Source organism: Idiotropiscis lumnitzeri, chromosome 10 (assembly GCF_059441095.1).
Source record: "Idiotropiscis lumnitzeri isolate Australia: NSW breed Sydney's pygmy pipehorse chromosome 10, RoL_Ilum_1.0, whole genome shotgun sequence".
NCBI classification, from domain to species: domain Eukaryota; kingdom Metazoa; phylum Chordata; class Actinopteri; order Syngnathiformes; family Syngnathidae; genus Idiotropiscis; species Idiotropiscis lumnitzeri.
This window is the reverse complement of record NC_142400.1, coordinates 15835182-16322768: the sequence shown is the minus strand read 5'-3', so window position 1 is coordinate 16322768 and position 487587 is coordinate 15835182. Positions and strand designations below refer to the sequence as shown.

Here is a 487587-nt window from a genome sequence, read left to right as displayed (position 1 = left end):
ACATTACACGAGTGTTAATCAAACAAGCTGGTAAAATGACTAGCGATTGCACGTTCAAAGTCAAATAGAGCTTATTATTGTGTTTGTGCTTAAATTATCGTGTTGGATTAAATTTATGAAAAGGTAAACCCTTATTAAGATGGCTGAACATATATTATAAGTTAAATAGAATCTTTATTGGAATTAATCTAAGTACATTTAACGAAATAAACTGGAGGGTGTGTTTCATTCATGTCAACTAAAATAGATTTCATTTGACTACAAAAAATAAGTACCAACATAGGAACTGAATGCAAGTAACTAAATGACTATGTTGTAAAAATGTGGTACAGAGTTTGTTTGTTTATTTTTATTTATTTATTTTGGGGAAGGCGGGGTTCCACCTCTTAGTTTATCAGCTTTTCAAGTATTTATTCCTCCATGATTAATTGTATGCACATTAGATCAAAGACAAGCTAAGCATCAAGTGAGGCATATTTCTAATTCCCTCCTGCTGGTTCCGAATGGCCACCTACCCTTGTTACACTTTAACTGCAACCTTGTACCTTGTTTAGAAATGCCATGCTCAACCTTTCCAGATATGCTATCCTAATGAGCCTGGCAATAAATCCCTTTAAATGTGCGGTTTGGAGTAGCTGACCCAAAGAGCTTCTTGAATTCCCCACGGGACACCCACACTCAGAGCCTGGGAATGAACCAGGAAGGGGTCATCATGCTGTTGCAGATGGGAATTGACAAATTATTCGCATCTGCTATCGGATGTATTATGCCATCATTTCAAAGTGTTACCACAGTAATAGTAAATATAATCTGTCTCACATCCAGTCCCAATTTCCATATTTTGTCCCAAGCTGCTCTTGAACCTGTGACAGGAATAGCTGTATATATTTTTTTCTCTTTATTTATCCGTCTACCCATTTTCTAAAGAGTTCAAAGTAAACATGATGAATCTGCATTTAACCGTTATGCTGCACACAAATGGAATAATCTTCCATCAAAAGTGAAGTCAGCCCAGAGTGTTAATGCTTTTAAATCCAAGTTAAATATTGCTTTTTTTGTTCCTCAAACCTTTGATTAAGGTCCTCTTAAAAAAATTTAAATAATTTGTTCTTCTGTTAGAAAACCACGTTTATTTCTTTACATTACTTGTAAATGTTTTCTTCAAGGTTTATGTTATTGTGTTTAAAGGTTGTCAACGTACATTTTAGTCCTTTTTATTTATTTATTTCTTTAAGAGGACAAAACAGCACACTAGTATGAATAAGAAGAATTTGAAAAAGAAACAAATTACGCAATGAAATGCTGTGACTGAACGGAAAAGAAATTAAAATGGTCATTTGATTACGAACTAGTCAAGTGGTGGCACAAGTTTGAAAAACAAAGACATACGTGATTGGTTGGACATGAAGAAAAAGGTGGGAGAACTCATATTCGGACAAAGGGGTGCAAACGGTCACGGGAGGGTAGATGAATCAATTCAGTTTGTGTTTAATGATATTGAAAGTTGTGAAAAAAATGAGAGGGGTAGGGTGGGAGAGAGAGAGAGAACGCACAAAGATGGCTGATTAGAATTATCTGAACAAGATGCTGCATCTGGAATGGAGTCATGCAGTAATTTCCTTTTCGTCAAAAAAAGAAAAAAAAGAAAAAAAAGCCGATTGTATTGGACATATTCATTTGATTACAGTCCAAGCAAGAGTTGTTATTTGATTTCTCCTTAGAGTGATGAACTATTGTTGTTGAGAAAAAAGAAAATGAAAAATTGACTATAAAAGTAAAAAATATCTTCAAATAAATTGAAATCAAAGAAAATGAATTATACAGAGGAAGCTCTAAAGTCCAACTGCTGTAGAGTTTAAAATTAGGATTTTTTTTTTTTATACAATTCTGTATGCCGCTGGTCGCACAAATCTCTGCTTACATTGAATTCCACTAATGTCAGCATTTCAGAGGAGACCTTAAGTACAGCCAACCTCCAATGATGAATGTTTCATGTGTTTTGCTTTTTTCTTTTGTCTTTTGTGGTTCTTTTTGTGACGCCTTTTCCGCAAAAAGGAGCAGCCTCCACTCTGATGACGCCTTTGTCATTTGGTCAAGTTAAGACTCCTTTATATGCTTTATGACTGTTTTATGTTTTAGTATGACAGGTGAACTCATTCCTACGCTTTCAAATGAATGTTATGTAATGATACCTTTTTTTACATGGAGAATCATAGGCGTAGAAAAATGTCAGGTAAATTATATTATTGCTACAAATAATGTAAATAATAATACTTTTTTTTGTTTTTTAATGTTAGATCGTACTTTTTTCCCATTGAGTGGAACCAGAAGATTCCCCAGAACAGTATATGTAAAGACTATGCGGGATGATGGTCGCCTCAACGGTTGGAGCAAATTCCAGGAGCAATCATGATCTCTCTGATGTGTATTATAACATAGAGTTACATTGGAGTAGTTATGGCAATTTCGCAAGTGCGGTTTCACAGCTTCCAAAAACACAAGCAGACAGTGTCATTACCACACTTTAAGACAGCCTTGTTGAACACCACAGCTTCCCTTTTCACTGCAGTTCCACTACAAATACACAGATCACTGCGCAAGGTTAAGAAAGCAGGGCCTGTGTATTTTGGCAGTTGGAAAATGTTCTGAAGCAGCAACAAATCTGCTATATTTAGGCCTTGATAGCTGAGGGAGCAGCGAGAATCAAGGCCGATGTCAGTAGGAAGGAAGGACAAAGTAGCTCCAGCTTGCAAAGGTGATGCGAGGGATGCAAACCATATGCTCGTAGTAATGCTCTTATGAATGAATTATAATGGCCCACAAACTCTGGAGTTTGGTGTCAGAAATCCTTATCGACATAAAAATTGAACATGGTAAAATGTATCATCCATATTCCAGCTGCAGGAGTTCTGCCAAAAAGTGACAAAAGTGACGGTAACGTTTTACTTTACAGAACATCTCTATACTGCACGGCTTGTCCAGCAGATTTACGGCGCGGCACTGAAGCAGCATCTGGCCGTGCAACACGGGAGGGAAGCTAATCTTGTTTACATTCAATCTGCTATTTCCTTCCCTCTGAAGCCTTGAAAGAGCAAAGTCATGTAATACTTTATTGAAACTGTTGCAGAAATGGGCCTACTGGCAGCAGACAGCGAAAGGGTTTTGTGGCCTGGCCAAGACTGCCTGGAGCAAAACGCAATAGATACACCCGATATTTGGAACTTGACGTCTTCTCGAATAACAATAACTCTAAACCGCAAACTCCAGGAGAAACGAAGGAAGCTTACGTTCTCTGTCCATCTTGATTCAAGCATGTGTTGAAAGTGATGAAATGTAACATTTACTTATGTGTGCCTTTCAATGACTGCGTTTTATTCGAGGTTCAAGGTAAAGAAAAGAGAACAGCCATATCTTTTGCTCAGTTAGGGCTGAACATTTAGCAGATCCATCATATGCATACCTCAGAGTAACGACAATTGATGCTGAGAAGCATGATGGCCACAATCTACAAAGTAACTTGGTACGAGACGGTCATTGAAAGTTATAGTTTTTGCGGATCACAAGCCGCTGTGAAGTCCAAAACAAGTTTCTTCATCTATGTTCTACTGAGAATAGCTTTGCCTGGGGCCTTGGAATTGCTAAAGCAAGATATTTGCTAAACTTGCTGATAGTTGATAGCTCACCATTTTTTTCACAGTATACACAAGAAGGAAAAGTTGACAGCCTACACAAAAAGTTGCCCAAATGAAGCAAAGAACAGCAGAAGGCCATCTGATGTTTTGAGGATTGGCTCAGTGGTAAGCTCCTGAAAATGTAAGAGGCTGTATGTTTCCATGTAAAATAATGGAAAACCTTACAGCAATGTATACCAACTAAACAAATCAAGGCAAATAAAACCAATGAGAAAAAGACTTAAAGCCAGTTCATTCTGAGAGGACTTTGAATATTTGGCTATAATCAATAGCAATTTGTGTTGGGGAGAGCATGAAGTACTTAAACCCGAAAACTCTATACCTCCACTCTCTCCACCCTTGTCTTTATTTCTTTATTTTACAGTTAATGCAGAGTAGTGATTTAATGAGGGAAAAAATAGACTATAACCAGACAAACATTTGGACACACTTTCTTATCAAATAAAATGAGACTGCAACTCATTTGGACACACCTTCAGTCTTTATTTTAACGAGTACCTCATCCCCACGGTTTTGGGTTTTATGTCATTTCTAGAACGTGTCTGACTGTGTATCAAGTTAACTCAAGTTTTTTTTTTTAATCTATCCCTTAACCATAGAAGATTCTCAAGTAGCTTCACGGGCCCACAGTTCACAAAAATATGTTTGTGAGTTGCTGTTGACCTTCCCTGTCCTTTCTTGTGTTGCTCAAGTAGAGCCCTCAGTTATAAAAAAGTGTTGTTGTTTTTGTCAAGTCATTTTAATCATAATTTATGTTGACGATTTGGTTTGAGCTCATGGACACACACACACACGCACACACGCACCCCCACACACCCACACACACAAGCGTGCAAACAGGTACAGTGACTAATTTCTCCACATGTAAACATGACAGTTGTTTCAGATCACTATATGTCTGTTTTTCAGGTGTTTTAACCCTATAATGCCTGACCCCAGAAATAATGGCCAGAAAATTCAGATTTTTGGAATCTGAAAATTTTATTTGGCACTGTAACAAACCCCCCCCCCCAAAAAAAAAACTAAAAAATATTTGTAAATATGATTTCATATTTCTATCATGATACCATGGGCATTTTTTGCCATTCTGATGTTCAAATTATATAACAAAAACATAGGTATTTTAGTTTGGAAAACTAACATTTAACAATAAGGCTCAGAAATTCTTGTATCAAATTTGGTGCGTTTGGCAACATAGGGTTATGTACATAGAAAATAATTAGCTGCTCTCTGTAAGTGGTGATGCCCCGCCCCCACACACACACACACACACCCACCCACAAACACACACCCCCACAAACACACCCCCGCACACACACCTGCACATCATTTTGCATGAAAAAAACACCACTGGCTGTAATGATTTCTTTCCATCAGGGACATGCAAGAGAACACAAACAGACAAGGGAAAACATTGAACAGGCCTAGTTTGAGGGTCATCACAGAGCCTTCATTTGAAACAAGATCCAAAGCCCAAGGATCAAATCAACTCGGTGCAGGTCCTCAACACCTAACAGCACCATCCCCCCCAATGACAGTATCTACATGAAGTAAAAACAAACACGGATTCTGAAATGTCTGTCGTTCACAACCTTAACTACTTAAAATTCTTATGACAACAACTGTGTTTTTCCATTCACCAAATCAGTAATTGGAGGTACCATGCCGGAAAAAATGTCATCCAGATGTTTTTTTAACTTCCAAGTATTGCACCTAGCCAAAAATATGGGTTCTTTTTCACTTTTTACTATGTCATCATCCTAAAGATTGAAGCATTAGCAGCACCAGAACAAGCTGCCCTTCCTGGCCACCTGACCCAAGTACGTCACTTGCACTTATACGTCGCCCTTGTGAACTCATACTTGGCAAAGGTTGCTGTTAAGAGTTACCACAACCAGCCAAGTGCCTGAGCAAAACCTGGATACACTAAAACCGTGTATTCCAATGGACCAACATGACATGTACTATATCCCCCCCCCCCCCCCACACACACACACACTCACGCCAACAAGGCCCAACGCATTCGCCCAAACGTGGTCAGAGACTTTATTGTAGGAAGGAAGCGGTTGCCTCAGTCATACTGGGAGAAAAACACAAAGGCCACTGCCGTATTCACCTCACATCCAGTTCCGAACCAGCTGTGGCTAGCCATAAAGGAAAACTATGGTTATGAGAACACCTCCCTCAGGTGCCATATGGTATTTGATTTTCCCAAGATTTCTTACCTTTGCCCAAAACCCCCAAATTCCCTCCCACTATTCGTGGGAGTTTATGTCTCGTACTTCAGCTGCACTGATGCGATGATGACAGAGCAATGATGCCAACTGCAGCCACAACGTTTACCACTTTTAAATGTGATGAAAAAGTAAGCTGGTGAAGAGTTCAGATCTCAGTGACAGGCCTGAGGCAGTACCTTGGAAAAACTGAGATTTTCAGTAACAAATCAGAGCGAAATATAACAGAAGAGTGTGTTCCTTTTACGGAAACTAACTTTCAAACCAAAGCTGTGCAATCACCACATTAAAGGGCTCCCATTCTTTAGACAACCACTGGTATGCAGTGTGGATGCCAGGGTAGTGTTTTTCATTAGATTTCTCGGGTTTTTTTTCATGTTGATCTGGCAAATTAACTTACAACAGGCTGAACACAAGATGCAACTTGGAAAAGAGCATGCAGCAAATTGCTTTTATCAAAAACACTCACGAGAGCTGTTTACTTTGGGGGATCTAATAAAAAAGCTCATGCTGAGAGTGTTTCGGTGAGTTCATGTGGATAAAAGACCACAGTCAAGCTCAATACAAGTGCCTAAACCACATGAAGAGGGTACACATTTGATTTCCATCACAGCCATTTGCTGATCACTTATTGCTAGTATCTCTGCAATACTGTTTTTTTCCCAGCACAAGCTCAAAAATTGGCTTGTGATTACTCATTATCATTGTTTCAATCTTTAAGGACATGAAGCATGTTAAAAAAAATGTAAAGCATATGCTCTCTGACCATGTGGCGAAGCCAAGCACAATATGTTTGTTCGAGTAACTTGTACACCACATTATTTGGGTTTGGAAGAAACTATGCACAACCTGAAAATAAGTCGCTTGAGCTGATGGCCATGATGACTTACATTGTTAGTGTGCCTTCAACTCGACAATTGTGGTCTTTTTATGAAAAGGGGTTTATTTAATGAATATGTTGGATTAACATTTTTGGTACATTCAAATCCACGATACAGATTAATTTGCCACATTGCATTTTATGACATAGACCATAGTAACATGCTATTAAGATCTTCCCTTACAGTCTTGAAATAAAAATTCACAATGAGCACTTGCTGACTGTCATACAAAAAGTCATAATATATATATATATATATATATATATATTATTATTTTTTTTTTTTTTCAATTCTTGTGTTTTCAGCTTTCAAATATTTGGGGTAATACCGTGTTAAGGCCGGTGTTTGAATGGTTTATTGAAATATACACATTACATTCCAAGCACTGTATTAAAGCCCTAACACCATCCCTATGGCCCCAATTTGCTCCCAGAGGTTCACTCCTGCTCACTCTCAGCCAACTCTGGTTCTAGCAGGTCACATTCTTTATGGATCTTTTTAAATTACCTTTGCAAAAACGGATAATTACCAAAAAGTAAAGGGGAGTGGCCAGGTGAGTAATGGGTCGCTCATGCTCTGTAACCATGGACCACCCAGTCAGCGACATCAGCTGCAGGCTCAGTAAGTTTGAAACTATTTGCCGTTTTCATTTTAAATGACTTTTTCCCCCCTTCTGGCCTATATTGCCAAAGATATCATTACAGTATGCGGTCTCCCAAGGGTATTTTGTCTTGTGACTTTCTCAGTGGAAAGGTTCAAATCAGCCATTGAGCGGTCAAACACTGTCAGGGCCACAGTGATCTTAACATGAGAGGAAGCTTTACAGTTTATTAATCTTGTGGGAGCTTTGCATGTACATTCAATGTTATGCATCTGTGAATTGAATTGACCACCTTTAGCATATTTCATGAACTTCTTAAGAGTACAGGGATATTCACGGCCTTAAGAAAGAGAACCGCTCATCAGATGGAAACAGTTGGCAAGTGGTGTCCACAGGGAGCTGAAGTATCTTTTTTGGCCCCCCGCAGAGGGAAACGGTCATTAGACAAGAGCCGCAATGATGAAACCATGAGAGGGAAAAGTAAATTGTTCTTAGTGACTCACAACCGCCCTCAACAAATCAAGAGGAAATATTTAAGAAAATACAGATTATCTCTTTCATTAACGGTATGTTCTTGACTTTGGCAGAATTAAGGCTCACTGGAGCATTAAACCCTTGACTGCATTGTTTTGATGCACAATGTAAGTTAAGATGGTGTTGGAAAAAGATCCAGTGTATTCCAGCTTTTGTTTTAAAAGGTTAATTCACTCACAGTAAAACCAAGCACAAAATGATCATTTGTCATAATCCCCAAGGGAGACCTTTTTTATTATTATGTTGACTTTTCAATAGTCAAAGGCCCAGAGGAGTCAAACTTACCGTCAAATGGCCAGCCAGACCAGATTTAGCCAGTTTCGCATGACCTCCCTTGTCACAAAGTATATTCCCAGCTTCCATCTCCCTGGTGATTTTCCTCATAAATGCAGATAGCGCAGGCTCCGCAAGGTTAATTTGAGGATGAAGGCTGTCTCATCCGCTGTGTACAGTAAAAACATTCATTCAATTCTCCTTCTTGAGACATTGTGACATATCAGAGGAAGCTTCTTATAATATTGATATGCCATTAGTAAAAACAATTATTGAACATGTAGTGCAACCCTTTACTTATATATGTAATCTGTCATTCAAATCTGGTATCTTTCCATCCAAAATGAAAATAGCAAAAGTCATCCCAATTTATAAAAATGGAGACAGGCACCTATTCACCAATTATAGACTAATTTCATTATTGCCACTAGCATAGACAGCAAGGAGTTCACTGTGGGGATTTTCATCGACCTAAAAAAAGCTTTTGACACTATAGATCATAGTATATTACTAAATAAATTAATGAGATATGGCACAAGAGGTGTAGCATATGAATGGATGAAAAGTTATTTAGAAAATAGATATCAGTATGTGCAGTTTAAAAATACAAAATCCAATCAACTGCAGAATTTAAAATCGCGCAAATAATGTATAAAGTACATAATAATATGATCTGCTGCAATACTCAGAAGCTGTTTGAAATGAGAGAACGTTGTTACAACATACGGGGCACAAGTCTGTATAAAAAACCTAAACCAAGAACAGACATTAGGCTTCGGTGTGTTTCTGTAAAAGGTGTAATTCTGTGGAATGACTTTGAAACGGACCTGAAAAGATGTAAATCACTTATTGTGTTCAAAAACATGTTTAAAAGAAAAGTACAAGAAAACTATATAAACCAAATATAAGTAAGTAAATTGCCTAAAATGTGAAATATGTATTATATATAACACTGAGTATAATGTAAATATTTTTATATATTAGATTTTATATGGACAATCTATTGTATCAGATTTAAATTAAGTAAAAATGCACTACCCCCTGTAGGACTCGATAAGTTCGCTACTTATTCCTACTCCGTATTGAACATGTAGACTGTGCTTATGACATTCCTTCTTCTCTTCTTTCCTTTTAAATCTTTTTACTTCTGACTATATTCATCTCTGTTCTGTTTATATGTTCAATAAAATGCTTTGCGAAAAAAAAAAAAACACCAGTCAAACAAGTTATCGCTGCATAAACTGACACCGTCACTTGTCAATTTACATTTCCACGGTTCTTTAAGATTCTCGTAAGCAAGTACTCCGGTCTGACGTAAATGAGAAAGTGGATTTCTGCATCTTTGTAGAGCATGTGGCGTATGTTTCAATGGATCAGAGTAGATGAGGAACGTCAACATACTAATTTCGTTCCGAGTGCTAGTCTCGCACAATGCGCAGTCTAATTGTGTCCATTAGTGTTGTCATTCTTTTGGTATTTTGATCGACTTTGCGCTGCCAGAATTGCTTACAATGAGGCATTTGTGCTGTTGTGGGATTGAAATTGATTTTTCACGAAATTCTCTAAGTGGCATTCTTCATTTGCATCAAAATCAGGGTGGTCGGATGCGCGCTACGCACAAGTAGGCCATGCTTGACATTAAGGAAACAGAAATAGACTCACTGTGGTCTTTGTATGGTTTTGGCAGGTAAACTGAAAGCTTTCACAAGTCAATGATGTAGTCGGTCGGACGTGTATGTCACATGGGTAATTGAAGACCACCCTCGATCGTTCCTCTGTGTGACCCATCGCAATAGTGATGGTTGACCGGGGTGTTGTTAAATTATTTTTAGGTGATAATGATTATAATTAGTTTAAATAATTGATTCAGAGGGATTGCCCAAGTCTGGTAGCTATCATATTAATGAATGAAATCCCATGATGTCCCCCACACAGCGACAAATTAGTCTGCCTGCAATGCACTTTGATCAAATACATCAAAATCATGTTAAGCCACCTGCACTACGAGGGAGACCCTCCCTGTCCACATCTCAGTGTTACGGCCACAAACTCTAAATCAGCGGTGGGCAAACCGTTTGATTGGTGGGCCACAATGGGTTCTAAAATTTGACAGAGGGGTAGGACCAGGAGCAGATGGATGGAGTGTTTTGGTAACCTCACCTCATCGGAGAAAAAAAAATACATTTAATTTTAAATGAAAATGAACAAAAGCATTACTATAAGCACCACAGTATTTAGAAAATAAAACATTATCAAGGTGTATTCATTGAATTTTTTTCAAGTTCAGCGGGCCGGATTAAAATGTATCATGGGCCGCACGAGGCCCCCCCGGCTGTAGTTTGCCCACGCCTGCTCTAAACGGACACTCGGGCTTATATTGAGTCAAACACTTTCAGCCTATCTATCACTGGCAAACCAGTGTGTAAAGATTTTGAAGATTAGTCCCACATGTTCATAAACACACCAGAGTGATAATGGCAGCATGTGAGGTAGATAAAGATGCAAGAAAGATTGGGGATATTCCCATTAAAGGATGAGCAAGGTATCAAGATAGCCAAGTGCTCCAATGAGAATGTGCACTTCATTAGAGGGGAAAAGGCTGGGGACAACCAATTGGAGCCAAATACTTTGAGATTCTGGAACAGCTAATAAAAGTCCAAGCCAAGAGTCATACAAGTACACTTCAACTCGCACCAGTGAGTGAGTGAGGCAACAGAGCTCTCATCAGAAAAATGACTTAAGGTTTTTAAAGGCTGAAATAATAATCCAATACGATTTTTTTTCATGCAACATTATGTATGTCAAAATAAAAGTTGAATGTCTTCTGGGAATTTTTGTTGGGTTTTGGTGGGCTGGGAGTTGGTGATAGTGAGGTAGCGGTCGGGTCAGGTGGTGGAATGGAGCGCTGGTGAACATTTTTAAAAGCCTCCCAGCACAATAATGAATTTTCTATAGAGACGTCCTCGGGGAATAAGAGGTCTCTCGACTCCTGAATATCGGAAAATCCAGATCCTTTGCAGTTGGGCTGGAACTGCTCTGGTTGACTTTGACCGCAACTCTGCAGGGTGGGACCTTAAGGGCAGCAGGTCAACACAACTTCAGCAGCCACCCAGCTGTTTCAGCTCAGGGAGTGCGCATGAAACAATCCCTATCCAAATATATACGACAGGATATGCAGTATCCAGAACTAACTTGCTGACCTAAGTAAAGTGAATTTCAAATTGCAAAACCATAAACACCGAAATAAGAAAATAATTGTAAGAGAAAGAAATGACAGCAACGACAAGATTTTTGTAAGGAATAGTAGGCATGAAGAAATGTGGTTATTTTTGACAAGACAAAAAATTTAACTGAAACCAAGGAATCAAATATGCAGAGCCCAAATGACCAACTCACAAAGTTACTGTGATACCCTTACCCAGAAAGACACATCTCATGGCCAAATCAGAAGAAGTGGGAAGGCAGTCCACAAGGGAGCCCCCTAAGCAGCCGTCTATGAGCCTGGAAGAAGAGATTTAGCCAGTCCAAGAACTATTTAAAAACCAAATGACAGCCAGATGATGAAGCTTTGCAGTGTCGGCAATATATTACTTGTCCCTGCCTCTTAGTAGCCATAGATCCATAGTTGTAGTGTGACAAAATGATAGTCATATACTCGTGGGAACATGATAAATTGAAAGGTTAGAAAGGATTCATTGATCTTATTTTGTATCCAGGAACATGTCCAAATGCGCAGCAACAGGCGAGGGAAATATACAGTATGTGTATAATGTATTGGCAAGGAGAAAATCCCTACAGATTTGTTGTACAACCTTTGAGTGGATGAAGAAAAACTCATGTGTGAGGACTATCTTGACTTTTGAGTTCAAGCAAGCCCAACAAAAGTGTCAACATACTTTCAATTATCTGTATTGGTGTGGTAGATATTTTTTGTGACTGCAGAACAGAGATCAGACAAGGCATTATGACCCATGTCCTGTCCCACTCGGTGTTATTTGTTGAACATTAAAATTGTTGGGGAACTGGTAGCCACACATCTGGGTCTGCAAAGCCATATCCCTATGATTGCATTTCTGTTGACTGTTTGGAATGCTTACACATCTGGAATTCACACCATTATGACTAGTAGGCAGAGGCTATTGTTCCGAAGAGTTTGTCCTTCTGCTCGTACTCGGCCATGATGGGGACTGAGGGTTAGGGGGTATGGGGTGCTCGCCGCATATATTGCAGCGCGGGGTTCGTACGTGGTCAAGAGTCCAACGTAACGGAGAGAGGCCAGTCACTTTTGAATATAAAATATTTTTCTGCCCCGAATAATAAATAAACCAGAGGTACTGCAAGTATGATTTTTTTTTTTCATGTGTGCGGTTTGGGGCAGACTAAATTGGCCCGCTGACCCGTACCGGGCCACAGTCCACAGGTTGGGGACCACCTATGTAAACTGATGTTAATAATCTGTTAGTAGTCTCTACTGGGCAACATGCCACATAATTTCCGGAAAAATCCCAAGTATTGCGGGAATGAGTAGGAAAATGGCAGATTTGAAGCAAGTGTACCGAAGAAACGAATTGGCAGATGTCGCCTCAGCCATTGAATAGATCCATTAAAGTGTCCAGGTAGGTTTTTTTCTCTGAGCAAACAACTGAAGGGAGGCTTAGTACTACTAAGCAAGGTTGTTTTTTTTAGGTGTTCACCAAAGTGCAAAATCTTATCTCATATGCTGGACAAGAATTTGTAGCACTTGAGGAGTTTAATGACATCACTTATAGGAGCAGCGAGATAAACACAAAGAGCTCATGCGTCTGCTTGTCTCTGCTTCCAGCTCTCTTGTGACTCATGTAATGCTGTCTGCCTTCTTACTGGGGTCAGGGACTGCTTGCATTAGTTCACAGCCCAATTAAACCTACTTGCAGCACGCAATGTTGCATTGTTAGTTCAAGCACTCATGGAGAAGCAGGGAGTTCTTTCATGATAAATAGCTTTACAATGTTGAAGGGTCTCGTTACAACAGCACTGTGTTAAATAACGATCGCAGCCATTGTGACTCTTTCTAAGACCATGTTTCCTGTGTTCATGCTCTTTAGTTTAGCTTTGGCTGACTTTATATAGTATGACACAATGAATTCGACAGTGAAATGTAAGAACCTCTCAATAAGGGTGTGTTGGTATTTCAGGAAGGGTATCTGGAAGAGGCAAGCGACAGACAAGTGAAATGTGGTTCAGTAAAATTGGAAATGGATAGTTTGAGATGTCAACAATGTTGTTTTTGTTTTTGGGGGGTTTTGCTGCTGTTGTATGAAATCAACCTGATCAAGCTTAACATGAAATTAAATCGTATTTGAATAAAAATACATAAAATATAGAAACATATAATCTGGGTCACTGTTAATTCAAGGCAGTACTCTTGCAATTTCATGTGAATTTTGATTCTCTGGGAATTTCAGTTTAGCCACATTTCAAGTCTTTATATATACATATATATATATATATATATATATATATATATATATATATACATATATATATATATATATATATATATATATATATATATTATTCTCTGCATATTTCTATAATTTTCTTCATTTCACATGAACAAAAAAATAACACTGAAATAGGAAAACTGACAATGCAGCGCTACATCAATGCCAAGGCTAACTTTGGAATAGCAAATCATGTTATTGCTATAACAGGGTAATAAAAAAGAAATGTTTATAAAACATGATGGGACTAGCCACTTTAGTTGAGTCAGCATGAACGGCTGCAGTTTTGGTGGCCTTACGCAGTATCACATCTTGAAGTCGATATTCTGTCTTGTGTACAAGAGTTGCAACAATGTAAGCCTTTTAAGTTGCAGAGATGAAATGAAAGAGTCCAGATGGTAAAAATGACAAAGATCATCAGATATCCCGCATTGCAATCATAAATAAAAAGCTGGTCCCTTTGGGTTGCAAGGCTGCGGTCGGTGCACTAATAAGGAGCATTTGTATCAGCTTCCTCCTTGCAGCACAGTACATTTTTTGACAGCATATGTTTGCGTTGCTCTTCCCAAAAACTATTAATTGAAAATCCTCAAGAAGATAACCGTTTTAGAAAAACAAAAGAAATGTGTGAGGCTTTATAGTAGCCTTCTTTGTCATGTTATAGATGTTTTCTGTTTTCACAAATTTAAATGGTTAGTACAAGGTTTATCTTATCTGCATGTGGACATACTTGAAGGTATTCTTGAATCCAAATGTCTCTTTAGCTGTATGTGGTTTTGTATGTTGTTATAATATTCAATAACGATGTAATTGAAAAAAAAAGATGTCATGTCAATTATGTACACTTAACCTAACAAAAGGTAGCGACACCATGGTACAGTTACACCTTGAAATACAACTCTATTTTCTTTTCATGACCATGCTTGTTACTGAACAGCCATCTTAAATCATGTTTCCCATGGAGCCCATCTCAGCTGACTACGGGTGAAAGACGCACTACACCCAGAACTAAAAAGCAAAAATTGTCCAAACGACAGATTAAGTTGGGTCACTCGTATCTCGAGGCATCACTGCACATTTGTTTATGTTTTTAAAGCTGCAGACCCATCTTATCCTTTTGAGGGAGCCTATCTCAGCTGACTATGGGTGAATTCACATGACATCAAAGATAAGTAGACAGTCAATCACAGGGCCGATACGGAAAAAAGACCAACAATCATTGTGACTGCATTCACACGGTCACCGAATGTGAACTGAATCTACAGCAGTGGAAACAGTCCATGGCCCCCTGGAGTGTCTAGTATGAGCAGCCCATATAGTGAATCACCTTCCTCCACTTCACATCCTAATACTCTTCCAACATATGTGAAGTTTATGTTTCATCATTTATACGTATTTATTCTCACTTGTGCTGTCAAATCTGATTATATTGCCTGAAGTGTTTCCTATTTATTACTCTCATAATAGAGATAAAAAAAAACTCATAGTGTAAGAAAAGGAACCCAAATATTGGAAAGATAGCGCAAGGAAATGATCTGACACACATTTGCACATTTAAAAGGTGTTTCAGAATTCTCTCTTTAAATATAGCCTTTTGAATGATGTCGTTCCCATTTCTCCTTAGTAGTAAATTGATTCCTGACAAGTCTTATAATTCGATATCCAAATGGCAGGGTCAAAGGCGTACAATCAGGAAATGTTGCATTGGATATGCAGGGGCCTCGACCAACTCGAGACTCACTTTTAGGTGTTTAATAATACAGTAATAGTATTCATCTAGCACTAACACTTTGGCTAAGATTATGTGCTTTGCAGATCAACCCCAGGGTCTCTTAAATGTTCATAGAACATAACCCTGGAACACACTTACACAATCCATGTGACGCACACCACTCATGCAGAGAAAGTTTTTTGTCGCCGTGACAGGTACGTTAAAGGCGTTCTGAAATATGACTTCCCCAGAAAAACGGCATGTTCCATGCCTATGATTTTTATTTGCATTTCATCTGTCTCAGTCAAGGGAGAAAAGGGCTACGGGGACCGGCACGATTCAGTAGAATGCGAGCACAACAAGGATCGCAAACTCAAGTGAGGTTGGTGAGAAACATTCGTCATACTTCTTTATACAAGTCCGTCAACGCCATATTACAAAGTCCACTGACGGGGTACATATTTCCATTTAAAAAGAAAGGAACTTGGTTTAAGAAGCCCTCGAAATGAACCTGGACACTGATGTAAGGTTGATGTAAACACTTTGTACAAAGTAACCTGTATTTCTGTGCATGTGGACTCAGCAGACACAGCAGCTCACAACACTTGCATGGTTTTGCCACAGGGGGACCTTTTCCAACCACTTCAAACAAATACTCAAGTTGTGACTCCACTTCCCCCTCGTTTTATGACAAAGTGCCTGTGTTAGTATAAAACAGGTCATTTGGACCTCCCCAGGACCAGCATGGTGGAGCGGTGCAACCTGCCAACATGTACAGCTGCCCAGAAGTCCCCAAGGGACCTATAACTCCGCTCTCACCTATATGTCGTAAACAGCTTAAAACCCTATTAAAAGCACAAATACATTTCAGAAACAAGTCGACTTTTATGAAACAATATTTCCTGTCTGTGAGTTGACTATGTTGACTGTGTGACTGCATAGATGCAGAAGCCTAATGTTTTCCTGGTGGTAGCCAAACTTTCCCCCGATTATAAGTAAAGAGCATGTATTCTATAAATGCATTAGAGAAAAACTGTGATTTAGTGGGCTGGAGGGGAAGTGATTACGAGTGACTGATGAGAGGGAAACACAACCCCCCTAAAGACTGCACCTGTACATTAACATTTATTTAGTGTGTGAGTGTGTTGAAGCTTTTCTCCCCCTATGTGTGTTTATGCGTGTTTTCGATTCAACCCTACAGAAATGCGCCGTAATAAATAAAACACGAGTGGATCAGTATCCATCAGGAACAGATGCTGTGAAAAATGTATTCAGATCAAAGTGATGGATAATAATAAGAGGAAGAAGTTTGACAATGCTGAAGGGATATTTTTAGCGTTTCGAAGAACAATTGCCTTTTTAGTTTTTACGGCAGTTATTTATCAGCGACTGATGTGCGCAGCAATAACATATGGAACAAATATTGTGAATGATTTTAATTGTTAGTTCTCTGCTCATATGAAAACATGAAAAAAGGGCTACTTTCCTGCAGAGTGGTTTCCCCAAAGGTCCTTCACAGCCATAGGTCCTTCTTGAAACAGTGTCAAGAGCTGCGTGCACTTTTTTTTTTTTTAGATGGAAAACCATTTCCTGACTCGCTTTGTAATGGACTTACATCTGGCACATCACAAAGAGAAAATAAGGCAAGGGAAGAAGAAGAAATTATATGAACTCAAACAGGGTTGTTGATGCGGGAAAACAGGGCTATTGCAATATTCAGTCCACATCCAACTTAATCACCAAATGTTTTCAAGGTTTTCGAAGGGGACTGATTACACAAAATCATGGCAAGCAGTCTGGATTCTGATTCCTTCATCTCTCCATTCCTCACTTTAGACCCTTTCCAGCTCACAGTGAATTGTATCTCTCCACATTTCCAGTGCTTCTGCAAACATCTTTCCCTACTTCCATTCAACACTTCTTCCATTTCTTCATCTCATTCTCCATCCAGCTCCTTTCCTCTCCACCCATGAACTGTTCAAGCTTTCCATTCCTGCTTTCATCTCTCCATTCTGGCTGTATTTCCATCCACCCAGGTAAATATTAAATACAGCGGGTACTGCGACCTTTTAAAAATGTCAGTTTTGACAGACTGGATGAGACATGCTTGCTCTCACTTGATTTATCCCTCCAATTGTGCTGCAGAAACTTTGTTAGTGTCTTCTCATCATGGCTGGAACAACACTTCGGCGTGGCCAGGAAACAGGTGCAGAAGTTTGACTGTGCATCATTTTACCAGCGGCATGGGGTACATGTGTGCCTGACGATTCAATAATACTTTGGGTCAGCAAAGACACAATAGCAAATTATACCATTTAAGACGCAGGACAATGATTTTATTATGCATTTGTTGGTCATGACAAGTCTGAGTTGTTGCAACATTTTGGAAAGTACTGTAACCGAACCCGATACAAGGCAGCTTGTTTTATTATAGCAATACAAAAAGACAATGAAAGCAGAAAGTATGATGTGACTGGAATGAAAGTAATGTCACAATTTTAATTCCCCAGATGCCTGCTTGACTTTTTTTGCACAATGTGGAGCTTCCAACGCCACTTCACACGCTTCAGAACTTTTTCATACAACTGTTTTGATCATGAATCATGGTCAACTGATGACTACATACAGATCCGCCCTTTGCTCCATCTGTTGACTGCATATTTACTGAATTTGCCACCAGATGGACCAGAAAACAAAAATAATATGTCATATTAATGACAGGCAGCGCTACAGAAGCGTCTGGCCAGAACAAACAACCCAAGGGAAGCTATTTGCTGACAAATGGGATTCAGTGCTTAGCTTCGGCAGCATTAACTCGTAGGTTTTATTGGTTGAATGAGCACGATATCGTGGCTTTCTTAGCTATGCTCTCTGGCAGCACGGATGACATGGCAAGGAGTAAAGGCATTTTGATCACGCAAATATGTTGGGTGCTGTATAACAGATGGCAGGAGACCATTGAAGAAAGTGGCAATGGACAGCAAATGGAGATGTGATCAACGGGAGAGCAAAGAAATGCTCGGCACACTCTTCATGGTGCCAGTCAACGCTACTGGAAGAAACAAACACATTAATTAAAGCCTCTCTGTCATTGTCATTCAAAACTGTGCATTATTACCTTTTTAAAGGGAGAATTTTTGACACAGCACTTGCATTGGTTCTCATTGCAAGTGACTTCAAGTTGTGGCTGCATGGTGAGTGGAGCTGGCAGGGAAATTGTGGAGTTGTAGTTTGGTTATTAACCAACAGGAGGCAATCTTGTATAATGCAGTAAACAACGTTGTGATAAATGGACATAGAAACAGGTTTACAAATACAAAGGATACCACTTCGCAATTCAGTTTGAGGCAGGAGAGTTTCCTGCGTCCATTGTGACGATTTATATGCCCCTGTGGAGATTTTGTATGGAAGGTGTTCCGGTATATATTTTACAATCAGAAAGGGCATGAAACAAACGTGACCAATTTTATTTACTGTATTTATATTGTTTTATTTAATCTTTTTACATACCGTATTATAAAAATGTCGTTTTGAAAATGCAGTTAAAAATCAGATAGATAGATAGATAGATAGCTTTTTTATAATATTTCATTATACTTTACAATATAATTAATTTATTACTAATTTGTACGGAACTTTGTAAGCAGCTGTGGTTGTTTTTAAAGTGCTCTATAAATAGAGTTGGGTTGAGATAATGTAAAAGCAATGTGATGAGGAAATGTGACAACAGGGGTCTTTGAGGAAACTATAGTTCTGCATTCAGGATGAGTGAATGTGGAGGCGGTAATGTGGGGGCTTTGTAACCACAGCAGGTTGGTAAGAGTGACAGCCCTCCGCACTTGTAGTATGGACCTGACATCCTGTCAGACAACATGTTTAGAGATACTATACTAGCAACACACACACTCACAGAAGCAAAGCCAGGAACTTCACGTTTTCTGTCAAAGCCAGCACAGGTGAGTAGCGAGCCGAGGTCCTTATATTAAAAACTAGGGTTAAATTATTTTTTAATATGATTTAACCTGTATGCCTGGTGCTTCAATGTAGTATCACACATGAGAGAGAGAGAGAGAGAAATATATATATATATATATATATATATATATATATATATATATATATATATATATGTTATATACATATACACATTCACACACGCTGTATAATTAGATGTCATTATGGATGTACAGTAAATCTTTTGTGTAAACCTGTGAGGGTTCTCAAAGTCTTTAATGATAATCTTGTATATCCCTTTTCTTTTGATGGTCAGCGTTCGAAGAAAAGTGTCGGCCATTACAGGCTTGGCAGCTGCATGGGCCTCCAACACTAAGACTCACAGATGATCACAGAGAATGATGGCGGCTGCTGGGACTCAAGCCAGGGTCAAAGGTCATTGCACTAGCTCTCTGACATAAAGTAAAAAAGATTGGATGCACGTCTTGGGGGGGACTCAGAGAAGCTACAAAAAATCATAACATACAGACATAAAATTCAGCACCCAAACACAATTATTCACCATGAGAGCTGTGTTATTTCAACACAGGCAGCAAAACATTTTCCCTCTCTTACATTATTGACTATTATTATTTTGTGAGAGGAAACAAAGAAACCACACATTGTTCACACACGCATTGTAAACTTACCACTGATATTTAAGAGTATATTGCAAACTTTAACTGAAGTTTACATTGGATTCTATAAAGATGTCTAGAAAGACAGTCCCAAGAAAAAATAGATACATCCATGAGTTTTAGATGAAAGTTTAAAGCTGTTAATAACCCTGTAAGTAATGGGATTCATTAGAAATGTGAATGTACATTTTCTTTGAAGGGAATGAGTGATAACACGAAATGATTTTTGACATATAAAAGCATTTTTCAATACAAAAAAAATTATGATTCATGTAAAATAGATGATGGTGTATATTATACTGAAATAACTGGATTTGACTATCTAACTCTGAGTAACGAGAGACTGGAAACCACAAGCATGTTGTGTGCAGAAACGTGTTGCACATGCTCTCCAGCTTCAAGAAAAAAAAGTATTCTTAACTATTTCATTGTCCTTCTCACTGAACAGTGCTCAGTCATATTTTTTGCTCAATGTTATGCACTGCAAAAACAGTATATTTTCTAATGATCTGTTTTTGTCTCGTCTGAAATAGTCAGAGCCGTTTTTTATTATAGTATAATTATTTGTATTTCGTCATTCAGTCCGGTTTTGCGTTAAATAATGTCTGGTTTTGGCACGGTTGAAGAATATTTAACGTATCTCTAATAGACAAACACATGAGTGGCGGAGGCCCTGTCGTTATGATAAAGCATCAATAGGTGACGCTGCAGACTCGTGGACTGTACCAACGATTCTGCGCGTCACAGGCAGCCGCTACTAATCTTCAGTCAGTCGCTTTGCATTAAAAACCTTCGCTGTTACACGACCATGGAACTTTGAGTGCTATTGTTAGATATAATAATAATAATAATAATAATAATAATAATAATAATAATAATGATAATAATTCTATATTGATACGTAAACGTTTTTTATTGTATTCTTATGTATGTTTATGTACTTTACATTTTTGAATGCTTTAATTTTGTTAGATATTTAATTTGAAAAGAAAATTTTCGTTGAACGGTTTAAATAGTTTACCCGATGGTATGAGCAATGCCACTTTTTTATGTAGGAAGCCAAACATTTGATTTGATGCTCATATACATCTTCATAAAGTTATTCAAACTATTTCCAAACACAAACCAACAGAATTAATTATAACAACAATAATGGGACTGGTAGTTTATCATTTTCCACATGGACAGGACATACACATTTAATATATTAAAATATTAATGCTGACATACCATCTCCGGAGCTTGCTCATGATTTTTAATTTTCAATAAATTGTGCAAAATATCTAAAGTGATTGTTTGGTGTATTCGTTTTGAATAACTAAATTCCAAACACATTTTGTGTAGCCCTGTTGCAGGAAAATGGGCAAAGACATGGCAGCGCAATTTATTATTGATCCATCAGTTTCATTTTTTCTTCTTTTTTTAAGTAATTCCAATGGCGTAATCATTATCGTTCGAGGAGTATTTTATTCTTACCCGAATGACACAAGTAATTTAACGGGGTCAGCTTGTATCACGCCGCATGCACGGTTCGGGTTTATGGAAACTCTGGTTAAGAAAGTCAAGTATCCTAAAACAGGTATTCAAGAAGCATGGAGTTGGGGTGATCAGACTTTCGAAATGTGCACTCTGTACCTCCGAAAGCACTAACCCTTTGCTATGAGGTGCATTAAAAGTGAGGTAAAGTTGAACTGAACGGGGTCCTTCACTCAGCTGCGGAGCTCTAGTTGCTATCCAAACACAAATAAACAGAGGAGGAACATTGGAATTAATGATAGAGAAGGAGGGGGGCGTGTCGGAGGCGGGCAGAGTGAGCCCAAGCAGGAGCCCTAAAAAGTGAAGAATCGGTGCGCATTACGCACACTTCCAGCCTCAGCTGCGGACGGGACTCCCACAGTGCTGCTGCTGCCTGTCTTCCAGACCCACTCGTCACACACTACACGAGAGTGCACAGGTCCGAGGCACCGCACTTGGCTGCATGGCTGTGAAAGTTTCATGGACTTCGAACTTGGAAAACTTATAGTGGCGCTGTACTGGAGCTGGCCGCTTCTGTAGTTACTGTGGATTACTGGCATACCGCAGGATTTTGACAGCTATTTATTGGGGTAAGAGTGTTTGGAAGGCTACATTCTGACATACGTCACTCAAATCGCACTTGTTTAGTAACTGTTCTGTCATTTCAAATACGTGTGCTGAATGCGCGACTAAGCAGCTGCAGAAGCAGCAGCAGCAGCAACACTTGACATCTCTGCACAAACTCATCCATAAGCGTGATTAACGCTTCTTGCTAAGCAATATGTGCGGCAGAGACTACACTCACTCATTGAATTTAGTTCATGCACAAAACGTACGCGCAATGTAAACAAGCTGTTGTTAACACTTTTTTACATTAAAAAAAAATAATAATGACCGGAAGACGGACATGCAGGCGTTCAGGCAAACTGTCAAAGTGTAAATGAAGTCCAAAGGTTAGAGACAACTTGTTGATCAAAGTAGTGAGTAAGCTATGGCAGAGGAACAACAAGTGCCTGTATGGTGACTTAAGCTGCACCTGTGCGACATTATATTTAACCCCATCCTGTCTGAGGGTTGCAGGGGTAGACCCAAGATGAGGCCAAATTCAAAGAGCAATTCTGCGAACGTGAATTAAATCATCTGTGAAATTATAGTCATCACGTGCATGCAAGCATGATGCTTACAAATGTTAGGATGAAAGCGCATTACCATTGTAGACATATTTAATTTAATGTTTGAATTGGATGCATTAAAATGACAAAACGTGTTAAAACATGAGTACATAAAGGCGAAAAAAAATCGTTTTTCTTGTTTTTTTTCTCTGCCATTAAGGATAATTCTCATTGCCAGATTATGAATCTCTCGCGCTCTGCATTGACGGTGTTAAATGGGCCACGCATGAAAAAAATTGTGTCCATTAACTATTAGGTCACTCGATTTATCTTATTTTTTTATTATTTTCAAAGTAGCTCAATGTCTTGAGGTTAAAACGAGGGAACGGAAATCAGTTGCTCCCTAAAACAAAGTTCAACAAATAAAATAAATCGAGACAGCAAATGGAATATTCTAGGACCATGATATATCAAACTTATTATGTGCTTCAGTATGGCTCAAATAATGCTTATAAATAATGTTCAATTTTCACATATGTCCCCACGGAAATTGCACCGGGAAACATGTTGTCAATTAGTCTTTAGTTTTCTCATATATGTTGTGCTTCCGTCAAATAAATTAATACAGGCCTACATATTGATTTATGTTTGACGACATAATAATTAAATACTTTAGATAGTGACAATTATTGGAGAACAACAATTGTAAAATGTGAAATTACTTATACGGAGTAATGCTTGTTGCACGGTCTTGCATCCGTTCGCTTTTTTCTGCAAATGTATCAACGATTGCCGCTTCGGTTTGTTGAATTGGAGAAAAGTAGAAATGTGAATAATATTTTACGATTGGGCCAAATAGAGGATAGTCTTTTGCTCCAGCAGTAAAAATTGTCTCTTGTTCGTACACGACTTTAATAGTGGACACGTGTTCTCTTTTCCAAGGGGTTGTCGGCGTGTCCTCTGCCCAAGTGTGAGCCGCGATGGGAAGCAAAGCTCTGCACGCTCCGATCCCCCTGCACCCACCCCTGCAGCTCACTAACTACTCCTTCCTGCAGGCGGTCAACACGTTCCCGGCCGACCAGCTGCAAGGACTGTACGGCCTTAGCGCGGTACACACTATGCACATGAACCACTGGACTCTCGGTTACCCGCACATCCAAGGACTGAGATCGACTATCACAGAAATGGCAGCCGCTCAGGGCTTGATGGACCCCAGGATTCCATTCCCGGGTTTGCCCTTCACCACCGCAGCGCAGCTCTTCCATCCAAAACAAGCCTCCGTCACACACGGCCTACCCTCGTTGCACAAGGACAGGCCGAGGTTCGACTTCGCCAATCTGGCCCTGGCCGCAACGCAGGAGGACCCACCGAAGGCTGCGGATTTGGCCAAGCTGGCGTCGGGACTCGGGGGAACCATAACCGAGCTGAACAAGCTGTCCCCGGATAGAAAACCCACTCGGGGCAGGCTCCCGTCCAAGACTAAAAAGGAATTTATTTGCAAGTTCTGCGGCAGGCATTTCACCAAGTCCTACAACCTCCTCATCCACGAAAGGACCCACACGGACGAACGGCCCTACACCTGTGACATTTGCCACAAGGCCTTCAGAAGACAGGACCACCTCAGAGATCACAGGTACCACCTGACACCTCCGCTTTACTGGTCCCGTAATAACAATAACATGAAGTATATGAAGTCATCGATCGCGACATAAGACAGCTGTCTCCATGAGTGGCAAAGTTCCCTCAAGCAACAACAATTCAGACTTTCGCAGATGACGGCCACTTTATTATTATTGTTATTTTTAGGACCATGCAGCTCGTCACGCCTCGGCAAACTTTTGCCTTCTGGCGCATTTATAATTGCCATGTCTGTTTTACAGATACATCCACTCCAAGGAAAAGCCATTCAAATGTCAGGAGTGTGGGAAGGGATTCTGCCAGTCCCGAACTCTAGCAGTCCATAAAACCTTGCACATGCAGGTAAGGTGGCAATATCACCAAAATATTGCTATGCATATAGTTAATGAGAAATAATTCACTATGTGATGCACGATCAACTGCATGCGTGGGGATGTTACAAAGTATTTGCGCTCAGTCGTGTACAAATACTAACAAGATATTTTACGTTGCAAATTGGCATGAGTTATCATTTTGGAAAGATATTCATCATTAAGTTCTATATAATTGAAAGGAATAATCCTTTGCTTGCTTTAAATCTAAACAGGAGTCTCCCCACAAATGCCCCACATGCGGAAGAACCTTTAATCAAAGAAGTAACCTGAAAACTCACCTTCTCACCCATACAGACATCAAGCCCTACAGCTGTGGCCGCTGCGGAAAGGTGTTTCGGCGCAACTGTGACTTGCGACGGCACAGTTTGACGCACAGCCCACACCAGGACTTCTAAGTATGGACAGAAAGACACAAAATAAACAGGAAAAAAAATAAACAATTATGATAAAAATGGACACAAGAAGAGGAGTCACATTTTTTTTTTGCATGGACAATATCCAAACGTGGCCACTGCAAATACATGAATTGACTGCATAGTATGTTGGAAAAAAACATGTAAATATCAAGACCATGTAAATAAAAATGTATTTTCTGCCATTCGAATGACAAAGTTGTTCTAAAAAAACGTGTGTTAAATTGTATTTTAGAAATAAATATTTCCATTATATACATTTGTGTGCTTTTACTTTTCTATGTTTCAAATGAACGTATCGTGCTCATCGGTTTTAAAAATCTTAGTGTGTCCGAGCGGGTGCAGGAAGCAAGGAGATATCGCTCAGCAGAAGACACACTTTACATTAACACACACTCACACAAAAACATTGGGTCATGTTCAAGGCAAAACGAGCTCGTCGTGTCAGTATTTCCTGTAGAAGTATCACATTAGAATCACTCACACATCTCAGCATTTTTCTTAACGCTGTAATTATTTACCCACGTTACAGACGATCCTATTATTGACGTGACAAGTCATGGAAGACATGGAGAAGTAGATCATTAAAAATATTTCTGATCTTTTCATCACTATGACGGCTAGAACAATTCCGGGGTAAAGTGTCGAATTGAAATAACAACGTGCAAGAGTGGGGATTAAAGTGAAAAAAATAATCTCAAATGTTGCATGGCGACAAATTAATCGCTGCTCCGCCCGTTTAAAAAAATAAGATAAGGTTAGATAAGTATTTAATTAGGCCTCTACATTCTGTATGTACAAATAGGGACATCACTTTCTCTATATGTGCAGAGGTTGGATTGAATCCAACTAACCTTTGATTAGCATACATTTAAAGATTAACCATAAACGGTGTCGGCCAAATGACATATCATAATCATTTTTATAAGATCCTCCGTACGCATTTCCGTAATTTTTATTGAAGCCTGCTTTGTCATATGGCCACACTAAAAAATATCGAAATATTTTTTTTCCCCACCTCACAGTTGAAACGTTGCCTGAATTTTTCCATTCCATTAAATGGTCCTAAATACATCCCCCACAAAAAACATCAACAACAAACAAGCTAATAAATAAAATAACAAATAAAATAAAAAAAATAACAACGGACGTCTTTTTTTTTGATGGAACCTATTAACAAGGGCCCATAAATTGGAAACGACCAGACGTTGACCGCTGGTAGTTTCCTATATATTTTTCATGACACGCGTAAAATCTCCAGCGATGCCGTACAGATAAGGTAATAGATTTGTTGTTAAACAATAATAATAATAATAATAATAATAATAATAATAATAACAATAATAATTATAATAATAATGATAATAATATAATAATAATAATTATAATGATAATAATAATAAAAATAATAATAATAATAATGTAAAGAGTTGGGTCGTTGGAAATATTATATATTTTTAGAAATAACAATAAAGACTATAGTCTTGTGAATAACCCATTTAGAGGGCACGAGTCAACATTTTGTCATTTTCTTCCGACTGGACATCTTACAAACCAGATGCAGAAAGGAGCTCGCGTATTTGGAGGAAGTAATTATTTTAACGTTTACTCTGCATTATTATTATTATTATTATTATTATTATTATTATTATTATTATTATTATCATTATTATTATTATTATTATTATCAGTTGCTGAATCATGATGCGTGCAACACATTGTTCTCAAGGTCATTTTGCACTAATCGTCTCATTGTCTGCAGCAGTTCAGAAACACAAAGAGGCCTATAGGCCTACACCTGGAAGCAAAAAAAAAACAAAAAACAAAAAAAAACAAAGCAACAAAAAAACAAAAGTGAATGCTTAATTAAAAGATAAAAATCATAATTCAGTTGTACATGTGGCAGTGACCTTTTACTCTTTATATGCTTAAATTGTTGCTCATTAAAGCTTCCTGGTCGATAACGCGCATTGGCATTTTCAATAATTTCGTCTACCTGGAAATATACATTTCACAAAATTCTACGGATGTTTGTTTGAGCCGTTCATGCTTTTGATACACTCATTCAGATTAGAATTTAAAATTGGCCACCTCGGACAGCTCATTGGCAAATAACATAAGATAGTACTTCTTAAACAAGTCTTTGGGACATCATCATGCAAGTGACCTTGTCACTTGCAGAGAAGGAACATGTCAATAATATTGGTTTGGAGTTTTTACAGTAACCGTTATTGAAGGCGTGATGGCTCCAAAGCGAAAACTAAAAACCCCAAACTTTCAAAAAAGTGTGTGTATATATATATATATATATATATATATATATACGTTCTCATGTCTCTCTCTTCATATAATACTATCGGTGACCAATCTTTGTTTCAACGTGTTTTAGTCTACAACAAAAAGACCAAGCACTTAATTACTCCAACTTCGGGAAAAGTATGCCACCAAGAAGAGCTAAAAATGTTCGCTCTGCCATTACGTATATACACATACATGGGTTCATTTGCATCATTCAAACTATATTGATCCCCCACAGAATTATGACTCCCTGACGCTAGTTGATTTACGAACAGGAGAAAGTACACAAGGCATCAATTACGCAAAGATTCCGCGGCGTTTTAATGTAGGAACCGCCAAACAAAATGAGTGATGGCACAACTATACACAACAGCATGTAATTGTAAGCTAATATTATGAAAAATACCTGCAGAGATGCGCGTATTGAATGCATGTCGTTTCTGCCCGCCCTAGCTGTGTAGGTGTATGCATCTAATGTAGCTAGAGTGTAAAATAAAATCTTAATCTATTTGGTAAGATTACACCTCCCTTCTTGAATATTCAATTTAATCGTGAAAGTGTTGAAACGCCCATTATAAAAACACAAAACTGCTGACGCAATATAATAAAAAAAGCTAAACTACCCCTACTTTTCAAGAATCAGATCGATAGGTGCATTAATTCATTCTCAATGGCAAATCATCATTAGACATGTAGTTCAGTGAACTGTACAATACATTGTATCGCGAAGAGTCATTCCAACTTGCAGTGAGCAAAGTGGTAGAATATGGTTTTTACCAGCGAACTTAAAGGCAACACCATACATGCGGAAGTCGTAATCGTGTTTACTGATGACGTTACCTCCGGAGCGGAAGCTAACTGTAGTTAGCGTTCAGTAATGCAATGAAATTGTCACTTTAAATAAAAATTAAATAACCATAGAATCCAATATAGGGTCGCGTGGGAGCATGGTTTTGGTTGTAACGCGTGTCTGCCCGTTTAGCTTCGTGGAAACGAAGTTAGGTGGACTTCTTCTGAGGGTTAGCTTAGCTCCCGTGCCTTGCGGTCGCGGCTCTGGATGCTTCCTGTGATGACACTTCATAGCTAGGCTAAACACACCCAAGTAAGTTTTATGTAGACCTTACGCTGTATGAATTTGAAACAATATGCCATAGCACACGTGTGTGCACAAGCATAACGCGCTGGTCATTAACTTGTAGCTGTTTCACTACAGTCGAATGTATAAAAAGTGCTCGTAGGTTAGCAAACAAGCTAACACCGATACCAACTTTTCAATTCTAGTTATATAAAAAGGGTCGAATAAATAGTCATTCCAGTCTTTTCAAAGCGATCACAAGTTCCCCTGCTTTGTTGAAATATCAGCGTATCATGCTGTCATGCGTGCACCCAAAGTCACTAAAATAGTGTGCGCACACAGTTGGAACTTTTAATTAATTTTAGTATGAACGGTAATGTATTTGATCTTTACAACATTACAACAATTTAACGCCAATAGAGTGAGCCGAGTCCTTTGATAGAACAGTGGTGACAATGAGGTAAACCTGTTCATAATTTCGCTTTATTTCAGTCACCAAAACTGATGCAATTTCATGAAAGAGAATTTTAAATATGCACGACTCCTGCCTTGGTGATTGATCTTTTAATAATTATTATCGCCTGGCTGTTGTATTAAAGCAGGCATGATTTGAAAGGAACATTTCCTTAAATAACACAATTTTGCTTTCTTTGATAACTGGTTTACAGAAGAGGGTCAAGATGTTGGAGTCCTATGTCACACCGCTCCTGATGAGCTATGTGAACAAGTACATAAAAAATCTGAAGCCATCAGACTTGCAACTGTCTCTCTGGGGAGGGGATGTCGTGCTCAGCAAGTTGGACCTGAAGCTGGATGTGCTAGAACAGGTACTTTTTGTAGTATGTGACCTGCTATTTTGAGCCTTTTGTCATTCCAAAGGCTAGATGTGATGGAATGGTAGATATTTGATTTAAGTCTTCACTGAGTGAAAATAAATGTCTTGTGTTGTTACCACCCTGGTAAATTTATATTATATTATATATATATATATATATATATATATATATATATATACACGATTTCAAAGCAGTGAATAAACATGCCATTGTCGGACGCTGTGGATGTGGCGACTGTATGCGCTGAAACCACGCCTTGCTCAACTGTCAATCAAATACCACTCCTATGATCTGAAAATGTATTCTGCAATTTATTCCGCTGTGATGTCACGGGTATTTTCGAGGCTGCGACGATGATGTGCTCCAAAGTAGCCATGCTAACTCAAAGCCTTGGTCCACATGATGGATGTGTAACCTTGGACTTTTCAAATATTTTGTACCCCGTCCTGGTGTTTTTTTCTTTCTCACCGTGACGTGCGCCCACTTATGGCTTACAGTGAGGCACTCTAAAGCAGTGATGATAGCGGACTTTAGGGGTGTAAGCATAGGCAACCTCACTTAGCAATTGCGCCGGTTAACAGCTGATGTGAATAAAGGGGGTTGGGAGGGACTCAGAAAATCCAAGTGTGTCAGTTGGCCTCGCTTTAGTCACGACCCAAAAAATCTGATAAACCAACATGATGAAAAACTGTTTTAACACTATCGCTATAGTTCAACACTACTTGTTCTCAGGCTTTTCACATTTTGTTTTCAGCAATTATCTTTAAACATGTATCATGTATTTCAAACAAATATCTGAACTCAGTTTATCAGGTCTTAATGCACATCAAATTAAATGACTACTATTAAATAACGTAATTGATTTGAATTGTAAGGGGAAGTATTGCAATGCATTGATGAATCAATATTTTTATCCAGCCCTAGTTTTTGTAAACCTACTGCGTTTTCTTTGTCATCTGTAGGAATTGAAGCTTCCTTTTACATTCATGAGTGGTCATATCCATGAGCTACGTATTCATGTTCCCTGGACCAAGCTGGGCTCCGAGCCTGTCGTCATCACCATCAACACCATGGAGTGCATTCTCAAGCTGAGGGATGGAGACCAGGTTTGTTTGCAATATGAACAAGATTCTTCTTCTTTAGTTGTAAATTCCTGGACATCAAAGTGCCCTTGTCGGTACCACGTCTACCTCATAGGTCTGAGGTTTGGGGTTTCAAGTCTTGTCTGCTGCCTTCCTGTGTGGAGTTTTCCTGTTCTCTCCATCCTACATGCATGTTCAGCTGACTGAAACCTTTTCCTTCTTATGTGCAAAAATCAGTGATGATTGTGTATATGTGCTCATTGATTGACAAGCAACTCTTGCCCAAAGTCAGCTCGGATAGGCGCCATCTTTTTCAGACCCTAATTTGGACTAATGCTTTCCCAAATTAAGAGATTATATTTCAGTTTGTTTGTTTGTCTGTTACAAGATGTTCATTAGATTTTGCATGCGCATCTACACTATGGAACATATGCCGTGAAAATACAATACAATACATCTGTACATTTCTTTTTAACCCCGTTCAATTTGAACAGTACAGTTCAGATTTTTTTTTCAAATTCAACCATGTATGTGGATAATACATAAGTATCCGACGCGACTGCAATTTGGATGTTCACGTCACACTCAATCGATCTGTACAGACATCAAACGGCGACAAATATCACTGTAGTTTGACAAAACAGAAAGCACGAAAAGTAATGGTGGATGAAAGAGTACCAAAATAAAACTGTGGCAAATAGAATATTGCTTAGAACTTGTAAATATATGGGGGTAACGGTCAGTTCAAGCAAAAAACTGTTTGAAATTGCCACAGTAGCGTCAAGACTGAGAGTTACTCGCATGACCTGTGCCATGTGATGTCGTGTTTTGTGTGCATGAGTGTCACTAGGTTATGTTTTGTGAACTTGTGGATCTTCATGGCCCCATTATGGTCACATTTGTTTTTGTATGATGAACAACTGAATACTTCAGATGCATCACATTAATTTCTGATTTATATCCACATTCGAAACAGGCACATGTCGGATTTGAAAAAAAAAATAAATAATAATAATTGTATTTTTTGGACTGCATGAAAAAAATCTGATTCATGTCCCATATGGGTAAAAATATCGAAATTGAGTTGCTGTGTGTACATAGCCTGATATTTATCTGAAAATATTTGTCAGATAAATGTTTATAGAATTTATTTATTATTTAACACTTTTGACTTCTCCCATTTTTCTTTATTTTTTGCTGGGTGTCTTGTCAAACCTTTAACACCCATGCAAGTAAGCGAAATACATTGAGAGGCCAGTACTATGTCTTTTGGGAAAGTTGCAGTTTTAAGGCCAGATGTCCCAGAAGAAACACATTTCAAGGGAAGTCAATTACAGGTAATTATATAGGCTATGGCAAAAAGATTTGTAACACATGAGTTTTAGCTGCTGAGAATTAAGGGTAAATATCATACAGTGCCCGTGGCTACTGCTTGTTGGATCAGGTTTCCAGAATGAAGGAAATTGAAACTTGGCTTTTTGTACTCAAAGAGAGTTGAGGGTCATTCACCAGCATGAGCACTAGTGTAATGAAAATTCTCAAAACAAGTATTTGTTGCAGATGTTTTTTGATTTTTTTTTTTTATAGTTCCTGCAAAGGATTTTTTGGGGGTGGGGAATTGCCAATGACATTTGGACAAATTATTCAGAGGTATGTACACCCGTGAGACATAATTTCGAGTAAGACCAGACTAAAAGTACACGTTCTCTCAGATTGAGGAATTTAAATTGTCCTCTACTAGTGATGAATTGGTCACGAACGATCTGGTTCTCAGAATACGCTCTTTAAAGTTAACAATGGAAGCCGTCTCTTGATTAGAGGCAGTTTGCAAAGTTGGCTGTTTGTGACAGTGCTCGGTCTCTCTTCCACGAGTAGCGGGGGAGTTACGCTCTTGTGATTTTAGGGCTTCAGATCTAGTGGTGCGTTCTTTTGGATATTTATTGCAGTTTTTATTTGCGTTTGTATTTCATGCACACAATCAAAAATTTACCCATACGGAATAGGTATTGCAAATTTACTGGCCTTTTTTTCTTTCTCCTGACTGCTTGGGAAACTTTAGAGATTAGAAGATGAGGTGTTATCAGCAAAGATTCTGGGTTGACAGCAGTTACAGTGGATTATAACACTCCCAAGCAATCTATAATTCTTTACAAGACAAAGATAAGACTTTGTTGAGTGACATATTTTTCTGGTTTTGGCTCTTTCTTAGCCTCATGTGGGAGTTTAGGTACTGCTGAGTGCATTTGCCACTGCTGCAGAGACTCCCGATTGATGCATTGCTTCATGACGATTTGGGGAGGTGCCTCTAAACATGTTCTTGGTGTTACAGAGCCTTTTCTTTAGTTGAATTCCTTCCAAAATGTTTTACGTTTTATAAATACTAAATAGTGTCCGTCTAATGTAATTTCTAATAAAGTGATTCTGAAAATGAAATGAAAATAGAGCAAAAATTAGATAAGATACTGCAAACCAAAAATGTAGCAATTGAATGTGACTTTTTGAGAGATTCTAGTATGCCTCCTGATCACTGTCGAGGAGCGGTTCAGCTAAGGCACTAAACCTACAAATTGCTCAGGGGCATGTTAATTAAGTTTGTTAATAAATCTTAAATTTTTTTTTTAATCTTGATTTCACTTGGTTCTCATCTCTATGTTTTGGTCCAATGTCCTCGTTCATGAAATATAGTTTTCCTTTTTTTGTCACCCTTTTATATTTTATCATTTGAGTGTGCGTGTATTGTGTGTGTGCGTGTGTATGTGTTGTGTGCGTATATATATATATATATATATATATATATATATATATATATATATATATATATATATATATATATATATATATATATATATATATATATATATATATATATATTAGTTTACCTTACATAGTATAATGCAAGTCGTCTCCCTAGACATAACAAGACCAAGTCCATTTGTGCTTGTAAATCTCCACTTACAAGGAGCATAAAAGACAAAGGACAAAGTGAAACAAGTAGAAGAAAACAGCCGGTGGGAGTTTGCAATCAGAGAGCAAAAACTGGTTAATCTCTGTCCTGTTACCATCCGGAAATCTAGTCTTTGATTCTCCTGCTTTCAAGCAACAAACGGCTCACAAAGATTGCACAATAAATCCATCTGACCATCAGTTAAGCTCGGCTTTGTCTTCAGGGAAGAGGAGTCAGAAGCTGAGAACATAGAGCTTTGAAGCATCCCGATTGCTATAATTCAACCTCGTGTGATTCAGTACATAGACATGCCAATATTGAATTTAAAAAAAAAAATTGTGCAGTGTTTTCACAAGACTGACTGAGAATAATGTCACCTATATATAACCTTGATTTTAATGTTGTAATGTTGCTCATAGATCAGTAAGTTATTGTTTTACTTGGAAAGTGTATACGTCAAACAAATGTTTTCTGGCAAGAATGTAACTGCTTAGAAAACAATCAATTCTGCTTTATCAGTTTCTCCCTGACTTAAGTTGTCTCAACTCCAGAGTGACCCAATGCTGTGAGCAGGTTGGCATTCCACGGTGATTTAAAGCATATGCAGTCATGAATGCAAGGCAGCGTGTCATTCTACCAGAAAACATTGTACTTACGTTGAGTCAGCTAATTGTGGCGCAACACTGCTTTGTTTTTGAGGTTTAATGACGTTTTGGATTCTTGGTGGGATGATGTTACTGATGCTCCTCAGACACAGGAAAGCAGCCAGGGAAAAAAAAAGCCCAGCGGCTTCCTCTATCCATTGAGTCAAGTGGTGATCAATACACTGTGGACAGGATGCTGCCACTGCTCAGCTTAATCCTTGCTCTCAGCCCTTCCGGACTGTAGCAATTCCTCAGTGGAGTCTATTACTTGCTTGCCACGCCGTTGCACATGCCCTCTCTGGCTTCACAACATGTTTTGTCAAATATGCCAAGAAAGCGCTGTAAAAGTACATGTATGTAGTTACTATTAAAGCACGCGGCTGATGACTGATTTTCAGATCCAAAATGTTTCAAGGAACCAATTGATATGTTGTGCTCACCAAGTATGACAGTTTTCCATTTGTAAAGTTCCAATTCTGTTAACAGTACTTCAGTTGTATTAGAACCTGGCATATGAAAGCTGCGCAAACATGAAGCCTTATCCATCCCACTTGCATGCTAAATCCTCCAGCAATTTGGCATTGATATTTATCAACTTGGATGAAAAGTCTTCTGCTGTTTCTCTGTGTTTGATTTGATGGTTTTACAACAACGATACTCTCCAAGAGCACTTACGACTTTGCCGTGCCTGCCGTCCAGCTGTACCTCACATGTGCAATTAAGCTGTCAAAGTAGCCTCGGCCACTGCTTGTATTGTTCTTGGCGGTAGATATGTTGTTCAAGGGATGCTTATGCCTTTTATTATGTGCCTAAAGCGGTGTATACAATAATGACCGAATGGAGGAAAGCGTGACCACCACTGTTGTGAATATACTCTAGTATATAGTGTTATGTCATTATTAGTTATAAATATTTGGAATTTCCTTTGATTGGGTAAAATATGTGTTTGATTTACACGTGGTGAGGAACTTTGTTGTTATTTGGATTACAAATCAAGTTGCCCTACTTTTTGGTATTTCCCATTGCGAGTTGTGGTTGATTTGACCAAGATGTATGCGTCTGTGTATATGTCAAGGTTCTGTATGGATTGTTAAACTCCTGTTTATAACACGTTGGAATAATCAGCATTAAGGAAGGGATGGCAATGCTGGCACAGGCAGCATGCCTTTCGTGCTCAGCCTGGGTTTGTGGTTAGTTGATGGAGACATCTGACCGACCAGAGCCTCTTCGATCTAAATCCGGGAAAAAAAATCTCCCATTTTCTCTTTCTGTCTCAGTCTATTTCTCACATCCTCTTTCCTGTATGTGTTGATTTATTGGCCTCTTGACAATAATTTCTATTGTATGTTCATGATACAGTCAGGTGTGTGAGTAATAAGAAAGAAATGTGACGCGAAGCGGTCACAGCAACATCATTACTGCAGTACTTTGGAGGGATATCATGTTTGAATTTGAGATACTGTGCTTTTAAATGGGAGATACGATAAAGCTTTACTTTTTAATAGCCTGTGTATGAATATTTACGTGAATGTAATAAAAATTGGATCTCTGGTGTGCCTGTCCATCAACTGTGCGAGACTATTATCTGCGGCGCATGCGCTCTTCATACACCAAACATGGCGGCGCCCTGTCAGTACATTAATAGATGGTCCAATCCATTACTTCCCTTATTCCTTTATCTATGTCTTCCCTCTCCCCCTTTAACTTGTTTGGGGAGATGAAGACAAAGGGTGGAATAACAATCCTAGGAAATGGAAACACAGTAGATCTGCGACGTCATCACTTTGAGCCACATGCAAGTTGTGTAGTAAGCAGATGCGACATTACTTCCTAATAATAAAAACATGACATGATTGATTACACAACAAAACAATGAAAAAAAGTCCACGGAGAATTGGAACACATCTTGTCGAGAACGTGATTTTTTTTTAAGGCGGAAGAGCCAAGACGAGGCGTAAGGGGTGGTAATGGTATTGGGCCTAATTAGTAGGCTCTTCATCCATCCATTATCTATACCCCTTCTCCTCACTAGGGTCACGGAGGGAGCTGGAGCCTCTCCCAGCTGTCTTCCGGCAGTAGGCGGGGACACCCTGAATTGGTTGCCAGCCAATCGCAGGGCACACAGAGAAGAAACAACCATCCGTGCTCCCACTCATACCTAGGGGCAATTTAGAGTGTCCAATCAACCTGCCACGCATGTTTTTGCAATGTGGAAGGAAACCGGAGTACCTGGAGGAAACCCTCGCAGGCACGGGGAGAACATGCAAACTCCACACAGGATGGCCGGAGCCAGGATTGAACCCACGACCGATGCTGACTCTCACTGTGAGGCCATCGTGCGAACCAGTCGGCCACCGTGCCGTAGTAGGCTCTTCTGGAGGATAAATTAGTTGATCTTTGGCAGGACTACGTCTGCCTTTACAATGTCAGGTCTCCGGAATATAAGGACAAGCACAAATAGGACTAGAAGATGGCAGAGATCACTTTTGACTCGGAGGTTGACATCTTAAATTGTCACATGATCCAAACATGTGATCAGCACAGCTTTAAACGGTTACACCAACAGCGACTGGTGTACGTAGAACAGCGCTCTTGGGAAGCCATCCACACCTGCAATTGATGGCGCAACGCTAATGGCGTCTCATGTGCACCAGAGCTGGGCAGTCAGTCCCGGGGGCGGAACGGGGCGGGGGGTGGTGGGTGACAAATGTTAAAAAAAAGGCTCGACTAAGCAAGTCCGAAGGTGGATTTTAGTCCGGCCCACTAATCGGACCTTGTGCGTGTGATGTGGTAGTGAGGTGGTAGACGGCGGTAAAGGGTCGCGGGCCAACAATTTTTATGAATGAGGCCGGAAGGGTACCCAGGTCGTGGCCGGAGGGCGGGGGACTGACCGGCAAAATAGGGTCAAGTGCCCAGCTCTGATGTGTCTTAACAGCCGAATTACACAAGTTTCTCATCACATTGTTTGAAACAATGTCAAAGCCAAAAGTTTAGCTGTATTGAGTTTTGTTAGATGCATCGAGTTGGATGCATTGGTGTTAGCCAACCGTGTTAGCTTATGATTTGTGGCACATACGTGATTGCTCTGTAATGCGGTGGGTTCTTCCGCGTCAACACATACTGATCTACTTAATATTCAGTCAAATTCAATGCCTCGTGAGGTCATGCTGATTACGGAAATACGTGCTGTCTTTGTCGAGGCTTGCATGTGCTTTGCTGTCCACCATACTCACTTTTTTAGACTTGGGGCTAAACGTGCAACCCCACCCATGAACTCCATACTCGCCATTGGTCCAGAAGTATTTGTGGCTAGATGAGCACTGGCTCACTTTCACTATGCCCTCACAAAATAGCCTAATTTCAACAAGATTAAAAAGTAGCCCGTGTCTAATGTGCTAGAATTTTGAATCCTTGGGGTATTTTGACAAAATCATACCACAGGTTATGACACCTGAGAACTGTTTTGAATTGTAAAAAATGTTTTCCATAAAGCCCTTTTTTTTATATCCCAAATATCTGCTAATGTTGGCGTTTTTGTTTTGCATATCGAATTGTATGTTTGTTCTCCTCGTGTTTGGGTGGCTTTTCTCTGTCTATTTGGAGTGAGTGTTCAGTGTGAATGGTTGTTTATCAGAACTGCGATTAAATGTGGACTTGTGATTTACCTCTCGTCTTGCCTGTTTATAGACTCCAATTACCCACTAACCTAATTAGGATAAGATATAGACAATTGATGGATGATTCCTTATCACTTTAGCTGACAGTGTTCTTGATTTTGCCAAAATGTTTGGAGATAATTAAACACTTATATTTAATTGTTGTGTAATGATTATCAGACGTTGTAACTGTTTCATTAAAAACCCATTAGTGCCTTTTGTTTTTGTTAATCTTACTGATGGGTTTGAAGCCAAGGAACAGTAAAAAAAAAAAAAAAAAGTAATTTGATTCAAAATCAATGAGCTCTGTTTCACTCCGCTTGCATTCCAGTGGGTTTGTCGTCAATGGGTTAAGCCACCCCAAAAGGCCCAAGAGAAGTGTAGAAATAGTGGCCACATACTGACATTACATTACCGACATTACTGAAACAATCACAGTCTCTTTTTTTTGTGCCATCTGCAAACCATTTTGTGAGAGTGCATGCCGTTAGTGTTAAAGAAAGCATCAAATACAGTGCCGTTGAAATACTTCTATCCATCTAATACCTGACGAACTATGTGTCTTATCTCACTAGTTATAAATGATGAGTGGATGATTGTCTTCACTTTTGTATAACCAACTGGGAAGTTTTGTATTTGATAAATGAAATAAAACCCTATATTGACCCAAAGCAGGGATACATTGAACGATTCTGTGGGTCATTGTTGCACCTTTTTTTTTTTCCTGTAACTATATTGCAAACTAATTTTTGTGGACGGGCCACATCATAGTTATCGTTTCCCTCAGAGGGCCGACTGTGAACTCATAAATGTATAATCACCTTATGTTATCACATACAACAAATTGATGGAAAGCTACTTTTGAAATCAGAAGCCAGTAATTAATTGTTTGTTCAACAATTCTTCAATTTATTTTAAAAGGGGATGATTGTTTACAAGTGGCAAATATCTCATATCGCAATGTTGTTAACTCATTTACTGCCATTGACGGCTAATGACGTCCATTTTTTTTTAAATGTTAGTGAATGAGTTAAAAGTGAAGCAAATGTGCTAGAAACAGGAAGTTGATGCACATTATTTGCCGTTCGCGGGCCACACAAAATGAGGTCATGGGCCAGATCTGGCCCCCGGGCCTTGAGTTTGACACCAGTGCTATATAGTAAAACTTTTAATTTGACATATTCACTGCTAGTATAGTAGTGCAGTCTTCTGACGTGCATAAATGCAACGTTTCTTCAGTTCCCACTGAAGAAGGTATCTATTTGTGCCCTGTGATTGAGTGACACCCTTTCCACGGTGTTGTGACTTTCGGTTTGTCCCATCAGGGATCACCACAGCCAGTGAGTAGTGAGACCAAATTCTGCTGGGATAGGTTCCAGCTACCCGTGAACCTGAATGGGGTAAGCAGTATTGAAAATGGGTGGATGGTTGTTCATCCATGGTGACTGTGGAACCTATGTACCTCATACTCAACCCTAATATTGTTTGGGGGGTTCGAGACCCCATGTTATTGGCATATAATACTGTTGAGCTACAAGTCTAAAAATGTATTGGCAAACCACTTGGAGGCATGTCCTGTCGGGAGTTCTGTAGACCCTGACATGTTAGATGTCAGGTGAGAGTGGGGTGGCTGTCTTTGATAAAGACCGATTGGGTTTCCTTCATTTATTTTGTCATGCCAAGAGGTTCGCCCTTCACTGCTTGGCCTCCAATCTCCAGGCCTGTCACTTTGATGTCAGCATGAGTCTGCGAGAGACTCTCAGTGGAATAACAAGAGGAACAGTCTAGTGTTTGCTCTGCACTGACTCCACTCTTTTCAAATGAATTGCTTTTGTTTTACTTGTCATATCCCCCGTTTTAGATGTTGCGTTTTATTGTGTTACCTTGCAACTTGTCCCATGGCTTAATTCCAAGTCTTCTTTGATCTTGTTTTTAGGGATACTTTGTGACTGAATAGGCATTTTGATGTGGAAGCTACAAATTAATTGCCTTCATCGGGATTAATAAAGTTGTCTGAATCTGAGTTTGATGCAGTATTGGACATTTAATGCACATGGCCAGTTTTAAAAAAAAACGTTTGGGTATGGGTTACAGACAGTCCCCGATCAGAAAATATCTGCTGTGGTCTTTCAATGCGTGCAGCAAACTTTTGCAATGTGCATCTATTTAGTGTATATTGCGTTGTAATAAAAATGTGGTGCGAGGTAACAGAGGTTAAATGTTTCTTTAACCCCTGTCTCATAGTTTGTATGTTTGTACAAAGGAACCTATGACATTATCTACAAAGACGATCTTTCTGATAACCAGCGATGGCAGCAGGATTAGCAAATTTTCGAGAGGCTCAGATGAGCGTCAACACTTGAGACATGTTTAAAACACTGCCTCTGGGTCTCTCACTCAGCCAGATGTCTACAAGGGTGGAGAGGTTATGTCTGGCCTTCCTGTATCCGAACCCTCAACTGGTGCCCACTTACACTCTGGCTAGGAGGTCCCCCGCTTCCAAAAGCCATTGCCATGTTCATAGCTACGTCCTTAAGTTTTTTTTTCCTGAGGGTCTACTCTTTCTTGCTTTGTAGTCTTAAAACTTTAGCATGCCTGTACAGTATTTTGTTTCACTTTTGAACTGACTTGATATGGCTTCAGGCAGTTCTTGTCCAGCCTTTCCTCAGTCCTCATTGTGTTCCTTCTGTTTTCCTTGACAGGTCATGTTCCCTGTTTTGTGCCCTCACGTGGTAACGTTGTGATGCATTTATTAGGCAGCATAATGATGTCTTAAGGACTCACTGTTAGAAAGACATTTTGTGCCTCTTGAGAGTAGTTTAATTCATGAAATGATATTGAATGGTTGATTGCGCCCCTTCATCCTCCTTTTTCAGTTGGAGTAGTTGAAACCAGTCTACTCTTAAAGCTTAAACAGCTAGGCTGTTTTTTGTTTGTAAATATTTGCAACTCTATCTAATTTCACCTGGCTAGAGCCTGTGGTTGTTTTTAAAATGTATTTGTTTGAACTTTTCTGTGCGTTGTCCTCGTTTTTAAATTGGTTACATTGTTCTGCAAAAAAAAAAAAATATATGTATATATTTGCAATAAAATGTTCTATGCGCCTTCACTAGTTTAAACATGGCATTGTGATTAATTTTTATGTTTGCGGAATATGAGTTAAGCAGCAATAGCCTGTTTTTAGCCATCACAGGTGGCAGCCTTTTTCTTACTTCTGTCGACTGAAAATGACATCACAGTTGCTCAGGACTCAGGTAACGACCAATGACGGCTCACCTGTTTTCTGAAGCTGAGCCAGGGAGACTTGTAGGACCACAGTGATCCTTCCACCTTAAATAGTAAGCACATGTGAAGGCTGCTTGTCTTTGTCTTGCTTAGCTGACCATTTTACCACCAAGATTGGCTGTTAAATGGTTACAGTGCTCCAATAACCTCACAAAGCCTTGTAAGATAAAATATCTAATTTTTTCATATATTCTTTTTCACTACCATTATTATTTTTAAATGTCTCCCTACCTTGTTGTAGCACTCTTGCATGAATCAAAGTATGAGGTATTCGTTCAATTCAACATTGTACTTGTGGAAAGGTTGTGTGTTCTCTGTTTGATGATTCCGATGATGTCACAGAATGACATGCTTCCATATTCATGGCCATCATTTATTTCAGCAACAATGGTGTAGGGTTAAATATTTATTAATGAGCAAATACGCTAAACCAGTTTGGGGGCTGTCCAAGGGCAAAACAATGTGCTTAGGGTGGAGGTTTCCTGAGCACGGTGGAGGTGCCCTTGAGCAAAGTACCAAATTCCAAAACCACTCAGAGCGTCGTTGAGCTTACCAGTCATTCTTTCAAATCTCCCTTTTCATGCATGTTTGTGCAAGTGTTCCTTGTAGTGTGATGAATGTAATGTAAAGCAAACGACTATCAATTAAGAGGCAAATCTGTTTTGTCTTAATGTCTTTATTGTTATCAATTCTACTAATGTTTCAAAAGGTGGTGAATAAATTAAGCTCTTATTATTATTACTAATACATACATGCCTGTTGTGATTACATTCCTGACTTTCATCCACTCAGAGGTGATGTATAGTGTTGCGGAGGAAAGGCCCTGACTCATCCAAGGCCCGCCGTTTATTTGTACAGCCTGTAGTGGGAGAAAGGTCTGGTCGGGATTAATGTAGACCGAAAGAAGCACTCAAAAACAGTGCCGCTTGATTGCTGCTAGCTAAATGCACCTCACATATCTATTCTAAGTGTTGATTTTGTTACTTTGTGCCCAGTTCTTACAATGACAAAATAATAACAGAATGAAATGGGCAGAACTTGTTCTTTTCTCTCTACAGATCTAAGATCTTGATTCAAAATCACATCAAGGTCCTATCTTCTCATGAGCTCGTTTTTGTTTTTCTCATCAGGATGACCATGAGAGTGAATCTAGCTCCACCAGTCGCAGTATCTCAGAGAGTTCCAAGGCAGCCGGCAAGCCTCGCCGTCCCCAGCAGGCTGCACCCAGTGACCCAGACCTGCCCCCAGGTGAATGATGGCCGTAAAGCTATGCCACCTCCCGTCTTTTTGAATGACCGACAATGGAAGCTGTGGGGGAGGACAGGGATACAGACGAGGCACATATTCCTGTTCACACAATCAAGGGTTTGAGCTTGCCACCAAGGATTTGCAATTTAAAGAATTATGTGGAATAATGCCTGCAGAGATTTTGCCATCTTATAATATTTAGGTGTTACCTGTCTTAGTGAAAATTATTGCTTTTGACATTAGGTACAGTTATGAAGGAAGCTCACTAGTGTAAATACATGTTGGGCAGTGAGGTGGTTGAATGTGACCCGCACATTTTACAAACCGTAAATTTATGCTGTTTGAATCAATTCATTGTCTCAGTCTGAACGTGTCAGACAAACAAATCCCAAAATGTTGTCTATTCTAATAACATATACTCCAAAAGTTCATTCTAGTTTTCTTTTTAAATATTTCCTGCATGTTCTGCGGTAGATGTTTGCACAACAACTTATCACCAAACCAAACCACATGGTAAAAGGTAAATTAAATAGGGCAACCAAGCTCCCCCATGGCACGTCTTGAAACATGCTTATCACTAGTGGTGCTTCGATTGATCGACCACCGATTGTGATCAGCCAAATCATGTGGAAAAGTACATGATCTGCATATATCAATTTATTGCATATAATTTTTTTGTCATTGCATATGCTCAGGAGTACTGAGCAACAAAATTCGCTTGAATAGTTGCAACCATCCAAGAAACATGAAAAACAATGACCAACAGAGGGAGACAGGATGGGAAGCCTGGCGAGTCTCAAGTGTCCGAGTCAGCAATTTTCTAAGATTACAAAAGGAAAACACAAGGAAGGACAAGGACACGATGCCCATCATTATAATCACAATGACGACGATGACCTACAGATCGTACTTTGTAGCTAGCAGCCAACTAGAGACCAGCTTGTGTGCAGTCTAGCATCTCCTCCACTTTTCCTTCACACTGCATGTTACAGACCAAACCAGTGACTGAATCATAACACTGTTTATGCATTTCCTGGTTCTTCAATTTGAAATAATATACTGTTTTTCTACAATAAAGGGAGGAGATTCATCAATCAAAATACAAATTATAGTAATCAATCAAATAATGTACAATCATTTGCGAGCAGCTCTAAAATTGGAAAAATGTGAAGTTCATCCATGTGATTGGTACATGAAACAGTATCGGCCCATCTCACTCATGGATGATCAGAATCGGAATCGGCAGCCTATAACCCAGATTGTAACCAGGGATCATTATAGTTGTAGAATTAAAAATTTAGTTCTTTTTATTAGTTTTTTTTTTATTTCGTCAGTTTTCGTTAGTTTTAAGGGTGACTTTATTAGTTTTTATTAGTTTTAGTTTTTCACACTTTGTTTTAGCATTAGTTTTCATTTTTAAAGAAATTTGTTTTACTTGGTTGCAAGATTAGAAAAACACCATGTTAAGTATTCTATTGCAAACATTCAACAAAAATATTTTTAAACATTTTGATAATACGGTGTACAGTTTAACAGTCCACAGACTTTGAATTGCAATAAGTGCAGTGCATGATACCACTTCTAAAGTGAAATGCATACATGTATGCATCCTTATTAAATAATTAATTAAATAATGTCTTGTTGCCAATTTCTAAAGTGGATTTTTGGACTCAATTCTTGTTGGGAAGTATTAAACCCAGTTGTACGGTGTACTATTTTTTTTTTTGCATACTGTATAATATTTTTCATAAAACCGAAAAATAAAAGCACTTTTTACCTACCGTTCCATTTCGGGCTGAGTTAAATGACAAAAACGAGGGAGCCATTTGAACCAAAAAAGACAGCCACAAGCAAAGTCGTCGAGTGACGTCATCTGCTGGCTTTTTTTATTGGCTGCTACTTGATGACGTCGCTTTTGTGTGACACATTAAGAGCATTACTACTCCCAGAACAGTGTTCGACCGTCACTTCTTCCTGGTAATTCCCATCCAGTAATAAATAAACAATTGCGTCCATTTAAAATCATCGCCAAAGGCTCATGTATTGATAATTGTTAATTTTTTAAATATAAAATGGAGTTTCACTTGTTTTTTTTTTTTTTTAAAAGCATTTTCAGTTTTTTGTCAACGACAATGTTTGTTGTCAAAAGTAATGCCCTTTTTAGTTTAGTTTTTTCATTAGATTTCATTAACAAAACACAACCTTGAAGGGAACAAACCTACTCCTCATACATTATAACACATTGTCACTCGAAAACCAAGTAAAGCCTGCATGAGTCAGTGCTACCCTATGGCACACCTTAAGTTATTGTCTCCACGGGGAAACAAGTTGTAGTGGTCAAATACCATTTTATTGGCATGCTTATTAAATGACTAAGAATATTTACTTGTAAGCTTGGAAATAAACTCTTGTTTCCACGTATTCCCTGCAGTGTACTTGCATACCCCTGGTTTGGAAACACTTGACATAGACAAACCATGTGTTAGTTTACCATATCAATTCTCAAATTTTAAATCCTAAAACAATTCACGTCATGAAATTATCATAGTCTGCAAAACAATTTGAAAACAAAATTGCAATGATAGTAAAACCTGTTTTGTTTGATGGTAGTTGTAGAAGAAGAAAGCAAGAATGAGCAGGAAGGGGTATTCATCTTACAGAGTAGGTCACAGTGTAACACCCAAGTTATCCGAAACTCAGCATGCATGAATATATGAACTCATATTCAGTCCTAGCTGGTTGTATCTGGGGAGGATTCATTTCCATGCCTGATGTTATGAGATAATATCGCTCCCCAGCTGTTAAAGCAAGGTGCCTCACCTCAGGTTCTCCCCTTGGGCCTGCATTTAGCTGAGCTTCGAGGTAGGTGTGAGAGAGAGAGAGAGAGAGAGAGAGAGAGAGAGAAAATCCCACCACAGTTTTGCAGCAATGCGCCAACAAACTGCAGTCACGTTTATAACAGTCCAGTCAGTGGTGATGGTGACGGTTTCACAACTTCAATCGCTGCTTGGCATTTAGCTCGGGATTTGAAGCTTCCATATAGCAACATGCAGTTAGGCTCTGGTCCAGAGCTTTTGGGCAACCACATTAGGTCAAAAGAAGAAGTCTTTTGACTTGTGTCAATGATCATAATTGCATTTTCTTTTCAGGAACCAGCTGGCCAGTAGTTTTTGTATAACAGAGCTGCCAACTGTTCTGTTAAAGAAATCACCGGACACTACCTCGTTACGCCCCTAGCAATGATTGTTCTGGATTTTTACCCCCCCCCCCAAAAAAAAAACATGGTTCGTCTCGTTCAAACTGGTTGAACGTGAGCAAAATTACTTTGAAGATGATTGCCATCGTTTAACCACACGCCACAGACGAGGGAGTCCTTCTGCTGGTGGCTCCAGTGACATATTGCTCGCTCATAGGTTGCTAGCAAGCTAACAACTTGTGGCTAACCTCGATCGCTAGCCCAAAGAGATTCGTATCAGTGTCGAGAAACACAGACAGAACAAAGTGAAGCTTTATCTCTTGATTATTATGTCAGAGAATGCACAGACAACAACTGTTTGCTAAGTACAACTTTATTCATCATTGACTAACAAACATGCATGATACTGCACTGTTGTTACTGTCATAATTAGTGCTTGTTGGAAACACGCCAAATTGCCACGATTCGTTGATGCGTACCTAATGGTGAGTGACATTCTTACACATTTTTTGTTTTCATTTCGATCCTTGAAAATTTCTTCTTCCAATACTGCTACTACTTCTACCAGTTCGTCTTCCTTTTTTCTTCTTATTCTTCTTCCAGTTAATCTCCATCTTATATTTCTTCTTTATCTTACGTTTGTTCTTTAACATTCTTGGTGGTTGAGGAATACTTTTAGTGCATTACCACTGGTGGTAAGAAGGCGCTAATGCTCAACAAGTCAACACGATTATGGAGCGGAGCGTTTGGGTGCCAGTCCGAGTTCCTATTTTGATGTGTACAAGTCACATATGAGTAGAAGTAGTGAGACTAGGCAAGCGATGGAAAAAAAATGTGACTTACCGTCAGAAAAATGCGGTATATCACTGGCTCGCGCTCAGTCCTTCTGTAATATTCTCAACAGAATTTTGAAAATCTGAAAATTCAGAAAGATTTTCTCTAAGTAAATTTGTTTTGGTAGTAGTAGTCAATAGTCAGTTTTTTTTTTTTTTAGTCAGTCGGTCGTGAAATCCACAGAAAAGCCGTGCTCGGTGTGAAGCGCTGCCGTGCAATGCTTAAACAGCTGCCGGCTTATTTGCTTTTTCAACAAATGGTTAACAGCTCCAAATGATTATTCCATTATTAGCACAGACCTCTCAAAATATTTTTTATTGTATATATGAAAAAATAATGCAAATAGCCCGGCACCTCACTGGGGACAATCAGTTGGCTATATAACGTCTAGATCCATACAGACGTCACATTTTAAGTGTGACACATACTCCTAATGGCTCTTTATGGAATTCACGTCTCAGGAAAATTCCACAATCCGGGTAGTTACAGGCATCCTCAGAATTCAACGACTCAACCCTTTTTGGTGGCTGCACGGGTTTTAACCGGTTACGCATGCGAAGCTAAAATGGGTGAAATGCTGCGCCTTAAAAGTGCGTAAGAAATTTGCACAAGGAATTGACTTAACGTGAGAATATGCCACTACTATGTGCATTAAGTTTGGAAAACTTCAACTTGTGTGGTGGGATGTGCTGCAAATAATAATAATTAAATACGTTTTATTTCTCAGTCAAATATTTGGTGTCAGAAATGATTGTTCCCCAATTAGTTGAAAATGTTCCATATTCTTAGAAAGTGCAATTTTTACACTGTTTATTGTAGTGTGAGTGCAGCGCTTACAAATCAATGGTTCACATTTTGTTGTGCTTCTACTACCTCTTGAGTGTCAAGAATTGTGCACGCGTGATTGTGTAATTATGTGCGTGATTGGAGGAGATTGAGATTTGCTTGGGCTGCAGTGCAAACACACTCCTGAGATAAATCCACGGTCCAGTGCTACTGCTGTCGTGGTCCTGGGGCCTCTCCAAAGAGAATAAATACGGCAGCTGTTCTGGTATTACTGTCAAATGCTACTTAAGGATACGGAATATCCCACCCATGAGCTCTTTACATGTACAGCTTCCTTCTGTACGAGACAACTAACGTACAAAGCACTTTTGGGTTTGACGAATCCCTTTCACTGAAATTGTACCACGACCTCCCACGTTTTTCCTCTTAACTTTTGTGACTTGGTTGAACATTTTTGAATAGCGTATCTTTTTGGCTGTTGGACAGGTGCTGGCCATATCCATTGTTGACAGAAGGTCAAAATAGTGCGATAGTTCACAAGAGGGTCTTTGCGTGAGGCAAGAATAAGTACACGTGAAACATGAGCGAAAAACATCCCAGCAGTGGACAAATTAGATCCAGAAAAGGGAAATAACATTGCTGGTTTAATGTCCAGGCTGCTGATGCAACAGCAGCTTTCGAACTGACCTCAGAACCACAGCCACACTCATACATGCTGCAGAAGCCAGAACACACACAAACTTTGGCACGCACGAGCATGCAGAGCCAGGCACCTATGTGACAAACACACATTGCGTTTGTAGCTGAGGTTATGTCACCTTCGCTACTTGCCTCTAATTGGTCAGTCAGCAAACTCTCAATAATTTTGTCATGTCTAGTCAGGCGCACCAGAACACCATGCTAATTCATTTGAATTAATTTTATCCCGAGCATCATTTAGTGCGGCTTCGTTATTGGTTCTGTTACTCTTCTATTCATGAAAATACAGGAAGATAAACATTTGGTTTTGGAAATAAAATGAAAACTCAAGATGTTTATACAGTGTGTTTTACTATGCTGTGACTGTGTTAAACAGCACACTGGAGAAATAAATGACGGCACCGGTCCGATGGTTTGGAAGATTCTTTTTCAAGTATTTTAAGTTCATTTATTTAAAAGAGGATTTTGCACTTGGAGGTGGCTCTGCCTTTGCCATAGAGAAATTTGGAGGAGTGCCGCAAGTGCAAAATGAAGTTTGATGTGTCACTGAAGATGCAAACAAACGCTTTACGGCGCATTCAAATATAAATCATCCTCGAAATCAATCTTTGGGGAAGCCAGAAAGCGTGAGCCATGCTTTGTTTATTCAACTTGAGTCTTTGGCGAGTAATATACAACCAGGCAGGTGCCCATCCTGGCTAAGATTGCATTCCTAACTTGTGACAGTAACCCTGAAGCTTTGGGAAAGGCCAGCACCATTTCCCAATGAGCTGAAATGACGTAGACGCAAAGAAGTGCACAGTTGAAATGAGTTTTTGTCTTAGAGGATGTCTCGCTCCTTCTTGTGACTGGCTTCGAGTCAGCTCCAAACTTTGTTGCTGAATAGATGATCCGTCATGCTAATTTTTGTTGGCCTGCCTCTCCCTGCTATGCCGATGTTTCTTTACGCACTGGTTTGCACCTACCTTTCAGAAGCACTATTTAAAGGCGCAAAATCAGTCAGCCTTATTTGTTTGACAAGGGAAATTCTGGTTGTGTCCGTGATCAAGTGTGTAGCCATTTCTGCCTGTGTAGACCTTGAGTATTGTATTTTCCGGACCATAAGCCGCTAATTTTTTCCTAGATTTTGAACCATGCGGCTAATACAAAGGTGCGGCTTGTCTGTGGATTTTTCTTTCAGAAAATACGCTAAATATTTTTTTTTCTTTTGGGTCTGCTCTGTTTTAATTAGAAAAGTTGTTGCCATGTTAAAAGGCAATTTTTTAAGAAACTGTTTATGTTCCTTTATGTGCATTCACAGTACAAAATCGTTCTGTACATGCTGTAAACTAAAAATCTTTTCAACATAGAAAACTGCGGCTGATATACAGGTGCGCCTTATAGTCCGGAAAATATGGTTGGCATTTTACATCGTTGCATATTTTAAGCACTTTAAATAAATTTTAAATTGCATTTTGGGCATCTGCAAAACTGGTCTAGACCCATACAGCACTTTGAGCTCTGTCCCTCCAAACAATTTTGCAATGATAGGAGATTAGAAACTGTGAGCAAAGACGTCTTGTTCAACAACATACATGTGTTTTACTCGCATCTGTTTCATGCTGTTTCTTAATTGTATGCTTGTTTTTCTGCTAGGTTATGTGCAGAGCTTGATCAGACGGGTGGTGAATAATTTGAATGTTTTGGTGAACAACTTGATATTGAAGTACGTTGAGGATGACATCGTGCTGTCAGTCAACATTACTTCAGCAGAGTGCTACACTGTGGACGATGTGTGGGAGAGGGCCTTCATGGATGTCACTGGTAAGAAGGCACACTGTTCAAAATCATTATGTAGATATAATTTAAGTTAAACATTTGGGCTTTTCTTTGCACACTGTCTGTTGTTTCTCCTGTCAGTGAAGATTCGTGTTCTCAATGTCAGGTTGTTATTATTAGCTTACCATATGAATTCAACAAAAATAAATTAAATAGTTTTTAATCCACCCTGTAGTTGTAGTCACATGAATTACATGCTGTGACCAGACTAAAGGATAAGTGCAATGGGATGGCAGGCGCCTTTAAGGTACCTGGATTTGTGTCAAAATGACCTCGACAAAATATGTGGACTTTTGAGATGGCCGTTTTCTGTCATGGTATAAAACGAAGGACTGTGCCGTCTGCAGCAAAATAATACTCAGGCGTGACCAGTGGAAGCTATAGCAGCTTTTCATTTAGAGAAAATAAAACATTATCAATCCCTGTCATCATCTAAATGCCATCCTTAAAATGAAGTAGGGCCTTGCGGCTGTGTTGGAGCTTGTGAAATCTTTTTAGATCCCGGACCTGCCTGGTGTGTTCTTTGGTCTTCATGATTGCTGCATCGATAGGCTCTCCAATATTATTTTAACAGACCTCCAACACCATCACAGAGCAAGTGCATTTCCACTAACACTAGATTACACACATGGGCTCTATTTATCATCATTAGACAATTAGGTGAACATTCGATCATTCAGAAATCATCAGGGAACGTCTGGAGTCAGTTGGCTGCACTCAGTGAAAAGGGGGTGAATAATTTCACATGCCCCACTTTTCAGTTATTAGTTTGTTTTTGTTTTTTTAGTATCGTATACATTTTTTTCCACTTAATGACTGGGTCCTACTTGGTTTTGATTCTCCACCCAAAAATTAAATAAATACATAAAATTTAATATCTTTGTTTGAAGGCTGAAATGTAGCAAAAGGTAGAAATATACAAAAGAGGACAAAATTTTTGCGAAGTGCTATAATTATTTCCTCATCAAATAAAATACAGACTAATGTAGGGATTTTTCTTTTTTTTTCAATGAAGAGATAGTCAGGATACTGAAGAGAAGGGCTTTCCAATTAACATGTCACTGTGTTTTTTCTACAGTTCCAGAACTCGTTCTACGGAAAGTGATCAACTTTTCTGATTGTACTGTGTGCTTGGACAAACGGAATGCAAGTGGCAAGATTGAGTTCTACCAAGACCCGCTCTTGTACAAATGCTCCTTCCGAACACGTCTTCATTTTAGTTATGACAACATCAATTCAAAGATACCCTCAGTCATCAAAGTAAGTAAAAAAAATGTCAGCCATGTTAAATAAAATTGTAGAGATCATTTTATCTTTCATTGTGCCACATGCTGCAGTGGTACAAGATATAATAAAAAGAGAAACAAATATGAGAAATAAAGGGCTTTCTTATATTATGACATTTAAAGTTAGATGTTCATATTAAAGCTTGTGCAAGTTCCATTTAGGTTAGCAAACAAGTCCCTGTAGACATCTGGCCACTCACCGTACAATTTCAAAAATGTTTTGTTTTTTCACATTATAAGAATCATCTAGCATTGTCATACTCCCAATGTTACTCACAGTTCTGTTCAATCACTTCAGGGAGAACCTGTTATCAAATTAGGACAAAACAATAATAATTTAGTTAGTTCACGGAATTAAAAATATTGTTAAGGTCTCTTGAAGTACAGATCCATCCGTGACTCATCAATCAGTATCTTGGGATTTATTTGTAATGGAATTATGATATAAACTGTGCTGTCCAGTAAATAACATTAACAAGTTCTTTAGGGACATTTTTTTGTCATTGTATTATGTGAGTATTGATTTCAATTTGGGCTTAACCTCCTTTTGTACTTACTTATTTTCATTCCACATACATTAGGATTAATTAGTTTTGGAGTTTTATTTGCAAAACTAACTTTTTATTTTTTGAACCAGTGACGAAAAATGTTTTTACCATTCATGCCTCAGAAAGTACCTGTGAGCTCTGAGGAAATTCATTAAGATTAGCACTCCTCCCTTTTAATTTAAAGATTTCAACTACGCCAAGTGTGTGCACCCATAATGACTTGGTGTGAAGATGTTTCGAGATATTTCTCTTTTCAAACCCTCATCGTCTTATTTCTTACATCCCCTCAGATCCAAACTATGGTGGATAGCCTGAAGTTGTCGATTACGGATCAGCAACTACCCATGTTTATCCGCATTTTACAACTGATCATTGCACTCTACTATGGGGAAATTGGAGGGCATAAAGAAGCAGAACGAGAAGAGGGAAGCTGTCTCGTCAGTAATGCTGGGACAAATTTACCTGGTGAGTAAGATGTCTTTTGAAGTCCACTTCATCTATGTTTGATTTATTTAATTGTTTTATTATTATTTATTGTCACTGGCCTTTCATTTTCTTGTTGTAAAAACAAATCTGACTCTAATGCAGTGTGAATATAGAGTTACCTTTACATAAGATTCCTTTGGGGAAATATCCTTCCTTACCTCACCCAAAGGGATGTTTTTTCTTTTTTTCTATCATTTTATGTTGAACATTAAAATATTGATCACTTCCAATAAACACAAAAACAGTACAGTTGTGGTCAAGAACTGCAATGTACAGTATTAGGAAAAGTCATTTTAAAAGTTAATGTTAGTCTTATAGCATTATCTAATGGACATCATGAGTGATCATAAAGTACATTTATTATGCTGTGAAAGAGTCATGTACTAATAATACTTTACAAAATGGTAATTAAATAATATAACTAGGGATGCACAAGTATCCCTTCTTTTATTATAAGTACTTACATTACTTACCGATACTTGATAATGCCTTTGTCTTGCTGTTGTGATGAAAATGTGTATTATTTTGATTAAATATTGAAAGACAAAAAATCACTTACACTTCTTAGACATGGCATAGATTTTAATCAAATACAAAATAAAAAAAATATTGCCTATTGAGAATACCAAGTCCAAAAATGAAACTTGTCGGACTGCTACATAAAACCAATAAAATGCAATACTCACATCTAGTTGTAAATTCTTTGACACTTTATAGTGAACATGAACTTGTTGGCTGCCGCTCACGACGGATTTGCACATCAGGCGCTAATTTACTCCGGATAATACTATAAATGTTGTTGCTGAAAAGAAAGACTAGGTGTACACAAAAGGGGAAATACATTTTTTTCCCTCCCACTTTTCATATGACAGAGTGACATTTATGGATTTGATTAAGTGAACATGCAAGGGAGATGCAGCGCTCCAGGGGTGCACGTCATTGAGCACCCCGAAGTTAGGACAGTGTTTGAGAAACAAACTCATTCCTCCAACAACATTCCTTTTTTTTTTTTTTTAATCCAAAGCTGGACTGGAATTGGCCACCCTCAAGTGACTTGTACCCGAAACTATGTCATTTTTTTTCTCTCTGTTTTTATAAATGGGACAGCAAGTTTGACCGTTGTGTCTCTTCCTCCTGCTTTTTCCAACAAATAAAGTTGAGCATGTTTAACTGAACACAGACCATTGTCATCATGCTTGAGCTCTCCATGTGCTGAGAAGGATCAAGTGAAGGAACAAGGGTAAATCAAACACAGACTCATCTCTTAGTTTCTGATTTGAACCTCATAGGAAATCACACTCCTCACATCGTGGAGCCAACTCAAACATTGTCCTGACTTCACTCGCACACGCATCATACCAAATGGTACTTGGAGCATTTGTGCATGTGTAATGAGGTTGATCACCCGTCTAGTTTTGGCTTTACTATGCTATTACATAACAGTAACCGTTACTGCTGTGTTCACCTGCCCATAATAATGTATGTAACACCTCAATAGTTGTCCAAAGATAGCCATGTTGTTGCCAGTTTTAGATCAGAGATCACCACTATAATTCAGTCCCATTAATGATTTTGCACTGAATGTCCTTCTTGAACCAACCCACCCATTTTTCTTTTTTTCTTTCTGTTTTGATTTATTCATTTATTTTTTAAAATCTGGACTTGTAACCGCCCGAGGCCGTTTAATGAGGTTGTGACCGGGATGAGACCCCACGGCCCCTGCATGTTTCCAAGTTTATAAATGCATTCTTTCAATAACTGAAGAAGACACAACCATAACAAATCCCCACCCCATGCTCATCCTCATCTCAACACAATTGCGTTATCAATTCTCAGGTCTCAATAGGCCAACACCCTTGTTGTAGAACTAGGAGCAAATAGAAAATGGGGTGATCAGAAGGGAGGGAGTCAGGAAAGAACACAATATATTGTAGCTGCTTCAGTTACTCCCACCAATCGTCTCCTTGCCTTTTGGCCGGGAACTTTAACTGTAAGTTGGCGCGGCTTACAGTTTGCTTTCCAATGCCAGATGTAAAAGTTGGTGTCATGCTACTGCTATTTGGAGCCTCTGAGAATGAATTAGTATCCTATCACAAAAAACATACAAGAGGGGACCAACTCTTGGAACCCGAGCACCCCCAGAGCTTGTTTTGCTGGAAGTAATCGACCGAGTAAAGAAACTGGGTGTGTGTTTTCTGAGATAAGATTGGGAGCAGTTCTGGCTTGTACATGAACATTACACTTCCCTTGCTTCCCCCCCCCCCTAATCGTAACCCCAGGAGAATTTGAGCTCAAATTATGTATTATTGAGTTCTGTAATAACCAGCCAGCACACCGTGGCACACCAGATATCCCTGCGAGATCATTTGGGGGACTGCTGGAATTTATCCAGTATCACTTATCGGTAATTTCGCCCCAAATTTTCATTTATTCATTTCTAATATAGCTTTGTCACTCTGTAGTGACGTACAGTGACATGTAGAACAAGATAAAGTTTGCTGTCAGAAGGTACAATATACCTGCATAGCCACATTGCCAGTCATACAACAAGATACGTCATGCTTTCCTGCCTGAATCAGCTTTTTCTTCTTAATCAGTTCCAGATTTGAGTACCGCATTTTCCGGACTACAAGACACTCTGGATTATAAATCAAATCACCCCAAAAAACACATAAAGGAGGTAGAAAAAAAACATACAGAAATCGCATTGGAGTATAAGTTGCATTGTTAGCGGGTAATTTATTTTGCAAATTACTAGCTCAAAAACAGACATTTCATCTTGGAAGGCAAGTTATAGCATTAATAAATTAATAAAGAAGTAGCTGAAGAGGTGTAAGATATGCTAACACAATCAAGGTTATTTAGCCACACGAAAAATAAACTTGAACAGTAACGGTGTTCATTCTAATGTTTTTGAGATCGAGATTCAGTTGCGTTGCATGAAGCACCACGAAGGTCCTCCCTCAAAATCCTTTAAATTCAACGCCTTGGTAACGAACCGGGTTTGGAGATGTACTTGAACTTCACTGGTGACTCCCGCAGCACATTGTTCAAGAAGCCACTAGTGAACTCGTTCCTTTGAGGCTGTGGCTAATTAGCTTTCAATTTTTTTTTGTTGGATTTCTTTATCGCAGTAAAAGTCACCTGTGCTTTTCAACCGTCCCTAAAAAGTTTCTCATTCACTCCAAACTTTCTCTATGCTGCTCGATGACAGTTTTCAGCTGCAAGTTTCACTGCTTGGAGCTTTGTAGTCTGGAGAACATAATTCCCTTGACCGGCATTTGAGTTCAGTCGTTCTCAATTGTCTTTGTAAGGAGTAGGAGATATTGCTGCACACGGATAGAGTGCCCTCTCGTTGCTGTCCGAGACATTATTATTTTATATTTTTTTTACTGCCTGTAAGTGCGGGTGTGCATGCGCACAATTTGAGTGATTGCGTGGGTGTGTGTGTGTGTGTGTGTGTGTGTGTGTGTCGCAAGCTCTCTATGCTGCATGCTACGTGTGTAAGGGCCTGGAGTTTGTCCAATGACTCATGCATACGTTTTGTGCTCTGTAGTGTGTTTGTAGCGAGTGTTTACTTTGAAGGAGTGCTTGCTGTCACTTTTCTCGCAGGGCCTTTGAATGGACCAGGCTATCACACATATTCGTTAGAGGCCACGGGCTAATATCAGGATTTCTCAAGCATATGGCTCACATATGTCAGAGTGATGACATGTCACGATGATATATATGTTGAAGAGCATATTAATTGGGATAAAAAAAATGATGTAGCAGATTAAAAAAAGGGTTCATCTCTCTCTCTCTCGCTTAATCTCTATCTCTCCATCTCTCACTTGCTTTCTCTCGCTCTCTCTCTTGCACAATCTCTCTATCTCTCGTTATATCTATCTATCTATTCTATCTAATTTATCTCATTTATTGGTCCCTGTTGGGAATTTCTTCGTCACTGACTGACTGGATATATTACAAAGGGAACACAATTGCACATGGCATTAGGAGACACATAAGTCAGCGAGGCCAGATTCTCAGGACGGCTGCAGAGATCCGGCTTTTTCTAAGTGAAGCCCTCCTGAACTAAATCGATCTGTATCTGCGCCCCGGAAGTAGCAGGGTGAGATATTGGTATTGTATGTGGGTAATGTCTTGTGCTATGGCGTTTGCTCGGCGAGCAATGGACCTGTTGTTAATATCTATGAGATTAGGTGTGGGGAGACCAGTGATTCTGGAACATGTGTTTGTGTTTCTGTCAATTTGGACCAGTTAAATACAGAAAGCATAGTGAAGCAGTTGGTACAATACAAAAGAATGGTTTGAAAGATGCTTTGATAAAGTAATAACAGGAGGTGGGAATTTGGGCGGGGGGTGTTGGGGCGGTTGCAGATGACGAACAATCTTTGTTGGCTTCTTTTTTCAAATCTGTAGTGTTCTGGTCAAAGGTAAATTTACTGTTTAGTTATTCCCAAATATTTAAATGTTAACTGTTTCAACTGTTTGAGTGTTTATGATGGTGGCTTGTTGGGGTGATGGTGGGTTAAACTGTACTTGACATTGATTTGGAGATGAGATCAACACACATCCCTGAGGTACCCCGGTGTTCATGGTGAGTACAGGGGAAGTGTTTGAGCCTACACTTATTGCTTGCAGTCTGTCAGTGAGGAAGTTATGGATTAGGTGGATCGGAGGTGGGGGGTGTTGTCGAGGTGGTGAAGTTTCAGAATCAACAGGTGTTTCTGTAGGGTGTTAAAAGCAGAACAAAAGTCAAAGAAAAGGATCCTGGGGAAGTTACCTAGAGAATTCAGGTGCTGAAGGAGGAGGTGATGCATACAGGCTACAATATCCTCTGCGCTCCTCTTTGCCTTGAAGGCAAATTGTAGGGCGTCCTGGTGTGTGTTGATGCGCAGCAGTTTCTCCAGGCACTTCATTATTATGGATGTTAAAGCTATAGTGATTGATAGTGTTTGAGTTCTGTGGGTCTGGGTTATTTTAGTACTGGGATTATGGTCCCGTAGGATTGACATGTAGTATTGGAATGAGTGCTCCATTGCACCGGTCCTACTTGGGATGCCATCAGGTCCTGGAGCCTTGCCGGACTTGCAGCAGCTCAGTTGCGGTCGTGCCTCCACGACTGTGAATGGGGCTTGCTCATTGGAGTCTGGTGGCGCAAGGGCTCTTCTCTAAATATTTTTTAACACTCAGATGAGAAGTCTTGGTTATCAAAACCGGTGTAAAATTGGTCTAAATCTTTGGTGAATGTTTCCGGATCACGACTGTGCAGGTGGAATTGGATCCTGTCCGCGTTTTCACCCTCTGGAAGGCTTGCTCGATATTCATGCTTAGGAATTCTGTTTCGAGTTTATTTATGTAGTCCAGTTTTGCTTTGAAGACATTATTTTTTATGTTCCAATTTATTACCTTAAGGTTGGCCCAGTCCTTGTGCATGAAGGATATGTTTTTCTTTCACGCACTGTTTTATTGTTGAAGTAATCCCACGTTTGGAGCTGGGGTATATCATTTTTTATCTTATTTGGAATTGTGGAGGCTATTTAGAATTTGATGTAGTCTGTGATGACAGAAACAGTCGTTCTGATTCCAGTCGAAATTGTTCCATTTGGTGCAGGCCGAGTGAGCCTTGTAGTTGTGTAATGGCTTCCTCCGACCATTGAGGGGCGATGTTTGTGGTTTGTAGTGTTTGAGTTTCTGTTTGCATTGAAGGAGTAAACAAACAAATGACGTTGTGGTCTGCAAGTCCAAGCCGTGGATATGTACAAGCTTGGAATGCGTCAGTGATGTTCCCATCAATCAATCAATCAATCAACCAGCCAACCAACCAATCAATCAATCAATCAATCAATCAAAAATGGATTTGAAGTATGCATATCGCCAAGACATGGGAGTAGTTTTCTACCGTAATTGTATGGTTTTATCAGGTGCAAACTGCATCGCCACCCAATAGTTGGATATTATCTAGGGGAATTACAATTAATTGGCTTTTACTATGTGAAATGAAATGCACTTCTTTCATTAGATCATAAAAAAGGGCATTTCTGTAGGTACATGTTAAATATCGCAATATCGATATCTCTCGATTCAGCAATCATATCGCATGCATATCTCTCTCTCGCTCTCTCTCCCTCTCACTCGCTCTCTCTCTCTATTTATAATACTCGAATATAATACTCTAATTTTCTAAATGTAGGCGGCTTATCTGAATAAATCACGTTACTAGGAAATGTTAGAATTATGCAAAATACATTTTCTAGAACTGTTCCCTTAAGATCATTACCATGCCCAAGATGTTCTTTAAAGCTATTTTTCATTTGGCCAGGTTACATTTTACTTAGAGTTGTGGAATCTTCTCATTGAAGTGCAGTATGTATGAATGTATGTAGGTTCCAAATTACCAACAGGGGAATGTGCAATGCACAAGACACATCAGAGTTGGAGCAGTTCAGATTTTGCCAAGGTGTCAGGTGATCAGTACACCTTTCACTTGCATAAACATGGAGGGACATCTACTGGCGTTTGAGGGCACAGCTTTTCTCCCATTTGTCCTCTTAGGTCTGTCTCAGTGTCAATCAGATGGTCACTCACTTACACAGCCCCTTGTTATTTAATCTGAGGAGCTATGTGACAGGTGTTAAATGCTGCCCCTGGAGCCCTACTTTGGTCATTGATACGCTTCTGATTTTACTTATTTTAGATTCAGCCACTAAAGCTTAGGCTGAACTAATGTGGGAAACAGTGGTCATTTTATTTCTGTAGATGCAGTAAATCAGCACCACTTCTCTCTGGGATTTTTTTTCCCACTCACTTCTTTGGATTAATACTTCAAAGTCTACTTAAGCCGCCGTGTTTTGATCATTTCATTGGTAATTGCTCTTTTATTCTGATTGTCTCATTTTTCAAACGTAGGCCTCGTCAGTCTGTGACATGAAGCAGAACAGCTTAACTTGTTGAAATGACACCTCAAAGGCTACCACAGAATGGGGGGGAAAAAGAGACCAAATTGGACTGGAACACCGGAGGAGAGAACGAGATAATAACCCCATAATGTTAGTCGTCCATCTGTCAATTCACAGAGTGAAAGATTTAATTAAAAAATGTCATAATTTCACCCCCTTCGCCTCTGGGATTCCTAAGCAATGACCTCACGGACAGTATTGTTTTCCCGCAGAGGACATGAAGCTGCAAGGAATGGGATTACACATTCTTGTGTATTGACATCAGTTTCCTCCTTCTCCATCTTTATGGAAATAGAAACAAGTTGAAAGGTCGCGAGAATGAGACAGTGTGGTGTAGTTTGCTCAATCAAACCTGCAAACGGAGGTTTCATTCAGAGGCGTTTGTTTCTGGTACAAAACAACCGATGTGCCAGTCGATCTGCGCACTACTTCCGGGTTCAGTGAAATGGAGAAGTTCTGATTGTTTCGTTCAGTCCTATGTGTTTTTGTTTTGTGATTCTCCCTTTTGTCTTGTACCAATGTTGTATAAGCTCCTTTTTCAGTCCAACAAATCTTTTATATTCTCAATTACTTTGTTGCACATCAGTCCCATTATTCATATGGTAAGAGGCTCATTTCCTGTTGTTTCTGTAGTTGCAATTTTCCATTACTATTTGCATTTTGCAATTAGTTTTTGATCCATGACCATGCATTGCACTGGACTCATATAGTAAAGTGGGTTTAATATTAATTAATATTCGTCTCATATTAAAATGGGGGCAAACCCTCAATAAGCGTTTTCCATGAAAAACAGTGGTTTGCTCTCACCAAGAATAGTGATAATAATAAAAAAAAAAAGAAAAATATATTCAAGAAAATATTAAAAAAAGAATACGCAAATTGGTGAATCTACGTTTGTTGTACTGCAGGTATGCGGTGGTCCACTATACTCTGAGACCCTGAAGACATGGGCAAATGAAATCTGTTCTTAAAACTGCATGTTTTAATTTTTTTGTCATAAGTATTGTTCTCCAAATCAGTGACAATTGTCTGTTTGCATTCCTGTTGGAGCTTGTAATGCAAGCATTTATATCTAAGTGCATGTGACCCAAAAGAACCTCCAAAGAAGAGGTTCTAAATTGCCCTCACATTTTCCCACGGCAATTAAGTCAGAGCCATTTTAAAGATGTATAAGCATGCCTTTGAAAACACATGTATGTCCAACTGAGTAACTGACCAAGAACATGACACCTGCATAAAAGTGAAGAGAATAACGATAATCCTCAAATCTAATAGATTAAGCAGCACCTCAATTAATGTCATTGAAACAGTTCATTTGATTTATTCTAAATCTTGGGTGACAGTTGGCAGCGACCAATTAATTTAATTTTGCATTAAAGTGTAATACAATGTGATTTTTGTTATTACTGCTTATTAAGCAATTAGCTTTGTTTGGATTAGGGTTTGTTTGGTTTGTTCGATGATTGAGAATACAACAAAACTAAAATTGAGCAATATTACAAGAGAGGGTTGTTGTTTTACTTTTTTTTTTTAAACTTGTTCAGTTACTAGTCAGCTCATTGTTCTGTCTGGAAGCTGATCAGTCTGCATTCATGAATGACTAAAGAAATTCGAGAATAATTTCTGTTGAGAGGCAGTTTAACAATGGCTCTAAATGTTGACTCGATTATTACAATCTTTGTCTATTAGTATAGATGATCAGTTGTTGAATAATTCATTTTGATATTCAACAGCATTTTAATGATCAAATTAAATTTTTGATTTTTGATCACTGCTGTCAGGATTGTCTGTTTTTATTCTGTTCTCTAATTAACCTATTGACATGAGATTAAGTCCAGCGTTACATACTTGGACTAGCCCATAAAAATATTTTTCAGCACCACTCACACAATACTGTACAGTATAATTAATACATGCTGTTTTTGTTATTTATTATATTTTCATTTTAGGGATGGACATGGACATAGCAAACCAAGATCCAAGCCAGTACACCAATCAAGACTTCTTCATGGACTCGGGCCTTTCTGCAGATAGCAACCAGGGCTGGGTGTCTTGGGCGTGGTCCTTTGTTCCAGCCATTGTGAGCTATGAGGAGGGTGAGGAAGGTCTTTACCAGCAAAGAGAGACCGGGAGCATTCCAAACAATCCCCAACAACATACACCCAAGGATCCTATTGTTGCAATAGGCTTCTACTGCACAAAGGCTTCTGTAACATTTAAGGTAATTTATCTATTGCAGACCGGCGTGTAAACTCGTATTCTGGTGAATTTTTAGTCTGCTTATCTTCTGCAAATTGCGTCCAGCATTTCTTGCGCATCTTCTTGACAAGGAGCTTTGACTATCGCCACCAATGGCATGGAGGGGTACTATTCCTTCTCGTTGACTTTTGCAGGGCATGCTTCCATCATTTTCCAATCGGCGTACCACCGTGTGATTGGTGTATAAAGGCCTAAAGAGAACCTCATCATCTTCATTTCTGCTGCTCTCAGCTCTGCTTCTTGTCGTCTCCTCAGTGTCACTGGCAACGTTTACATATTCAAATGAAATGCCTGATTGGAATAAACATACTTTATGTACGCACCCCTTTCGGAATCTTCTGACACGATCAAGCCCCTTTCCGTTGAAGATTTTATTACGAACGGGAGGCGTGGTTTATGTCGATTTATAATCCGATCAGTGCGCATGAAAACACTTATTCCAAACTATCTTTACTGCATTCCAAACCATCTTTAACGCGCATATCTGTGACGTCAGTATACGCATATTTGTTATTCCCAGAAGCTAGTAAAAGCTTTCTGATTAATATTGCGTGTGTATATTATGAATGAAGTAGCAAAATACAGCCGTTTCTATCCAATGACCAATCATGCCTCACCTGTTTTCTTTCTTTGGTCATGTGATGTTCGTAAGCCTTCTTGTTATTTATTTATTTTTTTTTTAAATTTAATATTTAGTCCTAATACGCTAGTGGTACCCAACCTTTTTCACACCACGGACCAGTTAAAAAAAGTAGTTGTTTTTTGTGGACCAGCAGTGTGGGGTGGGGGTGCGTGAGCTAAAGATGACACAATTGATTGGCACCTTGCCCCGTGGCGGTGCACGGCTCCTCGTTAGTGGTTAAACTGCTGCTGATATGTCAGCAGCGTGTGCAAACTCCGCTCGCATTAATCATGCTTTCCACTTCATCACTTCGTCGCGCCACGTTTAAAAGATTCAACTGGATTGTTGTGTTGCCCATTTTTGAGGACTTACCTTACCCAACCGCTTCATTTTCTTCATGTCGCTTTGGAGATACCGCCACACAAGCAATGGTGACCAAATTGTTTATTTTAGAAAGGTAACACCGACTCATGGCTTTCCATTAGCTGTGCGTTCGGTCATTGTTTACTTGTTTCTTTTACTTTTTGTTTTCATCTACAACTTGCAAACCTCAATAAAGAAGGGTTCCATTGTGCAGTAGTACTTCCCAAAGACAGTGTGTCAAGATAAAGTGAAATGAAGTGAAGTGGTCCTTACTATACTATGACGGTTGTGCAGATAATCGTTGCACCACTTTACGTGACCAGTAAAAGTCCATGTAAAGCCACTTTGAGTGTGTAATTATGCAAAGTGCAACTCCCAGCTGGTCATCGGAATATCACAATCCTTGATCATGTAATCATGAGCCCTACTTATAATTTTTTTGGAATGCAATCAACTGAGTTGTAGTTACAATCACATTATTTTGATTTAGATTGAAATCATGATTACTATGATGATTATTCATAGATTTTAAAACGTCATATTTATTCAACTACTAAAAGTTAACTACTCCAAATTATCATTGCAGCCTCATGCCGATTCATTCCTGCATGTTGAACACTTTATTCTTGAACACTCTAGTCTTTTGTCCAAAATGACCCGGTGATTTTATTCCGCTACATCCACCCCCTTTGATGCCTTGCATCTGTGCTCACTTGAATGCCTTGAATGAGCATTGCCGTCAACTCATTATCATATTTATTTGACCTGATGGTATTTTCACAATTTTTGATACTTGCTGGGCTAACCTGGGATCTTGAGGATTGCATTTTGTGACATGTGAAAATGCAGTTGGTGCGACAAAAAAAAGGTCTTGGATCTTTTTACCCTTGAATTTTGAGAAAAGGAAAATTTCTTGAATCCCTCAAATCTCAACTTTGAATATATCTTGAAATGATAATGAGAAAAATAAATTAACTCTAATAATAGCAATTGAAAATACAACTAAAGCAAACATCGACTGTTCCTCTTTGTTTTGGTCTCAAAGTTGCGGTGTTATGATGTCGATGTATGGAGTTCAAACTTAGAACAGAAGAAAGTTACGATTGAATTCTAATAAGATGACTTTTTCGACTTGTGTATTGTTATCTGACCTCAGCATTTGTGTGTGAAGGAATATCACTCCCCTAGTCGATGCTAATTTCCAGTGAGCATTTGAACGTGATATTGAATTGAATTTAGCATTAGTGCTAGAGATGTTTTATAAACTTAACATATTCTGTATTTGATTATATAATGTGTGTCATTCTTTTTGTTGTGTTCTTAGTTTTACAGTAAACTCCAACTGGGTGTGATTAATCATCTTAAAGGACAATTTAGAATGGCAGAATTTCATACGCTGCACGGTTGCTACACATGCGACATGGTGCATTCAGGGTACTTTCACAAAGTAGACAACTTGTAAATGCACTGTGGCATACTTAGGGCTAATGTTTTTTTTTTGTTGTTAATTTATTTGTTTATAATGTTTTAAAAACTCAGAGAGGCCAAAATCGAAATCCCGATTAAATTTTGATTAATCGTCCAGCCCTAAATGGGTGCTCTTTTGGCACTGATGTATATTGTCTGCATGTGTGAAGTTGTCGACTTGTTGGTTCGGCGGCTTCTTCTTCGGGTCGACAGATGAGCACTCAGCGGACGAGGCTCACAATAACAGTTCTCGTGTGCTCAGAATGCAATTTTGTGCTTAAAATGTCCTCGTTGTACTTGCAATTATCGCACAAATGGCCACGCTGTTGTTTATGCTGGTGGTGCTTCTAACTCTGGAAACGTTTTTCTTTTTTGTTTAAAATAGCTTACTTTAATCAGGATGCTGCACCCAAAGGTAGAATGTGGGTCACTTTTTGCTCTTATTGACCAGCTGCATCTTATAGTTAAACGAGCTATTGGGTAGACATTCTCTCCTGGGCTTCTTCTTCCATTTTATTCTTGTCAAGTTCATTCTTTCTATGCCCCCGCCCCTAAATAATGATCATTTTGAGTTGGAGTCCTAAAGAACAGCTTGGACCCCAGGAAGTTGCTGTCCTTTTGGTCTGTGTGCGGTGCAGGCGAGGGCAGGGAAACCGCTAACTGGCGTCTCGGGTCACGTTAATGTTTTAAACATTCTATGTGGAATGATGACTGTTCAGAAACAGATTCCAATCTGTAATCCTGCCAGGTCAGTCAGAATACTATAGTTGGAATTCATCGACGTTAACCTTCAGGTTCAGCCCCACAGATCACATTACTTGGGGTGTGTGTGCACGTGTGTGTGTCTGTGTGTGTTTTCCCACAATAAAGACGAGCTGATACTGTGTGAATTGGAATTAATTACTTTTTGTCTCCAAAACTATTTTATTTTTTTAAACATCTCTTCCTTTTTGGGAAGTCTTGGCTAGAGGGAACCGTTGAATAATATAGCTGCACAATGCATTTTGACATGCATGGGCTTGAAATTCGGTTTCCTTTAATTGATGACTAGATATTATCCAGTTTTGTTTGCTGAGAGAAATTGGCTGTATTCATAAATGACTTTTACAGGCACAATTAAGCTTTCCCCGTTTCACCTCTGCTTGCCTTCCAAACTTTCGTCTGTTCTCCTTCTCATTTGGCATTTTTATTTCACCATGTGATTTGTGCAGGGAAAAAAAGAGCACTGAATTATTTCACTTGATTGTGCAATTTTTTATTAGTGGACAAACATTTCAACAAAATTGAAGCCTGTAAAACTGACAATGCGTATCCAATGTTCTACTTTTAATTGATCACTCCCCAAGTAGCTTATTCTTCATACTTTTTAATGCTTCTACGCTCACTCTCTTGTCAGGCAGCAAAATGCATCTTCATTCAAGTATTTAAGTAACCCCTTCCTTCATATTGCATCCAGGAATTTGCAGGTTAGTCCTCATGTGATTAATTTTAAAGGGAGAGGAAGGCAGTGAGCATGAGGGAATCGGCTCCATCAGTAGGGATAATAAGGCACAGCTGCTTCTTGTTCTGCACCTGCTTCCTGTGCTAAAGTTGAATGGGTTAAGGCCTGCACAGTTCGGCTCTACACCCACAGTTGTTACACCAGCCAAACTCAAAAGCATCTCTGCTCTTTCTTGTTGCAGCTTTGACCAGATGCTCTCTCGCGCTCTTTTTCTCTTCATTCTTCACGCTGAGGTTTTGTAGAACAATTTCTATTTTACATTAACGTTGGAATTTTTCGTGACCGCTGCGCTGTTGTGATTGACATTCCCCAAAGTGCAAATCAGGGCCTCCCAGAAAACTAGATAGGTGTCGGTGTGGTATGATTTGTGAATTGATGAAAGTACAATACTTGTTGTAGGTCAACATTTGATAAAGAAAGTCACAAAAAGGATCGTTTGTTTTAAACAATATTTAGCAGGTTTTCATTGTCCTACAGACTTGTATATTTTTTAATCACATTATTTGTATATTTCTATTAATTTGTAAACATGATAAAAAGTCAAATGTCCCAAAATATTCTAATATTAGACTCATGCTTGTAAATTTTGTCACGAATTACATTATTTAATCCTCTTGGATTATTGGACACCAAACCTTTTTGCTTTATACTTATGTAAATAAAAGCTAAGAACAGGGAATTTTGCACCTGAGGTTTTTTTCTTTGAATTTGTGCTTTTTATGAAACTAGCATTTGAAAACTAGTTTGCTCTGAATAGTACAGTCATTTGTTTTGACAATGGCCGTCTCTCCACTGTGTCAGCTGACAGAATCCCAGGCAGAGAGCAGCTACTACAGTCCTCAGAAGGTTAAGTCAAGAGAGGTCTTGGGCTTGGAACAAGAGGGAATCACTCTTGAGGTAAGAATCATCTTTATTTATATTGCAATTACCCTCCAAAATTCCTGATGGTTAGACCGTAGAACTGTATTTTCTGCCTTTTTGATCCTATCTCATTACTTTTATTTCATTTTAAATTGCCGTCATATTTACTTTGGAATAGATAATCAACATCCTTCCATCTCTAACTGTATTTATAAAACCTCCCTGGTCACTCATCTCTGGCCAGTTGTGAGCACAGTCAAATCTCTGCCTGAGCCTGATCATTTCTGTATTTCTCCCTTGGTGTAGATAGACGTTTTTCTCTGATTACCTGGTTGGAATAGGAACATGTTTTCTGTGTTTAAGCGCTCTACCAGATGTAATAATTCCACAACATTTCCAAAGACAATTTTTGCAATTCATGCTTTTTCTGGAACATGTAGAGAGTAGTCTGAAGTCTGAACTGGGACCAAAAATTAAAAGCCAAATGATTGAGAAAGCCAGGCCTCCTAATTATTGTGTGTAGTAAGATGTTACGTTTGTGTGTATATGCTCTGCTTACCAAAGTTTTGTGTTGAGTTAACATAAGGAACATTGTGTTATTTTCAGTCGTGACTTTTTTCACTTAATAGCATTCTTGGTTCCTTTAAACTCCAACAATTACAGCTGGGTTTAATTTTCTCAAAAGATTCAAGCTTTATGAGTTGTTTGAGGATGTTTTGCAAAAGTGCTTTGGTTTGACTTCTCTGCTCTCTCCCTTTTCTTTTTTTTTTTAATTTGAGGTGCTTATGAAAGGGGAGCCCTTCTTTGACTGTCAGATTGGCATTGTGGGCTGCCGAGCTCTCTGTCTGAAAGGCATCATGGGAGTGCGGGATTTTGAAGAAATCATGAACCGACCTGAAGAGGTAAAAAAAAAAAAAAAATAAAGCCACAAATGAAGACCGAGAACATTTGGTGTGAAAAGAAAATACTACTTAAAGCTTTCTGGCTAAAGAAGGAAGGTGTGATATTATGCTCTTTTGTTTTTCTTCAATATTTGTTAAGCCTTTCCTTAAAGAAAATATGACAGTCAAAAGTGTTTGTCTCTACCTACAGAACCTGAAAGACCAGTCAAATTTTTCCAAAAATTGGTACAGTGGAACCTCTAGTTACGAACACCCCTTTTTACTAAACTAACTTATGCACATCATTTTTGTTGAAAATCTGACTCTCGTTAGGTACATGTTTCATTATGCGAATTATCTCAGCAGGGATGAGCAGATGGATCAGTGCTGTGCTTCTCGCAAGATTACTGTGAGCCCCAAAATATCCACATACACTTCGACGTCTCCTCTGCGGCAGCAGAAAAACAAACATGTTGTGTGTGCAGCCGGAAGTTCTGCTTACACGAACAATAACAGTTAGATTTCTGATTATGTTCCAAAAAGACTTGACTAAATGCATGGCATGTCCAGTATTTATTGTATTGGAGCGTTTTTTAAATTGGAGGAAAAAATGGTTTCTAATCCCCACGGAAGCCAGCTGAGTCATGTGGCAAAATCGACAATTTTCCCTTGATTGTTTTTTTTTACAAAATGGACAGAACAATGAAAAAACAATTTAATGGGAGACTCTGAAGGAGACTTTTTTTAAATTTAAATAGGTACTGTATGTATGTTCAACAATACACCAAATAAAATTAGAAAAAATATTGTAACATGTAAATATAACAATTTAGGGGCTGGGTGGGATTAATTGCATTTCCACTAATTTCAAAGGGAAAAGTTACCTGAACTATCGAACGTTTCCAGTTACAAAGTCATGGAACCAATTAATTTTATAACTTGAGGTACCACTATATTTCCTTCTTTGTCCTTGTGTGTTCTTCATTTGTCACACCCTTTGTCCCTCAGGATGCAGTGTTCTTCAGCTGTGGCGACACCCTAAACAGCAAAGGAATGACCTACCTTACCAACTCTCTGTTTGACTACCGCAGTCCAGAGAACAATGGCGTCAGGGCTGAGTTCATCCTGGATTCTGTCACTCATAAGGTCTTTTAACTCACCAAAGTATTGTAGCAACTTTTTGTTTACTGCAGGCATCATAGCATTTCATTTCTCCATATTTTTTTTCATTTTCATTAAATGTTAAAATTGTTTCTATTCTAAGAAGTCTTGCAAACGTTAAGCACACCATATACTTGGGGGTTCATCAGCACTAAAACTAAGAGTAACTGCGTGATGCTTTTGTTGATGAAATACTGATCACTGAAGTTGCCATGGATCTAATTATCTTAAAGCGCAAAGTTACAACGGCTGTCTGAACACACTTGTAGTGACATTGTGCCCTGACATGCTCTGCTCTGGCTATGTTTGGACTCATATGGTGCATGTGAAGTTGATGCCTCAGAATGCTCGCCATTCTCTCTTTTTCCATGTTCACATCTTGACCACATTGCAAAGTTGCATTTTATTACAAGACAGGTTAGGTGCGGACAAAACTATCAGGTTATGAGAAAACAATCCCAAAATGTTCCCTAGAGGATTAAAGGGATGTCGCAGTCATAGTGAAAATGCTGCACTTTTTAATTAGCACCTAGCTATAATAGTGTTTTGCCTGTGCTACTGATACGTTGTAATTACAAGTTGTTTTTTTTTTTATGAAGCGATGACAGCTGTTACTATATTCAGAGGTACTAAGTACACATTTATTTGGACTGTTTTTTTAAAAGAAGTTCGAGTAGCTTCTCATCTCAACAAATCCGAAAGACATAAATGTTTTATTTAACTATAAAATCCACACTTCTCATTTTAGCCACACAGCTGCCTGCCCCCAATAGCGGAATTTTCCTCCTATTGAACAAGTAACTTGCACAGCAGAGATTGTGTGACAACTCTAGGCTCACTTCACCCACTGTCACAGCTTGAGTGTTGACTTTGCTCCCAAATGCTCATGACCATCAGTGAAGCATTTGTTTGGATATCCATTCATCCATCTATTCACACTCGAAAGTCAAAGAGTCAAAGGTTTTCGTGTTAATTCATTAGCGGTTTTGAAATCAGCCAATGGCTTTGATCCAAAAGCATGGCAGTGCTATTAGAGTTCCCCTTATAAATATTACTCATTAACCTGCTTTCCTGATAAGACTCCATTGAAATCTCTGTTTGGAGAGCTCGAGATTTAGTCAAGGGTTAGGTTAAGTGTGTATGCACACGTGTGTGTGAATTCAATGTGTGTCTATTGTTTCATACACTCGTTTTGTGTTAGTTTGAATAAGTATGAGAAATGTGTTACGTACTTGGGGCATTGCGTTTTTTTTTTTTCCCCTGGGTGGAAAAATTCCAAGGTTCTTCCTTGTAGTGCGCGCTAGTGCTCTGCGATTCTAAGGTATATGTTGTAGTGCGGTTAAAAAAAAAAAATCAACCATGCAATATACTGTGCCTTGAAAATTAGTCGTACCCTTTGAACTATTTCAAAATTTTATGTAACTAAAAACCTGAAAACGGTGGCGTGCATTTGCCTTAAGCATCCCTGTGTCAATACTTTAGGGCCACTTTTCTCTGCAATTATAGCTGCAAGTCTTTTGAGGCGTGCTCTGCTCATTTAGACATTGAAATCTTTGCAAAAAACTCAGCCGGCTTTGATTGTCAACGGGTATTATTTTTGTTCCACTTAAAATGATATGCTGCTTTGCGTTGGTCTAGCACAAAACAAAAAATCTTCATTAAATACTCTCACATTTATGATTGTAAGATGAAGAAAATGTGAGTGGTATGAATACTTGTTCAAAGTATCATACTGAAACCCCGTTACCTTCATACTGTTTATATCATTAGTTTGATGTGGCGCAGTATTGACTTAAAAAGACATCACGTGGCGCGGTGTAGTGAATATGGCCTCGTGCATAGGGGCTCATTTTATTATCAACATTATCAATATCGTAAACATGGGTCAGTATTGTTCTAGAAAATCCAATGTATATATGTTGGTAAATGAGAAAATAACAATAATAAAGATGGTAAATCAGCGCCACATACCAACATGTTTTGAATCATTGCGGGAAGATAGACTTCTCTGTGCTGGCGCTGAGAAGCCACCCACTACTTGGCTTTACCTTTGTTACAATATACTTAATTTGCTTTATTTGTGTGGCTTGGTTGCGGTTGGTTACATATTTGGTTTTGGCTCACTTGCTTCAAACCCGTTAATGAATTTTTAGCGCGTGTGAAAGCTTTTGTGAGTGGGTGATGTCATTCCGCTGGTGTGCATGCGCTGTTACGAACCACCAACTCTTCATTTTAGACAAAGGCCCACAAATGGTGGTGGTGGTGATGATGATTTGTGATGGGAATTCAATAGTTGTCAGTTGTGGTGTCTTGAGATGTTGATGTAATATTAAGATGACTTAATTGATTGAAGATTGAACCCAACTCATACCGTTTTTTTACCTTGAAGAGTATCTTGGGAAGTGGTTACCATTCACTCGAATTACATATGCCAAAATCCATCTGATTTTCTTGTTTATTTTCTTATTTTATGAAACGCTCTAAAATGGAAAAATCAACCCCTCTTTTTTTTTCTTCTTAATTTAGATTTTCAACCCATCTTTGTCCTATCCAAGATGACCCCAGTCATTGCCACTCTTGAAGGCTATCAGCTTGTTTGCTCCCTCACTGCCACGTTTATCCAACTCGTCTTTTGTTTGACAGGAGACCTACACAGAGATAGCAGGCATGCAGCGCTTTGGTGCTTTCTACTTGGATTACCTCTACACAATGGAGAACAGCAGCAGCAAAGGTATTGTCTTCAGTCATTCCTCCTCACAGTTTGTTTGCTAACCTTGCCACCTCTTCTCTCTTTTTCTTTATCCTTGTCATGTTCGCTTTTGCTCTGGCCTGCCCTGCCTTTCTTCCTATCTGTCTTGCGCCTTCTATTGCGCTCTCCTTCTTCATCCTTCTTTTTCTCCCTTTCCCTCTTCTCCATCAAACAAGCCCCCTGGAGACTTGAATAAAGAGATCGTCTTGTTTGAGTCACAGCCACCTGGTCCTTGACCCCTCCTGTCCTTTCTCTCACCCTCAACTTACCTGGAGGGCAACTGTCACAAAAGTGTTTAGTCTGCTGACACATATTTGAGTTTCATTCTCCCCACTGCTTGTTGAAACACCGTTCCTCCCCTGTCTCTCTACCTGTAAGCCCTTGAGATAGTGAACACTAGGACCGTCTAGCCTAATAAGGTGTCACTCTTTTTGGCAAGTTTTGAGAGTCGGACGGGGTTTCCGTTGAGCGCTACAATTTTTGTCAAACTGAGATAATTCATTGGACCTTCAAATGTGTTTGTGTGATACTGTGGGATTGCTCAGTGTTTGAATTTGTTGGCTGTATAGAATGTTAACTTATAAGAGGGATTCTCAAGACATGAAGAAGTTTGACTGACATTAAAGATTTATATCGGCTCAGAACTCCGGAGAGACCATGTGGTTTTGGCTTGATTCAAGGGCCAATCCAGTCTGACAGACAAATGTTGAAGTGGAATCTATTTGAAGTTGAATTCTTGCCAAATTGCCTGTCGTTTATCGTGCAGTTTGCAGAGGCTTATTGTGCATGATTCAACACCTGGACAATAAATGATCCTCCTTCTGGAGAATTGGAATGGATTTTGGCAAGAATTTAGCCAAGTTGCATTACAAGTTGGACATGGTGCTTTTGTCGATTCGGAAATGACAATTAAAATCTAAAATAACTTTACCAGTTTGATAAATTGATTAAAAACACATGACTGAGTGTCTTTGACCAAATTGGTCAGAACACAGTTTTTTAAGAGACACTGGTCACAGAATGGTGTCTTAGTCTTAGTTTATTTCTGTTTGAAGAAATGAATAATTAGTTCTACATACATTAATCCAAAATTAGAAGAAAAAAAATATGGAACTGTCAGTCGTATTTTACAGTAGGAATAGTGTCAGTACTCCCGTGGGATGACTGCGGTTACCTTGTCAAATGGAATGCTTCTCTTCTGTCAGTGTTTCCCTCCTTCCCGCACACAGACCAGATCCAGTGTCATCCAAACAAATTAGTCTCCATTGCCACAGGACTAACATAAACTCTGAGTCAACTGAAACACTAACTGACCCAGGTGACACTTGCGATTGACTTCAAATTCATGTAACTTTCTTTTTAATCTTGAGAAATGGAGACACTCTTTAAATTGTTTAAAATTGTTGCTATAGTCCGCCTCCCATTATGTCACTGACTATTCAACTGTAGCCATATGGTTGATATTAGGCCTAATCCATCTCAGTCAAATCTAACAGAAAAAGAGAAGAGGAAGTGGCATTGCCAGTTGGCCCTTTTTTAATCTCCAAAATATGTTCTCCATTGGAGAACAATTTTATTTCAGAATGTAGGTTGTACTTGGTCTTGACTTTGAAACTAAAAGAATGTTCTGTGTGGTGGTGAAACTTAAAGCAAGTTGTGACCCTTTGTCCTCCCACTCCCTGTCTTCCATTCATCCACCCCTTTTATTTTTAATTTCTTCACTTTTATTGCTGGGGAGCAGAGTCTTTTAAGTGGACCTCTGGAACAGAGGCCTGCAGAGACTGAAGGGACAGCTGTGTGAGTGGACATTTGGTATACTCATCATTCGAGAGTTTAATGCTGTGTGAGCTGATTCCTTTGGGCTGTATCAAATCCTTGCGCAACACCTCTCAACACCAATTGCCTAATTTGGCGCAGAATTTGTCCCAAGTTTTGCTTGATTGCATTTTTTTGCTTGACTAAGAAATCAATTAGCTTTATTTTATTAATATGAATATTGGCAAAGTCACTTGCGAATTGAATGGTGTAGCCTGTGCAAAAAAAACCAACTCGATCCTTTTGATCGTTTAAAGTGTGTAGATGCAAGAGGAATTTGGTTTACAATTGAATAGTTTTGAGTGTTTGAATAGCTCTGGGCGGATGCCAAAAATCACGGTTCAGTATGTACGTTTGTGTTAAAGGTTACGGCCCAGTTCACAATCGGTAGAGCAAAGGAATAACATATAAAGCAACCCCTTTGTACTTTGTGTAAACAGGGACAGATTTAACGACTCCGACAATGAAATATCAACACCTTGAGGTTTTTTTTTCTCTTTTTAGGAAAGTGCAATATCAGTCATTTGTCTTCTTAGAAAATGACAGCTGCGGACAAGTGCAACAGCAACAGTTTGAATTAGGCTATAAAAACATCAATAATGGCATTCACATTTTTTGTTGTTGCTTTGACTCCATCTGGAGTGGCCATGGGCCTCAGGTTCAAAGGGTGCTTACGCACAAATACGTGGCGCATGCAACTTTCCACTCTTACGTTCAGATGTGTCAAGAATGAAATGACCGTGGGAATGTTTTTTGCTTTAAAACAGGCAAGCTGCAAAGGTGATGGACTTTTGGCGGGTGTTGCGGGGGGCACTGTAAAATCTCTCTTTACAGTATGTGCTATATATTTAGATTTTACACGCATATCCTGCATGCTTAATGTCAAGGGGACTATTGTGTATTTAATTACAAGATAACTTTTTAATTATATTCAGCTACTATTGGCAGCGGCCAACATATCCCCAAAGGTTTTTGTCACAGAAATCTTTGTTGAGTCCCAAGGACAATGTCCCAAAAACGATAGTTTTGCAGGCCTCAATCTTCACACATATTTCACATTTTGTTAAAGAGGAAGCCGACCTCCAAAAATCCTTTGCAATAAAATGTTCTAAACTCCTTTACGAGTCAAAACATGTCATTCTGATTGATGATGTGATGTCGTTTTCAGTCGACAGAAGTGACAAAATGGCCACCCCTTGAGATGGCTAAAATAGGGTGAATTTTACTGCTTAACTCATATTCCGCAAACACAATATTAATCAGAATGTCATGTTTCAACTAATGGGCCTGCCAAGAAGATATTCTTGTAAAGAACATTTTTTTTGGGGTTGACTTCCCCATAAGTTTTTCTTTTTCCATTGGTGACTCATGGATAAATTATTTAGTGATTATCTAATTTTGCAGCGTGATCATTCCGATCAACAAGCCTTGTTTGTACGAGTAATTTGCATATTTATAAGGGGGTGTGGAGAGGTAGTAGTCTGGTACTCTGAACTATTCTGCATCGATTGAGATGTATGATAGACATGTGCTTGGATTCATGCGTACGCACAGATTCTTGCATCTGGATCATTTGGTGCGTGCGAGTGAATGTGGTCGCGCGCCATGTCCTAGTATGAAAGCCATGCCAGTCTTTGTACATGAGGCCACTGGAGGGCTGTTTAAATGATGCTGGAATTTTAATTTGCATAGCCCGACTTCTTTATTTTTTTCTGTTGTTTTTTTGTTTAGTTTTTCAAAGTCGCTCTAGAAATAGGTTATGATGAACTGTAAAACAAAAATAAAAAAATAAAAAGTTGTCGCGTGCTTTTGTGTGCTGCTTAGAAATGTGAAAGACCAGGCCCGTGGCCTTGATTTTGACACCAGTGTTTTAAAATGGCAAACACTGCCAGATCAAGGTGTTTATTAGTTTTTCCCACAGGTATTTGGTTAGGTTGAGGTTAGAGCTCCTGTGTTCTTGTCAAATTCACATATGTCCTTGATTGACCTCTCTTTTTATACTCTCGCATTGCCATACAGGAACAGAAAGTGACTTATCCTGTGCTGCTTTCCACAAGTTGGAGGCATCAAATTTACCAAATGTGGCAATGTAATGTATTTAAACCTTTCATTATTTGAAATACATAATGTATTTTTATCTTGGTAGATACTCAGGACTTCTCTGTGGTGAATGCGGAAGAGGTAGTGCCAACTATCCAAGAATCATCCATCAAGAGACTTGCGGTTGGACCTTTAGACATCAAACTGCACAGTAGCGCTGTCCATCGTATACTTAAAATGGTCACCTGTGCCATGGGCCACGAGTATGAACCTTACTGCAAACCGCTACAAGGTAAGATAACACTTTGTCCAGATTTGCAATTTGATTTTCTGGAGTTAAACAGCACCCTGGAAATTCTTTATCAACAATATCTTCATCACATTGTTGTTTCCTTACGCAACTCAACTTTCACCATGTCGTTGGACATGAAAGTAATGACCTTTTGGACCATTTAAGGGAGGTTGAGCCTAACACCTCTGTAGGGATTATCACTGCAGCACTGTTGAGTTCATCTCTGTGATCTTGTGAAAAAATATGGAATGTGTGTAATATCGAAAGCAATTCCCATTATAGCAAAAATGATGACATATGTAGGTTTGACTTAGCATCAGCAATAAATAATACAAAATTGGGTCGTTACTTCGTCTTAGGAGTCTAACTAATGTCACATATTGTGTGTGTGTTCTTTCACTTCCCTCATATGTGTTGCTGATCTCAGCCATTTTGGACCTTCTCTCCTGTTCTTAGCTAGCAGCTGTATTCAAAATGAAAATGACTTCCTTTTTTATAAATTATTCCTTAGTCTTACAAATTAATATTAAGTTGACATTTGTCACTCTGTTACATTGAGCTCTATCCTCAATGGCACTGGAAGTAAACCTAACCCTTAATTCAATAAATATTCAAATCAATTAAATCTATATTACTGTTACATTTATTATTATTATTATGATTATGATTATTATTATTATTCCCTAATCACCTAGAGAAAAAAGAGGGGAGATTCTGAATCAGCCCAAAAAAAAAACATCTTCAAAATTTTACTAGCCTCTCTGATTAAAAAATGAAAATGTGAAAAAAGTTGCTTATTATTAGCAGTATTACAGACTTGATCATGTCTGCAGACATGGTGGAGGAGAGTTGTTGTCCAGTCACTCCAGAAGAGATTTCAAGATTAGAGGAATTCATCCCCACCAGACTCACTTGTCTCACACTACTTCAAGTCTCAGTCACAGTTTCGATGGCTGAATTCAACCTTCTTCACATGCTAATGCCTGTCATCATAGGAGGCAAGGTGAGCAAAAAAATATCCTGAAGTCCCTTGTTATTGATGTTACATTTTACACAATTGGGTCCATACAATAGGTTTTGGACAGAGAAATCTTAGTTGTGTTGGACATGTGTATATACTGTATGTGTGCACACATACAGTATATCGCCGCTCTCCTGTGAAAAACACACGTGTACAATATTGTCATTTAAAAAAAAAAAATCACGTTATTAATGGGATGTCTATAACATGGAAAGCCCGTAAAAAAAAGAACATGAAAAAAATATACATAAGTGTTTTTCACAGGACAGCGACGATATACAAACACACATACATGCATACATTATATACGCAGACACACAGACACACACACTTACACACACACACGCACGTGTACATAGATATATGTGTGTGTTTTTTAAAATGTGTGTAGAAAACTATCGTATGTCGTAATTCAAAAGGGTAACCAGGGTTACACAAGCGCAGCTGACAATTTTTGCATTATTGATCCTCATTTACCTTTCTTTAGGCTACCCCAGGACAGGTCAACATCTCATCATTTCAGCCAGTGCGCCCGCTACCATCTGTACAGTTCCAAGTGGAGAAAGTGAATGTTGAACATTCTGTGCCCATGTATGCACTGGAGTTGGTCAGCACTGTTAGTGCTCTCAACCAACCTCCTGACAACCTCCTACATCACTGCTATGCGCATTTTTACCTCAAGGTAACTGGGAGAATTTCAAATTGTTGTATTGCTTCTGATACATTTCACCATTTTACCGTGGTAGTGAACAGATGTCCTTTTTTATTAAGATAAAATTTGATTAAATGTACTGCTCTAGAATGATTTTGAATTTCTAAAGGGTTGTTTTTGTACTACAGATCTCAAAATAAAGTTCTGATAAAAAGATCCTCCAGATCTGTTTAAACATCTAAAATAAATAATCACTTGTTATTTTTTTTAATAGGCCCTCGTTCAATGTCTATAGTCAATGAACTACATAGTCACACTTGTAATTCCACCCAGTTATGGTGCAAATGACCCTTTACTGACCTTGATGACCTTTTTCCACCTGGTCATAAAAATCTTAGCACTGTGAGCTTCCTGATGAGTACCAGTCCTGCTCTGGTTCCTCTCAGGCGTTCAATGCGATGCTTAGCACACTATTGTTGCTTGCATTATGACCTTCCCACGTTGGTGTGTCAGCTTTTAAGTTTAATTAGTTAGTTGGGCATGTATGTTTAATAACGTGTTTGTGTTCACTGACAACGTTATATTACCAGACGTCACTTTTTCACCTTGGCAAGGTTCTGCTTTTGACCAATTCTTTCTTTAGTCCACAAATTAATATAATTTCGGTATAAACATGTTTTTACACCATCGATTGGCAAGCAGGATTGGTAAGGGTCTATAGAATTCATTTTTAAGACATCCAGTAGCCTGCTTGTTTTTTTTTTTTTTTTTTTTTCCTCTTGGCTTACGATTAGATGCACAGGCAGAAATCTTATCCTTGACAAGCCCTGGGGAGTGGGACGCACAAGTTCTTTTCAAGGTTAGATCAGTGGCCAGGGCATAAAAGTACTGCCCTCTTACCATCATGTCACATGCTCATATCCATACACAGCAGCAAATTAATTATGACTCGTTAAAAGTACTTAATTTATGAGTGTCCAGTTTTTGAAGTGTGCAGACTGCCATATATTTCCCAGAACAAGGAAGATGAATTTGCTCAACAAACCATTGCAAACGGAAACCGTCCTTAAATTTGATGGATTTTGATAACTGAATTGACCTTGGTTTTCCTCATAAATAATTGTATAACTTGCTATATCTAGAAATACTTTTAGCAAATGTGGGTGATCAAACCTTGTGGAAATCTGAGTTATTTATCTGTATCAATCTGGGGGAAACTCCACTCTGGCCTAAAATGGCCTGGAAGTTATTTTTTTAAGGCAGGATGTTTGCTGGATGTCATGCTGTTAGTCCTTATCAGAGGGTCGCTGAAGGGTTAACAATCAACTGGTCAGTGGATGAGGATCATTCGAACCAAACAGCCAATGAGCATCTGCCAATTCTGCAATTAAGCAGTCAAATTCCACTTCTGTATTTTGAGAATGGGATCATGACTTAGTGGAGGTCAGTCTGGCCACATCTCACCCATTTCAGGAAGTGGCTTGCTATGGGTATAAACTAAGGCTTATCTTAATCTTAGTTTTATGGAGACTGGCTGTCAAGAGTTTAGGTGTCTGTTTTGATGGTGGTGGTCAGCCATTATCCCACCCCCACAGTTGTTGAAAATAACAAAAGTGAGTTGGAGAAGGAGGCACACGGGATCCCAAATTGTTGAAAAACCAACAAAAAACAAGTTATATATTGTGCTCGACTATCACTGATTATTTTGTTTCACATCTTCTTAAGAATATATTGGCAAGATCAGGATACCAATAAACAATTTAGACTGCATTGAAAATCACTGTCAAGGCTTGCATTTTAAATTACGTCCTGCACAGCAAGTGTTTTTTTTTAATAGTCGATCAAAGCATGTCACCAGATATAATGAATTTTATTCGCGTTCACAATAACGAGAACCTCAGTATTGTCAAAAATTGACTCACTCAAAAGCATTTGGTGATTTCGTTCATATTTGATTAAAAGAAATCCCCTCTGCTTTTAATGCCTAACTAATTACCTCAAAAGTCAAAGCAGGTCTCAAAAATGAAAACATACAGAGCAATAAATAAAGTTATCCATTTTTTGGCTTGTTCCAGTTAGTGTGTAGCAACAAGCCACTTTTCCATATTAAACTCTAACCATTAAACAAGACAAAATCTCACCGTGTAGCATTGCGGTGGCAGACATACTTTGGCCAAGATCGAATTGCACTCAGTGCCTGTAAACTTTGACTACACACTGAGTGTGAAGTATGAAAGGCTGGAGAGGGAGAACTGTGTCAGTAACTTGATTAATTTGTTCATGTAAACATAGTCAATGAGTTACAAAGTCTATTTACAGACTTTTTCTACTGTGGTCGGTTGTCATCAACTGCTCAATATGGGTTGGGCCTCTCTGTCCACTTTTAAAACTGTTTGAAGACATTTTTATTCTTTAGCTTTCGACTCAACATGAGACAGTCACTGTTCTTCTGTTCTTATGGTATATATTGTAAATGTGTTTATTTTTTTTAATCTCTTTATTTTGCACCAGCTGTAACAAAAATGCACTATATAAGAAAGGTTGTATTGTAATGTATGACACAGGTCATAGAGAACACTGTGTGGAGGATGTTGGAATCTTGACTGTTCATATCTAGCTCTTAATCCGTCCGGGATTAATTCCTTCTGTCAAAGCAGAAACATTATTGTCTTTGGAGGACATCTGCCGCAATATGTCCAATACCAAAACCAAAACGTTTTTCAATGGGTCTATTTTCAACCAATCTTGCATACGTCAAAGTCTGAAGTATTGAGTTTGAAATCAGTTTGAAAGAACATCCATCCCAGGATGTTCGAAGATGAACATTCGTTTAGTTCTGCTCAATTTCAATTGAATACAAAAAAAGTAAAGTAATAAATAAACAATATGTTCCTAGTGTTGTTAAAGTGGGTGAACTTTACATGTACATTTTGGGGGTTGTGCTGACTCAATTTCTAATTGTTATTGAAATCAGTGAGTATTGACAAGCTTGATGTATTTTAAACCATTTAGTTAATGGCCACTACTATCACCTGAAGCAAAAAAGCTAATTTAAAATAATGCAACAGTGCAGATGTGTTGTTGAAACGAGCTAAAGCACATCTGTTGACATGTTTGTCTTTTTGTCTAGGTGTTTGGGTTCCAGGCAGGCCTGACATGCCAAGACAGCACAGGCGGGTTCCCTCCTCTCATCCCTGTTATTCCGTCCTTTAGCACAGCAATTTATGGGAAGATGATCCAGCAGCGTGCATGCTGGTGAGTACCTATAGTTCCCGATTAAGAACTTTTAGTCATATTTCGATGTTTCAAAACCACCAAAATATAGCTCTTGCATAACATGTTTAGGCAGATTGCAAAAATAGGGCGGCACGGAGAGAGAGAGTAACTTGCTGAATCATATTTCTGAGAAAAGCACTTCAAGGTCATAAATATACAAAACAATCAAATGAAAAAAAAAAAGTAAGTGTGGCGGCAACTTTGCAGAACTACTTGTGCTGTGTGATGACGTTCTTACGCGCTGCGCAAGTAGTTCATTGTCCACCTTTCGTACACATGAATACACTTATGTTGGAACCGTGAAAAACAGTGGACTCGATGATCTACATGGAAATATCGAGAACCCTTGATCCAAAACGGCATAATGCCTGTGCACTTTTACTCACACCTTGCAGTCAAGTGCCTGACTTGGGAATTGATTCCACAACCACTCCCACCCTCAGCCCCTGTCAAAGGGCTGCAGATGATTTAAACTTTTCTTGACTTCTTTTCCAGACAATTGTCACATGTGTACGCTTGAGAGCAGGTCACACAGGAAACGAGAAATCCACCATTTCGTCTCTCGTAGGCGCAGGTCTTCGTCAAGACTGTTTTACATCTCTGTTCTCAATCTGAAACGTGCGCTTGCTTGTTTGATCTCCAAGTGTGCTTTTTCTGCCCAGCCTACATCAAATAGTGGACACAGATTTGAAACGGATGTTATTTTTCACTTTGTGTTTCTCTTTTAAGAAAACTTCACAGATCATACCGTGCTGGATTTCTCTTTTGAATCTGGGACCAGCCCTTAAAAATAACATTGACAAGCTCCCGCTGCATTTCTGCTTCCCTCAACTGATTAATAGACAGCGTGCGCTTGTGCAACACTTTTATATTTTTCAAGTATAACTTGACTTAAGTTGAACCTTTTCTGTTTTTGGGGTTATTCCGTGGTTCTTCATCTCCATGCAGCTAGAGTCAGAATCTAATTAACCCAAATTGACAGTGTGTGCCTGCAAGAATGATGGTTAGCAAGTTTGACAGAAAAGTTCAAGAGAGCAGCCGCTTTGAGATAATTCTCTGTGTTTCTTTTTGTTTCTTGTTTTCCAACGCGCTTGACCCAAGCAACAACAGCTCGGTCTTCCATAATTCATGAATGGCATACTTGCACATGCTTTTGATGAGAGTTTTGTCACTGTTTAGAGAGGGTCGACCAACCTTTTTCAACCTGCGTGATGCTTCTTGGAACCGATTAATGTGAAGGACTACGTGTGCTTCTGAAATAACAAATTTACTCAGATTACCTTTAATTTTATTGTCCTTGTGACATTGATCATGTTAATTAATGTGGAAGACACGATGGCCGACTAGTTAGCACGATGGCCTCATAGAGCAGAGATCGTGGGTTCTGGCATTCCTGTATGGCGTTTGCATGTTCTCCCCGTGCCTGCTTGGGTTTCCTCCAGGTGCTCCGGTTTCCTCCCATATTCCAAAAACATGCATGGCAGGTTGATTGGACACTCTAAATTGCCCCTAGGTATGAGTGTGAGCGCGGATGGTTGTTCGTCTCTGTGTGCCCTACGATTGGCTGGCAACCAGTTCAGGGTGTACCCCGCCTACTGCCCAATGACAGCTGGGATAGGCTCCAGCACCCACTGCAAGTCTTGTGAGGTAAAGCGTTACACATAATGGATGGATGGATTTACCAGATAATTATCAATATGTAACAAGAGTGATCCATTTTCATAACTTTGTTTTTAGTCTCCAGAAAGACCTTTGCCAATTAAAAAAAGTGCAACAGAATGCGAGAAAGAAAAAAGTTACTTTTTTTTTTTTTAAAGAAAATTCTTCAATGCATACTAAAAATCCAAAATGTATTCAGTGCATGTTAAACATTGTGTGCATTGGATTACTTTCAAGTATCAACCGATTTGTCTCCTGGATTCTTGAAGTGAATATTATTGAGAAGACAAGCGATGCGGTTAAGTGGCTTCTGTTCAGTCTTGCACGTGAACAGACAAATAATCACACACATTTGACGAACAGACAAATAGCACACATATTTGACGTACTTCAACCAAATCTCCTTGCGTGTATGCAATTACGCAATGCAATTTAGATAACCAATGAGCATCTGTGACGGTCCAGCTCCTCTCCTGTGAGTTTTCTTCCAGTCGTTATGTTGTTTTTGGTCACGCCACAAAGGCTCTTACCTCGCACAGTGGGCAGCCTTGGAATTTCAGTAGGGAAAGTACATTTCTCTGACATCCTTTCTCAGCCAACCTTGGCCTTAACTGGGCATGATTCATTCTGTCAGATCTTCAGATAAACTGCAATGTTTCTAAGCTAACTGTACTGCAGTGGTTGTTAGCGTTTGCCGAGTGACCTTGTATCTTTGGGGGGTGGATTTGGAGGTTATTATATGAATGAAGAAAAAAACCCTACACAAGTGGCAGCTTTTTTGGAATCGTACGGTTATTGGCCAAGAACTGTCCTGGTCAGCTAAACCCTGAACTCCTTAACTAACCTGCACTTTTTGTCATTGTTGTGAATTGTTTTTGTTACAACTCAATAAAGTGTCTGTTTTTTTTTTTTTTGAAAGCATAACTCATTTGATTTGAGTGGCACAGTGGAACACTATGTGAATTGCTTCTGCTAATATTTAACCGATAGTATTATTAGCTGTTAAACAGTAAGCATGAATCTAACGCACAGTCAGGTTCTCCGACCGTGTCTGAGAAGATGTGACGGTTACCTAGCTTTTTGCAATTTGGGTTCCCTGAGAACAGGATTAGTGTTCTTTAAGTGTTGAATGAATTTGGATCAGGAGCATAGCAGCTATAAGATTTTTTTTTTGTCATTATGATAAGTAGAAACCGTAAGTTTAATTTCTCATTTTTACGACATCAATTCCTTTTTTACATTTTAAAATGTTGAAAGCATAAAAAGCAAATAATTTTGGCTTCATAAATTACGTCTGCTCGCATGAATAATGCATTCTTTCTAGTTACTCCGCCAGCTATTTTGCGAAATGACATTGCATTTTATAGTATTGTACTGTACAGATGAAGAAAATATTATTTGAACTCTTCTTGGAAATTATTTTCTAACGCAAACAAATGACCTTTACAACTTTGATGCTATTATAAATTTAAATCTTATTGAGACTTATTCACCTCCAGCTCCTACTGTAGATTTCTTAGGTTTGTTAGGTGCCTTCTACGGACTGCACGTTTCAACTCCTTCCACCAATTTCAATTGCCTTTAGATCGGAGAGCATTGAAGGCCATTTAAGTATAGTCTGCTTTGTTCTTAGCCATTTTAGGTCGTTAGCCTGTTGGGGGACCATTGGCCTGCAGCTGCGACTAACGTTTCTGACAGTGGCTAGCAGTTAGTCCGTGATCATTTTGAAAGTTCATTGTCCCCTGCACAGATTCAAGACAGGTTGTGCAAGATGCTGGATAGAAGCCACAGAGCGTAACTCTTCCATGTTTCACAGTCGGAAGCATCTTTTCTTGGTATGCTTCATTTTGTGTCTGTAAACATGTGACTCTCCAAAAAGATCGCTTTGGCTATTGAAAAGATATCCCCCTCGAATGTTTTTTGGCCTGTGGAAATGCATTTGTACTGCATTTTTAGTTATTTCTGTGACCATTTTTTTCAACTGACGGGCACTTGCAATGTATTTACTGACATACAATTGCAATATCTGGAGCTTCCAACTTCACCCGTGGTCAGTTTCAATTGTTGTGGCTGTTAAACCCTTAATCCCAGATAAGATCAGTGCTATAAAAAGTGGGGATTGTTGAGGGATGTGGCACTTACAAGGCGTGTTAGAAGTGCCACCTGCATTGATTAGAGCTGCCCCCCACCCCCCACACACTCATGCCATGCAATATGCAGGGCCACCTGAAAGCATCAGCATATATGGAGGCAGGCCAAGTCTGGAGCCCGCCAAACCCACAGCAGCTTAGTGTGGCTGGTCGCTTTGCAGACTATAATTCAGACCCACGTCAGCTTTTATGTGGCATTTTTAACAGCCTCTGTTTCTCGCTCAGCTATTTCAGAGACCATGTGGCATTACAGGTGCATGTTATATAGCCACAAAAAGTTCATTTGCCCTGTTAATGTTTCTGAACGAAAAGAGAGTTTATTTTCCCTTGGTACCTAATTTTTGCTATAACTCTTATTACATTGTCAATAGTTGATTCTGTTTTTAATGCAACTTGAAGGATTGTTTTATGTGAAGTTGAAAAGTCCATTACAATGTCTGGACCAGTAGTCTAGACTCTGAGATTAGCTCATGTGGTGATTTATGAAGGCTGCTTGAGGCATCTGAGGCATGAGCCTTGTGGTGTGATTGTAATGCCTCATTACCTCTGTTCATAGTTAGTCAAGTCTAGCAGCTCCTGGTCTATAGCTCCACGTGAAACAAAGAACGAGGGGACGAATGGCGCTCTCAATTGTCATGTTTAACAAATATACTTCTGAATTGGATTTGGAATCTGTTGCTGTCACTGAAGGATAATTAATTTCAAAATCAGAAAGACAACACAAATAAATCAGTTAATGCTTATACAGGATTGAGGAATCATGTCACAGCCATCAAACAATGACAGTCATGTTGTTGAGGTGGAACCTGCCAGACTGGCACTAGCCCAGTGCATTCATGATATAATACAGTAAAATTCATGATCATTTGGTATTTAGCATCGTAATACTTTATTTAATCCTTTAAGAAAATATTACTTAAGTACTTTTTTGCAGCTCTGTCTGTCTGTCCGTCCATCCTTATTTTATTGCGTAAATGTAGTCATGTGAATTAATTTCACGTATCGTGATTTATATTGACTGCAAGAATGTTTGCCGTTATGTCCCTGCATTAAATTATTTGATAACCTGAATGAAATCCTTTGAAGATAAGATATTATTTTTATAAATTTTGTATGAATTAAGGAAATTCTGAAAAGCGATGCTTGGGCACAATGTGGTGTGATAAACCCGAATAACACACCTGAGCAAAAAAGACACTTCGAAGGAATCAATCAGTGAAGAGCGGACGTGTGGTTGAAAAAAAAAAAACCCCGCCTCTTCTTTTGAATTAAATGCTCCCGTGTAGTTAATGCTGAATGAAACAAAATCTCATCACCCCAGTGCCGTTTTTAAAGTTCAGAGGATGTACTTCCGCCGCTGAAGAGCAACATTGCTCACGATGGATGAGGCACGTCACAGAAAGTAAACAAATTTGATTGGACAGTTCATTTTGAAACGAGACCCATTCACTAGCAAAGGGCTTCGTCTCCAGAGTCACTTTCTTAGTGGGTGTGGCTTACCAGGCTGGTGTGTACCACCCATGAAACACCAATGTACAGTTGTAATCACTAGGCAGGCTAGCGCCGCTTTTCTCTTTGCCCCAAACAGCTTCACACACCACACCCCTCGCCTTGGCCGGCACCACACCGCATCGCACGGCTCCCGTTGCTTTTCCAACAGGCGTGTGGCGGGTTGGTGATGCGCTTGACGGCGACACTCAGCATATGAATTTCTGCTAAGTTTCACGAATGCCCACTGTGTTTGTGGTGATTCAAAATATGAATTGCCTTTGCGCCATGTGGCCACGCCACAAAGTACAGCTTGTGTGATGCACCGAGGCGTTCACATGTAGATGAAAACTCTTGAGAGTTTACGATGACTGTCATGCAGACTGACATCACTCTACTGGACGTAATCGTCACACCATTGTGATTCACAGTTGTCATCTGGTAGCTGAAATCAACATTGATTGAAAACTCAAATGCAATATATTGTATGCATATGCAGTACACTTTGTAACATCTTCGAAAGGCAGTGTCTTTTCCACCCAAGAGTATTTGTCAAATGCAAGATATTTTTGTTCACGCTGCAAACGATCTGGTGAAATTAAGAGCAGGTGTTGATGTTTTCCGTTGACTGAAACTCGATTAATGCTTGAATCAGTCATCTGAGAAACTGAAGCTTGAGGGAGGGAAAACAGTGGGAAATGGGGAAGGGTGGATGGATTATCAACTCTGAATGGATTATCACTGTGGTGTGCATTCCACTTTCCTCTCCTCCCCACAATTCCTCAGCCTTCGGCGCTGCTCCACTGCTTCCCATGAACAAGTCTATCCAATTGTTGCTGCTTCGTGGTCCATATTTCCACTTTCTGTCTCGTGCCCTAGAATAACACTAAACATTACTCTGCTGCATTTGTCATTTCACTGTGACATGATTTACAACGGCTGAGAGTAAAACGTGAAACTATGACTATGACAATAATTTTTACCCTATTAATGACCCACACTTCCACCACAGCTGGACATTTTAGTCAGTGACAGGAAGCTACATACAGTTATACGCACATGCTCATAGACAGGGCTCTTGATATGCTCTCCTTTAACGCCTGATGAACCACGTCATTGCCATTTTCTCGCCTTGCGATCTGCAGCTGTCTGCACAACTTGATTAAAACATTTCTTTTAGTAATCCCTGTGTAATGAAGCTCTCTCCTGAGAATGTGTGTGTGCCTGTATGTTAGGTCAAGGGTGCTCCAGATGGTGTGTGTGTGTGTGTGTGTGTGTGTAATTGTGTGTGTAGCCTTGTGTGTGTGTGTGAGACAGGGAGTTATGGGGAGAAAAGAGGAGTGAGTTTCACTCTACTGTTTCTTAGTTTAGTTATTACAGGACAGATGACTGAGAAATGCACACATGGAACAAGTTTGACACAAATTTGAGAAACAGCAAAACCTTGAAAAGTGACCAGAAATCTAGCCGCTGCATCATGTTAATTCCGCACTCACTCAGATCCAGAGGTGTTAGGTTTGTAGGTTGGATGTCATGATTGCCTTTGGCGCATGTGAAAGTGCTCACATGATTTGATTACAAGAATTTTGCATAGCAATCTCTGCCATTGATTGGCTATGTAATGAAGTACTAAACCTGAAACGTTTAATAGGTTCATATGGGAAGTTTTTGGTTTTTGTATGACAGTTACAATAACCCGGTGATTGCACACTGACTTTTATGCAGCAACTTTGAATAACTTTAATGTCACTTTTGCAACCTATTATGGACTCACAACACGAGAAAACGTTCTCGTTCCCTCAAGAAAAGTTTTCTTGGTTTAATTCCAACAAAATTATATTACAATATTAGTTTGTATATACACATGTGCATATATTAGACAAACGTTTTTATTTATACTAAATTTTATTCCTAAACCCAGATATTAACACCCACTAAAGTGTTATTTAGTGGGTAAATTGTTGAAGACCACTTATTCATACGCGATAGTAGTACCTGTCGAGAGTTTAAATTTTCTTCCTATCATTATCGAGAATGTGCCCAAACTGCAATATATCTTAATAGAGCTCTGAAGATGTCATTCAAATTAATCCGAATAATTGTAGTTTTGCCTTAGTTGTTTTTTGCAATTGGAAAACAAGCGCAGATACTTAATGACTGTTTTCTTTCGGTAATGTTTGCTTTGCTTAATCAAGACAGGGTGTGACGGTGAATGATTTAGAGAAACTTTAGATAACGTCGTTGGCTCCAAGACAGTGGCTATCAGTTTTGTCTATCTGACAAACGTGTCACTCTGTAACGGATTATATTGGAGCTGCTATAGAGTGAAGTGGTTCGGTTGAGTCAAATGTCAAGAGAAAGTCGTACAATGTAATGATGGTTGAAATGGATTGACTATATTATTAACTTGTTTCGTTTGCTCCCTGAATTTATTTACCCTGAATGATTCCCACCTACAGTTAATAATAAAAGTTCTGATACCAGGTTCGCTGCATCATAGAGAGGCTATTGTTCAAAGGTATCAGTCAGAAGAAGCATACAAAGAATTTCCAAACTTGAAATATGCTATGCAACACAGTGAAGTTCGTCATAAACAAGTGAAGACAATATGGCACAACAGTGGCATTACCAAGAACTGAAAGTTCTTCTAAAATGGATGAAAATATGAGAATGAAACCGGTCAAGGTGGCTGCTCGGAGGCCAACAGCAGGAATTTTTAGCAAGTGCTTTGTAAATGTGACAACAATCTCCAGTCGTCTTCATGTGTCGGGTTTTTTTTTAGCGTGACAAGATTTTTATTTCATTTTCTTATAAAGAATAATGTCCATTGATCTTGGTCTTGTTAGATTTAAGCCTTTTTGACGCAGCGAATTAGATTGGCGACTTGAGCAAGGCACTGTGACCTCTCTGCTTGCTATGGACTTCCTTATCCATAACACTTTTTGGCACACTTATTAGTTGAATCCTGTTCGGACTGTGGAGTCACGCATTGTTAAATGCATTAGGCAAAGTTGACCATGTACTCAATCATTTTGGCATCCATTCAATAGTCTTACTGGGAAATTAGTCTTCTATTAGTTAATGTTTGTACAGCAAGCATTCAAGATGAAAGAACCAACGGCAAAAAAACCCTGCCATTTAAACCCGGGTGCGTTGACTTACTAAACGGATTGTTTTAGCTCAAATTGACTTTTCACATTGAGATCTCATTACAGACAGACACTACCTGCGCCAGAAAATATACAATTGTGTAAATATAGTCGACTACTCCTTCGCGGTCCATTAAAAGGCACCTTGCTCCTCATCTGCTGTCGACCTTCCAAGCCCCACAGCTGTCTTTGTCACTGTCTTTTGAAAAGAGTGAGGGAAATGATTCTTGGTCCTCTGCAGGATGTGAGTAATAACAAAAATGAACACTGTGGAAAAATGTGTGCCGGTTCCAAGCTTGTATTCTGGGACTTTGTCTAAACCATTTGGACCAGCTGGTCTTGGTAATATACTTCCAATCATGGCAAGAAGCAGGTCTTTTTTTTTTGGTATGCGTATTTCCAGACCGCAGGTGGCTCTGCAGTTGAGGAATTATATTTTCTGGTCTTAGTAGTGCCCCTTGTCAGAGCATTGGTATTGCTCCCAGTGTTTTTGCAGTACATTTGATGACACACATCACACATGCACGTGCAATAGTTTTGGCATCATCTATGTGTATGTTTTCAAAAGTATTTGTCTAAATGTCATGATCACAGTTGACCACACCAGGATGCCACCCTGGCAGAAAACCGTGGGCCTGTATGGATATTTGTTTTTCTGAGGTGACATTGGTGTATTTAAGAATGTAATCGGATGGGATTGGATCTCCAGAAACTCAATATGAGAGAAATAGGTTCTTTTGTAAGTTTTTGTAAGAATTAACAGGATTTAATTCTCACACTTTTTAGATTTCACATTCCTTTTAATGACTAAATGCAACTTATTTTCTGTTTCAATATCCTATTTTAGCTATTCAAAAGAAGAAACAAATTAGGCGATGGCACCTATGTTTTTTTTTTAGTTGCCATAACTCATGACTCATAGCTTCTACTTAACACTTTGCCCTGTTTTGCTTGATTCGGGCTGGGGCAGTAGAGAGGAAGACAGATGTGCCAGTCAGTATGTGACCGAGTCTAGCAGTTTGGGAGTCTTCCATTTGGCTTCGCCTCGATTTGGACTATGATGTTGTCACGGCACCAACAGAGGACAGATCTGGAAATGGGGCTTAATGTTGTTAAAATACACCTGGCACTAGCTGGAGTTAGGATGCCTTGTTTATTTTATTTTATTTTTTATAACCATGACTAAGTTTAATTTCCCCTTTCAACATATTTTTAATCGCCTACGGTTTCTCAATAAAGAATGTGGAGTCAATTAATTGAGATGTTTTTCAAGTCAGGGAGCGAGTGTCTTCATTTATGAGTCAAGAGCCGAAACGGGTTGCATGGCCACTTCTTGTGGGTGTCTACGTAATCGTCAAAGTATGCTTTAATGAGCTTGACTTCCCACGGTGGAAAGTCAACTTCACTGTTTTATTAAAAAAATTGTTAGATGGCCAATTCTAGTGTTGGGCGAGTACCAATACCATGTATCGATATTGGGCCGATACCCAGCATTGTTCTAAGGTATTGACGGCTGATGTTGTTATGCGCCACTGTCTCGAGTAATCTCGTGGCCGTTTTAAGATCAGGAGATAAAGCCATGCACATCTAGCAGATGCCCATAAAAATGCATTTTGTGTTTGTATATTTATAAGACTTATACTAATGCTTTGATATCACTATTGAACACACAATCTAAAGTCACTGGTTGTTTAAGTAAAATCTTACCAGTAGAATAAAATCGGGATGTCCCAATCATATTTTTATGCACCCGAGTCCAAGTCACTTGATTTTGAGGACAGAATCCCCATCCAATACCGCTGCAGTTCAATGCAATGAAGAAAGAAAATAATATTTGAGTAAAGGTATGCCAAGATGATACCTTTTTATGTATCAATATTAACAGTGGTATCGTTGAATACTCGAGTTGAGCACTCATACTGCTCTCGGTCTGAGAAACAAGTGGCATCGAACATCCCTCCCTAATAAATGTGATTATTTGTTTTCTGTGGTAAATAAATTCTGTCTAGGCTTGAAATGCTTCACTTTGGACACGCTAATTTCTTTCAGACCCTATGATTTCTGACGGAATGCTGTTTACCACGTTGCATCGCACGCTGAAATCTGAAGCATGTCTTGCTTTCCTCACATCAAACATCCCGACTCTAATGAGACTATCTGCATCTGATTTAAGTCCATCCACATTGCTTTTTTACGATGAGTTGGGCATAATATAATAAAAGCAGGTGCATAATTACGGTTTTAGAGGACTGCATGCGCATGACAACACCCTTGGAATCACACTTGAATAAGCCAACAAACCTTTATCCTTTGCCAATCCGCCTATTGAAGTGGCTTTGCAGACACATTTGCTCTGCATGTGGGGCACATTATTGTTGCATGGTTCCCTTCACTTTCTTTTGTACATGAGCAAAATGTAACTCTGTGTACACATGCACACAGGCATGCACAAACACATGAAAATCTGTTGCAAGTCAAGCTATGTAGAATGCAACAGTGGTGATTTTAATAGTTGAGAAGCATGCTTGTCAAATGCACCATATGTAGCTGTGGATTAGAAATATGCACGCTATCAAGTGAAACCTGTTGACCCTGTCACATTTTCTCTTTGCTTTTATCTTCTTTCCATCAAACTGCCAATATGTCTTTTAGTTGCACGACACCCTCACCTCCCCCAAAACCAGCATGCGGTTTAGTTCTCCGCACCCGTCTGTGTATAGCTAACAGGTCGTGTCACCCTGCGGAACCACCCAGGAGCAGAATAAAGGGAAAGCTATCGAGACACTCAAAGTAGAGCAAGGGAGAAGTCGAGAAGTTAAACGATTGCAGAGCTGCTTAGTAGGGGAGAAACCCCGTGACATACCGCATACTTTAAATGGGATCTGATCCAAGTGACTGTGTGATTAAATTAACTCTGATGTTCTTTCACATCACAGACTTTTTAAGAAAAATATTCTCTTGTTGTATTTTCATCTTTGTAGTCATGTAATCAAAAGTATGCTGCACACAAACACTGAATTTATTGTATGTATCAATCTTGAATACACAAAAGTGAACCACATAATGTGTTCTGTTTAGGACTCTGTACCTGTGGTGGTGGTGTTGTCTCAGCCCAAATTAAAATCAGTTCTCACCTTGCAAGTAATTTTAAAACCCGATGTTGAATTAAAAGGCATGTATTTTAAGAGTCTTTTGGATGTGCACAGCTAGCAGGGCATAAGGGCACTGTGTTGTTTGTGTTTGAATTGAGTTTCTGGTCCATTGAGGGTCTGATGGACATAAACTTGAAGGAAACCGATCCAACTGCTGTTACCTCATCCTCCCTGTCTTTCGCAAGCATGCATTTACATAGACACATAGTCATCTCGCTCTCGAAAGATTACATTTGAACTGTTTCGAGATTCTTTTCCGTGTTAGGTTTGTAAGCTCGACATCCTTTCACATAAATCATTGTTTCAATTTGGCCTGAGCTGAGAGAGGATTCGGTATCAAAGATGCAGCCTACCTAAGTATCTGCCAAATAGCTCAAGAAGCTTGGCTGGTACCAACATTCCATGTTGGAATCCATATCTTGCTGTTGAGACTCTATCAAGGAAATGTTTTTTTTTTTTTTTTTTTTTTTTTTCAAATCATACATCATAATTTAGAGTCAAGCAAAATCTCCCACCAGTGCTTTATTTTTTCCGTGTGTATCTGACTAACATTATCATGCAAGTACCTTGACTCCAGTTGTACTATCCTTCACATATCGTTCTTTCTCTGTTGCTTTTCATTATCTTGCAGGAGTAAAAGGTCTTCAGTCCCCACCACAGAGTGCATTTTGGAGCTTCCTCACTTCACTGTGCAGGCCACAAGAGCCCAGACGCATCTGCTCCAAGCAATCTGGCAGAGCTGGACGCATGGGGCACCCTTGACACTCAGCGAAAGCCTTATCAATGAGGTTTACAAAGCTCCAGGTAATGTTAGATCTTCATCAACTGACATCTGCTCAACTATACCCCCATTTTTGTATTGCTTTAAACCGCCACAAAGTACATGTTTTGTTCAGTACATCTGCATGTTACCAGTATTAAATAACTACTTCACTGACAAAACTTGTGAAAGGGTTATGGCAGGGGCTCAAGCTTAGACTCACCTGCTACATATGCTCTCTTTTTAAAACCGGACCTAAAAAAAAATGTTCTATTGCGTCAGCAGAGCGCATTTTAAGATCAGGAAACTACAGTAGTAAACGTGCGGGGTAGACAGCTCAGCAATGAAATGAAATTGTCCATAGAGCCGAAAGTAAAGCCAAAGTAAACGGCAGAGTTGGGTGATATTTTGGAGTTCCATCATTAATCATGACCACAAAAGCATTACAAATTGTTCCTTTACATAGTCATCATATAAAATGAAAACAGTCACTATTTCAGTCATGTAAATGTATAGCGACTTGTCTTCTACTTGGTAGGGGGCTAAGTGTTGGAAGTGCTTATGGAGGCGAGATTTTTTATTTTTTTTTGCTTCAGATTGTCTGCTATAGTAATGTTCAATTTCAGCATTTTGCCTTTTGTTCGAGTCAAATTAAAACAGTAGCGCTTTTCATGTTGGTCACATCTGGACAATCCTCTGGGGGGCTCGGGGTTTTCCAACTCATTAGGATTGCGTTGTTTGGTAAGCCGTCAGTCTTTGGCTGCCAAACCAGCAAAGCTACCTTTTTACTGTTGTGTGGCTGCCAAAATGTATGAAACTGGTCTCCCGTGGAGTGAAGTCAAATATTCCTCTTCTCTCACTCAGCCTTCTGTTGGAACTGGGTTTGAATACTTTGAAAAACATTTTAACATCTGGACATTTGGGTGCAGGTTTGAGAAAAAAAAAAAAAAAGCTGGTGGGGGAGCTTGCATTAAGGGCTTAGGAGGAAAAGAAGCGCTGAATATTGGTGACGTTTTCCCTAAATTTGTAGCTTAAATGTCAAGGTATTAAAATCATGTTTGAAATTGCCGATGAATGTTTGAAGTTGAGTAGCTTTTTGCAACTTTTAGTTTGGTTTTACAGTGAACCCCGACACGAATAGCGAACTTTTGTGACTAATGGATATGTCCCCTAAAAAAAGGATGGACATAGTGATGTCTGTCTGGTTGTCAAAGGAGCACTAGATGTTGTTGCTTGGTGCTCAATAATTTCCGCACCCACCAGGGTCACTGAATGAATGTAAACTTTCAGTGTGGCAACACATGGCGAGCTTCTAGTCGGTGCAGCAGCCCTCAATTTCTTTTGTACGACGGACCAGTTTCACGGAATGTTAGTGCCGCAACGCAGTAAGACGGAGATGCCCACCAAAGCTCGCTGTCTTGTCCGGGGAGTTCCTCTTGTGGAACATGCTTGTAGCTGAGCTCAACTGAACTGAGAAAGGATGGAAGCAGTTCCTGAAGTGATTCTATTCAGTATTGTCGATATTTTCATTCATCCAGGTCATTGCATTCTGATGGCATTGCATCATTCAACTGGACTTTTTGCTTTGTCTTCTATCAGTTCATGCAACAATGATGAAGTCGCTTAGAATTTCATTTCAGTGCATCCACATAAAACATTTGTTTGCAACTCAACCCTGGTCACTTTCCACTCCCAAAAAACCTGGAAGAAAATGCAAAATATTTGGTACGCTAATGCACAGAGACACACACCCACACTTTTTGCATCAATGTAATTGCAAATATTTACTGTAAATGTTTCAGAAATTAGGATTGTCTATCCCAGGGGTATCCCATTTTGTCGTTTGCAGCAGCTCGCAAAGAGAGCGTTCAATCGGATGGCATTAACGCAATCACTGCAAGCCCTCCCGGCTTTATACTTATGATATAGCTGCCTGTCTATGATAGTGAATGCGTTAAAACACAAAAAGTACTCTCCCTCTTATCATCCGTTGTGAAATTTGTCATTTGTTTGACATACAGGGCTAGTCTATGTGATCTTTTTATGCTTGCTCATTGTCTTCACAAACTGATTGGAGATAAGCATATTTGAAATCTTTGTGGCGACATAGTTTGTATTGCTTTTACAGCAATAACAAAGGTTTCTGTTTCTCTTTAAAGTGCTGACACAGTGGCATTCTGTTCTGTTATTAATAACATTTTCCATCTTAGCAGTGGCATAACATTTCTCTTAATGTGGCTTTCTGACAGAGTGGCTCTGGGTATTTTACGTTGATTACCCAATCCAGAATTGGAAGCAGGTTTGGGACTTGTTTGTTCTTCTTTCACTTTATGGCCACTGCCTAGACGAGGAGTATCCAACTCAATCGCATATGGGGACAAAACTCAAAGCGCACTTAAAATTGAGGGCCAAATTGCATAAATACTTTTGGAACAGGCTAAAACATTTTTGTAAATAATAATTGAAGCTAAATGACGATCATTCCAAAATAAATTAACTCCAACTTAAAAGAACTTTAAAATGATTGCTCTGCATCTGTCAAGCTTGTAGAAATTCAAACTATGAACATTGTTGTGTGAAATACAAAGTAAGTAACACTGACAAGAGTTAAATCACCCAATGTGTATGGTCTTGTTTACGTTCGTGGTGCGGGTCACTTCCAACCTATTTATATCAAAATGATTCCTTGGGCCACTTCCGTCAGCGTGTGCAATTATATCCGGCCAGGGAGTCCCACATGTCAGTCACATGACTGACACACACTCAAACATAGATAGAGCGACTGAAGCTACGCTCTGAATTAGCAAGAGCTTTTGAATAATAAGTTGTTTTTAAAGTAAATTTTTCCCCCTCTCTTTTGATGTTAGTTTCTCAAAAGTCCAAGGCGTTTCATATTGATTCTAGCTGATAACACATCTGGTCAGTGTCCTTCGTGGGAGAGCTGCTTTGGAATGATATTCCATTCCTTCTCCAAAGAAAGAAAATCAAAAGCAAGGGGGCAAACTCACAAAAGCTTCAATTTTAATCATAGGGAACTGACAGGCAGGTAAAGTTTCCTCAAAATTATTTTGGCCTCAGATTAAAGCAGCTGTCAACCATTTGAAATCACTGAAAAAGACTGGCGCACAACCACAAAAAGTTGTAAGACTTGGTTAGATTTTTTTTTTTTAAATGACTGCACAGTGGCAGCAGTTTTAACTCAACCGGCAGCATAGTTAGTAGCTTACATTTGGCCTTCAAAACTGATTAATGATGGAATAAATTCAGAAAATTAAAACTTCTTTGATATTAATTTTTTGCACAGCGTTGATGTCCAGTAGTTTCATGTGTTCGACTCAGATGTGTAATCTAATTGTTTTTAATCATGATAAAACCGTTTTAACCAAAACATGATTTGCTACTTTAAACATCAGATAACATTCAAAATTCATCAGACCAGTGAGATCAGTCTTGTTCTTTTTTTTTTTTTTTTTTTTTTACTAATTACTTTTTTGCCCAACTAGTGACACATGATTCAGGCTCTAGTTTTTTGCGGTAACAAAATCCTGCACACTGTTTATATTCTCTCCCCATCCAGTCTGAGTTATTTTCTGTTCATTGTTTAATCTGATTTTCCTTTCATTTACATACAATTTCTAAGAACAATATATGTGATTGTCAGTGGAACCCCTTTGTTATGTATTCTGTTATATCCGTGTGTGGTTTCTGGTAGCAGCTATCATGGTAGCAGTAGCAAAATGAAACCTGTAATTCCCGCCTGCCGTGGCGTGCAGCCACTGCTAACCTCAGGTTTAGTGACACACTGACCACACGGACGTCCCACACACTGCGGCCGTCTCCATTTGTTTTAGCTAGCAGTTCTACAGTGTTCTACATACTGTGTAATCTTATCTTCTACATACTTTATAATCTCATGGAAACCTCTCATTTTACCATGTGACTGTAACATTTGCAAAGTCTGAAATGTTCATACGTCCCTACAAAATGATTCAACGTCATAAATACGCGTGTCTGACGACCTTTAAAGATGAAAGGGGATTTCCAACAATAATGAAATAGGTTACATAAATGGCTCATATGATGAATAGTTAAAAGTTATAGTTATTGGTCATCATTTCAGTTACACCCTGTGTTTTAATGTTAGGGACACTTTTTAATTACGTTTGTGAAGTCAGTCTTGGATCTCAATGACACAGTTCTGTGATGAAAACACAATCTGTTTCTTATTGTCATTCATTCAGTTCTTTTTTTTGTGTCATTTTTGTAATTAAACCCTCAGAGCAGTTTTTATTTATTGCAGTCCACAGTGAATACAGAAGACTAGTTAATGACACAAATACAGTCTACGGTGGTTAACAATATAATTGACTTTTTGTAAATATTAATACCATTTTTTTCCATCAGCTGATATGCCATGTGTTATCATATGATTACCGTATTTTCCGTACTATAAGGCACGAGATTTATTTAGTGTGTTTTCTCAACTATAGAGCGCCCCTACTGGAGAAAAAAAATCCACAGAAAAGATGCACCGTTGTATTCGCCGCTTGGTTCAAAATGTAGGAAAAAAGTAGCGGCTTATTGTCCGAAAAGTACGGTAGGTCTGTCACGATAATTCCAATATCGCGTTATCGTCCAATGAATGAAATGTCCTTGATAGTTTTTTTTTGTTTTTTTTCTGACTCGATAAATGGTTATTTCCATGCCTTTATTTGCATACGTCCTCAGCAGTCAGTCATGTTGGTTTAGTCACATTCCTTTCCTGCCAGTCACACATACACACTAGGAGTGGAACGGCTTTTGAAAACCATTTTTACGGTTCGTTTTGACTATTTTCTTTGGCGTGCATATTTCCCATCGGTTCATATGCGCGCAGAACTTTTGGTCATTTTTTTTTAATGAGGTGCAGCCGTGTACAAAAGCGCTAATGGTAGCCAAGTAGCGCTGGTTAGCAACCATGCGCGTCTGCTAACAGCTATCCTATTCATTGTTCTTTTTGTGCTATTTCATTGCCTATTTTGGCACGATCGTTTATGTGACCATTCACTACGACCTCCAGGAACTTAAAGAGAGCGGCACCAGATTTGTTTATTCCGAGTGTGCAGCAAGACCAGAGTAACATGTCTGTATCTCTTCAATGTAAGCTCTCTGGTTCAGAGATGGAGAGATTACAACTCGCTTGAAAACGCTATACATTCATATAAATATGTCAGAGTATGAGCATCATACAAGACTTATTTAATAATTTGAGCTTTCATTTCGGAAGGTAAATATAAAATCAGTCGGAAAACAACCTTTGTTGAGCCAAGGTAACTATTTTACATTAGAAAAATCTCGCAGGTAACCACACAACCTGTTAAAAAAATAATACTGAATGAATACTGAAATAGTCATCTTGTCTTATTTAAGTCACAAATGTACTTACTGTATGTGGACTTGGTCTTGTTAAATTGAACCACAAATCTTATATATTTTCAGGGAGCTATGACTTACTGTTGGATTAATGTCAACAGTTTTATACACATTTAGATATTTCTGTCTCAGACTATTCACCACTAGTATATTGCAAAAAGATACATTTCTGATGAATAAAAAAGTGTTTAAAAAATAATTCACAACCAAGAATATTAATGAGCTGTAACTCAAAATACTGATTAGGCATGATAGGGCAGATTAGGGAAAATAATGATATACCAAGAGCAAAGAATAACAGATGGAAAAGCAGAATAATGGAAGACTGGGCATAAAAAAAAAACATTGCGTGTGGTGTGGACTCAATGCCAACGCATCAGACGATAGGTTCACTTGCTATGCTTACACAGTTTTGCCAGCAAATTGAGTGTGACACACCACACATTTTTTAAGAAATCCATTCCCCACCATCGAGTGTTTTTAATGCACACTTTCACTTTCAGTGATTTGACTGTTTGAAACGGGAATTGTCGCTGCCCAAATTTAATATGGCCCACTGTCCAGTAAAGCAATGTGTAACAATATTTTTATCACAATAAATAAACACTAATATATGAGTTTGAGAACTTACGTATAACAATAATACATCAACTATATTTTAGCATTCAAAATCAATGGTTATGGTTTAAGTGCATATTCATGCTGGTGAGTTGGTGTCACGGAATTTCAGCCTCTTCAAGAATTTTTGGATGCATTCTTTTACCTGCCATCAAGTATAATAAGACTGGATCAAAATGTATGTTTGTACACTACCACATAATTTATGATTCAATAAATGCTCCACAAATAATGGCGACTGGTCCCAGACCCTTACAAGTCTGTATATTCCCACAGTCCTTTCCACCTTTCTCATTGTTGCTCCTGTTCACCTCCAATGCCGCAGCTGATTGCCTACTCAGTCCCGATGATGAGCCATTGGAGGTTGCGCTCGTTCAATTTTCCAACATTCTCCTCGGCTGAACATTCTTCCTAGGCAATTTTAATGTTTCCTGCATATGATTCAAACTATCACAACATACCATATGTACGCTTTACCCTTTATGCCTTAAATTACTAATAATGGCTTTAAACACTGAGAGACAAACGTCAAACTCATTTTCATGGTTGCTCAATGAAAGCAACAGAAGTTGCAGTCACACATTGTGGTTCGGTGTTGAGAAGGTTAAAGGAACAAAAAAAAAACTCTACAAAGTCTGCTTCAGTATGGTCTGACCCCCACACTCAAGACACTTGCTTTGAAGGGGTAAATTGTTGGATTGAGTGGAATGTTTGCCTGTCACCTAGCACGCTTTAAATGGTAGCAAGAAATCAGGAGGAAGTACGGAAGAGCGAGGGGCCTCTTCATCCACACACAACCTTATTTCTGACATTAAAAACACGTCGTGTCAGCATCAGAGAATTGATAAATAAATCTTGGATGGAACTTGAGACGGCTCTTGTCAGCGCAAACTTCAATGGGCCACATACGGCCTTGTTCCTTTCCTGGCAGATCGTGATGATGTTTTAAGTCAGTCCAGACACAGTCTGTCGTCTTTTGCTTTTGTCCTCCTGCATCTCTGTTCTTTTTTTTTTTGTCATTCACTTCTGTCTAAAGTTTGTATATGAAACCATGGGAATTAATTCAAAACAGGAGTTTTTGAGCTGTATTTTCCCATAATCATTCAAAGACTTGGACTGTTGGGTTGTAAGAGATCAAAGCAAAATGAAGCACATTTGTTAATCCTTAAAACAACTTCAATGGTCAACTTTTTCACGAAGCAACTACAGTTACACCGACTCAAAAACACTCAATTAGCATCCTCCTGTCCCTTGTTTTGATATTGATATATCACAGTGGTTCAGGATTCAGAAACACTGCCCTTTATTTAAAATGTTGATTTAATTGTATTCATTTATTAATTTTCTTCCAACAGTTATCTTCATTTCATAATCTATAGTCATGGCTGTAGATTTATTTTTGTCCAATCCAATTCCATGTCAGACTAATCTGCCCGAGGGTTTTGGAATCCCAAGTGCTGGTTCATGTTCACCTTTATAGTAGCTGTTTCTATTTCAGCCAATCAGTTACCTTTGAGAAGTAATAATAATAATAATAAATAATAAGTGTGTGGTGAGTACAATCTATTGTATTTAAAGTTGTGCTTTTGTCCTGTTAGTAGATAAATATTGATTGTGAACTGCTATACTGGAGATGGAGGTGATGTATTGAAAGATAAAGGTTTAACTGTCTTTTGCTTGAGTGAAAATGTTATTCATCCTCAAAATAGGCAAAATGCCTCTCTCACTCTCTGTCATACCACAAATTGAGAATATAGCATTTTTATGTATTATTTTGCAATGTGATGGAGATATTACAAGTTTGATTTGGATATGTGAGTCCCCACTGAATGCCCATGTCTCAAATGTAAGTTGAATTGGCAGGGTTAAAAAAAGAGCAGCCACAAAAAGTACAGCCGCACCTTGAAGTTTGAATGGCACAAATGTAGTACAATTTTGGACTTACCAATATTTTGGTAAAAAAAAAACTAACACAAAAATCAAGAAGTTGGTAAGTAGTAAGCATTACTGTGATATACTGCATTTCAATGGCAAATGACATTTTGGAAGTCGACCATATCGAAGTTGGACCGGCGTTATTTCACTACACCACGGTAGTTAGCTGTTACGGACCAACTGACAAGTGTCTGCTTAAAGGAATCCTGTAGGTCCCTGCAAATGCTTTTTCCACTCCTCACACATCCTTCTTGCTGCTCCTGTCAATGTTGTACTCCATCTCTTTTATCCCTCAATCCCATGGCCCCACTTTCACTGTCTTCCAAGCATAGTGCCAAGACCCATTAGTTTTGACCAAATGGCTTCCGCAAGAAACCTTAATTGAGGTAATTCGGTGGCAGAGAGAATCATGGTCTGGAAAAGCCAGGAACATGTGTCACTGCTTTAGTGAGCAGACAGAAAAGCATGCAGCACCTGGGGAATGGAATGGAAATAATGGAAATGAGACCCCCAGCATCTGCCACCACCAACACTAACACACCATCATCTTTTCCTTTACACATTCCCACATACATAAATGCGTACTGAAACTGCCATACACCGCGTAAACAAACTTCCCAAGTTATTTTAGTACTGGCTCTATTTGTATATGTGCAAATGCACTTTTATTTTAGTCCTTTGACTCCATTTTTGTGGACTCGCTGCTCTCAGTTTCAGGATGACAAATCCAGCTGCCCACGTTTGCCCTCATGGTGTGCGTTTGATGGTGTGCCGTAGCCTCTGGCCCCGAGCTGTGTGTTTATGTACTCCTTGCACCTGCCCTCATTTGACAAATAACAGCACCACACGCATTCAATTCTCTCAGTCACACATAGAAACACTCACACGTGTGGTTGTAATACACACACTAATGCATTGCACACGTATACCGAACGAAATACCACAGTTCCCGGCAACAAACTACAAACCCGTGTGTTTTCTCTTCCTGGGCACCCCACTTTTTATAGTCTTAACAGCTGGACAAAACATTATTAAGAGCCCCCCCAGTGCAACTAGTACCACCCCAGCAGGTGCACTGTGGCCTTTAGGAGATCTACGTGGGGTCGTGGGCAAGGGGGCATAATAATACCTCGCTATTTTATATGCATTCATAAAATTATTGGCTTTCAGTTGCGGCAAAGCTAGAAAATGTAATTAAATTGCTTATTAAAAAACAACCTTATATTCATAATTTAGGACTTTGTTGAATCATTTAGAATACTTGCACTGTCGACCAATCATACCAACTGTTGGGTCCTTACTGAAAAGTGGCAAGTATTTTATTTTATAAAGACAGATACTTTTGATTTATAAAAATAATTCCATCTCAAATCAGATTTAAAACAAAAGAGGATAAAAATGTCTAGAAAACAATGTGATATTTAGTGTGGGCCGTTTTTTTAATTGTAGTTTAAATATTTTATTAGTTTAATACTATAAATAAAAATAAAACAATTAATTATTCGTACACTTCATGATCACACTGATGGAATTATTTTTATAAATCTAAAGTACCCGTCTTTAAAAAATCAAATACTTGACACTTTTCAGTCATTTTATAAAGTTGTAAATGACTGTGCTGCCTTTTGTTTCCTCAGTACCTTAGTAATGTGAATTATATTTATATCTAAAATCAAGGCACACTTGTATTTCCAATGACTTTCAAGTGGGACGTGACCTACTACAGACAGAGGAAGCTGTTAAGGTCGTCAGGAAACAAAGGTGCTGTTGCACTCCATGTATCAAGTGGCAGGCGGGGAAACATAAAGAGGCTTATTAACGTCCCCATCTTCCACCTGGTAATACAGAGGGCCTCTCATACAGTGAAGGAAGAGGTCGGGGTGTAATTTGTTGAGATGGAGAGGAGGGAAGTCAGTGGTTAAGATTTTAGCAAATTGCCCACAATTCCTTGGGTTAAATGTTTAATGTGCCTCGCTGGGTCATTCCATTTACATTTGCTTGCTTGTTGGTATTTGTAACGGTAAACAAATTATTTATGAAAAATAGCACAGCACTGCCTATCTAATACTAAAACACACATGCTTTATTTATACGTTGCATTGTGGTTAACTAAAAGGTTCGATTTTGGCTAACCACAAGCAAGCTAGTTAAAGAGGTGTTTAACTTATGAAATACATGAGGCGTAGTGGATGTTCTGCAAAAGTAGAGCGAAAAAAAACCTTCCCTCCGGGTTTGTGTATGACATCCAGTGAATGGAATTAGTATTTGCTCCCCTGCATTTGCTCTTAACACCAGTTAAAGTCAAAAGAATGCTTGAAGAGAATCAAATAGGAGGGGGTTATTTTCACCAGTAAGTCCTATCAAGAAAGATAATGCAAGAATGACTATGATGCGTTTTGACACTTTTAGCTTCTTGGAAAAATGTGCATGTGATGAATGAATCCTCCTCTTTTCTCTCAACAGGTGGCCTGGCACATAACTCCCTAAGTTATCTTGAGTTCTCTAGCCATCCAGTTTTTTTCTTCTCAAAGCACTTGTTTGAAATTCCGGTGCAATGTCAAAACAATGTTGACAGTTTACATTTGAGCTGTCACAATCTAGTCATGTAATTTTAAGATGATTGTGAATGGGTGAAAAATATCTTTTTAATTTCTTGGTTTTTAATAGTGACAAAGTGATAATATAAAATGAGGTGCCAAAGTATCTAACAGTGATATATTAGTTTTGTATTACACAATGAAACATTTTAAATTTGTGCAGTTGAGTGAAAAAGAGGCAGGAAAAAAAATATCTTCTCCGGACAGGTTTAATTTGGAAAGTAACAAGAGTACAACCATGACTTGTAAAGTCTGTCAATTGATTGTTTCTAATCTGTTTTCTTTTCAATATTAGACAAGCTAGTGAGTATTCCACGCTACCCTGAATTTTAATATATATTTTTTTGATTTGTGACTGAAAGTGAAATTACCTCATACGGATGAAGTTAACCTATAAACTTTACTTTTGCAATGTTGTACTTTGTGGTATTACATTTTTGACCATTTAAGTTCTTCATAATTTAAATCTTTCACGGAATTTCTTTGCATGGATATTTTGAGCTTCTCCACTGATTAAAAAAAAAGTGGTTTATAGTCATATAAAAATGTACTGTGTCATGTTGGGTAACCTTTATTTATATATGCAAAAAGAAAATATTAGATAACTGTAGATAATTTGGATGCACGTTATTTTTACTGAGGGGAACGCCCGACTTGCCCCCCTTGTCTCTGACATCAAATCAGGGACAACCCTTCTAATTTAAGGATCTTAGTGAGCACAGAAAAATAATGTGACAAATTTAATAGATTATTTTACTCAATTTGACTTTTTCTATGCCTGTATTGCCTTTATTCAGAATGTTCCTGTTTCTGACTAGATAAGCAAAAGATTCACTGTTAGGAGGCATTATCACACTTCTAATGCTGTAAACAAGCAATTCGTTAACAGACAGTGTATCAAGAACTTTCAGTGAAACTTCCAAACTCACGCTCAAAATGGGGGAGAAAAAATGCAAATCAAATATATGTAGAGGGCGTTTTAACAGTTTTTGTTGAACATAATGGCATGTCTTCTTACCTGGGCGTCATTGGAATATTTCAAGGCTTCAAATCTTCAGCAACACTTGAGTTCCCTCCATGCAAACATCAACCAGGAATTTCCAAAGGGGACTGAACTTTGCAAACACACGTTGCTCACTCAACGGTCGGCCAGAAATGTTGACATATATCTTCCCCAAATTTATGAAACACATGTATCAGTTTGCTTTGAACATCGTACGGGCTAAAAAGGCATACAAGGATCGCAAGTTCATCAAAACATCCAAAAGAGAGTTCGAAGATGGGGGTGCAGTTTGTCTGCTCATGTGTACGCTCTGCCTGTTTGCGGTAACACAGTAAAAACTGTGGCTCTTTGCCGCCGAGTGGTTAGCCACCCGTGTTTTAGAGCAACGTCTTGTACTGACTGTTGCTGACTTTGTGACTTTGTCGCTATCGTTAGTGACTTTTCCGACTATTCTGACGACTATGTTTGAAAAAGCCACTGTGCCAACATTGGTTCCCACTCAGCAATCTTATTTCCTGCACGAGGGCGAGGGATGGTTTTCATCGTTACTATTTTGGGATTCCTAATGAGGAATGATTGACCGATGTAAGTTACAGTTGGTGCCCAATATGTCACCACACTTTACAAAATATATATATAAAAGAAAATGGGTGCGCACTATTGGCAGGTTTTTTATGTATGTTGAGGAAACCGTGATATGATGTTAGAACTACAGGTGCTTTTTTTTTTCTTTTATAAAACTGCTTATTAATGTATATTTAACGTTTTTATTCCAGAATTACAAATACACCAGATCTACGCAAGTAGTACCGCTTTCTTATTAAAACAAGATACTCTTCAGTCTTGTATGAAAAATTAATATAGTTCACAAATGAGATTAAAATGTTGGTGTGGCCCTCGACAGCCATTCCAGTTTACCTTGTGGCCTATTAATTAATTACTCAGCACTGATGTGAATCCATCTATTCCATTCAGTCTGTTTGTTTTATCACATTAGCTGGTAACCTTATTGTGTAAGCCTATTAATAACAAAAAATAACATCTCTTGTTTGTTTTTTTTTTAATTAGGTTTGTTTTGTAATTGCCATGTATAATACAATGGCAAGCGATGCAGTAAATCAAATGAAATGAGCGTTTTTAGTGTTCCGTTATTAAATTGGCTTTTGTTTCAATCAGCTCGTGTTAAAATCTCAGTAGCCCGCTAATCTGATTTACCTTTCTTTCTCTATGCAGCGAGGTAACAACTCTGCGTAACAGCGGCGTAACATTCCTGGCCTTAAACGGCAATGTAAAAGTGGCTAATGACTGCCTGAAATCTGGAAGCCATCAAAAATGTTTCTTCCCTTGAAATGTTCTGCCAGGCCTTTGCTGCAACATTCTTCATTGCTCGTTTGAGGACTTTGTGCACAGGGTCTGTGCACAAATGTGTGAAAATGTGCAATCAACATAGTGTCAGAAGCAGTTAGAAGGAAGTTAAACATAATCATATCAATATTTCATACACGGTTTGATCCCCAGCAGTGAAGACCTTCATAATATTCAAGATTTTTATTTTTCAAGTCACACCAGTATCACGTTTTCTCCATTCATCCATCCAACCTTCTGCTTATCTGGGGTTAGGTCATGAGGAGAAGCAGCTTTTGCAGGGAAACCCAGGCTTCTCCTCAGCCACTTCATCCAGCTCTTTCCGTGAATTCCAAGGCATTTCTAGGTCAGTCGGGATATATATATTCTATCAGGCATGTCCTGGGTCGTCCCTGGATCTCCTCCTGGTGGGAAGCATTCAGGAGGCATAGTTATCAGATACCCGAGCCACCTCATCTGAATTTTTTCAATGCGGAGGCACAAGGGATCTCGTTTGACCCACTCCCGGATGATCTAGCCGCTCTAGCCTGGAAATCCAGACACAAAATTGTACCAACAATTGAGTCTGGTCATAGGCTCATCAAGCACATTTCTGAGGCGGCGGTAAAGATGAGAAAATTGAAATCTATATCAACCAATGAGCTAAGAGCAGATGTCGTGTCAGAAAAAAAAATGTTATTTTTTAACAAATTCTTCCAGTGCCGTCAGCTGCTTGGGTCTTATTTCTGATTATTTAAAACTGAAATGCTGAGTGATGTCAAACTATCGTCTCTCATGTGCGCAATTTTGAATGAGGAAGGACTTCCCTGCCAAAGAGCGATGTTGATCACGAAGAATACATTACAGCATATAAACCAATTTGATTGTTTGTTTTGAACTGGGGACAACCGGTGGTGGAGGGAAGGCTTTTCATACCCATTTTCTTCCAAAAGAATCTGCGGTTGGCTCGCCAGGCTAGAGCTTCTCACCCCGTCAGTAAGGGAGAACCCGGAAACCCGGCAAAGGAAACTAATTTCAGCTGCTTGTATCCAGAATCTTGTTCTTTCATTACGACTCGCAGCTCGTGACCATAGGTGAGAGCAGGAATGTAGACCAACTGAATGTAGATCCTACTTCACCACAACAGACCGATGCAAAATCTGCACCGATCCACCTGTCCATCTCCCATTCCATTCTTCACTCACTTGTGACTCTTTTTCCGATTGAGCACCATCAAAGTCAGATTTGGGGGTGCTGGCTTTCATCTACTTCACACTCTGTTGCAAACCACTTCAGTGAGAGTTGGAGATTGCGGCTTGATGATGCTAACAGTACCACGTAATAGGCAAAAAGCAGAGATGCAGTACTGAAGTCATAAAACTGGACCCCCACTACGCCTCGTTTGCACGTAGAAAATCTGTCCATAAAGGTTATGAACAGAATCTGTGACAAAGGGCAGTCCTGACAAATCTCACTGGAAACAAATCTTGCCTTACTGCCGGCTGTCGGGACCAAACTCTGACAATGTTCTTGCAGGGACCCCCCACAGAACTCCCCAAAGGACACAACCTCCGGTCACCGTTCTTATAAAGGGCTCCTCTACCCCAGTCTACCAATCCAGATGCATTGTCAGCCAGTATCCGTAGCCGGGGATCTGTCCGCAAAGATCCCTGCCTTTGGCCACCTCCCACCTTACACAACACCCTCTTGGATTCTCACAAAGGTGGTGATCCCAAGCTAAGGTTGACTTTTCTGGCTGAGCCCAGCCAGAACCTATAAGTGAAAGCTTGGTCACCAGGCCCGGCTCCAGAGTATGGCATTCATGTTGTCTTGACTTTGGAATGGCGGCCTCAGAATGCCCGCACCATTTGTGCGTTACATTCATTCATTTTTCCATGACTGTGTGGCCAAAATGTGCTTGAGATATTTTTTTATGTGGACAGACATTTTTTTTTTTAAATATCTATTTTCAATCCAAGTATATGTTTGTGTGGATGTCAATAAAAATGTACTTGGAATGCATAGCAAAGCAAATTAGAAGGTTAGTATTGTAAATGGAGATGAAATCTTGGATTCTGGTTTTATGTTCCTTTAAATGTTTGACTTTTGGGTTCCCCATGGTTCTTGTCTATATTAGAATATTTGATTGGTCATAACTTTGCAAAAGAAAGGGGTCAAGGACAATTAAAGGGCAATCAAGTTTAAATGACGCCACAGCAACGGTATTTAAACCTGTCAAACGTCCATGTTCACTGTTTTCTGCTTTTTCCTTGTTCCCCCCCCGCCCCCCATCTTTTATTAGGTGTGAAATCTCTAGGCCCGTCACCGACTCTTGAGGGCTCGCTCCAAAATCTTGAGCTGAAGTTCTGCAGCCGTGCAACAGTGAAATGCGCCTCTGGAACCGTGGGAGCTGTAAAAGTGTGTGCCAGGACCCCAGGTGTGTGCAGCTGTGCCCGGTTAAAACTTTACTGCCTGTGTAGGAGGGGAGAGAGTCAGACCGACTGCACTGAACTGTCTTTTACTTTTTCAAACTTATGTTTTTATGTTCTTTAATCTGTCTCCTTGCTTTCCTTCTTTATGTTGATTCACTTCCAGCTGTGTGATTAAATTGCTGTTTTCTCCTGTGGTGTTGTCACTTGGCTTTGGTCATGTCTTTGACGCAAGGATGTTATTGGAGATAGAGTCCAACAGGTCAACCTGAACATATGATGTCAGGAGCGTAAGATTTACTGCAGATGTGGATATAGAAATACAAAGAAATAATATAAGTGCTCACATTTCGTTATAATCCAATATTTAACGTCCATCGTGTTCTATAGTCGATAGTATGGTGATGTTAATTTAAGTTTAAGTGTATCAAAATGATAATTTGAAACTGGGAGACTTACATTATTGCTCTAGAATGCTTTGTCAATCTGCAAATCATGCACATAGTATTTTTTTTAAATTAGAACTTTCTTTTTGTGACATGCAATGCAAATTGTAACTCAGCTCTCAGTCTCAGATATAGAATGTTTAAATTTTTTGCAATTTTGTAATGTGTCAATGTTTTTAATCGTGATTGCTGGGGAAACTTTGCTTACGCCTCGCAGGTTCAGGAGAAGTCATAAAGGAGAAGCTTGTTCCTCTGATCCAGGGCCCCTCCGACACTAAGGAACTTCATATGAGGAGATGGCTAAATGAGAGCCGTAAACCTGAATCTCTTTTGGCTCCGGACCTCCTGGCATTTTCTGTGCAGGTGCCAGAGCAAGGAGAGGATTGCAGAAACTCAGGTAAAAGATTAATTGCATTTCCATTCATTTCAACGGGCAAATTTACCTCGATTTACAAACATTTCAAGTTACAATCGGGGCCCCGGAATGAATTAACGTAAGCAACTTGAGGTACCGCTATACTTCCAGGTGTGGGCAAACTCCGGCCCAGGGGCTACATGCGGCCCATTAAACGTTTTAATCCGGCCCGCCGAACTTGAAAATTTTAATTAATAAACCTTGTTAATGTTTTATTTGCCAAATACTGTGGTTTTTCAAAGAAATATATATTGTTATAATGCTTTTGTTCACTTTCATTTAAAATCAAATGTATTTTTCAACTCCGATGAGATGAGGTTACCAAAACACTCCATCCATCTGCTCCTGGTCCGGCCCCATTGTCAAATTTTAGGACCCATTGTGGCCCGCCAATCAAAAGGTTTGCCCACCCCTGCTTTAGACAGTATGATGGATAGTGTCTTCTCTGGAAAGTTAAAAGGGGAGCACCCGATTCTTTTTTGATCATCAGTACTCTTGAGTTATCTTTTTTGCAACGTTGATTTCATCCTTTAATATACTGTGTTTAAATTTCACATTTAGAATACACTTCTACCCTGACGCTTTCTGTCATATGCATTTATCTTACTAGTTGGTGGTGAGTTCAAAAGCATAACATTGCATGTGCATTAAAATGTATTCACATATTAACTGGGGAAAAAAAAGGCCACGACAGAACAGCTGGCACGCACACACATAAGCGACGTACTGCATGCGCATACACACAAACCCACAATACAGTATATCTGTCAGAAATATTTCTTTTATCTGTTAATACTGTCGAAGTTTAAAATAATATATTGTTTGAAAAGTATTTATTTGACCAGTCTGCTTCTTTTTGCTCTGTGCATGTGTCATTTGAAAGATAAGTTTGAAAACTCACTATGAGTTCCTACTTTCAAGTGCTCATGTGTGCTAAAGTTTGTGTGCAACAGACATATTTTGGGTATCTGATTATAGGCCTGTGTTTTGTATGGTGGTCAGGCTTTCATCAAAGCCTTTAGTCCACATATTCAATGTCCCTGCCATCATCCGGAGGGTGACAGGGAGCCTGTTAGAGCAGTGTTAATAGAATGATGAATGCAATGTCTCAGTTTGGCTAGGATGAAAGGAGGAGTTGCACCAGTTTAAATGAGCTACCCCCTTTGCTCCCATAGGGCTGAATCATGAGCCAACATTTTGTGATCAAAACATTACGGAATTTTTCTTTTCAGGCCTTGTTTTCGAGCACATTTGATTCGTCCCATGTGGGTCTATGGAATCCTTGCATTAGTGCAATCACAGTATATGGAGTGCAGGACTGGTGAAGTGGAGTAAAACCTTTGTTGAAAAAGCAACTCCATGGTTAAAGGAACCAATATTTGTCTGTACTTGGTATGTCAGAACAGTTTCAGGACTAGTGTTGCAAAAGACACAATTCAACCCCAAACTACAAGTCTTCCTTTCCAAAGTGGGACAGCCGTGTCTACAAGGAGATCCTGTGGCATTTGCTTGATTAGGAGCATGAGAAAAGGCAACAGCTTGGGCAGAACAACTTGTGGCTGACTTATTGTGACAAGTCCTCTGCTCTCGGTGTCCTGCGCATCTGACAGTTCCTCACAGAGATGAACATTGTTCTCGTTGAGCAACTTCTTTCCCAAGCTCAATGGCCTTATCAAGGTGACCCGTTTTGAAGACTTGGATGCCGTCAAGATGACTGTGACGACTGGGCTGAGCAGGACCCCAGAAGATTCCTTCCAGTAGTGCAGGTGTGGCAAAGTAGGCTGGGAAAGTCTGTTCTACTCCAGGGGTACTCAAAAGGTTCTGTTTGTAGTTTGGATTTGAAAGTCCTGGAAATTTTCTGAAACACTGCATACTTATAATCGCCATTGTTCACATTTTGCTTATGGACAATTCATTATATTTTATTTTGTATTTATCTGGGAATAAAAAAAACATTTCCTTTCACTTGAGAAAAAGGAGTGTTGGGTAATGTGTTGTTTTGTGTTGGTGCTCTGATATTCCAAAGTAACACGTCCAATTAATGAAATAATAAAGGATAATCTTGGATTTGACATCAGTGCCGTACAACGGTCAGCCAGATTATTTACTTAATCGTTTCAATTGAGATTTTTGAGCCTCCTGATAAGAAAAGCACATCATTCACACTAACCTCCAGTGATACTCTAGTGACTTATTGTTTTGGTCCATGTAGTTTTGCAGTCCTCTTTGGCTTGATCTTGGCCTTTCACTGCTGATTGATGAGAGAGTCTTTGGGGGCCTTGGACAGGCCTAATGTTGGGGACCAGAGGGAGCAGAGGGAGCAGAGGGCCAGAGGGCGTGTGAGGAGCTTGGCTTTACGCTCAACTTCAGGGCGAGCAGCGGCCTGCAGGTGTTTCCAGCCACCCTCCACCACAGTGACTTGCAACAGAGGAGGAGGGACTGTTAGGTCGGTCGGGTGTGCTTTATGATCATAGCCAAGACAAAACGAGAGAGTGAGTGAGGGATAGCATGTGTTCTCCCTAAGCACGCCAGCAGCTGCAAGACAGTGATTTATGCTTTTCTTAGAACTCTTGGTGCTCTGAAAATGTTACATTTAATCAAGCATACTGAGAGTAGAGCAAATGTTAAAGATGTTCCCTATAAAAGCCTCCAGTTTTGATCTCTTTACCAAACCATAAAGGCTGTGGAAATAAGGGTAAAAAGCGATGCGATCTTTAATCTTCATTTAGATATAATGAAAGTTCCATGAAATGGATCCTTGGACAGTGGTCTGGCACTGGAATAAGAACATACAGTTTGTATGTAGTTTCCTAATAGATATTGGAGCTGTTTTCTCTTCAGTCTTGGATTAGCAAAATGGAAGTAAAAAAGCCATTCATCCTAAAATGTACGATTTCAGTGTAATGGTATGAGCTTATAAACCCTTTTGTATACAATTTTGAGGGATTTTTGGGGGGCTTGTATCCATGTAGGAAAGTGCAACATTGAATAGTTGTCCACTGTGGTGACCACTAACCTGGGAAGGGTTAAAGTTCTTGAGTAGTTTGTCTGTACTTAGTTGTGTCATAACGGACGTAACCGTCCACAGCAGTAAAACAGGTGGCATCTTGCATTACGTAATCCTGTAGACCAAAGACTAATGAGAGCAGATGGAAAAGACGCGCCACCTGCCTTTGATCTGAATATTTCACCTACAGACACACTCCAGCAAGTGTTGTGCCTGCATGCGTTGAAACACACGTGCGCTTTTTTCCTGAAACTGGAGCCTTTGAATGGGTTGCACCGTAGATGAGGTGTGAATTTTGGGATATCCCCTGGTAGTCTCCTCCATTATGATATTTCAAAGACCTGCTGTACTTTCATATGTCCATCTATCATACTCCCTTTCACTCCTGTGCATGTGTTCGTGCACTCCGTCGAGTGGTAAATCAACCGGCTGGCTTTGTTTCAGGCAGCAGCATGATGGTTTTAAGCTGCTGGCTTGAACTTTGGCTGGCTGATAAATCCACTGTAGACAGATTTAAACTAAAAATAAATTTCATGCATAAGTATGAGAAAAATCTTGTGAGTTACTCAGTGAAAAATTAAACCAGACTGACTTTATTTATAAACAATTTTCGCAAAAATATCCGAAGTGCAGAAAAGTCAAAAGTGTTACCGCCGCTGCTTTTTTGAAGAGGCTTTCACACCAGTTTGCTTTTTGTTTGTCTGAATTGTTAGACGGGTTAATAAACTTTGTAATAACCCCCTAAATCCTCCACTCATGTTTGCGGCATTACAAAAAAAGTCGTAGTTAAGAGCCACTCAGTACTCTGCAACTGGCCATCCATTTAAATGGACTAATATTGATTCATATTGAATGGCTAAAAGAACTGAAAGTATTGAACAGATGCTGTGAATACTTTTGTACCTTTTTTAGATAAATTTGGAAAATAGTTTCTAGTGTAGTATAGTTTAGTATAGTTTCGCAGAATGAGTTTTTTTTTTTTTTTTTTACTTAAAAAAAGTGAAGTCCTGTGATTACTTTGTGAATGCACTGTATACCCCAGTTATCATTTTAATCTACTTGACTGTTAGTCTCATCATCTTCATCAGTACATATGTGGGAAGCAGAGCTGGTAATGGGCAGATTAGACCTGAGGGAACCCACTCAGAGCTGGCTATTGAGGTCAATCACAGCCCATTACCAAAGCTGCTCATCTGTGAAGTGTACTTAGGCCAGTCTCACAGTGCTTAAAGTTTGACTGGCGCATGAGGCCGAGACACAGCGAGCAGAGATTTGAGACAACGTCGGAAAGAATAAGAGCTGATAGCGATGAGAGTGCTGGAGTTGGGTTGGCGTGTGGCTGGGACTGCGCCTGTGGCCCAAGTCTACCGTCCCCTCTTTCATGATATCACCGCCCCCATGTGTTTATTTGGCACTGATCAAGTCACAGCAACTGTGAAATCGAACTCAAAGTTCAGGTCAGGATGACACTAATGTGGTAGCATTTTTTTTTTTTCCGTCAGGGTTAGTTGAAGATCGCAAACTGTCACAATGATATTCGCCAACAATTTTAATGGTCCCATTTTATTTATTTTTTTACGCTTAGAATGTTTGGCCCTGTTTGCAACTGTTTGTAACGTTGAACAAACCCTGAAAAGAAAAATGTCATTCGCTATGTGCACACACACTTGCAACCTTCACCGCTTAGTAAGATACAGCCTTAAGGCAAATCTCACATTTAGGCTAACGGTATCCCAAAGACAAAGTTTCTGAGAGTACAAATAAGCCAATATCAAGCCAGCATAGTATTTTTTTTGTTGCTTTTCTGGCCTGTCTGGACAGGAAATGTTTTAACAATCTTGTTGTCTTGTTCATAAGCTTTTTTGAATGGTTCTCATTTCAACTGGTCTGTGAATATCCCCATAATTGTCAGCACTATTGTGTTGTAGTGAGTGGACTAAACATGAAGATTTGGCCTCGGAGAGTAAAGAGAGGTCACTGTGGATCAAGGGGTTCTCAACTTGTCTTCTAAGAAGGGCAAGGTCAGAGGGAAAGAGAGCAGTAATGATCTTTATTCACCGTGTGAAACTTAACCCATCAGTTTTGAAGATGTCTAAATGCATTCAGAGATCTAAATGGCTTCTATATTGTGTGTGGGTGTGTGTGTGTGTGTGTGAGAAAGAGAGAAGACGAGAGAGACCGTAGAATCGACTTAGACTCATATGCATTCACAATTTTATGTTTTTTAAATCTGTGTTTTTAAAGTTTGTTGTATACAACCACTCCCTAGCTATTGGTGGACATCAAAACAGTTTGAAACAATTTCCTTTCTAATCAAGACACCTGTTTTATACACTCCATCTTCTCGATTTTGGATCTTATTTTTTTTTGCAAAGAAAAAAAAAAGGGTTATTAATTGGATTTTGCAGTATATATTTACTTTTACTTAAAATTCACTGCATTCTCACCCATTTGTCTGACCTGTTACTTACCAAACCAGTCGGTGAATCATGTTCTCAATTCATTTATGCTTACGCATTTTTTTACATTTTATTTTCTCCACTATCGATATGAAATAATGTCCTGTTTTTAAAAAAGGGGATGGAAAGCAAAACTTGTTTAAAAAATAAATACAAAAAATTAAAATGATCCCTTTATTAATCCACAAAATAATCATCAGATAAATCAATAATTAAAATAATCATGAGTTGCAGCCGTAAACCATCGTCTGTCAACTGATCCATCAGTTAACTTGGGTGAAGGACAAAAGTGATGGAACCATAATTTTAATCAACTTCCTGCATTTTATTTTTGCCACAGAAGATATGCTTTCACTGCTGTTTGTCTAACTGATGGCATTATATTCAGCTCATTACTCTCCAAATTCAACAACACTTCTTGACGACCAGCAGACTTTGGGCCAAATCAATTCACTAATTATTGCACCATTATTTTTATGAGTTTTCTTTCAACCATTTTATTGTACAATGACAAACGCAACTGTGTGAACAAGTCTCCATTGCGGCGGCTTGGCCCATGTCTTTCCAATATGGCAGAACAAAAACATTCACGCATTGGTTCTGACTTCAGCTCATGAATAGGAAGAGAAAGATAAGAGATTCAAGTGGACCCTTGAGTAAAGTGTGATTTTGGACAGCTGTACTTGAACCAAGGGTGCAAAGTATTAAAGGAAGCGCATGTGCAAGTAAAACAAAAATATATATATTTTTTTAGTATTTGGCCTACATTAAACCAATATTTTCACAACTAAGTAAACTTATTTATAATTGTTTATCTATTATATCCGCAGTATATGATTTCCATTCTGCAATTTGCATGTGCAAATCAATACTACGTGACATTATGGGGAGAAAAATAGTTTTTCGCCTACAAGTACGTTTAAACATATTTTAAAATACATTGAAACATATTTCCAAATAAGTTTCAATGTTTTTTTAATTATTTTCCAACGAACCCTGCACCTCTCATTCCAGTAATCACCCGTCAAATAACCTAACCTCTTTGCGATTAAAAAAATTGCTTTTATCAAATTAAAAATTAAATTTAAATTCAGTTCTGTGGTCTGTTTTTTTTTTCTTTTTCAATTTTTTCATCTGAATGTGATATTTTAAATTGAATTTAGTCTGGAAAGAATTGATACACAGATTGATCTTGAATGTCAAATTTTCTTTTTCAATTTTTTTTGTACAGTGGTAATCTCGGGTTCACTATTTACCAAACCAGCCGTTTGCATTTTATCCAGCTCATGGCTGAGTGGCAAAGGTGGGGGAGGTCAATTTAGTTAACCTTATCTAATTGAATGTTGTTACCAGATCAAAGGTCACTACATTCCACACAGTCAGATCAAACATCCCACAACATAGTCAAAACAATTGGCTTTCCGGGATCGCCTAATCATGGTCTTGGAGTTTTATTTTCACACTTTAGAGAGGATAACATCCAGACGTACTCTGGCAAGCTTATAACATTATCTTGGATCCATTTTAATTTGATTGCCACATTGCTATAATAATATTTGATATTATTATTACCGTATTTTTTTAGCTATAAGCCGTTACCCCCCCCCCCCCCCCCCCCCTCACTTTGAATCCTGCTGCTCTTAATGTGATGCAGTTTATTATTGAATTTTTACTAACAAGCTTCAAGCCGTCAATGGATTGGTCTTGTCACAGCTGACCAATGAAATAACAGAACATGCCTCAGTGGACCAATGAAACTGTCCGAGTCTGCCCTCATACTCAATATTCATCATCTATTTGCAATTGAAGTGCGAACCTGCGAGGGCGAAGCGGGCTGCCTGAAGAGTGAAATACTTAAATCCGTATGCATAGTCGTGCTCACCTGTTTCAGGAACTATTGAGTGGGAAAAGAATAATCTTGAGTTGAGATTAATGAGCATCGGGAACAAGTGCCATAAATACAGCCATCTCTGTTGTGGCCCCCTCGTCTCTCTGTTGTTTGTTTGCCAACCGACTCCCTTCATCGCTGGCAACGGACAGGACAGCAAGCCTCTCACTCATATCCCTAACATCCCCCCCAACACGTAACACTAGTTTTTAAAGGCTACACTGCTGTGTGGTGAAGCTCGTCAGCAAATCCTCCTCATGTCACAATGAGAGACGGACGTTCTGGGGCACTAATGATTAACTAGATGCGTTCTGCATTATTTGGGGGCAGGATAGGCGTCTACTGGTGTTTCATATGAAAAAAAAGTTTTTAAAAAATCCAACTGTTTCTAGACAAATTTCACATTATAATGTGGAGATCTTCGACTATGACTCCGAAGGATGCAATTAAGTTGCAAATTTGTTTTAAGGCTAAATTTAGCTGTTGTGGCTTTTTACAGGTGTGTTTTGTAGTCCGCAAATAACTTTGTGGGCTTTGGTAGGATTTCAGTCATTAGCCTGACATTTTTTGACATGATCAATGATTGATATTTTCTGCTGAGCTTAACAAATGTCAAAGCAACAGGCTGTTTTTTGTTAGCTTGTGAAATGAATGTTCCATTTACAATTTTTTATTAGCCCGTGGCATCATTTGCGGTGTGTTCCTGTCTCTCTCTTAAAATAAATTGCAGACAGTGACTGAGTCATTTTAAGTCTTTCATCTCCCAGTGTTGCAGTGTCCCAGCTTGAAGTAAGATACCCTTCCACCACCTGATATTAGAGTTTAGTTACTGATTCATACACATCCATACAGCCTGTGCTGAAGTCACATACAGGCTAACCAGAGTCCAGGCACATGCAAAATGTACCTTGCAAAGCTTTATTCAAGCATATCGACTGGCGTTCTGTAGCCTAACCAATATGGGCTTGACCGCTCCAGTGGCCATCAGAAAACATTGTGCTGCCGTGGGAAAGCGAAGGGGATGAGAGCCCATTAGCTTCTTCACAGCTCAGCTGTTGTAAGCATGCCTCTCCCATGTTCCATGCCTTCCCTTTGTCTCCTTGCCCATTCCTCCCCCGCGCTTTTGCAGGCGAAACTGTTGCCCAAATCCCTTGCCTAAACCTCAGTGAACTGCAGTAGCCTCTCCTACAGATAAAGGTTTACGGTTTTACAGTTGGCAGCAAGGATGAAGGCATGGCAAATCTGCTGTGGGGAAACCTGTAATGAAGAGTGTATGATGCATTGGCCTCACTTGGGTGATAATTGCAGGGATCCAACTTATCCTTATAATTAATTCATTTTACACATACACACGCTGCTCAGTCAATTACAATGCTTTTTTTAAATTAATGGATTGACTCACGTCTATATGGACTGGATTTAACCTGAAATAGTGTTCCACACCATCGATTCATTTCTGTCTAACACACCAATTCACAACCAAATTCTTCTCAAGGCATTTTTCATTTAAACATGTCTAGACTACCATATAGAAACTACTCCGATGTATTTATCTTTTTCTTCCATTGTGTTTGTAAAATTACGTTCTCTACACCCTCACCCCACTCAACCTCTCACTCCTCTGTCACGTTAGGCAGGAATGTTAATGCCGGCCGTCAATAAGATCAGATTTGAAAGGTCAATGTGATCTTAGTGCAATAGGTTCCGGTCCGGCAAGAGTTATGGTCTCTTAGGTGAGGAGAGCATCTCGCTCCCTTGGCCCTTCAGCCTCTTCTGGAAACCTGAGCCCCACTGTTTGTGAAGGCCAGACGAAACCTTGTGACTGGTCATCTTCACCTTTGCCAAACCTTTATGGCCAGTTGTCATTCTCTGACTCTGAACACTCCACATGTATGTGTCCTGAGCCTCTGTTTCTCATCGTCACCCCCAGCCCCCTCTTATTTCTCCTCTCTGACTCACATGGTGTGGCTTACTTAGAGAAGGCCAAAGTTTAAGTTTACATTGGGTGTACATGTCTTCATTTTGGTAGCATGCACATGGATGGAAGGGAGTTGTCGTAAAAAAATTAAGTTGTTTGCGCACCATCAGCTCTTAAAGGGTCATATTATGTAATGTGTTCTTTGTATTTGTTTTTTTTTTGATTGTCAGACCTGGGAAATGTCCAGAGAAATAGTGGCTACTTGTGCAAATCCAGATTAGGATGAAACCAAATTTGTAAACATTCTTTTTGCCATTATGATCTGTGTGTAATCACAAACTAGATGAATTACATGGGGTGACCTGACCACATGCTCATTAAAGAAATGAATAAGGAAAACATTTTTGACCATGAAACATAATCTGGTGTTTGGAAAGCTGCGGCTAATATGTCTCTGTGCCCACAGTGTGTATCAGCTTAATCAGCTTCCAGACTGCACAAATTGTCTGGACTTGGAGGTTTAACAACAGGCCTGGGGGCTACATCCTTGCTTCTGTGTGAGTGAGCTCCACAGTTCAGGCGTAGACTGTGATCTGGGGCCTTGGCCCTCCAGAGACCTATCAGCTCGATGGCTGACAGCACCATTAGGGCTGTGTTTCTCTAATACTGGGGGAGTCAATGCCCCCATATTCTCTGAGCCTTTTACACACAGGATTTGTTTGCATTTGCTCAAAGTGGTTTAGTCATCTTGTTTTTAACCCTTGTTTGTGAGGCTGATAATTAGTGTATTTTCACAACTATTGGCCATGCCTTTATTTTACACCATTCCTCAATTTGGTTTGCGTATCAACCATGTAATTTTCCTAAAGAGTTTGTCATTGCTTCCTTTCATATATGTTATGGTCCAGACAAGACCAATAATCTAAACAGCTAGTTACATAAGTCTCTAATAGCATCGATCAATGCATTAAACAACTGATTTCGTGGAACGATAACTGATCAGTTTAAATTCCCGCCCTGGCGCCATCCTAGGTATTCTCAAATCATGCTCGCTCCTCCTGCAGTCCAGTACAAAGTCAATTTACGTATACAATGTAAATTTACGCACTAAAATAGATTTTGTGCATGTTTAGTTGCCCCTTTAAGTCTGTTGTTTACGTGACTTTTGCAAAAATGGTTATCTGTACTATTGGCATCAATTTTGCAAAAGTATTACCACAATTTTGACCATTTTCGATACTGGTTCAATGCAAATTACAGCTAAATTATTTTTCATAGGACACATTAAACTACAATTATTGCATTTAATCCATTGGTATTCTATATAAAATGTATTTATGTGGTAACAGTAGAAAAGTAGTGCTATCTTGAGTGAAATGACAAGTCAAAAAGACATCTGAGTAGGGGTGTGCATCTCTTCAATAAAAGACGATTTGATAAATATCTCGATGCAAGAAAGCGACATTTTCAAGTGGAACGATTCAGTGGGATTATGATTTGATTTAATATGGTATGGCTGTAGCTTTTGTCATGAGGGAGGCGGATGCACTTTGGGACCCGTCGCACATTTTAGAGGGGGACAGCGGAAGGAAAAAATACTTAACATCACTCATAATTTCTTATTGACGCTTGTATTCTTTAATATATGTGGTCGACGGGTTCCGCTGTGTGTTCATGTACCATCGGCGGGCCTTGTAGGCCTTCTAATCCCCTAAAATAAATAAATAAGAATACATGTCCATGGAGAAGTGGCTCTGCCATATATTAAGAGACTACTGCAAAGTGTTTTGGTGCGAGTATGAAATCAGTCCTGGTGCTCTCGCTTCAAAACAGGTGTGTGCTCAGGTTGAGTCGATTGAAGCAGTGAAAAAAAAGGTGACGTTGAACCACCATTTCTTATAGTGTACAGTGAGACTTTTATAGTGGGAGTCTAAAGTACATGCACTCGTGCAAATGCGACCAGATGAAACGGATTTATCAGTATAAACTGCTTTTGGAAGGCCATTTAGGAGTGGCGTATAATATTTGAGTGCTGGTTTTATAGAAATTACCTTAAATTCTTATCATGTTGTTGTAACAATCTTTAGACGATATTTCTTCAGTACCATTTTTAAATGTGTTCTGATAATAGCATGATTGTTTCTTTCGGTATGAGCGAAAGGCATGTTGTACTAAAACGTTTTTTATTTTTTAAATACTGGCCCTAATTATCTTTTTTATTGAATACATGAAATACATGGATGACAGTTAGGTGAACCCCTTCCTGGAGGACAAGTATAAGATGTTATCCTGTTGCTCAGTAAGTTATAGCCTTTTTGTCCTTTATCCTTGCTATATCAACACGTTGATCTAATTTTCATTTTCTTGCTGATTAATGTGCCTTGTTTTGTGACTGCATCGCTGTGCTCTTGCTGCACTTTGCATATTTCTCCCCTACTGTCACTTTACCGCTAATTATAAATCATTGACATTCAAAATGTGAAGTCCTTTGTCTTGCAGTAAAACACGTAGAATGTAGTAATTTGCACAAAAGGTGTTTTGTTCGTGTTTGTGCATGCTTTCTGGTTAAAGTGTGCCTATTGTCTACTTACTGCTGAGCTCGGTGGATCTTGTGAAGTTGTCCAACATTACCGGCTCATGGACTCACTCTCAACCTTTAACCCCCATCAGCCTCTGACAGACAGACACCTAGCCTCCCTGAGACAGCTTCTCGATGGCTAAGCGGTAAAGAGATGTGTGACAATCCTGAGAGGGTGGAAGGCCTCTTTAGTGAACTAATAAGCCTGGCTAATCTGTAAGCCCTCTGATGGCCAACACTCTCCCACCACCTCTGCCACCTCCGATGTGTTGGCAAAAGCATTTCAGCACTGCTGCTTCTGGATCTGCCTTAGTCTCTGGGCTAGTCAAACAGTCGCCGTGTCAGTCCAATCTGCCCAGTCCGCCAGTTTCATTTAAGAGGCCCTTTAATGCCTCTGATTAGGGTGTCAAAGGTCACACCGTCGTGCTTTTCTATAATATGTGGAAGGACGGAAGGTGGGATGGTGTAGTGGAGGGAGTGTGCAATGGTGTGATATGAAGCAGATGGGGGAAGCTCAGCCGAGGGACCTAAATCACTGAGTCACATGGCAGATTTATGATGTAGAACTTATGGTGCTTTCACACTAGCGCCCTTCAGTTAGTGTTAATTGAATGCTAGTCCGTGTACCTCCTTTGGGGTGGTTCAGTAGGATAGGTGTGAATGCAGCAAAAAATACTGGGGCCAATTAAATGAATCGCGCCGCGACCTCCTGGAAGAGTTGGTCTTCAAACGTACTTTAAACACCATTTGTGTGATGTGAAAGCTAACATGAAACAACTTTTGATTGATATGCTTGACAATTCTCCTAGATGTAACATATTCCATGTAAACGGTTTAAATCGTTAATGTATTGGATAGTTGCGTTGAGTGTAACAAGTTTGCAGTTAGCAGCAGTTTTTCCTTTCACTGCAGGAACAATTCGTACTTTTAAAATGCACATTGCTTTGTGCGTTATCTCGAGAGATTGCCTCGATAATTGCACTTGTCAATGGCACATTTTAGTCAGATATGGCTTTTCGAGTCCATAAATTTATTTTTGACGCTCATTTAGAAAAAAAAAAACTTAACTGTAAAGTGGATCGGTCGCCACTGGACTAGTTTACGTTGATGATGGCCACACTTCAACTGAATTTTTTAATGTTATTAATCGATTGAATCAACATAATTTGGAAAATAATTTAATACGGATAATTCCCAATACCATTTTAATCTTTATTTACATTTGTTTGTTTTTATCAACTTTTGTTTATCACTCATGCACGTCTTTGATCTGCGCCGGCGATTTACGATTTTTGTTGTGCGAACAAGAATCAAACTTGTGGGGTCAAAGATGTTTATTTTATACCCTGCAAGTTATTTTGGCCCCAATAAAGCTAACGCCCGTTGTGAAAGCAGGTCTGACCAATGTCATAAAATAATCGTCATCTTAAGTGAATGTGAAAACCAGCTCAAATTTTGTCAAATTGGAGTCAACTCTCCCTATAAATTAAAGTTGTGATGTTTGCTCGTGCTACCTTGTGACATGCTGTTAGCACTGTAACCCTTTAACCTCTGATCCGTCAATGTAGCCCCCTGCAGTGACAAGTTTACACTGCTGTTCACACCTTGCTTATCAAGCACCAGTCCTTCCCTGCTATCACAAAGCTTCACGGGGGCTTCCTCTATGCCACAGGGATGCTAGACAGGCCACAGCACTTGGAGTTAAGGCTGTGCATGGGAAAGAGAGAGGCATGTTTTTCAAAGGGGGACTCGTCTGTACATGACGTGGCTGGCAGTGTAAAATTAACGTTCATTACAATGTTTCGTTTAGAATTTTAAGAGTTCCATTGCCTGCTAAAAAAGACTGTAATCCAATCCGAAATTCTGGTCTAATTTGACTTCCAACGGGTCCTCTCAGCTGGTGGCCACTCAGTAGGTTGCAGGCAGACTTTGTGAACACGGTGCTGCCAGACAATCAAGAGATGAAGTGGGACATTTTAATGCTATCAAGGAGTTAACATGGGGTCACCAGTGACAGGGGAGGGAAAGAACAGCACCGAACAGCAGGGTGCTGGAGACGGTGGTCAGACACCGACGAGTTGCCACTATGGTAATACATCGGGACTTTTTTTTTTCTATTTCTATCCAATTGATTTCATTGGTTGCTTATAATGTACAGCGTTGTGTATGCGAGAAAATATAAAAATTGTCCATCAAAGCTCAACTTAAAGGAGACAGAGTGTGAGGTGTTCACATTTTTAAGCATATCTGTGGCATTGTTTTGTCAAAATGGAGCCTTTGCCCCTATGTCCACAACTAAATCTACATAAGACAGTACGTACATGCTTATATGCATTCATGCATGCGAGCAAACAAACATACTATATTTTGAATTTTATGAGTCTTCCTTTCCTAGGCGCTTACTACAGCTTACTAACAAAGATGCTTAGTGTCTGTAAAATCCAACATATTGCTGCGATCCTTATATTTTTAGAGTTTAACTAATACTAAAGTGTTGTGTTTCCCATCCACATTAAAACAATAAATGTCACTATCAGGTGCACGCGTCCATCCCGTCACGCACATAAAAGCAACGGAGGCTTCCCGGTGTGGTGTCGGGACCAAGCGGAGTGGTGTGTGATGTGAGGCTATTTGGGACTAATGGAGAAGTGTCACTAGTCTGCCTAGTGACCACAACTTTCCATTACTGTTTTGTGGGTAGTGTGTGCGTCAATCAGCTTGAGCACAACTACATGAAAGTGGTGCGGCATCCACACAGGGAAGGCGGGATTTCAGTGAACCAGGCGTCTTACTTCCGGGTGAGAAAAATAGCCTCCAAAATAAAACATATTTCATATGAAATGAGATTGCCATTGTGCCAAAGGTAATAAATACATTATCATATAAATGCCTATAGTTAACGGTTGAAAGCCTAATATTGAATGATACGGCACCTTAAGTGTCTGAAGTGCAAATAATTGAGGAACACTTGATTTGATGTCAAAGAATGAACTCTTATGTGGGATTTTTTCCCCCCACTGAATCAATGCACATGAATTAAAGGCTGTATTTTCCTCTTTTTTTTGTTTAATTTTGGTCCTACATTATGTAGAAAAAAATAATTTATTAGAAGCTAAAAACGCTTTTTAACCACGAGTGACGATAATTATGGAGGGCAGTGTATCTATCTATCTGTCTGTCTGTCTCTATACACTCTTTTTTTTTCCAGTATTCATGTTCCCTTTCTCTCTGTCCCATGTCTGTAAGGAGAGGCCTGGTGACCTTTGGTAGGTCTTTATTACATCACTGCCCCCTTGTGGTTTGATATGAATAATGTGAAACCCTCTACCTGATGACAGACCACACCCCATTGTACAATTGCAATGTTGTATCTCAAGTTTTGTACCTTGGGATTTCGGGTTAGTTATTCATGCATGCATGGTCCATTGTCTCTTTGCATGTACACGCATAGAAGCACTGTCTTTTAAATGTTGACAGTTATTTTTATGTTGAAAAACATTCTGACGCGTACCTCTGCCTTTTTCCATTTGCTTTGAAGGAAATCCACTTTTATGTCATTATAGATGAATTAATTACATCTGTGTTTGTCCTTTTCAAGAAATGGTAAACGTGCACCATTGTCATAATTTTTGCAACGTCAAACGCATGCACACACAAAGAAAAATTAGATGAAATTACTTTCCCCCATTAAAATAACTTAGCTCATCACGTTTCAAAATATGTCAAGTTCAGCCTGTCGGCCTGGCTTCTATATGAATCTCCGAAGTGGTTGTGTAAAATATACTCGTAAACATATCTAGTCTTGGCGGCGTGTGCGTGTTTAGGTGTGTTTGTGCACAAAGTTTTGTGAATGTTGTGAGGCAAAAGGAATGTGGCCATTCAGAGGTCTTCTCCTCTCCAAATAAATATTTGGTGATGACAGTATTGAAGATATGTTAAACACAAGCGGGGTCATTTTCTATTCAAATAAACCTCCAGTGTGGTGTTGGTGATGGGGGCACATATGTGTCGGTATTTCTGTTGTGTTCCGATGAAGCAAAGGATGGTGGAGACAGAGCGAGAGCTAAACATATTGACAGTTATTGCTAACAACTTGATGGTATTCTTGCAATGGGCTTTACTCTTATTTATTGTGTTGCAAAATGTAATTGTATCAACAATGTGAGTGGTAGTGGGAAGAGGTGTTGATCTCATTTGACTAAGTGGCAATAATTCTCCCCCGAATATAATGCAGTGAAAAAGATGCATTTACCGTCTTCTCAATTTCTTCTACTGCATAGCCTCCATAGCCATGTTAATGTTTAAAATCGTCCAAGAAATGACATACCAGACAAAGATAACCCAAGTCAATATAAAATGCAGTTTTTAAATTGTAATTGTTTTTATGAAGTGGGAAACAAACAGCTGTCGAAAATTACTTGAACCTGTGTGAAGATGTACTCTCTAAACCTAATAACTGGTTGGGCCCCATCAGCAGCAACAGCGTTTTCTGTTAATGAGCCTTCCACAGTTCTGTAGATATAGTTTGGTTATTCACCAAAACCGAAGAGTTTTTGAACACATTTTCTGAAAGGTAGAGAGCACAATTAATCACAGCAAGTCTGTGTAAGCTCTCTTTTCAAACTGTTATTTGCCCCTAAATGACAAAAACAGCAAACGTTCTTCTCATCTATAAAAGGGGATTAAGATATCAATTTTCTAATTTTAGACTAATCTTGGTGATTTATGGCGTCTATAATAGCCCCGGAATTATTCATTTTATTTTGTAATGATATATGCAACATCTATAGAGGACTGAAGTATATCCTATTTGTGGATGATACCACTCTCTATTGTGCTGGCAAAAACCTTGAACAGCTTCTGAATACTGCCGAAAGTGAACTAAACACACCAAATAATGGTTTGTTGTCAGTTATCACAAAATTTTGAAAAAAAATTCATTTGTGTTTCGCACTAAAAAAACTAAACAAACAAAACTCAATCAAATCACTGCACATCCTATTTATATACGGTATACAATGCAATATTTCTTGAAAATATCATTGATGCCAAGCTCTGTTGGAAGCCATTAAAACTAAAATGTTGAAAGTTATAGCTATTCTTTGTAAAATCGAGGATGTCTTGAGTTATTAAGTGTTATATATAAGTTATAACTCACTATTGCTTCCATACATGAAATATGGTACGGCATTTTCGGGAATACATATAAAACAAATACTTTTCCTATCTTCAAGCGACAGAAAAGAGCAATAGGAATTATAAATCAAGCTAAATACGTCAAACCAACAAATCCATTGTTTATTCAACAAAATACTTTGAAATTCTTTGATTTAGTTGAACTCCATACTGCACAAATAATGTACATAGTACATAATAATTTACCGTGCCACGGTATTAGGAAGTTGTTTGAAAATAGAGAGAATAGTTATGATCTGAGGGGAACACAAACTGACATAAATTGGAGATGTTTCTGTTAAAGGGGTACATTGATGGAAAATTTATGATTCGGAATTGAAAATGTGTGGTTCTATTATTTCTTTTTAATTAATGTTCAAATAAATGACAAAATAAATGGAGTGTGAACGTGTATAAAAATGATATATCTTGTTGGTTTGACAAGGGTGTTAAAAAAACAACAAAATAAAAACAACCAACTAACCAATCGATCTCCAGGGTGAGTTATCTTACTCTTACTCTTCCATGTTTTCTCCATTTGCGGATGTTGGCTCTCACCGTGGTTCTCTTGAGTCCCAAAGCTTTCGCAATGGCTTCGTAACCCTTTCCAGACTGATGCATGTCACTTAGTGTATTTCTCATCTGCCCTTCAATTCCTTCGGATTGTAGAATTTTTTTTTTTTACGTTTTTTGAGATCTTTTGGCTGACTTCATTTTGTCAAACCGTTTCCATTCAAGTGATTTCTTGATTAAACAGGTGTGGAGGCAATCAGGTGATTGGTCACAGTTAATTCCTGATTTAACACGGAGGGAAAGTACTTTTTACGCAGCGATCCAGGTAGCCTTCAATACTTTTCCCCTTCATCAGTAGAATATTTTAAAAGTTGCATTTTGTGTTTACTTTGGTTATGTTTTATCTAGGAATTATACTTTAAAGTGGGAAAACTCTGTGCAAAAAAAAAACAATTGTAACTTTTTGTGCTGTTGTCATGATAGAAATTCAGTCGCTTTGATTTGTATTTTTTGTTTTGACTCAAACAGCGATACTTTCCTGGTCTTTTGCCTCATACTACTGCGTCCGTGTTGGTAGCTGAGCGGTTGACATCACATCAAGCCACGATCACAAGGATTACTGGCTTACAGTATGACTTGGCAATAACGCTACTGATTAAAGGATATGTGACTCATAAGGGGTCGAGGTAGCTACGGTTAAATGTCGGATTGGTCAGCACATGTTCCTTGTCAGCTTAAAGGCCTAACTTAACACACTGCACTTAGCTGAGCGCAGGGTGCAGTCAACCAACCCACCCATTTATTTTGCATGTGCTCCACAAAGTGGACGATAAATAATGTGTATATATATAATAAACATCTCAAAGTACATCTGAACTTGCATAAACACAAAATTATCATCAATGAATCATTTGGTATCAATATTTAAATATTTTACTCATCCCACAAGCACAAAAGTGTTGTGAGTTGATTTAGATCCTTTCCCTCCTGTACTGCCTCTAAATATCAGATAGAATACGATAAGGCTAGGTGTTGTCTCTTAATTTATGGAATAAATGTGAGCAATGGCCCTTTACTCTGTATCTTAATTCGATTGCTATTTCTGATAAGAATGGATCTTCTTCTGTACTGTTAACCTTGACTTACTTGCATTACTCATTCATAAATGAAAATTGATAGTGTATCACTGCAATAAGGTGTGGTCCTCACTTGGTCTTAACCTGATTTTATCTGATTGTGTCCTCAGATTTTTGTTTACACTAAAACTACTCATATAAAACAGCAGCATAAATCACTTTTGTGAGGGTCTTGAAAAGTGCTTTTTTTTTACTGTACACGTCCATTATTCCAGGGTTATGTTCGATTGTTAATACCACACTTTTTATATCATCTTTGCAGTTAATCCAGATCATTGTTTTTAAAGATCCATTCCACGTTCCATTTTGTTGCACTCTTGCTAAACGCGAATGCAGTGACTTAAAAGGCCTTAGCGTGACTTAACTCACTCCACAACAAGCAGCAGTCTGGCAAATAACATTCGAAAAATATTTTATTCAAGAAGGAGGCTCCAAGATGTTTGTTGCAAATCTCCGTTCAAGGTTTCTGTCAAACTAAACAGAAAACAAAGATAATTACACATTGTAGCAAGTACAGAGCCTTCACTATGGGTGAACAACAAGCTTATAAAATATGTGGCAATTTTGTTACCCTTTCAGCAATTGATATTTGAACACAAATGGCCAAGGAGAGCAACAGCACAATGTGCATTGAAGGAGAATGTGACTGTACTGGGGTGTTGTCTGACTGAAAAATAAATGAATACTTTTATTCAATAGTTGGCTGCTAGTACTTTTTAAGGTCAAAATTTCATCAGCCAACAGTGCAGTGTTTTCAAGCGGAAGTTAACGTCATTCAATTTTAATTAAAAGTTGCATTTTAATGAGCATGTCCCTTTTAAATTGTTGTTGTTTAATTTGTCACACCTCTGTAAGTTATTTCTGATGCTCAGCAGAAATTTCCGAGGTACACTGCACCTAGGAGGTAAGCGCTCTCTGAGTTCTCTTCTGTGGTTGACAGAAAAAGATGTAATCAGCCTTAGTAAAGCAATTGAGGCAGGTCAGAGCTGGGTGAGCCAGAAGTGCCACAGACTTTGTCCGCACTCCTTAAACTTTATGGTGGGCTGGGATGACAGCAAAGCAAAGAGGTCAGAGCCAGGACAGCATCACTTTGAACTTTTCGGGTTGGAAATGTACAGTTTGGGGCAACACAAGTTTTATTTCTATAAAGGGCAAATTAAAACCATCAACATTTTTCACCTTTTGTGTGATCAAGTTAAATATTTGCATCAAATGTATTTCATGTTTTAAATCAGTAAAATACTTCAGTCAATAATCTTTAAGCTTCAATAAATGAGCGACAATCGCAGCTCAAGTAAATGGATTTGTTAGCTGTGAACCCCCCAATGTCTTCACTTAACATGTCTTGCACATCACAGTCTTGACTTGACTCATTTATTCTCTGATGTGCTGGCTTAATTTGACAGAATGTTTAACAGATAAAATGCTGAAATGTGCTGAGCACTCCTATGAGTATATTCATCTGGTCACTTTTTTTGTTCGAACGTTCACTTTTGAAGATGGTCCTCTTTTAGATTAAGAATAAATCCAATGCATGATGACAGTTAAACCGTCACTTTTTGTTCCAAGGTGGCATATTTTATTTGTTCATATTTAAAGATGCAATTTAAATCCATCCCAAACTGACTACTGTCATGGTACCTTGAGCATGGCACTGAACCCCCCCCAGCAACCCCCCAACTTCAGATCAGCGGAACACTGTTTTTCATCACTCTGACAAGCCTGCCTGTATGTCTGCATGTTTTTGGTTTGCTTCTCTTTGTGGTATGCAACAGAAATATACAGCAGAGTGATAATTAGATTTCCCTTGAGGGATTCAAATTACTATAGTCAAATTAAAAAACACAAAATAACGGTGGGGATTTTTTTTTCTTTTAATTGCTTTGATCCTCAACAGCACAAGATCACTCTGTAGTACAAACTGCTCCACTTATTGCTGTTGATAATAACAGAGTAGTTCTTTGAGAAATGTTGAAGTATATCTAATGTTCTGATGGCCTGTTAGCAGTCATGCTGGTGATATGCACTGAATGACTTTAGGGCCATTTCATCAACATTAACTGTGGGACTTGATGTGTCAGATGGCACAATGTCCTACAAACATGCCAAGGTTTATTTGTACAGCAGCTCTACTTAACGTTTTCAAAGTGTGAGAAGGGATTCATTGTTTAGCCATGCGTCTGTCAGTGACATTCTTATTTCATGAGTTATTGGATGGGTCCAAGAAAAATAATCCTGCACCTGAACTAGGTTTATGGGTCTGCCTGACGTCAGTCCCCGCATCCGTAGCAGTGACTTCACATTTACAGTATTTGTATTGTTTTTGCTCTTCTACTGCTTTTAATGGTTGAAGTAGCTGTGGTGACTATGTCAAATATTTATTCTCAACTGTAAAATTATGTGGCAATTAATTGGACTTCAGTTGGATTTTCTTTTTTTTAAATGGAAACATATTTGATAGTCAAATAAAAAAAAATGACAATGAAACGGACATTAAAATGAACAATGATTCTGTCCTGTAGGGAGGAGGACAGAAACGGGTCATGCCTGATGGTATGCAACATTAAAAGTACATTATGAAGTAATAAATCAAATGTACTGTATAATATTATTTGAGTTTCTTTGAGTTTTAGATGAACATTGTAAAATGAACAGTTAAGATCTGTGCTTTATTGCATTCCTGGTTTTTCTTGTCATGAACACAAGGACTGACCTGTGTGCGACATCGCGCGGGTCAATTCCATGACTTGGATATTTTGCCGCAGTAAAGCTCTGTATTTTGCAACACTATCTTCTGCTTTATCCAACATTTTCTGGGGCCTGACCTCACTGCAACCAAAACATGAGCTGAACACAATCCTTCAAAGTTAGGTAATGCACCACGGACCCATGTTGACCATCCCTCGGGCTCGAACTCAGGAATCAGTTCATTCTGTCCTGTTGTCTGGTCCTTATTACTTGGCTTCTCTAGAGTTGTTTGAGATGAGTGGCTCCACCCAGCTCAGGGTCTCTATTCCCAAATGTGACCACTAAGATCCTATTAAACTGATAAATTGAAGTGAGAATTTCAACACGAGGACCAAATAGTAGCAGCTAGATCTGTCACTTGTTTAGTCCTTTTGTACTTAGATTAGAGATTGATGAATAAAACAGAGGTGGCACCTTTATTTGACACGAGCTTTCGCCGGCAGTATATGTCTGCTTTGCCAGGTGAAGTGACGAGCTACAGTCAAATATGTTATGGTCGGAGGTAAACTCTTCCAGGCTACTCTCATGTTCATGCGATAGTTGAGAATGGGCAAAATATGGTAACGCTAGACGAATTAGCAGGTAACAGGCGTATCAATAGTAAAGTCGTCAACTAAGAAATGTGCTGTATAGCAATGGTGTGATGAGGAGAGAGCACAGGTGGATGCATGTCATTAGAATTGCAACAGATGGTGAACATGTCAGGACGGCTCACATGGTGATACAATAGTAAAAATATATTTTGTGAATATCGTCACAATACGCAGGTTAGGTGGTATGCCGCGGACGTCAAGCTTGCAGTGACAAGGTCGAAATAATTTGTCAGTTTACGCTGTGTCGGAATATATCGAATTATATATGTATATATAATATATCGGCATTTTAGTCCACATTTGAAACTTCTGCGTACCTCAATATCCTTCAAGGATCAACTCCACTTGATGTATTTTTACAGCACATTTCTTGGTGTTGACATCAGCTTACTTTAAACCATTTTGTCAAGAAACACACACACACACAAACACAAACACGAACATACACACATATACGGCGGGTTGGCAAAAAATAATGAGCCCAATTTAATTCAACCTACAAATTACATTTATTTGTTCTGAATTCCTCATGTTTTTTTTAAATATTTGTTTGAAGGCTTATCTAAAAAAAATGTTTTGTTTTGGTGCGTTTTGGAAACGACGTCATTGTCGGATAACTCTCAACAATAGATAACTGTGATTGATTTTCTTTATTTCCCTCCATGGTTGCTCCCCTTTGGACTCAAGGTGATGAAGCCATATCTCATCCCCAGTCACTATATGCTTGAGAACATTTTCATCACACTTGTGAAACACCTTTCAAACAAAAAGTAAAACTACAACCATAAAACTTGAAATTTTGAACATAATTCTAACTACTAGGCTAAATTGAATTGGGCTGGTTACCTTTTGACTTGTGCTCGTCTATTATTATAACCACATGGACACCATTGTTTGTAGCTATCCGTTAAACAGAAAAAGCTTGAATCTGACAAAAGTAATTTAAAACATTAATGAAAAATAACCAATAAAAATAAGAAAGCACTTTTGAATTGTGATTCATCAGAACTCAAAAACTCAGGAAACAGGCCTGGGAAATAATGATGGTATCTGATAAGTTCCATCCAAAACTTCTTCGACTGGCTCCTTTGTCTTTAATGCTCTGTAAATGACCAGACAGAGGACTTTAAGTCAAAATCTCACAGGTGTAATACATTACAATACAAGACAACTTTATTTGTATAGTCCATTTCATAACGGTTCAACTGTAACAAAGTGCTTTACGCAGAGGATAACATAAAGTAGCAATAATTCATTAACAAAAGCAGTAAAAGCTGTTAGTGAACAGTCTCAAGTTGGGCCGAAAGAACAACAAAGATGAATACCAGTATGCTCGACACATGACGTCATCAATCACACAGATGCACAAGAAGGTCTAAGCCAGGGGTCTCCCAATATTAGCAAAATAAAAGGACACAACAATAAACAAAGCAGCTCAAGTCCCGTTATAGAATTATGTGCCAAAGCGGCCTAATCTAACATAAACATAGAAAACATTGAACATGATTTCTCAATAGGAATATGATAAACCAAGGTGTACCCTCTCTGCTGTTGATGTTCCTGAATGCAGACACAGATAAATTAAATAGAAGGCTAATATGATTGGTAACAATATAGCCCATAACAACCTCCAATGTAATTAAAGGTGAACTCCAAGGTCAAGGTACATCAGTGTCAAATTGCACCAGACGCAATTGTCAGAGCAAAAGTGGGCTCAATGGGAGATGACCAAGGAGAGTTGGTGTCGAAAAGAAATCTGAAAAAAAGCGAAACCGGAATTTGTCAGACTGCATGCTGACAAACCATAAAGCTTCTAGGAGAATGTCCTCTGGACAGATTTTTTTTTTTTTTTTCTTTTTTTTTTTTTTGGCAATGCATGTCAGCTCTATGTTTAACAGACGGAAATATGAAGTATACCAAGAAAGGAACACCCTCCCTACTGTGTAACATGAAGGAGTATTTGTTATGTTCTGGGGCTGCTTGCTGCATCGGGCCCCGGGTTTCTTGAATCTGTGCAAAATATCATGAAATCCCAACACTATCAAGGTAACTGTCTTGAGGCATAAAGCTTGGTCTCAGTTCAGGGGTCTTGCAGGAGGATAATGACTAAAAATACACAACTAAAAACACCTAAGAATGGCTTAGAGCAAAACACGGGACTATTCTAGCAGTGGTCATCTATGGACCTTGATCTCAATCCTATGGAACATCTGTTGAAGGAGCAGAAACATGCCATCTGGAGAAAGCACCATTCGAACCCGAGACAACTGGATTTTGTCCGCATATGTGAGACAGACAAAAAGTACTGAAGGAAGAGATGATTAAGATATTAGTCTTTGGTCATTTTGTATTTAGCTTATCATTGTCCCCCCTCCCTTTGCAAGTGAGTGATGCCTGGGCAGAGGGAGGATGTGTAGAGAGAGAGGTTGATAGTCATGTTCCTGCAATGGAACTCCTTTGATGTGGGTTGTTTTTGTTTCTTTGAGGCTCTCTGCTTGGACTCATCCCCTCCAGCAGCTGTCCACTGGTCACAAGCACTGAGGGTGAGATGGGCTAAGCGTTCTTTCTGGCTATGTACAGCGCACCGTCTGAACTGGATCTTTAGACTGGCCTGAAAAAGAATAGGAGTAATATCTGGTTTATTTGTCAAATGTAGACGTGTAATTATTCTAACTAACCTTGAACATTTTAATTGGCTATGCCTAAAATTATGCGCACGAGAAACCAGACATTGACAGATCCCACATTGCTGTTACCAGGACCCAATATGTTATGTGTTACGTTTTTTTGTTGTTTTTTTTTCTGTTCACTTGGATGTGTTATTTATTTATTAATTTTTTAAACAAAAACGTTTCTAAAGAGTTGAATATAGCTTGCTGTCTTTGATTATGCAATGTTAATGATTGAACAAAACATTAATTATTTCACCTAAAAAGTGCAAATTCCGGAGGTAGTATGATTCCACCCAACGCCATCAATGTGACACCACCTTAGGAAAGTAATGCACCTTAGCTGAGCTGACTCTCCTCTACAACTGTATCCCTTGCTCTTTGTTCTCTTGATCAATGTGAGGCAGTTCTTCTATGTTCACATTACACTGTTGGTCTGAGTTAATACTGGCAAAAAATACGGAAACAAAAACATAACACTGATGAGGGTTATAATTCATTATCCATCAAGTTCTAAATGGTTTCAACTTTCCTACTCTAGAGCTTTCCCCATTTGGCTTTGTGTTTTTTGTTTCCTTTCACCATCTCTCCTTCCATCTTTTTCCAACTTGGCTTACATGACCCACCTTTCTGACGTTTGGCTACCAATCAGACAGATGACAACCACCTGTGACACACTTTTGAACACAAACCTTTGTTTACGTATGGAACTCCGTGATTAATAGTATTGTTACATTTAAACTAATATGGGACAGATCGCAGTCGATATATTTCAGTTGAGATGTTCTTTTTATTTTTATTGAATGAAATCATCACCAATACACATGAACTCAGTGCAGCAAGAAAGACCAAAGGTGCAGGTGCCTCCTATCGCCCCCTCAGTGTTCTTTTGATGGCAGCTCCCTACGCAACTAAGATAACTTGTATAGACATAACAGCAAACATGAAAGCTAGTTGCCGAGAGATTGTGTACACTTTACTACACAGCCAAGGGAGGAATGATGTTGCCACTTCATTTCATTTCAAACAAGCGATCACACTTTAGGAGAAATATAAGGGCTCCGCTTGATTGCCCTTATTATGATGCCAACCTTGCACCGTGAGACTTTTTTTTCAAGCCACAACGGGCAATGATTTTTATTGCTTCGATGCTTTACCCCCCCAAAACATTCCCTATTTTACAGCACTCGTATTTACACTTTCTTTTTTCTTAATAACACTGTACTTTTTTGGTTTCCCAGCCGATATTCATGGTCTGTTGGGCTATTTTTTCTGACCGCATTTAATTTTCAAGTATTACAACCAGAATATGTAGTCAAACTGAAATTAAGTTAGATCACATTTAAGAATTCTCTCTCTCTCTCTCTCTCTCTCTCTCTCTCTCTCACTCAACCACTCCTTCCTCCTTTTCCTCGCTAGTCCCCATGCCTCCGGCGGTTGTCTTCATTAACCCGAGTTGTAATTATTTTTGTTTTAGTCTCATATTGCTGACATCTCAACTCAGGGGCTCCTTAATCAGGATTAACCCAAACCACAAGAAATCACACTTCACAGCCTTTTTTACAGCAGCCCCTGTTGCCTGCAATTTCAGTCAAATTAAAGGTTTATTTTATTTAGCTATCCCCCCCCCCCAACACCACACTCAAACCCTCCCTTACGAGAAAACAAACTCAACTGCTTCCCTTAAATTTGCTCGTTGCCAGTGGCTGCCCGCGCTCGCTCTTTGGCTGCACAAAGTGGTCCTCTGTGCAGAATTTTAATAGCAGCACCAAGTTAACACAGGTGGTAGTGGTACAATGGCCTCCGAGGGAGAAAATTCAGTTTTACTTTCTTAGTAAGCTTTTATATCTTTGAGTAGTTAGTATAGCTTTCTTCACTTGCCAGTGACATTGCATACACACATGGACAAAATTGTTGGTGCACCTCTCAATGGAAAACAAAAAGCCACAGTGGACACGCAAATGACTTGAATCTGACAAAAGTAATAATAAATAAAAAAGAAAAAGAAAATGAAACTATGAAAATCGGACAATGCTCTTAAATTGTAGTTCAACATAATTGTTTAAAAATAATGAAGCAAGCCTGAACAAAAATGTGCCCCTAGAAAAGATTCAAAATAATGTGACCTTGGGGTACACGTTTAACCAAAGTGTGTGCTGTCATTAGCATCACATATTTTCAAAGTTGTTATCAATCAATCAATCAATTAAATGGTGACACGTAGTCAATGTGCTGTTTGGTGACACAGTGTACCACACTAAACATGGACTACAGAATGCGAAAAGAATCTCGGGAGAGTACAAAGAAATTATAGACAAGTATATTAATGGTAAGAATTGTCAGGTGATCTCAAAGCGGCTTGATGTTCCTCGAACTACAGTTTGACATATTGTTCTGAAATTTAAGATCCACGGTACTGTATCCAATCTCCATGGACATGGCCGAAACTGAAGAGACCGAAAATGTGAATATTCAGAAAGGAGCCCAGAACCATCTCATAAGAAATAAAAGGTGACCTCCAAGGTCAAGATACATCAGTCTTAGATTGCACCATCCGTTGTCGCTTGAGCCTAAGTGGATTTTATAGGAGACGACCAAGGAGAGAAAATGAATTGAAAAGAAATCAGGAAAAACTGAGACTGGAATTTGCCAAACTGCGCATTGACAACCTAATAATCTTCTGGGAGAATGTTCTATGCAAAAATGAAACCTACTCAAGAAAAAGAACACTGTCCCTACTGTGAAACACGAAGGAGACTGTGATGTCCTACAGCTGCTGGCACAGTGTGTCTAAAATCTGTTCAGCGTTAAAATCACAAGACTGACAGAGGTGTAACAACAGTTTTGTTTATAAAGTGAACTCCTGCTATATCCCCTGAAAAACTTCTTTTATGCTCATTATATACAATACAAATCTTGCTTTGCCCTCTGCTATTGCCATTATGACAACTAGTGTCCAAGAAACTATACTAAAGTGATTTGAGGAACTTCATTTGGACAACTGTAGTACTTATACAATACAATCCAATACTACTTTAGCTTGTAGCTTTGACAGACAATTACAATATCATGCAAAAACAGCTGAAATGTTTAATCCTCTATCAACATATTATTTTACTGCCACTTACGCAGTTAAAAAAAAAAAAAAATCCTCCGCTTATTAATATGATTATACATGGCAAAGCGCCGAGCGCGCCAGCGAAAAGTGGCAAAGCCGGGCTGGAAGTTGTGACTGAAGTTTCAATGATCCTGTCCTCCAATACTGAATTCAATGCTTGCTGCATTCTACACCGACTCTTGAGCTGAGTGATCCACCGTTTAGATTTGTCATGGTTTGGTTGGGTTGGGCCGACCGTTGCAGGCTGGCCAGTCTTCTTAAAGTTGGTATTCTTTATTTGTCTCGTGTTTCTTAAAAGTCTGCCTCGACCCATCTTCCTACCCCAGGCTCATCTAGTCTCAACACAGTAGTAATAAACTCTCAACACGGAGTCAAGGATGTGTGTGCGCATCAGCAGCAGTAGTCATCGACCAAGCAGTAGTTGTAAAACTTCATCACTTTGAGTAGTCCTTCGGGGGTCCTGGACTCCTCTCACTGTGTGTGGTTTGACCTGCTGTGGCCCTCCAGGCCCCACATGCCCACTTAGATAAACAGGCAGTAAACACAGGCAGTTCAAGCACCACTCTCCTCTGCTCACAGCATATACAAGCTGGGTAGATGAAAGGACGGGTTCCCGACACTATTACCTTCTTCTAACCTCTGCCTCATAATTAAGAGTCCTGCCACCATGCTCATGAAGCTTCTAATAATACTATAATACTCAGCTCACATCCCAGACTCACAGCTTGCATGCACTCTTGCTTTCCTTTAAAGCCTCCACTAGCTAGCTCCTTTTACGAAATAACTAGAATGTGCCATACCAGCATGTGTGAGTATGGGTTATATAAGGCAGCGAATCTGCTCAGTCGCTTTGGAAAGCCGAGCCACAGCCATCTTAATGCAGGCCTGAGAGATTAGACAGGCTGGAGTGAGGGAGATATTTATTTGCTTATCATGCTCTTGCGCTTATCTGAAAACAAGCTTGAATTGATGTATGCTGTAAGGGCCTTATTGTTGCTGTAATATTATGTTTTGAGATATCACAACCCGATGTTTGTGAGGTCATGGTCTGAAGATTGAATGTTCGAGGCTTGCTTTTTCTCATTGAGCGTGGGCTAATGCTGCTACAACAGAAGGCTTATTGACCACTTAGGTCCAAATATGATTGGCTATTCTATATCTCCTTTTGGGGGAATCGTCATAAATTACTGCCTCTGAGATTTTCTTGGACCACTGCACAGGTCAAAATTAATACACAGACATAAATGATTAGAAACGATTGTCATTCAGATGCAATGTAGTCAGAAACATACATGGCAATATTAAACTTAACATTGTTATCTTTGCATTCCTATATGGATGCCATTACATTATGAATCGTTTTCGCTTGCGGCCTGTTGTGGGATAAAGTAGAAAAATAGTTCATCAATCACTTAATGAAATGAATGGAAAATGGCACTTTTAATTTGTACCTGTTTTTTGTTATAGTTCCTATGCATGTACTGTATACATTGAGGAAGACCAGTGAGACACTACCACTATTATTTTCTTTTTTTTTTTGCATTAAGAGAAATGTTAAACTCTAATTTGTATCAACATAGCTGTGTTTAAACTTTTAGATCTTGATAAAATACATAAAAGAAGTTCTTAGTTCATGGCAGCCATTAAAGAGTTAAACTACCCCCTCACCCATCATGATAAACTGAAAGAACTGAGCTTGAACTGTAGTAAAAGCCCATGAGCCAGCTGAAGGATAGCCGCGATAAGGACTTTTCAAGGTAACGATGCAAAATTCTGCCTGTCTGTCGGAATTCAGCAGCAGAAGCAGAAGTCTGTTTATTTTAATGAGCTCAGAAGTGTCTCCTCCGTTTCCCTTATATTACAGTGGAGCTCATTTTAAGTTCACACAGTGCACTTTATATCCATGATGGATGTGGTAATGATACATTAATGCAATCAGGCCCTTGTCTGTTTTGTCTCTCATTATGAAGACGAGCTATCTCGCTGACAAGAACCAGGTCATGACTGGGATTTTACATTAGTGTGACATTAAATGAGAGACAAAAACAAAGTGTTTTGTGGTCATTGCAAAATAAATAATTAAATAAAAATGTGCCGTAAGGATAGAAGAAAGATAACACCTGGCATACTCCAGTCCATGCAACTAGTTTCATTAGGGGTGCAGGAAGTAGCTGTGTTTTTTTTTTTTTCAACACAAAGAGTGATTGTTAATTTATGAAGGCTAGGAGTTGGTTATAAAAGGGGATATGTTACAAATTTGGAGCTTCTTATCAGCATAGGCCGAGCTGCTGTACTACCTCTTCAAACCCCTCATCTGGTCTCACTACTGGTCGACAGTTCATGTAAAAAGAATTTTTCCCATGCGTAAGATTTTGCACGAGTATGTGTTTTAATCATTTTAGACATTGTTGTGGGAATTTATCAAATTCAACAAAAATACCGAGCAACTCGCATGTATCTATCCATTTTCTCATCAGTGAATTATTTTAGTGTTTCAGTTTTTTTGTTTTCCTTTTAGTATTCTTAAGTGAGGTATCATATTCTATTGCTTAGACTTATGTTTGCTATTTTGCCCAGCACTTTATTTGTTTTGGATTTTTCTAGTTTATAGTTTTTCCATCTGTGATTTCTTATTTCGCTGATAACATAGCTAGACTGACACTTGATGAGAGACTCGCAAAAGTTGTTCACACGCACACATGCTCATGCACACACACGCACACTTGACTTTATTATCTGGTCTTGCAGTATGTAATGCACCCAGTTCAATTTACATGACATAGCATGTACTGATTATAGTAATCCCATCAATCATACAGATACAGTCCCGTTACTTCCCGATATTTCCTGTTTTAGATAGTCCATCTGTTTATTTTCACTATCTTTGTCTTTGCGTTTTTAACACTCTCTGAATGTATGCCTCTCCTTCATGTCATAAATTGGCTCGCTTTTGTATTTTTTTTCCACTGACGCCCTCTCTGGCTGTAGTACTAATCTACCTCTTTCTAATCATTAATCTTTGCCGTGACTACCCCCACCGAACAATCAAGTGCGCACATGCGCGCACGCACACGCAACACCACTGGTCAGACTTTTTGTTTCCCGAGTGTCTGTTTCCAGTCAAGCCAGCCTGTGTCCTTCCTTGAGCCTCTGGCTCCTTCAACAGCTTTGCCCTCAGCTCGTAGCCCCACATGAAAACAGCACAACAATGATTTTGAGGAGGAGTTAGTTTACATAGGTATTGTTTTATTGGAGAGGACAATATTTGGCTGGTGTTTTTTTCTCCCTCTCTTCATCTCCTGTCAGTAAATGAAAATAGAAACACTCCCATATCTTGACAAAGATGCATGTTCACATTTTTATATTTGATTTTGAACATACTGTTCCTTACACCCACCCACACACATAGCTGAGTCATTTGCGTGCAGTGCCAGCAGCTCCTGGCCTGTCACGTGCACACATGTACATAAACACACACGCATACATTTATAGTTACCGACACTCGCACCGGCTCGCAAACCAGCGGAACACCTGTCGAACTGCAAGGCTCGCTCCAGGACACCTTCAAGTTATGAGCTCATCGGAAAAGCAATTAAAGGCAGCATAGGCCCTGCACGCTTGCGTAATGTTTTGTTTTGCTACTTGGCTTCGAAATTAACTAAACCTGTCAGAAGTCATCTGGCTGACGTGAGCTGGGCTATATTTATTTATTTTCAGTTGGAGTAGCTGGACACATAGTCCCAGCACTGCCTCATGTCCAATAATGAACCAATTCTGAGTGGGCGATTAGCTGGCTAAAACACATATACTCCCCCCTTCTTCTTGATGGGCGTGGGGGAGGGGCGAGGGGCATGTCTTTTTTGCCTGTCTGAAACTCTGATGGTTGGGTCATGGCCCTGTAGTTTGGAGGTTGTCCCCTATTTAAGGTTGGGCCCTCTTTAACCTGTGACTTTAGTCTCCTCTGGGGAACATGATGCTGTATACAGCCTTTGCATTGTAACATAATATAAGCTGTATAATAATAAATACATAACAGGAGGATATGACTTCAGAGGGACGATATGAACCAAGTATTTGGAGAGTGTAGGGAAAAAAAAAAAGACAGAATATGGATAACATTTTGTTTTAGAGGCCTTGCCTTAGTCTGCTCTCATGATTCAATATGGACTTAGCCTGGGAGCAGCTTGATGTCAGAGAGCTGTAAAACAACACCAGCAGCCCCACACTTTCTTTTAAGTCTACTGGTCTTGAGCCTTTGGAGAGGGAAAAAAAAATCACCTTTGACATTAATAGGTCCATTGTGGGTGAGTCAAGGTAAGTGTGTCCTCATATGTCTGCGCATACACGGCGCAGTTCACTAGTGTTTTCTCGAGGAGCAATTTATGAAGTAAGAAAAACACATGTGTTATCATTGTCATCACTTTCCGCAATTACCCATGTGCCACCCGGCTGAGCAGAGAAAACAACAGTTAGCGTCCTGCTGTGGCTGCTCCCTAAGCATGTCAGGCTGTTTCACGATGCTGCTTTCTTCAAAGGAGGTGTAATTCTGCGTCTGTTGGGCCAACACAATGATGGAACAAGAACACTGTTGTGTTAATAGGCTGGGTCTTCAAAGGCCGAAAAGACAAGTCAGCACATATTGTGTCACGGTGTAACGTTGAGATTACTACCAAGATGATTGTTTGCTCTTTAAGAAAAATAAAACCATGCCATTAAACATGCGTGGGCATATTTTCGGCAAACTATCTGGTGAACAGATGAAACCAAAGTTGAGTTGTTTGAAAAGAACACACAATGCTTTGTGTGAGGAAAAAAAAAAGACAACACACTGCCCTCAAACCTCATTCCAACTGAAATACAGTGGAACGGACATCATGGTTTGGGACTGCTTTGCAGCCTCAGGACCAGGGCCCATTCCTTTTGTTGACGGGAAAAATGCATTTTCAAGTTGAACAATAACAATAGATTGGTGATGTAAGGGGACAAGGACCCAATGGACTGAAGAAATGCAACAACTGAATGGCTTCAACAGAAGAAAATTCACCACCCGGACAGTCAGAGAGTGTTGGCCTCATCCCCGTTGAGCTCCTGTGGCATGTACTGAAATCACTAAGAATTTTGCTGAACAGAAACACTTTGGGAAAGTAGGACTGTTTTTTATTCAAAGGTTCACAAGACTTTTTCCAAACTTCCTTGTTGTCCTCTTTATTTATTGTGTTCATTTTTTTTTGGGCAATACATAAGTTTAAAAAAGGAAAGTTCGTCTTGTGTGACTTACATGGAGGGAGAGCACATGTGGTACCTTCAATGTTCATGTAGAAATGGAGGTCATTTCAATGGGTTTATGTACTTTTTCTTGCAGCCGTAACTTTATTTTGTCTTTATTTTGGAGTCTTGACAGCAGATAAGCCTCTTTGATTGAAATAATTATATTCACTTGCACACAATGCATATTTTCTGTGCTCATTTATCTGTTATAATAAATCAAATTGGTTGATGTTAATGATGTTGACTTGTGGTGTGACTCACGAGTGTGCTTTATCCCGTACAGTTTTCACCCAAACCCTAGAATTAAAGTCTATTACCGAATACATCTTCACTATGCAGCTCAGTCACTGCCTTAAGTTCTTTCTTGCTCATGCTGTTCTGGTCTATGATGAAACTAGTCAAAGTTGGCTTCCAGCACTACACCTAAAGCCAAGTCCTATTAGGCAGCCACATTGTGGTATAGGAGTTCAAGCCACAGGGCTGAGATTATGATTCCTATTTAGGAAAAGGCGAGAGTGGATTCATGGTGACAAAAGAAGACCGAAGGTGGAAAAAGTAGTGCAAAATGGAGGATGACAGCAATCTGGACGCGAAAGTGAGAGATTGTAATGGTAATGTGGTGTGGAGATTGTGGTACAAGGGAAAGAGAGGGGGAAGATGGATGGGGGAACACATTGGGTGGGTTATGGAATAGATTTAAATTAGGGATGGGTGCCAGAAAAGCTGCTGTTAAGGACGCAAGACATTTGAGAGGTGCGAGGGGAAACATTACGACGGAACTGATGGAAAGTAAACGACGTCGGAAGATAGATGAAACAACATCGGAAGGATCCCTTAGTTTGACTTGAGGAAAACATTTGTCTTTTTTGGTCATTATGTATCCATTGCACGCCATGAGGAGAAACCGTTTCTCCTGGCAAACAATTATTTGACATACTCCAAAACACACTTGACCACATTTAGTACCTATCCAGTTATATTGTATTACATAGACACATGCACACACACACACACATTACCTACTGCACACACACACATTGTGACACATATCAGGAAACATTGTAAAGTAGAGCTGTTTAAGTTTTTTTTTCTCCTTCATATGAAAATACTTTGTCCTATAGTAGACCAGAGAATCATGCCTGATGAGAATGCTCTCTGTTGTCTGCTGTGCTTGTCTGCATCTGTGTGTGCATGCGTGTGCACATGATTGTCACATCTGCAAGACAGCAAGCAATCAGGCGTCCACGGTCTCACACGCGCGCACACACACACACACATACACACATGCTTGCACTCATACTGATTCCCCTTCGCCTTGGGGCCTGAAACAGCAGATTGGGGTCTTGTCCAAAGTACCATTAAACTTCTTGAAAGTCCTGCTGCTAGAGCTAAAACATCCTCCTGTCGTCATGCTGGGACATTCCACGGCACGCCAGAGACCCTGCACTAATCCTGCCGGCATGGGAATCATTATTGATAGGATCCTAACGCATTACCTCAGGGCTCGCTTATTGTTGGTAAAGATTATTATTTAAGAGTAAACCAAAACACAGCCAAAGTCTCAAGTTTCATAGAAATTTATCAGAAGAAAATGTTATTATTGGCTTAGAGTGCTACCTCTTTGAACAGTGTATTTGGAGGAAAAATAGTCCTCGCTGCTCTCCAATAAACAGCCTTTTATGCTCAAGATATGTAGGTCACACTGAGAACTGTGAGAGCAGAACAAGAGTAATCCACCTTTGTTCATGATGTCATTCATTTGAGTGACAGGTATTGATATTCTTTCGATGGTAATCGAATTGTTTGGTGTCACTCGAGCGCGTTGGTGTGAATGACACTTACTAAAACTCATTTTCTTGTGCTTTCTCTGTGTCCAGGTGCAGTTCTGTTGGCCAGTGTCCAGGGAATATCTATCAACGTGGACCCAATCGTCTGCATATGGCTTCTGCATCAGCCTCACAGAGGGAGCAGCAGGCAACAGCAACAGGTGTGAGATGCTTCTTTTGGTTATGGTAGCATTTAAACAACGTTTCCATCTTCATTTGCGTTGATAAAATACAGCATCTATGATGCTGTTGCACGTCCTTTAGCGTGAGCGAATTTGTCTTATGTGAGCTTTTGAGGCATTTGGAGGATACATTGTACAGGATTATTTTGCTAAACAGCTATTTTCTAAGACTAAGACCCAACTCATTAACATAGTTGTTTACAATTCAGTAGGACTAGTGTAGAAAAATGACATGGATGTAGGAATTTAAGATTTGAGCTTTTTGTCAAAAGTACAGTAAAAACCCAACAGTAGCACTGAGCAATGCAAATCATATTTTCCTTGTTTGCATCCAATTAGAAAAACTCTGTCAATGAAGTTGGGACGTTGTCCATCCATTATCCAAGCCACTTATCCTCACAAGCGTCGGGGGCGTGCTGGAGCCTATTCCAGCCGTCTTCAGGCGCCTTCAGTAGGCGGAGTACACCTTGAGCTGGTTGCCAGCCAATCACAGGGCACACAGAGACGAACAACCATTCACACTTACAATCACACCTGGGGACAATTAAGAGTGTTCAAATAACCTACCATACATGTCTTTGGATTGTGGGAGGAAACTGGAATACCCAACGAAAACTCACGCAGGCACGGGGTCTACATACAAACTCCACACAGGAAGGTCGGAGCTGGAATCTAACCCAATGTGGCTATTTCCTTGATAGTTGAAACAACATGCCCGCCTGCTGTTTGCATCGGTGATTGGCCGAATGCGTGTGGTCGGAAGTTAACCTAAGTGAGGCTGAGTGTTGACAGCTATTTTGAAGATCTATTTTACGGGACCAATGCAGTAACATTTTGTATATATCCTATGCATGTATCTTTTATGCATATTTTGTTTGCTAATTACACCGCCTTTCAGCAACTTTCTGGAAATCTGAGATAGTGAATAATCTCATATATTCCATTGCAGAATCCAGGTCCAGGTCCAGTTCCCTTGGCAAAGCGGAGAGAGGATGAGGTATCGGTTGGCAGCACCCCATTGGTCAAGCAGCCTTCCAATCAAGCTTCTGACTATGCAAGTAGCCCTGTCAAAACCAAGACTGTCACAGGTAATCCCCAGTGCCCGCTCCAGCTTTGAATTTTCAGTTGCAACTGTTATACAACTATTATCCTATGTTGTCTTGAAATTAATCTGTTCGATGTTTTCAACTCGGTACTAACTGTTTGCCAATACTTTTGACTCGACTTCTCCAGCTTTTGATCATATTTCTCAAAGGAAAACTGTCCTCTTATTTCACTTTTGTGACTGCTCCACCTAATATGGTTCTGGATCCCCAAAATAGAACAGAACATTGTTAAGCCCGCCAGAAATAACCAATTTTGCAAAACGACAGCCCGTCACACATAATGAAGTTGACCTACACATTTGGTAAAACAAAGCAAAGGTTGATGTTTTTATTAAAGAAAAAAAACTTCATGACCCTTCCCCTTCCTGTATAAGCTTTTTTTCTATGTATTTTTTTGGGTGGTTGTTATTTATAAATAAATAAATACATAAATAAATAAATAAATATTCTATCCGGTTCAGGTCAGTGTCAGAATAGTTTTTGTATCAAAGTTATCAAACTAGTTACGCAATAATGCTGCTTTCTTAGAATACCGAAAAAAAAAGTAGCGTTTAAAACAATTTAAGAAGACACTCATAGGGCTCTGACAGTAGTGACCAGAACTTGATGAAATTGCTTTTTTTTTTTTTTTTTTGCTAAGGAATCAAAAACATAACCATAAAAGGCATATAGTAGGGAATAAAAGGAACTTTAATGAGATTTGTGATACCTGAAGATATATATTCAAGCTGGAGTGGACTCGACAAGAATTTAATGTCTCGAGAAGTGTAGATAAATTATTTTTAAAGAGCACCAAGTCCACTTATGCCAACAGCCATCAAATAATAGGAATGCAGAAGTCTAACTTATCACTAATTATTATGACTTATCCCTTTAAAACATTTATCACATTTGAAACATCACTTCAAACATTTTTAGCAGCAACATACCCTGCTTCCAACTGGCCATGCATGCAACTATGATGTAAAGAGAGTATGTTGCTGTTTTGGTCAGACATTCAGCAAAGCTGCATTGCTCCGTTGTAATCAAGGGGACTTTCCTCCAGGCTTTTAGCGGGTGCCTGTTAATGTGCAAGCAAATGTACATAGACACACACATCCCGCTCACTGCAGATCATTTCCCCAGAAAGCGCTAAGGGGCAAGGTGATATCATGCTATAGTGTTGTTGCTGCCCAGCTCAAATCTCAGAACCAATAATCGCTGCATTTGGCAAGCAAATATGTTACTCTGTCTTTCTTCCGCTCTGGTTTTAGTGGTTGCATGTTAAATATACATTTACATGTTAAAAATACCACTGATTTGTAGAAGAAGCAAGGATGAATTGAACTGAGGCCCCTGTAGTGTGTGAAACAGGCTTTGTACAGAGAACAGGGTATTTTCATGTTACGTCATCACCCTCACAATTTTTTTGTGGTAGTTTACAGTCCAGTACAAACTTGTTTATTCAAATATGTCCTAATACTCCCCGTACAATTTTTAGTCTAGTTTTCATAAATGTCGTAGATGAAAACTCCAAAAGTTTTAGTCCGTTTTAGTTCAAACTAGGAATACAAGGTTTCCACCCAGGAGCAAAGACTTTCTGATCTACTACTAAGTATTATGCATGACAAAAATTAATGCTCAATGCTCCAAAATAAGCCGAGAACCAAAACGTTTCATTTGGCATCTGTTGTGGCCTTATTTCACTTAAAGCAACATAATGCAATAAAAACGTTTTTACAACATAGACTTGACTTCTATAACACAGTACCACATGTACAAACTCTATCCCACGTCTTGTTTGCTAGTAACAGCTTGCTGTTATCAGAACCAAGTGCCTACCGAGTGTCACAGTCGCCATGGTCCATCAAAGGAAAGCGTGTCAGTGTATGTGAACCGAGACAAATGACCGCAGACATGTTCTGTTTTATTGTGCCGGTGTGTGCAACCATTTGTGCCTCCTGCGGGCTGTCCCAAACGAGGATAGGTTGGACCAGCATTGCCTTTTTTTTAAAAGATGATTTCGTCCTGTCTCATCGCCAAAAATTCATGTACGTCACGGCATGTTTTCGTCAACAAAGAACCATGTTTAGCTTATCGTCTCATTATCGTCTTGAAAAACAGGGGGCGTTAACGAAATATTTGATACACGCAGACCGCATTTGGTTGTTCCGTGTCATTATTGATGGTCATTGGCAGTAATTGAATCTTAACGGTTAATGCTTGCTGGCTGCTTTCCTACAGCAAGATTAACGAGTCGTCCCGCTTCATCATCCGTCTGTGTTCTCTTTTGCAGCCTTGCCAACATTTATGGGTTCGACTTTTTCAACCAGTGATTGCACGAATAACTTGTTTCAAAGTTTCAACTCACAATATATTTACATTCATCACTCTCCATTCTTCTTAGCGTACTTTTTCTGCCTCGCGAGTGCAGGCATTTGGCCTGTACCAGTGAACACTGGGTAATGTAATTTAGGTATAGGAGTACGAGTATCACAGCGCAAGACAGAAAAAGAAAAAGAGAGGGCACCCTGTGATCATGTGAACTCCCGGTCAGTACGTCACTCAGGTTGGTCCGCTTGGGGTGCTTACTGGCTGACTGAAGGAGGGAATCTGGAGCAGTATTTTCGGGCCATTGATAAAAATAGCATTCCAACATGACAATTGTCATTTGTGCACGGCTTGCTATCAGCAGCTCCTCTCCGGACTCCATGCCCTGGATGATTCTATTCAGCACCAGTCATCATTATAGTACGGACTGAAAATGTGTAGACTAGTTGAATTTTGCAATATTGGTATATGCAGTTATGCAATTAACAGCAACATATACTCTACAGAATTATCATTATATTTTGAAATAAATAATACATAATTACATAAGCACATGCATGGATGCTCACATGAATACATAAAGTTGGACTTGGTCATTTTATAAGAAGCTCACATGTTAAAAAAGTTTGGACACCCGTGGGGTAAGCTGTAAAACGTGCCGGTTCTGGTACTTCGTACTGGTGCGCACCGACCGGCCCACTTAAAGCACTGGGTATGACCCTGTCTTTTTTGTTGACTATTTTGTTTTTTTAGTTATAATGTGTCTGTGATTATGTCTGTTGCTGAAGTTTGAAATCAATATATGTCTGCCCTGACATTTACTTCTTAGTGGTTCACATAAAAGTAACCTCTAAGTAGTTTTTTATCTCTCTCTAATGAATGTTCTTTTTGGAAGCACAATTATGTTCCAAGTCCCAACCTTCTCATTGTTTGCTAACATCTACCAGAGAAATGAGCTCACTGGCCTTGCTTTTCAATCCTTCAATTAGCCATTGGCGCCCTAAGAGAATTCAGCTTTGCTGAGAAACCTATCCTCCGAACTGGCTCTGCTTCCCAACGTTTGGAACAAGAAGTGCTGCCTTTGTTCCTGTCTGCTAGTGGTCTGGATGATGGGATTATGTATAATTTTCCTGTTTACTGGGAAGACTAGAAAACGATAGAGTGAAATGGAAACATTTGTATTGTTTGTGCCATTAATCGGAGAGGTTGTCAAAAAATATAGTACGGTGGTCAGAGCTGTGCTCTTCAGAAAACCTTTTGGTAATCTCAGCAATGTAAGCAAAATAATGGTCGACTGGGAAGAGGAAAGTTCATGGGGAAGAAACATTGTGGATAGACCTCTCTTGCCATATATTTGGTATGAATAAACAAAAAGAGGTGATAGATGCATTTATGTACACATAAATGATGGAGGAAACCGACGGGACGGCATATGCAGGCAGAATTCCGCATTATACATAATCTCCTAGTAGCCTGATGGAAGTCAGGCAGGTTTTTATTGGCTGCTGTGTGCTTTCCCGAACAGGATAATATTTTCATTGTGGAGTTTATATAGTTTAACTTTTTTTCTGCTTCGGACAATAATTTATCAAGGTAAGGATGGTTGGCTTGGCAAAGAAAACAAGACAAATTATAAATAATGAGATATGAGGCCCCTTCCCGAGAAGACCGGTTATAGTCTCAAAGGGACTCTTACTGCTCAATTTGAATGTATTTGGATGCCTCGTACTGATTAGCCCATTCAAACTCTCATTGACTCAAGAGGGAATACATTTTTCTTTTGTGTTTCCTTCTTGCGCTTTTATGAATGATAAGGGTATTAGTTCTTGTGGATCTTGGCTGGATGTTTTTAAGGTCAAAGTGAAGTGAACAGAAAGGGAAGTTGCAGTTGTGAGAATGCGAGAAGATGCAGTCATTGGAAAATGGACTCACACAATTTCAGGGACGTATCAAGTCAGGTCAAGTCAAGTTTATAACCTTTAATCACAAAAGTGTCTCATAGGGCTTCACAAGCCCACAGTTGCCTAATATTAACAACATCCCCTGATATATCTGTCCTATGTAATCTACATGAGAGAAATTGCACACATTGTTTTATTCACACCGTAGTAGAAGGAAGTTGACAGACGGTTTTCAGATGCGCATTCTGATTTGTAGCCATAAAAAGTGAACATATCCACCAGAAGGAATCCTCTTTGTCGATGTCAGTTGCAAACTGCAGTCCGGCTGGAAGATTCACTTCTTTAAGTCTCTGTCATTTGAGGTGCCAAACTGTCTCAGGAGCACATTTAAATGCAGTATGCGCAATTAGACTTTTAAAATGTATATTGTGATAGTTTGTGATGATGTCTCTGTTTGACTCTTTAAAAGTTGTATTTACACACTTAGAGTGTACTTACTGTGGTTTGATTGCTAAAGAGACAATGTATATGGCATCTTAACTCACAAGAGAAGATGGAGGGAGAGGGGGTTGGCATGTTTGGACTGACGTGGATGTGAATTCATGCAGCATGAGCTCAAAGAAGTCCACAGATGTGAGGAAAGCATACTTATTCAAATAGCGTAAGGCACCGTTTTAAACTGTGACATGATGCCTGAGCAAATCCACCTAGCCACTAACACACTAACTGCATTTTTCTATTCATATCGAAATAAAAAAATGAACAAGCAAAAAAAATATATATAATGGTCCCATATCTAGTCAGTTAATCTCAACTGGGAAAAAAATGAAATGCGCAAGAAGTACGGAAGCTTTTAATCAAACTTTATTTAATCGAGATGAATGCCCACGCTTACCAATTTAGTCTGTCACAAAGATGTAATTGTTGAATTCACATAATGGCGTGCACATCAGAAAAAACCTTTCAACCTAAAGCAACTCTCTAAGCCCATATCTCACTCTGTGGCGAATGCTTGCAAAGGTAATGATTGTTTATTAATAATTAATTAATTTAGTAATGTTGGCAAAAACGTGAGGTCACCTCTGACCACCTTTGACCATCGAAGATGGATTTGGATATGGAAATGAATTTTTATGTCAAAAATACTTACTTACTTACTTACTTTCACGTTAGTGCAGACTGGCCTTTGTCTTTACATTTCTCGGTTCACGAAATCGGTCCACCCTTTTTTTTTTGCTATTTGCGTGGCGATGTGGTGGTGATATCCTAATGTCTTTCGGTCAAATGCTTGTGGGTGCTCCTCAGGAATACGTTCAAATATTGGACCCATGGTCAGGTGCTCTCCAGCGTTGGCAAATCAAAAAGAACTTTGGCAACGCATTTTCTAGCTTTTACAAATGCTTAGGACTGTTTTGCAACTACTTGCCGCTATTAGCGAAACAATGGCTTTGTAATTTTGAGCATGTTCTCCATTTCCTTGCGATAATTTGAAAAACATGTCTAGCACACGTTTATAACATTTCCTGAACCCTGACAAAAATCAACATTTGATATGCTCGTGTGCTTCATCACTCTGAGAGATACAAACTTTAGAAGGCCTTTAAAACAGTCAGTGCCGGTCTTTGCTTTTGTTCAGCATCCAACAATTTGGAGTCCACATAGTTAACAAGCTGAAAGAAGCTTTATTGCCTCCAAGCATTGCAAAGGCAAATATTTTGGCATACACGGCCAACGCATGTAGACTTGACATAAAAGTGTTGGAAACAAATAGAGACAACAAATTACATTTGCAACCTCATTAATGTGTGCAAGTTGGCTGACACAATTGTTCCAGAAATGGCAGTTTTTGGCATTACCTTGTTTTTTCTTTGATTGTGCCGCACCTTAGACGTGTTCTTTTTTACACACAGATCTTACGAGACATTGACTCCCGAGTGTTTGTGATTCCAATGCCTGCTGTAAAACCATCACGTTTTTATATCTGTATGGAAAACCTGCCAGCTGCTGTCAATCGTGAATATTTCACTGCAACCTGAGAAGCTGTGGTTGCGTTATGACATTTTATTTTTTCTTTCACCACCACTGAAATAATGACGTACGGTACACATATATATCACGTTACCATGTATGCATACATTTTATTTCAGAAAACTCAACATGAATTAAAATTATAGTTCATTTTCTTGACAAGAAATTAGAACTTCCTAGAAAAATGATGCACGTTGTTTTTAGATCTTAGTCCAAAATAAGACAAACACATTAAGCATTTTACGTGCGACTTATTCCTCTGTACTAGCCAGTTGTAAAAGACTGTTGGCTGGTCTTTCTGTATTGACGTACAATTCAGAGGCGGGCTCCACATAGAAGGTAAATTCCAGGAATATTCTTCAGTGTCCAAGTGATTCACATATTTTGCTATGATGATCATTTTATTGATGTATAGATGATTGGTAGGAGGCTGGGGTTTCTGTGACATCACCACCGTTTCATGACAAATGTGGGAGAGAGCTGCTGAGTAAGGCAGGCCTAAATCATGGAATCTGTCTTTAGAGAAAACTCGTGTTAATCTCTGACACCATGATGACTTTAGCATGCACAGACGTCAGGCTAATCTGGTAGAAAGTGCATTATGCCTGTCTATGTCCCGCTCATCAGGCTCGGTTTCTGCCTCTGTACTTAACCTTTCTCATCCCTCCTTTCTCCACTCACATTTTTCCCACAGTGACTGTGCCTTAAAGCGGTATAGTGTGTTCTAACATTCATTCAATCTGTGAAATATGAGGGGTTGTCGCTGCTGTTCAGCATGAATGTCTGCACAACCTGCTTTTGTCTGGACCACAGCAGGCATACCAGGATGTGTCATGTCTAGTAATTACTGTCTGTGTGTGTGTTTGTGTTTTATATACCATATCTTCAGGACTATAAGGCGCACCTGTATATAAGCCACACCAACCCCCCCTTCTTAAAAAAAAAAAACCATACAAGCCGCACAACTGTATAAGCCGCATCTTTCTATGTTGAAAAAAATTTGTTGTTTACTCCATGTACCTAACTATTTTGTACTGTAAATGCACATAAAGGTGCATAAACATATTGCTAAAACAGTGCCTCTTAACACGGCAACAACTTTGCTAATTAAAACAGAACAGACCCAAGGAAAAAAAAAATCATGATTTATTTATCTTATTTTTTTAACATGAGAGCACCCCTACTGGCGAAAGAAAAATCCACAGGAAAGCCGCACCGTTGTATTAGCCTCATGGTTCAAAATCTAAGAAAAAAGTTGCGGTTTTTAGTCCGGAAAATACGATGTGTGTGTGTGTATGTGTGTATCTGTCTCTGTTGATTATAGACCCTGTTCAGTGAATTTATGGATTTTTTTCCTAATTCATGGTGCATATTTGTAGATAATTGCTGACAATGTGCAAAGACTGAGATGTATATACTGAATTTTGAAAATAGCAATAAACTCTTACTATTTAAGTTTTCCCAATTTAAAAAATATATATATATTCTTCCTTTTTGGGGGGGGGGTGAGGGGACATTCTAAAACGGCGCTGAAACACATCAGTATCAGGCAGGAGTTTTCCTTTCCTCACTATACAACAACTTATGTCCCGGCATTTATATCAGCGGCAATCTCACACAATTGCGACATGCAGTTAATTACATAGTTTTTAAAGTCCAAAAAAATGTATCTTCCATTCTAATAGTCTCCTGGCTTGGTCACCTTAGAGTGCCTCATTGTTGAATGTGAGTGTATGCATGTAACACAGATACAGGTGTAGTAGTGGCGGTGCGATCCAACTTAGTCCAGCTGTGTCCCACCTTATAACGACTTTAGATAGTCAACACGTAGGCAATTATGTTTCTACTGCAACTATTGATTAAGAAGTATTTGTGATAACTCCGGGGGTTTTGTTTTTTTCGTGTTTAATTTGTTTTTTCCCGCCTGTGCTACAGAATCCCGTCCCCTTTCCATTCCTATGAAGGTGGTGCCTGACACCACAGCAGTCGAGTCATTGGCAACGTCAGAGGAACGGATGAAGGAGCTCATTGGCCACGCCTGGGATTCTGTTAAACGGCTCACTCTACAGGTAACAAATCGCACCTCTCTTCCCTTTTGTATGTTTGAGGCATAATCAACAAAGTTGGCAGGAAATCATAATTGAGCAATTCTGGGCAAAATTTTCATGCCCATTTCCTGGTTTTTAGCAAGTGAGAGACAGCCGGCTGTCGTGAAGCCATAAAAATAAAGTCGATACAGTCCACATATATTTTGTTTTACAACAACCATCATAACAATTACACGTCATGTTGCATGATGAAGTTTGTTTCGATTAATTTGGATGCATTTCTTTGTAAAAGGCCACACAAAATGTTTTTCTATAATTCTGAACTGATTCTGCTGCTACCATCATGGTGATCAATTTCAAGAAACTTCAAGTTTGGGTTGTTGTACCTGCAGTACTGGATACAATGCATTGTGTTTTATTTATTTTTTCCAGGATTTTTTAAAAGATAGAAGCCATAGCTAAAGTACATGACTTTGTTGCTCTTCTCATTAATGATGTTTCATTTCTCTATCTATTTCAGTGAAGTTTTTTTAACGGCAAGTGACAAAGTTTGAAACATTACAGTAATATTAAGTTTCTCAACCTGGGAATTTTAACCTGTATGAGCTTTTTTGGGCGGGCTGAAACTTGTCAACAAATCAAAGAAGGGGTTCTCTGAGTAGCAGAAAAAATGCAGTCCACCCCTTTAAAAATGTGATAACATTTCATTCTGTTTTATTTTTGTTAGTTTATGCTAATTAATGAAGTTATACGCTTTACTCTAATTTGAAGGTGCACTTCTGACCAGATATTTGATAGGCAACATAACACAAAAGCGTTCCCCCAAAAGGCCATTTTCCCCAACACAAAAAGCTCAGTTTCACCGGCATCTTCATCCAATTTTCAAAATTATTGATGTGTTTTATTCAGGTTGAAGTGGCCTTTCCAACGAAACATTGACAAATTTTGACAGATTTTAATTTTTTCGGGAAATCTCGTCACGTTTCTCATAGCCTTGTGTTAGCCGGTTTCTAGAAATGACAAATAGGTGAGTCAACCTTTAATATAATCATTGCTATTTAGGTGCGTCCAAACAATGTAATTGCATGTTACTGTAAGATGTATGTAAACAATCAGTGATGCAAATCCAACAGGCTTGACTAATTCCATTTAATTCTCATTTCTGGGACCACACAAACCGATGTATGTCAAACATGAAAGAGAGCATGACGTGTGCGAATTGGGGGTGGGGGAGGTGAGCTCCAAGAACCCAGATCTCATGTCAGGCCATTAAGCTGTTTACAGTACTTCCTCAAAAGTTAACTCAACCTTCTAATAGTTTGCCGAGCCAGTCAATGCCTCCACTTTCCTCTGTCCCCTTTGGCTGTGCAACTGGGACCGCACCAAGCACTAGAGCAGTAATTAGGAAACAGCCTTCCCTGCTGACAGAGAGGTAGAACTGAACCAAACCGACAACATCACAGCTGGTACCTCAGGCCTTAGACATCTCAAATCGTAAACCACTCCATTTATTTCTGTGCCATGCAAAGCGAATACCGAGAGTATCACGCGGCTTCTGCACATGTGCATGCCGGAATCTATTTATTTATTTATTAGACAATAACTTACCGTATTTTCCGGACCATAGGGCGCACTTTAAAGTCCCAAATCTTCCCCAAAACAAAAGAGGTGCCTTGTAAAGCAACGCACCCATTATATGGACTGAGCATCACTCTCGACCATCAACCCTCTTACTCATTGGGCTGTTCGGAGTGCATGTTAGCACACCCTGCTGGTCAAAGTCTGAGTCAACTATGCTTCTAATTGACCGTGACTTATACATTATGTGACTATGGTGTTTGGGTGATGGTGTAGGAGAAAGCTGGACAAAAGGGCAGCTGTCCACAATGTTGTAGTCTGTCTTATCATTTATGTTATTGCAAGCAAGAAACGTCCCAGGTTCAGACAACAGACTGCAAAAAGCCCAAAGCACAACAGCACATCTCTCTGAACAGACATGTGATTGGCTGAGTCTGAGTGGCTCCCAAGAAGCCATTGCTATAATCTTTTTGTGTTATTTTTATTTCTTTTGGGTATATAGATGGCATGAGGGATACATGTTTTGTGTTAATCTTATTTCTTTGTTTCATTGTTTGCTTGTATGCTGAGTTTTTTTGGTTTTGGTTTGAAACCGTGACTCGAAGGAGTGTGGTGACCAGTGAAGTCCCTCCCCTGACGTTGTCTAGTAGACGTATTGCCATGACACCTCTCATTGGTAAAAATCAGTGTTATTGGCAGTGATTCCTTATAGCTTCAGGACATCTGTCATTGACTTGGGGTGATACCTCTGGCAGAGACCCCTTAAGGGACTGAGTCCTGGTGAGCTGGCTACAGCTCGCGCGAGCTGAGCTAGCACGAATTCGCGCGAGCTGAGCTAGCACGAACTCGCGCCTTGTAGTGCGGCGCGCCTAGTATATGCATTGAATACGGAAATAGCACCCTCAACTGGTCCTCCTGCTTGAAAACTTCCACCATTATTCCTGTCCCCAAAAAGTCACCCGCCGTCCTCCTGAATGACTACCGTCCTGTTGCTCTCACACCAGTCATCATGAAGTGCTTCGAGAGGCTGGTTCTCCAGCACATCAGGGACTGCCTTCCTCCCACTCTGGACCCCTACCAGTTTGCATATGGAACAACAGCAGAGCTATGCAAGGATGCTCTTTGTGGACTACAGCTCGGCATTCAACACAATCATCCCGGACATCCTCGTCGCGAAACTGGACATTCTCGGCCTCCCTGCCCTCACACGCATCTGGATTAAGGACTTTCTGACCAACAGACCCCAGACTGTGTTGCTCGGCCCCTACACGTCCTCCACCCGTACGCTGAGCACCGGTTCCCCTCAAGGATGCTGAGCCCTCTCCTATGCGCCCTCTACACCTACGACTGCAGCCCGGCCCACGGTAACAACACCATCGTCAAGTTTGTAGACGACACGACAGTGGTCGGTCTGATCTCGGTGACGAGACAGCCTACAGAGAGGAGGTCCAGAGACTGACGGCTTGGTGCGAGGACAACAGACTGCAACTCAACATTGCAAAAACAAAGGAGATCGTCATCGACTTCAGGAGGAACAAGACGGTGCCGCCCCCCCTCTGCATCGAAGGCGTGTGTGTGGAGAGGGTCCACACGTTCAAGTTCCTGGGAGTACAGATCTCTGATGACCTTTCTTGGACACACAACACCACAGCAGTGGTAAAGAAGGTCCACTAGCGTCTGCACTTCCTGAGAGTCCTCAGGAAATTCAACCTGGACAGGAAGCTGCTGCTGGCCTTCTACCACTCGTCCATCGAGAGCCTGCTGACGTACTGTGTCTCCACCTGGTACAGCGGCTGCACTGAGGCGGACAGAGTGAGGCTCCAGAGGACAGTCAAAACAGCGCAAAGGATTATTGGCTGCCCTCTCCCCTCACTGTCGGACATCTACACCGCCCGGTGCCTCAGAAGGGCTCTCAACATCGTCAAAGACAATACCCACCCAAACTCACACCTGTTCGACCTGATGCCCTCTGGCAGGCGCTACAGGTGCATCAAATCAAGGACCAACAGACTGAGGAACAGTTTCTTTCCAAGAGCCATCTCCATTCTAAACTCTCACACACACACACACGACCACCCTTACCTTGCAGAACAGCAACGTGATGTGTTTTTATATATCCTATTCAGTATTATTTTCCATTGCACTAACTATTCTCTTATCTAATTTATATATTTATCTGAATTATTGTTGTATTGCACTGGAGAGGGGAGCTCTCTAATCTCGTTGCACACTTGAGTACAATGACAATAAAGGGATTTCTGATTCTGATTCTGATTCTGTTGCGCCCTTTGATGCAGCACGTCTTATGGCCGTAAAAATACGGTAACCAAAAGTATAGACAATTACCAGAAGAAAGTATTCAGCTTTTTTTTTTCAATAGTTTAGTGGTTCTCAACTAGTCTGCCTTTGAACACCCCACAGTTTGACAACAGACACTAAATTAGAGTCTAATAAGGTTGATAAACAATAAAAGAGTATGATCGTAGAGAGGAAATACTCCCTTAAACAATGAAATGGCTGAACATTGATGAAGAGCCAAAAAGTGATTCTGATTGAGATGGATTGAGAAAACAATTTATAAGCATCCATCCAGCCATGTTCAGAACCGCTTATCCTCACGAGCGTTGTGGGGAGGGCTTGGTTTAATGACGTATCCATTTTAATCGATTTTCCTATATATATAATAGCCCATTATCGATTCTTTAAACCATATATCGATACTTTTAAGAACTTATTCTTCCCCTACTGCTCCAACTTTTGCAAAATGCGCTATATAAATAAAGTTGTGTTGTATTGTATTGTATAATGTACATGACTTAACGCGAGATCTTGTCGCTACGCGTAAAACAAAACAAAATGGCGGAAGCAGTGAAGTCTGCACCAACAAGAATTTAGGCAAATGTATTTATTTATCAGTCATTACCTCATGAGCAACTGTGATGTAATTTTCAGTCAACAGAAGTGACAAAATAGCCGCCACTTGAGATGGCGCAAAATGGGCAGATTTTGCTGCTTAGCTGAAATTCCACAGACACAACATGAATCCCAATGCCAATGTTTCCATGAAGGTATGTTATGTGTGAACATATACACACTTTATTTGGTTCTGTGTAAAAGGCACAGGAGAAGAATAAAAGTTGTTTATAATGTATCTGATGCCCAAATCTTTGCAAAAATCTTGGTCCTTCAGCTTCTTTATAAACCAGAGCAGAGTATTGCTGGATGTGTGGATGGATGAATGGCCTGTGAATAGCATCATACAAAACAGAAACATAGGGTAAAAGACAGATTTGATAGGTGTTGTGAATGAGGCTATAATACAGTCACATTAGTTAAGTTCCCACAAAGGTTTGTCTGCATACATTTGATTCCAGTTCTTGCCTCATCGCGCTTTTCATGTCCACGATGCATAATTCCGTCCAGTGAGAAAGCTGGAATTACTCTGCTTGAGACCGACGCAACTCACAAACACTCATATGAGGAGGTCCTCAATTCAATTATTTTTCACTCTCAGAATTTCTGAGCATTCAAACAAAAATAAACATATTTTTGAACGAATTGTTTTATTTTGATTAGCATGTAGTTTTGTTTATTTACTATCGCTTGAGTTTATGATTGTAGAATTCATTTGAGATTGTGACATCTTTTTTAAAAAAATTTTTTTATGATCACTTAATATTTTGTTCCCAAATGTTCAGCACCTACCTGCCTATTACTATTGCCATGCTGTCATGTTTCCCCAGAGGACACCCATCTTTCCACACATGATATTAATTGCTTGTGATCAGGACTGCAATTTTACGTCAGGAATTTATCAATAATTCCTCTATTTAACACGTGAATGTGTTCAATGCTGGCAAAGGAAGACGTTGCTACCAAAACTGAAATGGGATCTACTTAAACAGGAAGAGCGTTGCCATGGAAAAATGAAGTAACACTGCTCCCTGCAGCTGCTATTTATTAATGAGTCTGATTTTTTTGCAGAGGTATCAAAGGTAAACTGATGGAAATAAGAAGGAAGTAACAGACAGAGGTGGGTTATGAGGAAGAAGATAAGATAGGGAAGAGGACGTTTTGGTGTTGCTCTGATGGAGCTAGCCAGATGCTTTCCATGAACAGGATTTGACCCCCAGCTGGATCATTTTGTGCAGGCATACTTCAACTTTTGCCCCCTCCCTCCGTTTTATCATCCCTCCGTTCAACACCTCATCACATAATCTGGCTAATCTGAAACTTTCAGCAGAATTTGTAAACACTTTTCTACCTCTTCGAATAATTAAAAAAAATAATGTACTCATGAACTACTATAGTATAGTCTTTTGTCTAAAAAAAAACAATCATTAGTTATAACAGTTGCAAAAAAGGGTCACATTGATCTGCCATGACATCAAATTGAACAGTATTTTACAAATCTTTGGATTTGCTATAGCAGCAATGCCTGCAAACACTCTGATTTGCAATTTGTTATAAAATGTTAATACACAATACACACATTTTACAAGTGTGTGTATACAGTGTTGTCTTCAATAAAACAATATTTACTGCACAGTAATTACTTTGTTGAACATTAAATGCTTACATTCCTCCAATAAGATGTATTTATACACACATCTTTGAATACATTTGGAATTCAGATTTTTTTTAAAATGTAAAAAAAAAAAATCAGATCTCATAACACAATAACTCATTTGCACACCCTGATGATGTCATAGCCATTATTGATATGAGCACCGTTTGATCTTGTTTCTGAGCTGCCCTGGCAAAGTGCTTCTAGTATTTTCGTGAGAGACCAATTGAAAACTTTTTTGTGCCATGGCTTGATTTGAAGAAAACCATTCTTAAAAAGTACTTAACTAATAAATTCATCACTCTGTGGAAAAAAAACTGAAAAACTTGAAGAAAACGGTTGCATACACAAGGAGAAAATGCAAACTGCACCCAAACTGAGATTCAAACCCAGAATCGTACAGCTGTGGGGCAGACGTTTGACTCTGCTGCCCCCGATTCACTCCATGCCTAGTTAAGTCTTACTTCACGTTATCACCCAGTTAACTGAAAATTGTCGCTCTCCGGGCACAGTTTTACCTTGGAATTCGAGCCTGTCTTAAGGACATCCTTTGGCCTAATTTGGCCGAGGCCACCCCTTCGAACCCATCTGCACTGGCTCAGTATGCCAAAAAGGGTTGCGAGTTGATTGTTTGAGCTCAGAGGGTGGGATCAGCCGATGCAGGCCAGGCCAGCCGCACTCTAAGGCCACTGTTGGATCAATAAACGTAGCGATCAAAGTTGCAATTAACCCACTGCGCTAACACAAACATCTAGGCCAGCAGAAACAAACAAAGCCTTCATGTCACCTAAAGCGTTTATTTTTGCAGATTTCCACCTCAGCCAAGGAGACCTCCAGTGCTTGTCAGCTTCTGTAAGCACTGTTAGAAGAGAGGAATGTGGGGCTTCAGGGATGGCTGACTGCCTTGCCGGGCTCCTGTGCCAGGCCGCAAGCTTATTGCTTGTGATGGCATGCGGCTGAGAGCGAGCCTATCAGCCTTGTCAAAGGGCATCATGCCTACATGCTTTTCTCACAGTGCTTTGCAAGCGAAGCGGTTTATTGAGGTGGCAACAAATGCAACGTGTATACATCCACACACCACAATGCACATCTGCACAGTTTCATCTTTAGATACACACATTAATCATCTACATTTCTTCAAGACACTATTTACACTGTTACAACCACTATTCCAAATGTGTTTTTGGATACAGCTGGAAATGCAGGCGATGCTGAAGAAGGGGGGAGCAAAAGGTGAACAGTGGGCGGAGTGCCCAGAGAGATATTTGTGGGGGGATGCTCTGTGGACCTTCTATTCATCCGACCAGTCACTTCGGAAACATTGTCCCGTCTGGTGCAGGCACAGGAAGATTACATTTGGAGCGGTTTCAGGTTTTCAAAAACAAAGGGATGTGTTTTTCCGTTCACTGCCGATCACCCCTGTGAGATTTTTCTCCTCCTGAGTTGCAAATGTTTTCACCGGGGATGCAAGGAGGGTGTTTCTAATTTCCTCTTCTACAACACTGTGTCTTTGGTTCTGAATTGCTTTTTGTGTGTGGATATGAGTGAGATTGAAAAGTGTTTGGAAAGAATTAGATATCAATGTCAGATAATGTACGACTGAGTTTCATTTCTTTTTTTTTCTGTCTCTGTTTGGACGCTGCGTCTGTCCAAGGAGACATTTTACATTCTGAAATTTGTCATTTTTCCTACCCTGCTTTTCGATGAAAGCAATATAGGCAGGCGATCTGATCATGATACCGCAGGTAAAATATTAGAAACTTTTATTTTGTTGCCGGGCCAATACGTATATAAATTCTTTATTCAATAAAATCTAAGTATATTTAAGAGTGCTTCTTTTGTTGAAAGCAGTTGTAAATTCTAACGCTTATTATACTCGTCAAGCATGCTTTTCTACACAGTGGTAAAACTAACCAAAAGTACATAATTTCTTTTTTTTTTTAAATCGTGTCTCACTTTCAAACATTTCTTACAGTATCGACAGGGAATCCTTTATTTGGTGACATATCCCAAATGCCTCATGTGGTCTTATAGAACATCTTCCTATGGCCATATCCTTTCAAAATATGTATGTTTGTGCTGTGGCTTCCTTTCTGGTGGGATCTGTTTTGTTGGATCCAGATAACTATCTCCACAAACACTCCCAGGGAAAATGATACGCGAGTCAGAGGATATGCTCTCACTGCAGCCCATTGACAGAGGAAGTATGGGACATGTTGTAGGTGGTGGTGGTTGTGAAAGACGAGAGTAGCAGTTCACATGTGGCTGGAGTTGTAACACTATCTAAAGGAGTAAAGAAACGATTAGGACTAAAAGTGAGCAGAACTTGCCACAAAAAGTTTCAAACTCTGTGATGTGATGCCAGGTGGCTATTCTTCTAAATGTTTTGGTCATATGTCTCCTTTTTCAATTGTATTTATTCATTACAGAGCAGCAGATGCTGGTGCTATGATCCACAATCCGCACTAAGTTGGTGCCTGAGTGATTACAGATCAAAGTGTGAGAAGGTCGAACTTCACTTGAAGTCCTAAAATGACGGCTCAGGGCCTAAGTCCCAGGATAAGCGAGAGTCACCTCTGAAATAGCTTGCAGGCTGTCACTCAAAAGTGACATTCATTCGAAAGTTTTCATGCAGTTAGAAGCTGAGCAACTTTTTGCTGACGCCAGTGTGAATTGTTACGCTGGAAAAGATTTTCATCATTTCTAAAGGTCAGAAAGCGGTAAAACATTACTGATTGCAGTACCTTATTTTTTTATTTTTTATTACACATGTACGGGTTTAGGGAAAATGATCGGACACATTTGCAGGTTAAATAAAAGGCAAATAAAGTAATGAAACAAAAAGTGGTTTAATTTTCGAAAAGTACATATCATGCCATTCTGTTTCATTAGGTTTTAAAAATTAATTCAGTCAAATGGGATCCATTATTGTCCACACACTGTCGATTCAGGAGCTCTGAAGTTGGTAACCCATAAGAAAAACCTCACTTATTCTTTTAACAACACACAATCTGTATTTGGGTGCTGAGCATGCTAAATGTCGACGCTTTAAATGTGGAATTCTTTCTGTTTCTTGCTTGATGAACCACTTAAACGGCTCAAATACTTAGACTCTCCCTTGTTATATTTTGTGTTTCATGACACGCCTCACATTTTGAAGATGAGACAGGTCTGGACTGCTGGCAGACCAGTGTGCCACTCACATTCTTTCACTAAGAAGTCACAGCGTTGTAAAACAGTGTGATCTGGATAACTGTTGTAAAAGAGAGTGCAAAAGAATCAGGTGTATGTTTAAGAGAACATCCTGTGCTTTTTGTGAACATGTGAGGACACTTGCGTCTTTGCAATATATTGTGTGCTGTGCGTCGTCTTTGTACTAGCGATGACAACTTTACTAAGTGTGATCTTATACCTCTTTTGAAAGTGCACATTTCTCAAGTGGACTCCCATTTCACTCCTGCTGCAGAAAACCATTTTGCTTAGCAACTATCTTGTAGCGTTTTAACAAATATTTATTCATTTAAATTAGTGCCACACTGTCGTGGCAGTTCAATCTTTCAATGTGTTATGACATCTAACGCTGTATTTCTTTGTACCGATAAATGCCCAACTAGTGTGCGAGTAAGTCATTGTGCGTTGTTTGTTTGTGGGACGGTTCTCTGGATACCTGTGTCCCTTTCTCGGACAAAGGTTAATGGTTTTGATGTAATTTATTATTGATTTGAAGTCTGGGTTTAGAGTTTAAGTCTTCAGGAAATTAAAGTAAGTCTGTGTCCTCTGTAGTCATGTTTTTGCAGTTAAGCTCTGGCTCGTGTGACTTCATATGGAGTTGATTGGTTTCAAGCTTACTTAATATAGAGTTCCTGATCAAAATGGAAGCCTTTCTGTCAATTTTGAATGGTTTTAGCAGTACCGGACATGAGTGCACACTCATGGACACTGACACTGTCCCTTTGTTTTTTTTGTCAACCTGTCATTAGACATATTCCAAAATTCCCAGATGAATTTTTGTTTCATTGAATTTCATTGTGACATAATGTCAGCAAGCAAATCATGTTCCATTTGCGTCTTTCATGATATGTACTGTTTAATTCCCAAATCTCTCACCAACAGAAGACTGGAATCAGAATTGCTTATTGTACCCAAGTCATTTCATAGGCAAACTATCTATAATTCATGCCGCTTTATTTCCATATTACCCTGAACCACGGAGGACAGAGTTGTGTAACAGATCTTCCAAACAGCAATTACATTCTTGGCTTTCAGCTTTTTCTTGTGCCCATTTCTAATTTTAGAATGTTCCTTTAGCATCACTTGGAAATCCCGCCGTTCCATGGCTTTGCCCTCAAATGATTATTAATTTTCCACTATTCTATTATGGATGAAACACAAATTTGCGAGTGGCTTTTGAGTGTAGTTTCATGTGGCAGCTGTGGGCCTCACGCCCTTAGCATCTGATGGAACAAATCTTCGGTCATCCTGGCATCCTTCGTTTCCTGTCCTGACATTGTGCATGCTTTCTTTCTCTCAGAAAAAACATACACAAACCTGACATGCCCATCAGCTCATACTAAAGAGGCATCGTCATACAGGCTAACTTCTTCCATTCTTTTGTTTATTGATTTGCTACAGAGCTGTTACACATAATTGTAGGGAATACAATACTTGACCCTACACAACCTCAAGTGCACTGTTAAACCTTTAGTTAGTTGAGACACAAAGCCCACACACCCATGCATTTCTCACTGTGCTGAGTGTAAGCCACATTCATTATTGTACGTTCACTGTGCATGCAACTGTAATTATGCTTAACACAAACACTGTATTCCCCACAACTCTTTCAACCTTTTTTTTTTTGCATACCTCTTGGCCCCTCTACGATTTTATCTTTAGCCTCAGCCTTCAGCTCACAACATGTCTACATGGACTTTCCGTCTGGAGTCAATGTCTGGTCATGGAGAGAGATCTATATGCCAAGCTTTGACCTTGACCAAAGGACTGATGAGCATTTGGGATGGGTGACGGAGTGGGATGGACATAGTCCGTCCGGGGAAAAGGATGTTGTCAGTGCTTTGGCCGTACTCAAATTCATGATTTATTTGCAATATTCTGACCTCAGCCTATTTCTCTCGTTGGATCTGTCAGCTCTGTCAGGTCTTTCAGGTTTGGTTGGAAAGTGCATGTTTCCCTCGTCGTGCTTATGAGTGAGACGCAAGTCAAACATGAGACCACAGTGGATTCATGGAGTTTTCTGAGGTAAACCACAGTGACCTGTTGTTAACAGTAGCTTGGAAAACAGGATGAATGATAGCCAGTCAGCAACGGGGGCTTCCAAAATTAGGTTCATGACTGTTCAGTTGACATTTTAGCCTCTCCTGGGCTTAAATTCTATGCGGGATGCTGGATAATAAAAAAAAAAAAATTGCAAGGTATTTACATGGTAACATTCGTATGCTATTCATAGCGACATATTGTTTGACACCAAACAACTTGACTTGAAACGATCATTACAGAAGCCCCAACTTGGTTAATGATAATTTTATGTCCAGCATGCTTCGTTGCAGCATTTGTCTTGATTCACTATTTTGCCTTTTGAAGTTGCTGTGAGTTCCATTTGCGATGGTCGATGAATCTCCGCAGTCTGAAAGCTTGAATTAATCACAGCATTGGCAAGACACTGACTTTCATTTCAGTTACTCCATTTTGATTTGTGGAACTATATTTCCTTTTTATTTCCTCCTGTTTTTTTTTATTCTTATGTCTTAGCCTTTCTTGCAAGTTTTTCAGTAGCTGCATGTTCTGAGTCCCGGCATCTGTCCAATTGTCTTATGTTCATAATCATCTACTCTGTTAATTTCATCTCCCTCTCTACGTGTATCACATCGCCTGAAAGTACAATTTCATTATGTTGAACGTGAGATGGCACGTTACATTTTCAGCAACATTTTAACCGTTTTACAAAACAGAAAATACTTCAATATTGCAAAAGTGAAATAATTGAGATATGTTAGCACCCAAGAGCATGTACTAACTAAAACTATCACCTATGTTACTTGCAAACAATACATTTGTGTAGCTATAAACATAGTGGACAAAATATAACGAATCTACATATGCTGGTGGGATACTACTATCATGTATGGCACAATAAACGTCACCTCTGGGAGCCTGAAGGGGCCAACAGGAGTAAGTCTGCATTTACAGCTTAACCCTGCTAAGATCTACAGTTCTCCTGGCAGTATAAAAGTAATTTTCTTCCCGTGTTTCAGCTGTAGACTAAGTTTTACCGCATCTTTCCCATCTAAGCTTTTCTGTCATGTTTTACCCCATTTCATTCTTTTTGTCTCTGCTCATCTGTCAGTCTGGTGGAATTTTTACACATGAATCTTGTCTGTGTCATTTATAATGTAGTCCAGGGCAGTATAGCCTGTCATTTGTTGGCGTGGACGTTTGCAATTGTGGAATGTATGCTGAATTGGATTTATATTTATAATACGTTTATGAAATGTGCTGGGAGACTTTACCATATTTTGAGGTTGCAAAGGGCATGCAGTGTAGGAGTTAACCATCACACATTCAGTTACTGCCATACTGTCAGGTTTTTTTTTTTTTAACAAATCTTTTCTTTAATCATGACCTTACTCACTGCGTTATTGAAACTACGACACACTGGCCGAGTTATGTAAAAATTGGGTTACGTCAGCACTGTAGGAATGAAACTTTGTTGTAAACAGAGGAACCCCATACTATAACACTCATTACTATTTAGCTAAGAGACTATAGTTAAATTGGAATTAAGCTAGAGAACACTCTCAGATTCTGGTTTAGTCATGTTGGTGTGTTATACTTAATATCCTATGAAAGGAAAATACATTTTAGCCTGTGTTTGCAATTTGAAACATGAAATAGTCAAAGTCAAGAAGGTCTTGCCTGCATAAAGGTTACGAGGGTGAGTGAATTGTCTGCACTTGAACACCCTTGTGTTGTGGTGGTTATGGACCAATGGCTTGAAAGTTTTTCCGAAACCGTGCCTAGGAGATTCCTTTAAAAATATATTCTAATTACCATATCACATAGGTATTATATTTTATGCTCTTCCTCTGAATAATGTTTTTCATTTATCTGTTCTCTCTCCAGTTGGAGCTGCAATCATGTTGTGTGTTCCTGCCCAATGACAGCCTTCCATCCCCAAGCACCATCATCTTTGGTGACATTCCTGGTACAGTCCGAAGCTGGTACCACAACCAAGCATCTATGCCCGGAACTCTTGTGGTCTGCCTGCCCCAGATCAGTGTCCTCAGTGCTGGGCACAAGTACATGGAACCGGTGCAGGAGCTCCCTTTTGAGGTCTCCAAGCCCATCCTAGAAGAAGGTAAGTTTTTACAATTTAGGCAATGAAATGCATTTTATTAAAACATTCTAATATGTAAAACTTTGCGTTTGGTTTAGTTAAGAGCAGACGTGAACAAAAATCCCAAACTATAAATATTCAGAGAGCGAGTTTTGAGCAAGTATTGTATTGAAATTCTGAATACCACTCGCGGTCTGAAGTTTGACATGATTATGATTTGACTTTAATGAATAATTTCACTGCACGGAGCGAATAATAGCATTGAGATTTAAGATGGAAATTCATCATCATTATGGCCTTTTCACCACTAAGCAAACCTTTGACCGAATACTACTCATTTACCATCACAAAAGACAAACAAACTTAAGTAGGCCAGCTTTGAGAGATAGAGAGATTCTTGGACATGTGGTCTGCACACCTGGCAAAGTTGACATAAGCCCTGACAGTCCAGCAATGTTTTTCTTTCTTAGAATAACAAAAGTTGGGGGTACCCCTCTTTTTTTCTTAACTCTGCAGTGACATCAGAATTGGGCATACAGATTTAAACCAAAATCTTGGAGAAAAAAAATGACAACAAAAACAGTGACATCAGTAGTGCTGGCAAATATTGCTGGTGAAAGGATGGCATTAGCAATATATTCCTACCCTTAAAAACATGTCACCCCTCCCTTTCCATTGAACGTCATTAGTATCTCAGCCATAAGTTCATTTCAATTGTGTGCTTTGAAATTCACACGAATGCTTGCTTTTTATTTCCTAGTACAGATATATCTTGTGCGGTAATCTACCAAACGAACATAATCAGAATCATCTTTATTTGCCAAATAGATTAAACAAACACAAGCAGTTTGTGCCCAGTAATTTGCATTACTCTACTTCTCCAGCAAAGAAAAAAAACAAAAACAAAAAAAAAACATGATCCACACGTGTACATACATTTGGGTTATTGACACAAATCTACCATGTACAGAAAGTCAAGTTCACAACTATTCCACAAACGTTCCAAAACAGTCATTTCAAACTGTAACGTTTCACATTTCACAACATTGTTCTACGTACGGGGACATCAACAATTCGTTCAACTAAAAGTACATCGAGATGTTGGTACATTATCTGTTATACATTATCACAACAACTAATTCTGGTAAATCAGTTCATCAATGTAAGGATGTAAATATATGATTGGGATTATTGTAAAAATAATAATAATAATAATAAATGAATAATGCAGTAATATACTCAACAGAAGAGTGCAGTTATAAAGTGTCCTTACTACAAGGCCCAATTAATAAGTAGTTATGTTGATATTTACCAAACATATTTCATCTGGTTATCCACAATGTTCCTGTGTGCATGTTGATGTTTTCCTGCTTTCTTTGATTCATGCACCCACCAGGTGATGCTTTTCCATGGACAATTAACCTGAGTCAGTTCAGTGTGTACACTCTGCTGGGGCAACAGCGCAGCCTGAGCCTCCTCAAACCGATGGGATGCACCTCCACGCTGGCTGTCACCTCGCATAAGGCGCCAAACTGTTCAGAAGGAAGGCACTCTTTTGTTGTCTGCCTCCATGTGGATCTGCAGCCCATCCAAGTCAAGTGCTCAAACCCTCAGGTAAGTCATATCTCTTAAATGTCAGATGTAACTCGTAGGGGTGTCCCGATACTACTTTTTTTCACTTCCGATACGATGCGGATATTGTGGCCGATAACAAAATCGTGTGATGCAATATCAGCAGGAATGATACATGCTTTGATTTATTTTTTTGTATGTATTGTATTATGTATTTTTTAGTATGTCTGTTTTTTTTTCGCACTTAACGTTTAAATTTCAACTGTTAAATAAGAAAAGAAAACAGGTCTGCCTTCTGACTCGGGACGAGAGTGTTTAAAGCTTGCTGAACAATTCATATTGCCTTCAATTATTTCTTATTGTTCGTAGCATAATTAGTGTAATGTGAATTGCTATTTGCCGACACTTTAAAATGATGGAGAGAGAGAAAAAGGCAGGGGGGCGCAGCAGGAAAGACGTTTGCATGACATGTTGCACATAATCAATCAAGTTTAATTCTCAAGGAAAACCGCAACCATCGCATTTACCCACAATCCTGCTGTGTAGGTACCACTGACTTCAGCCGTCAGATTGCAGACACAGCTGCTCTGTTCGGATATTGCAATCAGGAACTGCAAACACCTGGATGAAGTGTATGAGTTGCCAGAAAGTCCTTTAAAAGTTTCAGTACACCCAATTTAAAATTCAAAAGTCGGCCTGCCACAATAATTACTATATTGATTTATGCTTGATGACGAAAAATGAACATAATAGTCTTTTCGAACTTGATAAATGGTCATATATGCGTATTTGTGATCGTACGTCATAAACTTTCACTCTCGCTGCTGCGTTGCCTCTTCTGTCAGTCTGCCTGCTCGCCGCTGTGTCTATTTGGCTCTCACGTACACGGACTCATAAAAACGATGTTGAAATGGATTTTGAAACCCGTTCACATGTGAGTGTCCCGTTGGTTTATAGGCACCTGCAACTCTTTTTCTCATTTATTAATAAGCTGTAGCAACTTATAGTAATAGCCATGTAGCATTAATGCTGGCCGCGCAATGGCCGTTAGCTATCATCTACGGTGGTCTTTTTGTACTGAAGGAATGCCTCGTTTTCCCGGTTAATGGAGATAGGACCCCTGCAAAAAGTGAAAAAACGTGAAGTCGAGGTTGATTTTTTTTTTTTTAACTAGTTTTAATTTTTACTTTTAATGTTTACTTTGAGGGGGGGCATTTCCGCCTCTATTCCGAAGTTGCCAGAACGTTTGCTCGTAATTACGTTAGTTTTTATTTTTATTCCAAGACTACTTATGGCGATAGTGCTTCTTCATTTTCAAACCCACAAAGAATGAAATGACCATCCCCTGCGGTAGATAAAAACAAATAGATTTTGCTGCTTAAGTCACATTTCACAAACACAATAATAATGAGAATCTTGTGATAGACTATTTGGGCTGCATAGAACAAATTATTGTAAATTATTGTATTTAAGGTCATTGTTTTTCACTGTGGGGACCCACTTCAAGACCATCCACTCTTAACACCCATTGGACACACGGCTATCGTGTCCTTGAGGAAGAACCCGATACTCTGAGCTGCTCCTCGGGTCTTTAAGTAGTTGTAGTAGTAGTTGCCACTGCTGTGATGGGTCAAATGCAGTGTTCAACTTGAACGATGACAGTTTGATCTTCATCTTCATGATAGGGAAAGTGTGGAGATGACTGAATAAAATATGAAGACATGATGTGTGATATGTGAATTGGACATAGTATGACGCTAAAATGTTCATGTTAGCACTTGGCATTGGAGTCAAGACTTTGCTCCGACTAGTGGTAATTTATTGACCATGGCAGTCCTTCTCTAGCGCCGTCACTCTCTATTCTCTCTTGTGTTTGGTTTGATTTACTGGCCTCCGACTCCGAGAATGGTGCATGGTGTAAAGTCTCTGCTGCCTGAGGCACAGTCCACTTGCTTGGGTATGGCAGACAGCTGTTGGCTTTGTCCCTTCCATGGCTGCAGGACTAACGTGAGCAGGTCTTCCTAGACATGTTTGAAATAACCCAGCTGTAATGAATTGCGCTGATTTCCATTTATTTATAGAAAGAATTCTCTCTAATGTATGTGCTAACAGCCTTGCATGTGTGGGCGAATGAGCAGCTGAGAAAAATACAATTGCGTTTGGAGTTGTTTAAAGATGTTTTGTGTGTTCGCTGATATCTGCGCACCTTGTTCTTTGGAAAGACCGGTGGTAGTTCACAACTGAGCTCATGGTGAAAGAGTGTCACTTTTTTCGAGCTCCCTCTTGTCTAAATACGTCTTAGCTGAATGCATGAATAACTGAAAGCATCACATCACGTCCCCCTGCTTTCCCCTGTCATGTTTTCCACTCATGTTTTTGGCTTTGTTGTTGTTAAAAGTTATGGCCTCAAGTGAGCACATGATAAATTGCCCTGAACACTTTGACGCCAAGCTTTTTTCCTTACTGTGGTGAGTTCTTTTTAAGGGGAAATTGATGAGACAACAAAGTTTCCTCTGTGGGTAATTCTTTGGGATTTTTGTTGTTATAGATAAAGAAAAAAAATCGGAATAGTACGGCACATGTGTTCGCATGCGTCGCTTTTCAAATGAGAGCACATTTCAAAACAATCACTTTTTACAGCGCAGTCTCCGAGTTTCAAGTCAGACAAAATCAATCAGTGTTCAATTATGGGAATGGATTGCGGTCCATCTCTGGCTACTCATCTCTTTACGCTGTCTCTTCGAGATGTAAAACGATTTAGTGTCACGCAACTACCAAACTGTCAAGCCAAATCAGTGGTAATGACCTCAACTACTCGAGAACTCCCTAAAGCAGCTGTTGGAGTCAAAGTTTGGCCCAAATATATCCAACTCTGCTTTCAAATGCCAATATGTGTGGTATGTTTTCGAAGGTTTGTCTTTTAATTCACCCAACTGGAACAGCATATCCTGCTTTGTTGCCATGGTCAACTTTTGGGAAGTTTGTGCAACCAGGCCAGAGTAAAAAGAAGAAAAAAAACATAAATCAATCAGCATCATAATAAAAGTATGTAATTTTTTTAACTATTCACAAAATCTCATCTATCAGCTGAAAAACATCTCTACTCACAATTCTCTAGATCTTAATGTGATCTTTGTTGTAACACCTTGAAATGTGTATAAGTTCTGGGATCAGAGTTTGTGGTATATTCGTAGTTCAAACCAGAGGTCTTTAAACTAATTTTTGACACGGACCACATCATATTCAGGGTTTCCTTCGGAGGGCCGTTTTGACTGAACACCAAAAAATACGTTTGATTGCCTCTTATTCCATAAAAACAACAAAATGATGAATAACTAGTTTAGAAAACAGAGGTCCGTGAAAACTGTAATAAGTAAAAATTAACTATTGGTTTTATTTATTTATTTATTTATTTTTTTTTTTTAGCAAGAAACATGAATTTGCTTTTGCGGGCCACATAAAATGATGTGGTGGGGCAGATTTGGCCCCCGGGCTCTGATTTTGACACCAGTGTTTGAAACTATCAATATAGACAGACAAAAAAAAAACCAAAACCCCCAAAAACCACTTTGTACGTTTCTTTCCGCTATCCGCAGCGGTGTTCACTCCATATCCCTGCAAATAGCAATGGATTACAGTATTTTATTCCAATTCTTTCAAAACATGTTTTCACGCATTTTTTCCTTACCTCTTTGGTCACTCTTCAGGTGCAGCTGTTGTACAAGCTCCTTCTCAGCTGGACGTCGACATGGGCTCGTCTCCACAAGCATGGCATCTTACGTCAGTCCGCCAGTATCCCTGAGCCTCCCACTGGTGCTGCACCATCTTCTTCAGTACACAGCAGTGCTGGTACAGCTTTGCCTGATACGAGCACCTATAGCCCATCTGCAGATGTGGGATCTCCTACTGAGGTTTGTTTTGTAGTTAAACTGCTAATACGTGTCGAGGGTCTGTTAAGAAAGTGCGTTAGATATCCACCTGTCAAAGACAATTTTTATTTTGCCCCTTAATTCGTTATCGTCACCTTTTTCGGCAGCAATAGCCTCAACCAAACATTTCTTGGAGTTGGTGATCAGATGACCATTCTTGTTGAGAAATTGTTTGTGGTCTGACTCACTATCAGCGTCTTTCCACAGCACCTAAATCTGGTTGAGGTCCAGGCTACTTGAGAAAGTGTATTTTAAAAGGGGAAAATACACCTTTGAATGAATTTAAAAGCGAAAAATACACCTTGTGGAGTCCGGAGAGGCCGAGGAGGCAACGCAGCACTTAAGTTTCATCTGTTCCCACACTAGTTTCCTGGTAGCATTGTGACACATCCAGATATTGTTTTGCAATCTTAAAACCTATTGCAGCAACACATGACATTATGTTCAAAATACTGGTACAGTGCTCGTATTGGATTGAAGGGTAGACAACCACTCTATATATGTACTATTTCTCATTTAGTGGTAATAAATTTCTATCCTAGTGTGAGGGTATTTGCTGAAGCAGTGATGATGCAGCAATGAGTTTAAATGTGTCAATGTATTTGCATCGTTTGTGCTTTGGCCGAAGGGAAAAGTGTGCATGGTATGAACATTTTATATTGAAATTCTGAAATTTCTGAAATACAAACACAGATCTTATTTTTCATAAGCATTACAAGAAGGTTTATTTTTAACAATGTAAGTCATCATCAATCTTTCCAAAGTATATAGAAAAAATGTTTTTGCAGACATTGTATGTGCAAAATAGCCACACATGTCAATGGCTGCGCGGTCCCATGAGAATTCCTTAAAATGACAATCGAGATATTTAGCTCACCTTGGTGTACAGCTTTGGTTGGTGAACACATGATTCAAGAATTTGATTTGTAAAAAGCAACATTAATACTAAATGCCTGAAATAGTTTCGCAGTTAATCGGTATACCCGTAAAACATTTCATCCCTTGTGCATCGTGTGATTTTTGTGAGAGGTTAAGAAGCCAGCTGCATTAAAATGATGGTCTCGATGAGTGTTTGTGTTGTTACGATGTGGCGACCAGCCAGTGATTTTAATGACTGCTCCTTGACTACATTGGACCTGTCAGGAATGTGTGGCCCTCCGGGATCATAGAAACAACGTTTTGACATCTGAGAGGCAATAAAGTGAGTCAGTATACATGGTATTTTCATAGCATATGTCTATCTGCATCTGTTTCTGCGTTCATTTTACAGCCATCAGCATTTGTTTATCCTTGCATCATTTGTGGAACCAGTGGCAAAGCAACAGTTTAGTTAGTCGGGGAAGGTCTTTGTGCGTGTCTCTCTAACACAGCCTTCGAGTCCCCTGACAACCCACTTGTAACTGTTTACTTAAGTACAAACATTGGTAGAAGTGTTTAGTCCTGTGGAAGGTTGATGATTAAGCAAGAATGTAGGAGCTGTTTTGATAAGTCTCAGCAGTAGTGGCAGCACACTCTCCCCAAGAAGCACACCCCATGACCTCCTCCTACTCCCTTTTTTTTTTTTTTAAACTATAGCCACACCATAAGACATGCCAATCTTGACCAATCCCCACGACCAATAAAGTCATTCAACACATGACAATTTTATACTGTCCTTATAAATGAAAATAATGTTTTTTTTCAATTGGACTTATTTCTTGATCCTTGTTTAAATATAGGCCCCAGATTGATTAATTACTAACTCACTGTAGAAGAAATCACTTTTCTTAATATTCTGTAATAAACTTTAGCGTCATATTTTCCATTTATTGTTTCATTTTTCCACAGACATTGAATAATCCCTGACCACAGAAGAGTAATCTTCCATTTCACAAAGTCACTCATGGTGCAAAACCCCCAAAGCCGCCACACCCACCCCACATCTCATTCTGCCAACAGCAAAGCGCTGCCCTCCACCCACCTATCACAACTCACTAGCCTGCCGTGAAGTGATCAACTTCCCCAATTTGCTCTTTTTCTTGTCTACGTGGAGAGGCTGTAATTTGCATTCTGAGGTCATGAATGAAGTTAGTGTCAATAATGCACACAAGCAATCCTTTGCCATCAATTCTTTTGTTTTATTATCTCATTTATTGTTCACTTTTTTCAACCCATCATTCATTTTAGTTCACCCATAACAACCTGTTTGAATCATCCCAATATGCTTTTTACCCCATCCACAGGACTCAACGGACTCTCAGCATCCTTATTATCATTGATCTGCATGCGGCCTTTTACATTAAATCCTACGCCATCCTCTTTACTAGGCTAATCTCCCTCAAACTGGTTTAAATCCTACCTTTCTGGCCGCACTCAGTTCATTCAAGTGAAACCATTTAACTCCCACCCACCCCCACTCAACATGGCTGACTCCTCTTCTTCATCACATATCTTCATTCCCATCTGCAATATATTTTTGCAAATATACCATCAACTCTCATTGCAATGCGGTTGACACCCAGTTGTACCTCCCCAGCAAATTTTATCTCACAGACTATCTCACTAAACTCAAATTGTGATTCAGTGCGTACTTTTTTTCAATTTTTTTTCCCTCTGTCCTGGTTCATCCTTGACAGCAACATATCATTTTAAGCTCATATAGATAATGTCACAAGTTCCACATATTTTCTACCCGCAGTAAAAATGTTCACTGTCATGTCGACGATTGTTGAGTTTTCATCACTTTGGTCTCACTCACAAATCCCTCCATAAATTCAAACGGGTTCAGAATTGAGCTGAGTCATAATAAGAACGCCTCCCCAACCTCCTTCCATCACATCACCACATCTTAAAAATCCTCCACTGGCTGCCAGATAAACGTCACATACATTTGAAAATGGTTTTGCTTACTTTAAAGGCCATCATAACTTCTCCGTTCCCCCTCACATACCTTTTCAATGTTATACAAATTTCCACCTCATCTTCCACACTCGGATTCACATCCTCATCTCCACCTCAATGTGCCGCCTGCTGGCCTCAACTCTTGTGTGTGCAGAACATTCAGTAATTTTGCTAAACTGTGGAACTCAATTCCACCTGACCTGTGCAATACAGACTCTCTTCAAAGCCAAACGTTTCCTGTTTAGTTTCTGACTGGCCTTCATTTTTATTTTCCTTTTTTAAACATTGATGTATCGTCTATCCACTTCGTTTTACTGTTTAACTGTGTGATATCCTTGTGTGCTTTGAAAGGCGGCTTTAAATAACTTTCATTATTATTAACCTGCAGCCCACCCCCTGACAGTGTGTCCTTCCCTCTTTCAATCTCTGACACTTCACAGCCTGCTGTTGTCTGCCAGTGTTTGGGCCTTTCTGATGAGCAAAGGCAAACTCTGGAGAAAAAATAAACTTGGATCCTCAGCCCACGTATAGCCCAGAGGCCCCTAAATTAAACTGTATACTACTTTCCAAGGTGTGGGAAAGAAAGGATATGTGTGTTTATTTGGGGCCCCAACTTGGCAGTTTAGGAATGTGAAGGAACCCGCCGCACCTCGTGTTTTCTTTATCACCTTGATGAGTGGAGCAGGAGTCATTTTAGTCAAACAGATTAAACATGAAGTAAATGGGGTTTTATATTCTATTTATTTTAAATTTCACTTCAGTTTTTTGTTTTCATGGACTTATCTAATCGTATTTATCTTATCTTTTCGCAAATCTAATATTTTCCATTGAGCGGTGAACATTTGCGACTGTTTGTGAAAGTAGCGACTGTTGCGTTCTCGTCAGGGTTCATTTAAAGTTGCAAACGTTCGCCAGATGTTCACCAGACCTATGCCTGTGCTATTCTTGTCGCAAGGAAATTTTCAAATGTTCAACAAGCAAAACAAGAAATACCACTAAAACTGAACAGTTGCTACCTTGATGTGAAAGCGCATTTTGCTGCCTTCGCCAACAATCACCCATCGGGGGATTTCTGCTTAAAAAAAGAAAATCCATGATGGTCACGAAACAACTTGAAACTGACAAAGCTGGGCAAACTCCTAGTTGCGTTTGGTAGTTTTATTATTGGATTTCTCTTAAGGGCTGAATAAATCATTGGCCAAAGTAATCAAAAGCATTTTAAGAATATGAAACAACAATATGTAAAGATGCATAACTACAATTTTGAGTAGGTCGGTTTTGAAGAGTGATTTAACAAAACCTGAAATGTTTTTGAGATCAGAAAAAACGAACTGAGCAATTTGTCGTTGCACAAGTCTGCACACCTTGTTATACAACCATGGATGTGTCTGTCCGTTTTCTTCAATTTCTCATTCATTTCAATGACGGGGCCCCTAAAAGTGTATCAAGTGACTAACTGACAGAAAAGAAAAGACGGAATGCCTAAAAGCACCATTTTTGACGATACGATGCCATAGCTATTTAAAGAAGAACTTTAGAAGTGATTTCAGACCTTATCAAAAAACCTTGTGAAAATGTCTCAATGAGCTCTTAAATAAATGGGTATCAGTCAGAAGAATTGTATGAAGGAACTTCCAAGGCATTACAAATACACAACAGTGGCATTACAAAGAACTTGAAAGTGCTCAAAAGAAAATTGGTCAGGGAAGATGCCAAATTTTTGTGATGCAGGAATTTCTGGCAACTTTCTCTGTGTGACAACAATCTCCCGTCTTATTCAAATGTTTGGCGTAAATGTAAAAGCATCTGAGTTGATTATGTTTCACACAAACACTTTATATCTCCCGAACATGTGTTGGGAAATGTTATAGTTCAACTAAACCAATGTTGAACCTTTTGTTCTGAGTCCAAAAATGTATGTTTGGTGCAAACGAAAAAATTGCTCTTCACCAAAAGAAGACCATACCTAGAGTGAAGCATATTGATGGCAACGTCAAACTGTGCGGCTGGTTTTCTTCAGATGGCTTCAGCTGGAACCAAGGTCTTAGTCAAAGTGGAGGGAATTATGAGTAGTTCCAATAAAACAAGTCAGTATAAACAAAAGGCCTCCGGGCTTCTTCTATAAAGAAAAATAATGTCAATAAAAGCCTACTAGAACATCTGAACTTTATTTGTGGTTAACAACAGATGCTTTCAATGGTGGCAGGTGTGTTCTGACTCCCATTTAACAGGAATTTCAGATTTGTTAATTATGAAGAAAGCTCCAACATTTGCCCGATAGGCAAACTGCAGGGGTGTGTTGAATGTTGTCTGAGGTACGGATAAAGGGCGAAGTCTTTCAGGGGTCTTCATTTGAGGTCTGAGCTCAGGGCCACAGGTCTGCAGTCTTCTGTCAGACTCCGGTTGGAGCTCTTGGGGATTGGATGAGACATGATGTCTTCCACAGGGTTGGAACCTTCCCCAGATGCAGACTCATGTTGAAAACATGTTGGAAGGGCTCCCCCAGCTCCGCAGCTCACGCCTTCAGCATTCTTGGACACATTTTGCTTGGGCCTGCTGCTGCCTTGCCAGGGTGGAGACAGCTTGCTCACCGCTGACTTGATGTCTGGTGATGGTCAGGGAGGGGGAGGCTGTTGCAGTGTCAGTGTCCTCCCTCTGATTTATGCGGTGGGTGTTGAGGAGGTTGATGTTGTGTCACACCAAGTGTGTTTCCTTCCACTCGTGTCTAAACATAAATTCTTTGTGCTATTGGGCCACATTTTGAAAATCACCATACCACACTATTGGTGAGCCTTGGGCTGTTCTGTTTAGGTATTTTATCTTGAATGTTGCAATACATTGCTCTATTGTTCACTTGACTGCTTGGTTCAAATTAATTTAAAGTTGGGTTATATGTTTTCAAAATGTCATTTTCCACACTGAACATTTTAGGTAAGAGGCTTGAAGTATACAGTATCTGCCTCATGCTCTCGTCATACACGACTCAGTCTGGAAATACAAGAAGGGTCACCGATGGTGTCGTGGTACATTCGCTTGGCTTGTCTGTGGGCAGCGTGGAATCGGTTCCCGCTCAATGAGGGGGGTGTATGCAACTGGCTGGCGACCAGTTTAGCGTGTAGTCCGCCCAAAATCAGCTGGGATAGGCTCCAGCACCCTTCCACGACCCTGTACAGGATAAGCGGTGTTTAAGATGACACACACAAATTCAAGAAAGCTCAGCTTCTGGCCCGTGGAATCCATGGTTTGCAACATGCTCATGGCTGTACGGTAAATTTTAACTCATTCTAAATGGCATCTCACACTTTTTATGTTGCACTTGTGTGCATTTGTCATCAACTAAAAGGTTTTAAGTTGTTTTCCAAAATTAATAAACACATATTATAATATTAATGTCGGCATTATTTAGTTTTTTGGGAATCTTTAAAGTTTTTGAATGATTTTACCACAAACATTTTTATCTCCTGTTTACACAAAAGATGCAGTTCTATAGTTTGCATGTTGTTCCCTTAATGCAGTGCTTCTCAATTATTTTTTGTTACGCCTCCGCTAGCTAGAAGAAAACAATTCGCACCCCAAGCCCATCACCCACTCTCCGCCGCAACTATAAATAATAGCTTTTTTGTTGCAAAACAAACCTACACCGTAGAGATAATACCCGTGGCACACATGAGGCAATGAAAGCGCCACTGCCAACTACTGGAGTGGATGTGCAATTACACTTTATTGTAGTGTGGCGGAAAAAAAGCATGTTCCCCAGGACCACACATGCTCCCCTCAGGGGCACTGCCTTAATGTGTCGAATGTGTGAACCGTGACCAAGGGACATACAGAAATGAGGAATGTGCCTTTAAGCCCCCTAATTTTAGGCATTTGAACCATTGCAATGAATTGTAAAAATGCTGGGGGGGGGGGCTCCAATATTACAGCATAACAACTCTTCACTACACTGTGGTCAGTCTCACGGTGCCAGCGGCCAGCTCCTACTTGGACTCTTGACATTACAGTGTAATCCCACTGACTGGCCAGAACAGTAAACTAAACAGTTGTAACCGCACACACACATACATACATACACTCACTGAGGGATATGTTTTGACTCCAACTCAGCAATAATTAGTCCCCAAATGGCAGTTGACATTATATCTTATGCGACGGACTGAGCACCATTACTGCTGCGCTCATGTTACTCGCTGCCAGTCGTTGTTATTACAAAGGCGCACTGACACACAACAACCGTGTTTCTCACCATGGAAACATATAATAACAGTGCTTTGACAATGGATTGGAACTAATTTCACTTCATAATAAGTGAATATTGTGCGTCTGAGAATATACTGTAATTCATTTGCAACGTTTAAGTTAATTGTTTTTGACTCATGGTTTTGATGAATTATGTTGTTGTCTGTAATTTCTGATACGCTCAATATAATAATAAAAGAAAAATAAATAATATTAATAATAATGATAATAATAATATGGCTCGCATGGTTTATTTTTTTCTCCTTCAATGGTACATGTGATCATACTTTTTCTGAAACCTTCTTAGATGTCTTAGATCAGTTTGAAAACTTTATACTCTGAGAATGTGCCTAAACCTTTTTTTCTCCCTTAAAAAGCAAATACATTTAACGGGGCACATGTTTCTCATCAGTGTATTGTGGTCGCCGTATACTATAATGTTGAATATCTTTTTAAATCAGCACGATCCATATATATCTTTAATACGATTGTCACTGAGCCCTTGTTGTCAGCCACTCCAAACTGTGCGATTAAATTCAATTTGCAAATTAGTGTTCTGCTCTTATCCTTCCCAAACTTTGGAATGGGGACATAGTTTCCTCATCTGGATCCTCTTAAAGACGCTGTAATCATCCCAGCAGCTGTGGTGTTTCTAATTGAGATGGTTGATAACCTCCCCCACCAGCCACAGCCAGGCTCAATAACCATGACATAATCTGTCATTACAAGGCAGCGATGGAAGAAGCTGTGGAAAAAAAGAAAATCCCACATTTCTAGAGCTTCAAATTACCACATTTGTTTATTTGCAGGTCTCTCACTTTCCAGTCATGCAAATATGTGTTTGGAAAACAGATTTACTCACAAGAAAGACACATGCACACAAAATCTCCCCCTTGCCGTGAACTTCAGAGCATCACAGCCTCTGTGCTAAAATGGGAGATGACTGGAAAAAAATGAAAATACATGTCATTAAATAAAAATCCGAAGCAAAAACAAAACAAGTGGTTTCAAAAACAATTACCTCCTGAAATTAATAGTTATTTTTCCTTCATGTATTAGAAATCATCATTTAGGTCTTGTTACTTGCTTACTTACAGTAATTGCTCATTTCAAAATAAACATGGGCCTACCCTCTTAACGTGACCTTTCTTTTCTCTCTAGGGTGATTCGGTACCAGGAGGTGATGATGGTCCTTTTGCTGACACGGTGACCCTGGAGCAGAAAACTAGCAGCATTGGAGGGACGAGTGGAAAAGTCAGCCTTTGGATGCAGTGGATGTTACCCAAGGTTACTGTTAAACTCTTTGCTCCCGACACAGCAGCCGTAAAGACAGGTATGTCTTTTTCTAAATCATTCGCACTATTACTGTTTAGAGTCTCCAAAACAGAATGTATACTTCCTAAATCTAAAGGTCTATAAAACACATTGAAAACAAATGAGATTGAATAATTTATGCAATAGGACCGAGAAGTTAAACTTTTGCTGTCTTAATATTTAACTCCTGAAGGTTAAGAATAGGGGAGTAGCTGGGGAGGAAGAACATTTATGGAAAATAACTTTAAATAAATGGGTGATGAATCCAAGTGAGCTCCGTCAAGTTCCTGTTCAATTTATTGTGATGCTGAAAGGCTTAATTTACTTTCAATGTATGCCTCCTTTATTGAGCATCTACCTTCCAGATTTAAAAATATGCAATTTTTTATTGCCAAAATACCATTTTGAGGGCACTCTGAAGAGGCACTGAGTCACAAAAAATAAAAAAAGCACATTCAAATCAAAATATCACTTGGTTCACAAAAAGAGGAATGTGGGTTTACTTCCAGCAAGATCCCCTGACTAATACCGGGGTCAATATTGTCACTGTCCCAGGGCACCACGTATTTCATGTTTCATTATTCAGCAATATTTGATAAAAAAAAAAAATAATAAAATACTCATCCGCCTGCTCCTGGTCCGGTTCTCTGTCAACCCATTGTGGCCCGCCAATCAAAAAGTTTGCCCACCCCTGCCTTAGAGTAATGCTCTGAATGAAGGTCATAGTTGCCATCCTGCAATAGAGGCCGAGTATTAAGTCTGCTCAACCTTTTCCAAAAAGTTATCACAATGAAATTAGAGTCGGAGTGTGAATAGCAAATTTCAGCAAATAAATAAATCTGTTTGCAATTACCTATATCAAGAGTTAAAATTGTAAATATACTACAGACTGTAATCCCAAAACACTTTATCAGCATAGAAACACCAAAAAATTCTAACATTGTTGCACCCTTAAAAAATGCAATACTGTAACAGTTTTGAGCTTAGGACACTCATACTTAATGTACACTACCTGTATGTACGCGTTGATGATGGTGATGAAGAAGTCAAGTCCAAGTCCATTTTAGATTAATCATCATTTGACTGTATAGCAAAGCACAGGGCTTACCTTGATGGCGCCGACTCTCTTGGGGCGGCCTGTACTAGTGGGAAGGTTTGCGGCTTCATTGGCCCGACATTATATAGAAGCGTTGCACTCTGGTGTTTACTGATCCAAAATCGCTGGATCAGCACAGTGACGGCACGAACTGGTGGTCGTAGATAGATTTAGCGATGTTCCGCTGAGCTGTTGTTGCGGATTCTTCTGGTTTCCATGCAGACTGGTGAAACTAGCGTGAATAGGCAACATTTTCTGAGTAACAGAGTCTAGGTTCCCCATAAAATCTGATTCTCCGCTAGCTCCACTTCAAAGCACTGAGCAAAGACATTCATCCACATCAGACCACGTTTGGCATCTATGAGCTGCTGACGCCTGCTTGAAGCAACTTGGGCGCGTTCTTTTCCACCAAATATGCACAAAAGCTGACAAGTATTGTTTTTTCAATGTAACAACCCGCTAGGAACTTCTGTGTTTCTCAATATCACCACAAGGCAACACTAACAACATGCTTGAAGTCCGTTTTCCCAAGCCGCTCTTTGACTGTGGGACTTTTTTCAGTGGAAACAATGACAACGATCTGCTCAGCTCACAGACTTGCTTCACTACAATTTTAATCAGTTTGTTGAACGAGAAACTCATTTTTGCCTGTGGTAGGTAGTTTACTTTTCACACAAGATGCAGTGAGGAATGCACACAGTATGTGTACAGTACGTCGGTCTAAATGCGAAGTCTTTATGAACAATCAGTGTTGGGTGACATGCACATTCCTCGTTTTGGCAAGCTGAGGTTGTATTGCGCACTCAAGTCATTTCGCCTTCTTACTCATTCTCTCGTTTTCCAATGTGGTTCTCTGTGCCAGCGTGAAAGTATGACCATTGAAACGAAAACTATAAGCGCCCCTCCCATCATTAGCAGTGTTCCATCTTAAGGATTCATGTGCAGCCAAGCATTTTGTAATGCATGTATGTCAGCACTTGCAAATGTCACATGAAAATATGAAAAACAATACCTTTTTTTTTTCTGGGTTCCCCAACAGAAGTCTGCGTTGTCAGTGAACTGGAAGACTTGAGTGCCTCGGTTGACATCCAGGATGTATACACCAAGATCAAATGTAAAGTTGGCAGTTTCAACATTGACCACTACAGATGCAGGTGGAATATTGTTAGCACACACACACAAACATACACACACAGCATTTCTCTCCGCGCATCCATCTTCATGGAGAAAGTAACCATCAGCACTTAAAACCCAAGTATTAAAAAAATGACACCCCCGCAAAAGGCACACGCCCACAAACTTTAGCGCCATTGCCAATAACACTTTTCTGTTCCCGTTCCACCTTCGTGAGGGGGACTTTTGGGATTATCACCCCAGCGTCATCGTCTTTCCAGACAGCTTGAGACCAAAAAATTGGATGGACGATTTGACTCTGCTTTGGGCTGGCCCAAGTCTGACTCACAGAGCAGATGAGTTCAGTTAGGCCATCAGTCATTTTATTTGCGCCTGTGGTGTCTGAATTGATTCATAGAAACATTAACACACACTGGAGGAAAACCGCTTGGCGTTGTTCCATGACATCCTATTATATAGTAATCTTTCTCCAAGTCAAGTTGCATTTGGAATTGTGTGATTTAACTTCTCCACAGTAATTATCAAAGCCAAACAAACTGAAACTGGGACAAAATTACAGTCGATTTGTAATTGCTGTTTTTCTTTCCACATTTGCATGTTTCCAGTCTCTTTCTCGTTGACTTTTTTCCAGCTCGTCCTAATCGCATTTAGATCGTTGTTGGACTCCGTAATTCAAGAGTGCCCACTATGTACAGTACGTGCCTGAGGTCCACTTAGCAGGAGGCAATTCCCGCCTGCCTTAGTCTAAGACGGTAACAAACCCAGCTTCTTGGATCCCGTAGCCCATAATGTGTGTGTGTGTGTGTGTGTGTGTGTTTCCAGTTCAGTGTGCTTACATGCCTGTGTAAATATGTTCTTGGCTTTAAGTGCCTCCTTCTCTCATCGAGCCAGACAGTGAAGTGGGGATGGAACCTCCTTGCATCGAGTCCACATTGAAGCCTGTCATTTGCAATGAGTTGCGCGAACCACCAAAATGATAACAGAAAAGAATTCCGATTTGCCAGATTTTGAAATCACCTTAGCTGCTTCCAATTTGCTTTGTAATAGTCTTATGTGTTACTTACTAGCCAGAGGGGAATTGAAACAACTGACTTGGCTTTAAACGTAAACATCAAACTTGTGTAGACCTCCCTGTTTTTTTTTTTTTTTTGTGGTCATTTGAGTTTGATTCCACCAGGCAAAATGTGTTCCATTAGGTTTTCTCCACCACACCAAGCCAGGACAGTGTCAGTGGTGAGATTTTTCCAGCGTTCAGGTGTCATGGATGATTATTTAATCTTACCTCTCTCCACAGGTGTGTGCCCAATTTTCCCAGTTTCATCTTTTGGTTCATCCATGCTTTTGCAAGAAGATAATGGTCCAATTTTAACATTTTCCAGTTATTTCTGTTTAATGCGCATTAATAAACACGCTTTATACTGACCAGAGTTTTGGCAGGAAGCATCGCTCCACAATGTAAGCCAGGTAACATCAATGTTTGTTCAGGACCTAGTGGAGGCTCTGCGGGCTCCTTGCCCACTGTAATCTCTATCATCCACATATACGCGAGAGCCCTCTGGGATGGGAGTCCATATTCATCATTCGGAACAGATAATTGTTTGGTATTTCTGCACCCAGCCCAGTTTATTTGTGCGCACTGGGTTGGTTTCTATTAAACCTGACACAAGAAAAAAATCTCATCTGGCTCCTAATGTCTCACTGCTGGAAAATTGTAAAATGGTTAGTTTAGTTCAGTCTAGTGCTAGAGGCACATGCATCCATGAAGCTTCATTTTAATTAAACATTGTGAAGAACACGGAGGAGTAAAGGAAGGAGTGAGAAGAGACAGAAAGGCTCATCAAAGTAATAGCAACATTTATATGTAGTTTTGGGACACATTTACAGTAGGAAAGGGGTTACAGTAAAGCAGAACTTAAAAGACATTCATACCAACCCTTTTTACCATGAAAACATTTTGTGAATGCTAAAGCAAGCAAAATATGGTTTTAATTGAATAATTAAGAGCAGCGCTTTGCCCGTTGGCATTTTGGCTAAGTGGGAGTGGCTCTAAATGTTTTCTCTTAATTTCTAAGTTATTACAAAAAAAAAAAAATGCAGACATGCCCTCTTAAAAAAGAAAAAAAAAACAAGAGCCGTGAGGCACGTATTTAATAGTCAGTCGCACAGATGTTCGAATCAGACCGAGTCATAGATGGGAAACAAATGAGATGAACACTCTTTATCATAATGTTGATGACTTCACTGTGTGATTTTTTTTTTTTCCTTTACAGGTGCTCTCTGTTTCTGATCCACAACAATAATTAGATGCTAGAATTAATTTCTGGCTTTCCTATCATTTGCTTATCTTGTGACTGTTGCTGTTAAAATGCTATCCCGGTTGCAATTAGATATGCATACATACGTGCAACACCTCACGCTGTGATTTGTTTATCCCAAAGATGGTTTAAGTTCTCCCATTAAAGAGATACCATCAAACTGCGGCCCAGTCATATAATTAATTCCAGATGCCCCATTAAATCTTGCCAATGTGTGGTGTGTGTCTCCAGGCCAGGTCAAGGCTGGCACGCTGGCCTTTATGAAGGACTCCTTCTTCAGTGCAAGGAGACAGCTGTGGTGAGGCCCTGCCTGTCTCAGAGCAGCCAGCGTTAGGCCTCCTAATAATGTGTCTCTGCCATTCTGTTCCTCGTAATCAGAGTTCTTATTATCTGCTCATGCTGGACAGACAGGAAAAGACATCATGATTCTGGATGTGACTCAGTGTACCCAGACATGTTGCATTGAGAGCCACCCTAAAAAAAAAAAAAAAAAGAATAACACAAGAGCAGTCTGACATGAAGTGAAGACTATGGCATCCCCTGTCTCTCCAGTGGTTCTGATTGTCTTCATAATCAAGTGGATGGAATCTGGTGACATGGGCCTCCATTCTTTTGTTGATTCAAGCTGATACTGTAGATGGTCTTATACTGTTAACATATGCTGTATCTTGAAATATGTTTTGAATTAACAGTCATAGTCACTATCCAATCACGTTTGTCATGGATTGAATGCACTTTACTTCCACAAAAATGCCAATTTAACAGCTGCATTCATTTTCTGCTATAGTGTATGACCATTGCACAGTATTTCTGCTGGTTCGAGATGGCGCATTTTGGTTTTACTGATTAACTCTTACCATGTTTTCGCCAACTATCTAAAGGACACAATTGTGTGAACTTCAATGAACTCGAGTCAGCATCTCTGTAATGTTGTTTGCTGTGTTTCTTTCCGATCACGCAGACTTATATTTCCTTCCTCTCGTACTCTTGTCTGTCCCCTTGTGCACCTATTGTGTCTTTCTTCACCTCCAGTACGGAGGAGGGTGTTCCGCAGAGCTGTGGAGGAGTGGTCCTCTCTTGCACTGACAAGCTGAACAGGCGCACTGTGTTGGTTCGACCGGTCAGCAAGCAAGATTCTTTCAGCCAATTCTCTGGCTTTTTCCCTCCTGTAAGAATATGGCTCGGCTGCTTTGTAGCTTTCTCTGCTATGCTTCATCTGTAGTGGCTTAGGTTCTGTGCGTTCCTCAGAGATGTTTTGGCAACCAGTGCTTTGAGAATTTTCTTTGAAACTTGCCAGCTATAAAGTGTATTCCAAGCACTTCCACTTAATTCAAATCAGTCACATATGATTCTAAAGCGCTATAACTCTTGAGATGATATGACACTCTGAGGAATGCAAGGTTCTTTGCTTCAATTTTTGCAGAACACAACACGTAATTGTACAAAGTATGTTTTATGCTGCTTTTTTTTTTCTTTCAAATTTGCAGTTAGACAGTGATTTAAGATTAGTTATCTGTTAGTGAGTGTTTTGGAAGACACAACATTGTTAATGTTAAGTTGGAATATATATTTTACATTATGGTATAAATGCATAGTTTCACAACAAGAATGTATTTTCTGAGTTCACGTATGCAATCTCAAAAATTTTTTTTTAGATCATTCTGCAGTGGACTGTATACAGTTATTCCCCCAAAAATTATTTAATGTTTTTATTCAACAAAATTATTTACCTCCTCAAGGTTCAACACACAGCAATTCATAATGACAGTGTGTGTTTTTTTTCTGCTATTATTCAAAAATAAAAACCTCAATGTACATTAGTATTCACAGCCTTTGCTACAAAGCTCAAAATTGTGCTCAGGTGGATCATGTTTCCACTGATCATCCTTCAGAGGTTCCTAGAGCTTAGTTAAGAGTCCAACTGTGGTAAATCAACTTGATTGGACATGATTTGGAAAGGCACACACTTGTCTATTTAAGGTCCCCCAGGTGCTAGTGCAGGTTGGAGCACAAAACAAACATGATGTCAAAGGAATTTTCTGTAGACTTCTGAGACTTCTGATTGTCTCGATACACAAATATGGTTAGGGTCCAGGAAAAAAAAATACTTTGAAGATTCCAATGAGCGAAGTGGACTCCATCATCCTCGAATGGAAGAATTTGTGAACCAACAAGACTTTCTTTGAGCTGGCCGCCCGTCAAAATTGAGCAATTGGGGAAGAAGGGTCTTAGTCAGGGCGGGAAGATGACCAAGAGCCCGTTCCTGGAGAGAGGAGAACATTCCTGAAGGACAAACATTTTTGCAGCACTCCACCAATCAAGCCTGGATGTTAGTGTAGCCAGGTGGAAGCCACTTCTTAGTAAAGGGCGCATGCCAGTCTACCTAGAGTTTGCTAAAAGACACCTGAAGGACTCTCAGACCACAAGAGAGAGAATTCTGCGGTCTGATGAGACAAAGGTTGGACTCTGGCATGAATGACAGGCAAAAAGTTTTATGGAAACTTGGCATCATGGATGCTATGTCTGCAGTGAAGCATGGTGTTGGCAGCTGTGGGCATGTCTTTCAGTGGTAGGAAATGGGAGAATAGTCAGGATAAAGACATCCTGGATGGATCTAGATGGCTCAGGAGACTGTTGACCTTCCTACCGGACAACAGCCCTAGCACATAGCCAAGGCTACAAAGGAGTGGCTTCAGGATAACGCTGTGTCTTTGAGTGCCCCAGTCGGAGCCCAGACTTGAATTCGATCAAACCTCTCTGGAGAGATCTGAAAATGGGTATCCACCAATGTTCCTTGTCCAACCGGATTGAGCTTGAGAGGTGCTGCAAAGAGGAATGGGCAAACCTGCCGAAAGATAAAAGATAAGTGAGCCAAGTGGCATCATATTCCAAGTGTATTGAGGCTGTAATTGTTGCTAAAGGTGCATCAACAAAGTATTGAACAAAGGCTGTGAGTACCTATGTACATGTGCTCTCTTGGTTTATATATTTATAAAATTTGCCAAGTGTTACAAATATTAAGACACAACAAAATTGTGAAGTAAAAAGGGAAATTATGCGAATACTTCCAGGATGCACTGTAGCATTATTACCCAGGTTTCTATACTCATTTGAATTAGCTTATTTCAAAATTGCCTTACTGCATTTTCAATTTAATCTTAAAATCGTATTTATTGGTATTTTTTTAGCTCATTAGTCAATGTATTTAATTACTATTGGTTGCACCGTATTTAGATAGACATGATTCTAGCCGTGTTGCAGTCATTATTTTTTTTCCGCTCTCTCACCACTGGCCAGACGGCAGCCAAGGTCTTGGAAGGCTCTCATCAGCAACATGGATTCTTGTCCATTACCTACACCCAGGCCGTCACCAAAAATGTTCGCCATAAACTTACCACACGGCCTGAGCGGCCGGCACGCAGTGCTCCTACAGCCGGGCAGCGGATTACTGCTGATCCACTAGCAGATGGTTCACCTCAGTACCTGAGAGAAATCCTTCTGACAGCTCAACCGTTTGATGTTGTGCTGTCCTGTCCTCTGTTAACTACTGTAGTTGGAATATTTCAGGTAGGAAATTGTTGAATGTTCAATTAAAAAAAAATTTTCATTGAAAATGATGTTGTCAATCTTTTGATTCATCCCAAATTGATAGACAACAGTACCAAGACGCTACAGAGACCGGGGAAAATCAGCAGGACAGCCAATGAGGAACCACACATTGACCTCTCGGTGTTTGCCTCTCATCTACATCAACACCAATTTGATCCGGGTTTTCTGCCCGAGAGCACCTGACAAAACTTCTACTCCAGGTACAAAAAAGTCATTGGAAGACATGTAAGTCTAATTTTTAATATTTAACAAGATATTTACAGCTGTTCATTGTGTGTTTGAACAGATCTGCTTGCAAATAAAGAAGACACCTTGGTTTTAAAGTTGGGTTCCCTTAGCATGGCTCCTCAGGCTGATAACCCCCTTACCCGTACGGTGCTACGCAAAGACCTCTACCAGTAAGTGAGAAACCTTCTTGAACTGTTGGACTAATCGTTCATGCAGATGTTTGCCATATCCTTTCGTGTGAACAACTGAGCCTTGTAGGGATGTCCTCTCAACACGATCATGACACTCACCTGTTGCCAATTAACCTGTTCACATATGACGAGATCCTAACAGGTGTTTTTTGAGCATTCCACAACTTCCAGCCTTTTTTTTGCCTCGGTCCCAAGTTTTTAACAACACTCAATATCTTTTACATTTTACATAACTTCATGTTCTAACTTCATTGGAATTGGTATTTTGTATTTCTTCTACGAGCTGATTGTTGATTTATTACAATGTACAGCAGAGACACTGATGTCATACGAGAATTAAAGTCCAACAGCCTTAGTGTGGCTGATTGATTGAAAAGTTTTGTGACAAAGACTAGAATCTGTTGTTAGGCAGATATTTTCCGGGTACCTTACAATAAGTAATGAGTCTCGTGAGTGTTTCCCCTCACTTATATATTTCCCAACACAGCTGGTGGCTTCTCCACGTAACAGTTAAGCTGCATCAGCAATGACAAAACACAATGAATGACATCTTTAGGGTCTGCAACGTCTGCCAGCTCAAACAAAAGACTCATATGGTTGAAAGCTGCTAGGCCGGGAAAATCTGAACTTCTAAAGGGAATATTTCGGCAGAAAACATATTTCCCTGCTATAGGCTGTGTTGAGTATCTGGATTGTGTCACAGCTGCCTGGAAACCACAGCCCCACATTGTGTCTGTGAAAAAGCATTTGTTTGAATGGGCAGATATGTTGCTGGCAAACATATGTAATGGGGGGGGGGGGGGGGATAAAAGTGATGCCTAATGCTTTGTGCAGCTGCAAGTAAGATGTGTGCTGACACACGACGTAATGTGGAGGGAAAAAAAAGGATGGATGACAACACTTGCTTCAGCCAGCGGGAATGTCTTAAAAAGGGAAAATGTAAGCAGCAGGCAGGCAGAGAAGGTCTATGCTCAGTGGCATGCCCGCCAACCTGAAACAGATATTGAGAAGTGCACGCATGGCATTGATCAGTTACCATAGCTACTGTTTTTACTGCCTTTTGTCAGGTTCCTTCTTTTTCGGTTCAACCTTTTTTTACAAGGGATGTTTTATGTTTGTTGATGATGAATGTTTGGTCATCATATGCTTTGGTGCCACCTAAATGTGTTGGCTATGTTGTTATCTTGTCAGATGGTGAGTGATGATCTTGTAAACATGCAAGTAAACTGGTGAGGGAATCAAAAGAGTTTCTTCCCTCTAAAGTGCCTTGCAATTTCTCCCTGTATTGGCCCGAAAAAATCTGCCTCTGGTAGTTTGAGGCTCTGCGGCTGTGTTGCCACATTACCGCAATGATAATGATGGGCTCATCTAAATCTCCACTCTGACCTCTGCACACACTATATTGACCAAATGCTTCTATATGCTCTTCCGGTCAATATATGATCGACTCAGTAAAGTGCACATACCATTCATAATGTTGTGCATATACTGCGATGTATGCACCACATACAGATTCATGTTTGCGCCCACACCGGTAAGCATGCGTGTGTGTGCATGTGTGCAAACAAACCACATTTGGACTCACCACTTCCCTTTGGGTTTGAAACTCAGGCATTATGTCAAAGTGCTTGGTGTGAATATTTTTCTTGTCCTAACCCGGCATTATCTTCCTCACTACCTTCCTTGGTCATGTGTGATGCATCAAGTCCATATGATTGTTAATGTTTCATTACCAAGAATGCATGTGCTTTGTTTGTGCTGAATCATGGTGCATTTGATCCCCCAAGTCATGTAAAGTAAGTCACAGTCGATGGGCTGTGATCATGTAAACATGTGCGTGTTTACAAACTATAACCATATGTGGCTGCAAACGGCACAATATGTGCCAGTAGCTATTTGCTGTAACCCCGTATAAAGCGCACCTCTAATTACATCCGTTGACATAACTGAATGACTAATCCGAGCTACAGCTATGGTGTTATTGTCTCCTGCACATGAAATTGGTTAGAATGTCTAACACAGGGTTTGATTTTTAATGCCACCCTGAGAGACGAGAGGCCGGCGAAGGCTGAGGAGAGAGTTGGTGTAAACATTCGGGCAGCGCGTATCTAGATGAGGCTCCGCGAACGCTATCTCCAACTTCCATTTCATGATGAACATTTTCAAGTGCACTTCAGCCTCTCCAAAGGAGGCGAAATAAACCTGTGCCTCGAAGACTGCCGGCCCAAATTGGTATTCACTACACGGTTCATTTGGGAGCAGTTTTCGGTTTCATTTGATCACGTGATGTTGAATTTAGTTTTTATAAAAGAGGAGAGGTCCCCAGCGGCTTCTCTGCTAAGCAGGAATTATTACACTGGCCTCAAGGCTTCCCCTTTTTCTTCCCTCTCCATCTTGAGCTCACAAGTCCGCTGTCAATTTACACAGCTGAAATCATTTTCCTGTCTTGAAAAATTGTGCATGAGTACTGGTCCGAAGAACGTCCAGCATCCATTCAACCGTGCCTTTCATGTGGTTTGGACCTTTTCTAAAATCACACACATCTTTTACTCCCCACTTATGTGCGATTTTTTTCTTCATTTAGTTTTTTGGCGGCTTATGGAGCACCCGATTGAAAGCTTCTCGTTGGGTCACAAGATTGTTTGACGGGATTTCAAGTACCCCGAAGGTGGCCACACAATGTCGCATGGTGTCACATGGTGTGTTTGCATGCAAAATGCACTTTGAGTGGTTTTAAATCAGGTTTGTGTTGTTGTTTCTGGCCCGTGATTATTGATTATTCACAGTGGAATTTTGAATTTTGGACATTTGATCAAAAAAGCTGCATTGCTTCTTTCTCTTCAGAAAAAAGAAAAATCTGTTTGAGGTACAAACCGTCACAGCTATATAATCCTTAATACCCGTATCGGAAAGAAGTTTATTTTATTGTGTAGTATGCCAAAGAAAATATTGGTTAGCCAAAGAAAGCCCAAGCTTTTCTAACAACTATGTAAGGGTGTACTCGTTTATGTTGAGCACTGGATTTGTGCGTGTAGTCGTGTCTTAACCATCCTGCACATTTTCCGACAACTCCTAAATGACACAGCTCTAGATTCCATCACATACCCGTTACCTCATGGTCTGTCTGAGAGAGACCAAAGGAGCATCCCGCTGTGCCTCAAAATATGTGTTTTGTTATTTTGTTTTCATTGGTGCATATGTCTGCGTTTCCATGGTAACAGAGGGGAAGGCCGCGGCTGCTGCTTCTGCTGCTTCTGCTGCTGCTGTGTCAGTAGTTAGAGAAAGCAAAGCCAAAACGATGTACTGTATCTACAGACGGTATTTCAGTCTCTATTTTTGTCCTTTACTCTTCCGCTATAAGTTTCGCACCTTTTTCTCCTCGCTAAATGTCACTGTTGTGCCATATTTTCTCCGCTCGATTATGTGTGTGTTCCAAAGTATATTTTATGACTTGGAAATTGTTGTGTCCAATGAGACCACTCTGATGCTTTGGAAGCTCTTTGTAGACTGTGGATTGTGTTATAAAATGTGACTACAAAAATGTCAATAACGTCTCCCGTCATACATCACATAAGTTTGAATGTGATTTGTTAATTCAAACAAATTGTACAGGGGCGGACATAATCAAGCAAGTTGATAATTGGCTTGTGATGTCCATGTCCCCTTAAAGGAAATCACCTATAGGAGATACTGCAATTTCTCAAAATGAATGTGCGGTTTTGTTTTGTTTTGTTTTTTTTTACTATAAAACGAATGGGCTAGTATGGAAAAAAACACATTTGAAAAACGTCGGGGTTGTGAGAAAGGTGTAGTGTACTGTCATTCCAATTTGATATTTAATGTCTAATGTTACAAATGTACATGTAATAATTTGATAGTTTTGACATAATTCTTCCATGTACCTGAAGTCTAATAGTTTGTTCTAAATCTTGCTTTTCACGTGCCAGAAAATGGAGTTAGTCACTTGTTTCTATCCTCAGAGCTTCTGTAGTTTTGAGAAGTATGTTCAGTAGATTATGTAAACTTTTACAGCTTGTAAGTCACGTCAGCTGAAAAACATGCCGACAAGGGAGCAATGTTGTGGAGGTCAATGTTCCCATCAAACGCAATGCATGGACATTGAACTGATTTTCTTTCATTTAACTTTTTTTTTTTTTCCTAACACCAACAAATGTTTTTTTTTACCTGTGAAAGGTTACACCTGGTTCCCTTGTTGTAATTGTATGTTATCTATCAATTCTGTGAGCGGTGTCAACCAGCAATTTCACAGCCCTCTTGCCTCAGACACATTTAGTGAACAAATCCTTTTTCGGTTTAGTGAGATAACGTGAAACACGCAGGTCGCAAAATAGGAAGCGATGGCGGCTCCCATTATTGATAGCTAAGACTGGTGCACTCGCGAGACATGAGAACTACTCCTAACACAAAAAAATGTGTATCTGAACACAAGAAATCTGAATCTATCAAATTACTATGCCGATAATATTTAATAATTATTCTTGAGAAATAACAGTAATTATTATTTAGTCACCTGATAATTATTAGTTATCAACATGGGCCTTTTGCACCCGTTTGCCTTAATTAGTGATTATTCTGTCATCACGCTGTACTTCCCAGGCTTACTAAACTGTAATGTTTAATATCTTCATAATTTTTTTTATTTAAAAAAAAAAAAAAAAAATTTTACTTCAGTGTTGTTTCTTTCCGGTGTTGATAGTAATGGAGTTACTTAGATGCAGTATGGGCATCTAAGCATGTGGTACTTTCTTTTGTTGTGTGAATGACAGCGCAGCTGTAACAGATATGCCGCTCGCAAAGTTAACGTCAAAGTCAGATAAAGGAGTTAAATAAAAAATTGGGCACTTTGAGGTGATTGGACACATACCTGTTGTCCTCTCTGAGGAAGAAAGTATAATTGTCTCAATTTGTCTGTGCGACAACCACAAGTGTTGGAATGCCGCTCTTTTTGTAAGGTCTCAGCTGCCCATCCCATGTCTACTCCTCACATCTTTCCTTTGCTCTTAAAACCCAGAATTCCCAGAAAATGATTCATTAGATGCTTCAGTGCACACTTGCTTCATCACTTTAGTTTGCTGCCAAATTTCCCCATTTGTTTACACCAGCAAAAAGTGTGTCAACTCTGCTACACTGCTGCAGTGGAAAAGCACTTTTAGGCCACACACAGTGACGACCTGGACTTGCATTTATATACATTGATTTTGGAGTTGTTTTGAAATATTTCTGGGCTGCAATCTAATGATTACTGTAAGCCCTTTCAAAGGGAGAAGTCCTTGTAATGACATACTGTACCAAATGTTTAATATGGTGTGCGTATGGTGTACAGTATATCACGGGTAGTCAACTAAAGTTAAACTCAGGCCCATCCAGACAATTTCTTTGAAGTGAAGGTTTGAAAGATCATAAAGTATCATTATTTAATGCGATATATACCAAAATGTACGGACTATAAGATGCTGCTTTTCTCCCAAATTGTGTACCCTATGGCTTTTAATGTGACGTGGGTGATTAATTCATAATTAATTAATGTTTACTGACGATCTGCAAGCCATTAATAAATGTACCTATAGTCTCGTCAGATCTGAGAAAGGAAATTACTGAACACGTCATGGTGGACCAATGAAACTATACGAGTCCGCCCTCATACTGAATATTCATCAGCTACTGTATTTGCGGTTAGAGTGCGCACGCCTGAGAGCGGAGCAAGCTTCCTAAAAAGAGCACTGTGGAAATCTGTATGCGTAGCAGTGCGCAGCTGTTTTAGGAGCATTTGAGAGTGAAGCGGAAAGAAGAATCTTGAGTTGAATTAGCATAGGGAACAAGTGCCATAAATACAGCTATCTATGCAGTGCGGACCCCGTCTGTCTGTTGTTTGCTTGGCAACCGACCCCCGTTGCTGGGAACAGACAACATGACAGCAAGTCTGACCATGGTGTGACATCACCTCTTTGATTTGTACAGAAATCCATGCGGACATCCCGTGCGTCTCTCCCACATGTAACAAACTGATTTCCAAAGGCTGCACTGCTGCACGATGAAGCTTGTGGGCAAAGTTGTCTTGACGACAGATCTCGGATACTACTGTGTAACTAGCTTCTTCTGTTTTCTTTGCAGCTATCCCATGTTATAAACGTGAAGCTATTGATATCAAGCGGCCAACGTATGTTCAACATTGTTTTCATGGCTAAATTTAGCTGTTGCGGCTTTTAATCAGGTGCGTGTTTGACAGTCCGCAAATTACAGTATGTAAGTAGCATTGTAGTCGTTTTCACTGCATTTAATTAAAACCTCAGTCAAATCAAATCAGTACACTTCAAAAGTTTGTATTGCTATCTGAATTGAGCATTGACAGTATATTTAACTGCCAAAAATTATCTTGGAAAATGTGACTAATGGCTGAACAAGGACCTCGTTATGTTTTTATTTATTTATTTATTTATTTAGTTATTTTGTTTATTTATTTTGTTTATTTAATTTCTTGATGTATTTATTTATTTTTTAATTTACAAGAAACTCATGTTTTATTTAAGAATGGTTCTCATTTGACAAAATCTGCCAGACTACCTAACTTTCCGAGCACAACTGTTTGATGATCTCTCATTTACAGTTTGAAATAATATCCACACAGCTTTTCAAAATCACAGCAAATGCATGCAAATAATGTGAGTGACTTCAGAAAAATAAATAAGAGGTAATATTTCGAATGTCCTCTCTTAGATGTTCACATGAAGAAGGGGTTGAGGGCATTGAGTGCTGTGTGTGCTGGTTGTTGCTCCAATGTGGGGACCTTGGCTGCAGAAGCTGGCTCTAGGGACGTTGAATGTCACATATATGACATGGAAGGTGCCTCAGCTGGTGTGTGAGGTTGTGGGCTTCTGTCTTAATTTTGTCAGCCGTGCTGGAGAGCGCCTCCAATGGTGACTCACAATATGTTGTGGGACTTCAAGGTTATGACGCCAATAACAGGGAGATCTGAAAGGATGTGATTGGGGTGATGGCCACATTGGTCTGAACTGGAGTTTGCCATAATGAACAGCATGTTTTTCCAGCATCATAGTGTGTATGTGCACTTGGCACCGGGACACCCTTGGCAGCAGTTCAATGTTGAACTTTGTTGTTGCGTCATTGGACTTTCAGCTACAGGTCTTGGGCACTCGCTGAGCTGTCAGATCATCACCACCTGGTGGGCTTACATGGTGGAGGAGGAGGCTGATGACGCCTGGCAGAATAAAAGCTATGAATGTTTGGGTGAGACCCTGTTACGAGAAGTCACAACTCCCACTTCTGCCTTAAAATTGATATAAGATATTCACTTGCCGCTTCCTATGCTGGCAGCGTTACACTACTCTTACTCCACGTGTTTGATAGTAAGTTACTGGGTAAATTTCAAGCCCCCATACAGCACCGGTACCGTACAAACAGAACCGCAAACTGGGATGGATGGGGCAAAAGGGCTGTGTGACATGGACATACGAGCGTTGGGGAGGAAGTATAGACTAGATCCATTATCTGAGCCGATCATCCTCACACGGGTCGTGGTCCTGCTGGAGCCCATCCCAGCCGTCTTCGGGCAGTAGGCGGGGTACACCCTGAACTCGTTGCCAGCCAATTGCAGGGCACACAAAAATAAACTCAAATCACACCTATGGACAATTTACAGCGTTCAATCAACCTACCATGTATGTCTTTGGACTGTGAGAGGAAACCAGTGTACATGGCAAAAACCCACCCAGGCACTGGGAGAACATATAAACTACACGCAGGAAGACCGGAGCCGGAATCGAACACCCCAGCTCTTTGCTGTAAGGCCACCGTGCCGCCGAGTGTAGACACAAGCACTCATTATTGTGACACCATCAGGGTTATTTATTTATTTATTTTTCATTTTAGTTCATCAGTGTATGTTAGTCTTCTTTAAAAACTGTGGTTTTGAATGAAGCACTTAAGAATTTTTCAGATAAAACAGCCAGCACGTTATATAGTATGTAAGCTGATCTCAATGAATGAAACTGGCTTTCACTGCGAGTGCCTCCAGAGAACTTTGTTTGTGGAGCTAATTCTATGAGAGGAGAACAGAGGAAACCCAAAAAATGTTAGTGGTTTTGAACTCTGATCTATGAACTACAGTGCCAATTTATTTAATAAAGGCAACCACTCAGAATGAGGCTATCATTCTTTTTAAGGGTGTACTCCACATTGTCTAGACTGACCACTAGTCATCCCTCTTTCTGTCTAACTTGAGGCCCTAAAAGTGATTTGGTCGACCTATTAAATTTGGCAAATTATTGCTATCAAATAACCTCACAGTATGTATCATACTGTGTCTTAATCATCTTTCGCTGTTGCTCTAATTCCACGGAACCCTCATCCTAAAGTTGTTGCGCAGCTCCTCATTGTGTTCAGCCAGCAGTCTGGATGCGAGCAGGGAGCTGTATACAGGGGTCTTGTGTTGTGGTGTCGGCTGACTTCTGTGTACAGCTTGTGGTTCATTCCTTAAATATCTGTGGCCTCTCTGATGTTATTCTCAGGCTCCTTAGCTCAATGAGATGGTTGCAACATAACACTTGTATTCCCCTGCTGGTTTTGCGATATTCCGGGAGATTAGTCAGAAAAATGTCCCTTGCTATGGTCCCACTTTGCATTGGATCGCAGTATTAGTTGAACCATTGTGATGGTTTCTGTGAAGGAAAAGGGGATGCTGGGATCTTGGAGCGTAACGCGGGACGTATCAAACAAATAAACCACATTAAACTGGTCCATTTGTTTTCATTCTTTTTGGAAGGAGCTGTTGGTCTTGGAACTTGCTCCAAAGTTTTTCCTCAGCCTGTGGTCTCTTAATTACCTTTGTAAGACTGAATATTTGTGGAATTTACGACTAACCAAAGAAGATTGATTCTTGTCATTCTGGTGACATGCTGATCTTTTCTGTAATCACACTGGGAGGTCGCCGAAGTTTTTGCAAGATAATCATTGGACTGAAAATGGTTTAAAACATCTAAAACTAGAATAACAGTCAGTACAGCAGCCCTTCGTCAAGGTTGAACTGTAACAAAAGACAAACATTATCGAGCCCCATATTTGTGTTTGTTTGTCCGACCACATCGTGGTGAGCTACATTTTGTGTAATCAGCAGTGTGCTCCCACAGTAACGATACGAAAGGTCTTAATTGTGAACCCACACACAAAGGCAAAACACAGGGATGTCTGCCCTACTAACAGTCAGCCTCTTAATGAAACAAAAGCCCACAATGGTCACTGAAATAACTTGAGGATAAGATAACCGTTATTCGTTCTACAACGGGGATATTTTCAAATTAAAGCCCATGAAAAATTGTGATGGAATAGAATAGCAAATATAAATCATCAGCATAGAAATGTACTTTATGAAACAGGCCTAGACAAAAAAGATGGTACCTTGAGAAATGATTGGGAATTAGGAAACACGAAGGTGTGTCCAAAGTACAATCCGGGTAAGTTTAAAACTTGTCATCTGTCGGTAATTGTGCCGTTTGGTGTTTTGGTTTGTACCACTCTGAACATGGACCATAGAACGCAAAGGAAAGAGTTGTCTCAGGAGGGTAGAAAGACAATTATAGACACACATGTTAAAGGTAAAGGCTATAAGAAGTCTCCTAGCAGCTTAATGTTCCTATAACTACCGTAGCAGATGTTATTCATAAGTTTAAGGTCCACAGGACTGTAGCCAACCTTTCGTAGATGTGGCCACAAGAGCAAAATCAAAGTCAAATTCAAGAGACGGAGAATACAAATGTTAATCACAGAGCCCAGGGCAACCTTTAGAGAAATGTAAGGTCAACTCCAAACTCCATAAAAGAGTCTATTGTGTGTTTTCTTGCATTACAGGAGGTGTACAAACAATTTTGTCCAACTGTTTATAATTAAAACCGCATAGGTGACATAAAATGTAAAGTCAAAGTCAGTAACACTTCAAAATATTTGTTACGCACAATGGTGTGCTGACGGGACCTGCAAGGCCTTCATTGCTGGCCTAAATATTACCAGGAACACTGATCTCCATTTATAACTTGCATGAATTGGTATGAATTAATTTCCAACAATCTATTCTCGTAATTTCATAGCTAATGTCTTAGCTTCTGGGGACGTGCATGCCGCATAAAAAGTTATTGACAATAAAGAACAGAAAAGTTCATGCGATTTGTCCAAAGCAACTCCTGTTGTATAGCTCCCTCCTTTTAAGAATCGCAAATGAGAATTGTTCGGTCATGGAATTGAATGGAAGAACTGTAAACGGAATCAGAATTATCCAAATTCAAATTATATTTTTATTTTCGGTCAGAGGAGGAGGGGGAGCCTGTCCTTTCCTTTTTGGGGCGTGGCATCAGTCAAGCAACTACATTTGTAGTATCTCACATTTAAACTTTTCCGAGAAACGTGAGGCGACGCATCATTTCGCCTTCAGTGTTAACATTACATAATATATAAATAAAGTTGTATTGTATTGTATAATTTTGTCTACAATGCCGCTTTGTAACTTGGCCATTTTTACAAGCATACCAAAGAGCTCAACAATGTTGACTATCATTGTCAGCTCCTCTACAATCCATGTCATTCACACCATGGCCTTTAGTTTGCCTTTTTTTTTTTGTCCTCATCACTGTTTTACAGTGTGGCCTCCCACTATCCTTGTTTAGGGGATGCGCAAGGTGACAGACCTCATCTGGGAGCTTCCCGGAAACGGCGCTTGTGTTTTGGCATGCTGCTGTCAGTCAGGTTGGGCCACATGTTGACAGATGTTCGTGGGTTGACCACTCAGCTGTGCGACTATCGTAAAAGAGCCTGATCCAGGGGTTGAATGCTTGGCCACTGGACTGTGACCTCACTGGCCTCCTCTGTGTGTGTGAGTGTATCGACTTCATCCTGAAGCAGGATATGAGGCTCTAAGAATATACCCTATCACAAACTAGGAAGCCCAAGTGCAAAATGGGATACACACATTCTCCTGTCAGTGTGTGATGTGTGTGCACACAGCGGAAATAGTGTGTGCGTATTATTTTTGCGCTTGTGTGTTGTCAAACCCCAGCCTTGCATATTATGCTGTTTTTGTTCTTTTTCTCGCTGCGCATGACATGTTGATATTCTGGCTTCCTGTGGTTGGTTTGAAGCTGTCAGGGAGCCTCTGACTGGTCAGCCACACAGCGTATCACACACCAGGTGGTCGGCAGTATGTCGCCGCTAATTTCTTTTTTGGAAGATTTACCTTGGAATATCAGAAAGCGAGCAATTCATCAATATACAAAGCAAGGACTTAGAATATACAGTTCAGAGGTGTTCACATGGAAACATTCTTGTTTAAGCTTTGAAAGTGTGCGTGCGGTCAGCAGTTACCTGACTTCTACACAGTAGAACATCGCATCAAAGAAAAGACAATTGGAGGGCTGAAGCACGGGGCGGGGGGAACTGAAGCTCAAAAAAGAAGGAATGTACAGATGCTTTTAAATGCCCATGTGTGAAGCCACAAGCGTAGCTCTGGGAACCCAATGAGAATGCAGTGGTAATTGTCTAATGCTTGTGTAATGAGAGGCATATTACAACCCCAGGAGGTCCGACCAAACTCTAAAGAACCAGAAGCTGTGCTCAGAACTTTTTTCTAGCTCCAAGTCCTTGAGGGGGGTGTCGGACATTTACATTATACATGGCTCACTTCCTCTCTACAGTAGTATATTTGTCAGAGAGACTGCGGACGTCTGGCTGGAAAAATTACTGCAATGCATGCAGGTTTGTTTAATTGCATTTCATTACAGTTTCTAGCCAGATGCAATTTATAGTTAACACAACAGTAAAAACTTAAAGCAAAGCTGTAAACTATCATCATCTAGTTACTATTACTATTAGCATTAGTAATATATTTTTTTAAGTTTATGGGCAATGTAAACATATGTTAATCATTGTCAAAGACCTTAAAAAAATAATCTTCGACCAGATTTAGGTAAAAAAAAAAAAAAAAAATCCATCTGTACAGCAAAACATAAAAATAAACCGACATGTAACTGCTTGATTGGAGTAAACTCAAGAAAAGTTTTTTTTTAAATGGAATACTGACTCATAAAATACAGAACGAGAAAATCCAAATAAATGGATTAACAATATAAAGTTTTTACCTACATAAAGTGGCAATTGGATAATTGAAATTCTCTTGTAAAGTTCCTGAATTCATACTAGGGCTATACAATATGGCTGAAAAATATTTCACTATATACAAAGTAAGTATTTTATATGAGTCAATATCAATAAATATGTATTATTATTATTATTTTTATTTTAACTGAAAATAAGGACCCTGCTAAAAAGGCATAATTTAAGTAATTTTATTTGAATAAATTGGTCAATATAAAGATTAAATGAACACTTTTTTTAAACAATGTGCTTAGCAGGACAGGGTGGTTTGCTTAGAAAATGTGTGACAATATATACAAATATTTCATTTCAGTCAATATTAACAATTACAAAGTTTTAAAACCTTTTTTTTAAAAAAAAAAAAAAGGCTTATTTCGGAAGACGCTATGTCGTCGATGCAGTTACATTAACCTATTTTCGTTGTTCATCCAAGGTTACTATTGATTACTATTGATACTCATTATTTCATAGGACATATTTTTACTTGCCTGTGAAGTGCAATGCCGAGAAGTTTGGCGCTGGTGAACACCGCACCTAGCAAGTTTTGCTTGTACAACACGTCCTGTGTCCATCCACATTTGTTTGCTTGTTTTGAGATGGACAATATAATCTTACGGCAAAAGTTGCACTGAGGCGGTGATTTATTTGAACTACGCTAAGGTTAAGCCACACTTTCTTTCAACGTTCATATGCCTCAGACATGCTCTCGCGTATGTGCGTGCCATCGTGCATGCACACATTTCTTCTTCGCTGGTTAGATAGACAAGGTCCAGAGAAATGGTTCTTGTGCACTGATGACACACTTCAAATATCCTTATAGGTGCTTTTAATTGTGGCACAAATGTAAGGCCAAGATGTAGCCTCCGCAGACAACATGCAGAATGCACGGGGTTTGATTCAAGATTCATTTATTTAATTATTTTTTAGCGATCTATCTAAAAGATTTCAAGTGCTACTGGAAAGACGAGGGATTTCACCTTTTAGTGTGTCAACGATCCAAAGCATCCTGTATGTCCACTGCTCAAGATAGCTTCATAAAAAGATCGCCTTGTTTTCGGATCAAATCCACTCGACCAGAAAATTGCAGCAGGTGGCTGGAATGATCATTTTAGGCTCCTTCAATGTTGTGGCAGCCTCTTAGCAGCCTCTCTGACAAGTTTCCTTTTTTTTTTTTTTTTTTCCCATTAATATTGCTGGGATGTCCAATTCTTGGTATTGTGACTGTTGTGCCATAATTTCTTAACTCAATGATGGCTGTCATCCATTGTATATTAAGTACCTCAGAAATGCTTTTGCCCACTTCTCCTCACTGATACCTTTGAAAACCTCTGATACTGTGGAAATGCTCTGCGCATCATGACTTCTCAAAAATGGCATGAAAGGCATACCAGAACATCCTAACTTTCGGGGGGCTTAATCAAAGGCACTTTTAAAGGTGGCAGGTGTGTGTCCTGACTTCCATTTAAGTTGTATGTCACTTGTTAGCACATTATCGCAGTTGATTGTTTTTACTTCCTTCTTCAGTTGACTTGTACAGGCTATGGATCAAATTAATTGAGGAGGAAAATTTTTAAATAATTTATGTTGGTGTCATTTTTTTTAGATCACAAAATCCTTGTATTTGAACACGAGTATGTAGACTTGATATCCAATGTTTGACTCAACTACTTCGATGTGTGTGTGCACGTGCGTGTGTGTGTGTGTCCATTGTAGATTTGAATTAACCACAGAGGGAAATGTGAAGCCACCACATGGACAGCTCTACTGCGGTGGTCCTCTTTGTTCTCTCCATAGTATACCGGCGCACACACACACACACACACACACACACGCGCACATACACAGCAGCCCGCCAGTCAGCACCCGAACCCCCTCCATTTATTACTGCCCAGCTCCAGTTTCACACGTGTAATCAGGGGAAAAATTATCAACTCAAGCAAAATGCTTTGCTACATACAGTATATTCATGTTGTAATAAAATGTCAGATTGTTGGCTCAATTTTCATCCATCCGCAGTAATAGTGACTCTTAGGGATTTTTTTTTTTCAATTTACAGCTTTCATCTCATTATTGAACAACTGTCAAGGCATTGCCTGGCATTTAGTTTTCCTTTTTTTTTCTCGTCAAGTCTCTCCATATGTGTGGGTGGTAGTGAGATCATTCGTATTATAAAGCACCATAATACATTTTGGATGCCTGGTTTGGGGTTTGAGAGAGAGACCGGGTGACAGGGAACAAGGCTTGGCAATCATCTTACCACTTCTATTCAACTACAGACGTGCACCACATTTACAAATAAATAACCCATTTATTTAAAGTCTCAGAGGATCCCTGTCTTGTTAAAATGTGCATTAAAGTATTGCCCAAGAATAAAAACGATAGTTGTAATTGTAGCAGTAGTAGTAGTGCCTAGACCAGACCACCCCGTGCAAGCGAGTGAGCAAACGGGTTAGCTGTGCGGCGGTGAAACATACCTTTTCCAAATGACTAATTAGAATGACACATCCATGAAGTTGTAAGGAAGAACACCCATTATTGTGAAGACCTAAATGAATGCAAATGCGAGCATCATATCTTATCTTAATATTTAATACACATCTTGTATTGGAGCACAATTTATTATGGGACTTATCAGCATACTTGTCCTGTACTGCATTCTTCATATGGACACGCAGACACTCGCGTAACATCTGGGAACACTTTTTAATGCAAAACCTGTCCAAGTGTTATTTTAAAATCCATACATCTCTTTTTTTGCCTTCATCTTCTTCCTCAATTAATTTCTTTTATTCTCTCTCCAACTAAAACAAGCCCAGTTCACCTTCAGATGCCTGCTTTGTATTACTCAACATGGTGCAGTCATTATTATGTATCTTATGTGACCACCCCCGATCCCCACTTCTCTGCAGGATGCTCTTGAACATTTTCTGCATGTTCTTAACCTCCCGTTTTATTTGGACTCGTCTATGCTGTCACTTTCTGGTCAGATCACAGGATGCTGTAGAACATTTCCTGCCACCATGGCTGCAGGAAAGAGGCAAAAAGAATGGCCCTGTTTGATGTGCCATCTCCTCTAATGCTTTGCACCTGGAATGTGCTCTCCACACATTTTGTATTCAACAGAAGCACTTACATTACATCCTCCCTTCCTACCCAATCCCACAAACTTGTCATCGCTCTAACTACAGCCTTTTGCTGTGCAATATCCTCTCATGTTTAGTGCCATTTAAGATAAGGCTTTGGAGGTAAGAGTTGTTTAAATTGCATCATATCACGTTAACTTTAGCATGACATGCTCACACAGTGTAATGTTGTTTTTTTGAAATAAGAACTGAGGCACAGGAGTGTCAGTTTTATCTTGGCTAATATTATACTGAATTATTGTGTCCAGTAAAAGTTCCCAGTACACGGAACTATTTGGTTTGGGCAGATTTAAATGCCTTTGGGGGCCACTTTATTTTCACTTACATATGTTCTATATTTGTGTTATTTATTTTGTAATAGTCTATTCGAACTATCTGGAAGCTTAACTTTTTGGTGGCCTTCTTTTTTGGGGAATTTGACTGCTCCATCAATCAGTTACTTTCTTTTTTAAACAGAATTTGTACTGCTACTTAAAGTCTCTCTTACTTAGAACCCGTTCCTCTTTTTTTTCCATTCCAAAATTAACAGCATCTCTAATTGTAATAAAGAAGCACAGGACGTGACTCCGTCAGTGTGTTTTGTATCAAGGTCTACACGAGGGAAATGGATGTCTCACTCATAGAGATGGCAGTTAATACAGATACACAAAAAGGTCTGCACAAATGCCAAAAACGGCCTCAGTATTATCAACCGTGCAGTCTGTTATTGAGGAGGAAGAATTAGCTGATGCAGGAAACGTGTGTGCCACATCTAATTGTAATGGTTTTATAATGTTTTTGTTTAGTTTTTGCTTTTTTACGAAATGTTAATATGAAACAGCTGCCATTTATCATTGAATAATTTAGCTACAAGTAGGCTGTGTTCACACTAGAAGTCAAATCACATATATATATATTTTTTTCACACATTACATGAATGTGATTTTTTTTTCTCATACAGAGTAAGCAGCATTTTTTTTGTTCAAATATGTAAATTAGCAGTAGTTCAAATCAAGCAAAGAACAAGAAATTATATTTTTCAGCCAACTATCGCTAAAAATCATGTGATCAGCCCCAATTTCCGATCATATCATTTGGATCGGGACAGCCCTAGTTGCTAATAATCCAGCCACGTAGACTGTTAATTTGTGTCTATGACATGACAAAATTGTAAATAGAAGTGAAGACATACATCGAGGCGCAATCACCTAATTTCACCAAAACATTTCTACCTCCTCCCGCCTCAATCTTCTGTCAGTCTCCTCGTGTCCTCAATGGAATTTCCGGTGGAAGGCGCCCGCACAAGGGTAGGGAACGCTGGTTCCTCAAGAGCCATATCGTGCCAGTTTTAGATGTCTCCCTACTCCAACACACCTGATAAAAACAAACAGCTCATCGACAATCTCTGTAGGAGTCTGAAACGATCCTGATCATTTGAATGAAGTTGGACCATATTTACTTCTGTAAACGCTGCGCCACCTTACGTTGTAGTGTGTAAGTGGCATACGTGTGTGTCACGACGCAACAGGTTACGTTCACATTAGAAGTCACATATGTTTTTGTAATGTGAACAACGACATGAAAAGATCACATTTAAGAAAAAAAGAATCCAACTTGCCCTGCAGTGTGAGTGCAGCCTTAGTTTCCTCCTCTTTGCAGTATTCAAATTTGAAGACAAACAAACTGTTGTTTAACGTTGAGGCAGATGTGAGCACGAAGGACCTACTGTTTTAGCTATCAAATTGCATGTTTTTTTTCAGCTTGGCTGCCAAGCAGAGAGAATACATTATACTCATCAAATATGGCCATTATTCCCCTGATTTATGTTTGGTGGAAAAAAATCTGCCTCTATCCAAAGAAGGGTACGGCCTTGATATATAATCTGGCTGCTTTAAACAGTTGTCAGGATTCAATAATTGTTGTAAACAATGTGTAATTTACTTCAAAGTGCTTTGCCAACAGCCCTCTCTTTGACAGATAAAAATGAGCATCTTCAGAAATAGTCTCAGCAGGCCTTTCTGGAATTTTAACCAGAATGGCAATACATGACCTTCCTAATCAATATCAAATGGAAAAAAGTGGTCATGTTGTCTAAGCTATTAAGCGAACATAATTTTACAACTCAATGAAAACCCCTCCTAGCCAAAGCATGAGTCAATATCACACAGTGAACAATCATACTTTGCTTTTTCCCTGTGAGCTCATGTGATAATGAATTGCATTTAGAGAGTTTTGCCATGGCTTTGGAGCATGTTTACGTAGGCTTCCATGGCTGCCTGTCTGGACAATGTTTAGTTGTGGCCTACATTTTATGTATTTATTATTTTTTTATTTTTTTACTAACCATTCGGACCTTGTTCATGATTTTAGAAAAATGCGTTTTCATGTTAGTGGATGAACGAGTCGATATTCACCGTCAATGATGTCTCAATTAAGTTTGTCATTAAAAAAGAAATACCCTCAAGTAAATGTTTTGTTTTCCCTCATATAATCTACTGGTAGACATTGTGATATATATATATATATATATATATATTTATATATATATATATATATATATATATATAACACAAGTGTTTCAGAAGATCATAAAATGTAATTTCAAAGTCAACCTAAGTGAATATAAAATGCAATTTTCACATCATTAATTTTCACTTAATAAGGGTGGGGGAAATCCCAAGCATGGCCCTATGTGAAAATGTTAGCCTTCTCTGTTAAAACAATTCTACGAATAAAAGTGGCCCATAATTGTTTAAAAAACAAACAAACATCCTTAAGACCCATGAAAGCATGATACTAAAGATGAAAATCAACATTTTGTACTGTATATGCTTTGCCTAATTTAGCTCAAAATGACTGCGTATCAAAAACCCTTCAGACCTTCACCAGATCCCCTACCACAGGCAGATTGGAGTAATCTATTCCATCCATGTGTTGAAAGATTAATTGATAAACTGACTCAGAGTAAAATGGTGTTATTATATCATTATGGAAGCGCTTGGCAGGAAACAAACATAGTTTCAAACTGGCGTCAGAAAAGTCATGCGCACCTCCAATTCTTAAGCTCCCAGCTCAGCCCGACATGTTTTATAAAACATAACTATACACTAGCCGAGTTTACATGAGGCGGGTTTATATGGAGACTTTTTTTCTCAGTCTGATCTAAATCATTCCGAATGAAGATTTGACCTGTTTACATGTGACCTGATTTTTCCCATCTGACGTTTACATGCTCAACATATTTAATCAGATCAGCAGAGATCAACACGCGCAGATTGATGTAAACATGACGTTGTTTTTCAACATGTTCATTTGAGTATTTAGCACAGTCGTGATACTTTTAACACTTTTATTAAAGCAACATCTTGATTAGTAACAAGTTACAAATACTTTCAAATGACATGGTAAGACGCTGCCAGTTTAAATTGCGTACGCGACCACGTCATTACGTAAATACGTCAAAACAGAGAATGCGCAGACGGGACACTCAATGGCCATTTTGATTTAATTGTTTACATGATCTTTGTTGGGATTAGCAAAATGAACATACCACTGTTGACATTCTGAATGAAATTCCATTTGAATTTGTACTTTTCATTCTGATTGATGTGTTAGTATAAGGAACAGTTTCGTTCTGTTTGGTCCTTCGCATGCATTTTTATCGGAGTTCATGGCTCCATGTGAACCTGGCTATTGATTGAGCCTTGTTTATTTTTCCAAACTGTACGACTACTGTGAAGGTCACCTCTAAATGTGAATTCCATAAATTATACAAAGGCTGAGGTCAAATGAAGTATGTGGTCATTGCGCATCAATCTTGACCACTTGGATTTCTTGATGAGCCAGACATGTGAAACGGGCTATCTCGGAGAACGTGTCTGCCAGTATTTAGAACAATATCACACTGACATGTCAATTGTGAGGGCGATAAATGACTTTTGTTGGAATAAAACTGCAAATGCTGATGTTGTGTTGTATGCTCCACTGTAAACGGGCCTCATTGTCTGGTTGCTATCACGTATGACTTTCGTGAGGGTGATAAAGTTCGAATTTTGGACATGAGTTGAGATGAGTCATTCTGAGCAAGATTGTCGTGAGCATCTGCCAATGTATCAATTCTAAATCACAGAACAGGAAAGCTGCACTTTCTCTTTATCGTGTGTCAGCTCATTTAAGGGGAAAACACACTTGACTTGAAATACCAACTTTTAAGTCCCATTCTTCTGCCAAGTGTGACAAATTTGGAGTAGCTTGTTGTTGCCGTCTTCAAAATGGTGTTTTCTTTGTGGCTGGGTTTCATCCATGTTGAAGTCATCGCAAATTAATTAGGAGAAACTGTGACTGACGGGGTTTTACATTTTGCTGACCATATATTCCACCACATCATTTTGCCCCCTCCTTCTCAGGCTTGGTAAGCGTTGTAATTTCAGCGACTTAATTACCATAATCGCTGGATGCATTTCAACTTGATTAGTTGACTGGGGTCATAAATTCAGTGCTCACAAGTTGCAGAATGTCTGGCTTTTCGGAACAGACCGTTGTAGGGAGGGAGGGATTTAGGGAAATTAACCTACTAAATAATTGCGACTTTTATGAATCATAATGCTTATGAATTCCCCCTCAACATTCGCACTTGCCAAGTGGGAGTCAAAGCAAACTGATTGAGAAGCCACTGTGCAGTGTAATGCTTTCACAAAGTTGCAGAGTGCCAGTAAGGACTTGGCTGCACTTGGAGCTGAGATGGAACAGTACCAGAACCTCAAAACAATGGAGCCTCAAATCACAAAAAACAAAGTATAGAGAAGAACATCTCAGGTCAAACACAATCCATTCCATTTTTAGAAAAAAAAAAAAAATCCAAATAAGTGTAAAAATTAGTTCACCATGTAAATGGAACACTTACACTGTACTGTGATAACAAATGGCAAAAGTATTGGGACCCCAAATTTACATCTTGTGAGTGTGAATCAGCTACGTAAACGTTAACTTAATTGTTGTTTCTTCTTGCCACATTCTCAACAAACTTGGTTGCTTCTTTTAGAAAAAAAGGTTTATTTATCATCCACAAAAAGCACAACACCCACCACAAAGGATTAGATGCATGGTGGAATTAGGTAGGCAGAGGTCTTACGAGGCATTTTCTCCCCCCAACATATCAGTACAATTCAAATTTGTTTGACTTCGGGGTCATCCAACTTTGAAACTTCCAACGTACATGGAGCACTCTTGAAATGGAACACCTCTACTTTAACTTCGCTTTGCTGAATGACTTGAGAAAAGGACATGCTGAACTTTCTATTTTGGTGCAAAAACAGAGGACCTCATCTTCCCTAAATACACACACATTGGATCATAGTCTTGCCTCAGTGAAGAAGTGCAAGGAGACATGAATTGCAAGTGATTGTTGGGGAAATGGAGTGCAAAACAGGTCCGGGATTGTGGGTTCAGGTTGTGGCTTTCAGAGTGACAAGACCCAGAAGCTGGCAACGCTTGGTATTACACTGGTGTTTCCTGTACCGCTGGCCGGGGGCAGGAGTTTGAGAAAGGAGTCTGGAGTGTGTGCGTGTTGCCCCGTAGGATCACCCCAGTTGGAGTGTTTTAACACAGCTCACTGCTCCCACACTCCAACCATCAGGCCCTGAGCCTCAACCAGATCCCACTGTGGTTTATTTTACAACCTTGAACCACAGTTAGCCTTCAAAACCTCAGCATGGTAATCAACCCGTCCCAGGATTCCACTTTTAACAAGCCCTCTTACTTATTTACAATATGAATTGCTGTACAATATAATTTGCTGCAATATTCTCAAGGTATTCAACTTTATTTTTCAAGCAATTATTTCTCCGCTGTCATGCAAATATATAGTCCGTGTCTGGATTTGATTTTTAAAGTCATTCCACTTACATTTTCCGCAACATGCAACAGCGGAGTTTGCCTGCATGTGTGTGTGTTTGCTCTTTATCGGCATTCAAGGCATCGGTTCATGCGACACCGCGTCCAGTAGGGCCCTCCTATAATTCTATCACCACACGATCCCTAATCTGCAACATCTCAATCACCAATACTCCCAGAAGTCTTCCCAACGAGACAAATCAAGATTAATGTTCTGTCAAACACATGCACAGACCCAAAGAATATCAAAACATGGAAGGTAGGGCGTAACTATTTGACTATTTTTGCTTTCACATTTCTTTCTCCATATCTTGTGTTCAAGGGAATTTGGGCCATCCATATTTGTACCGAATGTTTTTGTGATAACACACCTGTGAATTTGCAGGTCCTACTTTCAGGCCATTGCCAGTGCTCAAACCGGTAGTGTTTGACTTTCCTGCCAAAATAATTTGGAACAAGCGGCCTTATTTGAACTCCAATTGGCTTCTCTGACTTAAATTGAGTATGTGCCGAAAAAGGGTGAATTGCTTCTTGTAATCATGACCGTGGATGCCACGATGCAGCGTTTACGGTGCTTTTGATCCTTTTCTTTCTATACGTAAATTAAAGCACTTGTCATAAAAAAAAAATCTCTGGTATTTACCAGCTATTAAATAAGGTTGGCTCGCGAACAAGGGCAAACTAAGGTACGATGTGCCCCCCACTCCTCAAATACTCTCCCTCCCATCCTGCCTTTCTCATTTGGAAAAGGGTGTCAATTATTAGTTGTTGTTTTCATTTTCCTCGCCATTTTCCACATGGTATTGGCGCACAGATGTGTGATAAAAGCATGTGAGAATAAATGGTGTGTTCCACCTGCTTTGCTCTACATGTTTTAGGTCATTCGTGTGCACTTGGGTAGTGGGAGAGCTGCGCTTTCCCAAGGCCTTCTCTGGCTCCTCTTGGCCATGCAATGTGGTCCTCACATGACCAATCAAATATGTCAAACCACCAGTGCCCCTCCTCCCGCCTCCCCTCCAAACACACATGTACAACAAGAGATCTGGCTTCAATTATTATTGCACCCCAAGGGAAGCTCCCAAAATTCCTCCCCTCCTTATTTGTCAGAAATGAAACTCTTGTTTCCTACTATTGGCCGAAATATGTCTTTTGATATGAAATCACACAGGTTTCCATTGGCTACATGAGCAAGAAAAATGTTTATCATTTATATTTACATCACTGGGGGGATGACCCTGCCGCTCAACAATGTCGAAACTTGGCTGCAGATTGTCATGTAATGTTGATTATGAGTAAGAGGCTCTGCTAAATGGGCTCGAGTGGAGAGATAATTTGCAAAGCGTATGAGGTAACTTAGGTTTGTTTAATGTTAAAGATAGAGTTTGTGGATGGGCAGAAGATGGGAGGTAGTGTTACGAGAAAACGAAAAAAAAACCCGAAAGAATCTAGACTGACATATCCCACCCAAATCATACTGGGGCTCTTGGCTTGATTCAAACTTAACTATGTTGATAAATGTGGTTCCAAATGTTGATTAAGGATCTCTTTCACTTGTTTGTGTGTCAACAGATCCAGCTAACTCTGGTTATGCACCTCTGATCTCCCATCACTGTTGTTTTTGTATTTGATGCACATGTCATAACATAACGCACTTGTGGAGACTTTTCTAGTGCGGCTTAGGGAGGAAAACGCAGAATGCAAATTAGCATTGACATTGCCGAACTAAATAAAACTACTCAGCTTGCCACTACATCTGTAGTCATTTTAAGCTCTTATTTATTCCATTTAAGCACTCATTTGAATTCACCAGCACAAATAAACATATCATAACAAACCCAAAGCTCTGATGTCATTAGCAGATGCTCGATTGTGATTGTTCCTTTTGGCTTTGTGAATCCATGCGCATCTTGTCTGTGGAGTGCATCATTTTTTCTTGGAACGCTCGTTCAACTACTAAGAAAGCCAGCCATACCCACTCCTCATGTACTGTATCTCTCTATCTCTTATATGATACTACAGCGGTCACAAAAATTCAAGCGTGGGCTAGTCGTGCTACGCTCGAGAAACTGTGGTGCTCTCTTACCACTCCCTATCCAAAGTTTTCTCCCAACATGCCGTTAACCAAAACTTGATGAAAAAGGTGAAGTCAGTGAGGTTGTTTGCCTTCGTAGCACTGCTGTTTTTTTCCTTTGCGTTTAAAAATACTGAAAAGTACTTAGTGGGTAACGGAAACGATTTTGGATTGTTCGAAAGGCCCGTCTAATTTCTTTAGTAATAAAAGATGTATGCGCTGTAGTAAGAATGGAATGTAGGTATTTGTAGTCAGATTTTTGGGTGTGGAACATCAGCACGCCTAACATATTAGGTGAGGGACAGGAATTGTTTTGTGCTCTTGTCACACGCTACTCTGTAACCAAGTAGTGTGCAGCTCGGCATCTGGCAAACTTTCGTCATGGCTCGCAATTCGCTTTTGAGATGCCGTTACTTTGTACGTTGTTAACTCATTGAAACAGCTTCACACTAATGTGGGAATACGTCAGAAGTGCAGCAGAAAAATTGGTTCATTTTGCCAAAAAGGATTCATTTTATTTAGCACCCCCCCACCCCAAAAAAGAAACATGTTTAATGTTGCAAGATATAAAATCTAGACGGATAAGGCATTGCACACGTTATTTTATTTGACAAGCTTTCATTAATAGAACATATTGCTGCCAGTAGGAGTTTTTTTGTTTTTTTTAATGTTTCTTTTAGATTTTTCCCATGTCATTAAATCTTCTCCTTATGTTTTGAATTTTGTTGCCTCACTGTATTGAATTGGAACCCCACCGGGACCTTAAATACGTACGTTCCGCCCCTACTTCGTGGAATTCATATAACATTATTCCGTGACATTCATGTACTTGTGTAGTATATTTCTGTTCCATAGTGCACCAGGGTAACAATCCTATTATTTATTTCTTTTCGCCCCTTTTAGACGCGCATCAAACCTTGGTATCCTGCGTGACCCCGGCTCCGAGGTTGAGGATCGCCAATATCAAGTCGACCTGCAGTCCATCAACATTGGCACAGCTCAATGGGAGCAACTCAAGCCAGAGAAGGAGGGAATTAAAGGAGGTGTCTCCACAGACGGTGAGAGGAACTCCCAGAACCCGGCCCTGGAATGGAACATGGCCAGCAGGTCAGAAGAATTATTATTACTTTATTGCGTACAGACAGCTCGACTCCATCATCATTTGTAAGGAAGTCGTTACACTTTACCCCACCTTTTTCATCAAACTAATGTCTGGTGGAATCATTCGTAATGGCGGCTGTCACGAACACATATGTAAGATGCACATAATATGCGTTCGCCAAAGAAACTGAGTGAGAGTTGAAGTTGAACATTTAACACGTCAAACAGAGCCAGATATTTTTATGACTTGGCAGCTCAACTAGTGGTGAAAACTTAAGTTATCATTGGACTTACTGTTCAGTAAATCTGTTTACTTGACGAAGGGACACCACTATTGGCCTTGGCCCGATGGAAATTATTGGAGGCTGTTGTTAATTTTTAACAGATAACACAGATGCACTTAAAGTTCTGTTTGGTAAGTCTAAATATGTGTTCGTCTAGCTCACAAGAGTTAGCATTTGTACTGACTGTAGATCAATGCATAAATCGTAGCCCGATCAATACTGATACCTGGAGTGGTTGTCACAAATGAAAGAAATGAACATTTTGGCAAACATCATCACCTCAGTTTGAAATTTTGCTTTGTTTTGCTTTATTCTAATAATACTTTTTAGATGATGTGTCTTATAATCTATTTCCAAAGTATTGATGTGGGAGCAGTACGTAGTCATTGAAGTAGCTCTCCCTTTAATGGAACCTCTCTGAACACGCAATTACGCAACGTTAGTTTTATTTTTGTTTTGTCATCAAAACATAGGCGCAGGCCATTTAAAGTCCAAGTCCATGCAAAGATTTTTAAGATCTTTACACAATTTCAAAATGTGAGGCACCACACATAGAACATTCCAAAAGGCCTGTGTGCTCTTGGGCCGATCTTACGGGGCCTCAAAGATCCCAATCGGGGCAGCTGAATTGCTTCCTCGCTCAGTGATGATGGCTGTGTTGCTGCACCATCTTTTCCTAACATGCCAAATAAAAGGCGCTTAAATTGCTTCTTCAGTCTCTCAAATATATAATGCATGCTGTTGGCAACAGGTGTCGGCAAGGTAACTGATGGAATTCTCCAAGCAAAATTTGGGAGAGCATTGCAAGAGTAGAATAAAGTTTCAAATGACAGCAATGGGAGTGTTAGTAGAAGAACCAAACAGAAATGACTGTGTTATAAAGACATTATGCTGATAAACCACAAAAGCTAAGTAATGTTTGATTTAACTCGTCTTGAGTGCATGGCAATTGGTTGTATGTGCCAATTCTTTGAAGTATTGCATAGTGTGCACTTAGTTGAAATCTCTTTGGGTTGAACACAACATCATTGAGGTTTTCTAGTCGAGTTTTAAGATGCTGCATGGCACAGCAGGTTTTTAGTGGTCGCGGTCTAGAGTGGTTTAGACCCCTTTTGGCTCGGAATACGTTTTGTGTTAGCCTCGGTTGCTCTGCGTCCCGCTCTGCCCCACTGCCGTATGGTGTTCCACAGAGTTCAATTTTAGGGCCCCTGTTGTTTTCAATGTGTTTGCCGCCCCCAGGTTCCACCCTAAGCAAGCATATCATTTCCTTTCACTGCTATCAGGATGAGTCGGATCTATGTCCTGCTGAGTAAAAAGGACACTTTCTCCTTCAAGCCACTTTTGTCTTGTCTGGCCAAAAACCAAATCTTGATTTACTAAACTTCTTGAACTTCCACAAAAGAAAACAGGAGTTAGGGTGGTCCCAATACATCTCACCCTGTTGACTTGGCCTTCCTGGTGGCTTATTTAAAGTGAACAGTCTCGAATTATGGTTTTAAATTGGGCAGTGATTTTAAATCAGACTGGCAAATTCGTACTATTTTTCAATCCATCTTTTTTTTTTTCGCAATCTTCAGCAACTGGGTAAAGTGAAGCCTCTCTTTTCAGAACAACACTTAGAAAGAGTATTCCATGCCTACATTACATCTTGGCTGGATTACTATAATGCACATTATTTCTGAGTCGGTCCTCTTTTAAGCGTCTCCAGTTGGTCCAAAATGCTGCTGATAACCACCTAACAAGAGCTCGTTGTAGCATATAACTCCAATGCTGGCTACTCTTCGCTGGATCCCTGTACATTTTAGATTTCATTTTAAGATTATTTTATTTTTCTGAAAAAATATTTTTTTCCAGTACTTCTCTGAGCTGAGGTATCGAAGACAAAGCTGCGGAATCGAGCTTTTCCCGTTGCTGGTCCCTCATTTTGGAATGACCTCCCGTTAAAAGTTAGGCAAGCCCCCTGTTATCTTTTGCTAACATGCCATACAAGAGGCGATCGTCTTAAAACATTTTTGACACTTTTAACTCGGCATGTGACTCAGCATTGTTTGTTTGTGTGTTGTTGTGTTTTCTGTTTTGTTTGTTATTGATCTATTGCTTTAACACTCTGTTTGGAGATGTCTGATTTTTACTTTACATAAAGCACCTTGTATGCAGCTGTGGATCTTTTTAAAGTGCTCTATAAAGACAGTTGAGTTGAGTTTAATTTTGGGACAGCACACCCAATAAACTGCTCTGAGACAGGCCATCACCAATTTCACAGTGCGCTGAAATAACCAAGATGCACGTAAAAACGGAATTTAATTTGACTTTTGGATAGAAAAGGTTTAGACAGCCCTGTTCAAATGCCAGGTTTTTGTGATCTGGACTCTCACACTTTGTGTCACACTTTTCCACCTATAAACCACTCAAAGCGCTTCACACTTTCTTCTCATTCTCCTACTGATGATGCTGCATCAGGAGCAACGGAGGGTTCAGTATCTTGCTATTATAACACTTGGACATGCTCGCAGGGGCAGGGTGTCGAACCCCACGACCTTTGAGGTGGGAGACGACCATTCCATCAATGAACCATGCCACCCTGATATATCATAAAAAGAGTGCAAGCTTAATAATTTCAAAACGTTTTTCACCATTGTTTTATAATCTGTACACCTCAATAGAAAAAAATGCAATCTTTTTGAGTGAGTACAAATACACAATTGAGATCCTGTGATTATGTGTGCAAGTGTGCAATCTGGGAACTGCTCTATGTGATATGATGTGAACCAGTGTTGTTGTCCTGAATCCATACCATTCTTCGGCTTTTCTGCAGCATGACAACATTCTCTTTTTCAAATGTAACTCCATGGGGAGTTGACATTCAAATTATACCTAAATTATTTGAAATGGCTCTCGTGAGAAATGAGGATACACTATAACTCATTTATAATGCTCCGACATGCTGTATAGTATAGTAAACACAGCCTTCATGCGTACTAAAAATATTATTTTAGCATTTGTAGCTGTCATACTAGAGTTAGTACAAGTGTCATTGTCAACCGCTATTAAAATAAGCTAGAAAAACAAACTTGTTGTCAACCTTAACTTTAAAAGTGCAGATCGCTGCACAGAAGGCAAAACACCATTAATGAAGACTGCACTCATTAATATCCTGAAATAAAAAAAAAATTAAAAGGCAACAAAAATGCCAAACTGAGGACACTAATTATGGAAGCATTATAGGTGGAAGTCTTTCCCATTCTTGTTTGCTGTGCAACTTCAGTTGCTCAGCACTCTGTGGTCTCAGTTGTCTTATTATGCGGTTCATGATGTGCCACACATTTTCAATGGGAGCCAGTAGGCCAGTTTACTTCTCACATTCTTACTTCGCAGCCATGCTATTGTAAAATGTGCATCATGTGGCTTTGCAGTGTTTTTTAGAAATAAGCAGCGCCGTCCCTGAAAGAGGATTGAATGGCAGCAGATGTTATTTCAACACCTGCATGTACCTTTCAGTATTAATGGTGTCTTCACAGATGTGCAAGTGACTTTTGCCATGGGAACTAATACACCACCATCACAGATGCTGGCTTTTGAACTTGGCACTGATAACATTTCCTTTTTGGCCTGTAGGAGACGATGACCATGAGTTCCAACAACAATTTCAAACGTGGACTCGTCAGACCACAGCAAACTTTTCCACTTTGGTCAGTCTGTCTCAGATGAGCTAGTTTTCAGAGAAGCTCTGTTATTGATATATGGATTTCACTTTGCATGCTGGCGTTTTAACTTGAATTTGTTAATGTAGTGACAAACTGTGCTAACTGACAATGCTTTTCTGAAAGGTTCCTATATGGCAATATCCTTAAAAAAAAAAAAAAAAGAAATGAAAATGATACCAGTTTTTAATGCAATGCCGCATGAGGGATTAAAGTTCACAGGTGTTCAGTGTTGGTTTTCGGTCGTGCTGCTTAAGTGCAGCGATTTTCTCCAGATTCTTTTGATCATTTTATGGACCATAGATGATGAAATCCCGAAACGCCTTGCAATTGTGTGTAGACTCTTTGCTCATGAAGTGGTGAACCTTGCCCCATCTCTACTTGAACAACCGAGCCTTTTGTGGATGCTCCTTTTCTAACCAATCCTGACATTCACCCGTTTCCAGTAAACCTATTCAGCCTGTTTTTTGAGCATTCTTCATCTTTCCTGGCCTTTTGTGGCACCTCTTCCACCTTATTTGTAACTCTTTGAAGGCATCAAATTCAAAATCAGAGAATATTTGCCAAAACAAAAACTCAATGTTAATCATCCATCCATCCATTTTCTGTACCGCTTCTCCTCACAAGGGTTGCGGGGTGCTGGAGCCTATCCCAGTCGTCTCCGGGCAGTAGACGGAGTACACCCTGAACTGGTTGCCAGGCAATCGCAGGGCACACAACGTCAAACAATCATCTGCGCTCACACTCATACCTTGGGACAATTAACCTACCACGCGTCTTTGGAATGTGGGAGTGCCCGGAGGAAACCCACACAGGCAAAGGGAGAGCATGCAAACTCCACACAGGATGGCCGGAACCGGAATCAAACCCTGTACGACTGAACTGTGAGGCGGACGTGCTAACCAGTCGTCCACCGTACCTCCTAATCTTAATCAGTTTCACTCAATTAAATATCTTGTCCTTGTTGCGTAAGCAATTCAATATCGGTTGAACAAAATTAGAAAATCACTTTGCTGAGCCTAATATTCACATGACTATGATCGATTTGACCTCTTAAGTTTTGTGTGACTTTAGAGGTGATTCTTTTTTTTCTTTTTTTTACGGCACGTCATATAAATGAATTACCTAAATGTAATTATGTATTTCTCCTATTATTTATGGATCAAGAATTAAGAACTAGCTTAATCTAAATAGAATTAGCTATTTGTCTATACCGAGGATTCACTCAAGGGAGTGCTAACAACCATCTGTATCTTTCACAACAAATCTAAACAGCTCCACCACCACATAGGTATGAAAAAAGAGTCAAGTTCACAGCTGGATTCACACAAAAGTTCAACGCGTCAATTATAACAAGATTTAGCGCACACCACTTCCCAAGTTTTCACCTTCCCATTGTTTTCTACATCAATACCCTCACACTCTCTCCTGTTTTGGAGGCCGGAGGCACCGTTTTGTTGGGTTCACTCAAGTTCCAGTAGTTTTGGATCAGCAGTGGCCTCGGTCAGCTTCCTGAAGTTTTGTGAGGAAATTCCAGCACCATGGATTCACTGACAGGATCTGTCCTCATCCCAGTGTGTAGTTGCTGGATAGGAAAGACCCTTTGTCAGGGCGCTGTGAACTCTCGCCATCTCTCAGCTTGTCAAGCCGTTCTCATTTTGCACATGCCACTGATATTGCTGCTGTTTAGTTTTGCGCAAAATAAAAGCCACACTTTCCATGTATGCTTGTTTCCACCCCATCCTCTCCAAGGTGTACGGAGACATACACACGGCTCAATGTCAGAGGCCCTCGTATATTACTGGTAAACTGAGACGTATGCGTTTTTGCCTTTCTGGTGAATGATAGCACCTGTCCCCTGCAACGAGACACTCATTGTTTCAATCCCTGTCTGAGGAGAGATTAGCGAACACCAATTGCCCTCGTAGATCATGTCACCTCTGAATTAAACCTCTTTCGGTTTCCATTCAAAGAAATGTGTCAGAACGTAATAGCTTGGGGGCAACGGTAATGCACATTTGTATTGCCAAAGTGAAAATGATAGTGGTTGCGGCTGAGTACTGTACTCCAGGCCACCTAGAAACAGAGCTTTTTATAATCCCGGCCAACTATAAATATTGTAAGGCATACAGCGCGATTGTTTTAATAGCAGCAGATGTGGCAATTAACACCACCTTATAAAACTGGCCTGTATATTTGTTTTACGGCTAACAAATGTTCCCACAAATATGACTTGATTGTGGGAATGCACATTAGTGAAATAAAGAAAGCTGATGTGAGAAGGTCTCTGTTTGATCGTGTGTATACAATTAAAGGTTGCTCCCAATTGGGACTTGTCAAATAATGTCTCACTACGTGTCGAGCCGTGTTCGTGCTTACGGCTAAAACGTGTTTGCTGAGGTATTTAAATATTGTACTCATGCAGCTATTAAGTCTAGCTTATAAGAAAAATAAATCACTGATTGCAGTACGTTGTATGAAGTGTGTGTGAATGTCATCTCCAGGCATAAGGTGTCTACTTTTTTAATAGTTTATTTTAGAATTGTAACTCAATTGGTCAAATAAAATTCATATTCTGCCTTAACAATTGTAATAATAATCATGTTTGATTGCAGTGTGGCAAAGACATAGAATCACACTGAATCCTACTGAGAAGCCTTTCGAACATTTTGTCCTGTCTTGTTTGAGGTTATTTTGCAGGTTTTGTTACGAAGCAAAATTATCAAATTGAAAGTACCACAAAAACCTCTGAGGAACTAATTGTATTAAAAAATGTGCTGAACAACATTCTGAGCAATCATTTTTGACTGATACATATGAGACAGCTATACACAAAACGCCGCCAAGCCTGAAAACCTATTCAATTTGTAAATAAACGTATCGATGCCAAGCCTCCGTACTAAAATGTAATTGGTGTGATGTTTAATTCCCAGAAACTACAAATTATATGACCACATTGAAAATGACACTCTTATTAAAACATCCATATTCAGTTAACAAACAGAGACGTGCACTTTCATTCATAATTTGCTTTTGTGAAAATAGCGCAATGTTCAAGAATTCTTGCATGCTTTACATCTTGGTTTTTTCTTTAAACGGGAAAAGTATACAGTTTCAAAATATGTGCCCAATATATCCCATTTCATTTATTAGTAATTAACTGACCTAAAAAATATATTTTTAACTACTGCAATGCATATATATATATATATATATATATATATATATATATATATATATATATATATATATATACTTTTGCTTATCTTATTTGTTTGTTTTATCACGTGTCACTCTGATCATTCATTCCATTTACAGTACGTACACGCATAATGCAAATAAAAGTCTGAGAAACGCAGACGCTATTGCATTTCGGAATTCTTTTTTCCCCCAAATTTTGCCCCCCTATGTTTTCATTCGTTTTTCTTCTATTGGCCTGACTGTCCCATGATCATCTCAGTACCCAGACCTCAACCCTATTGAAAACCTTTGGAATGAGCTAAGGTGAGGATCTAGGTCGCTGGGTGATTTCGAGAGATTTTGTAATGTGGAAAGGTTGAAGATCCCTCTCACTGTATTCTCCCATCTTGTGAAACATGATCGGAAAAAAATAGTTGGCAAAAGGGATTCCTGCTAACAGCAAGGGTGCTTATAATTGTGGCGCTTGTGATTTGACTTAAAATATTTATTTATTAATGTGTGATTCCCCCCCCCCCCACTGAATAAATGCTCTTGAAGTAAAGGTTGGATTTCCCTCTTTTTTTATTTTGGTGTTATTTAGGTAAAAAAAAATAACTCATTAGAAGGGAAAGCACTCATGACAATAATTATGGACGGCAATGTCTTTTAAAGTGGAACGATGCAATTTGGTTCCGTTGCAAGCACTCCCATCTTTTCAATCAAAACTGATTTTTTGATTCATATATGTATGTTTTTGAGTTTGTTTCACCCCCTAATATTAAACCATTGTTTGTCATGTGGTATCCATATAGTATCCGGAGGCACCAGGAGCGTCGGGCCATCCTGACACCCATTGTGACCGACTTCTCTGTCCGGGTGACCGCTGCCCCCGCCATCATCTTCAGCAAGAATCTCTCCCTTGATACTGGTCAAGCAGAGGTCAGTGGACTCAGCACAAAACATGTTGAAGCTGTCTTTTAGTTGACATCATGGAAAGATGGATTTGCAATTCCGTCAGTTTGATTACTAGTGGCACCTTTTTGGACCTTGACTTTGTGCGATGGGTACTGCAGATTCTGCTCTCTGTTGTTGATTTAGGGAAATGTCACATGTGCTCAACTTTTTTCTATACGTACAGTAAGTCCTTCATTAGAAATCCCACAGCCAGAAAATCATGTAATGGAGGCTTTTGACCCTCAGAGTTCAAGCTCTGCTTATACAGCTGATGTTTTCTGGCACCGCTCACTGCAACTTCCTGCCTCTTTGATGCCTACTTTCTCCACGCTAACATGCCTCTTGACAATGCATATCAGTTCATTCATAATGTGCACTGACATGCAAAATATGATATGTACAGCTCACAAGGATTTGGAAAACATAACTAACTCGGAGGGATAATGAAAATATATGTATTATTAATCATGTATTAGATAGAATCCATCAAACACAATTATAATTCTTGACCTTGTGAATGTATTTTGCTTCCGTAGTTGATTTGCCAATTGGACTGTCGTTCCCTTGTAGGACTTCGTGGTGTGTGGCCATTCTCTTGAAGTAAATGTGACCAGCAGTCTGGATTTTTACCTCAGCGTTGCTCAGGTGCACCTCCTTCAACAGCTTCTCAGCGACAACATGGGGGGCCTGGACAGTCCCTTGCAAGGCATTGAGGTACCGACCACTATGGTAGTTGCACTTCCCCAACATTCATTCATTGTCCTTAACAAAGAAACTGGAAATTTGCTTTGTTGAGTCTGTTAGCTTTGCTAATTTGTGAGCTAATCTGAAAATACCGCTGCAATTTATACGTCCACATACTTGTTATTCTATATAGGTTACGATACAGAGTTGAGTTAGTCGCTGACCTCTGCCGGCTTTAGAAAAAAAAAAAAATCCATCTTGAGTATTTTCTTGAAATATTCCCCCCAACTAGCGCCTATACTGAGGTGCATCCAACACTTTTAAATATTTACTCAGCACACAGTGGTTCCTCTAATGTGGCTTTAGTTTACTGCGCTGTGCTCAGCTGCAGCTTTCAGGGCCTTTTTTTCTATTGTTTACAGGACAGGGAGCTCCCAGGCGCCATTTGCCCAGTCTGACCGCTCAATAAAACTTGCTAATGGAACTCAATATAAAAATATTTACCAGCTGCGGTGAGGATGAGAGTCATAGGGAAGAGCAATGGACAGGGAGAAGAAGACATTGTGCAATGAAATGAAAAGAAGTCAACTGACAGGCATGGAGTGATTCTGCTTCTCCACCTGTAGTTCTTTCCTACTTTTTAATTCAAGTAACGTGAACTTTCTCTAAGAAACAAAAAATGGCATTGGTTTATCTGGAAAGAATTAACATATGTAATATCTTCCAATAGCGTGTTAAAAGGATACTTGAGCAGTCAGTTGTGAATTCCCTTCGTTATTTAGACAGTCGGGCTTATGGAGGTGCGAGCTTTACATCTGCTCTTGATTTGGTCTTGAAGGCCTCACCTTTGACTGCTAATGATTCATGGCTTGATTCTGCTGAGGGGCAGCTAATGGCTGGAAGAAGGTTCATCCAGGTTCAAGGCAAGATGGGAAAGAATAGCAACTGCTCTGGGGTGCCTACTAAAAAGTTGATAGGATAGTGGTTGTCCGTCCTCCAACACTTGGCCAGAATCAGAATCATCTTTGGGCCAAGTACGTTCAAAATAAACAAGCCAGCAGTTATCACTTTAGTACTGTTGCAGAATATTTCTCATAACTAAATATAACAAATATTTAGGATTGATTTAATTTCACATAGCATGATAGAAATTTATTAATTACTCATCCGCAAATTTGTGTCCAGCTGGCCACCCATCAAGTGGGAAATTACACAACCGAGTAATACCCTTTCATAGCCAGCAGAAATATTTATGATTCAATTTTGCCCGATTATGTTGTAACAGTGCAAGTAATTTACTCTTAAGTTTCTCTGTCCATGACTTGGCAGCCAAAGTGTCGTGATAACCAAAAGGTAAGCAGTCCTGCGGTGTTGCCATAGATCCGCATTAGCTAGCCCTATAACTAGCATTAGCTTCCAATAGTCAGCATTTAGGATAATGTTTGTCATAGTTATCGCCATAGTTGGCTCGAGGCAGGAGGGGTGTTTGTGTTAGCAGTGTGTACTTTGCATGCACCACATGCACACATCTGCCATATGAATTGATACAAGTAACTTGGTGGCGTTGCGATATAAGTGCTGCCTTCACAAGTGAAAATGGGCCTGGCCTATAGTCTGATTTGGCGGAGGGAGGCAGAGTGGCTCATTTGATGAGACGGGAACGCCTCTACAAAAAAGGCCAATAGCGAGACAAAAAAAGGGGTCTTAAGTATGCTGTAATGGTTGACTTTGGAGGTATTGTAATTAAAGCATGTCTCAGGCGTCTTTTTAAGACACATCAAAGTGTTTCACGGTAAATTGGGGGAAAGATATAATATTTCTCCTTTAAATGATAATTAAGGCAAAATGGTTCCACCTATGTTGGGCAAATGCCTCTACTGCTGTGAACTTGTTTGTCCCGGTAATTATTTCTAAAATAATAATCTCATAGCATGAATGGATATTATTTACAGTAGATGTGGTCTGGATTTGGATTTGTAGCCCTACTTGTTTAAACTATCTGGGTCTTCATTTGTGTCAGGGGTGTGAGTCCTTTGTTAACTGCCCCTTCCCGCTTCTTGGCAAAGGCTAGTAGCAGAGAATTTGGTCATATCTCAGCATTTGTTGTTCAATCAGCAGGAGCCCATTGTGCAAGCTACGAGGCCCTCTCGTGGTGTGTTTGATCACAGCACCCCCCCCCCCCCAAACTCAAAGGCTGAGTCTTCTCACTACCCATCTGCTGTGCCAAAAATCTGTCTCACCCCTGTTAATGCATTAGACTCACCACACCAAAACAATCCTATCAGTCGTATGAACGCTGGCATTGTTTTTTTATTGGAATTTGCAAGAGTTAAAGCTTTTGATGCATTCAGAATAGAATACAATAGAAAATAGTGCTGTGCTTACAGCTTACAAAGAAGTCCAAAAGAAAGATTCAATGCATTTCCATTTGCCAGTTTCCAAGATGTAAAAAAAAAAAAAAAAAAAAAAGTGTTTGGAATGGTTATATTTGTACATTACAAGTCAATTTCATGGGTGATATTTATAGTATTTGACAGTTTTGTTTGTACTTCATTTATACATCCTGTTCATAACATACTAACATTCTATTAAAAACAGTTCCTGTGTTTTAGGAACGCTTAAAAAGCATCTCTGCTCTGTCAGCAGTATGAATTAAACACTGCTTCTTCCTCAGTGTCCCCTACTTCTAAGTCTTTTTTTTTTCCTTTCTTTTCCTTCCCACTCATTTTGAGAACATGCTGTTTGACTTGAACAGATTCCCCACAATCCCGCGCACTGATTTCAAACAGTTCCCATCATCCCTCACAGCTGTGTTTTATTGTCCGGGTTAATGAATTTGTTTTGTAGAGGCTTTTGGGTTCCCTGGCAGTGGTGAGGCGAAGCAGGCATGTGGGCAATGTGTGGAAGCCTTTGTGGGACTCACTCGTTTCAATTCATTGAGCTGTGTTTGTGAGAAAGTCACGTATCGTCATTGGCCGTGATTGTTCCCATAATCTGTTGCATTTTATGATATTGTGCAATATGATTTTATCACAGTTTGCCCCTTGCCACTTAATTCCTAATGAGATTGACTGAAGTTAAATATACGCATCCAATTTACTCACACACTAAATCTGTTATTGTTTCTCTACCCAGAGTGCTAAAATGCCCTGACCTTTATGTACGTGCTGTTGCATTGGTCAATAATTATTTTTTTTTCCCACATATTAGTTTTCCCCTCTCTTCATTGTCCTTCCTGGAGGACCTGCCCCATAAAATGGTTTATGTTAATCCTGATGAAGTGAAGCTGGGTTCGGGTCAGGCAGCTTTCAGCAACAGGAGATGATTCAGTGGAGCAGCTTTGAATAGATGATAAAGCAACTTCTTGGACATTTGCGGCAGTGTCATAACACAGAAGTTTCTGTCCTCACTCGCTCACGCATTCATTTACATACACATGGTCCCCACACTTTCTGCATGCTAAGATGATCATGGTGTGCAGAGTACTACTAGAGGGACAGTGACTGTGCTGTAAGGTTGCCACTGTTGAATTATGTTTATAATCGATTATTATATCGATTAATTTCATTTCATTTCAATTAATGGAATAATCTGGTACAATTTTGTCAGGGTCTACTGATATGGATTTTTTTTTTTTTTTTAGGCCAATGTTGAATTTTGGCAGAAAAAAATGCAAGTCATTGATTAACACATTCACTACCAGCCGAGTTAAAAAAAAAAAAATGGATCTTGGCACTAAATGAGTTAATCGGCCAATTAAGTTTAGAAAATATATAATGCATAAGATATTTTTCCCACCAATGTATGGGCGGCAATTATATGTGGATTTTTGCTATCTACGGGGCGACCTGGTCCATTTTCATCATAAATAGTGGGGGTCAACTGTAAAAATGTTAAAAAATAACTTTCATTTCTGAAAGCTAGAATGCATTGTGGGGTTGGGGCATTGGGCAAACATCGCTCATTTTGACACTTTTGGCTGATGTTTGATGGTCCATAATCAGTCGGGCCCTACATTTTAATTTATATTAAAGTAACTTTTTCCGTTTTTATTTACCATTTTTTGTTATTTATTCCTATTTGCTTTGCTATTTAAAAAAATAAAAATAAACAAAAATTAATCAATTTCACAGGAGAGAGATTGATGTACTGACCAGTCTTTGTTTGGTAACTGATTCAGTTATTGATTTGGTTAATGCTTTCGAAAGTAAAAGCAGTTGTTTGCAAACGTCTTATTTTGATTAAACGCAAAAGATTATCCCTCTCCTTTCATGAGGGACTACAGAAAACAGAATCATTTCTGTTGAGAGGATGAAATTAGAGGATTTAGTTAGTCGGTTGCTGTAAAAAATTACTCTATTAGTAAAATAGTTGTCGATTAATTTTATTCTTGATTATTTGCCGACGAATCAATTAATTTGGACATTTGCAATTTTGTGTCTGTCATCTGTGTTCCTGAGAGCGAACTAAAGACATTTACAACGTGGGACAAATTTATACTCACTCTTAATTCAAAGATAATAATGATTAATTTTGACATAAAGACAGTTATTGATTTGACATTTTGCTTATTTTTATCGTGGTTATTTGCTGCTTTTCTGCATCATACTTAAAGGTGGGAACATTTATGGTGACCGTGTTTTTGTAAATTTGATATTAAAATACAGAGGTACTTTAGAGTTAATAATGATTGTCTCGAAATTCAGCTCATTTACATGCAGCAATATCTAATACAGTTCTTTCTAATAGACAGATAATTTGATTGTGGAGGTTTACTTACCGTCTATTAAGCGTGCAGCTCTAGATTTCATTTGGACTTTTGTCTATCACCTGTTCGTCAACTAACAGACGTCAAATCATTCTTGTTTGAAAACCGTGTGCCGCTCCTGTAATGTAATGTATGACTCTCTCGCATTTGCCGAACGTTGCCAAACGACTTCCTTTGTCAGACGCTAGGACAGATGAAGAGCAGTGCGTGTCCCTTTGAGTCTTCGCTCACACACGGATGCGGCCGAGGTCAGCCATATGCCTGTACCACAGTGGAAGAGGAAAATACCCTCTGGTGCAGGGGAAGTCCCGCACGGCTTCATCCTCCACCTCATCCTGGGATGATTACACGCATGGGAAGCAGGGCTTTGGACTTCCTTCAACACTCACACACGCGCACATATAGAAGTGCACACACCAAGGCTGTGCACAGTTTTGGGGGAAAAAGGTACTCTACATCAAAGGAACTGCTAAATTACAGCCAACATGTATGACCAAAACCTTCAGTCGCTCATAACTTGCTCATAATTGCCCCGTGTCACGTTTGTAGACAACTCTTGTCGACTCTTTTGAACATTTCTATCTGTATACACCCTTGCTCAAGTCTTTTCATCTTCTCTTGTTGAACTTCTTTCCTTCATGAAATGCCTGGTCAGGAAATATGGCTCACTGCCTGATAAGGTTGTGTGTTGCACTGCGTCCTTGCATGCGTGTGTGTTGAAAAGCACAAAGTATGCGCATGGAGTGCACTCACGCGCAGCTTCAATGTTACAGCACCTAATTATAAAGCAGAGTGCGTTGCCAGCCAACACGAACTGCGGTGAGACGTGGATTTCCAGTAGACACGAAACACATTGGTCGGTAGCTGCTTTGGTTTGTCAGTGGGTTAGGAGAGCAGTTTGAAGGGGCCAGCACTTCTCTGAAGCTTCTTTTTTGTGTGTCGGCCATGCAACCACACATAAATAGTGCGCGGACTTCAAAGTCGGCTCTTATGCAAGTACTGTTTGTCAAAGTACTTTATGTCCAGTAGATCAGCGACTAACTTATCCGGTGTCACTTCAAGTTAAATCCTGTGATATTGTTTTCTAGTCTTTGTCTCTTAATGTACTGCTAGGAAATGTTACACTGTCAAAGCTCGGAATCTCCGTTGGTCCTCTACTCTGTTTCACTTTATCTTTATATTGTCACAGCATCGGCTAAATATCAAAAGCACGTACAATTTTGACCTGAATCTGGAACGTTTTTCTGTGTACAGTACGTTTCAAGTGAGCTGTCTCCAGAAGTGCTCCTCCTTGTGATGAGTGTTTCATTATTGTCTCTGAGAGGTAGAATGTCTCACTCGAAACTTTCCAAGACAGTGATGTGTCACAGCAGCTTTTTATGGCCAACACAAATACGGAGTGCAGTCGGTAACAGACTGGAGGAAGCCTGAGCATGAACGGATGGAGAATGCAGCAGCAAAAAAAAAAAAAAAAAAAAAAACCTGACATGACGCAGTGAGAATAAGAGAATCTGAAGCTGATGTTTGCTTTGATTTCGACCTCTTTCCAAAGTATTTTCTATAAACGTTAGAGCTGACGTTCCTCTGAGGTCTCCTCTTAGCCAGTCAACCTGGCCATTAACACTCTGTGAGGCCAAGATCGCTTTTCCCCTCCAACCTTTTCCCATCCTGCTTAGCTCTGTTCGCATTTGCCCTCTCGCTGCTGAGTACGATAATAAATAACCGTCCCGGTGCAGCCATCTCCTTTTCCATTTTGGCAGTCTTGCATCTGTTTAGGAAACACTGTTGTCTCATCTCATCTTCAATAATGTAACTTAGCCAGTGTACATATCGCTGCCCCGCTTTTGTTTTGAAACTATAGCGCACCCCCCCCCCCCCCCCCCATCTCTCACTGACCCTCCTGTTTGAATCAACTGCTAATTGACAGCCAGTCATAACAACTCACCTTGCCTGTTCAGTCCCTGCACCCTAACTGTCCGACGTCTCAAAGCATAACTGCGCCACTCTTAAATTGACCCCTTGGAAACTCAATCTATTTGAGATCAGTAGCGGCTGAATTCGCTGTCCCTTCAACGGGTTCTGGCGAAATTGGCGTGAAAACTCCAGATTCAATCATGGAGATTGGAATTCTGTCGGAGCAGACAGCATCTTTTAGGGGAGGCAGCGGACCCCCACGGCCCACTGTGAGATCGGGTGTCGACTCAGGTGAAGGGAGTGAGGGATGCCCTCTCTCTCGCTATACCAGCAAAGGAAACTCAGTTGACCAGTAAAAGCAGGATACACCAGACCAACCAGTGCGGACGCATATCGTGATGAGCTTTGTTTTCTGGACAAAACAGAAGCAGTGAGACGGTGAAAAAAAGAACATTGCATATGTCAGTCCATCAGTCCATCTAGTTGATATGAAAGTCTACACACCTCCGTTCAAATGCCAAGATAAATGATCTCAAGATAAGTCATTTGCAAAACATTTTCCACCATCACTGCAACTTATCTCTTGTAAGACTCAATTGGTAAAAAATATGTTATTATTATATTATTAAGTATATCGTATTTTCCGGACTATAAAGCACACGCGCATATAAGCCGCAACAACTCTTTTTTGGGTAAAAAAAGATCATGTGCTTGCACAAGTGTGCACACCCTGTTATAACTAAGGCGAGTTGTCTTCGGTAAGAAGTAAGCATCGGGGAGACCCTCGTTCCCCTCCAGTGTTTGTGTTTGGTAGCTTGTCCCATTGTGACTTATCTGCAATGTGGTTTTTCTGAGCTGAGACATGCCGACACTCTGCCTGTGTGCAATAATGTTTATTTGTTGGTTTTAACTGATGTTGGCTTTGTCATCTGAGTATGTGTTTGTCTTGAGTGTCCAACCCTCTCTTAGAAACGTCCATATGCGGCCCAGTGGTTATGACTGCTACTTTCTCACTTTGAACTATGTCTGTCATCAGTTCAGACAGAATTCCAAGAAATTAGATTGTGTTTGTACTCTTTTGTTAATCTTTGTGGTGTATCTATCCCCCATAGAAAAAGCACGCACACACTGCTATTGTTGATGAGGGGACGTTGGGGGTCTTATATAATTGTCCTTTGCGAACTTAGGATGGAGCACATCTGAGCAGTTTTCTGTCTCAGTCCTGGGAACATATCCAGAAAACTTTGAACAAATTAGTTGCTCTTTGGTCACCTCATAAATTGCATTCCAGGACTTATGTATTTTAGTTTGAGATTGATCGCACTTTTCATGCTTTTTAACTCATTCGCTACCATTGACGGTTATAGACGTCAAAAAGTACATTCATTCTACCTGGGCTGGAAGTGAATGCTTAATATTTATTTGCTTGTATCAAACATCATCATAGCACACATCTGTGCTATCGTGAACCTCTCACAACGGCCCTATCTTGCCTCATGTTGCTGCTGCGGCACACGTTGCTATCTTGCAGCACTTAAAGGAATTTGCGAAGAACCCATCATGAACTAATGAAAAGCATCTCTCCTGTTTTTGAAGTCTCTCAAGCCTTTGCGTTGTGAACCGCAAACTCATGCTGAAGACAATGGATGTTGAAGTATTTTTTTGTTTGTTTGTTGAAAACTTGATGCCAAAGCTAATGATGTTAAGTTAAAAGCATTGCTGAATTTTTAATGACTTTAGTGGCTCTTTAGAGCCAATATTGTAACCTAAGAATGTCTCTCTTCTGTTTCGTGGCCACTCTTTGTTGTTGCCTCGAAATATAAACTGAAATGAGAGAATAATTGCATTGAGTCATTATGCCTTAAAACCATATCTTTTTTTATTTTTCCATTGCACAACAGTTGTTCAATGTCCAAAACTTATTTTCTCCTCCCATAGTCTCAATGAACCTACCTTATTCAGGGACATGCATGCATAAATACTGCTCCCTAAATTTTAGATTAGAGAATTAACCCCACACATTTCTCTGAACTAAATAGCAGTTGTGAGTCTGTCAGAACAGACGGAAGGTCCGTCAGTACGTCCCCAGTTTTTCCGGCGGATTGACGACCAACAGACACTTTGAAACACTGACGGCAGCGATCTTCAGCCGTCACCCGAACTGTCACTAACCTGAAAATAAAAAACGACCTTTGGCAAAGAATGTTTTGTGGCACACATTGGCTCGTTAGTCCCTTCATTACAGAAATTTCTGCATGACTGCCCTGCGTCGTATCAGGAGCCTGCTGGCTTTCATCATGAAAGCTTGTCTGTTGCGAGCTCGCCGCTTCTGCGGTGCTGACTGCCACTATCCCGGACGCGAAGCTCCTCCCCAAGGAGCACAGGGAGGCGCGGGTAGATGTTCATCAAGTCCAATGCCTCAGCTACAAGTTTGGGGAGCTCGAGGAGGAGGAGCAGTAATAGAGACCTTTAATGCGATTTTGTGTGTGTGTGTGTAAAGTCATCCAAATGGTTCATAAATGATTAAAATTGTGTTTTGTTACCTTTATACATTTTTTTTATTGACGATCCTAAAATAACGGTGACGAATGATGGTTAAAATGCACTGACGACTGGTCAGGCCTGAAATAATGACGGACCGATGATGACAGATTGACGGGCTGACAAATGACGTAGCGGAGAAATTTACTGATGCTCCCACCGCTGCAAAATGAGTGACCCTGATAACTACTAACTAGTAAGAGACAGTTGTTCTTGACTTCCTTCTGTTACTGAAGAAGCAGATGGCCTGGGAAGGAGGACAAAGTTCCCATCAGGCTCTGGTTTTGTGTTCCTCACGCATTTTTATTGCTTGCTCTCACCTTTATACATATGTGGCCTTTATCCACACTTAACCTGCCAGCAAATGTTTTTTATTCACTGTGATGAATTTTATTCTTTTTTTTTTTACAATGTGAGCGTTCCTCAGATGACAAAATCATATAAGGTCTTTAGTCGGGGAGCAGTATGGTGCATTTGTGGGTAGCACGTCTCCCACTGAACTTCGTGGTTCGAATCTGGCTTCTGGTTTCACTGTGAGGTGTTTACATGGCCTCCTTGCTAGAGCCGACTGCCTCGCTCACTCGTGACCCTAATGAGGGCCGCTGTATATCATCATCCATCTTAAAATGAATGAATGGACGGATGGATGATAGCTGCTTGTGGTTCCCTCCTTGAATGAGAAAAGAAGCAGAACAGGATGATTCTTTACTTTGAAGTGTCAGAGCGCCAGTGAGGAAAGGAAGATAAACATGTTGACTTGATTCTGAGCTGAGTTGCGATCTTTGACCGTCATCCAGTGTTCACGCTTCTATTTGTTCATGTGCCAACAAGAAAGAAACTGCTTTGTGTGAGCTGTTACTGTGCATTTGTCGTGTGTTTTCCTGCAAATGGACTTTTTTAAAGTTCTATTTTTATACTTATGGCTACCATTTGAGGTGATGTTGGAGGATGCATGCATTTTTGTCATCTAGGGAGGCGATGTAGGACAAACACAAATATGCATATTTGGTTTCATATCATAAATGCGTAAACATTTGTGATATTAGTTGAGCAAACTTCTCCCACGGGGGTTAGCTTGATAAATGAATCGCCTATTATGTTTCTATTTGGATGACTGCTCTATCTTCTTATGCGGAGTGAAAATATGTTAGTGATAAGGACTGTTGTGAAACATCTTGCTTCATGCTGGTTCAACCTTATCCTGGATGTAAAGACAACCTCAGGCATTTCGCATCTAATATAAGGATGCTGAAGAACAAATTTCCCACTAGAATTGTGTCGTTAGGTACAGAATTGTAACTTGGCATTTGCTATGGCCTTCATCAAGCTTGTTATTGTGGCTTTTCCAGGTTGGTTCCTGAATGCCTGGCTGTTAAATTTGATTTATTGATCCGAGTCAGGTTTTGGGTTTATATTGGTAGATCTGATGGGGGGGGGGGGGGGGGGGGTGCTGAAGCAATGAATCTTCTGTTGTGCTCTTAGGGTGGTGTCTGTCCGTGCTATTAAATCATTCTTGATTGCTCAAGATCAAGAGTGGGGGCATGGTTTATTTGGGAAGGTTGAAAGTGGCACTCAGTCAACCTGCTTTAGGCTGCTAAATGTCATGACTCAGGACATAGCTCAGTATTGGAAATCTGGGGTCTATTTGTGGCAGCATATTTGCAAGTAAACTAATGCTGCACAAAGGCGCAGGGGAGAAGGCGTTTTTGAAGTTGAAACGGTTATAAAAAGCAAGGCTTTGGCTGCCATGTGTCCCAGGACCAGTTTTTTGTGAAGTAGCTTACTTGTCGTTCTCCATTTGGAGCGCATTAACTCTCGCTTTTGCCAATTTTTCTTTTCATCAGCCATCCTTTAGAATATTCTATCTTTATGTTTGAGCCAAACCTTAAGGCATTTGAAATCATTGTTGCTTTTCTTTCCTATTAAATATGTTTTTTTACAGAATTAAATAGTGTCCAGCAGGCATCTCCGAATGTGCAATGAGCAGCAATGGTTTTATTTTATTGTATTGAGAAACCTTATTTCAGAATCAGTATTCCACATTTTTATACCATACCCAAAACACTCCCACAAATGAGGACATATTTGTCCCTGTCGGCATGCAAAAATGTAACTTTTCTTACAAATCCTTTAATATTGCAGTGTTTCAAAATTACAAGTGAAACCAGATTTCTGATAAGAATCCAATTTTACAACAATTCAACCACAGGTATCTAATCGTCATCAAAATGCTGATCAAGGTCCCTGTGTTCAATGAGAAATAAATCAAAAGCTTAATTCTAAGGTTGTAAACATATTTTTGCTGAGCACTGTATTATCACAAACATTTCTTTCCTCACTCTTGGCTTTCTCTTCCTCTTGAAAAGTCTCCTCGCTGACCCAGTGCTCTAGGAATGTCCAGATGCATAAATTGTGCTCTTATTAAAATGTTTCTTAGCCCTAAGTATGTCACGTGCTATGATCGGCCAACCGCACCCCCGCGTTTTAGGAGATCTCCCATCCTTCCTGTAGAGATGAGATGCATCATAAATGCAAATTATAACGCTATATATTGACCCACAAAAAAAGATGTGCCGTTAAACCCTGAAAGTAAAACCACCCACCGGCATTACAGAACGCAAGGCGCTTGTTAAAGTCGGCCTTCTTGGCGTCCTGAGTTTTGGAATATACCATGTTTAAAGAACGGTGGAGCGTCACGCGGAAGCACTCAGCAGCCATTTCCAAGCGCCAAGGTCGTGACCTTCTATTGCTACTTTGTTGTGGTTCAGTTTAAGTGCGTCGCAGGTTGCCTTTGTTAGTGAAACAACGTTGAATGTATTAAATGGTTGCTTTGATGCCTTTCTTTGCTTAGTGGCTGCCGTTAATGCATACAGAGAGAGGTGACTTCACGTTATAAATGCCTTCCACCCTCTGTTTTCCGCAAGAAAATGAAAGGTTGAATTGAAGTCTTTTTGGCATTTACTAAAGTATGATTGTTATTATTTTTTGATTAAGGTGGGACCTATTTGAGTGTTTTCGACCTTGTGCACAAAAGAACAGAGGCTTGCTATCGGCTTTATGGTTCTGGTAAACAATAGCGAGTAGCACAACGGGGGGTGAACTCGTAAGCGCTGATGGAGTCAAGATACAGAAGTTAATTCCCATGCAGACGTCCAGCAAGCAAGTAGCTCAGCTGTATTGTGCCGTCACAAAGATTTAGTAATATGACTTCCTATGATTTTATTGGGAATTCTGCAGCAGTCACCGGAGAACTCGAGATAGTTGTGCCAAACATTGATTCAACAATAAATACTGTGATGTAGCTCGACATTCTTTGACTACCTCTGTGTTGTTATGAATTTGATGTTACAATGACTTTTATCCCGGCTTCGCTTATGATATACATTCAGTGAAAGGCAATCTTTTCTTCATGAAGGGTTGTTTTAACACTGGAAAATAACAAATAACCTTGTTGACTGTAGTTATTTTTGTTTTGGTTTTTTTTGTTGTTTTTTTTTTTTAAAAAGAAAATGTGTGTCCAACTCAACTTGATATAGCTATATTTGCTGTTACTAAGGGTTGTTGTCATTTTCATTCTAAAGATCTTTGACATTTGATAATTCACATATAGGAGAAAATATGTGGCGTGCCCATTAAGCCTTCAAGACTGATTGTTTTTTTTCCCCACAACGTTTTTTGTTGCTTTTCTGCGAACTTGAATAAATCAGTTAACCAATTTGATCCACTCTCTTTCGCTAAAAGGAGTTGCACTTGGACACTGTGGATTTCTGGCTTCGAAATAGCCCCATGTGAAATAACATTCACCTACAGTATGTCACTTATGCTAAATTTACTATATTCATTTGAGACCATATTGAGTTTGCGCCAAGTGAAAACCTCCAGATTTTCTTATTTCGTGATCTCTCAACCTGAATCGCAACCTACTTTTGATTCATCTGGAAACACTCAAGCGCATATGTGCTATTCCGATGTAAAACGTATGTTGTCATATTGCACGAGCAAGCCAGCACTGTAAACGGGTGGCATTTGGATGATGTGACATTTGCTTCCGCTTATTAGCCTTATTCTAGCCAAGCTGTTCTGAGTTACACTGACAGAAATTGGGGTCACACAGATGCGCACTGATATGATTGGCACCTGGGAGACTCATGGTTTCACACTTTGGGGATTATCCTCCATTTTCCAGGACGTTATGCCTTGAGACTGTGAGAAGCATGACATCATGATTGGCCAATGGATGTTGCGGCTTGCGTGTGTGTGTGTCATCGCACATTCACGATCACTATCAACTCCCAGGTCCAGAGAAAGATTACGCTGGGATGTGGAAACTGTGTTTCAGTGCAGCTATTATATAATGTAATAGAAAGTAATGGTTGGAAAGGGGGATTTCAGCTGGGAGCAGGCATGTAGCCGCAGTGCATGTTTGCATTCGAAATTTATTGCCTTCTGTCAGTGAATAAATTGGCGTAACGCTAAAGTCTTGAGACTTCAGAGCCATACGTCGTTAATACCTGCTCCCTTGTCTGTGAGTAATCAGAAAGGTGTATAACCAAGTCCAGAAATACTGGATGCAATCGAGCTGTCTGCTCTACTTGTTTTTCAAAGTGACATTTATATTAAATTCTGGGTTTGTGAATGTGCTAATTGTGCACGCTTTGAATCAAACTGCAGTCCAAACAACTGCAGTTTCTCATTGTTTTTTTTTTTGCTCTACGCCACAATTGTGTTCCTCATTATCCCATATTCTACTTGTAAGCACGTCTAAATATAGATCAAGAATTTGCTTAGGGGGCACTCTGTTGCGGTGGTGGTTATAGAGAAGATTGGGTATTTGCCATAATTGTAAATGCATGTGTGTAGCCCAAGTTCATGAAGAGAGACGGGGGGAGTAAAAGGAGTATTTGGCAATTTCTTTTCTGGCTCGTGTTCTTTCCCAGCTGCTGCGCAACTTATTTGTCCCTTCCAACAAGGGGGACTCATTAAGCGGACATTTCAACTGAGCTGATCCACTTTTCAAACACCTCTTTTCCGCCATAGAAGTGTTACCTGCTTAACAGAACAATCTCGCAAATTAGCCCTGGCTCATTCTCCCCTCATTTTTAGGGAAAGACTTCTGCAGAAATAGAAATGTGCTACACACATCCTGTCCACAATCAGCCGTGGTAAAAAAAGAAGGTTCTGGCAGGGTCTATGCTGTGAAAGCCGGGCCTAAAAGAACAGAACAGGCAGGTGTGCCGCGGCGTTTTATATGGCTCTTGTTCTTAGCCTTTGATGACACTGTTTAGTTTAGGAAATATCTAATAAGTCAAGTATTCTGTCTAATGTGCTGCCAGTGGGTTTACTATTTGCTCAGAGGTCTTGAAATACTATCTCTGCCACGGCAATAATATACGTTTAAAATTCCCATGGAGTGGGTGGGAGGGAGTGGTGTAGAATGCAAGGGGGGCAGCTGGGCGTACATGCTGTAATAGTAACCATGTGCATGTTGATCAGATGAGGGTGTAATTGGATGCTCCACACCTTACATTCATTGGAAGTGCTCTTTTGCAAAATTATGGCATCTCTAAAAAATATTTCAGATTGCAGTCACTGACTTGTGTTTTGTCACTATTTCTACTGCTGTCTTATAAGGGGTCTATTGATTTGATACTTTATTTTGCATTGCTCTTTTAGTTTTTGTTCAATACCAAATTTAAGTACAACACACGTTGTCATTTTGGTGCTATGGGGGCCACATTTGGGGGATTAAAATGTGTTCATTATTGTTTGAATCCCAGCAATCTAGTCTTGAAACGTATCTTCTGGCTGTTTTTTCTCGCCACAATGGTTGGAACTCTCTACATCTGGAGCCAAGCATACAATTTGGGCTGCTTTATGCGTGATAACCACAGCCACTGCAAAAAACAATTGGATTTTACTAGAATGAAGCCTTTCTTTAAAGATATCTTCAATATTTGAAAATTGCTAAATTATGTTCGAGACCACAAAAAAAGGCCCCACAGCATGGCTTTAATGTTTTTGTGGCTATACGATGCTCCCTTTCCTTGGTCAATTGGTCCATGGTTTCAATCAAGTCAGCTATTTGGTTTATGTCTTGCTGTAAAGGATGAAGACACAATAACTCTTGGCAAAGAAGAAAATGCTCAGATGTTTATTTAATCGCCATTGTTGTCCCCTGCCTTTATGCCCGTAAACCCAATTTGGTCAAGGACTTTTTGTGTTTGAATGTTTAAAGTTTTCTACACTTGGTTCATATTGATCATTGTCATCTTTTGTCCTGAATAAATGTTTTGGTTTTTTTTTTGTCTGGAGAGGTTTAAGTTACCAAGAACATTTCACGCGAGACTATATTTACACATCAATAACCACACAATTGATTGTCTCTATTGCTATTTGATCACGATTAGCATTTTGGTGTTTCCATTTGTTGCATTTCCAATTCAATACAAGTGCGATACAAGCAGTATGAAGTATCACAAGAATTAAATGTGGCTTTTCTTTTCTTTGTGCTTCTATGCAGATGCGTAAACACGAGTTGAAGCAAAGCAGTCGGGGCTCCTTGACAGGCATCGACTCTTCTTCTCGTCACAGTGGGAATGGGCAGGACAGCGGCTTCGGCAGCGACAGCGCCCGCATTCGAATTGTCCAGATTGAGCAGCAGAGTGGGACCAGTCACCACTGCATAGCCAGGCCCTCCCAGAAGTCCACCATTACCAAAAACCTCAACTTTATTCCATTCGACATCTTTCTTACTGCTAGTAGGCTGTCGGTCATGGCCTATGAATGTTCGAGTCTCCCACAGGCCTCCACTTCATTAGACAGCGCGCAGGATAGGAAAGAGCCCATTGAAAAGGTAAACAAAACAAGTGTGATTTGGAAGCTCCCTCTGGAGTCAGTGGTCGTAACCGGTCTGAATGTGCGTGCATCAGCAACCATTTGTGCCTGTGTTAAAGGCAAGAAAACATCTGTTATGTAAGCAAATAACGTGAAACTTACAATTTACAAATCAAATCAACATCTTCAATAATTCAACAGTTCCTGCATTCATGAAAATGACAGTGAATAGTGTTTAATGCCCAGTTATTAATTTAGTCCAGTCCAAGTATTCTGTATTGTTTTCATAGCATTTGTAAATCAGGAAAGAGTTTGCGCTTGTCACGGAATTCTTGCTGTGTCCTGTCGCTATAATGAGGCTCACATTTTTTTGGTGCGTCCTTAGAATCGTGCTCCTTATTTTAATTGTTGTTTCAGTTGTTACAAAGTTGCTATGTAATGGTGCCACTGATACTTAAAGGGAGGCTTGATTGATGAAAACATTGGCACTTATATAGTAGATTTGCATGTAAAAATTATATCAGTTCTAAAATGCCCCTCCCCCCCAAAAAAGGCTCTGTAGTGATTTGAGATTTTCAATGAATTGTCTCACCCCCTTTTGTAGCCCAGCTTATTCATTTTTCCAGTTTCAGCGTCTACGTCACAACAGGAAGGCAAGCGATGTAATATTGCTCAATGTCAGTTCTGTAGTCTAAAACGGTGACCAATCGCCACCAAAATGCAAATGCAACATTACTATTCTTGTCCACTTCAACCTGAAAGTATAAAAACATTCTGCACAATAGTTTGGATTTATTGACATCAAATGCAACGTCTTGTGATCCCCTCTACAAAATCAAAAATACCCTGCCGGTCAAATCTGCTCATACACAAGCTGAAGCGGACAAGCGCATGATTGCGCACATGAACCATGACAGGTTATATTTCGGACATTTAGCTACGTTCAAGTCGGCAGGAAGATGGCGGAAGATAGCAGGCAGCATGCAGGCATGGATCTTTATCTTCTGAACTTTTCTCCGTATTGATTTTGATTGTAAAGACAAAAGTTTTTGATACGAGATGTACAAAAAAACTAACGTCGGTTTCCTGATTAAAAATTCATAAACTGGACTTGTTAGTGAAAAATTTGCCATTTTAGCTGGAGAGATACTTTAATTTTCTTATTGGAATATGGAATAATATTCCTCCTGGTGTTTTTGCTGTTCAAAAAAAAAGGCGGACAATGCAGCATGCCAGGTTTAGACCAAAATGACAACTGGGCATTGTGCACATATTACGAATGCAATTAGTGAAATTATATATGAGCCCAATAGTATCGTGTTTTCCTAATATTTTATTCAATTTAAAAAACACAACTAATTTTACTATCCGTTGACACCATCAGGTGGGAAAGAGTGCTCTCAACCAGCCCGAAATTCTGTCTGAGGCACCTCCATCGTCGACCTCCGCATCTCCCGACGCTACGACCCAGGTTACTCTGACAGAGCTGACCGCTGAAGACATCCTCAACAGCAATGTCGCCCAGCCCGTCACCCCTATGCCGAGAGGCGGTCTGCTCTCCCTAAACTCGCTGACACCCCCCAGCCGCTCCTCAGCACGCCAAGCTCTGGGGTTGACAATTGTAAGGCAGCCCGGACGAAGGGGGCCCGCTGACCAGGTGCTGGAACCGCTGCTCTATCTGCAGGTGATCCAACCTTCTGCTCTTCTCAGCTGCTACCACCGCAAGCAGAGAATGGAGTTCTCTGTGTTTGATGTAGCCTTAAGAGGCGTGGCCTCCGACTACAAGTGCCTAGGTATGAGAGAGGCGAACAATGGTTGCAATATTGTATGGTATGAAATAATGTGATTAGGTCCCTCGTTTTTTTTTAATGTTGCCATTCACGTCATCCTGTGCAGACCAAGGAAAGACTTTGCCCGAGTCGCTGGATTACAATGTGTGTTGGCTGCAGACAGCTGCGGGTGAGGTGGACAGTGAGACCGGCATTCCTCCACCTCTGTTGTGTCTTCAGATTAAAGACTTCCTCAATGGACCCGGTAGGATGAATTCACGTTTGGTTCTACATATTTTTAAACCATTTGTTTCACATGTAACATCTGAAAGCTTCTTGGGATTTCATTGTGTGTGTGTGTGTCTCCCGTGGATTTTTCTTTCACGGGGCTTGGCCGTCTATTTTTAGACTGATATTATATCCATATGAGTACCTTGAAGCTAAATATTTTGACCCATGGGTTTGTCTCAGATTTTATCCAAATTGTTCTGCCATGCACAACTGTGCGAGTGGGCTTTTGAGTGGATGAGTAAGTGGAACGTCCTCATCCCTTTGAGGATTTCATGAATCCATGAACAGTGTGTGTAGGCGCAGGAAATCCTTCACAGTTTAGCTCCCTGATCCCAGTAGTCCGGCCGGACTGTAGTTGTTATTGATGATGGTTCGAGGAAGAGTTTTGCCCCCTCAGCCACACACATCCCTTCCTGTTGTCCACGGAAAGCCCTCAGTGTGTCTGTCCACCAAGGATCATTCTGCACAACACAATGCTGCTCTGTACACCGCAGCAGATACACAACACAGCCACCCATCAGATTCTCCCAGAGGACACCAGAAGTCAAAAAGATGTGATCTTCTGTATATGGTATATATATTTTTTTGCCTTTTTATTTATAAATATCCACCCATCCACTTTGTTTTATATCCAGGTACGTTTCAGTATACAGCACTAAGCATAGTTCTGTACTGTATAATGGTAATTGAGTTCTACTTCTGAGTCTCCTCCTGGACAGGCTGTGCGGCAAATCATTTGGATTATTGTGTAATCTGTTGATCTCACAAATCCAACACTTTTACAACCTAATGTGATTTGGACAGACAAGGTGGAGGAGAGTAGAAGTTTAAATCCAGAAAAGCTTGAGCTTCCTAAGGGAGGCTAAGATGCGATGGAAATTGTTTTATTAAAACTATAAACTAGTTTGTTTTTTTTACGTCAAGAAATTCCAAATATGTGATTGACTTTCCACTTGTACCATCCAGCAGCAAATCACTCATGATTTGTTTGGGACTTTTTTTCTTCCCAAATGCCCTTTCTGATGCAACCCATTCATTTCTTGTCCAGGCTTGGGTCTAGTCGTGTCTGGTTATTGGGGCATGGCTAGGTATTGAACTTGGACCATCTGCATGCAAGGCAGCAACAACGTGCCACCATATGATCCCCGGTGCCAGATATATGAAAGAAATATTCACAAATGCTAATTTGCACTTCTGGGTACTAGGATGGAAAATCATGTTTAAAAACAAACCTAGTGAAGCGTTCACGAAATGTGAAATTCTCGTACTCAAAGTAACAAATGACATTTGCCACAAGCTATATATAATGTATATAACTGTCTGGTGTCTCAGCAGAGTTAGCACTCACTGCTATTAACTTAGCTGATGCAGTTACGCACAAGATTTGATTTCTAAATAAGCAACTTCGAGATTTGTTGTCGATTATTATGAAGTGGGTCAGGATTTTTTTCCCTCTAATGAGTGGCACATCCTCAGACACTATCTTTATTCCTTGTTTCATCTTTCCTAAACAGTTCCAGTCTTGTAGCAGGTCAGTCGACAAGTCCAAAGATATAACTGCTACCATTTGGGAACGAGCGATCAGCCTTTTCTCCAATGAGAGGCAGGAGGTGATAGATTAGCTTGAACAAATTGGAACCATTACTCTCCTATGTCCCTGGTTCCCGTCAAAGTACAGCTTCTAAGAAATGCTGTCAGTTACTGTATACAAGCTTGTGCACCTCCGAACCATCTAGAACCATTTTAATTTGATTCAGATGGCATCGGAGGCATGTGTCACTGGCCTTATATGTATGAGGCTATTTTTTTTTCTTTGGGATTCAACGGATACCCTTCAACCATTTATGGTCACACAAACACAGACTTACACAAACATCTCTTCACATACAGGCAGCGTGTAATTGGACACATCGCCACCTGTGTCTGACACAGCTGCTCTGCTGTCAAAAGTCAAGCAGAAACTGTCAGCCTGAGACTCAAAGGAGGGCAGAGATGAAAACATACTTTGTGGTTGTTGCACACACACGCAGCAGGTTCAAAGGGGCAACAATGTCACGCTTGACCTTGCCAAAAATGCAAGGTAACCCGCTTAATAAGCATATTTTAACCAAGCACCAGTGCTGTTGTGCAGAAATGTAGATGTGTATGCACCTTTGTCAGACCAATTTATCACAGTTTCTGTAGTGCTAATCCAAGCTGACATCAGAGAAGGCATGCGTTTGATTCCCCCCAGCCTGTTCATATTAAAGACTGTTCTTTAAAAAAAAGAGAAAAATAAATGAAATTGCTCAAGACTAAATTTTGATCTACAAAACTGATGCCCACTCCTCTGTGAGGTCTTCCACTCATAAAAACTCTGTAATTTCTGGACTACTGAGCACACCTGAATATAGCAGCACCCGCAAAATGAATTTTCAGGAATAAAATTGATTGATTTGAATTATGAAATCCTCAGTATGTTGACACTGAATTGTACAAAAATACACTCTGGAAATGCTTGACTAAAAAATAACCCAGTTTGGGTTAAAAACCGGGTGATCCACTACTTGTGTCAATTTGACCCACAATTTTATGGCTTGTTTTGGACAGAACTTTCTGTTTGTTGGTTTGTTTTCTTCTGAAACAACAGAAAGTTGAGTCAAAATGACTCAAGTAGTGGACCGGTACATTTTTAATTACCATTTTTAATTGGGTTAATTTTGATCCAGATGTTTTTCGATTCTACTTTCTGCAGGTCTTGTGTGCATTTAAGGCTCATACTTATCTCACATGAAGTTAACAAGTAATTCCTTAAGAAGTGTTCCCCTGTTCCTTTACCACTGGCTAGTTATAGGGGTACCGTTCTGTGTGCTTTTTTTCTGTGTGGGGTTAAAAAGAGACACTTGATGTTGACAGTCAGGCAGACAAATGAGCCAGGCTCGGCCCTGACTGTGATGAGAGCCAACATTACGTGATTACAGCCAGGGTGGGGTTGATTATGCTGGGGCCTGGTGGAAAAGTAAAATAGCTGGTTGGCTAACAGAGGAGCGAAGCAAAACGATGAGCTACGAACAGAGAGAGTGAAAAAAGTGTGTGTGGGGGAGGGGGGCGCGGAGGGGTTAGGGGGCGCACAGTAACTTACGCTAAATGAACAGCTGCATGAATGCTTTTTATTCCATGTCCGGAAAATGTCCTGGTGTAAGTCAGGTGGAAATGATAGGCTACATTGCACAGCAAATTGCACCTATCTGCCCTCCAGTTCCATGCTTCCTTTTTACCATCTGCCTCACTTCCACTGGATTAAACAAAAGAATCCTGGTTGGTTACAGTGACTGCGTCTGTATGTGTGCGCATACATTGGCTCTGCTGGCAGTGCTCCTGCTCATGTCATCTTGTTCTTGTACCTGGGAACAAGACATATGGAAGACCTAAACCCCCTTAAAAGCACTGGTGCCTTGAGGATACCATGAGAAGCAGCTGGACTTGTTTTGAGCTGCTTCCCTCTCCCATCATCATGACCAAGTGGAAAAATGGGATAATGGAAGTGGTGTAACACGGCATGGAGTTAATTCATGTGTCTCTGTAAATTCCAGTCAAGTGTTTGAAGACTGCAGCGCACAAAGGCACAGGCATAAGACCTCTTGAATTTATGTGTCTTTCATGAAGAAAAAAATTCCTTTCATGCTCGTCCACATTCATTTATGTTATGTATATGTTTGATTAGAAGAACAGGAGAGTGAGACTGAGACCATCTGTTCCTTAACACATTTTTGCAAGCAAAGCTGAACAATCAGAAAGAAGGACTTGAAGTTTGATTTATGAGACGTGATAAAATGCATTGTCCTGTGGGTTTGGTAGCAGCATATTTTGCTCAGTGCAACACGGATGAAGCCTGTGCCGTTTTTATGGAACCAAATGGAATTTGTTCAGTTATGGTGGGTTTTCAAATTACTCGCAGGGACCGCACCCAACTCACTATTTATTCAGGTTTTGTCCTGGGTTAACACTAACATTAAGAAGTCTTGTTTTAGCATTTGCACACACTAAAAAGCCCATCACTAAATTGCCTGTCATAAAATGAATAGACTAGAAAATTGCAATTTCCCATCCACTGATGCAAAACCACAGAAGTTGGAACACCCACAAAACCTCAAGACCAGTGAGTGTGTGTGAGAGCATGATGACAATACATTTGTCACTACCTACCTGAAAGCATTGCTCCTTTTAGCGCCATTCTTTCTTACTCACCATTTAATAAATGTTACACATTCAAGCACTGGAGGAATTGCCTGCTTTTGAAAATACTGCTCTGCTTCTGAGTCAGTGAACTTCCAGTTTTTTCATCCCATGATATTCCTCTAATTCAATCTCTCTTCTTCCTTTTACAGCTGAACTGAATTTACAGTTGTCTCGCCCCATGAAAATCAATCCAACACTGGTCAAACTTGAGCAGACCAAAGCCTACCTGAAGAAAGTCTTGCCAAACCACACGTGGAAAACCTCCTCCCCGCCTTCATCCCCTGCAAAGATGCCAACCAGAGCCCATCAGAATCAAGGCCTCAGTAAAGCAAGCAGCATTGATGCCTTGGCTTTGTCCTTCCACAAGGTCTCGCTCCACACGACACAGATTGTGATTGTTCTGGAGACGGAGGCCCATCCGATGAGGCCCAGCGTGACCGTGTCTGTGTCATCACTGATGGGAAGTCTCAACTTGAAGTCAGGCCCGAGCATCGAGGGTGAGTAAAACTAAATAATGCATTTTAATTTTGGTGGGCATGAAAATAGCGTTGTATGGAGAAAGGGTCACATTTTACCGCCAAGTTAGTAACCTCGTCTTGTGTGAATATATTAAATGCTGCAATGACACATTAGTTGCTGGAAAAGTTGGAAAACACAACACATTATTATTTGTTGCTGGATGCCAAGTGCTCCGTTTGGCTATATTTTGTATCAGGCAGTTTCTATGAGTTCCCCTGGTGTAGGTATATTGTAAATGATCGGTAGAAGACATCCTCGTTAGGTTAACTTGAAGTTTGCCATTGAGCGAGTGTGTGTGTGTGTCACTTGGTTGTCCTGTGAGTAACGTGGCTTATGAATGGTTGACACAAGATTTGAATCTGCAGAGGTGGGCGTGTCAGTACATTTTGCGGGTGCATCATTTGTCAGCGGTCGGACCGCCACTCAGTCATTATAATAAGCTGAACCAAACTGTAATTGTCAGTCGGTCTTCTTGTGTCTTCTTCCTTCTTCAAAAAAAAAAAATAAGCCCCAATATCTCATTTATGAAATTGACAATGATGAAAACTGTCATTTTTGCTATCCAGTTTCATAAACATAAACTGTAGTTTTTTGCATTTTATTAACGGAAATGTTTTTTCACTTAGTTTATTTTGTTATTTTGCATTTACTGTAATAACCTTGTAAGTATTTGCCCGATTCCTGGTTTCAGACTGTTTGTGTGTATTTATCACACTTAAATGTTACCGATCATCAAACTAAATCTCACAAAGACAACCAAAGTAAATGTAAAAGGCTGTTTCTAAATGATGATTTTATTCATTTGGAGGAAATGTGAAAAAGAAATGATGGTCTGAACCTAAGAACTTGTTGTGACACCCTTGACAGCAAAAACTGAAATCAAACGTTTGCAAAACTGTTCTTTTCGCATTACTGTGGAGGAATGTTGCCTCACTCCTCTTTGCAGAATTGTTTCAACTCAGTCATATTTGAGGATTTTCAAACATAAACTACCCATTAATGGTCATACCACAGCATTTCACTGGATTAAAGTCCCAACTGTGACTTGGCTACTCCAAAATCCACTTTCTTCTGTTTTGTTTTTGCCATTCAGAGGGAGACTGCTAGTATGTTTCACGTCGTTCCCTTGCTGTATAGCCTAAGAACACTACGGCTTGAGGGCCCAAAATGATGTCCAGACATTCTCGTGCAGGAGTTTCTGTTAGACAGCAAAAAAAAAAAAAAAAAGAAGTTCTATTAATCAGACAGCGAAAAAAAAAAAAGTTCTATTAATCTAGTCGTCCAGATCCCGAATAAGAAAGGCAGCCACAGACATCACACTGCCACCACCGCTGTTGGCATGATATTCTTTCTATCAATTGTTGTGTTATTGTTACGGCAGGTATAATAGGGCTGCTCAGCTTTTGAAAAGTTTAACTTTTGGCCAGTATATTTTTCTTCTATGGATCCTAAAGATCTTTCTTTGCAAACGTGAGATGATCCTTCCTTTTCTTCATCAGCAGTGTTTGTCTTGTGGCTGAGTCGTCATCACTGACCTGCAGATGTTTGGATGTCCTTTTGGGTGGTTTTATGGCCTTCTGAATGAGTTGTCATTCCATTCTTGGAGAAATGTTGTTTGGCCAGTCACTCTGCTTTTCACACTATTCTTTTGTTTGTCAATTGTTCTTGAAGGCTTAATGTTGTTGCATGATGCATTTTTCTGCCTACTTCGCTTCGTCGGACATCTACTTGTTAAGTAATTTTCTTGAGTCACCAAATCTGGCCGTAATTAGACCTGGGTGTGGCCAGTGAAATTGAACTCAGCTATCCAAAAATATGTTTAATCATAGCTAACTCATGATTTAATAGGTGTAGCCAGTTTTTTTTCACCAAGGGCTGCGTTTGGATTTTTATTTTGTATAATGAATAAAATAATTTAGAAATTGTTTTGTATTTACTCGGGTTGTCTTTGTGGGATATTAAAATAAGATTGATGACCCAAAATGATAAATGCCCGCACACACACACACACACACACAATGAAAGATATCTGTAAAATCATGAACATGCCTTTTTGGGCTCTGTGTTTATGTAACAAACTAGATGGACTTGATTAACTTCCTGTGCCCTCTGCTGGTTAATGTTGAGAAGTAAAAATTCATCATCCCTCCATTGCTTTAAGATGAATAAACGTGTGAATACAAATAGTAGCTTTATCAAATCCCAAATGATAAACACGTTTCTTATATTTCTGATCAAAAAAGCAGTGCATTGATTGGCAATAATGACTGACATTTGGAATTGTTAAGAGTTCCCTTGAAGTTGACCAAGGCCTCAGTTCCATCAGCATATCAGCCTCCAAGCTCATCATGCTTCGCGTCCAACATACCTCTGGCCATTCATTAAAAATATCAACCTTGGTTTCAACGGACCGTAAAACGTGAATCAAATTTTTGTTTTGTCTAGTTTTTTTTTTTGTTTTTTTCATCAGTTTTGATGTATTGTCACTGTCATGTTTTATCCCCTTGGAAAGGACTGTCTTCACTGCGTTCCATGGCGTGTCCTAACCGCGATTCATTGTGAATTTGAATGTGATTTGTCACTTTAGAGCACAACCACATCTGCACTTGTAAGAGCATTTGCATGCATTGCTAATTCTCCGTAGTATAAAAATAGCTTCAAATGTCTGCACAGTAAATGATAACAGAAGATCCAGAGAGTGAGGAGCTTTCCCATGCAGTAGACGTAGATGGAGGTTTCTCTTCTATGTGGCTTGTTTGTACATGCTACATTGCCGTGGAACCTCTCACTCCGCTCGTAGAGGGACAAAGACAAAATTGGAGCGAGGCTACATAAGAGCTTGCATCTGTTTCACAGATGTTGATAAAGGATTTCATTATGCTTCGATATACTGTATGTGTGTCAACGTGTCTAATTAAAACCTCCAAAAAGTTGCATTTTGTTTACTTAAGTCTACTTAACTGCCGGGTGACACAATACTACTTGCTGCTCTACTTTTCATCAGATTTTTTTTTCCTTCACGAACGTATTGACTTGGACAAAAACGTACACTGGGACATCTTAACACAAGTTGTTAGAGGACGCCAGTTAGCCTCAGATTTGGTCAAATCTTTTGGGTGGAAAAAATCTCATCAGTGTAATAAAGAGAAGTTTTGACCTGATATTTGTAAAAGCACAAAAGCCCTCTAGTTCAGGGGTGGGCAAACTTTTTGATTGGCGGGCCACAATGGGTTCTAAAATTTGACAGAGGGGCCGGACCAGGAGCAGATGAATGAAGTGTTTTGGTCACCTCGACTCATCGGAGAAAAAAATACATTTAATTTTAAATTAAAATTAAACAAAAACCATTACAACAAAATATATGTGTTTGACAAACCAGAGTATTTAGAAAATAAAATAAAACATTAACGGGGTTTATTCATTTAATTTTTTTTTTCAAATTTGGCAGGCCGGGTTTATGGGCTGCATGTGGCCCCCGGGCCGTAGTTTGCCCACGCCTGCTTTTGTTCTAACTTTAATGAAGCATGATCAAGGTGTAATCCTGATAGATATGAATCGTACTTAATAAATTCAATATTTTCAGGTATTTTAAGTGTCAATCACGTTAACAAATTCATTCAAATGATAAAACACTCCAGTTTTTTAAGTAGCATCTCATGCAGTATGTGATGCTGGAATCTGACTGTATGCCATGCAACTTCCAATGTGTTTTATTCTTTTTCCTCTTTTTACATACTTCTATTCTCAGTGGTTGTTGCGGATCTTTCTTTTGTGTATCGCAAAACAGAAAAAAAAAATGTCTATCCGACTCATCAAAACACGCTGTTAATCTTTTGATGCTTGGTAAAGCTGCACTCTTTACAAACATGGACATCTCATGGGTCGTCGGACTTGACATCTATAAGGGAAAGAAAGCACACACACGCAGTTCATCACTGAATGGATCTTGTTTTCTGTACAAATATGAACATTAAAAAAAAATAAAAATAATGTGCCCTCGTGGAATTGCAATTGACTGAATAATTGATTGAAATGTTCAGGTTGGGCCACTGGTGTTTACTGCAGTTTGGCTCCAAAACGGTTGTTGATATGGCCCATCAAAAATTATGCAGACATGCGTGTCTGTTCTTAACAGCGCCGCCGTAAATATTGCCCTGTCACCATATGCTGCGAAACATTTATTTGCTTCCCCATAATTCCTTTTTGAGCACTTGCTGAAAACCTGTGTGCTTTCGTTACGTCTAGCTCATTAATGTTGATAATAATTCATCACTTGGCCCCGTCTTTGAAAGAATGTTGAAACTGTCGATGTTGCTGGTGGAATAGCAGAAAGTGAGTGTCCGCTTGTGTGTGTGTGGGCTAGAGTATTTTCAGAGCAGATGTCCAAAGCCTTGCTCCTGTGCGACATGTTTGCCTCACCTCTCTTGATAACTTTAGGACGTACTCGTCTATAGCTCGGTCATATCCCAAATTGTCCGTTCTCCAAGAATGCCTTCTCATAGTGTTTCCAGATTTCTTGCCATCTTAAGGAGACATATGTCTTCAGTTACGACGACTGATTGTTGGTTACAATAGATCTATCTCCTGATTTTACTTTTTTTTTTTTGCTCAGCCGCACCACCTCCATCACTCACCGCTCCAGACTCTCCTGTCCGGTCCGTACCTCTGAAAAAAGATACCTTGGAAATTTACTCAGATGAAAGTTCAAATTTCAGCTTGTGCAGCCCCAATCAGTCAGATGGAACGACCCCCATGAGACTGGCTGTACATGTGAGATGTTAGACAGGAGAATGTAATAGGACTACCGCTTCAATATGTACCACTACTGCTGCTACTCGTGTTGCTCAAAGTGGATGATAGTTGATATTGATGAACCACAGCAGAACTGAGCAGGATGTGAGTGCGCTTGGGAGGAGACGAAAAAAAGAAAAAAGGAAAATTGTTTCAAAGCAAGTGTTGTAAAAGATTGATGAAACATTGAGACAAAAACAGCTTGAACTGAACGGGGTTACAGACCAAAGTAATTAGCCCACAAGATGTTGCGGAGGTGAGTCAAGAAACACTGGAAAAAGACGTCAGTGAACGAGAGGATGGCAAAAAAGGGAAAGAATGAGATATGATAAAGGCCGTGGAGTAGAAGCCAGGTCTTCCCTGAATATGTCATTGCGCTCACCCCACCCCGTCCTGTCTGCATGAGACTCGAGCTGCTCTAACATCTGGGGGTCTGTACCTGGTCAGAGCAGCCACGCTCTGCCAAGGAACAAGATGGAGAGAGAGGGGATTAGGTTGACAGTGAGGTGTGTTACCAGATCCTGTGTTAATGAAAAGCAAGTGGAAGCCCCGCATTCCTCCCTCCGTCCACGGCTCACCACTCCCCAAGGTAGAGGGGCATTCATAGTTCATTGGAAGAAAGGAGGGAGGTGGGCAAAAAGAGAGAGAACAGATGTCCAAAGGTCCGTGAAATAAGACCTTCCCTAATCTCTCAACCCTCCACCAGACTGCCCAAAGAGTGCCCCCGACTTCCTCGGAACACACGCGCATACGCCTACTTTTTCATGTGCATGTGTAGTCTGACATGCAACGCTTTCACCTCAGTCCAGTGCCTCTGTGGACCCCTCCCAACCCCCCGTGACACCCCAACCTTACCGCCGCACTTCTTTCGGGTGATTTACTCTCGCACACTTGTAACGGAAAACGTCTGCTCGTAGCAATGGCGTGAAAGCTAGACAATATTTATTTAGGTGTCTTCATTTACTTCAAGGACAATCTTACTGTTTTCGCTACGAATGATCGAATCCGATAATTTAATCACTACGCCAATATGATCTCGTTCCATCCTGTTAATTCTATTTCAATTATCTTTTTTGTATCCAATACTGATGATTTGTTCCCACTAAACAGACTCTGCTTGTCACTCACATAGTTGCAAAAGGCCAAAGACAATGGCATGATGATGAATCATCGTTAAAAGGAAACCAAATAATAGTTTTAAATGGGACATACAAATATGAGCTCTCCGGGGTGCCTACCCACCCATCACGTGTGAAATTTAACAATGATGTAACTACTTATCCATCGGCCTACATCTGACGATGTGTTTTTGAGTGAGCCATTCTTCTCTTCTCCTCAACTGTTCCAAAGCAGTGGTGCTCATGAACGTAACACAACTTGTAACTACCCCACACAATTTGTTTCAGCCAATAAGTCATATTCTTAACATAAACACTGCTAATATTGACATCTAAAAATAAGCACTCGTCCATTTTCAGGACCACCTTTTGTCATTAGGGGAGGTTTTAAAATGATTGCCAAAAAAGCGTACCAATAAGTTAACACCTGTACACTGCATGATTCCCTTTCTTGGATCATAATTACATCATGATGAATGGAATCAAAAACACACCCTCTGCCTTAACTTGGGTGACTAATGATGATGCATGCGGTGATGCTGAAGTCTTTGCTTTGAAAGTGAATCTTTTTAAGTAACATAACTTCCACTGACGCAATGTTTGACAATGGTCTGGTTTTGGAATTAAGGCACGCAAAAAGTGTCCGGTCAAAGGTCAGCAAGTAAAAAAAAATGCTTAACTTTAAAATTAGACTTTCAACCACAACTCCCAACATTAATCTAAACAGTGGTGGGATTTATAGGTTGAGATTGAGGAGTTTACTGTATGTGATTATTTATTTTCCAAATGTTGATGTGTTAACTGTTCATATTTCTAAATCAAATCGCAAGCATTAGAATCGGTATTCAGATATTCTCTGCGCAAACTCACATCCGTGATCATCAGGCCAAAAATGTGATGTAATCCCTACAGACACGAGGAGTATCTATAGTTTTAAAATTTTCCCTCTCATATTTGTAAGATTAATTCATGCGTCTTATCTGTGAAATGAATTAGTGTGGCATATATACAGTTTTATTTCTTTTACAGTATTCATTAAAATGCATCCTTACTAATTAGCAAATTAAGTTATTTAGTAATCCCGATGATCTCAATATTTGGAATTGGCCTGTTTGAAATAGGCAACTCATATTTTTTTTATCTTGTTAGTATATAATATAGTCATCGTAATTGCAACATAATATGAATTGCAACAAACGTTTTGTTTTTTTTGGTTAAGTGTCTAATATATATGCTGTTATATTTTAAAACTCAGCTAATTTTTTCTTTATTGATGTGACTTTGGAAAATTAGCAAAAAATAAAACGAGTGTATTATTATCTTTTTGCCCACCTTAATGAGATGTTACTGTCTTTGTCTTTGCCCACACGTAGACAACAATAAAAAAAACAACAAAAAAACATGCATTGATCAGGAAGAATAATGCAAATACAATTTATGATTTATCTTTTTTCCCTTCTTCACTGACATGCCTTTGCCTTGTAAAGAATATTTCCCTTTTTCTTGTGTGTGATGCGAGAGGCTCTTGATGATTTAAGAGTTAAAATTCTTCAGTTTTTTGTTCTGCTCGCCATTCCATAATTTTGATTACAAACGAAAACATGTTTCCTTAACACTCCCAAGCATCGCTTGTCTTTTCTTCTGGCACAAATGTTACAGACCTACATTTATCACGTAGGGAACGTCTAATGACTTAGATGACATACAACACTTGTACTCGGGCTGTGATGTCCGCCCCTATGGAACCAGTTTCCTATAGTGGTCTGGTGGTAAGTGGAAAGTGTATTCCTGTGGTGAGTGACAATATATTATTTCTATTACTCTAAGCATCGCAGCTAGTCTACTGAGGGTTCTGCTACTTAGGTAATGACTCCTTTAGGTTTCGTCTAATTGATACCAGTTCACCCTGAAGTATAAATCAACCAGGCAGTGGTCAGATAAGGGCTGCCAGGAAGAAACTGAGACAGTAAATCAGCCGCGATCCTATCTAATCTTACCCGAGTGTTTGCCAGAGATGTATTTCACTTCGCGAAAACTTCCACCCACACCACCCACTTAGTTGCTGGAGTGACATAAGTTATATGTTAGCCTGCAGAGAAAAGCCGGTGTGCGCTGGATTACTGGCAGGTCTGTAGAGTATAATGCAGGTGAAGGTTAGCATATGCACATCTTTGATTGAATGTTCTCAGCGTTTTGACGTGGTTCCAGTTCTTTACATCAGTCAGCCATGCGTGGAGCTTGCTTCCAGGAATATGCTCTTTAGCCCGCTGATCCCATCATGTACAGGGCCAATATATGCCTACCTCAGGCTGCTTGTATTTACTGATTCGCTGATGTCCAAAGATTGGTACTGAAAGGTTTCCAGACACTTACATATATGGTAAGGTATGTACCTACCTTATATGCCTAAAATATATTACTGAAAGTCCCAAAGCAATTTAAAAGACTATAGTTTGAGTGCATGTGCATATACCAATTTGATTTTGCAATTTTACCTTATAAGGAAGTGTTCCAACCATGAATGCGAGCACAGCATCAAATGCCCCAAAAACAACAGCTGTAGGAGTTCCCCCACGTGTGGTTGTGTGACCGTGTGTGTGTGTGCGTGTGCTTGTGCGGGGGTGGGGGTGTGTGTGCGTGTGCATACATGGCTGTGGCTGGCCAATAAAATCCCCCCTTTTGGTCATGTGTGAACCTTTTATTTTTAACTTCAATGTGTCCAGCAGGTGTGCGTGTCTCCACTCAGCACTGCCCAAGCGTACAGTGCAACCTCTTCACTGGGTTTTGTCACTCCCTCATTGTGTGTTAAGTTTTCAGCATGAGCCACTATGGGAGACAAACCGGCCCTCAGAATAAATTTGACAGTCTAAAAATATTGGTGCGACGCTGCAGTTAGTTGTCGTTTTAGGTGTTAAGTCATGATTTTTCTAAATATTTTTTTTTTAGCAAAAAAAAAAAAATTTCAACACACCCTAATTTTTTTATTTTTCATTTTTATTTTATTTTTAATTGTAGCCTCATCTGAAATTTGCTATAAAACAAATCACTTCTAAATCACACTAGTCAGGTGAAAGCTCTCCTTTTGGTTCAACTTTTCCTCCCAGTCACGCAACAAGTGGCAGATAACAATATCCGAAGTACACGAAACATTTTCGCAAAAATCACCTGCTGTTTTTTCCCTTTTTCATGTGTGCACAAAATCCATAATCGTAAAACGAGTCGCCATCCGTCTTTTCATTTTGTTCTTCGGAACACGTTCGGTTTTTTTTGGTTTTTTTTTAAACGTGGCTGTTATTTTTTTAAACCAATGCTATACGGATTAGGAGTGACTCCACTTTATTAGCGTCAACATCAAAAATGAAAATGAAGCGATCTGTTCCTTTATTAATTTGTTCCCACAATGCTTCAAATATATATATATATATATATATATATATATATATATATATTTTTTTTTTTTTTACCTCGTGAATACAATGTATTACGTTTAAATTTTTAAAGTGCTATTTGTTTGCGTATCATTGCTTGCTCGATGGTCGAGAAAAGTTTAAATTAGCAACAAACAACAGTTATGCTCCTTTTGGAGTTATCGTCTACTGCTGCACCATCGAGATCAATGTCCACCGACTGCATGCCAATGTGGTATGGCAGTTGCGCTGTTGCGGAGCAAATCTTTCCAAACGGTGGCACCCCTAGTAGCACTGATGAAAAACCGTGCCCTCATCCAAAGAGTACAGAAGTTAAGTTTGGACTTCTCTCCCGAATGGAAATCATTTTATTTTTTTTAGAGACACGTATCCTTGCAGAATTTCTTCAGCATTTCAAAGAATTGTGAACCAAAATGGCAGACGCAGTCAAGGTCAAAGGTCCGCATTCCCAAGATGGCTGAGGGTAGCATGAGTCAAAGGTCAACATTCTGCTGTGCACAATTTTCAGTCCATCTTTTTCACGATTATTTTTGTATGTCAAAGCAAGAACCTCCTCCTTACGGGCCTGGGGCATACAATGTCCACATTTACCAGAATCTTCCATTTTTTATTGACAGGTTTCCCAGCAACAGCAAAAAAATGTTCAATGTGATCAAGCATAAGGGTCTCTTCCTTTTTGGTTTCTGCATCACAACGCCTGGCTCGTGCTCCTGTTTTCACAAGTATTTTTAATGTACATGCCTTCTGCTCACACGTTTGTGTCATGCCGCATAATGTATTTGGCTGTCTGCTGACGCATCGCCTGAGTCCCACATTCTGGTAATATGGTCACAAAGAGAGCTTAGTCTTGATTGTGGAGGAGGTTACAAATAAGAGCCTGACTTGACTGGATGGAAAAATGGGATGAGGAATGAGTGTGATTCCCCCTCATTAAAATCATTCCAATTGAACGTAATTATTGTGAGCTGCTGCTGCTACTGCTGGTGCTTCTGGTTTGTACTGCAGGATCGGGAGGTCAACTTGGCTACACATGACGCATGGGGAGAGAGTTGATTGCCCGTGGTACTGTATCTGAGCATTTGTGTGTGATCTTATGGCACGTAGTGTGATTTTGGGACCACTAGTTCGTTCATACTAGTTGAACTGTGTATTTAGCGTGTGCTCATGTGGGTGTGTGTGTGTCTGTATTTGTGTCTCCCACTCAAATAGTAATAAAATCACTATAGCATTTAAACAACCCTGCTTGGGAGTTTCCTTGTGCTGTCCAATAAATCCTCACCATGAAAATAAACCTGTTCAATAAATAACAACTCTGTGAACGCCACAAAACTAGGAGACATTAGCAGGTAAACTGCCAACATGTATCAACAACATCTGACCTGGACAAATGACTCATCCCAGTGTAATATTTCAAAATGATTTATACAAGAAAAGCCCTGTTTCATTGGACCCCTGCAGCTGTGGCGTTAAGCCCGAATATTGAATAAGACATATCTCGGTCGGTTTACCAAGTCTGGAAAGATGTGTGTCATATACATGCATTTGTCTCCTGAGTTAATCAGCTCCTGTTCCACTCCCACTTTCCATTTCTCCTTGAAAGTTCACCTATCTGACATCATCAAGAGCCCACTGGAATTTTTGCGAACAGCTGTGGTTTAAATGTGAAATGTTCTGCGTCATTATTGATTGGATACAGGAATTGGCAAGTGAATCATGTGCCAAGTATGTAGTCCATTGGATATCCTTTTCCAAATGGAACACTGGCAACAACCTTACCTGTATGCAGCTGTATTTTTTTCGTTTCAGGCTGATGGATAGAATTCCCCCGCTCTTCTGTGTCCAAGTCAAATAAAACATGTAATGACATTGATACTGTATCAGTTACATGTACTGTAAGTGTAGCTAAGCTAAATCAGTCGTTGCCGTTGAAGAATGAAATAATCGTTGTTTTCTCGAGAGCTTTGTTGCAAAAGAAAGATATTCCTATGTTTTTGGAAAAAGAGGAAAAAAAACAAAAACAAAAAAAACAATGCATTTTCCTCAGTTCAAACATTGCAGATTGCCATGACCTGGATAAGTGAGAATCTTCGCAGACACAAAGAAAAACACAATTTGTAGAAAGCACATTGTTTTGTTTTGTTTTTAAAATATTTTGACAGTAAGCTTAAAAGGACTGGTGCAATTATTCTGTAAGGCGAACGATATATTTAAACATATCCCTATGTCAGCCACATCTGTGTAAAATAATGGGGACTCTAGTTGTCTGTGCACACTCTACTTTTCTGCTTCCCAGGACTCGGAGCCAAGCACAGTGGAGGGACCATTACTGCCGTCAAAAGGCAAAGGGCCACTTCACAGGGCATTATTAGTCATTCTGGTTTGAGGTTTCCAAATGGGCTGCTGCTGTTGCTGTGACTGACCAGCTCAGCCCTGCCATGTTAACAACTACTAGATGGGCTTGGAGTCTGATGATTTATGGGGACTTAAAGGCCAACTTCTGGACAGCCTTTGACCACAGTTAATGACCCATCTGCGATTAAATGGAAAGGACAGAGAGTGCTGTCGTATTGTGGTGGCTCCTGCTATGTTTGCTTCTTTCAGGATGAGTGGGTGTTTGGCTTCACTATGTGGATCTCACCACGTTTCTTTTCTTTTTTTTTTTTTTTTTCAGTCTCACTGTCTTTGTTTAATCATGTTGATTCGCAGCACACTTTAAAGAAAAACAGGGGCGATCTGATTTTTATTGTCATTTTTCCCACACAGATCAGTTCTAATTCAACGAATCTGTGGCGGACTCAAACTGTCATATGCACATCTTAACTTTATTAACTGCACAGGCAATGTTTTAAGTAACATTAGCTTGTTTTTACAGTCAATGTCTGTGCACCACAGTTAGTAATGTGCACTCACCCACGTCTTACGCATTTGAAACCAAGCTGACATGATGTTGGGGCAAGTACTCGGCTGTGTCAAATTCATTAGGTTGCTTCGATGATTAAGTTCACTTGCCAATGTACAGCGCATTTCTTGTTACTTATTGTTAGCAGTGTTGTGATGGGCAGCTAGGATTGAGACAACAGAGTAGCGCTTTTCTCTGCATTTCCCGGTGGTATTCTTTTCCGTCACACACAAATTGCTTTTAAGTTGTTGGCAGAAATTATTGAAACGTAAAATGTTCAACCAATAGTGCATTTGGATTTGTAGGTTTGATAGTCGTAGTGATTAAATCAACCCTCGTGAATTCCCTTTGCTTGCCTTTTCCTGTATTTGCTCTATTTCAAAAGCGAATGTAATATGTCTGTGGATACTGTGTGCTCTGATTGGTCTAATATTTTCCATTGTCCTTGTCCAATGTTTGTAAATGGTTGTGTAACCTCTCATCATTCCTTGTCACTTTTACTGTTCTCCCAGATGCAGTACAATCTGCTTCTGTGCAGCTGGAACTACAAGATGTGCTGATGAGGACAGGGCTGAAGGACAGAAGCCATCTTTTACTGGGGCCGTTTTCATGCAGCAGCTCACTGGAGGCCCGGTGGTGTCGGCACAGTGGTAGTCCTGGACCTGAGCCCGGTCCCCCTAAACTGCTGCTGGACCTGAAAGGAGGCCTGCTGCAGGTCTAAATACCCTTTATACATCTTAGTCGCAGTACATTTGTAAGAGGTCAAACACCTTGGCAACATTTGGGGCGAAGTATGTTTGTGAATGTTAGATTTTTAAACGGTATATAGGCTATTTTTGATTGTTAATCCGCCTCTTCCTCTTAAATTCAGTATTCACAAGTATATTTGTAGTACTGGAGGAGGCATTGAACCCTTCAAATCCACCGTGGCCCGTGCGTGTGTGTATTTGTGTGACTTTGGGTTTCATCTGTCACTTAAGTAGTGGAACATTATTTGGCTATTTCTAGGCAGTGTAATATCTTATTTGTGGCTTTTTGCTCAAAGTTACATAATATCCCAGCTGAAAAATCCCCTTTTCAGTGTGATGAACTGATTGCATTATTACTAATGTATTGTTGCACATCACTAGTTCGGAGTGACCCTGCACTCAATATTCTTCAGTGGTTGCCCTTAATACATAATTGCATGTTTCCCATTGAAAATATTGGTGTTTGTGGTGTTTTAATCAAATGCTGGACAAAAACCACTGGAATTCCTTCCGATTTCTTCATCTTATTTTCTCTCTCCATATGCCTGAAAGAAACTCCCCGAATTTTCCTGTTTTCAGAGTTTAGTCATGAACCCATATGCACACATTAGGTGGTAACAGGCGGGCAGGCACACAGCGCCATGTGTGAAAAGCTTTTGACTCAGAGATTCCTGGTCCTTTGTCCAAACACCAGCAGACCCACGTTGATGGCGTGTGGGAAGGGGGACACCATTTAATACTTGCTTGTGTCGGGTAGTTATTGATGATGTACTGTAAAGTGGTGACTCATGGGACCGTTTCCTCATCTTGTTTTGGAGGAAAATGTTGAAAAATGACCAACATCTGAATATACAGTTCCCTCCATAATTATTGGCATCCCTGCTTAAGATATTTTCTTTAGCTCTGAATAAATTATGTATTTTTATCTAAATAATGTAGCACCAAACACATTAGACAGTTAGTTTCCATAAAATCATGTGTACCGCAATTATTTGGACCCTTAATGTTGGCAACTCCTTTTGCCAACAAAACAGCCCATAATGGTCCCCGATAATATTTGCTCTCTCCGCTTGAGTTTTCAATGGGGTTGAGGTCTGGGGACTGAGATGGCAATGGGTGGAGTTTGATTCTGAATCTGTTGAAACATTTCTACAATTTTCTCTATGAGATTATGCTTCTGCAATTCAAATTGAATTCATTCCAAGACTGCGTCTTCACCATGGGTGCCAATATTTATGAAACTGTACATACTACCTATGAGTCATGTCAGTGTGCAGATAACTACTGTACGTGCTGACAACATGGACTGTGCAAAGTATTCACAGCGCTTGACCTTTCTTGCGTTTTGTGTTACTGCCTCATTTCAAAGTAGATTTCCTCTTTAAATATTCGCCACAATAGCCCAAAATGGGCAAAATGCCTTTTTTCCCCAGTTGATTAGAAATGGGAAAAAAAAATAAAATGAAAAATGTATAAGTCAGACACCACATATACAGAGTTATTCACAGCCTTTGCTTTATACTGTGTTGACGGATCTTTGGCAGTAATTACAGCCTTTCTGAATATGAAGCCACAAGCTTGGAACACCTCCTATAAGATTGGACAGTTTCCCCAATTTTTCAGCTCCATCAGGTTGGACGGATTGTGTCGTGTCAGTGAACAACGTTTTTGAAATCTCTAAAGGGCTATTCAATCAATTTCAAGTCTGGGCTCTTGTTGGGCCACTCAAGGACATTGGCAGTGTTTTCCTGAAGTCACTCTTTTGCTATCTTGGCTTTGTGCTCAAACTCATGTCCTACTGATAGATGAACTGCCATCCCAGTGTGAGGTCAAGACCGCTCTGGAGCAGGTTTTCATCCAGGAAAGCATCTCCATGATGTTGGCACCACCGTGGTTCAAATGTGTGAAAATGATTTATTAAGTGCATACTTTATAAATGCACTGTACGGCCATTTTTCGCCTTGAATTAATCTTACAGATTCATTAGTTAGGTAAATGTTTTTGTTTTCTCCAGCCACCTAAAATCCAGCTGCTGTATTTTTGCTTGGCAGGTTTTTTGGGGCCAAGAGCATCTTAACTGCTTGAAGCTGGTGGAGGAGCACCTGCAAGCATATCACTCTGTACAGAAAGGGGACTCGCTGGAAAACTGCCCTAAAGCCAAGACCTTCCAGCCCCAGCCACCTCCCTCCCCAGGTTCTCCTTGTTCTCGCTCAGAACACAGCTCGGATGACCTGCGAACAGGACACTTTCAGTACATCCAGGACTCAGGTGAATATCAATTGTACTTGTATCCCTACTGGGGACACCCGGACAACGCATTCGATTCTGCTGTGAGATTTTCTATGTGCGCAGAACATAGATCGTTCACAGTTTTATTTGGACCAATTTCAACATTTTTTTTCTCTCATCTCAAGTGTGATTCAATTGCAAGTTGACAAACTGCCTTTCTGAGTCATTATAGTGTATGTGGCACTCGACATACACATTGATGACATCAATCAAAGGCCTCTACGGAAAGCAATTCAATCAGACGTATCTGCCCGGTTGTACTTTAAGTAACATGGTGTATTCCCTTTCTTGATGCTTTGTGTGTGTGCTGCTCTCGACATTATACAAAGAGGATCAAACTACTCCTACTACATACTAGTGATCCACTTTGTCAAGTGTGGTTGACTCTGGTTTTTTTGGTTTTTACTGTTATACTCTTGCGTCTTTGAAGAATGTATATTGTTAGAACAAGGACGCGGGGAACAATCTGTTTGCAACATGTTGTCAACTGGCAGAGGAGAGCAGTCTCCGAAGTACAGAGAAGTGCAAGTACCCCCCCCAAGGGTTGACAAAGGGATGGAAGGGACTCAGAGAGAAGTGGAAGAAATAGGGAGGGAGAAAAAAAACACTAAAGGGTCTCGCTAATGCGACTGAAAGCAAAACCATGAAAGTGTCTGTTTTTGCTTTTGTTTCATCCTCTGTTTGCAGCAGAGTAATACGCTGGCCTCTTAACATGAAAGAAACATTTGCCCATTGACAGATTTTGCTACTCCCCGAAATGTGTTCTCCACAAAAAGTATCCGTTTTGTACCCCCAGGGGACAAACTTTTGTTTCCCAAATAAACATTTTTCCAAAGGACTTGGATCCGAAACAGCAGCCGCAATTTTATTCAAACACCACTCAAAAGTTTTGATCCATGTCATCCAGCTTTTTCAGGTGCTTGGTGTGGTGCAGTCAATGACTGTTTACAGACAAAAAAAGTTTACTCAACCCCTGTGTTTATGTATTGCTTCTTTTGCACATAAACATTCTGAAAACATGGAAACATCTATGTTTTGTTTTGGGTTCCATTGAAACACCCCTAAATGGACCACCCTAACATTTGACAATCTCTGATCAAAGTCCAAGATTTTTATTCAGAATGCACAAATGAGATCTGACAAGAACTGATAAAAACAAAATGATGTACTTTTTCTCACTGCAAATGAGTCACGACGAGAAACTTTTCTTTACCTATGGTGATTGGTCACACATAAATGTTTGGGATTGTCAAGTCCATAGAAAACATCATGTAAATACAAAGTAACCTTTTATCGAATGATTATTTGATTTGGAGAAGGACTCCAAATGTGTTTTGTTGCATGTGAAAAAGCTTTTACCCCCTAATAACTGGTTGTGCCATATGTGGCAGTAATAATTGAAGTCAAGTGTTTGTGATAACTGATGCGTCTTTTGCATCACTGTGGAGGAATTTTGACCCACTCTTTTGCACAGAACTCTTTTAACTCAAGTCATATTGGAGTGTTTTTGAGCTTTACTGCTTAGTTAAGGTTATACCACGGCATCTCTTAGAGGTAGGCTTGCTGGCAATTTTCAAGTAGATGGCCTGCACACCAAGCAATCTTGAGCTTGAGGTTACAAACTGTTGGCCAGACATTGGCATTTCTTGGTAGACAGCAGAATATTTTTCTACAAGTCACCAAGATCCTGAAGTAGTAGCTGCCCTATGATCCATATTTTTTGAGACCTTGTTGTCTTGTAATATTTAAGCGATATCTTGATTGGATAACGTATCTGTCTGAAATGTGTCTGACTTAGGAATATGAACCCAGCTCTCCAAATACTGTGGTCAATCACAGTTGAATAATTGTCTCTTGATTTTACTGGAGCGAGGTGGGACGTTGCGGGTGTGAGGGGTGTGAAAGTTGGGCTACCAGGGGATAAAAATCATCATTTTGAAAACTTGAATCGATGGTCAGCAACATTTAAGTGTGCTTAATAAAAAAGTCGAAATCAGGAAAGGGGGAAATACTGTGTGTGTGAATTGCAACTCGAACTCTGACCCACAATTTCCATCGAATCAATTTGCATTTTGCGCTTTTCTAAAAAGAAAAAAACAAAAACGAGAAAAAAAATCATCATTGTCCTACAAGTGAAGAATCCAATTTGATCTACATGTGACAAAGTGCACTTTATCCACACCATATGGTGTCCCATGCACTTTGCAAAGCCTCATATTCACGTAGTTAAAAATGTTTTGGAGATTACACCAGCGCGACAACCTACAGAAAAGTTTCAAAAAGATGAATTTAATGACCACAAAAGCTCGGCGTCCTTTGGCCAAAAGTATGTCAATTATTTATTTTTTTTGTCGTACGAGTCTCATCCTAGCTAACTCTCAATTTTATGGTATTAAACAATCAAAAAACTACTTCAAAGTCATTACTCCTTTGACTACATGCCCGTCCATTTGATGGCTCGACTTAATCTTAAGAACATTGTGGTGGGACAGCGCTGTAGTGTTTCCATAGCAACCAGTGGCTACATTAAGAAACACTGCTGATCACTATGATCAATAAAAACAAACAAAAAAAAAAATCTTGGGAGTCATCCTGAACGAGAGCAGGACGGGATGGGAATCATTTTTACCGGGACAGGACATTTGTTTTAATGCTATGGTCGGGATTTTTTTTTTTTTCGTGTGTATACCTCATCTTACTATTCTTTTACTTTTTATCAGCTTCCCAAAGATGGCCCAGCCCACATGAGGTTGTGTTCTACGGTGAAACCGAAGATAGTCCAGGACTAATGCTGTGGAGGTATCCTGAACCTCGTGTCCTTACCTACATCAGGATAACTCCCGTCCCTTTCAACACCACAGAGGACCCGGAAATCAGTGTGGCTGACCTAGGGGACACCTTACAGGTAAAAATAGGAACACATCTGGTTTTATAGAAAATGTCTTTATTTCCATGAACTTCCAACACTGTATGATTTTGAAGAAGTGTTTCCTTATTGAGGTGATAAATAATCTATCACCATTCTGGTTTTTCACATCAACAATGGTTATTAATCAAGTGTGCCACCTGAGATTTGCGGCTCCATGAAAAAAAATTACTTTGCGCTCCTTCTCATCGTCCCCTCTTATGGATCTCATGCATAGAGTACTTGTATCGATGCACTCCACCAAACCTTGAGGACAGTCATGGTTCATAACGGTACACTTTCAGAATTATGTGTTCACTGGGTTTTCCGTGGTTTCTTGTTATTGCAACTAGTCTTGAATATCCATCCATTAGCTGAACCACTTCTCCTCACGATGGTGGCCGGGGGGTGCTGGAGCCTATCCCAGCTGTCTTTGGGCAGTAGGCGGGGGACACCCTGGACTGGTTGCCAGCCAATCGCAGGTCACACATAGATGAACAACCATCCGCGCTCACACTCATACCTAGGGGCAATTTGGAGTGTTCAATCGACCTGCCATGCATGTTTTTGGAATGTGGGAGGAACTCTCGCAGGCACGGGGAGAACATGCAAACTCCACACAGGAAGGAGGGAGCCGGAATCGAACCCTGCACCTCTATACTGTGAGGCCATCGTGCTAACCAGTCGGCCTCTCTGCCGCACTCTAGAATATGTATTACCAAAATTGAGGTGTGACGACTGGGATCTGCGGAAGTTTCTGCATCTGGAGGAGGCAAAGAGTGTCAATGAGATATGCATCCACACAGGATATATACGGTAAGCTGTCTTGAAGTTGTGCTTCGAAGACAAAGGTGGTAGGGGCCTCCAGAGCAGAGCTAATCCAAAAAGTTCCTTCACTGCTTCTTGCTCAACATCATTGACAGTGAACTCCAAATAAATTCTCCCAGCTGGGCTGTTTGCCAATATGATTCTCATGATGTGAGTCTATAGAGACCCACACCTTCCATGTTATTGAATGACATGGAGCCCTGCTGTCCATCCTAACATGTAATGTACGGTGAGACAGCTGTGAAAGTCATTTTACATGCCCTGGTGTGAAAAGCCAGGTGTCTTCAAACCCAGATGAGGTTATGTTTTGGCAGCCTGTTGCAGCTACTGAGTCTACTGAGGTTCAGTCAGGGATGAGACATTCCATCTTTTTCTCTACCACTTAGTTTTATGCATTTCGATGCACCTCCTCCCTTTCCAGCATTATTTCAATGGCATGTCCCACTCTCACTGATATAGCAACACATGCTACTTTTGATAGAACAATTTTACTCCATAACATATTTTTCCTTACTACAACATGAATGTTATTCTATGACTGTAACAATATATTTAATGTACTAAGAACTCCACCGCTTCACAAGCTGATTCTTGGCCTCTAGTTTTGCAGTGAATGGTCAATTTCAAGCTTATATATACGAGCGCCGGTACACATGTTGTGTTGTACTTAACTATATCTATAATTTCATACTATGTACAGCTTTGGTTACATTCAAATGAATGGGAGCGAGCCCTGCCTTTCAATATAATCCCATTTTTACATCTTCATTCTTGCCCTTGTCCTCTCTCTCTAGCGACCTGCGTCTTCCTTGATTGACACCTCCTCTTTTAATGGATTACAACAAAAGTGATTTAAAACTTATAGTATGAGGAGCCTCAGAACGCAATAGAGGCTTGCACAGTTGACATCTCAAGAAGTCCTGATGCCAAATTGCCACTGCGCAAAGATGAGTGGCCAACTGTCATTTTTTGGCATAATTGATTCTAGTCTGATTCAGAAGCATTGCGCCGTGTGCAGCGGGCCTCCGAGATACTGTGCGAGCAGGCCCCACAGCTGTAAAATCAGAAATGAGCAAAGCTCCTTCACTCTATCTGATTGACCTCATATAGGATTACAAGAAGGCAGACAGCCATGAGGGCTGCAGTAAGAGTGGTTGATTGAGATAGATAGCAAGGATGATTGGGGAATGTCAGATTTGAGACTACTTGAGGTCGATGATAAATGATAACCAGAAATCAGAAGATATTTTGGTTACCTCATTTAGTGACCTGAGGGTGTCAAAATCTTAGAAACACTTCTCACTCTGACACTGTGCAGAACATAGTGTTCCTTTTAATACTTAATACCAAAGCCAATAGCAAAAACTGAACATGATCCTAGCAACTACAAATTGAATACAGCTCTTACAGGGTCAGATGGATGTGAGTGTTTTGGTAACCTCACCTCACCTTAGAAAAAAATACATTAAATTTTAAATGAAAGTGAACAAAAGCATGACAACAAAATATATGTCTGTGACACATCAGAGTATTTAGAAATTAAACATTAACAAGGTTTATTCGCATGTGACCCCCGGGCCGTAGTTTACCCACGCCTGGTCATGGGTGAGTTGGACCCCATCCAAGCTGATTTTGTGCGAGAGGTGGTGTACACATTCACCTTTTAGGACTATTGAGAACCAAATATACATGTTTTTGGAATGTGGCACCGAAACGCGAACTCCAACCCTCAGCCGCTTATTCACGATATTAAAATATTTTTAGGCCATTGTAGATTTTTTTGCAGGCCTGCAATTTATCTCTGGACCAATATAATTCATACGTCTTCTCGACAAATCATTTAGTTTAGATGGTCGAGGCTGTTACTTCAACACAAACAGAATCACCAGTTAGACAATGAAGACCTATTTTGGTAAACAGGCACATGTGCACCTGGTGTAAAAATGGGCATTGCTTCATTTTCGTACCAGCGCGAGACATGGACGCATGATCGGAAGGTGCAAGGCGGTCAATTACTCCGGTCGCACACCAGGCGACTATGCGAAAGGGGGGGTATTGCAGTTTACTTGCCAATATCATGCACAAATGCCTGCAAGTCTAATTTCTATTTCCAGATATCAAGCACGGCGTACTTGAGCGTGTGCTCTCTAACGCCCTGATTTTGAGGCAAATTGGAAGCATAGCGATTGGCCGGGAAAACACTACGTTCCCTCCCACAATAGTACACAAAGGCACAAACTCCCAGTTAAATCCAATTCTACCAGCACAAAGTCTAGCAAAATTCCCAATGAAAGAAAACTCCACCCATGCGTACAGATGAACTGTAATTTGCGCTAGTCTTTCACCTGGCGCGAAGATACTCTTGCAATAAATTTTGTGAAAATGAAATAAGGAACGGAATTTGAAAAAAAGGATATGAAATAAAATCCTCAACAAAATCATCAATCCAGTTGACTCATACGTACTCACGGTCCGGCACAGGTATTATGTGTCTATGGTCGCACAGTTCCAACATAGTATATATTTTGGGGGTTTTTTCCCCCCTCCTACCATTGGTGTCATTTTAACATTTTCTGAGTTAAATGGTGTCCAAGAGTGCGTCACCTATTTTTAGATTGTGCAAAGTGTTATATTAACTCTGCCTTTGCACATTCCAGTGCTATTTCCGTCCTCCATTCCTCCTTGCTTTTCACTGGGAAGCTGACATTCAAACAAAAGATGTTTGCGAATGAAGTCCTTTCCACTCACAGAAGAGACTGTGGTCAACAGCCACATGCTTGAATTGACTAAAATCAAGTAGGTGGGTCAAATTTGATCATCCTGAATACAAAATTGGACTTGTTGTCTCTAGTGAAATGAATGATGACATTACATTGTTTTGTCAAATAAGTCATGCACGTCTGGTTGATCACATTTTGAAGTTATTTACAAAGACTTCACCGTTATCAAGCATCAGGAGTTGTGGTGGTTGGATGGCTCATTGGGTGGCACCATTAATTTAGGATTCAGCGTACTGGGGATCTAATCCGAGGGGACTAAGGAATCAAACTAATACTGACTGAGGCGGTAAACAAATGTGTCTGAGAAAGGTTACTCGTCTACTCTTGTTGTAGTAATTTAACACGGTTTAGTGAGTTAAAATGTACTCTCTCCCAGTGTTAAATATGTAACTATTTTAAAAGTATTGAGTTAACTATTGAGCGTGTGGACCTGCATTAATTCAGAAAATGTGTTAAATTTCAACTCTGTGGGAGTTAATTCAACACTGGACTTTTTGCTGTTTATTGTCATCCAAATTGGATTACAGTGAACCACGTTCATCGCTGCCATTATGTCCTTCAGTAACCATAACTACTACAAAACTGCTGTTTTCAAATGTATTGGAAATAGTGTGCATAGTGTAGTATCTGTGTGTTAGGTGTGTGCCTTCAAGAGACAAGGCCTTGAGGCACTCACTTCCCAATCCGAGGGCGTTACTGTGATACAGCAGAGATCTCTGAAATAAGATGCTTTTCTCGAAAACATATGCAATGTACTAGGGCCACCGTAGATGGACAACCTGTGATATAATGGGGGAACACGTTACAATTTAGAACATTGTTACCATGAGTATTAGTATTGAAGACTTGAACATTACATTTCGTACAACTGCTTAAGAGTATTTGTATATGAAGGAAAAGAAAGGTTTACCTTCCATGCATGTTTCTTGCACTACTTTGGCTTTCATTTAAGTGTCACGTGATATTACTGTGATGTCATTTGTCTTTCTCAGCGACTTTACGCAAGTTAGTTTGGTGCTCCGTGTATTCTAGCGCCTTTTCAAGGACTGTACCGCATGTGTGAGATAAGGTGGAGGATCCATTATCTCTCTTGCTTGTCCTCGGGGCTCGTTTCTGATAGCTGGCTTCCTTAATCCAGCTGTGCTCTTTTCTTACTTTAAGCACGAATGACTTTGGCCTTTTCCCAGTCCATGATGTGTTTTTTCTCTTTTGCAGTGGTCATTCCATGTTTATCTGTTCTGCTTTTTCTTTCAATTCATTTCTTCCTGTTCTTTCCTTTTTCACATTCATTTTCCACATTGCAGTATTATTATTTTTTTCTTGTGTTGAATGCTCTCTCCGAATCGCCATTTTATGTCTTATTGCACTCACACAGTATTTTGTGTGTGATTTCACTATTTTTCTTAGTTTTATTTGGTGTGGGTTTGCTGGGTTTTTGTCTGAGTGTAATGTTTGAGTGTTTACATCGTGTTCTACACACACCCTTCCCCTGTCTTGCGTATTGTGCGGGGCCATTCCAATATTCTTTGTTCTGTTTGATATTTTTTCACCTAATGTTTATCTTCTCTATCCCCCTTCCTTGATACTGACAATTTGTGCACTTTGGATTTTTGACTAGTCCTCGTCTCTGTCCGGTGGATCAGTGATGATGTCAGGGTTTGTCGTCGAATCCTTATAACGACTAGTTTGTGTTTTGTTGGACTTTATGAAGTCTGTAACGAATGTACTGGTCAACATGGTTGGGTTTGCAGTAAATGTTGATTTGGATGTTTTGATGGTCCTCCTTGTGTGTGATATTTCGAATCTGTTACTTGTGCTTGACTTTTATGTTGCAAGTTTGATCCTTCAATGTGTTTGAGGTGGCGTGTTAGTGTTTCTCCTTTTTAATTAATTCCAGTACTCAACATCTGGTCTGATCTTACAATAAGTGGGTGCAGTGTTTCTGGCATTTTATTCCAGATCTTGCATCAATAACCTGATCATGATGGCTGAGAATGTGTCCCACTTCACACAGCCTTCCTTTTGTCTCTGTATGATATTTTTTTTAAGTGTTCTATTAATAAAATGTGGTTGAGTTATTCTCCAGTAATGTAAATATGTTTCTGTGGTGACAAAGTGTAGCAGTCATGTGATGTCCTGGACTTTGTGTAATTAGGCTGTGACCGGAAATCAGGTTTACTTCTTAGAAGACACTCTCAACCTTGTTGTACGGGAAGTAAATAAGACGTAATACTTGGTTGTAAATTGTTTGCTAACAATACATCAAGTAATATTGTATGAATCTATACGAGACATCCGTGATATTTATTCAAATGTCCCACAATCAATGTAGTCCAGACGAGATTTTGTTTTTCCAGCAATCGAAATAGTTTTGCAACTGCAACATTGACTCTTCATTAGGTTGTACTTTTTGTCAAGTCAAGTCAAGTCAATTTTATTTGTATAGCCCTTAATCACAGACAGTCTCAAAGGGCTTTACATAGCCACAATCGACATCCCCGATCTTAACCCCCAGGAGGGCAAGGAAAAACTCACAAAACCTCATTAGGGGAAAAGTGAGAAACCTTGAGAAGGGACCACAGATGGGGGAATCCCCCTTCCAGGATGACCAGGCTGCAATGGATGCCAACTGGGCAACATTTGGCACATACAATGATGCTATGCAATAATAGATGAGATAATATAAGAGTCAATTGAATGAAGTGCTGCAGGAAGATGACTTCAGTGGAGTGGGTCCTCATCCAGGGCCGTAATATCCATGGCAGCATATCCGAAGATGAGCCTTCGATCTTGTACCGGTCAGTTGGTGTAAATTCAGTACAGCCACTTCCAAGTGAATCGCCATCACCTAATTCGGGGAATTGGGAACAGAAAAGAAAGAACAGAAATAGCAAACAGGCCAACAAGTAGTTCAATGAAGTGCTGAAATATAAGGAAATCAGAAAAGGCGCTGCATGAAGACGACTTCGGCAGAGCAGGTCCCTTCCCGGTTCGTCAGTGCCGTAATCTTCAAAGCATGTCCCCATCACCTAATTCCCAAGCAGGGGAAGGAGGGGGCAGAAAAGAGAAGAAGCGGCAGTAAACAGGCCAACAAATAATTAAATTAGATGCTAAAGTATATAAATAAATTGATCAAATGTCGCGCTGCAGGAAGACGACATCACTGGAACAGGTGCATGCCCAGTTGGTCAATGCCTTAAACTTCCTAGTGGGTCACCGTCACCTAATCCCCCAAAGCCGTAGCGCTACAATTCTTTGGATATAGAGGAACAGAATGTTTGAGGTCCAAACATAATAGTTGTGCTGGAGCGCTCAGAACTAGTCATACCTCTTCAATATTAATAGCCAAAGCAACGTTCCACTTCAATATTCCCATAATTTGTCCCACAGAAGAACGCTCCCTTCACTTGTTTGTACAAGTCAAATAAGTCAATGACAGGCTTCAACACTCCAGAAGAAATATCTTTTGCTTATATGTTAGAGTGTAAATGTGACAGACATGGTTGGGCCAGCACCTTTCTGTTTTTCCTGGAAAACCGCCTTGCTTCAAAGTTTTCTTGGCATAAATAAAGTATCTACCTAACCTATGTTGACACTTGTTTCATCAGCGTTCAGTTTATACTCGTACACAATGTTTGGGCAGATGATCCTGGCGTGTGCAAGACATTCCTGATTTATGTAAATCAAAGATCTTCCTTCTTAGATCTGTACTGATCTAATTGTACTTGTCGTGATAATCAGAGGCCTTGGCCATGTTAAGTTAAAACATCTTGGAATGTTCTGCATAATTTTGAATGAGTGCACTTGTATTTTGGCAAAAAGTTGATTCAAATTTATGTGTGACTTGTTTTTGAGTAAAGATGTACGCAAACGTATGGCAAGATTTTTCACTCACTTTTATGCATCTGCCTTTTATAAGAAAAACTAATCAAAATGGATACACCATTCAAGGAGAATAAACTTTTAATGAAGGTAATTAATATATCAATTGCCAATAGTCCAAATACTTACGAGTTATTTGTGAAAACGAGTTGCATGGCAAGAAATACAGAATGCAACCTGTAGTTGATGAACATGTGTTTTCCACATCTTCTAATCCCCCCTGTCATCTGGCATGTTCCTGGCCTAAAACAAGTCTGTTAAACAAATGATGAGTGTTTCATTCATGTGTTGACAGGAGCAGGTTCTGAGCCCCCATCTATTACTGAAACCACCTCTGGGTAATGTGAAATGGTGAGATAATTTATCTCTACAGAATCCATGTTGGATATGTTAGAGCCCACTGTGTAATAAGCCATGAGAAAGTCATAGATGTATATCTGTCCATGCTTGAGGCAGGAAAGTTACGGATATTACAAAGGACTTTAGCTGCGAGCCAGCTAAACATGCTATAGGTATCGTGGGCTATAAATATTATTTAGGAGGCCATGGTTCAAATGGCCTTGATGCATGTTACTCTATTTGAAAACTACATGACCTTTTGAAAAATACGATTGTGAAGTAATCATAATTTATTGGCTTCATTGCTTATGGTGTTACACAGCCAAACTTGCCTTAGACCTGTGTCCAAATACTACTCACATCAGTCTTGCAGTTGTGTGCGAGCAGAAGGCTTAGGTTCAAGAGGGTTATTTGAACTGGACCCCTCAGTCATCAGCCAAAAGTCATTGTGATCTCACATGTAATAGATTCAAGCCTCTGGCCAACAAGCAGCTAGCCTTACTTTATGCAGAAGTGCAGATGTTTTAATTATTTCACTTCCTCCCAAGACCTGGAAAAAAAAAGAAAGAAGTCACTGGACGGAAATGCAGCCATAAAAAACACAAATGATTTGGTTTCTTTTCCAAAAAGAGTTCAACTCGCTACGCATCTAGACACTACAGAGTGAGGGGGGGAAACCAAAGCAGTCATTATTTCTCAGGCCTCTAGAATTACCACCGAGCCACACTGAGATGGAGGCTGATAGATTTTGAGAAATGTAAAGTGAGAGGCGTAGGAAAAGAAAAAGAAATAGGGAGCAAAGAGAGCTGTCTTGTAATTCCTGTCATTCTCCTACCTGTCATATAAAGTTTTTCCGAAAATACCTCTTTAAGAGTGATTGCAAGAGGACAAAAGGGGATCCATATATTCACTCTCTCTTCCTGTCACCGCCACAAATCGTATCTGCTCCTGATGTGCTCCCTGTCCTTACTTTGCTCGGGGTTGAGCGCTTGTACTTCTGAGCCATACCTTTTGCTTTTCCCCAGAGCAGATCATATTTATAAAATCAAGTTGCCTTGCGTTTAAATAGTTGCGGTTTCCCAACTATTTCCACTGTTGTCCAGTGGGAATTCGTAACTACTACTTTTCCTCAGCCATATTACTGCTTACAATAGTTTCACACACAGATGAAGGAAGGTAGCAGGATGAAGGGAGTTGGATTCCTGATCGGGCCGCTGCATAGTTGCACCTGTAGTTGGCCAATGTGATGATAGGACAGAAAAAGAGAAAGGAGGGTGACTCATTGAGGCATTTTTAGTGCACTGTGGACCAGCGCACCGACTCATATCCAGGTGTCCTTTTTGCCCCTCCCAATGTCTCTGTGTGTTGTTGGAAAGCCCGAGGATGAGAATTAATACAGGAGCAGGGATTGTGTCATTCCTCACGCCAGGAGAGCTAGAGGAGGAGATACAGTATGTTAAAGCAATTCAACTCAGATTTATTTATAGAGCACTTCCACAGCAACCACAGCTGTGAACTGTCATACATAAATCTGAACAGAAATATTGTTTATATTAATGAGAATAAAGCTAATTAATTAGATTACTGTAGTTCCATTCTTATGCCAATCAGCCAGTGGATGCATCCATGCACTCATGTAGAGAACTTCATGTTTTTGGAATGCAATCCCCGCCAAAGAAGCGCCTCTCCGCTGCCGGAGCGGCAATGTGTGCGGGTTGTCCTTGGGGGATCGCAGCTCGCCAGGAGGCACCCGTGTTGATGTGCTAAATTTGCTTGCTCTCACCCAGCTGTGTTGGTCGTCAACCCCACTTTGCGCTCCTACCCGAGCGTCTACGACGGCAGTTTGCGCTGGCCACTCGCAAAGGTGACTTGGTTCACGGGCTGGAATGGATTAAAAAAAATCCTACATACAATCGGTTTGGCTCAAAAATGGAAGACTGTGCTTTGCTCTACGCCACTTCAAATTGTGAGTTGGTCCGAGCTCTTACACTCCAATTAATATAAACCTAAGGGAAGTCTATGAGCTGTTTAGCTTAAGTATGAAGTTGAACCAATAAGCGCACACATGAGTTTCAGCCAAGATAACTATTGTTTTAACAGGACAGACAGCACTCAAGTAGACTTGTATTAGTCACAGCTAATGGACTAAAAACAAAGAAAATCCTGTTCGTGTGGTTAATTTGATTTGGAGTTTTTACACCTCATCCACCAAAAACTTCATAGTCCTACTTTCCAACTTTGGCATTGCATCTTATCTGTGATTTTTCCGCCGTGATTAACGTTAACATATATTAGCCCACATGAGACATCATAGCGGGAGTCAAAAAATTCATTGCATCTCCTGAGTAAACATTTTCTCAAGCTGATGTCAATTCAATTTTTCTGCTGGCTGATAAGACATAGCGAGCTGTGCAATTTTTTTTTTTTTTTTTACACAAATAGACACCAGTCACAGAACGACCTAATCAGTGTTGATCTTTTTAATAAAAGTCATGGAAAACAGGGCAGGGTACGTTAACAGTCAGAGCCTCGGAGCAAGCTCGGGGAGTCTTCAGTTGCACAGGCATACTTGAACTTTGATTCAGAGATCACACCTGGGTTCATTGTGGAAATTGAAATCATTTCTTCATGCTGTGTGTTTGCTTTAGATCGCCTGTCTTTAATTATCTTTCAGAGGGACTGTAATGTGTCAATCAGTCCAAGACAAGTAACTCCATGCAAAATAATAGTTTGAGGTTTGGCAGAAACTGAAGTGCTTGACAGTGATGGAAGTCAGATCAGCCAGCCGCCCGAGATGTAAAGACATTTATAAATAGTTTTGAATATTTACTGTACTTGCTCTCAACATATGTACGTTTATTTGGCATTTGAACAGCTTCCAAAATGGAACTTTAACTAAAGAAATAGGGTAACCTGGCAGTCTTACATCATCAAGTCCTTAAAGACTTCCAGCAAAGAGTGTGTAAAGTAGTTATAGTTACATGGTGTTCATCAGATAAGATACACACACACACACACACCCCCACACACGCACACCCACAATCACAGTGAAACCAACACTACTGGTATTTACTTGCACTTCATAAAAACACCTGTATATACATATACAATATGCAGTCATATTGTCTTTCATAGACACAATTGTTTATTGTCTCTTCCTGAATACAACCAGGTGACGTATAAAAAGCTGCATTTTCCACCGAAAGTCAAGTCCAAGCAGATTTGGACAATGGCAGACTTTTTCCATGTTTTCAACATTTTTGATCCCTTGAAAGTTGCACAAAGTAGCTACAGTTGCTAAATGGTAAGGGCCATACTTTTGTCAACCTTTTGCAAGAAAGGAAGGAAACTGTTAACTGAATTGCCATAGTTTTATATCAAATCGATTGTGTTGGTGTAAACTAAAGAGATTAGAAAAGATAAATTCAGCTATAGCTGAACGATTTTCAAAAAGAAACAAATTTAAAAAAATGTCCCCCCTCAATATTGCGACTATTACGTGATTACTTTTTCAAGTTTCCCTTGACATGTATTTTTTTAATTAACACAAGCAATACTTCAATCAGCATCACAATAAACAATATCAGATTTATTATGCATCAGGACTGCCAATTTTAGTCGAGGAGTCGCGATCAAAACGATAATTGATTTAATAGTCGGCTTGTCATTTATTGATGTACTGTGGAACCTAGAGTGACGAACGACCTGTCACGTTTCCAATTTTTTGGGGTAGAAAATCTGCTTCGGGTTATGAATGTTTTTTGTTAATGCGAAACATCTCAGCATGAATGTTTCTCGCACTATTGAACCATGATTGGCTGCGTGCGCAATCACATTTCTCACAGCCGCATCCTACACATTTGATTAAGGTGGCACAAACATTTGACTAACTGTATGTAATGCAAAATATTTATTGTACTGGAGCGTCTCTTCAATTAAATTAAAGTTAAAAAAAACAAAACAATAACAACACAAAACCCAGTGTCTGCTCCCCACAGGCGCAAGCATTTTGGAAGGAGTCCATTTTTTTCAATGGATGAGCTGTTATCCGGTTCCCCTTTTCACTTAATATTAATGCACAATAAACGTGTTTAATGTTCTTAGTGACGTATAATTTCAACCGCAATCTTTTAACTAATCACTCGCAAAATTTTTCACAAGAGATCGCAATCAATCGCAGGCTTTGCGTTTTGAGAATTGCATTCCAATGCATTACGACATCAATTTAAATTCGGTTAATCGTTCAGCCAGTGCAGCAGAGTTTTTGTTTGGAGGTACATGATGGAAATGCAACAGTTTCTGCCCCATTCCATAAATAGTAAAAAGTCATATCTGCTATTGTGTCGTCTAGAATAAACCAAAATCACTTCTGGGAATTCTCTTTGGAGACTTTGGACATTTCCGCTCCAGTGGCAAGTGCTAAGGTTGCGGGTGCACAACTCTGTCGGCTGCAATTATGAAAAGTTGATTCCAGGAAGCCCTATGTGGCATTTCTTACACAATGTAAACTACAATTACCTCATCTGATCAAGGTTCAGTCCCCCGCATACAAATGTAAGGGGGTTCACACTACACATGTGCACACTGGCCCTCTTGACAGTTCCAAATTGTCCTGGGAGCACCATGGCTTTAGTAAACAATTTGATTTACACAGACCAATGCACTCCACATACACCTTCATGCCTCGGTGTCTGGCATTTATCAGGTGGGCTGCTGAGAGCTCCCTGCCACTACTGATCCATCAGTAGCAGGGTTCTGCAGGTGGTCAGTGAAACATGAGAACTTGGTTTTGTTCACACAGGAGCACCCACCCACCACATGTATGCTAATGTAGGCGCACTGTAACTGAAATGAATTGAGCCTTGCCCCATCGAACTGTGAAAATGCTCACATAGCCTGATTGTTATTCGGTGTGAAAAAACAGCTCACGGACCGAAATGCAAATGGGTGCCCTGTAGCCCGCAGTTAAATTATGCTGCGGTCATGCAGCGTAGCTTTGGATGTGACTTGTCATCTTGTGCTTTATTGGTGTTATTTGGTGAAAATATTTTTGGCTTTTTTTGACTAGATGAGTAATGAACTTGTTTTTTAGATGAGTGAAAAGAATAACGCTTAACTTCAGCCATGTTTTATGTAGTTTAGAAACCAATCACGAAAATGACTTTACAGGGTCTTTACAAATAGATATTACATTTTTTGTTGTGTTTTCTGGGGGGGGAGTTGGAACAGATTAATAGCATGTACATCAATTTCAAAAGATAATTTTGAATCCCAATGATTTGAGTTACAAGTGTGGTGACGGAACAAATTAACCTGGTGAATAAATGTGATCATTGTGTCACTTTTCTTCCAGATACCATGCAGCCTAGAGTATTGGGATGAGCTCCAGCAGGCCTTTGTTCCATATCGGGACTTTAGTCTGTCGGAGAGCCGCGCCTGCCAGCTGCAGCTTCCCAGCCTCAGTTTCACTGATCAGCAGAAGGACCTGGTAGCCTCTGACGTGTGGAGGATCGTTCTCAATAATAACAGCGAGGGAGGAGATGAGCAGAGGTAAAAGAATATTCATCTTAGTGTTGTTGTACGCATATCCTTGTGGACACCCCACCGCATCAAATAGGAGCCAGGCTAGACCACTTACCACCACTCTGTTTCTGTCAAGCAGCATTGTCTGATCTGTACAAGTTTTGTGTTTCCATTGTGAAAATGTCCAACTTGTTCTGCTGCCCAATAACTGATCGTCAAATTTGCCTTACAACTGGAATGAACCATTTAAAAACATACTGTCGGGATATAACAGGAAAAAAATCATTCTTCGGCTAGGATCAAATTTTCCTGATCCAAACTGTACTGTGAAGAACTGACATGAACCGTACAGCTTGGTGGAAATTTAAGGTCCCCCTGAACTGTAATACTGCAGCGTTCCTAAGCTTTCTCTAAATGCACATTTTGGAAGCTTGGCGAAAGGTTTTGTTCCAGCATGAATGTGCCTCAGTACATAGCAAGGTGATGGGATGAGTGTGGTGTGGAAGAACCTGACAGCAACCCCATCAAACCTGAGGATGAGTTCCATCCCAAACACATTTGTGATGAATTAGAATAGAAGTTGTGAGCCAGGCCCGCTCATCCAACATTGATGACCTCTGACCTCACAAATGCTCATCTGGATGAATGCACAGAAATTCCCACGGACACATTCCAAAATGTGACACAGTCTTCACAGAAGAGTGTAAGATGATGATTTTGTCTAATTGTAAGTAGCTGTTGGTGTAATGGCGTGTCGGTGTCTATTAACGTACTTCTGGCTTGCCTGTACCTTTCTCAACCTTACTGTGTGTGAAGTGGTTTAAGATGATTTCACTGTTGGCATTTACATCCACAATGGGTACGAGTGAACGTCGAGGGTGAGCGCACATCCAGGCGACTAAGCGCAAAGAGTCAGCAATATGTCCCTTGTACCACATATGGGGAGCAGGAGCTGGGAGTGGGTTTGGAAGGTGTTCAGATCGGCCTAATGAGATTTCCCAGCACACCAAGTGCCTGTCAGGCCCCATCCGGATTCCTTCCTGCTTACCTTGAGTGTATCTAATCGAGGGAAAGCTCACGGGAAGCATGAGGAGTAAAAGCCCCCTTTGGTTTGGCTCACAAGTTGCCAGAAGGGTTGGGTCAACTTGTAACACCTCAAAAAGAATGTGTTTGGTCTTCCAGTCTTACTACCACTGCTTCTCTTCTCCAGTATGTCGGTGAACACCTTCTGACTTCTTATGGGCTTCATGCATTCTCTTTTCAATTTCTTCCCATCTTAATTCACTTATTTCCTTTCTCCCGTTTCCTCCTGAGATTTCGGGAACTTTAAGTGGAATACAATTTGCCAAGCCCACATTCTGTGTGGGTTAGAGAGCTAGATGAGTAGAAAGGGAAGGACCAAGAAAACATGTGAGAAGAAACCGAGAAAAAAAAAAAAACTTGCCAGAGCGAGTGTAAAACCAAATATACATCTGACTTTCATTATAATCATACTCCAAACGCTAGATGTCCTTTGTTTATTATTTGTCTTTTTCGATCACGAATGATTCCACACTCTTAACACACTCATTTTAGTTGTACTTGAGTTTGTATGAAACGAAAAGACTTAGAAAAAAACTTCAACATAAGAGGCTTAACTGTTTTAAGTTCCATCCTGATGCACCACAGTTATTTATGTTTCATGCATTTCCTGCTCGACCTTGGTTGCTGAAAATTACTTCGTAAATCATCACAATCATTATTATTAGTCGTTCACCATCCGTTCAACATCATCAACCATGACATGCAGTTAATAGCCATGGAGAGGATTGCAGATGAATTTTGAATTGAGCAAGTATGCAATCTGCTTCTCCTCATTGCCTTCAGTTCAGATAGTGAGTCTGGATCCCAACTACCGTGCGATCAGTTGGTATCGCCCATGGCCCTGGCAGCGTGCACCCGTGTGGACTCCTGCTTTGCACCTTGGTTTGTCCCCTCCTTGGGCGTGTCCTTGCAACTCGCACAGATGCAAGTTCACCTCTGCCACCATCTTGAACAACTGGGAACAGGTCAGGACGCAGAAAACACATTTCGACTAAACTCATTTCATATTCAAAGTTTGATTCCGCTTAGTAGTTAAACAAATTTTGACTATTCCCTCTCTTGGCAGTTCCATCTCAAAAACTTCGACCCTTCCTGCCAGATAGGAAGATACCTCAGAAACAAGAGTTCATGGTTATTGGTACATGGGAGCCACAGATCTTCTTGCGTCAGTGGACCAGCGGACCAAGGCGTTGTCAGGAATTTAACTTTTCCACTCAGCTAGACTGCAAGCTGCTGGAGTATCGCAATTTAACACACCTGCAGGTTCTGCAGCCCTGTGTAATTCAGGTAGTTCACACGACAATTACAGAATATGATGAGAACAAATTAAAATATTTAATCATAAATGTTGCATTGCATTGTATCCCAAGTATTTCGACCCTCATTTCAGTAAAAGAAAAAACGAATTTCATTGCTCTTCGATTAGGGTGTAATAAGTTTTGTGAAATTTGTTGGAGTTCATAGACTAACAGACATAATATACCTTTATGTGCTGCCTTTCAGGGCCAGGCTACAGCCACATGCTGTCCCCAAAGTAATGTGTGGGATACAAACATCTTTATGGAACCGATGTTTGCCACAATCAGCCAGTATGCCATCCACACGTTGGACACAGCCTTGAAAAGCTGGCAACAGGTAAGACAGACAAAGCTGTGAACATTAAACCACATCTGATACTTTAGTGGTGCAAAGGTTCTTCCAAACTACCTCATATTTAATAGAAAGTGAATAGTAACAGCATGAACTCTCAGGGAGGGATTTTTCTAAGATCACAAATAGACATAGAAATGCACGTTCTGTCACTAACAGTGTGCGCTGTTAGCTCCAAGTGTAAAAGTGATGGAGACGTCACATTTTAAAAGAGACTTTGTGGTTTTCCCCAAGGGAAATTTTGGAGCGTCACAAATGCATGATAAAGTTTTTCAGTGAAATAATTGGAAAAAGTACAGGAACATAAACAGATACAAAAAAATAAATCGTTAGCTTTGATCATTTTTGGGAAGCCAACAACTACGTCAAAGCCATAGTTTGTTTGATTAAGAGATGCAAATTTTAAAAAAATTGTGTATCTTAATTTTCGGATTTGAGTGAGAATGAATCGCAGCATATTGTCCCATGTGACACGTGTGGCGGCTACTTCGCTGTTAGCCTCTGACACCATCCTAACACAAGAGGAGTTTGCAAACTGAAGAGACGAACCCTCGCAGATTAGCTTAGCCCTACCTAGCTGATGCGACAAAACAGGGATAAAGCCATAGTTTTTTTCTCATGTGTGAGGAGTCACATTGCACATAATAAATGAATACACTCCTCGCAGAAGAGAACACACAAAAAGAACATTTGGCAGAAGCAATCCTGTGCGCCCCAGATCAGCTTCAACATCTCTTTGCGTGAGCAATCAATTACGTGCCCGTTTTTGCATGTGCAAAATTTTTGTGAATCTAGCCCTTTATATTTACAATATTGCGAGAGAATTAATCCTTGCTCTTCAAAGAGTGGTGCCACTGGATATTGCTTGCGTGTGTAGAAAATACCGTGGACTGCCAACTAGTATAAAGAAACACTAAGTGACAAAATAATTGACGCCCAATCATCCTTCAGATATTGCCTGTTAAGTCGCTTTCTCTTGATTCATGCAAACAAGCATGGAAAAGATGTCAAATGAAAACACTGGGTCCCTTTTTAGTTAATTATGTCAACATAACAAAGACATTTTTCCTAATGATCTTCATTTAATCAAAAGAAACAAAAATGAACATAACCAAGATGATGCTTGTTTTGTACAAATATTCTCAGAAATTATGTTTCGATATTACACATCGTATCCAGTGTTCTGAATTTGCTGTGGTCTATTGTGCACAAGATTGAATTTCCTTAAAATTGTTCCATAAAAATACTGAAATTAATTTTTGAAATGTGAACAAATGAATATAGCGATTTTTTTTCCCCATTATGATAGTGTATCTTGTCTATCCAGCCAGAATCTACCCAATCAATTAAAATTAATTCAAGACATGTTATAAAAGCTATGTATAATTTCCTGCTGTATGGCGGATGAGAATAGAATATTCACTTAGAAAGCCATTAATTGCTTAAAAAAAGTTTCATCAACACATCGCACGCCAAACAAAATAGAATAGTAATTTGTTGCGCTTACAAACTTTGACACTGACATTCAAACAGTTGACTTGAGACAAAGCGACTTGATCTCCTCATTTTTGCTTATGGTACTCACCTAAATCTGTTTATACTCTGCACTCGATATGCTTTGATTGGTGGAATATCAGCTAAACAAACCCATAGCAAATTGCTATATACCCGTATAACGTGCAGAATGCGGACGTCTTTTTTTTTATTATTAGATATAAATCACAAAACAACGACAGTTTTTCTGTTGTAGGACTTAAGCACATTGGTCCTCATCATCCCTCCTTTCTCAACACTCACCACTGCCTCTGGTAGCCTGCACTGCACACTGTTTGAAGTAATTCCCAGGAAAATATTGTAACATTTGAGTGATGACACCTGCCAAGACTTCATCTGGCCGAGGTCCTCCACCCACTTCTCTACCACACATACATGCTCACACACTTGGGACGCTCTGGCTTTGCATGGCTCTGCTCAGCTGTGCTGACTCATTATACTGGCCTCCGGAGACATGAAGTATCCTCATGGTTTTACTTGTGAGAAATAATAGCTGTTTGAGAGTTTTATATAGAAAAACATCTGTGGTCTTTACCTGTGGAAAATAAAATGTATCAAGTACTTATCGTTCAGCTGTGACTTCAGTGTTTATTTTTACTCCATCATCAAAGTTCTAATTAGCTATGATGGATCATGTTTGAGCGTTTGTTTCATTATTTTATTGGGGCAGACTTGTGCACGTTCCCAATTTCGATCTGTTAATTTAGCCATAAATAATACTTTTATGAATGAGCACGCTAATGAACACGCATAGTGCAGCTCTGATGTAGTGTTTTGGACACGTTGATGTCTTTACCCAACTTGGCATGACTACTTGGTCATTTCATATCCCACAGGGATGTTCTGAAATTCACTTGGGGTTGGTTCGTGGAGTTGTTGAGTTTATGTATTGTTTTGATTGGACTAAACAGCAGCAACCTTGGAACGTGGACAAGTACGTAACTACTTCAAACCACTTTGCTTAACACGAGGGGGAAACGCACCATAATTATGAGGTAAATGTGCTGCATGCGGGTATGGTCGTTTTGGAGACGGGGGTAGAGGGAGAGGTCAATCACAAAACACACATTTTGTTGAAAATGGTGGTGCGCTGGGAAAGGCCTGAGCTTTAAACATGTGCTTGATTTAATTGTAACATACACGCATGCACTCGCAAATGCACGCACACGGTTCATATGCCATCAAACGTGATCCAAATTGAAAACCTGCTTAGTTGGACATTATAACAGCCTATGTCCTGCCACAACACAAGGCTGTATCCTCACTTGTTGTAAACATTTTGGGATTCTCATGGTTCCTGGTTTCAAGGCTGTCAGGAAGGTCTGTTGTGATGTGGCCTTAAGGGTCACCATTGAACCATAGAGAAGATTCCTCAACTACCGCACAAGTTAATGCTATTAAGTCCATGTATGGACGTACCCCACCCCCAGAACCAGAACGGCAGTAACACTTCCAGATGCACAGTAATAAACATGCATAAAACTGCTGCTTTGTTATGTGGTTCTAATTTATATGGACACTATATTGCCGTACACACTGTTGTTGTCATGGCAACAATGGTTCCTGTTCTATCCATAATAATATCAAGAGTGTTTCTGCTGTCAAAAGTATACAAGCCAATTGGCTTTCTCGGTGTTGACAATCCTCACCTGTGTACTTTGTGCATTCTGTTGGCGCTATCCATCAATCACACACTCGTGTATTATTAAGTCAGTTGTGGTTAAGTTCAGAGAGAGCATAATTAATATATTTTTTCAGATCCATCTTTTTTGGTTCATATCCTTGAACTCAGTTGCCCCTCATGGCCCGGGCCTCAGCCCCCTTACATTTTAACCTCAAGCCTCATGCCTCCGTTTTCAGCTCTCCACCCTCATCTTAGCCCCTAAACCTCAGGGAAGTGGCTTTGGGAGAAAGCCACACAAAAGCTCGCCACTATGTATTTTCTCACCAAATCTTCGCAGGCCTTTGTATATGTAAAAGTTCTTCTCCTTTGTCTCTTACATACATGCATGCCCGGAGACATCTCACACACACACGCACGTACGTTGTGCGCACATAACGTGTCTTCCCTTGCAAATTGAAACAACGTGTCAAAAGATAGTTTTCCCGGAAGTAGCACATGTCTGGATGCAAGTCCTCGATGGAAGAATACTGAGATCAGAGGTGCTTCTCGGCTGTCTCAGTGCGGCTCACAGATGTTGGACATTTTTATTAGGATAAATCCCTTGATATGCATCTTCTTGCTTTCGAGGGGGTCCCATCATACATTACAAAACATCAAAACAAAAGCCAAAAAGAACAAACTGAGGAAAAACAAGACGAGTCAAAACAATACAAAATATAGCCAGCAGTACAACAAAACGAGACAACAAAAAGGGCATTAGAAATTGGGCAATTTCTATCTTTTGTACTCAAAGCGCTTAAAAGAGTTAACTAATTCACCCACTGATGACACAGTTGTATTTTCCAGGAAAATAATCATATTCAAGGATCAAATTGTAAGCTATTAGAACAGTCTTTGATTCTAAGTATTACTTAGAAGAGTCCACATCAATTCCAAGATTTTACCCAATTGTACTTGAAATGTGATTAATTGCAATCAATTCTGGAAGATTTTGCAATTAATTTGTTAAAAAATGTAATCGCTTGACAGCACTAGAAAAGTTATCCTTGCAATAATACATTTTATGTGCACCCGTTAGTTGAGACGCAATGTTCTGTTTCATATTTCATTTGGTGGGATGATAATTAAGATGAATCCTCCCGTTTACATCCATCTCGGTTCTGAGCCCTACTGTTGATTAAAATTCCCATCAAAGTGCCCTCTGTGACCCAAACCAGAAAACAGGTGAGCCGTCACGTTTCCATTGCGGGTGAGCAATGCGGAGAGTGCTTTGCAAAGGAATGGCGACTTTTTGACTCAAGTTTTTTGTATGCTCATTTGGTTGGCCACTCCTAATGTTGATGAATGGAGAGCTATATGTTCATTTTACAGCCTTCACGTACTAGTTTAATATTTTATGTGTTCTTATTTTGAGTGGGTATCATTTTCAATTTGTATTCCAGACATTTTATGGGCATGCATGTATGTGCCATTTGTATAGGCTCTCAATACCAAGTAATAGTGCCTGGGTTGAGGAGTGAAATAGATACGCTCATTCTTGATGTAGGCGCTGACAAGTTGTCATTTGATCTTGTGCTGTATTATAACCAGGATGAATTGTTTCCTTTTCAAATGTCATTTTTCTGATATTTGTACAGTTAAAATCACCAAATAGAAAATAGGTTAGCGTAATCACAGACGCAATTGTAGTGACATGCCCATCATGTTGGCTTGTGAATTGAAGCAGAAAGACGATACCATCAAAGCGCAGGATTAGCAAGATGGCACCAGAAAGTTTGGAAATGTGCAGTGTCAGGTTTGATATGGAGCACATTTACTGTTCCACTGTAAAACTCCAAGTGCATTTGAAACCAGTGCAGCTGTCCCAGCCCTCTTTTACTCAGTCACCCCGCTCTCTCTCTCTCTCTCTCTCTCTCTCTCTCTCTCTCCCTCTCTCTCACTCTCTCGCTCTCTCTCTCTCTCTCTCTCTCTCTCTCTCTCTCTCACTCTCTTTCGCTCTCTTGCTCTCTCTCTCATTCGCTCACTCGCTCTCGCTCTCTCGTTCTCTCTCTCACACTCTTGCTCACTCTCTCGCTGCACTCGCTCTCTCTCACTCCCTATGTGTCTCTGTCTCTCACTCTCTCTCTCTCTTTCTGTCACGCTCGCTCTCAAACTCCCTCTCTCTCTCCCGCTCCCTATATGTCTCTTTCTCTCTCTCTTAGTCTGTGTCTCGCACCTGTTCTCTCTCTCTCTCTCTCTCTCTCTCTCTCTCTCTCTCTCTCTCTCTCTGTGAATTTGTCACTCTCTTTCTCTCTCTCTTAGTCTCTTTCCCTTCCTCTCTCCCCTTCTCTCTCGCTCTGTCTCTGTCTCTCACTCTTTTGCTCTCTCTCTCTCTCTCTCTCTGAATTTGTCACTCTCTTTCTCTCTCTCTTAGTCTCTTTCCCTTCCTCTCTCCCCTTCTCTCTCGCTCTGTCTCTGTCTCTCACTCTTTTGCTCTCTCTCTTTCTCTCTCTCTACCACTCTCTCTCTCTCTATGTCTCTCTACCTCGCTAACTCTCTCTCAATCCCTCCCTCCCTCTCGCAGCCATCCATCATCAAGTGCCATTTCAATGGTTTAAACTTTCCCATCCGTTTTCAATAGGCTCAACAACCTCAGGACCTTAAACGTGCTTGGCAGTCAGACTGTAAGCTTTTACTGCCAGCCTCTTATAACCACCAACCCTTCCGCCATTTGAAAGTCTGTCATTTTTGGGAGTAGTGAGGCAGGGATGTGTGCGTACAAAAGAACCTCTTAGGGCCGAAATGCTTTGAATGGATCTCAAATAAAATTATATATTGTACATAGTATTTTGCCCATAAGCTGTGTATGATTCCATCAAATGACATGGGAATAAAAGACACAGATCTCTGCATGACAGGTTTTGAATTTCTCATTGATCCATTGATTCAGATCAGATAAAGAGTGCCAAAATGCAATGACTCCCCAACTTAAGTGTCCTCTTTGTTTAATTTTTTTTTTTAGATATACATGTACTAGATAGTCCCGAGCACCAAATTGAGCTGCTGTTTCCAATTCCCTGACTTTTTTTTGATATAATAACTGTATATGGTCATTATAGGATTGTTGAAACAACAAATGTGATGGTGGTAGGGCTGAACAATTTATCATTTTCTGATCAAAATTGTGTTTGTAGACAACATAATCACAGGATCACCAAAGCTTCTTTTTTTTGTTGTTGGTTTTTTATAAATGTATTTGATTTGTTTAATTATATTTTTGTTTTATTTTTTTTGCAGTGCCCCAAGAATTAGTTTTATCATCTAAAATCCCACTAATACACGCTCACCAATAAGAAGCGACATGCTATTCGTGACAGTTCATGCACACCAATCAGCTCCAAGCTGCCGCTCGCGAACTAGTGAGCGGGATTCTTGGCACTTATGGCACACCACATATGCTGCACTGATGCACAAGTTACAAGCTCGGTTTACTAGCTAGCATGGCTCAACATCATTTTGCGGTGCAGATCCTGTCCTCTAAGTAACTAATCTTCACCACCATGCCAGCAAATAATCTACTCTTGTCATAAGCATCATTATCTATTTGTATTTATGTGTATTTATGACTTCTGTTTGTACCCTTTACTGTACATAGTGTATATTTCTGTGAAGCTTGATTTGACAGGACAAAAATAAATTATGAATCAAACCGCAATATCTGTCAGTGATAATTCAATCTTTTCCTCAAATTATTCAACCCAAGATGGTGGTTAGGACTTGTGCACAGCTTTTTGGACATGCCATGGTGATTAAAATATCACGTCTGGCTATTAACTGTTTAAAGTACCAAAATAATTGTTTCATGTTACTTTGGGAAATAGGATGTGAGAAAGTGGAGTGTTTCTGAAGTGGAGAAGCCAAGATGTATTTTTGGCTCTCAGGTTCATTCCAGGCAGTATCCTGGGTAGCTGTCAGCCTGTGATTTGTTTTACTCCCCTGTTGAGGTTATGTTGCTCCCACAGATGAAATCACCACAATCTCCTACTGACTCACAGCTGACCTGGCAAGATCCAATTATTTTTTTTTTAGATCAAGAACCCATACACTGTTTGCTTGATTTGTCAATGCACTTGCAAACATGGAACAATTCCCGATTGCATGCCTAAGAGCATTCTCCCATCTGTCACCTTCCTAATTAATCAATCCAGTCTCCGCTCAAACCTCTAACCACAATTGTACTGCTCATTCACAGAATGGAAACCCAGAGGCTGAAGAACTAGTTTACAGCCACTATGTCATCTGCAATGATACCCATGAGACTCTGCGCTTTGGCCAGGTGGACACAGATGAGAATGTGCTGCTGGCAAGCCTCCACAGCCACCAGTACAGCTGGAGATCCCACAAATCTCCCCAGGTAACACAAACACACAAAAGCCGGGAAGTACCAGACAACTCAGAGCTCTGTGGATTCTTTAGTTTTTACAACTCATTTCATACACTTTGCATGGCCAAAGTACGCACGAAGAAACTTTAAAAATGTGCAATATTTACATCACATCATAACAGAGAATGGAAACTGGCACAGACAGCAAACTGTTCCTTATTATTACGAGTTTCCAGACAAGGCCTGGGTATTTGACTAAATTTCCTTCAACTACGGTGAAAATGAAATTGAGTTTGTTCTTATTTTAAATAGATGTATTTGTATTAATTGATATTTACTTTATTTTCACTCATGGATGTGGCATCATTCCATAGCAATACTCCTATTAATCAGAGTACAGATCTTTGCATGTGGCTCATGCATGTGGTGCATTCCAAAAATAAATATAGTGAATTATGATCTTCAGAAAACAAACTAATTGGTTGGCTTTTTGTTTGCGTCAACCATAACTAAGCGTTATTCTGGTTTCTCGTTTGTGTTTCCACTATAGAGTATGACATCATACCATTGTGACTTTACACCCATCCATTTTCTATATCGCTTGTTCTCATTCGTGTCGCGGGTGAGCTGGAATCTCTCCCAACTGACTTTGACCAATGGGTGGGGAACATCCAGATTTACTCTCCTCTCAATCACAGGGCACACAACTATTCATGCTCACTTTCACACCCAGGGACAATTCAGAATCATCTATTAACCTAACTTGCGTTTTTAGGGAATATGGAAAAACCACACTGGCAGAAGTAGAACAAGTAAACTCCACGCAGGAAGGCCCAAGACGAGATTCAAGCGCACAACCTGTCAACTGTGTCAGATATGCTAACTACTACACCCTTCTCTCAACTTTCCGTTTGATTCCATTTCAGAAGTGATTATGCTATGTTGACCGAGCACTTACTAGTTAGGTCTGTTTTTTTGGGGGGGGGGGGGTTTCAAACGCTTGCTGTAGGAACTTAGCAGCAGGTGTCAAAATTGGGGTTTGATGTAATTTGGTCCCAAATAGCTTTTGACAATCGAAACTCAAAAAGGTAAATACTGTTCCAAACAGAGCCTAACTGTACCGCGCGTTTCTTTCGTGTTTCTGCGTGTGCCCAGCCAGTGTTGGTAAAGAAGATTGATGATATTTAACCCTTTGCGGTTTTGAGGTTGAGTGGATCGTGGGCTTGGCTGTTCAGAGCATAACTGTGTGGGCTCGTCGAACACATGTACGCTACAACAAGTGTGAGAAAGTCAACTTTGAGGAAAGACATTGCTATAATTACTCACAGTAAGTCAGTAAGTCAAGTTGTATTAATCCTTCACTTTGGTTAAGATGTGCTCTTACATCATTTCAAACACCCTCTTGGGAACTTGCAATCTGGCATATTGGCACGGCAAACATCACATCTCATGTCTGAAGTGAGTCAAAATGACCTCTGTATCTTCAAGATGTCTCCGAAGAAACATTGTCCAATGATAAATAATGCGATTCCAAGATGCTTTTGTCATATGTTATTTTATCATGCCTTCGTGATACGGCATATTAAATACGTGTTCTCAAGATGAGCATGATTTGTGAAAGTAGATAAATGTAAAAGTAAATGCAAGTCTGCCAAAAACAATCAGCTAACTTATTAAGCCTGATGATAAATGTGTGCCCATACGTCCGCCTTAGGACACGCACTTAATTATTTTTCAGGGTTACACAAATAATCAAACTGATAAAAGAAAGGGTTGTGTTTCCGAAATGACTGCTTGGAGGTCTGTTTTTGTTGCTTTTGCGAATCATTTCTCAACATTCTTAATTGGTTGTGCTATTTTGCTTCCATCCCATGCTGCTTCGGAGAGTCTCTAACACAAGTGAACATGATGAGCCATTCATCCCCCCAGACATATCCTCTGTCATCACGGTGCAACAACTTACGTAGTGCAGTACAATGTTGCTTTTTTTGTTTTACTTTCCTTATGAATTCATTTGAATAGCTCATGACCTTTACACACCTCATTCCCTTCCAACTGCAGACTAATCTCCCGATTTTTCTTATATAACCACCAGAATGCCAGAAAATGCATTTTAGTTTGGGATTCAAGTGTGTAATGCTGTTCAATTTTGCCTTTTGATAAATATCAATATGGTAGAGAAAAATCTATTGCCAATACTAAACACTGTACTGGGTAAATCAGCTGAACGAGATTACATGATTTTTTTCATCCTATACTTATTACACATTACATCTAATCATAAAACTGGAGGGAGAAAATTCATTAATAAAACCCAAAACAAAAAACTATACAATAATGTATATAAAATAAACAATTGTATTCAAAACATTTCTATTTAAATGATCACGATTACTATTTTAAATAGTTTTCTGATGGTGATGACGTGGAGCAGGAATCAGCAACGTAGCCCCCCAAGTACCACATGACTAGCACCACAGGCCTGTTCTAAAAATAGCTCATTGGGGCATTTTGATTTTACAGGAAAGTTTTGTTGCTTGTTGCATATTGGTATTACTGTAATCTGTTTCCTAATTATTGTGAAACATTATTAACATGATCAGAGTCTTCACAGAAATTAATGTTGTCAATTATTACTATTAACTAGGGCCTTCTCAAACAAATCTTTATAGAATCGATTCTCTTATGGATTAGTCCATTGATTAGAAGCAGATTTAGCTTTTTTTTTTCTTTTTTTTTTTTTCCAAAAGCTCTTATTATTATGACTGATTAAACAAAATGTCAGCAAATTTGTCATTTCACAAGTCTGTACAATACTTAGTTCTTGGCCTCAAAAAGTTTGGGGACCTCTGACAGAGAAAATACAAAATTGACCATTGTACTATAGAATGACTCGAAGAAAAACAGGCAGCATTGAGGATGAACATTCTTAGAATTACAAGAATAACGGCAGTTTCATGTTCCCTCGCTATATTTTGGTTCATTTTTTTTTTTTTATTTCTTTTGAGCTTTTATAATAGGAATTACTGTAATGCTCTTGCATGTTCAAAAGAAACACCAGAGTTGCCAATGCCCTTTTCAGCTGCTTATTGACGCATAGGAAAACAGTGAAACAGTGACTCAGCATTCTTCCTCAGAAGCTGCGGTCAGAGACACGCACACACATATGTACCCGCTGACGTCACGTGGCACAGCGCCAGGCCCCGCCTCTGAAATGCATTTGCATGGACACCGATACTACATCATAAGTGGTTTCTATCCATTTTATTTTTATGCCTCCAGTTTGTTTCTGTGTACGTGTAAATGTGTTTAAAGCATGAGTGAGGTTATTTTTTGATGGTCTCTGTATATGTTCATCTTTTGCAGGTGGGTCGCGAATGTATGACCTGTGATGGATGCAGGTTTATGGTATATTACTTTGTATGTGCTATGATTTCAGTTAGCATAAAGACATGTTTTTTAATAATCTCGAAAATAATGGCAGTCATTTTGTACAGAAGATGGACAAATGCGGTATTTTCCTCTTAATGTGGGAATGGCAAACCTCAACATTTCTAATGTACATTGCTAATAAATATAGCGATTTGTTTATAATTGGAACAATTACATTTGTGGAACTTTTGTAGTCACACAATCCGATGGGATTTTGTCTTTAAGATTGAATACATAATCCGCTGCAGTCCAATCCGAATAATATTTTTAAAACGTCAGCCTTAGATACTCCGCTGCTAGGTTGAGACAGAGAATACCTCAGCATCCGCCTTGCATCCAGTGTCTCACTCACAATTTGTGATGTATGTAAATTAGGTTATGAACCCTGACAAGTAACAGTCGCACTCGTAAATCAAGGTAGCACCGTATTATTAATCTGCTCCAAAACGACTCGCCGCAATCTCCACTTTCTAGTAGTAAGTAGAACGTGGACAATTGGGGTCGCAGTGGGAATGCAGCATTATTTACAGTACGTCACCTGTTCTCGCCTAATAGATGTATTTGGAAAGGAGTACGGAGAGAAGGCATTTCCTTGAAATGAGTGGAGCTACTCCTTATGTGCTTGTGTTCAGGGAGGTGCGTATAGTGTTAACATGTAAAAGCAAAGTGAGTAATGGTTCTGAGTCGAAGCAGTCCAACCAGACAACACTTCCAATGATGATGATGTTGACATACTTCTGGATATCTGTCACTTCTCTCCCAAGGAACGCTCCAGCAGAGTGTTTTCTCAGTGAAACGTGAACCTTGACTCAGGTCACACTCCCTCTCAGTGCTCCTGTGTTTTTTTTTTCTTACCCCTGTTTCTTCTGCCAATCACAACCATAAATTGCATTAAAAAGGATAAATGAGGCAGTCACGTTGTTCAGGTCGGCTGTTACCTGACCCTTACGCACACCTACACAACGTGATCAAATGTGTCCTACAGTCTGGAGACTGTCAACGCTCCAAGTGGAGTTTTGCGAGTCAAACCCCCGCATGCCTTCACACCCCAGCAGTTACCAACCTAGGCAATGTATATTTATACTGTATCATAGACGACGAGACATCTAGTGATTAACAACATCCATTAAAAACTCATCATTGCGTCGTGCTGTACATACTTTTATATTTAGAAGCACTTAACATCTCTTGGTCTCACACTCCACCCTGTTGTTTTTCAGGACTCTGGCGTGTGGTGTGGATAGTTGAAATATCTGGCTATTCAGTACAGGAAGCAGCCTGGCTGATGAAAATCCTTGTGGTTCTTGTGGTTCAGCAGGGAGAGGGGCGTAGAAAGCCCCCAGGATTTGGGGCTTTCAAGTGCCTACAAGGAATTATCAGAATTCGAATATATAGTGATTTACTCCGGCGGCAGGCTTCTAGGCTTGACTCTTTGTAGTGATTGCTGTTCCCCAGAAGTCTAATAGTTGGAGCGTGAGCAATAGTGGTCATCGGTTCAATCCCCATACTGACATTATAAACCTCTGTGGGAAAAGTGAGTGTTGGAAGGTTCTTTGAGTAGCGGTCCTTTATCAGAAACCGTTCCAATGGAGCTTCGACTTGGGCTGAAGATCAAACTGGCTATGCAGGGCAGCTCGAGATTAGTTTACCCGTGGACATGATCAGAACATAAACAAGACAAAAGAATATTGCTCTATTTAAACCTTACCTACAAATAGATTTGTTTTTGGTGAAGGAAATTCTGAATGCTCAGTACAGAAAATATGGGAGGTGAAGGGGAAAAATGTGACGAAAACAAATTGGTCACGTTCACTTTTTTGGACACCACATTAATCTGATCGAAATCAGTCAGTCTGAAGTGTCAACTTCAGCTTTAATTTGAGAAGTTTTACCTACCGAATGTATCATCATTTAAGAATTTAATTGATTTTGTGGAGCTCAAGTACATTGTGTGTTTCCTCCCTGGACAAGCTTTGGCTGGTCGTCACTGCAGCCATCTTCATCTTGCTTGTTGTTGCAGATCTTTAAATCGGTGCCTGCTTTTTTTCTTGACACTCTGAGCTGGTGGTCGCGTTGGCCTAGTTATCACGGCAATGAACGCGGCACCCTGGATTTGCTTTGCAGTACAATAGAGTGTGGGAAGCAGAACTTCAAATTCATATTTACAACTCTTAGGCCGACAAGGTTAAACTGTTTCCCATCTGTGCTCGTTGAGTGCTTATGTTTTGGCGCTAATTCAATAAAATTGAATTGACCTATTAGGGGATGAAGCGTTTTTATCGAACATGTCCAGCAATATAAAGTAATGATTGATTCTACATTGTTCTATATGTTTTCACAACCCTCCATTTGTTTACCATCCAACCTTTTGAAATAAACAATCCAATCCATTCCATTCCCTGGTGCCTTAGCTCAACTTCTACAGCCAGAACTTCATGAAAAATGCAATGAGGACAGTTGGTCTCCTTCATCACCACCTACTTTGTTACTGTTTTATCTCAGTATTCTTAAATCCCTCTCATCACTCTAAATTCTAGCCGCCCAATATTTACTTAGGCGGGTTGTTTTTCTCGCGCTGATTTTCTGTGATATTGTATTATGACTCCATGGTGTGTATCAGATGAGCCATTTTTCTGTCATGGCTCCTCGTATCTGTGTATATATATATGTTTATGTGTTGAAGTAATTCAACTCCCTCTGTAGTTTGTCCCACAGGAAGTGCTCTTTTTCCTGACATGGGGAATTAATTCAATTACCATGTTGATGAGAGTTGAACTTTGAGTCTTTTTTTTTCCTTTGTAATTTTTTAAACATGTCAATCTGTTAGCATTTTAAAAATGAAAGGATGAAAATATTTGCTCTTCCCTGCCAAGTCCCTGGCCTTGAATCTACAACAAAGGACTGTAACTGTGTTTGGGCAGCAATACCATTTCTAGTCAAACTCCACATGACAAAAGTCCTGTTAATGACTCTGCCGCATTGTGACTCCAGATTTAAGCAATTGAGATCCATCTTCCAACAAGTTCCTCGAATCATATTGGGCCATGATGTCAGCCACACAATATAGTCTCCTACTGTGACTAAAGCCTTTTGTTATGACCCGACTCGTATCTTTTTTGGAAAATCGTGTCAGTGCTTTTTAAACACTTCCAGTTTAATTGAAATTATTTGCGGGGGTGTTTTATGGGGCCTAAACATTTGCTTGACTATTTTAGAAAGAAAGCTTTTCGTTCAAGGAAAATCTGTGACATGAACACACCATGAGGATAAATGTCTTAAAGTAATGAGTGAAGTGTTGACTTGAGTTGAGAAAGTTGTTGGCTCTGCAGGGTCTGTGTTCAGTTCAGGTGATGAAATGGGTCGGTGTGAAAATGTGTTAGATTGTATTTCTAAACGCAACCACTATTAGGAATATTTTTGTTGCTCTTGCTTTTCGTGATGAACGGTTCGACTGCGCGTCAAAGTATTTAGGAAGTTTATACCTGGAATTGTCGTAGATGAATAAACCGTCGTTCAAATGCTTTATTTGCCTGTAACTTCATATCCTTGTTAATTTGTTTGTTAGTTTTTGCCCTCTCTATTGTCTGTGTCACTTAACAGTGGGCCTTTGTAAAGTGTATTTCAGCTCTATGGGCACATGCTGTTAATTTTATTATTTTTAGCCGTAGTATTATTATTCATATCATTTGTGTGCTTGTGTGAATGGTTTAGTCAGCCGGTCGTGGCTTTGTGTTCCGTAAACGGAACCAGAGTTTTCTGGGGCTCGCAGATTTGCTTTACAGAACAGTGTTATCTTCTGAAGTGTGCCACTTGTTTGATGCTCTGTGAAGTTGTTAGCGCAGTGGAGGGTTGATTGTGTTTGCCAGTGTCGTTACAATAATTGATTTGAACAATATTGGTGAAACTCTCACTGAGCTTTGTTTTCATCCATTTGAGGGACTTTTTCTACTTATGTCCTCCCTCCCAATTTTTCAGCTTCTTCTCACTGTAAATTGCCCTTATTTGGTGCCAACACCTCCTGTGTCTGCATCTCTTGGAACTTTGGAAGCTGTTGAAATGACTTCAAGTTGAAATGAGATAATGAGAAAACTATGCAACTATATTAGTTAAGCACGAACCTCTTAAAGTCTTCCTGTCAACCATAGCGTCATACAGACGTGCAAATTTGTCCTTTGATGGTGTGGTGCTGTGCTTGTTTTGTCTGAAAGGGGGCGCCATGGAGAGAAGCATTGCAGACAGATGTTAGCGCCGCCATAATTCTCTTGTTACACTGGTGAGCCCTGACTGCCGCGGCAAGGACAATGCTGGCTCTCGCTTTTCATTTACTGTCGTTTCCCCTCCTCCTGCCATTCAACATTGTGTTTCTCTTCCAGAGCACAATCATCCAAGTTCTTTCATGTTCTTGCGAACCTGTTTCTAATTTGTTAGGTGGCTAGGCCAGCTAAGTGGTCTCAGTCATTTCACCAGGAAGTACATGCCACTGTTGGTCCAGAATAGCATTTATAGCTCAGAATATGAATAGGATCGTCTTTACAATTCAAAATGTTTTATTGTTGATAATATAGGCCTATGTACAGCAGTTTGAAAAAAAAAAATGCAGCCCCCCCTCCCTCCTTGGGTGTCTCCATCCCCAACTCATGGATTCTTTCATCTTATAAGTCTAGTCTTTATTCTTTTTTGAGTAAGATTGTTTTTACCACTTTTAACTGTACTTCATTCTTGAGGTTCCTGGCATATGCAAGAAATATGGCCGTTCAGGGACAAAATAAATCATTGATCAATTCACGATATATGTGTATTATTATTAACCTTAGTCATAGTGTAAGCAGAAATGACAATAGGGCACACACAGCACCAAGTGTGTAAAACAAACTCACTCAACTACTACTTTTACAGTACGTCACTAGACATGATGGGAAATGCAACTGTATCCGTATCTTCTGCTGTAATGTTGGACAAGTTCGCGCTCAGCATCCCTTTGGTGTAGCTAATTACAAGTTTAATTGTCAGCAGCAGGTTAACATTTTGTGGGCATGCAGAACTGCGGGACAAAAAATGCATGCAACTTCAGACTTTGTCTTTTACATCAAGCGCATTGCAAATGCTCCCAGCGAGTACTTGTTGTTGACGATCCCCATCCAAACCACTGCTGTACAAAGTAACAGGCTGCCAATTGAAGAAAAGACTCCAGCCAAACTCTGATTGGGAGATCCCTCATTATCTAGCATGATGATGAAACAGTCCTCACAGCCTGAAAGGAGTTCATCAAGTGCTAGAAGAAGGTTTCGGACTTGTCAAGTCAATCTCCAGACTTGAAACCCTTTCACGTGTGCTTTTTACTTGCGAAAGGGGAGTATATATATATTATTTGTCTTAATATATTTTTATGTCTGTTTGTTACAATAGTTTTGCTCACCTAGAATGTAGTCGTTCATGTTATGCATTATATAGAAATAATATTTATAATAATAACGCCGTCTTCTAAGTTGCGTATAATATTTACAAGTGAATATCTGGAATAACTACTGAACTGTTCAGTAGACAACAAATGTTTATTTTTTATGGAGTTGCAGTTATTTTTTTTTTAGATGATTTTTATGTGCTGATTCAGAACCTGCCCTATTTTTTCCTCTAACACATTTTCACCTTCTCATAATAATAATAATGATATATTAACCACGATATAATATGTAATATCTGAATATACTTGGTAATATTTATATGCTAAGGTCTAGGTTCAGGAACAGGTGGATTTATTTTCGGAAATATCAGAGCTGTAAATTGAAACACCTGGCAAAATCCGTATTGTGCAAGCTTTTATGAATCAAACAAAAAAAAACATGATGAAAATGTCTCAAAAACCTGATCTGTTGAGAAAAGGAGCAAATACATTTAAAATCTGCTTGTTAAATACATTAAGGGTCACGTGAAACCATCTCTGATTAAAATGTGCTTTTGACCACTTATCTTTTGATTTTGACTAAAGCAATTCGTCCCACCGGAATGATTATCATTATTGTATATAATATATATTATACATATAATGATTAATTATTAACAGAGATGGGTGAAGAATGTTTTTTCCAGATGTTTTTTTTTTCCTCTTCATGCTGACATCGACAATATCTCAGTAGTATGTGAGCACGTGCAAAGCAAAGAAGGAAGGGATTGCTTTGGTTATGACTAAGTCAAATCAATCCACCTTTTACAGGAGTCCTTGTCACTAATCATTTCTCCTGAGAATGGATAAAACGACGCAGACGTTAGATGTGACTTAGATCTATGAAAGCATCTGCTCGTTTGATTGACTCATCAGTTATTATTAGCATTTGAAGTCGGGTGCCTTTCAGAAGTCACCAGCATTTCTGAATATGTCAGTCTCATGTTATTTGGTGCATATAATTTCCGTAGCAACCACAAAGATCTGTGTCATGTGGTACCAATCATATGAGGCCGTAGATAGTCCCAGTTGGATATGTGTCGACTTTCATGTCATCATTGTGACCGTTTCATATTTGGTTTGGAAACAAAAAAAAAAACTCAAAAGGTCATCTTGTGTTAATCATTGAAGTCCATGTGTGATCACTAAGGCATTTATGCATATCAGATAAATACATCCAGTGGTATGATATGATTTAATCCAAGCCTTTTTATCAATGTGATTTTTCATTAAATAGAAATGAATCAGTCCTACTCATGATGAATCTGAGATCAAGATGATTATGGCGTTAGATTTATGCCACAATTACGTAAGTGTAATGTCAAATGGCGCGAACAAAAATGAGTTTCACGTGTACGAAATGTGAAATGCCGCGTACAAGCCACAATTACGGAAGCGTAATATCAAATACTGCGTACGAAAACATGTTTTGTATGTACCAAAATATGTTTCGCGTGTACAAGACCCACCACGCGTACGCACAAAATAGGCTTTACGCTTACGGCTTCTCTCTCCTCTACGCGTACAAAACGCAGATTTACGCTTACGATGCAGGCGTGATAACTGCGCCACAATTATTAACCAATCAGGAGTCGGAGACTCTGGCGGATTCGGTGGGGCAAAAAAAAAAAAAAAAACAGCTTAGAATGGCGCGGCGCTAGAGCGAAGAACTTCCATGTTCTCCATTAAAGTTGAAGTACAGTTAAAGGAGAAAGGACTTGGACTCTTTGGTGAACAATTTGATTTCACTTGCAAAACATTTTATCCATCGATGTAAATACCTCAAGGCAAAGCCCCACATCAACAGTTCAAAATCCTGAGATGTCATGACGAACAAAAATGACAGGTTTTTTTTCTTCCTACCCTAATCCTTGTTGTTCAACTATGCAGTTTTTGTATTCAGTTTGTGCCTTAATTGTTTGTATATGGATATTTGGAAATTTATAAAAAATAAAAAAAAACTACGATGGCGCCATCCACGTTATTGAATGAGGTGTTATCTATTTTCTAAACACTAACAATCAATGCTGAACACAGCTATGATTTTAGAACTTACCGTACCTTTCTCAGACTCTTATTTTCACACAGGCAAATTCTTAGATGAGCTTTGACCATGGTTGCACTGTCCAGATGGCTATATTTATTGCATTTCATCCCTTTGCTCACATTAAACACAATGTAAGATGCTTGTTCTGCCTCTCAATCACTTCTTCACACAGACGCACGTATCGCTTCCGTGTTTTTGCTCACTTTGAGTATGTTCTTACTCGCTCGAGCACGCTCTCAGTTGAACTCTCAGTTGAAGGGCCAGTACACGCGTCAGCATTAGAAGATTTCATCCTGCTCTGAGTGCAAATATTTGAATTCTATACACGCGGTACTTGACCTGGTTAGGGATAATTAAAGGGACGGATGAAAACCCACTTCCGTCTTTGCTTAATCCGTCCTTTTTAAAAAACTTCTCGTCCTCCATTCCAATAATGGGCGGATGGACCGTCACTGGGACAAAATGCCCATCTCTTCCAACTGTGGTTAGCTTTTGCATCACAGGCTGGTAATTGACCCTACCCTCCCACCAAAAGAAAATAATTCAACCATGGGTGAGTCTAATCATCATCATAATATTATTTTTTTTTGTAATGTAGTTGTCGTATAATAGTAATCTTTAAAAAGATTAGCTACTCCTTCCTAATCTCCAAATGATTTGGAATCGTTTGTGATACAAAGGCAGGAACCCTAACTCAGTGTCCAGATGGCAGACAGTCTGCAGTTGAGTGCACTCAAAGAGTCAACATTTTTTGGTGTGATTACATTCAACCATTTTGTTTCATAATCCCCCAGTAGATCATTCCAGTCATATGTTGGAAGCTAACAAACCGCCATCATTTAAACATAATCACAATATCTCCCCATGGATTTGTGCAAAAGAGGAATGGTTTGCGATTTCACCTTCACGTTTATTTCTCACTCAACACACAACTTTGAAAAGTCTTAATAAACTCTAATATTGAAGATTAGCTTTTGGCAAACAATTCCACTCCGTCGTGCACAAGTGCTGGAGTTCCTTGGACGAGGCGATCAATCATTCATTAGGACTTGGCCTTTGGGGCTAGTTGGAGAGATGTTTGTCTGCTTCCCAACTCCTGCCGAGGTGCCCTTGAGAAAGGCATCAAACCCATTCAGGTCAGCTCGGACTCCGTTTTTGCACCCCCTGACTCTGACATCTTCCATGAAAACACGCATGAGAGTCTCCTTTGAAACTTGACATTTTGGCAAGGGTATGAATAATTTAGGGCTTAATTGCATAATTAACTTTTCCCTCCAATTTTCATTTAGCTGTCAATCACAATGCTCTTGACCTGATTGTTACTCTTGTATTGGCATCATTTCTTCTACAATACTGCACAACAGTGCACTTTAAAATTCTGTTCCCAAAAAAGAAAGTCTTACATCAATAATGCTTTCTCTTGGTAGGGTTCTGCGTTTATTGAATGTGAGTGCAAGGTCTGGCTAGATTCCTGGGCTAAAAGCCGCCACATGTGGCAGACTGTCTTTTTTTTCTGTGTCACAAAAGTTGGATAAGTCAGAAAGAGGCGAAACAGCTTTGTATTTTTCATTCTTGTTGTCTTACGTGTTCAGTTGGTGTTAGTGATGTTTTCTTGTTTTTCATTGCTTGAGTCAGAGCTGTGCTGACTTAAGACGTCGTCGGCGTTTGAAGTTTGAGGAGAGACACTGTTATGACGTCCGTCTCAAAGGTCAAGTTGAGCCACAAGCGTGATAACGTGCACAGAGAGGAGGGAGGGACGGCGAGGTTAAAGGAGAGAAAAGTGTTGAAATAACAAAACAGTCCTCACAGATGGTGCTGAGGCACAACACAGACTTCCAGTAAGTGCACTACCAAACAATTTGGCTCATAATTAAGTTCAGCCCAGCCCTCCTCGGCGACTCGCTGAGACTGAAACTAATACTAAGAATGTAAAGCGGGCTTTTAAGTTGACTGCAACTTAAAAGGTTTCCATTTCATACCAGGCTGCTTACAAAGCGGCTCAAACTTGACGGTACTTTATTCTAATGCTCGCGCTGCTTTAGGGGATTATAAAGTAGTTCTCCACCCCGAGGCTTAACCATAACTTCCACCACCTGGTAGTTTACACCACTTCGCCACTTTGCCTGTGATCAAGCCCACAGGGAAGGAGATCCTAGAAATTATGTCACTTCCACTCACCCAAAAGGAAGTAGAGACATTCTCAAATAAAGTGAATTCAGGCTTTGATTAAGAATGTTATTGTAAAGAAATCTGCCTTCAAACACTGAGCAACGATTCCAGTGGAGGGAAACATAGAAGGTCTTGACCAGGGCTCCCCCATGCCCTCTGACCTAGGGAGAAATCTGCCCCCCCCCCAAAAAAAAAAAGATTGCTTAAAAGTTCAGAACATTAAAGTAACGTGTTAATCTTTAAAAGTAGTTCAAACCCACTCAAGAGTGGGAGTATATTGAAGCCAGCCGCTATGTGTTTCTCTCAGTCCCCTCCACTCTTTACCTTTCTGGCATTCTGCCTCTTGTTCTGTGACTGAAGCAAGCTGCAAGTTGTGTTGGCGGCAACACGAACACGGAGAGTTCACTCAGGTGGAATGTCGGCCTCGTTGCCTCCAGAGGGGAGAGGGCTTTAGATCTAGCGTGCGTATTTATGATCCGGCTCCTGTATTGTGATCTTTTCATCACAACACTGCATTGTTTGGCATATGAGCTCTCGTCATGTCACGCTCAGGATAAAAATATGGACAATCACTGAATGACCTTACCATATCACACGTGTGCTTTGTGAATCAATGAACTGGTCAGTGGTGAGAAACGACGGTAATTTAGTATGGTCTTTGTAGTACTAACTACATTATTACATAGTAAAACATCATTGTATGACTAAAATCATATACGGCCAGTTTCTGAATTTAAATTTTTTGTAGATATATAGAGCCAGCAGAAATCATCATTTTGTCACACCAACAAAGAATTTTATCCACAGCTTGTCGATCACAATCACGAGTAAAGTGGAGCCTACCTGACTTGGGGCATGAGGCGAGTTTTCACTCTGAACTGGCATCCGCCTGATTCATACTTCCATACTGTTTCCAAATTGCTATGTAGATTGGGTTTTCTTGGAAATTAGCATATTGTATCTCGAACAAGCGGGGTTATTCTGATAAAAACGAACGTTCTCACAAAGGCCTCGAGTTAATCTTTTTTAGTTTTTGGTGGAATTGTTTTGGAGTTTTCATGGATGTTTCGGAACATTTTTTTCCATGAGTTTTTTTGTTTTGTTTTTTTCCGCTCCAGTTTTCCCAAACGCATTCCAGCAATTATACATTGATTTTTTGCTATTCACGTGTTGGCATGTATTTTGTCCTTCTTTAAAATGGAATGTTTGTCATACATCTGGCTAGAAAGTGTGTGGTCCCCCAATTGCCCCACCCTAGTTGTACTGATAAAAAATAGTGGTCCCACCATCATTCAAGTTGCCCATCCTGGTCTACAGAGCTCCATAAATGACTACTGGTGGAAGGCCACCGCGCCCCAGCATGGTGGTGGCATAGTGATGTTTTGGACTGGAGTGGGTTGATGGACTACTTTACAGTGTGTCAAGGTGTCAAAATGACCTCTGGCAAAAAAATAAATAAATACACAAATAAAAGAGTATCCGGTCCTTCCACTATAAAATAATACCCAAACAAGACACAATCATACCCTTTAAAAAAAAATGGCATTGAATTTTTATCTGCAATGGGTATAAAGCTTGTGATCATCCCCTGACCTCCACCCTATTGAGAATGTGTGGACCATACTTAATATATGTTTATGAGGACGAAGGGAGTATAACTTTCCAAACGAATATCAGGGGCAATTATTGCACCCTTAAACGAGAAAATATCGATGGCATTACAATTCCATTGAATGAAAGCTGGTTAGTAACTTGACATCGCCAGATACTTGTATTGAAAATGATTTACAAAGAGAGTAGTCTCCTGTTTTGATGGACGATCATGTTTTTGGGTTTTGATTTCTGTAAGTTTTGGTGTAGAACATCACTGTCTCATACAAAGCGGTTTTCATCCGCTCACTGTTTGCAAACACAGAATTGAGTTGTCATCCTCATCAATATTGCTGTATCGTGACCCATGGTTCAAGGAATTATATGAAAAAAAAACCTTTGGAAAATGTTATCCAATGTAAATTTGTTCACCATCTGTTTATTGTCTTGCCGACGCAGTGTGTTTACAGTCGAGCATACACGCGGGTGTGCTCCATATTGAAGTGATGGATATGAAGCTGAAATGGTAGCGGGCCAAACGATCTGCCTCCTATTCCGTTGTGTGCGGAACAGACTCGTCCACATCCATCACACATGCAGCCACAATTTGCTTCCACATCAGCTGTTTTCCACCAGCCAGTTTCTCGTGTGTGCGGCCGTCTATTTTTGTACAGCAGCTTGCCTGTTCTGCCCCAGTAAACAGGAACTTTGTGTTTGTCCCCCTACCAAAATCTTTTAAACAAAGAATCCTGTTGTTTATGTGCCTTTTGCTTAGCAATAAATAAAGAGCAAGGCGACTACCCTCTGATGTTAAGTGTGCCTCTGTCTTTGTTTTTGTGTGTTTTCGTCTCTGTTCCATGCTGCAGCTGCTCCACATCTGCATCGAAGGCTGGGGTAACTGGCGCTGGTCTGAGGCTTTCAGTGTGGACAATGTGGGGACTCTGCTCAGGACCATCGAGTACAAAGGCCGCACAGCCTCACTCATCATCAAGGTGGTGCAGCTCAACGGTGTCCAGAAACAGGTACACTACATGTCAGGATATCTTTACAGTGACAAGAACATGACACATAATGGTTTATTGTTCTAAATTCCCCCCTTTGTTTATGACGTGTCTTTAAAAAATATTTGGTTTGATAACGGGTTGATTAAAAACATAAATCCTCATTGTTATTCTTGTTGGTAGTAAATCTGTTATATAGTTTTTGATTAAAGCAAAATGATTCTAGCCTTCTAAAACTTTACCAGACCATCTGAAACTTGAACGGTGCCGTTAATTTGGGGATAAAACAAAAAGCAGGGGAACGTTAATAAATGTTTTAGGTAACAACTACCTTTTATTATAACTATTTGTTATAGCAGACTGTACTATTTCTAATCTATGATTTACATTTACAGTACCACGCTTAATATCACGGACAGTTTATTTTTCAACATTGGTCTTAGTTGTCTGCGCTACTGAACTGACCTTTTTAATTTTGCTTTATACCAATAGAAGCAACATGAAATATCGTGTGCCCACTTCGTCCACATCACAGGCAATGACAGACCATGAACCATCTGTATTTGCATTTTTCACACCAGCAATCATGTTGCAATTTCCACAAATACAAAACAGAGTGACATCATGTCATCAAACTACAGTGATGACGCATACACTTGTTGACAGTGTCAATGACCCAACATGTTTCCCTTCTTGTCCTCCAGACAGAGGAGAGCAGGCTTAGTCTCTCACGATTTTTCTCATAATCCCACACACTGCATCCATCTTCTTTTTTTTCTATTGGCTCAAATGATTGGCTAAGGGTGGTGGTCCAATCCAACTCGCAAGACGCAACCTCAGCGTGAGACAGTTGATGGCTGCTGACATAATTAACTGCTCTCTCGCTTTTTTCACAATAAACCCTCACCACTCGTCAATTGCGTTAAAGAAGTTTCCCACAACAATTTAACCGACCCTTGTGAAGTCAAAATAAAATAAAATAAAATTTTAAAAAAATACAAGTAATAATCTTGTGGCCGCTTTGAAAAATAATTGACAACCCATGATTTATATTCAATATGTGATCATTTTTTTTTTGTTTTTATGTCACACTGAGGCAAGTGATATCTCTTTCACTAGCACAAAGAATACTTGCTTTACCAGACGATTCAAGTTTGAAATGACGCATGAATCTTTACAATATTTGCAGAAGGTGGTTATCGAAGAACGATTGTACTATTTGGCGCTGGTCCAAATGTGAAAATTTCAGCCTCTGTAGTGATCTATTGTACTATTTACATTGTTGGTGTCTATTCTTCCATCTGTAGGTGATCATTTGCGGACGGCAGGTCATGTGCAGCTATCTGACTGAGGATATTGAACTGCGGTTGGTGCAGCACTATGTTGGGCCTGATGCTCAGACAGTGGTCAAAGAACATTGTGACTGCCTGGAGGCAGGAACAAAGTTGCCTTCCTATATTCTGGAAGATGTTGAACTGACAGAGTTGTGTGTGAGGGCCAGAGGAGATGATGACTGGTCCCAGGATGTGCAGCTGGAGAGGAAGGACAAGGGCACCAGCAGCTCTGTTGTACAGGTAAACTGGTTTGACAATCTGGGCGTAATCTTTAGAAGGGATTCTCCAATGTCCTTAGTTGCGACTTTGAAACAAATGGCATAAAGGTAGAAATAAAGAATAAAATGCTGGGTCAAAATCTTGCGGCCATTTTAACCGTACGGCTTTTAATAATAAAACAATCTACCGGTACCTTCACCTTCTTGCGCTATTCTTGAAATAAAATGAGTGTCCATCTTAATTTAATCTATTTTGCTGCTGTTAATACAACAGTTGTGATTTTAATGGTGAAGCAGCAGTTGCCACCCTTACTCTTTTGTTTATAGTTGTTGTTTTTTTCTAATATTCAAACAAATCTAGCCGCGATTGAATTGGCTGACAGAAACCAAGTTAGAAGTAATTGGTGATCTGAACATTTTGCCTGTCTTTCCAATGGTTCGCCACTCAGGTGGTACCCTCAGATATTTTGGACTGCTTTAAAGACACCCCAGATGCCTTTTGGCCCCTTGAAGAACGTATCAACTTCCCATATGGCAAATTTGCGTTTGGATCGGACCATCAGATACACAAACCGTCTGCTACTGTACTGTCCTTTCTGACGATATATATACTGTATACACAGTCGGAGTGCATTTATAGTTGGCTGCTCCATTCATCATCATGGTAGAATGTGCAAGGCAGGCAAGCAGATAACCACAATCATATCTTCATCTTTGCACCCTTTTGTTACTGTTGCCTGGACCACCAACTGTGAGCACATTTTCTGGGTGGCCGCTATGGCACATCACTTGAGAACAAACTGTGATCATCCCCTGCAAATGTGTTCCTTTTTTTTTTTTTTTGCTACCCCAAGATGTTAAGAGGCAGAAAATACAGTTTATGCTCACTCATAACATCACTCACTTTAAACAGGAAACACTAGCTGATATGTGGGCACTAGCAGATGCTTCCAAGACACTTTCACACCGCTGGATTAGCACCAGATGATCTCTGCCTCACTGATGTTGCCACTCAGATTCTTAGTTGACTTGTTCTCAGCCGGGGCTGTCTTTGTCTTTTGTTTTGATATTTTATGAGCCTCTCGCTTATCCGCTGATTGCACTCCGCTCCAGCCTCTGCTGTTATCGCATCCGTACAAGTCAGACTTTCATTTGAATGCTTTGCTTTTCCTCTGGTTGTTTTTCTGCCTCGCCCACACACTGGTTACCTTGACTATGTTGCCGTTGACTCCCTTATTTTTGGTTCATCCTTTGGCAACCTGCTCGTGTTGCGTTTCCATCCTTCCAACCACATACTTTGCATCTGTCTACTGTCTCATTTTTGGCTATAAAGCACTGGAGAGGTTATGATGATCTTCCCCTAGTTTATTTTCATTTTTTTACTCTTAGTCTGTCTATCTTTTCCACAAAGGAAAGATTACCGTATTTTACGGCCATAAGACGCGCTGCACCAAAGGGTGCAACACCAGTTGAGGGCGCTATTACCGTATTTAATGCATATACTAGGTGCGCCGCACTACAAGGCGCTAGCTCAGCTGCTCACGCTAGCTCAGCTGCTCGCGCTAGCTGATGCCAGCTCACCAGGACTTAATCCCCTAAGAGATCGTTGCCATTGCCAGAGGTATCACCCCGTTTCAATGACAGATGTCACGAATCTATTAGGAATCACTGCCAATAACAATGACTCTAACCAAGAAAAGGTGTCTACTGTCTACTAGACAACGTCAGGGGAGGGAGTTCACTGGTCACCACACTCCTTAGAGTCACGGTTTCTAATCAAAACCAAAAAAAAACTCAGCATACAAGCAAACAATGAAACAAAGAAATAAGATTAACACAAAACATGTATCTCTCATGCCATCTATATACCCAAAATAAATAAAAATAACACAAAAAGATTATAGCAATGGCTTCTTGGGAGCCACTCAGCCTTAGCCAATTACAGCAATGGCGTCTTGGGAGCCACTCAGACTCAGCCAATCACATGTCTGTTTAGAGAGATGTGCTGTTGTGCTTTGGGCTTTTTGCAATCTGTTGTCTAAACCTGGGACGTTTCTTGCTTGCAATAACATAAATGATAAGACAGACTGCAACATTGTGGACAGCTGCCCTTTTGTCCAGCTTTCTCCTACACCATCACCCAAACACCATAGTCACATAATGTATAAGTCACGGTCAATTAGAAGCATAGATGACTCAGACTTTGCCCAGCAGGGTGTGCTAACATGCACTCCGAACAGCCCAATGAGTAAAAGGGTTGATGGTCGCGAGTGATGCTTAGTCCATATAATGGGCGTGTCTCTTTACAAGACGCTTTGTTTGTTTTGGGGAAGATTAGGGACTTTAAAGAGCGCCCTATGGCCCGGAAAATATGGTACCTACTTAACTACTACTTGAATACTTTGGCATCCCATTGTTTTGATGAAACCAATGAGGCACAGACATAAAAATGAATGAAAAAAAATCATTCTTGGCCTTTAAAATCTTGCTTATCCAAGAAAAAAAGTTCAATATATAACTGATATCTACTCAGTCAAGACTCGTATGGCGGCTGACCGACTAAAAAGGATTTTGCCTTCTTTCAGGTTCCATGTTCCGGTGGTTCTTTGCTCTTTGTCTGGTGTAATCTCATCACTATTGAGCCTGATTCCCATATGCAGCAAAGAGTGGTGAGTGTCCTTGATTCATACTTCAATTGTTTTTTGTGTTTCTAAATTGTGATGGAAACTTAAGTGGCAATCTCATATCTTGCTCCTATTGCCCTCAAGTGTGTGTAATGTCATTCAACCTTTTTTAAACTTATTTCAGAAGCGCAATCCAATTTCCTGTATGTTGAATCGGATCATCAAAATCAAAAACACATAACCAGTGACCCAATGCTGTAGTTTTCCTGCCTCTGTCTCTCTCTGTCAAATCTAATTATATGTCCAGTACTGGCTGTATTAAAACAAAAAAAAAGAAAAAAAAAACATATAAAGAGACTGAAAAGAGTTTATATATTGTCAACGAAATTTGCACATTTTCCTGAATACAACAAATGTGTTTTAATGATTGTAATCAATAATGTAGTCACAATACTTGAATGCGTCTTCATTAGACATATTTTGTATTGCTTGAAGTTCTCTTTTTTTCCGAATCTATTTCTGTTTTGATCGTATTCTTAGCGCAGTGTGAAAGCAATTAAACAAAGTTAGACTTTCATTTCATGACCATTGTGATTTTACCTTGAAAATCCCAGTGAACCTCTTGATTCTAAACAATCGCTTTAGTGGCTGATATCTGTTTTAGTCAGCCCAGTCCTGGTTAGATGACTTTTTCTTGAATAGAAATTTGTTTGACTTATGCACGATACCATCTACATATCAATTTCCACATTCAGGTTGTTTTTAGTCCTCTGTTTGTCATGAGGAGCCACTTGCCAGACCCAGTAATCATCCACATCGAGAAGCGAAGCCTTGGACTGAGAGAGAGCCAGCTGGTTCTCGGACAAGGCCACCAGGAGCCTCTGTTCAACACTGAAGCAGACCTCACGCATCATCTCACTTTTCAGGCCAGGTAAATAGTAATTCATCAAAATAATAATCAATACAGCATCAACATTTTGGTTGTAAAGATTTATGCAGTAGTAAAATATGAGACAGAGAAAATGACTCATTTGTCTTGTTCCTTCTCGTTGTGGCAGATTATTAATGTTTTCGGCTTGTTTTAACTGTTGTTGCAAAGGACAGTCTGACTCTTTTTCTGGCTTGTTATGCTTCCATCTCGTGTAGTGGGAGAGACACTTGAGATTTTGTTCCACCACATTTTCACTTTCTGTTAGCCAACATTAGCTCACAATCCAGGGAGATCCAAACACCATTTCAGGGGAGCAGGAAGTCAGCTTGGCAGTAGAAACCCAACCTCAATTCCAACATGTCAGGTCTCACCATAATTACCCCTAATTTACATCGAGGCTCTAACAGAGAGCAGGTTTTCGGTCACACCTTGGCTCTGGGTGATATTTCGTGAAAGATGGTGTGGGCAGTACCACTCGTCTTCATGTGGGCATCCAGTATCTCTGTGTGGCATAGATCAGCTCGTTATGTGTAAATTTGTGTCAGATTAGGTGTGACAGTCATCACTATAGACGGTCACCATTGTCTGCCACACCCACTCAGTCTCTTTATGAGTGGGAATGCGTGTGCGTATCTTTGTGTGTGTTTGTTCACTTGCTGAATACATCCTGTAAGACACGGTTTACAGTTGACCATTGAAGGGTCTTCTTCGATGAAACGTCATTTGCATCAACATTTCTGCTCAAATAATTGGCCATGCATCTGTAAGTCATCTGAAGGAAACAAAGTGCAATAACATCACTGGATAACATCATCATCATCATACCTCATGTGTCATGTCACGCATGTATGAATGTCAGTTGCTTTGACTTTCAGTAACATTGGTGTTTATGCGTCAGTGTGGGTGGCCCCTTGGGAAATTACTACCAGATGTATACAGTGTATGGTAGCTACTCCTACCGTATTTGTCATCTGTGCATGAATAAACTGTCGTGTTTTGAGATTGAACTGAGGGAAGTTCATTCTTTTGGTAGCAACTACTGATTGAATGTAATTGACTCGCCTGAGAAAGTTTTTTGGGGGGTTGGGGAGTTGATATCTGGTCACAAGATTGTTTTGATTAGTGCTGCCTTAAAAGAACCGCAGTAATATTGAGTGGAATATACGAGGTGTATTTAGCTCCTGTTGTTTCAGATAAGTCTCAAAAAGATTCAACAAAAAACATTTTAGTGTCTTGTCCTTTTGGTTTGCAACCACAATGATCCCTGTATTTTCCGTGTCCCCTGAATAAACCATGTCTCACCACAGACTTCCATTCTCCTTTCCCTAGTTCCTAATTCAGTGCGTCCCTTTCCAAACTCGCAAATGCACTCAACAGAATCCGCAAGTGGGAATGTACCTTTACCCGTACGCATGCACACACGCATGCACGCACGCACGCAAACCTCAAGGATGGATTCAATTTTCAATGTTCAATGGTCAACGGTTCAGCTTTCCTTCCTGTAATTACACATAGTTGCGGCTTATAATGGACAGCGCTGCGGGTGCAACACAAGAGAGACAGACAGGTCTTAAATATAACCACCATGTCCTGATCAGGTCATCTAGGCAACCACAATAGAAAACCGAGGCTTACAGTCAGAAGCCTCTTCAAGTTTAACCCCCAGGAAGTGTTTTGAATGAAAAGCTTCCTGTCAACACCTTACCCCTCTCATCTTTCTTGTCCCAGATCCATAAAACACTAACCCCTCAGTTCTTTTTTTTTTAAAGCAGAATGGATGCCATTCATTGACCGCCATTAATCTGTACTTTGTAGGCATTTATACGCACTATAAGATTATTGTAACTACTTGTCATTATTATGCTTTTTTTTTTTTTCAAAAAAAAGACAAATTTAATATGATCCTCCCGTATGGTAGAAGTCGATAAAAATACATTACAATTTTTCAGACATTTACCCGTACCAAGAGATTGATTTTTATTTTTTTTTGTTGTTTTTTTTAATAGGCATACTTAACATCATATTTTATTTCTAACATTACAAATTTATGTAATAAAAAAAATTATATAATGAGTTTTCTGGCATTATGGGCACTGAATTTCTTGTTTTCTGTGTCGTCCCATCAGTACTGCTAAATAAGAGCTTAGTTTCCTTTTAAGTCCTTATTACTTACCTCATTAATATTCTTCTCAGCACTGTTTTCATGACAAAAGGCAAGTACCTGTTCTGTGCTCGTATCCTGCACTTAGTCTGTATGGTCGTGCGGCAGTGGGCCACTGTAGCCTGCTGGCATTAGCCATACATTGTAAATTGACTTGCAAATTAAATAGTCATCCCACTCACTTTCCCTATATTCCTGAGAATTGGGTTGACGTGTGCAGCAGCAGCTCGTCAGCAGAAAAAAAATGTTTTGCTGTAAAGTTATTTTGGGGCAAAATGCTGCAGAGTGCGAATTTATAAGTATGGGAAAATTGTTGTATTGATGTGTTAGGAATCTTTTTGCATTCACATTCTTCACTGTGATGATAAAAAATACCAACAAATCGGAGGACCGTATTATACACCAGTACAGAGGGAAAAAAACAGCTGTTTAAGGGTGATTTTGGCGGGGGGCATATTCAAATTACAGTATGCATTACGTTCTGATTGTTATTTATTGAACCATCTCTTTTTTAATTTAGTCTACACTAACTAGTCACTTTATCGAAACATTCTTGTGTATCTTTATTTGAAGCAGTCATATAAGCTTACTTTGAGTGCAAGCTTCCTAGAAAATCATGTTCACCCAATTGCATGTTTTTGCTTTCTTTTTCAGCGAAGATAAGGATGCTTCCCACTGTGCTGTGCCCATCTCCACAAGCCTCATCAAACAGATCCTGGACAAGAATGGAGATGAGAACAAACTGGAACACATCCTGAGTGAGTTCTATGGTCAAAAAGCGCCCGCTGAGCCTCCATGGCCCTACATCGCCAAAGACACTGACAGGTATGCTCCCTCCTCAGTGCCCTCAAGTTAAACTACCACTGTTTGTACAGTGTATAGCAGCAGTTACAGCTTTGAATAATTCCAATGGTACCTTGCCTGTTGTCTCTATTATGACTCCAGAGCTCATACGCATATCATGGTGGACCCGACACCTTATGTGGAGTGCAGTGTTTGTACAAATGACTAGAAAATGTTTATCATAAGCTCTTTTTCCCCAAAAAAGACTCATTTTTTCTTTCCGCTCATTTTGGGTCAATCGTTAACCTCATTTACGCAACAGCTCTCCATGCGTATGAGGTCGAGTCACCATTCTATTCCATCCCTCAGAAATGTGCGGAAGTCTCATTCTTTTTCTACCCCTTGTCCTATTCTGAATGAACTGAAACCTTGTTAAAACTGACTTTGGTCAATAGGTGGGGTAAACCCTTACAATTTACGCTTGTAAATGTAATATAATACACTAACTTACACTATATATAACGATTGTTAAGATGTTAGAGAAGAGGGCAAATACGTATCCATGACATTGTAATAGTTTGACTGTTTTCTCTTTCTTCATGGGGCCCTGCAATCTACCCATGAGCCAAACATTTGGCTGACCTCCAATGCAAGGCCAATGTATCAATTAAACTTGCGGTTAAAAAAAAAAAAAAGAATAAGAAAGCTGTACTGTATGTAATAAAGGTTAACCACAATGGAAGTAGGTAGCTCGAGCGGAGTACTGGCGGTTCGAGAGCGGAGTCGAGACCAGGTCACATTTAATGGGTTTGAGCTTGAGCTCAGAGGGCGTTGTGCTCGTCTCAAGGCTCTTTACAATTCACAAGACTGTGAAATGGTTGTGCAAATATGTGTTTGACAATGTGCGTTCCCATGTTTGTCATCTATATTTGTTAGCTTCTCAAAACTTGTTTGGAAACTGTGCGCTTGTTTAGCACTTGTGTGAATTGCATCACTGTGTTCGTCATGTCTCACTCTCTCTCTCTCTCAATACATAGATAGATGGATAGATAGAGTGATAGATTGATTGATAGTGGCATCATTTTACATCCAACTCACTTGAATGACTGCTTGAGGCAGTCTACTGCTTTACTGAAGGAGTGTAAAGCATAGCAAGTGGACAGGAGAGACTGTCCCCTTCAGTTGGGGTAATTATGTTAAATTGTTTAGTTAAACTAAACTGACAGTGACATTTGTTTATCGGTGCTGCATTACAGGTAGCTGTGTGTTTGTCTATATGTATGTCCTTATTGTTTATGTCTGAGGGGAGATTTTTTACAGTCACAGAGTCATGATGCTGTGGCTTACATTTGTACCAAGTTCAACACTGTATTGGTATGCCTGTGTCATCTGGCTAAGATCGCTGCAGAGAACAAGTCATTAACAATGTCAGTATTACAGGTTCCATTAAATCCACTCATGCACTAACCATGCATAGCCATTTATTACGATGTATAACAATATTAATGCAGATTTGTTCCTTTGTTCCCGGATCACTGTCTGCTTCTATTTATTGAATCATTAGCTGCAGTAGTAAAATGAAATTGATGTGGCTGGAGTGACTTCAAATGCGGTACTTGCACTACTGCCTCTAATAGGTCAGTGCCGGAGCCCCTTGCCCAGTGGGACAGTCCCATGCAGGTAAAGTTATCGTGCTGGAAATTGGGCCTGAGTACCCTGCTGGTGGAGTTGCTGCCCTGGGCCCTCTTAGCTAATCACTCCCAGTGGGATCTGTGGCTTTTTGAGGGAGAGACCATTGTGCTTCAGATACCAGCTGGCAAGGTCATAGTACCGCCTAACTTCAAGGTACAGAGGCATCCACGGCATGCACTTTTAAGTTGAAATGGCTTTACCCGCTCTCTTCATTACGCACTGTCCATTCTGCATGATATAGGAAGCTTTCCAAATCGGCGTCTACTGGGCTCAAACAAACACTGTTCACAAGTCTACAGCCATGAAACTCGTCCATGATCTAACCTCACCTCGATGGAAGGAGGGTACTGATTCAGAAGTGGTAACCTTGGATGAGGAAGGATATGTAGAGGCAAACATCACTCTGGGAGCCGTCCCTGGCAGACAGAAGGTGAGGGACACGTTGAATTGAAAAACTCAACATGTTTTCATGACTGTTCGTTTGTAATGGTGGCGACGAATAACATGCATTAGTAAACCTAAAAAGATAAATGGAAAATACATTTACCAGGTACACCCATGTACAATTTATTGAGAAATTCTACTGCTTATAGGACTGGAGTGTTATGGGATAAATCATTAGTTTTCAGTCAAATAAATTAGACATTTTAAGGAGACTTCAGCCTTGGTGGACCAGTTATCATTTGATTATGCGGGTGGATTTAATATCAAAGCTGCTAAGTGCTATCTGAATATAAAACATGTGCTTTTAATGCAATAGTAACTCATGCAAACAGGTAAATGTTTGGCTGTATGAAGAATTTCATAGCTAATATTTCTGTATGTGCCTGTCATTTCACTCACAGCTGTGTCAGTTCTGTGTGTCATCTACGGTCAAACATGGCATCCAGATTCTCCAGATAGAGGACAGAACAATCCTGGTCAACAGCACTCCTTACACAATACACTACAGGCCTCTGCTGACTGACCACCGGCTGGGAAGTGATAACCAGGTAAAAAGCTTGAACGTTGAGTCTAAGTGTTTTTCTGTACCTCAATATAGTAAATTGCATTGTGTAAGTAAAAGGACCACACACGGAGAACAGCATCATAGAAACATGTTTTTGGCAAGTCAATCTGCATAACAATGCTTTAACGTAAGAGCAACGTTCCCACAAGGCCAAAATGTGTTTGCTTGCTTGTATGGCGCTGCTTTAGGGCTGTCCTGTCCTCCTCCAGCTTCACACGTACAGTAAATACACTTTGCTCATGACTCAAACAAAGCCAGTCACGACCACACAAAGGGATTAGAAGGACACGGCAAGCCATTTTCCATCAGATCATTTTGCTCCGCCTCTCTCCTTCCACTGTTCTCACCATGAGTCAATGGCACTTTGTAAGGAAGGGTATTAGACGAACATCCAGAATTGGATGCAGGTTTGCCGTCTCGCTTTCATCTGCTGCTTGTCCCCAAAGCGAGCAACAATGTAATGATGTCATTTTTACAAGCGTTCAGATCTGCCTAAAGAAAAATGCCAAAGTGTGCCAGTTGCCACTAAAGAACATACTGAAATCCTAAAAACAAATGCCTTGAATAACTACCAAAGTGAGTGCAAATGTTGAAAGTGTTACAGAACAGTATTGTCTGTTCCTCATCTCTTCAGATCCTATCTCTGTGGCTTTCATACGAGCTCAACACTTTTCAGCTACCAAAGTAACACAAAGCACAGTTGGAAAAAGTCAATAAAATTAATAATAACAATGAGGTTTGAGCATGGACAGTGATTTGTTTTTTCTTTTCATCCAGTCCTCAGTTCTCTTTCCGTGTTTCTCAACTTTTCTATGTAACTGCTGCTGCATTGATTTTGATTGTAAAGACAAACATAGATCAAGTTTTTGTTACGAGATGTACTTTGCACAGGCCTGTGACATACCAGAGACTACGGCATTCAGCCTGGCTCCATGCGAAGCGTCTTCTCTGACCAAACCCTGCTCTCTGCCATGCTGGGATCATCTTCAAGCCAGCAATCAGGGAAAAGTGGAGTTCCCCTTGCCAGTGAAATGCATGCTCTTCAGCTCATTATCAAGGCTCGATGCCAGACATGGATCAATAGCATGGAGCCTCCCCGCACTCATCCGACCCGACTTCCTTCGGCAGAGTGTGTCGGTTCCCGGTGAAGCAAGCTGTGAGGGTGGCCCGATCAGCAGGTGGGTTCGCTTTATCGCAGACTCTGTGGCAGCAGCGGTCAATTTAGAGCAAGGGTACTGGACCGAGCTGGCGGAGGAGCTGAAAAGTTGTTAGCTTGCTAAGCAACAGTCATGAAACAAAGGAGGAAAGTCCCTCTGCATTCCCACTTTCAGTTCCTGAACTTATCTTGCTTCAGCTCAGTTCATGCAATGTTTTCTAATGAATTTGACCATTTTTAAGACTTGTTAGTCTTCCATCTGTCGGGGCGCTGGCAATGAATGCCACTCATATCAGTTTTTTTGTGGCTATAAAAGACCATCAAAATATTTATCCTCGATTTGTTTCTTTAAACTTGCCTTTCCAGGGCCATAGTCTTGACGTACCAGGAGCACCTTGGAGTGACATACATTACTCTAAATGAGGATCCTTGCCCTCCCATGCTGGTTCAAAATAAATGTCCTATCCAACTTTTGCTTAAAGAGAACATCAAAGGTGAGAAGGAAAGACGATGAAGATGCATGACCTTCCTCCTCCCCACGTCCTCTTTGTATTACAAAATATTTGAACTTGATCTTTTACAGAAACCCCAAGGACCGGGGTGTACTGTTGTCTTCTTCCTGCAAATAGCTGCGTGCACCATGAGCTCTACCATCACTTTTCGAGTTTCCCCGACTGCAGGCAGAGAGAAGCCCTGCCCACACTGCTGTTGAAAACCACCGCAGATGTTGGCAGCACAGACTGGACCGACCCTATTGACATCAACTGTCCTGGTACTCAGGTAAAAATGTTTATTTGGTCATCACTCACGCAAAACAACCAAATTGGTTTTCTTTTCTAATAGATTTATGAAGTTGTGTCGCTCTAAGTCAAGTGTGAGCAAACTACGGCCCGGGGGCCACATGAGGCCAGTTAAATGTTTTAATCCGGCCCGCCAAACTTAAAATAAATTAAATTAATAAACCTTGTTAATGTTTTATTTTCTAAATACTCTGGTGTGACAAAGACAGATATTTTGTTGGAATGCTTTTGTTCATTTTAATTTAAAATTAAATGTTGTGTTTGTTTTTTACCAAAACACTCCATCCATCTGCTCCTGGAACCCATTGTGGCTCACCAATCAAAAAGTTTGCCCACCCCTGCTCTAAGTCTTCGTTCCTTTTTTTTTTTTTTTAATTTTTTTATTTTGACAAACAACGACTGCTACAAGGTACTGACTTAATAACGATGATTTACTATGAGTGCATGATCGTGATGCTTCTGATTACACTAATTCAATTCTGATTGATACCGTTTGAGAGATATTAGTTAAACAATTAGTTTTTGGTTTTTTTTCATTTCTAGTTTGCAGAAGTGTAGAAAAACACAGCATCGAATTGAGATCCTAATAATTTACTCTTGATCATCTAATCCAAAATATAAGACACGAGAGACTCTGTATGATACAGTACAATTCCACACCGCTGGAAATTACGTGTGTCGAGCCAAAACTGAGTATTATTATCTTCATCATCATCTGTGCAACACAATTCAGTTCAATTCAGTTAAAGTAAGTCTGAGCAATGTGATCAGCTGGTCGGGGATTAGCGTAACCAGCAAAGTGCGTAATGTTTAGTGTTGTGTCTAGCCAGCCATAGGATGGGGTTGAGGCTGAGGCCGCGCATCTCTGGTTACTGCGAGGTCCTCATCTGACCGCTGTGGTACGAGTGAGAGGTCAAAGTTCAGGCTTGTTATGACTGCTGGGTGAAGTGTTCAGTGGGCTCTTCGTTTTGTCACATGAGGAGTTGATCATGTTGATCTGGGAGTGATGGAGGTTAAAATGTGACGCATGCATGTTCGAGCACACATCTGCGAAAAGAATGTTGGGGCGAGACGATCAATTGGATCGCTCTTTACATAGGTGGAAATGTGTTTATTTTCGTAGTTGTTATGCTGAACATGAATGGTTTTGCTATTAACTATTTGTTGTCTTTTGTAATTGTTGCCCAGGTGGTGTTCCTGCCTGGTTTCGGTTGTCTCTACATTGATGTGGGATATGAGAGAGGAACCTTGGTTGTTTCTCTGTCACCAGAGGGTGGTGTAGATTCTGTAATCACCCGACAAAACAGGTATGTGTGCAGAGACACTTCCTTGGTTCAACTGGTGTATTTATATGAGCCAAAAAGCCCCAGATGACCTCGATTTGCTGAAATCATTAATAGACGCAACATGCAAAGTGCCATCTTTTCCACCACGGGAGCGGAATAAAAGCCTGCTGTGTTACAATGACGAAGTGTTTCAGGACATGGCTCTAACAGCTTTATTCCATTACATCAACACTAAACATCATTAAAGTTGTAATAGCTGGAGATCTATGTGATTAAGTATCAGGTTAATGTAAGCAAATGACCTCAGACGGTGTTTGTTATTATGCTCTCTTGGTAGGAATGTCACTTGTATTGTGCTCTATAAACATGTGAAATGCTCTAATTAATCTGTGTTTGAGAGGGAGAATGTGAAATCATTTTCACACTTGTTTTTTTTTTTCAGGTCAACCAAATTGTCCTTAACTGTCCTTCTGAGTGAGGCCAGCGTCGTGTTGAGTGATGACATCACCAATCCCACAGTTTCTGTGGAGCTGCTAAGACTCACAGTGACCAACCTCTTCCTCAGACTGGCCCCAACATCCACCTCCCTGCCCCCCGAGGTGACCCTCGAGCCTGGAGCAGCTACGGAATCCATTGTTACTCTGATGCCCGATGCCTCACTGATTGAGGTTTACTGCTTGTGCCTACAAGTGGACAACCAGCTGTACAACCGTGCAAGCTTCCACTTCCCCGTGCTGCTGTGCCAGGAGCAGAGAGTAGTGACTGAGTCCGGGAATCAGTGGAGTCATCATGATATTCCCACTGAGACTCCTCAACTCCTGGAGGAGTTTAAACGTTCTTGTTTCCTCCAGCTGAAGCTGATCCTGGCTGCCGACAGATGCACTCTGGACGAGGTTGGATTCAATTCTCAAAGAAATCATGTGCTAATGTAGGGTCCAGTGAATCCCTGAATAATCACAGCTCAGCATTTGCAAATTCACCCATTCTGACATTTTTATGGTGGGGGCACAAGCGCAAACCTTTGTTTGCTGGGGAAAAAAATTGCTATTCATTGTTTATGTCCTACGGCGGAAGCCATGTTGAATATAAAACGTTTGCTTTGATTCCATCTGGTGGCATCTTCGTGCCAATCAACTGTGTTGAACTGAAGAGAGGAGCTTTATTTAGTCAGATCGCAGCCTTGTCTACTAGAAAAAAAGTGCTTTGCCGCCATCTTGTGGCATCTATACAAGTATTACTAACCATTTTGGGTCGGCGTCAGTGAGTGGCAGATTTTTGCAATATAGTTCTTCAAGATCGAGTTTAGTGTACATACATACCAACAATCGGCCCAAATCTGAGCATTTTTCCACCCTTGCGATCAGAGTAATCAAAGACGCGATCGTCATATGTCTCGATTTGTTTTATCTTTGTGTGGGGTTTTAAAAATCAGTGTGAGTATCTTGCTTTATTCACTCTGAATTCTGCAATTTACATTCTCAAGACTAATTTACTTGTTGTGTCCTGCGCAGGTCAACTTCCAAGTGCAGCCGGCTAGAGTGTACCTTGAAGATACATTTGTTTACTATGTTAAAACGCTGTTCCACACCTTCATCCCTGACTCCGCGATTGCCTCAGTGAAGCTTCAGAAGAATAAAGTAGAGTCTGCATCGGCTCCCACCCTCCCTGAGCAGGTGCATACATCAGAACAGAAGAGTTGGAATGAGCTGAGACAATCCGGGCCAATATACAATACTGTTGTTCTGTTTAAATGTCTGCTAGGTACTTCAGTCAACACAGGCGCTGGTCCAGCCTGTGCGTCTGCAGAAGCTGACCATTCAGCCAATCAACCTGCTGGTCAGCATCCACGCATCCCTCAAGCTCTACATTGCTTCCGACCACACTCCTCTAGCCTTCTCCCTGTTTGAGCGAGGGCCGCTCTGCACTACAGCCAGACAGCTGGTCCACGCTCTGGCTATGCATTATGCTGCTGGGACCCTCTTCAGAGCCGGTACGTAGTTCTAAAACTGTTGCGTTTACAGCTGCCAAGACAAAGGCGCTCCCGTGATATAAGCCTGCTGTGTTTGGCTCTTTTCATTATTGCTACTTACAGGTACATGTACATTATTTGCAGCGCTAAAAAGTTAGTTTGTCTCAAATTTATTATTATTATTATTATTAATTATGTTTTAATGTGCCTTTAGTAGATAATGTACTAAATACATTTTGCAGAGCAAGTGGCACAGAAAGTGCAGCGGACATGTTGCTCCTTTGTGAGCTCCGCACACATGGACGGTGCTGGAATGAATATGTCCTCCTACTTTGCACCCATGATGAACAGAGTGCTGCTTTGGTCCATTGTGTCAGAGGTTTCATTCCTGAGCACAAAGTCCGCTCGCGTTATTGGCGTAACGACCAAGAAGCCGCCACCTGCGCTGGCCACGGTATAAAGGAGTTCTTATCACCTTTAGTAACCTGCGTCTCCAATATTAATGTCCCCTCTCAAACTGTAAATGACTCCTCTTTGCTGAAATGTTCACTGCACACGCGCGTATTCCTGCCTCTCCTTGTTCACACCGGGGACTTGCATGGGTAGAGTTTTTGCAAAAATTGTGGAATAATAATATGCTAGGCATTATGGCACTGTTTTTCTGTGTGACCTTAATGAAGCCTTCCTTTAAAATGTGTTTGGCTTCGACGGAGGTCTGTGGCATGTTGTCAAACTTCTGTCTGGTTTAGTCTAGTTAGTGCAGAGGTGTCAAACTCAATCTAATCCCATGCCTCGTGGGAGTCCTGTTTGCCGTCAGAAGGCCAATTATCTTTGAAGCCAAATAAAAGTAGCATGCTCATTGTGCAACATAATAGAGAAAACCGCCGTTGAAAAGCAAGATCAATGTCCATGTATCAGTGAACACAACAACAACGTCCAAAATGTTATTGATTAAATAAAATTAGATTAGCGAAATCTAAAATTGAGATTTGTTGAAACTTAATTTGTTTATAATCATTATTTCAAATTACATGCATTAGCTTTGAATTCCTCCATATTTGTGCTTCTTCCTTCACAAATTCACCTTTTGGGAAATGTATTTTGTAGGCGAACTATGGCAATTTATCCTGTTATTCTCTGAAAAACACACCTTTTGACTGTTTTTGCCCTTGGGTCAGAGCAATTATTACTTTGTCGCCATCTTGTGGCATCTTGCTGCCGAGGAACTATGGTGAAGTGAGTTGAGCAGTTTAATTGTGACATAATGAGTGCTTTGCTGCTATCTTGTCACATTTCTAGGACATTCTAAAACTGTTGGGTGGGTGTCAGGTACTCAAAGGTTACCTTGTATTACCAAAGGTTGAGGGATTTTCTTACCTGTGGTGTTCCTTTGTGGAGTTTGCGTTGGAGTCTCTCCAGATACTCCATTTTCCTGCCACATTTCAAGATCTTAGATTTTGGTTTAGTCTAAAACTAAATTGTATAAATGTGTGTGTGTGAAGGTTTTTTTGTCCATAATGTGCCCTGCGACTGACTGCTGACCAGTCCTGGGTCTACGCTACATTTGGCCCTGAGTCAGATGCTTGATATTAGGCTCCATATTACCCGTCACCCTAATGAGAACAATCAGTGTAAAAAAAAATGGCTGGATAGAATTGCATTACAAGCTCAGTTCTGATAATAAACACCTCAAATGATCTTTCAGGCTTACGTCGAGACGAATGTGGCGTGCAGGCCTTGAGTTTACCTTGTCTTCTCTAGAGGATAAGAAAGGAAGCAAAATCTGAATCCCCTTATGCCTGGCAAAGGCCTCCTAATGTTTGACAGATTACTTGTGATAGATTATGGTTAATCTGAGCAGTCACCATGGAGAAGTCTGGCTATCAGGCCTCACCGTATAAAGCCTCTGGCCCGTGCTCTTGTCCTGTCTAGTCAAAGCCTCCACATGTGGTCTGATTTAACCCATCATTTCCACATCAGAAATTATTGTTCTGGCTGGGTTCTTCCTTTTCCGCTGTGTTTCATCACAGCCCTCATTTCTGCTTGTATTTCAACACCTCGCCATGTTCTCTACTTCCTGAGTCATCATTAGGTTGGGCAACCGTTGCATTCTGGGACTGATTAGCTTCAGGATGTACAATACTACATTTAAACACACGCGCAGTGGAGGCATATGGATATCATGCACATGTTTATCCATCTGTCCAGTCTGTCTGTGTGTGTGTGTGCGTGCGTGACTGTGTTATGTATTGCAAGTATTGTCTACATGTTGCTGTTGTTTTCCACCTTTGTTTCGACTTATAGCCTCTACAATTCATGCAAAAAATATGGAAGCTTTTTTCGTGGGGAATTAAAAAATGAAGAACTGAAATGATCGTGTTGCACAAGTGTACACACCCTCTTATGAGTGTGTTAGCGTGGATGTGTCCGTCTTCAGAATAATCAAATTCATGTTAAATGGGAGTCAGCACACACCTGCCAGCATATAAAGTGCCACTTATTAACCCTAAATAAATTTTAGATGTTCTCAAAGCCTTTTCCTGATATTATTGTAGTCAAAAGCCGATGTCGCGATTCTCTGCCGAGAGCTTCCACAACATTAGAGTACACAGCGAAGACAGCCATCATCAAGTAGAGAGGCTATGGATAAAGTGGCATTATCGAGAACTGGAAGTGCTTCCAAAATGGCCGAAAGTTTATTTTCCTCATAAAACTGATCAGGAGGCAGACGGCAGCTCATCCACACCAGACGATGTCATCCATATCGCTATGAACCTTGTTGGAGGAGGAAGGAGCCAACTCCAAATTCTTCCCATCGTAGAATTGTTCAAAACGGTTCCGCATATCAAGAGACGGCAAAGCAACGTCTGGTGTGGATGAACTTGACTGACCTGCACAGAGTCCTGACCTCAACCTGATAGAACACCTTTGCGATGACTTAGAGCCAGGCCTTTGCATCCAACATCTGTGTGTGACCTCACCAATATACTTTTGGGAGATGGTCAAAAATTCCCTTGAACACTCTCCTAAACCTTGTGGACAGCCTTCTCAGAAGAGTTGAAGCTGTCATCGCTGCGAAGGGCGGACAAATGTTATATTCAACCTTCTAGATTAGGAATGGGATTTCTGTTCAAATCAGATGTGAGGCATTTTGTTTTTTTATTGAGTTGCACAGAGAACATATTTGAAAGGATTTATCTTTGTCTCTTTAGTTCCATAAAAAGCTGTTGTTTGAAGAGGGGCGTACAGGCCATTTACATACTTTTCTGTGTAAATTGTAGCTGTTGTCGGGGATTCGTGCTTCTCTAAAAACACTGTGCGAGACAATCTGCCATCTGTGTGCGTGATATCAATCAAATACACCAATTGAAGACAAATACACACCAGCGTCAGAACAAACGCCACGTACCGTAAATGCGGGACCCCCCCCCCTTTCTCCCGTAAATAGAAACTACATCAAAAGCTTTAACTAAATAACATGTACAAGACAGTAACATTTATTTCTTTTTTTTGGTCATCTTTCCCCCTTTTTCTGGAATGTAGAGAGCCTTATACACACTAAATAAGCAAGAAAAGTATCTGAACATTTTAATGAAGTATATATTAAAGTATTACATTGTAAGACTGTTGAAAGTGTCATTGTGAATATGAAAATCCATGGCTCATGAAATTAAAACTGAGCAACTTGGGAACTGCAGTGCAAATCCAGCCTAGGGGTTATAGACCGACTGATTAATTAATTCATTGATTGAGACTAATTTCTCACTCCATCTACAGACGTCTTTTCCAAGATATAATATACAAGTATAAAAGTGGTCTTGAGAGTGTTTAATCCGTCCATCTTGGATCAACGTAACAAAATTTGAATCCATTTCCCAGCATAGATTTGGCTTCACAATACGCCCATGTGTGTGTTTGTTGCTGTGTGTTAGGCTGGGTTGTGGGGTCGTTGGAGATCCTTGGCAGTCCCGCCAGCCTGGTGCGCAGCATCGGGAATGGCGTGTCTGATTTCTTCCGCTTGCCGTACGAGGGTCTGACTCGCGGACCTGGTGCTTTCGTCAGCGGCGTCTCCAGAGGAACCACTTCATTCGTCAAGCACATCTCGAAAGGTAACACAAATGTTCAGGAAGGTTTGAATTTCATTGAAAATGTTCTCCTCATTAAAATGCGATCATCTGTGCCCATGCAGGCACTCTGACATCCATCACCAACTTGGCAACGAGCCTGGCCAGAAACATGGACCGTCTGTCTCTGGATGAGGAGCACTACACCAGGCAGGAGGAGTGGAGACGGCAGCTACCCGAGAGTTTGGGGGACGGACTCAGGCAGGGGCTGTCACGACTTGGCATTAGCTTGCTAGGTATGCGAGGATCTGACACAGTAAATCCCCACATAGACATGGCTCTGCATTTGTGAATGGGTCTATATGTAGATTTTTTTTTTTCACCGATCCTTCATCCGGAAAGTTTGTATTTTTAAATTTTGTGGCAAAAATACTGTCTACAGTCCACTGTTTGTGCTGTACGTACCGTACTTCTGGGGAACAATTGAGGTTGTAGTGGTTCAGATCTCCTTAACGCAACAATAGCCTTAACTTGTGACTTTAAACTTGCATTTGCCATCTGCATCAGAAAGCTTGCTAAACACAAAAACAATAATAATTTGAATAATCGTGATTTCAATTATTACTAAAACAATCAGGATTATATTTTTTTTAATAATCGAGCAGCCCGAGTGTAATGTTTTGAGATGTTTGAACGGTTCAATTCTTTGGAATCATAGTTTTGTCGTTTATTTATATGTATGTTTTTAATGCCGCAATATTTAACAAAGCACATGACATGTATTAAAGACAGTGGCTTGTCATTTGTCCAAAGTCATCTTGATGCACTTTAAAACAAAATCCTGTTTGTTTTGTTCCAGGAGCAATAGCGGGCATCGTGGACCAGCCCATGCAGAATATCCAAAGGAACTGGGAGCTGCAGAGCACGGCTGGTAGCAAAGCCAAAGGCGTCATCTCTGGCATGGGGAAGGGAATTGTGGGGGTTTTCACCAAGCCCATTGGAGGAGCAGCTGAACTGGTGTCCCAGACTGGATATGGTGCGTTCAAAAGTTGATCATGCCCAAATGAGGCTATTTTTTTTTCATGTGTTTCATTGTCATAAAAAAACTTACATTGTCATGGATGGTCTCACTTTAGAGCAAAGTGTGCCAGAATGCTCTTCAAGATACATAAAAGGATTACCTGTAATGCCAACATTTTGTTTTAAAATAAATGATAGTGACTAGACTCAACAAAGTTATGTGAAGTAAGGAGACAAATTCAAGACGAGGCTGATTTACTTATTTTTTGTAATTGGGTAAAACTCAACACTTTTTAACACCTTTCACACTTGAGTTGCACTTAACGTTCCTTCATACTTCATTATTGAGACTTTTTGTTGTTTGTCCGCTTGCTTTCACGGTGTTTAATATTTGTAAACATTAATAATCTAAGTTAAAAATTGGATGTGGTTTAACAATTTTTTAGGATGTTGACAGTTTGAACCCATTACTTCCTGGGAGAAAAAAATTGTTCCAAATCCCCCCCCCAAGAAATTATGACTACCAGCATCTGAGAATAGATTATGCAATAGTTTGCCATGGTTGGGACCCAAATGCAAGGAAGCAGTAGAGTCAAGGCAGGAGTGCTCTCAAAAAAAATAAAATTCCAAAGGCAAACAAGGCACATGGAGGAATCAAAAGAACAAATGAACAGTCCCAAAAATCAAGGTTCCAAGTGACAAACAAACACTAGCATAAGACTCCACTCGACGTGACGTGACAACTGACATGGATGACAGCGAACAAAATGGACAAAACAGGGACAGAGCCACAGGATGGCCAGGGATGGCCAAGACCACCCCGTGTCACTCTGTGACCACGCCCATTGCGAGAGGAACATTTTGAGATGGGATTTTTCTGCCATTTTAACATGGCTGCAGTATTCTTAGACCCATTGATACTCTGCCTCATGTTTTTGTTATTAATATATTATTAATAATATTATTATTATTATATTATTATTATTAACTGTATATTTAGAGAATACATGTTCAATTGATCTAGATGTAAACTCTAAAACAATCTGTTTTAAGTCAAGAACATTCAATTTTTATAGTGCACATCAATCAAAATCATTGCTTTTGCTCCATAGGAAGCACACATTAATTATACTATACACAGTCGTGGTTTCATGAAATAAAATGTACATTATGAACCAGGCATCACCAAATGGCGGACCGCGGTCCGGATCCGGACCGCGCGATGGTTCGGACCGGACCCATGTCCAATCTATGATGATTTTTTTTCAGGGCGCATTCGCAAACGTTGGCGCTGCAATTCTAGTTAATACGGAAAAGGCGTCACTGATTTGAGCCAATCAAATCTTTTGTTTACGATCCACTGCCAATTGCGCAGCAGACTGGAAGAGAGTGCTGCTGACAGTATGCCTTGCTAAAAAGTTAGCGAGGTCGATGCGTCTTGTTTTAAATGAATGGACGGAGAAATTTAGTTTCATTCTGGCTGCAGCCGATTCAAAACCAGTGTGCATCATATGCTCCGAAACCGCCGCAACATTGCGAAGCGCCACAACGAAACAAAGCACCGCCCTTTTTTGCGAAGTTATCCGCAGAAGTTTGAGGTGAGCGCACGCAAAAACATCGAACTTCGAGTGCAGTATAACAGATTTTTACATTTTCGTTGACAGCCCAGCGGCATGCCAACGAATGTTCACTAAAAGTATCATGGATTTTGGGGAAACATAAAAAAACATTCAGTGATGGGGAAGTTGTGAAGGAGTGCTTAAATGTGGTTGCACAAACATTATTTAAAGGAAAACACAAAGCCCAGATGTGTGAAATAATCTACCAAATCCCAATGGCCCTGACTTCGTTCCAACGCAGATTGAAGTCACTGGCAGGGCAGTCACAAACTAATTTTTCTCATTAAGAGAAGTTAAAAAAAATATTCAAGAGAAAAGTTGGTGTCAAAGCTCATTTTGAATTAGTTTTTCATGAGGACAGCCATTTTTATTGATTGTGTACTGAACATGTTGATCTGGTTTACTTGAATAATTAGGCTGATAACTCTTTGATTTAAGAAAAAAAAAGGTAAAAGATGTTAACTCAATGCTTAGCACTTGATATAGTTCTGCAGGAGATATTTTACAGTTTTTTTTTCTGGAAGTGGCAAACTTAAGTTCCTGGAGCCACATTTTCTTGAATGTGAAATAAACGCCTTATATTTGTTTGAGTGGCAAAGGTGTTTAATGGGAACATTGCTAAATATTTAGTATATAAGTGTGCTCTGTTGAAAATGACTAAATATTGAAACTATATAAAAACGTGAACGTAGGCTAGACATTAAGGGAAGTTGGACTTTGGTTCGGACCTTTTAATTGGAAGAAATTTTAGTCGTGGACCTGTGTGACTTTTAATTGAATACCTCTGTTATAAACCAATCTTGCACACACAAGGAGGAACAAACATGAGTAAAAAGCAGCATTAACAGTTGTGAAGACTTAAGAGACTTGTGTCATTGTGCTTTTTAGATATGATTTGAAGGAATGAGTTAGTAGTATGCAAAATGTTGTTGGTCGTCTGTGACAATTGATCTCTCTGATTGGCTGTTAGCTAGCGAATCAGTGCATGAGATTGAAGTTGACTAGGCGACACAAAAGCAAAGCCACTCCAAAGAAAATGGCATCGTCTGGTAAATTTAGTTCAGCAAAATGTTACTTTTTACATCAGATTTGTTTCGGCTTAATTCTGAATGTGATAGGCGTAGCTCTGTCTAAGTGTGATTTTTTTTTTTTTTTCATGAAACCCTGACTGTGAATGGTATGATAAAGAATGTCTAGGCACGCACGGCCATCATCGTGGTCACCCCACTGAAACATTTCCGCCTACACCCCTGGTACAAAACACAAATAAACAGACGAAACGACGTGAAACATCTGAACCATAAGAAAACAATGCACATCAGACATACCCATATTCAATCAAAGCAAAAAAAAATGCAGCAATGCAGAGATTCTCACATGGCTGAAAAACTCAAATATTTTAGCACAACAGAGAATGACTAAACTATTTCAATTTAGCATATTGAGTCACTTGATGTTTTTTAAATCATCTTATATAGACTCAATATTGTTGTATTCTGTCAAGAGCTCAATATGAAAATACAAGTGTAATAGTAGCATTAAATTTAAATTGTGTTGAATTACATTTTGCGAAAAAAAGTCTTCAATTTGCAAATGCCAACTTGCTTAATAATGATGGCATATGTATGCTGAATGTGTAACAAGTGTATTCATGCAGCTTTTTCGGACAACGAACGTGACCATTTTGTCGGTTTGAGCCGATGGAGTTAACCTACTGAAGGACAGAGTTGACTAAAGTCAGCAGGTGGCGTGTTCTGTCAAATAACAGGTTATTGCCTCTGCACACTTATGTGGTGAAGCGTTCCTAATTGAAGCGAGAACCCCCTGAGTCAGCCTGGCACTCTTTCGCTGAACCCTCGTAGCTCAACACAAACATTATTATATCGTGTTGGCATTAGCTGGACATCATCCACATTGATTTGTGTCATCATTCTGCCGCTTTGTTGTGTTCTATAAAAGTGCTTTGTATAAACACCCACTCAGCTCGGCAGAGTACCACTGGAGTGACATCATTAATGGCTCGCTCTGTGTTCTTTATGGCTCCATTTCACTTGATGACTTCACAGGCTCTCTGCTGCCACTCTGCTGACAGCGAGAGCGGGATGAAGGGAAACCGACCACACGCACATGAACTCATTGGGACATGCACATGCCAAACATGTCTTGTTTCCGAGCCCACGTATTGACCAGACTGTGACAGAGGATGTAATATTGCCCTGGAAACAAAGGAAACCTCAACCTTTCTCCGATAGAAAATAATGGAAAGAGAAGTAATCCGTTCCAGAGTCAAAGTGTCGGCGTCATAAAATCTTTATTAACTGTACAGGCAGGTTTTAATAACATCTCAACATCCTAAACTGTCAAACAAATGTAAAATAAAGCAGCCGGTGGCAATAACAAAAATATACATACGTTTCATACTCTTAAGAGTGATGACCATGCTGCTTTTGATTTGGGGATTTACATTACATTTGCATTTACATTTTTGGTCGGCCGTATTGTAATGGGCATTCGGGAGCGAGACGTGTACGGTGTCCTTACGTTGTAGTTTCTATTTGGTAGCCTTCTCTTGGTGCAGCAAGGGAAAAAAGATCAGTGTCTTCAAAAAGATGAGACTAAATATATTTGGGCGGTACGGTGGACGACTGATTAGCACGATGACCTCACAGTATGGAGGTTGTGGGTTTGATTCCGGGTCCGGCCTTCCTGTGTGGAGCTTGCATGTTCTCCCCGTGTCTGAGTGGGTTTCCTCCAGGTACTCCGGTTTCCTCCCACATTCCAAAAACATGCATGGCAGGTCGATTGGACACTCTAAATTGTCCCTAGGTGTGAATGTGAGCGCGGATGGTTGTTCGTCTTTGTGTGCCCTGCGATTGGCAAGCAACCAGTTTAGGGTGTCCCCCGCCTACTGCCCGAAGACCGCTTGGATTTGCAGCAGCCCCGCAACCCTTGTGAGGAGAAGTGGCTTTGAGAAATGGATGGATGGATTGATCATACTTGTTACTTTGGGGTGTATCAAACCTTTAGACTTGATCAGTACCCAAGAAGTAACTTTAAAAGAATGTTGGTGTCTCCTTGCTTTGTTGCTCACTTACCTGTTATGCAGAATTTTCTGCGGCTTGGTGTGTCATGCATGGCAGCAGTTCCAGCTCTCAAATGTGGCTTTACCTCCATGGCATCTGTTCTTTTCCGTGTCTCATTGATCTCAACGATATGTGACATGCTTTGTTTGCATCTCCTAACAGGGATCCTCCACGGAGCAGGACTGTGGCAGCTTCCTAAACAACTTTACCTGCCAGCAGAGGAGAAATCCGCTGAAGCCCCCAACAGCCACCTTAAATATGTTTGGTATGAATCCCCCAAAATAAAAAAAAAAAAGCTTCCCTTGTTCCTGCAAACAACCTCCTTTACTGTCTTGAAGCTGTGCGTTTAAAGTGGGACATGTGGGCCTTTGCTTTTGTTGGCTCCTTTCCAGAATCTAGCGTTCCTTTTCTCCCACTTACCTCTCATCATTTTCGCTGTCTTGAAGGGTTCATTAACACCACCCCACTCCCCGAAAAGTCTGTTTGACCTTGATTCCACACATGGTAGCCAGCCTGCCCTCCCTTGTTCTCATCAAGCCATGTTAAAAGGTTTTTGTAAGCACTCTGCCAAAGCCTCCAGCTCAAAGTTGTGAGCTGTGAGTGGATCCAGAGAGATGCCTTCACGTGGAGGAGGGACTCGTTCCTCTTTGCGCCAGATGCTTTGGCGCTTGATCAGTGAGGTTGCATGTTGTACCGAGCAGGCGCGGTTACCTTCAGCTTCTGCATTATTGAAATCCGATCAGAGATGCAGCGCTGCATCACATTTTGGCCTTCATTGCAGAATTTCCTCTCAGTGGAATGCTTATAATATTAACGTTTATTAGAGGCCCACGTCTCCAGAGGGGAAGAGTGGATTGCATTTTATAATGAGCTTTCCCCCATGTCGTTTGGTTTCCATAGTTATGAAACACGTATTTTTAATAGCAGCCAGTCATGGAAAACGGCAAATCTTAAATTCAATATTCCTTCGGAACATTCCACCTTAGATGTCGACACTAGAGGGGTTAGCGCTATGTAACGTTAGTCGAGGCGGATGGGAAGGATAAAAATACATGAATGCTGAGAGAATTCTCCCTCATGGCGTTATTGTTTTTACATTTACTCCGAAACTGGTTTCCATCAGGTGTCCATCAATTATTTTTACTACTGCAGGTAGCCCAGACACTTGAAGGGTCAGATGATTTGAGCCCAGTTACACTGAACAGAAACAAACCGTCCTTCTGCTGCTTCTCACATCTGCTGCGCAATTGGAGCACCTGCCTTCCAAAGTAAACAGCAGGTCCGAGAAACACCGCTGAACACTCGCCTTCCTTCACACGTACTTTCCGGCTGCGCACGTGTGAAATAGGAGCCACACGTTCTGTAGACATGTAAATTGCAGGATGTATCCAGACACGTTGTCACTTGTTTGGGTATGTTCAGTGTATCGGGGCACTTTGTGTGGTCTGTTGTTTATGTAATTCTATCATTGGAAACATGTTTTCAACTGGCTTTGTTATAGCTTGATCAAGTGTTAAATGGCAGCGACTCTAACTAGCTTTTTCTCCTCTTTGGCCGCAGGAAAATGCTCCAGTCTTTAGGTCGCCCAGAACTGCACATGGCCTTAGAGGTGACGATCGTGAGCGGCTCTGGCCAGGAGTATGCTGGCTGTCTGCTGCTTACCTCGGAGGTCCTCTTTGTGGTCAGCCTCAGTGAGGACACGCAGCAGCAGGCCTTCCCCATCACGGAGGTGAAGGATTGCATGACTGAAGGAAGAGATTCAGTGTGTGACGCTGCGCGCACTAACTGTGTCCTCCGCAGGTCGAGTGTCAGCAGGAGGCGGGACAGCAGGGGCAGCTCACGCTCACATTGCAGCAGCAGACAGTAGTCAGTGACACAGAGGTGAGACCACAGAAGCATCTTTGAAGAAATTAACTTCCAATGATGGGAGCGGATTGGGAGGCGGAATTGTTGCAGCTGCTGCAGTAATGTGGACTCTGCATCCGTCAGTTGTGGTAAAGAAGGATAGGTGTACCCGTCGGGTCAACATTCCCAGAAAGATGAACACTAGCAGCCCAAATTGGTTTGCTCTGCAGGGTGTGTCATCTCTCAGTTCAGTGTATCAAGACGATATGGGTGAGGTGGCTCAAGCATCTGGTTAGGATGCCGCCTCTTTAGAGAGGTGTTGTGGGCACCGCACAGGGGGAGACGAGCATTGGAGTGACTAGCTGTGTTTGAAATCATGAACTTATTTCCTACTTCTAGGAAAGGTTAGAAATCGAGGTTTTCTCCCTTAATGATTAAAAAAAAAAACTTCATTTAAAAACTGCATTTTGTGTTTGTGTAGTGTGCTTAACTAATATTTAAATTTGTTTGATGATTGGATACATTTAAGTTTGAAAAAGCAAAAAAAAAAAGAAAGCAGACAAACACTGTTTTTCACTACAATATTTTTACACTTTTTGATCAGCGCTTCTGGGGGGCAACTTCCTTACTTTAAGTATGACAAAAATGTCATTTTCAATATGGACAAAATATGCGGATGTCTGTTTTTTTTTTTTAATTTAATCAATGTGCTCAGTACATCTATAATAGTTCCAGTTCCAGCCTTCAACAACAAAGGGTTTGAGCAGTAAAATAACTAAATACAGAGATATATTTTTTAATCATGACGATTATCGTCTCAGTGCAAAGGATTCATGCATAAAAATTCTAATTCAAGGATGACACAAAACTGCTAGCAAACCAACATTAAGCGCAAGAACTCATTTTGTAGGTTCTCACAAAAATCAACTTGGGTACTCAAATTGTTATATTATTCGGGTACTGTTTTTCCTGCACGTCATTGCAAATTGCCAAAATTAGGCCTTCTCACCTTGTCGTTTAAGGCAGTATAAGATGCAGTGCAGCAAACTAAGATATGCCTACCATCTAGTGGTGAATGGTGGTTTTACAATTAGAAACAAAGCTATTCACAGGCACACAGATCGATCTCGTGATTGGTATTCGTTGGTCCAAGATGGACCTGGAGGACCTGCTTTTGAAACACCAAATAGCCACAAAAATTAAACAACCTTCCAATTTGGCGCTGTGTCTATATTGGTCACTCTAAAGTGAATAGGGAGTGATTCCAAACTCATCCAATGTCTTTTGACTGCCCTGTGCTTCAATTGAAGACTTTAGTTTAATTTTGCTCTTCAGTAGTGGAAGCACCATTCAATTATATTCTTTTGGAGTATGTTGAGGTGCTAGAAGTCCGAAGTTCAGGATTGCAGTCATGATGTCATGTGTTGTCCTCCCTCAGAGTGAAGGTGTGCGAGAGCGTCTGTCAGAACAGCAGTATCAGCGCCTGGTGGAGTACGTGAAGCGAACCTCCCACTATTTCCCCCCCTCTGCTTCATCACTGCAACTGCAGCCTTCAGTGATCCTCGCTGAGCCACCGCTCTCTGTCACCAAGTCATACCGCTACCTGGTTGATCCCGCTTTCGCCAAGGTATTTGTTAGCAAGTTCATCATGGTCAAGGACAAAGCCTTACGAATCGGTTTCCACTAATAACTGTCTTGCTGCACTTTTTTACCTCCCCATTAACGCTGGATATACCCGAAAGGAACTTTATATAAAAGAGTACCACCCAAGTGGGAAATTAGAGAGAGAAATAATTGCCTTCATGAATAATGATTTTCTGCTAATATAAACTGAAACCCATAAAGCAGATACAAGAATTTAGATTTTTTTATTCATGTGTGCAAAAAAAAGTTGAACTTGATGTAAAGTACATGATACACATACGGTATAGTCCATAAAAGAGAAAAAGTAATTCTTGTCAGCTATAATGTTGAATGAAGCCACAAACACCAGCTGCCAACCAAATGATGTTATATTATGACGTAACATGTTTCATTGTAACACTGTACATTGATGCCAAACAATTGTGTTTTTGCCTTTTATAGTATTGTACTTCTAGGCTCTGTGTAAGGTTTAAGTACTGTCTTTCAAATTATATTTAGAGAATTTTTATAATAAAAAAATAAATACTGAAGTTGTGTGTATGTAAGTCTTCATAAGAATAATTGTATATATAAGGACTTTTAGGTGCCACTTGTGGTGGTGAAAATACGGTAATTTTTAAGGTGTGATTAACTCGGATTAAAATTTTTACTCATTTGACAGCTCTTGTACATATAGAGAGAGATATATAAAATAGATAGCTATCTCTTTAGATATACCTATATATAGTTATTATAGATCTATATATAAATACATCGATCTAGAGAGAGAGAGAGATAAACATATGTAACATATGTGGTAATTTCTTCTGGCGCTCATGCATTTTTTGGGATAATTAATATATAATGTCAACATTCAGTCATTGTAATGTATTAGGGACACATGTAGAACCGGTGGGCGTATATAACACACCTTTGAATCCATTCGGTAACCCAACGGCAGCCCATGTTTTTAAACATTTGTGCTTACATCCGGTCACATTATTGACATTGTTTTGTGTGATGGGGAGGAGCGCCGCAAGTTCTGCTGTTGGCCGTGCTTATTTCCTGTTGACCTCACACTGCCGTCAGAGGACACTGCAAAGACAGACATGTGAAATAGTAGTGTGTAGCCCTACCTTTTGTCATTTTCATAATAATGTTGATGATTGCAAAGCATTACATTCAGTTTATAGTATAGCACATTTCACAAGAACTGCAGCAGTAACAAGGTGCTTAACAGAGTAGGACATAAAATAGCAATAATTCAATTACAAAGACAGTGAAACCAGTAAGTTATAATACACAAACAGTATATGCCAGAAAATGGAACACGCCGAGGCTCCGATTAGTCCTCGGTACCTCCAGTAGCGTCTGTTCAGCACCGCTGAGGCAACGGGCAGGTGCGTAGTCCTCAGAGTGGTACGCTGGAGCAAGACCATTTACAGATATGAATACAAATAACTGCATCTTAAAATGAACTTGAAAATGGAGCCGGTGAAGAGAGGCCAAGATTTGTGGTTATGTGGTCACTCTTCCGAGGTCCAATTAGAAGGCGAGCAGCAGCATTTTGCTCCAACTGGAGACACTTGAAGGAGAACTGGCTGACTCCAAATTAAAGTGCATTACAATAATCTAGCCTAGATGCAACAAAGGCATGGATTACAGTTCCTAAATGTTGCTTAGCCAGGTGCCTAAAATGGGAGAAGCTGGATCTAACAACAGCACTGATTTGTGGGTCCAATTTTAAATCGCTGTTCAATTTAAAACCCAAATTCGAAACTGTTGGCTTCAGATAAGACGCCAGGGGCCCCAAGTCAACAGCCTGAAATGTAGAGGGACCACATGGACTGAACACTTCTATTTTCTTTTCGTTGAATTTTAAGAAATTCAGTGACATCCAGGTTTAATGTCCTCTAAACAGGACAGAAGTGTTTTTAACGAGAAAGCGTCTTTTTTGCTCAACGGTACATATATCTTGACTGTCATTGGCATAGCAGTGGAAGGAAATTCCAGGTTTTTGAAGGATGGAGACTAGGTACAGAAAGTGAAAACAGCAAGGGCCCCAAAATGTATCCCTGTGGAACGCCATATGACAGAAGGGCAGAGCGAGACTCAGCGCAACCTAGGTTATCAGGTAAAAACACAGACGTTATAACTCGAATTGTACACTATTACATCCCATTGGCAAATTGAGGGCTCATTTGACAGCCACTCAGACTTTAATTGCCAGACTGGGTTAGAAATTTGGACACTTGATGGGATGTCAAGATTCTGATTCCCTCTTTGTGTCTGTCCAGTAGCAGAGATGAAGTCAAAGTTTGCAATGGAGTGTAATGTACCCGAGTATGTGGAGAATGATGCCTCTTTCTGACTTTGACTCTTTAGCAGCACCTCCTCTCTCTTCAGAGCTGCCATGTATTTGGAGTAGCACCATGATAACTGAGGAAACACGAGAACGCCAATCAGATTGTTTTCATAAAAATGACAGTTTCTGTGATTTTAACTGAATTTAGTTAAGAAGATTTCATTAATTTTCCCTCTGAGTAGATGATCTTACTGGCTTTGGGGAAAACATTAGGCCGCTCAGTGTCTTGGACGCTCTATTTTCACATCTTTTTTCTACTCCCTCATCGTTTTTCATGTCTTCATCCTCATAACTGTAAGATGGTCTTGCACTTTCCTATACAAAGAGTAGGAAGAACTTTGATTTCAAAGTAACAAGTTGCACAAGCATTATGACATCATCAGGAGGAGTACCTGAGCTTTCCTCTCATCCTCTTCCTCCTCCTTCCTCCTTTGTCTCCGCACTCTGGCTTTGTGTTTCACTCGTTCATCCTGCAACAGTTCCAGTAACTGACCTTCATGTACACTGCTCCTAAGCTCCTGAAACTTTGGCCAAAACTTGAGCAACTCACTGAACACCGACATCTACAAACACAGAGGACACAAGTTTGCGCTCCCTTCCTAAATTCCATCTTGCTCATATCACATTTACGAGAAATGTTTGTGATTATAAAGCCTGTATTGATGCCACTCAAAAACATCCCATTCAGTTTCACACTTCCGAAAGGGAAGAGTGAGACAGGATGCCCATCTCTTTGGTACTCAGGCAAGAGGACACCGCCCAAACCCAGGGAACCTACTGGGAGTTCGGAAATGAAAACTACTCCCGACGAAAACACAAAGCATCGTCTCACATTTGCCAGGATATGCCTAGATCAGGCATGTCCAGGCCCGTTCCTGGCTCTTTTCCATCTCTCCCTGCTGCAACACACCTGATTTAAATGATCAGCTCATCAGCAAGCTCTGGAGAAGCATGTTAACGATCCTGCTCATTTGGATCAGATGTGTTGTAGCAAGGAGATATGGAAAACAGGAAGGACAGCGGCCCTCGAGGACTGAGTTTGGACAATGAACACCCTTAGTCCCCAGAGAAATATTTTGTAGACCGAGGAGACAGAAGTTTAACTTTATAGAAGACATGTGGCCTACTACATTTAGGTGTCAAAATAACAGTATTTTATTCAAAGAAACAGCATGCCAACAGTCAAACATGATGGCAGTGTGATGGTCTTGGGCTGCTTCACTACTTCAGGGCCTGGACTACTGAGCGTGATCCATGGAACAATTAATTCTGCTTTTTACTAGAAAATCATGCAAGCGCAAGACCAGCCATCAATCCGTCTCATCAAGCTTTGTGACAGTAGACTTGACACTATCCAATTGATACTATAATAATTCAATGGAGATACTGGTGGTATCTAGCCCATGCCCCAAGTCAACAAGTCAACAATCTGTGATGTAATGGATTGACACGCTAACCTGTGCTTCTCGGAAGATGTAAGGACCCAGTTCGTGACGTTTCTCCTTAATGTGCTGCGCCTGTTCAAGAGGAATGTCTATCTGCACGGCTGGAGGTGTGGATGAGTGAATGAAACACTTGATGATTGTGGAGATCTTCTGCTGAATTGTGGCCTCATCACTGTGAGAATGACACAGGTCCTATAGGGAGCATCAAAACGAGGGCCTGATTGTGTAAACTTTTTTTTAATACAGAGCAGAGAATTCATTGATGCCCCGTTAATCGTTAACTTGTGTCATAATCACAAAGTGCTCTTTCTGGAATCATTTGGTGGCGTCTGCTCAAAAATTATCCCATGCAATATGAAATTTCCATCCATTTTCCATCTTTGGTGAATCATGATTGAAATGAGTCGTCTGTGCTTTTTGATTTACCGTATTGCAATCAGATATATAGCAACAATGAAACTCTTGAATTGAATGTAATGTCATCTAAGATCAAGTAAAATCAAAAAGTACTACTTGGCTTCATCACTGAACATTTACATTTTAAACTTGCAATTTTGTGTATATAATGTATATAAATATAAGCTCTTCAGATACTTCTAATAATAAAAATTACAAGAGTCCTGAAAGGGAATGTAATCTGAATAGCTTTTCAGTTTGGTCAAACGTCATAGTAATAAGAACAAAAAAGGTTCATTCTAATTCTAATCTTTTAAAGGTTTTCGCCCCTCTGACACATTGTGTGCTTTTTCTTCCATCACTGAACTCCATTTTAAGTAGTAGTATGGTTAGCATGCTAGCAATGCTATAGCCACAAAAAGGATAGGGCCGTTATTCATTCGCCCCTTCATCAGAATACAGTCAACCACAAAATACAGGCAATTATAAAACAATTAATATTTAGTGTAGCCTCCCCTCACACTAAAGTCTAGTCAGCCCGTCATGGAGCACATAAACTTGCAGGGAGCTGCCTCTCAGAAGGGATATAATGGAACCTAAGATGCTAGCACCGCGGCCTGTCCTAATCTTCACTGTTTTACTATGCCAAAATGTCTTGTGTTAGTCATTAAAACCACAAAGCTACTGGTTGTCTGAGACTTTTTGCCTACTGTCGACTAAAGACAAGTGACACGTGGGTTGCTGCCCTTTTACAGTGCTGCATTAGTTTACCTTGTACCGCTGCACCTCCAGCCAAAAGAGCACATCGTTCTCCAGGAAGTCACCCTTCGGAGAAACAAAGTGCTGGAAGTGCAAACAGGAGGCAGGGTTGAGGAGAAGCCGTCGAAAAAAAAGGATCTCCTTGGAGGAGCTCATCCACAAGTCCTGAGTCTGCGGGGAAGCATGAGCAGCGTTTTCAGGACCTTTTGGAAGTGTCCCCAGAAGTCAATAAATGACATCATCACCTTTTCTTGTGGTGGAACATAAACAACAACAACAGTCACAATGTTATGTGAGCTATGAGCTCACCCAAAATTGAAATAATGATACTGCTCCTTGGAGAAGCTGCTCTTTTGTAGTGATGACATCATGATCGTAAAGATCAAAGTCACAATCATGTATGAAAATGCGGTCCTGTAATCATGCTGCTTCAACAGTTCATGTTTTATATCTGTGACATGCCGCGGAGCAGTCGGGATGACAACAGCGCTGCATGAAAACACTATTAAAGCAAGGTTAGTTATGCTGATGCTTTAATCTTATTTATCCTGGATCCCATTTGGGAAAATTTACCGCTGGGCCAAAATGGAGTTTGACAAAGCGAGCGCTGGAAGCCAAGTGGTGAAGTAAATCACATGTTTGCAGGCCAGGACATGCCTTATGTCTCCCAATCTAACACTGAGGATGTCGCCTCACCTTCCAGCCTTCTTTTCTTGTCTTTTGTCGTTGAGAAATGTCCTGTGACACACACAGAGATGGAAAAGCATGTGAAAATTATCAACATGGACGCAGATTAACCGTCTTCTTGGGACTCGGGTTGTAGAAATGCTATCCACGCTCGTTGAATGTTTTCTTCCTATGTTCTTGCAGAAAAAAACAATTTCAACCTGGCCTCCTCTTCATTACCTTTCTTCTTCTTTCTTCACCAGCATGTAATGCTTAACTACCACTACTTCCCCTTCTACCAAATGAGAGCATCCATGTGGCTTAACTATGCAAACGTGATAGCATAATGAGTCAAAGTAGCAGAATCTGTGGTCCGTGTGTTACCTGATGAGGCAACCTGAGAGCGAGAGACAGAGGGTAGTGACGCCATTTTGTGGTTTCTCACATGTAGCAGAGCTGCTAATGTGAACCTGACGTCTTCTATCAAGGCCATTAGGCAACAGGAAGCAAAGGCTGCATGGTTTATGTAGAGTCAAGTCAAAGCTGGCAAGAGTCAGACTGGAAATTATTCAGCAAATGCCTGAAATCTTGAGTTGGAAATTAGCAACATGTATAGCCTCCAAACAGGATGGCACTGGCAAACATTTGTCTTCAATATTAACATGAAGTTAATACGGAACTAGTGATCTGAGCACCTTGGGGATATCTGGCTTTCCATTTACTCGTTTGAAAAAAAATAAAAGTCTTTCAGGCTCTCATCGCTCATGTTAACACCATCCTGCAAAATTGAATACAAGTTTGTAAATGAAAGACATCCATGCTGTCCAATGTTGGATGATGAGCGAAGAAAGAAAAGCATCTTATGGTGGGTATCATTTAGCGCATTTATTTTCTATACATTTCAAAGCTAATTAAAAATGTACCTACTATTTAAATTTATGTTTTGGAAACTATACAATTAATTATACTTATGAAGTGTATAAGAATGCTGCTCGAGAGTAAATCAAACAATGACTTATTTATTGATAGCATTATTCAAATGGTAGAGGACTTCATCACTGAGATGACCTACTTTTGGCGAGTTATCAAGTTGGTGACACTTGCTGAAGGACTTCTGGTACAGGAGCGCTCAAATAATAAATGACCACATTTGTATCACGACTCGAAATTTGGGGATATTCTCCAGACATTTGCCAAAAAGTCATTCATCCAGGAATTTAATTTGCTAATTAAAAAAAGGGGGTTGGAAGGGTCTTCATACGTGCCAGCATGAACATGGCTTTGCATGAACAATTCAAGCGGAAATAACACTTTGGAACAATATCAAGATGCACGTCAACGAATTAAGCATTTCGAGTAGAAAGGTCAGAGGGTCTAAGAGTTTTTGCTGTCAGCATGTTAGAAGCTATTCTATGTGACTGAAAAATAACTTAGCTTATTGCATATTTATCTCCTCCACTGCTACGTTTAGTGTTAACTCAGTTTGGAGTTTTAACATGTTTCCCATGTTGTCACTCTTCATTTACATGCCGACCTGAAATTCATGTGCAACTTAATGAAAGTGATGAGTCCATTATTCATTGACTAAGTAGACAGTAGAAGGTTGCGAACACTGGAATTTTTAATTATTTTATTTTAGTGCTACCGCATTTTATTGCTCGGGTGTGGTGGTGGTTAATGTCTGTCAGTAACTTTGCCAATAGGCTTGAAACAACTTCTGTTTTACTTGACTAACTTATACCAGTAGCATTTTTAAATTTTCATTTATTTGCAACTGTAGACTTTTGTCGATTACAATCTCGTTTTGTTTTTTTTCTACTAGACTCTTGCCAACATGACCACACATGCTAAGCCACACTGGAGTCTGTTTCAAATTAGTGCATAGTTTGAATTTGAGATGTCAGCTTCAATGTGTCTGCTACCACACCTCTGATCTGGTTTTGGTGACATCACGTGTAGGCCTGCCTAAGACCACCAGTTTAGAGTCTAAATGAAAAAAATCTGAGTTGCGATTATGGAATTTGCCCTTTCAGATACATGAAGAATTCAAATACAGTATTAGTAGTTTTACAATTGGTCTACAGTATTGATGTCTACTGTACCTTTGGTTTGCGTTTCTGTCGTTCTGTAAACTCTGCTGAGACCAGAAACGGAGGCAGCCATTTTTTCTCAAGGTGACATCTGATGATGTCCTGGATCTCCGCAGTCACTGACTTCGAGAGACACTCGAGTTTAAGAAGTTCCAGTCCACCGGCCAGGTGCAATATCTACATACAAACGGAGACATTTTTATACACACACGCACGACTGTAGAAAGCCACAATCAGACAGAGGAAAGTCACGTCGTAGGTGGATGAGTGTATATGTCATTAAATCCACATGAGCAACATGAGGCATCGGGTCATGTCAGATTAAACCTGCCCACTGTGGGAATTTTGGGAAACCAGACTGAAAATGTCTGACTCATGCTGACTTCTTATTCTCTTCATCTTCTGTGTCTGCTTTTCGTCCTCATTCATCAGTATCTTCCTATTTATAATGGAAATTGAAAATACTGTATTTCTATGCTTAATAATAGTATATATTTAGTGTAAGAAAAACAGGGCCAAAATATATGTATGAAAATGAAATTTTACACAGTCATTATCAAAAAGTACCAGGATGATTTGCATTATACATTTTTTTTTTTTTTGGGGGGGGGGATGTTTTTGGTTTGTTTTTATTTGAATAAAAAGTATATTTTCTCATATCTGCATTTGTGCTCACACCCTAGCATCACTAATGCCAACCAAGAACGGAAATGGTCTGGGAGTAAGTAGACGAAGTAAGGCCATTTCAGTGAATGGATGACTGAATTTGCAGAAGGCCAAAGAAAATATGTCACACCGCTGAAGAAAAAAAAAACTGTTGAAATGCAAGTGTAGTCATAAATATGTTACAACTGTATTGACACCTTTGCGGTAATCCAGGACAAACCGGTCCGAGGTGAGGAACCTGACAAAGTACAGCTCATGTTACACCACATGGCAACCAGGGCTCCCCTCTGGAGTCAGACTTGAAATTTGGACTCAAAGATCCAACGGTCTTGATGGCCAATCTCAAGATACAGAAGCTGGATTATGGGGTGGAAGGCTGTGGACCAGTTTTACACTCCGAGCAGGGTCCTGGCAGGTGCATTGAATTTGGCCCAACCAGTTTAACGTACATGAGCATCATAGACTTCGAGAAGTCCGACTGCGCCCCTGTGGGGCTACGCCATGAATAAGGGGTACTGGATCCCCTGATACGGGCCTTCAGTCCCTGTTCAACCTGTGTCAGAATTTGGCCTGCATTGCCAGCAAATCAGAAAGACTGATTTGTTTCCAGTGAGGGTTGGACTTCATCAAGGCTGGCTTTTGTCACAGGTTCTGCTCTTAATATTCACAGACAGAATTTTTAGGCACATCCAGGACCTTGAGGGGGTCTCGTCTAGTCTCCTCAGTATAGCATCTCTGCTTTTTGTCAATGACGTGGTTCTGTTGGCTTTTTTAAGCAGTGATCCTGAATGGAATTAGAATCAACACCTCAGAATCTGAGAGCATTGATGAAGGGTCGCGGATGAGATTCTGCCAAGTAGAGGAGTTCAAGTATCTCGGGGCTGCGTCCACATCCACAGATTGATAGGTTGATTGGTGCAGGGTCTGCTGTAATGCAAACTCTGCATTGGTCTGTCATGGGAAAGGAGTTTAGCCAAGAGGCAAAGCTCTCGATTTCTCATTCTATGTCCCTACCCTCACTTATGGTCGTGAGCTGTGTGTCATGAACAAGATGACTGATACAAGCGGCTGAAATGCAGTCTGCGCTCTCACTTAAAGTGTGAGAAGATCTGGAGGGGCCCACAATATAGGTGTGACTCCTCCACATTGAGAGGAGTCAGATGAGATGGCTTGGGTATTCTGTCAGAATAAATCCTGAATAACTCACTTTAGAGGAGACTGACTCTCAGTTGGCCTGGAAACATGTCAGTTTCCCCTCGAAAGTGGCCGAGGAGAGGGCATTCTGCAAATCTCTGCTAATGCTGGTGTCACCGTGCCCCGACCTCAAATAAGCAAGATCAAAATTGATGATTCAGTATTATTCAAAGAATGTCCATTGAGGAGTTGAGTAGTATCTGTGGAATATAGATGGGCATGGAAAACAGTGTCGGTGCATTTTTGCACATATAAGAGAGAAATATTAATTTAACAATACGCTTACGATTACAATTTCTCATCTTTAAGGTCTTGGGGCTTTGCAAACAGACGGTGTCCTCGGGCAATCTTTTAAAGCATATTGCTTGAGGAAGCAGTTTCTCTACTGCATTGCATCGAATAGTGAATAATGTTTTAGCCAGGGACTTCAATAATAAACCCAAGTCCCTTGATCTACAAAATCAAAGTGGCCAATCCCCTTGCACAATATGCCCCCCCCCTGCAGTTTGTTTCATTCTTAAAAAAAAAAAAAAACTAACTTTAGACAAGAGATTTTCTCCTAGAAGGCCTGCTCTTGTATTGTGGATCCAAACCACAAACCTCTAACCCACCTCATTTTAATCCTAACCATGTCCGTTATTCTCCGATTCTCCAGTACACCCTGTCAGAACTGTCAGCAACGTGTCCACATCAGAGCATAAGAAAAGAGGTAAAACACTATATGAGACCAACAGAGGTCTCCCTTTATTAGATCTGATTTGAAGCCTCGGCAGGAGCTCACACGCTAAATCTAGATCATGTCACAGGCAGCATGTTCAAAACCCTTTGTCTTCTTCGCACTTTCCCACGATTTTGACAATACTGTAATTCAAATTTGATACTCTATTTCACAACACTAGACTTCAATATGCTTCATTTTTCAGCGTACATTATTCTGCTGCGCTTCAGTGGCAGGGCTGAGGGAGCCAAAGAAGTAGTTTCTGTTGAGATATTTTTTTACAATGTGAGAGGTTCGCTCCTGTCTCAATGCCTTGTTCCTCTGTGGAATCCTCCTGTACTGCTCCAAGTCCAGCCAGCATTCCAGGTGGATACTGACAAGAAACATTTTAGACATGTTTTGATTTCAAACAAAAATTCACACACATGCGCATTACCAAGAGAAACAAGTTAATTTACAGCACATTTGTGTGCCAAGTTAAGAACAAATGGTCTTGTTGACGTGACAAAACAGATAAGATTTAAAAGCACACACATACGTGACGTCATTGTAATGTGAAGATGTATTGCATACAGTAACTCACCTGGCATCTTTATTTCGGAGGAAAGACATGAAGTGCCAGATCGCATGATGGTGGTGAATTAAGGAGCCTAAGCTGTAACCTTGGTGCTGTGGAGGCACATTGGACCAAGCGCCACGGGCCCGCTGGCCCTGAGAGAAGAGCCGAGATGAAGTACAAGATGGAGAGGTCATATGCTGCTGCACCTATTCAGGAGACACAAAGACAATATTGTTGTAAAGGCTCAGTTGGCGTTGAAATGTCCTCCACCTCAAATTTTCTTTCGTTAGATTTAACAGACATTTACAACTATTTACAAATGAATGAAATAGTAACATTTTATAATTGATTGCATGTCTTTCCACATGGCAGAAATAATTTGTTTAAACTGGTTTGTATTAAACATCTATACAGTATTAAAGTGGAGGGTACCCAGGTATTAAAAGGACACATATACTGTATAATTGCTATGCATATAAAAATTACATCAGCACTAAAATGCCCCTCGGAAAGACTTAATGATTAAAGGGCTTTTGGGGATGAGATTTACGACAAATTGGCACGCCTCCTTCCTGGAGTGTGACTTTACATGACAAGCATTACAATATTGCTTGGTTTGTCAGTTCTGTTGTCTAAAACGGTGACTGGTCGGCACCAAAATTCAAAAGGTATATTATGACCTCGTCCATTTCAACCTGTGAAAATGTAAAAGCATTCTGCACAATATTTTTCATCAAATGTGAGATCATCAGGAATAACGACATGTGAGCAAAAACCATAATCACCTCCACATAAAAAAAAGTTTAAAAAAACATTTAAAAAGCACCCGCTTCACCTACACAGGCTGTAGCCAACAAGAGCATGAATGCGCACACGAAACCCGGTGGCATTGGAAATAGTTTTCGGACTTTTAGCTATGCTGAAGTTTTAAGCAGGCATGGATGTCCCCCTCAACCCACATTTTGGGCGCAGTTGGTCCACTTATTTTGACACTATCACCGACATATTTAAAATGATTTTGAATGGACAAATTGAGATGAGTCCCTGATGTGAATCCTACCAAGATATGGAGAGAGGGGAGGGGGGCGTGCCCATAATACTCATTATCAGGAGGCGTTTTTAAACTCATAGTTTTCTATTGATCTCTCTAAAGCAACTAGATAAATTTGATTGAAAATGCAACCAAATATCCTTTTCCTGATTAAAAATAAGTACATAGATTGAGTTTTGTATTGAAAAATGGACCATCATGATGATCCCTTTTACTACAGCACTTTGCCAATGAACGTCATTCACTGTTTTAAAATCAAATTTAAAAACAGTGGATTTAAAGTCCACTACACTGCAATTAAGTTAAGCTATATGAAGAAAAACTTTTACTTGTGTCATATCGGACAAAGAAGTAATAGAAAAATAATTTTTCTATATTCCACTGTGCTGTGGGCAAAGCTCAGTCGCATGATTGCTCCTTCTTCATACCAGCAGGAAAACACAAACAGGCACTTCAACAGGTACACCACTACTACACCACCCGGGAACAAACATGAGTTTCACATTAAAATCCATTTCCACATTTATAATTTGGGGTCTTTTGGACTCGCGTTTCTTACTGACCTGGTTCATGTTTTGTTCAGATTCTGCATACAAGCTCTGGAGCTCTCTGTATTGCCAAGTGTTGACATGGCGTGCATCCTCATATAAACAAACCTGAATACGACCAGAAAAATTTTATGAACACAAAGTCCGACACTTTATACATATTCATTAAAAAGGAAATTGTCTAGGTTATTGAGGAGCTGAGGTATCTACAATTTGAAACGATGTATAACACTTGAATATTTGCACATCGTAACGAAAAACAATATTATGAATCCTGCTAACCTGCGGGAAGGATTTTTTGTCCCGGTCAACAAGTGCTGTCCAAGCCTCCATGAGGATGTTCAAGATGTGGTCCTCGACGTTATCAAAGAGCTCCTCAAAGGCAGGCGTTAGATGGTTATACACCTCCTTCTTGGCCTCCTCCTGGATGCCAATGCTCCTACTGGCAGCACTATGGAGGTATGTGGAGTAGAGGACCTGAAAATTCAAAAAAAGGGAAAATATTGAAATTAAGACACCCCAACAAAGTTTAAAACTCAGTAATAATAATGACAATGTTTTATGAATATGTACTGTAAATGTAGTCTCATTACCAATCATTTAAAAAAAATACCCCCATTTCTATTTTTTTTTAATGATGTTTATACAAAAAAACCTTTCTGTATACACACTGAGGTGAGTGGGGTCTTGAATAAATTAAATATTAGCGAAAAGTTGATTAAGTGCATTATTTGTTGTTATATGTTTCAAATATTCTGTCCGGACACGTTGAGGCAAAAATGTCTCATTCATTGCCATTAAAGCCAACGTTTCTAAATCATTCTACCATTAAAGTATGAAATATTGCATTGTATTTAGAAAGAAAAGAAAAAATGTGCCATTTCACTCATTTCCCCAGAGTGAACCACTTTCCAATTGCAGGCCGAGTCACTTTTGCCAGCTTTATTATGGAGCTTACGTGACTACTGAGGGGCCAATGCGGTGTTTGTCTCTGTGTGAAATAAATTTCAAGTAGAAAAGATTCATCAATGTGAGCATTGTTCCACAAACTGCAAAAAATTTAGCAAATTTCAACAACAAAAGAGAACACGAGATAACATCACAAACATGAATAGAAATGTTCTGGTCGAGCTGGTTGCAGGAGTAGTAGTTTGTAACACCACCACCATAGACAGGGCGTGCTTTCTCCCCCACCGAATGTCCTCATTGGTCTCACAGCACAAACGCATTGAAGGCTGAGACGATGATTCAATTGAAGAATAGTACAAGTAGCCATTGATGGGCCCACTTCTTACAGCTCTATAAGTGCTTACCACTTACAAACAACCACAAACAACAACCACTTGTGCCACATATTCCGGTAAGCAGAAAGCTTGTCGTCCTTGTGTTCAGACGACAGAGTGAGTCAGTCTTCAAATTGGAGGCTGGCACTCAGTTGTGGTTTCTGCTATGTGTTTTATGCGAGGAAGAACCAGGATTGCAATGTACCCCAAAATAAAATCCCCCAAATTATATGTCAAATGGTTTTCTATCGAGTAATGGCATAACATGACATCAATCATTAGCAGTTGCATGGGCGAATTGCACCCCGTTGTGAAGTCGCCCCCTGTAAAAGAGATGCAGGGTGATGCAAACAGCCCTCACGGAGTGAATGTAAACTTCGGGCTGAATCATGACCCGAATGACAAAGTGCTGAGCGATCCAGTGAACTTCATTTTTTCTATGAACTAATCCTAGTGATTCATTACAAACGATGCGCGCTTTCCAATAACAAAGTGTGGAAAACTAACAGGGTGGTCACCAATGTTCTCACAAAGCTGCGCGCATGCGCGATTGCGCATGGCTCTCACCCTCTCAGCGCACAGCAAATGTATCCAGCACATTCAATCAAGGGCTGTGTCGGCATTTTGCATTCTCATATTCACCTCAAAGAAATTGAAAAGCTGATTTTAGGACGAGTGGTTGACGATGCAGAAAGAAAAGTGCATCAAAAAAAAAAAAATCGGAAATGGTTTAAGTGTCACACTGTGTGGGAGCATTTCAGACTGAGCTACACACCTTGTGGTCATCGTCACACAGACCTTGCTCGAAGATGGCCACTTCATTTTACCTGGTCTCGGGTTCCATGTGTGGCTTATTTATCGTTATATTAATGGACCTTACATTACCTCTGCAGAGGGCTTAGTCTCTGATATTTACAGTATATGACTGCCGTCGAGTAGTGGCCTTTTTATTATCATGGCGACAAGTGTCAAACAGGTTGAACACAAACGTAATGTGTTTGACAACACGTCAATGGACTTTTGCACGCATCATTTCCGAATTTGGGGTACAAAGGCATGTTACGTTCCAGTTGCTGGTCTAACACATGGGGTTCAGAACCCGAGCCTCGAAAATGGACTTTGAAAAATACAGCACGCCGGTATGTGACCCTGGTGAGAATATGCGGTGCAGAAAATGGATGGATGGACTTTGAAAAATTAGGAGCACCAGAATTTCAGTTGTGGGGCCAACGTTTCTGGTAAGTGTGGTTGTTGAGGGCACCTCATTTTCGGATAGGCAGTGGAGGCCGTACCCTACGGAGTTGGACTTGAGGGGGAAAAATTAAGTCAAGCAAACCTTTCTTCATTTAAATTTAACATAAAACGACCTATTCAGCTTACAAAAAAACCTCTCTGAACCTACTATTTGTGAATATTGGTCAAAGAAAATCGACTGACGGGACAGAAATTGCTCATTTCTAATTAAACCATGGGAAGTAGATTACGCCGATATGATCACTTGAATCGAAATCGGTCAATATTTTGCATTTCATGCAAAATTGGTAATCAACTGAAATGACTTAATTGGCACACAATCAATGACGTCATTACTCGGCACAGTCAAATAAGCCATTAGTGCAAACAACCTCAATCACGTCCAGATCATTCTATGCCAGCGTTGAGGATGTGAACCCAAAAAGCTAATGTACTCATTTCGGCCTCTCATGTCTTAGGATCAGAAAGACGTGTGCTGGAAGGCGGAAGTTTCACCTTCACGCCCTCGGCCATCCTACCACAAATTAATAGCCATCGTGTCATTTATCTCTTTGACTGGTAAAAAGTCAAAACATTTTCCACATCCAAAAAATAACTAGCTACAGTTATGTGACCTTGCAGCTACACAGATTCAGCCAATCACGTCTTATTTGTTTGTATAAACATGGAAATGGCTCCGTTGTTGACCATGGACACATTAAAGTTTGCATAACTAGGATATGAAATATACTGCGGTCATGCCACACGTGAGTTGAGCTATTCTTGTCACGCATTTGCAGTCAATACAGATTTCTGCTGATAAGGCCGAATGTGTAACGCTCAGAATAAGCTTACTATGTCACATACACGCCAAGTAATAAGTGGACACTGGACAAAATAAAATGTGGAACACCATAATAATTGTGGTCTGTGTGCACTGGGACATGTAAGACACAAGCCAGCCAAACTTCCAATGCAAGCCAATAAGGAGCAGGCGTTGGCTACTTGGCGTAACTGCTAAGTAATGCGTGGACTTGTTTACAGCTGTTGAACTACAAAAGCAATGGTTTGAGCAAATGAAAGCCCTAGCCACCTGAATGACTGTCAATGTTCATGCACTTGTTTTTCATTCAAGTCTGTTAAGATCTTTTAAACACAAACATGATAAAGGTACTGTTTTTTTTGAAGATTTTTGAGGTGGGGTTAGGTTTTTTTATTTTTCCAATACAGTATCGCTTTGGGGGGCAGTTGACTGTTGAGCAAATACACAAGTTATTTAAATAGATGTATTGCACCCTCTTCTGATGAAATCAAGTAGCGATTTCATCAAGTTCAAAAACCTTGATCGTGTACAGTCCAATGAAAAGGATAATCATCCAAGCAGGGATGTCCACAAACATTTTGAGGCCAGTTGAGCCCTGTTATTTTATGAAATTATTACAAACTCACAATGATATCCTCTATTTTGATATTTAGGTGGTTTGATTTGTTTTGGTAACATACCTTCATCATGCAACTTATCTCAGGCTTTTAACAGGTATGATACTGGTTTGGCCTCCGTGTGCATGGTCTAATGTTGATCAACGTGTTCCATGAAGTGCTCAGAGAGTTCATGTGACTGCTCAGACACATGAAAAATTAAAGAACAGTGGTGGTCACTAAACAGAATACGACCCTCACTCGCAGCACGGACAAAAGTGGCTAGTAATTCCTAACAAGCAAACAACTACTACTACTAATGGTAACATCAAACCAGTCATTCCTGATACTATTTACAAAACGCCGCTGGGCATGCTGGGACATCCAGTGCTCACTCATGCCAACGCTACAGTATAGGACAAGGGAGGTTGCAGCTCTGAATTGTAGATAACCTCTCATGTAAAAATTATATTTCATTATGGAAGGATAAAATGCACACTTTTTAACAATCAATAAGGATCTACTAAAAAAAAAAAAACACTAGGAAACAAAGCCAACATTATTGCAATGTAGTTTCATTAAGGTAATCACATTTTGTTATTTCTTTTAATAAATTAATCCATCAACCTCACTTTTTTTTGTAGTTTTCAAACACTTTTATACTCTCTGCACTGCAAATGTCTTCAGTGTTCTGTTTGTTAATGCTTTCAGACATTATGCCTTTGGTTGTGTGAAGTAAACAGTGCTGCCCTGTGCTGTATCAATAAAGTTGCATTGCCCTGCCTTACTCCCAGAACTGGTCGCCAGCCAATCACAGGGAACATCCATGTATAGGCAATCATTCACATTCACACATAAATGGACAAATTATAATCTTAAATTAAACTAACATTTTATTTTTGTCCGTAAAGTGTGAGGAAACAGGAGTACCCTGGGAAAACCCACATAAAATGCCCACACGGATTTTAACCCACGGCTTCTGTGGTATGAATGCGGTAACTAGTTGTCCACCATGCCACCAAAAAACAATAATGCAAATCAGAAAACCGGCATTGTAACAGTTCGAATACACAAAATTTAATTTAATTTAAAATGAAAAAGGCAGGGAAAAAATGTTGCTCCTTGATGATTTTATAGTATTTTTGCCACAAAGATGTCCACAAGGTAGGGGTACATTTCAGGAGCGTGTTTATGTACCTGAGCTACACTCTGCACTCTGTAGGGATCCAGTCCGTCCTGGTAGAAGAGCTCATGATAATGCTGGAGGTCATTCCAAAAATAAACTGCATTCTTCCATAACTTGGAGGAGGGAAAATTAAAAGAGAAAATAAATATTCTTCAAAAACACTTTTGGAAGCACTTGGGATATTGCTGTCATTAAAACAAAGGTTATAAGTAACATGTAGAGCAATTCACTCTTTTGTGGTGTAAACCCACATTATGTATTATACCTGATTTCCAGACTGTTCACAGAAATGAGTGACGTACGAGCCAGCATCAGGGTCGACAAATAGTGCTTGCAAAACCTTTTCCAGTCTTGTGCAGCCTCGTGGCCGACTTCTGCTTGGGCGAGACTGCTCACAAAAGTCAAGTTAACGTGAAGAACGTCAAATTGAGCAACCACAGCTAGTCGTATCGTTTCCTAATTCTCTTACCTGGGGATGGTAGTGATCCGGAAGCCAATGTTCAAGATAAAAGTAACGAGGGGTCATTGAGGCCAAATGAGGGCGAGTACACCACTCGCTCCACAGCTGCATGTCAGAATAATCAAGGTCGACTTTGACATGCTGTGATGTCCAGTATCGAGGAACCCTGTGGGAACGGTAAAGGGATAAACAGAGTTAAAATATAGTCAGAACTCTGAGATAGATGAATACAACAAAATATATATACTAAAAAATAAACTAATGAAAAATTCGCATCACAAACGTTTTACCAGTATGACAGGATTGACTCCATGAGGTTGGGCTGTATGGAGAACAGTCTCTCTTTTGTCCAGCAGGGGGAGGTAGTGAGCCCCAACCTGCAGAGCAGCTGCAAGTGGAGACAGTTCTGACTGCTGCTTAGCAGGTAGCGGCTCCTTATTAAAGCCAAAAGGCTGAGACAAATAACATATTGCATTTAAAACACACGGGTGCGTTTTCCCAACTTTCTTATAGAATGTAAACAAAGATGGATAACACAAAGCAGTAGTGGCATGATCACCTGTTCTCCCGCTCTTTGTTTATAGTTTTCAGTCTCTCTATGTCCATCCAGAAATTTAACAACCTGCCTCCTGTTGTGCCACACAAAAACTCCTTGAAGTCATCCATGCCTGGTTGGTTGCCTCGGTGACAGGTACCATGACAGCAAGCACCCAAAACTGTTTCCAAATCTGAGCTCCAACACCGCTCTGACATTTTGCTCGATTTTCGGCATTCTTCACAGAGTTCTTTGGTGTTCTCATTAAGTGGACATTGACAATCTATACACTTGCGATTGATATCTTTTTGGGTACATCCTGTGAGGTCATTTGTGTTTTCCTGCCTCTGTGCAGTCAACATAAAGACAGCATCGTCAACTACCTGTTGAACCACACGGGCAGCCAGGTCTTGCAAATACAGCCCCAAGACCTCTTCATGTAGCTGCTTCTTCTGAGATGCAGGTGATGCCTCTTGAATGTTTATGTCAGCATCGTTCAGGTTTGACGTAAAGGAAGTGGACGATATGGTGGAAGTGGTAGATGGTTTGGAACAATTGGAAGAACATCTGGAGGATTCGCTGACATTTCTGTGGAGTTGCTCGCTACGGCCAGACGATGTACCCAGTGGCTGATGTATTCTCACACAACCTTTACAGTGATGAAATGTCATTAGTATCAAGAACATTCAACGCACAAATAGGCTCAGTGTGGACCATCTAATGAGGCATACACAACAGCTGTATTAGAAATTTTATAATAATACTGATGTTGTCTTATTGTTGTGACTGGTGAGCATGGATTGACTGGCAAATGTAAAAATTATAAGCATAAACCTTGTTCAGATGATTTGTTCTTGTGAGCACAAAATCCTGCTTTGGCATTTTCTTTGTCACGAAGCATGGCCGTGGCTAGACGAGAGTTGCATGCTTTCCTGTGTACGTTTATATTTCGTGCCCACTGAAACAACAACGTGGATAGTCTACAAAACATCAGATGAAAAAGGATACACTCAAAAACATATGACACATAAATGACCGGTTACAAATGGTGACGAATGAGCCATATGCGCTGTATCATGTGTTCCACAAGTTGGATAAAATGCATTTGAAATAAATCTTGAAAACATGCACCTCGAGCCATAAAAACACAATGGTAGAAATTGTTGAGATTGTTTTTTTAATAACTGAAGTAATATGTGAGCATGTGTTCCACTGTATGAATAAATCTATAGTAATGTTCTCATATCATGCTTAGTACCTGTATTCATGGTAGCAGCTACTTTGAAGGAAAAATGTCAATCTTTCTTTTAGAATCCACTGAATCCCCTGTTCTCTGTCCAGACACTACAATGTAAGGAAGAATTTAAAAAAACAAAAGAAAAAGACATTTGTCTATCAAGAAAGTAACTTCATTATCCTCTCGCTTGCTATGCAAATGGGACACATGCTTTACTTACAGAGACAATGTAACGGTTGTCCACACAAGCGGTTTTGGCCAGTGCTTTGACATCTTTATAAAGGAGCTGTGATTTGCTGCGTTCGAGTGCTGATTTGATTTTGTTGAAGGTGAACGCTGCAGCGTTGCTCGGCACCTCAAACTGATCTGTCTCCTCATTGTATAGCAAAGCCTGTGGGAAACACTGGCAAAAGATACAAGGTATTGCTCAACTAAACAGTGTGAACATTTGCTCTCTCTCTAAAATGTTTGACTTGAACATCTAAAATAAATTAATTTGAAATTACCGAAAAGCTTAAAAATTTATTTAACATGTGGACAAACAGATGGTCAGAGGTCAAGAAGTTCTCCTGTATGCAGGTAAAAGGACACATTATGAGACTGCTAATATTTTGTAAATTGTTTAAGAATTTATCAAATAAATCATAAACGTGTACTCACAAAATTGTGAACAGTAAGGTGGGGAAACTCTACAGGAACAAATGGAAGAAAGTTTTAAATGTGAAAATTTCCAAAAGTCGAGTTTTGAAGGACAAGTCTTACCTGTTGAAATTTCACCATGCATGTCTTGCGCTTCAAAAGAAAGAAAAAATACAAATCCTTATGCAATAGGTTACTTCTGGAGAATCGGGTCACAAAGTTTTAGGTAACTACACACTGTAGGTTGCTATGGAAGTGGACTCAGTTACACAATGGGTGGGGGTGGTTGGTGATAAATGTTTAACAATAGATCAGAGGAAGGCGACAGAATGCATTTGAACTCATTATTTGGGGAAGGATTGTTTTTTTTAACCATATGTGCTTGAGAGTACACCCCCATCACTTCCCCCAAAACTCAGTTTTTGTCTTTAGTTTTCTCAGTAAGCAAGAGGGGAAATGGCTTTGGCGTTAAATGACCACTAGATGTCACCAAACACTCACATATACATGAAGAGATCAGGTGTTACTCTAATAAAAGACGACATTTTTCCTTTAAAAATGCGATTTATTAAAAATGGTAAGAAAACACGATGAAGAAACCTCAAAGCATACTTCACCAATATATGTGGAAAAGTACATCAACCACAGATGATTTAAGACTCTCCAAGAATCGTGATTAAAAATACAAAATTCGCTTGAAAAATAAGGAACACAGAATAAAGTTGCCACTGACACAGTGACCGATATATAATAATATAATCCTAACAACAGGAGTTTAATATCTTCACTAATACGTGACAAAAATACATTTATAAAAGAACCTCGGTGCAGTAGTGAGGGATACACGTCATTGCATTGTCTGTTCATAGTCTCCTAATATTTCGCTTGCTCTTGCCACTTCCTGGAAGTAATACGTCTTCTTTTTTGCGACGGCCCACAGACCGACTGCCACATTCTTTGGAGCCATGAAACGCATATAAGCATGTTGTGCAAAACTCGAACGCACAGTCAGCTCTGGTGCACACCCCCTCGCCTTTCACGAGTTGACACTTTGCAGGATGCTGACAGCGAGGGCAATGTCTGAGGCATTCGTCGTTGAAAAGAGTTTTAGCAACCTGGAATGCATAAGACATTATAATCAACAAGTTTTACATATAAATAAATTTCACTGGCAGGCACCTGATATACTTATGTGCACTTGCACTTCCAAGCGCGTGTGTTTAATATACAGTGAAACCCCGCTACTTCGCAGTTCACCTTTCGCGGGTTCAGTGCTTCGCGGGTCTAAAAGAAATATTCAAAAATTAAAAACTTTTTTGCCCGGGCACGATCGGGGTTCTCCATTTGCTCCGCTCCGCGGGGGCATTGTAGTTTCGCCGAGCGGCACGACGGGGCGCTGGAGCGGTTAGACGGCCGGCGTGCGCCGAAGAAGAGCGTGGGCGAAGAGGAGAGTGGACGAAGAAGATCACGTTCCCCCGGGCACGATCGGGGGCGACGTTTCGCGCGGTTCGGACCGTACCAGAGCTCCGGCCGGCGTGCGTGGCAGTTAAGCCGAAGAGGAGCACCTTCCGCCCGGGCACGAGCGGGGCGACATTGCGCTCCGTTCGGGACCGTACGAGAGCTCCGGAGGAGGCCGGCCGGCCGGCGTGCGTGCGTGACAGTTACGCCGAATAGGAGCACCTTCCCCGGGCACGGGCGGTGTCAAGCGGCTCCTAAGTTTAACCGAATGGAAGCTCCAGGGGAGGAGGGCGGGCGTGTGTCACAGTTAAGCCGAATAGGAGCACCTTCCGCCCGGGGCACGAGCGGGGCGAAATGAAACCGAGTTCAACCGAACGGAGACACGCTTCGGGGGAGCAGGTCCGGCGTACGTGACAATTAAGCCGAAGAGGAGTACCTCTTCCGCCCGGGCACGAGGCTGTCAGTTATGAATGAATAAATGAATAAATAAATAAATGAAGAATGCCACCTTTCATTTCACAGGGCACACCGGACGGCGTACCAGCAGGTAAAAGTCGAAGTAATTAAATAAATACAAAAAGAAGTAATTGAGTAAATACAAAAATAATGGCTGGGGAATAAAAAAATAAGTTTTAATAATATATTTTTTTTTGTTATAACATGAATTTCACTCTCTCTCTCTCTACCCGTATTCAATATGGTGTACTGTATACAGGGGGGTATACTGTATACCTGCATAGGTTTTTTTTAAGCATTTTTGAAGGGGCGCCGCTACTTCGCGGATTTTCAGTTTTCGCGGGTGGTCTCGGTCCCCATTAACCGCGATAACCGGGGTTTCACTCTATATCAAAATTAAAAAAGGCAAACAACAACAATAATAATTAAGAAACATACCTCTATGAACTTTTCCCGTTTGCTGCTGCTTCCCAAAGATAAAGTGCTGTGTTCTAAAGGGGTTAAAGTGCGGGTTCCAGACTGCGGGGTGTAGTAACTAGAGGTTCTGGACTGGGCCTGTACAGTTTTGAGGGGTGACCTTTTAAGCAGGGCCAATCTTGTTTCAGCAGCAGCCACAAGGGCAGCGCCACCAAGCTGAAAATGAACAAATATTAAAGATAAAAAATAAAGAATATAAAATAACATTGGTCAGGATTAAATATTGAAATGGTTTTGAACTCTTGTGCGAAGGCTCTTAATTGTAATATAAATACACTAAATTGATTCATAGAATGGTACTCAGTACAGCAGTAGATGTGGATGTATTTTGTCATAAATTATGCGCCGAGATATAAAGTAAAATGTTCAAAGATTCTCTTAAATAAATAAATGAAAACGACTACCACGAGAGCCGCTTCTACTTCACTCCAGTAAATTTCTCTCTTCAATTGAGCTTGCTTGTCCTGCTGGATTATTTCATTCCAGTCCTTAGACACCTGACCACACCTGCAAAAAAAAAACAAAAAAAACAAAGGCATGAAATCAGTACATTGTACTAATCTTCATACTGAAATATGGATAATGCATGTAAGGTTCAACAGGAAAAATAAAGAAAAATGAGTTTGGCTCAATGCTACATGAGCAAGCATGGGCCAATTCTAAAGAAAATGTTTCTTCCGGTGACATCACACAAATTGTTGACCTGACATAATGCATCTATGGTAGAGGTCTCAAACTTGCAGTCCAGGGGGCCATTTGCAGGCCACAGGATTATTTTGCAGGCCTCTTCTTCGACATCAAAGTTTGTTAGTGCGGCCCCCACTTTTTTTGCCAAGACATTGTCCAGGGCGTTTTTTTTTTTTTTTTTAATGACCTACTGGCCGCAGCTCAGGCTCACGATAGCTTTTTCTTCAAACATAATTGCGAAGCGACACCAAGTGGAAGGAAAAGATTTTGCTGTCACCCAGTTCCACTTATGTCTTTTTAAAACCTGCTGTGAAGATAAAAGGTTGGTGTCAATTTAAAGAAAAACAGACAACAAAATTGTTTTCCTTTTTTTTTTTAGCACAGAGGCTCTCCACTATGTCTTCAATCAATTGCAGAGAAAGTTGCAGTGCTGAAGAAAGTAGACATCATTATTCAAGTACTGTAGAGATGCGTAGGAGTATGCAAAGTACCAGGGAAATGACAGAGGGGAGCAGGTCACCAATCTTGTTCATGTTCATTAATGTTTCGAACTAAATTTGTGCTTTTTATGAATACTTGAAACCCTTTTTAGAGGAATACATGATGTGGCCCAGTCACATTCAGATTATCTCCAGCGGACAAAACATAAATTGAATTTGAGACCCCTGGTCTCTGAACAGTGGACCAGCAATACACTGTGTGCAGGAACTGAAACTTTAGGTTTTAAAGAGAATCATCCTGAAATATTCCTCCAATACAATGTAATTAGCAATAAAAAAAAAACAGGATGAATGAAGTATTTATCTATAACTGGGAACATCAAGTTCTGACCTGTGGACACACTCAGCAGACAGGTGGCTGAATATGACCGCCAGGATGTGCCCGAGGTTCCTCCTCCTCAGCTCTGTTAATATGTCCACCTTCCCCAGGCCCATCTTGCGGCCAATCAGCCCCGCCAATGGCATATCTGTCCTGAACATAACGGGTGTCTCAGCAAGAGCTATTGTGGCCCTCAGCTCCTCTTTTAGACTTGGACTTTGGCCAGCAAACATCTGGGCTTTCTGCTCACACAAAGTATGTATCAGCTGCAAAGCAGGTGTCAATGAGAGGTTGGGTGTGGTTGTCTTGAAGGGGGTTGCATTGGAATTGCCAGATGTGCTACGAGAAGGTGTGATGCTGTCAAGCTTGGCTGTGGTCTCGCTTAGAGGAGTTGTGTAACCTTGTTTAGTCAATGCCAGCCCATCAGTTGTGTTGATACATTTCAGAGAAAGAGCCCTGCGAGGTGTATCCCGGACGAAAACCTCATTATCTTTGCAAGTGCTGGCGTGGCACTGAATACGTTGATGCTTTCTGTCGGACGGGTCTTCGTCAGACAACGAGCCTCCTTCCTTTAGAGTAGAAAGTCTGTGCTGTCGTTGCAAACGGGAACGGCGTTTTGCATCTGTAGGATTGGGGGTTTCCGAGTTTCCTTTTGAGGCAGAAAGCAGCAACTCTTGGAACGAGCCATCGTGGTCGACAAAAGAGTCTTGGGATTTATCGAGGGTGAGGGAGCTGAAGCCACTGTCCTCACACGGAGACCTGCAGCAAGGTTCAGACATGGTCTCAAATTACTTAACAAAAAAAAATGGCTAACAACTCAAGTACAGATAATGTGCATCATACCTGATACATTGAGGTGTACGTGTGGATGACGGAGTGCACAAGACATTGGATGATTCATACAGGTCACTTGTCAGGTTGATGACTGGGGATGAAGAATTTTCCTTGGATGAGCCCGGCAGGAATTTGCTTAAACACGGTGCTTCTACATTAAGTTGATCAGAAGCACCAAAGTGCTGACTGAAATCATCCAAGAGTGAAATTCGTCTCCCCAAACTGTTGCTGTCACCCAAGCTTAGGGTCCCATCCTCAAGAGTGGAGGTCCTTACCTGAGAGAAGAGCAGTCGACGTTTCCTACCAGATAACGGGAAGTCTCGCTCCGATTTTAAAGCACTTAAAGTCAAAGCCTGCGGCGTGGTGTCAAGAGAGTCATAAGACACACTGAGCCAATGGCGCCCAATCGACGACTCCGTCGTTCCGGTACATGGGGACATTGTCTTGTCACTTTTGGCATCTTTAGTGGCATTGCACTGAGCAGGTCTGTGTCGCATAGAGACACAGCTCCTGCATACTTTGGGGGTTTCACACCAGCTCAGAGTGGATGATCGCTGAATCACCCTGGTGTCTTTGTGCAAAGATCTGATACCGTTTCTTTCCTGAGGGTTGACAGCAAGTCCGACATGTTCTTTGGGTGTGTCACTGAGGTCTACTGAAGGCAAAGATCTGCTGTAGTCAAGTCCACCGATGCTCTGTGGACTGTGGAATAAACCAGAGTAGCCGCTGTCAAAACACTCTTGGTCTTTGCAGCTGCCATGGTTGATGTCGGACTCAGGGGTGCACTGCATTTTTGGCCTCCCGTTTGCCCAAACAGTGGCTCCCCGACAGAGGCCTGCAGGTGACAAAATAAGAATTCAAACAACTCAAAGTCAAGTGAGACAGGCAGGTTAGTTCAAGATTTTATGGGAGGAATGGTATTCAATTTAAGATGAGAAGAAATCTTAACACTATTAAAGTTTGTCTTCAAATTGTAACACAAAGAAGCAAAAAAAATAAATAATTGGCTGAAAAATAATGGGTATTTTCAAGTTTACCTACCTGACGTTTTTTTTGTTGTTGTTTTTTTTTTTTAGGTAGTAGCCCTCACTTCTACATAACTTTACCAGTATACATGCGGAAAAAGTTGCATATGTTGTAATACTTTATTTGGGCAATTTACATGACAGTTCATGATGTGTGGCATAAGATTCCTTCACCTCACTAAAATTGGGGTACAGTAAATCAACATATGCTGAATTTTTAGTGTTCAGACCACTTTTCATGCACAGGGATATTCAACTTCCCACTTTGGAATGCAGCACGGTGGTGTTACCACGACTGTGTTTACGTGTGTATTTGTTTGACAAAGGAAAATACTAGCAGACCCCTGTGAATGAAGTTTAATGTTCTTAGAACTCAAATGGGGTTTGCATCATTTTGAGTTGACCACCTACTTTAGTTACAGTAAATGGTGATTGGAGTGATGGGTTTTTTTTTACCATCTAAGGTTGAACATTTTGGATCCGATAAGAATTTGTACTGAGAAGACACAATAACCCTCTCCTGTATAAACAGAAATAGCAACCAACACGACAGGCAAAATTAATTTGAACTTTTTCCAAACTTATGAATACACATGATCAACCGTTTGTTTCAGTTCATTTTCCAAATTGCTGTTCTCCAACAAGCCGAACATCCACTTCTGTGTTGCACTGTGATTTAGTCCACTCTCTTTGTTGTAACGGGCTGTTGTTTCGCGTCGACATAGTCTCAAGATGTCGAAATGTGACTGGATAGCATAACAAGGAGGACTGTTTAAACGTAAATTCTAATTGAACCGGAATATGATCGATTCATGGATCAAACACCTGCTTGAATTTTGCCGTTCGGTTTCTTGCAGCAAAGTGTGCAAGAAGCACTTAAGATATTGAACGTTTGGACATGAGAGAGAATGCCAAACTAAGTTCACTTGGAACACCTGAGCTGATTCAACTATAAAACACTCTCAGGTGCTTCATTGGCGAGCTGTTGACGCCAAAACGGCAGACGAGACTGATCGCGGATTTCAGCAGCTTGTGGCATTAGAATTATGCAACTGATTTCAATCAACACGATAACTTTACAATTTCATTGTGCTCCTTCTGTTTCCATCCATTTTTTGCACGTATCATTTTGTTAAATGCAGTTACACACACTATAATCCTGGGGAGAAGTACAGTATAGATTTAAATTAGGCCAAACTGATTGAGTGAAATGAATACATAGTACAAAATTTAGGAGGGGAAAAAAACACTTACCCTAAAATACGACAGAGGTACAGCGGCCGGGCTTTCTCGGACCTCTGACACCGTGTGCCCTTGTTACAGACTAGTACATTTTGGCAAACATCGCGACTCTAGTTGCGGCTTGCCACGTTTTGAAATTTGGAGCCAAATGAGGCTCGTGTCACGTGTTTCCGCCTCCCAGTCAGCTGGTCCTTCGCGTGCTGTTGCCATTGAAACGGTCTTCAAATGTTAAACCACAGTGGTAAGTTTTGAAGATAAACTTGGAAGATAGGGGTCGAGATACATAAATTACTTAAATATGAAGTGAAAATGAGTCCAATGGAAGATGAAAACATTCTTTGTAATCTGTCAATGCAATGCATCATTTCATGCCATATATATATATATATATATATATATATATATATATATATATATATATATATATATATATATATATATATATATATATATATATATATATATATATATATATATATATGAATACAGCCAATTTTCTAGGATTTTGGAATTTGTATTTTATTTTTTGTTTTTGTATGTAACACATTTTTTTTTTTTTTTACTTATTTTTTTTTAACGTTTTGATTACATAAAATGGATGAATGACATTGAATGTGTTCAAGCATTTTGCGTCGTAAATGAAAAATGTGAGAGGGACTTTATGACCACTCTTTCATCACTCAATCCGGGCGCCAATTGATGACGTATGGAGCGTTCTCCCGTCTCCATGGGCAACGCTTCAAACACTATTCTTTATAACGCCATTTCGGGACATAGAGTTCTGTCTTTGCGTTTACTTTGAAAAGGTGTGTTTATCTACTAAAATTATTTTGATTATTTCATCAAAGTTGGGCGGATTAAAGTGGTTAACAGCCATGAGTTCAGCTTCCTTTCTTCAAAACCATTTCACTTCTTCTGAATGCGGGTCTCTGAAGATACCAGTCGAGCACCTGGAATATGATTACATTGACAAATGCAAAGATGCCAAATACTTGGAGAAAATCCTCATATTACTCAGGTAACTACAAAAATGTACGTTTAAAACAATTACACGTATCAAAATTGTGCTTTATAAATAAGATTATTGTTTTCATTAAACTGTTGGCGAGTAATCAATTGAACAGTGTTTATTATGTAGTGGCTCATCTAAGCAAACTAAATATAAAGATGATATTTTTAAGTATTCATTAAACTGTCAGGAAGGTTTTCAATATTTAACATTTTCTTTTATGGATGTCATTGTACTTTATAGTGTACTATTTTTCCTCATGTAAGGTATCCAAAGTATTACAAAGAGCTTTCTTTTCCGACTGAGCTGGACCGTATACTGTGCCAGCTGCCTGCATCACTACAAAGTTGTGTGCCAGCTGCCTGCATCACTACAAAGTTGAATTGTATTTTATAAACCCACAATAACGCACAGTTTAAAATTACTTATGACTCCCTTTAGTGTTGATATTAAATGAAAAAACTATGACAGCATTAACTTTATCAGTACACTACACGAGAGTTCAGTGCATGCAGCTAATGTTTTCAATTATGCAATCTGAAAAAGCATCACCACAAACCACAGTGATTCCCAAGAGACCATACAATAACAATACGTGCAGTCATTGGCTCTAAAGCACATAAAGCCTTCAATAGAGAAATGTGTTTATATCTAGGTCTGGCAAGGAGGGCATTTATCCTCATCTAATCGAGTTCTGTGAGAATCACCTGGAGAAACTGAACCCTCAAAGCCGAACTCTTAGGAAGGACAATCCCGTGACCACATCCTCCAATCTTTCAGCGGATGAATGGAGACATATTGCGGATGAGTTGAAGGTGCTCTATTTTTCTTAATCAGTTGTTGATCTGTTTGTTTCATGAACACAATACTAAAATAGTTTATTTTGCAGATTTGGCAAGATGAAACCAGAGTGACAGAGACTTCCCTTAAAAGACAGTTCATGTTTGGAGATGTCGTGGATCAAAACATGCCGCCTGTACGAGGGTCCAATTGCTCTGTTCCACTCAGCGGTGTAATCATGCCTCTCCTTATCTCAACAGAATCATTTTAATTATTTGACTGGATAACAAAATTATATTTTTCTCCGCACAGAACTCAACTCATAAACAAAAGTGTGTACAGCCACGAGATTATCGTGAATGGGACAAGTGAGTGTTTTTTTCTTATAATTAAAAAAAAAAACATGGGTTAAAATAAGAAACATTTATTGATGTAAATATTTATTTTTCCTTAACTTAAACATTGTCTTACAGGTTTGATGTGGAGAAAGAATGTCAGAGAATTGATGGAGATGTTCTTAGAAATGACCAGCCTGCCAGTAGAGATGAACATCCCACAACTAAAGTTGATCCGATATGTAATTCAATTCAATTTTATTTGTACATCGCCAATTTTTTTGCAACTCCTCTAACATCAACATTGTGCCTCACCAAAACATCCAGTGATGACAGAAGAGGTGAGACACCATCTGGCTGAGCGTGAAAAAGACAAAGGAAATGAAGCTTTCAGAGCAAATGATTATGAGGAGGCGGTTGTGTACTACTCCAGGTCAGACTTTTAAAATTTTCCTTCCCCAACATGCTGAGCTTCTGCCTGCCTAAAGACATCCCGTGATGCTCTTGTATCATTTATTCACAGGAGCATATCCATAATGCCCTCGGTGGCGGCATACAATAACAGAGCCCAAGCAGGGATCAAACTCAAGCAATGGCAAAAGGCCATGAACGACTGCCACAGTGTATTGGAGCTCGAACCCTGCAACGCGAAAGGTACATTATTAAATATTTTCAATATTGTGGTAATTCACTGTACCGTGAAAAGAGTGAAACGCATGTATAGATTCAAGTCACAGTGAAATATTTATTGTAATTGTGATGATAATAGTTCATAGCGATAAACTAATTCAACGCCTCAAGCAATTTTACTGTTTCTTACGAAACCAATCAAAACGTACTGGTATGTTTTTTTGTTTTTTTCTTTCAAAATGTTGGTCTTTCAAAAAAGTAGTTTAATTCACATGGAAATCAATAGTTGGTTGGAGCACCTCTGCATGAATCTATATGGTGTGGCATGGCGATCAGCTTTAAGAGCAGCCTTCAGCTTGTTCGTAATATGTGACATTTCTCATCTTCCTCGCGCCAGCACCCGATAGATTTGCTTTTTGCTTTTAGTTGCACATCTGGTCCGTGTGCTGGCCAGTCAAGTACAGTAATCTCAGAATTAACAGCTTTTGATAGTTTTGGCAGTGGGGATAGGTACCAAGTCACGTTGATGCATGAAATGATCAGCGTTGAAATGACGTGCTAAACAGCTGCATTGACTTTGGAAAGAAAACAAAAAAAAGTGGACCAACGGCTGCAGAAGAATTCGCTTTCCAACCAACACTAACTGGGAACTTTACACTTGACTTGAAGCAACTTGGGTGGTGTGCGTCTCTCCTCTTTCCCTCGAAAATATTGGTCCTTGATTCCCAATTGCAAAGCAAATTTTAGTTTGATCCGAAAACAGATTTAGGAATACTGAATACAATTATCAGTTCTTTTTCTCTTTGGCGCAGATAAGATGCTTCTGACGTTGTCTTTTTCAGACATGACTTGACACCATTGAATGTGCCAAAATTCCTTGATTCCTTAAAAGAAATTCATTGGGTCTGTCGAACCTGAACCACAACACCCTCCCAATCGTGGGTCGGCAGTGGTGGCCCATCTGCTCTTCCTGGCGTCTATCTGAACTCGATCCCATATAAGCGACAAGAAGCTCTTTCCTGCAAGTGACTGACTGCCTTTCTCTCTGTTCATGTTACCACAATGGCTTTTAGCTTTCTCCAAACAGATTGGATGGTGAATTTCTGACAAGCAACTTAGGCTGTAAACATCCATGTTTGCCGTTCTTTCCTCTCTGAAGTCACAGTCCCCGGTACTTGCATTTTTTCCATTTGAGGGCCTGTTCATAGGACCGTAAGCTGAATGAGAATGATTTTCTTTGTCTCTCCAGACCACAGTACCACATCCGGCCTTAGGGTTGCCTGGGCAACCTGGGGGAACTCAAGTCCTCCCAGGTGCACCTTCATATCCCGTTAGGCTCTTTTGTTGCAGGTTGCCTTTTTACCCGTGGTTTTTGGTTTTTATTTTTGCCTTATGAAACTGATCATTGGTTTTGTTTTCCTGTGTGATTGGTGTTTGTTTATTAGTTGATTTGTGTTGATTTTATGTGTAACATTGATTTTTTTTCACAATATTTAATTTAATACAATACAACTTCATTTATATAGCGCATTTCAAAACAGCTGGAGCTGTGTAACAAAGCGCTTTCCATATAGTGTAATGTAAATTAAATGTCATGAGCTGAAAAATTGGGAGTTTTATCAGCTATAAGCCATAATTATTACAATGGGCTAAGTTTCACTTTTTAATTGAATATAATTATTTTTTTTCACAACATTCTACATTACTGAGTTGCACCTCTTTGTAGCAGTTTGCTTTTGAGGACTTCTGTGGACCTCCATTGGGTCTCAGTGGAAAACATTCTTCTAGAACCTAAACAAACTAGTAGTAAATGGTAATGTATCTGCTCTCCAGCTTTACTACGTCGTGCTGCAGTGCACAATGAAATGGGAAACTTCCAAAAGGCTGTTGAAGACCTGACAGTGGTGCTGAGAGAAGAGCCACAGAATGCTGCAGCCACAGTAAGTCACGGAACAGGGTTCTCAGTTTACAGTCTTGATATACGACTTCCAAACAGAGGACAATTAGTCGGCACGCAACACAAGGAGGCATGTTGTGTTACAGCCACACTGTTTTTCATTTGATAGTTTTTGTTATTTATGTGCCCTCGCTGTATTTTTTGCCGGGTGCACAATGAACTTATTTGTGTAGCACATAAAGGCACACTGAGTTACAGTCGGCACAGTTTTTCATTAGATTGTTTCATATTTCTGCTATTGAAGCGTTCTTAATTACAAATATTCACTGTAATTTTTGAGGGCATTAACTGCATGTGACTATAATGTGCAACAGCGTGAGCAGAACCCCAGCCCGAGACAAATGAGAACTAAATGCCATTTCTAAGGTTACAAATAGCAGGCGCTAAATTGTTCAATTGTGATTTAAGAAGATTACAATCTTTTACTAAGATGTCAAATAGCGGGGCTCTTTGTGTTCACGCTCTCAAACATTGTTTCCCAACCATTCTTGAACCAAAGCATTTGACATAATTTTGAAAAATAAGCTATTCAGTGTCAGGCTCATTCGAATAGTCCATAAATAGAAAAAAAACTGTGAATAACTGACACTTTGCTAAAATTGAACATAATTGTATATGTTAAAAGTTTAAATCTGAAATATACCACAAACTATAGTTCCAATAGCATTTTAATAGCATTTCAAATGCTATTGTGTGCTACACTGTTCTACCTCCGGAAATACCGGACAGTCAACAGCTTAAGTCAAAACAGGTTCACAATGTTGAGTAATGGCTTATGCAGCTGATGTAAAGTAATGTTTTAGAAAGGGGAAGTCAAAATAAACAACTGAAATAACGTTGCCCAAGTATGCCCACATTCTTATGACTGGGTATCTTTAGAATTAACCAAACACATTCAACCTCGGGTTAAATATGAGTCAGCACACGTCTGCCGCTATTTAAAGTGCATCTGATCGAACACTGAAAAGCAACACAGATTTTTCGAATTATTCATAAGTCCTGCCTTTTCTAATGCCCCAGTTCCAGTTGCAGTCTGCTCTAAAGCATGATGCTGCCACCAACATGCTTTACAGTTGGTGTGAAGTTGTGTGGTAATGAGCATTGCGTTTGCAACATCACTTTTGAATTTCTGGCCAGCAAGTTCAATTTTTCATGATATCACTGGACTCTAATAATATCCCCCAAACAGAGTTGGACGTGTTACATCAATTTTTCATGTACAAAACTTGACTAAATCAGGCCCCCCAGTGGCTGCTCTGGGATGGATGAGTGGGCCCACAAATAATAATAATAATAATAATAATAATAATAATAGTAATAATAATGACTACATAAAATAAAAAATCGTAAAAGTACGCCTAAATGGATCTAAGAATGTCGTCACACGCAGTCCATGAAGGCACACTCAGTAACTTCCATCCATAATAGTTTCATCTATCTGTCCAAGACGCTTTAGTTAACTGTTGTTTTAGTTTATGGAGTAGAAAGTTCGTTTTTTCCCTACGGCGGAACGATTAAGACAAAAATTCGGGTTCCGGCGTCGCCGTAGGAACGGGACACACCGTCGTAAATCGAGCACGTCTGCTGTTATTAAATGTAGTTGCACTCTTTGTCCGCCAAGTGTCGCTGCCTTTTGTGTGACGTCACGCCTAAATACGAATTAATCACGAGAAAATAGTCGAAGCTGAAGCACTAGCGACCCGTAGATGGTACTTGTGGTCATAGGTTGTGGTCACCTGTTCTGACGTAATATCCTGTCTTTATAAATCATCACAAATTCTGATGTATGAAATTATTTGTGATGTAGCAACTTCTGTCTGAAACTACAAAGAAGATGACAGAAGTGCGACAGGGAAAAGCGAGAAAAGGCAGAAAAATCATCATCCAAGAGGAGGAGGAGGATTTCGAAGAGACAAAATTGGAGCAGACTGGTGAGAATTGTTAGATATTAAAAAGAAAAAAACTGTATCAATGATTGATTTACACTCGCACAGTATAAACATTTTATTGGATCTCACCAACAATTGCATATCATTGAAGGACCAGAACACGCAGGGTAATTGCATGAGATCATCAGATCGTCATCCTTTATTTCGCAACATGACAATCTGAAAATTATTTCCCGTTAGATTTATGAAAGTGGTCAATTAAAAGCTTCGATAGGAGCGGATTTATTTGAAACGCTGGCCAACACAAATTATGTAGAAGACATCCACCATCCACACCATTAGATTAATTTACAAACGTTGTACCAAAAGGCCGTTACAAAAAGCTTAGTTTTAACTCGCACCGTTAGATAAGGTATGCTTCATTTAACGATTTGCTTTTGGGATTTTTAGTCTGCACTGATGCATACAGAGCTGCAAGGTATCATTTTGAGAGTTGTTCATTTTTTAGCTACTGAGAGTGGAGCAAGTCAAAAATATTGCAAACAGCTAAACAGATGCAATTAAAGTTCTACACCACTTCACACTAAAATCATAATACAATACATTTGAAATGTATATTTTTACTCACGTAGCTTTCACACAACGCTCGAGGACACTGCCATAATATTTTAGTAATGTGATTGAATGAATTAATTAATATACCCATAGCTACATCATATCCTGCAGAGCTGTCTTTCTGTACTTTCCAATGCCACGTTGCCATTATTTACATTAATTTTGCTATACTATAGCAATTTTGTCGTTACAGTTGGTGCTACATTTTGTGAAATACACGTTATTAGTGCTGTCAAATTAATTGCGATTAATCACATTTTTCAACTACTATTTTTTGCTAAGCGTCTAACATATTTACTTGAATGATATCTTGGAATTGATGCAAAATCACCAAATATGAAGTACATATTTAATTCAAAGACTGTTCTAATAGCAGTCTTTGATTCTTGAATACAATCTAAATGGAGACATCTGTACAGGCATTTTTCTCTGAAACATTTCTCAAAACTGCCCACAAGCGCCACACTCCAGCAGTGTTGGTTTGCAAGTGGTAACTTGAACACAGTGTTTTGTTCTGAGACGTGCTAATGATGTACAGCTAATATGGCACAAAATATTTGCAAAGTATGCAAGTTATTTTTTAAGTAAACCAAACTGAGTTAACTGAGTTAAAATATTTAACTGAGTTAAAAAAAAATATTAATCACCTGACTTAACGCTTGAATTTTGACAGCCCTAGTTGTTATATATTATTTTTGCTGTTATATAGTTTAGTGCGTCTTAAGTATTATTGTGTATATGCTTAGGTGCTAAAAAACATTAAATTGACGTGAGACTGACTATTTTATAATATTCTACAGGCAGAATATTAGGATCCAGCTTGTGAACTGGATCTTATTAGATTGTGCAGCTGTAAAGTTATGCTATAGTTGCCATTGTGGATGTCTGCATTAAGGTTGTGCCTGCTCAAGAAGTCATTCTGACCACAAATCTCCTCCCGCAGGACCGCGTGACACTACTGTACGCACGCATGTGTTTTTTGCCCTACCCCCCAACCCAACCAGTGCTGGTGTAATTCCTCCTGTCGCTTCCTGCAACTCCTCTTATGTGGCTCTGTGTCACGTGAATCCCAACCCTCCCCCAACTGTGATGTAACCACTGACGGCTTCCTGTGGGTGTGTTTTCATCCTGCCTCCCTCCATACACTCCTTCTCCCTCCCTCTCGCTCTGTTTCTCCCCTCCAGATTGTCCGGTTGAACCCAGCCAGACTGTGGGAGGGGACGGCCGTTCAGCTGCTCCTGCGGAGAGGGGAGACATGGGTAACGCGCAAAAGAGGCCCCATGGCAAAGGGGACGGGGCCCCGCACAACGAGTCGTCACACTCTCATCACGGACAATGGAGAGGCAAAGGTGGCAGCTCAGACAAGTACAAAGTCCCGCAAGAAACCAAGGACAAGGCAACTAATGGAGAAGTCAAGAGGGGCTCAACGGCGTCGAATGATCACGCCAACAGCGACTGCAAGGATACTCCACCGGCTACAAATGTTGGCGAAAGTGTCAATCTTGATGTGCCATGTGGAGCCCTCCCCTTGCCTCTATCCCGCTTAAAGAATGAAGGAAACCTGCTGTTTAAGAATGGACAGTTTGGCGATGCACTGGAAAAATACTCCCAAGCCATTCAAGGTTACAGTGATGCAGGTATGGCTGAGCTTAGCATGTTATTACTAAAGTCTTAGTATGTACACTCACATCGCATATTAACAAAGCTTGTCGTGTGACCATGACATTTAAGTAACCAGTAATTAGCTTGTTAATGTGTTGTGAGAAGAAGCTGGTCCGTATCCGCTCACGTTCTTTCACCTGCGCCCACATCTGAATAAACATAGCTTCAAATCATCAACGCTCTAATTCAAAGGACATGACCTTGCCAGCGTAATGTCTGAATTTCAATCTGTTTCTGTTGAAATGCAATTGAAGCGATTCGAATATGCCTCAGCAAGCACTAACCTCACAATCCACCCAAGTGGATGTGAGTCGGGACTCCCACCCAAGTAGAGTGATGCGACACTTTGGGCTTGCTCTAAATGGACGGCGTTTCTGTTTTAGTCTCAGCCTGGCACTAAGCCTCTGTGCTCAGGTCTGTCCAGGTCACATGACTGCCGGTCAGTCACTATAAAATCGGATGGGACTGCTGATATAAATCTCACATTGGAAGGAAGAGAATAAATGAGGACGATTAAAAGATGAATCAAGGGAAATTGATGCTTCCTCTTTGTTTCACTACTTTGCGCTGGACTGCCTTAATGCCGCGGTGCTTCTCTTTATACGTTATGTGACTGTTTCCATATGATGGAAGTCTGCAAATGACTCTTTAGTCATTTTTCTTCTACTCGTGTCGCTGCAACATTCCATACATGACTGTCACCTGCCTCATCACATCTCATAATCAAATGTTGTTCAAGCTGTGATAAGCTTAAAAGTTGAGTATTAATGTAGTGTCCACTAAATGTACACACTGAACACAACATTGGTAACGCTTTCATCTGATAAAATCCAAAAGTGTTGGAAATAACTCTACAATAATGCTATGTATTGGATGCGTTCTGCCAAAAGTAGTTGGAATCGCCTCCAGCACACCTGCGCAACAGTGAGGATAAACAATACATGGATGAACTTTCCAAAAACTATTAACTGGGCACTCAATGAAATGCATGTAATTAGACATTTCTTTGACTCTGTTAAAGCTATTTCAATACAGAAATGCAAACTGGCGCAGGATGTGTTTTCTGTGTAAGCAATTACAGGAACTTGAAAACCGGTTGGATGAGTGGTTTGCCCGGCCTTGCCATGCTTGTTTTGAGTTTTAAACTTGGACCAAATGCATTTTTGATGTTGGAATGTGTGGCTGTAGAATGCATCACATCAGACTGGATACTGAATATACATGCACATATGTGTGTATGGATATAAACATTGGGTATAAAAAGTCCACCTATCCCTGTTTAGATGCCATGTTTTTACTAATATAAATAATTTCAAAATTGCCACGAATGTGACAAAATGACATCCTTTTTTGGGGGGAACAAAAAGCAAACATCGGAGATAATGCAGAAGTCTGCACACCCTCCTCCAATGTGGCTGTGTTCAGAATTAATTAATCACGGTCCGAGTCATGTTGAATGTGAACCAGCACACACATAGGTAGCATTTTGAAGTGCTTCCGAAGAACCCCAATTAGAGTTCAGCTTTTCTAGTAGACTTATCATGACATTTCTTTTTGCTTTGTGGTGACTGACTGGTATTTAAAAATGTTCCCAATTATCTCCATGTTAACCAACACCCCAGTTCCAGTTGAAGAAAAAGAACCACAAAGCCTATTGCTGCTCCCAACATCTTTAATTGTAGGTATGGTGTGGTGTTCTTTTCGTAGTAGTTTGGTGGGGTTGAACTGACTCATCAAAGAAACCTCCTATAACGGAGAAAAGACAAAATTGCTGTAGGGTCTGCATAATAATAAACACTGAATGTCAGACATTAACACGCCCACAAGAAACATTTAGCTGATGTTTCGTTCTACCGTCAGTCTTCACTCACACAAATGCTCCTCTTCCTCCGACCACTATTTCCTCTCCGCTCTTTCTTCCACTGTGCAGAAAATAATATAGTTGCTAACATTAGAATCCCTGTTTGTCATTTTTGCTTGTCTCACTTTATGGGAATTTAGTTGTAGAGAGTCAGAAATGCCATATGGCAAAAACTTTGCTAGGTTGACAACTCTTCAGATACATGTTGTAGCTATTGCTCGCCACCTCGCTTGTACGAGCGTCCTCCCTTGTGCACACAAGCACTCCATATTTTACGTTTTACTTGGACTTGAGGGTCACTGTGAGGGCTGGTCAGAGACTTGATTTTGGTTTAATCACAAGCGCTTTAAATGCTAGCAGGTGTGTGCTGACTCCCATTGAATCAGTTTGTATGTGTTGGTTTATTCTGAACACCATATTCACAGTTATGAGGATTAGGATTGATGAAGATTTATAGAGAAGGATGGTTGGCTGGTTGAACAGACCATGTCTTTTTTTTTTTCGGGGCCCGATACCGATATTAGCAGTCAAGGAGGCTTAGTGATATTTTGAACCAATATTCATTGTCAGTAATGGAAAATATTGGCATCATTTTTTTTTTAATTATAACTCCAACTCTTAACTTTGTTAAAATGTCTTAAAGGGGAAGTCAAACCCCCAAAATTATTTGCAATAATATGTTCAATGCATTTTTGCTCGGCAGCGTGTCATAAGATATTGAATGAAAACACAAGTAAATAGCTCTCTATAATTTTGTATAGTAAATAATTTTCCCAAACTTTTAAATAACCGAAATGTTATAATTTGCCGCCAGATAAGAAAAAAAATAAAGCTGGACATTTCTTTAGATTACCGGGCTGGCTGATATTCATCCTGTCCTTAATGAATAATATATTCATTAGAGAAGAAACACCAACTTCCGACATAATTTCCTTGTTATTTTTAAGTGGATATTAACACATTGTTGAAAATGTACCTTCTATGTTAAATGCACAGCATTCATAGATTGCTTTTGTTTTTCTTGCAGGTATTGATAGTCCAGATGATCTGTGTATTCTGTATTCTAACAGAGCAGCTTGCTACCTGAAAGATGGCAACAGTCAAGACTGCATACAAGACTGCACACTGTGAGTTACATCTTCACCTTCTAATGCTCTGCGTGTGTGTGTGTGTGTGTGTGTGGACACATAAATGAAAATAAATGTTAATGGTGTAGTCTAATAAATCTGTCACCTCTAAAAATGAATAATACAATGTTGTAATTGGCCACTTTCATATACTTTAACTAATCTCTTTATCAGATTTAAGATTAAGCAGAAACTTGGTCTTTTGTTTTGCTGCTTTCATAAAGCTAAGTTAGGTAACCCGTATTAGTGGGGAAATAAAGCCTTCACTATACCAAGAGGTGTTTGTAATATTTTGGTTACCTTAAGAGGTGTCAAATATTGTTCAGTCAGTACCCCTCTGACAGCTTCATGCATTAACTAGTGAGTATACGCAGTATTTGTCAAAGCAGACATGACTAGATGGACATCGTCTCTCACACCGGCATCTGCTACCAGTCTTGATCCTTTGATTCCTATTTATACTCATCAGCGCCCTGGAGCTCCAGCCCTTCTCGCTCAAGCCCCTCCTGCGCCGGGCCATGGCTTATGAGTCCCTGGAGCGCTACCGCAAGGCCTATGTGGATTACAAGACTGTTCTGCAGATAGACGTCAGCGTGCAGGCAGCACATGACAGTGTCAACAGGTATTTATCTGACTCTGAAGCATTCTCATCCGCATTTTAGTGAGTCTTTATCATAGTGACGCATCTTCCTTGATGTTAGTACTTTAATATTCTTTTATGTTTTGCCTGTGTTTGAGGGATTCTACATGTTTACATTTGTCCACATGTCCCGTTAATCAATGCATTCAGGATCACACGCATGCTGATTGAGCAGGATGGTCCGGACTGGCGAGAGAAACTCCCAGAGATACCTTTGGTTCCTCTTTTGGCCCAGCAGCACCGCAGAGAGGAGCCGCCCACTGCTGAAGTGCTCCACGCTCGGGCTGAGAAGGCTGCTAAGGATGCAGGTTTGTGATTTGGAAAAAAAATCAAAGCGACTTACTCCTGCTGTTTTTAGCCTATCCGCAGACACACTGGGGGATTACGCTCTTAAGTGTGAAAGGAGGCTATAAATGTTCTCTGTGCAATTATGTGGCCACAATCAGAAAGGCACATCCCTGAGCTGGGATTTACTCATTCATGTACTGACTGGTCTCTGCTTGAATGAGCTGGAACAGAACTTTGCTTCACATTGCCAGAGCGATATATATACTGCAAAGTTACTAGCCACAAGATTTATTTAATCCAAAACCTTTGAATTCAAACACAAAACTATACGTAATATACAATAGGGGCATGGGGTTGTCCTGTATTTTGCAAATGAGCTACTGCTACACACCTTTGACCGACAAACCAGCCGTCCCAGTGACAGTTTTTTCACTGATTTCTCTTAAATTGCACTGCATTTGTTTTTAGCTGCCAATATTTGTTTTGTCGTCTAGAAAGGAAAGCAGAAGTTCGTTTTGCAAATTTGAAGCAAGATGGTAACGACTTGGTGAAAAAGGGCAATTACGAAGATGCCCTGGGAAAATATTCGGATTGCCTTAAGATCAAGCCAGAGGAATGTGCTATCTACACCAACAGGTTAGAAACCCATGTGTTCAATTAGTGTGTCATATATACATATATATCGTTTTTTTTCTTAGATATGTATTTTTTCTTACATTTGACATGAACCGAAGCGCATACCGATGAGCAGATCTGTCAATCCGTCTTTCCTGGCGACTGACGGGAAACTTAAAAAAAAAACTGATCGACTATGCAATGACGGTGAACCATTGCAAGTGAGAGCATCCTAGCGTAATTCAAGATGTGAGAGTTGTAGTGCATGTACATTAAGAAGCAGAATTATGCACTGCACTTATTGTACTTCAAAGTTTGTAGAATGTTATATAGTACCTGTGTTTATTTGTAGATGGTTGTTTTTAAGTTAATATTTTGTTGAGTTTTTCCTACACAATAATTACCGTGATGACTTTTTTTTTAATGTTGCACACAAGAAACTCATGTTTCAAAAAAACAACTAATACCAACCCCCCCCCCCCCCAAAAAAGAAAATTCAAGGAAATTCATTTCAATTCAATTCATTCAAGGAAAAACTAAAGCTAATAAAAACTAACAAACCCACTCTGAAAACTAGTAAAAATAATACTCAAAACAAAAGTAAAACAAACTATAATGAAAATTCCCAAACTATTATAAACCTGTTGCACAGGTTTATATCCTCTTGTTGACATAAAATATCATTGAATTGAATTCCGGCCCTTTCCTGTTGTGTCGCATTCAAGATTTTCTTATCAGAATGGGACATAATCAGATGAGATGGTGATGAGAGACAGAAAGGTCCTAAGTCAGGTGTGCGTGTGTGTGTGTCTGTATGTGCGTGTGAATTTGGACTGGCAGAGCCCTGTGCTACTTGAAGCTTGAGAGATTTGCTGAGGCCAAGCAAGACTGTGACGCAGCACTCAAACTGGAGCCAAGCAATAAGAAGGCTTTCTACAGACGAGCGATGGCCAATAAAGGGCTTAAGGTGAGTACAGCTGGCCAATATGACGAAAGTCATGCACGTTCATCCAATATATGTTTTGCTCCCAATTTGCTTCAGGGAAGGATTTCCTTTTGGAAGTCTTTTGCAGCACTAAAAGTATTATTATATATTTTTTGGACCCACTATGTGAGTGACCATCCATATGGTTTATTGTTCCTTGTGACAGGACTACCTGGCATGCAGCACAGACCTGCAGGAGGTGCTTCAGCAGGATCCCAACGTGCAGGAGGCCGAGAAGGAATTGGAGGAAGTAACAATTCTACTCAAGCAAAGTCTCGTCACTGAATCCCCGGCTAAATCCCGGAAGGTCATCCCCATTACAGAGGTACAGACTGATGTTACTAATAACCCTGTTTACAAACTTTTTAAGTTGCGCTGTTAACCCTTTCTCCCCTCATTTAAAGTTAAAGCACAAGCAATAGTTGTTCACGTATTTTTATATTGTACTGTATTTATTTTAAACAGATATTTACTTGAATAATATCTTGGAATTGATGCAAAATCACCAAATATGAAGTACATTTAATTCAAAGACTGTTCTAATAGCTTACTTTGATTCTTGAATCCGATCTAAATGGAGACATCTTTACAGGCATTTTTCTTCGAAACATTTCTCAAAACTGCCCATAAGCGCCAAAGTCCAGCAGTGTTGCAAGGCCCAGTGGGAACTTGAACACTGTGTTTTGTTCTGAGACTTGCTAAAGATGTACAGCTAATATGGCGCAATTTATTTATGCAAATTATTTATGAAGTAAATCAAACTGAGTTAATTGAGTTAAAATATTTAACTGAGTTAAAAAATGTTGGATTGATCACCTGAGTTAATGCTTTAAATTTGACAGCACTTATATATAAAAATAATAATTACAGGGCTGGGATGGATTAATTGCATTTTCATTCATTTTAATGGGAAAAGTTACCTCAATTTATGACATTTTGGAGTTACAGACGGGGTCACAAAACAAATTAGGTTTGTAAATTGAGGTACCCCTGTAAATACAGTGATCATACACGTCATTGGTTTTGTTTGACTTGACTTTATTGAGCAATCTTGTTCATCATCAATCAGTCATCTGGCTCATGGATTGGACGGGCCATTTAACTCATTCCATCATTTTTACATGAATGACTCAGACTGCCTAAAACCAAGCATACTGCCATCCCTCCCAGTTCCAATGCATGTCTGGCGTTACAGAGACATCAATGACAGTAAATTAATAAGGAATATCTTGTAGTGCCGCTCTGAACCTCTAAGCAGTTATTGAATAAAGCCTCCCTTAAAATAAACAGACTTTATGTCAGCGCTTCATTCTCCCCCATAGGTGGACGATGATCAGGAAACGTCAACTGTGTCAAACTCTCACAGTTGTTTCAGGGAAGAGATGAGCAGTAAATTCCAACCAAGCAACGCATACGAGTTTGGCCAAGCTTTAAACAATGCCTGCAGCAGTGGCAACATGGCGGCGTGCGCCGACATGTTGGCTTCAACATCTCCAGAGCTGCTTCCGCAGTTTTTGAGCACTCAGCTCAATGGGCAGACCATCAGCTTCATCGTCAAAGTGCTGGACTCGCACCTTCTAGAGAAGGACCCCAACCTCGTTTACAAACACCTCAGTCATCTTCATACTGCTGACAGGTTCTCGGTGAGTTGTACATCCCTCACATTTTTCTGAATATTCTATGAAAAATATTATAAACTATATTCCTTGGCTGCAGCTTTCACTTCATATTTGGACATCACATGCAAACACCCGTTAGCTGCTTTGAAAACTGATGACATTAAATAATGCAATTCAGGTGTGAATGGGGAGCACGTGTGTTAAAATTGGCGTGGCACAACATTCTATTATACAGATCCCAAATAAAGCACGTTTTTGCCTGACTAATAATAAGTAGTAATGGAGTTGTCTTGCAAAGTCGTGCTACTAGTGACCCTTTGTACTAGTATGCCCTTTGTCTTCACTAGTAAGCACAATTTCATGAACTAGTAAACCAACTAGGGCACACTAGTGAGGACTATCTTAATAGTAATGTTTGTTCTTTACTAGGCTGACAGTAGCTTCAACTTCTGTGAGACATTTCTTCACATTATTAGGACGGCAATGCAGCTAACTTATGAGTGAGGCAAATTTGCACTTGGACATCTACATGATACTAGAGCTACTAGTCAAGGGCTTTAATGTAAACTTGTATTATTAATAGCATTATATATATATTATCAATAGTAGTACTAGTAGCATGCTGTTTTCAACTAGTAAAGTTTTGTGTCACGCAAGTAGTTTTATTCATACTATATCAACATCTTAATAGTAAATCCATGCACTAGTACTCTTTGTCGTAACTAGTAAGACACTTCAGTGCTCTGTTGGAATGACTAATGCACATTAGTACAACGGTCTTAGTTGCAATGTTTTTCCACTATTGCCTTCCACTAAAGGATGACATTTCTATACACTAGCAGGAAAACTATTACATTAGTTTAGGCAAAACTTGTTGGTGTTTTGGTTTTATTAGTAGGGTACAGGAAGCTACTTCTGCGTCACACGTGTCTAGTAGTATGGCCTAATGGGGTAGCTGAACTAGTAAAGTTTGACTATGTCACTATTAGTGGCCATAAGTTATACTATCCATGCGTCCATCCATCCATTATCCAATGCGCTCCACCTCACGAGGGTTGCGGGCGTGCTAGAGCCTATCCCAGCTGTCTTCGGGCAGTAGGCAGGGTACATGCTGAACTGGTTGCCAGCCAATCACAGGCCACACAAAGACGAACAACTACTCACGCTCATACTCAATTCTGAATGTGTGTGCATATTCTCAGGTCGTACTGATGTTGCTGGAGAAGGAGGAGCGGCGCCACGTGACCCAATTGTTTGAGCACCTGTCATCTGCTGAGAGCACAGAGTTCACCAAGAATGATGTTCAGAACCTGGCCAACAAATACATCTGAGACATCTGCATCCTCCCTGCCCAGCATGAGCTACTGCTGCATCCCCACAACTCTTGGATCTATGCAAATCCCCCCCAAAAGAAGCGGGCTGCTGCGGAATGTGTCCCAGAGTAAACACATTCACTTGAACACTTCTCTGTGCTGTAAATGATATGAGATTATACAGTATATTTAAAGTGACTGTATAAGCAATAATATATTTTCTTTGATGACATTTTTGTTCTGGAGAATTACTTTTTTACCACTCTAACCAATTCTCTACAAAGGGCACAATAAGACGAGTGTCCTGGAAAATTGGGCCCACGGTTGACACACATTTTCACAGTAGCAGCACTCCTTTCATATCTGAATGTTGATGAATGAGCTTCTGTCTAAGCTGCTGATGAGTGCATGATGACTTTCATTTCAGGGAATTTTAAGATATTTAAGACTTTCCTTTCCTCTGGGAAAAATCGCAAAGTTCTTTAACTGTATAGAAAGTACTGTATTATAGAAGGCATAGGTCGACATGATAGAACTGTTTCCACTAATGGCAACAGCACTTATGGAACTGGTAAAAAATAAAACTTGACACTTTAAATCTCCATTATATTGGCGGTCTAACACCCCGAAACCTAGTAACCTTTGATAGTGTCGTGGTTCTTGCTCTCCACGCTTCACAATTGGCCTGTGATGGACTGGCCACCACTTCAAGAACTAGTCTGCCATGTAGTTCCATGTGGACTGCGATGGTGCAAGTTCCTGCTGCAACCCTGAACAGCAATAACTTAAAAAAAGAACAGATGTCTTCTTTTAACTGAAATGGACCAAAAAAAAAGTATTTACCATTGGTAGTTTAAGCATCCTGACATCATTTGTGTGATTGAAGTCACAGATTAAAAATACAAAATATTACTGACAGTTTTTCCAAAACTACCCAGCTCTCATCACTGCAAGTTTTTTTTTTTTTTGGGGGGGGTGTAGAATTATGGCCAAAAAGAAAAACAAACCAAGAAATTAACAGAATGCTGCAAATAAAAATGAGAGCTGAAATGCTGTAGTCATGTGAAATGTAGAAAAATTAGATGTTGAATAAATTCTAGAGCAAAACTAAAAATAAAATAAAAAAATCCAATGTTCTCATGATTAATCTGTTCAAACTGGCCACTCTCGTTGAACAGTTAAGTGTCTGCAAACTTAAGGTATTTATTTGAAAAACCATCAGAATAAAATGAGGACCAACAGTAACAGGAATCTGGTTGGGGAACCTGAGAATTAACAATTGCGAAAATAGCAAAAACTGCAGCACCTGCTGAAACATTGAGAGAGAAAAAAACAAGACAATACCACACATCAGTTTAAACCAAAGAAAACAATTCAAGACTCTTAAGCATTCAAATATTCAAACCTGTCCATTTTTTTTTATGTGATTTTGAAATTCTCACATGTCCGGAATGAGTGTCACATTTTGATGCTGAAAGGGTTTGAATCTGTTGACACAGATGTTTTGAGAAAAAAAAAATAAAACAAAACCATTTTTGGAAGAACACAATTACTCTGTTAACATGAGAACCAACCCTCTTTTTTTATTTTGGATTTTGATGTGCATTTACACGTATGGAATAAAGCAAACAACTAAAATAGGTGTTAAGTCGTAGTGTGTTGAAGTCAGGACCAGTTAAGGTGAGAGAGAAATTGTTGAGTTGAGAGTTGCGACATGTTCCGTAGCTTTATTCAACGGAATGAGAACGTTTTTACAGTGACATTTCTGGGTCAAAATACAATTCAGACTGCTTGTAGCCACCTAAATAACGCAACCACTGAGCTGAAACGGCATTGTACTACACACACAAAAAGAAATCATTTACTGCAAGTCTGTAGCAGCACCGATATGCAATGCAACAGCAGGGGAAATTAAGAGGGAAGACAACTCTACAGTACGCACGCAGTATGTCTCGGAACCTTACAGATCAACAATATTTCACAAAAACAACAGTGCACGTGCCTTTTGCCACGCCGCCCTCCATTATTAGTAAAGTGGATGAAATCTGGATAGTCAATTGCTGCGCACTAGTGTGTCTTCTGTCAAGTTCAAGATTAATAAGAGCCTGAGTGTGCTGTCTTTGGTAGGCAATTGCAAAGTCTTGATTTAACATGTTTACTGTGTCTCAGAATTGGTTATTAGAGTAACGCTCCCCCCACCTGCTTTATAGAATGCATTTTTTGGGGAGGTCTTAAGACAGAGAGAGGAGAGTGTGAGACATACATAGAACACAAACTCTTTTTAAAGGCACCATGAGTGAACAAGAAAAAAAATCTATATCAAAACACAGACAAACTTCTTAATGAGGGAATAAACATTCTAGCACATTTCATGGAAATCCAGCAATAAAAGGAAACGTGACTCCTTTGTTCTCAAACACGGCCTCTTAAGAAGCCCCCGAAACTCAATGGAGTAGCATCTCCTCACAGGAACGAGAACACAAACTGATCCAGACGAGCACAGAGGTTTCATCTCAAACCTCCCCCGACCAAAAGAAATGGTCGACCTCCGTCCACCGTTGATGACAAATCAAAGGTGCTTTTTTATTTTCATCAGCGATGCTTTCTGTTCCTCTGAAGGTTGTTACTTGACTGAATGAAAAGATGGGACAATCTATACAGCACTTGTGGTATTCCTATTTTATATGTTAGTCTGTATACACGGATTCTTGTGCTGGTTTGGATTGGCATGTTGTAGAGGGTGGTGATTGTTGTTGCTTTCTTTGATGAGTTGTGCAGTGTTTCTCAGAGAGTTCCGCTCAGTGGGACACACCAAGCAGACGTTCTCCTCTGCAATAAAGCGGAGGGAGGAAAGCGCTGTAGCGTGAGCCGGGGAGGAGGTAGGCGAGCGGGGAACTCGGGATGGGGTCCGTGAAGCGGGGCAGGTCTCCAGCCTGTCGTTCTCCACCTCAGGTAAGGGGCTGACAGCGGCGTGGTGGTCACAGCTGTGGCTACATGTCGTTTTCATGCTCTCCAGATCCAAGCAGCTCAACTCAGAAAAGTGGCTGGAGTGGGAATCTGAAACGGAGGGCAGACTGCCGCTCAGAGAAGGAGAGTCAAAGTCCAAAGAGTTGGTGCTCGGCTGCTCCAAAAGCTGAGCATCCATTTCATCCCCCGCATCGTTAATCTTTGTGCCTCTGTCCCCCTTGTGCAGTTTGCCTTTGCTCTTTTTTCCTCTCGAGTTGACGGAGGATGGGCACTTGGCGGCTGTTCCTCGACCCTCAGGCGTCAAGCAGTCGTTAGATGAGCAGGTCCAGCCACACCGGCCCATGCTGCCGCTGCAGCTGGGGTTCCTTAGCTCGGCAGGTTTGGATTCAATATCCACCTGGACTTCCATACTGGTCCCATCTCTAAATGGAAGGACGGGGATGAGCAATGACAGACAAGAGGACCTGTGTCGATCATTAAACAAATTTGGCACCCCCCCTGACTCAAACAGCTATCCATCCATCATCTGTACCGCTTCTCCTCACTAGGGTCGCAGGGGGCGCTGGAGCCTATCCCAGCTATTTTCGGGCAGTAGGCGGGGGACACCCTGAACTGGTTGCCAGTCAATCAAGACGAACAACCATCCGCAATCACACTCATACGAAGGGGCAATTTAGAGTGTCCAATCGGCCTGCCATGCATGTTTTTTGGAATGTGGGAGGAAACCGCAGTACTTGGAGGAAACCCACGCAGACACGGGGAGAACATGCAAACTCCACACCGGACTCGAACCCATGGCCGCTGCGATCTCTCACTGTGAGGCCAAACAGCTATTTCTATATTTATTAGGGGCGTTACGATAATCCAAATTTTCAATTTGATTTTAGATTTTAGTCATGATTCAATTCTTGATTTTCTTTTTATTTATTTATTTTTACAACACAGAAGCCTATGTCATTTTTAGAATAGTCTATGATGATAGGTTTTATTCTCCAAATTTTGGACAGTAAATCTCATTTCAAAAGATGGGCTGCAAAATGAAGTCGTTGTCTGCACCTCTGCACATTATTGGACATAAAAATCTGGGAATGTAACTTCACTTGTGCCTCACGAACAGTTGCAAAAAAGCGTGGGGATTCTGAACCTACATTCCCCGATTTATAAAATACAACTGTCCCGAACAGCAATTTCCCACTGGTTGTAATTTCGGATCACCTCTATTGTGTGTTATGGATAGCGCATTGTAGAGGTGTGTTTGTTGGTTGCATTCGCTTTGCCCAATAGCCCAACTCGGTAGACCCGCTTTTGTTTGCGTTCTCTCCGCTTCTTACGGTGCCTGCCTCACAGCACAACAATCGACGGAGATCCCACTGGTCGCGCTCGATGTTGCAAGTAGGGCAAAAACTTGCGAGAACTAGTCAGTTGGTTTTGTAATCCGAAGTCCACATGATATCATCCAGCGGCAAAAGTACAAGTAGGGTTGATTTTGAAGATACACGTAATATTGATCGATAAAAAAAGTGAAACCCCTAATATATAGATAGATATAAAATACTTCTTACCTGTCAAGGGGAATGTGAGCATTAAGAATGGATCCTGCCATCGCTTTAGTGCTTGCATCGTCACTCATTGTACCAAGGCTGACAGTCGCAGATTCACCGCTGAAACTGCAACGGTCCTTTTGCACATCAGCTTGCACTTCCAACCTGTTCGAGCGTCGTTTTGACAAACCACTAAGATCAACATGGAAAGCCTACAGCATGGGCCGCCGCCTCTGTACCTGCTAAGGTAGTGGACCATGGCACTGCCGGAGAGGCTGGCTCCAGCGAGGGCTGTGATGGATGCGGACTCGCCCAGGTTGTCCCTCATGGCCCCAAGTCTGTCCATTTGGCTGCCGCTGGCACTCAAACTGCCTGTCAGACCCCCAACACTGCCTTCGCTGATACTGGGATTGTGTCTCGTGTCTGCCACAGATGTGGAATCTGCAAACAATACAATCCTTGCAGCTATTTTGAAAATGTAGGAATCAGGTGTGAATCAAAACGCCACAGAACAACCAAATTCTGAATCAACATCTGGAAATCCGCTGTAGGTTAGTGTGATGCTTTGCTGTCCATGATGGTTTTGACTTACAATACTTTGAGCCTATGAACGGCACGCAGCGTAAGAATACATTGTCACACAGCTCGAGGAGGCATGTTCAGTTACCTCTGAACTTCGTGGTTTTCATTTGATTGTTTTCACTCAAGTATGCACTTCAATTCAAAGGTTACTGCTGTTTCAACGGAGGTAGACTTTTAGGTTACAGTATGTTTCGAAGTGTGTAACCATGTGAAGAAAAGGACGTCTGACAAACTCACTACGGAATGCAATGTCTCTCTGCGATGCTTTTCAAATAATCCAGGATACGAGTAGTCTCAGGTGCACTTTGGCTTTGCAGGTTAGTTGAGATTGTCAATGGTGGGCAGGAGAAGGGCTCACCAGTGGCTGCTGTCCCAGTGGCGGCATTCATGTCATTCTCATCATCAAATTCTATCCGAACGCCTTTTCCATTGCCAGTAGAGACGCCACAGCCCCCACTTCGGCACAATGAGATGGGCACCACACCGTAAACATATGCAAGCATAATGGGTACTCCAATGCCTGAAAAATAATGAGGAAATACACACAGACCAGTCTTAAGATTGCATTAAATATAGGATGCATGTTGATTTTCTGAATCATTTCTCGCCATCTGAAGCCATGACTAAGCAATAGAGGAGAGATCTTAATTGGCCTTGAAAACTAAGTTTTGATTAAACTTTTTTTTTTATCATTACTGAATTTAGCAAAGTCAAACAAGGAACAGCTACTGGCATAACTATGTAATTTAAGATGTAAGAAGCGTACACTGACCAACAGTGACTGCTGCAACCACGGGCGACACAATGACAGACAGCGTCACGCCACCTGCAATCACGAGATTCCTCTTGGGTTTGGCGATATCTTTACCTTCGTAGCGATTGTGAATCTGGCGGAAATTAACAGTAACTTTGTCAACCAAGACAGAATGCAATGTGACAGAATGATGTGTGCATAAATAAATCTTGGTGTTGAAATTCACAAAGCAAGGACTGAAAAATGAGAGTAGAGGATGTTTATGTACACTTAATGGAATAATGTGTTCACTTTATTGGTAGGAATAGACATGAGGGTAAGATGGTAGTTTTCAGTAGTTGTGTTTTGGCAGATGGATACATATTACGTTTAGAAATTAACGAATAAGCAATTTTATTAATAGTGATTTCAATACCGATCAAAATAATCGTGATGATTATTTTTCCCCCATAAAAGCATGTCCCTACGTAGTCATTCTTGAACATAGTCCATTCTCACAAGCCATAAAAGCTCAGTAATGGGTACTTGGCAAAGAGAGGTGGGGACTTACGACAAGCCTCGGCTGGCTACTACAATTGGACTAACGGATAAACAGAACACGCCCATGAACATTACATAACACAGAAGCCTTGCTAACAATTTGAAGCCAAAAGTTTGACTGACCCTAGATGAGTACAATTTTAAATATTTAAATCAATTTACAGTACCCCACCCTAATATATTGAAAATCTGCTCCGAGAGGGTCATTCAAAATAATTGCCCACATTAATCATTTAAACCAGGAATATATCACACAAAATATAAAGCCAGAACACTTGGGAAGACGCTTATCGTCCTTACGATCACATTTGTTCCCAGCATGTTGCGATGAATAAACAACAACAATAATGTAAATTGTATGAAAAAAATCCAAATACCACCAAATTCCACATATAACAGGACAGGTTCCCATCCCAGAAATCCATAGATAGGTAGTTTTGCGAATGTGGAACCATGAATACGCAGGCCTCCAGTGTACTCAATTTTCAAGATGATTTGACTTGATAGTGGTCAAATCAGGTGTATTTCAGTCACTTAGTTGGACTAACATTACTGAAATTGGAGCTATAGCAGCAATAAATGCATATACTGGACAGTGTCAAGCGAATACAAGCAAATTGAAATTCCAAATGAGGTCATGTGAATGTTTGCACTCACCTTTCTTCCCACGTACACCGGTATGCCAATAACCATGGCGGGGATAGCTATGCCAGCGATCAAGGCAATGCCAACAGGAGCACCAACCAGTGTTCCCAATTGCCAAAGAATCTTCTTTTTTCTGCTCCATGGTTTCTTCCCCCAAAAGGTACAACCTGACGGACTGGGAAAATGGTAGATGGGAAGAGAGGGGAGGGAAAAAAGTTACCCTTTCCCTGTCATTCATAAACAGATGGAACTATTTGCTATTGTTTGTTCGCTCTCATAACACATTAGATTACCATACATAGATTTTTATTTATTTTTAAATCAAACCAAGGAATTATGCTTTCCTCTTTTTGGAACAACTTAGTGCTTGGTTTCTACAAAGCTCTCATCCACACCTGGCATGTTGTTGACAACCATGCTCCTCTCATAATGAACTAAACAAGTATTTGCGGGTGACATGAAAATGCTATCGTGTTGCATTAACCTTCTTTAATTCATTGGTCATAAAAGGTTAGTATAGTGTGCTATGCGTGGAGTGTCTAAATTCACTTGTCGTGCAAAAAAATTCCCAAACTCAGTCTCTTGGTGCACACGTCCACTGCAAAGCCTCCATTTATAGAACTCAGCTCACGTGTTACCAGCATAACGCAGCAGTTCTTCAGCACCTCATTCATGGTGGATGAAATGATATATGATATGTAGAATTGCACAGCGCTACCATGTTCATTGTTAATTATTTAATAAAGTGTCCGTGATCCTGAGCATGCTGTTACTCACCTCAAGTAATGTAGGTCTGAGATTTCTTTCATGCAAAGCCAGCAGAATTCACAACCGCAGACAGCGCAGGTCATGTGGTTACAGCTGCCGTCATTCATTTTAATGATATAAGCGGCACAGCGTGGGCATGGCTTGATGTCATCGGCTGTGGGCAGGAAAGGACAAAAAGAGAAATTTAAAAACGATCACAGCATTTTTGTCCAAAAATGGACAGATGAACATTGCTGCAATTAAAGGTTTTTTTTTTTTTTTGTGTTTGTGTGTGTTGAGTCAATTAACCTATGGCACCACTCGCTTGGCTGGAGCTGAGGGAAGATGAGCGAACGGTCCTCAGGTGAAGGCTTTGGGCTCTCTGTTGTCGTGCTGCATCGCAGGTTTGGTTCGGGTGCCACAGCTGCTTACACAGATAACAGAACTCTGTACCACAACTCTCCCTCCCACAGGTGATTTTGGGGCAGCTAGCACAACCAAAGGCAATAACTGCATACCTAGCATAAAAAAACAAAGAATCAGATCACATATAGGGACATGGCTGAATATATAGAAATCGGCAAAAGGCAAGGTAGCCACTATGGCTCCAGTCATAGTTTTATTAAATGTGTATTGTATGAAATAATTTTTTTCCGTCCATTTCGTTTTAAACGAGAGACGAACCAAATAGAGAGAGGCTGTGAGAAAACTAAGACTCACACATTGTCGCAGTGTGCTTGTGCAGCAAAGGCAAAAAATATTGTATGATGTATTTTATTTTATACTGCCTGACGCATGTTGTTCCCAGTTGGAGAGCCTACAATGCACACCTGCAATCTGTTTTTGGTGCACTCTGATCTTGATTTTCATACTGGACCAGTACAGCTATTTGTGGTTCCTGGTCCAAACACAGGTCAACAGTACAAAGTTGAGGAAATGGAATGAAGAAAACAAAGTATAAAGTGCCGTTAGGTTATTCAGAATATGCCAAAGACGGAGTGCAGGTCTGCATTGTAGGCGCTCCAACTGGTAACGGGTGCCAGTTAGTGTTGGTGTCTAACAATTCATCAACAACTTATTGATTATGCAAATTAATTAATAATTTTTTTATCAAGTAATCGTTTAGAAACATTGTTTAACTTAAAATGGTGCAAATCTTTGCAATTTCAGCCACAACTTATTCTCAGATTTCTATTTCCATTTGCAAATATTTGCTTTTACTTTGATAAAGAAATATCATAATCTTCTACTTTCTTACAAATGTAGATTTCAGGTTTTCTTGTTATCCAGAGATTTACCTATTGTATCACACAGTGACTGAAATTTAGAAGATCTTAGAAAAATCTTTCCGATGGTTATGCTGGTCTCATTTAAATCAATTCAGCTTTAATTTTTTATACAAATATCGACATGTGGACAAATTTGGAAAAGCACAAAAAATAAGCCAAATTAATGTTTAAAGGTATTTCTTTTTTGAGTTTTGGTTTGCAGCCTTGATTTGTTCATTTCAGTGCACCGTTATTTTTGTAATTGATGAATTGAAAATAAAATGAACAAATTAAACAATTACTAAAATCAATTTTTGTTACATCTCTACGTCAGTTAAAAAATACAAAACAAAAAGCTTACCCACAATCGGGCGCCGGACACCAACGGCAGTCAGGGTCAGCCACCAACCACCTTCTGAGCATAAACTCTTCGTACTTCTCCATCAGACTCCGGTCACCAAGAATCATGCAGATGTCATGTGGATTGAAACGCTCCGAGCACTCGGGGCAGCTAATGTTGACACGCGACTCTGAGATTTCAATGCGCAAATACTGCCGTAGGCAGTCAATGCAAGATCGGTGGTGACAAGTCATGATGTCAGGGAAATGATCCTTAGAGTGGTTCAGAAGGCACAGAGGGCACTCCAAATGCTCTATTCCCACTCCAGTCCCCACCTGGGAAGAAGACGGGGTGGAGGCAGATACACAAGGTCCCGAGGCAGCAACAAAAGCAGCGGAGGGAGCCCCTGTCCCAGCCACAATGAAGGCGGCGGAGGTCTTCTCATAACACATCTCAGAGTGGATGTTCTCAACGCTAGCGATACCGTCCACTCCTGTCAGCCCACCTGGCCCAGTGTTTTGCAGGTCACGAGATTTTCGGCGTACTGATTTGGCCTCCCGCCCTCGCCATCTGAAAAGAGAAGCGAGTGACAGGCGCCTTTTCTTGGGAGCTTTCTTCACAGAGGACAGCGAAATGGAGGAGGCTGTGGATTGCAGATCCCTGTCAGAGCCCATAACTCCGTCACTACCACTGCCAAACTGATGGTGCTTGGGCAGGCTCATCTCTCCAGGACGACCAGAGGGGTGGGCCAGTGGGGAGCCAGGGCAGGGAAGGCTGTTCCTCACATGTACAGGGAGATTAGGGAGAAGAGCGAGGCTAGGAGAAGGGCTAGGGTGATGGATGGGGGAGTTGGAAGGTGGTGCATGGTGGGGGTAGGGGGCTCTCGATTGGCCCTTCTGTACTCAAGACATGGTGGCTTCTCCTAATCAACCTCGAGGTCACATCTAATAGTTGGATGATTGCAGAGAGGTGGTCACCTGGTGAGAAACAGATGCAACAGAACCTAGCAAGAGAAAGAAATGGTATGAGAGGAGTTAGGAACAAAACTACATTTATTCATCACAGCAAACAGCCACGTTCACGACGGCAAGGACTGAGTCCTGTTGTAAATAGTGAAAAAGTAAGACGTAATCGAGGCTCCTCCTAAAAATGTTTGTATCTGCCGCCTTTTTTATGATTGTCTGACAACCGGTCCAGGGTGTACACCGCCTTTTGCAAGAAGTTAACTAGGCTAGGTTCAAGCACACCCATGACCCTAAAGAGAATGAGTGGAACAGGAAATGTAAGCACACATATAATCAGACCACAGATTTCTATCACAAAATACTTAAGAGTAATCCTCCAGCCTACAATAATAATTTAAAACATAAATACACCACGAGCAAAAACCCCAAAAGTATCATTTCAAAGTCATCTTATATTAGTTTACAATATGAGCTGAGGGTGTCAGGATTGTAAATGTATTACACCACATGGAAAGCGCTTTGTTACAGCTTCAGCTGTTGTGAAATTTTCAATATTAACAAAGTTGCTTTGTATTGTATTACTCTTTAAAATAGATAGCTGACAAATGATCGCAGGAACATGTTTACCACTGGGTTACATCCCTTTTCCTTCTAACACAATCCGCATTTGGGAACTGAGAACACAAACTATTGAAGAATGGAGGAGGCTTTCACAACGTTGGGAATTTGTAAACACACAGCGTCATTCTGCACATTAATCTTTTTTTCCCGATAACATTTAAAATGTTGAGAAAAGCAAGATATCGATATCACGACGTTTAACTGTAAATTAAGATTAATCTTCCAGCCCTACGCCACACACTTTCAATTATATATATATATATATATATATATATATATATGTATAATATTTCAGTTGGATTTTCATTTGGAAAAGGTTTTCAAACAGTTTATCTTTTTTTATGTCATAAAACCTGGCATATGAACAGGGCTGTATAGACTTTTCATATAAAGTATGGAGATTAGGTAGGGGACAGTGAGATACACAGTGACGGCAGCTTTGAAGACTGACAAATGTGAACAGTGAAAGACACAGCAGCTGAACCAGTGTCGTTAGTTAGACGATAGGACGGGTTGCATTCCTGGCCTGCCTGTCCGCTGTGTAATGTTGCCTCCATGCACATTCTGTGGCTTCTTTGGGACTAGGAACAGTAGGATCACTAAAGGGGCTCACAAACAATAAAAGGTTTGGATTGGTGCAAAGGTGACTAAATACTATTTTGTCTCACAATATAAAAAAGCCCAACAAAGTACTGCATTAGGAACTTAATGCGAGGCTCAGCGCAGGGGGTCGGAGGGAAAAGCCACATCTGAAATAGAGTGTAGTAGATCCCATTGGGATTCAGTGTTAAAAATAAATAAATTAAGTCGATTATTTTCAATAAAAATAAGCAAACAGGAGTGGCTACAGTTCCCACTCAAACACAATTGATGTAGTCTGACTGCTCGCACATCAGGCTAAAACATGTCCATGTGAGTATGAGTTTAAGTGACTCTGCAAAAATTTTGTCCACACAGAATCAGCATTTTGGGAGCCCGAACAAAATATATTTTTTAAATTATTTATTAAATTAATTTTGACTGGTCTGTTTCTTTAAAAAAAAAAAAAATAATTTCAATAATAAATAAATAAATAAATATATCTTCTGAAACATTGACATCCATTTTTTTATATAATTATAGGTCTAGTAATTGCTAATTAGATTTAGAGCTGCCACAAACAATTATTTTGGTAGTCGACTAATCACCAACAGTAGTCGCCATTAGTCGACTAATCGTATCACATACATAATTTGCGGCATGTCGCACCAGCAAGCAGCTGCTCTTTTATAATCATAATTACTGTATTTTCCGGACTATAAGCCATTACTTTTTTCCTAGATTTTGAACCATGCGGCTAATACAAAGGTGCAACATTTTTCTTTCACTGGTAGGGGCACTCTACAGTTCAGAAAATACGCTAAATAAGTTCTTGTGTCTGTTCTGTTTTAATTAGCAAAGTTGTTGCTGTGTTTAAAGGCACGGTTTTAACAATCTGTTTATGTACCTTTATGTGCGTCACAGAACAAAATCGTTGTGTACATGCAGTAAACAACTAATTTCTTTCTTTCAACGTAAAAAACTGCGGCTTGTATATCGTTCGCCCCCCCCCCCCCCCCCCCCCCCCCCCAAAAAAAAATTGAGTTGCTGCAGCTTATATACAGGTGTGACTTTTTGCAGTTCGCAGCTTGATTCTTGATGTATGGACAAATTAATAATCCAACTTTGATTAAACTTTGAGCTTGTACCAGCATGTCTGAAATGTTTATAAACGGCGGTGCAGCTTAAATTGAAGGCAATATTGTGGCCGTAAACCTTTTGGCTGTAATTGTTCAGTGCATTTTTAAATGAAACCAAAACTATACACTATGCAGAGTTGCACTAATACCATGAAACTATCTGAGAATACAAAAAGAAATACTTGTAAAAAAAATTCACTCTTCTTTGGCATTTTTTTTAAAGGTAGAAGGTCGTGAAATCAGATAACAGCAGTAAATTGGGGAAATGCACTGTGCTTAAGAAAAGTAAAATAAAAACATGCAATGGTTAAACTAGGTATCAAAATGCTGTATATCTAACCGCATGATTGCCTCACACATCACCGGTCAAACGGGCTGATAAGCTTTTATCAAAAGACGCCCAATTGATTTCCAACGCACATTTAGCACATGGGGTCAGGGGGTTAATTCAGAACCTTACACAGCACAATGTACTAAGATGTTGAAAGTTTAGTTTGATTAGTGAATTTGTGATCAGATGATTTTGGACATTATTTCTTAAAAAATATTTTAATTCATGAAAAGCCAATGAACAAAATGGGACCATAGTAGTTTGCAGAAGTCATTAGTCGGATTTAAAAAAATTTTTTAAAACATTCAGATGGCAGTACACAGAAAGTTTACAAAGATAGCACATTTCTTCAGACGTTAAGATTGACAATTTTGTCAACTCTAATCTCACTAGCAAACAATTTGGCTGCTCAAAAGTATTTTCATTTTCTTGATGTTACAGCGGCGGCAAAGTTATGAAAAAAGGTGGTGCCAAACCTGCTTTTTTGCATTAGCCATTTATGGCGTTGTCTTGAATGTACATTTAGAAGGAAGAGATTTGACATGAATGCAAGAAAAAGGTAAGGGCATTGAAATCCCTAATCACCTAAGATTCATTGGGGGCGTCAACTATCATTTATATCACGACAGCCCCATGTTGTGTTGACCTGGCCAACACCACCTAACCTTGCAGCTGTGTTTACAGTAGGCCAAAAGATGGGAGCGCATTGACAGGACCTGACAAACACACGCATGTGCACACCCACGCACGCACACACACACACACACACAAACACACACGCACGCACGCACGCACACTATTGGACAGATCATCAGGTGTCAAACTCCAATCCTCAAGGGCCACTATCCTGCACGTTTTTAAACGTTTCCCTCCAAGGAGCCTACAAAAACTGATTGTGCAGTGATTTGTACAAAATGCAGGATAAATGTTTTCAAAATACTTTCAATTTGCAAATAAATAAATATATATTGTCCACAAAAGAAAGATAATGCACAAACACGATGAGGTTCTACATTTGTATTGGAGCAAAGTTTTTAGAGTAAAATACATGGATCACAAGTACAACCCTTGTGGCTTGCTCAGAGGAAACTGGACAGCGTAAGCATGTAGCTGTACAATACAGTGTTGTACTGTACTTGTTTCCACTTTCGGGAAAGTACAAAACCATTGTGTGCTGCGCAAGGGAAAATATGCAGATCTTGCTTACTTTGACCGATTAAGACAAGCATCTCAGAAAACTGAAGGCCAGCTGGAAAAATAGAATTAAGAACAGTAGACTACCCAGGACAGATTCATTTATTTTATTTTAAATGTAAAGGAACTTGAGCAGGAATATTCAGACGGTAGAGAAGGTTGTGGTCATTCTACTGCTGTTGCTTAAAATTTATTTTAATCATAATTTGTAAATAAATATTATTGCAATTTGTCTGGTTTGTGAGTGTGCAGCCATCCTTGTCGTTATCAATAGGCCATGTATGTAACATGATACACTCCACGAAGAGCAAATACCAAATAATATTATTTATAAAACTACCTGGAATCTAAAGTCCCTCCGATTTCATGACTTTTCACTCTCTCATCTGGCAGCAGTTTAATGGGCGTAGTTGATGAAGAGCAAAAGGCATGGCTGCTGTAAAACAACTTTAACACGTTGCTAGAATTTCGAATTCAGAACACTGCACACCACCCAACAATAATAATTAATAGCGAGGAGCTGTCAAAATTCATGACGCAAAATAAGCAAATAGTTTTGGTGCACAAGTGCTCACGGGTTTGGGGTTCTCCGAAAAGGCTTGTTGGTGTGATAAATAGCCGCACAATTCAGTTAGTCAATTCGAATGTGTTTCATTTTTTTAATAGTTGAGGACAGAGTACACGTGCACCGGAAAATAAGGCGTATAACTGTGACAGTTCTATAAAATTGTACTTTTGTCAATGTTGCACTTATTCTAGCCCGAGTTTGAGCCAGACAAGGTTGCCAATTGCACTGGCGTGCATCATGCTAGCAATGTTAGCTTGGAAAAGAGAAAACATACCGTCTGCTGCCTTTCGCTTTTCCTCCGGGCGGAAACGCTTTTCGTAAAAAAACTAAATAAAACTAAATAAATAATACAAAAAGGCTGTAATCCTGGTGCAGTACAGTAAAGTACTTGTCACTGCCGCTTACAGTATCTGTTCCAGTCTTCCAGTCCAGGATCACATCACTGGTGGGGAGAGCAGCGAACAGGAGAGGCTCAAGCTCTTGTCCCTCAAACTCGCAAATTCAAATCACATCGCGAGAGTTTGATAGTGTGGCGTGGACATAAACGCTCCACTCAGCAGCCTCTTAATGTGGAACTGTACATAAACACAACCCAAAAGAGAAAATATGTGCTCTTTATAAAATGTATTAATATTACATATTAACAAAATTCACACGGAGAGATTAATTTGCAATGGTAGACTGGCATTGCAAATTGCAAAACAAGCTTTGCTGCTCTACGGGGGCATTAAATAAGCGTTTTAGAATGTATGCATCGAAACTCAACACTGAATACAGTCAACTTCATAAGTTATGACACATACATGCTGTACAAGCATATTCACGACATCTGGTTTTTGATTTTGTCCCAGCACAATTGTGAATACAGCAAAGGTTTGTGGCGCATAATGAAGCAGGGTGGGGGGCACTCCGTGGGCAGGAAAGTCTACTACAATGGATCCCCGCCACAGTCAGAGCTGAACTGATCTAAGGGATTAGGAAATTTGATTTGTCGGTTGCATCGCACAGGCTGCTATTAGCTAGAAATAGAGATGAAGAAAAGCGCTAAAGTTTAAGATTACTCATTGAACGCAGTTGAAAACAGACATCTGGGTAACCCGTTTCTGTTCACCCACAAGCGAGTGGAAAATTTGCCAGGACAAACCAATCGTTTCCATGAAGATTTTCCATGATTGGAAAATGGGTCAATCATTTTCCAGGACACGTGGGAAGCCTGCCAGTTTACCTAATGAAATTTTGCAGATTAAGAGCAACATGCAGCACAAACAGTATCTGAATTAAAAAAACAACCTTGTCAGTAGACTTTTGTGAGAATGTTTTTTTTGCAGTTTAGTGCCATCATTTAATGGTAATTTAAGCACAACACGCTCCATCACGAGTCAAAAATTATTCAAAAAACAAAAGTTCCAGGGAATTGGTGTCCGAGTCAGGGGAATATTAACGTAGCCTGGTGATTAATCATTGCCACTTGATCAATACTGTCCTCAAAGGGATTTCTTGACTGCGCAATTAAATTATACATTACTAAAACATTTATTCTCATCTGTATGAAAATACATCTAGCAGCCATAATATGCCACACCACATGCAGCATATCATCCACTATTTTGATTAGACACGGCCAGAGATGTATCCACTTTATAAAACTAACCTGTACCGCTAATGCTATGCGAGATGTTTCAGTTACAAGGTAAAACTTTTAAAGGAACAGCACTGTATTATTCTACATCGCTGCAAACTTCATCATAAAAAAACTAAACACCAAAAAGAAAACATGAAACCAAAACTGGACATGGTTTTCAAATCGCAAATTATCATGTCACTGTGACAGTTTATTTTTTTAAACTCAGCGCATCCTGAAGCATGATTTCACCATCGCCAGTGATCAAACAGTACAGAATGTTTGCATATACTGTGATACTTTACATTCCATTCTCATAGATGTTTAAACTTAGCCTAAACACATGGTGTGAAAATATGAGCATTTCAATTTGAACAAAAAAAAAAACTCAAGACACAATTTGAATGAGAATTTATTAGCCAGTAGTTAACTATAAACTTTCAAAAATGCTCTGGTACCTCCATCCCATACCATGGCTGATATTCTGAGCATTGACACAGTAAAATGACATAAAACAGAGGAATGCATTCAAATTTAATTCAATTTTACCTATTTTGCTTTTTTTTTCAATTTTTTTTTGTATATGATCAAGGTCTAGTCAAACCATTCCTAGACCTGGCAGAGTAAATGGTTTTCTTTTTTTTTTTTAAGAAAAAATTTATCATTTTGCAATGTTTTCAGTGTTTTAGGTTTTTCAATGTTTAATTTTTTTTCTCTTTTTCCATCGGTGAAGCAGGTTTCAAAATGCGCAATCTGTAAAGAAGAATAAGAAATTTTCACAAGCTCATTTTAATACAGCTCTTGGGCATTGTGGTCACACCAGAACCAACTCATTACACACCTTAGACACTGGGAACACCTGCAGGAGTGGTGGACTTCTGAGCAGCCTCTTTTGCCTGGTGGGCCTGGAGCACGGCAACAGCCTCATCCACCTAAAATCAAAACAATGCCTAATGAACCGCTGCGCAAGAATGAACTAAATGGAAAATGTCTGTAATTAAGTTTGTACTCAGTGTTGAATTTAAGCCAATATTTTACCTTTGAGCGCAGGGATTCAGGCGATTCAAGCATGTGAAGAAGCTCAGAATTGTCAATCTCCAGGAGCATGCCAGTGATCTTGCCTGCCAGACTGGGGTGCATATTCTGAATAAGGGGGAACAGTCGCTCACCTGAGGGAACAGAAAGTGCATTCTTTATTAAAATGCAATTGTACTGGGTATATTTATTTGTTTCTGGATGAGTAAGTAAAATACTGACCCAGCATCTGCTTCTGTTCCTGAGGAGGCGCAGCAGCCAGCATGGAGGCAGTCAGAGGCTCCTGTCCTTGGACGTGGACAGCAGGCTAAAAAATAAAAATAAACATGTCACCAACCATGACCCTTTTCAATGTCTATTTAGTACATTAATTCATCTTTTCAAGTCACACAGCAAAACAAATAAAACATTTTAAATAAAGTCTCGCGCTGAAAAAAAATATACTATGAACCTGCTGCATGGTGACTTGTGGCTGGGAGGCCATGTGCTGCTGAGGATTGCGGACTCCGGCGGCATATTTGTAGTGTGGCATTGCACGCACTGGCGCAGCAGTGGCCGAAGCACTGGCAGGGCGCTGGCTGAGGGCCTGGGTGGCTGTGGAGAGCAAAGCAACAACCTCTTAATGTTACAATCATAAAGTCAAAAACTAAAGCAAAGACACTAGTTATACTCACGCATGCGTTGAGAGGCCATCATGCGCGGGACCTGTGTGTTGGTGGTGGCAGTGGGACGGATGGTGCCGAAAGTCTGGGGCCTAGGAGCTGAAGGCCGCATCGCATTGGGCATGTTCTGGAAGTCTGGAGAAAGAATAAGCCATTTTTAGATCTCATCACCGCCACTAAAAATATATAAATCAACAATGCAAATGTTTACTTACGCTGTGGACGCACTGCCTGGGTGGCCCATCGAGGGCTGGGACGCAGCTGCGCCAGCTGGTTGGCAGAGTAATATGCAGCACGGTTTTGGGCCTACGAACAAACGCCGCTACATGATCATCTCATTTACAGACAGGTCAGTTCAAACTATTAAGAGAAAATCCGCCACACAACAACAATCAGTAGCCCAAAACGCGTGACTCACCTGAGGTATAGTTGCCATAAAGTAGCCGGAAGGTGGAGCTGGTTGGTAAGGGTTGAGAACTGGGTTGGGCACAGCACGGACAGTGGCCATCCTCTGCATGTACTGATTGGTTAGATGGGCCTGACGCTCTTCTTTGCGTTGAGCCAGGGCCACATACAATGGTTTAGTGGCAACTATACGCCCATTCATCTCTGTCACAGCTTTGGTAGCCTCTTCAGGAGAAGAAAAGCACACAAAGCCAAAGCCTTTGCTGCGGCCACCCTCCATCATAACCTGGGGAGGATTAAATACAAGTTAAATGCTGCTAAACCATTAACTTCAATTCAAAAAGAGTTGTTCGATTTGAAGAAATGGGAGGGAAGTGAGGGGTGTGGTGACCAATTCTTACTTTAGCACTTGTGATTGTTCCAAATGGAGAGAATTCCTTGCGTAGCCGCTCATCATCAAGGCCATCATCCAAGTTTTTCACATACAGGTTGACACCCTGGAAAACAAGGTAATCGCAAGATGGTTTTGAGTCTGAAATTTGAATTTTACTTCATATGGCGTAGTATTTCCAACATTTCAGACATACAACAGTTCCAAGTTCGAAGGAAGCAAAGAAACCCCAAGAGCAGTATTTTCCTTTGAAACAAACCTGGTATCTGGTCATGCGATCCTGTTTCATCTGCTCAAATTTGCGCTTGAGCTCATTCTGGCGCTCACCCTTTTTCTGAGCACGGCCCACATAAACTTGTCTGCCATTCAGTTCTTTCCCATTCATATCATCCACAGCCTACAAAGAGATAATGTACAATTAATAAAATTGCTCACTATGACATTAAACATTGGAAAATGTCACCCATGTCAAGAGCAATTTATCCCAACCTACCTTTTGCGCATCTTCGTGTCTCTCAAAGCTGACAAAGCCAAATCCTTTTGATTTGCCACTTTCATCTGTCATAACACGGATACTGAGTGCTGGCCCTAAAGAAAACAAATTTTAAAAATTAATTAAAAAAATAAAAAGAAAAGAAAACCACTGACCAAATGAGGTATGAAACACATTTGCTAAAATATGCCTGCAAAAATTCTTATTCATCCATGTCCTTTCATTTTCAGGCAATTGAATCAATTACAACTGAACCCTTCTTTTTGTGTTGTAACTGACATTTTGACTCTTATCCAAGCAGGCTTTATCAGTTCAGGCACCTAGTAGATAGGACAAAACTAAACTGGGGTGTTGGTGTACACACAACAATTTAGCCACTAAGATAGAGGCACGCCCCAAACCAAGTATGGTAGGCATCTCTCTATCGGACGCAAAAAAAAGTTAAGCTGCATTTAAGAGAATCCTCAGCCAACCTACAAGCAAGTCATTTTGGGTGGAATCTTATTTGACAAGATTGAATGTTGTATTCAGTACTTACCATATTTTCCAAACAATTCCTTGAGTTTTTCATCATCCATATCCTCTCCAAAATTCTTAATATAAACATTGGTGAATTCTCTTGCGCGGGCTCCAAGCTCTGCTTCCCTCTCTTTACGCGACTTGAAGCGTCCAACAAATCTATTGGCCAGAAACAGAGAAAATTAGCCAATCATATGATCTCTGGATTACAGTTCGACAGAAATTTATAGTTAAAATGACATTTTCTTATTTTCCTCCCAGTAGATCTGAGGTGTTCTAGATTTTACCACAGAGGGTTGCCGTAAAATATGTCAATGCTACAGGGACCATTGATATTGTTTTAATCTGTTTAACAAACGAGTCAACTAATTTGATGTAGGTCAACATATGATTGGCAATTTCATATATTTGTGCAAGCCCTTTTCACACTGCATTTAGCAGAATGCGGCACAGTCATCAAACTCATTCACTGCGTCTGTGGTGTCGGGTGGGGACCACAAAATTAAGCATCGCTGTCCAGCATGACAAGAGGATTTCTGCCGTGAGGGCAAGGGTGCCTCAAATTGGAGAAAATGTTTGATTCACACATAAAAATCAGGGCTTTCTTTTGAAAGAATTAAAGACATCTTGTCGAGGTGCAGTGAAACAAGTGGCAAAATCTTTATTTTTACTTTCTGACAGCCTGCTGCATTCAGCACTTCCAAATATGGGGATGGTGTAGTCATTTTGTGTTGTCACGCAACTTTTTCACATTGAACTAGTACAACCTGAAAAGGACTTCAATAGTGACAAAAAGAGCCGCCAAGATTATTTAACTAATCAGGACAACAATCCAAATTGTCGACAATTAAGTTAAGCAATCAGAGTCATTTATTTTTATATTCATTCATTCAGCGCATTGCTTTTCTCTTGAAAAAGCCTAGTGTAGTACTTTAACTCGGTGGCTGTTTGCCTGTCTAGGGCGTACATGGGCCATAATTTTAATCGAGCTCAACCGCGACATACAGAGAAGCGTTGTGGGTAAGGAATGTCATGGCTTCCTGGTGTTCACAACAGAGTACAAAAGTTATGGCACATTTCATCCACTAATACTTGAGATGCAAACCTCCCATTCATGGCAGTACGAAGGGATTTCTCGAGATCTCTAAAGGAAGCTGGTTATGGCTGATGCCTTTTCTCACCAATACCGACACATTCAGTAACACTGGGAAGCTAGCTGTAGTTACCAAACAGAGGGCAAGGTGAGTTGTTTGGTGTAACTTTAAGATTCACACTAACCAATGTCCGTTATGGTACGCAACATATTGTTGCGCCTACTATGGATTAAGGAGGCATCAGCCAGTTAACTCACATTTATTAACAATCAAAACAGTCTGTTGTTGTTGTTTATGAACTGGGAAATACCATTACTCAAAGTAACAAAATATTTGCCACAAGCCCTCATTGCCGTCAAAAAAAAAACGCATAATTGAGTTCATTGCAATATACTACTTTATGCTGCAAAAAAAGTACATTCCTCCTAATATTATTCACATGAGAATTTTTGTATGCACCCAGGTAACTAATTTTGAAAATCAATTTAAAACAATTAAATCATGCATACGCGTGACAAAAGGCTAAATGTTTTGGATAAAGGTTAAATAAAATACCAATACAAGAGTGTATTTTAGTTTTCTTTAGCACGGTCCATTTTCCTAATTTACTACTGTCCTCTGGATTCATGACTTCTGACATTTGAAATAAGACTTCGTGTTTTGTGCAACTCTGCATTACTAAAAATTTTAAGGCCATAGTATTGCCGTCATTTTAAACGGCACCATCATTTATAAGCATCTCAAATGCTGGTACAAGCTGCAACATTTAATCAAAGTTAAATTTGGCATCATCTTATTAATTTCTATGTAGCTTTAAAGAATTCACGCTGTAAACTAATTATGGTTTTCTAAGAGTAGCTGCTTATTGGTGCGCCACGATATATATATATATATATATATATACGATTAGTCGACTAATCATCAATATTGTTGGTGATTAGTCAACTACCAAAATAATTGTTTGTAGATCTAGTGACAAAACAATTACTGGAATTTTGTTCATTACTTTCATCTGTTGCCAGTTCATTTCATACACAAAGGTTTATAGATAGTTAAGTTCATAAATAAAAACAACAGCTGGTAACTAAATTTGCATCAGTTAAGATAAAGATAACCAAGATATGTACTTATAAAAGTTTTTTTAAACTGCATTTTTTGCTTTATAGCAAACAATTTTAAGTCATGACACATACAAACAAGATACATTTCATTACATCTTGTTAATCAAACACACTCACATACTGTAATTTCATTGACTGTCATTCATATTAAAAGATTAGTAAAACACTTCAATCCATATGTAAATCATAATCCCACTTACACTTTTCTGTCATTGAGTAACATGCCATTCATTTTCTCAATGGCCCGCTCAGCAGCCTCGTGGGTCTCAAAGTGCACAAAGCCGTAACCCTTTGAGCCATTTTCATCACAAACCACCTTGGAGAGGGAACATTGAGCACTTCAGTAACAATCACAAACACCATGCATTGCAAATACATTTGACATAAAATGAAACACGACTGTGGACTATGTCATGCAAAGTAATGGTGAGTATGCAAAACATTCAACCACAGAACAAACATGTGCACAAGACAAACGCGGTTATGCCTACCTTACAGGACAAGATATTTCCAAAGGCTGAAAAGGTATCATAGAGGGCCTTATTATCTATTGACTTGTCGAGGTTCTTGATGAAAATGTTGCCCACTCCGCTCTTTCTCAGCGAGGGATCTCGTTGAGACCACATGATACGAAGTGGTCTGCCTTTGATCACGTCAAAATTCATGGTGTCCAGGGCTCTCTCGGCTGAAAAGATTTGACGCGTACAGTCAATTCAACGAATGTGGAATATTCGTAATGATCAAGCGTCCCTTTAACCAGTAGCGAACATGATTCAAACACATTCGTGTTTAGCAAGCATACAGTTCAAAATGGAGTCAAGCAGAACTCACTCGACAAACATCAAAACTCACCGTCAGCGGGCTGCTGGAAGTTGACATAGGCGTAACCGAGGGATCGACGGGTGATCATGTCCCGGCACACTCTGATAGACAAGATAGGCCCGGCCGGGCTGAATTTCTCGTAGAGCATGGCCTCGGTTACGTCTGGATGCAGGTCCCCCACATAGAGGGAGGCCATGGGATAGCTAGGAGCGCTGGGGTTCATGACGACGGCGCGTGCTCAGACACGACACGTAATGGCAAATGACGCTCTATTAAAGGTCGAAATTGGCCCGTCTTCAATGTGAAGCGGTTTTCTTCTTTGTCCCGTGTTAAACGACTGGGCGCCCAGGCGAGTTCTTCCGTACGTTACCCCCCAAAGGTGGCAACGTGGGCTAGTTAGCCTGGTTAGCAAGCTATCGGAGCGTGGCCTAAACGATGCGGCTCGTGGGACTAATCTGCTCGCGTGTCGTTCACAGGCAGAACGAAATGGTCCGTAAACTCGCGGAGCTATTTTGTTTCAATCAACAAGAACGACTAATAGCGTTTCTATAAACGTGGTAGACAGCGACTGAATCACCACGCACGCTTTCAATAATGGCGGTTATATACACGTTAGCTCGCCAGCGTCCGTCTAAGGTTCTTCTTGCTCTTCGCGTTGCTTTAGTTGGCAAATGAAATCCTGCTTCACCGATTTTTTTTCTTATAAAAATATGTCTGCGTGTGCGCTCTAGCTTTTGGTTTGTTTCATAATAATAAAATGTGTGCCGTGGCTAGCTACGGAGCACACCCAACGCAGACGGATTACAGGAATGAAAGGAAGGTCGGTAGAGGTTGTTTCCCGATACTAGTCCAAACCTCGGGGCGGGCGACACTAATTATGACGTCACACATCTCGCGAGATCTTAGATTGTCTTTCATCATTTTCAGCTGCTCACGCATTCCACTTCAAACTCAGCCCCACCCAATTGCTTTTTTCTACCGATAATATGCGCTGAGAATTGTGCTGCCCTAACAAACCATCGGCAAAGGACTTTGTAAGGCTCATTGACTGTTTCAATTTAGTGCAGTGAACGTCTCGCCTCATTCACACACAAGATCAGACTAGACTTATTATCCTTGCGTTTGGTCTACCGGTTTCGAATTTGAAAGTGTTGGACAATGTGATTTATGATCGTATGACGGTGCACTTTGATGTAGTGTATTCATCTGCTGCTGTAAAATCTACTTTCAATGAGTGTAGCCATCGGATTTCTAACCCCCTCACTGCTAGGAAGTTCTGATGCCTTTGATCAGTTTAGTGATGTCTTTTCAAACACAGTGGAACCCAGCTGTTGGTTCCACTCATCTTGCCGTATTATATTGGATTCTGTGGCTCCATTGAAAAATACGCGGCCAAAAGTAAGACAGAGGGCTAGATATCAGGCCTTGATCAAGGTGTACTGTCAAACTTTAGATCCATTTCCAGCGTGCCTTTTATTTCTAAAATTCTGGAAAAAGTGGTGTGTACACAGGTAAAATTGTTCTTGGAAGAACATCATGTCAAGGGGGTTTTCCAGTCAGGTTTCAAGATGACGCATGGCACCGGAGATGGCCATTCCGTCCGGAGAGACACCAATTTTGGGGATGGTGGACGAGAATTTTATTAATTCTTTTAAAGGATGGCCTAAGCAAGGACGTAAGTGGGTTTTCATCCCTCCCTGTAATTGTCCCTAACTGAATCAACATTAAAATATTTGTACTCAAAGCAGAATGAAATAATGTGATGCTCTTCTGGCCCTTCAACTGAGAATTCAGCCAAAAGAGAGGGAGAGAGAGAGAAAAAGACTCAAAAACACATAGCAATAGACTGCTCACACTGCTCTTAGAAGAAGCGATTGAGAGCCAAAATAGAGTTACGTTTTATTTGACCAAAAGGATGAAGTGCAATAAATACAGCCATCTCTACAGTGCGACCCCAGGCCAAGCTCCTGTGCGAATTTGCCTTGTGTGACAGCAAGAGTCTGAGAAAAGTTCCGGTACGCTGTATAAAGATATCTGTGTTCGGCATCATCGTTGATCATTGTCCGGTTGGTGGATATGAATAGGAAATTTGCCAGCTAATGAGCTTTATGTATTATGAAACCTCTGCCGTTAGCCTCTTGTCATGCACGGATGTTTAGTTTTTTTTTTTTTTTAATGGGTGGAGAGAGGGCGGGGGCGGACTGGTGAAATGCAAGGAAGTAAGTGCTTTAAAAGGACAAGGACCGATGGGTACGCAAAACGATTATTTTTCTAATAAGGACGATGATGGAAGGGTGCCCAAGTCGCGGACGGACTGGCAAAATTGCGTAAAATGCCCATCTATGCACAGTGCAGAGTCAGCCTTGTTAAGAGTTTTTAATGATATACTCCTGGCAAATGACTCTGGAGACTGTGTGTGTCTTGATTTGTAGGTTCGAACTGCAGCATTGGATACGTTAGAGCACAGTATTCTTCTGGGTTGATTACAGCACCAGGGGGGCATAAGTGTTAGCGCTCTAGAGTGGTTTAGATCCTATTTGGCAAGAATTTTTGTGTTACCCTATGTTGCTGTGAGTCAATTTCAATTATTTTTCATTTGGCGTTCTACAGGGTTCTATTTTGGGGCCCTTGCTATTTTCATTGTTTTTGCTACCCCTAGGTCCCATCCAATAGAAAAATTTCCCTCCACTGTTATGTGGATGACAGTGGGATCTATGTTTAGCTGAGCAAAAAATATACTTTCACACTGAGACTACTTTTGTCCTGTCTAGAGAAACTCAAAGCCTTGATCTCAGTGAACGTCTTGAATTTCTTAAAACAGAAGTTATGATGTCCTTACCCAGTGGCCCTTGTACCCTTTTCTTATCTGGTCAACTTGCTATATATTTTTGTCCTATGGCAATGTTTTTTGTTTGTTACTTGTTGCAGTCAGCTGGGAGTGACTGAGATGTGCGTGCTGCAGTTTCTTTGAATGTTTTCATCTGCAGACATTTACACTTACATGATGATATACACTTATTAGCTGTTTATGTTTGACTACATGAGAAGGTGGAAAGGCAGAGTTCCATTCTCTCAAGGACACAAAAAAATGCTTGTCAGATATTCACACTTTAGGGGATATTGATTATAGAGAGAGTGCAAGAGGGTATTTGTATTTAAAATATTCATCAAAGATAATTAGGGCTCAAAACATTTAAGACTGATGAATGAAGAATAAGGTCACTTTTCAAATCCAAGGGTAAGGGATTGTTCTCAGTCCGCAGGACTGTATTTGTCCACGTTCTTGCTTGTAACTGTTTTTTCCCCCAAAACGCACAGGACCCAGCACTCAACTGTGAACGCCGAGTTGGGTTGACCAGTTGCTGCGCTACGTCAGCTCGTCCGCCATATTTCATGTGGCAATGCTTCTCGCGCCGCCAATAGGACTGAACATGATAAAGTGGCAGCCTAGTGCATTTGCCTCTCCTCTGCGCATGCGTGAGAATCGAAGTGGAGAAAGAGCGAAGCTCCCATACAAGCTGTTTTGACAGTCCATAAGTGCGCGCCTAACTGTACGCCTGAAAGGTACATTACTTTCTATTTACCTTAAAGGAAAATGCCCTCACGTAGGGTCAATCTGCATATATTGTTGTAGAACATGAGATAAAACATTAACAGCAACACAAACAACCCAATCTTTTTCTCCATTCCTACATGCACTTTGTTGTTTGAAGGGTCACAGAAGAGTGATTTGAAGTCTTCTTTCATCAGTTAATCAGACATGATCACAGCATACATGACATCACTCGTCTGCTAAAACCTGCAATGGCTTTCCAAAGTACTCGGCCCCTTTCAACTTCTTGACCTTTTGCCGCATTTCAGGCTTCAAACAAATATATATAATTGATTTTATTTTGTTAGGAATCTACACTAAGTAGGACATAATGAACTGGAACAAAATTCATTGTATTGCATCTTACCAGTGTCATCAATTAAGGAAAGATTCAAGTGCATATAAAGTTGAGCAGCCAAAGGCCAGGAGTGGCCCAGAAATATATTGCCTGTTCAGAATATCAAATATTTTCCCCGTCATTCCCGGTGGCCACCCCGCAATCGGTGGACACACCTGCCTTGCGAGCAGAGATAAAGGCATTTTTAATTACTTTGAAAAGTCATTTTGTATCCAGAGCTATTTTTTTTAATTCAAATCTTGGTTGTGTTAAAATGTATCAAATTTTCAAGACATTTTCACTTTACAGGGACTTTAAGACAAATTTGATTTGTTTTTACAAAAACAAGCACAATATTTTTCCCCATTTGAAAAAGATGCTCTCACACAAGTTCTAAATTCTTTTTGTTATCTTGGCACATGTTTGTACAGGTGTGTTTGCTTTAAACCTATGCTGCAGATTTTGTTGAATCTGCATGTTGGGTACCGCACATTCTTTGACCAATGAAGCAGAGTGGTCAACATTTTACACGACAATACTGATGTTAGTGATAAAACACTCAGTCTACAAATAACATTGAACTAAATGAAAAGTAGAGTTGAAACGCCTCTGTTGATTTGCATTCAATAAATTATTCCTGTGGAGAGAATACTGTGCACAGTCAACCTTTGAAACGGGACAAGTTAAAATTTTAATTATATTTATTCTTTATTTTAATTACACATCACCCCTCCAAATAAAAAAGGATTGCTTTAGCGATACCAAATCAAGCGAACAAAGGCAGCTAACCTGTCAAAAATTCTCACATCCCCACAAATTGTCTTACTGATAGACAAAAGGGAGAAAAAAGTAATGTTTTTCTATGCCAAAAAGAAACCAGTAAAAAGGCAGTGTCCACACTTCTATACTGAAATATAAAAAGGTAGATCACAACACCCAAAATAGAACATAAATTCAAATAGTGTAAAGTTCACACATTTGATAGTGATGGAATGTAACCTGTGAGTTTTGTAGTCTGCTTTCATTCCCGTTTCAGATTCAACAGCCAATGTCTCCTCACTTGTGAGGAGATTATTGTTATAGTCACCTTTACCACAAGATAAGCAAACCAAAACCAGTAACATGAATGAGGAAAAACGTAGAGTATAAACTGCTTTCTTACTTTTAAGGGTTGAAAACCCGCTATCCGACCCACCACCCTAATAGTATAAAACCGACATCCCTTAGGCAAAAAAAGTAGTCAGATTAGCAGCCAACAACGTAAGCACCTATTAAATTCCAACTGTACCCAATCCCAGCATCATTTCGACAAAATAAAATATGTAAACCCATAGGATTGATATGAGTTGTAATAGAGTTGAGGGAAAAAAAGTCATTTCGAAGAGAGCAGGTCAACAACAATGTTATGGTGGTCTCAGTGTTTATGGTCCTGCTGCAGACGAGTCAGGGTGATGGCAGGTTTACAGAAGGGACAAATGGGTTTTGCTTGATCTCTGGGTTTCTATACGTCCTCACCCTGGCTGTCAGAATTCCACAACTGAGAAAAGAAGTGCAGAGAATGGATGAGTGGAGAAGGTAGAGACACAACATTCATGTTTATCTATTTAAAGGTCCCCCTTTCCATGGGTTCACCTCCGATGTGAGGGACCAAGTGAGTGCAATGTAAACTGGCTAGCAGCAAAAGGCAATCCATCCTCAGCTGTAAATGTACACATATTTTTTCACATTTCAGACACACTAACTCAGCTTTGACCCTGAGGGTAGGTGAGACTACCCCTAAAATGGTAACATTTTGCCCCTGAAATTTGAGACCACATGAGTAAACTTTCATCCACTTATGCTTGTGCCAGTAAATTTGCCTTTTTTTTTTAAAGTTTAAATATTTTTGTTGTTAGTTAGCCAATTTGCCACCGTCAACACTGACGACGTGGTTGCAAATAGAGAGGAGCCAGTTGACCAAGAAGGCACGGTTTTGTCAGTCATTTATATATAAAAAAAAAAAAAAAGAACTCTTGTCGTCATTTATTCGCCTTTTAACTGGATGTCGGAAAACGGATCACATTACCCACATAACCATTGTATGACACTTGCGCTGTGTCATACAATGACAGCGTAATTAACTAGCGTTTTGTTAGCGTCTTAAATTAGCCATTGAATAAGATTTCGTTGTCGTTGGCAACTATATAAGGTCAATTGAAACTGCGATTAAGGCAAGCAGAAACTTTGAAAACAAAAGTGAAGTTAGCCATTAGGCCACCGCGCAGGCCAACTTCAAAGTAAAAATCTACTAAGGCCATCAATATTGGCATCAAAGACTCAATGTATTAACTTGGAAAACTTTTGGAATTCAACCCTTATGGAGGCAACGTGTTCGTTGCGCATGTTTGCAGCTTCCTTGACATCTGACTGAATGACGGCGTCAGGACAAGAGACCGAAAATAAATATCCTTAATCATTAATTTGAGGACTCGTTTCACCCCAAGTTGCCAAAATGCTACCTTACATGCGAATTATGTGATCCATGAGTGTTTTCAACTTCTGCTGCTGCCATTATAGTGAATGCGGATTCATTATGTTGCCCTAATGTGAACATGCAATGTTATTGCATACATGTAATTTTTTATTATGGGATGCGTTTATAAGGGCCATGTCAGTTTTCATTTTATCATTGTCATTTGATTTTTATTCATATCAAAAATGGGTGTGAGTTGAGAAACTTACTGTTAAGTTGTCTCTGAGTAGCTGCATGATGAGCGTGCTGTCTTTGTATGAATCGTCATTCACATTTTCCAGTTTTGCGATGGCCTCGTCAAAAGCCTGCAAGATCAAAAAACACAGTTTTAAGTGCTCTGAATTTGACTTCCTCTGTCAGGCATAAGTAAAACGCCAATGTCTTGCTTGCTGCCAGCTTTTTGTTCTTGCATACAACACATGCATGCATTGTTTGCAAAGCATTAAAAAAAAAGTTACAATTTAACTGTCCAGTACACAGATAACCAAGTCAACTCAAAACATTGCTGGGAATGTTTGGATCACATTACAGAAAGAACAAAAGTTAGGTCAGGAGTTCTTACAGTTTTAGCCAGTTTGCAGGCCTTTTCAGGAGAGTTGAGGATCTCATAGTAAAACACAGAGAAATTGAGCGCAAGACCAAGACGGATTGGGTTTGTCGGCGTCATCTCGTTTGTGCTGGTATCAAAAGCCTCTTGGTAGGCTTGTTCTGAGTCTTTGATGATTTCTGAAGTTAAATAAAGATTACTTGCATTAATAAAAAAAAAAAAAAAAAAAATCAAAGAACCAAAATACATACAGTATGCCCACCTAATGCATTATTCAGTTATCCTGAATACTTTAAGCAGAAAAACAAAAACTAGTAAGGGAAAGGAGGTACTAGAAGAGCTTAGTCTTTAATCTCTGTTGTCACTTGATGTGAAAGACTTTTTTTACGTGATGGTGGAAACACTATTGGTGCAGAAGAGCCATTCAAGTGACAAAACAGTTTCTCAACCTAAAAGCTTATATAAAATGGTATTGCTTCTTTAAAAAAAAAAAAAAAAGTCCTAAATTGTTTAAAATTTTTCAGAAAACACCTCTGTACGCATGTGCACAATGCCAGCTTGAGCACAGCAATGACTGCGAGTGCACCAAAAAGAGTCTGACATTATTCAACACAACATAACTTTCACCATGGGAATCACATATAAATGCATAAAATATGACACACACACACACACACACACACCCACACACCCACGCAAGTAAGAAATAAACATTTAAACACGATCAACACCAACAGATAGCATAAATGATATAAATCCTCACAAACCTTGCTTTTCGTCCCCCGTTGCCACTTCGGCCTGGTAGCGATGGTAGTCGCCTTTCATTTTCAAATAGAAGACTTTGCTCTCTGCCAAAGTGGCATTTGGAATGAGATAAACGTTCAAGAGATCCTGAGCAGCAAAAAAAAAAAAAAAAAAAAAAGAAGATTACAATAACAAGTATTTGTACACTTAAGAACACAAATTCTTCAATTTTGGTTTGTAAAAACTCTGCTGTGGTGGTTCATCCTTAAGGGTTGCCCCAAATTTGACAGTGCATTGCATCTCAGAGCTAAATAAGGTAGCTATCGCCAGTATTGTATACGGAGTTGTGTTTGTAAACGGAACATGTGAAAGCCTTGGGCAAGGAGAGTGGGTATTTGAGGCAATGGGAACTACTGGAGTTGCCCGCGGTCCACATGCAATAGCAGAAGTGAAATTCCTGACAAAGGAGACTGAAAAGCTTAGCGGCCTGATCTACAGACTTTGTTTTCACAATGTTTTGGTCTGCCTGGTACCAAAATTAGCCAGTAAAGCCTTGGTTTGATTTGCTACAAAAGTAAACGTATGCATCTAACAATGTAGCAAATAGCCACTTATTGTGTCAGAATTAGGGCCCATCTGAATAATCAGCAGGCCAATTGAATGGGCCATTTATGGCCCTTTGAATGTCGGCTACAATTGTTTTTATCTTTATATACTAGTAATTGATAAGGCAATTCAATAGTACTACTAGCATTCAAAAATAGAAAATCCTTGTTATGATTACAATCAATGCTCAAGTGAGCGATGCAAATTGACCTGGACGTCACTAAATTTATGCACAACCTAAAGTCTAGATTTGTTTAAAAAAAAAAAGGGAATGAATTCCCAAATTCCTTGAAGCACTGTTGTGTTCAATTGAGAAGACGTTTTACACCCACATATTTTAATTGGGACTTTTTCCTTAGCTTTGCTAAGGGACTATGGGTTTTGTTATATTAATTTCAATACATAGAAGACTGAGCGGACATGTCTACATGAAAATGCAAACATTGAATGAAAGGAAGCAGAGAAGAATAAATCAGATCCTTTCTGCCTATTTTAACCTTAGAAATATTTGACTCTCACTTTTAAAGAACTTGATACTTCATGGTAATTTTTGTACACGAGTTTATACGATAATAGGTTCCAATACTCAATTTATACAGTGAAGCCATATCACACAGCCCTCATTCTCAGTTTGAAGACAATTCGTAATCATATTAACTCCGTCACTGCCATTGACAGATATAGAAGCCAAAAAGCACATTCATTCGACCCTGGGATAGCAGTGAGTGACTTAATGATGACCTCTACAACATTCCTGGAAAATCACAACGTCCCATCACAGGTAAGATACTTTTATTTGATCCCTGGCCTTTTATGACAGCAACAGTTTGAACTTTCCAAATTACTCTGACACTAATTGCAGATACATTAGTGAGTGCACCCTTGAAGCCACTAAAAATTGCTAAAAATGGCTGAAAACTGAAATTACTAATTTACTTCAGTTGGATGGTTTTATTCCTATGCTGTAATCCCTCACCTTTTCGTGCTTCATTTTTTTAGGCTTGGCTGTTTTGACAACATATTCACCCCCCCCCCAAAAACAAAAAATAAACAAATTGAAAATATAAAAAAAATGATTCCAGCCATGTAGCGGTAAGACACATCGGTTTGAAGAAATGAATGAACTCTCCGGTTTGCACACACCCACGGTCAATCAAATGGCATGATTGGGTTCCCGGCCACGAGATGGACCAATGACCAATTTATCCTGTGAGCTGACTGGCTGTACATCTACGTCGTATCTATCCTTGTATTATTTGCCAATCTACATTAATTTGGTAAACAGTGCTTTTTAACATTCTGCTCAGAAGCTCAGTGTATTCGAGGCGTAACCCCCCCCAATAAAAAATTTAAATAATTATAATGACAATGATGATGATAATTCAACCTCTACTTTGCCTTTTTTTTTTTACTTTTTGCGCGGGCATCCGGACCCAAGTAACAACGAAAAACAAATAAAAATGCACAACCAGTTGAAAGGTTGTTTGAAATTTTTCCTCTCACTCCTTTTTTCTGCAAATTCTTACGTCGGACAACATGGACCTCTTTTTGGTTGACTGAAAAAGATTGAACCGATGAGATCAGGTTTCCACACATGCTGTCACAGTGACTTCACGTTCGCAGCAGGAGCAAGACAATCATCATGATCTATTCCTGAACAATACCAGGTCAATTGAACTTTATTTGAGGGTCATGCAGAATTCATTTGTTGGCATACAGATTGCTAAAAAATGAGTGCACCTCATTTGAAAAGCAAGCTGTATCAAAATGCTGATATTGATTCATAAAGGACTCCGAGAGGTTCAAACAAATCTCTCGGGGTGTCAATATGTTGGGTATACACTTCTATATTGACAACTATTTACCACAAATTTATATGAGAATGATTAATTTTGAAACGCGGCACACCCCAAAATAGACCGTCCAGATGTTTTTTACCACCCCATTATTACTGCATTTTTCTCTTCTTAAAAATTATTGGACTTATAATGCTACTTTTCTGGTTTGTAAATTAAGGAGCAGTTTGAAAGACCTCCACTTTCAAATCAAGAATAAACTCTGGAAGTCACTGGCGTAAAAACTTTTATATTTAAAGGATTTTAAGCACCAGTCTCCCTACGGTATTTGTTTTTTGTAATGTTTCTGGTTTAAAAAGTACAGAATTAACCACGACTACTTAATGAAACCTCACAGAAATGTAATGCATCTGATTTACAAAATAAAGCTCACCAGAACATCCTGGCAGATTCCCTTGAGCTCTGTCTCAATTTTCTCTTGGTACGCTTTGGCCAGTTCCTTTCTTCTGTCATTTTCGGCCTTCCCCGCAATGCTGGCCAGAACACGCCAAGAAGAACGACGGGCCCCAACGACATTCTTGTAGGCCACAGAAAGCAGGTTGCGCTGCTCATTGGTCAGTTCTCCTTCATTCTTCTCGGTTGCAGACTTCATTGCCGCAGCCATGTCGTCATACCGCTCCGCTTGCTCGGCCAGTTTGGCCTTTTTGATCAGGTTTTCCTTGGATTCCCCACTCATGGTGGCTCACTGGAAAAAAAAATATAAATGGGAAGAGCGAGTCAAAAATCACTAAACCCGTGAAACAAACTCCATACAACAGCAAGTATTGTACAAACTCATCAGTTTTCAAACGGCATGGTCTCAATAATTAGCATCATTACGACATATGGGACTTATTTGCCTGCCCTTTTCAGGTGGAACTAGGTAAAGCAACGTACGCAAAGTCACTATCACCAGAAGCCGCCATACTGCTGCTCTTAAACATGTTGCAGCTTGCATGTTTGTCACATCACTAGCAATTATGACAATACCACAAAATTCTGGCATCTTGTATGGCAAATCTGGCAGTAGGAAAATTGCCACAGGCCACATCCACCGTCTCGACCGGCCCGCAGACTATGAAGTCAAGATAAAATCTAAAATATGTGTTGCTTTGAATTTTATTTTAATGTGCATGCGCGTGGTCACTACCGGCAAACAAGAGAAACAACATTCTCCATCTTTAGCGTCTTCGTCAATACCTCAAGTGACTACAACACAACTCCTTCAAAAATAGGTGCTTACAAGGCTATTAAGATATTGTACCAATGAAATTTGAAATAAAATTAGGAATTAAGTGAGCAACAACAATTTGGAACATACATGTCTTTAAAATACAGAGATTTGGGCTCAAAGTGGCGGAAACATGCATTGTAGTGTAAGGTTGAAGTTATGAAACAAAAGAGCAAAGCTCAATTAATAAATTGAAAGTCAAGTCAAATCAAGGTTATGAAACACTAATAAAATGTTTAAGACGGGCATCTGCAGAATAGATCCAAATAATTTGGAAGACTTATTTAAATACAGAGGCTAAGGGGACAATTTTGATGTGAAATGTAAATGTTTTCTGTAAAAATGGGCTGCTCGCGTGTACCGTAAACATGTTTTCTTTTTTCTTATATGTAATGAGACAAAGTTTCACAAAAATATGGCCCTCATGTTTACAACATTCCTGAATAGAGGAGGAAGGAGGGTGAGGGGGATTTACCCACTAATCATTTCAGAGTCACAATTAGGAACGGCTAATTTGAGAAATGTGGTTTGTGATCATATTGTTAGCACATTAAAAATAAAAAAGGGAAAAAAAAGTATTTTTTTGGTGACTGTTGTATAGTGATTTGAAATGAGTAAAAGACAATTCGATACATGACGTATGACAATTCAAGAAGTGCAATTCAGCGGGACTATGCTTCGATCCTATATGTTCATCATTTGTAACACCATGTAAAGTCCAAAACCCTCTAACTATTCAGGTTAATTAAATTCAAAGAAAATCAGCAACAGCAAAACAATTCAGACAGATTTAAATCTGGTGTGCATCACAACTAGGACATGCATCTTGATATGCGGGGCTCAATGCAATATGAGGACAGTGCATTTTAAAATGTAACCATTTGATTAAAAAAATATATATATTATATTTCACCAATCACCACCCTGTGGGCGTGTATTTGTTGATTTTTTTTTTCCCGGCTGCCTGTTTGCTTATGTAGTGCCTGCGTGCATCGTGGAAATGATCTTCCCGACCCAGATCGGCTGTTGTCGACGAGGGACGGACTGGGCCAAATACGTGTGGGCTGGAAATACTGATGGGAACTTAGTGATGGACTGACGATGCCCACCTGGGTTGATTTTCCATATTTAAACAAATCTCTACCCATTATATGTTGCTTGATGAGACAAAGTCACATCAAAACCACAGTTGCAATTTTTCTGTATAAGCCTACTTGCGTAAGCCTGGTTTGTTAATAAGTGATTGGGAGGAACAGCAACTGTCAATCTTTCAACATCAAAGTATGCAGAGTCATTTACGTCTATTAAAACTGCCTTTGAAAAGCATCAGACTGATCTTGCTAGTAGCTAACACTGGAGCTACCGCTAAATGGGGGCAACAGGCCCCACACAAAACAGTGTCAGCGTAGCGCACACTGCGTTGTCACAGACTATTGCTACCATTAACAACATAACGTGGTCTTAAAAAATGTTCAATTTCTAAAAATGCCGTTTCAAGATCGTCAAAGCTGTGTTTTTTTTCCCAAGGGCTCTTGTGCCCCACCCTCATGAACCAGGTCACACTAACCAGCAGCTTACTGATTTAAACAAAAATAAATGAAAGCGTCGCACTGTAGCCCATAGTTCCGGAAGTAATTTATTTTGGCACCACTTGAATGCTAGGTGCCAAGCTATCTTGTGCTGCTGCACCAACGAGCTGTGTGATGCGGATGATCCCCCCCACCAGGTGCAGAATAAACTACCCCACTAACAAGTAGCGTTTTAACGGGGGAGGCGAACGACGAGTCGCTAAGTGGGCTAATCACTAAAGTGAAATACAGAGTCGGGAAACACCCAAATAAGTGCTTAGGTGTGACTGAACAGAAGTCTGACTAGAACCGCATTTTAAATTAAATATTGAAAATCTCATCAATAATATTTACACTATTTTGCACCACAGACAATTGAGTTTTGAGATCTACACAACAATAAGTCTCAAAATTATAGATTTTAATCAATTTTGATTTGCTAAGGGACAATGACTTTATTGACATAATCTGACATTTATGTAGAAAGAGCATGTACATTAGTACGAAATGTTAAACATTTTGGGGTTTAAAGAAATGCATTTTCATATACACAACGCGGAAAAGTAACTTTTAAAAACTTGAAAAAGACAGTACACCGCCAGCACATATACACGAGAGACACAAATCATGACATTCAAGAGAAACATAACCACAGTTCCAGGGAGAAGAAACAGAGATCAAGTCTTGAATCTTAGATTAGTTCCGTTGGCAAGCATAACAACGGTTATGCTTTTTTTTTTTTTTTTTTAAAAAAGACATTTGTTTAATATTCTTCATCCTATTTGGTCCTGACCCTAGAGCTTGGACAAATACCTTACTGGGATACCATATGCATATTTATACAAAGATGCATAACCTACTGGGATACCATATGCATATTTATACAAAGATGCATAACCTTTCTTACAAAGCTGTAGGGCAAACACAACCCCCCCCCCCAGTCTTCTCTTGCATACATACAGCACACCACACCCATACCTGCGTCTCACTCAACAAGCGCGAGCTACGTGCCAAATAGAAAACTTTTAGGATCAGGCTTTAACCTGCTCGAGCGCGATCAACGATTGCACCACAAATACCCAAACTACCTCACGCTGAAAAGTAAGCTCTGAAAAGAGATAATCAACCGAGTTAAGTATGCGATTTTATAAGACGTTATGACCCGTTTTCCGAATGGCACCGGCATATTTCCTGAAACAAACACCCGACAACGTTTGAGGTTCCAAATACGCCTTTTATCTAACTACTGCCAAAGAAAGGCATTTGCCACAACGTTACAAAGGTCGGTCGAACATTCGTCGTATGCCAACAAGCACACTTTGTTAAGATGGAGGAAGTAGAATCCTCACAAATAAAACAAAGTTCTGGATCTCAAAGAGTATGGCAAAACGAAAGCAAATACGAATTCAATAAAATAATTAGCAAAAATTAACAGCACCAGTCGAGGGAAAGCGTACAGCACATTGCATACAGCGGTGGTTGTCTTAAAGTGCTTAATAAATGCAGTCGAGTTGCGCGACACTATATCATCTTAGTTTCGACGTGACACGCCTTCCTCGGGATCTACATGAAAGCAGCAAATATACACGTTTCATTGTAGCAGTTAGCCATTGTTCCTTGTAGTGATGATTGTCGGCATTCTCTCGCAAACCCAAGGTCAATACAACTTGGACGATTTGTCGCCGTATTTGTTTCACGACGAAAACGAGCAATTGCCTGTGTTAACGCCATGGAGCACTTGCAATTCGTTTCTGTCAATTCCTACCTGTGTAATGGTAGATAGCAGCGGCTTCGGCTTTCAACTTCGAGCTGATTCTCTCAGCGTTGTAAACGCGAAGAGTCGACGGGGTTTCCTTCCAATTCCACTGGTTAAAGGCGCTGCCCTTGCAAGGGTGGATGACGTCAACATTACCATGGCACCCACGTGGCAGACAACATGGGATTTGTAGTTTCAAACGAATATATATATATATATATATATATATATATATATATATATATATATATTTTAACTAATTAATCACAAAAAATTCCATGATTAATCATGATTAATCACATTTTTCAACTACTATTTTTTGCAAAGCTTATAACAGATACTTACTTGAATATCTTGTAATTGATGCAAAATGAAGTATACATTAATTCATAGAGTAGTAGCTTTCTTGGATTCTTGAATACGATCTAAATGGAGGCATCTTTGCAGACATTTATTTTCGAAACATTTTTTGCAAGGTTTGCAAGGCCCAGTGGTAACTTAAACACAGTGTTTCGTTCTGAGTCGTGCTAAAGACAGCTAATATGGCACAATATTTGCAAAGTATGCAAATTATTTTTTAAGTAAATCAAACTGAGTTAACTGAGTTAAAATTCTTTGGATTAATTATATATATATATATATATATATATATATATATATATATATATATATATTTATATAAAGCGTTAACTCAGGTGATTAATTAAATTTTTTTTAACTCAGTTAAATATTTTAACTCAGTTAACTCAGTTGGATTTACTTAAAAAATAATTAGCTGTATATCATCTCCTTACAGGCTTCAAATGCGGAGTCTAAAGTACTCCAGTTTTCAAATGGTATGTTTGTTGTGGTTTGAGGTGTGAGCAAGTGGTATTTGTCTCCAGGGTGAAAGAAAATTGCAGTTGTTCACAAAACCTGTTGTTCCACTCGAACATCTGTAAAGCCAACTGACCTCGGTGATTACAATACAAAATGAGCTCAAGGCTTGTTCTTATCAGCAAACAGTGTAGAGTATGGTACACAGCGGTACGCAGAACTTCCATGAATGAACATGTCAGTATCTGCTTTGTCACTGGTTACAAATTACATTGTTTTGTCGGCAGCCAATTAGATCAATTATCATTTTACAGTCTATTCAACAAACTCTCACAGCTCCCAAGGAGGAAATGAGCTCCCAATAGAATGTAGATCTGTGTTTTATTGATTTCTGTTTCTTGTTCTGCTGTTTTCTGGTGTCTACTGCAGTGTTAGTAAAATTCATTTGGATTTTAATTTACTGCTCTCACTATTTCTTCCACTTCATATCATCCCTCCCTGAAAGTCTGCTTGCAGTTTCTTATTAACATAAATTGCGTGCTTTGACCTTCCACAGGACACAAGCAAATCAATTTATTCCTTTGCCATGCCAAAGACTTTCAGCGCACCTCTTGTGTGCCTAATTGATAGGGAACGAGAGGAGCCACTTTGATTGGTGGCATCTGCTTGTCCGGGTCAATGAAAATACCAAAACTTGGTCCAGCCCACCCCTGCGCAGATTTTGACCACATTACATGTCAAACTTGCACTGGGCACGAAAATATTGGTGTCTATAAGTTTCATAAACAACGCTCATATTTAAGATTTAACATAATGTGTACTATCATGATGATCAGTTTCCAACTGGAAATGATATGGGCTAGACTTAGTTGTGGCTGAAAATACTTTAACTTAATCATTATTAAATTATTACTTTTTATATTCTATGCACACTAATGCTAACCGCTTGCTAACGTTAACTGTATTTTTCAGTTGTACCCAGGCAATAATGTAGGGATCTCTAAATATTGTCCCGTCGGTCAGTCAACTATTTAAAGTAATATTTACGGTCTTGGACAGTGAGTTAGTTTACTTACATGCTTACTCAAATGACCGTTTTCACCTCCATTCATACATAAACAATGTGGCTGAAATATACTAACAGGTGTTTTCAAACAAGCACACTAGTTGTGTTTAACTTATATTTTGTACATTTAACCAAATTGCTTCAAGGTTAGCAAATACTATACCAAATAGGTTGAAAAATAAATAATACAAATGTCTGTCTCAGCTAGAAATTGCTTTACATTATTCACCACAAAACAATGACTTTTTCATGAACGTCAAACACTAATAGTAAATCTCACTTGGAGATTGACATCTAAATTACATCTAAATTACTTTGATTACTAAGTAAATCAAGAGGATAGAGGTTGACTCGCCCAGAGGCGTAACAGTCGCTAAAACAGTTCTCTTACTGTCATATTTTCTGTTTCTGCTACTGGATAATGGAGCGAGTACAGGTCACTAGTCTATGTGTATCATATACAATTTATTTAGTTGAGCATTGATTAGATCTGTTCAAAAACAACTTTTGTTCAGCCGAGATACTTATCTAGCATGAGAAAAATCTCACGGGTAACCAGCAAAAAAAAAAAAGCATGAATATTGCATTGAAATGATGATCTTGTGTACTTTCAATTTTGACAGAAATTAGTGTGTTATCTGGGCTTGTTTACTGAACTGATATATTGGCAGGTTGACGGAGATGATGATGACATCACATTTTACTCTGCCGCTAAAGATTATATACTAGTATTTAGTAGCATGCATGTATGTTGTGTTAATATTTATTCAATTGCATTTTTAATAGAGCCATGGACATTTTTAATCATATTTTTTCCAAGTTGCTTTATTATTGAGAATGTTCTATAATTTTAAGAAATTAAAGATAAATACACTTTAAAAGGAAGTTCTAGAATTATTTTTCCTGTAACATTACCATAACAGTGGCATTAATTAAAAACAACAAAAACAAGAATTCTACCATTTATCATAGTTTCTCAGAGAATATATTGTCCATAAAAATGTGCATTGTGGCATGCCTACACACATTATTACCAACTTTTGGAGAGACAAAAAGGATTGGATTGGAATAGGATCGGTAACGGCCGATCCTGCACTCTGTACAGCCCTCAACAATTCTTAAATTTGAATTGTACAGAATATTGGTCAATTTTTTAAAGGTGTGACTAAATTATCTTTTTATTTCTGGGCTCACTTTCTTTATCAATTTTGTGTAGGTACTCTCAGTGCTGTGACAGCCGATTGTGCTGCTATCCACAGATCCGCTAGAGGGCATACTTGCTTAGCATTTGGCGCCTGCTATCACGCTGTGCTGCATTTTTCACACTTTAATACAAACTTTTTTATTTGGCAGCATTTACCAGCATCTAAGGGGATTGTAACAGCTCGGCTGAAGGTTTGGAGCAATACAGTATGTTTATGTTAGTTTTGTTAAAACAAGTTGAATGGAGCATCTTTGGTGAAGCAATATCCCTGTTAATGATCTTTTCCTTCTGTGCAGCGAATGAGTCCAGCTGGGATGCTTAACGAGCCTGTATCAACACGAAATTGTGGGTGTTGTATGGCGGGGACGCTTGGGTCTTGGACATTACAACAATAGAAGATGGCACAGGGCCTGGGGCCGTGTGATGCAGCACCTGAGATGCCGCAGAAAGGACCACCAGGTGAAGGTGATCAGACATTCCTCCCAGGACCGATGGATGCAATAGGACCAGCAGTAAGGTAGGTACAGCAGTAACCGCTATCCTGGAAAGAGCTTTGGCAAACTGACCAATCTGTTGCAATCTGCAATTGGAAGATCTCGAATGGAGAGAATGATTCATCCTGCAATCAGTGTGGCAAAGCTTCCTGCACAATAAACCACATCCTAGGTGGTTGCCCAAAAGCCTTGATGGAGGCACAACAAGGTGCTCACAGAAATCACAAACTGAGCAGTGAGTCAAAACCAACAGCATGTGCGGCAGCCCAACGCCATAGCCTTTGTGAGGGAGGAGACAAGACCTCCCAAGAACAGCATGATGACTAAAACATCTTATATCAGAATGTCCATCTGTAAACTAATGTAAGTATACACACTGAACTTCCTAAAGTGACAACCTACATTTTTAAGGAGCACTCATTTATTATTTCACCAACTTTGCTAGGTTATTTTAGTGATATCACATCTGTGTGCATTATGCCTGTATGCCAGAGAAACAAATTGAAAAGAAGGATAACATGTAGTGCATCTCTTTAAACTAGGGTGCCATGAAAAATATCAGGTGGGGGTGTTGCAGAAAATGATCCAATTTCACTTCATTTGTATGAACCGTTTTATGAATTATGAAATTTTAGTGTATACATCAGTGACGTATAGTGATAGACAGTACAATTAAATGCTCTTCCATTGGATGGCAGAGTGTAAAATAAACCTGTTTGGTCAATTTTCAGTTTTGTGTTTGAATAAACAGGACCAGATTTGTGAATTTGTGAGTAAATTTAGACAAAATCCTTACTTCAGTTGCCATACTTTTTGTGACATTTTTTTCTTAGTAGCATCCCTAGACTCAAACAAACGGTTAACATCAAGAGGGATTCTGACAGTCTACAAACAAAATCATAATAACACCAGACACAAGAGACTACATTAAATTGTAAATTTAATTCTTTACTATTGAGGCTGACCAAAATCAGAATCCTGTATTTCTCAAACGTAAGCCATTTAACACAGGATACCATACAAAACCTACAAAAATGCGACAACTACAAACATTCTATTGAACAGATCACAAATGTACATAATACATTTCTACAATAATGCTTATGTTTCTTACTTGGCACTTGACCACAATATGTATTTATTTATTCATTTTTTTGCATTTTAGAGAAAAGTTACACCTGGCGCAGTCCTGTAAAAAAAATAAAATAAAATAAATCACAAACACAATAAAAGCAACCCATTCGGGATATCTTTGCAGTAGTTTATGGAGTGATTATGTTTTTATCTGCATGGTACAAAATAAAAACAGCAGTTCTTCAATACAAGCCCCAAAGCCACGCCAAAGTGAAATGGCTCCTCCATGATGAAGGGGGGCAAGGCGCCACTCGGAGTCGCATTTGTCCAACTTTTTAAAACAGAAATCCAACAGTGGTTTCAATAATACTGACTACTGGTAGTACTGATCCTGACAATACAGAACTGGAGAACAGAAACACAGATCTACATGTGTGACTCTTTTTCACACAACAGTCATAAATACACACAGGCATAAGCTCCATGCATATGTGTTTGGAGTAGTGATTGATCCCATCTGACATGCAGCATTTGAAAACATTTGAAATTAAGCAAATTGATTTTTCTCTTTTCTCTTTTTTTATGATGGAAAGCCCACATGAGCATGAACACAAAGACGCAAAATTGACAAAGTACAATCATTAATGGGCTGGATTTGCTTTACAAATTGCGCTTTTTTTATATCCCTACATTGTATTCAAAAACTAGAGAGCAGAAATCTGCTAATCCTCTTCAAGATGCTCAATGGCATTCAAACCATCCTTTCATTTCTGTGGCCTTGCAAGTGCTGTACATGCAAATAAGAGCATATCATTTTTTATTTTTTTTGCAAAGAAACAAATTTGCGTATTTCACCATATACATCAATATACATTCTCACATAATGTAGCAAAGAAGAAATCAAATATCCTTGTTCTGAAGTCTGCTCTGCAGAATAAATTCTCCTGCTTAGGCAAAGTACTTTTTATCAGAATGCCTTTGCGGTTCTCATTATTGTGCACCTTTCTCTACTATGCACATTTCGTGCCTCTGCGGTCCAAACCAAGCGAGGACACGGATATAGAAACACCAGTGTATATACAAACCTAGTGGAAATCTTCTCGATGACGCTGTTGATAGCAATCACTGGGCTTTCAAAACCAATAGAAGCTCTCTGGCAGTTGGTGTTTGCCCCGGATTCAGGAAAAACTGCAAGTGGGTTGGGAGTTGTGCACAGCTTTGGCGTCTTCCGTGTATACTGAAGGCCTGTCATCTTCATCGTCACATGCTTGACATTCTTCATCAACAGTCTTCTCCATAGTGGAGGGTGAAGGGCATTACGGATCACCCAGAGAAGTTCTAAAGGAGACAGAATTACTTGCTAAGTATGACTAACAAGGTGGAAGTTTTAATCAAATACAACATTTGAAAGTTCGAATGTCTTTTGATAAGGCTTCCATAAAATTTTAGGATGAAAGTACCAGTACTTTTTAAAATTATTATTATTATTTTTTTTTAAAGGAAGTTTCCAACAGCACACAGGATATGTCACAAATGCACATCACTATCTACCTGGTGTTTTTTTTTTTTTTGAGTGATTAACGTGAGCCTTACAAGTCAAGTTGATACTTCATCTTTAAAATTGTCCAGCACTGCTGGGGTCACATTGCAACAGGCGTACGATGGAGGGGTCACTCTTCGCCCCCTTGATGAACTCTTCCAGGGACAGCTTTCCTAAAACACAGAAGTGTTATCAGTTTAAACATGTAACTGTAACATGTAATTTCATGTTATGATTTTTCTTTTTCTTTAAGCAAATTACACCGCAACCCATTTTAAAACTGTAACATTTTGAATCCACAGGTCACCAAGGGGTATATTCTACCATTTGCGCTTAAGTGAATTACTTGCATGCTTTTCTTGTACACTCTCAAAGTGTGGGGATTCTTCCTTCTAGGCTTCTGACACACTCACCATGACTAACTTCGAAATGTGTGGATAACCACCAAAGAGGCGTGATTCGGTGCAGCCTGACAGTGGCCTACCAGATCGCGGAGTTCCAAAATATGGCGAGTTTCATTCTAATATTTTTAGATTTGATTTTTATTCCCCCCAAAATTATAGGATACATATAAAAAATGAAATTGCTAATATTTTTATTTTTTGTGGGGGTTGCGCCTGTCTGCATACCCCCCCGAAAGTAGGTATTTGTGCCCCTGCTTGTACCAGGCAGTGTAAATCCAGCTGTCAGAACAAGATTAAGAGTCCTGACAGATTAACAGTACAGTGCATGAATGCAAGACTGAAGAGTGTGCAAGTTGCATCAAAATCAGCTCTGTGTGAATTAAATTGTCAACGCTTCAAATTGGAGTATCGCTTTAAAAGTCAGGCAGCTTTGTCAGAAGAACACAGCTGACGGCCGACAAAGCAGCTGGCAGTGACATGCTTTGACACACGTGCACTTTCAAATGCATGTGTCTGATTCCACCTAATTAAATACTAAAAGGCTGGATTTACACTACATTGTTCAAATTATAGAATTACATTTTTATACATTTATTTATTCTTTGCTCCGTGGTGTTGAGAAAAAAATGTACGAATTGGATATCGATTTCTAAATGCAGATACAATTCAGATGTGAATTGGATGTGTCAATGCAATTGCATAGTAAATGGACAATGTATAACACGCATACATAAACGATACCAAAGTGATGAAAAAAAATTAAATAAAAAATCAAAAAAGTTTAACACAGACTACTAAATATATTCTAAAAATTGTGCATAATTGTGCACTTAATAATACTGTGCAATTTGTGTTTTGTATGTATTGCCCTTAATTGAAAGGTGTAATTTGGCCACTGGGTGATGAATTGCTTCCTCCGTGAATTTAAATATAATTCTTTCTGCCTTTTTGGGGAATTGTTTAGGGCCTCAAAGTGCATTGCATCGGCCCAACAATATACAGGGTGGGGTGAGCCCTTTCTCACTTGCATAAGACATGGTTTCACCTTCAAAACAGACATTGTCAACAAGCCTAAATATAGGCATTATAAAATTCTTGAAAATTCTTGATCTTTGGGGGTATTTTGACTGCACTGCCCCGGAAACTTTGTCACGTTAACAAAAAAAAGGGCAGCAAATAATTCAAGTCTACCGTCTCTGTTGGTGTCCATTTGCCTGAAGATCTTCTCTGTCCTTTTCTCAGGTGTTGACTCATCCTCTGGCATCTTCATCACCGAGGACACCATTTTATAAATAGCCTACATGAAGGCAAACGGATGGTTGGTCAGTAACTCAAATCATTTTGATTGAAATGAATAGTTTGTCATTCATATTAAATAAGCTATGCTTAAACTTTTACCAATCATTCTTCAACTTGAGGGATAACCATTACGTGGTAAAAAATAAAATGTCATGACATGACAGTGTGTAGATAGATTAGATTGGATTGATAGATACAATATATGAATGGATGAGCTTTGCTCTTTGAATTGAACAGACTTTTCTAAGATTTTCAAATTTGTGATGCTCCTCCACAGTATATGCATCAGTTTATCCCAATAAGATGTCTGAGGTGATTTTGAAGTGTCGTTTGTTTTTTAAAAAAGTTTCTTTTCCCATCTGCTAACCAGAGGTTGCAATACATGGAATTTATATGCAAAATGGACACAAAAATGTTTCCCTCGACTTCGGGATAATCATTGATAACACGCTCACACAGGCACGCACACACACACACCCGCGTGTACACACATACAAAACTATGAGCTGTTGTCCTTGCAGGCTGCTCAGTGGTAAACACTGAAATCTGGCCCACTCTTGCTGCCTCTAATAAAGAGGCGGCCAAGAGGAGAATGAGAGCTGACACGTGAACGGAAGAGGGCTGATTATGATTACAGTGCTTTATATAGGTGATGGTTATGCTCCCTATTACAAAGTGTCAGGGCAGCTCATCTTCTGGGGCACAAAAGAGCTGATCAGCATCAAGTTGTCATCTCTTGTAAACTACTAAACTATTTCATTATTTATTCAGCAAGTCTTATTCATGTGGCTGTAATTTGGAGCAACACAAAACCGAGTGCCAAGAAAAACTGTTACCGTTATTGTTACTTGTTATATTGTAAGTACACAGTACATATCCATGTGGTTTTGGACACGCCCACGACCCTTGTGAGGATAAGAGGCTCGGATATTATATATGTAATAACACCTTCATTGTGAAAATCAATATTTCATGCTGCTAAAAACAAAAGCCTTTATCCCACAAACATACGGCAAGCTTGGTCCTTCAAGTCAGCCCACACCCTTCCTCACCCAACCAATCACAAATCACATTCAGACACCGGTCACCTCTGAAAAACACAACAGGACTATAATGTACAGCCATCCATCCATTTCCTCTAGCGCTTATTCTGATTACGGTTGTGGGTGAGCTTGAGCCTATCTGAGCTGGCTTCAGATATACCTTGGAGTGGTCGCCAGCCAACCCAGCTGTCATGAGCAGAAAAAAACACTTTTACCGGAATTTTTTTAGAACATAGCTGTCAAAGTAGTAAACTCAGACAACTTCGAACCACTGATTAGGATGATCGCTGATTATTATCTGAGACTTCTTTTGATAATTATTGCACTTTAAAGGAAGGCTTAGGATTCAGGCCTTTTATTTGATTGGAGTGGTACAATCAAAATGAAAACATTGTATTCTATTCACGGTAAAATAATTAGTGAAGGTCTTTCTCTTTCCGAGGCAAATTCTAACCTTTATCTTTAAAAGCTGTTCTATAATTATTGCTCTGACACAGCTGCAATATCAGATGGTAAAGCTTTTTGCAGGAAAAGAAAAGAGTCTTTGGCCATGTTAGTCCAAGAATTCAGTTTCTTGTCTTAATTGGATGTTATCTGGGCTCATATGACACTCTGCCATCTGATGCGTCTTTTCAGCTGAGCTCTCCTCTCACCCCGAGGCTTTCGAGTCTTACTTGTAATCAGCTGCTATGTCTTTTGTGTGTGCTCCATGTTCTGTCTTGGTCCGAATGTTTCACCAAACATTACATTTCATGGACGTATAGTTTGGACCACAAATTACAAGCCATGTTCCAAACTCCTTTTTAAAAAAATGTTTTTTTGTACATTTTTTGTTTGTTTCCCACCCTCACGCTGCATGTACAGCTCAGGCCAACCAACCAGAACACTTTCTTCCAAATTTGGCATTGATCGAACAATAAATCCAGCCAAAAGCACATACACAACAAATCCATTTCTGTGTCTTAAACGAGCAAAACACAGTCACCCGCCGCACCAGGTAAGCCGTAGAAATACAGTATTTACAGTACAAATATATTTGTAAGTTACATTGTTGTTATGCAATTATTGGCCGGAAAAGTCATGAGGATAATCAATTCTAGCATGATCTGAAAGTAACAGAACTACTTGTTGATAAGACAATCTTGATGAGAAACGTTGGTCCAGCTGCTTCCTACTAGCGTTTTTAAATGTTTGTCCAAATTGAAATACATTAGTTCATCCGATATTGACTGTTCATATAATTGGCGAGCCCCTTCTGTGCACCAGATGGTAATGGGGTTTAAAACGGGTGCGTAAAAGGCACCATCCCTGTTATTGCCAAGTTCAACTAGGCAAAACTTTAAATAGTTTGGCTAACGGTTAATTTTATTAAGGCTAATTAATAGCACCACAAATTTCCGACTAACTGGAAAGAACTTTAAGTAGCCATATTTTACTGTATGTACTGTAGTTCCATTGTAACGCTTGTCTGCTTCTGTGTATTGGACCACCAATCAGAGGTGTTGAGGAAAAAAACTCCTAAGCATTTCGGAACCAGATGTGTGCTGTCTTTAGCACATCTTGTGGAGGATGGCTTGGTCAACATAACTTTCACACATGCTACAAACACGTTTCCTACATACATTTTCACACACAAATTATTGAGTGCCTTCAGGTGGCTGTCAATCACTATTTAACTGGATTTAACAAAAAAAAAAAAAGTTCAGCATGCATTGTGAACCAGCCAGACAATGTGGCTTTGTTCCCGCTGCTCAAGTCCCTGTCAGTGAGCTCAGTGTATCCGCCGGTACCACAGCGGAGCTGGAAAAATCATCTTCCGGAGGGACCAGGCTGTCGTCCTGCCTTGGCGAACTTTCGCCAGGCACAATTCCACTGAATACCAACAGAGCCAACATAATGAAGAGACATGGTGGGCCAAAGATCCCCACATATCAGGAACTAACCAATCAGAGGAAAGGTGCTTTCCATATCAAATTAATGAGAACAGAAATTCAATATAGCACAAAGATAATTTACAGACAGTATTATTTTTTTTTTAATATTAAATGAAAGCAGACTGTTCAAAATCACAGTTATTTATGACCAATGAAAATAGCTTGGTAAAAGGGAATCTTGCTCATGTCCAAATCAAATCATATTGCAAAATTGATCAAAAGATATCTAAAAAAAAATAATTTAACCGAATTGATAGAAGTGGACCTTTTAAAATGCTATTTCATGTCATGTAGTCAAGATAGTTTTTATAAGTGTTAATTGTGCTTGGTATGAGTAAAGTTAGATTTGAGTCACTATTTCAATGTCACACAAAAATATGTACATCCATTTTCTGTCACGCTCGTCCTCCCTCGTTGGGGTTGTGAGTGAGCTGTAGCATTGATTAAAGAAATATAATCAGTGTTACGCTGATGTAACGATGATGTTCTTTTCAACTCAGTGAATTTCACATGATTTTTTTCACCACAATTTAAATCACTTTTCAGTTTGCTTAATGAATTCATAAAAGGTTATTAATTCTGTATGTAATTCTTCAATGATGACGACTCGTAAATTACATTAAACCTTTTAGACTGTTGGCCCTTTTCCATTGCACCGGTTGTACCTCAAAATAGACTGGTTCTGTCCATTAGATCGCTTTTCCATTCCACTTTTTTTCAGGCCAGGTAGTAACCAAGGTTATTTTCGGAGATGAAAATTAACGAAAAAACAAAAACTAAAATTCTAAAGACATTTTTGTCAATGAAATAAAAGAGGATAAATGAAAACTAACTAAAACTCCATTTTATGAACTGCATTGACTTTATATGGATGTCCAGAAACGTTCAACTTTGGTCTGGTCACAACATTATTAACTTTATTTGTTTGTTACGACCTCCAGAGTGGTTTCTCGGAAATCAGTTTCTTCTTCCGTCACTTTCTGGACTATGCCTCTCATGCACCGATTTAGAAGGGAATGAGAGGAGCCACTTTGATTGGCGCTGAATAAAGTGGGCTGTGTAATGCCCGAAACGGCACAAAACGTTTTAACTGTGCCAAGGTGTGCATGTCTGTGAATATGCCAAAACTCAGTGTAGTCTGCATCTGCACAAATTCACACCACGTCTGGTGCTAGACTATCGCAAGGCAATGTGTCTCTTGACTTAATGTGAAGCCAAAATGGGCCACTTAGCTGCTGTTACAATGTGTCTAATATGTTTTAGGGAGGACTCTTGCATGTGATGGTGTTTACATTTGGAGCTCAAGTACAGGAAATGCCATTCAAGCTCTCTCCTTTCCTTCAACTTCTTTTTCAAAGGTGAGTGGAGCACTGTTCCCTAACGTACGTATGTATGTGTGTATATATATATATATATATATATATATAGAGAGAGAGAGAGAGAGAGAGAGAGAGCTAGATAGATGAACTATAATGAAAGAAAAAGCATAAACTGATATATTATTCTTAGAATCATATATTATTAAGTCACAGCACAGAGGAAATGCCTTCTAGTTCCATTTAATGTGAGCGTAAAAGCCATGTTTCAAAGCGCGCATTAAATTAATGCCTGCTAAAACCACTTTCATAAAATAAATGCTTTTTTCTTCTTCTTACAAAATAGAAGTTTTCATTGCTGGTGGTGCGTAGATTTAATGCACTCCTGCACTTCCGTCAATATAAGAGCTTCTTTCTCATCTTGGAGCAAATCCTTTTTGTCCTCATCTCAATGAGTTTTTTTTTAATAGATATTGAGGTTTACTGTTATGACAAGCTTTGTCGTGACTAATGCAACATTTAGTGTATGTTGTGAACAAGCTCTTAGATAGCAACTATGATGAAATAGGAGTTGGAAATTAAAGTGACTACTGTTAATTCTGTATTCTTGCTCATGTACACAATATAGAGATAACTTACTCACCTGTACAATCTCCAGCATTTCAGATTTACTGATGTACCCATTTCCATCCAGGTCATACATACTAAAGGCCCATTTTAGCTTCTGCTCCAGCTTGCCACGTGACGTCACACTTAGAGCGATAATAAACTCCCGAAAGTCTATTGTCCCATCACCATTTGCATCAAATGTGCGAAAGACATGTTCCGCAAACTTGGAGGCATCTCCATAAGGGAAAAAGTTGCCATAGATCTTCTTAAACTCCTCCATGGACAGGTTTCCACTGGGGCAATCCCGCAAGAAGCCTTTGTACCACTCCTGGATCTCATGTTCGGTGAAGTCGGTGCTCTCCAGCAGGTCTTGCATCACCTCAGGACGAAGCTTGCTGTTCTGCTTCCCCATGTCTGGCAGTCCTTTAAGTAGTAGACTCACTGTTGGAGGACACAGAAAATTAGGAGCTTTGAATTTCGGATGCAGAGAAGATTGATATGTGCATTGACATCCTTGATCCCAGTTTTTGTGTGAGGCATGTGGAAGTCATTTGCGTTTTAAACAACCATGTATGCATGACATTTTTTCATTTGATTTACACATCTTCAAATATGCACATAGACACAAAGACAAGGGGTCAATTTTCATTTATCCTCAAGATCAGATCTACGACTTTTATAGATCAAGAAGAAGTGGAGGGATAAAATGGGCAACATCTCTGCACATTTTTTAATTATAATTATATATAATTTATTTATTAGTTTTTTTTTTAAATGTTCTCAATAATTTGTACTTTTCCAACCATTGTTTCCCAGGTAAAAATTATTCAAATGTGTATCCTTAAGTGGCTTTGGTGAAGTGCTGCTTTTTTTTTTATTATACTTCACATTTAACAGGATATAATCCCTCCCTTTTTTACAAACCGATGGAACATTACATGGAAACTAGTTCTGTGTACAGAGTACACTTGGCACCATATGCCCAACATGAGCTTAAGTAGTCTATAAAATGACTCGACACACACTAAACTCAGGTTTAGATGGAGATTTAGGCTTACATCATCAACTTAGAGAGGAGAAAATGGTCTTGTCAAATTCTATTCAAACGTAACAAACACCAATGAGAATACCAACAATTTCATGGCAATCTTTAATAGGATAGTTTTGAGTCATGCCGTTCGCAGTGGTAGGCGAATTTGTGATGCATTTCAATTTACGGTACGAGCAAGCGTTAATGATCAGGCTCCTATACATGTAATTGAGATGAATAATTACGATATTACTTCATGACATTAAAAGATATCTTTCGATTTTCTTTAGATTAGCTTTGACATTAACACAGAACAACCTCTGTAAAATGCCAAGTCGAGAAAGCCTTTTTTCTCTGGGTGAGTAAAGTGTCTTGTCTTCGATGACAGGTCACTAAGATACGCCCAAAGTATTGTGTAGCTATAGTATTGATCTTAAAACAACTTCATGGTGAAAAAACTCTTTTATATAGCTGTTAAGTTATCAAAATGAAAAATTAACTCTTTCAAGTGACCTGCATGTTGAAATGTTTATTTTATACGCAGTGCTGGAAAGCTTGATTGTGTCTTATTTAGTTGTGCCGCTCTGATCATGAGATCTCAAATCGGGTCCAATCATGTGATTTTCAGCTGATCGGTATCGACTGAAAAATATCAGATTTTAGATTTTTTTTTTCTAAAGTCAAGAATAAAATATTTTATTGGTTTACTTGAATTGAACCACTGCTGACTTACAGCCATATACAAATTCATCATGCTGTGACACCTTAATAATAAAAAGAAATGAATAAACATTTAAAAAAATTGATAAATACCTATCTGATCAGAATGAAAAGTAGGCTATACCCTAAACTAGTCGCCAGTTAATCACAGAGGAAATTGTACTTCTCAGATTAGTCTTTATTCAACATTTTTTACTTTTACTTGAGTGCTTTGATTAAAAAGAAACATGGCTTTTACTCTTTTACAAAGAGCAACAATTCTACTCGTATTTTTATTAAGGTATTACATTTTGGCTTCTCCTAGAGACTTTTGTCAGATGACTATTTCAGGCAACCACGATAACTAATAGTGACCTCTGACTTCATTTGACCAATCAAACAGAGCCAGACTGGCAGTCACATGACTCCACCGCAGTTTCCACACAGAAGCAACATGTGACTCATTTAAGTGAAATGAAAGAAAACTATATTGACTTTACAGATAGGCTCCAGCTCTGCCGTGACCCTAATGAGGATAAGTGGGACGCAAAATGGATGGACTTCAAAACAGAACAGCTACCTATCTGTGGAAAAGGTTGTCTATATTAACTCATTCAATACCATTGACGGATAAATACGTCGAAATCCATTTTTTTTTACTGGGCTGGTTGTGAATGAGTTAAAAAGATATTCTGTATAATAATAAAAAAAAAATCTGCCTGGTGCTTACAAAATTCTAATGCAACGGTGCTTTTACTTGAATATAATGTTTGGCTGCTCCACCCACCTCTGTAAATAATGTTGTGGTATTGGGGAAGCGATGGGACAGAACAAATGTTGGCGTCGTTCCGCAGCATAGTTTCACACAGGGTCACTTGCATGATCAGCAACGACAAGGGTTACAAATGTAAAAAGAAACGATTCCTGGTAAAGTTGAGTTGACCCTTTTGCACCATTTCCTGATGTTGACTCACAGTAAGAGACGCCCATTTCGATGATGGGGAACTGAAGATTGTGTGATGAACTGTGCTGGATCTTTCCGTTTGTTCAAGGCAGTGCCCAAATGTTCACCAACATCTTCACTGACAGTAACAGGGGCTATCAAAGAATATTGACATTTTAGTGGAACAGGATTTTCATCTGTAATATTTCCCCCAATTTGTAAACCTAAGGCTTGCATGGTAACACGTTGCATTAATGAAATTGCATTTAGCTCTGTTGTGCTCTTAATTTGGAAAGCACTTGCGTGTAAAATCCCAGCCAATGCTCCCAGAGATAGTTGCATATTTGCCAAACACATCTGTTAGTCCTTCTCTAAAGCAACATCAAAAGGGAAATTTAGTGTTTGTAGAAGTGCATGCAAAGCAGCCAAACATGGTAATGTTTTTGTTGGTGAAATCGCTTCCAATGTTACAAGGGAAAATGCAATGTCATTGCAGCTCTGACAAAGTATGCGTATTAAATCAAATCGGGACACTTTTATTCCTTTGCTAAATCAATCACGTTGTTTCAAATCAAATGGATTATCATGCAAACTAGTCTGGCTCTGAATCTAATTTTAATAAAAGAAGGGGAGTATTACTTACTTTTATATTCTGATAGCCCAACCAAACCGCTCACATTCACACATTCACCTGTTAAGATGATGATTTAAAGGGGGAAGTCAACCCCAAAATGTTCTTTACAATACTATTTTCAATGCAGCCCCATTAGTCTAAACAAAGCATTTTGCTTAATATTGCGTTTGTGTACTAAGAGTTAAGCAGTAAAATCCACCCGTTTTACTCCATCACAGGGGGTGGCCATTTTGTCACTTTCTGTCCACTGAAAATAACATCACAATTGCTCAGAGTTCAGGTGGCAACCGATTATGACTGAGCTTCAGAAAAAAGGAGAGCCGTGTTTGGTCGTTACCTCAGCCCTGAAAAACTGTCATTTTCAGGTGACAGAGAGTGACAAAATGGCTACCACCTGAGATGGCTAGAAAAAGGTGGATTTCGCAGCTTGTCTCATATTCCACAAATGCAATATTAATTAGATGGCCGTGTTTTGACTCGTGAGGGCACAGATGTATTTATTTATGTTGCCATTTTTTAAATTTAATTTAATTTTTTTTTTAATTCCAAGAAATCAGAGGACTACTGCAATTTTAGTATTCCATTGTAATAGACAGTCACAGATGCTGCATCATGTTACATCCACAAAAATCTCAATGCTACTCCTCTTTCTCTTGCACCTTGATTCCATTCACGAGCCGTTTTACTGCAACCTCCCCTCTATTATGAAGCATTTTTTAAACAGTTACCATAGCAACATACTGTTCACATCACATAACCATTGACATGATTTCTGGCTGAATGCACTGACAATTTCATCCACTAAAACATGGATTCACTCCTCGTTAAAACAGAGGCTGGGGCTTCGTGATGTGTGTGTCTTCACGTGTGGGTGTGTAGGCAATGTGTGGGTGAAGGTATGTGAGGTGAGTCCTATTGTGATGAATACAGTCCTCATGACACATGAAATGAAAAAAAGGCTTAACAAAGGCATAACAAAATGTTTAAATGAAGAAGCCCCCAACCTATGTATTAAAATACTGTATAGCAATTAGCATAAGTGTTGGCTAAGAGCATTGGATGCCACGGCAACAGTGACGCGTCTTAGGGTTACGCAACAACAAAGTCAGTACTTTTCACTGCTTTCCTGGAAGCCAGATTGAGGGCTAATTTAGATATGGACAATGAAACCCTGCAATATCACATTTCATCTTTTGCGCCCCGGCTAGGTTGTGGAATTTCAAGCAACGTTTTAGTTTACATTTTTCATTTTTTTTAATTGCAGGATTTTACAGTATATAGAGGAATATATACCTTCTAATTTACACTACCTCCCGGAAATGCACTTTTAAAGAAATTGATACAATTTAATTCCTTTTTAACATGGGGTTATATGCATTTCCAAGATGCTCCTGAACGCATCTCAACCTGTGGCACGCACACGAGCTATCACGCACACAGCAGGTGTTTCAACGTATACTATAAGGCTAGTTGTGGCAAATGTGTATTTGATTCACTGAGTTTCTTGTTGTCATTTTCCATATGAATAAACTTGTCAGCACTGCAAATGTGGCTTTTCATTTCCATAAGTATCTTGATATATTTTATAGAGTAATGAGTCGATGCACGGGCATCTTTTAAATGAAACATTATCTGGTTCAAAATGTTGTCTTTTTTTTTATTTTTTTTTTTATAAATACGGTCTCACTACCGCACAGATCTTCACATATCACACATGTGTCTGGAATATATCCTGCGTGATAAATGGTGGTTCATTGTATACATTTTTATCTTTGTTTGCCATTTTGTGATCCAGAGAGAGGAAGTTGTAAGTATACATTTTTTATGAGATCCAGTCCTTTTTTTTATTAGTTTATAAAATGATATGTATTCATCCAAACATGCCCAAAGGTTGTTCATGTGAGCTCTAAGGGTCAATCGTCACTTGTGACACCTTGGGATGCACACATGCAGTTCACAAGTCAAAGATCATCATCAATCAAAATCAGTCCCCACAATCAATTCTCTCTTCTATGTAGAAATGTTTCTTTCGCTGCTATGAAATACACATCTCTAATCTACTCTGAGTGCTGAAAAGAAGAAAATTCACGCACATTCATAGCATTAAAGAAATATTCTTAACACAAATTGTGACAGTGTCAAACCTAATTCTGGCTGTCTTAAAAATTTTTTCCTCACTTTCGTCCATGATCCGAAAAAAAAAAAAAAAAAGAATTTGTTACTAATTCCATACCACAGTGTTTGCATCTGTTCACCAAGAATTGGATAATGATGTTTTAGTCATATGTGCTACGGCAGGCCCATAAAGGTCAAACTCCTTGAAAAATTCTGATGAGAATCTGGTGACCATGTAGTAGCTGGATGGAGGGTGAACATACCTTTAAATTTTCTTCCTCCCTCATTAGGTTGCCATAGTAACAGACCTTGCAAAAGGAAGAGTAGGCGATCGAGCATCGTTGATTCAGGGAAACAGACGGAACCAGCAAGGCGAAAAAACTCAATTTTATCATCATTAAAAAGATTACAGTTTTTAACTTATGCTAAAGATGATGAACTAGAAAAAAAACATAAAACCACACGTTAAAAGATGTGTGGTATTTGCCACAAAAATGATGTAATGAGAAAGAAAAAAGGGTGTGAAGGATACAGTACCAGTGGATTCATCACCCACTCAACTGAGTCACACTCAACAACTATTTTGGAATGTAACAGCCGGGAATCAGCTCAGCTTCCTCGCTGCTTTGTACTCCCAATATTGGTAGTGATGAGTTAGTCTTTGTGGCTCTGGTCGGCCTGATATGACAATTGGGCATGTGGTCGCTGCATGGAATGACACTTGCTGTGAAGATGAATGTGAGCACAAGTTTAAACTGCTAAAATTCCCAAAACAATGTGTCATTGTTTTTTTTAAGACCAATGGGGGAAAGAAATTCTACTTGCCTTTCAACCACACCGTGAGGCCTTCATAAACTGTTGCATCAGATTAAAATCCTTTATACAATTGTGGTCTGAAATTTCCATGCACTTGTTTTTTAGGTAAGCAATAATTAACCAAGAAAACCTTACATTTTTCAAGAGTCTCCTGGCCAAGATCGGCAATGGGACAATTCAGAAAATAGATTATCCATATTTTTCCTACCATAAGGTGCAACAGGTTATTTGCAAAATCAATGAACCAGTCAATTTTCGCACATTTCCTTTCATAAAGCGCAGCGGATCATAAGGTCCATTGTATGTGAAATAGTTATTACTTATTGTGATGTGTTTATTTGATAGATTTAGCACTATTATGCTGGGTTTAGACCGGGTCTCACACATTGTCGTTTGTCATACAAAACTACACGCCAGTCGAAAAAAAAAAAGTCCTGCAAGTCAATTTAGTGACTGGTGGTTGTGTTATTACTTTGGCTGTGAAATCTTGGTTGACACTTCAAGAGCTGTAAACAAGTCATTCCACTCATTAGATGAACAAACTTCCTCACTCCCCTATTATTCAAGCCTGCTCCTTCTTGCCTAGTCTTTTGTTATTTGACTTTCGTTCCCCCAGACCGCAATGATATTGTCCCACATTGTAACATTGGGAACGCTTCGCAAATGACGCTCAGCTCGTGTTCTTTCTGACTTCAGTATAAGGCAAGTAGGACTACATTTCTCATGATTCTCAGTCACGGAAGCAGGAAGTAGATCCAGTTCTGGTATGACAAAAACATGTAAGCCTGCTGGCGATTAGATGCGGATAAGAATGTGAACGTGAACGTAAATGTGAAAGTAAATAGGAAGGAATTTGAATTAAAGACAACATACTGAAAAAAAAAATGACATTCATAGATAATGCGTACCGGGTTATAAAGGCACACTGTTGTTTTGAGAAAAGGAAAGGATCTTATGTGCGCCTTGTCGTCCGAGAAATTACTCTAACAGCCATATATGCAGAAAAACGTGAATTACACAATTTCAATTTAGCACCTTATTGTCATAATTTAATCCCAATCATAAAAAAGGACTGGCTCCAACATGGACCCTTGAGGCACCCTCGGTTAGTGTAACAGATACAAAGACGCATACAGTGTGCTGTCTGTTGAATAGTCAAACCAGCAAACATTTCGACAGACCTGCTCTAGTTAAATTTTCTAATAGCAGTGTATGGTTGACTTCTTTGAACTGTTCTTTTCACACGAGTATACAAAATACATCATCAATTAATTTTAAAAACAATAAGTAAAAAAAAAAAAATATTTTTCTATAAAACTAATTTATGCATACACATTGAAATATATACATAGTGAAGGTGCACCAATATCTAGTGTGTAAGTTAGCATTAATAATTGCTGAAAGGAATGACTGCATTCATTCTTCAACACATACAGAGTTAAAATCTCTCGAGTTAAGGTCAGGCTGACCGCATCCAACTGTGCGGCCAGGGAAGTAATGACACTAATGAAAGCAACACAACATATAACGTCAAGTGTGCTCGGCACATAACAAATATTTGAATGTGCCCTGGATAGCACCTGCTCATATATGGATCAATCAATAGTGTGCAATGGAATACTGGTACCAAAATGAGCCAAGTTAAAGTCTGACACTTAACTAGAGCAAGTGTACGGACATTAAGATGTGTTTGCTACACATAACTAAACAGTGTATTCATTGTGGCAGACAGTGAGAGCAGTCTTCAGGCAAAGCCTGAACCAAGAGATGGTTCTCATTAAGTATTCCTCCAGGGATGGACCAGAGCTTGCTTTGCTTCCTGTGCAGAAAAATATAGAAACAGGATATAGCATCACGGAAAATAACCAATACAACGGAAGTCACATCAGGGGAGGTCAGGAGACAGGATGACTCCAAGGAACTGGGACGTGCTTGAAAGGTTTATAAAAAAAAAATAAATAAAAAGGATATCTGAAACTACAGAATGCTGGACATCCTGACTTAACGTTATGTTCTTTAGCGTGCTAACCATATAATGATATAATCTTAACCCAGTTTATGAAAGTACGAAAAACTGACTTCTCACGAAAAGTTAAGGAAATGATAATAATAATAAAAAAATGATTATATTAGTGATTATTTCTGATGAGAAAGAAACCTCTGAGCTCAATCTAAACTGCCCAAGCCGGATGGAAATAACCTTAAATTCCAACTTGTGGTCTCGGCAGAATTTTCCATGACAAAATCCGCTCAAATATAATGTCACAGATCTAATATCAGGTGATGCACAGGATGCACACAAGTCAGCACTCCACAATCCACATACTGTACATTCACCAAAATTACTAATCTACATTAATTAAGGAACCCAACAAACATGTTTTTGACTACGGGAGGAAGTAGAAAGAATTCTTAGTAAGAGTATGGTTACACTACCTGCCATCGGGGATGGGTTGTCTATGGTTAAAACTGGACTAGCCATCTGGCACAAAGAGTTGATGCCCGGTGAGCCGGCATCTTTTGGAGCTGCTTCTGTTCCATTTAATCATTATTTTCCTCCATTTTTCCCCAAGAGACCGGGCCACAATTTATACGGAAAAGCACATTAATAGACAGCAATTGTAGAGCAGTTGTAGAGCTCTGTAATACTTTAAAATTGAGTTGTTCACAAAAGCATCTTGGGGTCTGTCAGCTTATGATATTTGCATTTCTGAAAGCACTGCACTCACCTGATGTAACGTTTTTTTTTTAAAGATACTATTCAGCAAGGAATCTATTGTCTTTCATCCCAGGTCTGAATGCCTGTCAAAGATCTCCACAAGCAAAACGCCAGTGCATCTGAGATCCAGCACCCAACAGGTTCACTGTCATTTGAAATATTTCCTTTCGTAAATAAGTCTCATCCTCTATTTTGCCACATTGAGCGTCTTCAGAAGGATCCAAGCGTTGCTTAGGTGTTCCCTGAGCCAAAGGCAGTCTTAAAACTTAGTCACCATTTAACAAAATAATAACTACATTATTCTTGATAGCTGATTTTTAAACGCAATTATTAAACAACACCTTATATTTTATATTAACAATATCTCATCTGCTTTTCAAAGGAGTAACAGTAAATTAAATATTTCCAGAATAGTCATGTTATAATTTCGTTTTTTGTTTTCAACATGATTGTTTTATGGTGACTTGAACGCTTTATAACAAGGTTACCTTACTTTCAAATATAGTCTAGAAAGTAGCAACAGAGACATCATCTTTTTTATCATTCGCTGGTGTTCAGCATGACATTTCAGTGTGTGGGAATTCCACTCTGTGGATAAAAATAGAACATCTGTTTCCCATAGGTCCCACAAATGCATGAGAGCCTATAGGCCAGGGTGATCCTTTAAAAATGAGCCATGTCAGCATGTGGCACATGGAATCTTTTATCTGCAGGCGACCCCTTTGAGCATTGGGCAACCACTTGAATTGGGATTTCAGTTCAATGACCCATGCCCCCCCGCCCGTATAAAGAACGCAAATGCAAAATGACAAAGAGTCTGAGGCAAGGCCAGCAGTCCTTTGCATCCATCATAAAAATGTCACTCTGCATGCAACGCACATCAATTACAGATTACATGGATGGCGCCTTTGCAAAGAGGAGAAAGAGCAAAGACATGCAACAGTGCTGAGGAACGCTTGTTTAATTAGGGCCCACGCATGAGGTGCAAAGTATCTGAAAAGGGTCTCAACTTTAGAACTCAAACGATAAATCCTTAAAGTTGGCCATTTTAGTTGGGAGCAGTCCTTTTGACAGATTCACCCATCTGGCTGTCCCCAGGGGTGCAACTTCACTTTGACCGCTACCAAATGTAAACCACATACAGACAGATAAGAACCTCAACGACTGCGGAAGGTAATTTTTTTGTTGACCTAATAATTCAATCAGTTTCTCTGCTGTTAAGTATTAATGTATAATTCAGGAAATGTTTAAATAATGGAAAATTAACACAGAATTAGAGGGTGTTTACCCACTTAAAAGTAAATGTATATAAACCAGGGGGTCTGAGGTCATGCGCTCTTGCAGAGGTCATTGTGCCTCTTGTGGCCATTTAGGCAACTGCGATGGTCTGCTGGGAAATAAAAGATCCACCCGCGACTGTCACACTCCGTCGCTCTTTTTTTTTTCCACATTTGCCTCAATAATCATGTCACTTTGCATGTGTTGATAGAGAAAGCTAAGCTAAGATAAGGTAGCTGGAGAAACTTTGACATGCATTAATTATAGTTTTGAGGCTGAAATTCTTGTGGTCGATGAAGCCGAGTTTGCCAATATTCTTTTCCCAGGTTTACTTCTGTGCTTTGCTGGTTGGCGTCGTCCACACTGTACACACTAGACTCTCCCTCATTTTCCCCATTCACAGTCATACTTGCAAGAATTTCGACTTTTGGGAAAGTTTGGCATCATTTTCCTTGTCTTTTTTTTGTTGTTGTTAAAACCACATCCATAACTTTCTAACGGCTTGCTGAGTGTCTTCTGCTCATATTGGAGATTTTAAACAATTGACGACAAATTAATTATTGCCATTCACTGACGGGAAGCCCACACTTGTTTAAGAATGACTGGTTTCTAAAACAAGACCTGGTGCCTAAATGACCAGGCATTCGAAACAGGAATGTTGTAACTGTGAGGTTCGGTGGAATACATGATCACTTGTTTTAGCTGACATCAAAAAAGAGTAACACTCAATATGCCTTATATAAATGTTATTCATACACTGGACAGTAGAACAATTCCAAATGTCATCAGGGATGTACGTGACGTCAAGCAGGTTATTACAAGTCTGTGTATATGACTCACTCGGTATCTGCAGTGTACTTCAAACTTTCCTTGGGTTTCCAATTTGACCTAACGCAGTTTCGGGAACCTAATGTGCATTTATAGAGTGATATTATCTGAGTATGGTGATCATACAGCTCAGGCCGGTGTGAAATATCCTGATAAGCCTGATGACGGTCGACAGAGTGGCCCAGCCATGATGTGTTAAAATGACCTGAACCATTTGCAAAGTGCTTAAAAAAAAATCTTTATTTGCAGCCTTTGTCTGTCATCATTAGGCATACAGACACTGATCACCATTATGTTCCAATTCACCAAGTCAGAAATATGAGCCTAGTAGTCGTGGTTAATTTCAATCCTTTGATCAGGCAATGTGCCATTTTGACACGAGGTGGGGGCTGATCACACCTGGCTGGGTTGAGGAAGCACAATTCATCTCTTGCTCACCGTGCATTCTGTAGTAAAACAATGCCATTGAGCTTCAGTACATATATTTGAATGAACCACTTACCCTCACTAGGGTCACGTTTAGGGAAGCGCGATAATTATCAGCCAGATACTGGGGGGAAAAAAAATGTCACTTGTATCGGTTGCGATTTTGCAAATTAGGCTGATATTGAAAGGCGCATCAAAAAAACTAAACATACAACAAACAGAAGGCTCCGCAACTCGAAAAACAATTATAAATATTGGAACTTGGGGTGAAAATTTTCAGTCCCATTCACGTGAATGAGAGCCAAGCTTAGGCTCCCTCTGCGGTCACCCAACCCGATCGCCGTGGAATCGCCTCGGGGCAGCCGGAGAATGATGACGACTGATGCCTTTTCCTTTTTAACTGCACTTTTACTTTTGTTGCTGGATACTATAATCGTGTGGACTTCTACAATTAAAAAAATCGGAATCTGCAACACTGCTCCGCACTGCACAGGCCTTCTTTTTTATGCCCGCTAACTATCTGGTATGCCTTAGCGTTCAGATATTCACAAGGATGTCGTAGGCTCAAGGACGTCGTGAACGTTTTATTTTTGCTGTTGTTGTAAATGAGGTAGTTATAAAATTACGCTTTTTTTTTCCCTTTTTGTAACTTATTTCTGGGTAGAGACAGGAAATATAAAATAAGACTGCCTTCTTTCTGCTCCATTTTATTCTAACTCGTAAAACATTTGTATTTATATATTTATGTCTTCTTTTTTTAAATGAATGAAAAAAAAATTGAGGTCATGAAAAAAATTCAATAATAGTAAATGCTTGTCCAAAGCTTTCAACTTCATTTGCACATACTGCATCCACCATATTTCCTGTCTTCGACCACAATCAAGACCAGCAGATTTGAGCTGAACAGTTCATCAACTGTACATTTTTTAATGTTTACATCCATACAGATAATGTTCTGATTAAAAAAAAAATAATTCTTTACAATCACTTTCAGATTCCCAGCCAAGATTAAGATTTTGGGGAGTGACCACAATATTCTTATACTTTCGAATCATGTAGTAGCAAACAAACTAAAACTCATTGAACTGCACATCTAAAATGTTGCTGTGTAAAAGTACAGAAGTGAACAACACTGCATGTTACATGCTACAACTACACTTACGAATGGTTGTCTCAAAAAGATTAATATAATTATTTAGCACTTGGCAACTTACATATATTGCCGCAGCTGCTACAAAGAGCTCGAAAAGTGCTTAAAAAAGATGACCTTGCTGACAAAGGAAGGAAACTATGAAAGGTCAGTGAATTGTGTTGAATTCTATGCTTAACAAAGGGCTAAGTAACTGACACAATGGCAGACAAGCAAGTTTTAGCATTTGTGGAATGCATTGAAAATTGTCTCAATGAGAGGGATTGGCTTTGTTTGTTGATCAATATTTGAACGGTAACATTTCACATTGTTGAAAAACTTTTTTTTTTTTTGGATGAGTAGAGACTTTTGACACGCCCCCGTGCGCATGTGCCACATCATTTAAAAAGATCTTAAATTTAAAGAAAAAAAATTAATGCATCATGTTGTCACTGAGGCTCAATTCTAATCAACTTTATCATTACTGTCTGGAGTTTTTTTTTTAGTTGAGATATGCCAATGGTGGTTAACTTATTTTTACACTTAAAAGTTAAGAATGAAACAATGTTACGAAACTAATTAGTTGCAGATCCCATTACTTCCTATAGTTGTTTCATATTCTGAACAGCTTAGAGGTCGACTTGCATCGCGAAATGGAATGTGGTTGGCCTAAGAGAGTCAACACAGCAAGGGACTTTTTGAGTCTACTATACGTTTTGGAGGATTCAACAACACATGATTTATATCTGACGAAAACATTCAGTTTTTTAACAGAATCTGATTGAAAATTACTCCTTTAGTATGTGTCTGTTCTCTTATCTGTTAAGTTCCTTTCTTTGTCACTTAGATTTTCTTTCCATCTCTTTCTTCCTGACTGTGGTCATAAATCACTGGTTACATAAACTGCCTTCATGTTAGTTTCCACTGGTGTTACATGAAACCTCTTAAGTACAAAACAGGATGTTATAGATACCGCATTGAAGTTCAGCTGAACGTGCTATTTTTCTTCATATCATTTCGGAAGTTAAACGACAGTCAATGTAGCATGCAAACCATATTTGCAGTAAATACTCCAGCTCTGCATTATGCATGTATTTTTATTAGTTCACGGTAGTTTGCACGTATAAAATACAGTAGAGACCGGCTATTTGTGGGGGATATGAACCGGGCCGACCCACTAGCAAAAATCCGCTTGAAATTCAAGGCCATTATAAATGCATTGAAAAAAAATTTAACAAAATATTTAATTAACCCAAAAAGTCTTGAAAAAACACTGATAATATATCAAGGATTCAAGAATTTTTTTGGTTTTACCAACATTGGGATGGGCGGAGCACTAGGGCTGGGATTAAAAAAAAATTAAATATATATAAAAAAAAATTAAAATAAAATCGATCAATAAATCAAATTGATTTTCCTTTTCATTTGTTTGCAACTTTGCTTCTTAGAATGTCTTCCATATGAAAGTAAAATTCAATCTCTGAAATTTCCAACTGAATCGGATATTAATCAAATTGAATCATGAATCGTATCGGGCCTTTGTCAATCGAATTGAATTGATTTTGGAAATCTGAATTAATACGCAGTCCTTTCATTGACTGAGCAAAATGAAAAGTAAGTATTATTCAGGGCGAGCGGCACGGTGAGCGACTGGTTAGCACGTTGGCCTCACAGAGCAGAGGTCGTGGGTTCGATTCCGGCTCCGGCCTTCCTTTGTGGAGTTTGCATGTTCCCCCGTGCCTGCGTGGGTTTCCTAGGTACTGCGGTTTCCTCCCACATTCCAAAATCATGCAATCATCATCATTGATTGGACACTCTAAATTGCCGGTAGGTATGAGCGTGAGCGTGGATAGTTGTTCGTCTGTGTGCCCTGCAATTGGCTGGCAACCAGTTCAGGGTGTACCCAGCCTACTGCTCAAACATAGCGGGGCTAGGCTCCAGCCCCCCGCGACCCTTGTGAGGACAAGCGGTACAGATAAGGGATGTATGAATATTATTCAGCGCAGTAACATCCCGAGCCTTCAGCATTGCTCTTACTTCGGCAGGAGATACTGATGGTCTTGGGGATGAGGACATCAACACATTTTGGGATGTAGCCCAAAATGTAATTAAGCATATTCCTCCAGGTCTACTTCTCCTTCCAGATTAGCGGCTCACCTGTACATTTGCCATTTTGTGCCCTTCAAAAAGTCTTGACGCACAGATGCAATATCACTGGGCCAAGTAGACGCTCCTAATTGTGGGCTTGGACCGTTTTCCCAATGGTTTATAGGCTAGGGCCATCAGTATTGGAGTATGTGGTAGCTTGGGATTTGCCCCAAGCTAGGAGGGGGCGGGGGAGGAATCTGTATGCACCGCGTGTGTCTGTGTACACACAGCTCCAGCGTGTTATCCCCCCCGCGCTGGTATGGCGACATGCTGTTGAGAGTGTCCCATCAATTTTTCATGGCTAAAATCACTTGCGACCACATATAATGCCACTGGGTGCTTGGATAGTCTGGAGCTATTGGAGTTGTGACGCTCCCGTCGTGCCTCGCCAGTGTTAGCATGAGCATGAGTCTGGGAGCTATCTAAACTACTGTGCTAAAAACAGCCATCGACTTGAGATGTAAGTACTGTGGCTAGCATCGAAGACTCAAATTCTCTAGTTCCTCGGGGCAATAGCTCCCTATAAGTCCATTGTTTGTGCACCAACCTTTGTTAATATAGATACAGCGTCCCAGAGTGGGCATTACGGTGGGCTTTAGACAGCTGCCGTCCATTGATCTTGAAGGCTCAGTCGGCCAAGTCTATTTTATTATCCATTGAGCGAACCTTGATGAGGAAAAATCAATCAATGGTTTGTTAGCCTTTAGGTGAGCTAATCATCCGGCACGGCATGCCGCTTTTGCACGTGGCGTGTTCCGGTCCATTCGTAGGAGACGTCAGGCAGGAGTACGTAGATGGTTGTCATTGAACTCTCTCTAAATTAGTATATAGTTCATCCGAGCTATACACGGTATTAGCATTGAGATGAAACTGCAATCGGCTTTGATATCATTATTGCAAAAAGGCTTAATCCTGGGAGCTCAAAAAGCTGCTGCACTGAGGGAAGCTGACATTTTAACTGTACGTATATCCATCCAGTCTTCGGGCAGTAGGTGAGGTACACCTTGGACTGGTTGCCAGCCAATCACAGGGCATTCAAAGACAAACAACCAGTCACACTCACAATCACAACTAGGGGCAATTTAGAGCATCCAATAAACCTGCCATACATGTTTTTGGAATGTGGGAGGAAACCAGAGTACCCGGAGGAAACCCACAGAGGACGGCTCGAGCCAGAATTGAACCCACAACTGCTGCACTGTGAGGTGGTTGTGCTAACCATTCAACCGCCGTGTCATCCTATATGCAATATTATATGGGAAAAAATACATTTCAGGAAAAAAAAAGTCTACCGTAGTTATGTTTGAATAACCACAAATAAAGCTTTTTCTCCATTCAGTAAGGCAAGTAAAAAACTGACATATTAATCAAGAAATAATGTACTTGACGTTTCCTGTCATTTTTGGGTAAAACAGTACATTTGAAATTCATTGATAACAGTATATTTTAGGATTAATGTAAGCGGTACAGAGAATGGAGGGATGGATGGGTATAATTTTTGGTAAAGCGCTTGTACACACTGGTGTATTAACAGACAAAAAATTAAAAAATGGAGTATCTTTTAACATTTGTATAACTGCATCGGTTTTTGTGACCCACCACTATGCAGCACCCAGATACAATTTTCTAAAGAAACAGGACATTAACTGTTTTTTTGCATTTCATAAGTTAGCTCAAATTACATCATGCACGCGTGCCTGTCCGCGCAGAACTCTGCAGGACGTCTGATAAAGCTCCTAGTATGCTATCTGTCTGCGGTGGTGGTTTATTTGGGCGAACAACTGCTATTTATATTCTTAACGACAATATATTGCGGGGTATTACGCGACCTCCTTCTCAATACATATAAAGTATTTTAAACAGAAGCATGTACTCTGTCCATTCTCTTAGTGAAAATATTGACATGAACCAGTGATTCTGAACAACTTGCCACCTGCAATTAAGTGAAGAAAACACGTGCAGTCCCGTGGTTACTATGGGACAAATACAGTAAATTAAATGCTACAAATCTCCTCGAATTAGGGAATGTGAACATATAAACCTTCAACTAGGCACAATGGCCAGCTGCATGGTCTGCCCTCACGACGTAGGAGGGGGGATGGCGAGAAAGAGATTGGGGGTAAAACTGTCTCACAGCAGATGGGGAAAGCAAAGAAAAGAAAAGAGTGAGTGATAGTGGGGAGTTTTATTGGAAGATTGAACCACTTGTCAACGTTTCCCCTTTCTTTACGCCCTCTTTGGGCTAACTGTGGGCTAGCTTGCTTTTGCTTAAAGGGACACACGATTGGGCTGAACAATTGCACTTATTTAATAGTCTCTGTGTAAAAAATTATGTCAGCATTAATTCACCCCCCTGACAAATTCTGTCATGATTTGAGTTGGTTTTTTTTAGTGACGACTATTAGTTGTAACGCACCGAAATTGGGACGAGACGACCATATTATAAGTAGGCATTATATTAATTTTCCTACAGGGTAGTGTGTGTGACGTTAGCAAGTGGAAATTGGGTGAGCTTTAATTTTATATATCCATCCATTATCTGTTGTGGGTCTTCTCACAAGTGTCGCAGGCGTGCTGGAGCCCTTTCCCAGCCATCTTCTGGCAGCAGGCCGGGTAAACCCTGAACTGGTTGCCAGTCAATCGCAGGGCACACAAAGATGAACAACCATCCATTTCTGACACCTAGGGGCAATTTAGAGTGTCCAATCAACCTGCCATGCATGTTTTTGGACTGTGGGAGGAAATCGGAGTACCCGGAGAAAACCCACACAGGCACAGGGAGAACATGCAAACTCCACACAGGAAGGCCGAAGCCGGAATCAAACCCACGGCATCTCACCCACCGCGCGGCCCTAGTGAGGATATGTGGTGCAAAAATGGGGTGGATTTTTGTGCCGATCACAGTTTTCTGAAATTATTAGCTAAGTATTTACAACGATTTGGAATGGACAGAATTTGTCCGGTTCCTTCCCTGACCCTCACCAAGACGTGGGGGGTGGGGGGGGGTCGTGGTTATATAGCTGATTAGAAAGGGGCAGTTTGAGAGCAGTTATTATCTGATTTCTCCAAAACAAAATCCAAGCTAATATAGATATTTTTGATAACACATATACACACATATATATACACACACATATACATATATATATATATATATATATATATATATATATATATATATATATATATATATATACATATATATACATTATATATATATATATATATATATATATATATAAATTGAACTTGTTAGTGAAATACGGACCATCGAGATGATCCCTTTGAGGCATACAGGGAGACAAGTGGGTTTGTGGATGAAGGTCTCTCAGGAGGGAGGAGGGGTTCTTCAGAGTGACCCTCATCAAGATAAATTAAACCCTTACACCATTGGTTGCATAAATATTAACATTGACATGAATACTTTTAGACATGAACCGCATGCCAATCATTCTCTCCAAAGGGGGGCAGGTGGCAGCTGCTCAGCCCCCTTCCGTCTTCTAAATCTCTCGCAGGCAGAAGAAACAGCTCGGCCCACGATCGCCACTAACATTAGAAAGCTTTGAGAGGAAAAGCCATGTGGCACAGCCCATCACTCGTGGCTAGAGAGCGCATAACACTCTCAGCCCCCGTAAAGATCACACTCGCTTTAGCATACAACCCCCGGCCCCACATAACTTCCTGCAGCGGCTTTGAAAAACCACCAGGCTGATTTTTTTAGTCTGAAAGCAACTTGTCTTGCAATCAGGATTATATCATCACTATTTTAAGCCCTTATGAACTAAAATTTACCAAAAGCAGGCTAATAAGGAATGCATGCAGTCGGTTAAACATTGAATGTCCCCCACCGAACAAGTAGGAATCTCCTTGCTATGTAACAAAAAGCAGAAACCTTTTCAGTGTTAAGCTGTGGTTTCCAACGGAACCACTAGTCACTATAAAATGCATCACACAAATACGCATGGCGCTTACCTCACTTCGTAGCGATGTACAAGTTTAACAGTCCATCACTCAGCACTCTGTATACTAAGTTTGTGGAGGGAGAAGAGGAAGCAACAGGCCAGAATAGTAACGGGAAAACAAAAAGAATTTTAAGAACAATGTGGATCAAACGATAAACTGACTGACTGACTAACTGACTGACAGAGACACACAGACTTCCAGCTACTCCTCGTTGAAGCAAGCGGGTTTGCTAAAACATACTCACGCGCACGCACACGCACACACAGATGCGCGCGCTCGCGCTAACGCTCCCTTGCCTGCCTCTTCAGATTGACGTCAGCACAGTCACATGACCTCACTCTGGTGTGGAGGGGGAATGCAATGGGAGGGGAAACGCTGAGAGAGAAGAGACACAGAAACCCGCATTGCCATGGCAACAGGGACACTGCTCTGAAATGATTTCAATAGGTCAACACACACATGCATGCACACACACGCACGCACCCACACACAAACGCATAAAACTGAGTGGAGCTGGTGAGTGAGTCTCCTCTACACAACCTGTGCAGAAAAAAAGGGTCTGGCACTGGTTAGAGAAAGAGGAGGTGAAGCAAAAAAAAAAAAGAGGTTTTAAAATAGATTTCTGCGTTCAGTTTCCAAAACACAATGTAATTAACAAAGGGAATGAAAGAACATCGTTACCCGTAACACAGAGATGGAAATGTGGAGCACAGTAACTTCTAAAGAGGTAAAAATTTCAAAGAAATAGGGAGGCATTGCATCCCCCAACTTCTATTTCTTATATGCGAGTCTGTCAGCATTTGGAAACCAATAAAACATCTCATCCCATCCTCCACTCCGCCAAAAGCTTCACTCCATTCATCTAAACAGCATCTGCTGGTCAACTGAATGTGGCGAAGGGTGGGGCGAGGTCAGCCATGTGAACACTACCCCCCACTGAGAGAGGGTAAGCTGTGTGAAGACTCTTGCAAAGAGACATGAGATGGAATGCGATGCAGGTTCAGAGAGACTCGGCAGTGTGCAGTGAAACGTTGAAATAAAGCTGCAGCGGGTAAATATGACTGCAAAGTGTCACGCTAGATGCTGAAATAAGAGTCGTGGTTTGAGCCATCAGGATACAGAGCAGAGAGAGCACAAAGCGCTTGATGTTGTTGAAAGTGAGCCAAGCCCGTGGGTGAATTCTTGAGAACAAATTCTGGGATTTAAGATGACTGACTGGTTACACGAGAGGGAATTTTACAGCTGTGAGACATCTGTGAGAGTTTTCAGGGATTACAGGAATAATCAGCGGACATCAAAGTACAACCTGTAAAATATTTGTATGTTGTTCGAAATCACGGAAAATGTTGACATACTAAAAATCTGATGGGAGAATGTAGTCATTATTCTAACATTCCCAACAGCTCGACATGAGTACACACAACAGTTGATTATAATGCGCATACTTCCACCACTACAACTCCGTACCAAGTTCAACTCACAGTTGGATGACTATATGGTCACTATGACTGAGTGTATATTTGAAGTCAGCAGATTTGTGAGTGATGTCCCACACAGTGCCAGTATGGCCTCCAAGTTTTTGTGTGACTATTTGCGTTTCAAATATTAGCAGTCCAACATGACTAACCATGTCAAACTCTGTTTACGGCATGGCAAATAATTTACCAGTGAGTGTAGTAGGTGTACAGTTATAGAAATCGAATAGACCTAACATAAATGATATGCATGCCCCTGAGTATGAGTAATTCAAACCTTAATTGAAAGGGGCGTGTTGAAAATCAAAGCAGCGTGGGGTTCAATTCAATTAGTGACCTCACGAATGGGAAAAAAATTGGGAAAAAAAAACAGGGGTCGATCGGGTGGCCGTTATTTCAGGCTGAAGCCTCGATTTGCATTTCTCTCCGAAAAGAGAAGAGAAAATTGGGTCATTCCTGCCACTATTTAGCACAGGGGCGATTCCAGGATCAGACCTTAGTTATTCCGTGGGGGCAATTTAGAATAGTCAGAATGACATGGCAAACCAAGCGGCTTTATTTATACATGAATCATCCAGGTTATGTTTGTCAAAATTACTGCTAAATTGAATAAGTGAGCCAAAGCAATTGAGAAGGATCTTTGATTTTTGATGGTCCTTATATAAAAACGGCATAAAGTTTGAACCATGTGTGAACAGCTTTGAAGCAGCATGATCTTTTTACAAATGAGCTGTATTTCAGTTTCAAGAAATTAGTCAAACCAACTGGGAAGAATGTTAATAGCCTTATTTTGAGTTAGTTTGAGGGAACAAAAAATTTACATTGATATATCAGATGTGCACAGACTACTTTGCATTGTGTGTGTGTGGGGGGGGGGCAAAAGTGGTCTCATTGCGGTAAACAAGCAATCATCAGCAGTGTGAATGAGTACAGGAAGCTGGTTCCTGTCAGGCTGGTAGACCTCACTCAAGGATCCAGGTCCCCTCTTGGCAATAAAAATAAAAAAAAACATTTCAAGGAACATTTTGGTTAGAGACCTTAAAAGAAATTTTTCGGGTAAATTTTTTGCCTCATTAAAATGACCAGAAATAAGGGTTCCCTATTGGCCAGTCTTGGCCGATGCACTGTTGGTAAGGAAGGGGTGTATGCATGTGTGTGTGCGTGCGTGTGTGAGTACCTGGGATGAATGTCTGGATTCTCAAAATACATAAATATATGTTATTGGTAGTGAATGAGTAGACATAAAACCTGTGGGGTGATGTCAGAAAGGTTACTGAGGCAAAACCAAGAAATTCAGAGGATTTGGAGAATTTTGTCCAATCATCCTGGCAGACGACAAACATCAGATTTGAAGCAGCTCTTAGAAAAGTAAATATTTGGTGCTTCAGAGCAATGCTAAATGCCATAATTTGAGTTTATTTCAGTCTTTCTTCAAAACTTGAGGTTCCATTGTAACTTCATGTCAGGCATCAATCAATAAATGCAATTTAGAACTCAATTTTTCCTACCTGTGTGTTTTTTAGTGCATGTGTGGTGTGCGCGCGAGTGTGTGTGTGTGTGTGTGCATTCAGAAGGAGAGTGTGCAACAGGCACAAGAGGGAATTCCTCCCTGCTGAAGATTCAGGAAGCAACAGCCTGGGCGGAAGAGAAAACAACGTGTCCCTCCAAAGCAAATCATTTGAAAAAGGAAATAGTCTCACGTGGTGTCTTTGTTAGAAACACACATTTAGGCAACAACATTATTATCTGAATACAACTGAAATCAGCTGATTGGAATAAAAATATGGAAAATGAATGAGGTGTTAAACCTTGACTGTAATTTAACATTCATTAGGCGGGGAATATAAAGAACTAGCGAGGAGTAAGAAAATATTGTGGCTACGTGCAATTAGGTTATGCAAGACTTAAAATTGGGAACTCAAAAGTAAACCCTGATAATTAAACACAATCATAAATGCGAAATATTTATTCAGTCATGTGAGATGTGTGTGTGTTGGCTTGCACTGTCTTAATTCACAAACTAAATGAGGTTTTCAAAAATATCATTTTGGTGGCCAGGTCGACAACTGTTTTTACATCTTCACAACTCATCAACATAAAAAAATAAAGAAATGTAAGTTAAATGACTCTTAATTCGCTACGAATATTATTCAGTACATGCAGCGTCAGTTTTAGAATGCTTTGCATTTTGTGGCCGAGGAGGTTCAGTTCTGTGGGCGGGTGCAGGGGCTTATAGACTTTGGTTATCCCACTCCTACACACACTCATGGTCGAGCCAAAGCATACACAAGCACCCACGCATACACACATGCAAGAGAGACATGAGCCAGCAAGCAAAAAAAAAAAAAAAGTGTGCGCTTTTCGTGACATGCTTGTCACTCATATTCCCATACAATTCCAGTCAGGTTTTGCTTTCGGCCAGGTAGAGGTTTGAGGTGGAGGACCCAAATGCAGGGAAGCCAGGTAGGGAGTGGGTTGAACAAAAAGTGATTGATTTTCAAATAAAAAAAGGCAAACAAGGGACTGGGAAAATAAAAAATATTAAAGTAAAAAAAAGAATCTAGTTGGTATAAACGCCCAAGCAGCAAGCCTCGGCGTAAACTAGTTAAGGTTATCTCTCGCCGCAGCGCCTCATTGAGCACTAAAGAGCAAAAAAATATCTTTTAAAAAAGTAAAATGCAGACTTAATTTCACATATTGTAAATTGTCATCGTTGGCAGACCATTTGAACAGCCAACAGCTTACCCAACTGTTTGTGGTCAGCCTGGGATAGGAGGATACCTTATGCTACCTGACCTGGACATATAAAGACTTTGAAAAGATCTGGAAAAGACCATTGGAACTGGAAGACTATCATCTGACACCTGCTCGCATTTAAAGACAAGTTGCAGAGTTCTTAGTCTCAGCCTAATCTCAGACTATTTTGCACTATTTACAAGACTATAACTTCTACCGTAGATCCTTGAGGCATTTTGTTTCCCTCAATGTAATTTTTCCTATAATGCTCTAGGTATAAAACTACAAAATGGAGAAGCAGAAATTTTTGGCACCAGCTGTCTAAGAGTATGCAGAAAAAAATAAAAACAAGAGAGAATGTGGGAACGGCCCTGGTTAGAAAATATTAGATACCTACGTGTATAATATATACATAAATATGATATACATGTTTGTTTATATTTGACTCTATAATAATATTTTATAACAGTGTAATTGTCTTTGATGCTATAATTACATTTTATAATTATATTTATATCTTTATATTTTACAATAATAGGAAGAGTGATAGTTAAATACCTAATTTAGTATTGATGGATTTATTGGGGTGACAAAACCATAGGTGGGGACGGCAGCTGCCATCCTGTTCAACCACCTACGAGTTAATGGGTGCTTAGTTGAGTTCTATACACTGAATATCCAGCCCTTTCTTCCATTTGGAGCTTAAATGTTCCTGGATCTGCGTAGGTTTCCACTATGTGCTCTGGCTTCCTCCCACAGACAAAACAGCAAAGAGAGTCAAAGCTTGAGAGTACCAGATTTTTTAAATAATAAGCTCCTCACTTTGCCCTAGCAGTTGCTCATTTGCCATAGAATTCGATTTCATTCACGAAACCCCTTCATGCTCGCTGCAAAGGTCTTTCTAAGTCGAAACTTTATGGCAATTACTAATTAGTTTTTTAGAAATAGTGGTTAAAACAAGCACAGATATGGATAGGAACAAATGCAACTTTGATGCAAGGAGTCACATGCTGCAGTTTTGAAAGTATTTCAGCAAACTGATATTTGTGCCTTTATTAAATCATTCACACATTATTTATGTAATTAATTTTGGTTGGTCAACAGTATTTTTTAGTGATGTGTACTTTTCCATTGCAAAATGTTTTCAAAAGAAAGCATCTCAAGCTACCAGGAAGTACATCCATACAGAGGCTAGAAGGACAGGCCACTAATATACTGCATGTGGTGCATTGTTCTTCATGTCAGGCCACGTACACAGTGAAGCGAGAGGATTCATTGTTGAAGTTATCAGGGAGCAGCAGGTTGGAAGACAGAGGAAAGAAAATCCCATCCCATCCCATCACAGCCACATAATTGGCTTTTTGGGTATTTTTAGATTTTGGCGGGAAATTTTCTTCCGCATATCGGCTCGTTCTTTGTAGGAACATACAATCAAAGTTTATTTCCTTATTATTTATTTATAATTATATTTATTTATCTTATTTTAAATTACCGTATTTTCCGGACTATAAGCCGCTACTTTTTCTCTCAATTTTGATGCATGCGGCTAATACAACAGTGCGGCGTTTCTGTGGATTTTTCCTTTAACCGGTAGGGGCGCTCTATAGTTCAGAAAATACGCTAAATAAATCTAAATTTTTTTTTTCTCTTGGGTCTGTTCGGTTTTAATTAGCAAAGTTGTACAAAATCGTTCTGTAAATGCAGTTAACAACTAAATTTTTTCAACATAGAAAAGTGGGGCTTATACCCGGTGCGTTTTGTATATCATTTTTTTTTTTTTTTCAAAAGGAGGTGCTGCGGCTTATATGCAGGTGCGCATTATAGCCCAGAAAATACGGTAACCAAAGGAGAACTCAAAGTGCGGCCAGCTGCCAGTTGCCCATCCTGGTCTATAGACTCCAACAGTGTGTGTCAAGGATATTATCTCTTGCAACGCCACTGCACTCCTGTCCATGAGAAAACATGGAGAGATACTTTTAAATACAGGTTTAAATATAAAAACCACACTGACATGTTTTTATTTTGACTTCCAACTTAGTGTGGGTTGAACTGTGCTGTATAATGCCTGGGGTTTGCTTTAACTAATGTTTTGTCCGCATGTGTGCAAACCTCAGACTTAATTTTAATTTTAGACTTTTATCATATTCTCAAATGCCTTCACAGTTGAGCGGAACACATTGGAAAATCTTATAGTCAAAAGAACATCTTGGCACGCTGCCGTGCTGCGTGTCACGAGGCCTCTGTGGATTCATAACTAAACTCTCTGGAGGAAAGACGCACAAAACATCGGGGTGATCATTGCCTTAAGTGACCTTCGCCAGAGTATTTCTGAGGAAAGTTTTCTTACTTTCCCGCCCTTTTTCACGAGTAAGGCTGGACTTAAACAGCAGGTTGAAGTGTCCAGTTCATATTACAAATACACAAGTGTCGAAAATATTGTTCCAGCCCTCCTAAAGAAGCATGACTAGGATCCTTCAATGGTGTATAATTGTAGATCGATTTCGAAGTTGCGTTTTGTATCAAAGATCTTAGAAAAAGCTACTCTACACTATTACAATCTTTTCATAATCTATTTTTAACAATCGATTCTGGTCAATTATCTTTCTTGGTGCTTTTGAATCTCAATGCAGATTTTGATACTTTGTATCACGAGATTTTATTATCACGAATTGAATTATATGTTGAAATTACAGACATGGCTCTGGAATGGTTCAGGTCATAACTTACTGGCAGGCATTTTTTTTTTGTGCGAGTTGGCTCTTTTTTGTCAGCCAATGCATGCCTTACATGTGGAGTGCCCCAAGGTTCTATACTAGGCCCAGATTTCTTTTCCTCGTTTCCTTCGTTGCCACTCGTTCAATTTTAGGAAATATAAAATTTTCTTCCATTGCTTTGCTGATGATATTCAGATATATATGCCACTCACATCTAAAGGGGTCTCGTTCCAGTCTTTTCAAACGATTTGAAAAAAATGAAAATTGGCTAAAATTTAATTTGCTGAACTTAATTGAGTCTAAAACTGAAGTAATTTTGTTTGGTGAACCAGACCATGTCATTGACCTTGGTGTTCCTCACAGTTCCCGTGTAAAGAATCCTGGCTTCATGGTTGTCAGTTCTTTTAAACAACCTAAGCAAAATATCGCAGTGTTTAAAGGAGGAAAAACTATTTTACATATTTATGACAGCACATCTGGATTATTGCAATTCCTTGTATTATGGCCTCGATGCTTTATCAATTGGTTCACAATGAGACTGCTCGCCAACTGACAGATAGAAGGCGCTTCGAGCACATTATTCCTGCATTGCAGTCACTTCATGGGCTCCCTGTGTCTCTTGGACTCAAATTTATTTAATTTTGTTTGTGTTCAAATCTTTGAACGGTTTGGCTCCAATATATTTGTCTGAAATGCTGTGCGTATATATGCCAGTAAGACGCCTGCGGTCATGTGACCAATTGCTGTTAACCTGCTACCGTTCAAGTTTGAAAACCAGAGAGGAAAGGGCTTTTGCTGTCGTTGGAAGTTGTTTGTCTTTGCTCTGTATTTGGGTAGCAACCAGTTAATAGTGTATCTTGCCGATCGCCCCAAATCAGATGGGAGAGGCACCAGCACACCTGCGACCCAAGTGAGCATAAGCTGGCCAGAGAACGTCCGGCTGTTCATCATATGTTTATTTGTATTGGTTGGACAGAGCCGGGTGTCAATGTCACAGATCACAGATCAACATATTTCTAATGGGTGACATTGAGGAGTTTCACGCTATGAATAACAAGTATAATATAAAATCACATTATATATATATATATATATATATATATATATATATATATATATATATATATATATATATTTATGAACTTAACTGCTTGACTGAGCATGTGGCAAAAATGGCCAGTAAAATGCAGCTTTTTAAAAAAATATATATTTTTGTTTGTTTGATTTTTTTTGCTTTGTTAAACTTAAAGTAAAAATAAATACACAATTACCTTTGAAGGGATGACTGTTGATACTGACTTTGGTACTAACTCAATTGTTTCATGATCTGAGTTTTTTTGTTGTTTAAATTAGATTTGATTCTGTCATGATGAGTCTTGTTTTCCTGTGCCTGTGTTCATGTCTTTTCTTGCTATTTAGGCAGTTTTGTGTCTATCTAGTGAGTTGTGTGTTATTGCAAAGCCCATTTGCATTAAAATAACATTGACAACACAAAAGTGCACTTATATTTTCATGAACGGATGTGTTTCAGTACAATTAAATGTACCTTCTGCATTCTGAATTGAAATTTGTAAACTAAGAAAAATATTCAGCAAGTGCATTGTGTCAGGCAAATACAGTAACGAGATGATGGTAGCACTCAAGATTTTACCCAAGGCAATGCAAGTTTTGCAGCGAAATGGTGAAACCAAAACAACACACAGTGTGTTCTGCAGATAAAATCGTAACAATATTTTGCTTATCTCCTCGGACACGATCCCCTGCAGTGTGGGTGTCTGGACCAGACATGCTTGCTTGTTCATTGGCTCATCCACTTAATAAAACAAGGCAGCAGCTGCAATGTGTTGTCTCGCTAGCATATCCACAGTGGTATATACTCCCACATGTAAGCCCTTTCTCTTATTCACTCGCTTACTCACTTGCGGCACAACGACACTCACATTCACCATCCCACCCATTGCTGCTTCTCCCTCATATGACCATCGCTCCAAGATGCTTTCAACCCACCGCTCCATCAGCACAATCTGGGTGCCAAAAGAAAATCTTGACACTAGGTATGGGCTGTTACCTAAAGCATTGAGAATGATCCAGCAAGTTTGGCAAACTATCATCAAGCATCTTCAGTTTGTTTCAAATATTTTTTATTCTGAGACAGAACACAGCATTAATACAGTTATGCAACAGACATAGTGTCTCATTTTCCATATATACCTCCAGCTATGCAACCCAAACCAGAAACAAACCGGCGTCATAAATTAAAAAAAATATGAAAAAACTTATCTAAATGGAAAACTGAGTACAAGTAGCAAAAAAAAACTTCCCCAATCCCACCCCCGAGTAGTATATATATATATATATATATATATATATATATATATATATATATATATATATATGTATATATATATATATATATGAAATTTAATATAAAATACAAAGAATAATTTATTTTAAATAACAAATAAGTTGTACGAGTGAGATTTTCCTATAAAGCATACAGCATAAATATATTCTTAATTTACATTTAGCATGATTCAGGCAAAAGCAAATGGCATTAATTATTTTTGTTGGTGTGAATTCACAACTTTTTATTATTGTGACTAGATAGTTAAACCACCCGCCTTCCTTTTTTCTTTCACACAAGAATGAGGGTGACATATTTTTCAGCAACAATGCTAATTCAGCACACGCCTATTAAAAGCTAGGGTGTGAAGCCCAAGCCTGTCAGTGGAGCTTAACTCGACTTTCCAACACTTTCAAATACTAACTGAGTGATCCCACTTCTTCTGACAAGTTGTTATTGGGATGTCACTGTAATGGGTGCTTCTCAGAAAGTGCGGTCCAGGATGGGCAAACGCTGACCCACTTTGAGAGCCATTCTTTTCTGCCCTTTACAATCACTCACCAGATTTCACGGTTTACAATATTGCAACCAGCTTTGAAGCCACTTTCTTTGATGGATTCCTCTGCTCTGCGCTTTCATTTACCATCCTCCAACATACAACAAGGAGTTTCTCAATGACTTTTCAATTCTTCTTGCCAAAATCATGCTCATATATGATCTCATCTTGTTTATGGGGGACTTTAATATTCATGTGTGCTGTCCTGAAAAATTCTTGACAAAGGACTTTTTAAGATTCATGACTCTTACAATTTAGAGGAGTGTGTTTCAGGCCCCACTCACAAACAAGGACATACTTTAGATCTTGTCCTTGCTTTTGTTCTATCGGTGGCAAATTTGAACGTGCTTGACAATGTGATTACTGATCATATGACTGTGCTTTTTGATGCAGTTTTTCCCTCTGCTGCTGTTAAACCGTCTGATTTTTAGCGCCCTCACTGCTAGTCGGTTCTCTGATTCTTCTGATCAGCTTTGTGTTCCCTCTTCAAACACAGAATAATTCAGCTCTCGGTTCAACTCATCTGCATGTGTTCAATCTCTCCCAGCTGCAACACACCTGATTCAAATGATCAGCTCATCAGCAAGCTCTGAAGAAATCTGATAAGTATTCTGCTCATTTGAATCAGGTGTGTTGCAGCCAGGAGAGATGGAAAACATGCAGGAATGCAGACTGGAGTTTGACACCTGTGATATAGTGGATTCTGCGGCTAAATAAAAAATTATGGGGCCAAAAAGTCGGATGGCTTAATGAGCAAACTTGTTCAGCTAAACAAGAATGACGGAAAGCTGAATGCAGGTGGAAAAAGGAGAGCCTGCGGGTCTCTAAAAAGACGACTGACATTGTTACCAAAACAAAGTGAAAGAGTCCAAAAGGGAATACTTGTCAATTCTCATTCAAGCAAATTGTCATAATCCACGTATTGTAGTCAAACTATTGATTCTGCACTTAAGACCAGTCAGACATGTTGCACAGACTCGTCCCCTGAAATGTGCAATCAATTTTTCACAGTTTTTCACTAACCAGTTTGAAACAGTCAGGGCTCTCGTTTCGATGGCCCCATTTGACCCTTCTGTCTATGTTCCCTGTTCCAAATTGTCAGATTGCTCTTCCTCCTCACTTCTTTAAAGAGGTTCTCCCGAGTATTGGTGAACCCGTTTTGATCATTATCATCAGCTTTCCATCTTCTTGTGTACTCACCTAATATTTTAAACTTGCTGTAGCGCAACCCCTGCCTAGGAAACTTGGCCTTGATCAAAGTGTACTGTCAAATGTTAGACCCATTTTCAGGCTGCCTTTTATTTTGAAAATTCTGGGAAAATTAGTGCACACACAGTTAAAATATTTTTTGGGTGAACATAATGTCATGGTGGTTTTCCAGTCAGTTTTCAATATAGCACACGGTATTCCTTGTTATGAGTGTTTAATGATAGTCTGCAAGAAAATTAATAAATTCTTGTTTAGTTGACTGTATCTGCAGCGCTCTTAAGTGGTTGAGATCTATTTGGCTGTCAGGATTTTTGTGTTAGCCTAGGTTACTCTGAGTCCCGCTGCACCCCTGTGTCTTGTGGTGTTGCACTAAGTTCTATTTTGGGGCTCTTGGTGTTTTCACCATTTTTGCTGCCACTGGGTTCCATCCTACGAAAACATGGTATTTGCTTCCACTGCTATGCGCCTGACAGTCAAATCTATGTCTCCTTAAGAACACGTTTGTCTCTCTGGAGGTACTCAAAGCCTGGATGTCACTGAAGTCCTTACATTTAACCAAAAACAGAACAGAAGAGGGAGCACATAAGCCCAATTCTGGCTTCACTTCACTGCCTCCCAGTGCATTTTAGCGTTCATTTTAAGAGACATCTATTTGTCCTCAATTCTTTAAATGGCCTCGCACCAGCGTACCTCTTTGAGCTCCTGCACCCACTTCCCGGTGCCTCAGGTCTGCAAAACAGACGCTACTGGGGGGTGCTGAGGAGTAAGGGGAGCCACAGTGGGCATTGAACCTTTGCTATTGTTGATCCCTCCCTGTGGAATGAGCTCCCATTAAATGTTTGGCAAGGCCCCTCCCTCTCTGTCCACTTTAAAAACTTGTATTAAGATGAATTTTTATTCTTTGGCCTTCAACCCAACATGAGACTGACACTTGTTCTGCTCTTTTCAGGTGTGTGTCTACTGTATTTGTGTTGATTTCATTCATTTGAGTTTTAATTGACGGCTTTCGATGTCTTTGTTGATGTATTATTGCTACATTATGCCTTACTGTAAAATGCTATGTAATAGCTGCAACGGTTGTAAAATGCGCTCTATAAATGAAGTTCTATTCTATTGTATTAATTGCTACGAATAATAAAATTATTCTTTTTTTTTTAAATGGATGTGCTGTTTATAGGTGTTTTATGATGGCACAAGATATACATGATCCATCCATCCATCCATTATCTGATCCATTTATATATTTGCAGTTGAAGCGGTTGCTCTACTACTATATAATTAACAAAGAGCAAGGATTTTCATACATAATATAATATGCAATCTAGTGCTCCTGCATTTCAAGTAACTGACAGGTGTCATACCTTACTTACTGAAGGGTCAGTTACGGGTATCTACAACGCCATCTGTTGGTCGTCTTTAGTACCCAAGAAAATACAGTCAGAATGTTTCCATTTCTGCTCTATTGATTTTTAAACATCATCAAAGTTAAATCCTCCACTGACTTTTGCTCAAGTATCAGAGAAGAAAACCTTGCTCAATTTGGTCAAACCTAATTGACCACATTGTTTGACACAGGTATAGTGAATTCATGCCAATCAAGCCGATGGACACAGACAACATTTTACAGACAGACATGAATACAAGGACATTCAAAAGCTGAGACAAATCTACCAGAAGGAGTGTGCAGCAGATATTAGGGAAAATACTGGAAGTGAGGGTGGGCACATTTAAGACTGGAATGATTAAAAACAAAATGTCGACTTAAATACGGGGTGCCACATAATTAGGGGTGCACAAATCAATTTTGGTTAAGTTCCCAAAGGAGCTGTTAAGATAAGTGCTTTCAAATAGTTCATGTGTTGCAACTCTATTACTTGCATGTTTGTGACAGTCTTTATTCATCCATCCATAATCTGTTCTTAGTACTTTTTCAATGTAGATGATTGACATTGAACTCTCTCTAAAAAAGTATATAGTTCATCCGAGCTATACTACATACACGGTATTCGCATTGAGATGAATCTGTAATCAGTTTTGATATTATTGCAAAAGGGCTTAATCCTGGGAGCTCAAAAAGATACTGCACTGACGGACGCTGACATTTTAACTGTAAGTATATAAAATATCCATCCATCCATTATCCAAGACGCTTTTCCTCACAAAGGTCGCGGGCACATGCTGGAGCCTATCCCAGCTGTCTTCGGGCAGTAGGCGGGGGACACCCTGAACTGGTTGCCAGCCAATTGCAAAGACGACCAAGCATCCGCGGTCACACTTAGACCTAGGGGCAATTTTGAGTGTTCACTCAACCTGCCATGCATGTTTTTGGAATGTGGGAGGAAATCGTAGTACCCGGAGAAAACACACGCAGACACGGGGAGAACATGCAAACTTCACACAGGATGGCCGGAGCCGGAATCGAACCCTGCACTTTGATATTGTGAGGCAATCATGCTAACCAGTCATTTCTCTCTCTCTCTCTCTCTCTCTCTCTCTCTCTCTCTCTCTCTCTCTCTCTCTCTCTCTCTCTCTCTCTCTCTCTCTCTCTCTCTCATTTATATATATATATATATATATCTCTTTTGAGCATATGAGCTTTTGCAGGTGATCCATGGTGTTGTGCTGGACCATCCAGGTTATTTTTTGCAATTGCAAAGTGGTCCTTATATGAAAAAGCCATATAGTTTGTAGCATGTGTCGACAGTTTTGAAGCAATATGATATATTTACTAATGATTTATTATTAAATAATTAATAAAATAAATATCAGCAAAAATGTGAGGCGTCTACTCACTTTTGTGAGGTACTATCTGTGGTGTGATTAAAAACACAACACTATCTGTTGTTGTTCTGCGCTAATCTGAATTCCTTTCCTTTCAAGCACACGCCTCCACTTTTCGAACTATTCCTCCACATTACTGCACATCACGTCATCTGTAAACATCATGATCTATTGGGAATACAGTTGAAATTGTTCTGTCAGATCCATCACTATTGCACAGAAGAAGGGGCTCAGAGCACAGCAAAGAACTTCAAACCAAAAGGATGGGTCTTATTGGAACATATGAAGTGTTTTCGTGACATTTTCTTATGTGGATTGTCTCGTATTCGTGATAGATTTGTCAGTTTAATAACTGACAAAAGACCACTAGGTGGGGATAAAAGCTTGAGTATTCTTGTAAAGATGAGCCACCAGTGAAATGTGTGTATAAATGTCAGAGTGGACCTTGAAAGAATTTCATCAACAAAAACTCCACCACTTTTCCTTTTATTTGGAGATATTTTTTTTTATTAGCTTCCATTGCACACGATGAATTGTAAAGCATAAATAAGTGTATTTATTGTAAGGACTCTTAATTGTGCAAAACTAAAATTATCTGACCAGTAGCGTAGTAAATGAATGCCTAATTTTGTACCAAATGACATCCTAAGCTTCAACAACACCCAAAGAATGAAGCAAATAATTCAATTATAAATGAAGCTTGAGGATGAAAGCAAAGCATGGAAATGGTCTGCAAGACAAAAGAACGTGTCCATCGGGGGGATTACAATTCAGGGCCTGAGACAGTGACGTGATCAGAGAAGGATAACTAACAGAACACAAGCTTAGTGAAATGGGATAGAATTTGAACAATAAAAAGGAAATGAATTAAATAGGACAAAAAATATTAATTGTTTCAGCTTATTTTGGAACATTGTAATTATGTCAGCCATAACAAATCGGTTAAATTGTTATCTCCCCAAAATGATTTGCTGGAGGCTTCTAGAGGAGGCAGTATTTTTTTTAATTTTTTTTTTTTAGGAATTAATTAGGCAAAGTAATTAGTGTTTATATTGTCCTTAATGAGCCCATAGGCAACAAACTGCACTCAACCAAATTACACCCAAAAAGCAAAAAGCCAACTTTTGGACCAGTAAGTCTATAAACACACATCACAGAAAGTGAAACAAAACCGATTTGACATTAACATGGGAAAATTGCTGAATATAAGCAACAGGATAATATGTTTAAAAAAAAGGACACCACATCACAAATAGGCTCCTAAACTATTTCATCCACAGTAGGTTTTCCCTTACTGTCGGTCAAATTGATTTGACATTTACAGCTCATTTTTTTGTCGTATTCATCACACAAAAGGTTAAAATCACAATGTTGCTCCATTAACACAGTAAAGGTCTTGGAAAAAAATAGGAAACGTCCATCAGGTGATTCTGTGGTGATTCAATCAGAATCACTTGACTGACATGCAAAAGTCTCTCCCGAGGGACTTTTTTTTGTCCGTTTTTGTTAGTACAAAAGTCTTTTTTTGGTTCTTTCTTTCTTCCTTGTTTGCTTCCTTCGCTTCCCTCCTTCTTTCTGCTAAACTGCATGGATTACTTGAATTTGGGTCACTATTTTAATGCAGTGACACACACACACGCCTCGTCTATGAATGATTCACATTTGTCCATAAATTCATGTATATTAGACATTTTTATTGATCATTGACACACACCAACATGACAACATTTATGAGCTCTCACACGGCTAATGGAGCCAATAAAAGAACTGTGCCAGAAATTCTGCATTAATAGCATTCAGCTCACAGAGATATGACATCACGAAAATAAAGAAACACTCGCAAAGAGACAAAAAGGAACACTCTATACTTGAAGACACAGTCATTACACGATAATGACGGCAGGCGTACAGTTCTGTTCACAAAGTGATGTAACAATGACAAGCTAGTAGAGAGATGCGTAGTGTTTAAGCCTCCAATGCTTCCCAGTATTTGCCGGAGGCAAGTGCAAGCACCTGTGGTTCTTAACCGTCGTGTTCGCACATCTCACACTTGAGCTGTCGATTGTGTCCTAAAAGACCGATGTTGCATTGAAATTAGATTACAGAAAAGGAAATGTGTGTGTGTGTGTGTTTGAATTGGATTTAAATGGGGTAAGGTGTTACGGAAAGTGGTTTTGTACTGGTTTTTGTTTTGATAGGTTATGAATGGAGCTGAGATGACTTACAGTAATATTCCATCCAGTATCATCAAAGGCTGATGGCGTATTTCTTTTTTGAGCCACCTTTTTTATCTACTGAAATATATTTGAGCCAGTGGTTGATGTGGATCCAATTTTGAGGTTCTTGTATTTAAAAGGGCGATCTATTAGTGCAGTGTCTCCCAGCAAGCAGAACGATGGTGACCGTGGAACTCTCTGGTCCGAGCAGATTTTCAGTGAGGCCCATTGTCGAGATCTCCTTGTGCACGTTGTGAACAAATATTTGTGTCCACTAATCTCATTTTAACCATTTCATCCTGGTTGATGTGATATATGAGAATAGTTTAATACTCTATTTACTGTAGGTTTATGTTTGTAGTCAGAGAAAACATATTTCCATTGATACATATCCAGATATTGGGTATCCGGATATCAGGGGTTGAGAGAGTCAACAAGGTCATTCTCCCACTTGGTTGTCGGAAGTGTCAAGTTGAAATTAATTGGAATTTTCTTTTTTGGGGGGGAGCATTTAAATGTCTTAATTTCTTCAATTAGTTTACATGGATAGATAGTAAATTGTTGGCTAATTTCATTTTGGATTTCATTACAGATTATAGTTGGTCCTATTGTAGGGTTAATGCAGTTTAGATGGGGCAATCTATGAAACCTAGACGTCAATTACTATAAATGTAAAATATTGTCCCCTTCACTTCAAAATAACTGTTTCATATGTGTCAATTTTTTTCACATTGGCTATTCTCTCTCTCTCTCTCTCTCTTTCTCTCTCTCAGGCATTTATCTAAATAGACGCCCTCTAATTAATGTGTCTGGCGGCCTTATTATTCTTTGAGGGTGATATTTCCCTCTGATGAAAGGCAGAGAAGGTCAATTTTAACAGAGACCCTTGGGAGGAAACAAGACAAGTAGAAGTGCGTGTGTACGCATGCTGTATGCACGCTTTTGTGTGTGGGGGTGTGTGGGTGTGTGCGTGCGTGTGCGTGTTATGCGAGTGAATTCCATATATGTGCTCTACCTGCTAATAAAAACAATTAAGGAGAAATGATTTTTCCTGTCTAGTTGTCTTGAGATGGGGAATCATAACTCACCCTACGTTTGAAGTGTGACTGCTCATTTGACTTGATTCTGTAGTACTGTTTGTGGGGAAGATAAACTGAATAGCTGGTATTTTTTGTTGACTGGCTGGCTCTGGTTAATTCTGTACGCTGTACATTTTGTTTGTTCAATGATGGATGATGATTGGCCATTTTTTATGTAGTCTTAAATATTTTTTAATTCCATGCCAGGCTCATGAGAAAAAAAAAAAGTGGTTCCATTGGGACAACGGTGGCGCAGAAGGTAACGTAAGTTCTTCAGTGTCCGAAGGGTTGGCTGTCAGTGTCCTTAGTTGCTCCCAGTGGGCCTGGCAGCGGCTTGCATGGCAGCAGCAGTCCATCAGTGCGTGCCTAGGTGAATGGGAGTCTCTGTAACTGTACTCGGGGCAGCGTAATGGTGGAGATAAAGCGCTCTATGTATGTATATATATATATATATATATATATATATATATATATATATATATATATATATATCCTTTTACAATTTATTCTATTACAAGTCACTGCCATCGTACTGCATGAGCTGATGGGCGATTGTTTTGAGGCATCTTGAAAGCCACAAATTAACCTTTGTTGGAATATTTCTTTGGGCCAAGGAGAGGAGAAAATGTAACGGCTTTGAGTGATTCACATATCAATCTGGCTCTAGGAACAGACAGCACTAGTTCAAATGAATTTAAACTCCACATTTCCTTCCCAAGCCATTGCGTGACAATGACTACTCATGTGCTAAGTCTAAAATTTGATTTCTCTTCTTTTTCTGTTCTTTTACTATCTTGTTGCAAGTCCCTCACGCACGTTTCTGTATTTTAGAAATGTTTTTTTTTGTGACAAATGTTTTTTTTCTATATGGATAGAATTTTTTATTATGTAAATTGGTATTTTCTCATTGCTACTGTTTTGTAAGACTGTATTTTTTATATTAATTTGTTTATATACTGCACTCATTTGTACTCTTTTAAAATTAAAATGTATTTACTTAGATCTCTAGTGAGAAACGCTTGAGCTTCTGCGTAGTCTGAAAACTTCATTGACGCTCAGTTGTTTTAAATCAGGTGTCACTTACTCTGATCCTCAGGGGCCCCTCACAGGCATGTTTTTTTGTTTTGTTTTCTTTTAGTTTTCCGAACACACCTGGTTCAAATGATCAGCTCGTCAGCAAGCTCTGCCGAAGCCTGATAACGATACTGATAATTTGATCCCTCAAGGACTGGAGTTGGTGACCCCTGCTTTAAATATTGTTGTCTTAAAGTATTGTGGATAATAAATATACTGTATCTCCTTTTCGTAAAGGTTGGTCAGGAGTAACTTTTGTTAAAGGGCTTAAAGTTACATCAGGCATCTTTCCTCAGCGTTGTCAGAATTCAAACCACTTATCAATCAAGTACTCCTCATCTTGATTAAATAATAGTTAATAAGAAAATAAAGGAAAGTTCCAGAAGAAAAAAAAACAAACAAAAAAACAAGAATCTGAGGCCCTTACAACTTACTTCTAAATTCCATTTATTGTCGGCATAGAAGGACAAATCTCCTGTTTAATTTAAAAATCCATGCATCCATTATCTGACTTGATTATTCTTATGAGGGTGGTGGGTGTGCTGGAGCCTATCTCAGAATGTCCTCGGGTACTATGCGGGGTACACCCTAAACCCGTTGCCAGCCAATCACAGGGCACACATAGACGAACAAGCAATCACGATCACAATCAAATTTGGAGTGTCCAATTAACCTACTATGCATGTTTTTGGAATGTGGGAGGAAACCAGAGCCCCCGGAGAAAACCCACACAGACACAGGGAGAACATAGAAACTGCACCCATGAATGCTGGAACCGGAATCGAACCCTACAACTATGCGCTGTGAGATAGACGTGCTAACCAGTCATCCCCCGTGTTATTTTAAAATATCAGAAATAAATTGGTCTGACAGTAGTATGTAGTATAGACAATTTCCCAATGTATTAGATCATCTGTATATACTCTATTGTATATTCATAGGCATGATTCTCTCTGATTGCCCCTGAACTCAGCTGGAGTGCAAGTGACTGGTTGAAACCTGTAGCAATCAGACTAGCATTTAGCGCTGGCCAATCAATGTTGTAATTGCAGAGCGGCACTGATGGACTCTGAGGGGTGAGGAGAGGTTGTTTGCTGGTGCCATATTGATTTCCCTCAAACCAATTAGTTACTTTCTTCCACATTGGGGTGGTGGTCTCCCAGCCATCTATGTCTGTAACACTGATGACTACATATACAGTACTTCTGTCTCATGTGGACATACAGTATAGAACTGTGCATTCTGAGCAGTGGCACGTGTGTCATACATTGTATTTTAGACATGTAGTATATACAATACAATACACTACAATTTTATTTATATAGCGCATTTCATGAGAGATGGGGCTGTAACAAAGCGCTTACCATATGCCGTCATAATATTAGCAGGCATTTAGAACAAAAGTAAAAACACATACACACATTTACAAGAGATCCCAGAATAATAGCAGAACAGCGACAGTCTCATGTTGAGTCGAAAGCTAAAGAATAAAAATGTTCCTTCAAAGGGGTTTTAAAAATGGACAGAGAGGGGGATTGCCTAACATTTAATGGAAGCTCATTCCATAGGGAAGGGCCGACAACAGAAAAGGCACGATCCCCCCTGAGGCTCCGCTTAGTCCTCGGCAACTCCAGCCGCATTTGGTCCACAAACCTGAGGCAGCGGGCAGGTGCGTAGGGGTGGACAAGCTCAGAGAGGTACGCTGGGGCGAGGCCATTTAAAGATTGAAAGACAAACAGAAGTATTTTAAAGTGAACTCTAAAGTGCACTGGGAACCAGTAAAGAGAGGCCAAGATTGGGGTTATATGATCCGTCTTTCGAGTTCCGGTTAAAAGGCGAGCTGCAGTATTTTAGACATGTTGGAGGCGCTTGAGCGAGGACTGGCTGACTCCAAAGTAAAGCGCATTGCAGTTATCTAGCCTTGATGGAACGGATGCATGGATTACTGTTTCTAAGTGCTGTTGGGAAAGAAGGGGTTGCCTAAGATGAAAAAAGCTGGATCGAACAACAACACTGATTTGCTGGTCTAACTTAAAATCGCTGTCTAGTTTAAAATGTAGGTTTGAGACTGTTGGCTTTCGATAAGATGTCAGCGGGCCAAGGTCAACAGGGTTGAGACTAGAAGGGCCACTGGGACCGAACACCATTACCTCTGTCTTCTTTTTATTGAAATTCGGGAAGTTAAGTGACATCCAGATTTTGATTCCTTCTAGGCACTACAAAAGTGGTCTTAAGGAGAAAGCCTCTTTTTTTTTTTGCTTCGTCCCACTGACTTGAATGAGAGTTGTCCAGCCACCAGAGCGGAGAGTCGCCGCTTCCCCAGCATGACAGGTTGTGGCTCCCTGCGTCGTGCATGGCAACATCAGACATCGCATAGTGAAGACGACGAACCGTTCACTCGGAGGTGCGACCAAATAAATGTTTGTGAGCTGTAAGGCTGTTTGGGACTAATAGAAAAGCAGCACAAGTCTGCCTAATTGTAACAACTGTTCATCACATGGGGAGAGTCAAGATTTGAGGGAACCAGGCATCCTACCTCCGGGTTAGAAAAGTTGCCACCGGCATTGTGCCAGAGGAAATAACTGTGAAAAGCTTAAAATAGCATGTTATGTTATTCTTTACTCAATAGGATAACAAATGTAGAACATGATCAAATACCCCCCAAATTATCCCTCACAAATTATGAATATGCCTTAAAATTGAAATATTACCATTTTTAAGTTATGATCCTCCTAATGGAATTAACATCATAGCTCCTTGCAAATGTGTGATCAAAAGATGAGATAATTAATTGCTGTTATGGCCTCAAAGCAAGTAACGGCTGATCTGTGCAGGCTGTGTGAATTCGGATATTATTGCATTCCACATTATCACTTGGCAAGGGCAGGCAGGGCAGTTTTATTCATATAACAAATTTCATACACAAGGCAACTCAATGTGCTTCACCCAAGCAAAGACAAAATACCTTCAAGCTTTTACAAAGCTAAGTTAACAACGTTGAAAGAAGGGAAGGTACAAATGATTCAACCGGATTGTCATCTTGCCCGTTTTTGTGGACATACCTTGGACGAAGGGCTTCATTTACTCAACGTGGCTTTGGCGATGCCACCTCACAAGAAGATTTGATTGAATAAGCTGTTGATTGGCAATATTTCAATGTGTCAGCCAACAATGACAATTGATTAGTTTGATCACTGCATGAGATAAAATGTCAAAAGTAAACAAACGGTAAAGAAAAAGCCACTATGTACTCAACTAAGCTCATCTGAACGTTGCTTTTCACTTAAAATTTTTCCTGTTTGTACTACTAGTACTACTACTTCAACTAATAATAATAATAATAATAATAATACCTAAAGTAGAATTATTCCATAGGTAAAGGCGACTAGCCTTTTGCTTTAAGAATGTATGTCTTTTGCACTTATACCGCATTGCGTACCAAATATACAAAAAGTGTGCTCTACTATAGTGAGCACGATGATGAATCTGCTGGCTTTCAGATGCTCCATCTAATTTAGCCTTGACTGCGATTACGATTGTAAAAAAAAAATAAAGGAAGAACAAAAGAAGGCACAAATTCAATTTCTACTCAAAATGAAAAGAATCCCTTTCTGATAACTTTGAACATTTCTTTTTAACTAGTTTTCTCTGCAAGACTCATTTGCATATTTATTTCTGCAGAGCAATTACCACTGGGTGGCTGTAGCTGCATTTCATTACCAGGCTACTATAATAGATTATAATCTATTGTTCTCTGCATTCATTTTCCTAAAACTAACGAGAATGTGACACACACACAGTCGAGCTGTATTCATTCCCCCCCCCCCACTCCCTGAAACTATCACAGTGAGGTGCTTGTAAAAAGAAAAAAACATGTCTTCAAGCACTCTCTCCCCCTTCCTTTACTGTATTCAACAAAGCCGGTTTATTAATCCAAAAGGGAAAGTGAGGTAAACGAAATGGAGAAAGCGAAAGTGAGCAAGAAAGAAAAGTGGGGGGTTGCGAGATGAACAAAAAAAAAAAAAAAGCCTGTCAAAGCAGTTTTGAGCTTCATCTCATTTTTCTTTGAGAACTACAGGGTAGAAAAAAAAGGAAATCAATTATAGAGCACACCTGAATATTATTTCGAGCACCCAGCCAGCCACTCTCGTCCCTGCCTGTCCCCTAGAAAACCAAATTACTCAGCAAACTTATCGCTTGCTGTAGCAGGTCTGGTATTAAAGAAAACAATCAAGCAGGACTGGATTAATCTCTGACAAGCACCTTATCTTTAACTTGCACCTTTGTTATTTTCTGATGAGCTGCTCTTTTTCCCCCGTCACATTGTACCATACCTCACTGCCCCCTTTCATTTTCTCCATGGGCCACGGTAGAGGACCTTTCAGTTTATTAAAAAAAACCTTTATTTGTGAAGAACAAAAAGGGGGCGATGGCAAACAATAAGGTCAGGCAATCTCGCTTCTGCCAGCAGTCACTCACCTGATATTTGGAGTGTTATCAGTGCAGGGAAAGGATTTGCTGTAGGTGAGAGAGGTAGACAGTATGGCAAATGCTGAAACTGTAGTGTGAGGGTTGTGTGGGGAAAAAAGGCTGATTGACATATATCAACGTACAGCAAGTGATCTTTAGATGTCCGAAAAGAGGCTTCTGGTCACAGGACACCTCGGGGGAATTATGATAACAGAGGGCAACGTTGCACACACTCACACAAGCAGAGAAGGACTCATTATTAAATGTTAATATGCATAGACAAATGCCAAAGGAACATATCGATACGCAAAAAGCCTCGGTTACCCGAGTCACTGAAGCATGATTTGGTCTGTGGCTGATGGAGTTGAATCGAACAGAGGACCTTTCCCGCCCGATTGCTGCTTGTTACTCACTCTTAAAATGCCCATCGTCACCATTTGTCCTTGACAGCCCAAACAAAGCAAAGATGCAGAATGAAGCGATAGACGAATGAAAATATGTGTTTATAACTGTGATTGAACTGTTCATTTGACATGGTATGGTATTCTAATTCACTGATTTAACAAATTGCCTTACAAATAATTTAGCATTAAAACACGATTAGGCCTTGAAGCGCTGTCAACATGTAACCTTTGTCAAGGAGACGTGTCATCGCTATCTATCAATTTGTGTTCAGACACACACTGAGGACAGAATAAGACGTGTTTGCTTGAAAGTTTCATCCATCCATTTTGCTGTTTTTCTGTTTAGCATATCAGGATCACATGGAGGCGGAGCCTAATCCCAGCTACTTTAGGACAAAAGGTACTTCACCTTCTGGACTGGTTGGTCGTCAATTGCAACATATGTGGGTCAGCATGTGTATACCGGGACTTGTCGCCATAACAACAATACACAGACGGCATGTTACCACGGAGGTTTTCCCTCTTATTTTAATTTTGGGAGCAGTGCACAAACTGCACAAATTGTCGACAACTCGCCAGGTGACAGATCCGATATTACTTCTGATTTTGCGTGTGTGTGTGAATGTGTGTGCGTCCCTGTGTCCTCCACCAACACTTTGTCCTGTGTTTCCCTTATCCCATCCTATCCAGATACTATCCAATTTATATACCCAATTGAAAACAGCAACAGTTTTGAGAGGTGCTGCTACTAGTTCTGCTTTCCCCCAGCATCTCCCCTCTCTCCTCCCTTCTGGTTCTCACTTCTTCACCTCAAAGAGACGTGTTCCTGTTGCTGCTGAAACAAACTGCTCATCAATGACTCAGCGATGGAAAGTTGGGAGTGAAGTCACATTGAGCTCATTGAGGAACACTACTAAAGCGAGGCATGGGGAGCAGTGGGCAGCAACCGGGAAGCAAATCCAAATCTTGTGTCAGCACTTTGGTCACTCAGGATGGAAATTGATCTTACATGGCTTTAGTAGTTCGAGGAAACAGGAGTAGAACATACAAACTCTGCGCAGAATTTTCTTTTTCACTTGAGTGAGGGCTTTGTTGTATTTCTTTCTGCTTTATTGCGTCTTTTATTCTATCTATCCCTCTTGTCCATTCAACATCCCTCACATCCGGGGTGTCATTGTCGCCAGTAGCCACGTGTGAGTATTGTTTGATGTTCTTATAAAGGTAAATAGACGTGGCAAACACTTTACACTGTTGTTAAATGTCTCCTAACTCAACATCAAACACTATGCTAATGTCTGTTGCATTACTGATAGTGAGCGCAGCACAGAGGACGAAGTGTACATAACCAACCAGGTCGACACGGCACAGCTCAACACCAAGCGATATGAAGTTGTGCACGATTCAAAAAGAAATAGCTAATGCACACAAAGGAGTTGCATAAAGAAGCTTGCTGCATTGTAGAGAGATTTGTCCCGGTGTACGATTGAAAGCTGCATTTATATAACACGACCACCTCACTATTGGCGATGCCTACCTTTCACCATTCAAATGGTTCACAATGCACATTTAAAACCATATATGATCAAACAAAACCCAAATGTGCAAATCATGTGAGGCTGCGGGTCTTGATCAGTTAAGTTTAAAAAGCTATAAAACAGAGCGACCGATTGTGAATAAAGCCAATGCATACAGATTTTAAATTGAGACAAACGACAACTATTTTAAGGAAAAGTACTGTTCCTGGAAAGCACAAACGCAACAGGCAACAGATTTATATGAACAGTGCTACCAGGAAGTTGTCGCTATCATTTATGACTTAGCTTGCTAGTTACCATCTACGTGTCAAGTTGGTTGCATAATGTTCCAGCATTTTAGTGAACACGCTCACAGCAACGTACAGTATAAGCTGTATTTTAGTTGTAATTTTTGTGCACATGCCCCGAGTACATGGGCTCATTTTATAAAAGGTAAAACCTACAATTTAACTGTGCCAAATGTACCGTTGACATTTGTGGTTCACCTCTGTTGAGACTATTTTCATAGGTGATGTGATTTTGACACTTTTGACTAGTAAGGTACACCACATTAAAGTCAAATCAAGTCCAATTTGTTCGTATAACCTTTAATTACAGACGGTCTCAAAGGGCTTCACTGACCCACAGTCGACATGCCATGATCCTGATCCCATCCCCAGGAGGGCCAGGAGAAACTCAAAAACCCATCTGGGGAAAAAAAATTATAAACCTTGAGAAGGGACCACAGATGGGGGATTCCCCCTTTCAGGACCGTCAGGTTGCAATGTATGCCAAGTGGGTACCATTTGACACATATGATGATGCTATAGAATGCTAGTTGAAATTATATGAGAGTCAAAGTTCAGGAAGTAATTTAATAATAAAGCAGCTATGCTTATTAAGATTTTTGATAATCTGATAATGTGGTCATAAAATACCATAAACACACATGGAAGATAACCACAAACGGACTGTATGCATATGTTGAAGGGAAATGTCTACTATTCTACAGGATGTGCTTTTTCTGGTCACTATTATTTGGAGTTATTGTTGTTTTTTCCCACTTTTTGCTCTCTACTCAAATTTTCCCTGTTAAATCATTGAAAGATATTCAAAGTACAGCTAATGACTAACATGATCCAGTCTTTCCAATCTTCTACTTCAAAAAATATTTATGCTGTTCCAGGTCACAGCAGGAGCTGGCTATCTCTGCTAATTTCATGTATAAGAGAGGCTTTTTATTCTTTCTGGACTGGTCAGTAGCCAGTTGCAGGGCAAATAATGAAATGTGTTACGTGGCGTATTGCAACAACAGTAAAACATTCTTGTTCCGGAGTGGTCTGAATGTAAAACAGAAGATTGTCTGGTCAATTTGGAATACTGTACCGTCAATTTATTTTGACCTTTCTTCAAGCCTGAACATAATGGATTATTTGATTTTTTCACAGTTGACAGAGAGCTTGAGGCTATCCTCTCTGATTTCTGGTGAAAGGCATACGACACACTGAATTGGTTGCCAGTCTATTGTTGGACACCTAAAGACAAAGACAACCACGGAGATTTACATTTGTCTCATTGCTACTTGGAATAGGAACCGTGCCTTCATCTTATTTTTATTATTATTGTTTTTTACCTTTTTCTTACTCGCCAGTAGCTCTTTTTGGCGGAATTACTGTTTGTTATTTGTTGTACTGAATTTTGTTAATAATTTTCATTATATCATATTTCCGTTTGTTAATTTCTATAATACATACCATAATGTATAAACTGTAAAAAAAAAAAAAAAAAAGTGGGTGAACTCAAAATATCAAAGCAGCAAACTGGGGCAATTCAACCAAGATATTTAGAGTTTTACTGATGTAAAACTTAGCCTTCCTGAATTTTCAACAAAGGAATAAGAGTTTAAAAATGTCATTGTCTCTTATATTGCCCCTCCCAAATTAAAGATATGAGTAAAAACAATGCAGCTAATTTATTTTTTTATGGTAAACAGCTCGCTGGCGTTGTTGTGCTTTCTATCATTGTGGACATACACATTTTAAAGTTGTTCCAACCTAAATTTTAGTCCCCCAAAAATAAAAGTTTTCTTTTTTACAGTGGTGTCTGATTTGTCATTTGACCAATGACAAATACAGACAGTTACATCATAAACAGTATGAAAAAAATAGATGGATGGAATATATGAGTGTGAATGATATGTTGCATATTGTAGTCTGGGAAAAATGTGTGTAGAATGATAAGTGAAAGTCAATAATTTAAAAACTCCATTATATACATTTCAACCAGCTGACAAGCAGGCAGCTCAAGAGAGCAGAGGTGAGAAAGCTGGACAAAGCAGCAGGGTAAAGTAGAGAGACAGCTGGCGGAATGGGCCAGTCAGACCCAGAAGGCGAGATGAAGTCTTCTTCCAGCCACATCCTAATTACAATGCACTCAACACACTACACCACAAAAAGGCACACATCTTGCTCACAACACCCACACCTGAGACATGCCATTTTCCAAAAAGTGGGCTAATTTCACTCAACGGGGGGTCTGCAGAGATCATTTCATACATAACAATGCCCCTTGACACAGACATGTGCACCTGCACCAATTAACAAGTTACTAATTGGCCAATCCAAAGGCAATGCTTGCTGGCTCATTTTAGCAGATTGATCATCTATCTCTATATCTATTAGGGATGCGTATCTCTCCACAAGAAGAAATTCATTAAGATTCTCTATACGTGATGTACATTAAGATTCAAAGAAAACTTTTAAAATGTAATGATTTCATTTTTTTTTTTTAATTATTTGATTCAATATGGTATGGCTGGGGCGGCACGACTGGTGAGCACAATGGCCTCACAGTGCAGAGGTCGTGGGTTCGATTCCCCCCCGCGACCCTTGTCCGGAGAAGCAGTACAGATAATGGATGGATGGTATGGCTGTATTATTTGCCTTGTTTATTAATATGTAACAACAATGCAAACATTCTCCAAAGACCAAACTGTCCAAGTTAATTATATTCAAAGAAACATCTTTAATGTCAAACCAATTTATACCTGATGTGCATCTCTCATAAAATACAATTTGATATAAGTATATTGATACATGGGCTGAGATAAAATTCAGAGATGAAATGATTTTGCGAATAGGTTCATCAAATCTATCTATCTATTTTTTGCTATATATATATTCATGCCATCCTTGTTGTTGCCTTTTGCTCACCATACCAAATTCCCGCTCCCTTCCTCTCCCTCCCTCGCTCACCCTTGTCTTTCTCTTTGCAGCTGCACACTTAAAGACCCTTGCTGTATTATCCTTTTAATAAAGGCCCAGGCAGGAAGCAGAGAGGTAAAGGACAGGGGGGGTTGGGGGGTGGGGGGATGAGGCTGCCGCTGCCACAGCAGCCTTCAAACCTCATTAACTTTTGTCTTGTTGCAGCGCTCTGTCTTTCTCTCGCGCACACCCACACACTCACACACACGCAGCACGCTCGCATGCGCACGGACACCCCCACACAAACATGCATGTACCCACTCCTAGATGTACTGAACACGTATCCATGTTGTTTTTTGGCAAACAGACACAGAACCTGCGGCTGACAATCGTGCACTTTTTCCAACAGATGTTTGCTTGCTTTACCATAACAAAGAATAAACCCATAACAATATTATTATTTTCCATATTGTATTAGGCAGTGTGTATAAATATGTATTAATAGTACAAATATCAATTGCATCTGATTCCCAGAAAAAAAAGTTCTTAGCTGATCCACTGCGCAGCGCAATCATGGTTATTTTTTTACCAGTTCATGTAATGACTGTGAAGAAGCATGCACTGTTAATTTCTGACTTGTTTACTGGTCAATTCTGCTTAAAAATTGTCATCTGGCATTGTCAAGCATTGCCATAATTGAGATAGGAGTCCTTCTCATGTCGAGATTTCATATTCTTCCTTGGAGACATTTACAGCGGCAAGGGCTGGCAAATGCAACCAGCCTCAACCTCCACAAGGGAGGTACAAGCGCCCCATTATGGTTGCATAATGTATGAAAATTGCTATAGATCCTCACCAAAATTTGTGGGCACATGGTGCATGGTCTAGTCATACTTTGAAAATTTTAGAACTAAAGTCACAATATTTTTTATTCTATTCATATGCTTCTTAGAGAGAAAATATTAACATCACTTCATGTACAAAAACGATATTGATTGTTACCAAAATTTATATGTACATGTATATGCATGCCCACTTCAACCGCCGAAAATATTAACTATTGCCCCAATGTTTGGGATTTTATAGGCACCGTTAATCCCTACCTTTGAAGATGACTCTGTGGGAGCGACTCTCATATATAAAATCTAAAATTATTATTATTATACTTTTTTTCCGTTTTCAGAGTGTGATTAGGACATGCATAGATGTGTGGACAATTTTGGAGAGGCGCTATCACGGTTTTCGTACATTATGCAACCACAATGGATGGAATGGGGCTGAAAGCATTCACCAGACAATGGATGCCATTACTGTTTTTTTTTTTATTGGCTATGGAGGAATATGACACCTGACATTGGTAGGAGAGCTATACTTAAATTGATGTCACTGCATACGGTATGTCATTATTTTGATACTTAATCGGCACAAACTTTTTCAGGGAATCAGATAGAATAGACATATGATTTATAATGAATGTTTGGCAGGGTTTCTTTACTAGAACTATCTTGAATTAACATAGTAAGGAAAGGATAGATAAAAATATAATAAAAATATAATAATAATTAACAAATGACAGCTTTTTTCAGTGATGTGTCATTTCTTTCAAAATAAAGTCAAGAAATTACTGAAATATAATTTATAATTTTATGACTACTCAGTGATCATGTCGTGGGAGTGTGGGTAAAGGTCACTCTATTATGAGAACAAAATATAACAAAAAATGAAAATATCATATTTTAATAGGTTACACAGCAGTGTGAGTGAACAGCTGTTTGCACAATCACTTCAAAGTTGTGATAAAATTCTGCTCTTGATAGACTGAATTCATTATATTCAGTGTTCTGTGAATTGCAATGCAAAACAACTAAACAACAGGCAACCATTTCATTGTTCAATTCAAATAAAAATTAAAACATAAACTTCTGGTAGGGAAAAAATTAATGTTTTTTTTAATTATTAGTTTTGATTGATTTATTATATTTTTTTTAATGTTTGTATTTAGGTCTGAAAATTGGCTTTACCTGGTCACCCTCCTCCTGTTTTAAGTTCTCTAGAAGAGAAGTTCCAGAAGTAACCTTGTTACTTTACTATTGAAGGCCATTTAAAGGATGAGTTTTCACATTCTAGCAATTTCTGAAATTGTTTATTTCAACAATCACAGTTTACAGTCATAACACAATGCAAAAAAAACCAAAAAATCTATATACGTACTGTACATACGCATAATGTTCTCATTCCACTTTAGACGACCATTTTGATAACAATGATCATATAACCAACTGCATGACAACGTACAGTGTAGTACAGCGCAGTACCGTTAAAAATCCACACAACAGACACGGGGAGAGGCATTCGAAGGTGTCAAGGTGGTTCATGCCACTCACTCACCTGCTAATGAGTAATCAACTTTCACAGCTTGAATGTTGGGGTGCTAATTTGCATTGCACACCATGTTCTCCGAATCACGATGTAGTAATTCATTATCATGGAGATCTGTATAATTAAACAATTAGTGAATTTCTTCTCATGTACGAGGACTGCTTGGTGTCTGACGCGCTTGTTTTTGATGAGTTAAGGGTGACTGAGGATCTCAAGCTCGTTGGCTGGCTCTCTGAGGTTCCCTGGCTGTTATCCAACTTTGGGGAATTGCGAGAGTTAAAAAGCTCTTGATGAATGCTCACGCACTCAGTGCATGTGCCAGACGGAGGCGGAGAACCACGAATAAATGAAAGAGTCCACATTAAACTACTTCATGATGCTGGATGGTCTCGGAAAAAAAATCATATGGTGGTTGTCTATTTAACATGTTAAGCACTGTAAATGTTTCAGTCGAGCTTGTGCAACATTACTGTAATCTACAGTTGAAAAAAAAAGGAGTAAACCAAATTATGACCAAAATAACTTAACAAGCTCTCTAATTCGGAATGTGACTTGCGCATCTGTCAATGACTATTCTAGTCATCTCCTGGAACAAACTACTCCATCTGTCAAGTTTATAGAGTACCTTCTTCACAGGTTTCAGTTCCTTACACCGACATTATAATAAGATTTAGTCCAAAGCGCTTCAGAATAGTTCGGTATTTTCTTCCTAGCCATTCTTGTGATTTTAACTGTGCATTTTACATCATTACCATGTTGGAGGACTCACGGCCTGCCACTGAGACTAAAGATTTCTGACATTGGGCCACACCGACCACTCCAAAATGCTCTGGTAGTCTTTACATTTCATTGTGGTGTACGCTGTAGAAATTCATGACATCCTGTGCCAGATACAGCAAAAGGAGCCCAGAACATAATTGCTTTTGCTCTTCTTCTGTGTTCACCACAGTGGCAATTGCTCTAAGGCCCAATCCCAATATCTTCACTTGCACCCTTCTGCCCCCTCAATTGCGCATTCCTGTCCAGAATGCGAGTGTGTGTTGTTGTTTGTTTATTTATTTTTTGTGCGTGTGAGTGTGTGACAGGATGTGTCATGATTGTGTTTTGGTTTGGATTACATTTGGTTTTGTTTCATGTTGTCTTGTTTCCTCATGAGCCTTTTTGCCTTCCTTGTTTTGTTTCCAACCGTTCATTCTGGGTTGTTCTGGTAACCAATCAGCTCCCTCCAACCCTTTGTGTCTCGTCCAGGTGTTCCTTCTTGTCTCGTCAATTTGTTTGGATTAAGTTCCATTCCCTGGTTTCGTTCAGTCTTTTATCAGATCGTTTTTGCTGTCATGTGTTTGGGTTGGTGAGGGTTTTATTTGCTGGTGTTTATTGTTAATTTAATTTTTTTGGATTTTGTACAATTTTCTTTATTATTATTTTATATATATGTATATATATATGACAGCATCGGGCGTGGGTTCGATCCCGGCTCCGGCCATCCTGTGTGGAGTTTGCATGTTCTCCCCGTGCTTGCGTGGGTTTCCTCCCAGGTACTCCGGTTTCCTCCCACATTCCAAAAACATGCATGGCAGGCCGATTGAACACTCTAAATTGCCCCTAGGTATGAGTGTGAGCGCGGATGGTTGTTCGTCTCTGTGTGCCCTGCAATTGGCTGGCAACCAGTTGAGGGTGTCCCCTGCCAGTTAGGAGAAGTGGTACAGAAGATGGATGGATGATATTTGGATAGCTGGGTAGGCTCCAGCGCGCCCGTGATCTTTGTGAGGACAGGTGGCTCAGAAACTGGATGGATAGATATTACAAGTTTCAGACTGATGCCAGACTCTAAACGAGATTTATTTTTCCAATCTATATTTATTTTATCGCTTCCTTTTTGTTTTTAAGATTTTAAAATAATTGATGAAATAAACAGACTTTTTGGTCTTTTTGTAATAAATTGCACAGTTTTTCTTAAAGTAGATGTTTTTTTTCTCTCTCTCTCTGCTGCTGCTGCTGAGAACTTTGACACAATGGAGAAGAAACGACGTCTTGCTGATGTGCCCTAAAACATTTTTGAAAACCAAACCCCAAATGAGCCCTGCATTTATATTTGTATGACACAGTTATGAACATTTAAACACTGAATTCTTGGAAAGAATTGGCAATTGGAAAATAAAAGCTTGACTTTCAGATGATTTCAAACAAACAAAACAATCCATTTTCAAAGTAAATCAGTAACAATGCACGGAAAACAATGCATAAGCAATTTTTTAATTTTTTTACTAAGCAACCGTTTAGATGCCATAAAACACGTTTTGTTTTGCTGTCCAATAATATTAATGGTTAAAAGAGCAAACAAAGTGTTGTGTGCCGAATTACTCTACACACCTCGGTGCACCAAGAGCATGAAAAAGTAATTACATAATTCCGTTTTTATTGCTTTTGCTTGATGAGATTATCAATCCTGCTTGTGAATAATTCACAGCCAAAAATCAAATTTGTCTCATATTTGATGAATAGTATTTCATGAAGTCAACAAGCCGTTTCCATTAACCAACCGGCTTTATTCTGGATATTACTTATCTTGGTCAGAAACGTTATGCATATAATAAATAATGCAATATAGTGAAGTTAAATACAGGATTGCGTGTGTGTGCGCATGCCTGTGCGTGTTCGTGCTGTTGATGGTGGGAGGGTTCTACATAGCATCAGTTGAATATTTTTTAAGAAACAAAACACTGCTGTTCCGTTGTCCTCTCCCTTTCAATCCAGCAAGTAAATGTTGGCGAGACACGAGTCTGATTTCTGACTACAATGCAATCTGTCAACTCTCGCTTCGAACACAAGCGGAAGAGGTGCAACATTGTCTCCGCGCACTTCTCGCGCTAACATGCCTGCATGTGTGTAATCTGTCTTTGTGGTATGCAATGAAGGAAATACACAGCAGTGTAAATTGAATTCCCCTTGATGAATTATGCATAATAAAATACTTTCAATGAATTATAATAGTGTATTGTTGACATAAATAGGACGCAGTCATACCCTGTGTGTTGTTGCAGATTAGTAGCATTTACTTGATAGTACCTTACATGAAATGTTTTTTTTTTTAAAGTCTACGCAATATACAATGCTAACAAAAGTACTGGCACATTTACCTATACATGAACAGAAAAACTGAAATGGGTCTACCTTTTTCAACAATAACTGTCAGCAAGATTTTGAAGTGTGTATGTGGAATTTTTAGCAAGTTTTTCATGGCTGAAAAAAGTCTGAACCCAATCGCACGAAACAATAACGGAAAAGGCAAAGATTAAAAACAATTTTTTGTTCAATGAATAAAGTTCAACACAAAGTCAGTCATGACATGAAAAAGCTAACTGAGAGAAAGAAACACAAAATCACCCCATTAAGAAAAAAATATCAAACAGCAAACATGAGAAAATATAAACCCACCACAAAATGTAAATTCACGATGATGTAAGGCAACTAACAAACTAAGTCGTCTCCTTCGTCATTTCGACAAAGTAGCAGCACAAAATGCATCTGGGGAAATTTTCCCAGTTAAGTCTTCACAAGACACCAACCGATGCATCTAGCATGCGGCCAAGAACAATATCCGTGTTGCGTACCTTCAATTTGAACAGCATTGATGACATTTTTGCGAGACCGCATGCCTTATACCAACTAGAGGATGACACGAGTGTGGATTTTCACTCCGGTCCCATCCCACTTCCAGAAAAATTTTATTTCGCCCAGTCTGAGTGAAACTGACTCCCATCACATCCTGCTCCTGAGGTCAGCTACTTAGAATAAAAAAAATATTAAAAATGCATTTTTCTAATTTATTGAACAATTTGTCTCCGCCTCTTCCTTATGGACTCTCACGTTTATGTAGCAAAGATGGTACGGCTAATCTTGCTCTACTGCAGAATCGAGAGGGTGCTCCAGCCCATCTGTGGTGGGACTGACTCACTGTCCCGTGAAACCGCCATCACTTCCGCTGAGTCAGATGGTCCCCTGCAATGTCTCTTTGTGTGTGTGTGCGCGTGTGTGTGCGTGTGTCATGTATTTGCCAATAAGTCAGTACCCTAACAACAAAATCTTGTAAAATGTTTGTTTCGAAGCAGACCTTAAATCTTCAGCATTGGTCTTCCTTTCCTAATTATATCCCATAGAAATTATTCGTCCAGTTTTGAGAGGTTTTTTTTTTTTTTTTTGATAGTTAGAAATGGAACATATCTTCCATAGTAGGCTCTGATGTAGAGCATAATGTTACAACGTCCCGCTCAATTTTCCACACAATCGTGATCACAAGTTTGTATTATCCTCAATCAAACGTGCACATGCAAAGAAGGAGGACTCCATTGGGTGAGAAGGAAGGGGAGAACGAAAACGAGAAACGGTCAGGATGAATTAAGCATTTTGATGGTGAGTTTAGACTTGAACGTACAATTGCTTTAAGAGAAGAAGTTGTATTAATCAGTTTTCATAAGACATTTGGGGGGGGCCTTGAAATCTAAGGGCCACACTAAATTGCCTGTGTTTGCCTCATTAATCCAGTATTTATATTTGAAAAGGCAAATCTTAAACTTCACAGGAATATTATATTTGTAACCCTTCGAGGCAATCACTGTAATCAAACAATTTCATTCATTCTTGTTAAAACTTCTGCAGTTATCTGTATTTTTGCCAAGTCCTGAGGCAAAACTACTCCTATTAGTTTGAAGTTTGCCACTTCTGAATGTTGTTTTTAGAAGTGTATTTTGGGTCTTTATCATGTTGGAAGATGCATGACCCGTGGCTGAGGTCAAGCTTTCTGACACACCCTCTCAAGAATGCAGTACGTCTTGATAGCTTTCATTTTTAATTACACACTGCACAGATTCAAGACATTCTGTGCCGAATTCATCAAAGAAGCACAAAACTATAACCAAGCCTCCTCCGTGTTACGCAGTAGTAGGTACAATAAGTCCAGGAGCTTTGAAGGCATAAATGCCTAACAAACCTCGACCAATGCCTAATGTCGGCACAGCTCGTGTCCAATAAAGCAAACAAACGGAAAAAAACAGTAAGGTGTGAAAAAAAAAAAGATTTTTGTTGTCAAGACTGCCAACATTTTCTTTACAGAATAAAAAAAAAAAAAAAAAGCACCCTTAAAGTCCTAACTGGCACGCGTCTTGAAGACAGCATTATAGTAAACTGGATCACCACTTGTCAGATGCTCATCCCTGCAGACAAACACAGCTGCGATGAAGGCACTTTTAGCAGAAGTGACAAATTTTTCCACACTCCATTTTCCATTCATTTTTGTTCTCCTCACTATATTTGGTTGTTCTTTGTCACATTTGGGCCCACAATGCAAAGTGTAGAGTTCCCTTCATCTCTAAGGACTGTCGTCTCTCCCCTGCAGAATCTCTCACTGACAGTGTGCTGTGTCTTGTCATGCACCTAATCAGCAGCTGGTTGTATTTTTAGACCAGTGCAGAGAGGAAGAATAGACGATTTTACCATCACATTGGTTATTTGCATGAACACTGGATTGGGAACGAGGTGGATTTTAGAAAGCCTGGAGCTGCCATTGGGATTGTGGTGGTCTTTGCACAATTGATTTCACACCCATCATGATCACACTGACTTTGAATCTGAGAAGCAAAAAACTATCTATTTCTATAATATTTCACTTCATTGTAGACTTACATTTCACTTTCAGATGTCTCCTGTATGTCTTAAGTGTCTCCATATCACACACGAGGTGGTGCGAGGTCTGTGTCGCCCCGCATTGCTGTCTATGTGGGACAATAGCGGCTGATAGCCAGTCCACACGGACGGGCATGCCACCAGCGTAATGGAACCTCGAGGGCAACTGCATCACAATAATGGAGCGTCCATGTAGGCCATCAGTTCCAAAAAGTCAAACGTTTATCAGGGCCATTGTGAAGTAAAAACAATGAAAGTGCCCCTGAGTCATTTCGAAAGACTCCTCAGCAGGGGTCAGGAAGGCGACATCTCTTGGACTGGAGGGTGATTGCAAGCTCCAAAATGAGTGCAATATATTCCATCCTCCTTCAATGATTTGTGATACGTGGGCATCTGCCACCAAAAGTACCCTGAAAAGTTATATCAGACAAAATCAAAGTGATGTTGATGTCTTCAATACACAAACAGGCACATATTTAACAGCTTTTGCATATTCAAAACCCGAGGCAAAATATTTCTTTCAGTCTTTCCTTTTGCTACTCAATAAGTTAAGTAGCTTGGGTTCTGCGGAAATTCTCTTTCCATTAGTATTCCAGTCACTGATGTGCTCGCTAGGCCGTGTTGTCTGCCCGTTTTTGTATGTTCTTTGTCTAGCCTGCTTGTTGCCATTTCTCAGAATTTCCTTGACAATCGTCTTTCGATTTGGCTTCGGTTTATTGTGAAACATGCACTGTTGCTCATTCTATTGATTGAGAAGGTGTGTTTGTACAATTAAAAGACCACGACCATGACAAAACAGCTTTCCCTAAATAGTCACCTGCTCTTCTGAGAAGTTGGGAAGAAATATGTTAAAAGCAAAAGAGAGACAAGTTCAATTTTTTTTTATTATTAATAAGAACGTCTCTCCTCCACCCAGACTATTCACAATTTCACTGATCCAGATTGATTATAAATAATCATTAAATTAAAAAGAATTCCCCAAGCCGAAAGTTTCTAACCCCAGCTTTTTAAACATTATCTTTTTTTTTTTCCATCTCTCTCCTTGTACTTGTACTGCATCTTTGTTGTTTACGAGACTTTTGTTGTTGTCGCCAAACTTGCCTCAGTTGCAAAGCTCTGCAACTCGGGTTGTCCTGAGGGACATGAATTTCATTCCCGTACTTTTAACAAGTTGCTACTATATGTGTGTGTTTGTGTGCGTGTGTATGTGGAGGAAAAGATGAGGAAGGGTGGTGGCATGGCGGGGGTGGCTTCTGTGCTCCCTCTCCTCCAGCACTCTCTCAGAGATAATGGGGGAGCTGATAGCAGCCTTGGAGACTTGTGCGGCTCCAAGCACAGATATGGAATGATAACGTTCTGCAGCAGTCTGCTGCTGCTGCTCTTTGTGTCTTTCTATCTAATGGTTGACTGCGGACACATGGATGTGGTCGTGTCCTTTTACATTTTTCCTTTACAAGTTGTGTGAGTCTGTTTTTGTTAGGATTTGATATATATGTTGTGCATTATGCGGGAGTGTCTACGTGGTGGTGATTATTTGTTAATTAAAACTGTAAGTTTGCACCCCCCTACCATCACGCCACACCATCTTCATGTGCACAAGAACAGTTACACAGTTTTGATATAGTGGTCCCCTGCAATGCTGAACTTTAACCTTTGTGCCTCTGCTATATCACAGATTTTTTAATACTACTTGTGATTTTGAACATTCACTTTACAAATATTTTGGACATAAGAATACTCCTATGCAGGTAAAAAAAGATGTAAAAAAAAAAATGTGGCAGGTTTATGATGGTTTATAAATATATCACATAAGTAACATGCAAACTTACTCGTTATACCAAATTATGTGATTTAGTTGAACATTTTGGTGTTTTAATAAAAAATGTTCCTCTTCACTGTGACAGTTTCACGGTAAACTGGAAGTGTCATACCTAAATACACATATGCAGCTTGAAGCAAGCACCCTTTCCCTCTAAATCTAGAAAACTGGGCAAGTGAGGCATTGTGATTATTAAGTGCTATAAAATCCATCAGCTGTAAGCAAACCTATTATAATTTACTGTACACATTTGATAATTACATCTCAGCTGTCTGTTTGAAAAGGCAAATACGATTGTAATTCACACGATTTGTTGCTGAAATGTAATTGTATTGTTGATCACGGCTTTATGAACTGTAAACACATTTACAATTAATGTTGCCAAAAAGCCAAAATAATCTTGCTAAAGATTTATATTTGGTCAGGTGACCAATGCTGCTTTGGTGTTGTTCTGGACTTTAAGTGCTCTTATTTGCTTGTGAATATTGTTGTGTATCAAGATAACGTTACGAACTGTAATACATGTGTCATTTTCTTCTCCACATTTAGCCCTTGGATAGATATTTCTATTTGAATTGCTTGTTTTCTGTTTATTTACTGCAGACATTTCCAATGCTATTCCCAATGACTTTCATTCCAACGTGTGAATTTTTTGCCACCTTGATGAATGGCAAAAGGCCAGAATTTTCTCTGGGCTTCATACGAATAATCTTCTCATGCAACAATCATTTCTTGACAACTCAAATGAGAAAATGATTAATAGGGCTTCCAATTAACATAATGAATTATCATCCTGGACAGGTAGAAAAATTACTTAATCAAGCCAAGCTATATTTATCTTATGCACCTGTTCTACTCATTTTACCAAATAGATTGCAATGTTCGTGTCCATGTGCTTATTACTTTTGATCAGTGATATGATTGGTTTACAAATTTCTCTCTCTTGCTCTCTCTCTCCCATCCTATATCTCTTTTGCTCTTCCTCTCTCTGCCTCTCTCTCGTTCTGCAGCCCTCTCTCACTCTCTCTTTTCTCTCATGTCACTCTCACACACCATTGCTCTCACTCTCCTCTTTGTCTCTCTCACTCTCTCTCTCTCTCTCTCTTGCTCGCTATCTCTCTGTCTCTTTGTATTTTTCATTTAACAGATTTTACTCAAGTAAATATCTTTACAAACTTTGCGGAAAACTTTAGTTTAAAAATGCTATTTGTCATGATCAATTATAGAAATTTGTTGCGATTAATTAATGAATTAATTATTTGGGTTAATCGCTTGTGAGTATCAGAAATCATCGCAGCCAAAATGAGTAGTTTTAAAGATGGATCAATACATGAGCAGAGCACAAAAAGGCATTGATAATAACACCAGAGGTGCCAAACAGCAACTCCTGGTGGACAGGGCAATCGGCGAAGACTAAAAGCAGAAGCACTAAGCTCTGCTCTGCCAGGATTGACTTGAAGAAGGACAACTACTCAGTGCCGCACACATCGAGACGAGACTGCTTGGAACTGTATTATATCAACAAGATTCTAAGAACCTTCGTCAACAACTCAATTATGTTGTGGAATTCAACTCAAAGCCAGCTGTGCAGGTGAATATCAAATGTTTCATTTTCAAGGAGATTCTTTGTCTCCACTGCTGTTCTATATAGGCCTGAACCCACATAGCCGGATTGTTACCAAGCGTGGCTTTAGGTATAGGTTCAGAAGAGGAACAATGATCAGCCACCTCATCTACATGGACGACATCAAGCTGTATGCCAAGAAGGATATACAGAAATGACTTCAGAATGTCATTCAGACTAGATATGTATGGTCGAATAATAACCAAGCGAGGTAAGATGATCGACCGTTCATTCCTCACTTGAAGCCTTCACTCCGCAGGCGGGCCCACGACTCTCCACCGAGGTGAGCTTGGTCCATGAGTCTCAATCAAGTGAATGATTTATTTATTTATTTATTTTAACGGAAAAGTCAGTATTTTTTTAAATGTGGTGACTCTCATACCATCTTCTCGAGCTCCTTTACAGTAGTGTTTGTTTTGATGACGTGGGCTATGCACGCTCGCTCTTGACGCTGCTGGATCCAAGACCAGGCGCGGATTCTTTTCTCGAATGGTCTGCTTGTCTATATGAGTACTAATATCAGAGATTTCGGATGTAGTACGATGAAATTGTGGGAAAACAGCCACTAAAATAATGAGCTGCGCTAACCAGTTCAAATTGCGTCCTTGAAAGAGTCATTTACGAGAATGTGCATACACATGCACATTTACATCAACAGCACTCACTCACTGACACCGTGTGGGCAGAAGTGCATGGAAGGTTTCCTAAAAAAAAAAATTGCTCCGAGGCCAAAGGAATAGCAGGAGGAAAGAACGAAGTGCCGAGCAATAGGTGAGGAAGAGACGTGAGGGAGGAGAGGGAGAGTCAAGAAAAACAGCAAATGCACTTTTATTGGGCTTTTTCTCTTCACCTGCTGCAGCTGTTTGTGTTTTTGTGTCAGTCCTCGCTGCGCTTTGATAGATTCGGCACATTTGTCTCTATTGATTGCAGTCTTGGCAAGCACAAGAACAAATCAATTAAGACCAGTGACTGATACCGTGTCTAAACTTTCGCCCTTTCTCAACAGCAACTAACAGTAATTAAAAGCCGACTGTAGCACATGATGTGACAGTAATGACCATAATTGATCGTCGTCAAGGTTCAGATGCCAGATAATGTTGTTGTTTATCTCGATAATTATTGTTCTTTATTCATAAGCTCGGGAAACCCTCCACCGCTCCTCAAACGAGCCTTTGCCAAGCATACCCTGAGCCCAACACAAACAGGCATCTGTGATATTGAAAAGTGGCCATCTGCCCAATCAGAAAATCAAGTCAATAAAAGGAGTCATTTTGGGAGGGGTGGGAGACTGATGCTATGACTGAGACCAGATCTGGAAAAACATTAGCATGTAAATTAGTTGTTGACTGTGTGTCAAATTCAACAGACTAATGGCTGCCAACTAGATGACAACAGTCTCATAATCAATGGCTTGATATCTATATGAAAACATATGGAGGGATCAGGCACACAGCTTGTGTCGTTTTATTTGGATTCAATTTCTTCTCACTTTTCTGTTGCGTCTCAGGCAGTATTTGGACTTGAATGTATTAGAAACGATGAATGAGAAATTTGACGTGAATCAACTCAGCCACAAAAAAACATTGCTTAATTTTCTGGCCCATTTAGAGAATATCAATTTTGAATTACTGTTGAACGTTCTTCCAATTAGGGTTGAAACGAATCCTTGAGTATTTTGGGTTCCTCTGTGTTCTTTTTTAAAATTTTTTTATTTGCCTCGGGTGCCCAAGCAAGCACAGATGGAACATAGAAGATGTAGAGGAATAAACACGAGGAAAACATGAAACCAAATTGTAGACCAAGACCGATCATGACAGTCACTGGAACAATGTTGTCTTTAATTGATGGACAGGAATGATTTTTTTTTTTTAAACAACTGTTTTTGAGAACCCAGTAATTTACAGTAATTCAACCCCTAGGAATCATTCCACTTATCAATTCCTTTCACAGTTCAAGATGGTAACAAAACAACATTCACCTTTCTCTTAGATCATCCTTGTGCGTCACTTTGCAGCCACGGCTTGCTCCAAGATAGAATGAGATTCAGAGTTTTTGTGTGAGCAGACTGACTTTAGACACACTATATTAATGGAAGATGGATGGACAAAATGATGATAAAATAATAGCAACAATAAAAAGAAGATAAACAAAGGGCTGGTTACAATATTAGGTGGGAATGAAAAATTGCAGTTGACCAATACCGGGATATAAATTCTTTTCAGGATGTAAAATGTTGTCCATATTATCAGCACTGTGCAGAATCTTATTGTATTGTAATTAATAATGACATCAATGTATCAGTATTGAAAAAGCAGTGATGAAATCATATCAATTCCGCCCCCTATTTGTAATTGTAATATTTAAATAACTATATTGCATGTAATAACAATATCGGAATAACTTGGACTTTTTTTCTTTTTTTTTTTTTTGTTGTTTTGCATATAAAGCCCACTTCATTTCGGTTTTCAGTCAGTAAGTCTTTCCCCAAACTTTCTTTCTCTGATTAGGCAGATTTGTAAAATACATACTATTTGCCCTCTTCTTAAATGCTTTTTTTTTTTTTTTAAATATAAGTTTTATTTCTCATTTGTATGTTTAAAATCATCAAACAAATGTAAATACCATAAAAAAGATAACTCGGGTAAACATAAAATACCGTTTTTAATTGGGAATTTTATTTATTAAGAAATAAAAATACCCATCTTTCAAATCTGGAGCTATTTTGGTCCACTCTTTCTTGCAGAATCATTTTAATTGAGCAATACTGCGGAATTTTAGAGTATGAATGTTTTATTTAAGGTTGTGCCACATAATTTCAATCATATTCAATACCGGACCTTGACAGAGCCGTTTTTT

General features: G+C 39.8%; 10 protein-coding genes, 1 long non-coding RNA gene and 1 pseudogene across 18 annotated transcripts; 6 read left to right on the top strand and 6 right to left on the bottom strand.

Moving 5' to 3' along the window:
• Positions 1 to 21916: 21916 nt before the first annotated feature.
• On the top strand, positions 21917 to 25351 carry osr2 (odd-skipped related transciption factor 2). Of its 2 annotated transcripts, none has more exons than XM_088306850.1 (4): positions 21917 to 22145; positions 23610 to 24300; positions 24548 to 24647; positions 24974 to 25351. In XM_088306850.1, exons 2-4 carry the CDS (start codon positions 23648 to 23650, stop codon positions 25046 to 25048), a joined length of 828 nt encoding a protein of 275 aa, XP_088162976.1. In that variant the 5' UTR covers positions 21917 to 22145; positions 23610 to 23647; the 3' UTR covers positions 25049 to 25351. The 2 variants fall into 2 exon arrangements, with proteins under 2 accessions (XP_088162976.1, XP_088162975.1); XM_088306849.1 differs by having other exon boundaries at positions 24892 to 25351.
• Positions 25352 to 28229: 2878 nt separating this feature from the next.
• On the top strand, positions 28230 to 332035 carry vps13b (vacuolar protein sorting 13 homolog B). 2 transcript variants are annotated; one of them, XM_088306201.1, is made up of 68 exons: positions 28230 to 28492; positions 29134 to 29292; positions 30264 to 30407; positions 42043 to 42160; positions 49311 to 49478; positions 50572 to 50753; positions 51618 to 51792; positions 60725 to 60996; positions 65789 to 65884; positions 66628 to 66750; positions 67738 to 67875; positions 70534 to 70621; positions 74601 to 74786; positions 75620 to 75789; positions 76295 to 76489; positions 79590 to 79714; positions 91965 to 92137; positions 107305 to 107439; positions 108095 to 108274; positions 143240 to 143349; positions 144320 to 144458; positions 152651 to 152784; positions 166046 to 166280; positions 167656 to 167873; positions 171539 to 171742; positions 180041 to 180212; positions 182329 to 182443; positions 185771 to 185906; positions 188036 to 188305; positions 188391 to 188547; positions 188634 to 188745; positions 212929 to 213132; positions 221104 to 221230; positions 221816 to 221959; positions 237673 to 238005; positions 239371 to 239779; positions 239883 to 240020; positions 244414 to 244761; positions 257532 to 257734; positions 259820 to 260036; positions 262778 to 262962; positions 276145 to 276341; positions 278181 to 278362; positions 278464 to 278684; positions 278901 to 279032; positions 286457 to 286618; positions 302133 to 302288; positions 303575 to 303841; positions 306405 to 306488; positions 307199 to 307374; positions 310190 to 310360; positions 311956 to 312163; positions 312252 to 312440; positions 312856 to 313002; positions 313911 to 314197; positions 314542 to 314669; positions 314759 to 314955; positions 316164 to 316282; positions 316704 to 317154; positions 317773 to 317934; positions 318023 to 318251; positions 322163 to 322339; positions 322420 to 322590; positions 323154 to 323330; positions 328179 to 328281; positions 329577 to 329745; positions 329817 to 329897; positions 331300 to 332035. In XM_088306201.1, the coding sequence occupies exons 2-68, from the start codon at positions 29146 to 29148 to the stop codon at positions 331546 to 331548; spliced, it is 12117 nt and encodes a 4038-aa protein (XP_088162327.1). In that variant the 5' UTR covers positions 28230 to 28492; positions 29134 to 29145; the 3' UTR covers positions 331549 to 332035. The 2 variants fall into 2 exon arrangements, with proteins under 2 accessions (XP_088162327.1, XP_088162328.1); XM_088306202.1 differs by lacking the exon at positions 185771 to 185906 and adding an exon at positions 184970 to 185036.
• Positions 186549 to 187408, top strand: LOC148329509 (uncharacterized; annotated as a pseudogene).
• A 274-nt stretch (positions 332036 to 332309) lies between the features above and the next one.
• rgs22 (regulator of G protein signaling 22) lies at positions 332310 to 352145 on the bottom strand. Its single transcript, XM_088307824.1, is given in 22 exon segments — positions 332310 to 332579; positions 333824 to 333923; positions 334042 to 334164; positions 334242 to 334412; positions 335307 to 335486; positions 336462 to 336620; positions 337146 to 337187; positions 339218 to 339382; positions 341994 to 342156; positions 342367 to 342548; positions 343957 to 344049; positions 344224 to 344418; positions 349074 to 349175; positions 349328 to 349688; positions 349813 to 349974; positions 350082 to 350706; positions 350892 to 351037; positions 351316 to 351401; positions 351515 to 351697; positions 351801 to 351863; positions 351955 to 351983; positions 352057 to 352145. Coding segments are annotated over 22 exon segments (3453 nt in total). The 5' UTR covers positions 352079 to 352145; the 3' UTR covers positions 332310 to 332478.
• A 338-nt stretch (positions 352146 to 352483) lies between these two features.
• fbxo43 (F-box protein 43) lies at positions 352484 to 359134 on the bottom strand. 3 transcript variants are annotated; one of them, XM_088305857.1, is made up of 6 exons: positions 358944 to 359134; positions 356674 to 357499; positions 355843 to 356589; positions 354726 to 354831; positions 354286 to 354480; positions 352484 to 353048 (listed from the first exon to the last, which is right to left on the bottom strand). In XM_088305857.1, exons 2-6 carry the CDS (start codon positions 357453 to 357455, stop codon positions 352797 to 352799), a joined length of 2082 nt encoding a protein of 693 aa, XP_088161983.1. In that variant the 5' UTR covers positions 357456 to 357499; positions 358944 to 359134; the 3' UTR covers positions 352484 to 352796. The 3 variants fall into 3 exon arrangements, with proteins under 3 accessions (XP_088161983.1, XP_088161984.1, XP_088161985.1); XM_088305858.1 differs by having other exon boundaries at positions 354729 to 354831; XM_088305859.1 differs by having other exon boundaries at positions 354732 to 354831.
• Positions 358699 to 364737, top strand: spag1b (sperm associated antigen 1b). Its single transcript, XM_088307823.1, has 9 exons — positions 358699 to 359172; positions 360596 to 360755; positions 360830 to 360952; positions 361033 to 361088; positions 361194 to 361297; positions 361383 to 361488; positions 361579 to 361709; positions 363519 to 363625; positions 364663 to 364737. The coding sequence occupies exons 3-9, from the start codon at positions 360881 to 360883 to the stop codon at positions 364735 to 364737; spliced, it is 651 nt and encodes a 216-aa protein (XP_088163949.1). The 5' UTR covers positions 358699 to 359172; positions 360596 to 360755; positions 360830 to 360880.
• Positions 364738 to 365344: 607 nt separating this feature from the next.
• LOC148329504 (sperm-associated antigen 1A-like) lies at positions 365345 to 376488 on the top strand. Of its 2 annotated transcripts, none has more exons than XM_088305861.1 (10): positions 365345 to 365573; positions 367331 to 367783; positions 370697 to 370796; positions 371266 to 371418; positions 371587 to 371744; positions 372219 to 372360; positions 373180 to 373306; positions 373491 to 373649; positions 374647 to 374967; positions 376146 to 376488. In XM_088305861.1, exons 1-10 carry the CDS (start codon positions 365477 to 365479, stop codon positions 376272 to 376274), a joined length of 1839 nt encoding a protein of 612 aa, XP_088161987.1. In that variant the 5' UTR covers positions 365345 to 365476; the 3' UTR covers positions 376275 to 376488. The 2 variants fall into 2 exon arrangements, with proteins under 2 accessions (XP_088161987.1, XP_088161988.1); XM_088305862.1 differs by having other exon boundaries at positions 365430 to 365573; positions 367090 to 367783.
• A 1158-nt stretch (positions 376489 to 377646) lies between these two features.
• On the bottom strand, positions 377647 to 391511 carry LOC148329503 (E3 ubiquitin-protein ligase RNF19A-like). 3 transcript variants are annotated; one of them, XM_088305854.1, is made up of 10 exons: positions 391312 to 391511; positions 385662 to 386643; positions 384342 to 384550; positions 384063 to 384207; positions 383298 to 383460; positions 382119 to 382233; positions 381633 to 381866; positions 381004 to 381229; positions 380786 to 380929; positions 377647 to 379645 (listed from the first exon to the last, which is right to left on the bottom strand). In XM_088305854.1, exons 2-10 carry the CDS (start codon positions 386360 to 386362, stop codon positions 378937 to 378939), a joined length of 2646 nt encoding a protein of 881 aa, XP_088161980.1. In that variant the 5' UTR covers positions 386363 to 386643; positions 391312 to 391511; the 3' UTR covers positions 377647 to 378936. The 3 variants fall into 3 exon arrangements, with proteins under 3 accessions (XP_088161980.1, XP_088161982.1, XP_088161981.1); XM_088305856.1 differs by having other exon boundaries at positions 381004 to 381205; positions 381705 to 381866; XM_088305855.1 differs by having other exon boundaries at positions 391389 to 391511.
• Positions 391512 to 393054: 1543 nt separating this feature from the next.
• Positions 393055 to 400059, bottom strand: LOC148329502 (polyadenylate-binding protein 1A). Its single transcript, XM_088306403.1, has 15 exons — positions 399231 to 400059; positions 398870 to 399063; positions 398579 to 398694; positions 396183 to 396322; positions 395645 to 395739; positions 395411 to 395548; positions 395162 to 395257; positions 394774 to 395046; positions 394571 to 394661; positions 394368 to 394490; positions 394145 to 394287; positions 393916 to 394000; positions 393697 to 393827; positions 393500 to 393590; positions 393055 to 393411 (listed from the first exon to the last, which is right to left on the bottom strand). The coding sequence occupies exons 1-14, from the start codon at positions 399421 to 399423 to the stop codon at positions 393501 to 393503; spliced, it is 1908 nt and encodes a 635-aa protein (XP_088162529.1). The 5' UTR covers positions 399424 to 400059; the 3' UTR covers positions 393055 to 393411; position 393500.
• Positions 400060 to 403812: 3753 nt separating this feature from the next.
• LOC148329501 (14-3-3 protein beta/alpha-A-like) lies at positions 403813 to 414079 on the bottom strand. The gene is made up of 6 exons (XM_088306093.1): positions 413938 to 414079; positions 409768 to 410079; positions 406956 to 407079; positions 406204 to 406367; positions 405851 to 405946; positions 403813 to 404666 (listed from the first exon to the last, which is right to left on the bottom strand). The coding sequence occupies exons 2-6, from the start codon at positions 410068 to 410070 to the stop codon at positions 404631 to 404633; spliced, it is 723 nt and encodes a 240-aa protein (XP_088162219.1). The 5' UTR covers positions 410071 to 410079; positions 413938 to 414079; the 3' UTR covers positions 403813 to 404630.
• Positions 413207 to 417993, top strand: LOC148329500 (uncharacterized). Its single transcript, XR_015845561.1, has 4 exons — positions 413207 to 413307; positions 417164 to 417220; positions 417311 to 417531; positions 417608 to 417993. It is a non-coding gene; the product is annotated as an uncharacterized LOC148329500 (long non-coding RNA).
• Positions 417994 to 418431: 438 nt separating this feature from the next.
• Positions 418432 to 445771, bottom strand: LOC148329499 (neurocalcin-delta A). Its single transcript, XM_088306483.1, has 5 exons — positions 445465 to 445771; positions 426762 to 427168; positions 421718 to 421823; positions 420176 to 420295; positions 418432 to 419920 (listed from the first exon to the last, which is right to left on the bottom strand). The coding sequence occupies exons 2-4, from the start codon at positions 427137 to 427139 to the stop codon at positions 420198 to 420200; spliced, it is 582 nt and encodes a 193-aa protein (XP_088162609.1). The 5' UTR covers positions 427140 to 427168; positions 445465 to 445771; the 3' UTR covers positions 418432 to 419920; positions 420176 to 420197.
• Positions 445772 to 487587: the final 41816 nt, after the last annotated feature.

Excerpts from the sequence above, each read along its gene's own strand:
- osr2 (XM_088306849.1), top strand. The coding sequence starts at position 23,648 with ATGGGAAGCAAAGCTCTGCACGCTCCGATCCCCCTGCACCCACCCCTG. Across the intron at positions 24,301-24,547 it reads GACCACCTCAGAGATCACAG|ATACATCCACTCCAAGGAAA; the intron begins GTACCACCTGAC and ends TCTGTTTTACAG. Across the intron at positions 24,648-24,891 it reads ATAAAACCTTGCACATGCAG|GAGTCTCCCCACAAATGCCC; the intron begins GTAAGGTGGCAA and ends AAATCTAAACAG.
- vps13b (XM_088306201.1), top strand. The coding sequence starts at position 29,146 with ATGTTGGAGTCCTATGTCACACCGCTCCTGATGAGCTATGTGAACAAG. Across the intron at positions 312,164-312,251 it reads TAGTACCGCCTAACTTCAAG|GAAGCTTTCCAAATCGGCGT; the intron begins GTACAGAGGCAT and ends TGCATGATATAG. Across the intron at positions 314,956-316,163 it reads TCAACTGTCCTGGTACTCAG|GTGGTGTTCCTGCCTGGTTT; the intron begins GTAAAAATGTTT and ends ATTGTTGCCCAG.
- fbxo43 (XM_088305857.1), bottom strand. The coding sequence starts at position 357,455 with ATGCAGTGCACCCCTGAGTCCGACATCAACCATGGCAGCTGCAAAGAC. Across the intron at positions 356,590-356,673 it reads CGTACACCTCAATGTATCAG|GTCTCCGTGTGAGGACAGTG; the intron begins GTATGATGCACA and ends ACCTTGCTGCAG. Across the intron at positions 354,832-355,842 it reads TCTGCTGAGTGTGTCCACAG|GTGTGGTCAGGTGTCTAAGG; the intron begins GTCAGAACTTGA and ends TTTTTTTTGCAG.
- spag1b (XM_088307823.1), top strand. The coding sequence starts at position 360,881 with ATGTTTGGAGATGTCGTGGATCAAAACATGCCGCCTGTACGAGGGTCC. Across the intron at positions 361,298-361,382 it reads AACTAAAGTTGATCCGATAT|TGATGACAGAAGAGGTGAGA; the intron begins GTAATTCAATTC and ends CAAAACATCCAG. Across the intron at positions 361,489-361,578 it reads GCGGTTGTGTACTACTCCAG|GAGCATATCCATAATGCCCT; the intron begins GTCAGACTTTTA and ends ATTTATTCACAG.
- LOC148329504 (XM_088305861.1), top strand. The coding sequence starts at position 365,477 with ATGACAGAAGTGCGACAGGGAAAAGCGAGAAAAGGCAGAAAAATCATC. Across the intron at positions 371,745-372,218 it reads GAAGGCTGCTAAGGATGCAG|AAAGGAAAGCAGAAGTTCGT; the intron begins GTTTGTGATTTG and ends TTTGTCGTCTAG. Across the intron at positions 374,968-376,145 it reads ATACTGCTGACAGGTTCTCG|GTCGTACTGATGTTGCTGGA; the intron begins GTGAGTTGTACA and ends GCATATTCTCAG.
- LOC148329503 (XM_088305854.1), bottom strand. The coding sequence starts at position 386,362 with ATGAGCCTGCCCAAGCACCATCAGTTTGGCAGTGGTAGTGACGGAGTT. Across the intron at positions 381,867-382,118 it reads GGTTGCAGCAGTCACTGTTG|GCATTGGAGTACCCATTATG; the intron begins GTCAGTGTACGC and ends ATTATTTTTCAG. Across the intron at positions 381,230-381,632 it reads AAGTGCACCTGAGACTACTC|CTGCAAGGATTGTATTGTTT; the intron begins GTATCCTGGATT and ends TTTTCAAAATAG.
- LOC148329502 (XM_088306403.1), bottom strand. The coding sequence starts at position 399,423 with ATGAACCCCAGCGCTCCTAGCTATCCCATGGCCTCCCTCTATGTGGGG. Across the intron at positions 394,288-394,367 it reads GATGGCCTCTCAACGCATGC|CCACCCAGGCCCTCAGCCAG; the intron begins GTGAGTATAACT and ends TGCTCTCCACAG. Across the intron at positions 394,001-394,144 it reads CACAAGTCACCATGCAGCAG|CCTGCTGTCCACGTCCAAGG; the intron begins GTTCATAGTATA and ends TTTATTTTTTAG.
- LOC148329501 (XM_088306093.1), bottom strand. The coding sequence starts at position 410,070 with ATGAGTGGGGAATCCAAGGAAAACCTGATCAAAAAGGCCAAACTGGCC. Across the intron at positions 406,368-406,955 it reads AACGGGGGACGAAAAGCAAG|AAATCATCAAAGACTCAGAA; the intron begins GTTTGTGAGGAT and ends ATTTAACTTCAG. Across the intron at positions 404,667-405,850 it reads TACTCAGAGACAACTTAACA|TTGTGGAATTCTGACAGCCA; the intron begins GTAAGTTTCTCA and ends TTCTTTTCTCAG.
- LOC148329499 (XM_088306483.1), bottom strand. The coding sequence starts at position 427,139 with ATGGGGAAGCAGAACAGCAAGCTTCGTCCTGAGGTGATGCAAGACCTG. Across the intron at positions 421,824-426,761 it reads AAATGCTGGAGATTGTACAG|GCTATTTATAAAATGGTGTC; the intron begins GTGAGTAAGTTA and ends GCCTTCATGTAG. Across the intron at positions 420,296-421,717 it reads AATGGACACCAACAGAGACG|GAAAGCTGTCCCTGGAAGAG; the intron begins GTAGACTTGAAT and ends TCTGTGTTTTAG.